This window comes from Poeciliopsis prolifica, unplaced genomic scaffold, assembly GCF_027474105.1.
Source record: "Poeciliopsis prolifica strain line A6 unplaced genomic scaffold, Auburn_PproV2 SCAFFOLD007, whole genome shotgun sequence".
Classification (NCBI taxonomy): domain Eukaryota; kingdom Metazoa; phylum Chordata; class Actinopteri; order Cyprinodontiformes; family Poeciliidae; genus Poeciliopsis; species Poeciliopsis prolifica.
In genome coordinates, this window is record NW_026562382.1 from 16,778,442 (window position 1) to 17,280,510 (window position 502,069).

Sequence of the window (502,069 nt, forward strand, 5' to 3'; positions counted from 1 at the left end):
AAATAAAAATGGTCACAGAGTTTTAAGAGCCGCAGAGATTTGCATCCCAGTTGGACGAATCAGTCTACTGGATGGTTATTAGTGATGCTCACATCTAGTTTTTGCACAGCTGTAAAGTTACACCACAATCTGATGGTGGTGAGTGTTGATACTTTTCCCCATTCGAGAATGAGAAGCTGAAAGGCTGTTCGTCTGCAAAACAGTTGAGACTTGAGAGAAGGGTCACCTTCAGTAGCAACAGTAAACATACAACCAGAGCTGTGATGGAACAGGTTGGATCAAAGTATCTTATGCTAGGATAGATTAGTCAGTCCACAATGTAGATGAGAATCTGTAGCAAGTTGCCAAAGCTGTTTTTTCAGAAATGTTATAAATTTTGAACTGTTTTGCAAAAAATAATCACCAAATGTTTGTTTCTTGATGTTGAAATCTAGTTCCGACATATCCCGAAAGACCTGCAGCTAATTCCTGCAAAAGTTGTTTCTACAAAGTGAGTTTGACTTTATTTGCTGTTTAGATAAAGTATAAATCTAATCAATGCCTTTGGATTTAGGTTTATAAGAGTAAAGGGATCTGAATACAAATGTCTTCCATCCATAGGATATTTTCCTCTTTGCAACTGTGCTTTATTTTGTCTTGGTCTATTACATAAAATCCAAAGAAAAGGCCTTGGAAGTTTGTGGCTGTAAAGTAACAAAATGTGAAAAATGTTCAATACTTTCGCCAGCCAATACAATGTTCTCATACACTTACATTAACCCTAAAGGACAAATGTCACTGCTGTCGTTCCTTATCTTCTTTGGACCAGTAACTTACATCATATGGTTTCCCAAGTCAGGTTGGGAGCCTGGGGCTTGTTTTCCTGATTGGTGACAATGATGTTTTACCAGCCTTTCTGTTAACCTCACAACCTTCTGTCACATGGCAGACTGGTATAAGATCAGCCGAAACAAGGGCTCACATTTTCGAAGCCCAGGGAGCGTCTAGGTCAGTGAAGCTCATTTCACAGTGTGAAAAAGGGGTTGACTACATCGCCTGGCAAAGACTCACTATCATGACATTTTTAAAATAGTGAAGGATAAGAACATGTTTCCTTGTTGTTACATAAATCGAAATGTTTGACCCATAATCTGATTGCAACTTCTTTGGAGTTAAATTTGGAGTAATCTGAATTTACTTGACTTTAAATGCATTATTTGAGTCTGCAGCACTCTTCATGATAAAAAAAAATAAGAGTGATCTGAAAATCATCAAACAAATTCCTGCTGTTATTATTCTTTCGGGGCTGTTTACAAATCTGCCTGAAAGCAAGTTTTTTTTTTTTCTGACTTTGTTTTGCTTCATTCAAAAGCAACTCTTAAGGGATTTTAATTGATTTTGTGTGTTATTTTTTACATTCTCTGAAAGTTCACTTAATCTTTTCCAGCATCTTTTATTTATTTTTTTTGCATCAAGTTAATTTTGGTTGCCAACACTTTAATATCACCACCTGTCCTCAAATCAATCCCCCATTGTAAATCCGGTCTTTTATTCTTTATGGCAACAGAGATAAGACTTCCTCTCCAGTCTTGGTGCGAGAACTGTGTATTTACAAGTATTGATCAGACAGGCCAATGCCGGGGGAATTCTCAAATCAGCATTAACCTTTAAAAGAAAAAGGCACAGAGAGAGTTACTGTGGGGATTTAAAGCTGTAACATCTATGAAAGCCACTGCTCCACTTTCACAGGATACTTCACATAAATACACTAATGCCTCCCCCCACCTCACCATAATTTATATCACCAGTGAAACCTGCCGGGGGTTGGAAGCCTGTGGCAGAACTTCCACCAGAGAGGCTAAACATGTCACTGCGCAGATAAGCACATTTACCTGCCTGAAATTCACCTCTCTGGGCTCCCACTCCTCGCCCGCACCTCTAAGTAGGCAGATTAGGTGGTCTGTTAAACCCACAGGAAGGCACTTATTTAGAAATACATGAAAGGGCAAAGTGAGGCAGGCTAATGACCGATGCCATGTCACAGACACACTCTCGGGTCTTTTATCATTCTGTGGAGAGGGCCCCCGTCCTCTGAATAACCCTCATTATATCTGAGCTAATGTTGGGGATGAAGATGTTCAAGTGATAAAGCACCATCACAGTCCTTCATTATACAGAGAGAGAAACCGGCTCTATGGAATTGCGCTCGACCTATAAAATAAATGCAATGGACAGAGAATAACTCCTATTTTAGTGTTTGTGCCATTTCCTACTGTCTGCACATTGAGCCTTATGAGGGAAAACTTCTGTTCACTCTTTGGCCATGGGATGGCAGTCTTGCATCTCTCTAGAGCCTGAATTGCTGTTTGCTGTTTTCTGCATCATTAGTGCTACCAGCTTCTTTTCCACCCCAAGGCTTTATTCATCTTGACTGAGGCTGACAGAATGACTGAATGTTTATCACCCCTTATTAAATCATGTCTTCTTGCAGAAATTAAGACTAAGTTTTGATTATCTTTATAGCCCAATGTATGTGTATCATCACTGATAACACAAGGATAACATTTTTGTTTAAATGTTCATGGAACGAATTAAGCTTTCCTCTGAGTGAGTGTGTCCAAAAGCATAAATAAGTATTAAATATAAAACAAGAGTCAGCATTTTTTTTTTATTAAAAATGTATTAAAATGCTTATTGTTTATTTTTTGTTTATTGATTGTAAATGTACTCCTACACCCTGAAGTTTTTCACATCTTTTCTCAAAACTACATACTTTAATGCATTGAGATTTTGGTTTATAGACAAACATAATTAATGCTTAATTGTAAAGTGAAAGGGAAATACATGACTGCACCTGGGATCTTTCCTGGTATGGTAGATCTGAGCTTCTGTTGCTCTGGTGCTCAAGACCTGCTCCTGTACTACAGTGATCAGTATTTCAGTTCTGTCTTTCAGACCAGTCTGAGCCACTGGTAGGATTTGGTCATTTCAGCCACTACAACTATCTGTAATGGGTATATCCCATGGAGGGAGTTTTTTTTTCCCCCATGATGATTCATTCAACTCCTTCTCTTCCAGTTTCCATTGTCCATTGTACAGTCATATATGTACATTTATTTTTTTTAGTTCAATTTATCCTCCAATAAGCTCTGACCAGTTTCATTGTTCCTATAAAAGAAAGTATTCTCATGTAATGTTGCTACCACTTTGTTTTGGCTTTGGATCTCATCTTATCTAGAGAAGCTAAACATGTCTGCTGTGTCCTCTGAATGACTTCTGGCAGAATGTATCCTGAACTTTTCATGACTTAGATGCACAACTAATAGTTTCAATATAAACAGAGTAATGAATCTTTTCAGCTCCCCCAGAGTTACCGTTGACCTTTTCGCTGCTTCTTTGATTAATTCTCTCTGCCCGTCCAGCCTGTCGATGTAGATGAAGGGCATTTCTTGGTATCTTTGAAGCTCAAAGGCCTAGGATACTGTTTTATGACATCATCCCAATTTAAATATCTCCACCTCACCTATCTTATCCGATATGTGCCTTGGTCTTTATAATGTTTTTGGTTTTGTCATTTTCTCTGACAAACCTCTGAGATTCATAGAGTAGTTCAATTTATTCTGACATTAAATTATATACACCCTTATACTCCACTGTGCTGATTTCTGAAGGGAATTACTTTCTTTGGATCTTATTCAGGAATGTCAGAGTAAAAGTGGATGAATACAAATGGCTTTTTCAGATTTTTATCATTAAACAGTCTTCACTTTCATTCTTCCACTTCACAAGTATGCACTACTTTGTGTTGACCTATTTACATGAAATCTCACAAAAATACTGTGAAATTTATGATTTAACGAGACACAAAGTGAAGAAGTTCAAGGTGTATGGAACCTTTTGCAACAACTGAAGCACAAATCATAAAAGTCAGTTGTGGCAGTGGCTCAGATGTCTGTCTCTTCAAGAATAAATTACTGCAGAATTAAAGTGAAGGATTCTTCTTCAGCTGAATTTTGTTTCCATAACAGTTAAATTATCAACAGCTCCCCACAACAAAATAAACAATGCCTATGAAAAAAGCCTGTTTTGCACAGTGTCTTTTATTGCATGGCACACATGCTATCTTCGGGTGATCCCTTTGGATCACCCGACTCTGCATACATGTTCATCACTCAGTCTCTGCAAAGAGTGTGAGCTGGGACAGATCCACAATGCTCAATATGGATCCACTACAATGTTATTGTACCAGTGGAAACTCTTAATGTGGTTATCCTCTTCTGTGTTCAATAAATTAGGTGTTTAAAATGTTAAGAGAAGATTTCTAAAATATATTTTTTCTGAAATGTTTGCTCATACTGTATAACTGATGTAAGCCTAAAACTACCCCATTGATTTCCATCAATCAATAATCAAGTCCTCTCTACACATACAACTTGCCTATCTGGAAGTAGGGATGAGTGATACAGACCTAAGGTGATAGCACACTATTTTGTGGTCCTATTGTAAAAACAATAAAAGTGATTTTAAGAACTATTTACTGCTTCTTTCTTATGTAACTGTATGGCTTTGATTGCATGTCCCACAACCCCACAAACACAAATGTTGCTCTTGAAAACAATACCATTTGTAATATGCTTCTTTAGGACACCAGTCATATAAAGATGTGATTTTTGTCACTGAACTTCACACTAACTGTATTTCATCATATTTTAAATGTATTGATATGTACTGATACTCCTTGAACAAACGGTGGGAAAAAAAGTAAAATTAACAATCCCAACAATTTGGACAGCTTTGTTGGGGTTTAAGTATTATTAATGGGAATTTATTGCACAATAAGTCAAAAACCTTATCATGATATAAAATTTATCACAGTTAATGATAAACAAAACAATGAATACACACCTCTCTCTGAAAGTGCAGCATTGTTTAACTCTCCCAGATCCCATCAAGGAGATCATTGTGGAGTAAAGGACTTCTATCCCAAGTTGTTTAGTTGAAAAAGACACAAGATTTTGAACTTCAAATATCTTTTCAGTTTATGCCATTGGATTTCTACTCTGTTTATGTGAAAAATAAAATATTCCTAAAATTAATTAAGCGTTTGGACACTAAATTGTCCGGCATGTTTTATTCTTCTTCAGATAAACTAAGCAGATTTTTGTTGCATAAAGTGTTCAAATAAGAACAAATAAGAATCTCACAAATAAGAATGCATAGTATATGTGAAAGTCGCATAAAGAGTTATTTTAATGACACTTGTGGTCTATTCTTTATCACATGGCAGACAAAGAATGCAATTTCATGCAAATTGCTACTGTTCTCCCATAATCACTAACAAACTCATTAGAGGAATCAGTGCAATTCTTCATTATGAGTTAATGAAAAACCCATTGAGCAGCTCTATTTTAATTCCAAAAACAAACAACAGGAGTTTACCGTATGACATCTAATTTGCTACATGAGCTCACACCAATCGGCTGACCTTATTGGACCCTCTTTTGGATACGTAATAATCTGAACTGTCCAAAACAAATCTTTTTAAGAATAAATGACCAAAATGACTTTACTCATGACAGCTGGGCTGGACTGTCCTACACCACCCTGAACAGGACAAAATGGGTTTGGAAAAACTAATAATGGAATTAACATTTTGCAACTTATTAGAGATACAAACAATTACTGTTGCTTCTGGTTTATAGATTAATTGTAGCTGACTGATTTGTCATTTCTAATCAGCAGCGGTTCTTGCATAAATGGTGTCCTCATGTTAAAAATGTTGATTAGACATTAGAAGCACCTTACATTTGAGAAACATAAAGATGAAATTGCAAACACAGAAACAGGTTTAGATATAAACAAAAAGTGATTAAATGTGTTTGATTTATTTGTTGCCAATGCTTGTTGGCAATAAATGTTATGCCATTGGAAAACTTGTTTATTTTCCCTTATATGGGGCCATATTTGTAATGAGCAGCATGGGGAAGAAGTGCCAGGCTGTTACAACTGTGACATGACCCAGAAGCCATATCATGCCACATTAAACACCACTGCTGTTCATAATGGTTAAAGCTCCAGCACAGGAACTGGATCTTTAGCTTAGTTTTTATTTAGGATAAGTCACAAAATGCTTGTTTGTTTCTTTTACGTAATATGACCTCTTCATAATGTAAAAAGAAATTGATTCTATAGATTCTATAATACATCAATTGTGCCATTTTTTGAAGTTGTTCACTTTAAAAACAATTTTGCTATCATCATCGGTGCTTTGCAATCAATTCAATTCTTTTTCAGTTTTGTTCTGTGTTTTCAAATTTTGTACACTTTGTAATTTGTAGCTTTTCATACTGGGGTGCCCATCTCCAATCCTCCTAACTCCAGAGAGCTACTATCCTGCAGCTTTTAGATGCACCTCTTCTCCAGCTCACATGAGTAAAATAAATTGCTTGTTATCAGGCTACTGCAGAACTGTGTGACATGCTGATGAGGGAATTCAGGCATTCGGACGGCTTTTGGGGCAGGGATGGCTCTAAGAGTTGCAGGATGGTAACTCTTGAGGACTGACTTAGGCACCCCCGTAATACAGCTTCAAAATTGCAATATTATTATTCATCTCTTAAATGTTGAGCTAGCTGCTGTTGTTATCTTGTGGAAAGGTGAACCTCTTCTCTAACCTCAAACTTTTTTCTGATTTTAAGAAGTTTTCCTCAAAGATTGCATTGTATTTATTGCCATCCATCCTCCTTGATGCAGCTGAAGTTAATAATCCTGACAACATGATGCTGCCACCACCATTATGTTGCAAGTGTGTTCATGGTGCTTTGCAGAAATGCTAGTGGTGAGCTGTGAATAACATGTCTAATGAATTTGGGACAAGATTTGTAGAAACCTTTGCATAACACTAGGTGTTGGGGGAGTTAAAAAATTGTTAGCCTTTATCTTTGGAGCAGTGTTAAAACATTTTATTTGGTTATAGTTATTTATCGCCTACATCCTCCTGGGACTGTGTGAGTTAAAGTTGATCAGAGGGACACTATGGCTTTTTTCCCACAACTCTTGCAAAAAGTCCTTTATTGTCTTACCGTATTGCATGCGACACGTTAGATTTTCATTAATAAAAAAAAATCCTTCTACTTTTTTGACCTGTGTCAATCTAAAATCCCAATTAAATATACTAAAATTTGTGAATGTGATAAAAAAGAAATATTGTTCAGAAGGTATGAATATCAACAACAAATGTACATGAAGAAAGGTTGTTAATGCTTTACTGAATGTTGCTCGAAAAATATTTGCGTTACATACTGTTAGGAAATGATGGTAGAAGATCATCATCAGATCCATATCACCATATGTTATCAGCAGTAGCTTGCACACATAACAATCTCACCTCCTAGCTGATTGTTAACACCTTCTGCAGATACCCGCAGTTTACAGTATGAGTGTGAATGTGTAATTATGGACGCCATTTTCAACGTTAGCTGAATTTAATCTTTTACAGCTAGTCACAGCCTGTTGTAAAAAAGCAACACAAACCTCACAGTTTACCTGAGTGACTTGAGAATTAGTATTCTGCTCGACTTGCAGTTTGTGCAGCTAATACCAAGAGAATTAGAGATGCTTACAATGTGCTGAATGCATACACACACATTAAAGAAGCGAGGCAACTGATGCTATTTTCTGCTTGAGACACAGCGACATGCAAACAGGTTAAATATAGTGTGCAGTTATCTCTCGATATAAGCAAAGTCAACCTTCTACTCTATTCAGCATCAAAGATGAGCAGAGAGTGTCACACACTCTTCAAATATAAATAAAAGCCCCATAACGCAGTGGATGTGCTGTTTTTCAAAGCGGGAGTTTAAAGGTCTGCTTCAATTTGCTGACAAGCATCATCGGCACCTGTAGGAGGCATGAACCCTGTTTTGCTCTCATTTACAACTGTGTGGCTGCATTAAGCCTCAAGGTATCTGAGGTTTGCAATAAATCTTTTCCCACTGATGTTGTCAAGCTGACAGTACAATACGTCAGCACTTCAGACAGGAAGCTGCTTATCATTCTTATCACTATCAGTATCTACAAGTGGTACACAGAGGAAAGGAACCTTGAACACCCACTGTGAATATAGTTATGAGGGAGAAAAAATATTCTAGTATAATAAAAAACCCATTTTCGATAGTCGTTTAGCTTGTGGATCGCTATAGCTAAATTTTTTCAGTTTTTTTTTTTTTTTATATTTAAATGATCCATTACAGTCAGCTACTTTACACACCATATTTTCTTGAACAATGCAGGCCATTGAAAACCTTCCTGTGGCACACCATAACAGAAAGAAGTATACTTTGGTCCTACTTTGGACCAATGTTGTAGTTTATAGGCACAGACATGAGGTCATTGTGAACACATAAGCTTGATGAATTCAATATATACTGCTAATGTCCACTGAAACTACATGATCAATTAAGAGTGTAACAGCTAATTAGCTAGAAGTATGTGCAAAGTATCCAAACTACAAGCAGCTGAAAAAAATTTAACAGCTTAAATCTTTCCAAATTTTACCATGTCATAGGCACCAAGTTCATATTATTTTGTGGGATTTTTTATGATTGACCAACACAATGTAACACATAAAAGGAAGAGTATTGGAACTCTTATTCGTCATAACTTTTGTCCTTTTTTTCTTTTACCAGAAAGAGCCTGAACATTGTGGCTGTGCTTGTGTATTTAGGTCCATGTTGTTCCTCTGACAGTGGAACAATTTGCTGTGATCAAATGAGACCAAAGTAAAACGTTTTGCTCTCTGTGATGAAAATCTAATACTGCACATCACCATGAAAAGACTATAATTCAATTGAACATAGTTGTGACAGCGTCATGCTGTGAGGATTGTTCTCTTCTGGTCACAGTTGATGAAAGAACAGTTCTGGATATGGCATTTTGAGGACTTTGGACTGCATCTGTATTTCTCATGCAGTCTGTTCCTCTTGTTTTTGACCCTTGTCATCTTCAGTTTCAGTTTTTTTTAACTTTATTTTTATTTATTTTTAACAACACGTCCATTTTTCTGTCTTTTTCTCACATATTTTGTCTGCATTACAACTTGACAAGAAGATGAGACCGCAGATGTTTCAACAAATGTAATAATGACTACATAACAACAGAGTGAAATCAACAGACAGATGACAGCAAAATAAAATAAATACAAAACACACGATTAAATCCTCCCACACATTATTAAGCACCATGGTATTTTAAACCAACCCAAGAGTACACATGAGTGCAAAAGGGCAATCCAGTAAATATTATATTAAAAACTGTTTTTTGAAGCCGTAGGGAATGTGTGATTTCTTCTATCAAATAAATGTCCCAAATGTTTTGTATCCATATGTTATATGCAGGAGGCCCTGGTTTCAGCCACCTGATAGTTATGCATTTCAATGCTCCTGTGAGCAAAATTCTTAGAAGATATCTATTATCCTTCCTGTCTATTCCATCGGGTATCACTCCCAAAACTGCCACCACTGCGTGGGTTCTCTCTGGGTCAGGTTAATCGGTCTTTCCAAATGTGTGTGCATGGTTGTTTTTCCTGTTTGTCTCTGTGTTGCCCTGCGACAGACTGGCGACCTGTCCAGGGTGTACCCCGCCTCTCGCCCGAAACGCAGCTGGAGATAGGAACCAGCAACTTCAGTCCACATTTCTTTCCATTTGTTCCCTGCTATTGACTTCTTTACTTTTGAAAGATCAAGTTTAAAGTTAAATAGAGGTCTTACTGGATCTGTTGAATTAGACGTTAAAGTCCATCTGAGCATGTTTACTACGGGTCATATGTTATTTTAGTTAATAGAAAATAGATTTTCTTTGCAGTAAGCCACAATTTTCCTCACAACTAACAAATGTATACTACTAGACAAATGTTGAATACAGAGAATGAATAACATACACAACTGAGTGAATAATCAAGAAATATGAACATTATGTGTCGTCACTGCTGGCAAGCAAGAAGGGTGAAATCTGCTCTGAGCCTGAACCTCTAGATAGTGATTCCACGGAGAATCCAACAAAGAGTCAGTGAAGATTTGAAAGATAAAAACATCATCAGACTCTGACACATCTTCCTGCAATCTTACTGTAACATGTAAGGATGCGGCAAAGGGAGATTAAAGTGAAATAGACAATAATTACCCTTTCTGAATGCTCTCTCCTAACCACATGACTCCTGTCAGTAGAGGATATGTATGCTTAATTCATTAGAGACTATTTTTATTATAGAACAGCAGGATACCACAGTACTGCTCACATCATCTGCATGAGGCATATGGGCAATAATTACATCAGGAACTTAAATTGTTGAAGTGTGTGTATATAAATGTGCTTTGGCATTTTTACCCTGTAAGGCCCATTTTTCTAACAAATGCTACTTTGTGAGGACCCACTACTCCTTAGGGAACCTAAAGCCCATTTTCCATGAGAAGAAGTGTTGTTTTTGAGTTAGGGGATAGGTTTAGGACTAAAGTGTGAGTTGAGCTTAGGTTAGGTTTAGGGTTAGGTAATGATTATGTATAGGTTCTGGGTTTGGCAATAGGAATTAGCAAAAAATGAATGGAAGTCAATGCAATGTCCTCATGAAGACAGAAAGACACAATGTGTGAATGTGTTTGTGTGTGCAGTTAAGAATTCAATTATTCCAATAGATGGTGATGCAGAAGGATGTCTTGTTCTTTAACACAGCTGGGCTCTTGGTGCCAGCACTATAATTCTGTTGAACTTGACAGGTGACAGGTGTGAAGGCATGTGATCAGTGTGTTTATATAATATGCAAAAGTGATTCCTTTAATTAGTCTTTTAAAGTAAAATAAAATCACTTCACTACTTGTTGCACACATGCCTTTGTGTAAAATCTAATTGACAGATTTGGAATGGTGAGTTCTCAAATTATAACATCTCCTTTGGCGTTCTGCCTTTAGGCTCGCACTAATGAGCCAAAATATTATGACACATTCTGCTCAATATGCCGCAAGCACTTTATATGCTGCCAACGCTTCTCAAACTGGCTGTGATGGAGTCCAGAACATCTCTGAAGGTGACCTTCAGCATTCAGGGAATTAGCTGTGTGGTGATAGATCTTTTAAGTCATGGAAGTTTGCAGGTGCGGTCCCTGAGGATCAAACATGCTTGACAACATCTGGAACAATCCTTTCACTAGTTCATGTTTCATCTCTCTATAGTTTACAATCAGTGGGTACTCACAGATAAATGAACATATTTCAAAGAGTCCTTCATACAGACCAATCATATTAATTTGGATGTTGGTAAAGTTTCTTCTGCCTGTTTCTTACATCTAGCAACGGTTCTCCAGACCTTCTCTTGCCTCTAAACATTAAGCAAACCTTTAAAATGTACTCTTTATTTATTTTATCCCAAAATTATTCATTATATTAGGGCTATACATGAGTTATATGGTGCGACACTCTCTCAGGTACATTTAAAGCTGCAGACACTGACATCATTGTCTATCACCGTTCAGCCCATTCAGATTGGATGGATTGAACTCTGATTTGCCCATGGATATGCTGTGATCTAAAACTTTTGGATTACTGATTAGCCTCTAATTAGTTTCTATGAAAGTTTACCACAGCAATGTCTTCCACATGTTTTCTTGTATTACCTACATGTCTTTTAGTATAATGCAAATGGGACTTATGACTTTTTTTCAACCACGGCTTTCTCATTGACACATCTTGACCAAGCATGTTAACTTGTCCAACAAGTACACCACACTTTCAAATTTGTGTTTTTGTCAATATATTTACAAAAACACTTCTGGAAAACAAGAAAACTATGCATCATTTCTACTATATCGAATTCACTCAATACAAAAATCCCCATTAAAATAAAATTGTCATAACATGAGAAAATGTGAAAAAGTTTCAGTGGTAAAAATACTTTTGCAAGGCATTATAATGTATCATCTCATACATTTTTAAGTGGTTCATGAAACCTATGTATGGATGTTTGCCTTAAAGGTGCTGACCCAGTCAGCCACTTGGGGATTAACCAAAGCTCTGACCTCCATTCTAATCAGCAGACTTGAAGTTTCCCCAATTATTGTGCTACTGGTTGACCTTTTGTACAACCACCCTAATCTCCCTCAGGTATTTGAATGGGCTCAAAGAAACATAATATTTACATACTTTGTGCTGTGCGGCTTGGAGATCAGACTGCAATTATGTAACAATTGTCCAGGACTAAAGGAAGATATCAAATAGCAAGTCAGAAATGATAGTGCTCCTTTGCAGGTAAAGTGCTTCCTATTCAGGTCTCATAGGATTCTGATCAAATAACAAGTAGCCCTCTGCTCCAGTTTGTATTGTTATGTCCAAAGTGATTTATCTCCACTGTTAGGTGCATTGACTGAACGGTTCAGCTGAGCATAAAAGATTCAAGGATTCAGACTGAGTCTAAGATGCAGCAATGATAATGGCGTGCTGTGCCAGGCTTTATTCTCAATATCACCTGTATCTGAGTCTCTACCAGTCAAATGGACCAAAGGGCTGCTGTGTCCTACATGAGAGAAAACAAAGGACACACTATATCAAAATGTTGTTCTATAAAAAGTTTGATTAAAAAAAAAAAACTTTGGGAATGTTAATTTGTTTCTAAAGAGTAGTTCACTTTAACGACCTGTTAAATTGAACTACTGAATAAAATAAAACAATGCTAAAAGAAATGCTTTGTGACAAATCTGACTATTTTTACCAGGTAGATTGATACGCTTGAGAAATCCTTCTGTAAAAAAAAAATCTTCATATTCCTTTTAAACAATAAAGTAAAATTGTATAGTTTACAGTAAATTACTGGCATCGGTGTTGCAGTAGTTACTGTAATCTTTATCATCTCCTAACACTGTAATTCTGTTACAATTTTACTGTTAGTTTGTATTTTTACTTTGATTTTATTACAAATTTATTGAAATTTTACTGCGATTTTAATCCAAATTTATAAGAATTTTGTTAAAATTCTCGTCAGTCTTTCTATTTTTTGTTTTAAACTAGTATTTTGTAATTAAAGCTGTGGCATCCTTAGTCTAATGTCACACCTCCCATCTTAGACTAACTTATCACATGACATGCAATATGCTGTAGGCTCTTTACCACCAGGTTTCAAGCAACTTTAATTTATATCTGTGTTTTCTACAACATTTTCAACACTTAATATGTTCTAACAGACAGGAGAAATTAATATAACAGAAAATATGTACCAAAAAGAGCCTAAGCAGAATACTGATTAGACAATGTGTTTAAGTGGGATTTATGGCAGGGATGAGCTCTTCATTTATTCCTTGTACTGCCACTGTTCTGTGTGTTGTCAGGCTTTGGGATGGGGCTTTGTCTCTGTCATGATGCATGTACGTACACCCCTTTCTTTTTTTAGCTACACTGGCTCTGGAGATCGGTATATGAGAAGATTGATTGACGATGTATCAATGCAACAACATGTCCACACACAAAAATGATAATATATCACTATCAACTCTCCAGATCAGAAACAGTAAAATGGAAAACAGTTCATACATAACATTTTCTTTATAAAAATGCATTTGAAAAAGATTATTGAAGGAAGCATTATAGTTATCTTTAACTTTATTTGCTGTAAATATTCTTAAAGTCTGGTTTAAGAATATTTCATCCTACTGCTAAAATTCTATCCATAATTGTTAAAAACTAACTTTAAATGAAGTTTCTTTAAATGTGTTTTATCTTTAACAAAACTTACAACATGTTCATCTTCAAAAACTCAGTGAAACATTCACACTGAGTGAAAACTATCAACTCAAAATTGGAAACTCAAATAAACATATTGCCAAATCATTTCTCAAACATTTAAAATTTCGAAGCAGCCGGTGAGTGTCGGAGCAGCTCTGTTTGATGAATGGCTATTTTAGAGGCTATAGTGTTTACTGAAAAACACTAAAGAGTGTATCCCTTGAGGCATGTCATTTTAGATCTCATTTCAGAGCTCATTTTCTGGCTGAGCGTCGTGATTTTGAACTAAAGTAAATCAGGAAGTCAAGATGAGCAGCCCAGTCAAAGTAAAATAAAAGAAAACAGAGTGAAGCACGGAAGATAGTCGTAAAGACTGTTTCTTAGAAACTCCATTAGCCACCAGCTGTTTCCCTGACTGTCATGCTGCTGCCGTGAAATCTGCACACTTCCCATACAGAATAACCTTATTTATCCTACCTCTTCCCGTAACTTTATGACAGCGTTCTTAATGATTAAAAAGAGCCACAGAAATGGCAATGGATATGTTGAAATGTGCCATCTTGACTGGTTTTGTTTCTGCATCTTCACTTACGTTTTATATTAATCATGGGTGGTATGATTTTTGCTGCTGCTGTCTGAAGCACAGATGTTTGACATCATGTCAGAAAAAAACTCAGAACACATCTTCAACAAAACGCGATGGACCATGGCTAAATCATAAGACTTGATTATTTTTGTGAACACAGAGGTTACACTGTACTCATTGAAGTTGTTTCATATGCTTTGTGCCAGTATTTAAGACTAACTTAAACAAATGGTATCATAATATTATTGTTATAGATATTACAGGTGTATCTTAGGTTAGAATAAGGTCTGCATTAGGATGGCTTATTTCTAACCGTGTCACCTGTAGTTCCTTCCATCATTAAACAACACACTGAACATATTCATATTATTAGTGATTTTTTTGCCTAAAATCAAACTGTGAAACAGCAAGACTGCAGTGGGTGGTAATCTATTGTTTTGGGTAAATCTGAAGTGACAGTAATTATGGTAATTACTCTGCCTTCAAGCAAAAACATGTACTTCAGCACCAAAACAGAAGCTATTTTTATTTATGTTCTCCTTTTTGTAATTACAAATAAATAAATAAGTGGATGTGAATGTTAGCTTAGGACGAGGAATTACTTCAAAGCCAATGCAGTCACTTATGTTTTGTTAGAAACATTGTTCACCAAAAGGCTTGATAGACTAAACTTGACTGAATTGAAGTATAATAACAATTCAGAATCCATGTAACTGAATTTCAGTCTTTCTGCATGGTTGGACTGACTTGGTTGCACGTTTTTGTTCAGAAATTAGATTTGTTTATTTTGTTAAAATGCTTTTCTATGACATTTGTTAATTGGGTACAATGCCCATTACTACATTACTACATGTAAAGCAGTCGGTACTGTACATAGTTGGTGTTAAAAATATGTTGCAATACAAAAATGTCAACATTAGTCACTAAGGCAGCTGAATTTGAATGAAAAAAATAATGAAACTACTCCTTATCTTTGTTTCTGTTTGCTACCAGTAATTGAAATCTACATGCCAAAAGAGGAGAGGCTTTAACGTAATCTATTTGTCAAACTTCGAAATGTGATTTATAGTAACCGTTTTGATATACTGCACAATAGATTTGTAAAAGCTCTTTGATGGGTATCATTTATCCTTATTGGAGGGGCATTTCAGCAACACACGCTGAATGTTTAGTCAGCTTTGCTGAACAAATGAACATGTTCTGACCTTAGAATCCTGAATTGTTTTCTCTAAATACACCTCTGCTGCATACAGTCATTTCCCCCCATAAAGCATTCAGCATGTCTACATATTAATTTACTGAAGTTTACAATTGAGTTTCTCTGTGAGAGCAGAAAAGTAAAAGGTTTTTGTTGAAAAATATTTTCCATGAAGAGCATATATGTAAGGGCATGACTACACATTATAAATGCACCGGCACTACTGGGTCTTTTGTAAAGGTCAATTCAAGTCAAACTGCAGGGTTCATTTGTCTTTCTATCAAGCCCAGTAGAAATTCTCAAAGGCAATTTTCACACCACATTCCTTCACAATTTTCTTCTGGATGTTTTTAGTTGCCGTCAGCTGAATTATGACTCAGGACTCGATTGTGAGTAGAACCCATAAATTAACTCATAAAATGCAAGACAGTTAGAGGGTTGCAAGTTTCATTGCAGGTTCCCCCAACTCACAAGTGCCCTTCGGCAAGGCACTTGACTCCAAGTAGCCTGCTAATCTGTGTGTCAATACAGAAATGTGTGTGGCTGGGTGAAATATGTTATGTAGGGTCAGTCTGTGTATTAAAAACACTTTCAATTACAGGGTTTCATATAGTCTTCATCAGGATGAATATAATATTAATTTATATATTTTGGTTGTTTTGTTAAGGTGGAATGATTAAAGAATTTTATTGATCAAAAATAATTTTGAGAAGTTTGATTGTATTGTGAATTAATACCTATAAAAACGAAAAGTTCTTAATGCATTCGTGTTAAAATGTGAATGAATGTTATTTGGCACATCAAACTGAAGGCTGTATGTTTTTTGTCATCAAGTCATCTTGGCATAATTCTGACTGGATGTTTTATTTGACCAGAAGTAAGAGAGCATATTTAAATTGGTTGGTTTTCTGGGACAAAAGTCATAAGTTTTTAGACCTCATCTACAAGAAAAACAAAAATCGGTGCTTTTTTCTTTCATGATATTGTGATATTTTCCATGAAAAATATAATGAAAAATGATTTTCAAAACTGTGCAAAAGAAAAAGCACAGTTTTGATAAACTATTACTCGCAGCTTTTAAAGATTGTGAGGTTAAAAAAAAGTATTTTTGAACAGGATAGAGGTGGAACAGAGAAGCCACCTGAAAGCACCACAGAAGAAAATAAGAGACTCCTTATGCTGTCTGTGCTTTCACTTAGCAGCACTCTCACGTCTCTCCCAAAGCACAGAACAGAACGGGGGATAAGAGGGAGAAAGTCTTCAGACATTGAGGAGTTCTCTTTCTTTCCTTTTCTTTTTTTGCTGATGTTTTGTTATGATGGATTGTGCAGACTGAGTGCCAAGATGTGCGCATCTCTGGGAGCGCTTGTGTTGTGACCAGTAGGGTCGCTCATCGATTCCAAGCCATCTCTACTAAAGCACTAATAAGACACTTGGCATTTTCCCTGGTGTGATATTACTCCCTTTGTGGGCTTTCCTCAACTCTTGCCAGTTATTGGAGAGAGTGGAAAAACGTGTGATTTTTCTGTCTGTTGAAGTTTTGTTGTTTGTGTGTGTCTTTGTGTTCATACCCACTTCCCCATGCATATGTGCTTGTGTGTGTGGTAGCATTTAAGTCCGTTACGTTCTGTTCAAGTGCAAAGCACAGATGCACACAGATTTGCGTGCGTGTCTGTACATACATATGTGCATATGCCATGAAATGACAGATTACATTATGTGAATTTAGATTAGTGGTAACATTACACAAATCCTGATAGTATGAGAAAGACAGCCCGCAGTGGGTAGAGGGATCAGATGAAAATGTCACCTTGGAAGCCACTCAAAACTCACTGAGGCCTGATTGCCCAAGTGAGATCCGGAATGTCATCTGATTTGGAAGCAGAATCATCAGTGAACATGGTCTGATCCTTTCTAAGGATAGAGATTAGATGCAGTGTTGGAGACGAGATCAGCATCGGCAGATGGAGCATTTACTCAAGCAAGAACTTTGAGAAAGCCAAGTCAGGCTAACATGGAAGCTTCCAGGACTGTGTGTTTATTTGCTGCCAAATGTTTAGAAGCCTCATTATAATTAACAGTATGAATAAGTCGGGATGTGCTTCATTTATTTTACTGTAAGAATGGGTCAGTATGAGATTCTCATGGTATGGTAACCTTATGTTGTTATTTCCCTCTCACTCTGTCTTCAACCAGTGGTCATATTTCCCCATGTGGCCCTTTAGGAGAATTACTTGCCTGACCTGCCATCGTGCTCTATACACTGAGACAAAAGTGTTGATAGACCAATTTTCAAAGGGCCCCAGGATATAGCTTCTGTGCTTTTCCAAAGTTACCATAACAAAAAATTAGGAAAGCCAAACAACAAAAATACCAAAAGATTAAAAGTTTAGGAAATTTTAAATCTCATGGAGAGAATGTCGAAAATTAAATAAAGCATTAAATAAAGTGAAAGAGTACTGGACCAGATGTCAGTTCCCATTCTATGTTATTTTCTGATTTTATTATTGTGAATGACTTCCTTCCTATCACTTTCTTCACGTCTTAATAAAATGACATCAAGCCTTTTAAATGGTTGGACCTTTTTGAGGCTTTCAAACCAGAACGGGTCAAAACCTTGGGATGCTTTAATGCTGATAATTAGCCAGTATCTGTTCTGTAGTGTTACTAAGTTCTACTTGGTGAAATTTAGACTTCATAAATCTGTCATGCCGCCCACTTAGCGTTTTAACAGTTTGTCCACTGGGGTGCACTTCAGTTTGTTTTGTGCACTTAAGTATCTTAACATGGTAGTTGGAAAGTTTGAGTGCTGCAATTATGCTTGTAATCACTGAATAACAAAAGAAGAAGTACCTCAGGAAAATGGAAAGTTACATATATATTTTTAAAACATAAGTGAGTATGCTTCAGCTTGTTTATGTGTTTTATTGGAGTGAGCAGCAGTATGTCTGTATTTCCCAAACCAACGAGCCACTTGCATGAGCATGAAAGAGATATGTCTCAACCTATGAGTGAGGAGTCTCAACTCCAGCAACTTCCAAAGTAATACATTTGTCTGAGGAAAAAAGGATGAGAAATAAAGGCCTTTAAATGTTCCTATTTCTCTCCACGTCAGAATGAATGGATGTTTCAGCAAGCTGTGCCACAAATTACCCCCAGAGAGAAAAACAGCTCAGCTCAGACAGCTGCAGCATGGGGGATCCACTCCCTCTGGAGAAGTCATATTCAGACTGATAGGCTTGTGTGGAATTCAGTGAACCTGACTGCACCCTCCACCCACGGGGCTCCGCTCCTTCCATATTGGTGCAATCCAAACTCCTCAGGGGAATATTCCTTCCTCAGCTATCTTCAACATTTTCTTAGTTGTTCCTTTTTAGAGGTCCTTCTGCCAACTCAATTTCAGATGGCTTTTACACTTCAACTACATGCCTGCTCCGTGCCCACGCTTGTGACTTCCAGTGAATCTCGGGGCAATGCATTCTATTACCCTATTTAGTTTTTTCTTCCATTTGGTATGTAGAGTCAAACACAGCCTGTATCAGATTCTAAAGTGAAGCTTGAAACCCCCAAGCTAACTTGCCTGTGAGTGTCTCGCTGCCTACAAATCCCTTCTGCTCTTCATGTGTGTCCTGCATATGGGTTCAGTGTCGCCCTCTGCTCCACACTGGGCTTCATTAACTGGTAGCAGCTAAGATGGAGACATTGTCAAGATATAAATATAAAGATATAGAAATTGAGTAGAAATTTTCACCTTTCACCTTTGAGTTTTTCACCAAGAATAAACTATTGTACACTGTTTTACTGTGTGCATCCTTGAATTGAGAGATGTTAAGCATTACAGCAAAAAAAGGTCAGCATGATTAATGATTAACACCACTATCTAAGGCTAGAGGCATGATTGTATCCATCAGTGTACAGTACATTGAAAAAGTATTCAAACACGACGTATTGTCACGTTACAACCTTTTGTTGTCAGCCTGTTTAGGGACTTGTGTGGTGCCCCATGGGTGTTTGTTTTACTAACGTCGGGCTTAAGGCAACCTTTAAAACCCTCCCATAAATGTATGGACCATGCACGAAGATCATTTTACCACCATTGAATAACATAAGATTAAAGGTAACCTAAGTAATTGAAAGTCCATGACTTCTCAAAACTTTTGAGTTTCTTTAATTAGTATAGCTTTGTAAGGGTTAATACAGCATAAGTTAGTGCAGAATATTGAAAGAAGAAAAACTAAAATAGCTAATGCTAAAAGTGAAGAATTCTAATTGAAGGCTTTCAGAGACAGAATGACTTTCATAGCCCAGTCAGACCAGATCTTCACATATGACGGGGTGTGATACCACTGATTCCACTAAATGATTTCTTAGACAGAAACTTTCACCAACTTCTCACTCAGTTCTCTCACAAAGTTCTTTGTCTTTGTCTTCTGGGCTTGAACCACAGCTGATGAGGGATGCCTAATCTGGAAGATCTTAAGGGTTGAATTCTTTTTACAAGGCAGTGTCTTTACCCCGAAGGCGGTCCCGTGTCTTCTCCTGCTGAGGAGTTTTTCGGCCATGTTTATCTGATGTCTGCCTGCAGGATACAACCAAACATTTCCTTCCTCTCCCCTTTTTATAAGGTTTTCTGCAATGCAGATGTGTTTAACTGGTTAGGTCTGTTGCCAGGCTCTCTTTATTGGCTATCTTGGGTAAATAATGATGTCAGCATCTCCATGCAGTGTACACAGAGGTAATGCATGATCTTCAACCTTTCACTAAGTACCTTCCCATCTGTGGGCACTTCCCCTTTTCCTTTGACATAGCTCATATTCGCTTCAAAATCGTTGTTGAAAATCACAACTCACCAACTGAAACTTTTTTTTAAGTCTGTTTTTGGTTGGCACTAGTGGTTCTGTATTCTATTTTTCTACAGTAGGTAGCAGAAAAGGAGCCTCATTTCTGTAAGAAAAAAACAGACGATGTTAATAGTGTAAGACCCAAAAACATATAAACTTTGTTCTTGGGTCTGACACTATTATTCAAAGTGCTTTTATAAGGACTGACCTCATATTTTCCAGAAATCACAAGCTTCAGTGTAGGAAGCTCTATGAAATGGACTAACACAAACTATTGCATAATTGAAATAGGTAAAACAGGCCAATGTAATAAGAAAGGCCTTAACCTCAACAGTAAAACTGTGGTCAAATATCCAATCAGAACTCAACCAAAAGCTAATAGATGGCTGCAAAAAGCAGGTGAGAATATTTAATCAGTTTGAATGCATGTCTTGTGCACTGAAAAGTAACAAGTATATATCAGATAGAAAATTGATTAAAGTATGTTAAATAGTTTTCAGTTTTGCATTTTCTGTTTTCGTACGTATTTTACCTCCTCCATCATTGAGACTCCCCAATGTGACATGTACTTCAGACAGCAGAATAGGTCTATCTTGACATTAAATGGCTTTGTGGTTTAATGTTATAAGTCGAACACATGAGAACATGTTTCAGATGAATCTCCTTTCTTATAATCTCAAGTCGCAGACCAGATACAAAATGTTTAAGAAATGTCCCATCATTGGGAATTTGGTTTTATTCATCTGGAACTTTTCTCTGATCAGATTGTTTGTTTTCTGCACTGCAAGTGTGCCTCATTCATTTTTTTTTTTTTTTTACTGCCGTTTTTACACAGAGACAATGTTTTAGATGTAATATAAATCTCACTCATGATTGGAGAAATATGCTCTGTTCTAGAGGTGGTGCTAGTGCAGGATACCCACTTCATCTTCCCAGGTCCTGAAGAAATCCATTGCTGTCTAACAGAGAGAGAGAGTTCAATTTAATTACAAAAAAATTATATTCACTCCTATGAAGGGTGTATTTCCTTAGCTTATCTCAATGTACATTTTATTGAAGGTAACGAAATTAATAGATTTTTGTGGGGAAAATAAAATATTCAAAATATAAAATCACCTAAATGTAAAGATCGGGTTTACTGCAATATGCAAGGAAGTAACTAATTGAGCGCTTACCAGGATAATAGCCATTCAGCCCATGATTTATATTCTCTCTCTGCTACAAGGGCAAACATAAGTATTTGCAGCCTGATTGGTGTTTAATGTCTTTTGAAGACTTCAGACAGTGGTAAAGGCAACGATCATTACACATCTCAATAATGGCAATCATAAAAGCCGGCACCAAAGGAAAGGTCACTCTTAATGGCCGGCAGGCAATATTTTGTGTCACTCAAAGTGCCCAGCTTTGATAGTAAATCTCTCTAATAAGAGCAGCCTGGCCAGCAATTTCTTTAACTTAATTACCAGGTTGTTCCAGAGGCATGTGGTTGATATCACTGTATGACATTTGAGGCCAAACAAGACAGAGTTCTGAGTCTCTCTTTTACTTTGACTTTGCATAACATCCACCCATTCACCACCTATTTTCCATGTCTCCTTAACCTATGTCATTCTTATTCAGTTTAATTTCGTTTATTTATAAAAATGTAATCTCAGACATTATGGCTCTAATACAGTGGAGAAAAATGCAGTATATTAACCCAGTTGGTGAAAAGTTATCTAATGGACCACAGCCAGTTACATCAACTCATTGATTTTGCAGCAATCCCTCATCTTGAGTGAGCATTTTGTGTATGTGATTAATTATAATTGACAATTACAGTTAGACCTTCATGTCCTGTATCCAAACAGATAAATGTGTTATAACATTGTTTTTTTTCAGACTGGTGCACTTATACCAATCTGAGTCCATAGCACATGCTGTGACACTTCACTGAATCATCAAAAAAATCAATTTGCTTAAAGGGTCAGCTATAGATTTTAGAGAGGAAGCAAGAAAACAAAAGGGTGGTTAGATATCATTTTTAAATTGTCAAATATTCTCTTGCATGGAGGTTTGCTGCTTGTAGGTCTTACAACTGCATTAAAAATAGGGGAATCTAAAAAGAAGGAAGATGACTTACAAAATCACATTTAATTTTAAAATCCAACTTTAATTTTTAAGGATTTCTCAAACATGCAAGACAACATCAAAGCAACACCAAAAGGGATGTTTTTGATGAGGAAATAACGTTATAATATAACGTTATAATATAAAGCTCAAGCAAATCGATTTTACATGATACCCCTATTTTAATGAAAACTTTCTTTGTCAAACACACTTAATTGTCAACATAATTCTCTTTTATTTATCTCTACAACCTATTCTCAGTGATCTGCAAGTCTCAATCAGAAATAAAAAATAGATTTCCCACTTCGACACATCAAACTTTTCAGTTGTTACTGAATGTTCTTAAAGCCGGGTTTGAGATAGCTAAAAGCAAAAATGTAGGTTTGTGAAATACAAAGTGACTAATCGGATTAACAGAATGTTTATTTCACCCACACAAAGTAGTACATCATATCTATTCAGCTTAAGTTCTTATAATTCTTTATATGACAGTCAGACTTTTGCACTTTTGTCATCTGTACTCTTTCTGCTTTGACTTGATAATTTTCCAGATGGACAAACTCCTGGGTTGAAAGTAGGAACACTTACTTTTACACAGCTGCATGTGTAAATCAGGTGTTTCTTTCGTTTGTTGCTCTCTCTATTTTCACCTCACTACTCAAGCTTCTTGCCGTTCTTAATACCTTACAAAATCAGCAAATTTGTATGGAAGGGCACCTATATTCTTTCAGTCCAGCCTGTGTCAGACATTTTTCTGATTTTCTCATGAAAGACAGATTAAATAGATGGACCATGAGCATTTTTGCAGGGCGAGTTCTGAACAACTTTGCTATCACCTAATTATCACACTTTTATATAAAAAAAAAAGTATCACTTCTCAGCAGCACTGAGAGTTTACAAGAGTAAAAGTTATTACAAATAGATGTGTGTGTGTGTGTGTGTGTGAATCTATTGCAAGCGATGGCTATGACATGTCAGACAGATGACAGCTCCAAAATGATTCTAATCGATTATAATGAATCTCTCGGACTTGTTTTAAAACCAACAAGACAGTAAACGGATTCCCAATGAAAGATAGCAACGTTTTTTTTCATAACTGCCAGTGTTAGACATAATGGCTGTCTCTGACAGATTAAATAGGAGGTAGGAAGTCACAGAGCCTGGCAGAAAAACTGCTTCCAAAGTGCCAATTTCATTTTCAGCCGGTATGTCTGGCCACTGCCATTCATTTACTGACTGTATTTCATTATAAAACCAATTTTCCCTACTTTGGGAAAGTTTCAAGATCAGAATTTTATCACACAAATTTAAGTGATTATTATCTGTACTTTTGTGTAAAGAATAGATAATCTAATAATTTTCAACAAATGATAGATGATAATACAGAGGAGCTGCTCAACATTTGCCCCAATTCTCAATAAAATCTACTAAAGAACATATATTGACCTTGAGCTTGCTAGAAAGGACAAGGTTAGACATTTCAAAATTACAATGGGTATGAATCCTATATTAAGTTTTGTCCATTCGTAATGTGGAATAGAAAAATTATGCAGCGTACATTTTCACTGAATTTTGAAAATAAATATGATGTGTAGAAGTTACGATTCATTGTGGATTTTCTCTCATCAGCACAGAACCAAAGTATAATTACAACCTTGAACACAAACAGAGATCCTCACTTCTGTTTGGTTAAATGTTCTTTGGGAACTCGCACATTGTCCACAGGATTTTAAAAACTGCACAATCAACCTTCTGGTATAATTCTGGCTAAATGTTTATCAAATCTTTTTATCAGAAGTGGTAGGGCTTATCTTTTGGTTAATTTCTTGCTAGGAATACAGCTTTTTACTATTATCCACAAATGATCAATTAAGACCATTTCAGAAGTGTGTTTGATCTTTGAGCTGTTGAAATGCTCATCATTTCAAGCACCTGCCCAAAATACCCTCTACAGACCAAATTTGGTTTAAACTGGTCATAAACTGGAGACTGCTGTATCTGGAGTGCCTCTGTCTACCATCAAGCAATTTGATATCAACGTGGAGTGAAACGTTATTGAAAGAAACAAAGATTACAGAGTCTCTTGATCTAAAAAACCCTGACGAAAGCAATGTTTGGAGCAGTCAATACGTTTTTAAATTAATATTAATATTAAAATTATTAGCTAAAACTCTTGGAAAGATAAAGATTTAGCAGTCAAAATCTGAATTTGGATGCTTAACTTTGATCTAAGAGGGGGGCATTTTGAAGTGGTGCACAATGACCCATTTTTTCAATTAGCTACCATAACTAGTTTCATTAAAACCACACTGATTGAAGTCTGCAACCCAACCAAAGCCTATTTTATTTACAGCAAACTGACAGATGAAAACAAGCCTGATGTGCATTCTGTGAAGCTGTGACTCAAATATTTGATCAATTCTGTTTCACAACTTGCAAGAAGCACAGCTTCTATTAAAGATATAAGAATCAAAACAAGTCTAAAATGTTGTCTTTGATTTGTTCTCCTACAGCTTTAAAGCATCTGCATCAATTTGAAGATTGATGCAGAGGTTCACTATCTTGTTTTTATGAGCATCTGTATAAAGGCTACAGTTAAATAAGCCCTTCTGGAGACTTGTTTACAACTGTTGCATTCCCTAAAAACAACAGGTTTGTGATTTATTTATTTCAAATTTTTGTTGAGGTGAAAAATAAAAACATACCTTCTTATTAATTTGAGAAATGATTACTTTGCACTTGCAAGCACTCAGAGCATCAAAATGAGATTCTTTGATATCAATGAAATGTGACATTATAGCAAAAGTATCTTACCAGATCTTGATGCAGTTGAACGCTGTGAGTCCCACACCATAAATCCCAAAACACACACACTATTCAGAGTTCATCAACAGTGAAAATCTTCAGAAGAGACCAGAATTTATCCTCTACAAAATCCCTTCCATTTCCCTCACATTTAAATTAGGTTTTTTCTCAATGTGCTGTCATACACTACAAAAATAAAAACATTTGAGATATTTGGTGAGGTGATACTTGTTGCAAAGCGTCTGAGAGCCACAAGGTTTGCACCAGACTAGTAAATAAAAACTTTAAGTAGCAAATAATAAACTTTGTAGTCTTTATCTGCTAAAGATAGACTTCCATCCATCTTTATCTGCAAAAATTGATGGAAAAAATTACATTATAACTTGTCGCAATATACTCACATGTCTTATATGTTTAACTTTCCCTCACATATTCTGTAGTTTCATTTCTGACAGTTCACTATTGCTCTTTTCACATTACGATTTTTTTCAGATTTCAATTGGTCTCCCACTTTCCCCTACCAAACTCCAAAGTATGATTCCTAATGTAGAAAACATCATCTGTTCTCCCCCCTCCCTAATAGCTAGCTTCTTCACCATGGTCATTTGTAGCTATAGAATGAATGGCTGGGAGTATTAAACCTGACATTCTGACATTTCAAAGTTATATATCTTATCCTGATGATGTCTAAATTCCAGCTGACATTAAAGATACTGCTACACGAGGCACATTTAACAAATGTTTTGAAAAAGAGACAGGTGGAAGGGAGATGTGTGTGCACCATTTTGCCCAATGAGCCTGGCGATTATCCAGCTGTAAAGGGCCATCAGCAGCGGCAGCCCTGACAAGCAACTGGATTAGTGAGAGATGCAATTAAGACCTCAATAGGGAATCTGCGTCTGACACACTCAGATAGGCTTGTAGCTTTCTTTCCACACATACATGCATTATACTGACACTGTGAAGAGGAAAGCTGAACTTGAGTCACGTCAGTTGGCTTCCCCATCAATTTATTTATCTGTGTTTTGTTTGGAGCTGGTGGGGAGCCTGAATGCTTGGTTACTGGTAATTACCTACTGTATTCACTGTTGCAAACCAATTATCACATGCAAATGAATAAATATGGTATAGGGATTATCTCTGGAATAATGCATAAAGAAATAACAAAGATTAAGTGGAAGTGACACTCTGTGTACTCAACAACAATTTTCAGTCAAAAGCATATTTCACATTAGATATTCAATATGCAGACAAAAGAGAATAAAACCAATATGCCTACTCAGGAGAAGGAGTTTGTTTTGCATTCATTTTTATTATTTGCCAGGTCTGTCCTACTGTGTTTTCAGATAGTTTTGGTATGAAGGAAACAAAAAGGTTGAGAAGACACGGGCTAAGCCGGTGAGCCTTTTGTGATAAAATAGCTCTCATATATAAGTCTAGCTCAGTGGTCCAGAGAGGCAGTCGGCAAAAAAGGCTCAACGTTAGAGTGAATGCACATTTAAAGACAAGGTTGCAGAAATTCATCAGCTGTTTCCTTGTCGAATACATTTGAGTTATTTTGCATTATATATGTAGTAAAACATATATGAGAAGTAAAACAATCATTATATACAATACCAGATATTTATCTGAGTTGCATGAGATATTTTTATTCAGTTACCTATGGTACTCAACCATCAGACTGGTGCAAAGTCATACCCATTCAACTTTCAAGTGTTCCAGGAAACCCTGATCATTCATGTAACTTACAACTACTTGTTAATGTGAATTGTGGATGCTGACGTCAGTAATGGGGAGATTTGTGCTGCTGCAACATGTTTTGCACTGAGTTGGTATTTTAGGCTTCAATAGCGTTGCTGATAGGACAACTGCTTTTAGCACAACTTGAACACAACAATAATCTTTTCGAGCATCTCATCAGATCATTTTTGAAGCAAATATTAAACCCCAGTGGGCCAAGAGATGTGCAAAGTGTCAAGAAAAACACCACAAAAGACGTGAATATGTAAATGGTGGAAAAATGGATCTAGAAAGCTTTGACTCAGGAGGTCAAACATCAATTCATGTCACACTTTTTTTTTTCAAAAATGTTAAGAAATATAAAATTGTATTCATTCATCAGTTTTGAATAGCTTAGAATTAATTATTTGCATAAAATTCCAAATAAAATATATTTCATTTTATGGTTGTAATTGGACAAAATGTGATTTAATTGGATTGACTAATTTGTCAGGCAGTGTTTAATTGAGTTATATTGTGTATCTGTTGTTGTTTTCTCTTCTAGTTCATTAAATATCTGTGTAGATAGACTAGAAACAGGTGAAATTATACCAGTCTGGCACTTTGCTCTGAGTTTTTAGCGTTAAGGCTCATTTGTGGTTTGGTCTGAAAGTCAAATAGCTATCAGGCTCCTCTCCAGTGGAACCAGCTCCCTTTGGGTTCTGGAGGCAGACACCATCTCTGCTTTTAAAATTAAGCTAAACACTTCCGTTAGTTATGCTGCTCTAAGCCCAGTCTGCTAGGAGACCTCCCATGATGCACTGAACTCCACTCCTCTTTTTCACACTCCATGCATTTATTTGACTCCTGAATGTCATTAACTGTGTTCCTTCTCTTTCCTGGAACTGTGATCTCTATCCTTTCCTTTTTACATCCTTGTGTTGCTTTCCATCTGCATCCCTGGCTCTATCTGAGTATGTTTTCTTATATGGTGTTGCTAGCCTAAAACCCTGGCCAGTCTTCGCTGTTATTGCGTTTGTTCTCTCTCTTCTTTTCTCTCCCCCAGTGTCCTCTCACCCCATCCACTCCAGGCAGATGGCTGACCTTGCTGAGCCTGGTTCTGTCAGAAATTTCTTCTTATTAAAAGTGCTTTTTTCCTTTCTCACCGGTGCCAAGTGCTAAAAGGGAATTGCTAGCTGTCCCTTGATAATATTCAAGGATCGTGTCCTATACAATGTTAAGTGCTTTTCATGAATTATGTTGTCATTTGGAGCTGTATAAATAAAACTCAATTCAATTGAAATAAATAGTTTTGGTGGCATGAGTACTGGAACAATGCCTGAATCTCCACCCTGGGGAGTTCAGCTCCAATGCAACTTTTTCTAGTATGAAGTAATTGGTAGCTTTCAAAGACGGTTTCCCAACCCTGAACACATTTTTTCCCCATCTCTCCTGTGTTCCCAACTCTGTTATATCTGTGTCCAATTGTGAGTTTCTATTTGTCGCTGCACAATTCACGTTCTGCTTCTCTGCCGCGCCATCTCAACTAAAATGTCATAAGTTGCAGAATATGTTCTGAGATGCTGCTCTTCCCTTTTGTAATGACCTCCACTGAGACCCACTGATACTGGCTGTATATCCCCAGTTGTTTGTTGGACGACTTTGCGGCATTAATAAAGACTTGTGGCACAGTGTGGTGTGCAGATCAACTCTTCTGTATTATCATCAGAGAGATCCCACCACCCATTTGAGGGGTCATTAGCAGATGCTACAAAGGAGCGTGTCACGCTGGATCCCAAGCAATCAAAGACCTGTTTCAAGCCCTGGTGAAACTTTTAATTATCACCCAAGCTGAGACTTATGCCAGATTCCCATTACATGTGATCAAGAGGTTAAAAGCAATTTGAGGGTGGCTCATTGTGACACCAAAAGGAATATTGTTGGAATTAAGGCGCTGTGTCTTCCACCTGCTATCTCACATTGCAAAAGGGTCAACACAGGCTGCAAGCGTACAAATCACTCAAATTATAACAACAATCATATGCAATGGAACTCCAAAATGACAGGTTTTAACGCACTATTTATAGAACTGGCTCTACTAACAAAAATATACTTCCAAATGTAAATGAAGCACAGAGTTTAGCTTTCAAGAAAACTTCCAGCTCATCAGCCTGCACCACAAAACATGGCAGCGGTGAAGGTTAGCAGTTCTTGTCCAAGCAATGAAATAGAGACATAATTGAAAACATTATTGAATAAATCAGTAAATAAAAGATTCAATCTGGGGAAATGATCAACAATCTCCTAGTTTTTATAAAATTTTATCAAATCTTTTAAAAATGAAAGCAATGGTTATTTCTAGTGATGGTAAAATAATTTAATGTCTTTACAAATGGAGTAATAAAAAATCTGTACTATTTAATCATTATTTGTCCATTTTCAGACATATAAAAACTGTAGATGAAGCCATAATTTGAAGTAGGTGAAGCAGTCCCAGTTCCTCTCCTCATGTTCTCCACTCATTATGCAGTGAAGCAATTCATGTTTATTTTGTACACAGAACCCTCACTTTTGCCACCTTAGTGACTTTGTTGCTGCATGTGCATAAACTAGAATGCTTGACAGCTCTAAGTCCCTCCTTTTTAGCTCTGACTGGTTGTTTGTGACTGGCATTAGTATATTTCTGCAGATGGCTGTAGGACCTCAGGGCATTGTAACAGTTTTAGCAAATATGAAAAACATATTTTTATTTTATGGGTTTCAGTGACAAAATCAGACAAAATCTATTAACTGAAATACCTTAAATCCCTGGCTAAGTTTATGAAACATTGTTTGTGTGGTGGATCCAGTGGTCAAATCTCAACTCTGAATGTTTTATTTGGTTTGGATAGCCTTCCTTTGCAAGGATATACTTTTCAGAGTTCTCCAACTTCCTCCCACAGTCGACAAAGATTTGCATGTGGTTAACATTTCTTTTAGTTGCCTTAGAGTGATCTGTGTACCCTGACTGTTGCTGAATGGCTGCAGGAATAGATCTGAACTCCTCAATGACCCTGACTAGGAGTTTGCGGAGAGAAAAAATTAAATGATGCTAAATATATGAAAAATAAATGTTTTCACATGTGATTTATAATTTATGATGAAGAAAGGCATGTAGAGGGAGGAAATGGTTCTGGAATTTGAGCTTGAAAATTTGAATGACTGTTAGTATTTCTTGTCCTTAATTTGCGTCGGTATTTAAATCTTATATAAACCAAGACTCTGTAGGTTCCCAGTTTGTACAGAGAAAGAGTTTGAATTCTTTTTATTGGTCTATGAAGCACTGAAAAGTTTTAACCCTGAGAATATTTTCTTTACTCGTCAGTTATGAGACCCCTCGGATCATGACAATCATGGTCACTCAGTGTACTCTGGACCAGAGCCAAACAGGAGGAAGCAGTATTTAGCTTTCATGCTTCCAAACTCCAGAACAATCCTGAATTACTGAAAGCATATTTTTCCTGATGCGTTCCCATAAATCTCAAAGTTTGTTTATTTGTAAGTTGTCTGTATTAGATTAATGTTTATCAATTTCAAATTCACACTTTGCTGTTTCTTTCTTTTCATGTTATGCAAACACATTTATGTTATTGTAAGGCATTTGTGACCTTTTTGTTTTTTTTTTATATTTCTTCTAGCACTTAATTATATATCTAAGCACTTAATTTTCTGCAAAGCTCCTTGAGAAGCATTATCAGTCACTGACTGTATACAAGTGAACCTGCTTGGCCTTCTGTTTTCATCTTCAACAAATTCATATAACATTCACAAGCTAGAAGGACATGAAGTAAACTTTGATAAAACAAAAGAACTATGTTCTGAGTGCTGTGCAACAAACATCAAACACTGATGAATCAGATGAGGAGACATTTTTCTGTTGAAAGGCAGGAATGTTTGAAATTTCTTCAAATTTTTGGCTTTGCATCCTTTTTTCTTGTTCCCTTCAAGTGGCCTTATGTGTTAATACTGATATAACAGTTTTCTTTTAACACAAGATTTTAATGATTATTATATTTCAGTTCTGTGTGACTTGTCTAGCTTTTTTTCCATGGCTATGCACAGAAAAATGCAATTGTGTTTTGGATGCAATTTATTTCATTCACACATTCATAGCATCATGGTGAAAACCAATTTGAATGAAGGATTTAGGAATCCATGTTTTTAATTGTTAAGAACCATTTTTAGAGACCCTAAAACCAGGAATTTTAGGTATTATATGCATGTTTTGAAAGCTTTTGCTATTTTCTCTTAACATACACATGTTGAAGTTTTTGTTGTGAGCAAAAAAGGATTTTCCTGCAGCCTAAAATTTTAAATCAAATTGTTCACACATGAAGTAAAAACTTTTTGGAAACAGCAATGTCATTTTTATGAATGCTTTACAATGGACATGAGAAAAAATGTCGCAAAAAACCTCCAAGCAGACCTAGAATGTAAGGAAGTGAAATATCCTGTGTTGTCTGAGCCAACCATCTCATCTCCACCCCAACAGTCGGCTTGCTGAAGACAAAATTAGTCAGAAAAAAACACAAATAACAGTGACAGCTGCAGTAAAGGCCTGCCAAACAAGGAGAAACCTTTTTTTTCTTTCTAGAAATTTCCACAGTTCACTGTCTTCAGGCAGTAATTGGTTGTAAACCATTTACAAGTAGTAAAGTGGTACCGTTTAATTTATGGTTGTGTTAATTTGTCTCAGCCACAAAAATTAGAGCTGCTTAATCAATTGCTATATCTCCTTGAGCTTATATTCAAACTGGGTGTGCCTATATATTTATATATTTTTATTATTATTTTGTTCTTTGTACTTTTTTTAATTAAGTTGTCAAATCTCTCATTAAGTCTATCCTTGATATGTCTGAGAACAGTTCAAATGTTTTTTCACCTTTTTTTGGAACACTATTATTTCCCTAATTTTATAATTTTATATACTGTTTGATCTTAGCCTTTTTTTCTACATGTGATAGTATTTTGTTGGTGTGTATGCCACCTCCTCTGAGACTGACGGCAAGCGAATGAGATGAAGTGCCACCATGAAAACACGATACTTAACTAAGTCATATGAATATTAGTAAAGCCCACAAAATTACAGTTTGAAAAATCTCACATCACTGGCATGAAGTGTTTAACCTTGTGTTAGATATTGGATCCATTCATTTAAGCCCAGTAGTTTCTAGAAACCAGAATGGCTTGATATCCTTATTCCGGTGCATGGTAGTGGTCATATCATTCAGATCTGTTATGTTACCAGATGTACCTGTGCATTTCCAAATGGTGGAAGGATTTTAAAGACCGTAGTCTGTGGCAGCAATCTTCAAGTCACCTCAAATTAGAAGCTAGCTGGTTGACAGATGGATACCACTGTCTTTTCATGTCCAAACAAAATATCCAAACTAGTTTGGAAAATAGCTCCATCCTCAGTTACATTTGATGATTTAATTCTTGGACAAAGCTTAACTAACTACTTGTGAGGAAAGCAGCCAATTTAGAAGATCGCTGAAAGAAGTACGATCAAATTTTTAGCAGGATCTTGTTGATAGCTACAGAAAAAACATGTCATTTCTGTGCAAATGGCTAAAGCAAATGTGTTTTTGAGGAAGTTCAAAATAGTTTTATGTGTTATTGAGCTATCCTGATACAAGAATAGTTGAAATAGATTATTAAAAATCTAAAATGAAAACAACTTTCACGCTGATTTAAAGAATGCAAACAGTTCTATGACATTCATCATTTTAGTTATTATGGAGATTGCCCACTTTAGTTCTATAAAGTCATTGATTTTTCAATATAATGTTACAGCATAGACACATACAGTGGTACAGTCTCCTCTTTATACTGTTTAAATTGGTCATTTTCTTATCTTGGCATCTGAACACAGGTTCAGACTGCTTAACACATGGCACACATGAGACTGATACTGATTTGGAAGACTTAAGAAGACAGCAAGCTTTGTTCAAACAGGCGACCTGAAGCAGCCAAGCTGAAAATGCTCAACTCTCCTCCCAGAGCTGAAATTAGGAGTGCTACTAGTTTGAGTGCATTGGTAATGGGGATAATTACCAGAGCATCCTGTTGAGCTGCGTTTGACCTCAAGCTTTCACCCTGATGCTTGATGTTTTCTTGCTATCTGGCAGCTTTGACAATTTCTACTGCTGAAACACAGTTTCCTCAGTGGAGTTCATGTTTCTTATGAATGCCACAAATTGTCTTTAGAAAGGTCTCGGTCTTTTGCACATTGTTCATTTCGGACAGGAAAAGCAGGTGACAATGGCTCTGACCTTAATGTTCCACTTAATGGACAATTCAAAAGTTCAAGTGTCAAAGCTCACACACAAGCATGCACTTTAGAGCTGGTGGAGCTCAGAGGTCAAATGAAAACTAAAGTGAATTTGAACGCGTAACAATAGTTTGCTCCTTCCCATTATTGTGCTAATGTTTTTCCCTTTTCCTGGCTGTTATGTTAACACACATGGCAACAGAGCACCCGTGACAACACTGAAGGAAGAAAATATTTTATTGTCCTTCTATACACTGAAAGTGTAATTGTATGTTTTTGGTTTATTGCAAGTGTGCATGACTAAACTACAAAACTCTGCTGTGTCCTGAGCAAGCAGCGAACGCTACCGTGAGAACTTCCTCATAACTACATAAGTTTTTATGGCAGCAACACATAGAAATAGTAACATTGTTTGTTTCATCTAGTAACAGTAACAATCATCTGCCTCATTCAAATTAATGTAGCTTAGAGTTGTTAATATTTCAGGAAGTCATTTTCAAAATGGTTCATTTGGGAGCTTAACTCGCTTATGAGAATGTCCCACTAATTCTCCAAACTGGGACATATCCCTTTCAGACTATAGATTTAACTATTATTAAGCCTAAATATATTTAGTTTGATAGAGATGGAAAAAAAGCTTTTCGATGCATCTGAGTGGGCAGTCTTTGGAAATATATGTGGTTTTATTGAAGCTATTTTCACATCTTGTTTTTAAAAGAGTTTACATTTGAGGCGTACATGCAGCTGTCGTGGGAAAGTGCTATTTGTGTCTCCAATCAAAACCAAATATCCAAAGAATGACAGAAAACAATATCCCAGAGGCTCTGTCTCTGTTCTTTCATTCAATATGTAAATGCAGACGCCATTTCAGTTCCATCTCTGTGGTACAAAAAGGACAAAAAAAGATACTGCACCTTTAGTGTGATAAATGCAGAAATACTTTAGAGATTCCAGTGCTGCTAAAGAGGGATTATAATTTCAAAAAACAAGACCAGCAGGGATGTAATTTTCCAACAATATGTCACGATTGTCATGTATTTTTATGTGTTATATCTCCAATGCCATTTATTGGTATTTTTAGGTGAAATGGCACAGTCTTTTTTCCTTAAAGGACTGTCATTATTTTGTTTAGTTTTCAACAAAGTTGTCACTCTTCATAAATTGTTCTTCAACTATATCTCTAGAGAAAATGCTTTTTCTGCTTGATTGACACAAAAATAACAATAGTAATTACTTGAAGAAACTCTGGATGCTTTGAGAGTTAACTGTCACTTTTCATGCTATTGTCAGTGTTTTTTTTAGTTTTTTTTTTAACTACATCGTTGGAGACAGGAAGCAAAGTCTACAGAAACACCTGGTATTAACAAACACAAAGGCCTCCAGGACTAAGTTGAACGGGTTGCAAGCTTCAGCAGCTCAGTTGGTGAGAGTCTCTGCAGATAACAACTGTTACCCAGGTTCTTCACTAGTTAAAGCTTTATGGGAAAGTGGACATGAGAAAGCAACAGTAGAACAAAACTCAAATTAAGTCTCAAGGACACTCCATGGTCAAGTGGATGAAGGTTTGGCTGATGAGACTAAAATGGACCTTTTTACTAATCAGACAAAGATGCTTTGTTTGGCGGACATAAAACACTGCACATCACCACAAACACATGTCTTTGAGAATGTGTGGCTGGACCTAACAGAGCTAGAATGGGTTAGTGATGAGGATTGGAGTAAAATTGCAGGACCCAGATGTGGAAGCCTGATTGAGGCCTATCCACACAGACTCTGTGCTCTGATTGTAGCCGAAGGTGCGTCTTGTACTGACTTGGAGGGCGAATACTCATGCAATCACCTATTTTAGCTAACCTATTTTTATTTATCATTATTTTGTAGAAAATAGTTTTTACTTTGGCGAAAGATTTATTTTTACATTTTTTGTCAAGAAAGTGAAATTTTCATTAATCATGAATAATTTGTACATACAAAAAAAGGGTAAAACATCCAATTTAGCACTTGTAGCACACAGAAATACAATAACACTTGAATCCTGTAAGATTGTGATTGTTGCATGGTTTTTGTTAAAGAGGCTGTTTGAAATTATTTTTAGTGAGCGTTTGACAAAATTGTTGTTCAATAAAGAAACTCAAACATATCTAGATAGCCGATGCATGGTTAACCAACCAAATAAATAAATGGAAGATCAAACATAGAAGGGGAGTAGCAGCAGATAGGAAGTGAAAACTTTCCTAAGAAATCACTGTGACTTTGTTGACCGGTAATCTTTGTCCACCAGCCTCCATAGTGTCCAAAGTAAATTACTTTTATATTTGCCGTGGGGATTACTACTTCTATTTCTTCCTGAGATTTTAATTCAAATGTTTACCTCATCCAAACATTTTGAAATTAACCCACTAGTATGCCATAGATTGCCATGGATGCTAAGTACCATCATCCTGTTACTTTTTTTTTCTTGCTATGGAGACAGTTGAAAACACAGCGATATCTTGCTTGCTGCATTGAAGCTGTAAACAATCCATCCTGTTATCCACGAGATCACCATTAGGAGACATAGGCTGAAGTGCAGCTGTTTATGGTTCTGCTGTTTGTTCTGGGTTTCCAAGAAAACCTCTTTCTATGTATCCCTGCTCAGTCAGCGAGTTGCATCCTCTGTGGTTGGTCACGCAGCATCTCCTCTATGACAAGCTGTCTAATATCTTCCAACACATTAAGAAAAAAAAATGTTTCACAAGACATAGAGACAGAAATGTCAATATTTCAGGGGGAAGAGTGGCTGCTATACATAAATAACTTCCATTTCTGAAATTTAAACAAAAATTATTTTAAAATGAACTTTAATTGAATTCAACAATTTCATAAATGAATATAAAATTAGTTTCTTCCTTTTTTCACAACTTATGTGACAATTTGACAGAGAATTTGTATTCCTCTTAAAATTAGCTCCTGTTTCTTGGTAACTTAAGCACCACAAATATGTTCGCTCGCTTTAATTAGGACTCGTTAAGAATCACAAAATGAATCTGGCACTGCACATATATTGTACAGCTTTCACCGTGTAACAGTTAGATAAGGTGACCTCTCCAGGGGAGCGCAGAGGAGAAAAAAAAATGGAAAGGATCTTATTTTTTCTTTCTATTTCCTGCATGAATGGATTTGAGTGTATGCTTTAGTCCGCTTTTGTCTTCTCTCTGCTGTTCTCTCATCTGCTCTCTGCTTTACGCTTGACATTTTTCTCCATATAGGTCAGTCTCCATTGGAGGTGGAAAGAAGAATAAAAAACACAAGGTGCATGTGTTGTTGGGTGCCACCAAGGACAACATGCTAATTGTCTCTTCTCAGAGGACAGTCAAAGATTCAGTTTTATGGTTTTCTCTTTGCAAACTCCTGTGTTGGTTAATTAGGAAATGAAGGATCATGTTATTGTCTGTTCAAATATTTGTGGTTGAAAGATAGATTTGTACACATACTTGTTTCTTTATTTTCTTGTAATGACATTAGAAAACATTTGATAAGTAGTAATACTTATCAAATTTAAAATAAGACAAAACAGCAGGAGGCAGCTTCATAAATTTTAAGTATCATCAAGCGACAAAAAAAAAGACAACTGACACAGAAGAGATCAGATTCTGCACTCTTTCAGTCAACCAGATGTGAAGTCAAACACGAGAGCCCAGCGATAGAGTCATTTGCAAGATAAATAATGCTAGACAGCAGACTGCCTCCCTGAACTAGACAAAGGAGGAGTTGCTGGGCGTCTCTCTCTGTCATTTGTCCCAAGGCCGAGGCTCAGCCTAGAAACTATCAGGAAGATGATGTGTCTCTGGAGACCAACACGCTTGGGGAAAGAGGCTGCTCTTAATCATCTGAGACCCACTTCTTTGGCATTTCTCTCATTGTTGTTGGGAAACACTCAGGCACTTACACACACACATTGCACATCCATACAATGCTATTTGCATATTTGCAGATCCAAACAAAATGTGTCTCTGAACTCACGTTTCAGACACAAGTCGAAACGTGAGTGTTAGTTTTTTCCTCCTATAGTTCTGTAGCAGCTGTTATTAAGCAGTGTAATAATTCTGCGAACAAGGATCGGGCCTCTGTGGCTAATTAGAGATGTGAACTCAAACATGGCTCATCTCTTCAAATAGGGGCTGGCATGCTCGAGCGGAGAATGACAGAGAGAATCCATCTCTGCTCACTCTCCCCCCCTACCCTGCCCACCTCCATTAGGTCTATATGTGTGTGCACAAGCCAGCCACTGAGGGCTATTCCAGCCAGACTGCAAAGTGCAGCCAAGAGGATGATCATTTGTTACCAGTCACTCAGTCAAAAGGTTCCAGGCCACACTGAGACATGAGGTGAGGCGGTGTGACCTCATGCAAATCTGATGGACACCAACTGTGAGGGAAATTAAATGTTATCCAGGATCAATAGCACTTGCACCATTATAGAAAATACAAAAAGGTTCAGTTCGTCTGAAGTGTCAGAGGACAGATAGAGGAAAGGTAAAAAATATGACATTTATACAAAACAAAATGATCTGGATGATGATTTGCTGCTAAAGTATTCATATGTAAATCAAGCGTTTAATTATGATTAAATCAGATTTCAGATTACACTTTTAAACATGAGGCGATAACTAATCAAGAAAGTATCCATCTAAAAATATTGGGTAATGAGTTCAACAACAGTAATAAAAACATTTAACATAGTGTATATTATTTTTAAAATTATGAATGAAGTCAACCATGATGTTGCCCTAATCATGCAATACAATTTGCACTTGTTATCATGCAATTATTACATTGGACGTGATTTTTATTTGCCAACTGTCAAACAACTGAGCAAACGCATAGCTCAGATAATCATTTATGAAGCAAACATGCAAAATGTTACTTATTTAGGATGAAATACTGACCTGTCACAAGCTAATATGACATCAAAATAAAAATAAAAGAATGATAAGACACAGGTGTAAATAAGCAAAAGAAAATCTTTAACACTTGAAAGTTGCCTTATTTATCTTCTAAAAGCTTTTGCACATTACTTATTCCTTATTTTCACAAAGAAAATATATTTTAGGAATCTTATTTGGACACAAGCAGAAAAATCAATTACTTATTAAATCTTGAATTGTTTTTAACATAATTTAAATAATAATTTGAAACAATCTAAATCAAGCTGCACTACAATTATCTATCCATTTTAAATAATTTGCCTCTTCACATTTAAAATGAAATATAAATAAAAATAAAAAAAAACTTTGGGGCTTTTCTATATCAGTTGTATTAATTCAGGAAAAAATCATTTTCCATTCAATTGGCCTATTGGGGGCAGTAGCCCACCAAAAACAGACTTCTATTCAATAAACAAGAATCAAGAATGAGAATAATGCATCAAACATTTTGTTTATGTTCCATTTTTATTCACTACAAATGACATACACACACTTTCAGTGAAACGCTAGAATGGGAGAAAGATTTTAAAGAAGCCCGGTTTCCATTGTGAGACAAGTGATAAACCCTGACATCAGGCTTTTCAGGAAGCTTGAACTGTAATAAATGGATGAATGTAGGACTGATAAAAACTGTGTGTTCGAAAGAAAAGGAAGACAGATTTAACATCAACCTCAAACACAAGGTGAAACTGCAATTAATATTCCTGTGCAGAGAAGTGGGCTCGATTTTAGGCCAGTCACGATGGCCCGGCGGCTGCCTCGCTCTCTCCTCCTCTCTGCCTTATACAAGTCAGATAATTACCTATTTAGATTTCACCCTGACAGCCTTTTCAACTGCAAGGGAAGAAGAGCCGCAGTGTGTGTAAGATAGTGAGACGGCAGGGCAATGAAACAGAAAAGGAGGGGGGCCATGGCAGAGACTTTAATAAACTCTGGGGAAAATTAATACGCCATTGTTTAACATGTGTATAAAATGACTGACAGTCCTCACAGAGGTGTTTTCTCTGTGGATGGGAAATTAAATTTTAATGTTGACGGCGTTTCATGGAACATTTGCTTTGCCACTAAAAGGCGGCCAACGAATGCACTTTGATGAGTGGAGTGCAAGGCAGACCAATTGGATTTTGATGTCCATTGGGTGTTTCATCTAAATCACTGGTAAAAGAGGGGACATTTGTTTTCGGTGGAGAGGGCTATTTATCGGCAGTGACTGATATCCAGCAACACTGGACTGCCTCGGGGCTGCACTCATCTATTCGTTGCCAATCATTGAGGTCTGCCAGAAACTCGCAGCAACTTCAGCGCTGGAGTCTTTCTGTTGTAAAGTTCATGCTCTTTCAGGGAATTTTCGGTCATACTACCCATGCTCTATCTATTCATTAACACTATGCTCTATTTTATACACATTTCATTTACAAACCATTTGTTTTACTGGCTACGGCAGTTGAACTACTGAACAAAATACAGATAAATGAAAAAGACTTATACATGTAAAAAATAACAAACCTTGATTAAATAGATTTCAACAAATTAAAAATTCTGGAGGGGAATAAATTATATTTACCCTGTTTAGGTCTCAGTTATTGACTTTGGTGTTTTCCTGACTGTTGAAGTAAGCGTGAACACCATAAAGGTCTGAGATCCTCAGAAGGAAGATTATAGCAAATTATCAATTGGTAAGGGATTTAAAGTTGTGTAGAAAGTATCATAAATTGGCTATTTCACTGTACAGAAAACACTTTCATCCTAATCCATAAGTACAGGAGCCAATTCTTTGCCAAGTGTTTTTGTTAACTTTGAAAAGAGATAGGAGCATAAAACCAAATTTGACCTGGTTAGGATAACATAGCACACTGTGGGTATGTATTATCTTCTTCTAAGTACCATGTTTGTGTAGCATTTCAGCTTTATATTGATAAGATTAGTGCTTTATGGTTTGTGGGATCCACCATGATTATAAGATACTAAAAGAAATCCAGACAACTTTTTAAATAGAAAAGTAGTAACCAGCCTGTTTTTAGTGTTCTTTTTTGCAAGACCAGGTATTGCTGCTGTGCTGAAGTTGAAGTTAGTAATAGCAAACCGAAAATTCAGATTTTCACTTAGAATAAAACCAAGAATATCAACATAACTTGGGATTATTAACTAATTTAGTGAGCAGTGTTAGAAAATTTGTGGATTATCACTTTATTTGGAGAGTAAGTTGTGCAGTAGCTCTTTTTTGAGCTAGCAGTCACATGCTAAAATGAGGAATAGTATGTTCTTCTTAAGCTGCAGCATTTGTTTGGCTCGGCACCCATTGCTACTGAGACTTTTGAGTTAAACAAAAAACCCTCACTGACTGTTGGAGAAATGTAGAAAACCCAAAGTAAACCAAAACAGACACAAGGAGAAAATCCAAATATCACGTTGAGGCACTTGGACTAATCATTGTGTCCTGTGTTGCTCAGAAGTAAAAAAAAAAAGAAATTTGTCTGTGACTTTTCGACCAGCGTCTGTCTGCAGGATGGTGTTTTGGGTGCCAATTTAACTTGGACCAAATGCAAGCCTGTGCTTGTTTCATTGATCAGAGCTTACAGTAGGAGAAGAAAAGATTACATCTCCAGAGGGCTCCTGGATTGATTTCGGCTTCATCTGTGCTTGTTGCTAATTACTAAGAACTTTGAAATTGTTAAGGGACTATATTTAAGTGGCTTCTGAAAGTTTCATGGTGTTTTTTTTTTCCTCAAATACCTCCTCAATTAAAGGTGTTTCTCTACTTGCCTTTTGAATGTGATATGATGAAGAATTTCTCCTCAGTCTGTTAAATGTCTTGAACTCACACAAGTGTTGGTTTCACTTACGATCAAAATTAAACCCTCACCTTAGTACCTGTAAAGGCTATGAAGATCTCACCAGAAGGCTGAGCAGCAAAAAAGCAAAAAACTTCTCTGTTGTACTAAAATTAGCAGCTGGACTTGACAGTAAAATACACTTTTCCAAATAAGAATTGAAAGAACCAGCAGCTTCATAATTACTGTCCATCTTGTGAGTATGGTGATGTCTCCATGTGTTTGCAACATTGTCATTGGTTGCACCAGTATAAACTGTGGTTAATTTATTCAGTTTCTTGAATGGGAAGCTGTACTAGGAATAGCAACTGCGAAGGAAGGGAAGAAAGCCAAGAACAGAAAGAAGGTAATGAAGGAAAGAAGGATTAGGATTAGGGTTGGATGACGGTTGTAATTAGAGTTGGAGGAAGTTTGAAATAAAGATTGGAATGGGAGTTGGAATTAGGCTTGGAAACATGGAAGGAGAGTATGAATTACCCTGGGAAGGAGCACTGGAAGTGCACCAAGATTTGGAGAATTCACTAGCTGTGCTTCCATTGAAATATGTAAAAAAAAAATTTAAATATTCTTCTAATGTCCAAAATCCCAATTTTGGCAGTGTTTCCATTGAATAAGAAATTTAAATTACACATCAATAAGTCTCTTTGCGCAATTGATCATTTCAAATCATGGTGGCGGCAGATGTAAACACATACATTGGATATTTATGTTTCAGCCGCAAGACTGAAACATAAAGCTCATCAGCTGCTAGATACAAATTGGAGTGATTTGTGTGATGAGAAAAGTGTTTCCATTGCATGAAAAGATAAAAAACATCACAAACACATCATACAGTCACCGATTGTGAAACCAGTAACAGATGTATTTTCTAAAGTCCAATCATTAAGATCATCAATCCAATTTGTGCAATTTTTTCATTTTACTTTTCAGTAAAATGAACATTATTCTTTTATTCTATGAACTGACATGTGTCTGAAATTCCAAGCAAAACAATTGCATTTAATTGCAGAAAGTGAAAAAGGTGAAAAACATAACTAAAAAGATGTAGAGCTTTTAGACCTCAAAAAATGCATAGAAAACAGGTTCATATTCATTTAATAAATTAACAATGCAATGGACTGTTAATTTTTTTCCAGAGCAGTATTACATTAATATACTGTCTGTTCTCTCTCACATTGTTTTATGTACATATTTCAGCTCTGTCACCGAACAAATATGACGTAAACAATTATTTTCCATGGGTAGGATGTATTTGATTTTAGTGCTCATGCATCTTTGTAGTCCATCAGTGGGTGTGCATCCTCCCACTACCAGTGACCAAAGTCTCAGTGGTCACTGGTTGCACCAGTACAAACTGTTCCAATTCCAGTCACTGACATTTAAGACTGATTTATTCACATGGCAGAATGTAGATATGCCAGACTGCACAGAAGAAACAAAATGAGACTGGAGATATATATTTTTTATTGACAAACTAAATACAAATCACTCTTGGGATCCCGGGGCACGTTTTCAGCACAATTGGTATGCAACAGCAAATTTAATCATTATTGTCAGATGATGCTGGCTGAATGCACATCAACAGATGTCATTTTATATTCAGAGTGAGCAAGCATCATGGAAGCAGAACAAACATTTAGGGCTATTAACAGTATCCGTGATATGATATAAAAGGAGAGGGAGATTAATAACAAAACACCAGGCACAATTGCCCTGAGAACAATCTCTGTTTTATGTGTTTGAAAAATATTTATTTATTTTTTTGCTCTCTGAGTTTAGAAGAGAGAATTGTTACCAAAACATGTTTTTAAGCAGAGACAAAAATATCCCTTTAAGATAAAGGATTGCACACAGTTATGCCATCTATAGTCACCCATTCTTTTTTTTGTTAGTTAATTATAATACATTTTCATAAAACATTTAATCAACCAATGAAATTAAGAATTTGCAGAAGAAGCAGATCAAGCATTTTGGTTCTCAGTTAATTAAATTGAATAAACAAAATCCCATTCTACCCACAAAATTCTAAATTCAATTGCACTTTGTTCAGATTTTAGATTTTGTTTATTGGATACAATAAAATGTTTTATTCTCCTTTTGCTAAAGGATCACAACTTTTAGTGGCATTTTTATTATCTCAAAAGCCTGACCATAAACAATTTTCCAGTCTGAAAAATGTGTTCTTCATTCAATGTACACAGAAGGCCCATCAATAACTTTGACAAACTCCATCTCATAAACATCCGCTGCTCATGAAGCTCATCTTGTTCTTGCATTCTTTACTACTGGCAATAACCGCAGGCAATAACAGCAATAAAATGTTATCAGACTGCAACATTTTGCATAGGGTGGATTATTTACAACAAAAATAAAATTCTGTTATTGAAGAGGAACAAATGTAAGCTGGGAATGTTTTTAATCTTCAGTGTGCAGGTTTTTCACCTAACCAAAGAACACATTATGTATGTTTGGCTGACCAGCGCATATGGAGATCAATGTACACTAATGTATATTCGGTCCTTGAAGCATTGAAGTAAGTAGGTTTAAGTATTTTATTCCATCTGTTTGTATGTGACTATGGTCCCAAAATCAAAAATATCAAATGTCTACTGTTATGTGTAGCAAAATAAAACAGCTACTGAATTTACTGTTCCCTTATTATACACTTTTGATTCAATCAATATACTGTATCATGTTTTCCTTTTAATTACATGCATGTATTTGCATCATTGTGCGTTCGTGTTTGTGAAATGCGTAGTTTTTATGCTGTTTAAAATTTTTTTAACATATTTTCTGCAAGATTCATTTGTCATAAAATGGTAAACAAATGGGCTTATTTCAAGAAGAAAACATCAAGGGATGATGGTAACATGCCCACAGAACATTAGCTCATTTTTGTAAACCAACAAAGCCAATTTTCTTCATTTTTCCTTTGAAAAGTGGGTTTCAGGACTGCATTTATCCCTTGATAAAATGAGTAAGGCATTATCTATGTGCAAAACAAACATTGAACAGGTAATTCTCTTTGCACTAGCCTGTGTCTTAACATGAAATAAACAAAAGAAACAAATTACCTGCACAGAATCCGCAAACAAAGCCTCCGACAGCCATTGTTGTTGTGCCAGGTTATTTTCTCTCTGACATTGACGCAAAATAACTTTTCGCCTTCTTTCACCATGGTGGATTTTTAGTGTCCCAGGTTAAATTACAATAAGTAAATAAATAGAAAAATTCACAAAGCTACAAGGAATGTTTGGCTCTGGCTATCAAAGCCAAGACAGAATAAAATTGCATTTCTGATCAAAAATAAAACTCAAATAAACTCTACATCTTATTAAATTATTCATTGTAACAAATACAACTTGCATCAAAAAACAAAAAACAAAAACGTTACTTCAAACAACAGTGTGAAATGAAAATGTCCTCAAAGCTTGTTGGTATTAGAAATGTCGCTTTGACATATGTGTACCTGAAGGCCTTTTAAATCAGTTTGATGATTGCCAAGCGTACTTTCATTGAGATAAGAATTGATCTTATAAGTTGGGATTTAAAGCTTAACAACAATCAGAAAGAACCAAGATATGGTTAAATGCACATTTAATTAAAAACAGAAAGATGAAAGAGTTGCCAAAGTCTTTTGGGCACTTTTGTCCAAACTTTTTTTTAATCTTATGTATCTCCTGTAATTCATAACTCTTACAAACAATGAGGTAATACTGTCACGTGGCTACTGGATGTAAATTTGAAGTCCAAAAGCAATTGTTTAAAAAGAAAAACAAGAACGAGAACTCTAATCCACACATAGAATAGCCAAAAAGAAGCAGTAACTACACACAACCAAGCTTAAATTGGTTGTGCCATTACCTTTTTTTTTTTTTACTGGGGCTGTGAGCAGAGAAAGCCACACGAGAGTTGTTTATCAAATTAAAACATTTTTGTTTTTGCTGTGTGACCTTCCACAAACTTCCACAGAAGATGAAATATAACTGTTTTGAATGCTTTGTTATTATTGCTGCTGCAGCAGTCAGGTGTAATTTTATATTTTTTTCTATCAGACATCAAATAGAGTTTACATTTTTGCTCTTAACTGCCATAATTTAAAACCATACCATACCAACTTTATTTATAAAGCACTTTAAAACAACCACAGCTGATACAAATTGTGGCACATAAAATAGATAAAAACAAATAAAAACTCTTGCAGTTTAAAACAAACAAACAACATACCATGTAAAATTAGATCTTGCTGGAGTTGAATTCCAAGTAAACTAGATGGGTTTTAAGACAAGCTTTAAAAGTGGACAGTGAAGGGGCCTCTCTGACCTGCAAAGGCAGGTCATTCCATAACTTAGGACCCACGACAGAGAAAGCTCTGTCCCCTCTGAGCTTCCGTCTAGATCTCGGTACCTCCAAGAGCAACTGATCTGCAGACCTAAGAGACCGATAAGGTATGTATGGGTGAAGAAGCTCAGTGAGGTAAGCCGGGGCAAGATTGTGCAGCGATTTAAAAATAAACCTAAGAATTTTAAAACAACCCAGAAAACTGACAATAACATTAGTTTCAAAAACACATTAAAATACGGTCAAGAAACAAACAACAACAGAACAAAAAAATTTACAATATGGATTTTATGTTTCATACCCCATTAAAATATACTTTAAAGACTTCCACCAACAATAGTGTGTCCTCCCTTACAGTGGCAGTGAATAGGTTGCATCCATCATTATCATAAATACTGAATTAATTACAGCCTTTGAATCTGGTCTTGGACTGTTCCTTTGTAGAAGGAAATGATCAAACATAAAATTACACTTCTGCACTTTAAGCACTTCTACATTTAGATGCTTGATTTTATTGGGGATTTACTCTCTTCTGCATAATATCTACAGTACATATAGTTTAAAGTTGTTCACTGCACATTTCAATGGTATATCTCTAAATGTCTTTCAGCGAATTGCAGAGAAAAATTGCAAACTCTTTCTATCAATAAGCAAAATTCTGACACAATAACAGTTGAATATTTGACCACTCTTTGTTTTAGAAATGGAAGAGTATTCTTAAAATTTGAAACTGACCTGAGCTTCGTCCAAACATTTTCCAATGGAACAAAGTGCATTGCACGAATAGATGACAGAATAAAAGTTAAAGACAACGTTAAAATTTTCTAGATTCACTTCAAAAAAGCAACAAGATTGTTGACAAAATTGCATGTTTCAACAGGGTGCAAATCCCCAAAATAAACCAAGATTGGCTTTTGAGTGGAAAAAAGAAAAATACTAATATTAAGTTTCTGCAATAACTGGGCCCTTTTGAAAGGTGTGAATTAATGCCTGATAGCTGGATCCATGCCAGGAAATCAACTAGTTTCAATGATTTGTTCCAATTCTGACAATAGCAGTGGTCAAACATGTCCTGACAATTTCACTGTGAATAATTTCCATATGTCAGGAAAGAAGATGGATGGATGACAAGAAGTCTCAACTACAGTGAGAAAAATGTATAAATGTGGTAGGAAGTGTGATGAGGTCTACATGGAGTAGCACGTGTTGTTACAAAACGTCAAACTGACAGCCGACCAACTAGCCGGCGACTTTTTAAAATAAAACTGTGTCCAAAAGGGCCATGGCTCAGTCCTTTTCACTTGTCAAAGTGTATAACCTTAATGCAATATATGACAAGTTAGAAATGAAAAGCTGCTCATTGCATGGTAACTTCTGGTGCAGGCTTTCAAATTGGTTTAGGTTCCCCTGGTGTGAATGTCACAGCAGTTTTTAGAATAATTACATTCAGCATGAACCATCCATCCCTTTCTCAAACCAGCTTTGTCCTTTTCAGGGTTGCAGGATGCTGGAGTCTATCCAAGCTGTCAAAACAGGCTACACCGTGGACAGGTGGCCAGCCCATCAAAGGGCCAGCTCAAAGACACATGACAAAAACAACCCAGTAAGTTTGAGCTCCACTCCTCAAGTCATTTTCGTCACCTGTTCTTGGAGGAGCTTCTTGAGATTAAATGGAAAGACACTTAGAGGTGGGATGTGACAGGGATCATTGGAACTATGTACTTAAAAGTACAATCAAAAATGACAAAGGGCTAAAATGTACTATTTAACTCTAAATTGGATTAAAAATAAATTATTATTAAGCAGATTTTTTGAAACTACATTATTTTTCCCCATCTCACTTGTTCATCTTTATCTTTAAATAATAAATAATTCAAGACATACAAATAAATCTTTCTGACATTTCAGAAATAGTAATTTGACAATTTAGCAATATCTTTTCAATTACATAAACCAGGGTAGTATTTTAGCTACTGCCTGAAATGAAACCTTTTCCAGCACAAAAATTATAGCCTTTCCAGCTTTTGATATTTTTGGGTCCAATCTTGACATTTCATTTTACGTGTCTTGGGCAGCCTTTGTTACCTTGGCAATATTGCTGAGATTTGAACAACTTGTACTTTTAGGCACTTTAGGTAAGTTACAATTGTGAAATATGACAATAGTTCAGGAAAATGGATTACAGGTAGTTGATTCTTCTCAAATCTTTGGAAGTCAGTCGGCAGCATTTTCTCAGAACACATTCCTTGTGATGTCACTGACCGTTTGATTATTTCTTGGTCACACTCCAATATTTGGAATACCAGCTACATAATATTTATGCAGGCCACATCCTCCCTACACAATTGTACATTATAAATGCTTCAACTCAATAAGCATTTAAGCTTAGTCAGGCTGGTAATAGAAATATGTGCAAACATAATTTTATGTAATTTGTTTTACATGCTTAATATATTAATACATACACAATAAATGTAGCCAATACCAAAATGTCCTATATATGCCACTAAAAGAACCCAAGTGAAACCAGTGGTACTTAAACTACAGTTTGGTCATAGAAAAAGCTCATAAGTTGCAGCATGAGAAGCAGGAATGTTAACTTTGCTTCATGAACTACAATGAACAATTGCTTTGACTTTTTCCCAGACAAACAAGGTTAAGTTATTCATTTCATAAACATTTACGCCTCACCAGAAAGTTGTTTTGGAAGTCTTCCAGCAGTGTTGTTACCTATGACATAAATACCTGTCATTACCGTGCTCAACCATGAACACGTCAACAAATAAAAAACATCTGCCATAATTTTGTTAAAAGCCTTTACTTTGCTGTACCACACAGCTTGCTTTGGATCATTCAGACCGAAGCTAACAAGTAACATCTGCTGTATTCTACATCTGCTGACATCTTAATGGGATAATTGTTCTGTTCGATTCCAATTTACAAGGCCACAGCCCACCATGCTTCAAAGTCAATAGGACATGAATGCTCTCTTGAAGTGTCATTACAGGTAGTGGCACATGCATAACACCTGCAGCTTCCCAACACTGTCCTTGGCCTGACTTTTGTTTACCTCTGAAACTGAGAGGGATGAGTGAGGATATATGGCTGTATAATTAACATTATGAACAGTGGTAAGAGAATGCTGTCCTATATATTATTCATATGGGACATAAAGGAGAAGATCTCCCAAGGACTTTTGCCAAGCTTTGTCATTTCATCAGTTTATTTCTGTGGAACTCTATACAGTCATCTTGAATGCCTCAACACCGATGATGTATTTGCTGAGAAAACTGAATTTCACCTGCTCTTGTGGTATTTTATTTCTCCGGGTCCATTAAAATGTCAGATCAATTCTTTTTATTGCAAATCGACTCAAACATATAATTTCTGAAACACTTCTGCTCACATTGGTCTTTAGTCATCACTTTTCTGTCCCCAGGTGGTTGGCTTGTGCAAAGGACCCACAAGGGACAGTAAACAGTACTCTGAGGCTCTGCACTTTGTATCATTTGGCTGTGAACTGTACTGTACTTACATGTATGAGTGACACTAAATATGTGGCTAACTACAATTGAAGAATGGAAGTTTAAAAAGTTATTAGTCTCTTTGTTAAAATACTGAAGGCCCATGGTGTATGTTCTGCTTAATGACTGTTTGTTGGGATCAAAGTCCCCAACAAAACTGAATGCTGGTGCTGTCTTTCTGTGTGTGATCTTACTGATCCATAGTTCCTCTTCAACCCATTCAGTTTAATCTCCTTTCTTTCAAAATCCAAGTCAGCTTAGCACAGCTTGCACCACTATATCAAGGACCATGAAAAAATAATTTTGTGATCTATAAAATATGTGAAAAAGTAACTTTTCTGACAGTTGCATCTTCTGTCCTGGTTGTTGTGTGTATTGGTTTGGTAACTGTGCTCAGACATCCTCAGACTACTTTCAACGTGGCAATTAAATTCTGCAGCAGTCAAAGCAAATCACAAGAACAAGATTTTCTGTAAATTTTGTCAACAAACAATTAAATGCAACTATGTTGAAATAAGGTAAGGATGGAATTTTGTGCATATTGAAATATAAACATACTAGCATTATAGTAATTCTGCAAATTTCTTGGCTTGAAATTGTTGCCCACATAAACAAGATGTAAATTAAAGTCTAACTTTATGGGTTAAGCCAGATGTATTTCCAAACAAATGGCAATGCAATGCACAGTTATGTCATACACTCACAGGAATATTTCAAGCTTTTTTAGCCGAATCCTGTCTGTTGAAACAAGATAATGAGGCTAACTTGTACAAGAACTGGTTGGAACAAAATATCTGTTGCTGTCAAGAAAAAATAGATATCAAAAATCTGAACAGCAGTAGTTAAACATGTGAGAAGCAGTCACAAAACAATGATACTGATTAAATATAGAACATTAGTTTACCTTTTACTAACCCAAGGCATTGATATACTGTTTTATCAGATTAGGGTTTAGCATCAACAAATGCATTCTCCCTAATATTATTTAGTGGCATCCAAGAAACCTGTTCTGTGGAAAGTACATTTAACCCCCTAAAAAACTCCCTCTGTCCAGGTGTTTTATAAGTACAACTTATTTGCTGTGTAGCATCAACATGAACACATGCATCATATCACCACCCACATAAAAAACTTTTCAGAATATCTGGAGTTTCTGTTCCACATATAAGTCTCATAGCACAATCTATTGTTGGCTTAAAATTGTATATCTTATATATCGCTTTTTCTATGATTTTGCAATATGCCTGCTGCTTATAAAGAGCTGATAGGAAACTCTGCACATAATGTATTAACAAGTAAATCCTCATACTTGTGTTAACAGAAATTAAGATTTCCAAGTAGACCACCATATGTAAATAAGTACAGATGTGAGTTAGCTAACCTCACAGTCACACCTCTACTTGTGTGTGTTGTTCCACAGGATTAAAAGGACAAAACAGCAAATCTTTTCCTCTGCCTGTAGGTTGTTTTTGAAGAATGCAGCAGAGATGCCTCAAGGATCTCTTTTTCTAACTTCCCCTATTTCATGAACATACTCCATGTCAGCTAAATCAAAATTCCAAAGATTATGTTCACATTCCCTGCAAAAACTTTTTCCATTACAGAGTTGTCAAATTTCAAAGAAGTCGAGGACAAAATCCATCCCTTAGCAGATAGAAAGGTTTGTGGCCTTTTAACAGTTCAGAGCTTCAATGGCCAATTTCTGAAGAATTCTCAGTTGATTTCAGGAAGAATGAGGCTTCTTTCAGAGCAGCGTGGGGTGAAAGCAGTATTGATGCAGCCTGCCCTCACCGAGACAGAGAAGGTGGTGAGCGGGAGCCTTGCAGGAGGGTGGATGTGTTCCGATTGAGAGGCCAGACAACACATGATAACTTATCAACAAGTGAGGTTCATCCCACCCAGTCGCACTGGAGAATGGGCTTCTTCCACAAGGATTTCTCCCCAGAGAGAGTAGCTATAAGGGAATTCTACGTCTTTTAGTCTCACAGGGGTAGAATCAGAATGAGACAACTAGCCACTGCCATTGTCATTCTGTAACTGAAATGATAGGCAGATCTCCAGCCATCATTATCACCTCCACACATACTGAATATAACAAGAGAACAAATATAAATCATAGCAAACGAAACACGTAGAAACCCACAAATGCTACAAAAGGGACATGACAGCAAGAATCCAAAGAACAGGCAGCCGCAGCAGCAATAAAAATTGAAAAAATAGATAGATGGGTTTTGGTGACAAGAAATTCACAAAGCAATGCAATTTACAACATTTTTGCAAACATTTTACACAAATAATGTGCTTTATATCTGCACCACATGTACAAAACACTGACTATGCACACATTCAAACAACTTGTTCCTATCTGAAGATGTGATTAAGTTGTCGGAGAAAACTTTTTTTCTCTGTCTTGTTGAAAATTTTTCAAAATCAATAAGCACTGTGGTTACTTTAACAACACCACTGCAAAACTGAAAAAAAATCTTCCCCTTAGCTGATTTCATACAAAGATCAGACCATTGATTTATTTTAAAGAACTTATTTTTATTAATATATCACAACCTCTGCACCTTCAGAATTTGCTTCAGAATCATTATCTTGATCCAAATTTTAATAATACAACTACAAGTTTAGTTATTTGTGGTTCACTGTATCTGTAAAAATATTAGGGCAACTATCCCTCTAATGCATGTCTAATTTATTTTAAAGATGCCATTTCATTTTTAGGGCTATTTTAGGAGCAGATAACTTAAAGATGTAACTGATGCAAAACGCTTGATGTGTGCAAACACCTTTATGATGTTTCTCCACTTACTTAATGCAAAATATCTACTAATATGATTAAGCTCACGTTTCAATGGCTCAGTGCAGAAACTCTCCGTCAATATATTTACTTATAATTACTTAGTAGAACCCACTGCTGCTGTGAATTAAAAAAAAATCTGAGTATGAGCAGTTTGAAGGTTACATTTTATTCCATATTGGATTAGCATTTTAAAAATGCATTGTGCAACGTAACAATATTTAATTCAATATTTAGAACACAGGTTAAATCATGAGTGAAAATGTGCTAATGAACTGAGTTATTTTTTTTTCATCTTAATGGCTTTCCTTCGCTTTGATGAAAACATCCATAAATTCAATCAGTGCAGCAGAGAGCACTGTGATGCTACCAAACCAGTTCTAGGACAAAACTCCTAGAGAGAATAAAAGCACATTTAAACATGCAGGTACTTTGAGGACTCAATTATGCTGCAACACGTTACCATTTACCATGACTTGTAAAGAGGAGATTTCTAGACCAGATGGTGGTTTGCTTTAACTAAATATGAATGAATACATAGAAGTAATTATAGATGGAAAAAATTAACTCCGGAGATCTTTAAACGTTCTCAGAAACCTGATCCTTTAATCAACCAAACCTGCACACACTGTCCTGTCTTATGCAAATGTTATGCTCTTGTTGTTTAGTATTTCTGCTGCTGGTGTATTATGGCACTAAAAGACGCGTTGGGCATTTTTTTCAAACACTTACAGACTTGACAAAGTGGGGTAATTCAATGCTTTGGGGAGGAAAAATGTTTAGTGAGTGTAAACCGAATCCACAGATTTGCAACGTCTGTGTTCCAACACTTGGTGGTGGGTATTTACAGTCTGCCCTTCAGTGTTCAGAGGTGTAGAATAAAAATACAATTAATGGCTATTTTCCTCTCTTCAGGGTTTACTTATGCAAGGACATGCAGTAGGTCATTGCAAATCAAAAAATGAAGGTGAAAATTGCTTTAGCATTTTATCTTTTATCCCATTTATATGCTGAAAAGCAGTAGTGCCCAAAGTCGGCATCCTGCATGTCTATGTTCTCTCCCTGGTTTAACGCACCTGGATCAAATGATGGCTGATTAGAAGGCCAAAGAAGAACATTGACATGCTGAAAAGGCTGTTACTACCAGCAGGGAGAGAATTAAAACATGCAGGATGCCGGCCCTCGAGGACTGACTTTGGACACCCCTGCTTTAAAGGTATCACTAATACAAAATGCAATTCTTGCATCTCAACAAATAAGAAATCTAGAGTCAAATTGTGTTTTTGTAATTCAATTTGAAATGTGAAACTAGTTGTATAGATTCACACACCAAGTGATGTATGTTAAACGTTTATTTTTGATCATTTTGGATGTGGCCAACAATTCACAAATTACAAGATACAGTTTAACAGAAAATTTGAATGATGAGATTACTGAAAATAGATTTAAATTACAGAAGTGTCAACCTATGTACTTTTGACAGCATAAGCAGGTGCAAAATTATACGAAATGATATCAGCTTTACTATAATGCTTGCTACCAAAGGGATACATGACATGGCCTAAAAATTTAGTGGTACTTGGTCCAAAGATGATTTTGGACTGGATAGTGAAACAACACCAGCAGCATCATTCACCAAATCATCAGACTATAGAATCTTCATACTGGACCTCAAGCAACTCAAACTCTTTTTTTTCCTCCCCAGGCTCTTTTCAGACTCTGACTTTGATTTTCAACTGAAATGCAAAGTTTGCTTTCATCTGAAAAGATTAGCTTGGACTACTGAGCAACAGCCTGGTCTTTTCTCTCTGAGTGCAGGAAAGGCGTTTCTGCTTCCAGAGTAGCTTAACACAAAGTTCATGTCCTGAATACACCTGTGCTGTGTTGCTCTTAAAGCAAAAGTATTCAATATGTTTCCTACGTATTTCCCTTAAGACTCTGCAACTATTTATTTTGTTTATGCACAAATGACTATTAAATTTAGCTTCATTAGCTAGAAACCATAATCATAAAAGATTAAGAACAATATAAGCTTGAATTATATCACTGAGTGTAGCAAAGCCATATCAGGAGTTTCATTTTTTGGAATAGGAATGCTGAAATAAATTTGTTTTCCGGAAATGTCGTAAATTACTGAGGTGCACCTGTGTGTTGTTATCATCCATTTTCCATGCGAAAACATATTTGCATGAAATGTCAATGCCTTGGGAGAAGTAAGCGAAATATTAAAGGAATGATTTTCTAGCAGTTTGTAACCGAATGGATTTATTCCAGTTTCAGCAGTCTAAATGATTCCATTCAGCCTTCAGACAACATTTTAAAACCCCAAAAAATATTCCTGTTCCTCCTCCATACTGGCAAAAGAAAAGACAAACTATTTCCATAAAATAGCTCTACTTTGGTGAATGTGGAACAACACATACCACTTTACTAATGGATTTGTCTAAAACTTTGAATATGCATTATAACCTTGCACAAAAAATGTAAAAAATATTTAGGTAAGTGGCAGCAGGTGTGCAGGTGGAATCCGTCGGCCACGCCCACCACAACGCCCCCTGGTGGGGAAGGCTGAAGGAACACCATCCAGCCCTCCGAAGATCCACAACATGGATAAATAAATGTACATTCTTTGATATGTCATTTCTTTAGTGACACAATTTTCTGTTTTCACAATAATAATAGCAATAAAACTCTCAAGGCTTTAATATTCTTTCAACCAAAAGTTTGTTTGGATGTTGCAGCAGAAAAAAAGCTGAATATTTTTTCTCTGCTGGCCTCAAGCAGCGTCAGAGCGAAAGGTATCCAAAGAATTTAGCTGAGTTGAAATGAAGAAATTTCAGAATGCATTCAATAACATCCCAGTTTTTCATCCATTACATTAGGATGACAGAGTTTTTAATCAAGCAACTCCACCATGGTTATACAGACACTAAAAGGAATTGAATTAAAAATGATAAAAAGCTGATGTCATTTGACCCTTATGGAGGCCTTGTTGCGTGAAACGGTTGGAAGGAGATATTTACATAGTGTTATGGATCCTTTAATAAATAATAGAAGGGTCATATTTCTTAACTGCTCTTTAAATAAATAAATAAAAAATTAATATTTGAAAATAATGTTTAATGAAAAAAATGTTTTGCCTAAAATTGTCCATATTAAGTCAGAGTAAAATTTCAAAAGCTCATAACTGGTAGCTGGAGCTACATCAAAAAAAGAGACTGCAGTGTGATTTCAGAGTGTGAGTTTGCTATTGCAAAGGCTTTTCACACTCTAACAATGGTGCACATAAATTTAGAAGGTGCTATAGATCTTTTAGCAACAGAATCTCTTTTGCCATATCTTTGCAGAAGTGACAACTACTACTTTGTCTTGAGTTTCAACGCAGACACAACTCTTAAATTCTTAATCATGCTAATTAGGTGCAATTAGACAATGAGCATCTGAAAAATTCATGCAGCACTTAGCTTTGCCTCTCTTTTCCAACAGGGTGTAATTCAATAGTCCTTAAGTGGGGAACTACAAAGTGCTTTTTGGTCTGGACAACATCTGAATGTGAAAAGCGTCCTATTACAGGCAGTGGTCATTCTGAAAGACACTCACAAGCATTTTCAAAGGCATAATGCGCAATGTGTGGTCTCCACAATGTCATGGTGGTACGAAAGCGAGTGTTCAATATCATGTTGTCAGTGATATTCAAAGGAAAACACAAGATACAAAGTGGCAAACTGTCAGCACAAAAGGTAGGGTGACCATCTGAAAAACCTGGCCCACTTAAAGCTTCCTCAGTGATGAGCTACACTCCCAGCACAGCCACAAAATGAATGGATCTGTTAATAGTGCTGTTCCCATATTGTAATACCATCTGTTCCATGACAGGCCGTTGAGAGCTTTGCCATCATTTTCACTGGCCAGAAAGAATTTTCATGCACCCTTTTCTTTTCTTCCTTCTTTCCTCTCTTTCTTTGCTTTTTTGCATTTTGTGAAAGTAAGACATGTTTTCCTAAGATTGAGTACCCGCATATGCTGAAATACTCCACAAGCTCAAATAGGAGCTACATTACAATATGAGTTCACTCATTGTCTCCAAATCCCTGTGCAGTGTGATGCAAAAGCATTCATTCCTCCTTGAGTTTTTTTTTTTTTTTTTTACATTTTGTCACAATATAGAAACGAATAGAAGTTGAATTATTTTATGCTCATAAACTAGTAAATAATTGGGAAGTGGAAACCAAAATTACACATGTAATACATAATTTCTTTACACAAATCTGACAATTTTAGAATGCATTTGCAGTCAGCTTCCTTTGCTCTATAGCAAAGGAAGATGTAACTAGTTGAATAAATTGACAATTTGGTTAAGCACATGGGTGTGACACTCCAGCCCTCAATGACCAGCGTCCTGCAAAATTTAGGTGTGTTTGTGATTTACCACACCTAAATCAAATATTTAGATCATTAGGAGCACTCTTTTGAACTTGATGACATGCTGAGAAAGCAATTCATCATTTGATTCGGGTGTGTTGGAACAGTGACGCATCTAAAAGACGTAGACCTCCAGCCTTCAAAGTACTCCAGTCCTCAAGGGTCACTGCCCTGCATTTTTTTAGATGTGCCATAGGTACAAAACACTGGAATGCAATGGCTTAACTTGCTAATGACCTAATTATTCTATTCAGGTGTGATACAACACAGATACATCTAAAACTTGCAAGACACTGGCCATTGAGGACTGGAGTTTGACACCCCTCCTGTAGATGAAGGGGGAAGCTTTTGGGATTTTCAGGAAAAGAATCAGTTTTGGAGGCTCCACAAGACTTGAGACTCAAAAGAAATTAATTCTCCAGTGGGAAAATTATCCTAAACATCTAATTATCCAGATGTGTAAATTTGGTAAAGAGACACCACAAAATGCTTGAAGATGTAATTGATTCAGGGCTGAATATAAATGCACGTTTAAGTCAAAAGACTTTAATTGTAAATCTTTAAGTAATTATGTAAAATCTTCTTTCCACTTTACCATCATACACTGCTTTGTGCTAGTCTATCACATGCTGTCCATAAATGTGACTGAGTTCAAATAGAAGCTATTACTTTATGTGTCCAGTCTATGCATGTTTATGTTTGTCTTTAAGTTTAAATTGAGTTTTCTGTGAAAGTATCTTTAAAAGCTGCAATTTATTTACCAGGTTTTAAATGGCTCCTATAAGGCAAGACTAATGTAACCATCCTGCAATGGAATACCTTATGGGTTCCTCTGTATATTGTGAGTGCCTATGCTTGTTTGTATCTTACTAGGAACCACTCAGCGCTTATTATTGTCCTTGTAAACACAAGAGGTCAATTTTTCTTCATTCCTGTATTGAATTGAAAACTTCTCAAAAATAGATTCTTGCCACCCATCTTACAAACATAATTTGTTGACAGAAAAGAAAAATATATTAGGCATCTGTGCAGTGTGAGATAAACAAAAATACTGGTATTACCTGAATACAATAGGCATTGATGGGTTGTACGACCTCATTTTCAGAGGCTAAACTGGGACAGCTGGTTACAAAGAGTTTTTTTTTATTCGTTTCATTTATTATTTGCAGCAGCTTTGAGCAACCCAATATGTGAATGGTGCTTTTACTGAAATGTAGATTTTTTTTAATCATCAGTAGTTTAAACAGACTTAACGCAACTTGTATGAAATTTCAGCTGTGATTTAGCAGCACTGATTTTAATTTGGATGTGTTTAACAAACTAGGTATGTTAAATCAATTTCTTTTATATAGTTTCAGTTGGAAATTAGGCTATTTTTAAGATGACTCTTCCAGGGGATTAAACCCATTTTAAAAAGAATGGACATTCAAACAATGGCTTAAATTTATCTCAAGCTGGAAAAAATAATTATTCTTTGAAGAATCAGCTGAATCTTGATCACTTATAAAGATTTTCTGTGACCAAACTACGTACATCATCATCCACATTTGGTGATGCTCCTGCTAAATTTCACAATGACTATTTTAGAAAAATGCAAGCTTAATTTTTACTACATTTATCAATTGGTGGAAAACAGTACCGCATTAAGCTATTTGCTTTTAACAAATGATCAAGTTCTTATAATGCCTTGCATAGGTTTTTGTAAACTTGCACTTCTTTACATTTCATCATACTGTAATCTTAAATTTCCGTATTATAATATATGATATATATTTAAAAAGTATTTTATTGGAACTGTGTGACAGATTAAACAAATCAATGTGTGTACTTGTGTACTACAAATCTACCAAAATATCTCCATCCCCTTAAATTGCAGACATAGCAAGTAGGGCAACTGGTGACTGTGGAGAGGTTGCACAGTTCCACAATGTAGGTGAGAGTATCTGTCAACTGGGCAGCTATTAGTCGTGCAGTCCCCAAATCTCCCTTTTATGGAAACCCAGCAAGCCATTGTTGAGAGAAAGCCATAAGGTCCTACTTTCAGTAGGCTAAAAGCTTTGCTCATATGAGCTCAATTTAACCTCTTTGTCCTAACGGCAAGCTGCAGTGCGAGAACTGTGGAAAAATAGGAAAACATATGAAAGATGGTTATGTTGGTGAATGTTGCAAATACAATATGATTTGCATAGCCTGGAGTCTATGACTCCAGGTAATGAGAAGTCTGACCAACTTCTTGAAAGGAAATACAATTTTATATTTTTTATCTCCACAACAATGTATTATTTGAAAAGTTCCTGTTGGTCAACATATGCTGTTTTTGCATTAAAAACAACTTACTAACAGTTTTTACATGATTTAACAACCTTGTTACCTTATATGATATTTCATGCTGAATTAAACAGTAATGGTCACCTAATATTACAGACATAGAGACACTGTGACACTCCAGGCTCCAGGCTAAACGGTATGAATTATGCATACAGTTATATTGTGGAAATGATATATTTGTGATTGATTGTACCGCCTGTATGTAGTGGGAAATTACCAGCATAGAGATGCTTTTCCTCTAGCAGCCACACTTTTAACTATTTTCTGTTGCCCTCTCACATAAAACACAAATAAAATATGTCCAAGTAGGGTTTTTTAATGTTTCATAACATAACATTTTTATAAAGTATATATATATATATATATATATATATATATATATATATATATATATATATATATATATATATATATATATATATATATATATATATATATATGTGTGTGTGTGTGTGTGTATGTATGTGTGAAGGATTTTAAGATGTACTTAGCTTCACTAAGGGGTGCCAATAAAGTTAGACAGCATGGTACGTCCTGTTCTGGATTTTGTCTTGGCTATTTCCAACATGGTCAGACTAGAAGTATTGATTGCGGCAAAAAAGCATTTCTCTGCATGAGTGGTCTTACTAAAGTGAAAACAGCTGACAGCCAAACTCTTGTTAGAGCAGAAGTGTTGAGGGCAGCTGAACTGCATGGTAGACAGAATGCTGAAGACATACAGAAACTCTAAGAGACCCACAGAGAGAACGTTGAAGTTGTCTCTCCTTAATGTCATATTTTTGCAACACTAGTATATGCATGTTTAACCCACAAACCAATTATATGCATGGCATGAATTATGGAAGATCTACAAATAAGACATGAAGCAGCTTATCAAAAGTGCGATTACCATTTGAGGTACTGTGTGTCATATTCTTTACTACTCCAACATAATCAGTCCTCAAGACAATTCTAAACTTTTTTTAATTTAAAACGACTAGATGTGTTAAGGGTAACATGATACAGTGACAAATAAACATGTGCTTAATTAAACTGATGCCCCCTCCTGTTCTCTTGTATTTCTACAGGGACGCCAGAGCAGTCGGAGGGTTGAATGATGCTCGACCCTGCCTGTAAGCATTAATTGTACGGTCTCACAGAGTCTCCCTTGACATGAGGCGGAATATTGCGAGTGGGAGCAATGGACCGTGTCATTTTAATGTCCAATTTCAGCTTGAGCTCAGACCTCCTGCCAACCAAATCAATTGCTTTTTTACTGCTGGGCATTTGTTGATGAGTTATATCATAAAGAAGAAGCAATAAGCCTTAATCAGGACCTCATTGTTCTCATCTTGGGAGTACCAAGACATCTACTGTGTAGCTCTAGGATTCACTCTCATACCTTTTTTTCCAACCTTTGCAGCTAATGAGATTACAGTCATTATTTTCCACATTAAACTACCATGTACCAAGTAAAAAATGTACAACGTAGAGTAGAAACTACAGATATTATCACAAGAGAAAAAAGAGAAAAACTGATATACCTTTGTGAAAAAGCCTGTTTTACTTGTGTCTTCTCACTGGACAATAATAACTCTTTCTTACTTACTGTTTCACAAATGGAAATGGTGATGCAATATGATCACAGCACCGATGCCCGCCAGGCTACAAACACCGCAATAAGCAGTCTGACAGACACTGATATAAATTATCTGATGAGACAGAACAAACTAGATACTCCAAAGCTGATTTCAAGCTGTGCGGAACTGCAGCTCATTCAGGGAGAAATAACCTCAGAACAAAGATCTCAGATGAGCCAAGTGCATTTTAATTAGATTGTTTGTTTTAATTAGAGTGATGGCTTTAAAATTACTGTTTCCCATAAACAGTGTGAGTCATAGAGAGCTTACTGTAGGGTTGAGAATGAGGTAAAATGATTAAACAGTTTGGCTAATCAACAATTTCTTAGATTGCAATAATAACAGGACAATGAACAAAGCACCACAAAAGAAATCAGGAGGAGCATAGTGATGAGCATTGATGAACATTTACCCACTTTCTGTAAGTTCACTTGCCTTTCTCCAAACAAAGCACTCTGCATTGTGCTCATGAGCTACAGAAAACTCATAAAACTCAGAACTTAGGTGTGAATCAGGATGTATCCTGCTGTGGTGCCAAGTATTTAAACTCCTTGAAATGTATTGGGTTTAGGATTTTCTCAAAGAATAATGCATAATTGTGATAAAAGGACACATAGTTTTCAAAGTTTTTACAAATACAAATGTGAAGATTGTGATTTAGGTCAGAACTTTGAGCCATCTTAGAACGAATGTGCTTTGATCTGAACCATCCGATTGTATGTCTGGCTGTATGTTGAAGGTTGTTGTCCTTCTGGAAAGTGAATGTGAAATCTCAAACAGTTTTTTTTTTATTTTTCAAAACTAACCTGCATTTAGTGCCATCCATTTTCACATCTGACCATGTCCCTGCTGAACAAAGGCCTCCCTAGCATGTTTTAGCGTATAGCCAAGTTTGATTTCACCTGACCATCAAACTGCTCTACAAACATTTGCTGTCTATTGCATGGTTTATAGTTTTCTTATACCAATTTCTATCTCTGCCATAAAAGCAAGATTTGATAAATGCACAAATATTTGAAGATTGGTTCTTTTTTTTCTCCACTGACTTCTTTAATTACATAATTACCCACAAGTGAACTCTGTTTTCTAATTTGATGACTCCTGATGACATTTAGTTGCACCACCTTGATATAAGAGTAAAGATGACAAAACCAAATGCAGATATTTGAGGAAAAAATAAACTATGTACATCTTTATAGAGTGAGGAAATAAGGAAAAAAAATTAAGGTGTATGAAAACTTTTCCCAGGCACAAAACAGAAAAAGAAGGAGTATCTATATGATATAAGAACAATTCTAGAATTGTTCTTTTATTATGAAGATCTACTTTCAACATGATTATTATGCAAAGAAAAACAAAAAGACAACATAAAATAAATGCACTAAAGGCTACATTTACACTGGCTGCTTTAAGTCACCAGTCAATATGAAAGAAAACACCTAACCCAAATGAGCCTCTGTGCAACATCGACCTTATGTTCTCTGCAGTTGCAAACAGGGAATATTCTATTCCTCTAAAGTGAGTTTGATGTACAGTCCTGGGAGTTTTCCCAGACTGGAGCTGAAAACCTGTTCTCTGGAATAAATTATGTCACAGCAAAGTAAAATCTGGACCCACTAAAAGGCTAAGTTCCCACCAGAGATTAAGTGAGACTTTTTCAGGTTTATATAAACAGATGAAATACATGTTTTAGAAACTTCTTTATGTGGGTCTAGACTTGAGGAAATAAGTACATTTCATCAAGTAAAACGTCAAGTTCTGCCTTCCTATGTGTAACTTATTATGCCATATATAGTGCATGTGCATTGAAGGGTATGGGACAAAAGGTTTAAAATACAATAGTCACAACTTCACCATTTTGGTTTTGTCTGCGTGCATTGTTTGGCTGATCATCTTCAGAAGAAAACTCTGATGGTGCCGTCTATTCAAAGATCCCATTTTCAGTGACCACTTCAAGGACTTCAATGTAAATGGTTCTGCTCTGGTGCAGTCTCATAACATGAGATAAAGTAGCAAAAAAATTGGATCATTGTGGTGAGCGTAATTGACTATGCAAAGACACTCCTCCTTGCTCAGATGGATTGTTTTTGACTAGAACTGTGTATTTCTGCAGATGACAAAAATACCACTGTGAGGAAGGGAAGGAGCTCAGTTTTTTCCACTGATTATCTGTCTCATATTATATTGTCATGATATAGCGACAGTTTTAACAAATATGTTAAAAAAAACACACATTTGTAAAAGGTACTGTAACTTTAAGCAGGACAAGAAAGCAAAAACAGAAGAAGCCTGTAGGGGGGCATCATTTTCAAAAGATAATACTTCAAATTTGCAATTTTGTTGATGGAATAACATTTAAGAGATCCTGAGGATGTACCCCCTCCTTCTGCTGAACAATCAGAAGGCTATTAGTCGACTTTTGCAATGCATATGCTTGCAGCAAACCCAAACACCCCCAACTACACTTTCAATCTATCTCTCTGGGGCTCCTATTTACAAGTTTTTGCCCTAAAGATGTTGTGTGTATCTTTGCAAAGAACAGAATGAAAGAATGATACTGTCTTTTCAGAGCTGAATGTAGAGCTACACAAAATATGATAAATATTATATCTGGTTCAAGCATTGTCTAGAAAAGTTTTCTTTGTGTTTATGTTTTCAATAAATAAATTATATATCATTTGACTGGATGCACAAAAGTTATTATGTACCACAGTTTAGAAAATGCACATGCATAATTTAAACATTCTACACATGAATTACACACACATTTCCACCTAGGAAACAGAATTACACCTGCAACAGGAGCTAATTTACAAATATTTGAATAGGTGTCCTTTTGAGAACAAAAAAAAGACACGCAGAGGAGAGAAGATCATTATTTTTTTACGCTGCTAGCCTGCTTGAAGCAAGCGGAAATGTAAGGGCACACAAGAGGACCTATGCACTTTGCAAGAGTTGAAATTACTGCCAGGTATGGAGGACTGAAAATTTGATGGAGGACAGGAATTAACTTTTGATGAAGTAGGTCATTCCGATGCTTAGAAGTGTCAACCGATAATGATACCAGTGGTAAACCCAATAAAGAGCAGTGCAGCTAGCCCAGAAAGAAATTTTTGGAGGTGTGAAAGCAAAGGATGGGAGAGTTTGGGAGACAGTTGCAGAAAGATGTTGAAAGATGCAGAAAGATGCTGAACAATGCATTGCCATGTTCTACAAGATGCTTGACCTGGCAGTTAGAACTGCATGTGTTGTTTATGGCATGCATTGGATTCACAAAAGCCAGGACTAAATTGTGACTTTAGACATGGGGAACTTCTGCAACTTTTAATGCTGTCAAAGGCCATGACTAAAGAGCAATGCCCTAACCTGGTCTGCAGCAGAAGACACATTGTCAGATGCAGACGCTCTATTGCAGAAACTGCAGCACAACATTATGTGCAGATTGGAACAAATACACCTATTGCAAATAGAGAAATGAGAAAAACTGGGTGTGTGATGAGCACTAGATTTAAAGCTTTGGCTGCACACAGATTGATCAGATCAGGCTCAGAAGGTAGGAATTTGTCCTGTAACCAGATGTTGCTGGTTTGAACCCCTGCTCTGGCCGTCCCAGTCATTGTGTCCTTGGGCAACACTCATTACCTGCCTCGGTTGCTGGTGGTGGCCAATTCTATTGTATCCTGCCAGCTGTTTAGCTCACCACCATCAGCATGTGATTGGGTGACTGAATGTAGTGTGAAGGACTTTGGGGTCCTCTGCGAGTGCATGTCATTAGTTATGAACTGATTCCACAACAAAATTACTAAATAAACTGAATTGAAATACCCCAACTTGTTTTTGAATTGTTCAGGATATATGTCAAAATTAGTGTAAAACTTTTTATCCTCTGTTTCTCTGGTCAACAGCTCAGGTTTTTCTACTCTCTAGAGTTTTAAATTGTACATTTCTTAGCAGTCTTCTTGTAAAAGATTTTTTTTCTCAGAATGACCAGCACTAACCTAAGGGATTCTTAAAGACTTATAACGATGTGCTTACAGTTTCTTCTTTTAAAGATGGAAAAATTGTTTACATTATGAATTATTTGTGAGAACTGTGCTTTAAAAAATATGGTCTTGTCAGGGCAAGTTGGTTTATTTAAAAGTTTTTCACATCGACATTTCCCAAAAAAGATAAAGAAGAAGATGGAAAAGGCTATTTGAGGTTCTATAATCTCCATTGAATAAGTATACAGTCAGATGGACATTCATGTCCCAGTCATACTTTCTGCATCCAGTCAGCTAAACGTTTGGGTCACAAGTTGTTAAATATCATAAGAGCTCATCTTCAGAAAATATGTTTGCTTTCATTTTTTATGTCTGGCAATGTTCCAGTCAAGAGGCCATAAAAATATGAGATATCTAGTTCACCATTTTGCATTTGTACTCATTGGAGAAATGCCCAGCTGACTTTTACCCAGGAAAGACCATGAGCTGTATCAGCCTATGAATAAGCTCTATTAGGAGGAAAATAGGAGAGGTGGCACGGTTAATGGGTTTGACATCAGTTTTTACCTGGGAGTTGAAATTCAGCTGGACACCCATCGTTCACACATTTTTTACTCTAGGTATCAGAAATTCATCATTCATGTCTGTGATTAGTTAATTAACCTTTTTGTATCCAACAGTGACAAAAATGGTAATAGGTGTAATTAAATTAGATAAAAATACTTACAGAACATGGATGTTATTTAACCATTTTATGATGAGAGAAAAACTGGCCTTAGGCTTGATGAGGCATATTTGGTTTTAATGTTAGGTAAATCACATTTTTACAAAATAGAATATTAAAACACTGACAAAGAAATACAAAAAACATTTAGTCTAGGAGAGAAATAAATTTTAAAATGGAAAATTTATAGGAGTCCTGGGTACGGTGAACAAAAATGAAAGCACATCATTGAAGGTCTTGGTGTGTCTTTCAGGTAGACACAAAACAATAAAAAAGATTTATCCGATTCCTTTCAGGTAGGTGTAGAAAACCTCCCACACAGGATTTCTATGCACTGTTTTTAAGTTTCTGATACCGTGTGTGTTTACAGACCCTGACAGTCTGAACTGCTCAGAGACCTCTTAAGGACATTAAAGAGAGATAGAAGAGGGAGTCCTGGTTTCAGAAACACAAGGAAATGGGTCAGGTATGAAAAAACAGGAGCTTTAAATCTTTATGACGAACAGAAGAAGTCTGCTGGCAGCAAACTGCTCATCTTTTCTTGTGGTTTCACAGTGGCATAAAAGGGTTTTAAAGAAGAAAAAATGACTCTGAGAACAATTCTTGCTGTATTATCTTCAATAGAATGAGAACAGGGTATATTGTAATGCACAGAAGAGAAGCTCTTCATCATCACTTACCCACACTGACAGGCCACAGAATTAATTTCACTCCTTGACGAAAATGACACTCCTCATTCTTTTCTCCCAACACATTTACTCTGGATATAATTCAATACATCCTGAAATTATTTAGAGCAACATATCCGGTGTCACTGCAGTTTCTTTTTTAATAAAATTAAGTTTGACTGTAAAATGAAAATGAGTTTCATCTTAGGAAAACCTAATAGGGCAAGTGTGGCTGAGTCTGTGAATGTTAGAGTGATGCTCAACAGGATCCCCTCTAGTCTCATGATGTTAGACAATTTAGTGGAAATACGTCTGCTACATGAAGATAAAAGGGAACAGAGACTCAACATCATTAAATGAAAGCTAGTGGATGAGCTCAGTTGTCAGACAATGTTAGTGAGATGACGATTGGCCTTTGGGAATGCAGGTGACTGTCATCACACACCTCAAATCAAATGGAGCTCATTCATGTGGAGCCAGACTTAATAAACCATAAAGCAGTAAGGCAAAGCACACAATACCTGCTAATGAAGTATAACCTGAAAGGCAAATAAATATATTTATTTTCCCACTTGTGCTTGATTTTATTTAGATATAATAAAGCATTTGCATGCAAATAACTAAAGTCTTGTTGCTGTAATTAGAGCAAACAGAGAAGGTGATGCAAGAAATGCAAACTTTTCAAAATTACAATACACAAAGCATAGATCTACTATCTTTCTGATGTGCCTGCTATTGAAGAGATAGTTACAGTTTTTAAAGGGGGCAAAGTATTAGGTAAAACCAACTTTTACATTTTGTTACAACATAATGACTGAAATGTTGTCTTGATTCTTCATGCATATTTTAGAAATTTTTGAATCTCTCATATGGCAGCCATTCGGGCGGTGCCAAACAATTGCTCTCACAAGAGCCATTTTGTTTTCCATAAAACCTCTCCGGCTTTAACTTCCAGCTCACAGAAACCCACAGTTACTCCAGACTAGCAGCAGCAGCAATTAGCAAACATCTAGAGGAACTGAAAATCTTGTGTTCTTATCATGTAAACTAAACTACTTCTCAGTTCAATGCATTTAGCAATTAAAAATTACATAATGAAAAAGCACTGCTGTGTGTTAGAACAATAGAAGCCTCTTAGACAGATACAAATCTCAAGGCATTACATTTTTAAAGTCATGTTTGATGTATGCAACAGGTTAACATCAACTGAAGGTAACATACTTACTTAATTGTATAATACAATGGCACAATGTGCCCAAAAAATACATAATACTGCCCCTTAAAGTCAATTTCTGAAAAATATAGATCAGACTTTCTATCAGTCTATCCAGCTGCTTGTGGTTGCAGGGAACTGACGCTTTTGTCCACCAGTTCTTATCTGAGAGTTGGAGTCTACCCTGGAATGGCTGCTAATTGATCACAGAGCAGCACAGAGACACACAAGACAAACCATTCATGCACAGACACGTGCGAACTTCATGCAGAACAATGCTAGATCGGATTTTACTCCAGGACATGGCAACAGTGCCAGCAACATATAAAACATTTCATGTCTGATCCCTGAGCAAATGTCTGTTGAACAGATAGAAAAGATGAAAGATCCTTCATATCAGACAATGAAAAAATTGTAGTTGAAAGGGTGAAACAAATTAAACGATGTCTAAATCTGGTGGAAACATGATTATAGCAGGAAAAAATGGGCTAAAAGAGCTTAGCTCTACCTTGGATATTGTCCTAAGACATGTGTTACATAGTCTTCCACTGACCTTTTGCCTTTGGATTTAAACAGCAGGAACATTCTTAAAAACATATGCAGTTTTTATGGAAATTATTTTTAGTAATTTCATTCTAGCCTCATTATATACTCATTTTCAGCCCACCAACCGACTAACATTTTACGTTTGAATTAGAATTATTGACTCCTATGTTCCTGCAGGCATGTGCCGTCATATATCAGTGACAAAACTACATTGTTAGATCAAGCACATCATTGAAAATCTCATTATATCACAATCTTTTCTTTTCATCTCTTAGCTCAGTCAGACTGTATCTAACTTAATGAAACACAATAACTTAAGTCTCAAGTAATTTATTCCACTTTTCCTCCCATAAAGACTTGAAGTGGCTTGTCTCTTTTTAAATATTTCTGCAGCTCCTTTATCATCATTAACATGAAATAACCCGCTCCACAGGCTTTCAGTGAAAGCTCTGTGTCTAACCTGATTCCACAATGTGAGGATTACAGTCCTTGGTTAAAGGAATAATGATCAACTCAATTTTTTACATTTTGGTTATGTTAGAACCACAAAGTTTATTATACCTTATACAATTACAAGTTGAAGTGTTTTGTAAACATTATGACCCTCAGGTATGTCTGGGTTTTGGTTTAGATTCATGTTTTTATCATTTAGTTTTTATTATTATTTATGTGCATCAGGTTTGGGCATTAATGGCATTCATTTCTCTGTCTTCTTGTTTTTAGAAAGATGTTTCTATGTAACTTTAGTACTTTAGGTTTAATTTCTTACTTTTTCTTGTATTCTGTTCTCTATGTATTCTCGTTCATCCTGTAGATCAGTGTTAGCCTCCCCCCTTTGGTTTGTTGTTTTATGCATAGTTTAGTTTCCACTGAGTTCATTATTCACCTTTCTGCTGTTTTCTGGTTTTGCTCTCCACCACAGTTGTTCCAAATCCCCACGATTAACTCATCTGCATTCAGCATCATTCTCCACATTTTCCTTTGTGGATAAGGTCTCCGGTTATCATTGTTCATTACTGGTTCCTCCTGCTATTCTGTCCAATCTCCATACCTTGTTTGCTTTTTTTAAATAAGTTGTGTAAGTTTTCTGTTTGTTTATTAAACACTCGTCGTGCTTATCCCATGGTCCTGTCTGCATTTTAGTTGCATTCACCCACAAAACACAGCAATCTGCCCAAGAAAATATGCTTATGCTTGTGGTTGTTATGTGACAATATGCAAAACAGTGATACGCTTTGGTGACATTTTGAATTATATTCTACGATAACACATAAGTGTACATATGTAGTAATGAAAATAAAATAATACCCTATAAATATAATCTAAAGTTCTTTCAAAGGTTTGCAGGGATTTAGAGGATCAGAGAAAGATTAAACAAATATCTATTGCTGTTTTGGGTGAAATGACAAATTTAAAGACAGCTTTCTGCCTCTTTGTATAAAATGTAACTCTTGTGCTCATATAAGGCTGTTGAGGTTGTCTGCCCTTCATTATGTTTGGTTTCATTTTCAGGGTGGGAAAGTGTCTTCTCACTAGAGATAACCATATTCTGTGAGAGCATGTTATAGATATTGGTAAAAGGCATCTGGATGATTTACATCTGAATATCTATGCTGTAAAGACACAATTTGTTCAACCCCTTCTGAAATGAAATACCATATTTATTTTAGCTAAATTTCTGAAAACTGTATTTTCCTTCTAATTGTTTGTGTATTTGACACAAAAACATTCACAGCTGGAGAATTTTTTATGCTTTGAAAGTATGAATTGAATCAATGCACTTTGTAGCTCAGAGATGAATCTGATAAAGGAGATGAAGCACCCTAAAACCAGAAGACATTTAACTCTTGATAAAGTATCAAAGTACATTGCCACCTGCTCTTTCTGTGCAGCATAAAAAAAGAAAGGCAGGACTGTTTGTATTTCATTAGAGGTGAAAAGCACTATTTAAATTATTAGATCATTTTAAATTGAACTGTATTTTTTAATCACTGTATCCATGACCTGCTTCCAGATGAAGCAGAGAATACTTTTTTGACAACAGTGATGAATTTCTGCCAAATTAATGCTGAAATCTTTCACAAATCCAAAATGTAGTCCTCAAAATTCACTAGCTAGAAAAAAAGGGTCTGAGTTAAATCAAGTGCTAATTGTACGAATAATTAGTGTTGACAGTGGGGATGTATTGTTCATAAGGTATTATTATTCTCACCTGTCAGAATGTAGAAGGTGCAGTCTTGGGGAAAAACAGGCTAGACAGCTTAAAAGCTAATTACACTCTGAATTTCTTTAGTCACTTTGTTGTTTCCTGAATCCTGCAGAGCCTTTTCAATTGTATTGTACTGAGAATGGCATTTTGCAGGCGCAGATGTTTCTAGTAAAGGTTCCTTGAACCTCCACAATCATAGTGACAATGTATAATTTTACCATCACTCTGATATCCTATTTTAATCATACAAAAATATATATACATAGGCTAAATAGCAACAGCTATATCTTAAATCAACTGGTCATGTAATAATGATAATTACTCACCCCCATGTTTTAGAGACATCAGACTTATGTTTTACCGATTAAATATATTTTGGTTTTTATTTTATTTTCCACCATATACATTCTTCTTCATTTGATCGCACATTCTTTTTTTGTTTGATAAAAGCAACTTGCACGTTTAATATCTTCTGAAAACATGAGTGTAAAAGGCTGGTTGTTTCTGATTGGATAAAAAACAAAATGTTCGCTGTGAACTGAAGATTTTTGTGAAAACCTTCAGCTTCTCTTAGAGAAGATTCACACTTACTCCCTCTGAAGGAAATAATCTGGTTGCCCGCTGTGTATGCTGGGTGGTCCGGCTGTTGCGTATCCGTCTTTGTTTTCCATTTAATTCTGCAAGTGTTGTTCTCCAACCATAAACTCTGAGTTCCTGTAAATTAAATCTGTTTACATTTGACTTTGTTTAGTATTGTATTTGCTTGATTATTTTGATGATGGCATTTCACAAAAAAATAAATGTTTGTCGATGGTTTCATAATTGGTTATTGCATGGTCAAACAATGTAAACCACTTTGAACTGAAATGTCGTATAGAAATATACTTTACTTGTTCATGCTCTATAGCCAGAAAGCATTCTTTATTGAAACTGTGCTTAGTTTCTTCAATAAATTTAAACTATTCTGATTCTTTTTTAATTAAACAAATCAAATATATTTTAAGTTTAACATGTACAGTGGATCAGAGCAATACATTTCTTCCAAATATAATGAGAACTTTGAAGTTCTCATTATATTATTGACACACTCTTACTGACCTCCATAGATCAAATGTTACATACAGACATCCACGTGATATGGAAAAGCAACTGGTAATATTTGCTTATTCATGCAGGTATTTTGACTTTGAAGTTCCTCTCTAATTGCCATTTCCTTTTGAAGTCATGGTAAATTAAATGCTCAGCTTAGATTTCTCTTGGACTCATTTCATTCCTGGAACAGTTGGTTGTTATCTCCCAACCCCGTTCCCACCTGTTAGGAAAGTCCCTGGGGTCCAACATCATCCGTCTTAGATTTTGTTGCCGTACAATATGCTAATTGAGGGATGCAAATATGGTGCCTGTGGATCATACAAATATGTGTGAGACAAGGTGAGGTAAGGTAGAGAAGGATGGAGAGTAAAGAAGACAGATTATGGTGCAAAGGAAGTAGCTATAAAAGCAGGAATAAATGCGGAACTGAACGCTGCTAATTTAAAGGACGTGAGTAATTCTCATTGATTGCAATTCAGCAAATGTTGAAAGTTTAGTTTCAGGGGACCCAGGTGTAGTTCACATTAATACATGATTTTTTTTTTTTTTTAAGAAATCATAAATTTATCATTAAGAAGAACCTTCCTGAAGAAGGAATTCCTACTGGGAAATTCAAAGTTCACCAAGCAATTCCCAATTTTAACATCCGATTTGATTACACGTGGACTGCAGCGCCGCCGGTCAGTTCTGCTCTCATTCTGCAGCAGCTGACTGAAAGCTCCAACATCTCTCCCTAACATTACTTCCCTCTTCCACACAAATCATTACATGTATGAGAACAATTATTCAAATTCAGTAATAATATCATTTGGCAACTTCCAGTGACTTTAAAGGCAGCCAAAAGCTACATTTCCTGATTTGGCAGCACATATCGGCAAACTAAGAACTGCCCAATCTGTAAGGCTGCCGACTGCTGATTTACTCCTCAAAAGCCCAACTAATTAACTACCTAACTTTAGCTGAACAAACTCCTAATACTACAGCGCTGAGAGCAGAAATGTGGCCACCTTGATTTTCAAAGTAAATTCTCCTTACCTGAAATAAGCTGACTGATGAATCCTTGTCAAGAATGCATGAAATAAACTGATGTCAAACAGAATAACTCAACACAATTATCTCTGAATTTAAAAAGCAAATCAAAATTACATCATTATGACTTTTAAAATCTATATTTCTGGTATTTGTTTTTTTTAAATGAATTCATTTTATGTGAAATGTTTGTTATTCATAGGTAGCAATACCACAGAGCTAATGTCATAAAAGTGAATTCTCCATCTCTTGTCAAACTATTCCTGTTTGAGACTCTTAATAAGAAGTAAGAGAGAAATTTGTTCTTGATTTATTATCATGTTGCACTGACAAAGTTGCCTAACTAAAAAAGACAGCGTCTGTTAAAATCTGTTATCAGAGCTTCAAATTGCAGTCACAGCTTTTAATGAGTCTGAACTGCCTTTGATCCTGTTTAGTTCAAAATTCAAAGATATATAGTGGTTAAACAGTGAAATAACAAATGCATTTTGATGTTTCTACGTCCTATGTGAAAAAGAAAAAAAAAAAAACCTTTTGACCCCTTATTATTCTTGAGTTGTTTTTTTCTGCATTATGACCTTATGAAGGCAGGTTTGAAAACAACAACTGTTCTACGCTGATTAAACACAGTTTGTGATTTGCTCAACCTTTTCTTTTGCTCAAAAAATGTTTTAGTACTTCCAAAAATAGTGTCTTCAGATGTAGATGCATCATTACACCCCAAAGTCAATTAAATTTTGAATATACTACATCTCAAAAAATAGGATTACAATTTTCTGAGACACCAAATTTTGATCTTTAAACCATAATCATCAAAAGTAGAAGAAAGAAAGGCTTGGAATATTTCAAGAAACATTCTATCTTTACACAATATTCATATTAATATGTTTTAAATGTACTAGTAAATCAGTTCACTTCAGACTATTTTTAGAAAAACAATCTGATTCATTTAAAATGATTTGTATGAGAACAGAAACATATAAAAATGAGATGTTCTGAAATTGTGGAGTGTTTAAAATGCAGCATCTGTCTTTGATAAAAAGCTTCCATAAATTAGTCTGTGTTCGCCTTCCACCTCTTCAAGCAGGTCCCCAATGAACTAAAATGCCTGACTTTTGATTGACCTTTGCACCTTGATGGCCTCTGGCATACAGATTTTAAATTTCTATTATTTAATTGCATGTGGAGATATAAAAGATCTGCTTTGGAATGGTCTTAAATCCCTTAAGAGCATTTTGAGGACAAAACACTGACCTGATTACCAGCAGCTAAAAGCTTTTATTTGTCCTATTCCCTGTGAGCACTAAAGGACTCATCACTTGGCCATATTCCTGAAGAAAAGCAGAAGGATTAATTCACAAATAGGGTTGCAACCAAGCTACGTAGCTGACAGACTAACACTTTGAACAACAAAGCTAAAGCTACAGCTTTCTAGATCAGATCAAACATTTATGTCAGGACGCTGTGGCGACTCTACGAAACTTCGAGGAGAATTTAAAATATTAAAGGCTCAATTAAGAAGTTTCACACCAGCAGATATTAATAGCTCACTCGTACTATGCAATGTGTGCTTTCAGAATAAAGACAGTAGCTGGTACTTTGGTTTTAACAAGACAGTTCACTATAATTACTATGATGAACTATAACATAAACTAATGAAGTAGCAATAATGGTTACACAGTTGACACTCATAAAAGTGATTTCCAGGCTTGTGACACAGGGAGAGGGTGAAAGAAGTATCAGAGGAACTGATTATCTCTGGTGGACATTAAAACACAAATTAAATGGCTCCACTGTATATCTACCACTTATAGACCTGACAGTATTCCACGTTGAAAGAGATCCTCAGCAATTATATCATGGGGGAAATAGTTCAAAGGTTTGCATAGCATAAAGTGACTAAAGCGATGCATTTATTTTTTTGTTGCTCTATTTAGGAAGATCTTCATCTGATACTTGGGCAGAAAAAGAAAAAAAAACAAACATCAGTTTGCTACGAACACAAAGATGTTTCTGAAAATGAACCAGGAGGTAACCTAATGTAAAAATATCCTGCTCCTCATTATTGTGACCATTTTATGGACTTGGCTCTGAAGACGCAATACCTACAAATATGTAATTCTAGTAATTTTAGGAGACATTCTGTTTTTTTATTTAGCTGATGTGTGCCTCTTTGATATTCTCCAACATCAACCAGACATGCTTGTTCTAAGACATGACAAGTAAAGCTTCACATTTCAGGTGACAAGCTGGTAAAATGCGATTTACATTTACACCTTCTCAGATGTTATATCCCACATGTAGAATTAGTTTTTAAAAATTTACTTGACAGAAGTACAAGCTTCAATATGAATAAAAAGCAAACGCACATTTTTTATGTGTACTAGCTCTTTACATCTGGACTTTTATTTACTTGAATAGCTTTGTTGTTATTGCTATAAATCAACCAGACAGAATATAATATTATGATCTTCTGTCTAATAGTAAGTTTGCCTTCCTGTTTCTACTAAAGCACGTCTGACCTGTCAGGACATAGAGTCCAATAAAGCTGTGTTGTCGTTTCTGGTACCAGAATGTTAACAGGATGTCAAACAAATGTGTTGTTGTGCACCCTGAACCATTTTTGCTCCATGGCAGGAAATATTATCTTGATGAAAGAAAACTGTGTTGTTTGGGCATACTATTTCCAAAAAAGGTCCACATGGTCTGTAGGAATACCAACATATAGTGAAAAGGTATTTGTTTCCATGCAAATGGAACACATTTTTCCAAAAACAAAAAATTCTAGTCAGCCCCAATTTTACACAAAAATTGGATCACTCCATAGGGAACACATGTTGTTCATTCTCTACAATGTCTTAACCAGAAAACGTCTGTAATTTTTAATACCAACAATTGCAATTACAATTATCAAAATGATTCTGTTCCAAAAGTGATGCATAAATTGTCACTTTTTAGGTGATCTGAAATGATTGAAATAAAAACCCAATCTCAAAAAGTCAATTATAAGTTCTGCATTTTTGCTTTGAGAAACTTAAGTATTAAATAGAGTCCCTCTTAGGTTCAAGTAACTGATTCACAAATTTAGTATTACAATAATCATGTAGCTAGACTCCCACAGATGGACATCTGATTGCTTCTTGTTTCCATATTACAAACGTCAGAATACCAGCTGGCAACTGGGTTTTTCTCTCCTCTTGTCTTCTCACCTTCAATTTTCCTCAAGTGTCATGTGTCTGCTCCTGCCTCGCTCCTCTCTTCCTGGCAGCTTACCTGGCACAGCTGTTGCTCATCTCCTCATTACTGTTCTGCATATCTTCTTCCTCTTCCTCTCATCTCCTCACAGGATTAACATACTCCCCAGTCGGCAAAATAAAAAGGTCTAAGTTCCAGAAAAATGTTTTGTCGTTTTGCTGTTGCGTTTTCTGGCTTTAACTTGTTTTTCCGCGCTTTAGATTTGCAGCCTGACTGCCAGTGTACCTCATCTATCACACTCACCTGCCAATCAAACGTCATCCTCCGCAATGTAAGCCATATGGAAAAGCTCCATGTCTTTGTGGAAGAACTCAAGACCAAGACACATTCGGATTGTTTCCAGAGTTTCAGTGAAATCATTCATCTTTCCCTCAGTCATGGTAAATTCTACACCCTGCATAACATGCAAATACTAGGCAAAACAATGGGGAATTAAAACTGACTTCATTGACATGACAAGACTTGACCTTCCACAAATGTACCAAATTTATTCACATTTACACCCAAACTTTTCACCTGAGCTAAATAAACGTGACTTGAATCAAGATAATCTCCAAACTGTCCAGCAAAAACTCCAATCGGAACAACATCTCTGTCAAGAAAAATGGAAACTGCACTGTCTGGAATGATGAGTGAGATGAGTAAAATACAATCACAATAAACTTGAAGACCATCCATCCATTCATTCATCTTTTACTTCTCCGGGTTGATGGCAAATAAACAATTTTCCATACAGTAATTGACTATTGAAATTATAATTTTCTTTATAATAGTTCACTCAAAATTGCCCTTGGATATGTGCATATTTGTGCATGGTTGGTGGTTCTGTGTCTCTGTGTTCCCCTGTAATAGACTGATGACTTGTAAAGGGTGTATACTGCCCCTCATTAGGGTTAAGAGTTTATCCAATCAGCAACCCACAATACAAAAATAGAGGTAAATGATATAAAGCCCAGTTACTGTAATGTATAGAAGATGCATTTGCCTCAACCAAAAATACTTGTTATACAACACAAGGTAAAAAAACAAACATATATTTAGCAGCATTAGTCAGTTAATTTCCAATAACTCTCCAAATAACATTTTAAAGTCAATATTTCAATATGAAAGACCAAGACTGAACTGAGCCTAAAGCAACAATCTCTGAGCACACAAGCTATTTTAGTCAAATCACTGGTGGATAGGAATGTGCAAATTATTGATCATTATGCTTCCTGTAGCATGTGCTCTTCCCTGGCAGGCTGTGCCCAATATGACACTTGAGCACTGCCATATCCAAACCAAGACTGAAATACAGAGACATAGCGGGAAGGCTTTCCAAAGCTGCTATTCTCCTAATTGGCGAGACATGGCTTCATCTGTGTCTGACAATAGAAAGCTGTGAGAGCAGAGGGTTTGTCAGTTGGGAGCACTGAAGTGAAAACAAGAGAAAATTTGAGAATAACTGTGGAGCGAGAGCGAAAGGTACATAAGGCACACGCATTGATCCTCCTCCATCTGGTTTAACGACTTCACAGTTCTTCATTTTGGAATACCTCGACAGTTTATATGATGCGCTGTTTGGTTAAAGTACGTGCTGTCAACACTGTTGTGGATACCTACACACCATTCTTTCCATTTTCTTTTTTTTCCAAATATTAACTTCAAAGTCATACTGGATTTATACACCTGAAAATAAATAACTTCATTTCTAATAGTCTGTGAATTGAACACATTTCCTTTGATTTTATCCAGTTGGAAAACGAGAGCACCCACCAACTTTTCAGATGATTGTCAGAGTTTAGCTTAAAATACTTCTTGTATTGTATAATGTGTGGTTTACAAGGACAAAATATATGCGAACTATTTCTCAATCTAATGCTTAGTTTATATTCATGCACACAGACCGGGATTTAAGTTTTCTGAGTAAATGTTTCAACAGTGATTCTATGAATACCACATCCATCGAAGGATTGTCTCGTGTTACAGGTCTGATTCTGAAGGGTTAAGAAGAAGCTGCTAAGTGATGTCACTGCCATGGTGATTCCCTCCTTTTCTCATATCAATATTTTCTACAGCTATAGTTCTCTCCTGAACTCTGGCTAACTTATTCAACTTTATTACAATGATGAATGAATAGTAATAGTCTGAACTACATTTTATAAGGCCACATCAGGCCCACGAAGACTTTAATATGAAAAAATGAGTAAATATTTTTCATCTAAATCGAGTTAATATTACAGATTGAGTGCATTGACTTTGGCATGGAACTCTGTAGTATCTGGAGGGTAAACATAAGTCTCTTATGCAGCTGAACTTATAAATCCATCATCTACTGATTTCATCAAAATATTTTGTGCACTGCTAATCATGGTTCTTATAAGTCATTTCCCTTAAAATTATGATTATTTGAAATTGAATTAAAATAATCTAGAATCTGTAAATTCAATGTGTTGGCCTGATTTAAAAAAAATAATATAATTCACCAAATTGTCATTGTAATTAGTCTCTAGGTTTTTTTTTGGTAATAGTTTTCCTAATTTTAAGAGACGTAAAACAAAGAAAATATTAAAATGACAATAAGATTAAAACAAATCTGGTTTCAATTGTTTATCATCGACTTAAAAACTTATCTTTGAAGTGTGACGTTTGGATTACACATTAGAATTGTAGTTTTAAATTTAAACTTTGTGTTTGATTTAATTTATTAAATTAAGATATTAGTATACAGCTTGTCATGTATCTGAGTGTTATTTAGAACACTTCAATGTGTTTTAATGGCAGACGATTTAAGTTTTGCAGTACTACATTTGATTTTAGAAGACTTAACTTTTCCATAGAGTACTTAGTGCTGAACTCATTGGTTGATAAAGTGACCAAGATAAAAGCCAACAGATATAGTTAGCGATCCTAAAAGTTCAAAATAAGATTCCAGTATGCCTTTCCGGACAAAGATAAAAATACACAGTTGCGAAAGCCGTTCATACCTGCTGAAAGCGACAGTGACCTAATCCTTATTTTGCACATTTGCCATTTCAGGGCAGCGAGCTGTTGGGACACTGGTGCCTACCCATGCTTCATATCGGCTGATCTAGCAGCTAGAGCGTGTTTGCAAAGCCTGCCCTGTGAGAATGATAAATTGAAGTGATACATGTGTGGTCTCACCTGTACGGCTCACGAGTCCCCTGGGTGAGTAACTCTGCTCTGTTTGTGAACTGAACCTATCCTCTCTCCTGGGGGGAAAAGGGGTGCCGGGCTCTGTGGGGCCTTCTGGGAAGACATTATCGCCCACCCACCTATCCCCATGGGCTGAAACTATCTATATCTCAGCTAGAAGGACCTTAGTGTCGTTTGTTACTGCTGGCATGTTGCTGCATGTCGTTCTGCAGGTGTGGTTACTTCTTTATTGTAGTTATTGCTAATTTAAATGTGGGGAGTTTCTAAAAATTACCTCATTAATTTTCCACACTTGCTTTGCTAATATAATTTATCTGTTTATTTACGGTGCAGCATAATTTATTGTGCTAAATTTCCTGGCTTACACAGATAGGTTGTTGCGATTGCTGCAAATGTGGGGCATTTCTGCTAGCAGAAGTCATTGTATTTAATTATCTATTTTATATGTTTATTACCTCAATATTTCATATTCCATTTGAACTATTCAACTGCTTTACCCATTTTATACAATTAGAGATGCATTCATCAAGGTAATTAAAAATAACACTGTAAACCAAATCTGTTTGCTGCAGGTGATGTATTGCAGAAGTTGATGCACAATTGCATATGTTTCAGTTTCTTTTTTGGTAGCATATCAAAATGCATACAAAGATGACAGAACTAGAAAATAGACCTCAAAATGTACAATAGGAGAGTAAGAGGAAGTATCGAGCAGGAGGAAAGAAAGTATTTTTGATAGGGTTTGTTGGAATGATAAAGAACTAAAGTACAAATTAAAAATACTACAGTGAGTCACAAAACAAATATAAATATTGTAGGTAAAGCAGTGGTTGTTAACCCTTTGATCTCTGGAATAAGTGCAGGTACTCTGAAGATGAATGGGATTCATGAGGTATGCTAGGTGCTTTAGCACTGAGCATGCTAAAGCACCTAGCATGCTAAAGCACCTAGCATATGTCTTCTACACAGGATGCAATGCAGCATGAACAACATGGCAACATCCATGAAAACATAAGTTTATGAAGATTAAACAACCTGGACTATTTTTGCTAGATTGTTTTTGACATATGAAACAAATGCTTCTCAAATAAAGTCTAAGTAATTTGGATCCCTTTAAGCAAATCGTTCCAGTCAGACATTTTGGCTCCAGTCTCTTGGTTGGTGACTACATTATAGATTTCACAAATGTTTTTTTATGTGGTATTTGGGGCTACAGTTTCAAAACTACTCCAAAATGTAGAGGAACGTTTTTCATTTTATTCTAAACACAAAGAATGAGCTAAAATATCTGCAAACTAAAAACAGGTGCACCAAATTCAGAGGCTGTTAGTAGTCGATGTAAATGACATGATCTTTCCTCAAGCTTCTCAGTTAATACATAGCTATTTGATTTTAATTATTTGAAAAGTCAATATTCTAACTGTTTAATAACAACAAAAGCTTGTTCAGCTTCACTGTATTTTAATACCATGCAAAAACAAAAATAAAACATATTTTGAATACAGTTTAAAGCCAGCCCAAGCACCACAGCGTGAGAACCATAGACATACAGCATTCTTTGTGTTTGCTTAACAAACACAATTGATGGTTATTGTCGCCATTACAGGTCTTTAAGCATTTCAATTTTACTAAACTGTGCACCAACAGCAGCACGCCGGCCCCAATTAATCCTTTCAAATCACTCGTCACCACGTAGAAACAAAAGGATTCCTGCCCATCTGCAGAGATTTAAAATCAGAGCTTTGTGATTGAAGCCAATTGTTTCACTGTCATCACATTCTTACCTCAGTACTGAGCTAAGCCCCTATTACAACGCATTTGGAGATGTTTGTTTACAAAGCGATTAGCCTCTCAATCATATGACAGACTGTGAGCTTGAATGTCATTGAACATAGCCCATACACTTTACCCAGGAGATTGAGAGATATTGAAATACGCCGACCCTCTTTGAGCAGAGTTCGGATTTATTATTGTTGTATTAGAGTGGCTACTGGAATGTAGCATAAAAGCCTGCAGCAGGTGGGTGACGTACATACCAAAGACTCATGTTGTTGTCTATAGCCTCTTTTATTCATTTATGATTAAGATTAATGAACCAGAAATTTATTGTAATGTATTCAAATCCCTGATGGCTAAGATGAGGACAAATTTCCTACATACAGGTTCTCTGTCACATAACTAAACTTAACTGATTTAATGTTGATTTTGCCGACAAACGGTTTAAATGTTTAAAGGTGAGAGAAGAGGAGAAATTGCCTCTGATTTAAAACTTGATGTTTTAGCTATTATCTTCAGATCATTTTAAAGTGTTTACTCTGTCAAACTGAATTAAAATGACTTCAGGAGGAAATTTGTAGCATTCACACATATTAGAGGAATAAAGCTTGAGAGACGTGTTCCACACATTTATCTGTAAGATGCTATACACACATTAAGTGTCATGGATATAGCAGAGCAGTTTCCAAATAATAGCAGTTTTAGTTTTTAGTGATCTGTACAACACTTTGAGATGCTTTTAGTGTGAATAAAATTGATTGATTGACGGGCTGAGAATGATAATTGATTTTTTTGACGTTTATTATGATAGGGCTCAATGAAGTGATTGGAAACAAATTTATGAGATAACAGTCCTTATTTAGCCACCAACCACTGCCTTGTCGAGGTAATGCTACTATGTACCAACCTATTTATTTGTCCTTTTGTAAGTAATGTTTGTGTCAAAGATAACATGATAGATTATTTATATCTAAAGCATGAGCAATGAAAGCAGAGAGGTTCTGTTTCATTATCATCAGAAGGGACAAATATTGATTGTTTTCTCTATATTTGCACAATTATTTAATGTTCACAAAATATTGGCATGTGTTGGAATATTTTCAAATTTCAAAACAAATTAAAAAAAAGAAAGAAAAACTTTAAAAAAAAACTTTTGTGGATAGGAATGAGAAAAAACACTCCATTCATCTCACCATGTAGGTTTTGTCGTCTAACAAAATAATTTTCAATAACTGTAATGTTAAGCATTTTTACAACTGGGCTCAAATTGTAATTGAAATTTAAAAAAGCAGTCAACTGATTTATTTCTATCCAAACTCATCGGAATTTTAGGTTTGTTTGGTTATCTAATTTGTTCAAGTTTATTTAAATATTTCTTACGGTGGAAGAAAAAAAAAACAGCCAGGAGAAGAATGTTATTTAACATGATTACACAAGATCATAAGTTAAACTCCAATGGTGATTATCATTTTTTGTTTCAGTCGTTGTCTAGAATAAATTGTTTGTGAAGAAGCGCCCGAAAGGTAGCAAGTGTTAAACTATGCAGCTAGAATGTCTAAAGAGAACACGAATGGTCCATTACACCCTCTGTCACATTCTTGCTCATAAATCAAACTGATACTGAGGCTTCCTTGGCTATGAGACATGTAGGATTATGCACTCTGCTAAGATGGACAAATAGAGCAGACAGATCTGTTATACTTGGTTATCAGGGGGCCTGGGTCCCATCAAACATTGTTTCTTCCACTTACAAACTCTACGAGACGGCTGTTAGTTTCCACTTTCATCTTGAGAAGACATTTTTGAGTTCAAATACCGCAGCTGCATACAAAATGACTTCCATCTACAGTTCAATAATAAAGCCCTGTGCATAATATGGGATGCAGAAAAGTATAGAAATAATATGTACAGTTGAGCTGATTAATTCTTATGTCAGACTCTGTAAAGAAGCTTCACTGTCTGTTGAAATATTTAAGCAGCCAATTTTTTCATAAGTTCTTAAATATTTCCTGAATAAATAATTTCAAGTCAAATGATTTTTATACATCAAAAAGAAAAAGACTTGTACTAAAGGCTAGCTTGATGAAAGCTGTAATAATTTCCAGAAAACTCTGATATGAGGATTCCATGTAAGCAGTTTTCATTGTTGTCTTGCAAATGTGTTATCATGATTTATCGACAAAACCAGGAGCTAGTGACAGTGACCACATTGAACAACAACATGTACATATGTTCACAACATTAATCTTGGTTGCAACATAATTTGGAACCATATGCTGTGACATATACTGCGGCTTTAAGTTTCAAGTAAAGGCTTGGCACTAATCTTTAAATGAAATTTCCAGTTCCATCAAATCACATTTTTATAAGAGTAATGAGAAGACTCCTCATGAAACATTTTGTCAATAACCTTTGACCTCAGTGCCTTTGCCCAGATGATTGAACCCAAATGGCCAGTGGCAACACCGCCTAAGCTGTGTGGAGTACACTGAATGATAAATGTGCTCTTGCCCCTCAGGCTTAAAAAAGTCAGTGTGTGAGAGCTGTTGGATAGTTTCAAACAACTCTAACTTATCGAAGCGATGGACCCAACGTGACATCCAGAACTAGAAAAGGATATGAAAAACACCACTGTCTGTTTAGCTTTGATCTGCTGGGTTTTGAGAGTGGACATGTTGGCCTGCCAGTTAGATTAGAATGCCGTCACAGCGGAATTGGAAAAAAAAAAAAAAGCCCTACAAAAGGCAATGCTCCCCTTGCATAAATTATTCTGACAGCAAATTCCTCAAAAGATTGATGAAGTGATTCAGCGCTTGTCTTTTTAGTGGTTGAAAGAACAGGTGCAATTTCAAATGGAGACAAAACCCCTCAAAAGTTCTCTCTGCTGCAGGGAATGTCTTTTTTTTTTCTTTGACAGCCATGAGATGAAAGGAAAACAGTGGGGTTTCAATCCAGCCTCAGCACGGCACCAGGAGTTAACCAGGCCATCCCTCCAAAGCTCATGTCACCAAAGAGATTAATTGGACTGGGTCTCTTCAGAATATCACTGATTGGCTCTCAAGAATGTAGAGGCTTTTATCTCATTGGTTCAGGCATTGCCTTGGGTTGAATGAAAGACTAAGACCGTTCAGTAGCCTCAAAGTCCAAGTTAATGTCTGACAGTGCTTCTCCTGGTTTATTTTGTCCCATCCCTTCAAGTGTTGTCTCCAGCTTGTCAATGTCTGTCAGGGGGTAAGTATAATATTCTTAATTGCCAGGCAAACTGTTCAATCACTATTTAGTTGGCAGAAATGCCTTATTTTATGTACAGGTAAGTGGAGCATTGTGATCTCAGTATGGTTATTTTGGGCTTGTGAAGTGTTAGTCGCTAATATTAACAGACGGCTGCAGAGAGTGCAGAAAGCTCCTAGTGTGAATGTGAGGCTGAGGTCAGTACAGGAACAGCAGGCATGTCTGTTATGTGGCTAATTATGTGCTCAGAGTCTATCAAGTTTTGAGACATGCACTTGAATTTAGCCTGAAAGCAAATATTCGAGGTTTGTTTATATACTAATGCTGCTAAAACAGCAGCTGGTAAAATCCACTGAAAAAAAAAAAAAGACTGACATCTTATAAATTTGGACATTGCCAGAAATATGCATTTAAAATGCATATTTCTGGCAAAATAATTTACAATTATTTTGTTAACACAAATTATACGAAACCTATTTTTTTACTTAATTCATTCTACTGTGATCATCAATTTGATTTTGATCGTTCCAAATCAAAATTAAGTCAGCCAACCTTTGCATATAGATTGTGTTTATTTGCAAAAACATATACAATTTTTAGCTTTTTATTTATTATTATTTTACCAAACTTCAGCTTTCAGAACTCATCTTAATTATAAGCAGAACACGTGTGTGTAATTTAATCTACATATCAATGCAACTTTTTTGTAAAGGCCTTAGAGCTTTGCTAGAGACCTCAATAGCTGGATAAGGTCTGTGATCATCAGACTATGCCAAATGTGAGCATACTTTTTATGGACTTGCCATTCGTTTTCAACACAATTATGCACAACTTTATGTTGGACTATCACATAAAATTCCAACACTGAAGTACTAAACTGTCCCTTTCAGCTAATTACACACCCTGTTCTATAATAAACACATCTAATATATGAAAAAAAAACCCACTGACAATCAAAATAATGTCATTGTTTACTTGTGCCTGGTTGTCTGCAAACTCCCCGCAGACCAGAATAGCACTTAGAACCGATCATGGAGTTGCACAGAAATTTTGTCCTAATATGTTCTTTTAAGTTAAGGGAAAGAAGGAACTATTAAGAAGTCATTGGCTTTAGGCTGTTTAGCTGGTGACCCAGTTGTCCGGGGACAGTGACTCACCACTGAGCACTTCCACAGAGCAAATAGGCCCAGCACTCCAGCCAGGCATCCAGAACTGCTGTCAAATCATGACTGTAGGAGTCAAGAAAATAACATTGACATTAGCAACAAACACATTAACGGTTACTACATGAGGCATTGTAGCTTAGCTTGTGCACCCACAATTACATCACCCTCTACATTTATAAGCGCTTGTGGTAAAGTTAATTTTAATGCACACACAAAACACCCGGGTCATAAAGTTTATGTAATCTGACCAATCATGTTTGCTGAGTCCTCTAAGAGGCTTGTGGCAAACTGAAAACAGCACATCAACAGTTTTCTTCCTTCCACTCTTGCATAAAGGTCATATTTGAGGAGTTAGAATGTGCCATGTCGATTTATTATTCTACCGCAATTATGGAGTTCTGTAGCTCCTCCAGTGAGCATGGCCATGTTGGCTGCTTCTGTGCATCAATCCTGCTTTTACTTAGCCTATCATTTTTTTGAAAATGTAAGGAGGAACACTATTGTTGACCTTTTTCAGTAAAAATGGGGGTGTGGAAAGTATCAACCAATAATTGCGCCACAAGTTATTTTTATAGTTAACTGTGCCCTTCTTAAACTATAGAAGATGAAATGTATTTCACATATTTTAGTTGGAAACATGTCTCTGCCTGATTTTGAGCACTAGCAAATTTCAACACATTCTGTCAGCAGGTCGATTGGATGTAAGGCTGTGAAAATGTATTTCATCTCATTTGAGTGCTACAGGAACTGAACTATACAGTTCTTAGGCGTCTGACACAAACAAAAACTAAACCTATCCAGTTTGGGAGGCTCAATGTACATTCCAGTGGTAATTTATAATTGTACACTTGTAGTATATCTTTTTTGTTTTATTTGTAACTTTTACCGCTTCATATAAACAATTTATACTCTGAAATACATGCTGCATCTGACAGAAAAAAAATACTTTTAGTTAATGTAACTCCACTGGAAATCCGTCAACAGGAGGTCACAGAATATAGATCCAAAGTATACAACTGACTTCTTTCCCCAAGTCAAAACGGGTCAGAAAACATAAATAGACATGGTAGGTATTGGTTATGATTGAGGTAAAAGCAACTGCAGTCCAAAACAACATGAAAGCCAACTTAAAGTAGGTGAAAAGTAGGTGAAACTCCGCTGGATGACCATCCATTTTGGGGAGAGAATGTTTTACTTGAGCACTGGAGACGTCTCATTAAATATGCTGCAATTTAAATACAAGATGAGCCATAATGGCCATAAAACCTACACAAAAACATGCACATATGTGAGATGATTAGGCTCCATCAGAAGCAAAACAAGAGGATGCATTAATTGGTTGATTTAAAGAAAAGCATGGATCAACAGAGTGAAGCATTGATCTTTGGTATAAACCCTGTCTACTAATGTTGAAGCTCACCTGAAATTGTCCACTGAATATTGGGGCCAATCACGTCATCGTTTGTTGCTTGTCTTTCAGTGCTTTTCACGCTCACTCACAATTTCAATTAAGGTAAGGTGCAAAAAGCCTTGGAAAAAAGAGAAAAGAAAAAAGCAGTTTTGAATGACCTGAAAAGAAGAAAATGTATTTTTTGTTGTTTTAGAGTGGCCTTGTCTCAAAATGAATTAGATGCATTAGTAGGATCTTTCACAAACCCTCAAGAGTGGTAAAATTAGCTGAATAGAAGTATGAGTCAATATTTTACATACTGATGTCAGAAATGTTGGTACTTGCATCTTCGGTGGTCATTTAATATTTTTTGGTACATTTGAAAATGCAAATTATGCCCTTCCAGTCATTCATTCAAATGTAATTTTGAAAACAGATAATTTTTCTACACCTCTCATTCATTGTTTTCTTGTCATTGTACCTTCATTTCACGTTTTGTTCTAGTGATTTATTTTCAAGTGGGACACAAACTAACTCTTCATAAATAGTCCTGCAATTGTTTTTTTACTGACCTCCAAACTGTAAAAGCCTGGAACAAAAATATCACTTCTTCCCAATTTCAACACACAATATCTTTATGATTTTGCTACATCTGTTATAAAAACATGTGGAAAAAGGTTTAAAGATTTAAAAATTTTAAATTTTTACAGAGTGATAAGGTCCACAAATGATTAAGCCAATTATCTGTCTTCCGAAAAAAAATAGTGCACCTTATTGGTTAGTATATATATGTATTTGATCCTCCTGAAATCGCCTTGGATAACAGGAGTGAGTGCATTGTGAATAAAAAAATAAAAAAAAACCCAAGATTCTTTTTCTTTAGCAATAAACACAAAAGAATTCTGTTCTCTTTGGAAAAATACTAGCTTACCTTTTGTTGCTTCTTGTCATTCAATTCAGGTACTGTGAGCTGAAGCATCCTTTTAGCTTAGGTAAGGTTATCATGAATGGAAGGAGTCCTAGGAGGCATTATTGATCCAGCCCACAATTTCATACAAAGCCCATTATCACAATAAAAATGATTGCAGGAGTACTGTCACTTCCTCTCATTTGGGTTTTAACACAGAACTCTCTGGAGGACCTGCTCAATGACTTTACTGATTACTTATTCAGTCCCCCCTTAGGCCATATCATAAATGTCATCATATGCAAAAAGGGATTTGTGAAAACCCTGTGGTATAAATTGAGTTGAAATGGTTGGAAACTCAGTCTTTCATCACTTGAAATGACCTCAGCACCTCGCATAGTGGTGGCTTACATATATCCTCAAGATTATATGTTTTATGAAGTCAGTACCTACCGAACTTGTTTTATTACCAGCAACACAGTGGAAATGTGTGAAAATTGATATCTTATTGCAAAAGTTTGAATAATGTTTTTTTTACTTGCAAACCAACAGCATTTATTTGAATTAATGTTGTTAATTCAAATGAATTAATAACATTTAATTTATTTAAAAGTAAAATAAAAATTATTTATTTTACTTTTCTATTGAAAGTAAAACGTTTCAATAACATAAAAACAGGAGCAGTTGTGTTTGATATAAAATAGGTTTTGAGAATGCAATTCCTTATTTACTTATTGATTCTTTGCTAAATATGCAATGCCAACAGAATTGGCATATACATGCAACACATTTACCAACTAAGATCTTCTACTTCTTAAAAAAACAACAACAGATTTTTAGGTTTCAAGGCTTGTGGTCCTGAGAACACCATCCCAACTGAACGAGGATACTAGCGTCACATTTGGGGCTTTGCTGCTAGAGGGACTGGTGCGCTTCTAAAAGTAGATGGTAGAAGAAAGAATATCATTTGTAAATACTGAAGCAGCATCACAATACATTACAGGTGGTTAAAGCTGGGGCACAAATTGGTCCTGGAGGTCCAAATCATATCATCAGATTAATCACAAATTGCGTTGAGGACAAAGAAATTTTTGAATATCAAGCTTTCTCGGTTTGAAGGAATGAAATGACCTAATGTCATCTGTTTATGAAAGTGTTTAAAAGTCAAACCAACAAAGACAACATTTCTTACACCGATAAGTCTGATTGGAAAAAATATTTTATTTCATTGACGTTTTGTTAAATACTGCAGCCTACAGCCATTCATCAGCTTTACTCAGTGTGATGGATGAAATACTGAAGATCATTTATTACAGAAGCCTATATAAAACCTGACCTTGACAATCTTGGTCATTTATTCCTGGTTTCAAAAGAAACTAGAGCAAATAATTATACCAACATGTGCTGGGTTTGGAGATTACACGTAGGAGTCTAATGATTCTTGTGACTTTTCTACAGGAAGTGAACTGAAAACGACCTAACAGGTTGGATAAAACTCAGATCAGGTCAGAGCAGCACTGGGTTTTCTTATGTCAAATAATCCTTACTGTTTGCTGATGGCTAATTATGTTTTGAAGTCAACATGCCTTATTTGTAATTTCATTAGTTTTTAAAAATATTTATTGCAACAAAACTGTTGGGAGGAAGCTAAAGCTTATTGAACCATGTCCCTAGAGGAGTCACTAAGCATTTACAATCCTATTTTAAAAAACCTCTGCTGAGGAAAGCTGCTTAATATCCACTCCAGCCAGAACCAAGGCCTGGAGCTGCAGGGGCTCCACTGCATCCGGCAGATCTGGTAAGATGCAGATGGTCTCACTGGGTTCTCAGCCCATTCCACAGTGGAACTCTACTGGAGGCATCAACAATATTGTTGTAAATACATTATGTGTGGCCAACACTGGAGGCAAGTTTGGAATCATGGGAGGTACAAAAAATACTAATAAAAAAATAAAAAACATGCAAACAACACTTCAGGCTGATAAAAGAAAGGACAAACAGCCAAGGCCAATTAGTTCAAGATGACAGCTGTCAGGAAGTTTAAACAAAGTTATGATTAATCACTGATATATTCTGTCAGGGAATAGTGTCTTCTTCACTTCCTGACAACCCCCATTATATATGTGCACAAAAACCTTAAAAAGCAAAAGCATTGTGTTATAGGGATTTTGTGACTCAAAGATGCCCATTACCTTCTGGTTTTGGGACTGATGGAGGGAGATCCTGCAAATAATTTTTTTGTAAGGTGCATTTGGACATTTTTCTGTGCTTTGCCTGTCTTCTAAATCTTAACGACTCTACTACAGGTCAAGTTGCCTCCTAAGCCCAAAAATACAAATAATTCGACAACGGTGTTGAGGCCTGGTCCACCGCAGGGCCCAGCTAGTAAGTGACTGCCTTCACAGCCTGGAACGTATATTCCCTGGACAATAAGGCTGAACTCCTTACTACGAGAAGAGATGGTGGATATTTTCAAGACTGATTTGGATTTGGCGTTGACCAACAATCTGACTCAGATCAAGTCGGAGCTGCACGGCGTGAAGACCAAGCTAAGTGCTAGCATTGCGGGTGTCAGGTTGGAAGTGGATACATTAATGGTGTCAGTTGCAGACATGGAGGGACCATATATGTCATATATATTTATATGTCAGGGGTAAGGCAATAAGTCAATAGAGATTTCACAACAATCTATTTAATTGACTGTATTGTATTTGGATTGTGTTTGTATAATCACGCATTTTTACTTTGATTCATGTCTTTTACCATCTGTCTAGGAACTGCAGGTAAAAAATCTGCCTTCTTATTTACAGAAATGCTAGAAATATGCATTGTCCCTGTAATATATAAAAAATAAAATAAAATAAAAATCAAACTCAAAGATGTCCATCTTTGCTCTCCAATGATGAACTTTGGAGATACATTTTTACTTTCCTCCTGAATGTGCAACTCTATGATTTTTTCCAGCCCTGCTTGTCACACTGTTACTTGTTTTAAGCTTTATAATTTTTGCTTTGTAAATGTGTGCAAGTTCAGGAGAATAATAAACCAACACACATCTACCTCACTTTAATGACATGATCCCATTTTCAAAAGGAGCTTAAAAAAATTCACCTTTGTGTCTCGACATAATTATAACCAAGAAAATACTACAGTACTTTATGTTACATTGATCATTGTAACATCAAGTATTGATTACACACATCTTTAAGTTTGCTAAAAAAAAAAAAAAAAATTGTCTAAATTCCTTTTTGTGGTATTTGCAACCCCTTAAATAAATGTACTCAAATTACACCTCAGTGTAAGATGAAAATATATTTGAAAGATGTTTCTACAACTACATAGCCATATACGGAAAGAATAAAATGGCTCTGCTGATATACTGTCCAGCAAGCCATAATAACGAATATTCACCTAAATTAGTTTTATCATAAATTCCTCTCATTTGTAAATGGATTTTGTCACTAATTTGACTTCTCTGGGCTGTTCTGTTTCTAACAGATAAAGACTACAATTCTCCTTTTCCACAATCAGGTTCTTTGATAAATTTCATGCTGATGCAGCTCCGTACACTATCTACATTAACAGCATGGATTCAGTAATATATATTCTGATATTCCCTTTACTGTTGGACAGCAATATGAATTAGAGACTCCATGAAAGATATCCCCAGGACTTTTCATTCAACAAGGTACAGCAAATTATAGAAAAACAAACAAGCAATCAAAGCAATCTGGATACCACTACATAAGGATCCAGCACAAACACTTGAAGAAAATAACTGATATTATTTTCTTCAAGTTGTATATTGGTCATTTGTACTGACTGGACATAGAAATTGGATGCCCTCGGGGTTGTCTAGAGTGTAAATCCAGAAAGGTAATATGTAAAATAACGCTGAATTTTGTATCTCACTCAAGGTTCCTATTTGATGTTAAATTAAATACTTATTAAGGAATCTGTAGTAAATAGGAGGAGCTCTAGTTTAAAACTTAACATAAACCGTTCACAACTGCCTTATCTAGTAGTGCACTTGTATAAAACTTGACAATCAACAACAATAAAGGATTAGTGTAAAATTTAATAGAACTGTCAGATTGCAGATGTGACCAGAACACATTCTGTATCTTACCAGTGAGCAGCAAAATGGTTTACACTGAAAATTAAAGACACAGCATTTGTTTTCAAAGATTGCTTTACAGCATATTAAACATCCAGTGTACTGCAAACAGGTACCACTATCACTGCTGAGAGCAAACTGTTGTGACAGGGAAGTAGCTTAGCTGTGCCTAGAAGTTTGCCCTTTGGCTCAGAGCCGTGGAGGCGGTAATTAAAAATAAACATGGCACAGGTTTTTAAAGCCACTCTTTTAGTAACACTGACAATTGATATCTACAAAGACAGCAATGGTATCCGTAATCACCTATAAAAGAGCAGAGTTGATACAAAGCTGTTAGAAATAGTTACCTACTCCTTTTTTTAGCTCCACCCCTGCGACAAGTGCATAAATAGAGAAGGCGAAGCTGGACTGAGCTCCACATTCACAGCATGTAATTTACTCAGGTAATAAGGTTAATGATTATGGAGTGAGGGGAATATCACCTTTGCTTTCTGACAAAGTATATGTTTCAGCAAGAGGAATTACCTGCAAAATCAAACTATTAGATGGAAATTCTCTCTCAAAATGGCATTATTAAACGGATCAACTGTAATCAATGCACGGACAAGAAAACCAATGCATCAAGACTTAACTGCATCTTTTTACAGTTGCACAACAGATATACTTGCCTAATGCAATCTTAAAATCCCTTATAGGCAAATCTTAACCAAAAAATATTACCTGCCATACATTTTAGCAATAAGGCTTAATTTTAGGTCTATAATTAAACATATATTTATTTCCCAGGCAATGAAGAATTCCACTAGAAAATTAAAAGCAATGTGCCCTTGATGGGCAAAAACATGTCTTATGACCTTTTCTTCTGAGATTCTAAATAAATCAACATTCGAAGGGAAATTATTTCTCCTTCATTGCTCACTGTTCCCTGCAGCTCCTCCTTCCAGCAGCTGCCAAAGGCAAGCACCACGTTTGTCTTTTCAGTTCATTTTAAGCAGTACAACACACCTTATCAAAACATGGTGTAACTTATTTACATATTCTCCTCCTCAAATGATTTTCACAGAAAGAAAAACTCATAACATATTGTTTTAATGTGGAGATATTTTGCTTACCAGTGATAACTGTGTTATTTTCTGTATAAAGGTTTAAGAGTTGGATGAGAAATGGGTTTTTCTTACCAATTTCCCTCCTTATGTGTGGCTAATCCCTTGCTAACTGCTATGTGATGACGTATACATATGAGACATTATGATGTAGAGTGAGCAGATATTTTGTTCCAAAAACCATAATGTTCTTTCACAACGACAGAATCTATTTTTGTGAGGTCCCTGCTGTAGTAATCTGATGTTGCCATCCACAGGATGGTGGTTTCAAAGCTTTCCTTTTTTGTTTTTCTTTTTACCCTCACACTGTTCAATTTTAATTTAATCAGACCACCAGGCATTTGTTCAGAAATTAAATGTTCTATTCCTATGTGCATTTGCAATCTGTTATCCAGCTTTTTCATGTTGCTTCTGGAGTTTTGGCTTTTTCTTTGTTTAATGACCTCTCAGCATATGTGTGTACTGGACTTGTGTCACTAAGGATAATTGACTCCTTCCAGCTTATATCAAGATCTGCACAAAATCTTTTACATGTATTCTTTGGTTGTATGCACATTTCATTCAAAAGACATTCAAATCACGGACACAAACCTTCACTTCTTCCTGAGTGATTTGCTCACAGGACATTTCAGTTTTGCATATACTTATATGTAATTGTTTGGACATATATGCATATAGGCTCTATACAAAGCATTTGGGTTTAGGGTTAGCTGCAGTTCTGCTTTTACCTAAGCCACTCAACATTTTTCTTTTCCTCTCAGGATACAACAAAAACAATACTTGTTTTTCATAAAACAGATTAAGGAATCAAGTTGAAAAAGCATGTTCATTTGCAAGAACTCAAAAATGTCTCACCAAATACTTGTACTGCCAGGACAGGGAATTTCACTTTGTAGCATGCTGTCAACTTGTAGCGCAATACAACGAATGCATTTGCATGTTTCTGGGGTGACAATGTCATTTGCATAAATTTAATGAGTCATTCAGGGGGAAAAAAACACTAAGAAAACCTATGAAAACAAGCTGACATTGTTCAAAGACCTTCTTTTCCTCTTATTACTCACAACATTGGCCTTGGCTTGCAGACAGAGTGCACAGATAATCAGCAGTTTTGACATATTTGCCCAAAGAGGTTTGTTTCTTTGGTGGGGAATGTGCACAGGAGATGGAATTTCACCCTTTGCTAAATGGATGACAAAAATAGTTAGGATGATACAGGAACGAGGACTTGTTTCCTGGGATGGGTTAGCAATCACTAGTCACCAAGGCTTGTCTGCTGCGGCTGGCAAGGAAAAGCGTCACACTGTGTGGTATTTTGATGAAAGGAGTTTAGCTGTCAGAAGCAAAATGGGCAAACTAATTACCAGTGTAAGCTGATTTCCTGGTTCAAGCCCTCCACAGCGGTGGCTCTCCCCAAGCACAAGGCTTGATTGTTAAACTAAAAAAAGGTACATGTTCCAAGGAGGTTCGCCAGGGACCGTCTAAATGAATGGAATTGAGTGCAATGAAATAAGTGTGGCCCTTTTTACTGGGAGCAGGTCTGCAAGGTCCAACGAGAGGAAAATGGTCTCTACGGCAATGACAACAGCAATTTATGACTCTGCACCTCCTTCCTGTCTTGGATTTAATGCGAATCTTTGGCCCCACATCGTAGCACCAGCCTTTTGTATGGAAACACTATCACTTTGCAGATAACATTTTCAGAGAGCTCTGGATAAACTCTACCGTGGTTAGTGAAGCAGCTCTTCCTGTTTGTGCCGCCATACTCTGCTGCATATTGTTGTTTCTCCAGTCATTTATTAAACGTTGACGAAACAATGGTGACACATAAGCTCTCCTTTGTCAGGCCTGAGGTAAGTTAATTAATTAGCAATCCATGCCATGGAGCCAGGAGGTTGTTGATTGTATCATTTTAAGCCGTCATCCTGTGTAAATTGAATGAGATTGAGATCTAACAAGGCTCTGACCTGGATCCCTTCCTAATAACCAGATGTATGAAACATTGATGCAGGGATTTAGCTGAAGGAGGCTAGAGGACATGTTATCTTTAGCAGTGCCATCGACTTTAATATGCAGTGGTGGTCGGATACTTCTCTGGAACTGCATTGCTAATCTGTAACCTTGAAAATATCTCCTTTTAGCTTAATTTGTATGCTTTCTCACACTATTTCTGAATCTGTAACAAGTTGCACAAATTTAAATACGTCTAAATATAAATCATTCTGTTGTGACTTTGCTCTTGAGTAGAAATGAACTCAATAAAAATATGTACCCATCATAATGACAGACCATTGGGAAAAATGTGTAACAAGCCTTGAGCAAATCTAACTGTAGGAGAATAATGTTAAACTGCTGCTTAAAAAAAGAGTAAAAACAAAAAAGTTTTAGTATAATTAAATCTTAAAATTCTATGTTCAGAAAAGCATCTTTTTTGAAAAGAAAGAAACTGTTTATTTTTACTTTATTTATCATGTTGATCCAACATGAAGCTTTTGTCTTCATGTTGATTTAAAAAAGTTTTTTCTCTACTTATTTTTTATCTCTGATATAAAATATTATGTTATGAAATTGCTTTAGAAGTTTAGAAATGTTTTAATTTTGTTTACTCATTTCTATTATTTATTCTGCTTTTAATTTTACTTTTTGTGATTTCAGTTTTAACCCTTTTACAAGTATTTTAGAATCAATGCTTCAGAGAACCTGAGTACCTCCAGTGCTAACATAATTGTATAAAATGCAGAGAAGATGAATCTGCAGCAATCAGACAAGCAGGGCTCAAACTACGCTGGCATGACCATGTATGTAGTGGGATGTCCTGCATTTAGCCTGGCAAAAACAGAGTCAATGACACCATTACAGCAACTAAAATAAGACATATTTTAGAGTGTTTTTTAATTTCTTTTATTTGAGGAAATGAAGGATAGAAACAGCTATTGGAAGTAGCATGTCCAACATCACACCATCTATTGATGAGCACTACAATCCCTCCTGCTGTGTTTGCATTTTGGCTGCTAACGTTTTGAAGCTGTATAGATGTTTGAGTCAAAGTATGAAGTGTCTAATCAAAATACTTAATTTGTATTTGAATCATTTTTTCTGTCTCATTTTAGCTTCCATTATTCTTGTTCCTTTCACTTTTTTGCTCTACTGAATCTTTCGTTAACTATATTTCATATTGCTACGTTAGAATACATTTAAACAGCTTCAACATCACATTTGTTTGAATTTATTTTTAAATTTGTCACAGATGTAGTTTGGCTTCACTTTTTTGCCTGTGCTCTGCATTCAGGACATCCTCATAGCTTGATGTGGATGTGACTTGAGTGACTAAAAGGCTCAACTTACTGTAGGGGGTTTAAAGAGATGCTGCGTTAGAGCAGGAGGTGTCAGGAAAGGTTTTTCAGTTCAAGTTAGTTAGGAAACTCCATTTTTAGTCCTGAGGTCTTTTACTTTTGGATAACCGTGCCATTTTTTGCAGCTGCTAAGATCTGATACAACACAACATACTTAAGAGAACAAATTGAATATTTTATTATTGTCACAAATTAATAATATAACCATTGCAACTTAGATTAGCTCATATCTGTTGACAAATTAATAAGAAATAAGACTTTTTTCCATTTTAGACCAGCTCTATGTGGATATGTTTTATATGGAGAACAGTGGGTAATAATATCTTGCAAATTTATACATTTTTGGTATTTATTAACTGTTTTTGGTGAACCATAAAGGTTTGAAGCTGTTGCTAAAGTAAATGCATAAATGAGTTTCAGGACGTCCTAAGATGTGTTATTGTGCTACTAAAATGGAAACTACTCTATAGCTTTAGCTAGGAAACATTATCAAAATTCCTGAAATGACACAAATGATGTTGCCTGGATCAGAAGCTGACACAGTTCAAGTTTTTAAGGTTTGAATCTTGACGTCAGAGATGAGGCCTCCACTTCAAAAGAGTGACATAACAGACATGGTAAGGGAGGAAGAAAAAGCATAGGATCTTGTATAAGAAGTCCCTTCATAAAGCTCCTTATAAAATGAATATTCTCAAAATTGATTCTTCTTACGTAAGACACAATGATGATGTTTAAAAGGGTTCAAGTACTTGTCACATTTCCATGCAGCAGTCTCAGATTCATTGTTCAATAGTCTTATGTAAATTGTGCTTCTCTCAACCATAATAAATCCACAATAAAAGATAAGATACGCTTATGGATGAGCTAGAAAACCCAGATAATGTCATGGATTTGTGGGTGAAGGAGGATCCAAAGCAACCATGCGGGCAGACAAGTCGGTATTGTAAGTATAAATGTTTAAATTGAGATGCTGCTGAGGCAGAAAATCCAAGAACGAATAGCAAAATGCAGAGAAAACTAATCAACTGAGCATGACTGTGAAGCACAAACACAACCAGAAGACTAGAGCAAGGATCTGATAAAGAACTGCGTCTTAATTGCACGCTTAGTGACAAGTGTTTATTCAATACTGCAGTTGGTAACTTTTATAAACAATTTAATTGAACATATTTGTTAAAAATGTCACCAGGTGCACAGGGTATAAATGAGACAGTCTGTGAAAAAAACAATATTGTGCTTTGTGCAAGGTAGGATGGATTTAGAGGAGTAATTGTTCAATGCCGTGAGGTAGTAAATATTAAATTCAATTCTGATCTTATTGAGCAGGAGAGAGGCTGCTATCTCCTGCTCAAGAGAGAGCAGCCTCTCTCTTTTTTACCTTTTTTTGTTAAGGTAAAAAATAAAATTAGATTTTCGAGTCTGTCTATTATTTCCTCCTCTTCTGGACTGAAGTAACTATGTAACTGCACAGAAAAGACTCGACTTCAGTCTAATCATGCTGGAGCGATGTTGAGAACTAGCTGCAGCTTAGCATAAGGCAAGGGGGAGAGCATGAGACAAAAAAATATTTATAATTTCTGCCATGTTATTGGCCATCTGCTTTGGTTTATGTAGTAATGTTGTTTCTATGGCACTGCTTTCAATAAATATCACTCAAACACAACTTAACACAAATAGCATAATGCAAAGGGATTCCAGTTAAACCAGACTGCCACTGTCTTTCTGAACATGTCAAGAAGGAGAAATTACACAAGTGATAACCACATTTTACAACAATGATCAAATATTCAACACAACTTAAGGTAATGTATGCACATGCTTGTTGAAAGTTTCCTCATTTTTATATGATAGTGGGGCATTAGATCTTCACATTTGTGCCCTTACAGAAAGTGTATTTAAATAAATGAAAACACACATCAACCATTTTTAAAAGTACACCTATTTAACGGCTTGTATAAAAAAATGGGTAACAAATCAATACTTATAAATGTTGTCTAAGCAACTTGCTGAAGTTCAACCACAGATCAGAAAGAGGAAGAAATGGGAATTAAGTGGCTTTTAACACATCATGGCTTTTGATCCCAAACAAACCGGCCTGAGAATTTCAAAAACTGTTGATCTACTGGGATTTTCACACACAACCATCTCTCATGGTTCAGAGACTGAACCGTAAAATAAAAAAAGATAACTGTACAATGTGCCTCAAAGATTTGAGATAGTCCTACAGGCAAAAAGAGTTCATCCCGGTTCGAGCAAATTGCACCTGATAAAGTGGGAGGTAAGAAACATCGTTAAATCAGCTTTTAGCAGCTCTAATTTTGGGAGTGGGAAAAAGTATAACAGGCAACTTGCACATATCAATAGCCAGAGCCAAAAGGAGAAATACTTATTTAAAAAAAAATACCTTCACTGTGAAGATATGCAACTGGGAAACCAAAATCATAGTGGACCCAGGAGTTTGTAGATCTGTGCCTGAGTGAGTCTCTGGACTTGTCTTTGGAAAATCATCAGGAAACCAAAATAAGTCTGAAGAAATGCATGAATTACAGAAAATAACTTGGGAATGTATCAAGAGTTTGTAACTTTGAGCTGATAAATTGAGATATTTGAGAATAGCACTCTAGTCTGTTTTGCTTCCACTTTTAAAACTGTTTGGCTTAGTTGCAACACTTACTACTGTCTGGAGACTGTTGTGAATAGGCTTCCCACCAAGATGCCACTTCCCAAGAGGTGGTAGGCAATCCAAGATTTGGCAGGCTTTCTGTTACACTCAAATTTTCTTGCATAAGTTGATGGAGTTAGTTCACATGGGAGCATGGCTGATCCACAATAACACATGTGAAGCAGGGAGTGACTGCACTCAACCCTGATTGAGCTTTCTTCTGGTGAAAATTACTGTAGATTCTGATTTATTATAATTGTTCAGCCAAATTTGGTTAAAATCAAATATTAACCTTAGATGATTATATCTAAGGTAAGATGACAACTTTCGGGTGTATAATATGTCCTGTAAAAGATGTAATTAATTGTTTGATTGTTTTTTGAGTTAATATAATGTTTATGTTACAATAAATATACAATTCAAACCAGGCATGTTACAAAACTAAACAAAAGTCAAGACTGCACGGCATTCATAGCAACTTTAAAACTATTGGAATACATAATCTCTTATTGAACAATAAAAAGCCCCCCATTGAAACACTAATTATTACAGTTTTAATATTATTCATGGGTAATATTTAATGTTAATGTTTTTTCAAACAGATTTAGAGTAAAAGTATACAGCATAAATACCAGCCTAATGTTATTTTGATTTTTATAAATAATATAAATTTAGGCTGATCAGCTATTTACCGACTCACAGCAACTCAACCTTTTTTAAGACTGTCATCATAATAAAAATGACAGATGGCTTTGTTTTCATTCCTTTACCTTTTTTTCATTAAACTGAACTATTTTCAATTATTTTTCTTGCAGCAAGGGAAAAGTATATTCAGTCTTTCATACAGCTGACCTGCAGTGGGCAACAACAGGTGTTGTAGAGGTCATGAAGCCTTGCTCTAAGATCTATGCAGCTGGAGAAATTATATCTGAACAATCTGTGAATCTCTTCATTAATACAACTTTAAAATACAGGAAAAATATGATTAAAATGTTGTTCATTTTAAAAATTAAACCTTTTGAAATGTTGGTAGTCACTGATAACACCACAATATCAGTAATTTGTCTCCAAAATGTAATTTATTGTTTTAATGGTAGATAGAAAGATAGACTAAGTGGACATGTAAAGTTGTTCATTTTAACTAAATAATATATTTCCAATTTACTTCTTCATAAAACCTAGTAGAACTACCACATTTACACTAGAGTGGTTGCATGTCTCCTTTAAAATAATAATAAGAGAGACTAAATATATTTTAAATAACTACTTTGGAGTATTCTCTTATCAGAAAGTAGGTGTCACATTACCATACCTCTTCTTTAAATGAACGTTGAATAATTTTGCCTTCCCTGGTGACTAGAAAAGATGCATTAGCTAATTACAATGTCTCATTGAGATAAAGAATTCAAGATTTCTTCCCATTCTTTGCGTTGGAAGTAAAATGTAGCCGTGTGAACAACCACTATCTATTACACAGATGTTAGGCCTAAAGAGACAGGGGCAGGCTGTTAGTTTCTTCATAGAACAAGTGTACCACCACATGAACACATCATTTTTTTGACCACTCCTCACTCTATGAACACATGCAATTTTAAACATCCATTTTAGTCAATTTATGCTGCCATCTATCAAGACGTTAGCACTAAGGTTACAAATACCTTTCATTTTTATAATTACTTGTCAGACCTCTGCACCTTCTTTAATAATTTAAGATATGTGTGACTTTGTCAAGATGAAAATAAAGTATTTTCATATTCCACTTAACCTCACATATTTGTATTCACTTATTTCACATGGGATTGAAAAGTAGCCTTTGCTTTGTGAAAGAGTAAGATATTAGTATTGCAGAAACATGACCTGATTTGTGTCAAGTTTCAAAGTCTAGTCCAGTGAATGATAGCGTTATTAAAAGTTTATTTAAATAAAAACATTAGAGAACATTATTGCCAAAACAGATGAATCAAGAGAAGAGCAGAAATGGGTTGCATTACCAAAGAGACAAATATTTCTAAACATAACAGGTTTTCTTCCCTTCAGAGGATAATTTCTCACTCAGCACAGGAGGCATGTCAGAAATCATACAGGTAAAATTTAAGCGAACTGTAAAGGTTAAATCCACTGAAGCCTCCAGAGACCACACATCCAAAACAAAACTTATTTTCAGAGGTCAGCAACCTGACCTGAAGAAACAATAACATGAATAATTTTTCTTTTTTTTCACACCACTGCCATGTTTGGTAGGCGTTCTGTGGAAGTATTTTATATCAAAATAATGATACAATTCTACCTTAAAAAGATATTTAGAAAATAGGTTCTAACAAATCATCAAAATCAAAGCAACACACAGACACACCTTGACCTGAACATAGTATTTGTTAAAAATTCTGCAAAAACCGACAATGACTGATGAGGTGGCATTTTATATCTATTTTAAGATCTAATCTTAGTAATTATTTAAAAATGTTCAGTGCAAAAAACAAATAAAACATGATGAGGTGTGGCATTGTGCTCAACTTCACAATCGGAAATGACAGATTTTTACATAAAATAATGGCAAATAAATTACAAATGGAGATGAGGTTTATTTATATGTTAATGTGAAGCCAATTACGAGAATGCACATAAATAAAATAGACAACAGAAAAGTTTAATAACACAACCTAAAAGAGATAAACTTCTTACTAAGTATAAGAAGTCTTAGCTTCTTATACCTAGTAATATCTAGACATTTTATTAAACTTCATAAACACAATTTACTGATACTTCACCATGAGAAGTCATTGAAGGAGAATGCTTATTTTTGTATCCAGCCTTGATTAGATTTAGCAACATATTACCGAAGCCAAAGCCCACCTTCAAATGTCATGGAGCCCCTTAACCTAAAACTTATTTAAGTCAATCCAGTCCGCTATAATGTAGTGTCTGAATGAAGCATCTGTTGTGGCAGTTAAAAATGTCAGTATATACAGTACAAACCTATCATATTCTGTTTGTTGCTGTTCAGAAAGCTCAAATAAGGCATTGTTTTTTGGTTATGTATTAAAGATGATAGGAGACAAATAATATACAAGTCAATCCTAACATTTCTTGAGCAATCTTTTTGTTAAAACCGCTCTGGATTGGCGTACATGTTTCTGCACAGTGCAGGAAGGAGAGGAATGTGGGAGACTCAGGAAGAAAGAGAAAAGACACAACAAGAAGACATCCTGGAAAATTAAAAAATGAGTGACAGCAGGAAAGACAGTCAAATTTGGATGAACTTCAAATATTTCAAAAGCAAATTATAATAATTTGTGATGAAACAAGGAACAATTACTTTTTTTTTTTTGCATAGAGCCATGTGGATTTATGTAGCTTTTTTTCCCCTTCACCTTCAAAAACAACAAACATCATTTGTAAAAACTAAGTTCTCAGGTAATCTTTGACCATTATTAAAATCTGTTTAATGATTTATGTGTGACAAGTAAATGACAAATACTTCTCTACGGTACTACATCTCCTCTGTCTTATTCTCTTGTGACTGGATATGTGCATTAAGAAAACTATGCCTATGACTACTTTTCTTTTTGGGTCAGTTGCACTGTGTGCAACAGAAATAATTTGAAGGTCTGACACTTAATCTAATTCCAGTGTTTCTTTTTCACAAATGCTAATGAGTTTATACCACTTTCAGACAATTATATTTATTACTTGCTTCACAAAAAGACAAATGGACTATAAAAGGGTTTGTTAAAATTCCGACTTGTAAATGTTACTAGTCTCATCCCACATTGCCCCTTTCAAACAAATGTTCTGTGTCTTGTTGGGTCACTTGTGGGAGAACATGAGTCAAACAGTCCTGCTGTTAAATTTATGCGAAATTCTAACAGCAATTTCATATTAATTTCAGTCTCCACAGGCACACTACCCTGAGGCTGATATGGTAATGAGATTACTCATGTCCCTAATTGATATGTGTGGTCAGCGTTATCTGAGTCAGGATTTGATATTTGTCACAGCTTTTTAATCACTTCACACGAAAGTAAAGCAGAAACATTACTTTTACAGTGTACCTCCTTTATGACTGTTAAAAACCAAGGCAGGAATAGGGCACTGTGAAATTCTCATGGAATAATTAATCAGACTAATGTGCTCTAATAACTTAATCACTTGCTTAGAACAAAAAAGCAACAATTATCCCCAGTGGTGCTTAGATATTTTTGCATTTGTTTTTATAGTTGCAAAAATTATATTTAACATTTTCCATTTTAGTTTTTATACATGGACACATATGGAAAGAGAGAAATAAAAAAATTGTCGGTTCACAGTCACTGTTTTAAATCCATCTGCCATTAAATGTATTCTTCAAAATTGTTTACCTGTTTCTCCAGTATTTCTAAGTATTTATTCTTAGAAATACTCTGAGCTAGGACAAATGTTTTTCTTGTTTTTACATAAATTCATTTGTTTACTGGTATCATATATCCACAAATAGCACATTAAGTCTTACATTGACCCAGACAAGTTGTGATTTGTTATCTTTTAGCTTCACAATTTTTAGCTAATTTAACCTGAAAAACTTTCCAAGTGCTTTCTGTAGAAACTATGTTTCTAGCTGGCAGTAGCCATGGGCTTCTGGTTTCTCAGCAGAGATAAGTTACCCAACTCAGAAGTACAGGTAAGCCTGAGGAAAGACACTGAAGGTTGAGAGGAAGCTCTCCATGTATTTCTAAAAAAATAAATAAATAAATAAAACAGATAGCAAATTCAAATCACATGTGTCAGACTGCTACATGTTTTTTTTTTTCAGTTTAAAGGCCAATAAAACTTGAGAAAAATTTAAATAAACTAAAATGTAAGGTGGTACTATAAAAGTCTAAATTTGACATCTTTATGCAATTCACATAGTTTATTCATGTAGTTTATTCACCTTCAAAGTGAATAAACTTTGGAGCAGAACATTTATGATCCAAATGTTCTGCTCCACCTCATCCTTCTGGTATTCTGTTGGACTGAGGTTGGGTGACTTTAGGCCACTGGAGAAGCATGAACTCATCATTTCAAAACACTAGTTTGAGATGATTTGAGCTCTGAGACAAGGTGCACTATTTTTGACTGGAAGTAGCCATGAGCAGATGGGTAAGCTGTGCTTATGAAGCACCTCACAGTTGGAAATTTTGTTACAAGATGGGAAGCATCCATGCTTTTGTGCAATGTCAAATTCTGACCCAATCATCTGCATGACAACACCAATTTTGCGAAATTGTGAAATGACCTATACTTAGGGTGCTGTTTAGTCCACTGTCGAGAAAGTCAGTTTCATTTGAGGATGTCTGAACACACAAACCCTAATGCGAACCAAAAAAAGCGAACTCTGGTCCACCTGAAAGCGTTGGTCTTGATTCGGTTCAAGTGAAATCTGGCACCGTTTATACGAAAGGAACCGGACACCACTCCAAAAGCAGGAAGTGAACCATGGTGCAGCACATTCTGGGTCAAGTGAGGGAAACACATTGTTGTATATTTAAAACAACTGGAGAAAATTCTGGCACTTTCTCATACCCAAAAGATAATACTGCAACCATAAATCTTGTACATGTTTTGCTGTTTCATAATTAGTTTATTTACCTTACTGTTGCATCAATGTAGAGGTTTCAGTAAGTTTCGGAAAAGTTTCCAGAAGGAAATACAAGAAAAGCAGACCAGCTTTTTTCAAAGCAACAACAAGGTCAGTTTTTAAAAATCGCTTCTTGTGGCTTACTTCACAAACCAACTGATACCTTAGAAAGAGTCTCCATCTTTTCAAAAGAGATGTTTTTTCTGACTTTTAAAGTGTTTAGAGTCACTGCTGAATGGTGTGCATGTTGAATGAACTAAAGTCGCAGCTGTAAAAACCCATCTCGCTTACACTTAATGGCTTTGTGAAGTTAAACTGTCGAACATACACCCGTGCAGAAATAACCTTTAGTGACATCTGTAGAGGTTATCTTCTTAAATGTGACAAAGCTCCTTTAGAGGCTTTGAGCATATTATACTTCTGCTTTCTCAAACTAAGCAGTTCTTCACTGGGGCCTCCTAAACCAACCTCTATGCTTAAATGTGTTGGAGTATCATTTTAAAGCTTTATTGCATGATGTTGGAGTTCAAAAGAGAAAACTAAAATCTTGCTCCCGCTCAGCTGTATGAAATAGTAGATTTAGAGGCTTCCTTTTGTCAGGGGACCTTGCAAGTTTGCCTTTGGAGGACACATTAAACATTTGATTTAACAAGAAAGAAGGCAGGGAACTGAGGCTCAGTGCAGCATTGAGTTGAAGTAAGTATTCTGTTTTTCAGTAAGTATGGAAGTGACAAATTGGCATGTGTACAGCTAAATTAAGATTGCAGTAAAAACCAATTATGTATTAATTCTGATGCACTAAAATGGATTTTCGGACTGAATTAAGAGGGATTTCGCCCTCTTACAAAAATGGGGAGGAAAAAGGGTTTTTACAAATTTATTCTATAATTATCACACATTAATTTCACGCAACACACAAGAGGAAGAAAAATGTAAATTTAGAGTTTTCAGTTTATGCTAATTTATCACATGTTTTAGCTTGCTGTAGATTAATTCTCTCTGTTGGGACTGCAAACTATACACAATAAGAGGACATTTCGAAGTTACTAATTAGCTTGATGTTGGTTGAATGAAGCTTGCTACAGGCAAAAAGCCATTTGGGATTTAATGTGTGGAGTGAAGAACACAGCACTTTCCATTTTTCTTCTTTGCAATCCTCTGGTGATGCCAAAAAAGACATGAATCTGCTCAAACTTAAGTTTGAAGTGTTAGGCTATGTAACAAACTGACTTAGCCAGGAAATCGAATAAATGCTGAAAAATTCTGACCTTGAAAATCTATTACTTTAAATTATCTTTGGATATACGTATTTATAAGTCATTTAAAAGAAAACACCTAACATAAAATATATACAACTGTACATTTACTATTTGAGCTTCACTGAGAGGTTTGTTTGTCTCACTTCTTAGTTTCTAATTATTCTATGTTATAATAAACTGTAGACAGGCTTAATCAAAGAGATTTAATTCTGGATGAACAATGATGATGGATCTTCTCTGATGACCCTTATTGTCCTTTTATGAATGTGCAAATGGTTAAGTTCTGTTTTTCAGTTCAGTTACCAATGACAGATTGCACTTATGCAGGCCAAGGATCAGGGGTCAGGAAAAAGTCCCATCCTTCTTCAAAGAAAAGGAAATTAAGGTACCAAAAATGAAAGAAGACAGGAGTGGCAGAGCAAATGCATCTTCTTTAAGAAGAGATGAGTAGCACAAAAGACATTTAAGCTAATATTAGCAACAGAGCTGTCAAAATAAAGTTAGTGGTTAATCTTGACAACATTGATAATGAATTTATGATCCGTTGATTAATGATAGATCAATTAGATTCATAATTAATCTGAATTATCACTGGCAAATATTGGACAGAAATGACTGACTTTATTGTATGAACATTTACTCTTTATTGATATTTTTTCACCATTCCCATGGAATAAATTTATTTAAAAGATCATTCAATTTCTCCAGATTGTGAAGATGCCTTTGTGATAATGAAACGAAATGATCTACAATCCTTTTACATTGAGTTCAAATGAATCAGATGAGGCCAATAATACTAATTCAACGCCATAATGAATGTCTTTCAAGAAGGCTGTTACTAATTGCTGAATTTGAATCAAATTCTATGCCTTCTCAAAAAGCATCGCATCTTGAAATGAATTGTTTCATAATTATTAGCTAATTTAACTCATTAGCTAAGTAGACAACTGTAGGGACTGTCATGCACTAGGAAGAGAATCCATCCTGCATGGGATTATAGGATACAAAACAAATGAAGACGGGAGGTACAATATAAACAAACCACTCTGCCAGTGGTTTATTGTACAGCAACCATAATGTTTCATTACCTCAACATCAGGAATCACATTGTTCTTCAAGGTCATGTGCATATTTCTGCACTGAAGATGTGACACAAGATGAGCTCAGTTATTCAATTTATAAGAAGTCTTTTGTTTGAACTGAAATGTCATTGGAAAAACTTGAATTGTACGTTATGCATTAACTATTATTTCTTTATAATTTATTTTTCACCTTTTAATAACCACTGTTAAACTCAAGTTGAGTTGATTTAAAGCACTGGAGATAAAAGCTTTTCTTAAGTACAAGTCATAATTCAAAAATGATAACTTGGTCACAGCTATTCCATGAACATCTTTATATGTGCAGAAACATTACGTTATAAATGCTTGAAAATGGTCATCTTTTGATTTAGATATTAATGAAAAGAAATCCTTATGAGCTCAGGATTATCATTTTAAATTGAAAAATGAACTATGCCAACTCCACTTTATACACATATAAAATATTATTTTCATTTCAAAATTGCTTGGAATAAACAAATTTCTACCAATTTCTGTTGAAATTCTGTAAAAAGCCAAATATATATATATATATATATATATATATATATATATATATATATATATATATATATATATATATAATATATATTATATATATATATATATACTTTATGGAGTCACAATTTAAAAAAAAAAAAAAAACAATTGCCAATGGAAAATCCAATTACTCCAAAATATAACAATAATGAATTGTATATTGCCACAACTCTCGACTAAAGTGTGTCTCATTAGAGGTGATTGAGGTTCTCTCAATGTGCAGACGAAAAAAAAAAGACAGATATGCTTCCTATATTGAAACTAAAAAGCCCCAGTGAAGAACTTAATCTGCCCTGACATTTAACATTGAGGGTGAGTTACTGCATGTCACCTTTTATCCATACTTAATAATAGATTTTGTCAGCCTCAGGGACTCCTGACAACTCTGCAAAGTGGAAGAGTCAGTGCTGAGCCATGGAAAGTTGCTGCCCAAATGAACAACTTGTGCAACACATTGCAAGTAAGCATGACTCCTAACATGCTTAATTTGAAATGAATGTGACTGGTTGGCTGTATTTTAAGGCAGTTATTGCTATATGGAATATATTGATACAAAAGAAATTAATCCCTTCAAATTGTGCAAAGGAATACTACTTTTACTTTTCATTCTTTTATCAATCACTGTTCCTCATCAAAGGCTGCTATGAATCACTTCCTTTATGTGCCACAAAGAAAACTGTGCCAACAGCTTCCTTATTTTATCCCCAAAATGTTTTGCAGTACATCCCAAGGAATTGGTGAAACATTGACTTTTTTCCAAGTTTAATTAGTTTCTGGTTATTTCAACGCTAGTAAATAGGATGGAGCAGCTGCATAGCTTTTCTTAGTATGTTGTGACAAAGAGCTGCAATTAGGCCTGTCACAATAAACAATAAATCAATTAATCGCACAATAAATGAAAGTTATCGACCTTGTTTTAATTTATCAGCTTTCTCGATTCTGCCAGCCTTTTTCTCTTCCTATTGATGACACTGGATGAAAAAAGGTGCTCTCCACTGACCCTTCCCTTCCCCAATTCTTTAGTTCCTAGTTCACACTACACAATTTCAGAATTGTTGGCTGATCGTCGTCCCGTTTTCAAAACCTAACAGACATACTAATGTCGTAAGTATAAAGTGTTCGATCGGGTTGTCCTGCTACCCGGCAAGAGCAGCACACCACACACGAACTGATTTTGCTCACCGACATTCAGTCCAAATCCAGTAAAAGCCACTAAATCACAAGTGAATTTAGATTGAACAAACATGGCTGATGACGTAGAAGCAGTGACATTAGTTTGAGTGTGAGCTTATTTTAAGAACTGACAGATGTAAAAAGAAGAAAAGGTGTTGGATAAAAGAGTGGAGGACAAAGCCTTTTTTTGCTGCACTATGATATGGAGGTGAGTTATTCTGTTTTTTTTTGTCTTTACCATTTGTGTGTTTAAGCAGTTAATTAGTATTTACCGTTAAAATTACATTGAGAATAATTGGTACACAATAATGGCTAAAAGTCCAGTTAACTAATTTTAAAACCAGGCATTAATCAATGTTTTACTACAATCTACCTGCAATGCATGCAGCTAATGTCAGCATAAAGTCCTGATTGAATAAATAACCTTATTTATTTATGTCCTATTTATGTCATGTTAATGATGAATAGCTGAAAAGTTACAAGTTTCGCTCCAACTCCTCCTCTTGTCATTTTTGTGGATATTCTTTGCACAAATAAACATTGATGTTGTTTCCACATATCGTCTCCGATGTCCACAAGACTTTGGGTTGCCCCTTCATGCTGTCCCCTCAGAAAGCACGGAGAGGAATCCGTGCTTTCTGATTGGCTACCTGTCACATTCAATAAGCTGCGTTCTTGCTCCCAGTCGGGGAAAACCACACACACTGCAGCAATAAACTGGCCAAGACAATCAAACATGTTGAATATGCCTGATTTAGATTGAAGCGGTCCGACTGTTCTACCGACTGGACCCGATCAGTCGGAACACATCACACACTACAGGATGATCGGTTAATCTTCTGCCATTATGTTGCATAATTATGAGATGTCTTTGATTGTCTTAATTCCTAAAGCAAATATGCCGGCTTTTGAAACCCTGCATCAGAGACATAAAAATTGCAGTATGGTATTGATTTGACAAGGTAACATACTTAGAATGAAGTAGAGAACAATTATGCAGTGCATTAAAGGTATTTTTTTTAAATATAGATTTCAGAAGGACCCATTACTCTTTCTTGATGAAGAAAGCATTATTTAATGTATAAAAAGTGCTAAAGCTCTTCAGAGAGAAAATCAAATAAAAACATATTTTTATGTAAGACCAGAAAATGAAAGACTAATGACATCTCAGGCAGCTTTTATATGGTGTAGACTCTTACCCAAGAGGCACATTGACACAGTGGGAGACTTTTTAAGAAGTTAAAGATGGTTTATTTCAATACTTTTTATTGCATATAAATTTTCTTAACTATTGGCTTGTTTCTTTAATAACGTCGCATTTAACAGGAAGATGCTGCTCCAGTTGAATTCATCTTTTTTTTTTGACTTTTACTCAACCAATTGATACAATCATCTGTTTGTGAGAAAAACTGAAATACATTTGACAAAACAGTTTTATCTCAAAAGAGTGCAACTCTTTAAACTGCTTGTGTTTTGAACTCAAATACCATTAACCAGCTCTTTTCTCTGACCATCCGAGGCCATAAATGGTGAGAACAGATTCATGTGAAATGACCCACCATGGGTTTTCTTTTTTTTTAGTACTAGCTGGTTTCACAGATTAAGTGGCACGCCTAAATCAACTCGGAAAGTGCGAAACTGGTTAGCCCTTAGCTAGGACGACTGTTGCAGTCCTGACACAGTCTCTCCCGTTGGGTCAGAGGAACAACAGTGACAGGTGATTTAGTCCCATTGCTGCCTCAGGCCTTTCAGAAAACACAAAGAGAAAACTAGAAGGAAACCCAACTTGAAGTGTTTGTGAAAGGGTCTTGAAATTTGTTTCAAGATTCATATTTTATGATGATATTAGCAAATTATGATACTCTTCTTTATCATAGTCCTAGTCTTTTCTTACACCATAAAGTTGCTATTCCTGCTTGTGTTACTCTGAGAATCAAAGATTTGAAATGGCACACTTGTATAACCTAGACACATTGAGAAAGTCAAATAAAAAATGAAGTGGAAAAAGTGATGCTGTGTAATAAAAGGTCTATATAATTTCAAATCACTTATTTTCTTTTTTCATAGAGCATTATTAGCAATGCAAAGCTGCTGAAGATCTTCACAAAAATCAAATAAGGCCTTCATATCTGAATAAACAGAATGAAATACCAACGACGTCTCAGGGAGCTTTTCAGCAAATATTTCAGCTCAAATAGAAGATAAAGATTTACCATGAGAGACTTAAAAGTGGTTAATCTCAAGACTTTCTATTATTTAGAAATGTACTATCAGTCTCAGTTTTAACTAAGAAAATTACTATTTTTTGAGGCCTGTTCTTTAAAGTCATTTTAATTCTATAAAGACCCAAAAGACACGTTCTGTCATGAGTTTTTCTTCATTATTTTATATCATTATTTTATATCACTAATCCTGCTTTTCAAAAGAAGCCAATGCTGTTAGTAAGAAATCTGATCAGCCTCAGTGAAAGGTAAGGTTATGCAAGTTTTTAAATGATAAAAAAGCAAAAAGAAAATTAAAATCTGAATTTACTGAGTTACTATTAATTCAGTAAGCTACTCAAATAGTAGAGTTTGAATGTTGCTACTATTCATAGCTAAGACGGGTATATGCAAGTTTCACAATCCAAAGAGCCATTTGTGTCTCTGTGATAGTTTAAAAAATTCAAGCAGAATTGTTAACGTCACATGACCTGTTGACAAAACGAGAATCTATCATTTTGATAAATATCTACTATCGGAAACTTGTTGTAACTTTTAAATGACCAACATTTTATTTCTATTCTTTGGTTTAAAATAATAAAGAAAAACGTTTTCAAAAAAGAGGATCATGTTGGTATGATGGCATTTGTGAAAAATGATTCAATGAAAAATACACGGTTTCCAAACCTAATGACAAATAGATCTATAAAAAAAAAAAATGTCTGTTGTAGAAATATTGGCTGCTATCATTAAACCTTTAGTTGTCCTGACATCGGAATGCCGTAGCTTTATATTTTACAATTTTAAGTAATTCACGGCTAAGAATAATGGTATCTGTGGTGTCACTTGGGACTTAAGCAATCCATACCTAACATATCCATTTTCAATGGTGTCATTGCCACCACACAGGCTGGTTGCTATGGCTTCTAAAGTAATTGCAGAAGGTCAGTGCAGTAGGACGATTTAAAGCCACACCTTTAAATCTGCTCTCATTATGAGTAATTACAAAGTTAAAGGTTAGATCTAATTATTAAAAGGTTAAATGACTAATAAAAAAAATCATTTGGGGGAGAAATTTCTTTGACCTTTAACAGATGTTTTGGAGGATATAATATATTTTTTTGTTTTCACACTTACGTTACATCACTTCATCCACCATAGAGAAAAATCATGTTAACACCCACTGATACTTGTGCACACAGCCTGTCTGAATTTGTAAACTCACTCTGAATTCAGGTTATTGCTCCTGGCTGCACTTATCGCACTCCACAGCACAACCAATAACCTAACTATTTCACACTTGATCTGTTGTGCTTTAATGTGACACAGCTGTGATGAAATAATATTTGGGTACCTCAGTGCAATAAATAAGCACATAATGGGAAAAATAAATATTTTTTGTAAATAATGGAATAAATATTAATCTCGTTCTTCATTGAGTAACTGTCAACATTCACACCAGTTGGAGAAACTTGAATAAGACATGGTACATATGCACACAATGTGCAAAAATAAACTTAATACCTGATAAATTCAATTTTCAAGGATTATGTGAACTATATGAGACTTAAAGAAGATAAAAAAAATAATTAAAATTTAGTTTTAGTAAAGATTTTAAATTGACATTTAGCAAATTAAATGATCAGGTCAGCAATCTGCTTCCACAAGCTGTGTTTAATCTCTGTGATAATCAGCTGTGGTACTGGTCAATAGGTGGAGGCCTCATTACTGCATTGGGTTTCGATATTCATCACATCACCAGCACATAGATTTCACAACTCCCTCAGATTTACTCCATAATAAGACAGCCAACATCTTCCTGATCTCAATTAAAAACTGGGAAAAAATTACAATACAGCACAGGATGTGAAAAACAGAAACAAAGTAAGATAAAAGAGGACTTGTCCAGGAGCAAGGGAGGCCACAGTTAGCATGAGGTCAGCCATTTTCTCTTCAAACTTTTTTGGTTCGTTTTGCCATTGGTATGATAGTTTTGCATTGTAAGATTATTGCTGTTTTCATTAAGTACAAAATATAAAAGATGATAAAGCAAGGCTATCCTCAAGTCATGAAAGAGCAGTTTTCCTCTTGTCGATCTACACCTTCATCAGCTACAAAGCTCCTTAAGTCTGTGCAATGCCCCCAGGTTTTTTGTTGTTGTTTTCAATTTAAAAGAGTTTACACCAAGCTGTTTTTGAGGAGGACCCAGGAGGGATCAACAAAAACCCCGGTTCACCTGAGCCACAGATGCTTAATGCAGCATCAGGACCTGACTGGGGTGACTTTAGGACAGCCGCTTTCCTCTGTCCATCCGAGGGCAAAGAGATTTTCAACTGCTTATCGGATGAGGTGACCATAACATTTCATCCCAGAATCTCTTCATGTAGATTGTTTCCCAAGCCACCACAATATTGAATTGTGTTGGGTTTTGTTAAACATAAACAAAACTACAATACTAACAACCTAATTACAAGTCAAATTGGTATCTCTTTTATAAATTAAGCCAGTGTACAGTATGTGGAACTCTGACTCCCGATATTTGAATTTTGGCCCAACAACACATTTTCAATTTTTGTGTATTTTGGTATAAAGTTCCAACATGGCAAACTTGCTTAAGCTTTAAAATGTATTTCATTATTATCCTTTTATTTGGAATTCACTGAATATTCTTCTTTCACTACAAAAGGTGAACACAGTGACCAAAAATTAACCATATTTAAGCCCAGAGTTGATTCAGAACAAGAGCAGAAGTTCAGTTGGTTCACCACAAAAAGCATTATGCCTTTTAAAATATGCACAAAGCCATTAACCACAGAACTCATGTGTATTAAACTCTGCTTCTTTTCTTGAAATAGACAACCCCCTCTTGTTTGACTACAGGAAGAAAGACATTGTTCTCTGAGACTGACTTGCTCCACTCCGTTTCTCAACTCCATTCGGCGGATTAAAGTGAAAATCTTTTTTAAGCTCGAAGCTTAGCAATAAAGACAACATATGGGAAGCTGTGCTGTAAAAGACCCGGGAACAAGACCGACATCCAAACTTAGCGGGGTTTCAAACAAAAATGTTCTTTCTTGCGTTAACTCATCCGAAGATGAATACTGATCTGACCTGATCGTTTAAGCACAAAGATTAAGATACTGAAGCTTCCCCTTGGTTTCCTGAAGTTGTGTAGACATAACTATGAATTGCAATTGGCTTCAGCTCTTTCTGCTATTCCACAAAACTGAACTGAATTGAACTTCCTTTGACTGTTACCCAATCTTCCTTTCACAGTGGAAAGGCTCAGGAATTCTTCCATTTTCCACATTTTCCATCATCCTGGGGTTCTCAAATATCACAGAGTACCCAGAAGCAAACAGATCTCTTCCTCAACATCTGCTAGAACAGCAGGATTTTGCCTCCTGTGAGGTGGCAGGGTCTTGCAAAAAGTGACTCAAAGTGGATTTAAACCAGTAGGGCGATTACTGCTGCAGCCAGACAGGGCTCGGACTTGCCAGTTCTGGCACAGGGCACAAGGCTGTTGGTTATTATCAGTCAAACACTTCAAATGCGATTCTACTTTAGGCCACCTTACAAGGTGCCATATCAGGCCTCAGACAGGCAGGCAGCAAAAGGCCAATTTGGAACAGAGCATGGGGAGATAAATGGAACAAGCCCCGAGCTACTTTTGAAATGTTAACATATTTCTTTTTGCTCTTGCTTGAGTGAATGCATTTCCGGGGGAAACCACCCTGCACACACACACACACACACACACACCAAAATGTACTATATATCAATCATACACATTGGCCCATGGAGTTGGTCATTCTGTAAGTAATAGGTCAGATGTGACCACTCTTTGTACATTCCCTTCAGTCATGCATATCTGAGTGTATAAGAACAAATAAGGTACACAGACACCTTGGTTCCAGACCACCTCTTTCATTTCCTGCTTTATTGCTGAGGTAGGGACCAATTGTTCTGCTACAGATCCCACCTCCTCCCTCTCTTACTCAATACACTTTGGAGGCCTTTCACAAGGGAAGAAAATTGTAGAAGTGAGGATGCTGGCGTTCTTTTAAAGCATACAGGGCTTTTGACTGTATGACATGCTTTGATGGATGGGTTTACAACACAATCCTAATTATTCTGTTGCAATAAAATTATAGTAAACAGTGTTGAAGGAGCTTTCTTACCCCTTAGTGTTTTTCACATTTTATTAAATCAACAAAAACTGTATTCTAAAGACATGATCTTTATGGGAGAGTAACGAGAAGAAAGTTATTGTTAAAAGTTACATTTAAGTGTTTTCCATTGCCACAAGCCATGACAGCTCATAGCAAATATGTGGAATAATGTGTAAAATAAGCCCAAAATAGATTTCTTTTTGTCTTACATGCAAAAGACAATGTATGGCAAAAAAAGCACATCATCTTGAACATATCATTTCCACTTTGTTAGAAGATAGATGGAGGTAAAGGCAGGAAAATCTTGGAAGAAATCCCATTAGATTTTGTATGACAGAGTCTGGAATGGAGGTTCACTTTTCAGAAAGATGAAAACTCTAAGCCATACTTATACTAGGCATAAATTTAATTGAAAACCAGTAGCAAGACTTGAAAATTCCCTTTACCTGAAGGTCAGTCAGGTGTTTTGCAAAGGCAAATTAGAAAGAAATTCAGTCTCTGCATGATGTCTCAAAGTAAAGCATATATCCTGTTCTTTTTACGTCCCAATTAAACTGTGAAGCGCTCTGTAACTAGCACTTGGTGCTAATTACAATCTTGTGCCGGCCAATGTGAAACACTGAAACTTCATTACATTAGTTTGTTGTGATATGCCTAAATCTACAAAATTGCACATTTAGAAAAAAGAAAAGTAGTACCACCATGTAGATTTATAATAAGCCACTGGTTTTCTGATTTGAACCGAGAATGCACTGAGATCATGACATTATTTATGTCTCAAGAAATGAAGTCAGAGTGAAGTTTTAAAAATATCACATAGGCAGTCCCAGGTTGTCTTTTGTTATGGTATTGTTCTCTTCAAGTTTGCAAACCTGGACACTTAAAACCAATAATAAAAAAAAAAGTATAACTTTTAATAAATTCAGTGGTGACAAATAAATAGCATTTAGCTAAAACTACAACTTTGCATACTTGCTGCCATTTTTCTCCATATAATATTTTTTAACAAACCCTATTTTGAAGCGATATGTAGTCACACTCCAATTAATCAAAAAGAAAGCTTAAATAAGTGGGTCAAACTCTGACCGGCAATGTGAAATGGAACGAGCCATTCTCCAATCATTTCAAGCAACCCATTTTTCCCTTGATTAGTTTCAGATGTAGTTTCTGCCTCAATTTTGTTAAGTCCCAACCCACTCACCGCACATGGCGTGATAAGCAGCTTTGGTTGGGGCCGATTGTGGCATGAGTATGCAGGACTTGTTGTTTATAATGTGAATACGACTCCTGTTATTATTGATTCTGTCCGAGAGATGAGCCCTCTGGGTTTTTCTGATGTTTATGCAGGAGAATGGTGATGCTTGCTAAGTGGGATAGAGACAAAAAATCAATAGGCGAGGTGAAGGGAGGGGAGTGCCAGGCTTCTCTTAGTTCAGGACATGTTTTCAAATTCCTGTTTTTCTCCGCTTTAGTACCATTTCTGAAGCCTGCAGGTGACGGTGATCTTTCTAATTTCTAATTTCTATAACTGCTGAGTCAGAGGTCTGTATCGATTGAGGGCTAGAAGTTGAAATCTACTTGATAAATCTTCAGCATTGGAGGTTATTGTTTTACTCACTGATAGATACAAATGTTCAAGTGAGGTGAAAATTCCCTCAGTACATTTTTTTCTTGTTTTCTCATTTTGGGTTGGTAATACGCATTTCAATCCTGACTATTTTGTTATTTCTTGCTGCATCATAATATCCATTTCACTCTTTGTGAGTAATGGCATCTTGTTACAAAGCTTTCAAGGCGTTGAAACTCTGGTGAACCACAAAAAGAACTACTGTCCACAAATTGAGAAAATGTAACAATAGTGTTACACCAAAAGTATTCCCAGAGCGTATTGCGTTTTATTCAAGGCAGTTTGATTAAAATATTGTACCTAATCAGTAAAGATGATGCAAAGTTCGCAATTCAACTGCTTTTAGTAGAAAAAAAAAGAATATTAATGAGGTAAAATGTGGAAATTAATCATTTCAAAAAGTGGTTAAACGGTAACGATCTGCCTCAGTAAAGCAAAAATATAATGTCAGTGCAATTTGCAAAAACTGGGCTGAATCACATAAATCCTTGTCAAATAATCCTAGAGTGGGTATAGAAGGCTGGCTCATCATCACCGGAAAGTGTATAATGCCTCTGGCTGCTCATGTAATTTTATATTCATTACTTCACTGATGTATTGTGCTGATTCGCTACTTGTTCTTAAATATTTCATACACTGCTGACACTTTGTGATGACAAGTTTTGATTGCCAACATTATTAATTTGTAGAGGTGGAAGATTGGAACCAGAAACTTCTCTCAAAAGTTGTGCTCACATTTATTTCAATAAGCCTGAAAAATATATCTATAATGTCTCACATATGGGAAGTTAACCCAAAAGATGACCAGAAGCTCAATTTGAAAAGTAATAATGAAAATGTCTTACTTCAGAGAAAAAAACAACCTGTCATTTAGATTTGTTAATCAATGGCTTTGAGAATATAATACCCATTTTTTATTCCTGGTGTAATGTCAGCTAATGGACTTTTTTATTCTGTATAAGCCTTTTTCACTATGACAGTGGATCCATAAAAATAACAATCTTTTGACTGGCAGCACCTTGAAACTTGAACTTGGCTGTCATAAGAAACCTATATATAGCATGAAATGGAAAAATAAAACAAGTGCTGAAGTACTTTTTTAAACTACTGTAGAAATATCAATATTTTAGAAAGCTGGGTAAAAAAAAAAGTAATTTTTTAGCAGAAGAAATTACAACTACACACCAAGACAGGCTAAATAAATAAGTGCACCACACTTTTAACTATTTGAAAAAAAGTATTGATAACTATACATCATTTCATTCACCTTGTGATGGTTCACCGTATGAAATTTCAATAAAATACACTGAATTGTGTGTTTTATAAAGTGAAAAAAGTGATTCAAAACCCTTGCTTTGTATCTACTGTGGCAAAATAAAGAGAAATAAAATGGAAATAAGCCCCCTTTATTCAATATTGATTTACATTTTATATAAAAAATTACTTACATTTAATACATTTCTCCAAAATACAAGCAGCCAAACAACATACAAATCAAATACAAAATTATAAAATTTCTTATATCTATCATGTTCATCTTCAGCAGAAACATGTTTAATAATAACTCCTCACAACCTGTGCGACTGTGGTAAATCACTTCCTCGCCTTTATCGTTCCATTTGTTGAAATATGAGACCTAGAAAAATATGGTATTAATTATCTGTCCTCTTAGTGAACAATACAGGAATCTGACAGCAAACATTCAACATGGGCCTCGTGTGAAGTATTTCCATTGAGTGAGCAGAGTGTGGAATAGGTGGTGATGGAGAAGACGGAAGGACTGTGGAATTACATCGTTGGTGAGGAAAGACTGACTGAGTTACGGGCTTTCATGAGGAGATCCATCTGGGTCAGAGCAGAAAAAAGACAACAGCTAAAAAAATACAAAGCTTCAGCTCACTTATGAAGCTCTCTGGTCCTTCCAGCACACATAGGAAACAAAACACATGAAACACTTTGCAACTATACATACATCTGCTTAGAAAATATGTAGCCAAATCGTCTGGTTTTGCCTTCAAAAAACAAACTTCGTGTCAATAATCCTTTTAAACAAGAGTCAGCTATTGGTACAAATTGTAGCACTGAATTTGATCATTTGAACTGTGCACAAGAGTGGCTTATGGTGTTAAGTTTTTTTTTTTGCAAATCAGAAGGTTTACTTCGGTACTGTGTGCAGGATAGTGCTGTATAGCTTTAAAATAAAAATGAGTAAGCAAACTGCATATGTAAAATCTATCTCCTGAACACACCAACAAGGATATTATGCTGATGCTAAACGAGAAAAACTCAAGAGCCTTGTAGGAAATAGAAAAATCTTGTTTCCTCCTTTATATTATATATTGTACACTGTGGTAAAAAAAAGAAGTACAAAGTGTAAAGTTAGGCTATGCGGCGGTTTCACGAATTGTCCCCTCTAGTTTCTTTGGGAGTAGCTCTCTCCTTTCATCAATACTGATGACTGGTTTCCGACAGTTTTGTCCGTCGATATAGATCTTTGCATACACGGGGTTGGAGTAATTCATAGGCTGCATTGGGAAAACAAAAGGAGTCAATAAGGATATTTCCAAAAATCAAGTTCCAACAGTGATAATACTAAAGTAGCAACAATTAATATTTTTTTTAATATTTGTCAATCTGTTGTGAGTAGCCGAGAAGGCAACGCTTCACATTAAATCTGGTAAAGTTTGAGATTGTAAATAGCTTCCTATTCACAATACAGGTAAGTCTTAAACATGGCACTAAACACGGCTAAAAACTGAAATGGCATAAAATGAGAGTGGAAATTGAGCCTCCCAAAGGGGCTCCAAGCCTGACTCCAGATGAATCACTTCCAGCCTGTATTTGGGTCCCATTTGTGTTACCCATTTAGCTCCTGCTTGGTACTGAGGGAATTACAAAATGAATGTTTATCAAAGTTTGTTTGCTAAAAACAGCTGGCCACTGTACCTTGAACAAACTGATAAGAATGCATCTGAAAGCTCATTTTCATATTTTTTTCTAACATAACAAAGCATCACATTTTGGCCAAAATCAGTGTAGAGTTAGGTGCTGATTCTTTTAATTAGGAAAGACAATTAAAGGAAGTTTGAGTCATGCATATTTAAGGAAAGTTCAGGTTTTGAGAAATAAACATGCCAACGACTCAGTAAGAAGAAAGAAAATCTTTGCACATAGTCGCTTTCTTCCTTAGAAAGCATAAAGAAAATCTACAGATTACATATCCATCAAAAAAGATGGGAGCCTGTGGATGTTCTATTATCAACTTCAAGGTAATGATGAGCTGAATTTCAGATTTTGCAGGAAGCAGGAGTTTGTATACATACATCACTGCACTGTGTATAATCTGTGCTTGCAATATGTTACACATTTAATCATTATGTAATCATTTTCTGACCAAAAATGATTAGATAATCAAAACTCCCCTGGGTGTTTGGATTTTTTCTTCTCCACATAGCAAATATAGAAGATACAGGGTATGCAAGAATCTGGTTGAAACGGCATATATACTAGTTTATCATTTTAGAATAAAAAAAAAAGTTAAATTCACCTGTCCAGGAATAACCTCCTTGGGCACAGAATTCATGCCCAAGGCATGAGGGTCACTGGATTTTACACACCACCCCTGCAACAAAGCAGATAACATCTTCTTTCATCACTTCAGCGACATACAGTAAGGTTACAACCTCATTGTTGTGGTGTCATAATGTTCAACGATCATAATCAGTACTTTGGATTTAAAACAAATCAAAAAACAGGTGAGCAAACAGAGAAAAACTTCAAGATGTGAGTTCAAGTCAGCAAATCTCAGTTAATAACAAAGCATGACAGTCCTCACAATAGAAAATGTCATTGCTGGCAGCACAAGAAGCAATAGCATTAGGCTTCAGGCTTTAGCAGATGAGCTGTAAACCAGCATACGTGAGGGTGTAAGGATTTATTTGATGTACGAAGTGTGGGAGTGAGGTTGAGCATTATGGACAGAATAAATCACCAACAAAATGAAAAGTCCTCTTGGCATCTTTAAACAAGTGTTAAAAAATACACCAAACCTCAATCACAGTATACTGTATATTCCTTTAACAGAATAAGAGAGAGAGAAAGCAGTGAAAATGTCAACATGCATTACAGGTCAGGAAACTTTGCTTAAAATGGCAAATATATATTCTGGATGTTCTTTTTCGTTTTTAACCAGTGCAGAATTTATCGAGAATCCAATAGACGACAAAGAAACACATAAGGAGAAACATACTGCAAATGTTCAAAACAGATTGCTAGTAATAACTTTACATCCTATACTGTATTAATATGCTGCTCAATCAAATTAAATACTCATTTATGTAACCAGATGGACTCTGTTTGCAAGTGAGCTTCTGGGAGATTCGCAGCTGCATCTATATAAACCCAATTAATCGGCTTCCAAGAATTTTTGTTGAAAGGCGTTTTGACAAAAAAACCTAATTTAATTATGCAATCAAATTATTATTAGTGAATTAGTACTCTCAAACATTTTCTTGTTACTGTAATAAAGGACTCCAAATATAACAGAACATGATCTTCTGAGATTGCTGAGCTTTATCACAATCATGTTAAAACCAAAAAAATACTGTGTTTAACATGCAAGATCAAAGAAAGTAGCCCGTATTTGTTAGTCTCATCATTTTAGAAACATTTTTCACGACAGTTCTGAATAGTGTAGTGTGTATTTGTATTTATTCTCTTATCTTAAAACTCCTAAATAAAATCTGGTGAAACTAACAACCTTCACCACTAATAGTCGAGTACTTCATCTGTAAAGGTTATAGTTCCTTTTAGGTTCCTCCTGCAGTTAAATGTCCCTGGGATTTGTAAGTCATGTATATAATAGAAAGAATTAGTCTAAGCATTGAACCCTGTGGTACTCCACAAGTAATCCTGGACTGTGAAGATTCATCATTTACACAAGGAAACTGGAATCTCTGTTAAGGATAGATAGCTTGTATCTAAAATGGAAATAATAATCAAATGAAGCACTTGTTCAAATAGTTTTGTGAGGACAGGATCCAACATGAACTTTCAAAATTTAGAAGAAACTAAAACTTTTGGGTACAACTAAATAAAATCAGTCCAAACACAGATTAAGTTTTACAGTTGCCTCCAATGAGGATCTCATTATCATGCTCAGGAGGATGTCACTAAATTTAATTTTTAATAGAATCAATTTTATTTACAAAGAATCCCATAAAGTCATTGCTGCTGAGAGTTGGCGGAGTCAACAGCTGTGACTCTGTGTAAGATTGGCAACTTTACTAAAAAGAAACCTTGGATTATTCCAATTCTCATCTCATTTCTAGAGAGTATTGACTCAGGCAGGGTGAATACAAATACACATCACATTTATGGTTTTGTTTGTAAAAAATGTTGAACATTCAAAATTGCTTACTACTGTTTGTACCATGATATAAAATACCAGTGAAGTTCATTGAAGTATGTAGTTATTATGTAGTAGCATCCTAAAATGTTAAAAGTGAGTGAATCCTTGCAGAAAAAAAAAAACATATACGACCATTATATGTTCTAAAAACACACATTAAAAATAAAAAAGCATTCAATTAAACCCACCTTGTGAGGGTCCAGTGTGAAGTTGGGTCGCAGCAGACTGCCTGCATCAGCATGGTTGTCATGGTCCACCTCATACATGTTGTATGACGGGTTACCGATCTCCACGTTTATCCCTCCGTTTGTCATGGGCTGCCTCTGCACGCGTTTCCCCCTGAGGAGTGTGTGTTTGTGTGCGTGTGTCAGAAAGAGAGAGAGTCATTAACATGAACCACAACATCCAGGTCAGCTCACCTCCCAGTGCTGCACATGTCCACACAAGACAACGCTTGGAGAATATTAACTTGGCTGGATAGTTACATTCAAAATAGCCAAACAAAGTTTTCAGTAAGAAAGTTGAGGCTTTCATTCATCATTCAAAGCTGCACGTTCTTTGATAGTGTCATCACACGCTGCTTAGAAACCACCCTTTCACATTTTTATCCTTTTACTTCTTTTATCTGTATACCTTTGCCTTCGTCTGCAGATATAAACACCTGCCACCACCATCACAATCAGGATAACCAGCAAAACCAGAGGTACAATGATGGCAATGCTTCCTGGAGAAGAAACAGATGAGAGATGAAGGGAAGTGTTAGAAATAAAAATGACCTGAGATGAATTCAGACAGTGACCACAATAGGTCAACTTTGATTTTGTTCTTTTTAATTTTCAGCAGGCATTGCTTTGTTCTATTTGCCAAGCTTCTGTTCAGATAATATACACAGTAGATAAACAATATAAAACTGGTGCTAAACTGTGTAATAAAAGCTCATAAAATTTCAACAAGTAGCTCAAGTTTACTTCATCAATTAGAAAGTGTTGGGCACACCCATGCTATTGCAGGAGGGGCGTGAGAAGCGATATTGATGAAAAACAAACAAACAAACAAAAATAAAACAGTGTTTCACTGTAAAGATGGTTTGTACTATGTTTTGTTGCAACCTGAAGTGTGAAATAAACTTCTGTGGAGTTTGAAAGCAAAATATGTGTGCAGGTTTATGTCTGGTTGAACGATGTGGGTGTCCAGTAATTTTTTTTTTCTTCTTTGGGGGGGATTTTCTTTTATTCCATAGCGGAACCCAGAAGAAAATCTTTGGGAACCACTGAATTAGAAGACAAACCAATGAAATTCAGACCTAGTTAACTAAAAGTAAATAGGCTAAATGAAGGCTTTTGGATCCAAACAATGGTAACTGGTGACTGTTGTTCCTTTATTCTTCATGCTACAATGTCACTCAGCCTGGCTGTATAAAGGCAGCTTAACAGCCTAGTTTTCAGAAACATAAAGACAAAGTCACCATAGCCTTCTCAGGGACATGTTTTCAGCTTCTGATTCATATATTGTTATGTAGTGTTTACTTAATCTCAAAGAAAAGTCCACCTCTCTGACCTGAAGTTAGCAGATATTTAATTAAGTCATTGTAGTTAGGAAATATAATAAATATAATTAGAAATCTGAATATGCCCTCCAACCAGGTACTAAGTAGCTCACAGTCAGACAAACAGAAAACTGTGTCAACTGTTTCTTGAATTAGAATATAAATGGCCAAGTAGATGTTATTTTATTTATATATCTTACCAATAAGTAAATGTAAAATTTTACTAATTCATTGTTTTTTATTCTATTATTATATGTTGAAACAAACTTAATATATTTGTCTTGTTTGATTTTCACACTAAAGTATTTTGTTCTTTATTGTATCTTATGTTTTTTATTAATTAGCTATTTACATAGCTGATATTCATAGTAACAACATTTTATTATTAAACTTATTTTATAGACTGATTTTTTTTATTATTATTGAAAGCTATTACATTTTGATTTTTTGTGATTTTGTGATGCTGATATAGAGAGTTTTGCCTGCAAAGTTTGAACATACTGTGTTCATTGGTAAAATAATAAATATATTTAATTTTACTGGATTATTAATTTCTTGTCTGATAGCTACACCAAAGGCACATTTCTGATAAATAATCTGACATAAGTTTTAGGTTCAGTTAAAGCAGCAAACGTAGAGATAATCCACCCATTATCTCTTCACAACCAACGTTGGATGTAGAAAGAAACTCATCATAAGCATGGATTTTGTACTTGTAATGATATTATATTGACTTCTTTAAACCAAGCAGCTGTAAACTCCAATGACGAAAAAAAATAAAAATAAATAAGTGAAGTTTGAATTTTTTGTACGTCTCCTATAATATTGCATTTCAGCTAAAATATTTGGATACACCAGAATTAATACTTAGCCTGAAGTCCCCTAGGATGTCTCAGAGACCTAGACTTTTTCCTGCAGCCATCAACCAGCTTCTGGCATAATTCTGGTTGGATATTGGTTTCTTTCCTCATCAGAAATCATAAAGCTAATTTAAATTGTTTGGTCTCTTGGCACACTCTTCCTTTAAGCAGAGGCAAGACATTTTCACTCGGATTGAGGTTAGGGGGATTTCCAGAAGTTGTTGTAATTAACCCTTCTAAAACCCATTTTGACACATCGGGGACTATGATCCCAATGCACATGAAGCTAGCTGAAACCAACATTTTCAAATGAGCTCTTCTATTTCTTTTAAATACATTGTTCAAATAGCCAGCAGAATTATGCCTGAGGTTTGGCAACAAAAATTGTGGATATTTAATCAAACAGGCATATATGTCTAAGAAACGTCCAATTCATATTGTTTGTTGTTTAATCATCCCATCCTTATTTTTGTTATCATTAATAGTTGATTTATCCACTTCTTACCTCCACTTGTGTTGTCTGATCTGCTGCTTTTAGGGGCAGGCCTTTCACATTGAGTCCCAGCCCAATTGGCAGAACATCTGAAGGAAGTTAAAGCAGAATGTGAATAAAACATCTTTAGCTTTCTTTTTAAGTCGACAAAGTGCACAGGAAACACCTTAGCAAATTCACTACAGTATGATGTGACAGTGGTTCACATGTGCAACACATTATGATTCAGTCTTGCAGTGAGGTGCTTTGATCCAACAAAAACAACACACCACCTGGAGAGAGAATAAGCGCTATGTACACCCACAAAGTCCACAAACAGTGTGCGTTAATTTACTAGCGTTGATTATTCAGTTAATAAAAAAGATATACATTAAAAAAAAATGACAACAGGACAACAAATCTCATCTCATTTGTGTTCCAATGGAATCCAATGGGTGTGATGTATGACCCGTGTTAGAAAAGGTGATGTTTAATTTCACAGTAGTCGCAGATGGGCCCGTAAAGCATGAGTGATCAGGTGGGCGCGGCAGGATGATGAAATTATTCTAAATTACATGCAGTATCAGACTCAGAACATCAGGCTATCAAAAATAAGAATGCAGCCCCATAGATGCGGGAAATGAATCCCCCCTTTGTAGGACGAAATGTCACTGCAACAGGAATTTTAATAGGAGGTTGGAGGCAAGGTGGAGTTTGATGTCCTTTCCAAAGTATAAACCAAGAAAACAAACTTTATAAAAAAAAACTCTAAACTATTTTTAAGAAAATTACATCAATTACTCGGTTTGAGATGGAAAATCACATATGATTCAGGCCATTACCCAACATGTTTAGTTGCTAATCATGAACAGGATGTAAATACACACACTGATGCTCACATTACACATATACGGTATCATGTTTTATTTCCCCCGGGGTTCACTTGTGCACAGTGAGGACTGCATGAGATGGGCAAATGGGTGGCAGTAAAGGGGCCAACAAAGATGTTGAGTCATGCAGCAACTGACAATGTAATAAGTGCCGTATTAGTTAATAACTGTTCAAGATGTAACAAATATCATTAGTGCCCAGAGTAGAGTACATTCGCTTACTCTGTGTCTACTGGTGGCGCAATATAATCATAAGATCCTACTGAAAGAGTGGGTCTGGAGTATGAACAGGGATGCAGTGAAGGTTAGTATAACATACATTTAATTTACACATTTTCCTGGTCAAATAAGAAAGAATATTTCCAGATCTTATTCCACGTCCAATTGTCTCAATGTTCCTTCTTTCCTTCCTTCCATCCATCCATCCATCCATCCATCCATCCATCCATCCATCCATCCATCCATCCATCCATCCATCCATCCATCCATCCATCCATCCATCCATCCATCCATCCCATCCATCCATCCCCATCCATCCATCCATCCATCCATCCATCCATCCATCCATCCATCCATCCATCCATCCATCCATCCATCCATCCATCCATCCATCCATCCATCCATCCATCCATCCATCCATCCATCCATCCATCCATCCATCCATCCATCCATCCATCCATCCGTCCGTCAGAAATTGACGATTGACTTTTGTCAAAAATGTCAAAAATGGCTGAAAACATTCTGATGACTCTGGAAGTTTTAGTCTGGAAATATATGTTATCTGGACATTTTAAATCATGTGACTATTTGCTTTATAATATCAGCAACCACAACTCTAAAATGCGACATCTTATATTAAAACTTCAACATTTTATCTTCTAAAGCGAAGTTTTGGTGTTAGAATGCTTACATAATGGAAGAACAACTAATCCAGAAAAACACTCAGCATCCTATTGTAACAGTGTACAATATTGCGCAAAGAAATGTCACTTTGCTTCCAAAGATCACAGTTATCTGTGGTCTTCTTTATGAGGATTGTTCTGTCTTTAATATTTATTTTTTTGCGCAGATTTTTTTCCTCAAACAAATCCAGATTATATTTCATTTTGGCACTTTCATCTAAAAATTGTTGCCCTAAAGGATTTCTAAGTGAAAAATAAAATGCATAAATAAATACAAAAAAACCTAAAACATTTATCCTAACATGGTAAGGTGAGTGTCCAATGTTCCTAAACTTTATTACCAAAGAAAATAATATTTGCATTTTATGTATACATCAAGCACTTATTACTTGAAAGTTTGCTACAAGAAGGTACCAGATTTGCAAACTGTAGAATCTGAAATGATGCTACATGGAGTGGAGGAGGGTGAGTGTATACAAAGGAGGTGAGTGGGCTCTGAACAAAGCTGGAGAGGTGAGAGGGACCTACTTGCAGCGAGGTTTGTTAAGAGCTGTTAATGTGCACATCCCCTCATTCTGACAGAAGTAATCGCAGGGGTTGGCCAGCTCATCACAACGTTGGTTCTTGAACCCTGAAGTGCAGCTGCAAAACATTGTGTTGGGAGTGATGAAAGGGCCCAGAGAATGTATGTTGTTGAACACTTGGCTGCTTGACGAATGGAGATTGACTCACTAAATCCTTTAAGCACCTTCAGTTGCAGACGGAGTAATACAGTATTGCGTTTTCAGAGAGTAAATTAGGAAAATAAATCATGTGAAAACATAAATCTGCTTTTGTAAAAAAAAAAAAAAAGAAGAAGAGTCTCCTCTAAAAGACACGTTATTTGGAAGTCTGTTTTCCAGTACCGAGGTTTAAAATATTATGATTTCCAATCTGCTAAAATTTTAAGTCTCCAGCAGACCGATATCTTTTCATTGTTTGAGCACTGAGTCTCATTTCTTCTAGTTCAGGTTGAACTTGAAGAAAACTAACTCAAAGTACCACACTACTCTTTCATTTTCTGCTGTAAAAGTCACAAAAAGAAAAATGTTTGTTCATCTAGAACTACAAAACAAAACCCTTCATTGCTGACCGATGCCGAATGGTTTCGATTATTAGAAAACTAATATAATAATTGTTAGATTTGAAAGGGAAAGATTATCAATGACATGACCTTGCCTTTCTTTCTGGGTAATACTTTTTTTAGGCAAAATATAAAGCTAGAAAGATATGAAAAAAGATCCTCACTGAAAAAAGCAAAGTGGTTAATACTATCTTATAGAATTAGAATTACAGCATCTAGACAAAAAATGTCTGTACTTAGACAGCTATAATATTGTGCAAAAGAATGTAAAGAAGGTTCAATACAAACTTATTTTATTAAAGGTTTTTGTCTAACTAGACAACATTATTGGCCAATTGAGACTTTCTTCCACTAAGAAATAGATTATTTTCAATGTTTCATAACTTGTATTTTTGCGGTGCCGTTTTTTCTTTTTTATATGTTTAATGCAAAGATTATCATCACAATTGAATCAGCGTTACACAGCAGGGTTTTTGCATTTGGGGAGCTTGATGAAACACACATTAACTCAGAGGATTAAGGTCAAACTTTATGATTTCTTGACACCGCCATATCCATCATCTCACATAATTTCAAGTCTTTGGAGCAAATAATAAACCGCATTATCAGGATCTGTTAACCTCATCGAATAAGATGGAGTAATTTGCATAGAAATTGATTCTATCCCCAGGAATTTGGAGAGAGGTGACTGCAAATTTCAATTTAACTACAGTGGACAATGAGCATTTAAAAAAAAGAAAACTATACAGATGGCTTTTGAAAATGAATTTCCAATTTCCTCCTTGGACAGATTTTTAACACGCAATGAATGCGATTATTGCAGAGGAAGTGTTCATTTTATACAGCACTCCGAGTAGTCTTGATTCCCTCATGCGTGCCACTTTAACTTTTGTCTGGTACAAGTTTTTGAGTTTCATGGCATACTGAAGCAAAGACATGGAACTTTTTCTGTTTTTGTTGAAGGAAAAAAACCTTCTAAAGCCAGCTGCTGAAGACAGTTGCCGAGGTCTGACATGAGCTTTAAACGGCAGAGAGGAACAGCATGAGATGTTCAGAATGGCAGGCTTTGAAACAGTTTCAAATCATTTTTATCTGCCTAAACCCTTAAGCCACAGAGAGGTGTCACGCTGCACAGGGTGGTGTACTGGCACTCAGCCCCCTGCTGTTCATTGGTGCCTCAAAGAGTGACATCAAATCTTCCCTCAATTTAAAGACTTTTTTTTCTAATCCAAAAGGAGACGCTTATTTTGTTGAGTACTTGAGGTAAAGAGAACGATATCCCTTGATAATTTTTCCTTCTGCTCTAAAAGCCACTCTTTTCTTAGCCAGCATTTCAGTAAAACCAAGTCTGCGTAGAAAACATTCAGCTCTCTTCCCTCACACCTCTTTCACCCATTAGGCTTTAACTTACTGACAGAATGGAAGGCTGGTGTCGGGGTCCAGGTGACAGGTACCTCCATTGTAGCAATATCCATCACACAGCTGACAACTTGGTGCAATTCTACCATTTGTGCAGCTGCAGGTGGAGAAATAATTGACTCAAGTTACAAGAAAAATACTATATTTTAACAAGATGGGGGGAGGGAAGGAGTTCTGGGTGACTTTTGTCAAACACATGCATAATTGTTGGAAGAGAAGAGACTTCACCAAATAGCGACATTGCACACATGGTCAAAGGTGTAAAAACTAATTGCTAGCAATTTTACACTAATCTTTATGCAGAAGAAAATAGAATAGAAAACAAATAATTTAGCAGCCTGAATAAAAACATTTACCTAAAAAAATGCTTATTGATTATACCAGAAATATTAATCAGAATTAAACGAAAGCAAAGCTGCAACATAATACCAAGAATGAATAAAACAAAATAAAAAAATATAAATCATGTAAATATTAATAGAAATAATAATAATATAAAAAAATATTACCAACAGTTTTTCCTTGAATGTGATAGCAATCAACCAAATAAATAATCAATTAACATAAGAAGTACACAAAAATGCATTGTAAGTGAGTACTAACCAAATAAATGATGAATAATATTGGTAAATTCTTAACCTGGCTTCTATTTCACTGAGATTATTAGCAGCTTAAATCTTTCTTTTTAATTTAATCAAAGCAATTCAGGGAGCTTCCGGTCTGTCGGGGCAGAACCTGTGATAAGAATTGAGAATATGCTGTTTTTCCCCATAAATGAACAGAGAATGTAAACCCGAAAGATTTCAGCTACAGAAATCAACAAATATTTATTGACTTTGGTGTACAATTGGCAAAAAGAGTAATAGTCCTTTTATGGAAAAATACTAGAAGACCAAAGCTGAGTGGAAGGCTCTAGGGACTATCATCAATTCTCCCTTTTGAGAACATTATCCATGTGATAAAATATTAATTATATGAATTTTATCAAATTTAGCAACCATTTATTGTGAAAATTAAGGTTATACAGTGGATTCCAAATTTAAGATGTAAGTAAATTGGAGAGGGAGGTTGGAGTGAGGTTTTGATTTAATTAACATGCTTCGATTGGTGTTGTTTTTTTGTAAGCTTTAAGTCTGTTGCAGCATTTTAGCTTGACATTTTGGCTTTGTTCTATTTTGGCATTGTGAAAAAATGGTAATTTGCTAACCTGGCTTCTATTTCACTGACATTATTAGCAGCTAAAATTCTGCAGGAGGGTGTGGAAATTTGAAGTTTTTTTTTTTTTTTATTTAATCAAATCAGTTTAGAGAGCTTACAGTCTGTGGAGGCAGCAACTGTGATATGAATTGAGAATATGCCGTTCCCCATGAATGAACAAAGAATGTAAACCCCAAAGATTTCAGCAACGGAAATAATGGACGGGAGTGCCAAACACTCACTTGCAAACCACATCTAAGGTTTCCTCGTTAATAAGGCAGGGAGCCCCATGGCATCGAAGACACTTGTCCACCTCACACTTGTTCCCTTCATACCTTGCGGGACACACACATTCCACATAGCCACTGCTGGATAACGTACAGGCCTTTGAGTTCACACAGTAGTGATGGCAGATGTCTGTTTCATATTGAGAAGCACAGAAGGAAAGGTTAGTGTATAAGCTGGTTAGATAAGAATTGTACAGGGCTTTAATGGGACTTAATTATCCACATCAAATGACATCTTAGCCACAGATGGAAACATATCTCCCCTTGGGCAAGCAGCAGTGAGAAAATACTAATGATGTGCAACTGGAATTGTTTTCCCCCATCCCATTATGTCAATGCACTGCTAAAGAAAATCCATCACTGTGGAAATGAAATACCCAAAGGATGCGAGATGGAAGAACTCTAATTCTGTTTATCTGCAAATTGAAGCAAATGTGGTGTTTGTGGAAAGATAACTCTTTGGGCAATTGCTTTTGTTTAACACTAAATGTGTGCTAAAAGTATATATTTTTTTCAGTTTCATCCCGGGTAGCTGAGTACAGATTAATGCTTTGTGTGATTACAAGGGAATGTCAGTTATGTAAAGAACAGGTTTCCAGAACAACCCACTAGCTGAAATGAAGAACTCACGGTAAAGACAGCGATCCCCGGTGTACTCTGCCATACAGCGGCACACAGGCTGATTTCCCTGAGTGACGTCACATGTTCCCCCATTAAGACAATAATTGTCACAAATCCTCTTCTCACAGAAAGGCCCGGAGTATCCAATAGGACAACGGCATGTAGGCTTTCCTGTAAAAAAACACAGTCAAAGTTGTACAGATCAATGCCAATTGTACACACCGTTATGATTTGGATTGTTATAGTCCTCAATTTTCCTTTTTCTACATGGGTTTTCAAAAACAGTCATACCGCTTTAACTATTTCACACCTACCATAAACATGTTTTGTGTTTTAATTGGGATTTTATATGATGGATAAAGTATTTTTTCCTCCACAAACCAAATTACAATTGGAAACTTCATTTTCCCATCTGTAATATGTTTGATTGTCCCTGCAGTTGAAAAGCACTCTTGACACCATGATGCTTCCAGCGACCTGTTTTGTGTGATGTGCAGTGTTACCATTTCACTCATAACATGATTCATGTAGAAAAAAAAGTACGTTTTGTTGAGTTTCCTGTGTGGTTTATGGAAAACTGCAAATGGACTTTTAATGGCTTTCTGTTATTGGTGTCTTCTTACCATTCTCCTATAAAAGTAATTTCTGCAGTGCATAAATCATAGTTGTCTAGTCAATAAATTCTTCAAACAGAGATTTGGATCTATGAGGCTTCTCTTGAGTTAAACCTCCTCCATGGATAACACCATTGCAATTTCCATCCAAGAGTTTTTAGCTATATTTTGTGAGGAATCAAACGAATATACGCAACTCCTCACTGTGTATGATAAACACACCTCAAAGGTATTCAATTCAAAAAGTGGAGAGAAGAAGTAGACAACACTGCTATCTGAGCACATTTCTGAATATAAAAAGCCCACAAACTTCTCATCACACAACAAATGTCCCAGTGTGCAAAATAGTTGGGGGGTGGAGAAAGGAAGAAAAAAAAGCCTCTCTGCAAACTAGATAACACAATACTTAGTCGTGCAATTATGTCAATGAGCAGCAACTTCCATGCATTGGATGAAGCATGGAAGAGGCTTTACCATAAGAAATATCACAGCTGTTTTTTTGGAGCCAATTGTGTTAATAACAATTGTGCCATCTCTATCTAAAATATTTTGCCTGGGAGTTTATTTTCGTAACAATCAAATCTGGGGCAAAATTGACAGCAAAGAACGTCACAAGGAACTGCCTTTTGGTCTGCACCGATTAATATTTAAGTTAATCTCGAGGCATCCCCTGACTGGCAGCTATGGTTCCAGCCGGATGTATGCTGCTTGACATGTCTTCCAGATCGATCCAGTTTTTAATTCAGCTAGAAACAGCATGCATATAATTGTTCCAATGACTTCACATTCTGGCCACAGATTTATTCCTTGTCAGATATGGCGGGGATATTTCCAGCAGGGAGGTGATTCTGGAGGCCTCCTAATCATGTCTCCAGATGATTTTCAGATTCCACATTCAGAGCTCAGATCATTTCAACTATTTTTTGGTAACCTTGAAAAGTTTCACAAATCAGATAATTTTGTACCTGGGTCATTAATTTATATGTATGATTTTATCTAAATGACTGACAGGTATGCCTTAGTGGATATTCAGGTATGAGCCAATTAGAGTAAAGCAATGTTTATCTGAAAACGACTCAACAGAGGAGTAAGAATTTTTTATAATGAGCAGCACTTACATTAACATATGTAATAAAGGTGTCAGTGATAGTTAAATATGTTATGTCAGATTAAAAAGTCAGCATTTCAAAATATCCAATATTGGTCATTATGGTGAATCTAAATTAAATGTCAAAGATCTGAATGTCCCTGGTTGGCTGAAAACAGAAATAATTTAGTCTTAGGAAAAGTAGAATTTATCTGTGAAAGAACCAGAGGTTTGATAGAAAATATTTGATGATTAGTAGGTGTCAAAGTCTAAAGTCTGACCAGGCAGGTCAGGGAAAATGCTGTGGAGAAGATTTAAACAGGGCTATGTTATAGAATAATATAAAAAGTTTTGAACATCTCACAGAGCTTTATTCCATTCATCATTAGAAAATAGGAAGAATGACACAATGAGAAACTCACCAAACCATGACTGCGCACCCGAACTGACAGAGCAGGCAATGGAAGCATTTTTCATAGAAGCAGTTAAGAAGCCCATTGTAACTCTGGACTAGCTTCAGCTATCCACAACTAAGAGGACACTTCGTCTTACATTACAAATCTGGGCTTTATGGAAAAGTCACAGAAAAAAGCAATGAGAAGTTCTGTTTAAATTAGACTAAAGTAAGAGGGCTCAAAACAAATGAGACCAAAAAAAGCCCTTTGTCTTCCAAGAAAAACTCCATTCTTGGAGAAAAACTAACACATCACATTATGTCCGTAGTGATACATGTTTGTGGTAGCATCATGCTGTTGAGAGGATTTTTCTCAGAGGGAAGAAAAATTCAGGTAATGGTAAGAAGAATGGAGCTAAATAAAGGACAATCTTTGACAAAAAGATGTTAGAAGCTACTAGAACACTACATAATTTTGTCATCCAACACATTTAAACAACATCCAGACCCTTTTGTGTGAACAAGTAGGATCATTAGCAATAAAAACACTTTCCAGGAGATTTATCCAGGAGGTCACAAAAGAACCCACAACAATATAAGAATTCACATGCATCATTTAAAGTCATTGTTCACCATACAACAAAATAATACCGTGTAAAAATGGTATTCCTGATGAGGTTTCTAAGGTAAAAACTTCTGCTGATGTTAGCCAAAAACAAAAACATGAGCTTGAGTACTAGGTTTGGGAGTAAAAGTCCAGATTTAAATCTGACTGAGATGCTGTAGTATGAATTTAAAATAGCAGTTCATCCTTATCCAGTAAGAGAAGTGGATCAAAATTCATCCACTAAAGATGTAAACGACTCATTGCCAGATATCGTAAACACGAGTTGGCAGTTGTTACCACCTAGAGTGGCCAAAACAGTTATTAGATTTAGGGGACAATTAATTTTTAAGATAGGAATCATAGTAGTTTGGATAGTGTTTTCTACTCTTAATAGATTAAATAATCATCTAAAATGTGTTTGCTCAGCGTATCTTTGGCTGATGCTAAAATTTGCTTAAAAATATTTACTTGTAACAAAAAAAACAAAAACAAAAGAAGAACAAACTAAAAGGAAGCAATTACTTTTCACAACAATGTGTTGCTCGATGGTAGGTTGCTTCAGACTATAAAGAATGCAAAGCCTGCAGGGATTGCTAAAAAAAAAAAAAAAGTAAAAATGAGAACAAATAAGGCAAACTACCAGTATTAGATGATGAATTTGTTGCAAATAGTCACATCTGCTGCGGCTCCATGCGTGAACTTGTTAATTTATTCTGGTGAAATAGATTTTGGCTTTGCAAGCGCAGAATTTGCTCTTAGTCACTTCCTGCACATGTAGCTGATCCCCCAAAGACCCACAAACAGAACCTCCAGAGACCCTAATTTTCTCTCCTCTTGGCCAGACTCCCTAGGGTGCGGATCAGCCCCGCAGAGTGATATCTTTGCAGCAAAGGCAAAAAAAAAAAGCAACCAGTTCTTCTAGAAGCAGGCTTCAATGAAACATTACCCAGCTAAGACCTCTGAGATATGGACACAGAGATAGGATCGAGACCCCTTGTACTACACCCCTTACATCCTGATCTACAAGTAAATTCAGCTGAGATGATTCAAGTCAATGTATCTATAATTTACACCAAATGATCCAGTTTATAGAAATACACTAGTTTTCCAATAAATAGAGTCAAAGTAAACTGCAATGGAATAAACTGATGACGACACCTTTCTTCTATCAATTGCAATGTATAACATTAATGTTCAATTTTTCTTGAAAACTATATTTTATTCCAAAAAAAGGGGGGGAATAAACTCAAAAAGTTCTGCAAAAATAAATAAAACCAGTATTCTACTATCTCAGATTGAATTGATTCTTCTTGGTCTCATGTCAAATCCAGTTACCTGAACACATCCCCAAGCAGTATTTGCCTTTCCTTGACACTATCCTCGGAATAATAGGTGGAAAAGGAGGCATTGAATAGGAAATGATATACAAGTAAAAAGCCTTTCACATTGGATCATTGTCACAGTTCTCGAGACTATACGGATTGCAGGCAGCAGACCAAACACTGCTTCAGTCTGCATACCATATGCAGATACCTAATAGGTGAGATGGTGATATGCATCCAAAAATCAAAAGTCGTAAAAATTTCTGCAGAGTAAAAAGACCCAGAGGCAAACCGCACTGACAAGAGAGGTACAAAGGTACATAAATGCTTCAATTGCCCACATGCAGGAGGCAAAAAATGAAAAAAAAGAAGTGTGATTAAAAGCAGCAAGATAAATTTAGTTGTCTATAACCTCTTCTTTGATTTCAATTTAATACATGCATCTTTTCCTCTTTGAAAACTTCTCAAAGCATAAATATCTCACTTGCCCAATTGATGCTGTAAAATAAACAAAAAAGGAAGAAAAAAAGAGAGAAAACTTAAAGCATTCTTGCTGCCAAAGCTAACATTTCAATGCTTATACACAAAATAAATCAAAGACATGGGAGTTAAAATTCAATGTCACCTTGTGTGTTAATAGATAAATCTGTAGATATTCCAGCCTCTAATTGATGCCAAGCTCACTTCTGGTCCATTTTAATCACTAAAGCTAGAGATTTAAGGATATCTATTTTACTTTAATGTCTCTTCCTCTTTTCATGTTTGGTCACTCTTTCCAGTTAATATTTCTGAGCTTCAGACGAGCTCAGTGCAGACAAAAATCACTAAACATTTAAAGGACTCGTGTTGCAATATTTATTTTCCTCGCAGCTGTCTTTTCATGATCAGAAATCCATTTTTACTAGGAGTGCAGCATTTTCATTTAAAGGTGAAAGAAAGTCGTGCATGATAACGTGAGATGAACGGTGATGAATGGTGTGCCATTTTGATAGTCAAACTCAGGGTTGTTCAAAGAGATAAAGGCATTAATCCAGCTCTTCTAAGGTTATTTTTCAGTCTTCAAAAAGGGAAGATTAATAAAATCTCAAAAACATTTGCTTCATTTTTTAGTAAGGATTAAAAGAAAAACAAACTCTTTACTCAACATATTCAGAACATTAAAATAAAATGCTGTAAAGGCATTTACTCATTTATGTTCACACAAATACCAAGGCTTCTAATTCCATTTGCTGGTTGTCATTCAGCAATTACATACCTCTATTTAATGAATTCTAGCAGTCTTAATAGGGCTGTTCACTGAAAGAATATAAATGTGGAAACATAATCCATATCCTGTGAGCTAAAGCCCTTCTATCATATTTGTATGTTTCTTTTTTAACAAATTAAGATGTATTTCTTTTTCTGAAGAATGCAAGAGGAAAAATATAGAAGTTTGTAAACCAAGGTTAGACTCCTTCATTTGATTTTACATCATGATGCATTTTGACATCAAAAGATTTCCTTTTGCTTTTCATTAAATTGTTGGACAGACATGTTATTTTTCATCTTTCAGAATACTATAAAATAGACTTTGACTGGATAGAAAGTCGATCGTTTAGACTGTTGCAGCCGCAAACCTGAAAACAAAATTGCTCACCTGGCTGGCAAACAAAGCGCAAATTTGGATTCAGAAGACAAATGTGTGGCGGTTCTTCAGAAGACTCATTTGTGTGTCTGTTATTATGGTTTGCATAAGTTTGTATGAAACACTGGGTTAGAGATGTTAAACCCCAAATACGTATAGCTCATTTATGTTTTGTGCTTCAAGAGAATAACACAGATTGTGTCTCAATAAATATATTACTAACGAGACTGTTGAGATAAAATCCACAAATATAAGAAAATAAAAGAAACCCATCAATGATGAGGTGATGTGACATACAACATATAGGCTACACAATTTTTTTGAAAATAATAAAACCATCAGTTATGCTCAATTCTCACAACACAAGACTCCACTGCTGAAGTAAAGAACTAGTTGGAGCTCAGTTGAAGTTTCCAGCAAAACATCTACATACATGTAGGTTCACATTAAAGCAGAGATAGTCATAAGTCATTCCTCACTACTTAAATCCATACAAACCATTCAGAAATACTGTGCATGTTTCCATAACTACCTACCAGATAGTATGAACAGATAAATATGAATTAAGTTGCAAAATCTGCAACCCTGCAGAGATGAACATGAATATTTGAATAGAAATCAGGGCCCACTGCGCATATTTTAACAGACTTACCCAGTGGTGAGCCCATGCATGTGCCTCCATTCAAGCAGTAGTCTGTGCAGTGGTTCACCTCGCAGCGCTCCCCAGAAAAGTCGGGCCAGCAGTAGCACCTCCAGTCTCCTTTCTCATTGGCCAAGCAACGACCTCCATTCTCACAGGGGGGGCGGCAGAGTTCACCTGCATAACAGCAGTAGCCCCTTTATTTCAGGTTCAGAGGGGTGTGCCACAGTCACATCACATCAACTGGAAGGGTATGCGAATAAAGTTTGAGAAGCTACTTTCAGAGAGGTGTGAAGCCAAAGTAGAATCCCAGCAGGAGAGTGATTTGTGGAGTATTCACAATGCCTCATACTGCCATAGAACTGCTGTTAAAATATAATTTACTCATTTTATCGTGTTTCGTGGAGGGGGGAACTTATAATATCACATAAAGTTCCTTGCAAAGCCTTTTTACATTTTGTTAAATCACAAACTTAACTACTAGCATGCACAACATTTATGATCTATGTTTGTGTTTGCAAACATAGATAAACAACGGTCATAATCCCTTATGCAAGGCAGAGGATTTCAGGATAATTATAGCCTACAGCACCTGAATTGTTGATGTCATTACAGGTGCCATTGACAAGAACTTTTCCCTCTGGACAGATACATCTGGCCCCGGTTGGGTTTAGCAGACACATGAAATCACAAGACATCCTCAAGCAGGGATTTGATGCTGTAGAGAGAAAATACAAAAAAATGTCCTTAAGAAAGAGCTAACAAGGTAATTTAGTTAGTTAGCAAGTAGAAATACTTGTTTGTTTGAGGAAAGTATGGCTCTTTTTTTTCTCAAATGAAGCAATTAATTCAAAGTGCTTTAATGTTTGGTTTGAAGAGTGGATTTTTTTTCTCCAAGCAGGGAGAGGTGCTGGCTAAATTATGTATGCGTAGGACTTCACACTGAAACATCAACAACTTTGAAATGTGAAAACAATTTCCTTTCATCAGGCTGATTTGTAGATTTTTCAAGTGCTCCTCTTAGTCCCACATACAGCAAAAATAAATAAATAAATAAAAATAAATTTATGTACTGGAAGCATTCCTTAAAGATCCAGAATAAATTCCAGCAAAATTTCAAAATGTATTCATTAAAGGTATGTGGTAAACAGATTTGAAAGCTGAGGCAAGAGGAAAGGAATCAAGGAATCAAATTAAATTACATTCATCATGCAGACAATGTTAAAAATCTCAAACCACTTTATATTCAGATCTTGATCTGAAGTTGTGGCATCACATTTTCTCTCTTTCCAACAACTATAACAATATAGTAAGCATACCTAGGACACAGAGCAATGATGAAAGAACTGTTTCCTATTTAAATTGTTGTTAGGAGGATTTTGCTGAGGATGTTAAGCCTTTACTTCACAGCTCAGTGCAACCTGAGTGCATCCTCTGCCCACAGACTTGCACATTTCGCACTACATGGTTCGCCTAATGAGTCTCTGGGGAGTGGAGGAGCTGCCCTGTAAGAGGAAAACTGACCAAGACTGAGCTCTCTTATGTTCTTCAACCATTAACACCAAAGATGTAACAAATACCAGGCACGGGTTTACCGCATGAAGTAAGTGAGAGGAAGGACAAGGCTGTATTGATTGGCTGCATACCAAAGTTCCAAGATTTCTTTAGGCTTCATGTATGTAACAAAATATTGTATTTGACTCAAGTTCAATCAATGAATGCAACAAAAAATGGGTTAAGCCGCATCAAATCAAAATACACTTCCATTTGGAAAGATTTGGAAAATGGAAAGATTGTGTAGAAAACTAGGTCTTGTTGATGAAGCATAGAGAAAAAAAGAAGAGGTTACATCATCAACAAGCCAAAAATGTTACAAGTCTTCAACTTAGTTTAAGACATTTTTATTGTTGGGTAGTTACACACTGGAATATTTAGAACATATTTGCTGGATTCATTTAAATGAAGCCAAATGTGTAGTTCTATGATAGAGTTGAATAAAGATGATTTTCTTTGCATGACGTCCGACACTTGCAAAATATTTATTGAAATTATGAACAATCTCTTCTATGTTATCAATAGCGAAATAACCTTAAATATATTAAAAAACGAATGTGAATTGACACAGGGTCACAATTATACATTATGGGATTTAATTATACGTAGTGAAAATCTAAACTTTTCATACCTCTGGTAGATGAAGATTTCAAATTATTTTAATTCAAACCAGACTTGCATCTGGTTCAGGAAATATTATTTCAGATTTATTATTATTGTTTTTTTTAATTAATGTTAGTCCGCAACCTTTGACATGAGTTTGGGATCATTTCCCAGCTGGAACTCTTAGTATGAAAGGTTTCAACCATCTGACATAAACTGTCGCCCTCAAATGAAAGAAAATTTGTTAGAATGATCAGGAACAATCCTGAAACTACTAAGGCTCAAGAATACCATGACCAGGAAACTGCTGGAACACCAGTGTCAAGATAAATATGGACCTCAGGTGTAATGTGTAAAGGAATACTTAGATGAAGGGCTGATTAACATGCAGACCATAGTCTGTATTTAAAAATTTGTGAGATTTTCCCACTATTAATTAACTTTAATTTATCTGTAAATTAAATATGCAGTTGTCTATTTTTTCTTTTGGCTATTTCTTGCATTAAACGGGGTATATTTTGTTATTCTGCTGCTGTAACAAGTGAATTTCCCCACTGTGGGAATGATAAAGGACTACTCTATTTAAATCAGGAGGACTTACCATCTTGCTGTTTGTAACGGTGAGAGACAAAAACATTGGTGGGCCTCTCCACCCCCAAATAGAGAATCTCCACCGCCTGTTTGCCGTACTTCTGAATCTTGAAGAGCTCATGTTTTAGTCCAGTTCCATAGATGTAGTCCTCAAATAAATCAATTCTGTATGGCTGAGAAATTCCTGAAGATATAGCAGTGAAAATGAAATTCAGAATACCGAGAATGCTGAATGTTTGTATCCTGTGACTCAGAAAATAAAAGGAACAATGTTGTGGAGGGCAGATTGATCTTAATACAACCTAGCCTATTGAGACTCACAGGCAATACTGCTGCAATTATTTGATAAGAAGTTGTGCTGCACGACTACCGTGGGTTTAATAAAGAAAAAAAAAAGAAAAAGAAACAAAACAAAATACTTATACTTTGTTTTTTTCCTCTTTGGGGTTTACCGTGTCTGTCGCTGATTGTCACAAGGGGGTCCGAGCCATCCAATCTCATGCTCCCTATCTGTGAGAGCTCAGGATCAGCCCAGTAAATACGCTGGTTGAAGTAATCAATTGCCAGCCCTGTGGGAGGATGAAGGTAAGCAATTTATTTACCTGACAAATTAAACTGAAATCATTGTAAAATCCCTCAACGCAGGAGACCTTCTGGTCAAGAAAGTCAGATTTGTTGTAGAAGAAGAAGCTGTGTATTTTAAAACCCAATCTTTGTGCTTGTATAGAACATTTCAGCTGTGAAGTGAGGCTTGATGGTGGATTTTGGCCAATACATTCTTTCACTTTCTCTCCAAACTCTAACCAAAAAACTGAGGATGCCCCCTAGGCATATAAATGAATCTTTGTTTTTATTTTTTCTTTTCAGCTCTCCAAAGATAAATTTCTCTCCTTGTGACCGAGACAGAGCATTGGTCTCTTGAATTAAAGGAGGGCAAAGCAGCTTTTCAAAACTAGATCAGCACTAAGTGGCTCCCTCTAGACCTTCAGACACAAACTGAGTGGCTGTTAACTACTCCTTACTTTCTCTTCATTTTACACTGACTTCAGTGGCGATGTTAGAAAAAAAATATATTTAAAATAGCTTTAGGATTGTACTACATATTAAAAAAAAACATTTAAAAATTATTGTCCAGCATTTTAACCAAAAGATATTAAGCTTTTATTTTTATCCCTCAAATTCATTGATACCCCTGGAAAAGATTTGTATAAAGGATTAAATAAATAATTTTTTTATTGCAATAGTTTATCTCACATTTTCTGCACAGTTCCAGTTCTTCTTGATGCTTTTGTCTCATTGTGGATGTGGGCACAATTAGGTCTATAAATATAATCTTTTTATGTTTTTTATTTTGTTTTTTGTCTTACTATAAACACCATTAGGACAATCGACACTTGTCTAACCTGAATGGTATCTTTTTTTGTCTTTCCCATTTTGAGAACATCCAACTTTGGTATATAACATGTTGAATACTTATAATAAGATCTGAAACAGCTTAAAAGTTTTGTATACATTTTAACATATTCTAAAGAAGTCAGTGCTTTAAGATTGAGACCCTGAATGGTTCATTTCAGTAAATTTAAAAAAAAATCAAGGCTTTTTTTCTTGTAATTTAAATTATGCTTCACAACTAACAAACATTCTGATCCTCTCTGTGGCCATGATTCTATAAACTACTGCATCACCAAAACAGCATTTTCTGTTTTAAAATGTTTTCTCTCTTTTGTTGGTAGATTAATCTGAACACCTGAAACAGATTTTTAGATTTTCATTAGCTGTGATCATTAAAATGAAGAGAAACATATCACAACAATGATTCTACACAATATTTGAAAGTAAGAAACATTTGTTTTCAGTAAGAGAAACTTGCCTTGAAGTTCACTTTTTGAATGAAATGCACAAATACAATAACTTTTCAATGGTTGAAATGCATATGGAAGTAGCTGAAATTAGAAAAGTAGTTATTGAGGGTCTCTGTTGAATTGAGGGAAGCAATAAATACAGACTGCATGTTGGGCTGGCCAACAACACTCAATTACAAAAGCATTATGCTAAGTTGTTTGTGTTGCAGCATTTTGTAGATGTGTTTTTTTTCCCACAATATGCCCTTTGAATACAGATTTCAAAAGAAAAACTTTGAGAAAAAAAACATTTATTCCTCCTGTGAAGACACAAAGGAGAGTAATTCCAAAGCTTTTTTGGCATTAGGACTCACTTAGACTTGGAAACTGCAAATCAAACAATAAATATTCCCAAGGCTTTTTAAACTTCTTTACCAGAAAAACCAATAAATGATGAAGAGTTTGATTTTACAATGAACTAGAAAATACAGAAATATGTGCAATTTATTGTTTAAAGTGTTTTTTGTTCACCTTGGTATATTTGTGTTTCATATAATGTTTATGGTAGGATTACATATTTTCACACACCTGTTTTCAAAGAGGCACCTACTTATCAAAGTCTAACAAAAAGGTGCTGCTGGTTCAGCTTCAATGGTATGAAAAGGAAGCATTGCAAATATGACAAGTTGATAAGTTGAAACACACTACTACACATATAGAATACATTAATGTTTGGTGCAATATATTGTATATAAGAAACTGTATGACGACTCAAAGGTAAACAAAAAAGTCCTTTTCATATTCCATCATATACCACAGAAGGCCACACTGATTGTATAAACAAAAAGGAATTCATTTCACATGCTTGCATAATCAGTCTCAAAGATGGACCCACAGGATAAGAAAAACACACACTGTTAATGCGCCTTTTTTTCGTTTTCCAGACATCTCCTCCGAATGACATCAAGGTAATAAAAAGGTAACATAGAGGAAAAACAAAACATATAGAAATAATAAAAGCAGATATACCTACCAGTAGGTCTCCGAAGATTTTTCTCCAAGAGAACTCTGCGTAATGATCCATCCATGGCTGATTCCTCTATTTGAGAGTGATCGCCAATAACACTCCAGTACATCATTCTGCAAGAAACCAGGATTCTGCATGAATATAAACTAAATATGACATGCAGAAAATATGCTTTAATGTAACCTGATAACATATGCATAGAACTTTATTCGCATAGGGGTCAATTTTATAAATTCCTGCCACAGCCTTTTTCCTCAAGAGTTCTAGTATCTTTTTAATCTTGTGCTTTTGTAGCAATAAACTTTTTGTGAAATAATTTATAAAATAATAGAAATATTTCTCCAACATTTTTATTTACAGCCAAATGTAAAGTAGGATCAAAAAAGATTAAAACTGTACCTCTATCACTTAAAATGTAGTTATGGTTATAACTACCAGAAGCTGGTTTTGCAAAATTGAACTTCACACTAATTAGTTTTACACAATTACACATGTGGAAATATAAGTTTACATTTTTTTCAAAAACATTGCTTCTCCATGGTATTAAAAAAGTAAAGGGCAAAAATTTTTAAATATGGAACTCATATTATAAATGTATTAATCCTACTCATTCCACAAAGCTATAAGAATAATGGGTTTTAAGGAGTGTGATCAAGAAAATAGTGTCTGAATACACAACTCACCCCCTGGCTGGGTTTACAGTAATGGCATATGGCTCTCCTGCTATGTCAGTAATCAAGCGAGTGCAATTTGGACCCTTAAGTTGGCCCACATTTATGGAATATCGTAATTTAGTCCAGTGGGCTGTGTAATAGCTGAACCAGTGCATCCGGGAGTGATCAGTCCAATAAATGTTTCCCGTAATCCAGTCAGCAGAAATGTCTCTCGGACGACGGAAATCTGAACACTGCAATGCATAAAAAGCAGGTTCTCTTATTCAAATCCTGTGCATGCATCATCTGAATTTGTCATATAAAAGGCAACACAGTAAAACATCATGATACACAGTTTATAAACTCAGACAATTCATGAAGCAATAGCAATTTTTGATAGATGGACAAATAAAGCCACTGACAGTACTTACAATGTTCCTAACATTTGCTTTTGTTTGGCCTCTTTCAAGAGCGTCCTTGTAAAAGATCCCACCAGGGTTAAACTGGGTAGCCCATATAAACTTTTGCTGATGAAACAGAACATCCATTCCGATAATGCGAGCATTGTCCTCAATGTGAGTGAGCAGTTTATGTCCCTGGCTCTGGTTATATGGATACACAAAGCTTCGGATTTCAGTGTCGTTGGCTATGTAAAGCACTCTGTCATCTTGTCCTGCAAAGACAGTCGTTAATTTGAGAAAAAAAAAAGGAAATGAAAGCATGTATAAATTATTAACAACCTACCCTGTGCATTTTAAGCAGGACAAATAAAAATAGATCAAACAAATGTAAGCCGAGCTTTAAACTGGAACACATTTTGATAATATTCATACCTTTAACAACACAGTTGCCGTTCATCTCCTTATAGTTCCGATCGCATGTACATTTAAAGGATCCTTTAGTGTTTGTGCAGTAATGAGGACATGTGTCAAACTGGAGACACTCATTCATCTCTGGAAAACAATTATATTTGTAACATTATAAGAAATCAAAGTCTTAAAAAATATAAAGGCTAACAACTTTAATGTTTTTTGACCTGCACATTCCACATGAGGTGAAAAGTGTTTCATTTGTTCATGGAAAGTTCAAATAACTTATGACACATGCACAACAGCAGAATTTTTCTGAGCACATTTCAAACATTTTTATGCCTTTTTAATATTTGTCCTCTAAAAATCACTATGGTTTATGTTGGTTTATCTGTTCAAGTAAGGGCCACAATGTCCTTTTTAAATTTAAATTGTTTCTATTTATCTTCACTCATGGTGTTGCCGAGGATAACTATTGTTGCAGTTGAGCTCAGACATCTATTTATTTGATAATTTAGCAGAGAAATTAGATTTTAAATTGAAAATGTTGCTTATTTTGTCAATATTGCTTTTGATTAAAATGCAAATAATTGTGATTATTTAATTACAGACTCTGTAATTAACTCCAATAAATAATTACTCAAATCCCACCAGTAATTACACCTTTTTGTTGACAATAAACAGACCTCTGTGATGATGAGTTGTCTACTAAACCACTGGAACAGGACAATGAAATGCTTTATTTCCATCTTAATATTTTGTTGAAATTTTAGGAATTTTTGTTTATAAAAGTCATTCATCCATTACTTGTCTACATCCCTTTGCTATGAAATTTCCCATAATCTTAACCTTTAAAAGCTTAGAAGTATAAAATTAGCAAAGGTTTTAGCAAATATGACTCCCACCATTTCCTTACGTAACAAACCAACACAGAAATACTCAAACGTTACCTTCACACTGTCCTGTCTTTTGGTTCCTCTTGAAACCAGGTTTGCACTGACATATCGCATTAGCATTTGTTTGGTTGCAAATTGCATCCTCCCCACATGGATTTGTTTTCTTTCCGCATACATCTCCACTGGAAACTACAAATAAATACAGGTCTTTGATTATGCCTCCGAATCTCAGTTGACTGCTGGGGTTTTCCTTTGATGTGCAACAGCTAAGAGTGCATCCTAATCACTCACACAGAACACAACACACCTCAAACATTTATTATCACAAACAACAAAACCTTGCATCTCAAATGAGAAGATTGCAGTTCTTCACAATAAACTCACAGTGAGCTACACTGCATATCTTGCAGAAGCTTCAACAATATTTTTGCAAAAGTTACCAGATGGTGTCCTTACATGACTTGCAGTCCTGCTCGTCTGAGCCGCCGTCGCCGCAATCATTGAAGAGGTCACACTGAAGCTGCATCGGGATGCAACGTTGATTACTGCAGGTGAACTCTGTTTTGCCACAAGGCCGAGGCCTTCCAGCTACCACCTCTGATTTGAAAAAAAAAAGTAAGAAAAGAAAACAAAGAAAAGTAAATACAAAGCCTTTTTAAAATATGGAATTTAACAGTTAATTATATTAAGTCAGTTGTAACTGTCAGAGGCAGGTCAAACACTGGAACATTGATTCAAGTCATTCTTTCCAAATAGTTCAAATCGAAAAGGGACAAAATTTTTTTGATATAAATCTGTTTATTTTTTTAGTTCTCTATTTCTTATTTTTTGGAAAATAACACAACATGGAAAAATCTAACAGAGTGATTACATTCTATTCATTGAGGGCCAAGGTCTCTACATAATTTGTTTATACAAAATGGGTATAAATCTGAGTTGTTCATGTTTCTAATTCTGAAAAAGAATGTAAAGTAGACCTGCCCTTTCAAAAGCTCTACCAAGCAAACAACAAACTTGCACCTGCTTTTTGTCAAAGTAACTAAGTGAAATGATCAAGTACAACTAACAATTGATCATTGCCATGTGTTTCTTTGTTAACTTTAACATATTTTATTTATGAACATTAACTTAAGTTTTAAAAATATAGCATTTGGTAGTATATCTGGGCATGTTTTGTCTGAATGCGATTAGTGTAATCCGCTTTTGAATCCAGAGCAGAATTACAACAAATTTTAGATATAAAACAGTTGCAAAAATTGGAGGATTTTGGACTGCTTTGTAAGTTTCCTCTAGGAAACACATCACACAATTATTGTTATTGCAAAGCAGAATTGGGCACAATTTTTTTTTTCCGGTTTTGTATATGTAATTTTCTTTTCGCTATTATGAGCTGACGTCCGAAACAAATTCAAAGTTAGTGTTTCAATGCCTTCTCAGCAAGTTTGTGCTTACCTAAGGCATAGACTTAGAAGAAAATAATATCCCTCCATGTGTTCTGCGCTTCTCTGCAACACCGGTTCCAGCAGAGGTTAAAATCGATAATAATAAATAGAATTATTTAAGTCATTTCTAGGCTTCAATATTTAACACAATTCCACAGCAAATTTTGAATTATTTTTATAAGTGATTTATTCGATATATTCACTCCTTATATACCTCTTACAATTCAACCTGCACTCATCTTTATACCATAACCTCAAAAAGAAATATGCAGTATCTTGTTCCACTGAGATAGGACAGCACCACTGTTTTTGGTTTAGAATACAAATTTCATCCACATGTTTGATGTGTGACCAGTTAAGTTTCAGCTAGCTAACCATTTGCCCATTGCAATGTTTTTACGTTTTTTTTTATGATCTGACAAAGCACATAAAATGTTTCACTCTATGTATTATCTTCAAACTTTCTGGGAGTGCATACATTGTTTTATACTATTCAGCAGTGTGAATATCATTGATCACTAAAAAATTCAGAGTATCTAAGGCAGTGTGAACAAAGTACAGGGTTGTTTAAACCCAAATTGAAAGAGTGCAGAGTTGGATTTAGAGTGTTGCACTTCTTGCGAGGCGGTGTGCTTGCTCACAAAGGTATTTTCTCAGAAGTTACTGTTATTGGTTTTGAGGTTCTGATGTTTGCTTGATGCTGTTGCTCAGCTTCACTGCGCACTAAATTGAAATCCTCACTTGATCCAAAGCATTCAGCACTGCATTCCCAGCAGCTGAATGAATCTCATACAGCAGAGCTTATAAAGCAGCCAATCGATTAGATGTTAAACACAGGAGAAAAAGATGAGCAGCTTGTCTGCATCATTCCTGATGGCAATGTAAGATATATGAACAAAGCAATAGGTGACGTGAGTTTCAATATATATATATATATATATATATATATATATATATATATATATATATATATATATATATATATATATATATATATATATAAACCTTGTCCAAGTGAGACCCATTGATTGTAATAACTTTAATGTGCTTAGAGACGGATGGTTAATTGGCAAAGACTAAAATTTGAATAACTTGGATTGACTGCAGTACAAAAATATTGATTGTCACATCCCCAAAGCCAATAACAGTTAATGTGTCAATTTTCAGTTTAAGCAATGTACACAATCACATCTTTTCTACAGCTAGTCGAGAAAGATGGTATTATCTTAGCGGCAGGTATCTTAGCGGCAGGTAAAATTACAGTTTGATTTTCATCTTCCCATTTTTGTCTGTGTATTGTAAAAAAAAATGTATGTTTGGCACGCTCCAACAATATGAGAATGAAAAGGAAAGGAGCATAATGAAGTGATGGGGAGGATGATGGGATTAAGAGGAAACTAAGAAGATGGATAGATGGAAGAGGCATACAATGGTGAGAGGTAATGGACTGGAGGTAAGAGATGGATGAGGGTCTCAATGGAATCAGAGAGAAAGATGAATGAAAGACGAGAGAAACAAGAGAATGATAGAAAACAGGAGCTATTTCTCATTTTTTTTTCTCTCTGTGAGAATTTACAGACAGCTTGTGCTGAGGAAAGATGTCAGGACACCACAAAAAGGAGAATCAAAAGCGTTTGGAAACATTAAAATGGATATTTTTACTTTCACATAAAAGAGGGACACAAAAGCGAAAACTATTTTGTACATATTTCCCCTGACATTGAAATGAAAAGAAAGAAGAAATAATAAATAAAAAGCCATAAATCTGAACAGACAGCAAGTGGAAACAAATATCTGCTTCAATGTTCATCAACCACCAAATGTTCATACATTTTCTACATAAACAACCTTTTTGTAGAATCAAATGTTTGCTTCCTGAGCTCACCGCATTCTTCTTCATCCGAATTGTCCCCGCAGTCATCCACCTTGTTGCAGACTTGGTCCATCCGCAGACACACATGATCGTTTCTACAGTGGAAAGGCCTCGTAGGTGGGCAAGGAAGCTTAGCTGGAGGGCAAAAGATGCAAAAACAAATTAATTTGTTGTTGGAATTTAAGAGAAGCAGCAACATCTTTTCTCTAGGGGTACAGAGAAGTAAAAAAAAAAAAAAAAAAAAAAAAAAAATATATATATATATATATATATATATATATATATATATATATATATATATATATATATATATATATATATATATATATATATATATATGAGGTGGCTTATAAGTGCTATCTTATGAGTGGTATTTTAAACTTACCACACATTTCTGCATCTTCATCAGAGTTATCGCCACAGTCATCCTTGCCATCACATACCCATGTGTGGAGCTTGCATAAGGTGTTGTTACAGATGAATTCATCAGCTCGACAGAAAAATATTCCTGCAGTCGCAAAGTTTCCACAATTTTTATCAAAGCAAGTTAGGTAAAAAAGTACAACAGTTTCAGATGTCATGGATTATCTTACCTTGTTAAATCAAAAGGCTAAAACTCTTTCTGTATTGCTTCTTTAGCTAAATTTTCATCTGTATTATGTTTGATATCTTTTCATCTCCTGTCCTTTTGCAAATGTCGTATTACTGGATTTACTTTGACCTTCTAATATTAGAAGTTAATTTGTTTTGCATAATTATTATTTTTTTTTATTTAGCTCTAGCATATTAAACTTATGCTGCAGCTTTTAGTGTAAGCTTTTATATTCATAATAATGTTCCAGTCAGATATGATTGTTGGTTTTTTTCTTGAGTGGACTGAAAATACAAATTCTTCTATTTTTTGAAAAATAAAAACTGGGTGTACGAGTTAGATTTTTTTGTGACTTTGGTAAATCACACAAGGCCAGAATATACAGACAGCCTAGAAAAACACACATATCTACTTCCCTAGAAATAACCTTTTCCTACAGGAAAAGTTATATATATGGCTTTTAGACCAAATGGGTGGGTATGTATATATCTGAGCCTTTGTTTCTAAACGTGGGCCTGTCTGAATTAAAAAAAGAATTGTATTTTTTGAAGTTCTCTATTAAATGATCATTTCATCCTGGAAAAAGTAAACATCAAATGCATTATTAAAAACAAAAGAAACATTCATGTCTATTATGAGTACACCTAACCTTCTAACTGGAACTGTATGATATAACATATTGCAGTATTATCTAAGTTTTTCCTTCTTTTTACCATGGTTACAGTTTTCTTCATCGCTGTGATCCATGCAGTCCAACACGTCATCACATCGCCAGCGTCGAGGGATGCAGTGAGCGCGATTCAGGCACAGAAATTCATCCTCTCTGCACTCCTTCACACAACCAATCTGTCCAAAGCAACAAAATACAAAATCCTCAAGCAGTAACCATGAAAAATAGACTCTTTACAAAGCAATTTGCTGAAGCACTGTTCACAATAAACACACATTGGTGTGTGATTTCTTTAATTCCTGGAAACGTGTGAAGCTGTACTGACCTCATCTGAGCCATCAAGGCAGTTGTCATGTCCATCACACCTCAGGCTGGCTGACACACATCCTCCACTGGCACACACATACTCATTTACAGAGCAAGATGGGCCCACTGGAAGAAAAAGGGCCAAGATATTATTGACTGAAGATGCAGCACTTTCATTTTCTTAACTATTACAAAGCTCAGACTAGCAGTGTCCTGTCAGAAAAACCAATCTTAAAAAGCGATGATTTCTCTTAAAAGTATTTCTTCAGTGATGACATGATTACAGCATTTGTTTTTGCTACAAACTGAACTGGATCTGCTTCTAAAACTGATTTGCACATTTCTGAAGGACCTCTGAGAACTTTTCTTAAGATGTATTTTGGTTTTTGGGTGTTGGTCTATTTGCCAATTCACCATACTTCTTAGACAGACAATGACAACTAATGTTTTAAAAGGAAATTTCAATAAGACTTACTTCTATTTGTCAAAATGGAATAATAATCAATGGAATTAGAGTATTATATAAAGTTCTCAGAAAAAAAGTATTTAATAAAATGACTAACACTAGCATTCTTATGATGATTTTTAAGATAGAGAAACTGTTACGCAATGATTAGATAAGTGATTCTGAAATGTGGACAGAAATTGGTGAAAGCTTAGAATAGAGCAGAGAAAAACTTAAAAATCCTTCAAATCAATTATCAAATAATAACCTATTGCCTAATATTGAGGGGCCCCCTTCACTTCCAATATATTTTCAAAATAGGCAAAGAAATACAGAGTTTGGGAGCTTTTTCTTTTTTTTGGATTATAAGGTGTGCTTCTGATACAGACATAAATAAAACCATTTTTGAATATGTGGAGGTGGGATGAACACTTCTAGTTAATTCATTATTCAATTCCTTTCACAGCAGTCTGCCAAAGATGGACTTATTCTGTTTGTTAATGTAGAGATTAATTCACTTATCACTAGTTATTATCTGATAATATATCAACCTAAATATCTGAACATTTTCTTAGATTTATTTTCTTATTTATGAGCTATGAGTAAAAATGCAAAATAACTTTTCATGAAACTTTTTTGACTGCCCAGAGAAAAAGGAAAAAAAAAAAATTTGGTTTTTATTCAGAAAACTTTTGATCTGAAAAATAACTCCCAGAACATGCAGCCATCCTTTGAGCAAAGATAAAAATCATTTGCTATTTTGGTGGGTTCACACCTGTTCCATGGCAGTTTTTTTCATCTTCCCCCATCTTGCAGTCTTCTTGACCGTCACACAACCACTTGAGTGAGATGCAGAGGTTGTTGTGACACCGAAACTGGTCATCTGCACAGCGTGCCTCACAGCCTCTCTGCGAACAAATTCAGAGAAAAAGAAAGTAAAAACACTAAAAATTATTTAGATGTATGATCATTTGTATTTCACACCAATTATTATACATTAGCTATATAATCACCAGTTACTTTTGTAAAAATAATTTGATGATCCACACATTTGGATTGAAATACTAAAAGCTGACACACAAGCAATAAAACATGTTCCTACACATCTTATATTAAGTAAAATAAAAGGAAGATATTAGTTAAGAATATGTAAATTAATGATGTTTGCACTAAATGTCACAGTAAGAAAGTCAAACGTTTACAGAGAATGACCACACTAAGATCCTGCAGGATGTCCTTGACTAAACTGACAAAGCAGTCATGGGTAACTATTGAGTGAGGTTTTTGACTAGGTATACAAGGGGGCAGTAGTGGTTACAACATCAACAGCAACATTCAGGATTGATCAAAAAGGAACTTGAAAAGTTCAAGGAACAGGACTCAAAGAGGAGGAAATCCCTGGGATTCTGTGCCCAGAAAAGCATAACCTTAGGAATAGCTAAGATAGTGCACAGAACATAAAGAACCCCAAGATAAAGTAGAACTGTGAAAGAGGAAAAGGTGTTTATAAAGCCTTTAAGTTGTTTGGTGATAAGATTTTCAACTTAAACACTGTTTTGAAGAAAAAGAGGAAGCAAAAGGGATTGTGAAATAAATTTAAAAGGATGGTATTATGTAGTTTTGTGTCATAAGTGTTGTTTCATAGCACAATCAAGTATCGGAGTTACCTTCAGTTGTTACATTTCTATATATATCAAACATAACAAAGAAATTTGACTTTACACTTCATTGCTTTGAAATTGGACCTGTGTCTCCTGAAGAAACTTTTACTCTTTCTCACATTCCATCTTCATAACAATGCTTCTCATTATGGCATTCACAAAAGTCCTTTGGTGTGTTGCAGTCCTTAGTTTGAGAAGCTCAGCAAACAGGTAGTTCAACCAGGTGTTTGCTAATTGCTGTTGCTACTTGTTTGGTGGAACTGTGAGTGGACGGCTTGGGAAGGGGGTTCCAGGAGGACAACAACAAGCTATATTCAAGTCTGCAGTTGCAAAAAGCTTTGTAGAAAGAAGCAGCACATTGTATGAGCGAGTTTTTGGGTACCCTGAATGGCTCCTACGAGAGATTTAAGGATTTCTCAAACATGCAGGAAAGAATCAAAGGAACACTCCAAGTACCTTTTGAATATGTGGAGTGTACAAACATGATACACCTCCTACTTTTTTTCTGTTAGGACTCGCTCCCAGTAGATGCACACACTCCTTTAAGATAATTTCACCCATTTATACACCCAAATTGGACAATTCCTTCTGGGTGTTTATTTTTGACCTTAATTTAATCGCTTACTAAAAGTATTTGCAAACATGAATTCAGAAAGAGAACACTTGGGATAAACTTCACAAAGGGTTAATTAGGGTTGAAGCACCTGCATGCAAATAGATTACATATAAAACAAATATTATGAAAGGTAAAGAGGGCAAAGTATTAAAAAGAATAATGAATTTTAACAACAAGCTTTTGTCCTTGTATTATACACCACAAAACAACATTATCTGTTATAGGCCTTTATTTCTTCATTTTTAATGCAAATGCTATTTTCCCATGCACTGCTAAAATTAATGCGCATGTAGGTTCATTTTGTCACATATCAGCATCAAATTACAAAAGAAGTTTTAAGCTTTAAAAAATAAAGATATCCAGGCATCGGAATGAACAAAGCAACTAGTCTTTGTTAGATCTACAGGCAAGACGGATTAGGATTACCAAAAGCAAATTATGCTCTACTGCACTGGAAGGTAAAATAAATTCATCACAGTAAAATATCCTGTACCGTTCTGTACTGTGACAAACATGATGAGGAGATTTATATCAGCAGAGTGAAATATAACTAAAACAGGAATATTTTTGGAGTAAAATTTAATTTTGTCTACAGTTGTGATGCTTAATTCAAACTTGAGCTACATGTCTGTACTGGCAAACTGAACAAGTAATCAGCTGCTTAGAAAAATACATTACCTACCTGCTATAATTTATGAGTGTTGGTGACCCAATTATGTCGTTTTGATCTCTTTCACGATATTACACTCTTAATATTACAACCTTTAATTTTAATCCAAGCTACCTATTGACCCACTAATTACACATCAGTTAACACTTAACAATTTAATGGGGTATGATGGACATTCTCTCTGTTCAGGATAATAAAAATCCATATGCCAGACAGCCCAAAATATAGGTGTCATAGCTCTGCTTGTGAAGTCATTTTATGTGGCAAATTTAATTCTTAAAAATAAACAAAAACAGTAAAACTCAGGAACTGACCTCATCTGAATTATCCAAGCAGTCATAATCTCCGTCACAACGGAATCGGGACGAAATGCACTCTCCATTTGCACAGGCAAAGTCTTTGTGGTTACAGGTGACAGGCTCTGTATAGGAAACAGAACACCCACAATTTATTAATTCACACATGTTCATACATTTTGTGCAAAAGCAATGATAAAAAACATATTACTGTCCTCATCCAACTTAACTTCAGATACATGTTGTTGGTTTACTGTAAGCTGCAAGCAGGCTACAATTTTAAAGTCGTGCAGAAAATCTCTGTCTTCTGTTTGGTTGACATTCTACCAGAGAAATCCTCTTCAATAAAAGAAAGAACCAGACAGAGCTCTGAGAGAAAATTATTATTAGGGGGTTGAGTAGAAAAGCAATGGCCAATTACATATTTATAATTATTGCAAATAACAGTATAACTTATTAAGGTAACATTTTAAGCTAAAATTGCTCATTGGTTTTCATAAAGTTTCAGTGTGGGTCTTACCATCTGCAAATAGATGTCCTTAAAAGGCGTGGGTCGAATTAAGTTATATTGACCAGCATATGCCTAGTAAAAGCTTTAGGTTTTATTCTTTAATGTAATTTTTTATTCAAAACTGGAAAAGGCTAAAAGACTTTAGAAAAAAAAAGTCTGCCAAATGCATAAGCATAAACATAAGAAAATCAAAATGTGCCCATTGATTGTGGCTGTCATAAGAGGCCTCTTATAAGAGGCTCTCATAAGAAGAGTAAGAATTTCTCACTGAAACCAAGAATCTTGTATCCGCTATTTAGGGGTAGTCTCTCCCTACGGACAATATTAGAGTGGTGCTAAACAGCTGGATTAGATTCATTGTCTGGGCCCTCCCTTGTTATCATGGGCTGTTAGCTAACCATGGGCATGTATTATGAGTTGTGCTGTAAGACAGACTCCCAGCAGGCATTGCAGCAAAATCTGATTTGCAGCCCCTCTATTGTCTGCTGGTCCAGCTGCTTTATGTCTTTTTTTTCCATCCAACTCTTGACTGGCCTTTATTTGCATTTTAAGTGACATTAATAGGTTTGGAGGCTCGAGCATCTAATAAATCATGCAAAATGTGCACACACTGCAAAAAAGCACAGAGAGTCTATGCATGAGCTCTTACAACACACAGGCAAATGATTCCCCCCACGCAAATACAAAGAGTTGAGTACACAACAGGATGTGAGATTTAACAAGGTGGGTTAGAAGTGACATTTCATGTGTAGATAAAGTAGCCCAAGAGTCTGAGCTTAACTTTGTTCCCAGAAAAGAAGCACAGATATTAAGAAAAGAGGGAGTTGAGTCTTTGGATTGATAAAGAAGAACCACCTTGAATGCACAAAACTGCATATATTATTTCTGAGAATGGGACAAGGCGTTGTTATGGTTGGTGGGAAAAGCAGTCAGGTATCCTCAAGCGTCAAATTCTTCACGGTGCGTGCGAAGCATCAATAGTGTGTACAAGCAAATAAACAGAGCTAAGAGCACGTGAAGTTGTCAGGTATACTCACTGCAGTTCTCCTCATCTGAGCCGTCTCCGCAGTCGTTCTGGCTGTCACACCTCCAGTGGTCTGGGATGCAGTTGTTATTCTCACAGCGGAATTCATGAGGTCCACAGGTCTTTTCATCTTTTTCATCAGGAGCAAGAAATAGAAAAAAATGCATACAGATGAAAATGGCTTCAAAGAGCATGAATATTAATACAGCACTGGCTATCATATTTTTAAAGTGTAATCATCGTTTCCTCAGGGTTTCCCTGAGCAAGTCTGACTGTGAGCTCAAAACACAGTATGCATTCAAAAAGCTAATACACCATAAGATGAAAAACCTGACTCTGCTGCCAGGTCTGCTCAGCCAATCGGTGACAAAAAGTTGGCAAAATTGAACATTTCTAAGTATGACTTGTGCTTCCTTTTAAGCCACATTCAAGCTGTGATTCTGCTCCTGTCAACATTATCGCAGACAAGTTGTGACAGTGATCGAGAAGTAAAATGGGAAATACTCTACCATACTGTTTGGCTTTCTTTTTTTGATTAGTTGCTGTACTGAAAATCTATAGTTCTTGAGCATTCCATGCTGTTTTGTTTTACTGTTCTAATTTAGACTCTACATTATGATCTCACAAGATGTACATTTGATAATGCGACAGTTATGAAAGAGAAAAAACAACTTTTGATCAATTACCATGAGCAATAAACTCAAGACATTAACAGAATGGGTTGACTCAGTCAAATCTGAGGTATCAATTAATCTTTCAGAATATCTACGTAGTAAAATAATATTCTGAAGGCGTAACTTTCAGGGACAATGATCATAATCATAATATCTAGCCATGGATTAAGTCAGTATGTTTGTGTTTTGAGTCAAATATATGTTCTTACTAAGTTGAAAAAAGTAAGATATAAGCAGAGTGTTTCCATCAGTCATTTTGCTCTGCTTCAGTACATAGATAATTCAATGGAAGCTAAAGTGAATTCTACAACAACCAGACTAATGTTTATTTAAAATTCCACCAGATTTCTTCAAAATGTTGTTTTTTTTTTAAATATAATTATCCTGACTTAATATATAAAAGTATTCTTTCAACAGACACCATGCAGGAATAACAGCCCAGTGACGTTATCAGCTTGGGAAGAGACGTGGATGGCAGATTCCACCTGAATCTCTTTCTTACATGACAGCAGGCAAAGAAACAGGAAGGAGCAAGAGGCATCAATTCATTAGGGAGCAGCTTGGTTGAATTAAGCATTTAAATGTATAAGGGAGAATAATTTGGAAATTTGAGTCTTTTGGGTCAGAGCTCATTAAAAAAGTGACAAAAACAACTTTCTCTGGCTATTAGACGTACTTTAAGTGTAGAAAAAATAGGCATAAATGAAGATATGTCATTTGCTAACAGTTTGCTCAAACAATCAGAGGAGCAAAAACCATCTGTGATAAATGTAAAGTGGTTCATTTTATTTTTACTTATTTAGCTTTGCTAGAGGATCTTCAAAGGTTATCACTCCTAGAAGCAAAAGTAAAAAGAACAATGCTACATGAAACAGACTGAGATTACAAAGAAATCCTGGGCATCAAAGCATGAGGCCCACAGTAAATGGAGTTTAGTCAAAGCCGGACCCAGTCCTTGTCTTTGTGCTCTGAAATAGTTGCAACAGTCACAGTAAAACATACCCGCATCCACTCACATAACAAAAACAAACTAAATGGACATAATTCCTATGTTACAATTGTGCTGAGAAAGGAGACAAACATCCTGAAAGCAACTGAAGTATTCCGAGATGTGGTGTAATTTAAGGGAAATATGAAGAAGTGAGGGTTATTTAATGCCTGGATCTCAGTGAAAGAGGTGGAAATAAGAATCTGGTATCAGGAATCCAGCCTGATATCCCTTACAGTGAACCATATCGACTACTGTCACTTTACCTTCTCACTGCTGAAAATAAAATTGACCAAAAAGTAAATCTCCATTTTCCCCACAATCAGTTGATGCATGTATCAACTAGAAAAACAAAATCACTTAATCAAAAACAAAACAAAACAACAACAAAAACCCCCCAGAAAACTATATAACTACTGCAGCATGAAGATTTAAAGTTTTTTTTAAAATAATATTTTAAATCTGTTCAGTTTATTATCATTTGCATATAAACATATAAGCATTTCAGAATACTCACAAATTTATGATATGCTTAGTTTAAGATTAATTCTGTTTTAGTCAAATATTTTGGTGCTCCCTTGCATGGATCTTGCACCCCACTCTCCCTTTCCTCTCACTTATTCCTCTCACTTGACTTGGTATCAAAACATAATAGAACAAAAACTAATTCAATTTTAACAGTAAAGGCAAAAAAACAATAAATTAGTCTTGGTTGTGCTGGTTGTTGCATCACAGGCCATTGTTCAGATCTGGTAAGAACAGCCATTCTGGGAATGATCAAATCAAGCAGTGCCATCACACCTAGGCAGAACTAAATAAATGTGAGAAAGCACAAACATCAAAATAAGAACTGTGATTTCAGACCGCATAGTAACCTGATGATATGACAATAGCAATATGAAAATCCTTGCCTTACTATTTCATAAACAGCTTATTAAAAAATCGGATAATCCTGTTGGCTCATTTAAAACAACCAGATATGTGAGGGAATAATTTAAGTTTTTTTTTTCTCCTGCTGACAGTTTTAATGAATTCCTTGTTGAAATCCTCATAAATGAAGAAACAATGTTCTATTGGGACTGATCAGGAAATGATATGGGTTTCTCTGCTGTGAAAGCTTTGTTATTGTTTTTGGAGCTGACTGCACCTCCTGTGGTCACTGTTTATCAAAATCTCCCATGGCGATCGGATTTTTCTTGTTTTGTCCTCAATTATGTGCACAGTAAAAGTTGCACAGAAACTGGTCTTGAAGGCAAGTTTTATTGTGCATTAAAATTTTTGATTTTTTTCCATGAAAACTGTAATGGTCAGGATCCTTTAAACTTCCTTCATTCCGCTTCAGTTCCCTTTAACACGTTGTATAATTTATCCTACTTTGAGCGGTGCAGCTCAAGTAATTTCTCAAAAATGCAGCACAGGGGAGGCTGAACTAACGCTTAAATATTACAAACACTGTGCTTGGTGTTGTTGACAACGTAGTCATTTAACTACATTGCTCTGCATGTGGGAAAAGTAACTCAACCTGAATTTTGAAGCTTTATGTATCAAACTGAACTCAATAAAATCAGAGCAGTTTTTAATTTGCATAATAGTAAATTATTATGAAGTTACAAATTTCAACTGAATTTTAAGTCTGATGAAAGCCTTTCAATCTACAAAAAAAAATATCAGGAGTTTTAGAAAACATATTTTCACTAATATTTTAATCCCTTTGTTGGTTCGATGAACCAAAAAAGTTACATTTCTGTTCTTGCTACAGGGATGCTGCTCTTTTTTATATGATGTAACAAACTCTCACTGCAGGTTAAAGAAAGTTTAAACTCAGCTCACATTCATTCAAGCTACCAAAACATTGTGTGATTTTTATAATTGAGAGATTATACTACTGTTTCTTTAGTAACTACACAGTTATATCGAAACTGTTCATTTGACAATGCTGGCAGCTGAGAGTCAGACCAGAAGAACAAATAACATGACTGAATCACTCTGAGTCAGACCAGAATAAATTCAAGGGTAAAATTAATCACAATCTAAGCAGATTCATACAAGTGTTCTTTCTGGGAAACTAATGTAACATAACTCACCACAGTTAGCCTCATCTGAACCGTCGGCACAGTCGGGGTCCTCATCACAAACCCAAAGCTTGGAGATGCAGTGCATTGATGCCTTACACTGAAACTGGTCAGGGGAGCAGGTGCTTTCAGCTTTATTCAGAAAGAAAGGTGTATGGAAGAGAAGAGCAACATCTTTCATCATTCAGGATGATTTTTTTTTTCTCTGAAGAAAGACCAGAGTCATCATGGTATTCTACCATGATGTAAAACACAGTGAGGAAGCAAATTATGCCTCACGAACATCTACCTTGCCCTCATTTTTTATGCTATATTTCAACAAGGTAGGAGCAGGTTGTTTTTTTTATATAACGTGACATTGTTTCAAATAGCATTTTAATTTCAATGGCGCAGTGTTCATTACAAAAGTGCATTCAAAAACACATCCAATCATGCTGGTAGTTTAAGCAGGGCTGAAGTAATTAGCTTCACTTTAATTAAAGTCTTTTTTTCTCCTCCTGACTTTCTCGCAATCTCCTTCCCTCACTCTCACCCCTTCTGTAATCATCGGAAAGACTAACGCATCCGGCGAAAAGTCTTGAATAGGGTGTGATATTCTGATGAGTTACATCACCGCAGACAAAATCTGCTCTTATCCTCTATGCGATTCAATTTCTAATCCCTTTTCACAAGAACAGGCCATAACACAAGTTGTCTCCAGAATGCCTAATGAGTTCTACGTAATCCTAATGGTGTGTTGAATGCAGTTCAAGTACAGGCATGAAATAAAGGTTTAAAAAAATGCTAAATTAGGATGTTTTTTATGATCTGTACCAATTAAAAAAAAAAAAAATATATATATATATATATATATATATATATATATATATATATATATATATATATATATATATATATATATATATATATATATATATATATATATATATATATATATATATATATATATATATATATATATATATAAGTGGCAGGCATAGTGTACAGAAACATCTGTGCAGAATATGGACTGGAAACCCCAAGATCAAAGTGGGAAACACCCCCAAAGGTGGTGGAGAACGCCAGAGCTAAGATCCTGTGGGACTTCCAGATCCAGACAGACAAAATGGTAATGGCGAACCAACCAGACATTGTCGTAGTGGATAAACATCAGAGGAAAGCTGTTGTGGTAGATGTAGCAATACCAAGTGATTGCAACATCAGGAAAAAGGAGCACGAGAAACTGGAGAAATACCAGGGCCTCAGGGAAGAACTGGAGAGGGCCTGGAAGGTGAAGACCACAGTGGTGCCTGTGGTCATCGGGGCCCTCGGGGCAGTAACCCCCAAACTGGAGCAGTGGCTACAACAGATCCCAGGAACAACATCAGACATCTCAGTCCAGAAATGTGCAGTCCTTGGCACAGCCAAGATACTGCGCAGAACCCTCAAGCTCCCAGGCCTCTGGTAGAGGACCCGAGCTCAGAGGATAAGAACCACCCGAGGTGGGTGAGAAGGGAATTTTTATATATATATATATATTTATTTATTTTATAATATTTTACTTGCACAAACATATCCAATTCTTCCTATTCCAATGCATTATTAATAGCTTCTTCAGACAATAAAAAGTAATGTTGCAAACTCACGGCAGTCTGTCTCATCCTCTCCGTCACCACAGTCGTCCTGACCGTTGCAACGCTGGTTCAGAGGGATACATTTCTGTTTTCTGGTGCACTTGAACTGGCCTGTCAGGCAGATATATGTCTCTAGGAAAAAAAACGGGGAGAGGGAAACAACATCAAACAAAACGAAAAAAAAAAAACACCATGACCACATTTATGCACCACACTGAATAATCAATGTAAGAAAAGTACAACAGAAATATTTTTAAAAAGCTCTGAATATGCTTCTATGGGAATAAGATTAGGAGAAAAATAAGAAAATGAGTGGAATATGATTAATGTTTTGTTTTCATAATTTCTGCTATTGCACAGCACTGATGATCTGGAGAACAGTTGGTGCATCTTGTAGGAGTGGTCTACATATTATTTCAAATCGTTCATCAACTGAGGTCGTTTATTCTGGGCCTCTTCATTTCCACCAACAAGGCATCTTGTTATTTTCCCCATTTGCCCATTATATTTACCCATGGTGAGTCTGGGGCAATGCTGGTACTCTGCTAAATTCGTGACCAAGTATTTTTTTTTTTCAATAAACCTCTTACTATTTGCTCTTCAGTCAGTATACCTTTCATCGTGCAGCTTTGGATTTGTCATTAAGCCTCTTTAATGCCCTTCAGAGTCTAACTTCTAATATGACACTCATAGAAAAAAACACAAAATGAAGAAATGCATGTTTACTTTCAATCCTGCTCACTTTTGTTACCAGTTAGTCTCTTAACTTGGAACATATATTATTTGTAAAAATAAGAAGTTTGTTTCAATAAGTATAAATCTTTAGGTTACAATTCTATAATCAGTTAGTTAGTTGATTTTATAATAAATCACATCAAGTCCCAATAAAACACACTGATGTTTGTGCTTTCACACATGAAAAAGTGAAAAACATAAATATTTTTTCAGGTACTCCAGCAGAGTAAACTATCCACTTACCACAGTTAGCCTCATCCGTGTTGTCACCGCAGTCATTCTCTCCATCACAGATGAAGGGAGGAAGAGCACAAAGGCCTGTACCACACTGAAAACGCCCAGGCTGACATTTGAATTCCGCTGTTTAAAATCAACCAGTGTGCAATTAGAAATAAAAATGGCACATATATTAAAAAAGAGGTCAAAACTCTGTCTGTAACAGGTGAACAAAACAATAAAATACAGAGAAAAAAAACATGTTTTTGCACCAGAATTGATGTTTTTTTGGTTATAACTACAACATTCCACTTACGGCAATCAGGGGGTTCGTCTGAGCCATCCCCACAGTCATCCACCGTGTCACACTTCCACCAGAAAGGGATGCACTCATCTGTCCCACAGCGAAACTGTTGGAATAAAAGAGACAAAAAAGAAGGGGAGTGGGTGAACACAATTTGAAGTCAACATGCATTCTCGACTGCCTGGTTAGACTTCTACGTTCTTCAAAGCCAGAGTTAAAATCAATACCCAAACATTTCCTTCACCCTTCATGTCAGAAAAGAAGAACCCATGAAAGTAAAGCAATTTGCCTCCAGGTGGAACAGTGCTGATCAGAACAGAGGAGCAAACAACATGATCACAGCAGGTGTAGACATGGTGGGGAAGGAGGAAGAAAGGAGCTGACCTGACTGGAGGTGCAGTTGGAAAGGCAGGTTTTGTTGTCAGCAGCAAGGTAAAAGTTTGTGGGACAGGCACATTTGTGTTCCCCACCAGGGGAGAGAAGACATAAATGGCTGCATCCACCATTTGCAATCTGGCACTGGTGCTTGGGCACTGAATGGCAAAATATAAATACAAAACAGAGCTCAAACGGTCTGACATCAGGCATGTCTTTCTTCCAGCTGGAAATAAAACAACTAAGGAACAAAACTGTTAGCTGGATGGAACAAACATGAGAATTTGATGCACTACTTACCTTCAGGCTGCCGTAGTGAGTGGTAGACCTTGATTGATTTGATGGCTTGCCAGGAGTTGAGGAGCTCTATCGCTTGAGTGCCTGAAGTCTTGTGAGCTCGTCGGAGTGATTTGGACTTCCCATCAGTCCAATACACAAAGTCCTCAAACAAAGTCAGCGCCATTACTCCTTGGATGTGGTCATAGGACACTAAAAAAAAAAAACAAAGTCATATATTAAGTTTTGTGTCTGAACAGAATATCATCCAAAATCAATTGGAGATTAAAACACTTCAACAGATTTAATAATAGATCTGTCATGATTTTCAAAATAGAGTTTTTAGATAGTTAAATAATATTTTTTGATATTTTAAATGATAATAAAATACAGTGCCTCTCACATTTCAGAATATGACAACCACAATATTGATCTTTTTTATGTGAAAGATCAACGCAAAATACTGAAGAGGAAATTTGACATGGTTTCCAAAATTTTCTAGAACTACTTCTGCATTGGAGTTTCCCTTTTCGAGTAAGTAAATTTTACAAATGTTTCTCTTCAAATCAGTTCATAGTAAGAAATGGATGGAAAGTATCTTCAGATATCAACTTTTAAATCTTGTCAAAGGTTGTCAATTGGATTCAAGTCTAAATTTTGACTAGGCCATGGTAATTCAATGATTATTATTTGATCTATACCAACAATCTCAACTCAATTTCTTAAGAGCTATAATCTCGCTACTTTTAGATGCAGTCATCCTCCAACACACCTGACTCAGATTATTTTAAAATGACCTCTTCACCATGTCATGGAGTTCTGCAGAGGCCTAGTAACAAGCATTTGATTTAGGTGTGTTAGAGAAAGGATGCATACGTAAAAATGCCACAATAGATGTTCAGGACTGGAATTTTTTTAGTTTCCTGATCTAAACCATCCCATTGTTCCTCAAGCTGTAAAGAACATCTTTTGGCTGTTTGTGTGATTAAACCAGCTCTTCCTAAGCCTGTCCATTTAGGAAAATGGGCATTTCTTGTTTTCTTGCAGTCGTGTCAACCACTTTTTAGATATTTTCTCATTTTCTGACAAGTTGATGGTAAGCTGTAAGAATGTCCAAACTTAACCCATTTGCAATATTTATCCCTGGCCTAAATATTGTGTTGATTAAAATTATGCATGTTTTTACTGTCAGTTCATAGTTTTGAATTGGTCTATCATAATAATTCAGAAGAAAATACATTAAAGTTTGTAGTTGCAACATGACAAAATGTAAAAAAACAAAATACTTCATATGAATCACCATCACTGCCATACTCAATGGCGAAACACCAAGGTGATCTCCTTTTAATTTGTCTAGACTTAATTTTAAAATTTAAAATATGCAACTTATGTTATCGCACATTTTTTTTCTTACCTTTGCGTCTCTGGGTGCCGTCCATGTTGGCAAACAGGATGTGGTTGTCGTCTGCCCAGTACAGTCTCTTGTTGGTATAATCAATAGTGAGAGCAGTGGGGCTATAGATCTCTGTGTCAATGATAATCATTTGCCCGCGGCCGTCCATGCCTATACGTCCAATCTGAGAGGGCTCACAGCAGTCTACCCAGAACACATACCTAGTCACAAATATTGCAGAATTGAGAAAAGCTGCATGTCACTGTAGGCAACATTAAAATGGAATAATGTTCAAAATAACAAGGAGACACAACATACAGGTCAGATAAATCAGTGTAGGTAAAAATTAACAATGTGAATAGTAAAAAGAAAACAAAAATACTGAAAATAATAACAAGAGCCTGAAGTTTACTGACTCTAACATAACACTACATGTTAAATTCTCATTTCTACAGATTATGTGTGTAAGCACCAACTAAATAAATATACAAAAATAAAAACTATAATTTATTTTTTTTAAATGTATTCATTTGAAAAAACTTGCTGTAAGAACCGTTCAAACATCAGTCATTTTTAAGAATTAAATTTCATTTGTAAGCTATTGTAAACTCTTTAGTTTTAATATTCTCACCCCGTCTGGGGATCCAGAGCAAGATCTGTGGGGTTCTTGAGACCAGAACTAATCAAGATGGTCGGGTAGAGGCCATTCGCTTTTGACACTTCTAGTGTTTTCTTCTCTGCATCACACCAGTACAGATTTTTTCCAATCCAATCCACTGCTAAAGCACTGGGCACCGCTGTCCTGTGGACAATCTGTTAAAACAGAAATCAAAAGGTTTGGTAAAAGTAGTTTGAAACACTAAAAAACGTTTAACTGATAAGCTATGTTCAGCAAAATACTTTTTTTCTACTGCATTTTTGGCTCTTAACTTTTCAAACTGCATGGTTCTGAGAGGCTGTCTTGTGCCGCCATAGTAAATGCTAAACACGAGTCTTGTGCATGACAAAAGGTTGTTGAGAATACTGCAGGGTGATGTAATGACCTAAGGCTGCAAACCAAAAGCCTCAGCTTTATTTTAATGTGCATTTGCATTCAGAACACTGTCAGAGATAAAAGCCTGCTTCTACCGCTAGTTTGTGAAGAAAAGGTCAGCCCTTCAGATATATTTACAGAGAAATGTGTTATGAAGCACGCGGGATGTAGAAGTAGTGGTCACCCCATATACAGAGGCTATTAGTCTCAATGCAGCAGTCTGGGGTTTGATTCCCAACCTTGAGACCTTTGCTGTATGTCGTGCCCCCTCTCTATTTTCTAACTAGTTTACTGCAAATAAAGGCTACCAGTACCACTAAAACCATTTTAAAAATGTGAAGTACAATAGAAATTTGTTCAGGATTAGGATAGTTTTTGTTGAAAATGCTATTTTCACAAAGCAGAAGGAGTTCACCTACAGTCATTACTTGATTAGTCTCCTGGGGAGCAGAAGGGAACAGTTTAATGAGGTCGAGCAGCAATGAGTGATGACTTTAAAATTAGACTCGAAAATCAAAAGTCTTCCCTGCTGCAGTGAAAACAACAGGTTTTGAACACATGAAAGATTTTTTCAGTAAAAGAAAAAGTGGTGGTGGTCAGAGGGTTCGGGTAACAGGAACGGTATGGTAACAGGAACGGTCCTATCAGTCTGCCCCAGGGCAGCTTTGGCAATGTGGCTTACCACCACTGGGGTGTGAATAAGTGCACGAATCGGCAAAAGACTAAATGTAGTCTAAAGTGCAGTTGGGTCCTTTGGCTACATAAACACATTATTCCTCAAAATTAATGTGTTAAATTCCCAGCCCTATATTTTACTTAAAGTCCTTCTACTTGTAGTAATCTAGGTTAACACTTTCTATTGTTCAGAATAATGCTCCACAAAAAACATTGGAAAATGTCCACATTTGAATATGGCTTTTCAAAAAATAAATATAACAAAAAAAGAACGTTGAATGATCTGCATGTAAAATGTGGAGCCGGTAAGACACTCCATTTTTTTCAAACCGTTTCAACAAAAAGATAGTAAGACCTTCAGAATACCTGCTTATGAGCTCATCACAATGTCAAAAAACAAAATGACAACAAAAAAGAAGGGTATTTGCATTTGCAGGGGTTCGTGAGATCCTTTGGCATATCTTGGGCTCTCCAGGAAGCATAAAGCATGAGCGTTGAAGACATTGTTTTTAGCATGCACCAACCTTCTTTAGCAAGGTCATGTTAGTTAATCATTGTGGCAGCATATCAAGGTCCTGTGTGGAGCATGAAGAAGTGTGGTGGCAGTTAAAAATGAGCATATTTATAAACTAATTTACTCCATGGAAATAAATGCCACGAAAAAGAACTGCATGTCAGCAAAAAATTTTATTTACCTTTAGAAACACAACTCTGCAGCAATGATTATTTAAAAATGAAAATCACGAATGGACACAGGTGACTTTTATGTAACTAAATGGAATAAAACTAAATTGTATGGCTGAAATAATGCGCTGAAGTCCAAATGAAAAATAAAAAGGAAAATGTCCACTAACAATTGTTCTAATTAAATACCACTATAATCTTCTTTGCAAATAAAACTAATACATATTTTCTGTTTTCATGCTTTTCCTCATATAGCAAACTTGTGCGAGTGGCTGTCCATGACAGTGACTCTTTGATTAACCCGTTGTCATTAGCTCATGGATCTGTGTTTCAGACAGTTTGCTAAGAGGTGTCAGTGGCTCAGGCTGAAATCTGGATGTAAGAGAGCTAAATAAGCCTATTGCTCAGCGCACAAAAGCTTTCTGGGGACCCAGAAAGTGTTATCCTAATGTCCCATCAGCTCTTCTATCTGGGTTTCGATCCTCCGACCTTACTCAACCTGGTGACAACACCTGAGAGCGCATTTGTAACACGATGCTTGCCACATTCATCTGACAGCCATTAGTTATCTTCGCAAGCACTCTATCTGAGCTATTAAGCAAGCAAGAAGCTCTTTCCTGAAGCAATAAAAAAAAATCTATGATGTCGAAAGTGCAAAATATAAAAGACACCTATCTGTAGCTGAGCGGCGATAATGAGCTACTTCAACCACATGTTCAAAAGCAGAAAATGTTTTTAAATGGCAAAATATGATAATTAGACAGAGCAAAAACAGAGCTGAGATAGGTGAGTAAAAATTTAAGTGGGAGTAAGAACAGGAAACACAACGATTCATCGCCAAAGTGAAACAAGCAACTTATGATAGTCAGTCACAGCAGCAATATCTCATCAGTTACCTTAAGGTCGCTCCCATTTAGGCGCATTCTGTTGATCTTTCGACCACTCGGCCTGGTTGAATCCACCCAGTAGATGAATTCCTTTTTGTAGTCAAAATCTAGGTGGATGATGTTGTAGAGCCCCTAGGAAATAGAAAACACACATTGCATGTTAAAGCATATTAATATTTATCTAAATGAAAATGGGTCAAGCAAAGTTCCCTGTGGGGGGGTGAAAGCGTTAACTGCCACCACAAATACACATCTGGTAATTAAACAGAAACACGTTCATTTTCATCTGCTCAACCAAGAGGTGATTTCAATTTGCATTGCTAAAAAAAAAAAAAAAAAAAAACTGACTCATGTTCTTTTTATATGTGATATGTTTTGTGCAGCACATGCAATATTGATTTTGGTGGATATCCCATAGCTCTCAAGGCTCTCAGTAATACAAGCAATTTTGAAATTGACTGGAGAGCAAGCTGTAGTCCGATCAAAGGAGCAGAGTGAGGTAGCTTTCTTCAATGTTTAGCTCATCGGAGCCTGCTGTCAATCAGACGGTGCCACACACCAAACAAGTGCCCCACCCTGCTGTCTCACACTGTAGGAGCCTTGAACACATGTCAGACAATCTGACAGGTGCAATGAAATGTCTTCATCAGATCATCAACACTTTCATAGACAGGTCGCAAAGGGTCCTCCGGGAACATTTCTGTACTCCACATCTCTGTTACAGAGATGAAATCCACCTTTCTCTTGTACTTCTAAAATTGAACAGTATATTTTATTAACCTACCTGGAGGACAGCATGAAGATGGATTGAGACCCTTTAACTGAGTTTTGATATAAAAAGAAAACAAGAAAAACTAAACATTTTTTCCCTATTTTTATCACATTAAAATGATTCTGTAGGTCAGATAATTTGCTTAAACACCTTCACAATTCATCACCTAACAACCAAAACCTTCAAGTGAAAGTGTAATTACAGTTGTAACCTGCTGGCCTATGCCTGCTGTAGAAATACATCCTCAAGATTTTTCTTAGCCAGGCTGTTAGTTTAGTTGGACAGCCATGTTTTAGTAGGTTTGAGGTTTAAAATTTTCTGAACACAGATTGAACTGAGCACTATGAGACGTCCAAAGCTCAGTTTATTATTTTAAAACTGAACCCTTCTTTGAACCTATACAACGATATCTATCTAGTGTTTTAAGATCAGCTATATTTATAGTGACAGAAAAACACACACAGTTGTCTTAAAGACATTCCAATTAGTATTAAAATTCTTTTGGTATTTTCATTGCTCTTATCAGCTTATTTTTGTGACTCTTGTTATTAAGAAAGGATGGCTGGCTGGCTGGCTGGCTATATATACATATATATATATATATATATATATATATATATATATATATATATATATATATATATATATATATATATACCAGAGAAGTAAGATGAATAATTTCTCTGATTTAAAAAAATAAATTGTAATGATTTACACTTATCAGAGGTCAAGGTTCTGAGTTACGAGGCTAATTTGATTGTGAGAGAAGAATGTAAGATACTTTTGAGGTGAGTTATGGCAAATTGCATCCTGCCTTTTGTGATAATCAACAGTTAGATTCAAGTATAGCCCAGAGCAACAGTGAGACCTGAAAATGATTGAAACATCACTTCCAATGGTTTCTCGATTAAGAGAAACATCTGACTTCATTCTAAGTCTTTGTACATGCTTAAGTTGACTAATGAATATGTATTACATATTATACAATGCTTAATGAATATAATATATATACATTAGTCAACTTAAGCATGTACAAAGCCTTAAAAAAGTCAGATGTCAGTACAGTCAAACAACTTCACACAAAGAATGCCCAATGATTCTCAAATGGTAAAGATTATTTCCTTTCTTAATAGACAAAAGTCCAAACTCTTTCCCTCTTTCAGTGAAAGAGTATGCCTATGCAACTTTAGATGAATTTATGTAGAGAATTTTTTACATAATTTTAACAGGGGAGGCCAGTAAGTATTAACAATTGAATGTCAGGTATGTTAACCAGTGTGAATCTCCTACAACCTACTGCCATTAAAAAAAATAAAAAATCCAAAAGGACTTAACATGTCACATTGTCATCTGCGATGACAAAAACTGTCTGTGCAACAAATTATTGTGCAGATGTTGCACATGTCAGACAATGTTGTGACCAAAGTCTGCAGAAGTATTGCCGGTCTTGGAGCAGAGGCTGTATCTGACAGATGGGAGCTGAATTATTTAGTAGTCAAATCTGTTTCCATTTTATAGCTTCAACAGGTCTCTCTGTACTTCTATGAGGTGTTAACAATCATCAGATATGTTAGTATCTGGCAAATAGTTTTCCTCTTCAGAAGTTGTAACCATTAAAGCAACAGGTGTAATTTATTGTATGTATAAAATTTGTATCTACGATGTTAAAAGTAAAGCTTAAAATATGCAAAAGCTAAAGGTCACTAAAATGTTCAATACTGAATGAATACGAATATTTTTCACAATTATTCTGTCTAAGACAGTCTTTTGAATAGGTTGAGATTACCTGTTTTAAGATGGTGTAATTTGAACCATCCACACTCAGTTTGCGGATCTCATGGTGGTCTGCCATGATGAGAAAAGGCTCCTCAGCTGAAATACAGAATGCATGGCATTAAAGGACTTGTACTGTTATGTGAGGAAATGCTTCAAATTCAGAAAGCAACCATCAAGCTGACCTGATATAGCCTTGCATGTGTTTGGGTTGCGATCCACAGGCTCATAACCATCCACACAGAGGCACCTGTAGGACCCATAGGTGTTGATGCAGCGCTGGCTACAAGGGAGGGTAGTGGAGCATTCATCAACATCCACACAAGTCTTCCCATCATCTTTCAGGTGGAAACCAGGCCAGCATTTACACTAATTAAAAAAACATGAAAAACATAAAAAAATAATTGCTTGGAGCTATTAAAAAATCTAATGAAAACATATAAGATTGTAATGAAACTAAAAATAAGAATAACTTAAAACTATCAGCATTTTAAGTTTTAACTTATTTCTCTATAACCTTCATGTGAAGAGAAAATAACTCTTCTATCATTTTCTGCTTTGCTATTAACAGTAATGTCTACAAATTTAGTGGCCATTTGAAACTCCTTCCTCAAGAAGTAAATAATGTAAGGTTGTCTCACCAGAGTTTTTTTCCCTATTTTATTCTTTATTGGCTTTCCCGTTTTTTATTTAAGGTTTACTTAGAAGACAACATTCTACCCTGAAACACATTTACTCTAAAACCATCCGATGAGAACAGCAAAGATGCTACAAAAATTTAAGTGATAAAATCACAAAGAAGCTTGTAGTCTTAGAAAGCAAGCTAAGCTCGAAGAAGAATATATATTTTTTTATTTTGAAAACAGAAACATCTTAACACCAAATCTCATTGAGTATTTGCTTCAACATTCTTGGGAAAGAGACTTTCAATTAGGCAAACAGGTACTTACAACAAGAGGGAACTTTAAAGGGACATTTTTGTTTTTTGTACCCCTCAGGGGAAAAAAACCCCAACAAAACATGATAAACCATGACGTAAAGTCAACATTAAATCTGTTATGTACCAAAATATGTCTATTTCCCAACCATCCTGTTCCAGTAAATAATATTGAAAGAAAAAGTTATAATTATTTGCAAAACCATAAATGTGATAAACATGTCATAGTTCTGATGCAATCAAATTTCACATCCACTTAAACTTTAAGTTGACTAATACGTTCCTCCAAAGAACGTATTGATGTACAACAGACATTTTATCAAGACGCTGTTCTCTTAAGTCACTTTAGAGAAAGAAAATGCCACTCAAATAGTTTCTTTAAATGCTTTGAAGGGAACAAAAGTGGTGGATCTATTAAACTATGACTCCCTATAATGTTATTAGACTGATTATATGTTTTATATGGTTTCTAATTGGAAAATCATTTATCAATCAATTTTTAACACTTAGGGGTATATCTGAAGATTACTTCTCGGTTTCTAACACACTCAGTTATTATGCAATAAATAGACAGAGGGCTGGAAATCTCTGGATCGGTCCTAAAATTTCTCCATGTGTGTCTGCCGGGTGGCCTGAGGCATAAATTAATTTTGCAACTGCTTCAGGTCCTTTTCTAGCCCCAGGGCCCAGGAGAAACTGAATTTAAACAGACCAGCTACCAGTCAGTTTTAGAATTTATTTTACATTTTTTTGATGTTAACCTCCAGAGGTTTGAATAGATCAGCTCCTTTATATATATTGCTGACATGATACGGTAATAGACCCCGAATCGAACACTGAGGTGTTCCAATCAGAACCTTTTAATAGTTCCTCTCTCGTTTCAGGACTGGAGGATATTGATTTTCACAAACAGAAGCACCAAGGCTGTGGAATGTGCAGCCTATATTTTTGTGGAGTTTGGACTTTGTGGATACTTCCAGAAAGAAACAGAAGAGGTTTTGGTGTATACTTACTGAGTTGACTGCAATAAAAACAGCTGAAAAGACATGAGTTATAAGTGACATGCTATCCTATCTCTTTTGCGGAATTTTAACACAGCATGTTACAGCGATGTTAAGATCTCAAAACGGAGTGTAAAATGAAAAGTGAACAGATCTTCTCTTTACGCAAGTCGCTGTTTCATAGAGAATTTCAGCAAAGCAGGAACGCTAACATACCATGTCATTAAGGGCATGACACATACACACACATGCATGCATACAGCTCTGGAAAACAATTAAGAGACCACTTAAAATGATCAGTTTGTCCGATTTTACTTTTTATAGGCACATCTTTGAGTAATATGAACATTGTTCTTTTATTATATAAACTACTTTCAATTTTTCTCTGAAATTCCAAGTAAAAATGTAGTTTTTATATGTGGAAAAAAAGATGCAGCGCTGTCAGACCTCAAAACATGCAAAAAAAGAAAAAAAAAAAGAGTTCATATTCATTTAGACCAATGTTTGAACTCAGGAGGAGTTCAGAAATCAATATTTGGTGTTATAACCACGATCTTTTCTATGGTGTTCAGTGCAGTGGTCTCTTAATTTTTTCCAGAGCTGTTTATACATACTGCTCTGTGGCTCAAAGATTCAATCTCACCCCTGTGACCAACTCAGTGACCATAGTGAAACCAAAAATAACTTAAGAGTGCTTGTATCAGCTGTTCTGCACCAACTGTAAATCCTCATATTATGCGGCGTTATAACCTTGATGGCCTTTCTGCTGATCTCCCTGTTCAGGCCACGAATGGATGAGCTAAAGGTTTGCATTGATGTGCTCTTTGTCCAGATCTGCCCCCATCATGACAAGCTGGAAGCACTTTTTTGTGCTTTCTGGCAATTTCTGAAGCAGTAAACACCAACCCGCAGAGGAACACAACAATAAAATTCAGGAATGAATGGTTAAAACTGCCACAATGTGACAACCAGGATGACCACCAAAACACTCCAGTGGTTGTGGCCTTGACCTGGAGCCAGCCCTCATATCAAAATGCCACTGTTGTGCTGCCAGAAGCAGAACAATGACATGGCACAGCGAGGAAGCAAGGTGGATCAGACAGTTGTTTGCTTATCGTTAACCCACCCACCTCCACCAAAAGGCTTTCAAAGTTACAAAGCGAGAGTGTACATTTATGTATATAAATATATATATGCTCCAACCCATCTTTATCTGTTTAATGATGTGCAAAGTAAGGCTTGATTTATTATCAGTCATTAATCATTCATGTCCACACCACTACTGATATGAGCCCTGCATTACACCTGGTAGTGAATTAGAAATGTTACTGCTGCAGCTCAGCACTGCAGGTCAGGGAAGATTTTTAATTAAAATTTTGCACTGTAGTGATTTACCTGACAATTGGAATGTAAGTCACACACTAAAATGTTGAGATATATAATAGCTGTGCTGTGACTCATTAACTGAGATGCCAGATATTATCAACAGATATTTGTTTCTTACCATGTTTACTTTTACTTAACTTCAGTTAGTTTGTTTAAGTATAGTTTTGGATAGGTAATATATTTTCAATTAGTGTCTTGCAAAAGTATTCACACCCCTCAGACTTTCATTAGGACTTTATGAGAAGGACAGATAAACATTTGTTATATTTTAAGTTGTCGCAGTTCACTTTCATACCAAACCCTGTTGATATGTTCCCCTTCACGCCTGTGGTGGCGCTGCACCATAAACCACTGAAGACACAACATGAAAAACCTCTAAAGAAGACACTGAGAGCCACAAACAAAAACAAAAAAGCAGTGGTGTCAGATTTTAATGGTTTTAGGATTTACTTTTTGTTGTTGCCAAAAGACTTGATGGCCATTTCCAAAAAAAAACGTAGTCTTTGATTGTTTATATTTTCCAGTCCGCTTGGCATTCACATGCAGTCAAACCACACAAGTTCACTTCAGCTGAATCCAGATTTGGTTTTAGGTGGACTAGAATTCCTTTTTAAGTCTTCGTCAGAGTTCAATTGCGGATTAATACCTCACTAAATGAAATGGACTTTCTAGGCAAATGAACTAGAGTTCAACTAAAGCGAACTAATCGGGGCTGGTGCGACTCCACCTTTGATGAAATTCACAGAGGTTTGTTGTGTTCAATATCTGAAGACTTTAGGAAATTGTTGTATAGCAGTGTTATAAGTTCTCTGTTGACTTACCTTGTAGCCCACAGTTAGATCCTGGCAATCCTGCGTGCACCCGCTGACTCTGCGGTTCAAACATTCATTCACATTGCAGTTCCTTTCATCTGATCCATCTCCACAGTCATCTTTCCCATCACAGAGATTCCCCTGAGATATGCAGCGCCCATTGGAGCACATGAAGAAGGAGCCATTACACAAGCTTCCTGAAGAGAACAAAGAAAAACTATCACAACATCCTGTGATCACCCATGAAAGCTCATAAAAGTCATTGCCCTCACATTGGATAATAGCCAATACATTAAACTCAGAAAGTCAGAGGCCTTTGTGTTTCCTCCGTATAAATTCACCAGTTTCCTTGGCGAGTGACACTGCTGGTGACACTGATGAAGAGATTCTTACAGAGAGCCAAACAGCAGCCTTACCTGCAGCAAGACATTTGAGGTTCAGAGGCAGTTCATCTGAGTGATCAGGACAGTCCGCATAGCCGTCACACTCCCACTGAGAGCTGAGAAGACAGCGGCCGTCCCCACAGCGAAACTCCCCAGATCCACAGGAGCGATAGACTAAAAAAAGAAAGTGAGCCACTATCTCATCAAGTTACACTCGGACTTGTCAGTTTCAGAGCTTTCAGTTTGGTTGGAACCTTTGCAGAGTTAAGTGTCAATTATGTTAAACAAATTTACAGAAAAAAAGATATGCATGACCACTGTTGATAGCATAATTAGGCACTATCAGAGTGTAAATGGAATCATTGCTGATCAACAATTCAAGCCATCTGGAAGTATAATGGCTTTCACAGCTGCAGCAGCCAACATTTCAAGAATAAACATGCGTTTCCTCGGTCAGTCATCATAAATCAAAGCTGCAACAGAGAATTCCCTCCACATGGGGTACTCCATAACAGTATGTGCCTAAATAAAACCGGGGTGTCAGCATGTTCACAAACATTCATACAAATGTGTCTCTTGTCAATGTATTGATAGTGTAACAAACCAGCTGCAAAACACACAGTTTTACACAGTGCCTACTTACACAGTGCCTTTGTTTCTCTTTAATCCTAAAAGATTAAAGAGAAACAAGACACTATGTGCCAGTGTAAATAAATTCAAGAAATAAGGATAGTGTTTTTTTTTTTTTTTTTACTAGAGCTTGAATTATGTTTCTGTAATATAAATTTTTATGGAAAGATTATGTGCAACTTTCTATTTTACATTAGGTTTATTTCAGTGTTAGTTTTTTATATTTACATAATGAAGCGAGTGGCCTTTGCAAATATTGATTTTAACATTTCAGCTTACAAAATAAAGTGAGGAAATTTTTCCACCGTATCTACAAAACTTTTTTGTGTTTACTTTTTTTTGTTAACTGGATGTGACAGGTCAGACATTAAGATCCACTTCCTACTTAGAATATTTCATCAATGGAATGTGTTTATGGAGATCTGTGACTAAAATATTACATTGGGTTTACATATTCTGTTGTAGCATCTGGGTTTGGCCTATTATTTATCTGTTGCAGTTATATATGTGCAAAGTTTGTTTAATTTGTTTTTCTTACCCTAACCCTAAAATGAAATAACAGCATGAAAACTGATTTTTGTTTCATCTGTCAAAAACATTACATTCAATGATGGATTATATATACTGCAAATAACAGAAATGACTATTTCCTAACTAAAAGGAACTCAAAAGAAGCAGGATTAAGATAAATTCAACAACAAAAGGCTAAATGTGAATGAATGAATAAGAAACAGATGCTTAAAACATTTAAGTCAAAATATATTCTACTCTCTGAGAAGTTTACTGAAATGGTTTCTGTCTAATTTGAGTAAAAAGTTGTTTAGCAGATGAAAAAAGTATAAGTTGAAGTTTTGGGATTGGTTGGATATTAATCAAACTGAATCAGAACATAAATGGGACAACAAAAGAATATAGTGTGTGCTATGGATCTGAAATCGTTACGAGTCTGATCAGCCAGACAAGAAGAAACACACAATCATTGTAAAAAGAATCTATTATATTCTGCCTATTTAAAATCCTCAGACATGTAATTATCCTGAGAACTCTAAATAGGCAGGTTAAAAAGAATCAAGCTTAACCACTTGGGGATTATTTTAAAAGCTCATCTGAATTTTTATTTTTTAGTAATGAGCAATCACGGACAACCCTTATTTTGAGGGTAACACTTAAGTCATAAAGAAACTGAAGGATTCACTGATGAATCGTGATTCATGACACTGACAAAAGGATTGTTGAGGACTATTGAAGAGGAAAGTAGGACTTGTGGGTAAAAGGTCCGATTTAGGTGTTTCTGAATACTATATGCATTGTTAGATTCAGAAATCTGTCCACCATTGCTGTTTAATAGCTCAACCTGCCGACTGCAATTTTCAAAACATGAAGAGCATCAGAGACCAAGATAAATCTACTTGCCACATTCCACGGACTCGTCAGATCCATCTCCACAATCGTTATCATGGTCACAGACAAATCGCTGGGGGATGCAGGCTTTGTTGTGGCACCGAAACGAGTTGTCGTCACATGTGTTATTTGGTGCTGATGGTCGAAAGAAGAACATTCAGTCTCTAATGAAAAGATAAACATTTTCTTCCCTGCTGTGAAACAAGGAATGTCTACAAACTAGCGTTTTGCCTTTTATGCTTTTTCTAATTGTTGTTCCCCTGCTAAGTGGATTTGAGTCAAAGAAGAAATAACTCTGGTTACTCCACTAAGTGATGGCTGTATTTGTGTAGAAGCCTCTAATTATCCAATTATCCACTAATTCTCTCTGTATGCATCCTTTTTGCACTGTGGCTTAAAATTAGTTGGGCCTTTTGTTTAATCTTTAAGTAATGAAATGTCATGAAAATAATAATGTATTGAACTAAAAGAGGCAACCTCACCACAGCCAGCTGGAGAGAGTTCGTCACTTCCATCAGGACAGTCCCTCTCACCATCACAAAGCCAGCGTTTGGGAACACAGGCATACGATCCAGGACAGCTGAATAACCCTGGAGCACAAGTTACTGTGCCTGAGAAGAAAACAAGATCACATCATCTACTTCTAAATACCAAAAGACCTTGTTCTTCAAAGAAAAGAAACATGTTTATTTATTTGCACATCTGGTAAACACTTACAGAAAGCTTTAAAATGTTTCACTATTTTATCTTATCCTTCACAAACAAATAACCCCAAAAAGTAAAGCTTTTGTCTTAGAACATTTAGTACATGTATGAAAATTCCCAAGTTAGAGAGAAATTGTTTCCAACAAAATCACATGCTGCAAAATTATTACTGCCCTTGCTGTTAAAACTTTTCACAATTACCTTTCACTTAAAGTACAACACTTAGTCTATAACATTCACAATGTTTTATTTATTTTTATGTTTGTTATTGAGGGAGAAGAAAAAAAGGCTTTTTTTGGCATTGCTCCCAAGCATGTTATATAGATAGAGCCTAATAGCTGTTAAGGAGATTTTGTGACTCAAAGATCCAATAATTGTTGTATTTCCCACAGCGATCTTTGAAGAATTGCATGTCGTTTCTTGCCATCCAGATAAGTGGGTTAAATAAATTGGCCTCTTTTTCATGTCATATTTATATGATGGGAATAGAAAAGTTGTGGATTACTAGTAATGTAAATTTTACATTATTCTCTTACAAACCTCAAAAACAAACATGGCAGTAGGATTATTTTTGGTTGAACTAATTGATAAATGTACAGAGATTAATAAGTGTAATTTTCTAAATTTAAATCATACTACTGCAATAACATGTATATTGCAAGGCTTTTAAACGTTTTTCAGTGAGAAGGAGGGGCAATAAACATGGGCAGCACTGCTTAACTTAATGATGGTATTTTTAAACTTTTTAGAGTCCTTAAAAATAAAACTGGTTGCATAAATTTGCAAAACAGATGATATACTACATACTAAATGTTTTTTTTTACTTACAGTATATCCTCCTATGAACCAACTGCAATTTTCTCGGTGTAGCAGTTCTTTGTTTAGTGCCAACAACATACAGCCTGTTCTTTATGAATACTAATTATTTAGAGAATTCTGCACATCAGCAATATTAACCCCTCTTTCTTAGCACTGCCCTTTAAGGCAAATACTGACAGGGAGAAAAATTAGCTGCACTGACAAACAAAGGTAAATACTGCAGTTCAATTAGGCATGTGTGCCTACAATGCCCATCATGCTTCTGACAAGAAATGTGCTTTTGGAGACCTCTGGACCATTTCATTAATATTTCCATGACACTTCATTACATTGAAATTACACCAATGTTCGCAGTGGTTTCTGTCTCTTTATCATAGCTGGTTTTGTTTTATTGTAGAATTCATTACACATACACCTCATTTGCCCACTGAAATAGCTATGCCTCTTGGGACCTGGTGATGAAAAATCTATTTGCCTCAGTGCTCACTCGAATTATCAGAAATGCCTGCAGTCTCATTTGTTGCATCATTAAGACCGTCTCATTTCCAGTTCTGACTCTGGAATGCACGAAGCTGCAACAAGCAACATGGCAGATGTAACCTTTTTTGTTAATAGCAGAGCCCTCATGACATCTGAAAGGGCACTAACCGCAGATCTGCACACTTTCGTCGAGTCCGTCCTCGCAGTCGTTCTCCCCATCGCAGAGCCACTGTTTGGCAATGCACTTGTTCTTGGAACAAGCGAACTGGTTCCACAGGCAGGATGAGTCTGCAGAAGTTAGTGGAAGAAAATTAAGCACCATCAATCAAAGTGAAAAGGAAACAAAAATGTCTGCACAATAACCAGAAGAAGGGAAAATACTTTTGATCAAAACAGTGGGCTAGCTCTCATTTGCTGCATAGTTTTATTGTTTGGCGTTAAAGATTTTCTTATTAGTACCAGCTGTTATGGAAAGAATTGCAAATGGTAGTTTTATTTTACTATCTTCCAACTAAGAAATATTGGTGTTTATTGTGCTGGGAAAAGAAACAGTTACACAAAGTAGTGCCTTGAGTCTGTTCATTTTATTACATTGTAATATAAAAACAAATTTTAAAATATTTTTTTCCTGGAAAACAATTTTTCAGTGTTATTTTATTTCATAGAATTACACATTGCTCTAGTCCACATTCGTACAAATTGCTTTATTATGAAAGTGTTGCATGCATTTGTATTCAACCCTTTTACTCTGATGCCCCCCAAAAAATTCATTTCAACCAAGTTGCCATTTAATTAAAATGGCAACTTTTTATCACTTTAATAAGTGATAGGAAAAACTGAAAAATATAAAGAAGGTGTTCTGATCAGATGAGATCGATAGTTCACATCACTGAGAACACAGTTCCAACAGTGAAACATGGTGGCGCCATTTATGCTGTAGTGAGTTTTTTTTTTCTTCTTGAACGTTGCTAATTGGAGATGTTTTGTGGAAAAAAAGGGCAACTTTTCCATATATGTTGATAGAGAAAGAATCAGATTTCTTTCACTACATAATTACTTCTAAGTTGTCATGAAAATCTGCTAAAATACCATAAAGTTATGAGAAAATGCAGTAAAAGTTGAAGGGACTGAATACCGCTGTAAGGCATTGAAAGTGAATAGTTCATCCACATCCGTGTTGGTTTAGTTGAATGTTCTCATTTATTTTTGACAGGAAGGAGCTGAATGTCGTGTAGGAGAACACTCTGCTGATTGCTGTATAATGGCCATTGTGTGAAACTTGGATATACGGTATTCATGAGCAGCACTGAATTTGTGTCACCGAGCCTCGTACTTTCCCTGGGGAGTTGCTCTGTGGTCTCATTCTCTCAGATGTCAGGCTGGGCTAAGTCTGCCAAAGCTTTGATAAGATGTTGAGAGAAGGAAAGGGGGATGTGTGCTGCAGGTCAGACCACAGCACAGGGAATTATGGATCCAACTGAAGGTGGGGGGTAGCAGTGGAAGAAATAGCTCCCACTGAGTTGGTTTCCCCCCTGTCAGACTTAATGCATCACTCTATCTTTACGCGCACTCATACCAGGATGTCAGATACGGGTGAGATAAACATTAAATTGCTAAATCTGGAAACTCAGATTATCCAGACATCCTGTGCATGAATCCAAATTTGCACTTCAAATGTGAACAGCTGCTTGAAGTGTACAGCAAAATAGCAGGTCTAAAGAACACTAAATGCATCAAAGGAAGTCTTTCATGTCTCATTTTCAATAGTGAATTGTGAAGGAGAAAAGTGCATTATTCATTGTGAAGGGTAGAAATGATTATTTCGTCCAATCAGATGTGGAACTAGAAATCTCTGAAATGCAAAGACATTTTCCTCAAACCACAATGCTTTTGCAGTCATGTTATCTGTCACTCGGGCTTTTTATATGATAACTAACCCAGAGAAATAGTAATGTCAGTTTGTTGTGAAAGAAAAGAACATTTTGGACAACAGTCTTTATGAAAGCACAAACAGGACAAAGCACAAAAATGAATATTGTCTTTATATACTATGCTCATTATACCATCAATACTGACAATATTCAAAATAAGCAAGGATTTAAAAGGCATTAAACAAAAATGTTACAAACTGCATTCCTTCTGCCCATTCTTTGCAGCTAAATATTAATGAGAAATCTGTTCATGTCATTTGAACCGATAAAGAGAAATCAGACCATCTTGAACTTTCTTGATGACTTCTGTGGTGACTTTTATTTGTCTTTTTATGCCATCAGACTAAAATTGTTGGTTTGCAGTTTCACTGTTATGCATGTCTTTAGGTATATTTAAATCGGTTCAAGTTGCTGTCATGTTTTGGCTTTATTGACAACATTTAAATTTTATTTTGTGGAGTTGATATTTTGGATTCATACTTTGGATGAACAGAATGAATTAATCATAGATTTTCTCTATTTTGCAAATGGTCAGCCCGATACTTACAGGCTCAATTATACACATATACCACCATAAATATTCAGCAAGTTTCACCCCAACCACATGTTTTGTTTTGCTTTGCTTTTTTACATTGCCATCAATACACTTCATTTGCAGCTCGTTTTCTGGCATGAATAGGATTTTCTAGAAGTGTTTATGACACTTCAGATCAGGGTAACACCAGAAGCTCAATGCTTTTGAGGTACATTCATTTGCAAAATACACCTAAACATCTTGGGTACTTTTTTGTTATCTGATGATGACGAGTTTTATCAAATGATTCAGGAAGAGAGACAAGTGCATGTTCCCTAAGCAGATTAAAAACTCAAACATTTATCTAGCAAGACAAAAAAAAAACTTTTTGTGATCAGAAAGTTCATCTACTTTATAACAAGCCAGGTAAGAAATATTTACAGATTTTACATTTTAAATAACTTGACATTTGATTGGTTGTCTTTCAAAGTAGAAGTCACTACTTAAAATTATATCAATGTCACATTAGCAAAAAGAGATATTTGAATAGATTCCATGGTCAAAATACATGCATGAAGTTATATATCATGTTGTGCTGAAGTCATACATTAAAAAGTGATGCAATACTCTTGCACCAGCAACATCCCTCACTTTTAGCTCCATAATGTCTTATATTTAAACTCAATAAACTCAACGCGTAGGTCTACTTTCTTTCTTTTTTTTCCCCAAAATGTGTGCATATGGATTAATAAATCAAATCCAATTACCTTGCAGACATATGATGGTGATAGAGTTTAACAGCAACTCTGACCACCTACATCAAAGCACTAAGCTCATTTTGCTTTGATGCGAGACATACCGCCGTGTGACTGAGTACGTGTGCAGATGCTTGTTGAGTTTTTTTGGGCTAAAATGATCAAGTACCTTGACTTAATTATGCTTCCACTGTTTAATTGGAGAGATCCTGACTTTGTCATAGCAGGTTCTACATACATTAGCATGCATGAAAGAAGAAGCAGGAATGCTTGCCTGGAGTGCAGGAAGTAGTTGAGTGGCAATGTAAAGCCTAATTCTTTCACTTATTCAGAGAACATATATTTGCATGCGCAGTATATCTGCTTCATAGATTGATGGGTGGTTAATTAACTGTTATGCTGGAAGGGTTGTACTTTAGAATTCAAACAGAGAAGTCAAAAAATGTGTGTCATATCCAGGGTCAGAATTAGACTTTCAAACAAGCGCCAGTGCTGACTTAAAAAAAAAAAAAAGACAGAAGAAAATGTCTGTTCTTTTTGTGACGGTCAAAGATGAAAACTCTTCATAATTATAATTTTCTTTGACAAATGGTATCAACTAAGCAACACACATTTCTGGATCAGATGCCACAACACAAAAACACACAGACAAACTGTGATCAGGTGAGTCATTTAGTGCTACAACTGCCATTATATTGCTTTTTATGAACATCATACAAATGCATTTGAATGATAATGTATAAAACTTAAAATATTGCCTTTTTAGGACACAATGACATTGTAAGGGTTCTTGTCAGTACCATGCTAAAAGCATGCTCCTTTACCTAGTCTACATTTTATTACACTATAAAGATAACTTCAGTGTGTTTTATCAAACTTGTATAGAATTGTGAAGATGCTTCTATGAAGCGGAAAAGTAAAGCTAGTCAGTTAGTGGGATGTTGACTTAGAGGCTCATAATCGATACACAGTAAACTTTTCAAAAAATTTTGTAGAAAATTATTTTAATCATTACTTTCAACTTGATAAATTATGTGCTATTTGTATTGGTCCATCATATACAATTCTGGTTGCTGGTTGTTTGCAAAGGATTTCATTGTATTTGGATACTTTGCAAATTCTAAATGTATTCCTAAAGACATAGTCACTTCAACATAAAGCAATAAGTTAGTTAAAATACATGTGTTGTGTACATGAAGCATTTATGACACCACACTTTCATTTTTTGGACTTTAAAACATGTTGACTTACCACACTGGAATTCATCTGCTCCATCTTCACAGTCTTTTTGGCCGTCACACAGCCACACACTAGAAATGCAATTCCCACTCGGGCAAGCAAAGTGGCCCTCCTCGCACTTCTGCCCGTGGGAAACTGGGGCATACAACAAAATCAAGTCAATCCGCTGAGATTTAGCAATAATTGAGGTCATAATCATCTCCCAAGTTCTCTCTGAAATCTTGTTTCACTGCCATAATCAGCTCCGAAAAGGAGATGAAGTGTTTTCAAACTGACTTGCCTCTGATTTCACAGGAAAAAACGTGAGTCTTTGTGCAGCTCACCCAGGCAGTTGGTTTCATCTGCGTAGTCTCCGCAGTCATTTGCACCATCGCAGATCCATGACGGATGGATGCACAGTGAGGTGGAGTTGCAGCTGATGAAATCCTTTTCTTTCACCCCCAGCTTGTAAAAGTGAGAGCAATCGGTGTGGTCTGAATACAAAACACATCACTAGAATGACTGCCTTGTCACAATGCCACTGAGGTGGGAGGTGATCGTGAAGAGTGAAGCACTGAATCTGGCCTATCTAAAGTTAAAATCACTGGATATTTGGTTTCCTAGAGAAGCACCTGTGTGTATGTGTTTTAATTTTGGTTGTGATGAAAAAAGAAGGAACCACTTACTGCAGTTTTTTTCATCTGAAGCGTCGGCACAGTCAATGACCTGGTTACACCAAGCTGAGATGGATACACAGCTCCCATCCTTGCAAGACATTTCAGATGAGCCACACGTGGTATCTGTTGGAGCAAATGAACATTTTATATCTACACATATATAAAAAAAACAGGACCTTTCCCATGTCTTGCTCAAAACCACTTTTTCAAACCTGTAGTAAAAATTAACAAGGTGCTCAGAAGAATTATCTTTCTTTATGACTTGAGTGTTCATGCAGCTTGACAGCTTTTGTAGTAAATGTCAAATCCTGTATATTGCTGCAGAAAAACACAGCAAAGAGATATCTACTCAGAAGCTTGCACACACTTATCATGAGCATGAATGCGGCCTCATTTTGCATTTTCAGTACTTGATTTTAACTGTTGCCTTTTGGCCTTTTGGGATGGAGGTTAACATAAAACATAAATATATACAGGTATAAATATATGCACAAATTCTTGCTAAAATCTGGATGACAATGCTCTATGGTGGCACCAGGGTTAGAGCATGTAACCTATGTACTCAGGCCTCTTGCACACACAAGAACAGGAGAATATGTTCAGCCATGCAAGCATCCACGCAAAGATGGATGCATGTTTATTGATTAATTACATATGGAGGGTTTTTTTTTACCACCTTATTCTTTCACAACACTGTCTTGAGATCAGACATCAAAATATACACTAGCAGCAACATTGAGGTGAATTCTCTTATATGCATGAAACACTAAAATGCAATGATGACCTGAAAGTGCTTAACCTGAGCTGACTGCAGTTTGTCCTTTGACAAGCTACAACATTCTTTTCTTTATTCTCCTGGATGTTTCTCTCACTGTAAATCAGCCTGAAAAGAGATGAGTTCATGACATCAGACTTTTTTCCTCTGGAGTTTGACAGTTCTTTTGATAGTCAAAGCTGTTTCCCATCTCAAACAAAATTGGCCACGATGGATAAATGTTACAAGTCTATGCATCAACCGGCACACCTCCCTTACCATGCTCTCCTGCTCTACCTGCTCATATGATGCTTTTTAATCTGTTTACAAATAATATTGATTCAGAATGTTGCATGTGTGTAAGTAGGGATTTTTGTAATTGAGAAATATTAGTCTTTCCAATTTAGTTTAATGATTTCTATAGTTCTAATTCCAAAAATACACTTGAGATAAGGTAAATGAGAAATATGTAAATTTAGAAATTGATATAAAACATTTCATCCAGACACTTAATTTCTGTGCAAAAATGGTCTCTTATATTGAAAAACTGGCACTCTTCCCTGAGTGCTCAACACTCAGTTCTCTTTCCTGTCCTTAAACATTTGAGTCGATTGTTTTATTATCATTTCACCTCAATGACCAAATCCAGACAACAAAATATTAAATGAGATTCCTGCACATACACAAAACTGAAGATATACTTCTGATTTGAAGTCCATAAAAAAGATCAATTTTATTTCTGTACATAGGTTCATAGCAGCATAATTATGTATTCTGTTAGTCGGTAAAAAAATGGTACTTGATGTACTAATGAAAAAGAAGAGGTTGGTAATGGAAACAACATACTGTGATAAACTCGCTACTAAAATCCCAGACTGCTAAATTGGACGATCCTCATTAATTATCAACCCACTGGTATCTCCTGGTGGGTTTAGTCAGCATGGCCAAAATCTCTTAAGCTTGAATATTCTCCCATTCTCATCAATTACTGCATGAAAATAAACATAAATGGAAAAGAAAAAGAAAAAAAAAACACCTTTAGACACAGTCCCACCAGCAAAATAAATAAATAAATAAATAAAAACACCAAATATTGTTCAAGCAACTTCCAGGGGCAATGGTTAGGCGTCTCTTTTAATTTGTGCACTCCTTATGATCTCTGGGCTTATTAAACAGCGAGGGCTTAGCACAGCGTGTGGTCTCGTGAGCTGTATTAACATAGGCATATGTGTGACTAGATCCTGCCCTCAAAGGCAGGATGGAGTGCGAGATCAAACAGCTGCAAACTCACTGCTACAGAAGGCTTCATCTGAGTTATCCCCACAGTCATCGATCCCATCACAGAAACGACCACTGGCAACACATCTCTGGTTGTAGCAGGGTCTAAAACCCCTCCGGCAGGTCCTGTTGTCTGAAGGACAATTGAATTACTTTACAATTATTTCCAAACTCAATGAATCATATAGAATCCTGAACCTTAAATGAACCTTAAATGAACCTTAAAGTGTTGTTGCTTGTTATCTTCTATTTTCTTTTATATACATTTGTGAAATTTTTCTCACCACAGTACTGCATCTTCTCGTCTGATTTATCTTTGCAGTGGGCCACACCGTCGCAGGTTAGCTGATAGTTGATACACTCTCCATTTCCACACTCAAATTCAGTGTAAATGTTACATGATGAATTTTCTGCTGCAGAAAAGAAAATAGGGTGAAATAAAATGATAGTAAATTTTAGTAGTGTCAATGTTATATTCTTAAGCAGTTATTTTAACAAATAAGATGCCATAATGGTTGCCTTTGATACCATCTAACACTTAATACATCTAATACTAATACTGAAATTTGCAAAAGCTCAACATTGGTATGGATGCCATCTGTAACTTTAAATTATCTCTCTAAAATGTTCACTAATTCACACAGAGAAAAAAAATCACAGCTAGACTTCGATAAAATTGGGTTGCATGACTCTTAGGGAGTGACTGTAGCCATCAGTTAGCATTCTTAATGACTCTGGCTGGAGATAAGACCATTATTACTCAAAGACTGTGGATTCATTTTTGTGTCCCCATCAGAAACTGCTTATTAGCCTAATTCATAATTTTTCAAAAAAGGAGAGATTGGTGCCCGTTTCCAGAAACCTTATGTTAGCTTGCTTTATTCACTCCAAAATCTTTTCTGAGCTTTGATGTTTATTTGATAATAGCCCTGTTGATTTATGTAAAAATGGCTTTATTATGAACAATTAACCTTATTTTAGCAAATTCCAGTTTATGAAAGTCTTGATCCGATGACAATAGCTTGTACCAATCTGAGTATTTTAACAACACAAAGATCCCAAACACACATTAAAATTGGTTTTTCCTAATCTTATTACCAATACTTTTACACTAAACCCAATTGCATTAAATAAACTTAATTTTTTTAGATAAGAACAGGTCAAAAATCAATCAAGAATTAAGCTAAAAACTTGATGGTAGTTACATCTGAGTACAGTTTCCCTGTAACTTGCTGACACTTTCCTAAACATTCTTAGAGGTTCATATATATATTTGAGCTTCTACAATTTTTTTTTTTTGTGAACTACAGAAAAATAATAATAAAATAAAACTACTCCCATTTTTTAAATTCATTGATTCATGAAGTTGGTTATTTTATAATCATTCCAAACTTTGCTTCACTGAAAGTCAAAAACTAATATGACGCTGACACCTAAGATGACAATTTGTTTACCATTGACTGGAATTTTAAATCTGCCTGTGCGATTCCAAAATTATTCCGCAGATATTCACAAATGCTTGTGAATATTTGTGACATATATAAACACCCAAAACAGAATTAGTTTCATGACATAAAGATCTTAATTTCGACACTCAAATCATCAACAGACCTCAATCTGAACTTTTAAGCTAAAAAAAAAAAGCAAAAACCTCTTTATTTTAATAATGCATTACGTCAGAGTGTATTTTAAAAAGATAACCTACCATCCACTGCAGTGAAATTTAATCTAGCATCCAGCTCTGAGTCACACACCATGTTTTGTCTGGCCAAACTTTGCTTGTTTGAACAGCTCCTCCCACCATATGGCCCATCAGCATAATGGCTTTCAATTTCAACTAGTGATGCCAATTAGAAAGCAAGGCATCACTTGTAGTGGTTTATAATTGGGAAGTGTAGAAACTATTTCACTCCTTTGAACAATTTTATTCTGCATATTTTTAACTCAGACAGCAACCTTGTTTATGCACAAATACTTATTGAGTTTCTCATAAAAAAAAATAAAAAAAAACATCTTCAAAGTATTACAACCACCATCTGGTTACTTGTTGGATTGTTAAATGAATACATCATTTCAGAGAATAAAATAAAAAAAATAAAAATATCCAAAAATAAACTTACAGAGAACAAAAATCAAAGATGTCCTTAAAATACCTGGTACTTCTTTTGAATCAATGTGAACTCCTGGTGACTTACACACACATCTGTTGTCATCCAGCAGCACACGCTCTCCACGGCAAGTGCAGTTGACCCTTCCATGAGCCGTCAGCAGACAGAGGTCACCACAGCCTCCGTTCATGTGTCGGCATGGGGAGAGCTCACCTTCAATAACATTCAAACACAGCTAATTAAGCTTTAACAAAGAAAGAAAATTCAATTCAGGTAACTTTAATGCATTCAGTGTATTCTGGGGAAAATATAATATATCACATTTGTGGGAGGAATTAGAAGTGGTCTATTTTCTTTTCATATTTGTGGAATTAGGTTTGTGACTGAGAAAAACAAACTATCTGTACTTGGCTGTTAAAATACATCAAATCAAGCTCATACAAACAATAAACAAAACATAAATGAGGATTGACATTTATTTTATAAACAGAGACTAAAATACATGAATAAGCGTTTTGTGACAATTATCTCCACACCAAATTCGAAACAGCTGTTTGTCTGCTGTCACTCAGTTTCTTTTTGACACTTCAACATATTTTGAAATATTTACAAATAAGTTTTAAGCAAGGGCAAATATGATCAATATTTGTTTTTTTAAAAGCTCTGTAGGCTATTAAATAATATGATGGAATATGAAAAAACAACAACAAAGGTTTCACATTTCACTGATAAAATGAAAGCAGCTTACCATTTTCTTTCCACTTTCTGATAATTCACGACTTTGTCTTAACAAATGTTTCTAATACTGTAAATTATTTTGATATTTGTTGTTGTTTTGAGACCAAATATGGACATGTTCGAGGGGTGTTAACACATAAATTATTCATCTTTTTATTATGATTACTCATCTTTTCATTATAGTGTTCCAAAGTGAAATTCACAATGCATTTAATTCCCTTTATTAAAAGTTTTTGGTGTAAACATACACCATGGAGAACCTGAAGGCAAAGCATAAACCTATTTTTGTGCTTTTACTTTGAAACGGTGAAAAAAATGTCCCTGTTAATTCCTAGGGGGAAAATGTAAGAAATATTAAAGCAAAAGATGCCTTCTATATCAGAGTTATTTAGAGACATCTGAGTGTTGTTTTCAAAAAAGACGTCAATGTGATCTGCAGCTCAGATAATTTTATGAACAGTACTTATATTCAGAATATTTGTGACAATAAAAACAAAATTAGAGTGCAACAACGTCAAGACAAAAAAGGATAAACTAATATACCAAGCTGACATTTCCGTTGACTGCACATTAAATTGCAAACATGCAGCTGGCTCATTCAGGTCACAGGATGCAATAATTTCCTATAACAAGATAAACAAGGAAATGAGCTGCTCTCGCCATCCGATCCCAAGCCAGTGGGATGTGCTTAAGCTCACCTTCTATGTCCTACTTGGAAATTAAACTTTCTACGACACTTAAGAGACTCCCTCTACAACATAAGCTACTGTTTTATTAATTACCACTGTGGTTTAAGTTTCTCGCCATTCTAAATATGACTACTTTCATTTATCAACTCGGCGTCTTTCGCATCAAATTAATATGTTGTTTAAAGTAAGCTCCAACTGGGTGATAACTAACAGCTATGTATGGTATTGTTGCTGACTTATACGCATGTGGGATTGAATAATTTAAATTACTTCTTCGAGTGACGTTGAAACAAGGAAATCACAACTTGTTAGTAAAGAAAAATATCAAAATCTCTAAAAAGATAAAGATGTGCAAATTGGCATCAAACAATATGACCCTTTATTCAAATAAAGGTCCTCTTAAGTAATGGCTTTATTTTTGCTTTCAGAGTGCTCATATCCACATAATATGAAGTGTATACCAGTTAATGAAAATATCACCGTTGTTAATTCTTAGACAAAACCAAAAATGTATACATTCAGTTCAACATACAACAGTATGGAGAACATAATAATAATTGTGATATTAGCTATAAAAATCAAGAAAGTTGCAAAGAATATCCTGGTCGCCTTTTTGATATCCTGAAAGGTTTACAATCGTGCCAGCACTTTTCAGTTTTGATATGATGGGTTCAAAAGTGCCTTGTTAAATGTTCAAAGTTTGGGAAACTGTTTTGCAACTTGACCCTACTCTGAAATTCCCTGCATGATGCTTGTTCACAAATGTTTTCTAGCAATGTTCTGAGGCCAGAGGCTAAAATAGATAAAATTTTGTGGTGTTAATGTGACTAAAGGCAAATAAATTCAAAGGGTATACCGTTACAAGGTGGAACAGTAGATTGGTTCTTGTACTTACAGTTATTGGTATCCTTTGCCACGGCTATTATTCCCATTGGCTGATGGGGTATATCTGCTCGAAGCACCTTGGTGTCAGCACCATTGTACTTATTTGATCGTAGGACAGCTCGACGGGCCCAGTCAGACCAGTAAATAAAATCTGCATAGATGGCCAGCCCATAGAAGTTTCCGGGTCCTGATTTAAGTATGACCTAAGAAAACATATAGAGCAGGGAGCTGCTGTTAGGTCACAGGGTGAATTATATAACATTCCTTTCACAAAAATACATTTCCAAAAGAAAACCGTATAGGATACAGACAATCTCTGTATAACCCCTGAAAAAATGGAAAAAAATTTTGTGTCTACTCATTAATCAACAAATCAACCCCTGCTGCCAGCTTCACTGCTTAACCCAGATGTTGGGAGAGTAAATGACAGTGCCACTGGCAGCGAGGCAAGAATCCATCAGATGCCTCCTTCTGGGACTCCCCCCAGCTTGTATAGAGGATCATGGACTCCAACAGCTTGGTAGCCTCAGCCATTAGTGGGACAGGCTTGTAAGCGACAACACATTAGCCCTGTGCCATACTGGGATTAATAGGACAGGTGTTGATTAAAGGAGCCCAGCGTGTGGAAGCAACAACTGGCCACAACGCGACTGAGAAACAGTGAAGAACAGAGAAATAAACGACAGATGGTGTGGGGAAGAACATATTGATAGGAAATTAGATTTGGGAAATGTTCGGTTTAAAGGCAGCAACTCATTAGTTTTGTGCTGAACTTATGTTTGAGTAAATTAGTAACCAGTCTGTCTCTATTCAAAAGTATCCAGATATGACTGTAGAAATTACTGGTATATCAGGGAAAATAAATATGAACACATCAATGTTTTTCAAAATTTCTAATGGGGCTATTGTCATGAAATTCACACCAGATGTCACCCGAGTGATCCTTGGCTGCTGAACAACTCTTTTTGATTATTCTTTTGATGCATTGTCATAAATCTTGCAGAGGTGGTGGTCACTGAAACATTCAGATGTCAGAAAATACATTCTGTAACCAGTACCACTTTACACTCACCTGGAACCTCCTTCAACGCTACTGGTGAAGAGCCACATCATCATTACCTTGGGATTAAAAAACCTTAAGTTATCAGTTATTTTCTTGGCTTTTGATTCCTTTTTCCATCTCCTTTTTTATTCGTTCAATAACTACTTCCTTCATTACACTTTATAATACATAATGCAAAATTTTGACAAATTTTTATGACTTACTTTTTATATGTGGATCACTTGGACTGTCAAAAGCTCATTCAGACATTTTACTGAAGAAAAGTGCTTGATATTTGTTTGTTCTGGAAATTGATACTTAATTACATGTAAAACCAACATTAAGTAATGCAATTGATGCTTTACACATGTTAAACTTAACAGTTTGATATCTTTCAGTTTTGTAGAAGTTGCTATGATGGTGAAAAGTCACAGCTTCTTAGCCAAACTTGACCTTCACGCTGTCATCGTTAATGCCGTCATCACTCTAAATACAACACTGAGAGGTGAGAACTATGCAAACACTCGACTCCCCCAAGTTTCCCGTGAGGACATATTGGTACCGCAGTTAAGAGGAGAAGCTGTGCCCTGAAAGACAAAACTGATACTAAAGTTTACACTGATATTACTCATTACAAATAATCTTTTATCATAGTTGTTCTTTTGCCTTAGTCTGTTGTAATTCCTAATTGAAATCCTGTGGCTACTGGCATTTCTTGGTAATTTGAACACATCTTTTGTCACATAAAATGAAACAATATTCTTTAAAGTGACAAGCTGCCTTAAGCTTTCACAGTAAGTAACTTGTCTGCAGTGGATTATTCGTCTTACTATAGTTTGATTTGAGAATGCCGTTAACAGCTAGCTATCTCTGTTCAATTTACACATTTTAATTGGAAAGGAAATTCTGCACCCAGAGCAGTCTTGCTGCAAAGCTTTCATTAACAGGGCAAGGCTGCTGCAGGTTCAGGTGGGGTCTCAAAGGTGAAGACTTTCTGAGCCTAGTGACCCAGCTCATCACACATATGGGTAACTAATTGAGATGGGCCAAACTGCTGGGCCGCATGAGCCATGTCAAGCAAAAACTAGATTCTCCAGCATGAAAAGGTCATCCTGTACTGTAATCCTCTGCATACCCAGGACACAGCTGTTGGGATGTCATACATTATGCATGAAACTTTTATGGACAAAACTTGAGCTCCCCCTTGCTGGGTTTTATTTACTTTACCAAGAACGGACTTTTGTGATTAAGGAAACCATCTGTGCCCTCAGAGAAGAAATAGGACAACTTCAAGAGGTATTTCAAATCCCATCTGCTGTGTGGAGGATCTTGTTCCAGGAATGTAACTGCACAGAAGTTTCTTTTTAATGCAAGAAAAAAAATCAATTTACGCTCATCTCTCCAAGTGTAGTTGAAAATTAAAATGCATAAAACATTAGATGTAATGACAATTACCAGCAATTTTGATAAATAGAGATGCATGTGTGTGATGTAAAAACTTTTGTTCCCCTTTTGTTTTTTAGAAAAACTAACGCAGAAATGTTGTGTTATGACCCAATCATGACTGTAATTTCTCAAAAGTCAAAGGCAACTTGGAACTGTAACATACCTTTTGCAAAATACATAAGAATGGGAAAGTAGCATGGCTTGTAAATTTAATTTTAAATAGGCTCAACTTTTTGTGATCTAGCTCATTATTATGTGAGGTCTCACACTGTCAATGAGTATAAAACCATCTAAAATAGTATGACTTTTTGAAAACATGTTTCTTAAATCTTGGGAATTCAGGACATCACACAGAAATGCAAAACTAAACAATTAAAATGAGAAGTATTCTTTCAGCGCAACAGCCACAATTTGTTGCATTTTTGTTTTCCTACTTACATATCGACTGGAGCCATCGTAGTCACATCTCTCAATCTTGCCAAGGCTTCCGTCTGAGAAGTAGAGCTTTTCTGCTTTGTGGTCAATTGTTAGTCCATTTGGCGTCAGGATGTCAGAGCTGATTATAATCCTGATGTTCTTGCCAGCTAAGGTGGATCTCATGATGCTGGGCCTCTGCTCATTCCAGTTGGTCCAAAACATCAAGCTGGCATACAGATTGGACAATAAAGATCAGTTTTACAAAGTACACAGTGCAAAACCTATTTTCAAACTTTACATCCTGTTATTTCAGAGAGACGTTTCTTGTAGTCTATCAGTCTATCTATCAGTCCCTGACATTGGTCTGAGGAAGGTCTGCTCTACTCCTGATTTTCAGCAGAGTTGCTGGAAGGGTTTGTTAATTGCAAAGCCCATTTTATGTCACCCCACAGCATTACAATTACATTAAGATCTGGGTTCAAACTTGCCAAACATCCCCAGACTTTTAAAACTTCCAACTCGAATGGAGGTTCTCTTTCATAAAATGCTATATTTTGTCATGCCAAACGTGTCTTTTGTACTGGTGTCCAAACACTTATTAGGCTCATCTGTCCAAAAAACTATTACAAACATCTTGATCTTTGCCTACATTTTCTCTGGCAAACCTTAGTCAGACACTCAGGGTTTTTTGGTAACAAATTTGTTCTCCTTGCACATTTCCTAATAAAGTTAAAGGTTTTCAGCATCTTTGGACAATTGTACAAGCAATCACTTTCAAATCAACAATTGAAAGAGCCTGCTGCCATGACAACATTGACAGGCTTTGTAATTTCTTTTAGCAGGAGATGGTATGTCTGTGGTCTGAACTTCCTTATAATCCTGGTCCAATAAATCTGGGCATGTTAGCAATTAATGTTTTCCAATTGCAAAGTATTTTCTATTCAGAAAAAATAGCTGATTTCAAATTTGTTTGAGGTCTCATTATCCCTTTTCAGACTCATAAATTGCCAAAATCTTTCTAAAGGCTGGAGATGACGCCCAGGCATTAGAAAGATTGGAAATGCCAGACTAAAATGCAAATTTTTCATATACCCCTGTAAACAGTAAAAACTGAGATTACGAGTTTAGATTAAGGCAGTTATTTTTGTTAGGTATCACAATCCTCTTATAGCTGAGACGATCTTGTTCCGTCATTTTCACTCTGTAAAATTTATAAAAGTTTAGCTCTGGCTCAAATAAATAACATGGATTAGTATCGCAACTTAAATGATAAAAGTCAACTATGCAAATCCAAGTGTGTGAGAACCCAGGAAACAAATAAGAGCAGTATATGAATATGTTTTAAAAAGTCATACTATCAGTTGTATGAGACGTGCAATAGAAATGGACAACACAAATTAGAAAGAGGCTGTGTTGTTCAGTAAACAAGAAGGATCTCCTTTCATATAAAAAAAAAAAAAAAAAAAAAAAAAACAACCTTATCTCAATCCTGGCCTCCCACTTCAAAACTTAATGAAGTCATAGAAGTGCACTCTACTACACTGGTAAAAATTCAGGTCAGAAGTCACAACCAGAGTCTACTAATTAATCACTTGAGCTTAAATTTTAATTATCAGACTGTGATTCGAGAGAAGGATAGATATGCTGCCAAACTGCCAACCAAGGAGAGACTGGGGTCAAGAAATTAATTTAGTTAGTGTAGCAAGAGTTAGAGGACACTCAGTCTTTTCTGACTGCTCTCAATATCTTTCAATATATTTACAAAAAGAGAATTTGAAAACAAAATCATGCAAAAAGATGCTTAATTTTTTTTAGCTGGTTTAAATTTTTCAAGACTTGTACCAGGGATGCCTGATTATTTACAAAATAGAGAATCAGGGACAAAAAAGGTAAGGAAGATATACTAAAAATTATTCAACATAAACTTTTCAATATTTACATCAATACACCAGAGATCAAGACTATCATTTGTGATTTTAAAAATTAATATAATTAATATATTCCCTAACATTTATTGTCATGAAAATTAAGACCTTATCTTGCAAAATGACTGTTAGCTATTTCTACAGTGACGTGAGAAAAAAAGCATTTGCACACGTTGTAGATTTGCTCCTGAAAAAAAAAAAAACTTGAAAAAATACAAAACTCATATTTCAAATGATGCATCTGTTATGCAAAAAAGGAACTATCCTGGCCCTACATGAAGAAGTAAGTCTCTCTTACTAATTTATGCGTTAGCTGTGATAAACCATATTTTCGACATCCAGGCATGACTGCTATCAAAATTGTAGACACAAGAAATAACTTAAAAAGACTCATCTGGACAACATACAGTCAGCTCAAATATCTACAAAGAGTAACACACCAAAAAACAATGTAAGAATATACAAGACAAACCAAAATCCCTGAGATCAGTTTGAAAAGGCTTACAGAGTAATTTCTTAAATTTTAGGCCTCAAGGAAACCACAGTGATAGCCATAATCCACAAAAAGTAAGAACTTGAAACAGGGCTCAAGCGCAAATCGAGGAGTCATGCAGGTCACAAAAGAAGCAAGAACAACATCCTAACTACTCAAAGCCTCACTTGTCTCAGTTAAAGTCAATGTTTACTAGTGTGGTTCAATAACAGGAAAGAGACTGGACAAAAATTGCATTCGTAGGAGAGTTTCAAGGTGAAGACCCCTGCTGATCTAAAGGAACATAAAGTCTCTTTTCACCTCATCCATTAAATGTCTTATGAGAAACTTGCCACATTGATGAAAACATTGATCCATTCTGCTGATTTAAATTTGGACTTAAATGCAATAGGGAATCTGGCATGACTTTAAACAAGTCCTTCATGATCACAACCCTCCAATGTAGCAGAATTAAAATGATTCCATAAAGTAGACAGGGGCACATGTCCTACAAAGAGATGTAAGAAAAAAAACAAAATCACTGCTAGTTGTCACTAAAGCTTGATGGCAATATTTACTGACAGAGGGGTTGTAGATTTGAGCGCACTTACTTTTATCACATGGGGTCAGGCTGTTTCGATGTTTTTATTTATATTAAATTATATAATCTTTCAAAATTGGCATTTTTTTTTTTTACTGAGGTGTAAAAAAAGGGATACAAATTTGTTAGTGGGGAAAATTTCTCCATTGCCTTGTCCTTTTGACTGTCAAAAAAACAAACAAAAAAAAAACAGAAAGGCCAAAAGGAAATTGACAAACTCATCTAGGCAAATGTCAACAGCACAAGTTTATAAATTGACTTATAAGGAGCACAAGCAATGTCCTACAGCTGACAGAAAGTTTTAAAGAGAAACAATGCTTTCTGCTAATGTTTGGGCATTTAAGGCAGTTTTCTATTTCTAATCTTACTTTGAACAAACATTAATTAGGTCATGTCAATTTTCAAAATATGTATTTTAAATACAGTTATGCTATTTCTGAATACAGTGCACATACTCTCCGTAGAGAAAGTATTGTGGGATTAACTGAACCATGTAAAGTACAATAACCAATGTATGAGATGTATTTTGAGACAGACGAGTTATAACCTCTGACACTCATCCAGGGCCAGTACATGCGGGTGGTCTTCCTCAGAAAGAGTGACCACAGCCTGCCTGGAAAAGGCACCGACTCGGTTCTGGTCCACGGTTTGTCTGGAGATGGTAGACGTAGTGGAACTGGTCCAGTACAAGGTGTCCCAAGCACGGTGGTAAGCCAGACCCTCCACTGAACCCACATCTAAGAAAACAAAAAATAATAAAAATGAAAGATACAGTTCGGATAAGTGAAATAATCTGTAATCATAAGTCACAGCAATATTTTGGGCATGAATCCTGTTTTATGAAAGAAAAGTGGGTACATTTTTATTATTTTGCCAAGTGAAATGTGTATTCTATTTCATTTGTAATGATAAGAGGTAGCATGCTGGTATGAGTAAAAATTGTCACTATGACAACATATACTTAATGTTTTTTCACAGTTTTGTCTTTTGTTTAAAAAATATCATACAACCATGACTTTGTAGCTTTATGCTATCTGGAAAAGAGAAGGATTTGTATTTTTGGAAAGCTACCACGTTATTTGCTTCACCCAAATCTTCGTTGCAATCTGCAATGCGGCCAATAAATATTGCTACTCTACATCTTGTCCTAAAATTTTAACATAATGCTATGGCACTTTGTGTTATCAAAATATGCTCCTTTCTGTCACTAACACTTATATTTCAAAAATGTTAAATTAAGGCCTGTCCATGCAGATTTAACAACAACACAAAAACTGTTTGCATGCAACAGATGGCAAGTTCTTTTTGTGTTAGACGTGGGATTGTGTTTCTTGGTGATTGACAGAGAAATTACTTCACGGCTCAGTACACCGGACAGACAGCCATTTGTTGACGCCACAGTCACTGAGGAACTGAGTGTGTTTTCATCGCAAACCAATTTCCTAAACACATCATAAGATAAGGCTTTCGCAGCACTCACATGTTATTGCATAGTGGTGAATAACATTGACAGAATTCTCTGTCGGAAACACTATCAGATAATGTGGTCATATCAATATCTACTTACCAACAGTAGTCTGCTTGTGTGGACAAGGCTTAAAAATGTCAACTTAACGTAACTTTTGATTATTATGCACAGCAAAATAAAAAAAACAAAAAACAAAGATTGATTAAAGTATTAATTGTGCATAAATTTGTGTGACTACATCTATAAAAACAGGCATTTTGGCAGTTTGCTTGTTTAGAATATAAACACAATGGCAAGGTGAAAAGACATCAACAACTGCCTAAGTCAAGCTATGGCAGCTGCCCATTTATTTGGGAAGGTTTATAAGGCTTTTTGAAACTGAAATCCATTCTTCTCCAAATTAAACCCAATGTGATTCTGTGTGCAGAGAAAAAGAAAACAAGAACCACATTTAATGCTTGACAGGCCTCAGCTAGCATGTGAAATGGTAATGCCTAAAGCAGTAAAATTAGAAAAAGACACAATTGTTGCATGTTTGGAAGTTTTAGACCAAGAAATTGTTTTTTCTCAATGAGGCAGCAAGGCTTAGTGTTGCACTATTCACATGAAAGAACTGGGATACTTTTTCAACAATGTCCTTAGAAGAAATAGGACAACAGAATAGATGCTTTGCCATAATACACAGCAGAAAACTTCACTTGAACCAAACACAACCTATCAGAAAAAACACCTCATATATGTGTTGTCAAAGTCTGTGGTGGAATAAAGATGATTTGGGTTTGTTTGTTTTAAGCCACAGAACCAGAATGTCACTCAACACAAAGACAACTCCCAAAAAAGTTATGAACATCTCAGTAAATTCTCAGTGTGAGTTTTTGTAATGCTCAGAAAACTGCAATGAACAGTCAGTGAGTTAAATGCTAAAGTTGAGGAACCTTGATGAAGTCTGACCAAAATGGCTTGCTTGGAACGGTTGCCAGAAGAAAAGTTATTCTCCAGCAAAATGAACTCAAACTAAAAAACACACTCAAAAGAAGCGCAAGAGCTTGTCAAAGAACATCAAATAGGACCAAAGCTGAGAGATTTTGCCATGATGTTTGGTGTGATGTCTGACTAAAACAGACAAAGACAGTAACACTTCAAACTAGCTGCAAAGCGTAGTGACTTATTTAGCTTTCTATTTTATTTCTATAAGGTCTTACAGAAAATCACAACTTAGAAATATTACTGTCAAATATATACCATGGGTGTTCTTAGTTTGACTTATGACTGTATTGACATTAACAAAAAAACTGAATCTATTTTTGTTTTATTTGGTTCAAACAGTTACTAAATATGTTTAACGCAAACAGAAAAATAACTAAAAAGTATTTTTTTTTTGTTTTTGAACAGAAATGACAATGTTTATTTCAACAAATGTTATTTGTGATATTTTAGTTAAACATAACCTTCTTTGTAATGTCAAATCAGCTCAAATAATAAGGGTGATACCAATACATGCAACTCCAGAAAAGTGTGAAGCTTTAAATCATGGGCAGTCAAATCTAAGGTGCTTTATTTTAAGCTTTCAGAACATACACTGTCATGTACTAAAATGCAAATATTTGTGTTTGTTTATATGTAAAGCCAAGCACTGACATTTATGCCAATTATACAATTAATTTAATTATTTTTAAATAATTAAATTAATTGTGGCTGGATGGAAAGCTAATTTACTTTGTGTCAATTATTGAAGTTAGGAGAATTTCAAAATAATAGTTGGTGTATTAAACATTCATAAAAATTTTGCCTGGCAAAATGGTCAATGTAGACAACATATAGACAATCAGATCTATCCTCATCCTTGTTTTTGCACACTAGTTTTTCTAAACTCCTAAAACCACCTCTAAAATACTTAAGACTCTGCCTGAGTCAGCTGACAACTAATTAATAGTTTCCAATAAAAGCTGTCTGGCAGCTTGGAGTTGCTCACAAATTGTTGGCCACGCGAGGGAGTAATTAATGGGGGACACAGAGTTTAATTAGGGAAATATGGATGATTAACATCTTCACCTTTCCTCAATGATGGGATTCAGTAAAAAAGATAACAAAAGGCCTAATTTTACACACAGGTCAGTGTTTGATGCTGCATTTAAGTGCCCTAATGCTTCTGATTCTGCTGTGAACCAACACTAAGTACAAAATCGGAGACAGTCACAATGTCCTGAAACTAATCTTTGCATTATGGCTGCATAAAACGTGTATATGTGAAAGTGTTGTTGACTGAAAAACTCAAACGGTGCTTCAGCAAAATTTTTGGACCTCTTTCATTCTGCATTTCACAAGTGGCAAGGCGTGAAGGACACTAACACTCCTGACAGATGGTTCTTGATAATGCCTGTTCATTTCAAGAAGATAAATAAATAAGCAGAAAGCTCCCTCAGCAGGAGCGTGGGAGATGGGATGGGGGATGGGTGAGAATGGATCAGTAACACTCTGCTCGTCTCCCTGCGTAAGAAGAGGATGGGAAGGTGCTGAGCTCTGCTCCCTGTGGAAACTTTGCAGAATAGCAGAGAATACAAGCTGTGGAGAACAGACACTTCAGCTGTTTATCTCACGCTAACCAATGCTCATCAAGATAGAATTGGCTGACATTTGGTGATTAATAAATGAAGATGGACCTTGTTTCATTGGTAGCTGTGAATGATGAGGAAGCTTAGAAACACACAGAGAATAGTCTTGAAGTTAATGGCTTTTTTAAGAATAAAAGGTGAACAAACCCAGAATCCCTTGTAACATTGACCAAAACAAATGCAATTGATTCTTTGTAGATAGCAACACAACTACTTAATCAAAAATAAAGTAAAAATTCTACCTTGTGAAAAGTCATCAATGCATAAACATGGATGACTGAAACCTGAGTGCTCAGGGTTCATTTAGATATCTCCTAATGAAGATATCTAAATTATACAGTATCAGCCTGTACTTATAGGCACTTATAGGTATGAAGATCTGTAAAATAAGTGCATTTTAATTTCTAATCTCAGCGTGATTTTTTTTATAAAAAAGCCAGGCTGTAATTTGAGTTCAGTAATTTTTGTGTTTACCAGTTGTCGATTGTTTACTTTCCAGCAGTATTATCAAACAGAATGAACTCTAACAATTGGTATGACGATTTAGTGACATTAACATACCACTCTTTACTGCTCTTGAAGATTTGGCGCCACCTTTTCTATCCAACTATTTGTGGTTAGGGTTATATAAAGAATGCTGTAGCCATACTAATTTAGTTCAAATAACTGTACCACAGATACTTTAGTTAAAAATAGCTTCTAAGCATGTACACTGAATATATATACTCAAATAAAAGACTGTTTTTAAAGAAGAATATCTGTAAGAGAGGATGTCACTAGATTTTTACCAGAAGTGTCAATAAATGGCTGCAGACATGGGATAAAAGGTATCATGAACCACCTGAAATTATGTGCTTTTATACAGGGCTACCTTAAAGTCACAAAATTTATGTTCACATAAGAGCATGTCTGCAATATAGAAAAAGTGGGTAAAAGAAAGTGATTAATCTGTAGTGGGAACACATTTTGCCAGAATGAAATCCACTTACTTTCTGCAATAATATATCGTCCTGCCCAGTCGTCGTTAATAATCTGAATATTTCCATAATGCGCATCACTGAAAAAGATGCGGTTGGTCCCAGATTTGCTCTGATTGTAGTCAAAGGCCAGTGCAACAATGTTCTTGAAGAAAGCTGGATTTTCCAGCGGCTGAACCGGTGAGTTGAGGTCGTTTTCATCGGAGAGGTGGATGCTTTTCAGGATAGTTCTTTCAGAGAAGAGTAAATAACCTTCATAGCGCTCGCAGGCAAAACCGTCGTCTGCCAAGCGACCGTGGGCACAGGAGCAGGTTCGCCGACCGCTTCCCAGGTGAAAGCACAACTGCTGGCAGCCTCCGTTGCCCCTGGCACAGGGGTTGGTGCCTTCAAAACACAACACATGTTCAGTTACCAGCTTGCCTTATTTCCTGCTTTGTGCAGTCAGGTATAATTTGTCCTGTCTATATCTGACAGATGAAAAAAACAACTATGGCAAATGAAGATGTTCATATTTGTACATATAGATATATATGTACATAAAAAATAATAAAACTGGAGATTTATGTGTCAAAGAAATTACAAAAGATGCAAAGTGACACAATGTGTAATGAAAACTGAATTAGACTATAAAGTGAAATCCTACCTTTTTCTCTATCTCTGTTGAAAACTGTCACATCTTTCAAATTGACCCCTAGGCCACTTTTCATGGTTACATCCTCACTGGCATCAGTCTTAAAAGCTCGCCGGATTGAGCCATTGGAATGGGCCCTGAACATCATGAACAACAGACAAAAAGGCAACTAATAAATATATGATTAAGAAAAGTTCTAGTCTAGGTTTTGATTGAGGCAAGTTGAAGGGATAAAAAAGAAACAAGATTTGCACATGAAATTAGGGAGAAGTAAATTCACCGTTTTCACAACTAGTTTAAGTGTAAGTCATGAGAAACATGAGCCTAAATAAGCCATTATAACTGGGATGAAGAAGAATTTAGGATGCTGGTGACAAAGGTTTCTGTCTGCATTCACACAAATAGGCTGTGACTTTTGGTAAGAACAATTGCTTTTTGTAATATTTTCACACAAGACGCTTGTCGACTTAGGTTGATGCAAAGTTAAAATACAGGGCCTTGCAGGCCAGAGAATTTGAGCGCATTTAGGAAAATAATAAATTACCTGTCAGACCAGTAGATGTAAGGCCCAAACACAGCCACAGAGAACAGGTCTACGTTGGCCGCTGACATTACAATCTCCCGGCTCTCACCTGTTTCAAGGTTGATCCTCTCGATCTTATCTGTGCGTGCGTCGCACCAATATAATGTGTTTTCCTGGAAGGTAATTTAGAAAATGCAGATCAAAGACTCACCTTCTTATGCACATTAAAATTTCAAAAAGAAAGCAAAATGATGAAAGAGGAGGTGTAGAATATTCTAGTATATCAGGTTGAAGACAGTGCTTGTGTGGTAGACTATACCTCAAAGTCTATGGAAATCCCATTGGGCCATACGATGCCCGAATTAACGAGGGTAACTTGGTCTGAACCATCCAGACGAGAGCGGCCAATGCAGGGATTCTGCCCCCATTCGCTCCAGAAAAGGTAACTGTCAAGCATAATTGGACCCACAAGTGACCTTTACCAACTTTGCTTAATTTCCACAAAGAGAATAAGACAATGAAGCAAACCCACATTGGACCTAGCTGGCTAAAGCGCAACAAGATAGAACAGATTACTGGACTTCAGGTGTGGATTACTGCCAGCATGTGTTGCCTAACAGAAAATAAGAGTGCTACAATAAAACATTTCTTAGACTGCAGATTATGTTTTGCCCTTGTTTCACGCACAGAACAACCCCTTACATTGGTTTTCATCTTAAGTTTAACAGTGTAGCTGTTAAAACGCTTCAAGTCAGGACTTAGATGTCATCTGGTAATCTCTGTAATTTTCAAAAAAATGTTCGACTGACATTAACTTGCAATTATAGACCTCCAGGTCATCAAGAGAAGTATTGACATTGCTGTCATGGTAAATTTATTTTAGGTTTTGCCAACTGTGCCTCAGTCAGTGGATGTGATGATATCAGACAGTCCTTGCAACTAGGCAGCATTGGGATTTAAGGCAAAAACAGGTGAAACATCTGACATGCATACATTTACGATATTGACCCTTAGTGAATGTGTCTAAACTGTGCTGAAACAGACTTAGCTCAATTAGTAACCCAGGATATTACATGGCAGCACCTTGATATAATTAGCCATCAAGTGTGGTGAAGATGACACTGTCAAAGTTCAAATCGAGCTTCAGAATGGGGAAAAAAAAAATATTAATTTAATTGAAACAGCGTATAGTTGTTGGTGCCAGACAGGCTATTTTTCAGTATTTTCAGTATTTCAGAAACAGCCATTGTGCTGGGATTGTCATGCAAACCATCTCATAGGTTTAAAGAAAATGGTCTAAAAAGGGAAAACAGTCATTTGGGCAGTAATGTAAAGGAAAATACCTTGTTGATGTCAGAGATTAATGGAGAAAAGGCAGATTGATTGATGATAGAAATATACTAGTGTACTACTAGATTTATTCATCATTCGTTAAAAAGAAAATCATACTTGGTGTCATTCCTGTCAGGAAACTGAAGCTACAGTTCACACAGGTTCATCAAAAATGGACCACAGGTTGGAAACTGCTGCTTAATTCCACGAGTCTCATTTTCAGCTTCAACATTCATTTGGAAGGAATTTGATTTAAACCAAATGGAAACAGATTAATGTTGCTTCATATCAGCAGATATGGCTCCTGCTGGTGTAATTGTTTAGTTGTTCATAAATCGACTGAATTATGAAAAACTCCACATAGTTTTAAAGATCGTATCATATAAGTAGCTAGGAGAGAAGTGCTTTCTAAAACAAATTAACAATTACATGCAGGAATAAAATATCATGAACAATAACAACTTAACATCTTTCCAGTTGTGCGCATCCTCACAATGAAACTACACGTTTCTGAGGATTGGGTCTTTATGATTATAACCTAGATAATATATAGTCTGCTCTAATGTTTCTCTGCTTTCACCTCTGACTACTCAAATATATGTTTTTCAGTTGGCTAAACTGTGTGAAATGCCAGAATTTAAAAAAAAAAGATTCTCAATTGTCAATATTGAGGCAGTCTGGAATGAGTTACTAAGAATACCTTTTTCTCAGTGTTTATGTTTGATCCTGACACTAACAGAAGTTGCATGTGTATGGTCTAATGCTCAGCAAAGCTGCCAAGTAATTGGCTGACTGAATATCTGCATCAATAAGCAGGTAAACAAACATGAAACCGCTCAAGTGTTCAGACGAGGTCTGGTGTGAAAACCAGTCTTTCTTATTAAGGAAAAGGACAGTCATAATCAGTTTGCTATACATCCTCATACAATCAATAACCCAACTAATCCCACTGATTGCAGCTTGTTGCACTGCAGAACTGGACAACAGAATCATAAAACAGAGAGGTATTCCTTACCCTTTTTGTGGATGAACCGCAATGGCTCTTGGTTGATCAAGTCCTTCAGATATCACCACTGAGCGGTATGCACCGTTAAGGCGGGAGATTTCAATCAGATTAAAACCATGATCTGTCCAGTACAGGTTTCCTGTGTAGACACAAAAAGTGAATGCAAAAGAAATATACTCTACAATAGACAGGGATACAGTGTGAGTATATATGGTTAGGAAGACAGAAACCAGCTATTTATATATGAATACATATATTTGTTTTCACCACTGTTTAACTGATTGATGTTAAAACATGTCAATAACATGTATTTGTAATTTATTACAGTAGCTGGAGGATCCAAGCCCATTTAAAATCTTAAAAATAAGAAAAACATCCATGAAAATTCAGTGACTTAAAATTTAAAATACACCACTTCAAATGAAAATAAGAAAAGCTATTGTAAGAGAAAACTTGTAAAGGTAACTTAATGGTTTGAGAATTTTTTAACATGTTCTTTCAATTTGATGCCATAAAATTTTTTACACCACATCTAGAGTTTTTTGTTATGAAGTATGACCTTCAGTAAACATATTTTAAAAAACTTCAAAATGCAGTACATTAAGTCATGTTGCATTTGTATTCTCGCAATGAATAATTTTACTTTGTTTGCTGAAGAGGTTTTATTTTTGTTTGTTTTTTTTTGTTTTTTTTGCTGAGGTGCAACATCAAACCTAAGCTTCTATAAAACTAGTTAAGCCAGTTAACTAGACACAGTAAACAGAAATGTAGATCGTCCACTGTTAATAGCAAGTGACAGCCTGTAGCATTAACACCATGAACTAGGGAGACATAATACTGACCAGCAATCCAGTCAACAGCAATGCCTTCAACTCGACTGATCCCTGTAGTAATGACATCTTCCCGCCAGGTCTGATCACGTTTGGCACGGGATATTCTGTTGAGCCCCATATCTGTCCAGTACACTGTGTCATTTTCTGAAAATTACACCATACCATTAATGACAGGAGATAATGGGATGATGAATGCTGCTGCCATGGATGTAGTTACAGTTTTAAACAATGCCAAATTTTACTTTAGCATTGTCAGTTTTACCAAATGTCATGTAGAGCAATAAAGGACCTCAAATTGGGAGCAGCATATCGTACAAAATATGATGCTGGAATATGCAGGTACATCTCAATAAATTAGGATCAAAAACTAATTTATTTCAGTAGTTAGAAAACACGATATTACATATCTAGATTTATTTCACACAAAATTACACATTCTTGTTCATTTTGATGATTATGGCAAGCAGCTAATCAAAATCCAAGTCAGTTTCTTCCTAAATTTAAAGATTACTTTCAAAGACCAACAGAGTTTTTTTTTCTCTTTTTTTTACTGAAACGGTTTGAATTTTTGATTACATGTGACATGAATCCACTTAATATATAAAATTAGATGTTAAAACTGTGCGACTGAAATTTCTGATCATTTAATTTTAGAGAAGCCCTTTTAGTTTTCAAAGCAGTGCACAGTAATTTCTTAAGAATTTGGTCAATTCACTATGCTGTATTTGCAGTGGAGCCTCCAAGTCCAACTCTCCACAGGTTGTTAAGAGCTTACCTAGCATCAGACATTTAATTGCACCATCTTGTTCCTCATGCCTTCACACTCTGTTAACACAAAGATGACATATGACAGAATACAGCTGCGGGGCTTTCATCTGTTCTGCTCTGGCAACCTGGCTTCCATAACGATATGTAAATGAAATGTGCATGCTGTCAGGTGCTGATCCTGGATGGGACTTAGCGCTACATTTGCATGTTCGCTTGCCCAAAGAATTAAAGTCTGTGTAAATCATTGAATTTTGTACTTGGACTCAGCTCATTTATTTTTCAAAAGCTGCAGTCACACTCAAAAGGGCTACTGACCTTCAGAGTCTTTTTTTTCAATAGTCTGATTTGAAGCTTTTTATTTTTATATTAAGTTGCAATATTATTCATATTTGTCAAAGAAATCTCACTCTGTTTGCTTTACTTGAAATTCACAACAAATATCACTGTAATAAATAGAAAACCAGAGTTCATACCAAAATATTTCAAAACTAGCACAAATTCAACTCAGATCAGACAAGTTCCTTTCAATACAATCAATTCAGATGTAGATCAAAGTACAAACCATTCAATTTAATCCAAATTATAAGCAAGATGGGACAGGAAAGAGACACAAAAATACACACTATTCCGGTATTAATAGGAAACTAAACATAAAAAATACACATATCTAACAGCATCGACTGTTCTATTAGCGTTCTTGTCCAATAAAGAAAACAGAAAAACACACAAATACTGATTTAAGGGAGATTAAAAGAAATACGGACAAGAGTTCAAACAGTTATTGACTGCAATGCAGTGGCTTTGTTAGAAAAACAGGCACAGCAAAGCACATATTACTTTGCCACAAAGGTTTTCTACAAAAATTAAAAAACAAAGTTCAAAATTAATGCCGGCAACACTTCCGTTACAGGTATCATACTGGAAAGAAAAACAACTTAAAGTAGCACTGTGCAAGAAGAACCTTTTATAGAATTAAATCTAACGTACACAAGAAGTGGCAGCAATAGCTCCAGTAATAAATTTGTCTCGAAAAAAGAATTCCTAAAACAAAATTAGTAACTAAAAGTAATGGCAGCAATGGCTCAGCAAATTAAATTATCCGCGTTGATCAGTACCAGCCTTCAGGGTGACTACTGAACTGCTTGACTTTTATCACACTTACTGTATACTGCATGACCGCACAAACCAACCGAAATGCTTTTCATACCTTTACACTTTATATAGACACAGATAAACACAGAGTCATGGAATACTTTCTACAAAAAAGAAAACGGAATAGAAAAGTTATTGGCAGTTCTATGCTCAGTATAACCATTTGTTAGGAGAGTAGATTTATAAAGGGAATCATTTCCTCACCCTCACATATTTACCTTCATGAAAACTTTAAAAAGCACAAAAAATCACCACGCTAATTGATTTCTTTATATCTTCACTATCTCAATGCTATAAGCATGTAGCTGTGTGAGCATGCAATAGCTTTTATACAGAATTTATTTGCTTCAGAAACAGAATATCGTCTGAGTGTTTGTCAGCATGAAAGGTCAATTGTTAATATCAGATACTATACGAGAAAGCACCAAAGGTAACAGATGACAACCAAGGCAGCATTATGGCACCTTAAGCTGATACCATTTTAGAAACAGAATTGTTTTAGTAGTTTGATGAAAAGTAGTTTAACAAAATTTCTGAAATTCATTTTTAATTTGAACTTTATTGCATAAACTGAACAGTATTTGTACTAAACACTAAAAAAAAAAAGTAGCGAGGAATCATAATGTTGGAGATGTACAGGCCGAAAGATAATGTTATTTAAAATGAATATCCCAAAAAGCAGCAGGGCGTGAACAGAGGTTGCAACACAAAAAAACTCAAGAGCGATGGGCGTTAATAGATATTTGCTTTAGTATTTCACAGCTATTACAGAGGTGTGTGTAAGTGTGTGTGCGTGTCCGTGCAGAAGAGAGAGACTGAGATAACTGCAAACATGTAAAGGGAGGGAAAAAAGGCAAAAACTGACAGCTGAGGAATATAAAAAATAAATATAATCAGGACTATGTCAGCAATTTAAATATCACATTAAAATGAGAAAAGCTGGGTTTTCAAACAGTTGTCAGAGATTGTATCTACTTTATTGTACAGATTCGCTAATGCTTGGAATCAGCTTCCTAAAATCCTTTCAGACATTGTTTAAGTGGCAGTCAGCTGTAAAAAATCCCGTTTCTGCATTTCTCCTGACAAAGCAAAGCTTTATCAAATTTGAAAGTTACACAGTCATTTAAATCTAAGCAATGCCATGGTCTTACTGAAAATCAATGCAGAAATGTGTCTGTTCTTAAACTGTGCCATAGCTCAGCTTAAATGATAAGAAAGTGGAATATTTTTTTGAAGTTTTCTGAAGAAAATCTAAAATTACTGAATCATGACGTTTCAGACATAGAAAATCCGAGAAACAACAAATGTTGAACTGTTTATTTATTTTGTTAGGGCCAGTCTTTGTGACTTGCTAATGCAACATTAAATTATTTTTTTTAGACATGAATAGCCTACTTTTTCATAAACTCTGTAAAAGTGCCAGAATACAAAGCTTTATGAAAGTATCAACACTATTCAAAGTTTTTAATTCAAAGTTTTTAACTGCTTCACCATCCCAAACTTCAATGTAGTTTGTTGATTTATTTTATGTGGTAAACCTAATCTAAATAATGCAAGCTGTGCACTGTAACAAAGGGCAAAGAATGTGTAGCACTTAGAAATGATTTAGATATAAATTGATAATTATGGTTAAAGAGTGAATTTTTATAGTAATTAAAAGTTCACACCACAAAAGGTTTAACAACAGATAAAACTACCAAACTTTGCTGAAAATTATCAGCAGACAAAGCTCTGTGCAACAATGGAAATCATTTGACATTGTTTTATAAGATTGCTGACATGTCTCCATATTAGTTAACGCTCTAATTGCATGTTTCTGTCGCATTAATTGTCCCTTCCACCTGGTAAAGTCAAGGGCCAGTTGTCATTACCACAAGAAACATGTTTAGCAAGCAACCACTTTGAGTTAAGATGATTTCAGTTACAGTAATTAGCTGAGCACTAGCTGACATGATGTGGGTGGACAGCCCATCTGCTGGTTTCCAAGGAGAAGATGTTTGTTGTGTTAGCATTTAGATGATATTCCATTACCCTTTCCACCAATCAAACTCAAGTGCTTTTAGAGAAATCAGGAATGTAACCTCACCAGTTCAATAACTGAAGCATCCAACTTTGTGCAGTTTAAGCTTTAAAATAAAGAAAAACTGCTTTATTGCAATTGAAATGTGTTATTTCAAGCGAACTCCATGAACATTTCCAGAGAGTTAATTTGTCCAAGGTTTGTTGGCTCTTTATATACCAATATCTTTAATCTACACTGTTGTTAGATGAATACATTTCTATGAATCTGACTTTCAACTTTATGTAAAGTAATGTCATGTTAATTTTTCAGACTTTTTCTGACTAAAATTTCTACTTATTCATCACATTTTGTATCAAAATACACATTTCTAACCTGAGTAATTATTTTTAGGTCCTATATTATACAGGTCTGTAGAGGTTTTATCAATGAAGAGCAACATAGAGCTATCCATTTTACAATTTCTAAGTCTTGAACCTGCCATGTAACGACTGGAGGTTTCTACCGTAAATGCAAGTTAATCAAAAGTTGGAAACATTTGTATATTTTATCTATTGGTGAAAATAAAATAAAAAAAAAATATATATATATATATATATATATAATATATATATATATATATAATATATATATATATTATATATATATATATATATATATATATATATATATATATATATATATATATATATATTTTTTTTTTTTTAAATAGACATTTTTTAAAGCCATGTTCAGTTCAACCTGTACTTATGTCTGTTTTAAATTCTGTCTGTCCAATTGTGGTTTGGTAAAATCATACGAGTTACAGCTCTGCTCAGTGAAAGTTTTCTTTCTGCCTTTTAGTTATTGTGTAAAACATATTCACTGAAAATGACCGTCTTGCCTGCTGGGTGGGAACACAAAAACTGACCAAAAACATATTAGATCTAAAGAGCTCGATCTAACATGGTCTTCTGATTTATATCATACCTGCATGAAAGTCAACCCCCACAGCAAACAGCGTTCCTGTGATGGGCATGAGGGCTTCACTGTTGTCATTTGGGTCTAAAGCAATTCCACGGATTCCCTCATGGATGGAATACAGCAAAAATGAGTCAACACCTACAGAATGACAGAAAGACCTGTTACAAACCTTTATTAGCTATCACATGTGTTTAAATATACCTAAGCATTTCTAAGCTTTGATGTGTGCATCACTAATACACTTTAATGAAATCTTACCTTGAAAGTGATGTGTACCTTAAAGCATTTCTTACCTTCGCAGGATGTACGGTCACTGCGTAGATGATATCCAACAGTGCAGGAACAACTGCGGGTGTTCTCTGAGGTTGGGAAGCAGAGCTGGGAGCATCCTCCATTGTTCACTTGGCACAGATTTCTTCCTGAATGAAAAGCATAACCAGGAAATGCAAACAGTAAGATATTATAGATCGATACTTGCATTCATTATGTATATCATTTTGTGCCTTCTTACCTTTATGACCCTCTCTGTCGTACACTTTCATATGGACAACACCACTTGTCTTGTTTCTCAGAATCAAAAAGTTTCGTCCATCTCTTTTGGTGACTGTCCCCAGCTGGGCTGATTCCTCATCAGCCCACCACAGTTTGCCACCTGTAAACATAAACCTCATTTACTGATTTCTGTTGTTTGTGTAAGTCAGTTTCTTCAATAGTGTTGCTAGCATATACAAATAAATTAAAAACATGTACAAGGCTTTACGTATACATTTTTTTTTACTAGTATCACATTGGAGCTTTCTCAAATAAATCAGATTATATGTCTGTGAGATGTTTATTAAAATCTACAAAAGCACATTTTACTTAAAAATAACATTTTAAAGGAAGCTTACTCAAGAACATAACATCAGAACTCATCAATTATTCGAAGTGCAAGTGTTAAGTTTCATCTTGCACTAAAATTCCAAATGGATACAGCTTTCATGTCAGAAAGCCATTTAATAATTGATGTGTTCTCTGAGCTGATATAAGATTAATGTATAGCATATTCTGTCCCCTGCTAGGTTCACTTGCTAGCTGCTGATGACATGTGCATTTTTCAGTTGCTTTGAATCATACTCCCATTGATGTTCAGTTTCTTCTACAGCAGCTTTTCACAAACCTCGACAAAAGAAGGGAGTGGGTAAGACAGTGATATTCAACCCATGTCAACAGATAGATGCCTCTTGCACCAGTTCAACTGAGAACATGTACTTGCAGTTGTTATGCGTCATAATGTTTTAACATCTCTACTCTCACTGGTTGCCTCTCTGTGACAGAAAACAAAGTCCCCTGAGGCTAAGTAGGAAGCTTTAGTGCTAAGTGTGTCTCTAAAAAACACACACACCCACAACAGCCCTCTGACCCTCAGCCAATCGAGTCTATCAATGAATCCTACCTTTTTCCTCAGGACAACTCTGACCTGACAGGAATGTTCAAAATAAAGCAGAAAGTACCAAAGAGTTAATTGTCTCTTTCTCACTGTATGCTGGACCTTAAGCATTACATAGTGTAATGGAGATGGAGAAAATATGAATGCTTCTGCAAAGGAGTGAAACTGTCGGTGGGAAAATGATGCCTAGAAAATTATATTTTTATGTGTGGACAAATTCAAAAAGTTTTTTTTTTTTTTTTGAAAAAGGAAAGCCATATTAATATAAAGAAATCTAAATCAGACACAAAAAACAACCCTGGATTATGAACCAATCACCACTCTTCTGTGGAGACCTTGAGAAGGCGCAGAAGAACTACGCAGCTAAGGAATAGCAGCAACCATTCAGTAAATTACTCCTTTCTTTAATGCAGTGCAATTTAAAAGAACAATTCATTTTATGTTTTTCTCTAATTCAACCAGGCCAAGCAGCACTCTTTGGCAAATAACTAAGTGAGTGCAGTGGAATATCCTTCAGGGTTATTGTTGCAACCAATTTAAAATGAAGAACATTTCTGTGGTTGACACGTTAAATTCTATAGAGATTAGCATCATTTTGTTCCTCTTTAGACTATTCAATCAGGCATTCTTTTAACCTCCCTCACTTTTTGATTTATCACAAAAACAGCAAAGCAGACAAACATAGAAGCACTTAGAAGAGCAATTCCTCTTTGCACTGAGTGCTTGAGTGTGAATGCTAACCTTAAAGTCGAATATATGCAGCATTTCCAAAAATCAGTCAAGTGCACATGAAGAAGAGTGACAGTCTACACGCAGTTTACAAAACATTACGCCCCAGAGGGCATGCTGGCTGAGATTAGCTTTGCACCTTGTGTTAATTTGATGCCACAGGAACCACTGTCGAGATGTGATTGTTCGCTTGTGGCACATCATATTCAATTTCCACTTCAACAGCTTGTTTGATCAAAGACAAGCCAAGGCTGATGGATCACTCACACCTTCGAAATGGAAGCCTTCAAGGCAATTCAATTATTACAGAGCCTAAACACCTGCATGGGTTGACCTTGTGTTTCCAGTAGTTCTGTAATTACACCATTTGGCAACCAACAGGAGACAACATCAAGGTGTGTTTGCAGAGTGAAACAAGAACCCTTCATTAGGACTGAACATTTGACCCTACATTATCACTACTCCATATTGGAGGTTTCTCTTACTGGTTGAATTTATGCGCCACTTCCCCCTTTATCTGTGTATCAAATATCATCAGTAAATCAGAGTTCTGAATTAACCATTTTCAAAAAAACGGCCACCTACTGAATGAACCTTTATTAAAACACTAACACAATTCATAATGATAGGTTTGTTCAGTGTGCATCACAAAGTGATCACATAAGTGATGCACAGTGTGCATCACTTTAGTGATCCACCCTGAGCAGAAACAATAGTCTCTCTGATGGCACATTATCAGTGAGTCAAAACTAGAACTATCGAAGCAGTCCTTTGATGATTACAATGAAGGGGAAACTTCCTGGCCAACTGCAGAGGAGCATAAAGCCTAATTGTTCAGTGAAAGTAAAATGATACATGGTTTTCCTATTTTTTATATAAATAAAAATCTGAGAAGTGTGAGACATATTCTTATGTGTGGACAAATTCAGCCCCCTGGAATCAATTCTTTTCAGAATCACAGATGCATTGCACTTAAAGCTGCAAATCTCTTTGGATATGTTTTTGCCACCTCTTGAAAATTTTGCTCATTCATATTCTAGCCTACTCAGGCCAGGTGGGATGCATCTGTGAACATCAATTTTCAAGTCTTGTCACAGATTCTTTATCGACTGAGTCTGGGCTTTGACTGGAACATTCTAATACATGAATGTGCTTCGATCTAAATCTCATTACAGCTCTGACTGTAAATTTAGGGTCGATGTAAATTTAGGGTCGATGTTCTGTTATCCCAGTCTGAAGTCTTTTGTAGGGTTTCTTCCAAGACTGCCCTCTATTTAGCTGTACCTGTGTCCCTGTGATCAGTTTTTAGTGCGATATCTTTTCCATTCAACAATGTTGCGTGAGATATTCAGTTTAGGACATCGTTTTATAACATAACTCTACTTTAAACTTCCATACTTGTGGTTAATTTTTATCTTTCTTTCCTTAAACTTTGGTAGCCTTCACAAATTGAAGAAAGGAAACTGAATCCATGAGCATATTACACTTGAATAAACATGAACAACCATGTATCCATTTTCTTCTACTTTCCAAATATGTGTTACTTTGTGTTCTTTGATGACATGAAACCCCAAATGTTGCCCCAATTTTGTAGTTATACTGTGACTAATTGTGAAAAAATTAAACAGGTGTGAATACTTTTGTAAGGCATTATTGATATGCAAACATAATAATAATGTTCCTTTTTTGTCCAGTTCATCAGATTTCAGATAGACTAACCAGTAGGCAGTTAAATAGCATTTCTGAATTCAACTGAAAAAGTTGAATTTCTGTATGTCCCTGATCTGTTGGACATCTTTGGCCTAAAATCTTGATCCACCTGGCATCCATGATAGCCAGCTGCTGTTCTGGCCAAAGTGGTAGTGACTATTGCCATCCTTTAGCCAGTGCAGCAACTATGGATTCAAGGACTCAACAGTTTTTATGACATTTCTGAGAAAGGACTCGCACATTGTTTTGGTAAGGCGCTGCACTGCTTCAAATCAAAAGAAGTGACAGGACTTTTGCCACTTCAAGTACAAAAATAATACTTCATCAAAAGCTTTGTTTTATCATACATTATGGAAAGATAAATAAATCACTAAAAATTTGATACTTTTTATAATAAAGACATTAATGGAAAGGAGGAATGGAAAAATATCTGTGCATCGTAAATTTGTGAAACCTTAACATCTGTTCTGGCTGACAGAATCCAATTATCCAATTATTATTAAATAAGAAGTAAATGTGAAATCTTCTGTATATACTCGTGCTGGTAAAAGTCAAAACCAGTGAAATGAATCATTTTTTCTCAAAAAAATAAAACACAGTCGAGTGCTGACTCTAAGACTATTTAGTTTTCCCTAACATAGGTAAAATTAGTCATTAATTGTGATTGATGGAGACCTGAGGACATCATTCCAGTGTTTTGCTGTACCTGCTTCTGTGAGGAAACCACGCCATTAGTCTCTGTCACCTCATATTCTCACTCAGATTTGTGAAATGTAATAATGAAGTCTCGAAGGTCCTTCACCCTCAAGTCTTAGCTATAAAGAATGCTTATGAAAATGAACCACCAGATCTGTTTTCGCTTTGTTTTGTTTTTTTATTGGAGGTTGCTACCAGCTAATAAAGAGGAAAAATTCAGTTCTGCCAAGGCTGTTATTCTGTAACACTGTAATTAATGCAGTCTGCACATGCTGACAGTTACCCTCCACGCAGGAAGCAAGGGCCTGTCAAGATTAATAGCATACATCGGCGAAGCACAAAGCATCAGCCTGACAACAGTCTTTTATTATTTACAGATGGATCGACAGTCAGACAGATATGTGGACAGGCACAGTGTGTAAATGACTTCTACATTGCTCAATTCTTGAGAATTGGGATGTCTCCCGACGAGATGAGATTTCATTTAGCTTGCCAAGACATGCTGTATGACATGCTGAGAAGGTCAGAAGTCTACAAACATAGAGTGGATCCAAAGAAACTGTTGCCATGTCGAAAATTACACTAGGTTAGATGCATCTGAGTGTAAAATTGAATTATCTCAGCTGTGTTGTAAGTGTTCATTTCAATGAGCCCTTGACTTTGAGGTCTTGTTTTTCTTGTGTAAGCACAATCTGTCCAAATTTTATAGGTTCTTAAAAGGTCTAAATGGTAACATAATACTCTGGGCAACCTTTGTGCACAGTTGCACTTTATGTTGGCTTAAGTAACACAAACTCTTCTTCAAAGCAAAAGATTGAGAGGGAAATGTGTTGTAGGATTCAAGAAAAATCATTTTATACTATCTTCAAGAAAGTAGGCTACAGAACGTAGCAACAAGATTTCATTCCACAAACTGAAAAGTGGTACTTCCTCAAAAAACTCTAAAAAAACCAGTAATATTTTTTTGCAACCACTGTTTTAGCCTTTTGTTCAAAATTAAGACTGTATTTGGGAAACTATACAGAGAACCTACTCATTGATTGCCATGCCATATTTAACTGCATATTTTCAACATTTTTGAAGAATTTAATCATAGTATGAAGATTAAATGAATAGCACGTGTTATTCTTAATGAGGTCAAGATTTTAGACAACCCTTTATGTTAAGCTGCTAATTGGAGACATGCAACCACATCAGATAATCTCACCTTGTTATATCATGTAAATCTATAAAGAATAAAATAGCATTAAGGGATAGTATTCTCCAGGACTAACTCCAGAAAAATGTTTCTAAATTTAATGGATGAATTTACTTTACGCTTACTAAAATTAAACTGATAAGTGCCATAAATAATATTATCAAAACTTTAAATACTTTTAAACTATTTATTTTCCTCTATGAATAATTGCTTTACCCTATTGTAACAGACTTCAAACACAATATGTCTGACTCTTTAAATTTATCAAACTTTTCTATAACCTCACCACTGTGACTTCTTAAAAATTGCAGAGTGGGATCTGATCTGAGAAACATGCTGATCAGCCGAATCTGATGCAGATCATAAATGCTGACATTATATTTGTATTTAAAGCCCTGAATGCATCTAAAGAGGCTGCATGAGGATAAAAACACAGAGTTAGGTCCTGTGGGATTTCCCCTCAGACAGGAAAATCACATGAAGTCTGTCATAAATGTCATGTGCATATTGGATGTTTGCTTATGAGTTGTAAGCAAACACCCTCGGTTCCTTAATCCCAGTGGCACAATTTCAAAAACACACGGCTCTGATTTTGTCGGATCGATGAAGATGATGTGAAAGGACAAACTAATCTATTATTATGGTTTATGGTTGCACATTTATTCTGGAAGTGTGATCTCCAAGGGACTGCAATGATCTCGAAATAATCTGCTGAAATCCTGTATTAATACATGAGAATTAAACATTTTCCAATTATGGTCAAATACCACGATGCCTGCTTCAAATACTTTAGATGGAAACCCCTACATCAGAACATTTACTGCTAATACAAAAATATAAATACATCAAGATCCTGGAATTTAGGAAATGTTAAAAACCTTTAATAAAATCTAAAGTACAGTTTAACAAAGAAATATTCAAATCCATGTCGGATTGATATTTACATCATTTTTAGTTTTTCAACAAGCAAACTTGCTCTGCTTATCAATTAAGGCACTTTTCATGTGCAGTGGCCCAGCCAGAGTCTTGACTTTGATCAGAATGTGTGGACCTACATATTAAAGCAATGACAAGGTGACTTTTTACAATCAAAAACACCTACAGAAACATGTGAAATGCTGGCAAATAATTCTAGAAATGTTTGAATGACACTATATTAACGACAGTTCTTTTCATTGATTGATGGAAAAGGTAAAAACATTCTATAAACCTATTTTTAGCAAAATAATAAAAAAAACATTTTCTGTCAAATTTGATGGTCCTTTTACATTTCATTTATTGTCTTTTGAGAAAGAGTTTCCTAATTTTCTGCAAAAAAGAAAATGTTTGGTTGGAAGACACTAAATTGAAGTCTATTATGGGTATTCGCCGGGCAACGGGGCCCGGCGAATACCCATGGTTAAACGGACGGCGGAGTCCGGCGGTAACAGGCGCTTAAATTCCGTGACAAAGGGAAGGGGGAAGAAAGGGAAGGAAAAGGGAAAAAAAAAAAACCTTGGTATTTTATTCTATGTTGCATGCCTTTGTGTTTTGTGTTTATGATGTAAAGCACTTTGAAATGCCTTGTAGCTGAAATGTGCTATACAAATAAAATTTGATTGATTATTTGATTGAATATTCATAAATAAAACTGCAAAAATGAAGATATAATTTCAGTTGCTATACAAATTTCTCAAGACTTGAAATTTTTCATACTGTGTACATGTCACATATATTAATCTTTAACCCTATTTTAATCATGTATGTTAAGTAAATGTTTATTAGAATGAAAATGTCCAACATTATTCTGGAAGATTTGATACACCATCGTTTCTGAGAAGACAGTGAGAAAAAGAGCTTGTTAATTTTAATTGTTATCTATCTTCTGTTTGTGGGTGCTCCTGTGAATCTCAGTCACTTTTCTTTCATGAATGTTTGGACTGAATTTAGCTTTATTCCTTTATCTGTAAAAATGTGCATTTTAACATTACTGCTGCCCATTTGATGTTGGACTAAATAGACAATGTCAGGAAGAACCATTGTACAACAACATGAAAGATACATCATTTAGGACTGGTACATTTAAGCTGATTCTAATATACCCATCAATTGATGGATGGTGTGACACATTGGATTTAGCAATGATAGCAAGAATCAACATGTAATTAACACCCCCCACCTTTTCATTATAAAAGGAGAGAGAAAATCTATCATCAATCACTGCTGTGATACATTTTAATTATCTAGTGCTTGGACGAGTTCGCACAAAGTGAAGCACAATTGTTGCTAGGACTCCCTAAGCGACTCTAGTCTACCCACTTATCTGGTTAAACATTTAATCTCTTCATACCTTTTGAATAATCCTCTGTGGCAATCTGATAGACTTGTGACGAGATTCACTCACCCATTACGGCCAGAGCTGTGCCTTTGGCTAGCACCCTCTTTAGAGGTTCCAGCACTTCCAGCCCACCGCCGTCCAGATTGCACCTGTTGATTGTGCCATTGGCCGAGCTTATCCAGTAGAGCTTGTTGGCAGTGAAGTCTATTGAGAGACCTGGGAGACGTATAGATGGAGAGAGCAACATTTTAAATCAGTGCACTATACGTTGCCAAGATATAGGAATGGACATCACAAAGCAGATAGATGTTCATCTATCTGCTGTTCTGGCCAAATATATTATTTTTTTATGTATATATTTTACATACATGTGCTGATGTGTCAAGCTGAATCATAATAAATATAACTTAAAATAACATAATTTTAAATAAATTACATCAGGGTTTTTGTGAACAATGTTATTTTTGGAAAATGTACAGAAGAAAAAAGTAGAATAGCTCTACAGTGGCAGCAGTCAGAGCTGAATTATCAGCATATTTTTTTTATTTATTTTACATTCTATTGTTCCTATGTACCTGTTTAGAGTATGACTAATAAAAATGTTTGTGTTTCCTCACATGTCTACATGGGGGAGCATTCAAAAAGAGCTCCAGCTGGCATGAAAAATGAACAAGAATGAGAGCTGACTGCTTTTCAATCCATTTCCTGGCCAACTGATGTTTTTGTTTTTTCTTTCCAAACAGTATCCCAGTTAATGTTTGGAGCTGAAAGCAATTTCAATTGTGTACCTCCGGACATTTCACTGTCTCGCACCATGTGTTGGATTTATGTCTGGCAGATTCACAGTCACAATGCATCATTAATTTACTCTTGTCCCCAGGTCTACCCCATAATCATAAATGAAACCAGTGAAATACAGAGCATGCTGGTATCTCCATGGCTGACAGGCCTAGGGGAATGAAGAACTGCGGCAGAGACAAAGCTGTGCCATGTGACAAATGAAAAGTTTGACCTTGAGCTACATGTAACAGCAACTTCTACAGATGAAGACCAGCTGATTGCTTTTACATTTGCACATTTAACCATGGATTATGTGAAGTTTACAGTCAAACAATTTGCTTGCTTCCAATGACAGCTGAAGAGAGCAAAGCTCTCATAAACAAGCTGAAATGGATAAAAATGAAGTAGTAATGAAGTAACTACTACTTAATTACTAATGAAGTAGTAATAAAAACTCACTGGACCTTTATTAAACATCTTCTCTGTGGATTCACAACATGTTTCCACAAGACACTGTTGTATCAGTTTGAAGTTCACTGCAACATCTAAATTAACGCTTAACAAAATTGTACAAATTATTTCCCATTATGTTGTGAAACTAATATCTTACAATAGGTGGTTAGCATAAATATCCATATAATTTAAAGACGCTGGGAGTGTATCACATTCATTTTCCATCCTTTCTGGCTTTGACCTGAATTACAGAATTAAAGTAATAATCCAGATGATATTACACCTTCAACAGAGATCAACTTAATGGCTTAAAAAGTGCTTTCCAAATCTTGTGGTAATATTCAAACGAATATGTCACTAAATAAATATTCATTTATAAAACACTTAAAACCTCTGATCTAGTCAGCCGACAACAAAATACAATAGGGCTGCCACGATTCCTTTAGAAAAACTAATAATGTTGATTACTGGCATAGGTGTTCTTTGAGGACACATGATTTTTTTATGGTCTTACAATTCTTAGTAATTTAGTTTCTTAGAGTCCCTTCCCTACAATCTGCAGCAGTACATATGCATGAGTGTTTCTGCATGTGTCATTAAGTCAGCCGCATTGAGCTCAAGTCATTGGGAATCTCTGTCTGCATTATATTTCAAAACAAGCATGGCAGATTTAATTATTTTGCCAATAATTATATTATATAATTATAACCCAGCTCTTCGTCCTTGAAATTTGAAAAAATACAAGGACCACAGTGGTCAAATGTCAGCACTTTGAAATATGTGACAATAAAGGGAGTTATAGATGCTCTAGAAAGTTTAATTAACACTAGAAGTAACATTATCCAAAAAAAAAAATAAAAAAAACCTACAGGCTAAATAAAAGTAAACAAAAATAAAACCTATAAAACACGTTTTTTAAACTTCTGAAATGCTGTCTGCTACATGCATCAGTTGTAATGAATAAAAAGTTTATTTCATTATATTCTAATCTCAATTGTATAGACTATCAATTTATTAATTTATTGTGTGATATTTTTTATAGAACTAATATGTTTGCAGAGCATTATTATATCCTATCAAACATTGCCATGTCACAGTACAAAACACAAATGCATTGATCCTTGGAAAGCTGTGCAACCACATCGATGTCCATTATCCCTAATTCAGTAAAATTTATTAATGGTAAGTGATCTACAAGTAAATAGACAGTTTTGGTTTATTCACTGTATAATCTTCCACTGACCTACGGGATCCTTCTGATTCTGGTGGAGGACTTTGCTGTTACTCCCATCCATGTTAGCCATGTTAATAGTGTTTCCATCTGTCCAGTAGATTTTCCTGCATGACAGAAGAAAGGTGAGGTAGCAATTTGGTTAGGTTCTAAACAACATGAAGTTAAAAAAAAAAAAAAAAAACATTATTTTAAAAATGCTATTTTCTTTTTCTATTGTTATTTTAAATATTTATCAGCACAAACATTAAAAAAATGTAAGTAATCCGCCTTATAATCTCTGGCTAGCCTAGATTTGAACAGAAATAAGACAGAGCAGTATGTTGAAAATTGTAGAAAAATTTAACCCTTAATGACTGTTTCAGGTTGAAGAAAAATTATTTCTGTCAAACAAGAATTCCATATGTAACTGAATTAACTTTTAAAATGTATACTTGACATTTGTGAATTAATTGGAGTGTCAAACTTCAATTGGAACATTATGCTGTTGTTAGACAACACTGAAATCTGAAAAAAAAAGAAAAAGACCTGCTAAGCACGGTGGACAATCTGTAATGCTTTGGGTCTATTTCTCTTCCTATCTGATAAAAACGGAAACAAAAATGGAAAATTGATTCTGATTGGGTCTTTAAGCAGAATAAATATCCAAAATCATAGTCCAAATAAATAAATATTGTTCTATAGAAATAAAACTGGATATTTTTTATATATCAACAATGTATAAATCAGAAGAAAACACGTGGAGAGTACTGAACAGATTTTTTTTATTGTCTTCACCAAACAAATTCTTCAGTCTGAGATTCTGCTGTGGCAGTAAAATATGAATTTAGAAAGGCCATTTTACACACCATCAGCAGGAGTGTCAATAAGTGTGCATGGATATGTCGAAGCCGTTTTTGTCTTTGCAAAAGGGCTTTGATCTTCCTATCTTTCTTTTGTACAAGTCAACTCTTTGTTACACTATACACTGATGGTAATGCACTCATGAGATGCACACAGTACTCTAATCTACTTACCCTTTGGCAGGGTGCACTACGAGGCACCTTGGCTTGTCAATGCCGTGGATGATGGACGTCTTCAGGGACCCATCAAAGCGAGCCACATTGATTTGTGACTCGTCATTTTCTGAACTGAGCCAGTACAAGTTCTTAGAAAGCCAGTCTAAAGCCAGACCCCGACAGTTTGCTATGTCTGACAAAAGATCATGAGAAACAGTCATGCTATGTTGTACATAGTCATATTATTTCTTGAGATTTTCATCTTGATTAGACTAGACAATGCACACACAGACTTAGAAATCTTAAATTGCATACAAATATTTGTTGCATCGTACATTTTTGCAAATTACCTGCAATTATATTGATTACTATAAATAAATAAATCTTACATCTGGTTAAAAAAAGCATGTATGGAGTATTACTTTCTCATTTGGTTCTCCATTCAGAATTTCCACAGCGATATTTTAGAAGACTCCCTGGAAGACTGCCTGCCCCACCTGAAGAAATGATGGTCTCCAGCTGGGTGCCGTTGATGAACACCCGTTTGATGGTTTGACTTTTGATGTCAGCCCAGTAGATTCTCTCCTCCTGAGCATCAAAGTCCACCACTGTGACATCGTCAATGTCTGGCACCGTCAGCGCTGTCATAACGTTCATGTAGGGGTTGTCAATGTCAACACCACGGATTTCGGAGCGTCGCACATACAGAAGAAACCTTTTCAGCGCTGGTGAGATAATAAAACAACCATTTGAGAGTCTTTTGAGGATTTCTGGTGTAAAATGCAGGTGAAGCTGCACTAACAGCGAAATTCAAAATTTGCCAAAAGAAAGAATTGAAGCATAAAAGGCAGCAACTTACATTTTTACTTGGACAACACATGCTGAAAGCGTAAAAAATGAGGAAGGTGTTCTTGCTCACCAAAGCAGGATTGTTTGTTGGCTGAAAGCTTCATGAGGTGTGGACAGGTGCATGACGCGGTGCGGTTGTAATTGATGAGACACAGATGTGAACAGGGACCCCGTCCATCATTCGCTTCGCAAGGGTTAAAGGCTGACGGGGAAGGAAGGATAATAGAGAAAAGTCAGCATAAAGTGAAGAGAAGCAAGGGGATTTTCTGGAATAATTACAGTATCTGAAGTGGTCGAGATTTTGGTAACACTTTATTTGACGGGTTATGAATGAGACAGTCATGACACTTTCATAGACATGACATAACACCTGTTATTAACATGATTAAATCTTCATGAATATTTATGACTGTTGTCATAAAGTGTAATTTGGTAAATTATGACACTTAATACAAAGCTGACATTATTCTAAATGTCTTTGTTATGACAACTTTACATTAACCAAGAAATTATAATCTGACATAAATTTGTAATACAAATATTCCTGATTAAACTTTAAAAATTATGTAGCTTGATGTTATTAAAGCTAAAGTTTAATCATTAATACTTTTATACTCAGATCATAATTTTTTGGTTAATGAGAAGTTGTCATAAAAAAGACATTTTAAATAATGTCAACTTTGTATCACATTTGTCATGATTTACCAAGTGACGCTTTAGACAACAGTCATAAATATTCATGAAGACTTACTCATGTTCATAACAGGTTTTATGTCATGTTTATGAAAGTGTCATGACTGTCTCATTCACAACCCATCAAATAAAGCGTTACCAAAATTTTCAAAATGGATGAACATAACTTAGATTAGACAAAAGCAAGGATGGTAACTCTTATGATTATAATATGGTTTTAAGAGCAAAAAAAGAAGCACACAGCATTGTGGCTCTCAGACTTAGATGCTGTTGAATTTATAAACGTTATGGACCTTCATTGTTGAAAAAAAAAATCTGAGGATAATGCATCCCTTTGATCATCTCAAATACAAACTGGAGATGATCAAAGAGTGCTAGAATGAACAATACTGCTAGCACCATAAGCTTGGTGGCTCTCTTGTGAATTTCAGTGGACATGTTGTGGTTTCAAGTCATTTTACATTCCACTGCCAATTGAAAATACCCAATGGCACAAAATCCACAAGGCTTTAGTTGAATCATTGCTGACTGGCTTTACCCGAATATGTAGTGATCGTCATAATTTGCTGAAGCGACAGTCTTTCACTTTTAGAAGGTTTATTGGTATTTTTTTATCTTCTGATTATGCTACACAGAAACTTTTTAAACTTTGAATCATACATTAGCCTACTCCTTACACCTGGCGTTATTAAATATAACACCAGGCAGGCTATCATGTCATAAAATTGCTGGGCAAACAGTTATAAAACAGGTACTGTAAGAGAGCAATATATTGATCAGAAGAATCAACATACATGTAAAATAGTGTTTGAAATGAACCAATTATGGTCTTTATTTAATGAGGGAACTTAACTTAATGTATTGCTTATGCTATACATTAAGCATGACTTTGTGTTTTTGTGTTTGTTATGATGTAAAGCACTTTGAAATGCCTTGCTGCTGAAATGTGCTATACAAATAAAATTTTATTGATTGATTGATTTATATTGAATGCTTTGGCTAAAACAGTTTAAGCTCATATTGATTTTTATTTTAACCTGCTCTCTTTACTCTGATTCAACTCATAAAAGAAAGCAAAAAAAATATTGGATTTGCATGAGTCAATTACAATAATTTGGAAGCAAAGAAAAACAAATTCAAAGGTAGCATTAAGCTAAAGTGGCTTATTCTCTGCATGAGTACTATTTTTCAGTCAGGCACCTGCTGGTTGACTGACAGGTCAAATGAAGGCAGAGGCAGAAGCTAAAGCTAATTATATATGGCTTTATTTTGTAATTGTATTATGAGCCCTGCATGAGGCTGACTTTCACTTTAAAAGACAGAGTCCCACATCAATATCAAGTGATTCCAAACAATTCTCACCTTGTGGTTGCCGGCTGGGATGAAAGATCTGCAAGTCGAAAGGTTGAGCACTTGTCTTCTGGATGACTGTGACGTTTTGACCTGTCCACTTATTGGCTCTGGCTAAAGTGTTTGTTCTCCAATCTGTCCAGTAGACATTTCCACCAAAGAGAGACACAGCAAAGGGATGGGACAGGTATTCATGACCCCTGAGGATTTCTATGACCCCAGTGCCATCGTAGAGTGCAGAGAAAATGGCATCCGAGCTGTTACAGAAAAACCAACACAATATCAAAGTTTAAACTTCTGCTTTAATGTCCTTAAAGTACAAGATGGAGGAAGATCAAAGTGAAACCTTCCAATCCACTGATGGAACTGTTAAAATGTTCAAGAGCCATAGAGTGGCATTTTTCAAAAAGTCTATAAATATTGCATGTCTTGCATAATTTAATGCTCAGTAGGAGAATAAGATGATAAGATTTCCTTTGGTGAAACTTTTGCAGTATTTAATGGCATATATGAATTAAATGGTTCCGATTTTTGCACACAAGCTGAAATTACTAACCGTGCATCTGTCCAAACAATTCTTTTTTCTAAATGATCCAGTGTTAGTCCATTAGGCCAGGCTCCAATCTCCATATCTTTAAACACAATGTGTCTTCCACTCCCACTCATGGAGGCAGCCTCAATTCTTGGAAATGTTGCATCCCAATCAGTCCAGAAGAGAATTCTTGAAACAGAAACAAGATGTGGCTATTAGCATCTATTCTTCTTTGCGGCTGTTGAAGATGGAAAGCATCAAGGTAATGAATGCAATTAGAGATTCTCATCTTTATGCTCAGAAAGATAGAAAACAGTAATTATGGATATAGTATTGCATCTCTGTTATGCAACACAAGCAGCAGTCCTGATGACTTCCCAAGAATAGCAGTGTTCCAGTGAAATTCTTAACCAAGCCAGCAGGTTGATTTTTTAAAACAATATTTTCCTAACAGGGGTGTTCTGATCACAGCTTTTTAAAATTATTTGTGTTGGACTTGATCAAGCTTAACTCCAAATACCATTTGATGATCTAGGATGGTCTGCAGTTTGAGATTTTGTCAGCTCCATCCACAGAAAGCCACAAAAATCACAACCCAATAAAGCATGTTTTGACAGCATAGCAGGTTGTCTGTTTATTATACTTGTTCATTTATTACTTTGGTACATTTTATATGTCTCAACATTAGCTAAATTTGCCATTCAGTCACCTGTAGTTATTTTGTCTCGAGAAGAGTCTAACGATCACGTGGCTTTTCACGAAGATGTTTATTCTTTATAGTAGTGCTAGTAGGGTTGCCAGTTCTCATGCACCATGTATCTTAAACCAATTCTGGACTCGTTGACCTTTCAAGCTGGCTAAGGAACTTCAAAAGAAAACCAAGATCCCAGGTATCACTACCAGTGTGCAGTGTCTTCCTATCAGAGAACGCTGTTTCTGTCTGTTCGCTGTCAACTAAGTCATCCAAAATTAACAAGAAAGTGGGTGCTCAAATTTAAATTACATTCTAGCGACAACAAAACCGTGTTAGGAAGAAATATATCTGTACAGATCAATAGGCTTATTCACTTGATAAGACCTCAGTGATCAATCACCCACTCCTTTGAGTGGATTCAAGTAATAAGATTAGAATTATTGCCCCGTAATGGAAATGTGCCTTTAGGTACCAAAAGTACCCATTAATCCTACTCTCTATAGTCATGAAATGTAGTCTAGTCATCCTTTCAAATGTGAACAAGTACAAAAGGAAGAATGTGTGAGCATATAACTCATTCCTTAAAAGTGCTAAATTGATTTTTTGGGATGTCTGGGTTTTCCCAAAGACTCCAACCACTGGCTTTTATACAAAATTAACCCAATGTAGATAGAGTATCTAATGAAAATTGTTGTAACAATTCAACAAAAGAGAAAAAAAGAAATTCATAAAAGTTCCTAAAATCTCATATATTGAAAAGAGTTCTTTGAAGTTTTTATCTTTCATATCTTGCTGAGAGTAGAATATAATTCAATCAGGCTGTAATTGCTAAATTAATGGGAAATAGGTGTTTAACAGCAAACTAAAACTCTTCAAATCTTACTTTTTGATACAACAGTAGGACATTTGGATTTAAAAGTCGCACATTAAAGAAGATATGTAAAAGCTAATTATAAAAACAAAAATCAAATAAGCAAGACATTTATTGAATTATTTTGTGTGTATTTTATAAAATAGGTTCCATTTTAAACGCCTTACGTCTGAAGGTTTCTAGAAGACAAGAGGTGGCTATTATCAAGTGTGGTAATAGTTAAAAGAAGCAAATCAAAACTTTTCTGAAGGGAAACACAAGAACTCAAACCTATCCAAGCTAAGGGATAGGTCTGAGTATGCAGACATTGGCTCAATCTCTTCATATCTCAAGACAAATTTATAGTAGCATTGAATCTGTAAGACACACAAAAAACTATACATTGTACAACAGATGTGGACAAAATTATTCAAAATTATTAAGGTCCAACTCTAAGCACTATTACAAATAAACCAGGCAGGCGATGTGCAAAACTAAGAATTGAAGCAACATTTTTCTTTGTTTTGACCGCTATGTATACAGAGCATAAAAACTAAACATTATACTTTAATGGAAGGTTACAGTGGCATTCAACCCTCTCTCCAAGGTCCAATACCCAGCTCAGGGAGCCACAGTCCACTGATAACAGTGATGTTATGTATCCAAGGAGCTGAAAGGAGGTGACATCAGGTTACAGCAGCAGCGAACATCATCATTTTCTTTGCCCTACTTACACATCCCTAAATCTTTCAAATCTTTCTCTTACATAAAGAAGAAAATCAAGGAAGGAAAGACAGACTTAATATTTTGAACAACACATTCCTTTCAAAGCTGTGGCTGCTGCTGGACAGCCTGCAAAATAGATTCAAACAATATTCCAAAGGTGCCACAAAAAAAAACACCACAAAGAGGATTTCTAGGGTGGCAGTCACTCAGTCCTGGGCAGGTTGAGCATCAGCCCTGCTGTGTCAAAGCATACTTTGAAGAAATATTGGGACACGGTAGCTGATCAAATATATGGATATATATATATAAATACCACAAAATGTCCTTTCAAATTTGTTTTAAGACAATGCAGATCAAAGCTCAAATTCAATCAGGAATACTTTTATAACAAATTTATGTCAGATTATGATTTCTTGGTTTTGAATAATGTCAACTTTATATTAAAAGTGTCATGATTTATCAAATGACACTTTATGACAACAGTCATACATATTCATTAAGACTTACTCATGTTCATGACAGGTGTTATGTCATGTTTATGACAGTGTCATGACTGTCTTATTCGCAACCCATCAAATAAAGTATTACCGGTCTTTTTTCCCTTTTGCAATGGCAACTTTATCAACATCTTTACATGCAAACTTTAACCTGTCATTATTCTAGTCTTAGTAGTTGTTTCTTGCCAAAACAGTATTTGATGTAGTCAGTCCTCTCTTTGCTGACAATAAAGGGAGAATAAAACATTTGTTGTCAGACACAAAGATGACTTTACAAACAATCTCCTTGTCCTACCCTGCAGGGTAAATGAAGACTGAATTTTAGGGACTGTACCCAGAGGGGACAAATTCAAAAAAGAACAAGGTATCTTGTTTGCTTTTTTATCCATAATGGTTGTAGTGTTGAGCAACAGAATTACAAGAATTTACAAGAGTAAATTATTTGAAAGGGTTGACATGTTATTGGAGTATTTGCTCCATGTGATTTTGATATTCAGGAAAATGAACCAACGCATTATTTTTAATGTATTCTATAAGACCTTGACTCCAAATCTTACATAAGAAGCAAAATACATTGAAGGTTTCATGTGTTGAATTATTTCTAGTGCTAGCAGCAGTGGAAAAAAAAAAACATACCCCTGTCCTGGGTCAAGAGCAATGGCTCGTGGATGCTCCATGCCTCCCGCGATGAGAGTGGTCCGCATTTCTCCGTTAAGCTTGGCCACCTCAATCTGGTCCAAATTGCTGTCAATCCAATAGAGTTTCCCTGTAATCCAGTCCACAGCCAGGCCCTCTGGGGTGGCAAGCCCATGCTGAACAACCACCTCAATACCTGCCACTCCTAAAACAATATTGACAAGAAAATAACGTGACTGTACTGTCGTGACTTCGAATGAATTCATAGAAGATGGGATGCATGGGAAATGCTGTCCATAAGGCAAAAGAGCATTGGGAGGCTGGATATAGCCATTTGACAAAGGGGGAAACCCTGTCTGGTGTTTTATGAAGGTTTCTTAAGAGAGCAGAATAGGCCAAGCTGAGAGGTCAGTTCTACAGCTCTGCAGACAGAGAAAAACTACCATTCATAAAAATCTAAAGAGTACAGTTCTGATTCTTTTTGAAGGATAGATAAAATACTACAATACAGGTCTTTTGGCTCAATATTTTTAAGCTTGATCATGAGGATAAAATGATGACATTATGAACTTACATCATGAGAGTGAAGTGCAGAACTGTGAAAATGTACTGCCCCCTTTAAAAAAGTTTTTTTTGTTATCTGTCACACCAAAAAGCCTGAGCTCATTGAATACTTTTTACTATCACACAATAATAACCTGAATAAAGAGCAATGCTTTATCCAAAGTCTAAATGCTCTCCTCATAATTTAAGTGTGATTAAGCACAAAAACAGAGCTGAATTTTATGAGCTGAATACAATAGAATACTGCTGATTGCTGTTTATGCAACAAATTGCATAAACAGAGCCGGTTTGACAGCATGAAGTTGACTGAAATTACCTAAATGCAATGCATCATGTGCCTATCCGAAGAAATTCAAGAACAGATTAGAACTGCTTCATGGTCTGAAAATAAAACGTCCCTTTCTTAAAAGTAATTATAATTTTAAAACTTCTTAAGTGTAACAAAAACTAATTGTGTAAATAAAAAATGTTATAGTACTGCAAAGGCATAATTATATACATGATGTATCTCTATAAGCGTTTTGAAACTATTTTGCGACAATTCTAGAGAAAAAAAATCATAAAACATGAATTTTTAAAGTTAGTACATAAAAGCATAGCGTCTTTCAAGTATATAACAAGTTTTTATGTACATCGATGCCCTTGTGTGTGCCCCAGTGCATACCACCCGTCTCTGAGAGCCTTCCTCTGTAGATCTTATCTTCCACCACGTCTGTCCAGTAAAGCAGGCTACGATTAAAATGGAAGTCCAAAGCAATTGTGTTCCTCAGTCCCGGCACCAGCAGACTGTAGTCTCGCTTGTGAAGGTCTATTCGTCTTATCTCATGTCGGATTGAGAAAATGATGAAAGCTTCAAAAGGATCTAGTTGCAGAGAGACACACAAAACAACAACCACAACAATTTTTTCTTTTTTTTTTTTTTTTTCAAAAACATGATACAGAACATCAGGTGGCGAATACGGAGATTTACGAACTAGATAACAAATTGCGCTTGTCTTCTCTTGAATCCATCATGACGCAATAAACAAGTACGCTCCTTTTTATGCAGACAGGAATTTGCGTTTTCATGGGCCCAACTATATAAATGCAGTGAGAACTTGTACTAAAATTACCTTGGAATAAGACATTTACAAAACAGATGGAATCAAGTTAAAAAAAAGAGTATGTTCATTTTATGTAATATATATAAATGTATGTATGTATAATGATTAGGTGTTCAACTACAGATAATTGTAAAGGTGTATTGCTTTGTTGGAGGATTTACAGTCCTAGCTGCCACAGGCCAAATGCAAGTAATTACAAAACATTGGCCAGTTTGCAATTTAAACAGGCAATTTCTACAAAGGGCCTGTTGGGAGCAGAAATGCACCTGAACCACTGCCAGACTGGTGCAAATAACGATACTAGAACAAGAAAAAACTGAGTTGTGCAGTGACATTCCTTGTGTAATGCAGTAGGTAAAAACAACAACAACAAAAAAAAAAAAAAAAAAGTTTGTTAGGAAGACCTTAAGGATGATTTCAAAGTCACACTGCCACCAAACGAGCCATGTTGGCAGATTGATCGATGTGTGCTGTTTATCACATCTTTAAATTGTGTCAAAGAATTAGAATTGACACCTCGATGAGTATTATTTTGTTGTTTAAAAAGTACCATGTTAAATTAGCAATCTTTTAACAGGTATTGAACATACTTTAATTTTTGGTCTAGAATAATATTTAACTTCAAGTGCCATGTTTCCATTACCTATGAGGAGAAAATCATCACATTTAACATAAAAAAATGCATTTGAAAACACATCTGTATGTATTCATTATATATAATGTGGTTTACATAGTGATAAAGTTCCTGAAACAAATAGACTGTTAAAAAATGTTTAGGGTTTATTGAACGGGTCTGTATGTCACATTAGATGTGTTCACATGTTGAAAAGTGTAAGTTTAGTGAGATCAATCATACAATTCCAAACAGTAAATTGTATCAGGTTTGGAAATCTTAGTTTTCTGGGGACACCACTATTTCTTTCTTTTACAGTTTATCAGTGGATCTATTAGTGGTTGTTAAAGAAAAAAAATATTTCCACTTGTGTGGAAGATGTGTTGTTTGAGGGTCGTTGCAAACCCCCAAAGATCTAGTTATGTTTAAGACATCAGCTCAGGATCAGCTCTGCTAAACTTAACAGTGTGATTTAACATTGTTATTGGGAAACATTAATCAAGTAAAAAGGCTAAATCTATCTCTGATGATTAATCCTATTTATAATATTTTCCTGTATAAGAAAACAACTTGTAGCTAAATCAGTGTGTATCTGATTTTTATAGGATTGTTCTAATTTAAAAGCAGAAGTTGTTTGTTTTATTTCTTTATGCAAGCATTTTTTTTTACTATTTATTCCCAGTCTGATGGCTTGAGTAGTAAAAATGGTTTCAAACATATTTCAGCAGTTTAAACCACCATGTGGTGTGCATTAATATTCATCGATTTCAGCCTAACCAATTTGTCACCAAACACTCTGAACATATTTCCCAAAGTAGTAGATACAGTTGTACATCCAGTCTTTTGAGGAATGTGTTTTGCAGGGGCTCAAAAAAATTGCTAACTCTTATTTCAGGTTGATGGTAAATAGTGTCTGAATATTAGACCTCCATGACGCTGCCTGTGGTGGTTTGTTTCAATCAGGAAGATTACTTCTACCTTCAGTGTAGCTCCTTTTCTTAGAAATGTTTGCTCTCTCTAAATTCAATTTCTGACACCCATCTAAAACACAACTACTCATAAAAACACATATTTTCAAAGCAACTTTTTTGTAAGCCTCATGTTCAAAACACTTTTAAGGCAATAGAACTGTTTGCACACAAATATAATGAAAGCGATGTCCTTACTTTAGTCACTTGTTCCAGTTAGCAAACCAGCAACAACGCTTTCAGTGAAAAGATTTGTACAAACACATCTTTTATCACTAAGATGTGAAAAGCAGAGAAAGAACATGTGTGCCTGGGACTTCACAATGAATCTAATAACGCCTTCTTCAACATGAAATTGTGGTATTAGTTGGCATGCAAAGACTGATGTTTGATTAACAAGTAGAGTCCCAATCAGCTTCAAACTAAAATAGTGTATTATTTTCGGGTGTTAATGTATGATTAGAGCTGCAACTGCTATCCATCTCAGAGTGCAAGACAGAAGCAAGTCATCAAAACGGGGTCCATGAATCAGAATGTGACAAGCCAACAGCATGTGCGTCCCAATTGTATTTCAAGAGCGTTCTAGCAGTCTCATCAAATGGATTATCCAGTAGCAGCAATGAGTGGAGCAGACTCAAAATATTTGATGCAAGGCAAAAATTTGAAACAAAATTTTTGATAACACATCTGTTTTGGAGGTAAATATCTGAACAGTCAAGGAAACCATCAAGCTTTGTAGTTTGGGAAGACATGCTTCTCTCAGTAAACATCAATGCAGATAAAAATGATAGGACTCATCACTATTGTGAATCTTAAAATTTTTAAGTAATTTAGTTCAGCCCATTGTAAACCAGCATTCATTTCTGCGCTCACAATCACCTCTCCACCTTTTCAGCATTCACATAGCCAAACAAAAAAATGCGTCTGTTCCGCAGTTTGACTTGAATTGGTTTGAAACACATAGTGCATTAATAAGCTTAATTTTTATAAGAAATAGGATCAGATATTGACCAGTTTCAGTTCACCTAAGTAGTTGACCTGGCTGCTGGAAACTCAAATAGCACAATCTTTCCATATGAGTTGTTAAAAAAATGAAGTCAGCAGAGTCACAAAAGTGCATGTACGGAGCAGTCGCCCTGTTCTCGCACTACCAGCCTCCTTTAGATACTTAAGTTGCTTATCAGGAAGGTGGTCAGTAATTGGAAATTAATGGTGTCTAAATTAGGTAATCGTTGCTTATTGCTGTTGTTAGAGCAAAGCTTTATTGAAAGTACAGTTGGCAAGCTAAAAGAATAGAACAGAATATGTGTGAAGCAATAGAATGCAGGCTAGCTAACCAAGTTAAAGGTGATACCAATTCACCACCTAATATTAGCTTGCAGTGTTACTCAAAGAGCAGAAGGTCAAGGCGAGAAATATTATTTCCAAATTAAGTGAGTGTTTGTTATGCAGTATATTTTACTCAAGTCTTCCAACAGTGTGTCCATGTGTTGGAAATGTCTTAAAACTACTTAATTATTTTACGGTCTCAATCTTTAAATTTATTTCATTACTTGTGACTGAAGTGAAACTTACTATTTGGTGTTTTTAAATATGTAAAAGCCTATGTATACATCAAAGTGCAACACATAACTCAGTTTTTCTTTTTAAGCAATAGTAAACCCGGCTATACAGTGATTCCTCTGTCACACACATGCTAGGTCACCTCCACTCCAAATATAAATAATTAATGACTACTCAAGGCAGGAAGCGAGAAAAAAACATTTTTGGGATAAATCTGATTCAGCTAAGATGTGACAGGTTATTGCATGACAAAAAAATAAAGATAGAAAATCAACCACCACTGTTAGATTTTCACTAAGTTAATAACTGCATTTACAACAAAAACCTAAAGAATTAAAGATCATAGCAATGCCCTAACAGAAAACTAAATTTTACAACAAAAACAAACACAAAGCAGCAACCACACAGCAACAAAACAGTCAGGGGCATCATGAAACAAACATTAAAAAGCAAGCCTCTGTTACCTATGCTGTGACAGCTGTCTCCATCTGCATCGAGTATCCATCCAGAATAACACGAGCACTTCACTGTGGTCTTGTACTGCTCACACACCTGGCTGCACTTCAGGTGACGGCTGCAGTAGTCCACTGCCTCGCATGTCTTGTTGCTTGAATCCAGGTGAAGTCCAGGGGGACAGGAACACACAACTCCTTTCCCCGGTGCCACCGTGCACTGGTGACTGCAGCCCCCTCGGGCTACAAGACACATGTCTGGGGAAAAGAGGCAGGTAAGCAGTTCTTGGATAAACTGCCTCAGACAGAATAAAAATTGAATTCTAAAAGTTTGGAACGTACTTGTCAATGTTCAGACTTAAATCTGAGCTCAAAAAGCTAAAATTTTGCTAAAAGTTAGCTTATATTCCTTACATAAAAACATGCAGGTTTTCATAAACTCTTAATATCAAGGTTTTGATGAGTTTTGGTAACATAACCATTAGTAAAGTTTAGACAATAATTGCTTTTTAACTCAAGAGCTATTTTTTGTTTTTGTTTTTTGACAGACAGCTATATTGAATCAGATTATTTATCTCATATTAATGATCTTCAAACATTTAAGTGTGATTAAAAAATAGAAGAAATATGTAAGGATCAAATACATTTTCACAGTACTCCAAGTCTCTGACTTTCCCAAAAATAAAATGAGGAAAAAAATTTACCGGGGGTCTCTTTATATGCCTTAATTAAGACCGTATTTTAGGATACAATAAGATTGCCCTCTCTAATCACCAAGAAATGTATTTTTTTTTTGTCATGACTTGTACTGCAAGGTCTGAATTATGCTGAACTGGTCTAAATCAAGCAGACCCTTGAGGTTCCTCTGAACATAAACTAATAGACTAAGATGAGCCAGCAGCCCACTTTCTGAACCACAATAGCACTTCAGGGTCCTGCAGGAGCCCATTGAGGATTGGTTAGCAATGCTCTAGAAAATGAACCTCGATGTTTACACTACTCACTTTAACAGATTAAATTGCTACTGATAGTCACAGGAGGGCATATTTTTGGTCTCTCAGAAGGCTTTTAGTGCACATTTGCCATTAGGAAGGAAGATTTTCTTTATGTTGTGTCTTGGGTCTCAGAAACAACAGATGCTGGGAACTTGTCAAGCACCAAGCTGCTGTGTGTGGAAGAAGCGGGATATAAAAAGGCTGTGCTGGGACACTTCCAGTAATCCGAACATTGTTTGAAAAAGAACAGGATGAACATTTTAAATAAGATATTGTACAATTGCCCAACTGGAAAATGGGAAGTTACCCTAACAGTTCAAACACATTTTTAAAGTTACATTGGATAGCTATTATTTTCACTCTGGGAGGTTGTCTTTTTACAGTGTCTTGCAGAGTATTCACAAATGTGAAATTTTTTTTACAAATGTTCAAGTTAAAACCAAAGCTTGCGTTTTTAGAAATTATGCATGATGTTGGATTGTAGAATGCCTAAAAATTAAGTCTTTTGGTCAGCGTGCAAAAACACCATGTGTGGAGGAAAAGCAAAACATATGCATGCTACTTATGGTGGAAAATGTTGGTGGTAGAATTATGTTATGTGAATATCTTTCTCTACTTGACTAGTGATGTTCATAAACTGGTTCTGTTCAATCTGACTGAAACTGAACTATTTTGCAAATAAGGATGGGAGAAAATTTGTCTGTTAGCCTATCACATAAAATTTAAGTTTTATTTAGAATGTCCAAGTTACAGCTTTTAAAAGGCTGAGTTTTTGTTCATGTTTATGCTCTGTAGAAAATTGAAAATATAAAAAGTTCACTTAGCAGGAAAAAAAACTTTTGTGTCAACAGATACTTTAATGTGTCATTTTGCTTTCAGGATAATGCACCGAGCAGTGAGGGTGCATTGGTTATTTTACTTGGCTACTGTTGACTTGCCAGCAAACCTAAACCCATCAGACACCTTTGGGATGAATTGTAATGCAGCTTGTGAGGGTGATTTAACAGCAGGCATTGAACACCTTGGTGAGAGCCTTCCCGGGGCAGTGATGGTTGTTCCAACAGCCAACATAATCAAGGTGGTCGAAAAAGATTTTCAGTAATCACCTGTAAAGTTTGCTATTCCCAATTATTTTGGAAGAGTAACTATTTAAGGAAATTCCCTAATGAGATGTGAAGATAAGTTGCAAAACACTAAGACAAAACAAATTACCACAGATGGGTCCTTCATCCGAACGGTCAGCACAGTCGACTTTACCATTGCAGATCTTATCAGGCGTCAGGCATACTGAGCTATCGTTAGCACAAGGGTACTTTGGGGGCTTGCAAACAGATGATTCACATGACTCTTCATCGGATCGGTCCTCACAGTCAATGTCTCCATCACATACCCAACTCTTTGTGATGCACTTGCCTGTAAAGTATGAGAAGCTGAGGTTAACAGAGGCAGTTCAAACTCAGGTTAAAATCAACTTGTTTTCCTAAACCTGTTTTAGGGCTCAGGCATTTATTTCTGTGCTGAACTTTGCTTTCTAAACTTGGCCCATTTTCAGACAAGAAACAGCTTGACTTTCTAGTTTCTTTCTCTAACAATAAATGTTTAAGAGGTTTTAATAAAAAAAAAAAAAAAAAAAAAAGGATATTGAAGCTATGCGAATTTTGAGTTTAAGTTCTCATCGTTTGTCTTTTAGGCGTCATCTAACTTTTAACATTTTATTTTGTACTTGTGGAATTATATCCACATAATAATTTTTGCTATGAGGGCAAATTTTATGCGAGATTGTACAAAAAAATCTTGCCTTTCCATCTTTAAAATATCAATGAAACAATAGAAGGAGGGATGGATGAATGAATCTAAGTGAGCTGGTTTGTCTTCAATGCTACGGACTGTTTAGACACCAGAATGCATAATTATTTTTCAAACTAAGAAAAAAACTTCTTTACTCTGCTTCTGCAGAAGTTAATCTTTAATTAATCAAAACATTTTGATTAAATAAGACTTTCCATCAATGCTCATTACTGGTTTCTTTTACACAGTTAAAAGGTAATGGTGCCTTAAATGTTGTTGTAACTAAACTCCAGGTACCCTATTTTCTTCAAATGGGTAAAAACGTAATTTTTCAATGTGGATTTATAAATCTAACATTTGAATTTCCAGGAGGGTTTTTACACATCCCATTATCTTCCATACAAAATGTTAAGTGAAATTTGAACAAGAGTGAAAAAAAGTGGATGTTATTGTTTCAAATAACATCCAGTTATTTGAAACTGATGAAAATAATTTCAGTTACAACTTCTTGCTCTTGTTCTCAACCAAATGATTCAGATCGCCAGACTGATTGATATCAAATACACATAATCTGCATAAAAAAGGGTGTGCTTTTATTTAGTCAGGGAAAAAATATATTCAAGCTAATATCTGTTTTGGTCACATTTGCCAAATTTCAATCTACAATGTTACTACAATCTTTAACAATCTACAATGTTAAAGAAAACTAAGTGAAAAAACATCATGCCACCAATAAAACATTGTCTTGATGCTGCGGCGGCAACAAAATATTTTGCCAAAATTAATAGGGCTGTGAAAACGTCACAAAATCCTAAAAAAAGGACGTATGAATGACCGTCTATCACTCTCTCATTCTTCCTGCAATGAAGTTAAATCAAAACAATTCTTCTAAGAACAGTTGGACAAAAATTCTCCACAGCGTTCCAAGGGACACATTGTTACTGCCAATGCTAGATACTGTTGTTGTAGGGTTCCACAAACAGTCATTAATTTTAGGGGCCAATTACTTTTTTTTTTATAAGCAGCCATATGCATTTGGATAGCTTTTAAAATAAAATTAGAAAACTACATTTTGGATTTGATCCGGTTATCTTTTGCTTAAAATTTGTTCAGTGATCTGAAACAATTAACCGTGACAAAAAAAGCATAAAGCAGAAAAATATATTCAGGGGAATAAATAATTTTCAAAGTCCTGCCTGTGAAACTTCACACTGTTTTTCCCAAATTGAACTTGAAGGTTTTTGCATATTGCCAGTGAAGGTACTCATCTCTTGTGGAGAGGACAACAGCACCAGTGCAGAGAAGTGTGACACGGTGGAATTAGAGTAATTAATAATTGTGGTCTAATCAACCCGTCACCATGCAGCATAGCCGCCATTCTTGATAAAAGCTGTCTAGGGAGAAACAGCAAAAAGGTGAAGGGCAAAATTCAGAGTAACAGTCTAATTCTGGCGAAATTAAAATACTTGATGTAAAAAACCTACTAAGTTTGAATAGATGGACTCAAAACTGCCTATATTAAAGATGTCCTGATTGTGGGAACAATAGTCTACTGCACATTCTTTGAGAGATCAACACAGAAAAAAATAATAAACTATGGAAAAAAGTATATAGATTTTTTTGTTTAATATAAAATAGAAATGGGACGGGTCATGGGAAGAGAAGGAGCAAGTTGCCACAGCACAAACAAAGAAAAATAAGAAAAACATACATTTTTGATAAAATTGAGAATGCTCACTTTTATATGCACACCTTCCCAGTCATACACGCTGGGGTGTGGAGTTATTGAAAAGTACAGTAAATGAACAGCCTTTGTTACCACCGGGGCATATCTTCTTCATTTTTATACATTTATTTTTTTATGTTTGACATCGCTGCAAAGCTCAGAATACACACTTTCTGATTCTGTAAATAACTCAAAGTGCCTCCGGGGAGATTTGTTCCTAGCATTGTCGTGGCCAGGCACAAATACTTGGAGTTCCTGCTTTGAAAGAAGCTGGGTGGAAAGAAAATGATCTTAAGTTTGCTAACATCTTACATTTGATGGTTTGACAGCCTTATACGAGTAAATCATTCTTGAACATTTTAGCTTTTTGGATTAAATGTCAAAATGAGTGTGATTTACTCTTCTTTCAGTGTAGTTAACAGTATAAATTTGACTAAATGACTGCCTTGAACAGGAACAATTTGGATTGATATGATTCCATTTGGACCAAATTGCACTCTATAAGGTTTTACATGAATTGGACCAGTTGTCCAATTCATGTAGTGCCTTAAGAAGACATTAATTCTGAATTGAAGCTTTGTTTTTAACTGGATTAACTGGATTAATTTAAATTAAAGGCCTTTTGTTTTATCTATTTGTATGCAAATGATGAACAAGGACAATATTTGGTAACATCTGAAAAAGAGAAAAAATATCAGTAAGATCAATTAATTTACCAATAACTACCCAGCAAATGAAACTAGTGTAGTGCAAATCATTTTTTAGGATTATTTTTACTTCTGAGATTCCATTGACAACCTGTATCTTTGCATGTAAACTTGGCCTTCGGGTCACACATCCTTTTGGTGCCCTCGCAGTCTTTCTCATCACTTCCGTCCTCACAGTCCTTGTCTCCATCACATCTCCAACGTTCAGGGATGCAGGTTCCATCCTCAACACAATGAAATTCATCCCCACTGCATTCAATCACAGAGGGCAGCACTGGAACAAAAGTAATCCAACAATTAATGCTTCACAGTTCCACTCAGCAACATCACAACACTGAAACACACAACGGTAATTGGCCTGCTTTTTTTGGAAAATATTCTTTGTACATTTCAAAATATCTATTTATTGTCAGAGTCTTTTGTTTATGGGAAGTAGTTGAATTCCAAAGTTTGTTCAAGCTTGCTGCTTTGTTTAATAGTGTGTTACTAGGTCAGCAATGGATTTATTGGAATATAAAAGACATCCGTATCATTGTTCTGTTTAATAATACGAGTATGACAACAAGTTCCAACAGGATGTTAATATTTTTACTTTTATTTTCGCATGAAATACTTTTGAATCACAACATGCCAAGAAGGTAATGATTAAGACATCTATTGTGTGTTTTAAGTATTAAGTTGAAATCACAATTGATCATTTGCTTCACTAACAGCAAGCTTTTTTTCTCCCTCCAAACAACAAAGATGTTGCCTAATCTCTTTCAATCCACAGAATAGACGCAGTGAGGATGGAGAGTGCAGCAGTTTACATCAGAGTAGTGTGATGAATTATCTTCACATTTTAGTGACAAGCAACTGAGCTACGATCCTTTTTCTAGTGTTGAATTAGCTACCTGTAATAATTATATTATATACTTCAACTTCCATTGGTAAAAGGTCTAACTATAGCTTTCTTTGCACAGTCAAAATCTAATAAATAGACCTAATCAACCCACTTTAAAGAGAAACAGACATTCTTACATGCAGGTCCACCTCTGCAGGTTGTGTTCTCATCACTAAAATCACCACAGTCATTGTCACCATCACAAGCCCAGTCTGCTGGAATACAGCGCCCACTGGTACACTGAAACTGAGTGTTTGAACAGGTCTGCAAGCAGCCCACTTCATCACTGCCATCGCCACAGTCATCATCTGCGGACAAAGACAATATTCACAAAGAATATCAGAGGTGATGCATTTAATACTAGTCAATGGGCATCCTTGTTAACGAGAAAACTGGCTGCACTCACCTGAATCGCAGTGCCACTTGACACTGATGCAGCGTCCATTTGAGCAGCTGAATTCAGTCAGGGGCTGGCATGTAGGGAAAGCTGGAGAAAAGAAGAGAAAAAAACTATTTGTCAAATTAAAGAGAATTATATGAGTGGTTGTCTTGGAATACTCTAAAATGGCATTCTATGTTTTCATAATTTTAGAAAAAGGATGGGGTTTTTTACCTAATTTGCACTGTGCTTCCCCTAATTTCAATTTATCTACAAGAATATTCCTTAAGAAATTTGTATGACATGTGGTTCATAACACTGTAATCAATATTTCATGTTTGGGTATATGGGCTAAATTTAGCATTTCATTTGGATGTTTTATTACAGGGGTGAGACAGTCTTTGCCTAAGACTATTGTAGGGTTTAAACAGATTAGTGCAACTCAAAGACAAAAGACCAAAACACAAGCTCTGCACGATGTGGTATATGCAATGTACTATTAGAGACACAAACAGCAGCTACCCAACACAACACAGAAGAGACACCTAAATTGCGTGGTTCATCTTCATCTCTGGGGTTGCCTTTCATTTTAAACCCTTTGGATCACAATGTCTTAGGTGGCTAAGAATCTACTCCAACACAGCACCACATTAGCTTCATTAATCACAAGTTTAAAGCCACTGCAATGCATCGGCTTTGTGAACCAAAGCCCTCAGAAAGCTAGGGCAGGGTTCAATGAGCAATCAAGAAACAGCTCATTAAAAATGTAAGCATATTTCTCTAGAGTGTATATATATTTTTTTGTGTGTCACAGACATTTTTGATCGTATTCAGACAGGAAGGGAGGAGGACAGAGAAAAGGGAGATTATGGTCCAGGGCCATAGGTCAATCCCTTTACAGCTGAATTATAGCTACTGTACAAAGGTGTGTCTGCTCTAGACATATGGAGCACTATACAAATAGAAGTGTAAAATAGAGGACAGTATTTGGTGGCTGTTTAATCAATTAAACAATTTAACTGAGAAAGTTAAATTTTTTCTGAGAAAGTTAACTTTTAAATAAGTAGAACGTAGTAGAACGTAGTCTACAATAAACAAAGTACTTATATTTGGATATGAAGATTGAAAAGTCTCCGTCATTCTGTAATGTTGTGATGCAGAGAAAAAGAGAAACTGACAAAAGTTTGCAAAGACTGAAAAAAAATAATAATAAAAATCCCTGCAATTCATTAATCACTTATTCTCAATGTTCCCAAGAAACTATGGTCATGCTCTCCAATCTAAAAAGTATATATTGTGCTGATTTGGAAGTACTTGCCAAATTCTTTTTATTGGTGACCCTGGTTGTAAGTGCAAAATAATGTGAAATTCCACTTCTGATTAAAGCTTTGTGCTCATGGAAGCCTTGAAGTGCTGTGGTTTCTTTCAGAATGAGTTCTATCTTCACATTTCATCTGTTGTTCAATGCCTGCAGTCGCACAACCAGATGTAAAACACGCTTGGCCATGAAACAGAATGCAGTCTTCACACAAACAGCTTTCACCCGTCGTCAGCTTACTATTCATTGAAAGACAGATAACACAGTATATGCAAAAAGCTTCCAATATTAATTTTACTTTCGTTTTATCTTACAGTTGTTTTTCCTGTCATCTACCTTAGCATATTATGGGTTTTCTCATTTTTTCTCTTTTTGTTAACTTAATAGAAATCCACTGTGTCCCAATCCCAGCTTTGTCATCACCTGAGATTTAATAAAGAGAAATCTCAAACTATTTTGGTTTACTTATTACTAAATATTTTTTCTATTTTTGTGAACTGATGACATTGTCAGAATCGACATTCCCATCACATATCAGCCTAACTTTGGTATACTCTGTACAGATGGGTTATTGACTTCCTGAAGAAATGCAAGTCTCTATTTGAATTGATTTGTTGGCAGTCTGCTGTAGCTGCATGGTATACCTTTGATGCTGTGGAGAAGGTATCATTATCATATTAGTGTCATCTAAAGAACCGTGCATTTCCCTCAAATGTAATGGGTTTTACTGACAGGATGTGACTGCCTGGAACTTAACGTTTGTTAAGAATGGAGCACGAGCATACATAAATTATGAGGGTTTCAAGTAAACAGCGAGCATAGCTAAAAATGAAACACCAGTATCTATAAATAATGACGACATCGAGAGAGTCCAGCAGAAGCCATTGTGTGACAACCACTAAACTACTGACAAACAAAATCCAAATTAACATCAATCTCTGAAGCAGCCACCACCGAGCTTCAGGTGCTCCAAAACCCACAGTAGCTCCACTGAAGCTAAATGAGCTGCCAGGGCTTCACAGAAGAGTGCCTGCAGAGAAGTGATGCCTGAGGATGCTCAGACAACAGTAAGGGGAGAGAATATGTTTTGCTGCACAGCTTGATTATGATTGAATGAAGCCGAGCATGAACTTTAATTACTGCTTTACACCCCGGCTGTTTGTGACTGCGTACTGAAGCGGCTTAGGACACACAAAGGGAGGCTGATGCAATACGGCACAGAGCAGCGTTTGGCAAACATCAATCACTGTTAAAGGGCTGATTTAATACAAATAGTGATAAAGGAGAATCTTCAAACCTTTTCCCTGATCCTTTAAATGTATGCTGCTAATACATCTACTTCAACCTCACTGCTAAAAACAGCTTTTGCACCCTCAAACGCCCCTTTACCCTCTCACATAATAAAAGGTTAAATACATCTTCAAAGAGCTCTAAAAAACCTCAGGCCATCATAGTGTCTGATGTTTTTCATGTTTTCTAAGATTTATCCAGAACACTGCAACTTTTAACTCACTGAACTCAGCTGACAGATTGTATAATACCACAGAGGCACTACTTAAGAACAGTGAGCTGCTGTGCAAAAGTATTCTGTTTACGCAGCATCATTCCTTTAAGCTGTTGCCACCAGTGAGAAAGTGTTTAGTTTTTGGTCCAAAGAACACAACATCAATAATTCAGCCTCAAAATTCTCTCAACGGAATGTAGTAATGGGTGTGAAAATAACTATGTATTCGAAATGAGTAAGCAGCTCTGACGAACATTCATTTTCATAGAAGTCGAGATGACTAGTGCTTTGGCAAAACTCTTGCCTCTGCCAGCGAAGCAGGTCTTGACATTCTGTACAATTTAGCAGCCTTTCAGAAATAAGAAGTTCCACCTGGGTGAGTGTTCAGTTCTGCAGGTGGAATTCTAAAGTTGCACTAAACATAAAGACACGGCAAAAAAAAAAAAAACAAGAAAAAAACATCTCATTCCAGTAATTATCAAGATTAGTTTCTGAGGCTGCACATTAGCATGTCATCACAAACAAACTGACCTGGTAATTTTCAGAGAGTATAATGTAGCATGCAACATCTTTCTTGTAGCTACAATTCAGTCCACAAGGATAAATCACAGCATGCTTAAATGTTGAATATGGAATTATTATCTCAGAAGAACAAAAAATATGACTTTGTAAATACATCAAACATATTTCCTCTGTACTAATTTACTCATGTGTTTTGATACTTATTGCTTCATTTAGAAAATTATGTTAAATCATGATTTGTGACTGGTACAAAGCATTTACAAATATGTTCCTGTGTCTTTTCCAAACAAAGCTTTTATAAACAGTATGTGACATAGATTGACTTTAACAGAGAAACAATCATCAGCAGTTTCTAATCACCAGTCGTCTTGATATGTGCAAACAGAAATTTGAAAAATGAACTAAACAGACAGAAAATGTGACTTAACCCACCATCAACACATCTGTCTTTAGCCTAAACAAATGGTTCAACTTTTAAGCCTCTTTTCACACTCTTGCATTTTTTTAGCACATTGATAAATCAGATTCTAACAACACTGTTGTATGGATTTGAAACTGTAAAATTTATAATAAGTGTTCCAGCTAAGCTAAGCCTCCACTGTCCTTTCAGACATGTTAAGATAGACAATTTATTAACAGACACAACTTTGAAATTTTATAAATTAAAACAGAAATCATTATATTTTGGAGCCACAAAAAAGTGAAACAAAATGTAAACACAAAAAAGGTCATTTAAATACTGTGTTCACTACTATTTGACGCTGCTCAAACTGTGTTGCTTCAGTTCAACACAAAAAGCAACTCTGTGGGAAATACAACACTAATAAATTGTTTGCTTTAAAGATTTCTCACCCCTTTACCTAATTTCTGCAAAGAAATGCAGTATTTATGTAGTAGGAAACATGGTAAATTGATTCATCTTTGTATTATGCAGTACTTTTAAAGCCACAGTGGAAAAATAACAGCCCTGTATTAAATAACCCAACAACAGTGCCTTTTAGAACATATTTTCTTTCTATCAATTACAGGTGAAATGTGGCGTTATATCTACGAGCAAGGACTGCAAAAATGCTGACAGCCTTCTGACACAGCCATAAATTAAACAGTCACATTTCACGAGTTTCAAGAATAAAATGGAAAACTAGTTTTGACATTTTACCAGCTGATGACACGGGTATTCAATCAGTAGTGAAACCTAAAGCCTTCTTCAACTTTTTTTTTAGACACAACAAAGAATAAATGTAGTGCTGTGAAAAAGTAGTTGCCTCCCTACAGATTTTCAGATGAAAAACCTATATTCCCAGGCTTATGTGCAAACATAATTGTTTCCCCAGTATGTGAAAAAGTAATCCCCCCTATATTTGTTAATCACCAATAAGAATTTGTGATCAAGCTTTGAAGGACATTTGGCTCATTTTTCCTGACAGAATCGCTGCATAGTAAATGTTTCATGCATAATCGGCTTATTTGAGTCCATAACACATCATCACCATTAGATTCCGATCCAGACTTTGACTAAGTCACTCTAAATGAAAATAGGTATGGCATTCTTGAAGTCATAGGAAGTGGCACCATTGTGACTGAATTAAAACAATTCTGCAAACAAGGGTGGGCTGAAACTCCTCTACATTTCATTTTCATGTCAATGGCTGTTTTGCAAATGCTTGAAGGTTGTTACTGCCAAGCACTAAATAACAAATTATTACATTTAGAGGGAATTACTTTTTTACATGGATCTAAGTTGATGTGGGGAGCTTTTTTGCCCTTAAGAAATCAAATCAAGATTTCAAAATTGCAGTACTCAGGTCATGTTTGTTTGGTATTAAATTTAGCTTGATGATCCGGAACATTTAAATGGAACACAGCAGTTAAAATCATGATGTAAATGCTTTTTTATAGTCTTTTAAACATCTGAAACATAAAATCTGAGCCTCTACTGTAAGTCCCAAATAGCTTTGTTTATGCCTAGTCAGTAAGACTATAATAGCATGTGGTAAATATCCAGGAGACTTACTGCATGATATTTCATCTGACATATCCCCACAGTCATTCTCCCGATCACAGCTCCAGCCTCGAGGTATACAGCGTCCATTCTGGCAGGAGAACTGGTCGGCTTGACAGGGCCGGGCTGAGAAAACAAGAAAGTGAGGAAGTAGTCTCCTAATTCAATCACAGCATTAAAGGCGCATACGTCAATGTTGGATAGCACAACTACATCTAATGTCCAGTAGATCACCAAAATGTCAATGTCTGGCCAGTGCAAACTCTTTATCACTCTGTCTCACAGCAAAATATGGCATGTCTGACAGCGTGTGTAAAATGTGCTGTTGCTTGATAGGCCTTCAGTCACATCCTGGTGGTCATGTACATGACAGCACTCAAGCAATGTCCTGCTGTAGAAGGATATGCATGTCAATCTGCCAGTACAGGAACATTCATCATCCACTGACTAATGCTCATTGATTGATCTTCTATGGATAAAAAGCTGCCGAGAGGCACTGTTAAAGACATGGAGACAATCTACCATGAGTGTTCCTGACGGAAAGTTTCCTCTCAAAGGTACCTCGACACTTTGATACTATATAGTGCTTGCGCACACTGAGAGTGACAGTACTGCACCAAAGCCTCTTAAGAGCCTCAAATTATAACAGTGATGGCTGCCTTGACAACACCTGACACCTCGGTTTAAGACATGGATAAATAAAGAACACCTGAGGTGAGAACATCTTATCAAAAGATGAGAGAGAGAAAAAGCTTTCCACCTCTTTGAATAGATGAGAAAGCTGTTTGATTTTTAATGCTAGCAGTCTATAAGCTCGATGAGCTAAAATCAATTAAACAGTACATCAGTCTTCTGAGTAACAGAGCATTAACCACATGATGGGAGCCTTTTATCAAAACATAAAGGAAAACTCCTTTAAATAGTAATTATTTTTCCAACAGTGAATGTAGGAACATAATTGTAGAAATAAACTGTCCTGCATGTAAAGAGACACATCAAACTATCAAACCGATGCCAAAACTACAAACATAAAGAATGATGAAGAGCATACCAGAGCAAGTGGTGTTAGCTTCATCTTCACCATTACTGCAGTCATTGGTTCCATCACAAAGCCATCTTTTGGGAATGCATCGGTTGTCGTTGCATTTGAACTGATCATCAGGACAGGTGTGGTTGTCTGAAACAGTTCAAATACAGACAAAAATGACAGTGACTTCACAGAAACCCACTATTAAAGTAAATAAAAAAGACAAAACAAAACAATAAAATTAAGCAATGCACTCAAATAACTCAAAAATTATGTTTTTTTTTCCGAATCTTTAGTGCAATGGTTCTCACTGAAGAAAGAATCAAAGTTATGTTGATTTTTAAAAAAGAAAGCCAGAAGAAGAAACAAATTATTTTCAACAGAGGAATTTTCAATCGACCAGCTATTTTTAATAATTAGACAAAACATTAGCAAATAACAGAAAGGCTACAGAGAGCAGTAAACCTGTAATGGTAATAAAATGTTTTCAATTAGCTATTAAGTGATTATTAACAAATTGTCATTACCTTTTTAACAGTTAGATAAAAACTTATCTCACTCAAACACAAACTTCTTGTTGAATAATCATAACTTTTTCCTATTGATTTAGGATTCATACCCCTAAATCTGACAGGGATATGAATCATTTTGGGCAGAACTGTAGCATTAAAATAATTAATTAATTATATAGCTGAGTCACGGCTGAGTTGCACTGGCAGTAATTTTGAGGCAATGATGCCCATCTGGTATATATGACATCTCTACTTTACGGTTATGCCAAGAGATTATTACAGCGTATCCAAAAACACGCCATAAATGTCTTTGAAAAGTCTTGTTTTTTGTATTCAAAGTCACAAATGTTTGATGCTGACATTCAAGACTTATGGGCGATATCTCTCCTCATCCTCATCGAAAGAAGTATTCACATTGAAGTCACATTCAGTTCATTTTAATATTCTTCAGTGAAAATACTATCACCACGTACCCTATTTTCTTGTCAGGCTTGTAATTAAGTCAAGCTGCACACTGAGTTTACGAATTCATTAATTCTCATCACTTATAAATTGCACTAAGTAAATGAGAAAATTTATGTGCATACACAATGAGTAAAATCACAATTCCTTAGGCAGGGATGGCGGTGTGCAGTTAGGGTAGACCAAACTGACAGTAGTGTTCTGCCAAATTTGAGGAAAGGGTGTGATTCCATTTTTAATAGTTTGTAAGATATTGAACGTTTATAATCAAAAGAATAACACTAGCATATGTGGGAATATCAATACTGACATCTTGTGCTGTTTAGTTTGTGGCAACACTGTTTTATGAAGACTAACTCAACATCCATTTAGATAAACCGAGTCAGATTATCCCAAATGATATTCTAGCAGTGCAGCTAACTGGTAATTCATCTTTAATTTCTAATCATGCTGGCATATGATTATGGTGTAAAAATGTACTGCTTCTGCCTTCTATGAAAAATAAATAAATTAATTAATAATCCAAATGAGCCAAAAACTCTGCTCCTCCAAGTAATTTGTTAGAGTGATTATCCTCCAGCAAGACCAAGAAGGTAGACAGCAGCACATTTGACATCCCTGCTGCAGTGTCAATTAGCAACATGGATGTTGACGGCAAGAGAGAACTAACTGTAAAAATTGTAGTGGTTTTTCTTGTTGTTGTTGTGCTTTTTAAATTATTGGCCCATACAGTTTCTGCCTGGGATATTTTTTATTTTTTGAAGTAACTAATCAAGATCCTCACAGCAGCTGTGGCTCTCCTCATCGCTTCCATCCAGACAATCATTGTCGCCATCGCATTTCCACGAGGCCCGTATACAGCGCTGATTGTGACACTGGAATTCGTCACTTTTACATCGAGTTGGCTCTAAAACATCAGTGGAGGAATCTGGGGGAAAAAACAGCACAGAGAGCAAATTAAAATCAACATGGGACTTGGTAAGAGGTATGGACTCAGGAGAAATTATTGGCATAGCCATAATAGCTGGCAAACTGAGTTAATAATGTCTCACAACCCCACAGAACATAAAGCAAGTGGGATTTGTTTTAGGTAGCTGGAGGTCGGGTGGGATAATTTTTCACATGTATGTACTTGTTTATTGCCTAATTTCCATAAAAACAAGGAGCTGTTTTGTCTTTATCCCTTAGCATGATGGCAGGATGATAGCAGAGGATGACGATCCTGGACTCTGTATTTCATCTGATTCATTACGTCCTCCTACCTGAACAGGTGACATTGTTCTTCTCCAAAGCTTGGTTGTCAGCACAGGCACACACTCTGCCTCCTGGGATGGCAAGGCAAAGGGTACTACATCCTCCATAATTCACGCTGCATGCGTTCTCACCTGGGAGAAACAGATCGCAAACACTGTGAGTTGTCTTTTTCAGTTAATTTTACCATTTCTAAGCCTTGTGAATATTAGTACCTTTCACCACTTTAAGTCCTGCAAAATTAATCCCATTTCTGATGCAAAACCCATTTCCTGCCGTACTTTGACATGCCAGGTGTAAGCCATACATCACATGAAATATTGGGAACACAGCAAGAGAAATATATTTGACATTTTTATCATTTTTTTCAGTGGGGATAATTTGTCTTCCTGGACAAAACTGTCACTCCTCAATAGCAAAAAAGACCCCTATGAAGTTAAGCCATGTGACACCTTTGTCACTTCAATTTACCACTTTTCCCAAAAGCAGTACCTGAACCAATGAGATAAAGCTTTAGGTCTTGTGGGAGCCAATCAGTAGTAGCCACAACATTGGACATCCAATTAATCTATCCAGTGGCCACAGAAAAAGTCTAGACGTTTTCTGGATCATGTCAACTAGACTGTGCACACAAAAAATACGACTGGTTTGCATCATGCGCCTGACAGGGCATCCTCAACTCACAATAAGCATCTCTGACTGGACAAAGATGCATCCTTAAAACCAATGTTTTAAGGATGCTGCAAAGGCACAAAACCACTTTGACTATCTGCTAAAATAATATTCTTTTAAATATATCATGTTCTGCTTTTATATGGCTGTTATAAGGCAAAACGAAAAGTCCACAAAGGATGTTATACTGATTATCCATTTTGCCTTCTATCTGTTCTTCTCAGCATTAAAACAACATGAATTGACATTCTGTAAATGAAAGGAAGAAAGAAAGGACAAAACAGCAGTATTTGATGCTGCCATTCCCTGAGCATCAAATACTGCTGCTATGACAAAGCTAGAATTGAAATGCACCTGCTGCCACATCCTTTGATGCCAAAAGCAAACTGTACCTTAAATATAAGCAACAAAGTCAGCCCTGTGGCAGGTTCGGTAAAATGGAGTAGTGCTGGAATAAGTCACTGCCTTGCTTATTTATTTAGATGTTTTTTCCAAGTTTCTAACATGTCTGAATCACAGTTGAAATGTACGACTGTGCAATATTTTATGACGATTTAGCTCCACAGTGTATATCAATAATATATATATCTATTGTCATCTCTCCAGATTTATTTAGTCAGCAGTTTCCATCTGTCCGTTGCTGACTAACAACTTCTTTGTCCCCAAGTGTAACTTTTTTTCAGCTAAAAAAGTTTTATACCCTACATCTTTCTGTTGAGCTCAGTGAAAATGCCAGAAGAAGAAATGGACAATTATTGAATTATTTGCTGATGTACTGTTAACCAGCTAGATAGTATGTAGTTGGGATATTATTTCTGTAGTTTGGACATTTCATTGTATAAAATTGCTCTTTATAATATGCACAGAATAAGTTTTATTTTTTGAGATGACTTGTTTGACAGTTGTATTGCCAAAAACAATTTGTATTTTCAGATCAAAGATAGATAGATTTCTCGTCCATAGTATGAGGATTGAGACTTTCATGAAAAATATTAAACTACTCAAGTTGGAGTCAAGTTGTGAGCTTCGTTCTTTCCATTAAAGCTTTGAAAAATGAAACATAGATTTTTACATCTCGCAAAGTGTGGCATGTAGAATTGATTTTACCACTCATAAGAACATAAGAAAAAAGTATTTGGGGAAATATGCAGTATATTTCAAGCTCACACAATTTCAGATTTCCGTTTATTAAAACAAATCTCAGAAATTAATAGATTTCAAAACACTTCCCATAAATCTCCTTTCAACAAAAACCTGTGTGTCTCACCTGCTAATTCAATAAGGAATATAGAATAAAAGTCCTATGGGAGGTTACATCTTCGATTTACCAGAAATGACTCAAGTTTTGTGATTATGCAAACATTTATCCAATGTAATCTCAAGCAGCTAAAGATATATATATATATATATATATATATATATATATATATATATATATATATATATATATATATATATATATATATATATATATATATATATATATATCATTCCTGTACAATAAAAATATGCCTTAATGGTTACTTGGTTGGCACAATTTTCTAACAGACAGAATGGGAGTAAGATTATGACATGAAGCCCTCAACATGTTGATAATCTACTCCAGCGTCAGTCACTGCAATGAAATAACAGAGCACCAGCATTTCTTGTTACTCTGGAGTATATAAAATGCATATCGTAGTAAATCCCACATACCCATTAAGGCAACAGGGATCCATACTGTAAAGGAAGAAATTCACATTCAGCAGCATTGGACGGCTACTAAGTGAAGGGAAAGCTGCCAACCTTGCTGGCTCTGTGCGTCATAGACACGCAGGCCAAATAGAGGTGGTCTCTCACTCCGCAGCAGAGTGACATCGCCCGTGGATAAGTCCAGCTGGAATACAGACGCATTCATGTACTCCGTCCAAAAGATGAAATTGCGATAATGAGAGATGCCGAAGGGATGGTTCAGCTCTTTTCCTCTGTAAACCACCTGCAACAAGAAACACCAGGCACTATAATCAGAAGATTAGTGGAGCCACAGCAAAATCATCAGCAACAGCAAAATCAATCATCTCAAAGCAGACTAACTATTTGAATATGGGTTTAGATATTATTCTAAACCCATAGAATGATGAATGTTATGTAATTTCTTTGCACAAATCTGTCCGGCAGAACGGCCTGCTTGTAATAATGTTAGATAGAATCTTGGCATTGATTAAAGATCTTTTACAAATAATTTATTATTATTATGCCAGTTTAACTGCAGGGGCAGTTAGGGATGAAAGGATATTTTGTTGCTGTGGTTTTAGAGAGGCGGAGATTTGTTCAATCATCTCATTGCTTTTAAGAATAAAATTATCAGCATTAAACATTTTAAATCAGAAGCTACTTTTTTGCCATATTAATATTTTATAAGGCTGAACGTTTTTGAAAGATTAAAACTTTAATTTACCAACGTATTCACAAATAACTTATTGAAAACATGTAGTTGATTGATTCAGACAGCAAAATTAAAGGTCCAAAGCGAAGGTCCAAATCATAAATATATACACACCATTCTTCCAGTTCCATTTAGGTAAATCTTCTCAATATGATCATAGTAGGCATCACACCAGTACATTGTGCTGCTACTGTGGTCTAGAGTCAGACCATTAGGCCACAGCATGTTGGAGGTGACGAAAATACGGCGATTGGATCCATCCATCCAGGCTTTTTCTATCCGTCCTATGCTGTCATTGACCTCATCCTCTTCCCAGTCTGTCCAGTACATCCAGCTGTCATACAGAGAGGTGGACAAGAACAATGCAAGCTGTAACTGCATCAATGTACAAATGAATCATTGTCTTAAAATAAGAAAGTACACGCCAGGAGCTTCTGGGTGTTTTACCCTGAATATTATAATAATATAATATTTTATATTTATTGTCAGATTGTTTTTGACTCTCTATAAGCAGCTTAGGGGAAAACTTTTAAATGCATTGAGTGAAACTGATGTAAACATGGCTCTTTTTAATAATGCTTGGCTGTATTTCCTTGCAAAGTAATAACTGTTTTTACTTGCATGGAAAATAAATTAATGCTGTTATTCATCAAGCAAAAATTTACCTCTCCATTTTCTTGTAAACAAATCCTTTCCAGCCTTGCTCGCTGTCTCTATGAAAGCATCTGATAGGTGTATCAAAACATCAAGGTAGAGTTAGTTGTTTTAAATTCCCAACCACAAAAATAATATTGGGACAACACCTCTGAATGAGCCAAAGGTATCTTTAACATGATTGGGTCAACAATTCGACATGGTCTTTTCTGCAGTAACAATGCCCAGGGGATTTGCTCTGCTTGAGTGTTGCTGACTGAGCCGTGTGCCCCGTGTTTCTCACCAATGGCAGAGGGTTGGCTCATGAAGATAAAACAGATTGGGATAGGAAGGTGAATGAATACCGTGTCTCTGAGTCGTCTTTGTGAACTCATGAATTATTGATACCATAGTACTTCCACAGACACACACAGATTCACGCACACACGTCTACACAGCTGAATAAAGATAGACACTGCATCAGATGCACACCATTAATATAAAGTACAAAAGGAGAATATTAATACTTCCTTCACTGATCTAAATTCAGCCAAAATGTTGAATGTCACACTTTAATTTCATATTTTTCATTTAAAGCTGCAGGGATGCTAGTCAACATCTCAGGGCGCTATAAAGAACAAAAAATATATTTTTCATTGATACACTAGACGTGTTTCAAGTTATTGCTAAAAATGGTTCAAATTGGTTTGCACAAATTTTCTGTTGTTGCATACTGCTTTTTCATTCCAGGTTGTGTCTTCATCAGCTAAAAACATGATACCTTTGACTTTAATGGCACAGTAAACTTCACATTTTTTATGTCACACATAATTATATATATTTTAATTTTCATCATAAGAAGGCAAGAAAAATAATATGCAGAAGGAAGTGACATTCTTGACTTAAAATAGCCCACAGTGTTTTTTTTTCAAAACTGGTGAAGAAGAAGCTGAGTCATAGATGTACAAAGCTACTAAACTGGGTTGCTAGTGCTGACTAACGCTGTTATGCCTTAGTTTCTTTTTTTTTTTTTTTTTGTGGCTCTAATACCCTTTATTTTACAGTGGATTGTCAGAAAACAGGGTTGTGAGAGGTGAAAGACATGTGGCAAAGGGCATCGGACCGGGACCCTCAGAAGGTTATGTAGAGGACTGAGGCCTCCGCCAGTGGTTCACACACCTTACACTCTGCACCACCACCTTACCCCTGCCAGAGTTTCTTATTTTGACAAGCAATTTGGTGTTACAAAAAAGTGTTTCAAGTGGTTCTAAATGTAAAGAAATGAAAGCATTTTGTGAAATATTAAGGGACGCTATATTAAGTCAGTTTGTTGCGTGTGATATGGCCCTGTTCCTATACTGCATGTCTTTTTGGAACAGGTACACCCCGTTTGTATTCATTATTGTTGTTGTTTGTTCTGAGAGTATGAGCACCCTTCCTTCTTAATGGAGTCATAAATTAACACATCCACTAATTGTGGATATAAAATTTAAAATAACTACTAAGATGGAAAATGGTGTTAAGCATAAAAGATCAGTACCATTTCCTAACTACATTATCATACAAGGTGTTCAAATACTTTTTAACTAAATAAATATTATTAGTTAATTTTAAAACTGTTGGCGTAGCGAGATGAGTGAATCTTCACCAATGGGAAAATAAAAATTCACAAAACATAGCCTGAAATTAAATAACATTATAATAGATTGTTGGGAAGTGTTTAAGAAACATCTGAATAATATCTGTAGCTGTAACAACTGTATGTGGCATGTATTGCATCTGTAAGGTCTCTTACTATTGTCACAGAACCGCTAACATGTCCAAATTGTCTGTGGTTGCCTGGTTTAGCTGGAGAGCAAATAACTGATAGCATTATATATGTAAAATTTTCTGGAGATTTATTTAGTTAAAGACATGTATCTTTGTAATATTTGTCCACTGATTAATTGCCAGGGAAATACACAGCAGTGTGAAGGTGAAATAAGAATCATCACATGTTGATATTTGATATTGTTATTCTCCAAGAAATTAAAAGCAGAAAATAAATAAATAACAAAACCTTTTGTCACAGAAATGTTTACCGACTAAAAGCCCTTATTGAATATGACCAAACTTTCTGTGATGGTAAATATTAAAGGCTTTAATCTGTTTTAAGTTTAAGTTTTTCACTAGGGAACAGCAAATTGGAAACCTCAAACTACACCGCCCACAAGAAGTCACTAAACATGGCTTTGAAAATATCTCAATTGAGAGAACCTAATATTTGGGTTACACACTTATTGGCAGGCACTGAAACCAGTGGGGTTTGTATCATAGCATCAACGGCTCCTTGAATAAGCAATTTTAAATGTTCGAGTGAATATGAAGAAACTATCTCAAAAATAGATCTAGTTCCATATAAGCAAAAGCAATGATTGTTTCAGATCCCCTGAATCCTGCCAAAAGTCTACATTTACATCAGATTTCCCATCAGTTATAAAGGTATACAGAGACAATGACTTGCACAAAATGTTTGTGCAAGTCATTTGCACAAAATGTTTTGACTATTCACATATTTCATTCTTAATGTAGCAAAACAGTGGAGAAAGTTACTAGTAAGCTGACACTCATGTCAACACAAACTGAAGGTGGCAATAGAGCAGAAAATAAGGTCTCAAGACTGCAGTGGAGAAATCTGTAGGAGAAGTGCAACCATTTCATGTGAAAAGAGCCTTCCAGCTGAGCAGATAGAGATCAAAGAACTGCCGGGGTTCTGGCTCAATGTTCGTTCACAAGCCTAAAGCTAGCTTTTCTAATCACCTGTGCTGTCAATGGGAGGGTCAGTATAAAAGTTATTAATCCCCAAACAAAGAAAATGGTGACATAATCGTTTGTCTGCAACTGAAAATTTGTCTGTATTTAATTTTTTTATGTTAAAGGTTTAGCGATCTGTTACTGTATGAATGTTACTTTGCTTTTAAACCATGCACAGTCAGTTGGAAATGTAAGAATGAAGAAGTTAGTGGTGGGGTATGAGTTCCCAAAACTGTAAAAAAAAAAAAGCAATATGCTTCAAAATCTTTGGAACAATCCCCTGAAGCTTGAAAATTAATCTCTGACTGCTATGGATTCAGTGGGTGGTAATATGATTTAAGCCTTAAAGTGTTAATCCTTAAGATCCTTAAGACACTCAATGAATTACAGTTTTGCAGCATAATGTCTGTATGCTAATCACCACCTTTGCTGGCAGAAACCACCATTGATGAATCCAAACAGGAACTCTGATGTGATCTACGAAGGCTGCAGAGAAGAAGCCAACAAACTGAAAATTGGATTACTAAGTTTTCAAGTGTGGAGCAAATATTTTCTTTTTGTAAAAGTTTTTCCTTTACAAAGAAAATGTTGTCATTTGCTCATTTGCAAGTCAATTTTTAAAAAAACTTTCATGTGACCTATTACTTGGTCAAAGGTCATCGTAAAAGTTTTAAAAATATGATGGTTTCCGGGATTAATCCTCAAAGTAATTACATTGGAAGCAACAGATAAAAATGTTTGACATTTTAAAGAACAGTGCTGAAAGTAGCAATAAAAATATCACTCCCACGATTTATCCAATAACAATACTTCCTTTGTAACAAAGACACATCAAGTTAAAATACAAGAGAACCTGTGGGTGTTGTAACAGTCATAGAATATCTTCAAAATATGCTCAGGAAAAGAAAAACAACTCTTTTAACCTGTTCTAAAGATCTCTTCATGACAGACAGCTGCAAAAAATTAAAAATAAAAATAAAAGAATTATTCTCACACAAATATTTTTATACATGTACATTGTTTTTCACAATTGACACCCACCTTGCATGTATGTGTCCGATGTCTTAAGAGAACCATCTTTTATACAACATATGAAAAACTCAGGCACTTTTATTTAGCAATGTATGTGATACCGTTTACCTGATTCATGGAATCACTAAGTATTTTCAACCACTTTTAGATGCAATCTGCATCCCTGTCAGCTGCTTGAAAAAATACTTTTCTGTTTAGACATCGCAGATATAAACATGTGGAGCTGGCTAAAATCTACTGAGATGTAAAATAGTAAGATAAAACAAAAAATTAAGTTTTCAATAATAAACACTAGAACTGGTAGGTCGTTTTGTGAAAATCTCACTATACATATGTGGAGAGAGAAACACTTTTTGCTACCTGTTAAGTCAGGTGGAGGATTTGTAATGCTTTGGGCATATTTATTTCTGTTTTTAAGAATATATGGCATCATAAACTATTTGAAGTACCAGCGCATTTTGTACCTAATTGTGTCTTTCAGAGTAATGGTCCGAAACATAGGGCCAGATCAGAAGGGAACCGACTCATGGACTCAGGCTTTTAGCAGTCATTACAGCAGGAGTGCCAAAAAGTGTGGCATCAGAGATTTCGCTAAAAATCCAAGTAAGTTTGGCTCAGATTCTGATTAAATATTCTGAAATTAAATTATTTTTTCTGTAATTCACAAGGGAAGGCTTTTGATAACTGTTTACATTTTGCTTTCAGTGGTTGGCTTAGCATTGAGGTTCAAAAAAGTGCTAGACTATTTTTTTAATTTTAAATATAAAGAAGCAAACCATATTTGATGTTCCATAAGATCACTACTATCAGTGCATTACAACTAAGTACTTAATTCAATGTACCTGTCATAACATTACTCTATAAATATCATCATAATACAATAGATTTTACAAGTTAACCCCTTAACTGGCGATGAAAAAGGTAGAATAGTCAAACACTAAATTTGTCCCATGAATGGGAAACTGCAAGTTAAGGGGTTAAGGAGAGTTAATTAATATTGCCTGGTCATGTTATTTTATTTTAACTTACCTGAGAGTCATATAACCATGCTATTCAATAATTCAGTTAAGCATGCTTTATAAATCAACCCTGGATAAACATTCTGACCTTCTCGGTATATGGTTTGAGGGTTTACCTGTTCAGAGGATCAACTACGATTGCTCTAGGGTGTGACATGTTTCCTTCCAACAGCGTCTTTCTGGTTTGAGAGGCTCTCTCCAGCCTGGCAACACTGATCGTCTTCCTGTAGCCATCGTTGGTCCAGTATAAATTATTTCCAATCCAGTCCACAGAAATACCCTCAACATTATCAAGTTCTGGAACAAAATCAGCACCGTAAAATATGATAGACATTTCTCAATATATATATTTTTTTCATTTCTTCTGAGATTTTTCAAAACTTACAATTAATAAAACAGATTATCATAAATGTTGTCAATATATTTTCACTGTACATAGTCATAACCTAAAAATAGTTGTGTTGTTTTTTGCTTTACACTTAAGAAGCAGACTCATTTATATCCTCTTGTCATCCCATATACTATATATGTGAAATTTTTATTGCCTAAAAACGAGAAAAGATATTTGAAGTGCAGGTTTTTTAGAAGCGCAGATGGTGCAAAAGCTATTTTATGACCATAGAAATAACAGAACAGGATCTTTTAAAAAGTACAATGAGCCTGACTTACAAAAGAAAAAAGAATTCAGAAGATACAAAAAACATTGACTCACCATCTTTGAGAATTGTCTCCCTGCTACTTCCATCTATGTTTTGACAGCCAATGAGGAAACTGGTAGTGTCAGCGAAGTAAATGTGTCCCATTTCTGCATGATAGTCTATGGCTCGAGGATTGACAAGGTCTTCAATAGGCACCATGTGCTCGTCACCAGACTTGATGTTCATATCCAGGCCACGAATGACCCCAGGACGCCCCTTACCATAGAAGAGGAAGAAATCGTTTTTGGGCTCTACAAAGCAAGAAAGGACAGACCTTTTTTTACTGTCATTGTCAATTAATTGGTCTAATTCATCAGTGCTGATCCGTGCATTAAACCCACTTAACAACCACATTGTTCTTATATGTTTTGCAAGTCCAAAGCCATCTATTCACTCTAATGGAGCCAGTAATCAGTGCCAATGACTCCCCACCCTCAATCACACCCTCACTGCAAAACTGCCACGAGAATAAAAGTAATGAATTGCTTTAGCAAACATTCACTTGCAGCGCTTACTTTGGCTTTGAATAGTGTTTCTAATCTAAATAAGATAGTGTTTCTGTAAGAAAAACAAACAGAAGTATGGAGCTAAGGGACTTCCTCAGTGGCATCTTTGTGTCGCATGGGGACTGTGTATACTTGAAACCTTGAAGAACCTCTAGAGGAAGAATAAGGAATGAAGTAGGGCTTCCCCGGAGAGAAGCAGACCTCTTTCCAGTCTCACCTAGTACCCAAGAGACTAGGATGCTGGAGGTGAGGACCACACATGCCTCAGTTCAATTTATCATTTTTGTAAGATAGACCAACTAACCAAGAGCCAATTAAGCACTGCTAGAGACCCAGATACCAAACTCTAAGAGTGACTGCTGTACGAAAAACTACATCGTTTAACAAAAACATCTCATTATGCTTTAGGAGATGAAGAGCAAGAGAGAGATAGTTGATGTCATCAGAACATCCACTAGAGAGGAATAAATCAAACATGTCATGCAAAAGCTCCCAAAGCTCCATTACTCTGATCGAAATCTTGTAGGCGCCCAAATTGTGTCATCAATTTGATCTTCGGCTTTTATTGTCATCTACACAATGTCCAACAATTGATCAGAGCAGCCCACAAATGCAGGCAAACTTAAACCCTCATTATGGCAATAATCTATCAGGCGTCCCAACAGGTCGATAGAACAACGTCACACTCGCATAAAGCTGTTTTCGCCTGCCCTCATCTTTATAACTGTCAGCTGAAGGCTCTGCCTGCACATAGCCAGCTCTATTATGACACATGACCTTCACAGGGACAAAAAAACAAACAGTAATCTTAGGCTGAATGTTCTTCTTTATACTTAAAAGGAGCTACTTGACAAAAAAAAAGCTGTATGAAAATGCTTCCTTCTTTCCATCCATCCATATCACACTACATTACTTAGTAATTGAATTAACATTTTTATACATGATCCCAATAATGAAATTTATAAGCACACTTTTGGTTGTTATGAACGATAAAAAGACAATTCAAAAAGGCAATGAAAACTTTAATCTGAAAACAACTGCAAACAGGGATGAGACTGATGGCTTGCATTATTTTCATCAGATGCTCATACTTGGACTAAAGTTTAACCCTCTTCAGGCAGGGGTTGCAGATTTGCAACAACTTAAACAGTCTTTTCAAGGAATTTGAGCCTGAGATGGTTAAAGCTACAGTCGAAGTTTGGTAGAAAATCCTTCTTATAGCCTCATGAACTGTCTGCTGTTCTTCATATCTTCCTTCAGAGAAACGTGAGTCGGTGCTTTACAGAAAATGAGAAGGAACCTCCACAGACAGCAGAAAGACCAACTGAAACATAGAAAGTGACTTTATTTACTGTTTTTGCATTGGAATATTTAGAATTGGGCAATTTTCACATCCTGCTGTAGGCCTCAGGCAAAAAGTACAATAATTACATTATGAAAAGTACACAGAGACACTAGATTTCTAATTAGCAACATCAACGCAGTACTAACTGTTCTAAACATGATCACAAACATTTTTGGAAAACTGTTTAGAACATTTTCACCAATATTACTGCTTGATGACTTAGCCAAAACATGAGGAATGCATACACCAATTCTCTTTCAGTATGAGTGTGTGAATCCAGGGTTGAACTGGTGACCTGGCTAGGGTGATAACCCTGCCTCTCACTTGTTGACCACTGGAAATAGGCACCAGCACCCCTGGTGACACTACTCGGGATAAGGATGTACAATTAAGGATGGATGCTAACAACTGCGGTTTTCTGGCTGAACCCAGATTACCAATTTTTAAAAAGCTTGACCCGTTGATTCCAACTTTGGCCGATAACAATTTTTTTTTTTTTTGTCTGAAATGTCATTAAATATAGGAAGAAAGTCACTGAATTGGTAATAGCAGTTGCTATAGAAGTTTGGGGCAGTTATTAGTTTTTCGGGGGCACTTACTTTTTTCACATGTGGACCATCTCGTTTTTCTCCTTAATAAATGGAATCCTCATTTGAAAGAAGTTTTTTAGTGTTATGATGACAAAAATGATCAAATATTTTTTCACTGCACTGTAGTTTTTCAGAAAACAAGTTAAAAGAGTAAAAATATAGCAGATTTAATTATAAAGCACAAGGAAGTGCATAATAATGAACAAAGAAGGATCAAAGAGAAACCCTGACATCTGTTGCACTTGTCACTCCTAATTATTGTTAACATTAAAGCATATTTCACCCTGAATTAAATAATCAACATACAGTATTTCTGCTGTTGCTGAAATCTATAAAGCTATTCATAGCATGAACACATCTTAATGGTATATGTCAGGACCTTTAAAAGTCCCAACCTACTTTTTAAAGCTAAAACATTGCAGTAAGTGAATTTTATCCATTACTTCAAGAGAAAACACTGTAATTATCCCAGGAAAAGGATCTCACTAGTCCAGTCAAGCTGAATAGCCTGAGCTCAACGAATAAGAGACAAGTGGAGGAATCTTAATTCACTGGATGTGAATTAAGATTCCAGTGAATTAAGATTAAGATTAAGAATGAGATTTTTAAAAGGTCCAGCAAGTCTTATTAATCATATGAGAAATAGGGCAAACGATTGTGTTCCAATGACAAAATTCTGCATGTTTAACAATTTAATTGCAACATAAATACAATACACCTGTTGCCTCTGGTTTCATCATAAGAGACTAAATAAGTCTCATAAGTCATTGTGCCATGCCTGAAAGCCCTCAAGAAATGGCACAGATCATGTTTTTGTTACAATAACAGGCAGACCAACTCCTTAAGATATCCAGAGATAGATACAAATAGGTAATGATTGTAGCATACACTGTGCTACAATTATCCCATTATTGTTTAATTGTTAGAGATCTTACACAGGGAAGCCACTTTTTAATAATACCTAAATACTCAATTATGTGTTTCTATTATATGATTTTACAAAATAGAAAGATTTTAAAAAAGAAAAGAAAAATATTTAATTATGCTTTGTGTGTATTTGGGATGATGGCAACACAATAAGCTCAATAATAGAGTTGGTGAACTGAATTTATTAGACACAAAATTTGACAGCACAGACTCTAAAGCATTCTCTTTTTGCAAGGTGTTTAGTATAGCACAACTGTTTATAATCCTGTTATTAATTTTCCATCATAGTTTTTTTTTTTTTACAATTTGTGAAGTGAGCCAGAAATATCAGCCGGAGAGTGTTTTAGGCATACTTTGTTTGTATCAAGTAGAAAAAACACTTTTGATATGGTTTCAATTTTGTGACTAAGTGTTGCTCTACTAAAAGTAGCCATCACGGTACAAGTGCATTCTAATTATAAAAGGATGGATGGACATGGCCACTAACAATATTCGAATATACTGTGGCACTTAAACAAAACTCAGTTCATACTTTGTAGAAAGTATTTCATGAAAATATCTCTTACATCTTTACACCATCAGTAGCAGTTTGAATTGGTGGTACAAGGCAGGGTGAATTGATTCATTTATTTCATTCAGGCCAAATTTTGATTGCACACTGAGTGTCGCAGTGGAAATTGAGACTCATAAAACCAGGCAAATTTATCCAATTTTGTTGAGCTTAAGTGAATTGTAGCCTCAGTTTCCTTTCATTGGCTGACAGCAGTGGCACCCACACTGGTTTTCTATGGTTTGACATTATAGACCTTTTAGAGATCAAATTCAGCAATGAGTGCTGATGTGAACTATTCTTTATATTATCTCAAACCACACCATCCATTTTTTTCTAACCTCTGACATGAGTAAGAAATTTTCATCCACATAACTGTAACTCACTAGATATTTTCTCTTTTTCAAATAATTTCCTATAAATCTAAAAGATGACTCTGTATGAAAATCCCAGATCACATCTAAAGTACTCAGACCAGCCAGTCTAACACCAACAAGTAACTTGATATGGGTAGGTAGGAGTGCCAAATATAATAAAAAAGTGAACGTATAAAAGTATTATTTAAATGTGTTACTTTTTAAAACTACAAATAAATACACAATTTATTAAACGTAAACTTAATTAATGTGTCTCAATTAAATGTATTGATTAAATTTAAATAATTAGGTATAATTATTTCATGACTTAAGAAATTATGTTCCTGTGCTGGAGCACATCATAAATTAAAATAAACTGTCAACTTCATCCATCAAACTCAGAGAGTGGGATTAGGAATGCTTCTATATTGTAATTGGCTGTAACAAGTCAAGACAACTTCTCCCAGATTTTCTTTAGCTTCGAGGTCGATATCTTTGCTGGAAAGTGCAAAAATAACATTCAAAGTTTTGCAATTTATTTACTGGGTGAGGAATTCCAGCCTAGTTTGCTCTAAAATATCTATAAGCTCACAAGAGAGCCTTAGCCAGTTGTAGCGAGTGGGTGGAGCCAATGTTGATCCCGACTGAAGTCTGTGGCAGCTTCTTCCATGCAGGACCTCAGTAAGCTCTCTTGTGAACTTATTAGAGGTATTTCAGAACAAACTAGACATACAGAGTCTGGAGTATTGCTCGCCCAGAGTTTGTAATAAATAAATCACAAAAATGTGTTGAAGTGATTTTCAAACTTACAGTAAAAATATTGACCCACAGTCAAAGCAACTAGAAGAAGTTGTCTAAACTTGCTGCTTGAAAGAGCCAATCAGATGTCAGGGTCCCTATAGAAGCAGCCCTACTCCCACCTACTGAGTTTGATGAAAAGGTGACAGTTTAAATGAATTATTGCTTTGCTTCACCACAGGAAAAATAAATAATTTATTAAAACATGAAATAATTATATCTGGTTTTTAAAATAAAATGTATACATTTAATAGAGGCACATATAAGTAATTATATATTTCATGAATCATTTATGGATAATATTCTAGTTTTAATGAATTAATGACACATTTAAATAACCATTTCATAAGTTATTTATTTAGAATAATTTGGCACTTTTCACTCTCCATAAGTTGAATATCCTTTTCCCCCGTTCTGATGACTGATTTGAATTTAAGTAGTCTGTCTTTTCAATATCTAGATAATATTAATGCACTGTGCTGCTGCTATGTGACTGGCTGATTCACTATGTGCTTCACATTTCAAAAGATGTATATAATAGTGTCTGGTTACTGTATAATCTGACTCCACCAGCCTAAATAGCGGTCTGCCACTACAATTACACTGGACGCAATCTACTTTAGCTCATTAGATCATTGGAAACAATTTCTCTCTCTCTGACTGCCAAATGAAAGATTTTTTTTCCCTCCATCTTGTCGTTTTTGTTAAATGAAATGATGGTGGTAGAATAGGCTTTTCATGAGGGGGTCAACTGGTAGGATTGCGGTCATTACAAGTCTGTCTATTAATTTCACTAAGATTTGGATACAAGGTTTGGCATTACAGAATAAAATTTAACAATTGTGAAAATATTAAAAACTAAAAGACAACTGACTATCATTTGAATACCCTATCGCTTAGTAACGCCTTAATTGATGGAGAAAAAAGGAAAATGTGTACTAACTTTTACAAGATGTTCCATCAAAACCAAGTCTGTAGCCAATACGGCAGCGGCAGGTTCTAGACTTGTAACTTCCACTCAGAAGACAAATCTGAGAACATCCTCCTGGCTTTCCATATGAATCCATTTCACATGCATGGCTCCTGACTGGAGAAAAACACAAAAAACCAAAACTAATGTTGTATGCCACAGATGTTTTTTTTTTCTCTCTAGTATACACCTTGTGAGTCACGGATGGTAGGCTGTGACACATACTTGCACATGTTTACTTATTGGAAAATGTCCTTTACCTTTTGGTTGAGCGAGTTTGTGGTAAACACGCAGGGCTCTCGAATTCCCCAGGCTGGCTAACGTCCTGCTCTCTGCTGTGATGTTGAACCTGTTCACCTGCAGCAACTCCACAGATGAACTCTCCTCTGAAGGGGAAGAGTGCAGGGCGTAGAGGTAGTCCTCAAACACAGCTAATGCATATACGTATGACACCTGAAACATAAGAAAACGCCAATTTGTCTTTTTTAAAACATAAGTCGAGCCACAAGAGAAAAGAGAAAACAACAAAGCAGATTCAATATGAGCTGTATCCCAAGCATCAAGCACAGGAGAGAAGGGAAATGGAAGTGTGGTCATCTAGTACGGTTGGCAGCCTGTCCAGGGTCAAAAGCTGGACTCCACTGGGAAACTGCTGGCCCTGACACAACCACCCTCCATGCTACATTTAGCAGGCTGACACCTACACAAAGCAACATGGCTGGATGAGCTATGTTCACAGGAAATACACCTATGCTCACTGCCCCACACCTATACATCAGGGGCATTGAGAAACAAGCTTCAGGAAAAAAAAAAAAAAAAATTAAACCACTCATCCATCTGTCTGTTTAGGTTCAAGATGCTACCAAGCAGATTTTAAACAGCTCCTTACAAAGAAAACTTTCCACACTGGATACTTAAAAAAAATTACAAAAGAATTAAAACAAATTCCAAATTAACTTAATTGAAATTTGATTTCATTAGGGAATAAAAAAGGATTTTTTTTTTTTTGCTTTCCTTTCAAAAAGTAAAGTTAGATGTTGTTTTTATGCTAAAAGTCAAGAACACAGGAAGCATGTCAGTACAGACGAAAAGTCTCACCCTGGGCATGAATGTCATTAATTTATGGGCCTTGAAAGGATGCATTTGAAACATTCTGTTCAGGGTCAAAATTACAGTATATCTGCAGGCATAAATATGTGTATGCACCCACAGTAAAATTTACTTAGAAAATCCTCATATGGACTCTCTTTGATCAAATTGTGTTCGTAACTTACAAATTGGACTAAAATCTGTGACTGTGCACTTGGCAAAGAAAAAAAAAGAACTTCTTGACACTGTACCAGTTGTCAAGGATTTTAATGACATCATCATTATTGTGAGTGTGTTTTGCTGCCTGAGGTTTTGTTGTGTTATATAAGGTGGACAGAATAATGAAGAACAGGGAATATCTCCAGGTAAATTACTGATACTTTGGTGCTCAAACAGGTTTATAATTCCAAACCCTAGAAAACTAGAAATCAATCTCAATAATGTGCCAGGAAAAACAGCAAAAATACCCACCTCCAGTTGACAATCATGTTAAGGTGTATTTGTATAAATGACATCTAATCAAATATTATTTGGAGATGTATATTTATATTTAAGCCTGTGTGTGTCATTCTGTAAAGGATGTGATTAGATAAAGCTTAATACTGCAGCCAGTTCTTGGTGTAAAATTATTTGAAGTTCTTGTTCTAGTCAATAACCATTCTGTTACAAACTATAAAGCTTTCAACCAGCAATGCCAAGTGTGAGTGTTTTCACTAGCACAATAAGCCCGACTTATAAACTAAGCATCAAGTTGCACAAAACAATATTTTATCAAAAGCTCAGTCCAAAATTGGAAAAGTTGAGTAACATCATTAAAAATATGAATGAGTTTAATATGAAATTAAGTCTAATAAAAAACGAAAGAGTAAAGAGGCAGCTTGTTAACATGAACACAAAATTCACAGTCTAGGAGAAAAAAATGAGGCTCTGTATGAAATTTGATATGCAGATCCAATGGCATTAAGATCCTCAGTCTAATGAGGGCACAAGCAAATGTGAACAAGGCAATATCATCCAAAGAACACCTGCATACATAATAAAGTGCAAAGATGTATGTTCTTTTTTTCCTCATAAAGGCTGAATTTCTCATTCACATTAGTGGCAATGGCCTTTTAATGAATAATCATAATTTGCAATGAAAGGGGCTTAAAAGTGTACTACAGGGGAAGAAACTATTGATATGCTCATTTCGAAGACTGCTTCACATGTGACGCAGTTCTTTCTATTTAATAAAACATCAAGGTTTCAAAAGACCTTTTCTATGAAAATGAAGAGTGAATTAAAACCCCAGACACTGAATGTACCACCTGCCTCGTATCATGGTGCCCAAATGAAAAAAATACCCTAGAACTCTGTCATGTCATAATTTGACTTTCTCAAGGGAAGAGAAATGCATTGCTGTAAAGAAAAGCATCTAACATTTATCTAAAATGGCTCCTTAAATGTAGAAGGAAAAAAGCTGTGCTTACAGTAAAATGTGACACTCACTTGGATGCCATGGATAATGGTGTGCCTGTTCCTGCCATGGTAATCCACAACGTCAATGTAATCCAGGTAGGCATCTGCCCAATATACAAGCTTCTTGATAATATCCAATGCGACAGCAGTGGGTTGCTCAATTTTATAATCCACTAGTCGGGTCCGGTTTGAGCCATCCATGTTGCACCGCTCAAGCTTGGCCACATTCCCATAGTCTGTGATGAACAGCATTCTAGAGAAGAACATAGAGACAAATGCCAACTGAAATTACATTCATTTTTTTATGGATACTTTGTGTTGGTTAGTATAAGCCAACAGATGGAATAGCACCTTGCATTGTATTAACTTTGAATAAATATGTTCAAATAGTTCGGTTTAGTTTTATTAGATGGGGAGAACACTGCCACTTAAAACCAGATCTGATACCAGAAAGAAACCATTTATGAAAAAAAAAATATATATATAAATGACATAAATGGAAACTAATGAGTAAAAAAAGGAGGCAAAAGACAGAAAATCCATAAAGATGGACTAAGTACAGAATTAACACACATATCTAAAAAACAGAATTTGATTTCTTTAGATATTTTAAGATTATGATTTTGTTTATATAGTGCCACTTATTTGTAGTGATAGATGACCAGATGAAATGATCCTCTCCCATGCTACTACTAGTGCACAATTTATAGCACCACAAATTACTTTAGTGCAGAAATATTCTTGCTGTTTTGGCATAAAATAGAATGCAAATGACTAAAAAAAGACAAGTTTCTCTTTAACTCACCTCATGTTTATACATGGAAGGGGTTGTGCCAAGCTGTTCATGCCTGCTTAGCACTAATACATTCTGTTGCACAACTAGCTTAAGTTCTGGCTTGATAAATTGGTGTGCTCTTGTTTTCAACTTTAAACTTGACCAGAAGAAAAAACTGCTTTCACAAAGACAATAGGCAAGGGCTCGTATAGACTAACAACCAATCAAAATGTGAGAACAATGTTGAAAAATAAAAACTAGGTAAGTTATGTTTTTAGTCTAATTGAAGAAAGAAAAAATAGACAATAAAAACCCTGAGCTTTGACACAAATAGCATGCGCTATTATCGTCCCACTGTCTTGATATCAACTTTTGTGGCATTTAAATAAGTCCTGTGAAATATAAGGGACGATGTTCTGTCTACCATGAGATACGATTATGAGATATGGATCATGACTAAAAAAAATAAAATGCTGGTTGCAAGTGGTCGAAATAAGCTTCCTCGACATCGTGGCAGGACTTATCCTCATAAATTGGATAATGAACTTCATCATCTGGGGACAGCTCAAAATAGCGCTTCTGCTTCTCTATAATAACTGGACACAGTTGAGCTGGTCTTGGCGTTTGTTCAGAAAGTCCCAGAACTTTTTGGTGGGACTTTATATCCCATTTGGCTTGGGAATGTCTGGAAATCCCATACAGAGAACCGGAGAGTGTCGTAAGGATATGACACAAAGCATAACGACAGCATGAGCTGTCCATTAAAAACGAGAAATACACTGAGAAACAGAATTTGATGTAAATAACACATCGGTGATAACACATTGGGAATCCATTGATGCCAAGGGGCTGCTTTTAGTATTTTAATTAAGTGGTGTTTAGAAAATCTTGCTCTGAATCCTGTGTTCCAGATTTCCTATCAACGCACCTTGTCACATGACTGTCAGGATGTAGTGAAGAAGTTGTGCGCATTTATAGAAGGGGTCAAAAAAGGCAATCTCTCTCTGGTTTTGGTTAATCACTGGATGTGCTTTAGTGGGAGAAGAACCCTATAAAACACCTCATCTTTCTTACCAGTCAACTATACTCAAAAGCTAGCCACACCTTAAACCTCACATCTACTTGCAAAATTGACTCTATAACTCTCTAACCTCTCTTGTTAATATTTTTATTATATCTTATATCTTATAATGTCTCGAGTCTCCGAGAGCAACAAAGTCGCTTTTTGTTGCATAACTACAATGACAAGGAAGCCATAGCTTTCATCTCTTTGGGTAAAGGTCCCCTGGGGTATAACTATACTTTTCAAATTGCTCAAGTCTGCCACTTCTACATTTATTAGGAAATAACTGTCATTCTTTCTTTCTGCTTCTGACTGAGCTCCCACGGTTTCTTTGAATAACAAGGTACAGAGAACGACAGGAAGCTGACCTAATCTGCACAAGTTAAGTTTAAGGAGAGACAGAATGTCCTTTGAACCTTAGACCTGGCTGCAGAGAGAAACTGTCTATGTCTGCAAGAACCCTAATCCTCCAAAGAAATGTGATTGTATGTGGCATATCAATGATTGCTTTCCAGAATTAGGGGTGGTGCTGATTTTGTAGTTCTTCATTCCACAGTTGGAAAAAGACCCACATGGATCCTGGAAATGAGCCCCCGTGATAAATAAACTGCATGGGACCAAAGAAAATGTTGGGTAGGTCTCATGATGAAAAATAAGACTCGTAAAGCAGGGAATGAGACAGAAAATCAAAATAAACACTACAGAAGGCAGTTTCTTTTCTCTGTCAGTGTACTTTTCAAACATTGAAAGTAGTTAATAATTATTTTATGCTAATTAGTCAGGTTGGTTTCAAACTGAACTTCTCAAATGAATACCAACAGACAAAATATAATGACTATGTCAGTCTCTGAATCTTTTGAACAATATCAATTTATACTTTTAAATGTCAGATAATTTTAAACATTTTTTATAGCTGGGCAAAAAAAACAAAACAAAAAACAAACAAAAAAACTATGCAAGTTTTATTTTATTTATTTTAAAATAGTTCAAATTTTAAACTTTTTTTTTTTTGCTTGTCTTGTTTACATTTTTGAGATGATCTAAGGTTTGTACAAACATAAATGACCCATGCTAATCTCCTATTAATCAGCAGGACTTTGAAGAAAAGCATATGTATGTAACAATGGCCCAGGTTAACATATGATGCAAATTTATGTTCAAATATAACTGTTTATTTTTGGTAGAGTTTTGAGACATCTTAAAATAAAAAATGTTCAAAATTCACAGTAAATAGAGAACAAACTTGCAGCTGAACATAAAGCTAAAATGTGGTTTAAGAAACTAATAAATCAGGGAGCTGATTACAAATGCACCTTTCACTTTTCAGAATTTTTTTTTTTCTTTTGGAAGACACCGTGTCTGCTTTACAATTATATACTGCTTTGTTTTGGTCTATTACAAATACTACAACAAATTATGTTTCGGTTATGGATTAACAAAACTTTGTAAAAGTATTGAATCAATTGTATTCTGCAAGTTTGTGAGCACAAATAAAAAATTTTACTTTGGGTCTGCTTTGCTCTAAATGAAAACTTTTCAAAAACAAATTTTAGAAAGGCAATAAAAGAGGACTTTTGATCATGTTGTATTATGAAGAATTTTGTGGTTAAGTGCACTATGTCATCAATTACTTTTTTCCTCTACAAAAACAAGAAAAGGCTGTCCATCAAATCCTTTTCTATGTAGCAAAGTTAAAATGCCGTATCCAATAGAAAAAGAGGCAGGGAGACATCATGAGACTCAAACAAGGATAAAAATTGGAGTGCCAAAGCAGGGCATATTCTATAAACACTGTTCTTCCTGCTGTGCCGCTATCCAACACCTCCCTCATTTCTTTTGTTTTCACTCCATTGCTCCAGGCTGACAGACCTCTCTCAGGCCCACTGCTTCAGAAACAGCTGTACCTATTTCTCACCAATTAGAGTCAGTAGGAGTGCACAGAAATGTTCTGTCTTATACAGTCAATCTAGCCCTTAACCTAAAATGTGATAAGGTATTATTGTAGAACAAAATCCCTCAACTGCTGACTTGCAGTAACAAAAGGTGGATTCACAGTTTAAACACATTCTCAAACTTGCTTCATATTTACCAGAAGCTGTAGTATATTCCAGGAACTGAACTGCATTTAATGAGAGCAGAGATGCAGCCGACCAAATCAAAACTGGTCATGCCATTAGGAAACCAACAGCAAATTATTTTGATTAGACCTGCCGGCATAATAGCAGCCCAAGTTGATGAATAAAGCAGAGTTTTTTTACAACAAAAAATACCACAAAGTGGTAATGCAGTTCTGCCTCATCTGCTTCAACTTTCAGATTAATTATGCAGGGTGTTAACATGCAAGATTTATACTGTTTTGTCATGGCCTTAAGGGGATGGTCACGGCAGAATAAGAAAAGTAGCTTAGAGCAGAAGCAAGGTGTTCTCAAATTCAGCCATGTTTGGATAGAAACATTTTACCACAAGCATCGGCTTAAATTAAACACGCTGTCTTTGAATTTCAGACCATTCCTAAAAATCCCAGACAGAAAAAAAAGGTATGTTAAAATGTTACTTTGATTCCAAGTTTACTGCCAAATCTTTGCTATAGGCTCGCTTTTGCCGGCTAAGCAGAGGTAGAAATGCAAAAATGACTGAATTCTTGATAATTGGTGCACAGTTTGATAAAGCTTGTGCATGCAGTTTACTTAAATGATTTGCTTATTTTTTTATCACTCTGTCTTACTTAAAGTGCTAAAAATCTTCTTTCAAAAAGTGTGATCCTGAACACAGCCCACCACATGCTGTTATAGTGTTCACAGGGGGTATAATGTGTTTTCCTCTATCCTTACAGACAAACATCCAATGATGGAAAGTCCAGCAGGGACATTTTTTTCTGTGGCAACATCAGTGAATACAGATGAATGTCTGGAGAATTTGAGCTTTCCGAGGCGTCATCAGCTGCCTGTCAAATTAAACAGCTCAAATAAAAAAAGAGCTTAGCCATAGGAGAGAATGCCTTCCTTCTTGGATAAACATATTTTTATTTGTGTGAATACTGAAAACCATTCACTCCATAGTGATCCTCTTGCTCTTTCAAATTGTTCTTTTAAAATGACAAAAAAATGTCAATTTTTTTGTCATTTCAACCTTTTACAGTTCAAAACATTCAGGACATAATGATTATGGCTTCCATTATTTACTTATTTATATTGTTTTCCTAAAAATCAAAAAAAGCTTGGTTTGCACTGAGCAACAACAACTGGTTTAGAATACAGGCTTTCAAAAGAATTCTAAACTACCTGAAAGTGAAAGGTGAGAACATACCATTCTGGTTTTACTCTCTCTTCATTGACTTCCAATTCATTTTAGAATTCATTGAAAGTAATATTTGTATGGTTTAAGTTTCTGAATGGCAGTGTCCTTATTGAATGTCAAAACTTCTGTATATATATGTGGGTTCGATGTCACTCGCTAACAATAGTGGATCTGATGCTTTCAACTGTGTGCAACTGTTCTTAAGAAATTTTAATTTCAATAAATCAATCAATCAGTCAATCAAATTTTATTTGTATAGCACATTTCAGCAGCAAGGCATTTCAAACTGCATCGTGCCTTATATAAAAAAAAAGCTCATACACTTTTCTGAGCACTAAAAAAATCAATACATAAATCAGGTTAGGTTTGCCAAAAATAATAAAATGGATCATTACACGAATACTACATTTTGACTGAAATGAGTTTCTTCCACCATGAGCACATGTTCATCAGTTTTTTACTTCTCATCTCTAACGTTTGTCCTGCTTCAACCATTCGAATGTTAGATCATTCATATATTTTAGGAGTTTATGATGTTTACCTGTGCTCTTAGGTCATTATGTTAAGATATATGTGTAATTTATATTTTCTAACATATAAAATTTCCATTAAATTTCAATTTTTAATATGTTTCACAATTTTTACAAAATCACAGATTAAGACAGTATATATTCAAGCTAATAGCAACGTGTTATGCATGGATAACTGGTGAATCTAGCCAGTAATTTGGCTGAATATGAAGAGAGAGTAGGAGCTTTTAGTAATAGCTACAGGTACCGTTGACCTGAGTTACAAACACACAAACTTTGAAACATGCTGCTTAATCTAATCAATTCTTCAATGACTTTTGCTTCTTTGTAGTTACAGAGTCAATTTTCTAGAAATATATTTTTACATTTAATTTTGACATATAAAAAAGAAAATTAGTGTTGAATCTGAATTTATTTTAAAACTACAGACTCAGGGGTTTTGCACTTTTTGCCTTTAAAAGAATCCTGTTAACATGTTATTTTCAAATATTTTACCATTAAACTGTGCAGGGATTTCTGCATCACTGCAAGTTTCAGCAGTGAAGCAGGAAATTTGAACTAATAACATTCACACTGCAATTTTGCAGAAAATACAGCCCTTCAAATCTTGTGTTATTTTTGCTCTTGCATAAAAAATGCATGACAGAAAGTTATTTGGAGCTTTCAGAGAAGATATGACTTTTGTTTGCACTTTACTCACCCCATGAGAGGATCCAGAGCTATTCCTTTTGGATTCAGCAGGTCTAGTTGAAGAATTGTTACACATGTGTCCCCAGCACGATTGCAGACGAATACCTTGTCAGAGGCATGTTCAACAAAATAGAAGTTTCCTGTCAGCCAGTCAATGGCCATCTGCTCCAGATCTGCAATGAATAAATACATAACAGATGTTGTCACTGGGCAAATAACACAAATAACTGTACATGTAACATTCAAAATAATTTTTTTTAGTTGATACTTTGGCAAGTATTAAAAAAAATCTATCTATCATCATACTGTAAGTTGTCTTAAACAATGTCTAAACATTTGCAAACTCGTAGACTTAAATATGCTTCAATATTTCCTTTAGACTATTTGCCATTATTTCTGAGAAGTGCATCATATCTGTTTTGCATGACATTGACCAACTTTTGGGCCAGTAAATGGGTATTTCAGCCCATAATGATTAGATACATAATAAATAATTATTATAATGAGAATCTGCTGAGTTTATCATATGAACTACTTCTCAGTTGAAGGCTCCTAAGAACAGGTCTAAACACCAGCATGGAGGAGCATTGTTGCAATCATATCCCGAGGAAGAGTGAGAGGCCCATTTCAAGGTGTTTCATATAATGGACAGTAAAATTTCTTTTAAGTTATTTTTGATACATACAACATTTTCATAACTGAAGGTAACATAAATACTGCACTGTGATATATACATAATACCTCTGCAGCCCCCTTTAAACAATGGCCACTGAAACCTCTTCTTGCATATAATACACAACCACACAAATTGAGTTTCACCATATCATTTTAACGTTGCCCTTCTTTTAATTAATTATGCAAGTACACAATATCAGAATCATGCATGGAATGACAGCAGCGTGTTTGTTTTCTAGTGCTACACAAGACCGACTCGAAGCTTATCTGCCTTGTAGAAATATATTTTTTTTGCAAAAACACTGACTGATCTGGATAGTGACGCAGAACTATTATTTTGAATACAACTGTATTTAATAAACCCCCTGTTTTGGCCTTAGGGATTGTAATTTAGAGTTCTTTTGAGATATTTTTAATAAATTCCAAGCACTCCCTTGAGAGACACCATCGTCTTTCATAGAAGTGACACTATTCAAGGTTATGAATACTAGGTTTGATATGTAAAACTGGCATAAAACTACTTTTTAATTTTACTATGGCTACAGATAATTCTTACTTTCTGAAATTATTTTGTGCATACCTAAGTACGGATAATGTACATGCTTAGTAACTTCAGATATAACTGTTTCTGTGAAAATAAGATGAGCTGCATTCATGAACCCTAAATCAATTGTTGCCGATTTATGTTTCCAATAAACTATAGTGGAAAAGGAATTCAGAAACATCAATGCTTTTGATGCCTGCAGGCAGAGTGACAGCTATAGGATAAAGGTGAATCCCAAAATTGCACAGGCTAACCTTTCTTAAACTGCACAGATAATGAGGAGCTAGAGATGCCTTGCAGCTAAGAGCGTAGAGAAGAGAGAGCCAGAGCAAAATAATGTTCAGCCGATTTGTGAAGAAGCATTTTTTAATACATACCAAAGCTTAAAGACATGCAATTTTTTTTTTCCTTTTCTTTATGTAAATGAGTTAAATCCATCAATAGAGTAGCATCAACAAAGGACTACGTAATAGTAAGAACTGAGATCTGGGAAGAAAAAAAAATACATACGTTGTATACTCCGTTGTGTTTTTATTTCTTGTTCCCGTGTGAATCCACGTAGATTCCTTATTGCGGTGCAGCGGAGTTGCCCAGAGGACTCTGTAGACAGTGCCCAGCATACCCTTTCCTGGTTGTGCTGGAAATCCAATGCCAGTGTTCCATTTACACTTAGGGACCTCAGGGGCTGAAAACCCGTTCCATTTAGATGGGTGATGACAATACGATTTGAGCTACCAATAAGAAGCACTGGATGGCTGTCACCAGGATCTAAAATAAATGGAGAAAAAAATAAAAGAAGGAAAATTGTTTATTTGACAAGCACAATTTTCACTCAGGAGCTTTTCCACTTTCTTTCAAACCATAATATTGATGCCTGGTTATGTTTCCACCATGTAGTGAACTTTGACAGGCTTAAGATTGGTATCTTAAAATCCCCATAGACCATTTATCCGCTGTGTGTGGTAGTAATGCTAACTAGACTGAGCATTTACAACAGGCTATGCTAGCTATAGCATAGCACAGACTGAGCGGTAAAGGGGAAGGAGGATGAGCAGCCACACAAGATGGTGATTGACAGCGCTAAGACCCACCTCCTGCCTCTGATTGTTTTTCTTGTTTTTTTATCGATAGTACTAGGAGAAGGCAGTTTAATTTTTATTTTTCACAGATTACCTCTCATACCATACTGTCATGACACGTTTTAAATATATATAAGATTGTTTTAAATAAAAGTTACATACTGCAGCTTTAATTTCACTTATGACTATCTTGGTAATTATTTTTCCTTCGCTAATTAAATGTGGTGAAATGGAGGCAAACGGTAGTAAGTAGCTAAGCTAACTATGCTAAATGATTGATAATCTCTCACAGTCTTCCAACCTCTCTTGGAGAAAAAACTGGGTTACAAATTGACACTCTTTCTTTTGTCTGTCTTCTATTTCTCTCAACCACGCAGTTTTTCTTAAAACTTGACTATTTTGGCGGTATAGTAAGGTACGGTAGCTCTTGTCTCGGACTAACTGATGCTGAATACTGTCACGGTCAAGTGAACTAAGCCGGAACAAACCATTCCATGAAGATGCAGGGGGGTGTTCGGTTCAAATGAGAATATTTGCCTTTTGGTCTGGAAGGGGTAACATTTAATTTTTACTGCTAAAAACAAGTTTATGACAAAAATCTGTTTTATTCTGTTTCTATTTTAAAAAATAAAATTTTGGGGAAGCCTTCTGTTAGCAGTGGGCCTTTGGAATTGTCCTAACTTTTCCCCCTATGTAACTACCGATGGTAGCTGTTTAAGGTCTCTCTTTTTTTAAGCTGTTTAACGTCTGTTTCTTTGCACCTCCGTGGTTTATTTTTCCTGAGGACATTCCAAATGATTTAACTGGCCAATGTTTGTGCAATGGCTCTTATTGATTTTTCCATCTTTTCTGAGCTTCACAGCTGCTTGTTTTTTTGCCCATAAACAGGCTCTTTGGTTTTCATGTAACTGGAAATTCTGTACACACAGGCAAAACCCAACAGAGAATACGTTTAGTGCTGTTCATTGTTTAAATTATTTGAGTAAAAGGACATAGCTTAAAAAAAAAAACTCCAACTACTACCAACTCCTACATGTTGGTAGTAAAATTCACCAACATGTCCCACTACTTTGACCCCAAGATGGTGGTGCTCTGTAACAAGCAATGCTGTCCTGAAATCTAGATATAAATGCATGGAACTGTAATCTAAAATTTTGATTTCTTGTTTCATCTTTTAATGTTAAATCCAAAATGTTTGCCATTCACAGAAAAAATAAAGAAAACTGGTACCACTATTGCAATTATGGAATGTAAAATTTCAGACACTTTGACACAGTCCGAATCATTGCTTAAATTTTTTAAGTTACTTGAATTAGGATGTTTTGTTTAGAGATTTTTTTTTCCCAAGAAGTTTCAGTGTTTCTTAATAGACCTAATAAACAATTGGTAGTGGGTAGCACAACGGCATTTTGATTTAATCCTTCAGCAATCAATGAGCTAATTTCTAGAACATCATTTGTTGGTTTATGAGGATGAGTGACTAATTGGGCCTTGTCATTCTGTCATGGTGTGATAACACTGAAATTCATGCCAAAAAAGCACAAAGACAAAAGAACACTTCAAGCAAATCACAGAAAAGGTTACTGAAAAGTATAGGTCATACAATGGATATAAAAAAAATCTCTAAGGTGCTCAATATCTCCTAATCCATAATCAGCAAATAGAAGGTATATGTCACATGTGTAAATCTGCCTGCATCAGGTTGTTGTTGCATACTGAGTGACCGTGCAAGAAGGGCATATGACTACAATAAAGGCGTCACACGCTTCAGTAGCTGAAATTGGAGAAGCTCAGCACACAATCACCGTTGCCTGGATTCTTCGCCAGTCAAAGCTTTATGGGACAGTAGCAATGAGAAAGTCAGGCTTGAAGAAAACTCATATTCAAGTTTCAGTGTAGTTTGCCAAAAGGCATGCGTGAGACTTCATGGTCAAGAAAATTTACTGGTGGTTTTCACCATCAGACGAGACAGTATACGTTTGGTGGGCACCAAACACTGCAAATAACCACAAATTCACAGACTCCACTGTGAAAAATGGCAATAGGAAGATCATGCTGTGGATCATGCTGCCTCTCTGCAGGTTTGTAAAGGATCCTTAAAATAATTGCAGCAAACTGTAGGAAAATCCTGGAGAATAATTGGTTCCATCTGCAAGAGAACTGCAGCTTCGGAGAACAATTATTTTCTACCAAGACAATCACCAGAAGCATCCAGCTTAAGCTACACAGAAGTGATTTGAAAACAACAAGGTGTATGTTGTGGAGTGGACCAGCCTAAGCCCCGTCATCAATCCCACAGAGAATTTGTGGCTGGACTTAAAAAGAGCTGTTCATAGCTGATTCCCAGGCTACCTGACAAAGCTTGAACAGTTCAGCAAGTTAGAATAAAGTAAAATTGCAGCGCACATATCTGCAAGCCTGATTGAGACCCATTCACAAAGACTCCATGCTGTGATGACAGCCAAAGGTTCATCACCTAAATTCTGACGTGAAGGGGGTGAATATTTATGCAGTCACATATTTCATCTTGCATATTTTTATTTGTCATTATTTTTGAAGAAATTTGTTTTCTCTTTGACGTAAGGTTTCTTTTTCGTAAATGTTTGTCAAAAAGAAAGCTTGTTGATCATGATTGTTTTGTAAAAGCAATATAAAGATTGAACATACAAAGGGATCCATGAACTCCACACTCACAAATAAACACTGTTACAACTCCTACAACAATCTCAAAATATTGCCAAATGCTTCCATACTGTTTTAGAAATTAGACTTTTTTGAATATGAACAAAAGACGTCTGTGCATTTGGCTGTTCATGATCACTTCAGCACACAGCATTTAATTGCAGTAATTTATTATCAGACTATATGAACAATTTAGACTCAGTCGGTATAGCCATTCATTCATTTTTCATTTTTTACCATAGAGAACTGCTTGCTGATTAATTCAGCTCCTGTGTTTGTGATTTACTTTCCAACATGGACTGCTGGATGTCCATCATTTGAAAACCAGCATGTGTTTTTTGTGCTGGTAAAAACAACAACAACAACAAAAAAAAAAAACAGACCGGATTTGTAAGCAAAACAATAAAGAAATATTGCCAAGTAAAAAGCCAAAATATTTTCAGTCCTACAAAGTAAATTTGATATTTAGTCAACCACTTATCCTGCAGAAAAATTGCTAGCCAAAATCCCAAAAATAAACAAACAAATAAAAATCTGAAACCACAAATAACAACTAAGGTGGGAATGGGTGGACTTTTTCCCAACCCTGATCATCCAGCAATTGACCATAGTAGTAAAACGGAAATAAGCTGCTTTTATGGGTTTAATTGACCGTGCACATTCTCTGACATCAGGTTCGCCCTTTTAAAAAGGACCCTATTTATCCCAATCTCCCACACAAGTTCAAGTCAAGGGCTGCTCTCCTAATGCACGCAATAAATCAGAATGTCGGGTCACATAACTACTAGTGCATGACTCAGAAGGGGTACTCAGACGTTTTGATGGAGATCTGTTTATATCCACTATTAGGTGTGCGTTGTTGTAGAGTTTTTATTCTGTCAAAAAAAAAAATTATGAACTATTAAAACTAGTAAACAGCTGTAATGTTGTGACATTCCATACTGCTTTATTCCAGTGGATATTGAGAATTGTACAGTATGTTGCAAAAGGGATTTGCATTCTTTGAATGCTTTCACATTTTGCTACGTTACAGTAATGAACTTTAACATACTTATTGTGATTTTATGTGAGATGCCAACACAAAGTAGTGCTGAATTATGAAGGAGGTTGAAAATGATATGTGGTTTTTCATATTTTTTATAAATAAGTATTTGAAAAGATGGTGTGCATCTGAAGAGCCACCTTTCACTTCAATTCTAGCTGAGCGTTGTAGCTGCAATACTTTTGGGCATGTTGCCGCAATCTTTGCATATCTAAAGACAGTATTTTTTTCGTATTTTCTGCAAAGAAGTTCACTCAAGTTGCATTGAAAACATATGTATGTAAAGATCAATTTGCAAGTCTTGTTGTAAGTTCCCATTTAGGCTTATGTCTCATATTTGAGAAGGTCATTCATTCTGGCAGTACGCTTACAGTTGTCTTTGTTTTTGAAAGATACATTTATGTCCCATCTCAAGTCTTTTGTTTTGCAGCCGCTAACAGTTTTTTTTTGTTTTTTTTGCTTTGTTTTTCAAGATCCCCCAGTTTCAAACTTCATTGTATTTCTCTCATCAAAACAGCTACATGCTCTCCCCAGCATGATGCTGCCACAACAGTATCTTACATGCAGTCTTAGTGTTTTGCATGTGGTCTCAACCAATCAGAGCAGCTTCGTTAACATGCTAGTCCACACAATAACCTGTTGAAAACTAACATTTTTGAAGTGAAAGACAAGTAGTTATGAAAGACTAAGCTGTTGATTTTTTTGCAGCCCCACCAGCCTTTTCAGCACTACCACAACTTCATGGTTTTATGTCCTAAAGCAGCTTTAAACCTTGGTAGGGCTTTGTATATAATCCTTCTAGTGTGTTCCTTAAACTTAATTGTTTCTTCAGTAATATTTATTAAATGTTTTTGGCCTGAACTGAAGAAATAATTTTCAGTATACCAAGATCAATTACACACAGGTGAACTCTATTAACTAATTGGGTAACATATGTCTCAAATTGGATGACTTTTAATTCCCTTATATAAGCGGTGTCAAACTCCAGTCCTCAAGGACCGGTGTCCTGTAACTTTTAGATGTGCCTCTGCTGCACCACATCTGAATAAAATAACTAGGTCATTAGCAAGGCTCTAGAGAACTTTTCTACATAAGAAGGAGTTAATTAAGCCATTTCATTCCAGTGTTTTGTACCTGTGGCACATCTAAAAACTGTCCGATTTCTGCCCTTGAGGATTGGAGTTTGACATCTGTGCGTCATAGATTATCCAAGTAAGGGATTGAATAAATTGGCACACCACATATTTCTGAATTTTATTTGTATATAAAAAAAACAACTTTAAATTCTGAGATAATTATTTATTGAAAATAGATTGAAATTTGTGTTTGTAATGCAATGAAATAGGTTGTGGCATGGCTTATGTTGACATCATGCTGCTGCTGTACACAAAACTGAAAATCCAATGTGTTACTTTGATGGGTTTAATGCCTTCAGCACAAAGAAATCAGATGGGGTTTGGTGAAGATAGAAAAATATTGACAAAAGTTTCTACAAGCTTCCCCCCCCAAGTTATTTTGCTGAAATTAAATTGGCTGAGTGCAGCCAAGCTGATGTTTTTCAGGGATCTGTTTGAGCCTTGACAAGAGGCTTGCCAATAAATATATTTAGTGTCTATTGAAAAAGGGTTTACAACCTGAAACTGAATGAATCTTAGATTTACAACACCTTCAATATGGATGAAAAATATCAGATTTATGCGAGAGAAAAAAAATCCCTAACAACCTCAGTGTTAGTCTGAATCTAATGGGTGGCTCAAGATTAAATTACTGAAAGAAGAATGTGTTATGGAGTTTTCACTTCAGTTGTACTTTCAGCACACAAATGTGGTCTTCATACCCTGCTGCCCCTCATCTTTTGGCCTCTCACAGCTCTATCACAGATATTCATTTCATTCATTCATGAGCTTTTGCAGCAAATGGTAACCCTGTAGTTACGCTCCCATCACTATCACTCTCTGCTAAATTAATATTAATGCATGCGAGCATTGGGTTCAGTTAAGTTTATGGGTAATCATATTCAGTTTATTCCTCATAGGACACAAGTCAGTGTGATTAAAAGCCATAACAGTCATGTTAAGCCCAACAAGGTGTTTCTGGCCTCCAGCTATTTCCAACCTATGTGTGCACCTTAACAATGAAAAGAAAAAAAAAAGAAAGCTGGATGCAAGATGTAAAATTGTACTACCAAATTAGTTAAGCTGATTAACTTGCAGGTGACAGATTACCTGTACACAGCATCCTTATCGAGTACCTAATTTCAACAATTAGCAGGTTGCTTTACTTGTGGGGACACATTCACTGCTGAGCCGCCAACAGCTATTAGCATAAATCAGTTATTGTCTCCGAACAAATAATGCAGACGGCACCCTCTTAAAACTCTTGTGCTCATTAATTTTATCATTACACCAGCCTCAACAGATCTACTCGTTCCCGTGCGGGTGATGGATGTGGTCAATGCTAAACCACATTCATCTTGCCCCACCGTTTCTCATACAGATCGAAGCCTTGATAAGCTGGAATTTCAGCCTGTTTATTAATAGAAGTGAAACATATGTGCTATGCAGATTACATTGTCTCATGTATGCAAGTGTGCTGCTCACCTTGTTTGGCTCTGCAAGATATTCTGTCAGGCTGCAGGATGTATCCTTCTGTGCAGCTGCATCTGTATGACCCGTAGGTGTTTGTGCAGGTTTGGCTGCATGCACCGTACATGGCACATTCATCATGGTCTTATGGAAAAAAGGGAAGAGAGTCATTTGTAACAAATTAGGTGTTCTCAAACATGACCCAAATACATAAAGTAATGCTAATGTGGCTTCAGTCTGACACCTCAGGTATAATTACTTCTGTTACCAATAAGCCATCTTTGGAGTCGTAATAGCCATTGAAAAGATGTACTCTTTAGTACATCTTTTCCAACTGGATCAAATTCAGGAAGTACAGCTACTTTGATGCTCTTCCTCCACCAGTTTAATCATGCCACTATAATTTTGATCTTTAGCATGAGTTATGTGCAAAGTTGCCTCTTTGTGTAGCCTCTGACATATGTGAAGATCATTTAAAGAGAGAAAGAAATGAATAGACAAGATGTATGCTGTATAAATAATATGAGCATGAATGTGCTTTGTTGTGGAAACGTGTGCAAGAGGCTCTCCCTGTAGACAGTTGGCTCTCACATACTCTGCAACTCCTACTTATTCATATGAAAGAAATCTGGATGAGGGAAGGAATGTTGTTGGCAGATTGGATTTGGGGTGTGGTTGGGTTCTGGGTTCCATGGCCCTATCGGTCCTATCTATATGGTATATAAGTCCCTATCGGCTATATAGATTCTTACCTCTGCAGCTCGTTCCATCCTCACCAACCTCAAAGCCGTCAGCACAGAAACAGAAGGTGCCGTTTCTTGTCATGACACAGCCATAGCGGCACCGGAGCTCGTGGCAGGCTGACAGAAGCTCTACATTTGAAAAAACAGAGTTTGGAAAATTACTTTTCTACTTTACAAAAATATGCCTGGTTTCCCTCTTTCACCGCTAAATACTTCAGTCTCATTTAGCAATGGAAAAAAAAAGCCAAGCTCACCATCACAAGTTCAGTTATTTAAAAAAGAGCAAGTAAAAGATAAATTGTGTTTATTTCTGTTCATTTTGAAGATTATGGCCTACAGCTAATAAAACCAAAAATCTGGTTATTTAAACAAAATTACATCGGAGAAAAAACTTTTTTTTTATACAGGGTCATTGGTACCAACAACTTCCCTGGTGTTGGTCACCACAGTCATATGAAAAGCTGCTCACAGACAGTAACTGACACAATATGCAAAGAGAGTAAGACATAAAATAGAAAGAATCTGGTTGCTGTATTCAATCATGTTGGAGAAATGAGAAGAGGGCAAAGGTGGGGAAGAAAAGGACCAGAAGCAATCACAATAACCTCTGCAAGAAGAAAATTGTGAAGCAAAACCCATTTAAATGTTTTGAGCTAAATCAGAAGTGGTGGCCTTAACCTGGAATCAGTGCTTAATTGGCCACTGCACAGATATATCTGGGACATGATCTGCAGCTGGTTTAACTGTTACATTTCTTATGTTCAACCACTCTTAATCCAGTGATAGTCTGATTTGTCAAAATGCTTCCATAACTACATACAAATGAAATTGCAGAGTATTAATATTTTTCATGCAAATGTCAAGTATGGAATCAATAGTTAGAAAATGCAGAACTGAAGAAAGAAATGTCATCCACATTAAATGTTCAACAGTATCATCAGTGGAAAAAAAGTTGCAATAATCCCAAAGTGCAAGCTTTATAACTTATATTAATATGTCAGTCAGCTGTCTAGGCCATCTAAGCAGCACAATTAAAACGTTTTTACCAACATTGCATTGTCAAATCTTCATCTGACAGCCTGAATGACGGAGTAAGACTCCATTGCCAACATTTCATTTTAGGTGTATTTTAAGAATACTCTAATTTGCTCTGAAAACACAAGAACATCTAATTGTGGAATGAAGAATATGTCGCAGAACAAATCAATAAGTGGAACAAAAGAGCAAATTAGTCTCAAAACAATGCTTTAACAACACAAAGACGGCTGAACTTTCATTAATGTCATCATCCAGCTCAGTGGAGACAGCTGCATATCAATTTTTCTGTGATCTTTCCGGTTGCTCTATCTAAAGAAATTAATGAAATGTCACAGCGGTAGATCAAAGTATTTTATGACAGGGTGCAGTTATACTCAAAGTGATACAAGAAAAGGCAATCACAAGCTTAGTCATTATTATACAGTGTTTTTTTTTTCCTTTTAATTTTATTCTTAGAGTTGTAGCAGTTGAATTGTGTGCTGCTAGTCATCAATTGTCACTGTTTTCATTATAAGCTACTATATGTCTTGACTAACTATTACATGAAGATGAATGATGTGTTGTTTGGAGTAGGCCTATTAATTCTCAGTAAGTACATTCACCAATAGAGTAAAAGTTTTATATATAAACTATGTTTCAAAGAATAGGTCATAACTGCAAAATAATCCCATTCAGGATTGAGTGGTTCAGAGTCTGCAAACTTTTCAATACAAAGATGTTTTGACCTTGATGGGGTTTTTTGTTGTTTTTTTTTTTCTCGTAGGAGCAAGGTTTATTAAGTATAAAACTAACAAACCAAAACAATGTCCAATGTGGAACAATTACATTTAGGTTGGATCATTCAAAGTTTTTAAAATGTTAAAGTTCAGTTCAGACACGTAGGAATTATGAAAATGGCCAGTATTTTTGTGACAACCGGAAACACTTAATAAAATCCCAACTTTAGTGTTGTTCATGACTAATAGTCATTTACAATCAGTGATATCTTGTAATTTTTCAAGTCAGTAAAATCCAAAATTCTGCCACAAAAATAGCAAATGGTACAAGCTTCTTCAATTATGTTGTGGGATATCCTCTTTAGTAAAAATGTACACAAATTAAAGGTCTGATTTTTTTTTTCGCTTTCCTGAGTGTGACACTGTGCTACCGCAAAGAACAAAGTTTTTCTTCTCCACATAACCGAATGAATGTGGAGGTAACTGTTGTGAAACAATATCAGTCTCAGAGTGAACTGCTTTTAAGATGGCTTGGAAGCAACAGCAGGGAGGAAAGCTCTGTGTACTTTGTCTGCTGCGCTGTCAGAGAGGTTTTGATGGACAAAGAGTTGTATGTGAAATGACAGAGCTTTCATTTTTGGTACAAATGTGTCTTCTGTATGACAGAGAGTAAAAAAACACAGAAAAACTGAAATGTAAATGCCCAGTAACCTTTCAACTAAAATGGCTGGAGAGGCTGCTTTGACATTTATGTATTAATATGTCTCCTCTGTTCCTGTGGTGAAAAGATGTTTTTTGGTCAAAAATACTTGATGCACTTGAAAGAGAATGTTGAGAAAAATATTCCTAAACGATATGCTGCTGGTGCTTTGCACATACAGGATATGCTGCATTAATCATGTCATAGCTCTTCTAAATAAATAAGTACCTTCAAAGAGCACAACCATCCAATGAAAAACTTATGTTTTGAAGGAATTTGTTTTAAAATGATGATTCAAATTTAACACAATCTTTAGTTTTGTGTAAAGACAATTCCTGATTAAAGCAATAGAAAAATCCACTTTTCAAGGAGAAATTGTTTAACCTATTGAAATATATTTATATTAAATTCCTCATCAAGCCACATTAATATTTTATCAGTGCAAATAAGAGTACCCCAGTTTTCTTTTCCTCTTTTGTAGATATTAATGCACCACTATTTGAACTGTTTATTCACATGAATAATGGAAGATTTTGAGTCACAGCTCTGCATGTTGCCTCAATTGAACATAAGTAAAAATAGAAACACGTTTACAGCTATGGTATTCCTGCTGTGCTATCAGTAGCATGCAAACAAGCCTTCAAACAGTTTTCAAAAGGTCTGAGATTTATTAGTTGTTAAGTACCGGTTCATGCTTTAAACACTAATGGTTATGGTTGTACAGTCTGGGGCTTAATTTTTTTTCAGAAAGATAAAAGTGTACTCTGTTTCAAATTGAACTAAAAATAAATATTTTGACTTGGTGAAAAGACAACCAGCATAGTTAAACTCCGTCTTCTTCAACTGCAGCCAACTATGCATAGAAAATGGATAATCACAAGGATGAGCTTTAAGCAGACTTCTTTACTGTCAATTTTTAGAAGGACACACAAAAAACTACCCTGAGAAAACCAGAGTATTTTTAAAATAATATTTATGATCAATCCCCTGCCCCCTACTTTTAATTATTATATTGGTACATTGAAATACCTTAGAATGATATCTATATTATTTATCCCTGGTTGATAGTGGTTCATTGTGAGCCCATCCTAGACTTGCACATTCACATTTCTCAGATCTCAGACTAACTTGTTATGAATGCTTTTCAACTCTAAAAGGAACCTGGAAATCCTGTAGAACAAACTCCCACCCAGGGTTACAGAGCAGAACCATTTCACTAATGTGGCCACAGTGGAATGAACATCCATCTCAATAATAAAAGTATGTGACTGGTAATAATACTTTGTAAAAGCAGGTAATTTTTTTTAAGTTTTCAGTGCTTGACAGGTGGGTCAAAGGCTGACGCTGTATCCACTTATACCAGTTTACCTTTTGTCTAAGTTGTGTGTGGACCCTGAGTGACCTTTGCATTGCTATTCATCGTGAGGTATAGAGTAGCAAGCACACTTCCCTGTTGTGAAGTAGTAATCAAATGTCTACATGCTGAGCTAAAGATATTCAAAGCTAATCCTTGTATCTTCTCAGAGACGCCAGATGATGAGCTTTTCCTCTCGGCAAACAGAGCTGAGGGGATTGTATATCTGGAACTGAGCCCGCTTTTCACATATCTAAGCTACCTCTGCATGCAAGAGTCAGTTGTAAAGTGCTTGTTGTATCCCTGCCGCTGTAATCTAGAAACAAACAATATGTGTGAGACAGTAAGCATTAAGTTCTTTAAGAAAACTTTTTGTTTTTCGAAAGGTCACATCCTTCAAAGGAGATATCAATGAAGATATTTCATTGATCTATTGTCATTGACCACATCATTGGTAAAAGATTATTAATGATCTAATAGTAGACCATTTATTTCATGGTCTACGATAAAATTAATGTAGAGGAAACATTTGTTCTTCATACTTTAATTTAGTTATTGACTTATGACTTTCTATTTACTTCAAGAATGCAAATAATGTGATAAAGGCCAATTTCTCTTCAAAATGGGAAAATAAGAAAACATACAAGTTAGAAAATGACTACAAGAAAACAAATGCATTTTTATACCAGGCATTATCTGTTATGCAATAATCCAACAACTAGTTCTTAAACAACTAGAACTGTAAAAAATAAGCTTGTATGAGATTGTTCACTGTATAGTCTTATTGCCTTAAGTGTATTAAGTAGAACGGTTAAAAGGTTAAAGAAAATCTTTGCATACATGTTTTTAGGAGGCCCCATGGAACTTCAAAGACAATAATTGTAATTAAGAAATGACTAAAGTCCAATAAGTGGCAAGTACTAAGTGTAATATTAAAATGAAGATTTGTAAGGTAACATACTTCAGAATCTATAGGGGGAGTATGTTTAGAATGATTCGGATCTAAAACCAATATGATATATGTTAGTTACAATACACCAAAAATACTATGTAAAAGTAAACATAAACAATAAACAAAAACTCAGACTACAAATAGTCTGAGTTTCGATTCTATGAAAGTCAGGCTCCACATTGTAAGTGTAATAGATTTTATTGTTCGTTCCTTAAAATGAACTCTTGCAAAATTACAATGCAAAATCAGTCTGGCTTTAGTGTACTCTGTATCCACTAATAATCTATAGCCAGCAATATTAGTAAAATTAGTGAAATTACTGACTATCATTATTTTGTCATGTTTCTACTATGTGTTAAAACTGCCTGCCACAGCACCATAAAGCAACACATTTCTTCTCCACTGACTAAATGGTGTTAAGAAGTCATGTTCATGTGACATTTCTGTCAGTCCAGCTTTTGTTATTTATGAAAAGAAGGGCCTCTCCAGGTGGTGGTATGACAACAAGTATTCTTTTAAAAGCATTATTCAGGAAGTTTTACTCCTGTGATGGCTTGAGAATGATGCTTGGGGTGCTGCGATGGAGTACTGCCGGTCAGACGTTTGTAAATGCCAATGTACCAACTTGTGCTGCTGTGCTTCAAAGCTTTATGTACAAATGTATGTGTTGGTTGACAGACTTCGTAAACAGCATCATTCACACTTTGACCGATCCTGTTCAAAGCTCAGTGAGATTCTTCTGTAGTTTGTGGAATCACTGGTGCCTTAGTTTATATAGCAGTGGATGATTATTTTATTTTTATTGTTCTTGTTTTACACCGCCCTTTCACCCAGAACGTTAGCTGGACATAGGCACCAGACCCCACTAGGGGACAAAGATGTTAGAAAATGGATGGATGGATGTTCTTGTTTTTGATTTGTCTGTTCTTGTTTTTTTGTTTGTTTTTTTATGGACCACAATTGTGTCTAAATAAATAGGATTGATTGACTGATTGATTACTGTCATTATCTTTTCTGATTTATTTTTATCATCTGCTATAAACATAGATTTTTGTACCTTAACGAAGTCTTTTGTAACAAATTATTCACAATATCTAGAAAGAAAAGAATGTAGTGTTTTTTGGAAGGGAAGGCTCTTTCATTCCCTGCTCTCTTTACAATATTGTGTCTTTCTTAACAATGGATGCTGATTTAAGTTACTAATGCCTCTGCAATATCTTTCTACACATCTGGCACTGTGACCTGTAATATGATCCCCAGCTGTTGAGATCCATCTATGGGTGGTTAGATCATAACATGAAGGATTCGTCCTCTTCAGATCCCAAACAGTCGACACATTTTATAATGTCATTTATTTTAAAAAGATGTATTTTTGATTGAGATGTTACAACAAGCATATGGCTTCAGAGTGAGCTACAATGCCGAAAACAACAAACAAAAGGAAGCTTTCTGAATATTAACTAACTTAACTAATTAAAAGTAAATAAACCAAAAGACAAAAACTTACCTCCCTAATTAAGAAAAACATGAGAAAACAGCAGTTCACTCCAACAACTCCAAGAACTTTTACAAGATGTTAACAGACTGTGGCCGGTTGAGATAAGCTCAGGATGGATGGAAGAAAGTCTGCGACCACCTCTGGGAGGGAACCAATCAGAGACAGGCACCTGTACTCACATTTGCATAATTAAGTTGACAATGCCAGTGGTAACACCAGTAAAGAAACATTATTTCTTATTTAAATAACAATAATAATTGCATGCTGAACTTACAGCCAGAGTTACAGAAGACACCAATATTCACAATATCCCACCATAAATCTATGTCTATAAGCCTGAATGAATTGTAGAAATTTTTCATAAACTGAAAACACAGTTTAAGCTCACGGTCTCCAAAGTCAACAAACACAAGTCAACCACAGGACTTGCAAAAGCTTCTATTCTTCCAAGACCAGAAATCTTCCTCTCTAGACATACATTTGAGATTTTGTACAATAATCACAAAATTACATGGGTAACAATGACCCACACCAGTGGAGAATGTACAGCTCAATTCTGTTAACAGTAAGTTGCAGTACTATTGAAGTTTCGTGACCTAAATATAGATTTTAGTTTAGATCATAGTTTAAAAGCAAGGACATCATGGCAGCATAGATCACTCACACAGCATAATACTCTCAGATCTTCAACATTCAGCCACACAGATGGCAGAATATAAATTCAGAAAGCTGCTTTGTTCCTTTGCCAGTAATAACAAGAAGTCTCACCATGAACAAGAAAACAGTGCTCCAAGGCTAACAGTCAGATTGCCCCATCTGGCCTAGTTCTAGCTTCCCTTTAGGGATGGCCATGGCCTTTGTCTTTGAATAGCCTTACTCCACAGTCTAGCTTCCCTCCACAGTCAAGGTCTATATTTGATGTGGAACCAAATTCAAATGCAAGCCAAACACAGAAGGTAGACCAAATGCCAGTTCAAAGAATCTTTGTTAATTTTTTTTCAAGCATAAGTGAAGAGTTGAACCAATTTCCAGGTCTGTAGCTGGAGTTGATATTATACTGGGTGGCATGATTGACAGGTCTCATTCCACAGCAGTGAAAATGGGGCAAATAATCTCTTGAGTTTGAACTTTTAGAAAGTCTGCACAGAGAATAAAGTGTCTGCGCGATTGGAGTGACACAATTTATTGACAGGCATTTAGAAAGTTATCTAAAAAGCTTGAGGATGTCAGCTTTGACATGATGCTTTCCATACAAATAGCAGTACAAACCCTAAACTTGAGAGATATAGATATTCATATGAAAAATGTAAGTCTGGAGCTCAAACTAGAAGGCAAACATGACAGTAAATGTTGGTAATCCTCCACAGTCCAATTTGATAAGAGATTTAAAACCTGGTGCACAGCCAGGCTTCTGACATGCCCTGAAAAATTGGAAGCAACGTCATGGGTGTGGGTGTCAGAATCTGCCAGCAAACAATGAAATTTTAATTCTACCCACTCCGGAGGAAGAAAATCCCCTGTAATGGGATTTGATGACACAAGATTGTTTCCTCATATTAGAAAGAGTAATGATATGAGTGACAATATCTTGCCAGACTGTGCAAGAACAAAGTAAGATGCATGAAATATTGATTGCCAGTGTCTGCTCTTGTTGATTTAGTGTGTTGTTGGGTCTGTGTCAAAGTCGATCACAGGCAGTGACACCACAAGGCCTGAAAAGACTCAAACAGCAACACATTGTCTGATACGGAGTTAAAAAAGGGGTGAGATTGCAACAAGATAGACTTTGATAAATTCTGCCAAAACACAAAACAAATCAACAGATTCATCTGTAAGAAATATGGAAACAGTGAACACACCACTGTAGAGAATTGCTACCTCATATTCTTTGGTAAAGTGGCTGCAGCATGGTGACGTAATACAATAAAGAAGCAGTGTGGCACAGTGGAGGAGAAAACAATCACTTTGACCACTTACGGCAAATGTTCCATCCATTACAGGAGCAAAAATTTAATAAATATGCTAATATGTTACAGTACAAGGCTGGCTGACCACTTTTAACCTACTGCAAGACGAAGAAAATCTCAGTATTTATTTTAAGCTGTATTCATGCGCAGTCATTTTACAACAGGAGCATCACTTATCACTAGCCCCTTCAAGCAGGAGAAAACTGTTTGTTTGGATTGCTATAATGAAAAGTTAATCAAGTGAGATAATTGACTTGTTCGGAAACAAGGGGGTGGGAATGGTGTATCTTCTTCTATCAGCTGCTCCTTTTTGAGGTCTGCATGGCAGATCCTTTCCTCAAATCTCACCTTATCCTGAGCATCTTTATTTTCACACTAACCTCTTACATGTCCTCCTTTTACTGCATCCATGAATCTTCTGTCATTTTTTTCATTTCTCCTATCACCTCCATTCTCAAAATCTGTTATCCAATATGTCCTATCTCTTCTCTACAGATGAAAAAAAAAAAACATCTCAGGGTCGCCTCTTCAACTTAGTCTAAATGGGACAAAACAGGAGAGATGATGGATAGTTGACCTTATTTATTTTTCATGAGCCAAGTGCAAAAAAAAACAGGTATGAATATTTATGAGTTATTTTGCAAACATAATGTTAACTAAGAAAAATTATGGTAAATATTGATAAAAAGAAATAAAGTATGGGTCTATGATAATTAACAAGTAGCAAGTAATGTTGATGTAAAATTTATTTGTATAGCAAATTAAAAACAGTCAACCAATTTTATTCCAGACATCATAACATCAAACAAAATAAAAATAAAAAACAAAAACACAAGTTAATTAAAAGTATCAGGAGAATATGCAGCTCATGCAATTAGTGAAAGCCAGTGAAAACAGAGTTGTTTTTAACAAAAATTTTAAAATGGGAAGCAAAAAATCTATCTAATGTTGGAAGGCAGATTATCCCACACTTCAGGAGCCACAGATAATAAATCTTGATCTCGTCTGATCTTCATCTTAGTTTTCAGGACAAGCAAAAGCAGCTGATCAGATGATCAGAGTACCAAGGAAGGAACATTAGGTAGTAGTTCAGAGAGATATAGGGGTGCAATTCCATTTAGGTCTCTAAGTCAACAAGATTATTTTAAAACATATTCAATTAAACATGGGGAGCTTGTCAAAGGGGGATAAAACCAGTGAACTGTTTTCAAACCCATGGATTGTTGTTAAGAACCGAGCCTCAGCATTCTAAACAAGCTACAGACAAGAAAGGGAGACCTGACTGACCCCATAAAGTGCATAACAATGAGCAAATCAGGTTGTAATAAAGGTATTTTCCCAAGGTTACAACAGGGTTAGGTCTAGGTCTCTGCTCTCTCTCTGTCTCTCTCTCTCTCTCTCTCTCTCTCTCTCTCTCTCTCTCTCTATACATATATATATATATATATATATATATATATATATATATATATATATATTACTGAAACATAGATTACTAAAATATATACTGAAATTTACTCAGTAAAGCTCTCTGCTTTCCTGAAATATAAAACAAAACAGACCTGCTTATTTAACTTAAGTTTAAGACTATCCCCAGATTTATCACAGTTTGCTTAAGACATGACTCAAGACAGCCAAGGATCACAGGAAGAGAGCAAGTTGTAGAACTAGAGCGAAACCAAATAAGTTTTATCATCATAAAAACATAAATAAAGTTGAATCCATCCAGGTGTTAATATCATCAAGACATTTAACAGAGATTGGCTGGAGAAATAACTATTAATACAATTCTGGGGGAGATAAATCTTGCAATCATCAGCATAACAATGAAAATAAAGACCAGGCTTTCCTTTAATGGACCCCAGCTGAGACAGGAATGATAAAAACAGAAGTGGACCCCACATGAATAAAAACTATTTTCTCTAAGTCTTTCAAAAGTAAGTAACATTTTGGAAATTTGTTTCAAATTTAAACAAGCTGAGCGGTCAAGTTATTTATTATAATATTACTTAAAGATCACCTAACAAAAGGTTGTTTTAAAATCAGAATTCCATTTACAGTATTTAGGTAAATTGTCTATCTCATTCAATCTAGACCAATGTTAAACTATAATTTCCTCCTTTGTACCATGATGTTTAAATTTCACTTCTCACTCAGAGGCTCAAAAAAGTAGAATCAAGAAAAAACTTGAGAAAAAAAAAACAACTTTCTGAGACATTTAAGTTGCTGAAATATCCTTAAAAAGAAGCAAGATCCCACAACCTAAAGAAATTCAAAAGCTGAAGTGAAATAAAGTCATTGGTATCCATCAGTCTTTGGAAATCCAGCAAGCCACATAGAGAGACATTATCTACAATCAGTTAAAAAGCGAAGCCATGGTGAATCATCACAGATGGGCCCGGGCATTCAAAATGACTCTGAGTGCATCTGCTAATCCTCCAGGACATTACAAAAGAACCAAGACCAACATTTAAAGCTTGACAGACATCACTTTGCTTAGATAAGGTCAGAGTGCATCATTCAACAATTAGAAAGAAAATGGATGAAAATGGCATCCACAGGAGATTTTTGAGGTAAAAACCAAAAATAGAATGTAAGAATCCAAAGCAAACCAGTAAATCCTCCTGACACAATGGTTTTATAGAGACATAGTCAAAGTCAGATGTTTAATCAAAATTTAGATTCTTGTGTTCAGACTTGAAAAAGCTCCCAGTGTGAATTAAACCAAGTCCATTCGAAGCATAAGGCAAAAATTTCTCCACAGCAATGTAAAAAATTCTTTGAAAGTAACTACAAATACTTTATGGCAGTTATAAATGCAAATACTAGCATGAGTTACTAGGTTTATGAGGCATTTAGTTTTTTCACTTATCCAAATCTTAAATGTATTCACCAGAATCAAGGCTTGATAGAGAAAAACTTGTAAGTTTTGTACTCTTGTTATTCAGTTTTTATATTTGAAACATTTCAACACATTTCTTCACTGGGGTGAAAACCTCAAAATCAGAGCCCATAGAGAGGTGTAATGGAATCATACTCTGCAGCAATAACTGTGGCGACTGTAGCTCCACTGTGAGCAGTGAAGTAGGTCCTTCACAAGGAATGTAAAATCCAGCACATACATGATCAGTTTCACAGAACAATGTATCTGAAAAGAAGTCCATTTCAGTCAACAGTGGTGGAATGAAGAGGGTTAGGATTTGTTGTCTGAAAGGGTTTCAAAGGCCTTACTCTTCTTAGACTACAATCTAAATAGAGCATGAAACTACTTTTTATTTCTCATTGACCTGCTCCCTAACTGTACTTTGTCTCCACACTTCACAATCAAGGAATGGGGCAATTTTGCAGCATAAATGTCAAGTACTCATGAGCTATTACCATATCAGCTTGTTAATGATCAATGAGATTTGGGGGTCGAGCTTAGTTTGTTAATGTGTTGTTTAAATGTCAGTTGAAATTAAACATGTTCTGAACTACATCATGTTCTTGATATTGTTTTTATGTGCATTGCGCTTTTGTTCAGAGATTATATATTCCCAACATGCTTAGTTGATACAAAAATCAAAAAGGTCTTCATAATTTTTTTTCACTTCAGAAACATGAGCTACTTGAACTGTACCTACATGCATGTTTGAAAATTTTTATTATTTGTCACTCAGTGAAAATTTTGCATTTTTATAATTATATGCTCAGAAGTGAAGCTAAGAGCTGAAAATAAAGTATAAGATAATTTCCCACCTGAAAATATTTGAGAGAAATTGAATTTTGCTGTTCTTTTATTAAAAAAAAAAAAAGGATAAAAATGTTAATTTTAAACAGACTGCATTAGCGATTAGCATGGTGTGGTTTTCTTGGAGAAAGGCAGTCTTCACCTTGACTCATTTAAAAAATCCTGCAATCCAACAATCCCATTTTCAAATTTATACTTGGCAGTTGTAGGATTTTTTTCTTTGTATTTCATAAAAGATCAAGGGCCATTTTTCCTTCCACTATTGTATTGGTTGTATTTACCAAGTGTTTACCTTGTGTTTGCTTCCTGCTTTTGGAGTGGTCTCTACTCCACTTGAATCTACATATGCATTCAAGCTGAATGCATATGTTCACTTCAACTGCACCAAGACCCACATTTTTTCAGACTAGAGTTTGTTGTTTTGGTTAGCGTCAGCATTTGATTGATTGATAAGTGCCTCTGAGAAAGACATTATCTGGACAGTCTACTTTTTCAGTTCTTTGCTCTAACTGGATTCTTAGTGGGAACATTTATATGAACTTCCTAGTTCATATAAATAAACCTAAAAAGAGTCAGATATGTGATCTCAACTAATCTACTGTGCTATATTGCCTTTTCTTAGGCATGTTTAACGATATTTTAACAATTGTTTACTTAAAGGCCCTTCCCGGGATGAGCATTGCAAGTTAACCATGCCTATAAATGGCAATGTATATAGCATGTTAACTGTGTGACCTTGTGAAAATCAAATAAATGAATAATAAAAACATAATAACATGAAGACATAAACACTTCATGATTTATAACATTCCTGACAATAGCCCTCCTAAGCATTTCTTTTGTTAATAAATTCTTGCAACCTAAAACATCAGAGTTACGGCCATGAGGGGAATTATTTAGATTCCAGAGAAATGATAGAAAAAAAAAAAAACTCATAAAGCTAGTGGCATGGCAACCATGATGCAAGACAAACAATTGGGATGAATTGTGAGTGACAAACTGAACAACACAAAATGTTTGGTGCATTAGTTTACTTAGTGAAGAATGGATAATTATAATAAGTGAAAACATAACAGATTTTAGTGATATAACTGGACTACTTCCAGATAAACACAAGAGGATATAATATAGCTATTAGGCTGTGGACAAATTGCAGTGGGCTGTAAGTAGCACATGATTTAGATTTGGGAGAATAAGAATGCTTTTACTGGAAGACTTCAGCATATTATGTAAAAAAATGAAACCAATACAGCCTTAAAAACATAATTCAGAAATATTCCAGCTGAGCTGTGACAAGATCAGTGAGTGTAACATTACATACTGTTGCAGCAAAAACCTGCATCCCAGACTGCAGGAGGTTTCTTGACATTTGACATACATGATTTCATCTATAACCCCAACAAATAATTGCACACTAAACATGTCCTTAGCACAACACAAAACAGTACTAAAATGCAACATGCACAATAAAAAAGTCAAGAAAATGGAGGAGAGGGGGAATGGAGAAGACAAAGAAATTAAAACCATAAATCCAGCAATTGGACAGCTGTTGTCTGTTGTGTATGGTATCGGACATTCCCTATTGGATGCATTCTGAGATTGTGCTTTCTTCATTTATTCAAATGTTTTGCCAAAAAACTATAACTTGTATTTTAGTTATATTTTGTTTCCTATTTTATTGATTTCATATTGAATTTTAATGCACTTGGTTCAATGGTTTTATTTTTCAAGGTGCAATACAATTCAATGAAACACTGTCAACATTGGGAGACCACAACACAACTGGTAACAAAGTGTATATTCACTGAATTAGGAGAAACAAATATTCTAGTAAATCATTTTAATGAAAGTATAAAAGAATAGTACAATAAGCATCATACTATTATTTGCAATGTATCTTACAAAAAAGATACATTGCATTGAATGGGAATGCATCGCAATGTTTCCTTGCCAAAATGTGTTTGTATCCTGGAATGTTATGTTCTGTTGGGCACATGGAGGAAAAGAAAATGGATACAAGAAAAATCTGATGTAGGTGTAAAAAACCCCAGGTTGTAATTATTTGAAATGCCCTTTATTTGAGCCATAAAACCTAATGAAGGACATTATGGGGAAGGAAATTACTGGGATAAAATGTTAAATAGATTACATTTCAGTCAGTAATTGGCACTGGTCTAACTACTATGAGTTTTTTATACTTGCAAATGAAAACTTGAATAACCTTCACTATTTCAATTAATTATTTTAAAATTCAAGAACTATGTAACAGCACAGATCTTTTCATTCAAACCTCAAATGCATTTTGTGGCACCTGTGTGAAAGTGCATTACTTGTATGCAACATTTAAAATTATCCATCATTTGCATTTGATTACTTAATTTATGTGGTTTGTTTTGTCAACTATTCTCAAAACTTTAAAAAAGAAGTAGTATTTCCTTGTAATGTGATAATATAAGTTTTGAATCCAGATAAATTGGGCTCGTTTTATTAAACCATTTTTCTTTCTCATGTCATCAAATGTTACTGCAAAACCTTGGAATCAGTTTTCAAAGTTCAGACGTAGGTCAGTTCTCGCCCAGAGCTTGGTTGAGCAAGTGCACTGCATGTGACAGCATTGGAATAACACTGTCACTCCAACCAATGAGTAATCTGTTTTAATAACATTGTTTTTATCATAAAAATTTGAAATCAATTTGTTTGTTTTCGCCTTTTGGGACAGCTCTTGTGATATAACAAGAAGCTTGCTAACTGACCAACTGCTATTTATTTAGGACTGACGTTTGTCTTCTTCAATGCAAGAAGCAGAGACTTCAGAGCTCCCACAGCGCAGCCAGTAGCATACGATTAAAAATGAGTCACCTGAAGGTGAGCAAAAAGAGTTTGATGGTTTTCCATATGGGTACCTTCATTTCAAGGCCTCGTGGGATGCTCAGCATGTATATTCATAAGAGGTGGGCAAAAAAGGGAGGGAAAGTTTTTAAGAGAACCAGCTGGTTGCCTTCGACTTCTCTCTGGTGACCTCAATTTCTCCTGCTTCATTGAGTTTGATGTGTCTCTGTCCTAAACTGTAATTCTTGCTCAGGGAACTTATGAAGAAGCTTAGATTATTACAATGTTAAATCATAACGAAGATCATGGAGTAAAATATGGAAACTGAACAAATGGGGTAATACATTTCTACTATACAAGACTAATTCATTAAGTATTGACATAAAATGAGAAGTGTAAATTTTGCAGATTTCAAACTTTTCTATGCTGACGACTCATGTCTACACGGAGGAAGAAATGGAAATATTTCCAAATGAATAAAAAATATTTTTATTACAACTATAAAGCATGTTCTTTACTAATCCAATAAAATTTTAGCTGTATGTCTACTGTGTCTTAAGACTGAGTTTTCCAATATTCTACAGTAATAATATTATTGTGAGTGTACACCCAAACCATTTATACTAAAGTTATAATGTTTCAAGACAGTTCCCTTTGGACTTGGAAATAAGTGAAACTATTGCAAGAAACATGTCCTCTTAAAACAATTATGTGAAATTGATTATATTAATCAACAGATGTATTGATTCTGTATTGTCAGAATCAATAAAAAGGTTGCATTTGATTCTGACAATACAATACATCCTTTATTTATTCCCTTTTCCGGATTACATAAGAACTTATGAATTACAAGAGACTCGTGCAAAAAATGGAATAAATACAGACTGTTAGTGGCAAATCAGCTTTATAAAAGAACTGGAAATCAGAAATCAACTACTTGCTCAATGCAACTCTTATTCCTACAACATTGCATATCTCTGAAGTGATACTGAGAAACAAACAAAAGATATGTATCTTCAGCACCAAATACCTTCCATTATCCCAAAACCTGCAGACTTTAGCAAGATTAAGTTAACGGCAATGTAAAAAAAAAAAAAGAGAGAGAGGCAAATACTTAAATAGTTTTTTCTTCCTTCAGGACAGTGACTCAGACACTGACACCTCTTTGCACCTCTGAATCATATACAGACTCATTCCAGCTTGACTTTAACTGTCTTACAGGGTGAAGACAGGCTGCAGTTTATGTCTGACGGGTGCTTTTGTTGTGCCAGGACCTCAGCGATAGCAGGGCAAATATTGCCTCCTCATAGAAACCAGGTGTCCGTAACAGCTTGGTGTATTTGCACAAAAAGTGAGCCACAACAAAAACTTGTGTACAGCACAACACCTGGCGCTGCCATCCTGCTGCTTCTCTCGCCTGCTCTGACAGGAGGGATGACAAGAAATCACCCTGGCAACCAGCTCCACAGCAAAAGGGGAAAAATGCCAACTCAAAACACTGTAGCATGAAATAAGCTGTTCCCTGTCATTCGTTAAGTAGCTGATGAAAGTGTATTAAACAGCAAAACAAACAGCTTCTAACTGTGGGTAAAAATTAACTATTAATTTACACAAAGAAAAGCACATATCTGGAATGTGCCTTGCTAAAATATGCAATAGTGTTTTAGGGAACATTAACTAGATATGAAAGTTAAACACTTTCCACAAATACATGTTTTAAAAATTAATTCTAATTTTAATGGGTGCAATAAATTATACAATGTTAATAATCCAAATAAGATGAACACAATCTGATTAATTGCTGTGATAATGAAAACTTTTATTTCATGCATTCTCAACCCAAGGCAAGAATAATGAACATGAAAGCTTCTCTTACCTCGACAGTGAACTCCTTCGTCGTACCCGTCCTCACAGTCTCTGGCCCCATTGCAGAGCTTGTTGAAATGAATACATTTTCTTGTCCCAATACACTGTATGTGATTGAGGGGACATCTGATCACCACCTCCTGTGCACCTGAAGCAGAAAAAAGAGAAACCAGAACAACAATTAATCATGTCTACATCAAGAGAAAAATTCCGGTTTTACCATTAGGCAAAATTAGGAGTGCACACCAGTCGACTGAAAAAGATTCACCATCATTTGTTTTATTTGCAAGTAAACAATTTTTTTGTCAACCTGCTTGTACCTCAAGACCTCTTCTACATGAGGAAGAAGAACCTGCGCATATGCAAATATATTTATACTTCACAGCATTGTTCTCCACACACAACAGATGTTTTCCCACATTGCTCTGCAGCCGCATTTGGTTAAAATCCGATAACAAACTACCTGACTGCCACTGCCAGCCAGGCGAACAGCGGAGAGCAGCTGTTTAGGGATTCATGAGGCACATAGATAAGTGACCCTCGTTCATGTGTAAGCTCCAGAAGCACATAAAACACAGCTGACCAGCACACTTGCACTGCAAAAAGCCATATTTCCACCTTGATGACAATGACATCAATTACGGATTAGTTATTGTGGGCAGCTAATGGGAAGATTTATTATCCATCAGGTGAAAGATAAAACTATTCCTTAACGTTCTTACACCCATACTACACTAATTTTGAATTTTGTGAACATTATCTATCAGTGGAACCCACCTCTATCTAAAAAGGTAAAACTACCCAATTAATGTGGCTGACAAAAAGAAGGGTCACAGCCTGTTGAGGGTTTTACAGAAGAAAGATGTGGTCATGGAAGTGTATCTCTGGACTGATGCAATAATGACTTATATCATTATCTCCTTCCAACTGTTCAATTGCCAAGAAATGGTGACTGACTAATGAAAGTACCTTGGCTACAGCAAGGGAAGCACAAAAGACTTGCACTGCTTTTATGCCCCATTTAGTTATTTCAGCTGTAGGTAGCCTTGTCCATTAGATTTTTATGTTTCTTGAATGAAGGGAACTGGTACTTTCCAAAAATAGTTCAAAACATCCCTTTATGACTTTGTTGTGAACATTTAGGCTTTACCAACAACTGCACATCTTGAAACCTGTATACTTTATCACAATAAGGAATATATATACTGCAAAAGTATTCACATCATTTGTCCTTTTACAATCTCACAGTTCAACATATTTTGTTGGGGCATGTAATAAATCAAATGGAAGGAAAATAAAATATTTTTAAAAAATCTGAAAAATGCATGCATTTGTTTCTGGCCCCTTTACTCTAGTACCCCCCAAAATCAATCCAGTGTATCCATTTACTTTGAAAAGGCATCTAATGAGTAAATAGAAACCAATCCAGAGCTCAGGTGGGAGAATGTGTTGACAGGGCAATTATTAGCTGTGCGCTTCACAAATCTGGTCTTAATTGCCAAGTGACAAAAAGAAATCCATTGGCAGTTTGCCATAAGCCATGCGGAGGACACAGCGGCAGCATGTGAAAGGTTCTGGTCAGATGAGATCAAAAATAAATGTGCCAGGCTACATGTAAACAGGCTACATGTAAACAGCATAAGTAGAGAAAAAAAACACATAATCTGTTTTACCATTTCAATTGTAAAACAGGTTCAACTTCTTGCAGGACAATGACCGTACATTTACAGCCAAAATTACAATCAAATATGTTAGATGAAAACATATTTTTGTTGTAGGATGTCCAGATTTGAATTCATTTCCAAAATGATGACAAGACCTTCTGGCTAGTCGGGAGATACCCTACAATTCTTCAGCTGCAAATGGATGAAAATGGTGGTGCTACAAATATTTGACTCTTTAAGGCTGTCACACAAAGCCCCAGTAAAAACACTGCTGTTGTGTGAAAAAATGGGGACATGATTGTCGGGGTATTAGCAGTTTTACAAGAAATTATATATAAAATGTTACATTAAAATTTAACACAGAATTCTAAAGTCTATGGAAAAGTAGAAAGAATGAAAGAAGAAGAAGGAAAAAGGCTAGTCTTCACAGAACAACCCATCATTCACCTAAGTGTCCATTTGGCAAATGTGCTATTTAACACGCAGCTCTAAGGGTCTGTGACGGCAAAACAGTCCTGTCAGCCTCTTTTTTTCTGGTTTCTCGCCACATGGGTTCTAATCTAATGTGATAAGGGGAGGGATGATGCATGAATATTCAGTGGCGCTGATCTGTCATGCAGGGGTATACAGATGGCCTCTTAACAGCTGAGGTGGACAGAATCCCTGTATTACGTTCCAAACTACTGTACTATACTTCAGTTCCTCAAAGTCAAAGAGATAAGATAGTTTGTTTGTCCTTTGTTTGACTGTAAGGTGCTAAAGTCATTTCAAGCCCAGACTTTGCTTCCTGTATGCATGCAGGGACTTCAGCAGCACTTTAACTTTATAAAAATAAGGTTTCCTTTGAAGGATTTAGCAGAAAAAAAGAAGCATCTAAACTATGATTAACTTATAAAGAGATGTCATTTTCACATTGACAGCCTGCGATTCAACCAATAAATGTATTTGTGTGTGTGTGTGTATTAAACTCTCAACTTCTTAGAACATTTGGCTGCGATCACAGGCAGCAGAAAGAATATCTGACATTTTATTTGACATCACAAGAGGGATCACAAATGTTACCGCAATGCCTTTTACAATGTGGCCTTACACCGGTCATGTTTCAGATGTTTTCCAAATACCAACTCACACATCACTGCTTGACACCGCAACTTCAAACATATCATTACTCTTCTCTGGCTCCCCATCAGATCTAAGGTAATCAAACTCACAGTTCTTTTTCACGCTTTACATAAGTGCAAACCAGATTTGAGAGCATTCTAAATATAAAATGCTTCTGAAAGATTAATCTTGCACATTTTCTTCTGAACTCTGAATTTGATGGGTCATAGTAGGCTAGTATTTTGTGGAGGCTGCATACATTTCTAGCAATCATGTTAGTTTTTTTTAGGCTTTCTACACAAGAAGTGTAAATCAATTTGAGAGAACATTTCTTCAGTTAGTTTTAGATCACTGCATCCTCCACTTTATATTTAAAGTGAAATATATAATATTGAATAATATAAGCAAAATATAAACTAAATATCACAAAAAAGACAGAAGCCCTCAGCAGAAATCGTTTTCTGCCATTTTGTGAAAACTCCTAACATAACTAAATGAAGCTTTAATTACAGCTCAGTTTGATACACTAAGAAGTGTTTCCTTTCATTCAGCTTAAAGTTTTGAGTCCTAACTCTCAGTAAATTTATAAATGTGAGTTCATTTAAAGCATTGATACAACATGCATTTCTTATTCACTTGAGAGCCAAACATCTTCCAAGATAGGATTAATGTGAAGTTAAAATAACCAGGAAGTAATAATTAAGTTATGCTGTGAACCAAAATAATACTAGCTTCATGAGGAGGACATTTACAAAATAACATTAAAAAAAATAACTAGAATTTTAACCGCCAAGTGCAGAGTAGGGTCATCTACAGAGATTTGGGTACTTATAAGCTCCTGGGCGAGTGGGAAGAAATTAACATGAAGCATAATGAGACCAACTGTTTCTTTTTATGTGTCGTAGGTATGTGTGTTTTGCCAACCTTTGATGTGAAGGTAAAAGATTCCTGCTTCCTGAAGTGTCAGTTTATTTTTTATTATATTATCTAAATTATGTTTTGGTATATGGTTACAGAATTCATACGTTTTAAAGTTACATCTTGAGGGGTTTGCAACAATATGTTGCATTTTATCTTAAGGGGCGAAATCTGTGGATCAGTTTTACATTTGTAATCGCACAAATTATTACAAAGAAAGAGCCAACTTATGTTTCAGATGGTTTTCACAGTTTCCTGGCAACAAAGTCAACAGCCAAATTGTGGGCAGATAAGCAAAGTTTTCTACCAACACAGCCCTATTTCACTGCATGCAAAGTACTGTTCCCTCTCTCAGCCTTTCTGTGCTGTGTCTTTAAAAGGCACAGTGGTCCTAACAGCAAGAACTCTTTAAAATAATTATTCTCTTGTCTGACCTTTACATACCTGGCATTTGGAATACTGTACTCAGCCAAAAAGTTGTTTTTTCTGTATTTGTCCATATTTGTTTTAAAAAAAGATAAATAAATACACAGTTTCTATATGGCAAACACTTGCAGAGTAATACAGAATAAGGTGCTTTACAGATGACGAGTCTTTAACATTAACATGTCAATAAATACTATTTTATTTTTGATTTGATTAATTGAAACAATTAACCAGCCTGCTACAGAATTTAAACTGAACATCTTCCCAGTAAAAAAATATAAAATATTTGGATTGTGCGCTTTCCTTGGGTTTCTTTATTGAAATTAATTTTCCAATAAAATACAATTAAATAATGCCATAATTCTTTAAAGACCAAAAATTAGAGACTACTGCCAACTAAGAGTGATGTAAGCACTAAAGCCACTCTTCCGTTCTTAATTTTAATAATCCAAGATTTTGAATCTTCTTCTGGATTGCATGGTTTCTCAATCTTTCTTAACTCTAAGCTTTGAAGCCATGTCACTCGAAAACAGAAATGGAATTATGAATCATCAATGATGACATAGTGTAAGTAACAACAAAGAAACATTGCTAGTAGTTTTTCAAAGAAAACTGATGAGAAAAAGAACTTAAGTACTGCATGATTTGCTAATTTAAAGACAGAGCAGTTGTTAGAAGGAATGGGCGTCCTGGTGAATGCATGTGCTCATTAAGGTAATGCCTGTCAGAACTATGGGAAAAGTTACTACATCTACTTTAATAGTGCCATAATTTTAGTTTTTGTATTACAAGTTTTGTTATGAGCAGCTCTACAGTTGAGGTTTAATATGCCACAGCGTATCTAAATCTCAAGACAGGAAATCAGACAGTTAGGTTTCAGAACTACGTGTCTCAGACAATGTTTCTCCTTTCTTCTTCTCTCTTGAGAAATCCCCCCCCCAAAAAAAAAATATTTTATGGGCTTACAGTAAAGATTACAATATTGTTACAATTGTCTTGGGTTTGTATTATGTTACACACCAATCCCTGAGTTCAGCATTCTGTATGTGATAACATCATCCTTTGGTAATTTTTGGCGGTGGGTCCACCTGCTTTAAGCTTATTTTATTGATTTTCGGCTGTTTAACCTTTACGTTAAAGTTAGATTATTGTATAAAAGAATATAAGTATACTTTTCAAATCATATTTTTGACTAGCACATAATTTCATTATGAATTATGTAGAATATTACAAATGATCAATATTACAGTTTTCATGTTAGGGGACAGAATAAAAGCCAAATCAATCAACACCTGCAAAATCCTTTGGAACCCATTTCCTTTTTGGTAATAACTCTTTGGTTGCTGTAAATGCTTAGCATTCTTTCCTTTGTATTTCCAGGTGAAACTCTCTGTTTCATTTCACTGAGCAGTGGAATAGAGTCAGGCATTAACACTCATGACATTCTGGTTTCACTGCACAGCAAAGAATCAATAATAAGTCTACTAATAAGAATTGGACCCTGCAGGACAATTTAGCAAAGCTTAGCTTTAAAAAAAAGTGAAAAAAAAAGATTATGCAAAAAACTCAACTTAACAATTGGACAAGAGCTACGCAATTAATATTGAGAACCTTCTCACAGGCTAGCATGTATATAATAATTCATTTTAGGAACAACAGCAAAGCAGGTCAGTGTTGATTGGATGATAAATTGAGCCTAACAAGACCTTATTAGAGGAAATTTTAAAGGCAGAGGACACTTGAACATGTGGCAGAGGTTCACATTTCACACCTAGCAACCATAAACTTAGAGAAGTACAAAATGATATCTTAATTCAAATAATATTAATCAGTCAAAAAACATATTGTGCTAAACTTCAATTGACAATATGTGGCAGGACTTGAGAATATCTGTTCATAGATGATTCCCATTCAGTCATAATGAGCTTGAGCTTTTCTTTTTTTAAAGAAGTCATTGGGCAAAACCTTTTTTGGGATATGCTAAGCTGTGACTTGCTGTTATTTCAGCAAAGATTGGTGCTATTGAAAGGAAATGTATATATTTGTATGTCAGATTTTTTTTTTTTTTTAAATTAACAGTAAAACAATATGTTTAGTTTTTTCTTTCCTTTTTACAATTATTGACCACTTTGTGTTGGTTAATAATAATACAACACCCCAACTGATTATTTTAAAGTTTGGAACTTTACTCAAATGGTTCAGGGGTGTCAGTACTTCAACATCAATGTATCACAAATGTGAATTCATGCTTTTTTGTGGTCTAATGGAAAATAAAGCAAAACTGTGATTGATCTGTTGTTTAGACAGTTTGTTTATTTTGTGAGGTTTGCTGCACATTCTATTATACTTTCTCACTGTGAAGGCGAATTACAGACAGACCTCATGTTGACGCTGAGACTCTTGATGAATATTTATTGTGCTTTTGCTGCTGGTGTAAATGATGTTGAGACTGAGTAACTTGGCTATGCCCTTGACTGTTTGGTGACATGTGCATCTGAGCCCAGCAGGCCAGCTTTCCTCAGCAGGGAATCCTGCTGATTCCTGATTGTGTTGGTTGTATTTTATATGAGATTTGATTGCTAAGTGGTTTATGATTAAATCCAATGTTTGTTGGGATTTGCTTCTATTTACCTCATAATAACACTCATACAAAGTTTGTGTACCATCCAGTCTGAGAATGAAAGAGATATACCATTTCATATTTTCAGCCATTTATTTCAGTCTTCCTGAAATTTCACTATAAATAAAAAAAAATATAATAATGAGAAAAAGAGGATGCTCATGTTTTCATGTCTTGGCATGTTCAGGCTCATGACGATTATGTTGAAATATACATAAATAGAATAGAATAGAATATTCACTGTGACAGGTGGTGGTCCACTCCTGACACTCGAGGCTGACAGTACTAACATCACTGGGAACATCATGAAACATGGTCCTCACAGAGCTTCTGGGTGAGTGAGAGCTCAGTGGAGGAGACAGAGGATGGCATCATCCACTCTGATGCCAGGCAGGTGGCCAGACTGTAGCACATACCATTAAGGCCTCCCCAGGATGATTGAGGACCAACGTCAGGTAATATTTCAGTGCTTCCGGGCTGTAGCTGAAGAAGTCCCTAAAATCAACCCTAGTACCACACAGGAGGTCTTCCACCAGTGTGGTACTTTCCCTAGCCTTGGGGCCACGTTGAACATGTATCCCATGGTACCACATAGTTGATCTATGCCAAGCCTCAGGAAGTGTTAGCTGATGCCATCCAGCCCTTCGGCCTTTTGCACCTTGATCTTTCACAGTTCGTTCTTCACCTGAAGGGTTGTAAGGGACAGGGTAGTGGTGCAGGAGGGAGTCCTCTGAAGTGGAATGGGAGGGTGAAGGCTGAGAGCGGAGAGGTGTGAAGTCCAGGGAAGAAAAACAGGCAGTTGTTGAAGATGAAGGGGATTGCAGAAGGAGAGATAGAGCTGGGGGAGGGGTGAGAGAATGATCAAACCTGTTGAAGAATTGGTTCAGATCATTCCCGTACCATAAAAACTAAATAAATTTAAATCTGCAGCAGCACATGACAGTGAAGGTCTGAATGTAAAAATCTTAAAGTCCATTACTGCTACAGCAATTATTTAAAGAGCCAGAAACTACTTAAATGCTTTGTTTTTTAAAAAGCATACACAAATATTTCAGCACACTTTTTAATATGCAGTGTTACACTAACTAGGAGTATTTGCTTCTTAAACAGGTGAACTTTCTATTAAGTGTAAAAGCTAAATGTTAACACAACCTATGATGCATTGATTTTAGAATTAATGTGTAATAACACTATGGTGATGCAGGTTCAAAATAGGAAAAATAACCACTTTTTCTGTATAAAAATGACAAAGTATCAAGGTGAGAGTTAAGGAGTTTTAACATAAAAAGTATTCCAACAAAAATTCTTATTTTTTTGCCTGTGAGCCATTACCGCAAAGTTCATGCTCATGTTTACATTAATATAAGTCTGCTGTGAATTTCCTTTTGCCTTAGCTATGCCTTTCTTGCCTGCTGCACCAGCAGGGGAATAATGTAGATTTTAATACTTGAGAGTAAAAACGTGTGAATGAAACTGCACATTTCTGCTAAATTTTTGGTGTGGTGTTTGGAACTGAGGCTTCTTCCTAGGTTAATATTAAATTCACGACACTATTAATAATAGATTAGGATGCCCAGTTTCTGAATGATTCCTTTGCTGTTTCTAAACACCCAAACCAATGTTCTTTGCAGTTTAGGTCAGTTTAGAAAGTTGGACGGACAGGGTGTTGCAACAGGACAATAAAACCAAACAGACTTCAAGACTGCTTCAGGAAAAGATGAAGCAAACAAATATCAGCCTTTGAGGGTGGCCAAGCTTAGTTCAATTCAAATTCATAAAAAAACTGTCAATTTAATAGGAAGAGTGGTTAAATATCTAACCAAAACAAAACTAGATACTGCTTATAATCACAAAAAAGGGTGAATAATGCCTCCAATTACTAAGCAAAATGTATAAATATATCATTGAGGATGTATATTTGATTCAAACTTAAGCATAAGATATTTGTTATTATAATTGTATTATCATTTCACTCTCTGTGGTTAGTGTAGGCAAGTTTCTCAAAAACACTGCATATTGAGTCAATGTATAAAAGGCCTTTCAAACAATTCTTGCTGATTTACATTCAAGTCCAGCGCCTCCTTTCTTGTGAGTTGAATGACACTTGTGATTCTGATTACAGAATAACATACTCAGCTGGAGTCCTCCTATAGTTAACTCAGTGTTCCTCTGTGTCTGCTGTGAATTAGCTTTTGCCTTAGCTATACTTTCCTTTCCTGCTGCACCAGCAGGGGAATAATGTAGATTTTAATACTTAAATGTCAAACTGACTCCATGACAGTAGGCATGTTAAGTTTATAAAATATGCTCTTTTTCTTTGGTTCTTAAGGTGACAAGCTGGGACGTAGTCCTTCACAACATTCGTAGTTGGATGGAATACAGAGGGGAAAATGTGTCAGTGCAGCTTAGTCGCTAAGATGGGGGGTTGTGAGAGCAAATACAAAGCTGTAGCGTGCTCCTCCCAGTGCATCACTTCTGACAGGAATGAGACATGCTGGAGTCCTGCTATGGACTCAGGCATAGGCAACAAAATGCTTGCACTAATAGTTTTGCCAAAAGACAAATGCTCAAACATATGCAAATCCGCTAAACCACATCGGGAGGGACAACAGAACTGAGAGCATACAAATGACATTGGTGATAATATAACTATCATATTTAGACACAAGTATTTAAAAAATAATTAAAAAGCGTATCTATGTAATTATATTGAATAACTATAATTCTCTAGGCAAATACAGATCAAACACACACACGCATAACATGTGTTGCAACTGTTTCCTTGAACAGTGGATAGAACAGCTGGGACAAGCCCGCAGAAATGTGGCAAATTTCTTTGGGTCGTATTTACTTGGGTCATATTTAAAAGATTTGCAAGTTTGACAAAATCAAGCAAAATTTATACAGTATGACTGGCTAAACATGTACTCAGTCAATTATGCTGATTTTAAATGATAGTGAATGTGTTTTTAATTTAATTCCACATGACAAGATAGAGAAGTAGAAACAAACATGATTTCAAACTAATCTTTAACATGATAGTATGCTACGAATCTTAAATATTTTAGAAACAACACTATGTAACCTTAGAGTTTTCTTATCCATCACTTAAAGAACACCACTTCGAAAAAGAAACAAAAGGAACTAATTATCTTACAGACATTAAAAAACTGTCTCGATAGAAAGCCTTTAGAGAATGATTTTCATAATATGTAGACATTTTCTTTATGAGCCAACAGAACGCTGAGATCTTAGAAAAATGGTACATAATGCAAAAAGGACAGTCCTTTAGCTCAATAACACAGTGTTACGCTACATTACCCCCTAAACCTCCAGTCTACTGGCGCCAATTCCCTTGAGAACCAGACACATTAGTGATACATTTATTTCAATATGGGGCCTGCCAGATAAACTGCCCTGCAACAAGTTGGTAGGAAGATTCAAAAGCATAATTATAGACACAGCAACTCCAACCCAGAAATATTGTTTGGTGATTATTTTGTCAGTTATACCTCCAAATATTTATTTTGAAAGTATCATTGCATAGTTTTTTTTGTATATTTTTTTATATTTTTTTCTTTTTTGTTTTATTAAATGGTAAAAGGCTGTATAATCATTGTGTGAAATTAAAAGAAAAATCCTCTTAGTCCCTTTTTTGCATGTTACTGAGTTCAGTATAATGTATGAACCAGTGATATAGGTAATTACAGTAAATGGCAAACCTATTTAAATTGTTGTTCATGCGTCATTTACTTTGATGCCCCATTTCTTTGTGAACTCTTACCAATTTCTATTAACATTATGACTTACAAAACATTTGATATGAGATATGATGCATGAACTTCAATTTTAGGACAATAGATTCCCAAAATAAAATATGTCAGTCTAAATACAGCACACAACAGGTATTATAGAGCAAAAGAGCTCTAAAATAAAAATAAATCTGAATCTATATTCAGATTTAATTTAAATCTACAATTTCAGCCACATCATCTCATACCCAAAAAAAGACAAGAAAAAAAAATAAGTTAAATATTTAATTTCAGAACACACAAGAGGGGGACAAATATATCCCACATACAATATTGTATTTTTATACATTTAAAATATCTAAAAGAGTAAAAATTTCTGTCACTGCCGCCACCATTGCCCACATTTTCTAGGTGCTGATAAATGTAGAGGAAACTGCCCCTCCTTTGCAATCAACACTTAAAAATTTCAAAACTATATACTGTCTGCAGTTGTTAGGGCAACCAAATGCAATTATATTGTAGTGGTTGGAGCCGACAAGAAGAAAGCAGAATAATAACACTCAATAAAGCAATGAGAAAGACAGACATGAGGCAGAAATTGTTTATTTTGATTACACGTCTTGTTTTTTAACTTTTTGGTGAATAGGCATGGATTTATAATTAGAAAACTAAGGGGAAGGCTCCTCAGGAAAAGCCATTAGGTGATGTATCCTCCCCTGTTGGTGAAGAAAAATCAAAAGAGAAAGCCCTGAGAGTGTTGTCTTAGAAGAGCCGTCATCCCACTTCGCCTCCAGAACCCCGAGATCAGCAATGGCAACGATTAGGTCAAGCCAATCATCAGCCATGAAACACAGCTCCTGTGCTGTTTTTGAAGTCAGCCACTGACCCCTTTTATTGTCTCTTCCTCTGGGAGTGACAATTCAATCAGAGGATTCACTGGTCTCCATGTTCACCAGATTCACAAAGCTCCTTATGGCAGCACAACTAAGAGGAGCCAAAAGTCCATGAAATCCTTTCCTAAAGGATTCATGATGGATTTAGCTTCTAAATATTCTCTGCAAGCGTGAAGCATCAATATAGGAAGGGAGTAAATGCTGACAGCCATTAGCAAAAGGAAAAATATTTTTATTACACCAGAACAAGTTTTACATAAAATGAATTATGACTGTCCCAGTTTATTGCAAACACACAGCAAATAGCAAAACCAAGTGTCTCAAGACTGCCTTAATATTTAGACATCCTCCTAAGTTTAATGCACAAATTAAGAGATTATGCTACACTTTGCATTTGTTTCATCTTTCCACCTCTACTGCTGAAGTAGTAGCATTGTCCAAAGAGAAAAAGGTTTGCCTTATTGCATGACAAAAGGTGCTAAATTGCTTTTTTCTAGGCCTTTCTTTTGTCATTCATAAAGACCAGCTGCATTCTCTGATTCATGAGTTACTGGCATCAGCTGTCCATTCTTGTGAGCCTAGCAGCTGAGTGGATAAGCTCTTGTCTCCTCCTAGACTCTGGCTATTCCAATCTACGGCCACCTTTCTTTCCCGTTTCCCAATAATCCCTGAAGTCCTAGTGATTACATCTCCCTGACCAAGCAGAGCAAGGGATAGAGAAGTAATGTGTGCCACTGTTTTTATATACCTAGATGACAAGAGTTTCATATATTACCTCACCTCATTCTTAAGATATTAAACCCTGTTTGTGTAAGAGCCACAGTGCTATGTCAAATCAAAACAGGCCTGCTTGCTGCTCCACAATATGCTGAATTTACGCTTCTTTTATTTCAATTCAGGGACTGGGATCTGAAATGAGGGCTTTTTCTCCACAGCTTTTTGCAATCCTTAGTATTATTTAAGATGGCAGAGTGCATTTCAATCCTGTCTTTTGTTTGTTGGGTAAAGCTGATCTAATTCCCTTTCTATCGAGGCATAATCCACAATAATACGGCACCAATTTCTTTAGATGAATATGCAGGGTCTTCTTCCTGCAGGCTTAGTAAATAAAACTGTGCCAACATTAATCAAAGTGATAATTAATTGCGTTTTGGAGATTATATCTCTTGGGCCCCAGTCACTGTGTTGAATCTCTATATTAGATATATTCATATTGTATTCAAAAATCTTCACTTCTACAGGACTAACTAGAGATTTAGTCCTTTGAAACTGCAGCTATTGTTGTAATACAATAAAATCTAGCTGCTAACATTCCCTTGAAATATGCAATAGGTTACTATGTTTAATTAAACCCTTCTGCTAACAAGCCATTTAGACAAACAGTGAACATTTGTCACTATTTGACTAGAATCCCTAAATAAATATATCTTGTAGCCTATTATCTATTGGATTTCTACACATTTTGTCATGTTACAATCACAAATGTCTTATATTTAAGTGTGATTTTAATAGATAAATTGACACATATTACCCTGTAGTTTTATGATGGAAAGAAAATTATTTGTGATTTTCCAAAATATTTCTTCAAATAAATAATTCTGCCTATTTAATGTAAACACTAGACAAAACTTTCTTTCCTTGCAATCACAGCAGTGTCATCTATCATGACATCACCTCACCAGTTTACCTCTCCCTGTTGAAGAAAAGCATCTCCCCAGCATGATGCTGCCAGCATGATGCTGCCAACATGGCAGCATCAAAAGGGATGATTCAGTCAGCATGCAGTGCAATGTTAGCAATGATTGTTTGTGTGGATCAGAAAGTTAATTTCTTGTGTCAGTTGTACAGAGAACAACCAATTATTCCACCTGTTTGCTGAATCTCACATGGCTTGCACCCCCAGATTAGCGGTTGGCATTTTCACAGTTTTTCTGGTTAATGCTCTTCTTGCACAGTTCAGGAACTGACCATGTTTTTTTCTATTTTTTGGATGACAGATTGAACAATACAACATTAGTTCTTCCAAACCCAAACCTTGAATTTTGAAAGTAAAAATTAGTATTATTAATGTTCTGTTTTCACAGGTGCATTTATACTAAAATTAAATTACAAACAAGTGTACTCTAAAGTCTATGTGTCTAAAGTTAATGTGTTGCAATAGTTTCAAGTAGGAATATCCGACTAAAGCAGGCTAATTACAAATGCATGCTGCTTTTCAGATTTTACATTCCATCGTTCTTTCACTTCAGTTCAGTACTACTTTGTTTTAATGTTACAGAAATATACACTAAAGTTTCTAGTTATGTGACAAATTGTGGAAGACATTAAGGTATGAAAATACTTTTGACAATGTATGAAACATTGTACATACATGAAGAAAAATACATAAAGTATCTCTTTTACTTAAATGTCCACAACTGGACTGCTTTTTCATAATTACGGTTTAATTTTGCATGTAATATTACACGTAAAATTGTATTTTACATGTAATATTCCAGTTTTCTTTTATAAGTGACTTGTGTTTCTGAAGTGTGTGCTATTGACCTCTTGATCAGGTAACCCTTGTAAAAGAGACCTTAGTGTCAACGGGTTTTTACCTGGTGTAATAAAGGTTAATGACAAAATTTAAATGGTGACTTTTTCCTTTAGATGCTTCAGATAAACTAAGCACATGTCATGACAAGGCGTAAACCCTTGTGTAAGATATTAAAGATAGACTGATATATAAGAATGAATAAAACACAACCCCCTTTATCAACAAAGGACCCAGAGGAAGATGCAGCATGTCTTGGCACAGTGTTTGCTTGTGCTTTTGTATTCTTGGGAACATACTCATTCCTCCCATCCTCCTGACTCGTGTCTGGGTCGCATGTTCCTGTTGCTTTATCTCAGCATGCACAGAGGCTGGGAGAGTCGTTCGGCAAACCACCACCTCATTGCTTTCATACCCTCAGAGAGCATGCAGGCAGCTGTGCGCGTGTTAACAGCTGGTAAATGTGTAATTATATAATTCTGAGACAAGCAGCTAAGCCTGTGTCTTTTTCTGCAGCACGCATCTTCATCTCAACGTAACCTGCTTGATACACTGCCTTGCGCATGCCCAGGCATTAATAATTATTGCACACTTGCATACAATTTAGGCACAGATGTCACTGCCAAAGCGATAAAGTCCTAATTACACTCGATAACTCACACCAATGGAAGAACCTGGGCTGAATGTTAATAATTTAGTTTTTCTGCATTATTTGTTTTTGGCTGCAATCAACTGCATGGCAGTCACAGTCTCACTGTGATTTACAAACGCTCATTCAGCCTATAATTCTGCTCTGTTTCTCCATTAAAGAAAATCTATGTGTTAGAAGTGTATAAATAATAAACCCAGAGAGCATTCATGCCACAAACAATTCTGAAGTGAAGGACAAGCGGAGGTTTAGCGGATTGGAGCTGGAAGTGTGAAGCCAAATATTCACAGTACAATAAAGGATTTACACTTTTTCACAGAGTAACACCCTTGATGAATTCATATGTCTATTTTTCAAAGCTCTGAAGTATCAGCAGGCTTTCGTGCTTGTTTGTTTGTTTGTCTGATGAGTCTTTCCAGTCACCTTGAAAACAACTTAATTATACTTTATAAAGAACCAAAAAAACAACATCGAAAACACTGAGCTTTCACATTGGAGAAGGATGGTATTTATTATAACTATTAAATCCAACTCTATAAGCAAAAGGTATACAGTTCATTAAGAGGGTACAGACGAACAATATTTTGTTTTATGTTTTATTTTTGTCTAGTTTAGGCTTTGGGATGTCACCTCAGATTGCTTGAATCCATCCATAAAAGCAGGATGAGAAAGTGGTGGCTCAGTCAACGTGCTAAAGAAATGACTTTAAGTACCACCAGACACATTTTTGTCCACTAATCTCCCAAAGAATGCAAAAAAATATTTTTTACCCCGAAAAAGTAAAAAGTCATTTTACAGACGGTTAGAAACATTGGAAAGAATTGAAAGAAGGACTGAGGGAACTAAATATCATGAACTTTGGATTTTCACCTTGCTTGTCTGAGCTCTGCATTTTAGCTATTCTTTGTTTTTCATTCTCTGTTTATAGAAAGGTAGTAGAGGAATACTTGATTAAAAAAAAAAAAAAAAAAACGTAACTTTATTTGCAGTATAAGTAGGTTCTGTGATTTGACTCAGGATGCGCACCATTCTTTTTTGGGAGCTAGGGGGAATAAACATATCTGTTTCCAGTTACAATTATGTGGCACTTTGTTTTGTAACTGGCAGTGACATGATAAAATATGAATAAATTCAAGTAAACTACTACATGGCAATATGCAAAACTGTTTATGGTAATGTTTTAAGAATAAAATGAATAGCCTTGTTTGGCAAGAAGATGTTGAAGGTGGTTGGAGAGCAGTTTCTATGGGAGAGAATTACTCCCTTTGGTGTCGCTATGTAAAGATGCAACGTTTTCTCGCACAAATAACATATCTTGAAGGAAGTAGGATAGCACAAAAACTAAAATACAGGAATTGAAAAGTAAGTAATTTTAATTTAAATAAAAGCAATGGTCATATGCCCAACTAAAATTATCCCATCAACTTATTGATGGCCAGAGAATGTGTGTTGCCTCTGCACACTGACGTTCACAAAGAGTAACGAGAAGTAAAGTTCTGACTGAAACAGTGTAATGGCATAATTATGCAGGACTTATTGGCATTCATGTGGAATGGATGGAATGAATGGACTTACAGACATGATCACTTTCGTCAGAGTCGTCGGGGCAGTCGGGCTCACCGTCACAGAGCCAGGCCTCGGGAATGCAGATCTGCTGGTCATGACAGTGAAACTCCCCTACGTCGCACAAGATGGGTTCTGGATGGCATGAGGAGAGGGGTGGGGAAGAATAGAAAAGATGCGGCATGAGGTGATGATGCTACACTGAAACATCAGGCTTTACTGAATAAAAACATGGTTTAGATGTCCACCTGGGTGAGAGTGAAGCAGAAAAGACATTTCTTGAACTGCAATCTAATGGACAAAGTGCTATTGTTTTTTTTTTAAAGAAAAAACTTGAGAGGGAGAGAAACAGATTACAAAAAAACCTAGATAGTGCCGTTATTTATTGGTTGTAAATATTTAAAGGTTGACAGAAGAACACAGGACCCCATCTTTGTTTTGAGAAAAAAACCCCGCTGATATTAACATTTTTGACAGCCACTCTCCTCCAACAAAGACACAATGTCCGATGTGACTCTGAAACTATTACAAAGCATTGTGGCAAGTTTCTTTCTTATCTCTTTCTCTTCCGTGATGTTGTGCTTTTATTTGATGGTGGAACAGGCGGTGTTCAGCGAAAGCCCAGTCAACTAAAAAGTCATCGCAGCCTTTCAATATAGAAAGCATCCATCAAAGCCCTGACATGTTTCCTGCCGGTAGCTGTCATAGACTCAGTTCGATCGCACTGCTGAATAACAAAAAGCTTTTGCAAAAGATTTGCTACTACAATGTCACCTGCCTCCACCATTTTTCAGTGCCCAGCAAAAACGGTAATTTGTTTCTAAGCTTAACCTGCAGACAATCAGACTCAGCTCACAAAGTCTCTCCTCCTACTCACTCTTGCTATCTCCATCTCTTTTTTTTTTCCTTTTTTCCCCCAATGTGTTCCTAACCCATTAGAGGTGGGAGGGGAGCAAGTGGGAGATCAGGTCTGTAGCATCTGAACAGTGGGAGTGATAATTCAACGCACCGCTGCTCCCTGCCCCAGCACCCTCCAGCAAATTCGCTGCCCAGGGACAAATCTGAAAAGGTCAAACATCTCATCCATTCTGCCTCTTCTATTCCCACTGATGCAATATAGCTGATATCCAACAATTTAAATCAAGGTCCCCTTTGAAATATTCAGACCTTTTTTTTTTCCCTCCAAACTCTTGAAAATCTTCACAAAAGCTATTGAAAATAGAAAAAAAGGCTTGTCATAAAACTATTATACCGCTTCAGCATAGTTTAACAGAACTATTACAAATTGATTGAGAATCCTCAACCCTGCCTATGAGCTTCTCTTTATTCTAGTCAGAAGTGTCCAGATAATGTGTGTGAAATTAATATTAAATTTGGACTTTTAGTGGAGCTTTTTTTTTTTTTTTTTTTAAGGACACATGGTTTTTAATGACATAACCTTGAACCCATGGATGGAAGCCAGAGTACCTGGAGATAACGAATGCATACACTGCTACAACATGCAAACTCCATTCAGAAAGAAGCAGCTGGGATTTGGGCCCAGAACCTTCTGGCTGAAAGGCAGCAGTGAACTGTGCCATGGTGCAACAACATGGATACGCTAAATGTCTTCGAGAGAAACGTTTTAAGATCAGATAAAAGAGTAATTTCTTAATGGCCAAAATTAAGTTTTGTCTGAAACTTTAGATCAGAGGAAATATTTACAATATTTAAATGTACAAATGTGAACCCAAATCCACTTTTTTTTTGCCAAGATGTGACCTATAGCCGGATTTTTCACCACAGTTTCAACCAAACAATTACGTGTTTGGTTGAAACTGAAACAAAACCACATATCAGATGGCTTTTCACCAAAACGCCATCTGATATGTGCCACTTCCATTTGTGGTACTAATTCTGACCTGTATCCAATTGATTTCAAAGTGTCTGCAGTCTGAACAGTCATGTTGCTTTTTATCCAGCTTTTATGTTGCTAATGTGAGACATATGTTATAATCCTGCACCAGAAAAAATAATGGCTAAAAATCACAGCGTTATGTTCACAGATGCCTTTGTTACTGAAGCGCATCACATCACAATAAGACCACTCCTGACTCCTGATTAGACAACAACAGTCTTCTCCGTTTTAGAAATTGCAGTCAATATTCCAAAAAATACTGCTGCTATTCGTAGTGCTTTCTTTTCATCAGCTTCCTTTGTCCTGTTATGATATTGTGACAATACCGTTGGCTCCCTTTACTGAACAAACTTTGAAATTGATCCATGAATGGCTACATCCATCATTACTTTCATAAACAGTAGACTGCTGTGTAACGTCAATATTGTTCTTTTGCTTTGGGACACAAAACCATTCACACATTGTCTCATTGTGGTCAAGATTAAATAGCAGTATAAACGACCACCCCAAAACAATAAGATTTCAGTAAAAAAAAAAAAAAAAAAAGACCAGCTGTCAGAACATGGCCATAAAGACATACAAGAAAAGCAACAATGCACTCACTCACAACTAAGAAAAATCTCAGAGAGACCTGTTAACCTAACAATCGTGGTTTTAACCGGTGGGAGGAAGTCAGAGTACCTGGGGAAAACCCATACATACAGAACATGCACACTCCAAGGTAATTGTGCTACCAAGTGCACCACTGTGCAGCATCTACATTAATCCCAAAAACATTATTTACACAAACTAGGAAGGCATTAACAAGCACATGCTGTGTTTGCAGTTGGCAAAGGCATGTTCAGATTGATGAAGTTTCAAAAGGCCTGTCTTCTATGCCTTTCAAGTTGAATTGATTACCATTGAAAAGCAGAGTGCTGGTAACAGAAGGGCCATTTCCTCAAGCACTGAAGGAAGTCAGAAAAAAAAGAAAAAGAGAAAAGAAAGAAAAAAACGGTCCCTTCACCTCTGAGGAGCCCAGTTACCGACTGATGTTCTACCTCCTTTCATGCTTCTTCATCTTCAAAGCCAGGGGGCCAAATATGAGCCGAGCAAATGACCTCTTATGTCATTTCATCCTTTCATTCAGCTTTCCCCAAACAGCTTTTCTTTGTCAGGCAGCACAGTTCCAAAAGCTGCTGGAAGCAACAAAGGGACAAACACTAAGCTGAGGGAAAGTTACAGCTTGGTAGAATTTGCATTAGAAAGACACATGAAGGTATAGCATTACTCATCATCATATATTTCGGCATAATTCCATGCAAACATCACTGAAGTGTTGATTTCTATATTTAAAAAAATGCCATAGCAATCCTTTGTAAGTGGAAAAAAAAAAACACCCCAACAGGCTCCATTACCATAACAGTGGGAAATGCATAGCCTGCACTCAGCTGGGCACATTATCATGAGCACCATTCCTAACACCTAGCAGCCACCACTGGTACAGCAGCGTGGCTCATTAAAGCTACCGAGTCTTTGAAAGAAGCCAGATTTTTGGAAGAAGAAAGGCTTGTTTGCAGAATCTGCAAACAGTGTTTGGGACATAAGTTATTATCAGGTTCTTTATTAAGCTGAGATAAAAGTCTCATACTGTTAAGCTTCTCACAGCATATTCAGAATAATTTAATACAAATGCTAAGACGGCACAGCACACGTCCTCATGCGGCATTTAGCAGCGAGGCATCCTCTGTCCCATTTGCTCATTCCTAATAAACTGTGAATTACACAAGAGCTTAGGTCTTTATTTTTCTAAACAACATTATAGGACAATGAGGTGTAAGCTACAAACCACTAAGACCTCCCAATCCCCTGAATTGCAATAAGGCTCGCATTTCACAATATGCTACTTTGGATAAGTCTTAAGCCAAGCACCTATTCAAGTAAGACCTAAGTTGAAGAAGCAGTGGTGCACAGCTCAAAGAGCCTTTTTCCAAAGCTAAAAAAAGGAAGAAAACTGTTCACTCTGAATAGCAGTTTTTTAAAGATGTTACACATCCAGCCTCTTTTTCAAGTGCAGTAATGTATGAATCTTAGATTGTTGGTGTAAATCTCTTTGAGACGTGAACCAAAGAAGAAAAAATTGCATTGTATAACCCCACAAAAGGTCAAGGTATATCTGCTTGTAGGCCATGGTAACTACTACTTGGGCAGCCTTTTGTGGCGTTCAGAAGATATGTTGATTTTTTAAACCACTGTCTCTATCTTACAGGTCAGATCCAATGTATAAGTTATTTTTTCTCTTTGAATCCATGACAAAACACAAACTGTTATTCTAATTGTAAGATTTCCATCCAGATGTTAATATTTGGAAAACTCAAAGTCAAAGGGAGTTGTTGTTTTAAAGTTTCAGATGAGGAAGGGATTATTGACTTAAAAGACCTAAAACTGTGGATAGTGCCAAATTATTATGTCCAACCAATTTTAATTCTAGTAGTCTTCAAGGACATAACACTTCAAAAGCACATCGACTTCATCATAAGACAGTATCATCAAACAAGATAAGGCTTTAACCGACTATTTACAGATCCTGACATTCTGCCAGTGCCACGGTGTGTCAGCGAGCAAATTTTATAAAAGAAAAATTCATGACTTCCCTTGGTAGGATGTGAAGGATCAGCAGCCTATAAAAGAGGGAGCTTATAATACTTTGACTCATCTGTTTCTGATGGGTATGAATACATATAAAACACTCAGTGTAAAACAAACAGACATTTTTAAACTCTTGCAGATTTTACAGCTTAAATAGTGTCCTGGTCAGCTCCAGGTCAGATGCATAATGGATGAGAGTGAATCTATGAGGCAAACTAAGCATGTTGTTAAATCTAACAAACGCATAATATGGCTTCTCCTTAATCTTCATATTTTTAATCTGTGAAAAGATCCAGTGCACTGCGATGCATCTCAATGACACCGAACACCTGCATATTAAATCCTTATTACAAGCGTTTCTCCAGAAGTGACATACGCCTTGTGCTATTTAGTCTTAAATGCCATCCACGTCAAGTCTGATCAGCATATGAAGAGGAGAGAGCACCGTGACTCAGCGCACTGATGAGCGACTGCAGAATGTCACAACACTTCTGGACGCTAGCCCATAATTACAAATGTGCACATCCGTTCAGCAGCATTCCCAACATTTCCTTTCTGTGTACATCTCCCTTTTCCGTATGCCTTTTCTACTTTTTTAATATCACTAAAAGTCTAAACAAATTAATTTGTTAGGCAAAAATAATATAGCACTAAAAGAAAAAACTATTTGCACCTACAGAACCTGAAATACAAGATGACTGGTTTCTGCTGGAAACACCAGGTTGTACCCCTGGTACAGCCCCCTGGCAAAGCTGAATAACTTTGCATTCAAGCCATGAAATGGGTGAAAAATCAATGGTGTTAGGCTTTGGGGCCTTCATTAGCTGCTGCTCGACCTTCACTACAGAGTGAGGTCACTCTTATTTTCTTAGCAACAGAAGGAGTATGTCAACAAAATTACTGAAACAGGAACAGCATATGAAAAGTTTCAGAAGACAACTATAGATAGACTAGACCTGTAAATAATGAATGATTTATGAGGCTAGTCTTAAAACTATGTGCTATTTCTTTGTTCTACAAGTAGAAAGATTTGCAGCACATTACAATAAAAAGAATGTCTTTTCTTTTCTGCAAAATACAACCAATGTTTGTGAAGCTCAGTAAGACTGAATGGAGAAAATCTGTACACATAATTTATTAATCAGGCCACAGATTTTCAATTACATTTACATCTAAACTTTGAGCGACACAAACACATGAAAATACTATAATTCCATTTTATTTATTTTGAGATCTGGTTGTATGTTCAGGGTCAGTGTACTGCTAGGATGACATTCTTAAGTCTTATTGCTCCAGTATCACACTGAAGTGACCTCCCTCCATGTTCCCACCTCCTCTAACCAGGTCTCTACTGGAGAGAAGCAACCCACAGCATGATGATGACATCTGTCTGAGGTTATGAGCAATGTTTTCTTCCACAAGCATCATACTACTTTATGAGTTTAAACATATTTTGAGAAATATTTAAGACTTGACGTATCACTTTATTACCCAAGTCTACTTTAAACAACTCCCTGATTTACCAACTATACTATTGGTAAGTCAATAATATGTTTAAGTTTGTCCGCAACATAAAAGTGCATTTAAATGCATATGATTAGAATATGGTCAAATGCAGAAAATTAAAAAAAAAAAAAAACAGTTGTGATGTATTTGCTGAATTTGTCAGAGATATTCTAATCTAATCCCTTTTAATTTGCCGGGTTTTGAATGAATTTAAACAAGGAAGACTGATTTAACCTGTCTGTTCAGGTCAAACTTTTCTTAAAGGTATAATTAGTGACAGACTCAGTCACCCCACTCTTCTTTCTAGATTTTGGAAATTTAATCAAAAATGTACAAATGGTGCATACAATTAGGTATTCCTTTGAAAGCCATTCCTGCCTCTGTTCGTTTTTTTTCTCCTCATTTTATTTTTTTGTGTCACCTCAGAAAAAAAAATATGGCTGAGAGTGTAAGTACTGCTGTGTTCCAGCAGACTGGCTGTGAGCACTGTAAATTTCTCACAACAAACGAAAGCTATAAATAAAAAACCTTTTTTTCTTTTCATCTTGGGTCTGCTGGTTTTCAAGATGTACCAGGTGAACAACCTGAAGGTATGTGGAGCCTCGTTTTTGTTTCTAATTGATTTCTTGATGCCACAAGTAAGTGTTTCTGGATGAAAGCGTGATATATATTTGGCTGGAGGAAGGGGTCATGCAGTGAAATCTTTACATGACATGTTAACTACACTTCAACATATTGTTCTTCCATTCAGCAGTTACAGTAAGGGTATTTGGATTGACACAAATTCATATGCAATTTGTTTCTACTAAGTTAAATATTTCTAGAGAAGTTATAAACTTCCTCTGAAGAATTTGTGGAGAAACATTGTTCACATCTGGTCTGAGGTGTTGCAGAATTTTGATGTTTTACAGATGTGCACAACTTCACTCTCTGTAGTGACAATTTTTGTAAGTAATGTGGAGGAATGGTAGTATTTTTTAGGGGTCGAAAGTTATACCTTAAATGAGAAATTCATATATGAAAACTGAAAAAAGGACAACAATGAAACTTTTCTGTCAGCAGCATATTTAACCTGTTTGCCATTTCCTTTGCCTTGCCATTGTGATGGACAAGAGTAAAAAACATATAATTGCTTTTGACAATATTCATTGTTTCAAAACAATGCAAAAATTAAACAAAATATACATTTTCAAAACTTGCTAGAAAATAGAGGAAGTAACACAAAAGCCTCAAAGATTCTACCAGGCAACCAGCATACGCAGCAAAGCAGTGAACTCTTTAGAGGTCTGGGAGACTATGGACTTGGCCAAGAGCCTATGATTTCCTTGTATGAGTTCTGGCTATTGCAAAGACCTTGCTGTTGGCTTTGGCTCCGGTAAGGACCTTGGCGTGGACCAGGGCTGTGCTGTGGGACTGACTCCAGCAGATTGCTGTTGAGCTAGCGACTTATACTAGCTCTAGGCCAGAAGCTTGAGGGAAAAAAAGCACAACATGGTGTGGTGACTAAAGGGCAGAGCAGTCAGAGGCCACAATATCCAAGTGGACACATTTTGTAAACAAGCTGGATCCCCAAGAAAGGTGACACCTGTTTGAAATGATCAGACTGGTCTTAGCTGAGATACAACAGTGTTTGTGGATATTTGTTGGCTCGACATCGAGCTTAATGAGATGCATGAGAGGTGAGTCCACAAGTTACGGCTTTGCATAAAAATAGTCAAGTATTAACGCATTTCTTGCATGTGTATGATCACATACCCTGCTGTCCAGATTAGTGTACTAAACCCCCTGTACAACATTTTAGCAGTATTTAGAATATTATTGTTTTGACAGAAAGAGTTTAAGATTTCACATGAAGTGAGTTAGGTTTTTAACTGCATTTAACTGTTATTTCTGTTTATCTAATTGTAAGGCGCTCCTAACCCCAGGAAAAGCAACATAATGTATAGTTTTCTGGTCTGAATACTATGCAAGCAGATCCATGGATGGATATTTCCATCATTTTCAAATTGTCTTAGTTATGGAAAAACAAACTTCAAAATCATTTTTTGTTTCTTGATTATTTTAAGTGTGTGAGGCTTGTGCAAGTTAATTTATGGATCAGTGACATTTTATCATGTGCTACACAACTTCTGCCAGTGGGCAGCACATTAAGATCTGAATCATTGGTGGGGTCAAACATGAATTTGCAGTGCAGGAAAATATTGGATTCCAGCCCGAGTAGCACATTGCAGTCAGGAATTGTTGGTATTAGCTCAAAGGTCTGGATTTTAGTTAGTTTTTATTATGAAGTGTCTGCATGAAATTGCATGTATCCAGTGTTCTCCAAGTATTCTAGTTGTTTTCCAAAAATCCAAATTATGTACATGCAAGATTTTTTGGTTGTCTTAAATTCTGTTTGGTTGGAGTGAGACAGTTTATGTGCTGGACAATATGATGGACTGACAAACAAGAGGTTCTGTGGCTCTCTAATGTTGACAACCGGAGAAGAGGACAACCATTTTTACACATAAAACCCTACCAAAAGTGGTTGCTTTCTATATAGAATTGATGCAGAATTGATGTGGTTTGCAAAGTAAATTTTTCAACCATTAATCTACATTCATTTGGAAACTAAGTAAACATATTTCAAACTGTTTGTTGTGAAATCGGAGTTTAGTTTATCCCTGTTTTTTTAAGATTATTGTTTCCTGAAGTAAGTTAATAAGCATTTTAAAAAATCTGCTTCTGACCCAGTAGTGTTTGTGCATTTGAAACACTTTAGTCTGAAGATTTAGAAACTAAAATTGATTAACACCTGAGAAACAATCCAGAGTGGTCTTCTAAAAATCTCCATATAAGAATGAAACCACAAATAAATAAATATATTGTCAAAATATCCCTGCCTTTCCAATTTGTACAAAAAAGGACTTACTATCGAGACAGATAAGGCTGTTGAGTTGAACAGTAACAGACTCCTCTAAAAGAAAAAAAACACCCCGCTTCACCACAATTTTAAGAGCTCAGAACGACTTGCTGGTTTGAATTAATCCTTCATATGTGAATGTAATTTGCATGAGAATGTGCCATTATACTGCCAATAATAGAAAATAATAGAAAATTACAGTCCTCCTAAACCCGCCTTCTCTCGACTGGCCCCTTTTGATGCTCTATCCAAGGTCACCTAATCACTGGGTACCTTCAAAGACCCCCATCTTAAACCAGCAGCAGTCTGAAGGATTTATCCCCCATTCCATGTCATGATTACCAATCAGATGGAGTAATAGCTGCTTAAGCAGACAGGGTTTTTGTCATCACCAAGGGGTGAAGTGCCAGTCAAGGTTTCCACTGAGTCTGCGTTGGATGTCAGTGCCTTCAGTGTAGCCTCCAGATTAAACAGCATTATCGGAGTGGAGTGAAAGCTGTTATGGTGAAGGATCACATCCTCCTTGGCCCCTACTGTGCCACAGCTAGCACCAAGTGACTCATACATTACCTTACAACTCTATACCTTGAATGACACTTTGACTGTTCAAAGTAATTACTACATCGCAGAAAAATGGCATTCAAATTTCTTGACAAAGACATGAAAAAACAAAAAAACAGTATGAAGTTAGGACATAATTCAGAGTTGTGCTGTAAGTTACAAAAATAAACATTGTGCATATTGCATATACAACAGTGGTGATTAGTGATTCAGGCCATATGGGCAATTATCCAGGGAAGTGTCAGAAAGGGAAATGTAACAGTTTAGTATAATAAACCATTCTCATTATAAGAAGTCTAAAATGGTAGCATTGAAATGATCAAGTAAAACATTCTTATGTACATCCAGAAAAAAAAAAAAGTTTTTGACAGGTATAAATGAGGGTGCTGATAACAACACAATGAAGCAACTTGACAAAAATCATCACGTGCTTAAATAGTGCATAGAAAGTGAAACTAAATATTACATAGAATGATCACACATTGAGTGTTATTTTTCAAGCTTTTGTTTCTTGTACATTTGAATACTACGCCTTGCAGACAACTTAAAATTTAGTGTCTCAGAAAATTGGAAGGCAGTGCAAAAGGTCAATAACAGAAAATTATGTTGTCACACATGAGAGCATTTCATGCTTCCCTCTGCTGATAAACTTTATGGAAATGTTGATTTTACTGAAACAGAACTTGGCACCTCCCCACACTGCCAAAGGTACTAAAATCTGATGCAGTGATCATAGTGTTTATGTTCTTGATTGGCCAGCAAACTCTTCTGACTGAATCCCATAAAAAAGTACATGCACTGTGATCAAGAGGAAGATGAACGACACCAGAGAACAAGGCGAAGGATCTTATGGTGTCAATCAAAGCATTCTGGTATTCCATTGGACCTGTACAGTGCCGCAGCCTGGTCACCTCTATCCCATAGTGCATTGATGCAGCAATTCATGCAGGAGGAGGGCCAACCGAATGCATGGACGTACATAATTTTCAGAGGCCTGACTTTTGATTTTCTGAGGTAACCGAAAAGAAATGTTGCACAATATATATATTTTTTACAATCTTTTATAAGCCATAAAGTAGATGATACCAAAACAACATAAGTGATGTCTGTTTAAATTTTATCTCTCCTTTAATTATTCAGAGTTGATTTTAATCATGGTATGGTACTGAATTCATCACACTGTAGGCACGCTTGTTTACATCTTAACGATACTCTTCAGAAGAACTAATCAAGGAGCTAAAGCGTAAGAGATAAATGACTGAATGAAAGAGACAGAAGGACTTTCTTAAAGTCTTATTTGCCATCTGGAAGTTTGCATTTTCCCATTTATCTAGCTGCTGGCTCACTGACACTCACATAGGGTACATTTGTACTTGAGATAATATTGTTTATTTATATGCTGCTTTATATGTTTTTAAAAAAACTTTAATACTTGTAGAGAAAATGTTTTCAGGGAAGCTGATTAGGTGCAATTAATGTGACAAAATGCACAAAGTAAAAGCATATGTGCATTTTCCGTCTATGTGGTGCGATAAGCCAGCTGCCATTGCTAATGTGACATTTCTGTCTCATTGCTTGCCAGTGGACCACAGAAGCATGTGATTAAGATGGACTTGCCCTTTATACAAGTTTTCCACTTTGCTGCAAAGTTGCACAGCTGAGAGTCAGTGTATATAGAACTGATTAGCTTTGTTTCATTAGAATTAGGGAAACATGTCTTTTCTAATGTAACTCACAGAACATATGAAGCTTTTCAGCCGTGATTGCTGCCTGACTGCTCAAAGTGTTAAATAACAAACACTGAAGGAAGAACGATTCAGGAACACTGCATTGGTGTAAAGAGAAAAGTTTTTTTCTCTCTCTGTTTAGACATAATGCCAATCAGGACATTTTCTTGTTCGTAGAGCATAAGATTTCTTCTCCTGAAAAAAGTTCTAGTATATGTCATGATAAAACACAAGCTTTTGTTTATTAAAGTAGAACATGACTTATAACTTGGAGAAAGGCCTTTTTTGCTTTACTTATTGCTGGGCACCAGATTTGTGCACAACTCCACAGGGGGTTTGGTGAATCCTGAGGGCCTGCTATATAACAATATTAATTCTACTGTGCAAAACAAAATCTTTCACTGAAAAAACTTAAATGTAATATTTATGTCACCATGGCACTGTATGTGTCAGTAGTATGAAAATAAAATGCCTTTCTTTGTTTATTATGTTTGGAAGAGCTTTGTGGGGTTGTTTATTAGCCTGGCAATGATTTAATGTATTTATTCAAGCTTTATATAATCAAACTAATTACCATCATATAAGATGAAATGTTGGTGGTTCTTACACCAATTTATAAAACATCACATATCAGTTGTGCTGGAACTTGCCAGCATTTACGTATGTGGGTCTATTATGTGTTTGTAAATGCCCAAGGTCTAACAACTAATGGAAATGAGTAATTAATAAGAAAAATATCAACGATGTCGAAAAAGGCCAAGAGAGCCTTTTGAATTATGACCTGAAGCAGAGATTAATCTGGCTACATTAACACCTTCGAAAAAAGGAAAACATCCAAATTCACTTCAAAAGCTGTGGGGCACAAAGAACAGAATATTGTGGATAATGACCTATGGCCACTGATTAGCTTTTTGACATTTCTTTTATTTGTCTCTAACTTCTACTTTTAAAAAAATCCCCACAAGATTTCATTTTATTTAAAACCACCACATCATGTATAAAATAAAAACCAAACAATGTATGTACCATCTGAGTCCAAATCTAAGACACACAGGGGACAACAAAAACAACTGACCTGAAGGCTGCACTTGCCCTTTCACTTTCAATAAAGGCCACATTTTAAATTGGAAATTATTTTTCAAAGACAGATTCTGAATATCACAGCTTCAGGGATTTCATGCCAATATACTACATGCAAATTTGATTGTGCTTTGAATTGTGTAAAAAGAATGAGACATGAAATTATGCTCTCTAGTCTCCCGGTCCCTGCTTCAATTAAAACAAACACTTTTTGTTCTTTAACCGACATCTTCTGGATGAGGTCAAATTAAACATTATCAATCAAACCAAAAGCTTGACTGAACAAACTCCTATTCCTAGTTATTTGAGGCTGCGGTAAATGTAGTTACTGTTTATATTTCTTCTGCCATTGCCACTGAAACCCTTTTAGACTACTCTTGTAAGTTTAAATCAAACCTCTCAGGGTTTTAATGCATCCTACAGTTAGTCACATAATTTAAGCATGTTAGTAAAATCTGTTTGCCAAAATTTAGCAATCAGATGGACACACTGGTCTAAGTTCAGCCTACTGTTTACAATTCAGCAACATACACACAAAAAAAAAATAAAATAAAAAAATGAAGACACAACAGCATCCATGGGAGAGTTCCAAGACAAAAGTGTCTGATCACCAAAAACTGGCTGATGACCAAAAACAACAAAAGGTCTGGCTCACATTTATTAATTAAACATTGTGATGATCCTCAAGACTTGGAGGAAATATTTAATAACTTGGCAAGACAAAAGTAGTCCTTGTGAATGGTTTCTTTCCCATTACCTCTAGTGTGAAAATAATTAGAAATGACCAGACAGACATTTTTGCATGGTAGCGATTTGTGTGATGGTTTGTGGTTGTAATAAATGAAATAATGGCGCAGTTGATAACACTGTTTACTTGCAGCAAGAAGTTTCTGTGCTGAATCCCAGCCTGGGATCTTTCAGCACTGAGTTTGCATATTCTTCCTATGCATGTTTGCATCCAAACTTTGACTGTCAGGTTATTTGGTCTCTCTAAACGGTCCTTAGGTATGTGTGCATGCAAGACTGGACCTGTCCAGGATGTATACTGCCTCTCGCCAATGACTGATAGATGAACTCATGTCGTAGTTTGATTTTAAAACATCCAAATGAAATAAAAAAGAATGAAATGAAATAAATCTTTCAGTAAGTATTGGAGGGCCTGGGGTTACTTTCTAAAGACACGCTATGACCGATCATCTAGAATTTGGATCTTTCTTTTGGCAAGTTTCTAAGTAACTTGCCTGAAAAAATGACAAAGGATGAAAATGATGACATAAGAAAAACTGAAAGAAAACAAAAAAAAGAATGAGAAAAAATGAAGTCATCAAACAGCCAGGTTCATTCACTTGAATTTCACGCTATTAGGGCAAAGCATTCTGATATAAACATTTCTTTTGCACCTCGGGAGGTCGAGGATTAAAGGGATGTGCTGTTTAATAAATAAACAGTTGAAACCCCGGCACACATGAGTCTTTTTTTTTTACATTCTACTAAAATGAAAGACTGTATAGAAATGGACTATTGGCAGTTATGAGCAAAATCCATCACAGGAGTCGATCGGGTCGGCCTCTTTGGGGCATGAAAGTGAGTCAACAGAGGGAGAGTCAGATCTGCTTTTATTGCCTGATTAAAATCAATTTGCTGTGTCCGATGCTGAAGGTGGAGTGACACAGGGAGCAATGAGAGATTGTTAAGCCTCTCCTCTGCTTCTCTGAGTGATTGTAATGGGAGGGTGAAAGCTGATGGTAAGTGGTCTGGGACACGAGAATTCATGATACGTGGGATAAGAAAACAGGTACAATAAAACACCATAAAAGTCACAGTTTCATGTAAACATATTTAATAAAAGATTAAAAAACAAATCTCATTTCATGATATTATTAATTCTGATAAGCAACTCAATTCTAGCACACATGCAATAAGCTTTCTCAGCTTATTGAAGTCTTTATTAAAATAATAAAAAAAAAAAAACAGAGTTGCATGATGAATCTGAATTTCTTTCATAACCTAGGAGAAAGATACTGAAGCGCTAACAATTACCAAAATATGTCTTTGTCCAGGGAAAAATATATGTTTCCTTTCCTTTCTAATTCGCGATTCTGCTTAAAATTACCAGAACCATTCTGACGTATAACTCTCATATGACCTTTATATAAGTCATTAACACTTCTGTTAGCAAAATGTGAAAATGGGTTAACATGTACAGGATGATACCCCCCGCCCCCACACACACACACACACACACACACAAATACTGTTTAAATGGAGAATGATGACATTTGATTAGCAAAAACAAGTAGTAGATTCACTTTTTAATACATTTGCCTTATGTCGACCCAAGGATCTCATTAGAATTTAGCAAGGTGGAAATACCAACATTGATATTTATATCTTTTCAAGCAAAACTGAAGGCATTTTATTTCTACATTAGCCTTAAAAAAAAGACAATAGATGAAATGTGAGAACAATCACAGATTTCTGGTGTTGATTTTGTGTTGTCTTGTTCCTCAAGTCTGAGAGGTGTAAACTTGTTTTTAATCTCACCTTCTCATTAGAAGTGAGTGATATGACAATATTATACATGATATTGTGAATGCACTTTACCTGACAGTTGTTTCTGTTAACTGTCAAAATTAAATAGCTTGACAGTTAACTATTTAAACAATAGTTGGCCATTTAGTTAGGGTTTTAACTAATTGGCCAGAGTACCGCAAGTCATAAATGTCTAATGTATTGAATGTACTTGAACATATTATGTAGTGATGTGAACATACATTTATTTTTATGATAAATGTGCGATTTACAAGGAAATAAATAGCACTTTCTATTGACAAAAAACATTGTTACCACACATAAAAACAACAATTTAAGTATCTTACACAATTTATCCTAACTCTCTGCATTTGTTGCTTTGGTATTTTAGAATATAAGCAATTAGATTATCAAATACTACATTGTTTTACATTTCACCATGAACACCATTATACCAGAAACCATGTAAAGTTTTACTCAATCTAATCATCCCATAAAAATTTCATAGCAACCCATGCATGTCTATTTTCAGTATCAGTGAAATGCTTTTGAAGTCAGAAGACAAGAAATATAATAAGCTACTAAAAAGGAGGTTTATGCTACAGAGGCAAGTCTGCTATTTCTTCAGAGAGGCTTCAGTAGATAAGGCTAAATATGTTGCAGTAAAGTTTTTGTTTTTTATTTCTTTTAGTTTTCAATTCCATGAAAAAATACTGTATTTAAAAATTGAAGTTTTTTGAAATTCTACCATTAAGGTTAGGCTCTATGTTGTGCAAGGAATACTCACTCATATTTTTGGCTACAGGTTGCAACGCTAACAACAGAAATCACCAAAACTCCAAAATACTATGATTTAAAATGATTTTCATTTTGCTTCAAACATTGGAGTTGTTTCATAGCAGCTACTCTCTCGTGCACAAAGTCTAATGCTACATGTTTTGCAAACATAAATAATAGAGGAATGCTCAAGGCAGTAAGAAGAAAGCAAAAATGTAATTAATGTTGACAGGGATGGTTCTCAAAAAATTGCAATTAGCTAAAATCACTATCAGCAAATCAACACTTTAGAAAATTGGAGATCACAAGTACTCCACAAAACTTTGCTCAAGGTGTCGAAAATAAAAGTAAGCATAAGCCATTTCAATTCAGTTTATTTCTATTTTGCAAAATCACAACATTCCACCTCAAAGCACTTTAGTAAAAAATAAAATTTTAATCCATCATCAAGCTCAGTTTATTATTCAAATTGGTTGAAAAAGTTTTTTGTTTTGCTTTTTTCTCTGAAAAAGCAAAAGATTGCGTCAAGTCATTGACTTGCAGCATCTCTTTCTACTGGGCAGGCATGCAGCCACAGTGGAGAGAATAACTATGGCTTCGAAACACTATCCACAGAACCAAACCTTTTTATAGGTGTTATACTGAACAATAAATAATTAATACAACCAGTATAACCACATTTATAAAGTAATGTGGTTTTGAAATGTTTTTTTCCAGCCCCCAGAGTCTGAATCAATAAATGTAAATAAAAATAAATTAATTCACAAGTACACATATCTCAGGTGCCTGTTCATCCTATAGCATTTTTACTTTTTCATAGAGTGAGCACATATTTATTTTGTCTGATAAGGAGAAATGCACCTATTAGTTTTGTGGAAAATCTATTGTCCTTTGACTGAAGTTCAATTTAAGCATGTTTCAAATATGATTTTTACTAAGGGAACTTAATAGAGACTAACAACAGTCTTGGTGAAAACAAAACCAAAGCTCGAATATGTGAGAGTTGCCGTATGGTGGATAGAGCTCAAGTATTTTTTAATTGTAAGATTTCTAAGGCTGTTTCTAGGGCTGTGAGAGTCATTGTATAATGGGATTGAAAAAGTTTTCAAGAAAGACAGAAGCTGATTGGGTCCACTGGGTCACTTTTATATAAAAGAGGTAAAGGCAGAGCTTATTCTGAGGCTTTGGAAAGGTATATTTCTCACTTAGTCTGAGGCAAAAGTTCTCACATGTAAAAAGATGAAGAGCTCCCTCTTGGTCAGGGGTCAGTCTATACCTCAAGCAGAATAGCTGAAATATCTTGATGCTGTGCTCAAAAGTGATAATAGGATCAGGCAGGAGATAGACAGATGGATTGGAGTCTCATGTGCAGTAATGAGGCCTCTGTTCTGGTCTATTCTGGTGTAGAAATGAGTAAGTCAAAAAGCAAAACCATCGATTAACTGTTCGCCTGTGTTACCATCCTCATATGGTTATGAGTTATGAATCAAGACCACAAGACTGTGATGCTGGATGCAGGTAGCTAAAATGAAATTTCTCTGTAGGGTTGCTGAGCTCAGGCTTGGAGATAAATTGAAGAACTCTGTTGTCCGGAGGGAGCATAGAGGAGCTCCTCCACGTTGAAAGGAGTCAGCTGAGCTGTTTCAGGCATGTTAACAGGATGCCTACTCAGTGCTTTCCTTTGGTTTTCCCAGCCATGTCCCAGTGGGAGAAGACTGGAGCAGACTGTTGGGGAGGGGGGGGGTCTCTGGTTCCCCATCTTAATAAATTCATCAATAAATTCACTTCCTACATTTGTTATAGCTTTGGTTTACTTATTTAAAGTTTAACAGGTTTGTGTTTCCTCTTCCAAAACAGAATATAACTTGTAAAGGGAATAGGACCTGACTTATACTGAGAATGTGAAACATTACTTTTCCATTTTTTAAAAATGTCTTCAAGAAGCAAAAGACGTCCAGCTTAAACACTTACAAGTTTCAGTGGGAGCCGGCTGACTGACTCAAACTGTTTCCCATTATCTGTCAACAAAACCTTCAACATACAGCAAGGCAGTTAGTAAACCTTTTTTACTTTATATTCTAATTAGTCTGTCAGTTTCAATGCATCTAATATACAAAAGAAACTTTTCTTTCAGCACATACTTTACTGATGCTTTTCTTTTTTTAAATTTTATTTCAAAGACCACATCTTTGTCTTGTTTTTTTGTTCAATAAATTAAAGCAATTCTTGCCTAGATATGGTAGCTGAAACCTTTCAAACCCAGCAAGACAAATAATAGCAATTCCTGCACTTGAAAAGACGAGAAAGGCTTTCAAGCTTTCAAACATGACAGCTAAAGAGAGGGTTTTGTACTTTGTATGGGCTGGCCATTCCACTTACTTACTGACTGGAAACCAGGAAAATACTATAATAGCACTTTAATGCAAAGTTTGGAAGACATGTTGTGATGGGGGTCTTAGAGGCTTTTGTGATTATATTTTTAGAAGGAATGGAAGGGCACGACAACAACTGATTGTCAAACAGTTCGCTCTTGAAATTAATTGCTGCATTATCATATAAAAAAATAAATAAATTTCATGGTTTCCCGCCTCATCCCCTACTTGGGAGTCTTTAAGGATTGGCTGGTAGCAGTGTGAAAAAATGTAAGCCACGGGTCGTTTTACAGCTGCCTTTTAAAGTCACAGGAAAGCTTGTAGTTGTTTGTGAGGTCTGAATATGGGCTGGCATTTTCTGTACCTTCAAGAGACTGTTGCAATGCCAAGCACAGTGGGAGGTTGGAAAGAAAGCCGAAACAGTCATTCAAAATTTAAGCCCCTTAAATTGAGTCAGGAGTTTAAAAATATCCCAGCGAGTGCATAGCGCCATATGTGCATTTTGATCCTCCTGGAGGCCTATATAGACTAAATAAAAAAATCATGACTTAATATGTGGGAAATCGAAAAAACAAAGTTCGACATTAAAGGGTTGAAGCATGTGATATTTGTCAGGAAACTCCTTAGGCAACATTATGTCAATGCCTGAACTGAAGAGCATGCATAATGAATGAAATGAGGTGGACATGTTCCTCTGATAAAGACTTCATTATGCAAGATGTTAAGATCATGTAAGCAGCTCCAATGCCAGCCTTATGAATGGCTTTGGCACAAAGAAGTGTCTGACACAGAACCAATAGAATAAAAAAATGTTTGCAGACATTACTCATTTTCACTAAATGCATGCTTGTTTGTGTGAAAAGGAAACAGGTGTGGTTACAGGAGACTCAACACATGATTTCATTCATTTATCCTTGGCTTACTTTGCAGTTCATTGGTAAATGGAAATTTTAAAAGTATAGTTTCAAGAGAATAGCTTGAAATTATAGAGATTTATCTCCAGAATAAAAATGAATCATAACTGTATGATTATTTTAGCTTAATACATTTATCTCAGTAAGCTTTGTTTTACTTTGCTTTGTTAGCAGTCAATACCCACTTTGTTGATAATTTAACCATTGACTTAAAAAAATAATCACAAAAGTAAGTTGTCCAGATAAATATGAAGATATTCTTAAAGATTTTTAAAATTTTGGGAGCATTTCTTTCTCTTTAAAAGTGCTTATAAAAACACAACAGTTCTGGTTAAATGAAAGAAAGCGAAGTGTTAAGAGTTTTAATCATTTGCTGCTATCTTTATGTAAATTCTTTAAAACATAAAAGCTAAAGTAAATGGCTCTGCGACTTCAGCTGTGACCATTACAAAATAAATGGTTAGCCTTGCACTGCTTTTGTTGTGACTGGCTTTCAAAAATGTGCATCTCCAAAGCAGATGCACATTTTACTTCGAAAAAAACGTCACTGTTAAGAAACTATCCAGAGCAGTGTAGCCAGGACCTTTTTTTCAACTGGACAAAGGAATGACGGTGACATGCATTCTTAATCCAGATGAGGCAATATTTTGTTGTCCCAGCACAGAAGATTTAATAAATTCACACTAAAAGCTGAACATATTTATCTTGCCTCAATATGCATAAAAGGGGATGTAAGGGAGGAATAAATATTACCAAATCTCGCTTTTAGCTAGAACTGCAACAAAAATGAGAACTTGGTAACATTATCATAGCAACCACTACATGCTATGCACTTCACTGCCAGGTATTTGGATGGGAAAAGCCTTTTTTGCCCAACTTGCACTGTCATCAATGTTTGGAGTCTGCAAAAACATGCATTGCATTTTACCAAGAACCATGTGCTTTGGTCAGATAAGACTAGGAGTGAGTTTTTCAGCAACAAACAATGAGTCTGGCCTACAACAAAGAAAACTTAAGTAAAAAAGCATTTGATGACATGGATAAGTAAAGCAGATCATCTGTGATGCTGTGATTCTCTTCCAAAGGGTACCGTGCTCAAAGTGCATGACTTTGTAGACTCTTCAAAATACCAGAACACTTTCAATATTGAAAAATAGTGATGACCTCTGTTATATCATTTAGTTGAGAAATATTTTGTTGACATTATATGACAGCACCACAATTTAGCACATATTGCTAAATTGACAAATATTTCATCATGGAGGTAAGTTTTCTACTGAACGATATACTGAGCACAGGAAAAAAATAAACAAAACACACACACACACATATATATATTATATATATATATATATATATATATATATATATATATATAAGAAGAGCTGAACTTTGTGAAAGTGCAAGGAAAGTTGGATTTCATTTTCTATTGTCACAGAGCCAACATCTAACATAACTGACATTTTATAGTATCTCTGTTGCTGACCAGCAATTTCAAAACAATACAATAAAATGTTTGGGTGGTTGCACTCATTCCATATAATTCTGAAATATCAGATTTCTATAAATAACTCTAAAACTGTAATACACAGAACAGATTCTGGAAGTATTTTTACATCTATACCTGAACATTTTCCCCTCAGGCAAAGTGCTTTAACAAAAGTGGCAAAAAGTGCTTGTTCAGAGCAAAATTGCACTTCAAAGGCTCATTTTGGGTTTCAAGTTTTATAGTTTAAATCAGGTCAGCGTATTTTTGACAACTCTTCCTCCTACTTTATTAGTTGCCTTCAGAGTACCATCCAGAAAACCACCTAGATATGCCTTGTAGATTTGCTGCTCTTAACAAGGCTTAGTTAACTTCTTAAGTTGTAGTTAATTATTATTTAATAAGTAAAGTTGTACTGACCCTGAACATGTGTTTTTGTTCACCTTTCAACAATTATCAGAATTGACTGACAGATGTGCTTTTTCTTTAAGGTGCTTTTAACAGGATCTCGCTTGAAGTGTCAGAGTGACTTTAGTTTTCTCTGATTGTATGAAGCATTAAATAATGCAGAAACCTCATTTGTGGCAGCGACCTGGCAGTTACCTGGATAAAAGGAGGTCATTGCCGTTTTCCAGTGCTTGCAAATACAAATTCAGTTGTTTGTAGATATTTAAAGCTATTATTTACTGTAATAACAGTGACTCAATTTTAAATTACAGTTGGTAAGCTAGTAATGGGAGGAAATAGTTTTTATAACATATAAATGGAATATTTAACCAGCTGATTTCAGCTTGTTATACCTTAATGTGACCATATAAAAAGTAGAATGACAGAGAGGTAAAATTGTCAGCACAATATTTTCTAGAGACATGTTTATTTGAAATGTTTCTTTGTCTGTATATTAAACCAAAAACAAATATTTGGATTTCTGATATTTCACACAAATTTTGGAATAATAAAACAAGTAACTGGTAATTTTGCTGAAGGTCATCAGACAGTAAAAAGGTTATAGCAGACAATATCTTCTCTAATACCAACAAATGAAGTGTTCCAAAAAATGCTATACTCAAGAAGAAAAAATAAAAAATTGTGAATTGTATAATTTTCACAGACTGACAGATTTATCTTTGTTTGGTATGAAGATTTGCAGAACAAATGTAAGAAAAAAGCAACAATGTATATTAAAGACCAACAAACAGTGTGGGCAGAAGGCATGTATTACACCTACGCTTTAACATGAATGGAAGCACACTGCAGTTATTTGTGCAAATATATCACATTATGTCTCTTTTACAATTACACAGAGATAGGCACAGAGTAAACATTAACTTCAAATGCTGTTTCCATACTATTAATCTAATGGTAATGGTAATTTTTTTAAAATTAATAAAGTAGTTTCCTTAGAATTTTAATATTTATATCACCTATTACCAAATTTTTTGTTGTCTCCTTCTAATACTACTTTTCCTAAATAAACTGATATTAACTGGTGGAGTGAGCAGAGGAGACAGGGATCAAGTTCAACAGAAAATTCATCCGAGTTCACTTTGCCGAGATTTGCAGGATACTGGCTCCAACATCGCTTTTGTGTCTGCTTTCAGTGATCCTAAAGTGCAAAATTTAAAAACTGTTCTCCTTGTGATAAGTGGTGAATTATCATCCCTTAAATTAAATGAAGTCAAAATCCTAATGGGGGGATGCTCCATTACCCACCCTCTTGTTGACCAAACATGTCCTGACAAATGAAACATGAGCCACAAATTGATTTAGCTGACAGGAAAGGACATGCAAAATAAAGCTTTTTACCATACTTTTTCTTGTTTCAATCCAATTTAACTGCATTGTCAATATTTTTGTATGTCATAGATGGCTCTATAATATTAATAGAAACATTAAATTTTTCAAAGTAAGCAGAGAACTAAATGCCAGTACTACCATTTGATAAGCTTGTTGACATGCGTCAGCAGTGTACAAATTCAGAGTGAACCTCTCAAGCTGGAAAAACTCAATAGGTTCTGCTGGAACTGAGTGGAGAAAATAAACAAATAGACCTCGAAAATACTCTGCAGTAGGTGCAAGTTTGACCAAAATCAGTTAGGTAACTTATTTTCACACAGATATGACTGAAAATCTATTATTATTGGTTATGTAACATACTTTTAACGTAGGTTTCAGGTACATTTTAAAGACCTGAAGAAAAGAATGCAAAAGGGCACTTTAAATGCTAGATTAGATGCATCAACCATTTACAAGCAGAAACACGTAATTTCACACCAAGGCGTGGCCGATATCAAAGCACCATGTCACTTCGGAAACAGGGGGGTAAATTTCCAGCACAGCAAGGCTCAGCTTACTATGACCAAATCTGCCCTATTTTCCCTTGGCTGGTTGCACTGACCTCACATGATGAATGCTATGCTCAAGCGAGAGAGAGAAGAAAAAAAAAACAGGGTCTGTTGTTATTGATGTGCTCAATTAATAACTTGACACACTTCAGAGGACTCACACACAGATATACTTCAACCTTCTAAGGCGACACACAGCTGTAACATCAAACATTGTGCGGGAACTCATCAATTTAGTGTGGAAAAAACACCTGCATCATTATTTTGAAATGGTTATTTGGTTTACTAATGAGGGGACTTATGAATAAAATTGGTCGAACTACATTTTTGCACTTCCCGTGTGCAATTTAACATGAGTATAAGAAAGCGTATTAATCAATGAAAGCAGTCAAGAGCCATGGTGATTAAAGAGGAGCTGCAGAGAGTTCAGTTGGGAGATTTTAAGCAACTTTCACACAGCAGGAAAATGCTCATACGCAACCCAAATCAGACATTTAATGGCAGCTTGAATGACCCAATTTTCATCTTTTCACACCTCCCAAAACAATCTGATTCGTGCCACTTCCTTATATGATCCTAACACCTACAATCTAAGCAGTTATGTTGGATTTTGTCCAACTTTTATGCCATTGATATGATACATGAATCATAATTCTTTACCACAAAAACATATGTTATAAATCCAGACATAAACAGAAGAGTGACTGACAATTATAATTCTGGAAATTATTGAAGAAGTCAGAGTCACTGACTCACATCATCCAAGCAGACTTGATTGCTCCAAAAAGGCCATTGCCATCAGTTGCACTATTTTCTTTGTTCCTTCGTCAATACTGTTGGTTCCCATTGATCAACCACTTAAAATGGATCTATTATTGCTTCAGTTAACTGTGTGCTGCTGTGTGAGGGTGACATTATTCTGTGCATGTGGGTTGCTTTGAGGTCATAAGTCAGTCATACAGAAATCTGAATATGGCTAATTAGTATGAACGACCATGCAAAAAAATCTTTTTTCAGGAATTACCATCAAGACATACCGTGTGAACATAGCCTTCGTCATACACCACAAACCTGAGCTTTATGGAAACTGAAAATAAGAAAACCCTTATCGATCAATATGAATTTCCATTTGCACTTTTCCACAAGCCATGCAAGAAACACAGCAAGAATTTGGAAAAAGATGTGCTCGTCAAATGAGATCAAACTTTTGACTGACATGCAAGTTTATTTGTATGGTGGAAAACTAACTCTGGAAATCACCCATGTATTTCACCTTTACACGGTGAAATATGGTGGCAGGATTATGCTGAGGAAATATGGACTTTGCTTCAGTGTCAAAAGTGAAGCTGAATGTAGTGGATGGTAAAATAGAGGAAGTCAAATGGAGGTTAGTCCTGGGTCTGGACACAGGGTCACCTTCCACTCAATGATACAACAGAATATTCAAGCTTCAGAATGAATAAGTCAAAGTCTAGACCCTAATCAATTGGAGAAACTATGACAAGACCTGAAATTTGAAGTTCACAGACGCTTTCGATTCAGCCTGATTGAAATGTTTTGAAAAGAAAGATTAAATTCTCAGTTTACAGAATTATATCAATACCTACAAACCAGGGAAGAAACATCACTTTCATTGAGGTTTCGAACAGCTGGACTTATAGCCACTAATTAAAGGTTTATTCCATATATTTCCTGAGTACAGCGAGAACACAGCGAGACGAGATTTCAATTTTCACTAAACTCATTCTGAAAAAGACGTCTTTTGTTGGCAGCAGATTTGGGCCACCTGCTCATTTAAAGCCCAGCCTGTGAACATAAGCAGTCAAAGAATCTCTCCATCAGTGGGCAAATAGCCATCTGAAGGTGTTAGACTCCAGTGGCCTTGGGCCAGTATGAGTCATTGGCTCCTTGTCCTCAGCAGCACCACTGAGTTACTCCAGAAGCTGCACAAGTTTGCCCCCAGGCAAGGTGACTCTTTTTTCCTACTCTTTCAGCCTGAAATGTTTTCCCACCCAGCCTGTGACCCCATGTCACAGTCTCAGAGGAGCAGAGGCTTGAAAAACACTTGTCACACTTTCTCAGAAGCCAAGAGCTTAAAACCTGATTAATTGCCACCATTTTGAACATTACAAGTGTTTATAAATTAGATAAGCACAACATCTTAAAAAGCCAAATGGTTGACCTCTGAGTGGAGGGTAAAATTAAATTAACATCTATTTTCCTTCAATGAGTCTTATGTCCTCTATAATAACTTAAATACTTAATTGTGTAATTAGTGAACTTTATCTTTTTTAATCAGTCTTTTTTCCAGAGCACATTACAAAAGGCAGTTTAATTACCGGGAATTTCACAAATTCAGAGTCCAATTTAAGGACATTCATTTGAGGAATGGTTTCTTTTCAACATTTTAATTTAGTTATTTTCAAGAATAATAGAGTTATGGTTATTTCTTTTTTATTTGTGACCTCACAAATGAGCAGATGTCTCTCTATAAAACCAGAGATATTCAGAAGTCAGGGTCAAACGAAGTCTTTGAGGGCCCAGTCTATGTCAACGTTAAATGCCAATTCTCTCAGTCAGAGTCAAATCTCTAACGACTGAGACAAACATGAACCAAATTAATGTGATTGTTGTTATGAAGTTACATGAACAGATTGTTAGAAGCTATTACCAGCCTATCAGCCACAACATTGCTGGCTGAAAAAGATCTATTTAATGGTAAAACATACCCAACAGCAAATCACCTATTAGAGCTGCAATCTGTAGATCATATTCAGGCTTTCTTTCACTTTTCACTGCATTAGCTAAAAATGCTCAAACCAAGAAACTCAAGATCCTATGGCACCAATCTATGACAAGTCTTTGATTTTTTTGACTCATGTATGACTTGAGTCAGAGTCTGACTGGAGTTGCCATCTACGTTATAACATCACAATGATGGCAGTTTAGATCTACAAAGCAGAAACAGAAATTAGATCTACCCAAATTAGATCTAATGTAGGATAAGACCCTTCTTATTGATAGCAAGAAAACATTTTGAGATGCATAGCTCGAAAAATGTCTCTTTTGGAAATAAAACCATTTGCAACTGAAATATATTGTGATAATGTTTAGCAATCTCTAAGCTGCACCAAACAAGTTTTGATATTCTTAGTCATTTAACCATATGAAGACATTTAAAGTCTAGAACCATTATCTCTCAATAAATTTTAATGATCACAGCATTATTTGCATAGAAAAATGCTGTTATAATTAATTCCAAGGTATATATTAACCAGACATGGTAATCTAATCTTCTTTATGAGAAGCAAATATTTTTGAACTTTTTTGTATCATTTCAGAATTTAAAAAAGAACTTTTGTTTTCATTATGAAAAAGTAGATATTCGTGTTTGTATCTTCCTTAACAAAATACTTTTAATCACATCCTACATTGGTTTTGACTGATTAATTAGAGGCAGAAAAGTGAGGAATGAAGCATACGCTTCATTGTCTAACCTTTTACGGGAAGCTTGATTTATCCTTCCAAATCTCTATAAACTGTGTGCAATTAATTCCCTACTACTTCTAAATTAGAAAAGCTCAGACTTCATGAAAGTTTTTTTTTTTCTTTTTTAACTTTCACCCTGCCATATCTATAAACACAGAACTGGGACTACTTAGACTTTATAGCCCTGTGCTCCTTTGTGCAGGTGACATGGAACAAAGCCACCACAGCTCATCTCATAAATGGAGGATTATTACCCTGAAACAAGACAGAGCTTCAGCAAATACACATATGACACCTGACTTAGGTGCATTTTTTAATATTCTATCCAAAAACCCATAAAATAATTTCAAAAGGGTAATGCTCTGAAATGTTTGGAAATGCAAATAAGTGATGAGATTTCTTAGAATTCAGCACTTTTGTAAAACTCAACCTGCTATTACTGATGCACCAACAAAAATGTTAGTGACTGAAATCAGATGAATTCAAGCTTGCTTATCTGTGTCAGATTAGCTGGTTTGGTGACAAAACAAAATTACACATTTTTCATTAAATGTTAGCTTTTCCCAGGCCGTGCAGAGAACACCACTGCTTAAAAATGGAATCTGTGGACAGTAAAAAACACTGCAAGGTAAATTATGAATCTATTCTAGACAGGATTACGATAACATTTTTTTATTTTATTTTTTTTATTTTTTTATTTTTTACATCATTTGAATTCTAGTGTGCCATATATGATAAGTTCTCTCTGTGTTTCAGGTTGACAAGTTAGTGGACTTTAGTTTGCCTTAAAATCTAAAATTGGGACATCACACTTCCAGCTAACTAAATATGTGAGAAGATTCTCAAGAAAAAAAAAATCAAGTGTTTATGGTAATGATATGTCCTGTGAATTTTACTGAATATGTCACACCATTTTGCATCTTTCCACGTTTGCATATCTAAAAATGTGTCTTGCATGTCTAAGCATGAAGGAAGCACATTTTGTAAAACATCCTGTCTTATCGATGAAGTCTGCTTGTCAATTTTGATGAGCCACAGTATTCTATGCTGTGTGTTTCCTGGAGAAAAGGGTGTAAAATTAAAATAATGTCTCTGGATGAGGATGTTAGCTTGGGGTGATGAAATTTTTAAAATATTTTACAATGTGGAAATAAAAGTGTACGGCATAAAGTCTATAAAGGGTCCCAAGTGGAGAAATAATTATTAGCAAGATTAATCAGAAAGAATACTAGTTTTCAAGAAAAACTGTCAGATGTGTATGAAAATAACACTACAGCATTATTCATGAAATGCAAAGTTTCCTCTGCAACAAATATGAAAGTCAGGTACACAATGCTGTGATTAGGATATTAGTGTTTGACTGCATATGCAATGGCTTGGTAAGCGTCACTATCTGTTCTGTTTTACAGCACCAGTTCATTTGTTTCTTTCAGTTAGCTTTGCTCCCTACTATTCCACAAACCTGGTTTAATTTCTTCTTTCATTTTATACTCCAGTGAATCATTTGTTTGTAGTCAGAATTATGTTCCTTTTGTGTCTATTTCTGCATTCCCAGCTTTGTTTCACATTTGGATTCTTCCTATGTAGCAATTTTTTTTTACATGTTTTTGGTAATGGATTTGCCTTTTGGTTTTTTACTACCTGCCTGCCTCTGTTTTGCTTGTCCTGCATTTGATATATATTTTTTTTCCCTTTAGCCATTGCAGCAGCGAATTGAGTTTACTAGAATGGAACTAATAAACAGAGGGACCATCAACCCGTAGAGCCATGTTGAACATGCATTGCCATTTAAATGTTGCTCTTATTAATTCCAGAGTGATGATTTTTATGGAAAGCACAATCATGCAGGATTCACAAATAAAACTCTGTAGTTGTAGCTTCAGCATAATCTATTTATTGGTTATAGTGCGTATTAATTGTGTCCCTCTACCAATAAAATCACCAGAGAGAGACAAAACGTACATTTACATGTAAAATGCCAATTTTGCTTCTTTAATGAGAGGAGTAATGTGGTAAGATATTAATGTACCCACCGAGACTGAAACCAATTAAAAACAATCACTGTTGAAACCGCTCTTCTGTTCATACTTTTCCCTCAATGAAATCTTTTGGTTTTGTGCAAAAATAAAAAATAAAAATAATAGCAAAAGGTTGGTTGTTATTAAACCGCCTTAGGCATATTCATAAAGCTAGTTATTGATTCAAATTGATTTTCTCCAAAGTTCCCTGACTTACAACAGGATGGATATCTTGTGGACACCATGTCTCAGTTCATGATTTCATTAAGTTGTTTACTCTGTCTGCATTACACACCTCCGCATAACCCACCAAATATGCAAGGTGTGAGTTGTACTATAATCTTGTCATTTCTGAGAGCACATTTTGAAGGGTGACCTTTGTGCAAACAACTGCAAATCAACATTAGAATAGTCTGGATTTAGCTTCACCCGGTGGCAAATATTAAAGCAAACATGGCAGCTAATATTTAGGATATACAATAATGCTTTCCTGCATCAGAACATGACAGCGTTTCCCATTCCCCCCCTGTGCAAACTTCCATTTGGCCTTCCACTACACATACATCAAACAATCTCCAAAAGTGTAGCACCAGAAAGGCTGAGATGAAAGAAAAGCCCTCCAGTCCTAACAAGAAAAAAAAAATTAACTTCAAGGGCAATTTAGCTATGAGCATTCTCGGAGGGATGGATAGAAATGGAATGATAGAGGTCTAGCATTAATATATTCAACATGTTTTAGTTAATCTCCGACTGTGGTGGTCCTGTGGGAAAACTTAAACAGCTAAGAGTACAGCAGCATTATGAGAGTAATTGTTTTGTCGCCTAACAAGATATTAATCTGAGTGCTTTTACAGGCTGGAGGGACTAAAATTTATACCTAAATGATTCATTCAGAGAGTTTCGCACAGTGTGAGTGATGGGGCTGGAAGAGCACCATAAGATGAAGCGAAGTATTACGACAAAATAAACAACACAGTTTGGTAATCACGTACATCCACTTCACACAGACTTGATGAATGGTTCTAATCAAGTGTCACCCCACCTCCACCCCCTGCTGAAATTGTCCCACAGAGGGCTCACCTAATAGCACACTGACAAAAAAAAAAAAATCTCTACATAGACTATTTATACACTCACCAGTTCTCCCTGATCCCTTTCTGTCCTGACGTTGACAGCCAGTTGATGGTTAAGACACCCAGATTTACACACTAAATCAATTGTTTTGTTACAAAGGGGACAGGAAACAGAGAGCAACTATATCACAGAGTGGATTCCATTTTTTTCTTCCCGTGTCTGTCAGGTGCTTCTTATGTTTCAAGATTTCACATCACCACCCACATGAGAAGCACGCCAGCCCATCTGTCACCCAACATCTGAAAAATCTGTACCTCTTTCCATGCAATTCCTTAAACTTTAGAACTCCATGTATAACACTTTGCTCTAAATAGAGTCATGTTTGTAGCAACAATAGAACATTTTTGAAATCCATACAGCTGTATTCAGCCACTACAGAAGGGGGAAAAAAGTATTGTTACTCTAGGCTTGTCTCCTCATTTGTGATCAATACCCCTCTCATTTCTCTCCCTTGGCATCTGCCATCTGGTAATGCCTTTCCATCTGGACAGCTTGGCCGCTTAACAAAAGTTGCAGTCTTGCCTTGTGCTATGATCTGCAACCAAATCTAATGGTTGAGTTTTATTTCAAACTGTCATAGCACTGAATAAGAGAGTTAAACACTGAGTTCTTATATGTTTTATTGAATATATTTTTGCATACATTACTTAAAAATGTTCACAGAATTACAAACTGACAGTGATTAAAATAAGTAAATCCTTGCTACTCTCATGTGATTCAAAAGGGAAATGGCAAACATTTGTAGCTGTTCTTCTTGTCGATTGTCAATAAGTTCGACCACCTCTATAAAGCAACTTTTATGTTTACATCAATATGACGTAAACATATGGTTAAAAAAAGTTTGCTTTTATTTTGTTATAGAAAGTAGCAGCAATTTCTTTTTTATTAAACATACATGAAAAAAAAAAAGTTTGCAACCAAAATGGCAACACATTTCATTTTAAAAACAAGCAGTCAGATGCAGAAGGATTATTAGCTCATCATAGATCTTTACTTTGCAGTAAACCGTAACGCAGCAGGTGTCCTTTTGCTTTTATTCAGATTCTTCTATAATAAGGTCCCAAAATCCTTGCTGGTTGTAGTAATTTTGTTACAGTGAATTACTACCAAATTTATCTGAACAGATAACATCTCAACTGAAAGGTTCATCATAGCAGTTATCCCATTATGAAGGCTGTACAGCAGGGGGAAATTAGAAGCTCAAGACATTCTTGACTGTTTTTTTTTTTTTTTTAAACATCACAGATAATTAACTATGCAAAGAAAGTCTTTTCTACTGCAGCCCACGGTCCATATTCAAACTTTAATTAATGTTATCTTACTCATTACAACTCCTCACTTGCACATGATGATTAATGTTTGGATTCTAGTAGAAAAAAAAACATTGTTTACTCAGGTAGAGCAGTTATTAGCTTCAGATGATTAGTACCACCTGAAGGTCAGTTGGGTAGAGAAAAATGTTAATGGAGACTTAAGAAGAAAATAACATTCGCACTGTTCTTTTTTTCTACAGTGTACTTATTGCTATTTGTTATTTTTTAACTTCAATTTGGCATAAATTAGAGTTTGTTGTGTTCGAAAAAGAAGTAGAATACCTTAGGAAAGCAAGGACAGCTTTATGAGGAACTTCAGTATAAACTATAATTATTGATAATGAGCAGAAGGGTGGTCTGTGGCACAGTTGTTAAGCAAAATATTCCTGTCTGCAGTCCCTGTGTGAGTTTCGATGTTGTACCTGAACACGCAGGATTCATTCTGGGTACTCTGGCTTCCTTCCAAAGCTCAAAAACATGCTCTTTAGATAATTGGGGAAACTAAATTCCCTCAAGGTTTTTGTGTGGCTGTTTTGTCATAGCAATAGACTGCTGACCTGTCCAGGGGGTAACCTGTATCTTGCTTAATAACCACTGGAGATATCCAACAGCCTCCAGTGACTCTGAGCACTAACAAGCAGCTATAGACAAAGAATGGATGGTCAGATACTCAGAAGATTCAGCTTCACAAAAACAACTTTGGTACGTGACTACAAATCAGCTCACCAATGTGTCAAGCAATTTGTCAGTGGAACATTCAGTTCTGCAGCAAGCACAGCGCATTTTGAAGAGAAACCTATTATTTTTGGAAAGCATGCAGGTCAGGCAGTTTTATATTAGGTCAAACAGTGGTTTATACCCCAGCTTCCAGAGAGCTAAAGAATTATTGTCTTCCCCATAAAAAAAGATTCAAACTACAAGCACACACACACTTAATGAAATAAGTGTGTGTTAAGACAACAATTTCCCTGTAATACACAACAACGTAGTTATTGGAAACTGATCATGTTGCACTTATTATCCCTGCCATAATATTGCAAATTTGTTTTGTCCTTCAAGCCTATAAAAAGTAGACATGGACCATTATGAGATTTTCACAGTCTATTAAAAACTCAAAATAAAAAGGTAAGACATGAGAGCTTTCCAGTCGCCTTATTACTTGCAATCTGTAGTTCTGAAACAGTGTAAAGTTAATAAGAGTGATTTAGTTTCTAATCCACAACAATCTTATTTTTGCAAAAGAGATATTTTCTAACAGTTAAAAGCTAGTCAGCAAAAGAAGAATGTTCTTCTCTTATTTTACCCAGTTGCTCAGCAGTGTGCATTAACAGGGGAAGCAATGCATTAATGGACACTTCATGGAGTTGAACTCTGGTTGCTCCAGCCTTTTCTGTGGCATCTTATTAAAAAAGACCAACTATTCTTAAGAAGAGTAGCAACATAATGTACAATTTTCTGATGTTGAAACAGTGAATTTTTAAGTATGTAACAGGTTTGTAGCATACAGAATATGAGCGAAGCCAGGCAGCAGCAAATGTTTTTGTAGATAAAAAAATGTCAGCATCAAAATGCCACATATTGCAAGCCACCTGTATGATCCACTGGCACAAAATGTACATAAATTAAATACTACCCAAATGTCACAGCAATGACTGACGATGGCTGTTCTCTCTTCACTGATGAAGAACTCAGAAAGCAGAATGCTTGGACCGGCCACTGTGGACTTGGCCATATTTTCTTGTATGTAATATGTAATTGACCACCTGTGGTTGCACACAGACTTTGTGTAGAATATTAAATTATTAACCGAATATCGCAGGCAATGATTAGGTGTGGAAAACAAGATGACATCAAAATATAATGATTTTAACTCAGTGCAGTAGAACATTGGGATTTTCACTCCCTCCACAATACAAATGCAATGTATTGTAGAGTGATGCATCCTCATCATCTACACGTTAAGCTTAATGAGAGTATGATACCAAATTCTTAATTATCTGTAGTTATTAAAACATGGTTCACACTAATTGCATGAAAAGTCATATCTGTAACCAACATTTGTTTACTGGAAAAAAAAACACTTATTGTGTATGGCAATCCTGGCAGGTCTCAACTGACACATTAAAAATGCACCTCACATCAGACGGTATTTGCACAGCCCAGCAGGTACACTAGAATCAGCACAGCAGTAATCAATCCCTGTCACTGTGGTCTTTTTTGCAAACAATAAAAAAAAATAAAAAGTTCTTGGCTGTCATGTGCTTGCATAGTTGGACCTTTTTTTTATCTTTTTGATATTTTAATGTGACATTAAAATGCCAAATATTGGCTACACCTGTAAATTAGTGTTAATATTGGGTAAAAAAAAAAGTTTTCTTGAGCTTTTTGTGACTATCTGAAGATGTAGACAGATATATCACCATGCGCATTTTCCACAAGGATACTCTTCATGCTTTTAGTGCAGCCACCTGAACCTTCCTCTCCTTTTTCTTCAAAAATATGAATACAGCTCAGTCAGTGTGATATCTGACAAAAGACTCCTGCAATCAAGATCATTGATTGCAGGAGAAAGAAAAGCTTTATTTGGTTTAAATGTGTGCTAAAGGTTGGTGATCGATAACCAGCTGACCAATGACATGACCTTGAAATATTTTGTTTGACTGGGTGAACTCAAACTATCATTTTGTATTGCCTGCATTTACCTTGTGGACTTATATCTACATCGATATAAGACAAGTTAGATATATGGTGCTATAACAAAACAATATCCATGTATGCCGTACCAAATCTACACCTCAGTCGAAAGAGAAGCTCTCAACATTCAATCAGCTCAGAGCATAATGAGAGACTCTTCTGTGTTTGAGTTACAGTAACACTAAACACACTCCCAGCTGCCCAAGATGCATGAAGTAGCCAAATGTGTACTTACTGTCATAAGATGTGCTTAAAGACTGTATCACCTACACAGTACTTCCATCAGTGACGTCAGTCCAGACGTGCTCATCACATTAATGTAGTATGCTCTTAAAGGTTTAAAATATAGCATTATTAAAATAATGTACAGTGCATTTTCATCTTACTACTGTTCCATTTTTTTTCTGAGGGACTTAGCTTTTTAAAGAAACTAAAAGAAAAAAAACAACAAAAGAAAAATATTATATATATATATATATATATATATATATATATATATATATATATATATTCTGTTTCTGTTGCAAAAACAATGCAAACCTTTTTAGAATGCATGACATTAGCTTAAAAAAATGTCATTAAAGCAGGAATGTGGGGGTATTTGCTTAAAAAATAAAAGCTGCAATGGGTTGTTATTAAGTCCTGTTCAAAAACATATGGTCAAACTCTTGTATTTCGTTCACCAGACCCAAATTGCAAACATTTAAATGACATTAACCATAAAGGTGTTTGAGAGAACTCTGGGTGGATGTGGTATATAACTAAGCATAAATATCCATAAAGCTCCTCATGTCCACCAAAAAGTATGATGAATAATCTATGATGATCTTCAGAAAGGTGCACAGCACCTACTTAGTGTGACTAACATCATGGAGGCTCCAAAATACCAAGGTATTCTAAATAAAAACTGGCCAAACTCAACCAGGAAATCGGGTTGTTGTTGGGTATTTTGGTTTAATAATCCAAAACACATGACCAAAGCGACACAGAAATGATTCACATGACAAAAAGCCTTTTTGCACATTTTTCACTGGTGATGCCAATTTATATGGCCAGCAAAATAATTAGGGTTTTGTGAAAAGAGGAAAGTCATAATCAGTTTTGACTTTTGACTGGCTGTATAAAAACAGAAACAAAGACAGAATAGTGAAAGAAAGGTTTGCAGATCATAATTAAATCACTTTCTGGACAGCACTCCACATTTCCTAACACCTTATCAATGCAAGTATTTTACTATATAAAGACAAAAAGTGCAGAGAGAGCAACTTCGTGCATAATTCTGCATATTTTCTCTTATGAAAACGCATCAGTTATTTAATGTGGCAAAGCAGCAGCATTTATAAAAAATAAAGATGTCACAGCTTTTAGATAGGCTCTAATGAATAAGGGAAGAAGCACACCAGTGCCTTGCGGGTGTGGCTGCAGGATAGCTGGGTCTCACAGGCTGCTCTGGGCATTTTTTCCTTCCTGTCCTGGCCTTCTGTGCATCAGCATTAATCACTGCTCCACATATTCTCAGAACAAACAAGCACCCACATTCTCAGCTTCCAAACAACCTGATACAAGTTAAGCTCCAGAATTTTAACAGCGCAGTCGTGTTGTTTACTGCAGAAACGGTATCTATCTTCACTATGTAGGATGATACCAGCCTACCGATTTTTCAGTTTAGACATAGAGGCAATTTAATATCGCTGGTGCATTTGCTCCCTGACACAGGTATTTTTCCTGAACCGGTGACAAATGTATGCCACAGAGGATTACTTAGGATGTCATTCAAAATGTAAATGAATGGGCAAAATTTATGATGTTTAATAAAATCACTGTGTCATTTAAATGTGGAAAAGAAACTTAAAACTGGCTTTAGAACAAGATCTTTGGTTTACTGATTTTAAATGGAAATAAGATAAATGACAAGATAACTGAAAGAAAATAGTACAAATACAAGGCAATATTAAGAACCTACTGGTTAAATGTTAAAACTTTATGCTTGAATGTTTCTGGAAAAACTGTCATAGAATCATTTAAATATTTTAATATTTTAACTTTTCTTAAAATCCCATTGCAGGACAAAATTTTAATAAGTCACCAAATCAGTCTTTACTCTGTTATCGCTACACATTCTTCCAAGACATTTTATTTTGCTTCACTATCTAATGTTTTACCTTTTGAAATACAAAGGTACTTTGATTGGACCTAATTAAAGAAAAAATATGTTTTTTGTTTCAGGTCACAAACTTTGATATGTGCTGTACAAGCTACTGAAAAGTAGGTCACCGTGTCATACACAGCAGGTTTTATTATCAAAGATCAAATTAACTGATGATGTCTATGTACAGTGGAGGTCCCAAATGTTTGCAGACCTATGGTACCTAATCCCTGTGAAACTGGGGGTCCAGAGTAGGTAAACAGCCAACAGTCATAGCCTTTAACAGGCATACTGCAAAAAAAATGACAGTTTAACCTTTCTGTAAAGAAACAGTTGTACAATTTAATCTTTCCTAGCAGTTTAGTTCAATTTCTTCAAATCTGTATGCTATTGCAAATACTTCAAAAGGTCAACAATATCTAAATGTCACAAAAGCATTTTTTAAAACTGTTGCCTGTCTAGTCAGGTAAAGCACAACTTCAGTTTGAAATCCAATAGGGTTCATTTGCTTTGGCCTACATTTAGCTCCATTATTATTTCCATCACCTTTGATCATCTTGCAGAAAAAAGGCTTCCCACAGTAAGATGCTGCCACCACCAAGTGTTGAGGATTTTGTTTACCATGTTATATTATATTCTGATCAGACCAAAGCACCTCCTTTTACATGTTTACTATGCTCCCTTCCTGACTTATGAAAAATTGTGCAAAGAAAGTACTGGAAGAATCATATTCTCAAAATTTCTGGTTGCTATCTGACAAAATAGGAAACAGTAAATATATATTATTACATTTGCAAGGTGGTTTTGTACAGTACCACATGGGAACATATGTGTGTTGGTGACTATTCAAAACTTAAAATTGATCTTCAGAAGATAATGGAAACTGAAAACTTTTGCTCAACAAAAACCCTCTGCATGTTTTATGACAATAAAACCTTTATATTTGCCAACATGCACAGCATGGAGGATAGTAAAGGAGAAAACAAAAATCCCCAAACAACATTGATAGAGAAAGGCAACAAATTTTTCAGTGTGAAATGATGTTAAAATTCACCTTTACAAGGAGCCAAAACATATAGATCACCACAGTATGTGCATATTCATCTTATGAGAATACATACTGTGGCAGTCCAAAGATTCACCTGAGATTTCTAAAGAAAAGCAATCAAATAACCATAAGATGTGAAAGGATGTTTCAGTCTGTTTCACTCCAACACAGCATTAGGAAAATTACTGATCATTAGCTATAAATATTTTTATGCTTCTTGGCAGCTTAACAACAAAGACTAATTCCAGGTCTTCCTCAGAAGGTGAAAATAAAAGTTATCTCATTATAATCACATAATTCAGCTACATAACTCAATAAACAATGCAGAAGACAATAAAATGAATGCCCTTGTTGTTCGACCCTCATATAGTCTAACAAATAATAGAGAGCTAGATAGTCTTTTTACATAACATTTGGAGTTTTGTTTGCATACAGACCTCTAACTGAGAGTGAAGCTGTAAATACAGAGAACCAGAATTTAGCACTGACTCTGTATTCACTCATTCTCATCAATAAGAAATGTGTTTTCAGCTCAGAATTTTTAACCAAAGCTTACTCATCATACACCAACTTATTCTCTTTCAGAAAACAGATATTTCAACACAAATCACCTCTGAATACAACAAAAGAATTAATTACTTAACTAATGCACAATTTATACACGTTTGTTATGTGGTGTCACTTTCAATTATAGGAGGCAACGTTTGAATTCCACAAGTTTATGAAAACCGAAGCTATTCCATGTACCCATACACTCATGCGTCTTTGGAAAAGTTTTCATAACAGCTGGGATGTTGATTATTCTTTCAAAGAGGTGCCGAGAAACAGTTCTCAAGGCTCAACAGGAATCACTGCACTAATGTTTCCCCAAAGCAGACAATTTATCAGTGAACTTAAGATGAAATAGTTTTTTCAATCCTATTTTTACCAACATATTCAGCTTAGTGCAAGAACAAGTGCTTTTTGAAATAGTTTTATTCTTTTATTTTTAAAACGTGATTGAAAACCTTCGAAGAAGCTTTAACAGAGTTTCCTTGGAGACACATCAGTTCTCCAAGACGCTGAATCTTTATTTATTCTTCTGATAGCAGCAAAGTTAAAAGCATCAACATTTTTACAAGAAAACGTCAGCTTCTAAAGTCTAACACAACTGTTCTTGAAGACCACAAATTAAGATTTATTTTGTAATACCGCTTTCTCCACACTTTTCAGCTCCTTGTTTGTCCTGTCAAGCATACTAAATTTAGATATATATCAGGTAGTTTAGCTTTCAGGTAATTTAGCTTTTCCTGTAGCAGAGTTAAAGCAACAACTTCCCAAAAACTTCAGTTTCTAAACATCCTGGAAAACTATCTTTGAAGACCACACATTTAGAGTGCAAAATTTACACAATATTTATTTGAATATGAAAATTCAGATAACTATTGTGACATTCCAGTGATAACACAATTGAAAAAAAAAAAGTTTGAAAATAATACTATACATATAAACTTTTTAATTATATGTTTACTTAAATGTAGTGGCTCTGACATTTTATGCAAGTTAAGGTATGTGTGCTCAAAGTTGATATTATACTATGTTCTACTGTATGTGAATATGGGTTTTCATTCAGATCCATGGCAAAAATGAATATTCAATTATGTCTTCTAAAGCTATTAGAATTGATTTACTACCAAATTTATTTGACAACTGTGCAAACACTGCATGAGTTTTGAGTTCTACATGATTAATTAAATTCTTCCATAACAAATTCCAGCTGAAAGTACGTGTCATCCTGACGAAGTGATTTCTCTGCATGTTTTATGATAATAAAACCTTGAGAATATAATTTCGGCATTTTTTTCTTTTTTTTTTTTTACAAGAAACAGTTTGAAAAGCTCTTTACAGACTCCAAAAGTTAATCATAAATAGTTTGCCCCCTTCTCTTAAAGTATTTCTAGAATAACCACTTAAGGTGAAACGCATGTCCTCTCTGTAACACCTTCACTGGAAAGAGGTCAACTATATTAAGGCTACTTATACCAAATGAGAATATGAGATGCATGAACATGTGCTATATGTCCCGCTTCTTGCCCTGAGGGTAGAGTGGCTGCTATCAAGAGATGCTGCCAGGTGAGTGTGTAAGGGGAAGGCTGCAAAAGAGGAGGTGCAGAGGGGAAACGGCAACCCAGCAGGTAGCAGGGCTCCCTGTGTTCAGCTGCATGACCTCTGGAAACCGTCCAGCACTGCCTCTGCAAGACAAAACATGGCCTCACCTTTCTCGCTGCACATTCTAAGAGGAAATCCCATAATGGCTACCCAGCAGCCAATTAAAAAGTAATGCATAATTTAACATATCAAACTGAATATGATTTGCACTTAATTGTTGGGGATTTTTCCTCTTCAATGCAGGCCCAGGGTAGAAAGAGCATGTTCACGGTGTGGTATGATTCGTTCATAATTCTATACAGTTTCTTGCAAAAGTATTCTCATCACTTGAATTTTTTCCATATTTTACAACAATACATTTCAATGTAATAGGTTTTTATATTATAGTTTATGAGAAAGCAGTGCATACTTTGTGAAGTGAATGGAAAATGACATATTGTTTTAGATTTTTTTTAAAATAAATTCTGCTTGTCCATTAAATAGAATCCAAAGCATTAACTTGTCATCTACTTAGTGAATAAAATCAAACATGCAGTCGGAGCTACAAGTTTAAATCAAATATATATGTTTTCTACTTATGCAACGTGACATGAATAGCACATGAAAATGACTGAAAAGTGGTCAAACAAAGAATTTGCTCATGGGTAAAACTACTAAGTCACATCTATTTCTTACTTTTAGCAGAAAAAAGTGATGCTTTGTAATAGTCAGCCAATAAAACTCATTGAAGTTTACAGGTAAGAGGAGGAAAACTGAAAAAGACCCAAAGATATTAATGTCATTAGCAGGGCCCTATTTTTGTCCTTTACTAAATAAATAAAAAAAAACCTTCTTACTAAAAATGTGAAGGATGTACTTAAGTATAAAAAATCTCACATGTCCATTGTGCAATGTTACAAAAAGAAGTACTATCATGTCTGACAAATGAAAGTAGGCTCAACGGATGAGCTTCCAGTGGCTAATAAAATCGTGGCCTTCAGGTGAAATCACATTACAAAGAGGGGCATTCTATTTATCTCCCCTCTTAGCAGGCTGAAGACCAGTACAGCACATCTTCTAAATCCTTTATATAAAATGGCTTTCCCCTCATTGCTCCAATTAAAAGATAGCAGTAAAATACAGCCGACAAGGAGCTGAGATAGTGTAATTACCTACTATGGTCTGTGCAAGTGGGGGGCAAAGTTTGCCCATTTAAGCCCAGAGCCGCAACGCCTGCAGAACCAGAACTGCTACATGCAGGGATATAAGCGGGCATCACTCAAGATCCGAATCCTCTCTTCGGCTTAATAATCATGATATAATTGTTACGATCTCTGCCAATCATTTAGTCACACTGCCATTCCTGCTTGTCCTTGGAGTCAGATTAAATCCATGGGACATTTCAGTGACTAAAAGACCTGTGGCTATATGTTATTTTTCTGACAGAAAAACACTGATAAAACCAAGCAGCAGCAACAACTGCACTGGAATTATGTTGAATGTCATTTTTTGTTATGCTAATTTTACAGCTTTTTTTCCCTCCCTGAGGCCAGAGTCTAATTTCAGGAGAGGGGCCAATATATCCCTCCTTTAATCTCAGTGATGGCAAAAGCTACAAATCATATCAGATGAGTCGCATTCAGTCAAAAGTCTATTTGAGGCCGATCAGCTCGTCCGAGTAAAAGTAGTGTTTTGTAGGTTGTTAGAACTGACTGCCAGCAGCCGCCCACTGCTTAATGATTAGCTAATCTCCCAGGAAAATTGTTATCGGTTGTTGGCTCTGCTGTAGAACGCCACAGATGACATTTTGTTTTTCTTTTGGTGAATTTAAAGTTAGTATCCAAGAGTCAAACACTTCTCTTAGAATGGCTAAAACATTTTTTTATTGTTATTGTGTTCCTAAATTGCTTTTCAAAAATATGTTTCCAACATTTTTACCCTATGACCACAAATATTCAGTGTTTTTTTTTTTATTTCAGAGATTCCAAGAGTGCTCGATTCCAGCATTTGAGAGCAACAACTGTGCAACTTTTAGATTCAGCTCTGATTCAACATACCTGAATCAAGTGAATGGCCTCTGCAGCACACAATGAGATACTGATGAAGGAATTCAGCCATTTAACTCAGATGTGTTGGGCAAAGATGCATCTAAAAGTTCCATGAGAGCTTCTCTGAAGGACTGAACAAGCGCTCCCCCGTGGTAGACCAGCACAAAAGTAGTTAATAAATGCAAAGGGAAAGGAAAAGATACAAGGTTTTCAAATGTCTTCACAAATAATCTCAAAAGTGTGGCATACGTCTGTACTTAGTCCTCCTGTATCAGCACCTTTCACCACACTTACAACTGCAAGTGACTTATGGGAATTGTGTGTCTGAGATGTGTAATGTAGCATTTCCTCCACAAGCTGCATTCTTAAAAGTTTATAAAGTTCTAATCATAAAAAAAACATTTAAAAGGTAAAGCAGGGTTAATGCAAACCTTTGCCACTATTTGCTTTTGTTAAAAATTTTGAAGACCACAGTCGCATCAAATCCTAATAGAATAACGTGATAGGAATGATATTGTGACAAAATATTTCATAAGAAACCTCTGGAATAATTGCCTTTGCAACAAAATGAAGAAACAATTCTCTTGTTATTAGTAGCATCAATACTTTATTTAACATTAGTAGTTCAGGAATGCACAGAACTGACTTTCTTTTAGTTTCCCTCTCCAATCAGTAACTCCGTAGACACCATGTCTGCTCTGCCACATTTAAGGCAATTTTCTACACTTTTTAGTGGAACATTGTGTTCCTCTCTCTTTGTCTTTGTAGTAATTCTCAGCTGAGCAGTTATAAAGTTGGCTGCTTGAAAACTGACATCATATCAAATCTATATCATTTTCTATTGTACACTCTGAACAAATAATGGAACCTAACAAAATTATATACACATGTTTAATTCAATCACACGCTGATTTGATTCTTGTCATACTGTGTTCATCCCTTAATTGTTCCATGTTGAGCAAGATGATTTATTTGATTGCTTCTAATTAATTTCATTTAAAAATAAAGACTCACCTAAGAATAGCAATATGTGAGAATTTTCTACATCAGAATTGAAATTTTATCAAAAGGGGATCATAGCAAAAATATACAGTTTGACGATACGACATATAATGCATATTCTGTAGCAGTTATTGGTGGACATTAAAGTCTCTTTAAACTGTCTGAGATAAAGCTCCTATATAATTCCACCTACAACCCTTAAAAAGTTAGAAAGGTATTATTAGCCCTTTTAAGCATTCAATGTAAGTATCTTTTTTGTCTGTCTTTGCCAATTAACTACATGTAACACTAATCAGAAGCAGGTCATGCTTTGTATGATTGATAATATGAACACCCCCACCTCTTCCCATCTCATACACTTCACTGAGAGAGCTGGCCAGACGATAATTAAGTTGCCCAATTAGTCCGTGTTTTCAGTCAAGCAGAAGAACAACCCTTGAGTGCAAGAGAAAAAAGATGGGCACCATTAGCAAATCCTGATTACAACATATCCTTTGGAGATGTTTTAAGAATAAAGTAATGCATCTTTGTTTAATCTACTTCATTAGCACAAAACTATATCATGGCTGCTAATAGCAAAAAGGGCATTTCAATGACCTTATGAGAAAAACAAGGTTGAAGTTACATTTTCAATGGATGTATGGATGTAAAAACAACAGAACTCAGGAAGGCTGATGTAATAAACCCATCCATCTACTCACATATAACAAGTTGTGAAAGCTTTTTACTGACTTGTGAAAACAAAACAAAAAAAAAAACAAAAAAAAACAAAAGGATACTGAAGGGCTTCATCAAGCAACCTTCAAAAAGGTTTTAGAAGGAAATATTAGACTTTTGTAATTACTTCTGAAACTTTATTTTAAGTCAATATTATTTTATACAGTTTCTTATACTGAAAAAGCTGCAGTTCCCTTAACGGTGAACTTTAAAGATGTGATTTTTTTCTATTCTTATTTGGACATAGTACATGTTTTTTTCTTGTAGACATTTATGGGATTACAAAATGAAATGGACATTTGTCTAGCTTGAATGCCATGTTGTCTTATCTTTCCCATTTTAACATTTTCCTATTCATAACAGAAGTCAGACTCCTAACTAAATGTTCCTAGACACTTCAATCATCTTAACTATAAAGTACAATACGCAGTCTTGATGTATATCTTAAGACCTGAGAAAAGAACTTATGACTGCGTAAGGGTACTTCATATGAAAGTATTCTTGTCTTCTCTATGTTGTTCAATATGTAACCTTGCACATCTTTTAATTGGGTTTGCTGTTATACTGACATTCCAGCTGCTTTTGTCTCAACCTTGTGTTTTGCCACCAGAAAGTCCTGGTTCCTTAACATTTGTTGTAAGCCTTGTTAAATTAGGCAATGAATGGTGTCACTTAGGTTACTTAATCATGGTTCGAACTCCTGGTGGCTAGGTCCAAATCACATTGCCTCTAGTTTTACCAGAAATGGAGACCTGTGTAACACCTGGATTAACTAGAAGAAAGCCTATGGCACAATCCCACACACATGGATCACAGTTATTGGACCTGTACAACGTCAATAGGACAATTAAAGCCTTGATAGTAAGCTCAAGGGGAAGATGTTAGGCAAATCGAATTCAGCCAAATCATTACAATGAACAGATATAAATACCAACTAGGAAAGAGAGCCACTGTCAGTCACCTCCTCTACATAGATGACATGGAGCTCTATGCCAAGAGTGATTAAGGCATAAAGTCACTGATCCAACTTACCAGAAGTGCATGAGGATGCTCTTTGGATTGGTCAAATAATATCCAAGATAGGAAAGGCAATTATAACAGATGAGGTTGAACTACCAGAAAGCAACCTCGAGGAGACAGACAAGAACCATGACCAATAAGCTACAGCGAACAAGGCAAACATGAAAAGTCAGTGTTAAAAGTGTTGATTTTCTGATAAAGGCCACAAATTAAAACCTGGAGTGCATCAGTGACATAGACCCATTGACAAAATAAAAAATTACTGAGGGAACAGAAACCATGAGTGAAAGAAGGATCAGGAAGAAGAATTGTGGAGAAACCTCTACATGGTGGATATCAACAATAAATTAAGGAAGTAGCAGAGAAAGAAGCAATATTTTACCAGTGGTTAGAGAGGGCTGGACTGAAGGACAGCATGGGGCACTAATCATGACAGCAAAAGTCTTTAAGCACAAGAGCAATTAAGACTGGGGTCTACCACATCAGGCAGCACTGAATATGCAAGCTGTTTGAAGACGCCTCTGAAACACTTCAACACTTAATAGTTGGGTGTGAGACGCTGAGAGGAAAAGTGCACAAGGAACACTATAATCAAGTAGTTGGAATAATGTACAGGAATACTGAGGATTTACAGAGAACAGAAAAGCTAAGATCTTGTGGCATTTGAAATTCCAAAGTGTTAAATAGGTATTTCCTAATCAAGTCAATGTTGTTGTCGTAAACAAAGTAGAAGAGAGAGGAGAGGTGATAAACAGTCAATCTAACTTCTAACAAGAAAAAGAAGCAAGAGTATAAAGAAAAATAACAGAAGCTGTGGAGAGTCAAATATTTTTAATACTAAAATCTCAAACATTTCTATAAGTTCCTGATTATTCTTTTTATATGTATCCCCCCCTGAAAATCGCCATGTAGAATTCTACAGAAATAACAAAAGCTTGCCCATAATGGCAGCCTTAAAAGAAATATACTGCAATTTAATCATAAATGTCCATCTGAAAATGACATATATTAGTTCCTCCACATTTTCTGTTGTATGTACATTTGTGTATTTATGTATCAGTCCCGTAAAAACATTTCAATTCCAGACTTCATATTGCCATGTCCCAAGATAGGATTCTTCAAACACTATCTCTCTTGTGTAAAGCGGTGCTATAAAAACAAACAAAAAAAAAATGCTACAAGCACTACTGGTCTACAGCAAAACACTGAATTTGCAAAAACTACAGCCAGGTCGCTCAGTAACACACCATAAAAGTGTGGACTTATTGGACCCTTGAATGGATCCATTTAGCATTAGAAGAGGAAACAAATAATTAACCCTTCATCACAAAAAATATTCCCCCCAAAAAAAACAATCAGTTGTGGTGCAAAACTCAAGTCCACAAAAGTCTCTGCTGTCCTGCCCATCACAAATTCAGCTTTCTTTATGGAAAATGGAAAAGAATCAACATAAACAGTCCCCTTATAAGAATTAAAAGGAAAAAAAAAGGAAATATCTTTCACTTTTCTAATAGTTTTTAGAATACAGAATCAAAAAGGCAGCTTGAAGAAAGATGCATATTTATGAAATCACTACATAGCCTCCATCTACTCATAATGTACATGAACAAAGAGCACTTTCCATATAATTGTTGATATTGTTTCCAGTGGTCATTTAAGATTTGTGTTATCAAACACATTTATTTATTTGGCTTGAAAAATACTGGTTGCAACAGAAAAAATAAAATAAAATAAAAAGGAAAATTGAGATAAATAAGATAAATAGGACATATCTGATCAAATATCAGCATTGATTCTAACATTGATGCCATTTTTAAATTAAATATCAGAATGAGACCACTATCCACCTATAAATCTATCCATCCATCATTTATCCAATCATCCAGACTCCAGGATCCTCTATTGTTGTTGGTCTTATGTTTGATTTTATCTGGACATTAATGTTAACAGAACAGAAAATGTACGGTTGCAGCATCAAAGAGCTTTTGCTGACAACAGGAAAGTTAACTGGGCTACAGAAAGTTGAACACTCAACCTCTAACCTGCTGTGAATTACATATGATCTGTAAATTCTGGCAGACTATTTAAAGACTTTGACACAAAGTAGGACTATGAAATCCTGAGAATGCTGGGTAGTGCTAGAAGTTTCTTCCTGATAATAGGAACTCGTTTCTCTGCAGCTGTCGCCACACCATACTGGTGTTGCTTTTTTTATTCTTCCATGTGCACAGTGTCTGACGTTCCCTCTGCTCATTAGTTAGTGACTGTTTTGGACAGAAACAACTTGTAAATTAAACTACAGAAAAATGATCTTGTTGATGAAAACAGTAACTATTTAGACCATTCTGCCAAGGAATCTCCACTTAAAAAACCCCAAAAAATGACTGAAACATTTTTAAATGTGTAATTACATTTTGAATTCTGTGCAGTATTTTCTACAGTGTGTAGAGTAAGTGCCTCCAAAGGAGGCATATAAATCTATACATATCATGCTTGTTATGCAATTTCCAGTCTTGTATGGTCGATGTGTTTTTGATGGGACAATGTCATCAATAGATATTCAAGATTATATTGCAGGATAAGATTTAAATGTACAAACTCTGATCTGAAGCATCGGAGTTAAAATGCCCCATAAAAGTAATGAATAACAAAAGAGTAACAAATTTCAGATGTGTTCAACATTCAAACAAAGTTCAGGCGTTCAACTCAAACCCAGACTCCTAAACTTGTCAAAGTAAAGTTGGCCTCACCTCTGTCAAAAGCCCTAAACACCACTGACATCTGACGTGAGTTCAATGGTAGTGTGTAATCACCAGTCTGTCCCCTTTGGTCTGGAAAATGTTTTACCTCCTGCTCTAATTGGCATTGATGGGAATACAACACCCAGGAGCACACGTTAATTTTTCAACATGAGTTCCGATTTTATGGGGCTACAAAAAGCAGTCCAGTTTTTTTTTTTATTCCCCCTTTTCCTTACAGATACTCATGCTTGAGCAACTGTATTGCTCTTAAGCTGACTGTATCAACTCACTGACAAAAATGGATGAGATTGATTTTACCCGCCTGAAAGACCGCTGCCAGCTCCTTCTCAGTCTGGTGGTGCAAGCAGACTTCTATGGTCCAGTAATAAAAAGTGTCTAATCATTTGACGATGTACTGACTATTAGAAGCTGGGCTGCACCACAGTTTACAGAAGGATGTAACGTATCCCTGTAGGTCATCACCTAATAAACTTATTACCTGGGATGTTGTGGCAGTGACGGTACCCTAATACCTGTTTTTACTTATCCTGTGTCTCAGGAGAATATGTTATTACCCACAACAAAAATAGAGAATTGCCAATTGAATGTCAACATCACACTTACTAAATAGGCTTCGCCATCAGCGACAGAAGCTATCACACTACTAGCCTTGTTAATGATCTCAGACAGATTGACAAGGTCTCTCTTTGGGAAATGATCATAATATCAGGTGTTTCGATTGGTGGGGCTCCAAATAGTATCGGGCGGATGCATACATTATTAACTTGATCTTAGGAAAACAAAAACATAATAATCTCATTTCCCAGTCGTGACACATTGTTCCTGACATCTACATTAGCATGGACCACATAATAAATGCAGAGGAAAGAAATGTGCTATAAAATTTTAAAACTTGCTCGATTGAAACTTAGAAAGGCATCTAATCACTGGAAATGGTTTTCAACATTTCCAGTGATTAGATGTCATTGTTTAATTTAAGCAAGCTTCATAAACATTTCAAAAGTAAATGTCAAACTAAATAAAATGCCTGTTACAAACGACTATATTCATCCAGTAATGCTATGCAGAATGCCCTCCTCTTGGCAGTAAATATCTACAACTTTTCTTCATACTCCACACCTCAATACCTGAGCAAAGTCGCTTCAAGGTGATATTTGTGAGAATAGGATCCTGAGACCTATTGACTCACTTCATTATTAATTCAGCTGCAAGCTTTACAGACCAGCAGCATCAATTCAGCGGTAGAGATGAGAAATTGGAACAGCTGGAGGTGTAATGCTGTGGCTTTTCTCCCAGGACCCCTGTCAATACTCACACCCAAAAAGATGGAGGTTGCCGCCGACATATCAGGGTCAAGACAGATTGCTAAAAAAAGAGAAGAAACTTGGATTCGAATGTGGCAAAGACTCAGTACAGACAAGTCACTCTTAACTTTACTTCCTCAAACTTAATACTTTCCTTTCATTGAAGGTTTATCATAATATACTGTAAAAAAAGAGAATTAGTACTAAAAATAAAATACATGGCATCATAAATGAAGTTTTCTCCTCTGAACATTTTTACTGTCACTACACAACCAAAAACTAGTCTATTTTGCATAAATAGAGCAGTTCAAACAGAGTGAATGTACTGCTTCTGTGAATTACAACGGTCATACCTTGTCACAAATTGAAATTAAGTCTGACCTTTGATTTTATCAATCACACAATCGATATGCCTGGATCCATTCTATAGTAGCCCTGGCTGCATTGTCCTGCTGGAGTGTATGACTCTTGCCCTAACCTCAAGTCTTTTGCAGCTCTCAAAGAGTCCAGGAGTATGCTGTACTTAGCTCTATGCATTTCATAATCATTCTTGACCAGCTTTCCATTTCCTGGGGGAAAATATTCTCTGCAGCATGAAGCTGCCACCACTGTGTTACAATGGAAATAGCATAGCAATAAAGTTCCCCATTTTTTATACATCCCCAACATTACTTATTATGAACTACAGACTGTTAAGATGATATTTTGTTTCACAAAAGGTATTTATGATGTGCAGTTAACATTGTGTCCTGCTGGAACTGTGGATCTATGTAGATCCTCCAGATTTCCTCTTGGCTGCTTCTCTGATTAATGTTCTCCTTGCTTGGTCAGCAGGTATAGGTGGACCTCCATGTCTGACTTTGCAGTTGAACACACAATGTCTATTTAATAATTGCAGGACTGCTTAAGACATTCAGTTGCACATATTTTATTTAAGTCTATCAAATTAAAAAGGGGCTTAACACTCACATTTATTCATTATAGAAAATGCCGGAAGCCATGCATAATTGCCCTTCCACCACTAAATGTAAATCAATCTTTAAAATTCCCGATACAGTGCAATGAGGTTTTGGTTGTAACTGTGATAAATGTGAAAGTTCAATACATTTGGAAGACATTGCATCTTTTCTTCTTTAGAAAAGGAGAATGTTTGTTTGGTCCCTAAGTGGTTTTAGTGAGGGAAGCAGCACACCAACTTCCACTACAAAAGCAAGTGGTCCGTGCAAAGCCATCGCTTTGATGTTTTCAAAATGAAGTCTTCCGCAGGCAACGAGGATTTCATTATCTGGGGAAAACATATACAGAATTGCAAGACACTGAACCACTGCAACCTGTGACAATAATGTCCACCGAACAGACGGAAAACAATAATGCAGTTTCAGTTGGCTGCGATAAGATAGAAACAGTATGTAATGACTGCCTGAGACAGTCTGTCAACACATCTATAAAATGTTATAACAGGTCGAGATAAAGCAACAACGATAGAAGGAGACAGATGTGGTGATGCTTGTATGTGTCAGCTTTACTTTGCACCTCTTGAGAGGTGACAAGAGTAACCTATCACTGTAACACTCCTGATAACTTAAGTCAGCCTACGTTGCATGTATCCCCTGGTTTATTCCAGTAGAGGAGTTTAACTGAGATATACAAATGTGAGCTATGAAATTTTTTAACATTCACATAGTGTGGTTAGTAGTGAAGCAACTGTCAGAATAATTATTCAAAGCTCTATTAAGATGTTGTGCACTAAATGCGATTGGACGTCATTGGTGATGTGAAGATTACAACCCTTAAAGAAGGATGACAACTGTGAAGTGATGCTTCTGTCAAAGATGTCTCATAAATATTCAAGAATAACTTAATCTGTTTTGAAAATCAGCCGGCTTTAAGGTATAAAGTTTAACAAGATATTGCTTTTATTAAGTGACAGACATGTCACATAATAGACAAAGTTTGACAGTTTTGATCACATTTGACATGTAAACATGTCTTTCTGGTATTTACAGCTTATAGAAATACATTTAAAACAATCACAAATCTGTAGAGATTATTTTGGGCATTGTAATAGAAATTAGATTGACTTTAGCTTTTGTCAAAAGAATAAACTACTAGATTGTGTTTTTGATTTTCTGTGGCATGAACAGGTTAACTGTTGCTATTCTGTTTTAATTAATGAAGCTGATAATTCACTAATACTACTAATAAGAGGTTTTACTGTTTTTTTTTTTCTTTTAATCCAACAACAAATAATAGTGGTCCTCAGATGACCTCCTTGTGAGTGACATATAAATATGGGATTTCAACGTTAAGCCACAATGCGCCCTTCTTTTTGATATAGTCTTAGATATTAATTGTATATGTGACCACAATATTGATCTTAACATTGGTGTTATGCATTAAGGCTGCAGTGAGGATTTCTGGGCCTGAAAATTTTAACAAGCACGACTGACAGGTCTCTGCGTCTTGTCCCCATACAGCCACTCTGCCACAGCCAAGCAGAGAACTTGAAAAATTGTCAGTTTTCCTGTAATGTTAAGTTGCTTCTTTACCATTAGCACAGCTGCAGCATACTGACGACCTTAAGCTTGAACGATGTTTGACACTGAACAGGGACGGACATAAGCAACATGTACACAAGCATGATTGACAGTGCTATGGGATTCTACCTATCTCTGACTGGTTGTTTCTGACAACAGTGTACTGGATTATTGTTTTAATTGGATTATGTTGTATACTTTTGTTTCAAATCTTAATGTTGAAACTGTTACATTCGGAAACAGTTTTTAGCAGTTGAATTTTTTTTGTCAGTTTTCATACTAGCAGAATCTAATTGCAACCGCATGCCTAGTTTATGTTTCAATATGTAAATGCTATTTTCAGCTTCTTCTCAGCTGGGATTTTATGGTTATATTGAAGTGCTTTTAAAAAAAAAACTTGTCGTTTAGCTGAAAGCAGAAAAGAGAGAGCAGTGATAAATATGAATATTTAAATATTCATGTTGTTCTGTCAGAAACGTATAGATTCCTCAGAGGTATCATGGGAGCATTGAAATGTATACATTGTGCACCCACAGCAAAACCCTAGAGATACTACATAAGAAGGAGTTGAATCAGTATTTACCAAACACACAAACCATACAATGTGTTTTTTGGACTTGCCCTTTGCATAAGCATGGCAGCATCTTAAACATTCATAGGGGATGTATAAAACTAAAACAGAATCGATTGAATTTTAATTTATTCATCAGAGCAATTGCACAACACGATAATAATCTCACTGTATCTTTTCTAGCATGGCTTTTGAAAACAAATGTTTTAGCAATCGTGTGATCTATTGATTATTCTTACAATTAATCGGACTAAAAAAAGATAAAGTAAAACCTTGGTAAATCTAACATAACAGCAGTGTTACTATCGCATATCAAAATCAGTCCAATTTTACACAGATGAGCTTCCCCAACAATAACTTTTCTGTAGTTTGGAAAATTAGCTCATAACAACAATAGCTCTCTTTCCAATTTAACCTGAAGAAAAGTGATACAAAAATCTGAAATTATATTCAATTCAATAATAAAGAGGCCGGCTCACACATAAGTTCATAAAAATGTCTATACTCCAGTTTTCTGTTTATAAATTCATCTACTGTACCATACTCCAGTCAACACACCAGTTGTTTTAAGGATGCTTATTGGTCCCCCAAAAAATCACAAAAATCCAGACATGATCATCAATCAAAAATCTTCCCAGGCCGAAGCTGAAAGCTGGACGTTATGCTGATAACACATTTCGTCAACAACTCAGGCGGAAGTGAGAGCGCTGCGCAACGCAAGTAATAACCCGGCCGGTGCGCTAAATAATAAAACATAATTTAACAAAGCTTGGAGGCAGATAAATTTCCCTCAAGGAATTTTAATAATCAAGGTATTCGAATCACTCGAGGAATCGTTGCAGTCCTACTTTCAAGACGTTTCATTTATCTGGCATGTTGGCAGCTTGAAACTGAAATTAAAATAGATTAAAATAGATTATATTCAGTTCACTTTTAACCACTTGGGGGTATTTATAGAACACTGACAATCTTCAAGATTATTGTAATAATGAATAATGAGTCACCAGGTGACTCTGAACCCATCCAATCACTGAATAAATGTTTAGAACAAATAAATGTGTGGATGTGCCAAAACTTTCTCCAACTGAACAAAAATAAAACTGAAGTCATTATTTTTGGACCTAAAGAGGAACGATCTAGAGTCAATGCACAGCTTCAGTTATTACAACTAAAACCTAGCGATCAGGCCCAAAACCTGGGAGTAGTGATGGACTCGGACTTGAACCTCCAGAGCCACATAAAGACAGTAACAAAATCGGCCTTCTATCACCTGAAGAACATCTCCAGGATTAGAGGACTAATGTCTCAGCCAGATCTAGAGAAACTCATCCATGCATTTGTCTTTAGTCGCATTGATTATTGCAACAGCATCTTCACAGGCCTGTCCAACAAATCAATCAAACAGCTGCAACTGATCCAGAATGCTGCTGCTTGCGTTCTCACTAGAACCAGAAAAATAGAGCACATAACACCAGTTTTAAAGTCCCTCCACTGGCTCCCTGTAGCTCAAAGAATAGATTTTAAAATACTGTTGTTAGTTTACAAATCACTGAATGGTTTGGCACCACAATACATCAAAGATCTGCTGTTGTTGTATCAACCTTCCAGACCTCTCAGGTCTTCTGGTTCTGGTCTGCTCTGCATCCCCAGAACCAGAACCAAGAGAGGAGAAGCAGCTTTCAGCATCTATGGACCAAAAATTTGGAACAAACTTCCAGAAAACTGTAAAACAGCGGAAACCCTGACTTCCTTCAAATCTCAAGTAAAAACGCACCTGTTTAGAGTTGCATTTGAAATGTAATATCAGCTAAATTCTAGGTTGGAGTCCTTGTCAAATAATATCTTAACTAAAGTACCATAAATTCTAGGTTGGAGTCCTTGTCAAATAGTATTTTGACTAAAGTACCATAAATTCTAGGTTGGAGTCCTTGTCAAATAATATCTTGACTAAAGTACCATAAATTCTAGGTTGGAGTCCTTGTCAAATAATATCTTGACTAAAGTACCATAAATTCTAGGTTGGAGTCCTTGTCAAATAGTATTTTGACTAAAGTACCATAAATTCTAGGTTGGAGTCCTTGTCAAATAATATCTTGACTAAAGTACCATAAATTCTAGGTTGGAGTCCTTGTCAAATAGTATTTTGACTAAAGTACCATAAATTCTAGGTTGGAGTCCTTGTCAAATAATATCTTGACTAAAGTACCATAAATTCTAGGTTGGAGTCCTTGTCAAATAATATCTTGACTAAAGTACCATAAATTCTAGGTTGGAGTCCTTGTCAAATAGTATTTTGACTAAAGTACCATAAATTCCAGGTTGGAGTCCTTGTCAAATAATATCTTGACTAAAGTACCATAAATTCTAGGTTGGAGTCCTTGTCAGATAATATCTTGACTAAAGTACCAAAGGTTTAAAGGCCCAGTTGATGCCTATATGTATGTATGTAATTTTTTAAATTTTCTTTTATTTATTTATTTATTTATTTATTTTTATTTATTTATTTTTTTCTGTTGTGGGCAACGGGGCCCGGCGAATACCCGTGGTTAAACGGACGGCGGAGTCCGGCGGTAACAGGCGCTTAAATTCCGTGTCAAAGGGAAGGGGGATGAATTTGATTTTGTGGAAGAAAGGGAAAAAAGAGGGAAGAAAAAGAGAAAAAAAGGGAAAAAAAAAAAAAACTTGGTATTTTATTCTATGTTGCATGCCTTTGTGTTTTGTGTTTATGATGTAAAGCACTTTGAAATGCCTTGTAGCTGAAATGTGCTATACAAATAAAATTTGATTGATTGATTGATATCATAGCAAAAGAAATGTGTCCTGTCCTGACTTAGCAGAACAGTGAACTCCACACCCTAGTGCATGAATGGTGCAATATTCATGCACTATTCAGAATGTGAACGTGTCAAAAGAAAATGACACTTTAAATTTTCATTTAATTTCCTCATGGTTCCAATCTCTTCTCACTGCAAACAAACAGACAAAATTAAGGGGTATTCAGAATACTTTCCTTATACAAGCAAAAGAAAGAAAGAAAAATAAAAAACATTGCAGCAATCACCAGCTGCAAACTAAATTGAAGCTGAATTCAGTCACAATCAAAGGATTGCATGACATTAGTGTCACATAAAAAATGGTGTGACATGAACACAATGTTCATATGTGGTGATAGGTACTCCATCACCATACGTCTGCAGATTAATGGCTCAAAATGTCACAGGGAATAAGGTCATGCACCAAGGGACCTGGCTATGAAGAGACATCTGAGCACTTCTAAGCCTGAGTTGCATTTCCATGGTCCACTGGGAAGCCAAATGTACTGCTGTCAAGCCCCAGCTCGCAAACATGCGAGCGCACACACACATAACAACACTGTGTGACCTATCTGATGAGGGAAGACAGAGACAGGGTAGACCCTTACATGGAACATTAGGCATGATTAGAAGTAATTCACTGAAATGCTCATGTCACCACATTGACACAATATTAAAGTCTAAAACAATGAGTGGTGTATGTTCTTTACTATGATGCATGACATTAATAAAACCCATAAATGCAGTTTATTTATCTCTATTTATGAGCTCTACTGTCTGCAAAAAAATGGATATCCAAAAGAAATATCACTTGACATTTTTTTTTTTTTTTTTTTTTTTTTTTGCAGCTTTTAGATGCAGCCACATAAAAAACCTGGGTGATACACTTTCTAAAGAACTGTAAACATAGGCATTTATGTCCTGAGACTTTGTTTGGACATTAACTTTAAAGGAGTTTTTTGCAGCTGATGAGTGTTCCATCACCTCCCAAAGGAGTTTTTAGAGAGTCAAACCCCTTCAAGCAGTGGATTATCAAGAGCAGAAATATTACAGCTAGATTGGGAACATTGACTGGAAACATCATCATGCTGCCACTGAGTAGACCAACCTGTGTCATGACATTAGGGTCATGACACAGCTGATATAATCTTTGAAGTAACATATGGTATCATAATACCTTTGATGTTTCTGTCAGACAACTATTATTTCACTAAATTATTTCACTCTGATGCCTGGTCTTTACCATCTAGATGCTTTACTGCACTGAACTGCTATCATGTGTTTGGTTGATTCACTAGTTGTGCTCACGAGCAATTGAACAAATTTACCATAAAATGGTCAGTGAAGTACAAAGCATCACTTTGAACAGAGCTCTGGTTATTGCCGTTACGTTTTCTGAGATGACCAAAATTATACTATTATTTCCTCTTCAAAAAAATGGAACCACCCTTTGAATGTCAGTCAATTCAACATCCCACATGCTAAAATTTGCAGTAATACTTGCACAAAGATTACGTCACCAGATGCTTTGGTTCATTATAAAGTGAAAAATAGCTTATTTACTAAGAATGTCTAAGTACCTGACATTCTTTTTAAAAAATTTATTGAATTCGTTCAAAAGGATTATTTTTCATCCAGCTCTGCAGTAATATAACACCAGTGAAAATTGCTAAATGACCTTACTATTCACCTAATCTTAGTAACAGTTTATTTCAACATAATGTTCATACCACAAATACATACAAACTGCTGAGCCTGTAAAACTCTTTTCCTGTTCAACTGGATATCCATCCACCAGGCTTACAGCAAAATTCAAAGAATAGAAACTTCCGAGGTTAATAAGAAAGTGTGTTTGTGGAAGAGCGAGGGAAGCAATATTCTTTGTTTTATCTAAAACAAAACTGAGGCAAAAATATTGAAGATGGACTTGCCAGAGTGCAACAATTTCAAGGCAGAATAAAAAAATGGAAACTAGGTTCAAGCCTTTACACCATGTCATATAACAATGCATCAGACACAGGGAGCAATTCCCAAGACAGTCAATGTGTTCATGGGAAAAACAGTATGATCATTAATTCAAAATAATCATAGTTAGCAATGACAACTTAAAATAGTAATTTGTAATAATCTTCTATCCAACCAGCAAGATTAATCTTGCAAATTATTGTCAAAAAATGTACCCCAGTCTTTTTTTACAGCATTGATACGTTTGTTCAGAGTCAAAGTCATCCATGTCCAATCCTCAATGCATCAAAAAAAAAAGAAAAAAAAAAGACATCATTATGCAATAGAAAGCAACTTTTTCCTGGTATAACAAAGACTGTTGATTTTTCTTAAAGAATAATTCACTGCTTGACATTAACTGGGTTGAACAGAACTGCATTAATTTGGAAAACATCATCTTTTCCATTTCAAAAAATAAATACCACACATTTCTAACTGATTATGTTAATGCTCCATTTCACCACTCTCTATTTGATGGAACAATGTGAATGTCCGCTGAAGTGTAAATTTACCCGATAGCTTTATCAATTGTTTCTCTTTGATTGAATTCCAGTATAAAACACCAGGCAATAAATCAGCATTTGCAGAGACCCACAAAGCAACATCGTAATCATGTTTGAACTGAGAAAATCAAATCCTTAGTCAATTATCTCGTCCTCAGCTGAACAAATAATGGGAGATCTTAAGCAGCAAATTGGCATTGTTTAAATGTAAACACAATGTTTCACACTTAATATGATGGCTCAGTATATCAGCTTTCTAGTTGCCTTGTCTAAACCCACTTTGTCACTGGTGGGCAGTGATCGTTAAAGTAGATATTTTTGCACAAAGAAGTTCTTTTTATGGCAAGGCCCAGCAAAGTTATTTGTTGATTTATTAGAATTCTGTAAAAAAAAACAGAAAGGTCTGTCATATAGCCAAGATAGATACAGACATCGATCAGAGCTGAACAAATCCTGAAGCAATGTATTTGACTGTCATGTTTACCATCATAAACATCCACCTATTATTCTTTTGGAATCTGAAAAACATTTACTTTAGACATAAGAATTTCTCTATTACACAGGTGTGAATATGACAAGTGAAAATGCATGTTTTTTCAACTTTAGGCATGCCACAGTTAGATCAAACATATAGTACCACTAACCTATGCCTTTTAGTTGAAAAAAAGTTAAATAATGTATATCAATGATCAAAATAAGATTCCACAGGAATCATTTTCAGTTCAGAAAAATGCACCAAGTTGTCATGGTGGATGCAATTTTGTGGTTCAAAGAGGAAAAACTTTGAAAGGCATACATGGATAAAAGTGATGCAAAATGAAAGGTGAATCTCACACACATGTTGGGATTGGGAACTGTATGGACCAATTGCCCAAATAGACAACAATTAAAGTGATATTTAGAGGTGGGAACTTTAGAGAGAGAAATTATTATTCAGGTAGGATACTTTCATTTGACTGAAGAGATGAATGGAGATACTTAATAAGGTTTTTTTTTTATTGGAATCTGCAAACGGAAGAAAATTATTCCAATCTCACAGTCAAGAAAATTTAGCTGGTTCCACAGCTGCTAGAATGGCTAAGACAGTGAGTCAACTTAAATAAAAATTTGTTGAAAAAATAAAGAAAGTTAAACACATTTTATCAAGTGGGCTCAATATTATTTTCTGTCTTTTAATTCTACTCCATTTATTCACTAATGTTTCTTTTGTATGTGTGGATTATTTGGGTTGTTAAATTCTTTGATTATTAAAACTACATTTATTGAGAAAATCAATGTGTTACTTTTCCCCATTTCACCCCATGTCCTTATAATATCCCCACAGTATTTATTTTTTTCAGATATTTGGTATTCTTAAAATGCCAAACAAGGAGGCAAACTTCAGTTGCTGCAAATTTCAGCACATCCCTTAAGATATGACACCACCATCAATGTCAACTGAATAACTATTTGTGCATTATTGCAAGCGCACATAATCAGCACTACCAACAGTCATTTTAGGATTAAATGTCTTTGTTGCAATTACCAACTGACAGTTGTAGGAGAAAAGGACATTTCAGCTTGAGCTTATATTAAGCCTTGTTCCCAGAGAATAGTAATTTTCTTTGTATTGTATTGCACATTTGGAGAAGTGTTGCTCTTGTTATTCCTCTTTTAGACCTGACTTTCTTTAAGAAATCAATAAAACAGAGCTCTAATTAATCCGGTTTCACTTTTCTGAAAAGCAAAACACTAACAGCTCCCTTATTTTGATGTCTCGCAGCCAGAGCTCACAAAAAAATAATGACACTTGTGTCAGCTTGAAGAAAAAGTTATCAATATTGCAGCGGATCTTCTGCATTTTTTTTTTTCTGGTTATGCAGTCTTTCAGTCCCTTTTCTTCTTCTGTGACTTTTAAGTAGAAATGTGAAAACCAGAATGATGATCACACATCCAGCACTGAATATAAAATGTTTCTTTCCTGTTCTGTCTGACTCTGAGCCACAGTTTTTTTTTTTTTTTGTCCTTTCATAAAACCCTAGTTAGGTATCACTCACTCATAAAGCAAACAATCGTACTTTGACTGTGTTTAAAGATAAAAAAGTTTTGCCTTCATCCCAGTAGCAGATTCTTTTTTCTTTTTTTGCATCATGCCATTTGTTATCACTGCTGCACATATTGCAGCCTTCCACAGGGATGTTCAATGCAGACGCTCCAGCCTCCCGCTGCTTTGGATTGATTGAAATGGTTTACTATATTCCAGCGTTCTCTCGTCAGGGAAATTTTTCACTCTCTAGTTTCCCATTTTAAAGCTTAATTTCAGCAGTTTTAACCCCTATAGACTTGTCTGCAAAGTGACTCAGTGACATTAACAGCTGGATTTACATCCTACAAAGATTTTGATACCATTCTACCAGAGTACGACCCCTCGATGCTTAAAAACAGCTTTTGTTCCAAAACAAAAGGCCATGCTTCTACACTGTGACTGACTATGCTTTGATGCAGATGAAGTCAAATACAATTTCCCCTCGAATGACAGTCGTATCTGATCAGTACGAATTCTGAGAGCAAGGTGAAGGTCCTTTGCAAAATACCACAAGCTATTAAAAAGAAATATGAAATGGTGTTGCTCCCCACGGGGGAAGGTGCCTCGTATGTACTCTCTTATTCTCCTTTAATTAAAAGTGCAGTATGACAAAGGCTGCTGCTGAGTACCCTTTTCTTCAGATAAGAACTGCTTTCTGCCCTGAACAAATCATATTTTGATGAAAGACAGCAGTGGGATGTATTGCTCTCAGGGCTGTCCAAGACCTCATGCCGACTCTAAGCACAATTTGATTTGAACTTCACCCCTTATCACACAGCGCAGATTCACACAATTTAGCAAGCCAATGTGAACTGAGCACCAAATAGCGGAGAAGAACATTTGTACTTCCAGATTGGCGTCACAGCTCAACTGTGCTCTCACGTAATTGTTTTCCTTTTGCTTTATACAATGGCAGCGTTAAGCTATCTGCTGGAGAGCTAAAGAAGCAACATTATCGCCCCCCAAAAAAATTACTAGTTCAATTGCTGCGGTTCCAAGGCACTCATAATAAATAAGTTATAATGGGAGAGCACTTGAAAAGTTTCACACTCATAAAACTATCAAAATTATTTCACACTAAAGATTAAAGCTTGAAACTAAGTGGAAAAGCCTGCAAGTGTTCATGCGGACTGTAGAAACAGGGTCACAATACACATTCGAAGAACTTCAGGCTGAGCCAGAGACCTGCATTCATTGTTTTTGTTGATACTTTGCTCAGTAAAACTAATTTGATTCATTGAGTGACTGCCAACCACCATTTGAAGAAAGACAAAAGAAGCTGAGTGGAAGTATTTTTGATTATGTGTGATACTTTCAGTTGGAAGGTATGAATTAGAAGTTGTGTATCATTAGTCGGTCTGCATCTTTATTTACCCTCCCTTTATGGTCTAAAACAATTAAAAATGTTCACATCTGTAAGCAAACCACACTGAGAATTAATGCTTGATTTCGAGTTGTTGCAAAGGCTCACATAATTTAAGTTGAATTTGTTTTAACAGTCCAGTTCTGATGGAAATTTTAGAGACTAGTTCTGACCATGAATCTCATTTAAATAGAAAGTCTTCACACTGGACACACACGTTCAATGTGTAACCATTAAACTTCAGTCAGAATTCTGGCCAGAATGATTTTGGCTGCATTGGTAGATTTGATTTTAATTTATTGGTTTTCTGCATCAGACATGTGGGCTTACAGGATAGCTTAAAAGAAAGGCCTATGAGAAATCTTATGAGGTAATGAAAGCTCTCTGATATGGAAAAAGATCTATCTTAGTTTGCGAGAACTTTTCCTGAAAATATTACATCATATTATAGAGAAACACAGAAGAAAGTTTCCTTTGAGAAAGAGTAACATTTTTTCATTGCACTAATGAAAATTTAATGCTGTTTATAAAGCAAAGAAAGAGTTAATATATCTCCCACCTTCTTCCTGTGAAATATTCACATTCATTTAGAGAAGAGGCGTTTGTTTGCAGGTTCAAGTTTTGGGTTCTGAAAAAACTTTAGAGACCTCATAGCTGTTTCTCCTCACAGTAATCACGTCTCAGCAAGACAAGAAAATCTGCTTTACTGAAGATATCACTCATCTCAGACAAAAATTCACCTGGAACAGCTACAATAAAAGCTCCATAGCTCTTTGTTCCCCTTTTAATGTTGCAACTTTATTAAGCTTTAAACAAAAATGATTGTCATACTACGCTTCTGTGATCTAAATGAAATTGATTGAAGAGCTAAATGTTGTCTCTATAAGTAGTTTTAAAATTAAATTTCAAAGATTTCCTTATAAATGCATATTTTAAATTTTATGATCTGACAAACATTTTATTTAAAAGCCAATCGCTGTTGTCCTCTTAACACCTATAAAAATGAGGTTCTCCTCCAGAAAATATTGGGAATAAAGACCAAAAGAAAAAAGAACAGAAGAGTTTAAGCTGAGGCTCCATTCTCCGGAAAGTCATTAGGTCAGAGAAGTGTGGAGGATGTTCAGCAAGGGGCTGTTAATAATGAAGAGCTTGTGTTCCACAGGGAAACATCACCTGCAGCAGATTTTCACACTGTGGCTGCTATGGAAATGAACGATTTTGAGGTGTAGAAAGGTCCCAGTCGGACGCTGAAAGAACCTGCCGGTCTAACGCTCCTTAAAGTGATATTGTGTGATTTGCCTGACAGGATTTTAATCTCCACTTAGGCAACAGCTCATGCTATTATTCTCATATCAGGTAGAAGTAAATAATGAGCACAGCGATTATAATACCTGTGTCAGTTACTCTGTTAATACATGAAAATTGCAAACAAAATATGAAGAAAAGTCTGGAATTTTGTGTTGAAGAAAAAGTTATCTGATTAGGATGCATTGAAAGGGGAGGTATTTTGTATTTTTATAGCACAATCAAGACCTCACGATTTGATGCCTTGAAATTGGCCTCGGTCTCTTTAAGAAGCTCCAGTTCTTTCAGACATTACCACAACAATTCCATTTCCATTATGCAGTTTACAGCTTTTCTTAGGACCATTGTGAGACTCGCAGTTCCATCAGATGTTTGCTAATCGCTGCTGCTGCTGGTTTGGTGGAGTTGAGTGGGGAAGGAGCAGTGGGAGGGTGCTCAGTGGGGCAGAACCTCAGCTGGAAACTGTAGCTCCAAGCAGGAGCTTTGCGTAAAAAGGAGGTGCTTTGTGAGACCAACCGCCTGGGCACTGGCGAAAGGCTGCCATGGGATATTCAAAAATTTCGCAAACATGCATGCATGTTTTTTATGACGGAACAACATTACTACTTATACAAAGCATTTACATAATAAATACTGGGTAAATTCAAATCCCATTCTAAAATATCTCATACTTTGAATGAACATTCAGCATAGCAAATCAGATAATCACCTGCTTTGATATTGCTACACTTTCAGGTGGCAGAAAGGACATTCACACACAGCTTTACTGCAGCAATTCATATCACAGAATTTGATAAGTTTTGACAGAATTGTTATGTGACCTATGAGAAAATGTAATTCTTTCAGAAATAAATAAGAAGCTTTCTTATTAAATTTATATTATAAAGCAATAAAATATGCCTGTGAGTAACTTATCAAAACATTTAACATTCAAGCCCCTTGCTTTCTGATCACAAAATGAGAACTTCCAGGTTTTTGTCATCAGTACACTCACTCGGATCCAAAATGGTGTTAGGTTATTAACTACAACACTTATCGGGCCTCAGAGATCTCTCATCCTCCCAGTCTGTCTGCACACAACATCACGTGGAACTGACCAGAATCATTTCTACTGCAGGAACAAAAAGCAATAAAACTGCACATTGCTTTATGTTTGTGCACCTTGAAATAAAAACAGCATCTCACTGACTCAGACTTTACTCAAGATATTAGCTCAATTTTATGGGAAGCGTATTTATACAAAAAACAAACAAACAAAAAACAACCTTTTCATATGTCTTCCTCAAATTAAGGTAAGCAAAAATATTTGCTGCATTTCACCATATCCATTCTTCAATCCATCCATACATCTTATTAAATAGTTGAAGACAGTGATTAGAAAACCATAATAGAATCCATTTCTCTTATTGGCTATCTATGCGCACACACACACTCAGACTGCTTCTGATTGGATGGTCAGCACCTCGAACTGAGTCCTGCCCAGGAAGGACATTTGCTCAACATAGGCAACCACATAACAGCAATAGTTTTTGCAACCAAACAGCATTTGGTTGCAAAAATGATTTGACTAATGTACTTTATTACTTTCAGCATTTTTTAAAGTTCCTGCTAAGATTTTTGTTTTGCTTTAAAAGCATGCGGGATTTATCAAGCATCCCATTTTGGCAGGATATGAAATGAGAAGGTAATGATTTAAAAGGTTTTCTAAAGTCGAACTTCACTAGGTCTTTCTTTTAATTCCCGAAACCAATAAATATTTGATGAATGTTAGAGCTAAATTAGTTTTGATTGTATTTTGACCATTAAATATATATTATAAAACTTTTCCTTTTCGCTTTTGAAGTAGTTTCTTGTATCTTTGTTTCTGTCCTTCAGGTTCTTTGATTATATTTTTCGCCAAATCAAATTGATAACATTTATTTTCAATCAAGTTATTTACTAATACACAGCGATTTTTATTACCCTACATACTTTTCAGTTTTGTATCTAGATATATGCTAAATTAATAAGCAAGTAAAACATGACTTGAGTTTTTTTTTTTTTTAATTTTAAAATAAAAAGCTCTATCAACATTGGTGCTTGCTACAGATCTTTTTGCCTTTTGTTTATTAACTGGGGATTTTCACCCCAGAATTCCAACGGTAGGATGCTTAAGGTTGTGCTTGCAGCAATAAGATTACTGATCTGTCTCATCTGCAATGCTTTTTTGAAAAGTATCCACAAAATATATTTGTGATGTTAAGATCAGGAAACCTCACAGGTTGTTATAAAACAATATTGTTTGCTTGCAGAATATTCAGGTATTTGTTGTAATCCGTTTTTCTATTTACCAGCGAAATATTTCCCGTGCCACTGGCTCCCTCCGAAACCCAATACAATATTGATCCAGTTAGAAAAGTGTCTGTTATATGAAATTGTGCACCCATTCTGTGTCCTGACATACCCTTGCTCTTGGCAGCAGAATTTACACAGATTAATTTAATGTCATCACTACACAAGGATCTCTTCCAAAGTACAATAATTCTGTTCTCTCTTGCACGAATAGTGTGAAAAGGATGTTTTCCAGAGCAATATCAAAAAATGTTCTAGAGCTATATCAGAAAATGTTTTCAAAACAATATTCTCTATTTATTATCAATGTAACAGATGGCACCAGTTTTTTTATGCTCTTGACATTTCCATCTTACAGACAGAAACTGCTATTTTAAACGCTTTGGTTATTGCCTTCTCCAGCTGTGCTGGCATCAATTATTTACAGCCCAAGATTCTCAGCTGCTTAAAGTCATCCCTGTTGATATTTGTTCTTGAAATTTGAATATAAAGTATTTATATTCTTTTTCTTTTATCTGCATCACTATGCACTTCCCTCCAGAGATTTGGAGAAAACTAGTCTTAAGTATTAAATTGTTAATTGGATCTCTTTAAAAATCCTACAAGACAACTGATTTCTTAAGATAGCCCTACTCAAGCTTTTGGTTGGTGCTCATTTCTTTATCAACAACACTAAATAAGCAACATGTGCCACGCCAAACTCCCGAACATACTTGAAGTAGCTTGGTGCTATGCTAAAAATACATTCCCACTCTATTCACTGTGGTATCTGAAAGAACCTCCAGCTAAGCTAGAAATCCTTTTCAAATGTAAATTGATTAATTAACTTCATTTTCATAACCATCTGGCATCCTGTGAAAGTGGTTCATTTTGTGTTTACCACTTGTCCCTTAAATATATTTCCAATGTACTTAGACGTTCTATAACTGGTCATAATGCTTTAATTTAAACATTACTAATAAAACTTTGCTTCACTCACTATCCTTGGTTTGTTTGTGGCAGCACTACGGTGCAGTTTAGATCTCTGTATGTTTTAGTGAAAGCTAACACTTCTGGACCATTGGACAAACATGAATGTTTCTTTTCAAGATACATATCTGATAACTTTTCAGCTTTTTCATTTTACTTACCATTGTTTGTCTCTTTTAGATGCTGCAGCCTGAGTTGGTGTACAAGAGAGGCCGGCCCAGCATTTTCTCCTTAAATGGCTGCATGATGTCACCGATTACATCTCTGGGTTCTACCAAATGGAGGGTTGTGTATTTTTGTTTTATTTTTGCTTTTCTTTAAACTAACCTTTTGAGTTTCCCTGTATTACATGTTTAATTTTGCAGACCATTTAGTCATGTAGATGAGTTTGTTACTTAGATTATTAATCTGATTCCTATTTCTTTGGTGAAATTTTGTTTGATTTGACCTGTTCTATTTTGGTATGGTCTAATGAAGTGCAGGTGTGTTGCCAATTTGGTAAAAGACCAATAAGATTTCAGATGCTTGAGATGGATATCGGGGACTAAAAATGTTAAACAATAACATTCACCAGAAGAACCAGACACTGGAGCTGGTACTCTTCTGTTCACTTGTTTTGACCATTTGATTACATTATCTCACACATACACACAGCTCTGTTCATACATCTATCAATGAGAATTGCAACTTCAACTGATTGTTCAATGCCATTCAGTTTTGTTTTTCTTTTCAGGAAAAAGAAAAACAAACATGTTTGTTTTTCAATGTTGTTTAAAACAGTATATGTAAAACATAGACTGTGATTTTATGTATAAACCCTCACAGGGCTGCAGCTTTTAAATGCCTAACAAAACTGAAAAAAACTAGTAGTGTGCATGGAAGCAAACACCACACTAATGAAGGTTCGTTAATTTGCATCCAAAAACTGCTTACTAGTACTGATAATACCGAAAATTAGTCATAATGCAGTGTCCTTCTAAAATACTAGTACGAAACCCAATTTCCCAAACATTTCACCCAGGAAACTTTCATCAGCAAATAAGGTGACAAAAATGTTGTTTCTACAAATGGAAATGCATGATTGACTCATTTCGAACAGTATTAGCAGGAGCAAGGTCTAAATTGCACCTGACAAGGTCAATTCTGGAAAAGGCGATGCTCTTGGAGCTTCTTAGTGATACTGTATCCACGGAGATAAGCAGCATATCACGTGAGGATTGTCTCGAGAGACAGATGCTGGAGCTTGACCTTTGATAACTCTGTCAGAGAGACGGGTGTGACAGCAGAGAAATTCAAAAACTAGAGCTGAAGGAAAATACAGGCAGCCCAAAAATCTGGACTGTTTCTCCATCATCACAGATTCCAGTGAGCTGTTAGGCATTCTCTGAGCAGACTGCTATGAACATTAGATCAGAGCACAAAGGTAAATATGAGTCAGACCCAAAGATCTTGGTTGGCAGAACAAGACAGAGGTCAAAAGGAGAGTATCTAAAATGAGATCTGTCATGTCATGCTTGCCACAGCTGATGTGACAGCTCTTGAAGATGCACTTTTCACCACACTCCTTTGACTATTTTTAGAATACATGTTTTCAAGCACATTCTTGAGCTTCAGAAAAAAAAAAAATCTGGCACAGCTGACAAGAAGATGCACATGCCTACACTGTTAATAGGCTGCTTTGGTGAGCAGGATCTCTGGAGAGGTCGCATAGATATAGAAGCAACTTGTCAGGTAATTTCTACCTGCGTAGCAGAGATCATGAGAGGAGCCACATAGCCAATTACAGTCAGAGCAGAGCCATGTGACATTAATTCACTTAAGACAGCCCAGGCTTGATTGTTGTGCAGTCTCAGAGGTTAATAACAGGGGGCCAAATGTAATTGCGCCACATCTGATTGAGCCAGTATCAGAAGCCACAGGATGAAACAATTTAGGAACAACAGCATCAAAATCCTGTTATAACTGCCAACATAATCATTGGGCGTGGCACTGGGTCGTATTGATAGAAAAGCTAATAGGTAGATATATTTATAGATTTTTGAGTCTTTGTGATTCTCTGCTGTTAATTCAATAAAGTAAATGACAGGTCATTACAAACAAGGTTTCTTTCCTCTGAAACAGAAAATCTTTGTACGATACAATAAATATTCCAGCACTCCATTACTGGAGCCTTTTCTCTGTGATTAGGTGAAAATCAAATTAGAATGTTGTCTAAACATGTTATGTCTGTATGGGTTCTCAAAATCACCTTTTTTCATTTTATGATTGCAGATTTTTTTCTATAGTTCTTTATTATGGATATCTCCTGTTTTATTTATTTTTTATAATTCGAAGAGATGTGGCATCTCATCAGAATTAACATGCATCAAGCAGATTTTAAAAGAAAACGCTGACATTAACTCCTGTTTGAACACCAGTGTGGGCTGCACTGCAGACAATCACATTTCAAAAAGAAATAACTCCTGTGACACCAAACAGGCCTTGTACATTCTGTTGCTTTGAACAAGCTGCCCATGCATAATGCAGATCAACATAAATGTCACCTCGGCATGAAGGCTCCCATCACCCAACAGTGATAAAGCATTTCAGAAAGACAGTTGCACTTTCTCAGTGCAGTGTCACATCCCTAAATTACCTTTAATCACACTAGTCTACTTCAATAGTCCTCTGAGTTTGATCCGCTGGCAGCTATTAATTTGTTGGCCAGAGATTAAAAGAGAGACAGAAGAAAAGAGGAAAGATGGTTAGGCATACAAAGAGTGCATACTGAAACAATAATAACCGTAGCTAAGTGAGATCCAGTAATAATTTCACACAGAACAACCATCAAAGTACGAAGTGTTTAAGATAACCGTTGCCATAGCAGAAGACTTAAAAATATTAAATCAATCAACATGAGGGAATTTGTTTTAATTAAAAAGCATGTAGCACAACTGTTGTTGTAATGTCATTCCATGTATGACCGAATGACCAAGTCCAACAGTACAGTCCAATGGATGATGATAAACTCAAGTCATTTTAATAATCTTGTTTTGCTAGTATTGTAAAATATCTGTTTTATTGTCCAAATGTGTTTCCTTTGATGAACAAAACATAACAGGTCAGGATGGCACACAGAACAAGACATATTTTTCATTAATTATTTCACAAGGTCATAAAAAGACACAGCTGAACAAAGTAGGTATGTAATGCATGTCACTTTGACCTCGGGTATTTACTTAGAACTTGCATCCATTACTCCATGATGACTGCGACGAGAGAGCTAATGTTTTTCCCAATAGCTAAACACTAGACTGTGACCTTTACTTGATTATTTACTGCCAATGAGAGACCACCACCCACTGCATGTAGCTCAATTTACACCTCATTAAGACACAGGAACACAGATATGCACTGACTAAATCTGAATTGCATTGTGAATTTTACATATTTTACCACATGTGGCACATGTTTTTGACTGTAATCCCAGCTCAAAAATCTATGAGGTAAGGTAGTGATGTTTTTTTTGTGTTTTTTTTTTTTTTGCCATATCAGCCTCTTCTTTATGCTTTACTGTACCACCCATTTATTCTTGCCCCATTTGTCCGGTGATTACACTAGATGAGCCTCTGCTCTGGGAAAATCCATTAGTTCATTAAAAGACATATGTGATGCTCAAAGTTAGACATTTTCAATTTCAATAAAACAGTGCTGCACTATTTATAAGCTGCAGAGGGTCTGTCTATTGCTATTGAGTAGCATATGATACCAGCCTGTCACATGTACCCCACTATATTATACTAGTAACTGTTTAAACTGCAGGACAATTTCCCATAAAAAAAGAGCTAAAAATGTTGCATGATCAAATAAAATTATGCCCAAAATGTTCAGTTAAACAGATATTTGGTTAAGTCCCTAACTACTGTACATTTATACTTCTACATCAAAATGTTGGTTTATCTTAAAAAGAATATAAGAAATAACCTTTTTCTATTATTTTGCAATAAAAAATAATTAAATTCCCTTAGCCAGAGTCCAAAACTAAATCTGACAAGAAATCTGTACAATTGCCAGAGGAGAGGCATTTACTACAGATGTCTGCACAAGCTGAGATATTTGAAGAACTTTGGCAATGAAAAATTGCTATGTTTCCTTTTACCAACATTTTGGAACTTAACTTCAGTTTGCTTTGGCAAAGAATTAGCTTGGGTTATTGGACCTTTATTTATAAATGGACTTATCAGATTAAAGGTAGAAAAACTATTGAAATGATTTAATCTAATTTTTTTTACATCAGAAAAGCTTCTCATTTCAACACAGGGTCGTAGTGTTGTTTCTTTCAAATCTACTAAACATTTATATTATTATGTTTTTGAACACCAGTGTCTGTGTTCAACATCAGTCAAACGGTTTTCCTGGGTTCTAATATTGTTGCAAAATACGAATGCTTGCCTATTCCAACATGTCCAGCTTGTAAATATGTGGTTGTGGATGCTTAGAAAAACTGGGTGACCCATAATGCAACACAAGTATCATAAAAAAGAAACATAAAAATATATTAAAAAATCCAATCATTGTTCAAGATGAAAAAATGATTTTCACTGTTTAATGTGCAGAAGGCCACAGGAGCAATCGCAAGAAAGTATTATCTAAGAAAAACATATTTCATATCTGAAGTCCAAAAGGATTTTGATTTCCCTGGGGTTTTGTTCTTACAAAGGGCTGCTTCAGGGGGCAGTGGATCTTATCAGGTACTGAGCAACAGGAGATACCTGTGACAGCTGACACATTGCAGCTGCTTAATTTATCCGTTCTGTTCTGGAGTAATGATGGACATCACTAAAACAAGAATGCAGAAACTGCTGGCATCCTTAACAAGTCGACGCATTCCAGTCTAGCGGGGGGCCATGACATGAGCTTGAGAGCGCTGCTCTAATCGTATCAAAGTCTCCTACAAACAAACATGGGTGAACTGTGATTGATGGCGGAGCAGTTAATACGACTCCAATCTAACACTAGGGGAGGGAGAGAGCAGGGAACCAGAGATCAATAGCAGCTTGGAAGCATGTTGGAAAATCATAGTGAATCAGATTGATGACAGCTGGTGGTGATGTATTTTCTAATCTAATTTTTACACAAAGTAACCTAGTGATAGTGCTGCCACAAAGCTGAACTCAATCCACAGGAGTAAACACTATCCAAAACGCTAAAAGTGAACTATGTGGTTTTCTGCAGTAGGTGTGATTGTGGGCTTTCATACGGTTTTATCTATTATTTTCATTCATGCACAGTGCTATGAAAGTACATTCAATTATTCATCCCTCATGACAGACTAACAAATATTTCAGGGCCAAAAACCTCTTTGCAGCAACTGCAAGCCTTGAACACACACTTAGACTGCTCCAAATTGATAGTTAAAGAACAAGCTAAGACTATGTCTTTATCACACCCCTTAATTCTTGATGGATCCACATTTCAATGTCACCACTCCTCTGCTTTGCACATGGGTGTTAAAAATGATGCCAAGGACTTTTGTTGTTTCACACTATTTAACTAAAGAGTAACACTAATTGGTCTGCCAGGGAGAGTCGCCCTAACACAGACATTTATTGCTGTAAGACTTAATTTTTATGTGTATTTTTTTGTCTGTATGTTGATGTTTGCATCAGACAGGCTTATGGAAAGGTTCTAATCTACTGTAATATACATGAACATAATAGATTTGGTGTCCCTCAGTCAGCAAGATACTAACATTTTTTTTTAATTATGCTAAAAAAATATCAGTATGTAGCAAAACCCTTGAAAAATTTATTATCTTAATGAACAACCAGTGGGTAGTCCACCTTAAATATTGATTGTGGAAAACATAGTCCAAAAAAACTATGAATTTTTCATGTCTTTCTAAAATGACATATCCAGCATCAGTCTATTGTGACATCTTCTTTCAGCACATTTAGGTATTACAGCAAAAAACATTTTCTCTTTTTATTATTCTTCAGTTTTTTAAGTTGGTGGCTTTAGAAGAAGAGATACATAAATAATCACAATATCTATGTCAATGAAAGACATTAGCTAGCATGTAAATGTTTACCAATAGGCACTGAAGCGATGTACAACAAAATTAAACATGTTTCTATTATTATTATTATTTATCGATGTTTATTTTTTCCAAGATTAATCTAGTGCAGCATCACCAACTGGCCTTAGGTTTGTCAGCTGAATGAAGCTTGTTGGGGGACGGATGAATCCCTCCCCTGTTCTGGTTTCCTGAGCCAAGTCTGCATGATGGGGCACTGAGCCCTCGCTCTGTGCCAGGTGGCAGCTGGGAGAGAGTCCCCAGCCAGGCTTCGGCAGCCCTCTCTCTGGTCCTCTGGCCACCGTCGTTGCCACTTGGGGGATTCGAACACCTCAACACCACTACTTCTGACCAATCTGTAGGTCAGAAGTGCTGGCAGCAAGCTCTTTTGTGTGTTTGTGCCTGTGGGTGCGCATGTGCATACTTTACATATTTGAGTCACAAAGTAGTTTTTAACTTAGAAATTGACTATTAAAGGAGCACCTCAGAGATATTTTCAATTATCAGCTCAACAACTCAACACATGGGAGACACTGGACTGTAAATTAATATTGAACTGCAATGTGATGACAAAGCTTAGTTGGGAAGAATAAGAACCTAAAGAATTATTTAGAAACAATTAATTTTTAAAGTGTTACTTAATTCCCTCTGTTTGAAATATGCTTAAGGATTGAAACATTCATCAGCAAGAATTTGTAGAAGGGTAGATTTTATTCAACTGTTCATTTAGTGGAAGTAATCTATATCTGCAACAGATAATCCAAAAGTAAATTAATTTTTGCTCAAACACCTAGACTATATCAATGAGACTTGGTTGCATTATCACCACTTATTTATTATCAAATCTTCTCACATAACTAGAAGATTTTTTGTCCAACAAAAAGAAAAAAAAAACATTGTCTTTTGCATTTATTGTAAGGTTTCAACTTTACCACTCACAAGAAATACTATCTAGGTTTGACATTTATCAACAAAAGTAACATCTAAGTAATTATAGTATCAACAAATGAAAGCATTATTTCCCCATGTATCTGTCTTTTTATTTACCATGCCTTCTCCAACAATCCTCCTGAAAAGAAAATCTTTCATTCTGTATTGATCAGTTGGAGACAAGCACCGCAAACCTTAACGTGTTTATTCGTTGGGCTGTCGCCAATTTATGACAGAAGCAGGATTTAATCAAATATTAAAGGCTTCCTTGAAATAGGCTTTTAGCTAAAGTGTGAGGGAATAAAAGGGAAGTATACCTGTTGGTCATGCTTAATATTTAACACTGTTCAACCTAGAAGAGTTGAAGGAATACAGATGAGTATGAGGGAAATGGTTCTTGAAGCTGCACTAAAAGTTGTGTGTGTGTGTGTATTGGCTAAGTCAAGTGAACAATTTCTAAATTTGAAAAGAAAATAAGTAGGAAAATAAGGAATGCAAAATGGTAATTGCGTTCCTTTTTTAGTACGCCTAGGATTATGTATATTTGGTAATACCAGCTTTAATATGATAAAGACCACACTTAATAAAACCCCAAAAATAGGAAAAAAAACATCTAATGACACAGCATATTTATATTTCAGTTTTATAACAGTTATTTGTAATCAGCAAGTTTTTCTTCAACTTTACAAACTCCAACAAAACTCTCTCTAAATAATGTTAAGGTTTGGAGCTCTTCAGTAGGAATAATATATTTTTAATCAAGAAAAAAGGGGCAACTTTGAAGCATAGAAGTGGCAGCATTATGTTTACTACAGTTCTATCAAGAGGAAGGGACCAAAATCCCAGTAAACATTGTGAGAAGCTTATGAATGAACACTCAAACAATTGGATCCAAGTCATACAGTTTAAAAATGCATTTCTACCAAGTACTCAGGATTACACACAGAAACACGTGTTTTTCTACAGAGTATGTAAATATTTTGTTTATTTATACAAAGAGAGAAAATAGATAAAATATAGAAGAGAACATGCATCCTCTGCGGCAAAGTATAAATGTAATGGAAGCAGAATACATAGCTTAAAGCGAATATCTGCTACACTGAATATGTGCACAGTGTGCACACAACAATATGCACAGGTTAGCTCCTCAGGGTGCTGCCATCATCCAGCTTGCCGCTAACTCTTTCAAACTGACAAACCAATAGCAGAAGACGGAGAGTCTTCCAGCCTTTGAGACATTTGAAGAAAGGTTTGCTTAACCCAGACCTTCCAGCTGAATAACAACTTTAACCTTTACTATGGCAGTATGTCCCCTGTTGAATGCTCAGTTAAGCAGGTAATTATGTTGTTTGAATTGTCTTGGTGGGCATATTTGAACTGTACATGTGCATGGCTGTTTCCTTTTCACAAAGCAGGTTATTTACACAACTTATAAAAGAAACATATATTTCTTTTGGCCTTTTTTCATATTTTGTTGCATTATAACCACAAGTGTATGCTTTGGATTTAATGTCACACGCCATCCCAACATTGTGTTATGGTGATGGTTTTCTTCAAAGATTTTGTATAGTGATGAGGGGGGTTCTTTAGAAGTATTTTGTATGAAGTCTAGTTAGAGGCTGACTGGGGTAAAGGTTCACTTTTTAGAAGGAGAGCAATACTTGTGTCTTTTATGTGTGTATTTGCAAAGTGCTGGCCAAACAGAAAACCTAATAAAAGATCTTCAGAAGTAAAATCATGTTATTACATTTTTCTTCACTACAAATATCCCTCTTTGTCCCTTTTCCTTGTGTCCAGGCATCAGATGTCAAGAGGCAGTGGGTGTTGCAGGCTTGCTGTCATTGCAAGAATATGCAGAAATCTCAATTTAGCATCTACTTTCATTAAATCATCAGCTTCTCCTTGGACTTAACCAAAAGCTATTTCTGTTCATCCAGCTGGAATTTTTTCTCTCAATGAGCCTGACAACAGGTAAGTTAATCACAGTTTATTGTTTTTAATCACTGGCAAACCGAAGGTGTTCCGAATTCTTAACTTTTTCATTAGCAATGGAAAGATGATGCAATCCTGTCAGCAGGTAGATGTGTTTGTGATCTGCCCTGTTACTGCAGTTTATATGTTTAATTCAGAAAATTGCATCTGCATGTCGGTTTCAGTGTAAATAGAAATTGTTGGCAGGGAATGCTACCATAATAATAAATCTAACTGATAAGCCCATTACAGTGTAGTTAAATGTATTACTTTATGTCACTCTAATGCCATAAACATAAGGCAGGACAAGGCAGTTAGTTGTACAAACGCACAATTTGAGACGAGATTGTTAGTCTTTGCATTATAATTTGTTAGTTTGAGTAAAAAATGACAAATTGCAAAAAGGTCATATTTGAGTCCAATGTTGCATTTGAAATATTTGATAACTGAGAACCTCTGAAATGATTATTACAGCCATTCTTTATTTCCTAAAAAAAAAAAAAAAAGAAAAAAGATGTTTAGCATTTTAAAATATGTAGCATCTTAAAAAAATCTATTTTGAAACTCTGATCAAGTAGGTGGAAAAAAAATTTATCACACCTTCCATTTAGTAATCAATATGTCAATTTACAGCAACAGACTACCACACCCCAAGCCTATTCATTACTGATTTGATTCTGACCTGTTAAGACAGTGGGAGAGGATATTAAATTTGACACCATCACAAATCTAACAGCTACTTTCGATGTCTTCTTTCTGTTGGACTCAGCACAGCTTCATCTGGACACAGTAAAACTCAAGAAAAAACAGGTAGGGGCTGATTCAGAGATTCCTTCTTTAGCTTGCGGCCATGCTTCACCTTTGCCCGGAGAAGGATGTAAGAGCTCAATGTCAGCAACACTCAGCTGACATCACCAGAGAGACGTGTCAGCTGTTTCAATGTCTTTTCATGGCGCATAAAAGACTGGTTGCCATTCTGCAAAAACGCTGCCTAAGCAGTTACCTCAATAAAAAAAATCCCAAAACGGGATTTCATCATGCCTTGTGCAATGTTTGAAGTTCTTCTAGGCAAACATTCAGGTTTGGCTGGAGAGTTCAGTCTGCTCTGGTACAGCTGAAGAGCTTAGAAGTAGTTCTGACTGCTTGTCTAGTTTTACAGCCAAGACAAACTTGAAATGCAGGAGTCAATAAAACTGCACCTGAAATCCATGCATAGAAGCCAACAGCAGCACAAGCCAGAGCACAATGCTGACTGGTGCATCATCTCCAGTTGGAACCACAGTCTCATGCAGTCCTCAACCCAGTTTTACCTGGAATCTGCATGTGTTTTATTCAATTAGTGAGTGAAGACAGATTAGCCTGGAGACTATGTGGACCTTTTTTCACGTCTTGAGGATTACCTACTGCTGATGTGGACACTTTTGCTGCCATGTCGGAACAGGATGTGGGCAGAAAACCGAGCTAGAGACCTTGCAGCTGGCAGGCCCATTTTCAGTTTGTGGTGTAGGGGGAAAAAGTGTTAAACAGCTGTGAAAATAGAGGGCAGTCCCACCTTTGAAGGCCACCTATTAGTCTTTACCAAACAGTTTCCCCTTTAAAACCAGAATTGGATCTTTTGAATGAGCTGCAAAAATGTTGGCACCCCTTGCGGAGTTTTTTGTTTCTGAAAAAACCCTCAGTAGATAAACGTGTCCCATTTTTCTGCCTGAAAAAAAAAAAAAAAAAAAAAAAGATATATATATACAGGCTATATACACCACTTAAAATGATTGATTTCTGTTATTTTTCTTCTTATAGGTATGTTTGACTAAAATGAACATTGTTCTCTCATTCTACAAACTACTGACAACATGTCTCTGAAATTACAAGCAAAAATTTTGTATTTATTTGCAGAAAATGAGAAATGGTCAACATAATAAAAAAGATGCAGTGCTTTCAGACCTCAAATAATGCACAGTAAGCAAGTTCATGTTCATTTAGAAACTACAATATTAAAGTTTTAACTCAGACAGTTCAGAAATCAATATTTGGTGGAATAATCATGAGGTTGTCAATGGGGTTCATTACAGTGGTTTCTTAATTTTTTTCCAGAGCTGCATATATACACACACAATTCCAGTATTCCACAAGTTTGGTTTCATAATTATAAGAGAAAGCATCCTGAGGCAAATGTGTGTGTGTGGTGAGAACTTTATGTAATCCCCAATTAACTGGTATCACAGATTTTGTTTTTTGTATTTGACTAATAGAATCAGTTGGTATTTTAACAATTATTTTCCTAGTTCTTTTGGCACAGGGCTTCTTTCTGTCTTTTTTTTTTAGCTGTAAACAACAAATACACAAGTCAAAAGAATGATTCATGAATTTCATGACGTGTACTTTACTATTTCACTGCTTTGCTGTCTGTGATTGGTGAAAATATTTAAAGTCTGACAGACCAGGTTCTACCAGGCTCATATTTTCTTTTCTTTCTTTTTTTTTTGCTAAACTTCTACCACAATTTTTTTTTAACTATCTGTGCTGCATCTAATAATCTGAAATGGAAATCATTCATCAAGGAGATGTACTTACTGATGTAGACTCCTTTACTGCCCCTATTCTGCTAAACCAAACTTAGACCCAGGTTCAGCATTTGACAAAGTCAGAGATAAATCTCTGATAACAGTTTAATCTTAATCAGGTTGACCTATGACTATTTCGCTAAAACCCTTCCTGTGACTTTGTCCAGTGGCAGCGAAGAAAAGTGGAGGAGATGGATATTTTAAGACTGCTTCTCTCCTGTGTACAGATTGTCTTGCAGAAATGTTCTAATCCTTTTATATCACCATATTCTGACACATTTCAATTGCTTGTTAAAATGTGATGTTTTCGTTTTGTTTTGTCTTTGTTTTAAGCCAGCACTTGCTGAAAATGTCCAAAAACATTATCTCAGTAGTCCTGGTCTTATGTCGCACATTGTCTTTGGAAAACTTTAGTGTGGCCTCCAGGTCTTTCTTGGAAAACAAAGATTTTTTCTGTGCTTATCTTCCAAAAGATTAATACCTGAGTAGTTTTTCTTTTAACTGTGAAGAAATTCACTTTTATATAAACTCCTGCCATAGATCTCCCAAATTATATGTTAAGGTTTTTGAGGGCTGTTTAAGAATATTGCAGTTTATTCCCAGTTTGAACATACAATGACATGTTGTTGTCTTCCATCTATTTTCACATCAGAATGTCTGCAAATATCTTTAAATATCTCTCGAAATACTACAGAGTTCACTTTCACTTCACCAGTAGGAAGACACCAAAACTAAAAGTTTAAACATATAAATAGGGCAAATTTTCTTGAAAATGCAGTTATAATGTACTAAATATGTGCACGATTTTAAAATTGTAGTCTGGTTATTGTTGAAGTTTGCCAATGACAGTGGATGAAGCAAATGAAGTCATTTAGTCTGTGTTGGCCACACTTCTAAATATTGAACTAACATTAACAGCCATATTGTTTGGCTTGACACATCTCTGTTTGCAGGGAGGAATGATTGCTTGCAGGTCAGGCAATTTCCGGTAAGCTTCATAGTATTGAACTGGTTCATTACAAATGTCATGACCAAACGTTAGCAATTGGGTAAAATCTAAAAAAACATAAACTTTACCCAATTGCTAAAGCACTGTTTATACAGCAAATTCACAGCCAATACCAGCTCAACAAATTTCTCCAAAAAAAGTCGATTCAATCAAGCATACACACTCCACCAGAGTGCATGTCGTCAGCAAGCAACTGTTTTCAAATAGCTGAAGGTCCAGACCCTACGTGTGAAGCAAAGCATATAACAAAAAACAGGTTTTTTTGTCTTTTTTTACCAGCTAAATAAATAAGGGTGTGTCCTAATTTTTTTCAAACCAAAAATAATTTTAGAGAGAAATATAAAATGCTTGTTTTCAATTGAACAGTTTTGCTAAATTGATATTTATATTGGGACACCCCACAATAGCCTTTGTGCAGGGTGGGTGTTCAATTGAATATCATGGTTTCTTTTTAAGTCAGTGTGATTTTAGAATCCTTATCTTCTCCCTGAAGTCACATTCGCTCCACCCACGTCATCAATCTTTCCTCCTGCTTGCAGCTGACTGCCACACCCACCTGTTTCCAAATCCCCAGCAGCCCCGCAGCCATCCATTCTTGGCTTTTTGTCTTTTTTAGTAGCATAGGCTGTTTAGATCTAGCTACCCCAACCACTGCTTTTGTTTCTGTACTTCTCTGCCTCTCTGACCACCTTTATTTTTCATATTAGTTCAATACAATCATTGTACTTGCCTGCCAGGTTTCTGTCTTGACCGGGTTCACTTCCCTGCTGTGCCTGTGTGAAATAATTTATTTAATAAATCCACACTTGGAGGGTAGACCCACAGACTGTGCTTTTATGTCACATGTGACCACCAATTCAGTAAAATGTTGATGTTTTAAGTGAAAACTGAGATGGCCCATACACCTTGCAGTCCTGAAATGTCCTCTGTCACTAATTAAAGCCGTACTGCAGCTGCTGTCTGATTCAGAGTGCTTGTTTTCTAATGAGGTTCCACCAAAAATCATGAGCTAGAACAGCTTGCTCCCAGTTTGAAAAATTAATAATAGAATATTTCAGTGACAACCACAAGCAGCCCTTGTAATATTTAAGTTAAAGCTTTATTCCCTTGGGCTGGCTTGCCATAAACAATTCTCTTTAACAGATTCCTCTCTTCTATCCTGATTACTTGCCCTTACTCTCGCAGCCGAGCTTCCATGATTCAGACAGTGACTCTGAACTTTTCTGCCAGCACAACACTACAGCATCAGGAATTCTACCTTTTCGTTTTAAGCTTACAACGCTGCTTGTGAAGCAGTATGGAAAGCTGAGGTTAAACCCTATTAGGGTTCTCAAAAGGCAACGAAAATCTGTCCTGGCCAGGCATACATAGGCTACTAAAAGGATTAAATGATCACAGCTTTATTCACCCTCTGCCTCATTTTTATACGCATACATGCTGTTGACACTGTGATCCTCCACAAGCTATGCTTGGTTTGGCAACATCTTCAGTGCTGTTAACCAGTTCAGTTGAAATAAAATACTTCTTGGCTGTCTATCAGCTCACTTCAGTTTATTTATACTGCAACAATTCACAGCAAACACCTTCTGAACGCATTTCTCCCACCAAAAATGTTAATTAAATTCAATCATACAGACTCAGTTAATGTCATTCAGTCCAAACTGATCGTAATTATTAAACAACCCAGTCCATTTCAGTTTATTATTCAAATTAGTGAATAAAACAAAAAATATATATATATAGTGTTAAGAGATTAACAGCAACAAATATATTGCTAAGCAGACAGAGACCAGTCATGTTCAGTTCAGATTTAAGCTTTTTATCACTTAAGCTCATCATGCACAGCAACACAACCCTGCAGAAGGAAAAAGGTTTGTGACTATCATTACACTCACTTCAAAAACAAAGCAAACCCTTGCTGCTTCTATAGAAAAAAAGAGGTAGTGTAAAAGTCAAGTGCTGCATATCAAATTTTTAAGGTTTGGTCTATAGCTAGCCAAGAAGAAAAGTATTCAGTAAAGACCTTTGAGAAGCAATTTTAGCAGACTGCTAATCAGTGAAGGGTTATAAGGCCATTTCCAAAACAATTTGAAGTTCAGGAGTCTACAAGTGTGAAACATAATAATTACTATTCTTTCCAGGAGAGAACATCCCACATAATTCACCTCAAGGACATAATATATGGTTTTCAGAGAAACTGCAAAAAACACAAGAGCTCAATCTCAGACTCTGCAGGCCTCAGTTAGAATTGTAAATCTTAAATTTTATGGCAGAACCATCAGAAGAACAAAACTGAGCAAGTTTTGCTCAATTGTAAGGGTTTCCTGGAGAAAATGAATATGGCAGCACGATGATTGCAAAGTTACTTTTTAAATAATCATCAACATTTTAGAACAATGTCCTTTGGACACATGAGAAAAAGATGGACATTCAAGCAAAAAATTATTTAGCATAAATTTGTCATACCAACTGCCAAGTGACAGTGCAGGAGGTATATTGAAATGAGTTTGTTTTGCCGTCAATGAAGTACTGTAGAGTCATTGAGGTGATAGTGGATTCATAAGTACTCTAGAATCACAGGTGACATTTGGCCCAAACTTGGTTACAGAGGAAATTGTTGAACAAAAGAGTTGGCTTTAATATATCAACAATAATGTTGATAGTCAATCAGATCACAACTGTTTAAGGTTATTATTCCTGACAATGACTTTACATGCTGTAAAAGAATGTACACCTGGAAAGTTTTAAAATAAAACCTAAAAAAAGTTCAATGTTATACTTTTATAAAACACGGTCACAATATAAAAACCACCAGAAATGCAAAGAAATTCATTCAAGTAAGGTTACCAATATTAAATAGGTCAGTTGAACTTACGGTAACCTAATATTATGATATTATCAGCAAGAACTATTTTGAGATATTAATTTTATAATTTTTAATTCAAATGTAGAAAAGCCCAGTAATCTGGTGAAATAGAGAACATTTATGTTGTTGATAAATGACAGATGTATTTATGGGGGAGAAAAGGCAAAAAAGAAAAAAACTGCAAATCGAATTGTAGGGAATCAAAATCAGTTTAAAACCATCTAAAGAAAGAAGAATTCAGAACAGGGATGTTAGACCACGAAATATTTAATTTGGCCAAAATTACCTGGAACAATGTGAGTAATGCCTGCTGAGTGACTTCAAACCTCAGTGTTTGTCTTGGATATGGAATTACAGTTAATGCTAAGAAATGTTAAAAACAGAGAAATAAATTATTATTCATATAGATTACCTACTAAATAGAAAAATTATTCTTTTGTTGTCAATATTTTACTCCTTTTGTTGTGTTCTTATGCACAGAATATGTAATTAGAGAGTACTGTTACTCTGTTAAGAAATATAAAATTAAGCAAATAAGTTATTCCAAACACACAAGATGAAGCAGGAATGCAATTCATATGCAAATGTATTTAAATTGCATATACATCTGCATGTGAATGAATGTGTGATTAGCTAATGGACATCAAGGTGTGCTGGTCATTGTACAGACTCTGAGGTCCTCCGTTTTACTGTTTAATATTTCACATAGTCGACAGACAGGTAGATAACAACCATTAATTTGTTTGACAAATCCTGATTTAATATGTGAAATTAAAGGACCTAACATATTTTGCAGGCACATAGCTGACTCATTCACTAAGCATTATCCATATTCTAATACAGCCTATTTGTTCTTTTTCTTATCTTGGTAAATGGAAGTGCTGAAGTGGCTCATATTGAAGTCTGGACAATAATAGGATATTAAAAACAAAATGAAACTCATTTTTTTGCAATTAAGAAGGAACAATAGAAAAATCTGCCTCTCTCTTGTATTTCATTTTTCATTCCATCGATTGCTCCACACCACCCTCTAACTATATAAGTCTACAAAATAGCTGAACATTAATCCTGAAAATGCAGTTTTGTTGTATTTTATGTGTAACATTAAAGAGTAAAGATAAAAACTATCTACAAGTGAACTTGAGCACTAAATGATAGCACTCATCCTGATTTTGTCTCAACCAATGCACATTTAAAACGCACAGTTACTTACATACCCTTCGTGCGATCGTATCTCACTATCTCACTTAATTAGCTCCTGAAGGCACTTTTACCTGCATTAGTGTGTGGACATATCGGTGCCTTTCAGAACACTATCAACTTTTAAATAGGCTATACATTACAAACAACCTTGAGCTGTTTGAACTTGGTGATGCTTATCTTCCACTGAGGTCACTGCATGAGATCCTGAGTATTTAGATGTTTTTTTTTTTTTTTTGCCTTAAGGAAAAATGTTGAAAAACGAAGGAAGTACAATAGTGTTGTCAAATTCCTCAAGCTGTTTTTAGTGTCTGATCAGCGATTTTCTAATACAACAGCCAGGCCAGGTCGACCAGCTCAATGTTAGATGGACATGAGTGATAAGTAGGGAAACACAGAGAGGACGCATTTATTGGAGATAATGCCATTCAAACATTGAATTCTGGAAATGCTTTTAATTCAGTCAGATAACCACGACTCACCACTTGGCATTCAATGCAAAAGGGTTACAACTACGCTGAAATAAATGAATTTCAAACTAATTAGACTAACAACCACTTTTTGTGTCGAAAAAAAGGAATTCCATTATCAGTACTGTGCAACTAACTACAAGATGTTTAATTTGATCTTGGTGCGAATGGAGCAGGACAAATGACACGTATTCATCCCAGGTTTTATTGTAGTGTTTGAATCCAATAGTGCTCAATGTAACAGTTATGTCTATTTTTTTTTTCTTTTTACTTTCAGTCAAAACTAGGTGCTCCCACCCCTTTCAACACTGCTGCAGAGTGTGACACTCTTACAGAGCTGAAAGAGGCAAATCCATCTTTTCATTTCATGCACCAAGAGAAGCATGCAGTGTTTGTCTTGCCTACTGTGATTGCAAGGCAATCTCTAAGTCCCTGTTTTCCAAGCTGTGTTGAAGGGGGCATTTGTGACAGTTTCTCAACAGGCAGAGCAGCCTCGCCACACTTCTCGGCTGGAGAATGTAAAGGAGGGGAAGCTATAGGTAAGACATCATTACAAGGATGATCTTTGAGTTTAAGTTCTGACTTTAAATAATGCCAAATACTCTGCACATATAAATGTAATGGTCAAGTTAAAAACAATATGCACCTTTTTTAATTTAAAACAAGAAAATAAAAGTGTGCATACTGACATTAAAGCCCTGAGTGGAGTAGAGACACAATATGGGGATATTATGTTAATTATATTTTTTATGTATAATATTAAGATGTTGTTGCAACATTGAAACATTAAAGTTATAAATATTTTCGGTTATAAATAATTATTCATAATGAGTCAGACAACACATCAGGTGAAGCCTATGTAAATTCTCAAACATTCTTGTGTCATCATAATAACAAACCAGTTTGTTTTTAAAAAAAGAAAAAAAAACTCAAGCATATCCCCAAGTATATAAATACAAGTGCCTGTTTATGTTATACCCATTACTCCCTCCTGCCCTCAGACTCTAAGGATGTCAGGATCACTTAATTAGGTCAGATATTTAGAAGAGTTGCAGCATTATAACACCAAGGTCACTAAATTGAGCAAAGGGCAAAACAGTGTGTTTTAACATCAGCTAACTTCTGGTAAATGGATACTTAAAAAGATTAACTTTAGGATTATTAGATTTATTACAAAATTACAAAGGATTACAATGGAAGAAAAATATATATTTTTTAATTGGACTTAAATTTAAAGCAGTATACAAACCTCCTGAAATTCTATTTATGGATTTTGGCTTTGGATAGTGATTCACCAATATGGGTTTTCCATGCCAAGATCGAGATCTAATTTTCATTTAGATCCGACTAATTCACTGTAAATGTTGACTGAAGGCAATGTTTGCCCTAGGACCACAAAAAAGTATGAACAAAATGTGCTGCTGGTTATATGATAGAGGTAGTAATTTTGAATTCAGAAGCAAAAAAGGAATGTGCAGATAATTTCCTTTCCTAAAGTAAGGCATGCATTCCTAACCTTTACTTGGTTTTTACTAAACAAATATGTTAATGAAAGGGTATGGGGTTAATTGTGCAGGTGTTTGTTTTATGCATATAATAGAAAATCAAATGAATTAGATCTTTCAGTATTTGATTTGCAGGTTCACTGATAAATCAACTGAAAATTAGTCATCACTTCATTGGTGCATTTATAATTTTAATATGTCAGCCCAAGATAATTAGTGGTCCCTCCGCCTCTGCTTCCCCCCTTACAATACTTTCTGAACCCGTCCCTGACGTGGAGGTTGTTAATTTAATTTAAATCTTGTTAAAAACTTAGCAGTATGCTATTACTTTTAGGGCTATAAATCTTGTATTAGTATTAAGGAGCGTAAGTAGCTGTCTATGAACATGGGAGATAACACAAGCTGGGGGCTGCAGAATTGAACTGTGCTCGGCAAAAAAAAAAAAAAAAAAAAGATCACGATGTTGAGCAAAGCTGGTTGCATATTTCCTTAATAATCATCCAAGATATTTTGGGTAGCAAAGAGATTTCTGTCCAGTTAACCGTTTGTTCTTTTAAAACCACTTTCACAGGACCTATTGTTTATTCAGTTTAACTATAAATATCTTTCACCATTCAATCGCCGAAAAAATGATTCCAGCATTCAGATATAAGGGAAGTGTGGTATTGGTTATAGACATCAAAGGTCATTTTGTGGTCACATAAAACATTTGAGGTGTTTGTCATTTTTATGGGTAAGAGTAATTTTTCATGCCTTTGTTTTTGGATTTAAGGCGCACACAACAAAAGCCCTTTAAAACTGCAGCAAAACGCTGAAGGTAAAATCATCAATTTAGATCAAGTTTGTCATCGACAAGCTAAAGACAAGCTAAAGACATGAAGTATCTATCCTAAAGAAGAGCTGATAAAAGAATGTGTTATCAGTATTTCTGGCTTTGCATATTGCTTGTTTTATTTCAGTTCTCACACAGAGTGATTCACAATAAAATACAAAACAGATCTCTGGTTTAACTTCATATTGTCAAAGTGCATTATTTTGCATCTTTTCAACTTTTTAAGGAATAGAAAGTTACATGTAGAAATTCCAATTTATTACTAAACTTCCATTGATAACTGTAATTTAACTCAACCTGCGATGGGTTTGGTTCCAAAGTTTAAAGAGTCGCATTGCTGGCTAATTGCGCATCATTATTATTTTTGATTTCCAGACGGGACTGTGATAATGATGAATAATTCATGCGAGAGTAAAAGTGTGACAAACAGTCCCCGATCTGCTACCGCTTATTTCAAACAAACTTCAGATATCAGACACCATTCTGTTGTAATAAGCTCCTAAAATAGGGACTCGCTGCAATAAGCTCCTACTAGGTTCTGCCGCGCTCTGTGGAGCTGACCGCACAAACCACTGTCCTATCAAATCCGTTCTGGTGCGATGTTGAAGGATCCCACGGCAAAGATCCAAGCTACAACTCGGATGAATGTAAAAAAAAATCCTCTCCGGCTCAGGGGATCCTTTTTTCTCCTTCACCTGCTGCATTGTAGGATATAGCCTATCTGTGACTGCAGGTGCAGTCACAGATAGGCTGCCGAATCCTGTCCTGGCTCCTCATGGCTGTTCCTGGAAATGCTCAAACACGGCAAAAGCTGTGCCAAATGCACATCCAGCGAGTTCTTATTATACAGGTGGCATTGTTATTTCGGATCAAGCACTGCAACGTGTCATTTTATAGATCCTAAATGTTCCAGGAAAGAATGACACGTTGGGCAGGAAAGGATGAGAAGCATTTCTCTCTCTTTTTTTTTTTTTTTTTTTTTGTTATAATAAACTGTTTAGGATACAGGATGGGTGCGTTTTAAAAACGTGTTAATATCCAGCAACTACACAGCATTGAGAAGCAGTGTGCCAACAGAAGACCAGGGGTGCCAAGTTTCATCGGACTGCGCATCGCCCGCGGTTCCGCTCCGGCTTACCTTTCTCCTCGTCGGACACCTTCGAGGGCTCGGCGCACGGAAATAATCCGGAGGAAAGGGCGAGAAAGGCGAGAAGGAAAAACTCCGACATGTTTCCGGAGAGCGGGCTATACAAGTAGCCACGGTGCTTCTCCCGCTCCTGTTCCTGGTCCGGGTCCAGTCTCCCCCTCCACCACCAGCCCGGTTGACGAGCGCCGTTATCCGGTGATGTCCGGCAGAACCAGTGCGCAGAACGGTGCGGCTCCCTGACACATGCACACCGCCGCTCTGAGCAGCGAACAGGCGCACCGGAGGGTTGAGAGTGAGAGAGGCAGAGAGGACGAGAAGGAGGAGGATGAGGGGACAGAGGGGTGAGGGAGGGAGGCAAGAGCAAAGAGGAGTACGTTTCCTGTCTTTTCTCAATGATTTAATGCCGTCAAGGTGACGCAGCTCGTTGCACATTAATTATATAGTTTTGCTCTGGAGACAGATGATTTGGTGTCGTTATTAGGAACTTAGGCTCAGATGGAGCACAAAAATAAATAATAAAAAAGGATGATTTGAGATTTTTAACACTAAGAAAGTTTAGCATGATCATAACAGGATGCATTCATTTTAAATACACAAGTCCTTCCTTCTCCCTTTGGTTTAGTTCTATTAAAAAAATAATAAAAATTTGAAAATGACATTACATATTTCTAGGCAGCCAAGTTAATATTTTTCTGAAAGTGAAGGTGAAGTATTGCTTTATTTCAGACACCTGACCAGTTGATTACAACAATAATCAACATTTCAATAAAATGACTTACCTGTCCAGTATATCAAAACATATTTGTGGTTTTGAAAGTCTGCTTTTGTTTAACAGAATTGGTACCATTATTCATGTTATTATCTCAAATTAATTTATATTATTGTGGTTTTTTATTATTATTTTCTGACAGGGAGAAAAAAAAACAGGATACAAACAATCATGGAAACTTTTTCACTTTAAGCTGAACCTTTTTAAGCCATTGCTTAGTTCGGACATTTTGTTTTCTCTGAAAAAATAATGTCAACTGTGCTGACACTAATGATAAATGTGGGTCTAAAAAGTATGCCTTTGAGCTGAACAGCACATTTACAGTGTGTGCAAAATCTCTCCTAATCATACTGTCAGGTTCTGTGTTTAATTCTGAGTTTCTGTGTCCTGAGTCTCCTCGTTGTCCTGTCTTCCCCTTGATTGTTCCCAGGTGTGTCTTGTTCTCCTGATTACCCTCAGTGTATTTAGTCCCTCCTGTGTCCTTTGTTCCTCGTCGGGTCCTTGTCGTTGTTTGTCAGATTGTCGTACTTTTGCCTTTGTCTGCCGTTGTGTGTTTAGCCGCCTGTATGACCAGTTGCTACCGGCGTTGAGCCCTGGCTTCCGCTCAGCCGTGCTGCCTGGCCGCGGACTCTGTTGACTGTGTTTTTGTGGATTATTTTCATTAAATTACTCACCATTCACCTACCTGGGTCTCCAGCGTCTGCCTCACCATCTCCACTTCACCACTTCCTGACAGAAGGACCCGACCACTACAAGGTGAGGCCGCTACCATCTTGGCCCAGATGGACCGAGAGGACTGGATCCAGCAGCAGTTGGAGTTGGCACAGAGGGATCTCAAGGATGTAGAAATCCTGCCTTCTCCGCTGCTGCTGGAGGAAATGGGGCTAAAATCAGACTTCGACCTAGCGAAGAGCCAAATTCACAACCCTATAGCTATCACCGACTCATCTCCGCCACACCCGTTCAACTGTTTTCAAATAACCTCCGAAGAAGACTTCACGCACCTCTTCAAACTGTTTCAAAGGGACTCTTTTATGCTGGAGCTAGTCTTTGAATTATATGACGAGTTTGTCCAGAAGAAACATTCCACTCCATGCCCAGCTCCAGCATCTGTTCCTCGTCCTGCTCCGCCGGACCCCGCTCCGGCTGCCGTTCCTGCTCGGCCGGACTCCGCTCCGGCTTCGGCTCCTGCTCGGCCGGACTCCGCTCCGGCTTCGGCTCCTGCTCGGCCGGACTCCGCTCCGGCTTCGGCTCCTGCTCGGCCGGACTCCGCTCCGGCTTCGGCTCCTGCTCGGCCGGACTCCGCTCCGGCTTCGGCTCCTGCTCCGCCGGATCCCGCTCCGGCTTCGGCTCCTGCTCCGCCGGATCCCGCTCCGGCTTCGGCTCCTGCTCCGCCGGATTCCGCTCCGGCTCCTGCTCCTGCTCCGCCGGATTCCGCTCCGGCTCCTGCTCCTGCTCCGCCGGATTCCGCTCCGGCTCCGGCTCCTGCTCCGCCGGATTCCGCTCCGGCTCCGGCTCCTGCTCCGCCGGATTCCGCTCCGGCTCCTGCTCCGCCGGATTCCGCTCCGGCCTCGGTGGACTCTGCTCCTTGTGCCGCTGCTCCGGCAGCCTCTATCCCTAGTGCTCCTCCCGAGACTCCCAGTGCTCCTCCCGATACTCCCAGTGCTCCTCCCGATACTCCCAGTGCTCCTCCCGAGACTCCCAGTGCTCCTCCCGAGACTCCCAGTGCTCCTCCCGAGACTCCCAGTGCTCCTCCCGAGACTCCCAGTGCTCCTCCAGTGTCCCCTAGTGCTCCTCCAGTGTCCCCTAGTGCTCCTCCAGTGTCCCCTAGTGCTCCTCCAGTGTCCCCTAGTGCTCCTCCAGTGTCCCCTAGTGCTCCTCCAGTGTCCCCAATTGCTCCTCCAGTGTCCCCTAGTGTTCCTCCAGTGCCCCCTAGTGTTCCTCCAGTGCCCCCTCCGGACCTCGCCCGTGGGGTCTGCCGCGGGCGCCTGGGACGCCCTCCGGACCTCCCCTGTGGGGTCTGCCGCGGGCGCCGAGGACGCCCTCCGGACCCCCTCGACGCCTCTGCCCTCTTTCTGTTTAGTTTTGGACTCTTGGCCCCTCCTTGTGTTTCCGCCCACCTTTTGTGGGTAGTTTTTTGTTTTCTGGACTCTGGCCCTCCTTCCGTCGCCCCTCCGCCCACCCTGGTTTTTGAGTTTTGGATTTTGGTTTTGGGCGTCTGGTAGCCGCCCTTTAAGGGGGGGTACTGTCAGGTTCTGTGTTTAATTCTGAGTTTCTGTGTCCTGAGTCTCCTCGTTGTCCTGTCTTCCCCTTGATTGTTCCCAGGTGTGTCACTGATTACCCTCAGTGTATTTAGTCCCTCCTGTGTCCTTTGTTCCTCGTCGGGTCCTTGTCTTTGTTTGTCGTTGTTTGTCGTACTTTTGCCTCTGTCTGCTGTTGTGTGTTTAGCCGCCTGTATGACCAGTTGCTACCGGCGTTGAGCCCTGGCTTCCGCTCAGCCGTGCTGCCTGGCCGCGGACTCTGTTGACTGTGTTTTTGTGGATTATTTTCATTAAATTACTCACCATTCACCTACCTGGGTCTCCAGCGTCTGCCTCACCATCTCCACTTCACCACTTCCTGACACATACCTTTACAAAGTTCAAAGAAGGAAATACAGTTTTTAAAATACCTTTAGCAGGATTAAGTTTTGTTTGGTAAAAAAATAAATAATTAGTGGGTAAAATAAATAAATAAATGCACACTTGGCTATTGAGAAGCAATTGTTTACTGGAGGCAGACTCTAATTGCTAAAGGCTGGCTGTGACGCATGTAATGTTGCAAGTTGACAAAACTTACCAGAAATTGCGTGCACTGTAAACAACCTCTTGGGTAGTAGATTAGAGGCATGAAACGTCACACATTCCTCTTACTCAGACTTTAACTGCTCAATATTTGGAAGAGGGACCAACACAGATTGAATGGCTGCACTCATCTCCTCCACCATCATTGCCAAACCACAGCCCAAGGCAGTCTACAATTTTAAAACAGTGCAGACAAGCAATTGTTCACAAAGTATCCCGTTTGCTTATAGGCCCAGTTTAAATGTATTTAGAAAAATCTAGCTCAATAGGCAAAATCCCAGATGGAGCACTGAAAGAAGATGAGAATCAAGCACAGCCACCAAACAGCTCCTCTGGCTAGTGGCAGCAGCAATTAGAAAACACCTGGTGGAAATGCATGTCATGCCAACTACATCAGAATCCAGCGCTCCTAAGAATCGTAAATGGTGTAATGGTGGAGCATTGTTTGACCTTCTTATTTGACATATGCAGAATTTTTATAATAACTGATGGTAACAGTTATTTGATTGTGCTATGAAATGGCACTGTGGCTGGAAAATACATAACACCATCCCTTTACCACAACAAATTGAATATCTGAAAAGTCTTCATTTGCATTAATTTACCAGATATTTTGATTCCCTAAATAAAAACCAGTGAGATCTATTGCCTTCCGGAGTCTCTGAAACACTGAAGAGTCTAGTTTTGTGTGATCCATTCTTAGGATAAATAAAGTAAATATTATGAACAAAACTTTTCACAAAGCAGTAGGGAAACCAGGGATACTGTTAAGAAGTTTAAAGCAGGGATAGATTATAAATCATTATCCTCATGGAACTTTGTTCAGTCCATCAATCAGAGATGGAAAGAGCATGGCACATCATCAAGAACTGGTTAGATAAGTGCAAAATTATGCCTTTCAGTCTGCATAAAAAATGCTCAATCTAACTATAACATAAGACATCTCTGAATATGCAATTCACACCTTGAAACATAGAGGTGGGATCATTATGCTGTGTAGATGTTTGTCTTTAACAAGCACAGGGAAACTGTTCAGAACTGATGGGAGCTGAATGCAATTAAATACATTGTAATCATACAGGAGAGTCTGCTAGAGGCTCCAAAGGACTTGAGACACAAAGGAATGATTAGATCAAAGCTTCGTGTGTTCGAAGGCCCCAGTGAAGATGCACACCCTAACTGAACTGAGAATCTTTTGCAAAATTTGAAAATTGATGTTCACAGATTTTCTAAATGCAATAGGACTGAGCATGACCCATTTTGTAAAGCAGGAATGGACAGACTTTCAGTATCTATATGCAAAGGGATACAAGAGAGGCATCCCAAAAGGATTGGGATATGTGATTGCAGCAAAAAGTATTTCTACAAAAGTACTGACTCAGGGAGGCAAATAGAAATGGATGTCAGCTTCTCAAATTTTTCTTTAGATAGAAAAACCTTGGTGTCATTTTCTTTCTACCTCAAAGCTGTGCACTGCTTTATGATAGAAGACTGAGCATATATCGAAGTTTGAGATTACAATATGATAAAAGCAAGCACTGTGAATACTTTTGCAAGACACTGGTGTGATTTTAAATGTGCTAATCTACAATTTCTTTGATATTTTATAAAAGATTATGAATTTGAGAACAAAGCAAACATAAACATATCTGAAAGCAGGGTTAAATCTATAGCTTTCAGCAAAAAATCTATTCTTCTGTTGAGGAGTTATGTTTCTTCAACAGAAGAAAAACTGACTTGGTAGATAAATGATCAAGATTGCACTCTGCCTTCCTTCTCTGAAGTGTTGCGTGGGAAGTTGTATGGTATCATGTTATTGTGTTGGCTTTGTTCCGACATCAAAATTTATGTAGCTCTAGATGGGAAGAGTTCAGCTGACCAATAAGGCTTTCTTACATGGAGATGTTAAATAAAAGACCTGAGTGGCTCGGTTTCTGCAGCCAACCAATTTTCAGTTTTATGATTTTCATTTCAGAACACAGGCATCAGCGGTTGTTAAAAGAGATCATATACATTTAAAATGTTGCACATGTGACCTTGGATGCATACAGTAAAATTCAAATTCAAATGTGTTAGTCTAATTTCTCAGACTAACGGTAGTAAAATAACCTTTAAGCAGGCCTTAAGTGTACTTGTTAGTATGAAAACCTTTCAGATAATGTGTGTTCATAAGCTGCAAATGGGGGAAAAAAAATCACCATTATCATGATCAACAGAAACAAAAGCTTAAAACATATCTTATCAGCTTAGGTGTAATTAACCCATATATCGTGTCTCAGTGAATTGAGTTACTCAAATAAATTACCTTTTTTAAAAATATAATTTCTAATTTATTTTGTTGTTTCCACCTAATAGATGTTTGTTGCATTTAAGAACATATCTAATCTGAAAATTAGTGGCTCTAGATACTGCAAAAGGACTCAATCTGTCGCTGTATGAGTTTGAATAATGCAGGCAAAAAAACAAAACAAAAAAAAAGCCACCCCCATGAGCTCTGCTGTCAATTACTGATGTCTGACAATGGTTAATGTAGGTCACTTGGCTGATGAAACACAAAAAGCCAAATATCTTGTGCTGTCATATAGACTTTCATAAAGAAGTATTTGAACACTTCCCGTCAGTCAACTTAAAAACAAGTTGGTCAAGGTTACTGACTTGCACATTGAAATAAATTTAAAGAACCATCCTTTAATCCATCCATTGAGAGATCAAGTTAAAATTATCAAACAGTTTGAGGAAGGAAACGCAGTCATCCCTCCTGCCAGCAGTCCTCTCCAGCTTTTTCTAAGGTGTCATATTCATTTAACCTTGTTAGCGTTAAATGAAACAAAAAGGTTAAATACAAATGTATCATTTCTTCGGGGTGATGGTTGAAGTCATTTTAATGTTGCCAGGTGGTCAAGAGTGGAAATGAGTGGCATTACACAAGGTGACTGACATTGTTTCTTCTGCTTCAGATTGGTTGCTTCTGACTAATTATTTTATTTGTGCAGATGGCAATAGGACCTCAGAGAGGAGGCAGAGTATCTGTCCCAGACAGAACATGCAAACTCTACACAGAAAGACCCCAGGCCGGGAATCGAACCCAGGTCCTTCTTGCTGCGAGGCAACAGTGCTACCAACTGCGCCACTGCGCATCCCGCCAATGTTTCATGTTCAAAAAACTTTTCATAAAACAGAAAAAATACAGCTGTTTAGGGTTCAAAAGAGACAGACACTCATGCCATAGAAATAAAATAAGCACCACCCATCACACATATTGAGGTAAGGCTGTTATAAAACTAAAGTTGGCATTTCTGTTTTGGAGCTAACTGCAGCCTGGCAAGTCTACCTGCTAAACAGCAGGACAGCCAAAAGACACAATTTTCAGTACAAAAAGAAAAAAAAAAAAACAAAACGGAAAACTAAATTCAGCAGTGCTCACTCAATATTTTTCCTTCTTTTAGAATTTTATATGTCAGGATGTTATGACTACAAGAATAAATATGTTACCGGTAATTCTGAAAAAGTACATCAAACTAAATCTAGTTCATCTGTTTCAAGTAAAATTGTGTTATTCTATACATTTTCTTTTCTTAAATTTTGTGGTCATGACATTTTCACTCCATGTTATAAAATTAAATTAATATACCTGCCCATCCCTATATATTATCCCTTTTGTTTGTGGAGTTGTACGGCCATCTGTGTTTAAAGAACAATCACAATATAATATAATTAAACAAAGCATTGAGTAAGAAAACAGTAAGATGCCACTCTGATAGAAATTTACCTCGACAAACCTTTATGCAGAACAGTTTGTCTCAGCTTAGTATTGAGTTGTCACAAAAACTGAAGAGGTCCAAGTCTTCAAGGACATTTCACATCGACTTGCAGCTATTTCTCACTGGCAGCACTACACTGTTTTCAGTCTCCCAAAAAAAGGCAGACAAACCCCACAAATGAATAATTTCATGAGGCTGTCATTTTTTTTCCTTTGACTGCTGGGAGCAGACAGGATTTTTTTTGTTGCAATCATCGTGGCAACATTGTGACCGAAGTGCTTCAGCTTTTTCTGATGATTATAAAGTGCTCTTCTTGTGTCCTGAATGATTCATGTATGCTAACTTTTCTGCCATGTTCGCTGGTAGTACATTGTGTGTTTTCTGCCTCTTCTTTTCACCTTTAGCCTCAATTAGCCCAGATTCACCCACCATTGCAAGATCACTTCAGCAAGAGTGTAACAACCTTTTTGTTTGTTATGAACATGTCAATAGTAGTAGTGCAAATCATGATCTAGCACATGTGTCAAGGGAAAGAGCTTGTGGCTGTCACAGTATAACGGAGGTAAAGCAGAGGCTAGAGTGACCTAACAGGCTACTCATGCATTGTGTATCACTCAGTTGCAGGACAGGTCCTAAAACAGAACAGTGGTCTGGCTTCTTTGCCTGTTGTCGGGATACAAGAACACCGCAGTACAGTCTGCTGCCCTCATGACATCGAGGTGACACATCTCGTTGAAGTGATGCTCTGAGGGTCGTTGTTTTGTGCCTTGCCTGTGGAGCTCCACTAACTCTCTAAAATGTGGTTCCCCATGTCAGTTTCCACAATGCTTCCAGCTGTACTTCGAATACCAATAGCATTATCCAGAATTAGCACCAACCATTGACCCTGCTTGACCCTGTCTTGACTGCAGGCTCATTATCCAGCTATTGCTGGGGTTGTGGTTTCTACCTCGGCTTTATGATCCCGGTGTTCTCAGGAACTGGGTGTGTGTAAGATTCAGCTCATGAGTCAAGCAAATTCAGGCTGACATTTTTTTTTTTGTTCGGATTGGCAGATATGAGTAAGAAAAGAAGGGAACATACTGAATGGAGGTCATGTCTGCCTTGATGCAAAGCCGTTGCCGGATCCATAAAGAGATGAGGATACACGGATGTTCCCCTGGGTATCATTCCTCATTGATCAAACAGTAGGATGACAGACCATTTGCTGCAGGAAACACAGCACTCTCATCATGCTGGAAATGACTTGCATTTTGTTAAAAGGCAAAATGAGAATTGTACCTTTGTTAAATCCAGGCTAGTCATTCAGGGTCTAGAGAGGGACTACATGTTTCTCAGCATGTGCTTCTGGTAGGTATGCCAACAGCAGCTGAGTAAGGAGGCCTAGTCACAGTTGGTTAACATACTGTTGAACTTGTAACTGTGGAGGCCTTGGGAGTACAGTTAGTTTATTATATTTCATAAACCAATTTGAGATGAGAGGAGCTTTTAGAATGGTGCATTATCATGCTGGAATTAGGCATTTGAAGGTGAGTAAACTGACTATAAAAATGATGGTATACAATTTTTCAGTGATAAAAAACTACAAACTACAACTAATTTACAATGTGCAAGTTACAATTCTTGCATTGCTGGTCAATTTGTGCATCACTAACTATTCTTTTGCAGCCTTGATGCCTGCTGAGAGTGAAAGATGTGGCCTAGGGTGGAGCGAGCTTGAAAGCTGAGATCTACAAAATACACTCAACCCCAAGCTGTGTAATCACAGAACAGGCTCCAGGTCAGTGCACCCCTATGCCAAATTGTACCTACACATTACAATTGTGTTCCATCCTACCATTTCATACCTGTAAACAAACCATGTTGTACCCATGTACTTAACTACCAAAAGAATAAAACTGCTAAGTTGTATTTAAGTGTTTTTTTTGTTTGTTTTTTTCATTGAGCTAAATAAGAACATTGTGTGATGTAAGATGTTTTGTCAATAACTTATTTCTACTGGTTTTGTTTCTAATCACATTCTTCTCATAAAACCACGACCCTGATAAAACTAAAGATATCACTTGCAAATTTCTGCTTTGTAAATTTTTACTGGAGTCACAAAAATACATTACCTTAAGTAATAAGTAGATCATAGAAAATCTCTCTCCTGAAAATGCTTATAGTTGTCAAGTTATTTTATTTCTAGTTTTTTTAATTCACAAATTTTATGCATAATAGTCACACTATTCAATGTTACACTTTGCATCACTAGGATTGGACAGTAATTATTAGTTGTGCTTTGTTTTTGTTTTTGTTTTTTTTTAAATTATTATCTTCTCATTTACATGTTCAGATTCAGTTCAGTTAATTATAGAACAAATCTAAACATCAGTCTAAGTCTTATTGAAATCTACCAAATCCATCCTTTATCTAATCATGCTTATCCTTGCAGTCACACTGTAATATTGCAGAAAACAAAACCAAAATACACGGCCCAGACACGGCTACCATGGAAAGAAAATATGGAAATAAAAGAATCAGAGAGAGCTGAGCCCTATTCGCAACAATAACAGCAAATAATGCATAATGGTGGATAGCAGAATAAAATACCCAGATGAGAAAGAATGGCAAGTATATCCTCAAGCAGTACAAAGTTATAGCAGCAGAAATACCTCTAGAAAAATTTTAACCTGTCTCTCTATCGGATTTGTCAAAATGGAAACTAATTATGGTTTGGGGGAAGCTGAAAACCCTCTTGGGTAGTTTAACCTGTGCTCATCCTGTGACTGCTTGATCCATCATGTCTCAATCTCCACCCACGCACAGAAGTGGCACATAGAGCACACATTGTCCTTGATTCACTGATCAGTGAGCTGTGTGCAAGAAGGATGTGTGATTAGTGTGTGAATTATCAAAGACAGCTGTATAGATGTGTGTGCAAGTATCTGTATGTCTGAATTAAAGAATGCCTCCTGCACTGTTAGGGGCTTGGAGTGATCAGTAAGACTAGGAAAATGCCAAAAGGCAATTGCAACCCATTCCATGTACCATTTACAAACTGTCACCATGTAATGGCTCCTCAATGCACTTTCATGCACATCTCAGGGGAGTTGAACATCACGCATTAAGTTTTTACATATGCAGTTGCTGTGATGCCATTTCCTTTGCTAAGCTCTTTGTGGAGCAGTTTCAACAAAGCAATTTCCAGTTAATTGCCTTTGTGTGAGTGCCGGAACAAAAGAAAAAAAAAAAAAGCAGTAGCAATATGTATCTATTCATGAGTGAAGGAACAAACCCTGGGTCCTGTAAGTGAGAAACAGCAGGACATCAGCCCTGTCTTGAAAGAACTCATTTTTTTTCCTGTTATTAGTTTGTGTTTAATATATATTTTTTAAAATTATACCAACACACTTTATCAAACTCAAGGGAAAGCAAACAAGCAGTTCACACAAAGACTTTACTCTGGTAGGCGATGGTACTAATGTTTAACTCACTCCTGCCATCTAGAGCTACAGTAGAATTCCGCTGCTGATCCGAGTGTGCTTCCTAACTCCAGCAACACGCGATGATCTATATAATAATGATTAAATTATAGCCTGCACATGCCAAGCAGCTCAAGGTAATCAAGGGATGTTCAAAAAATAACATTTTTTATTCTAAGTAGTAAGTTTGTTCTTTCTGTTTCACACTAAAGACGTCCAGATGCTGTCTGTCCATCTCAATATGACAGGTAAAACCTTTTCCCTCTGCATTATTTTTTACTGGTTCCCAGTGGACCGCAGGGCTGAAGGAGCCATAACACAGACATAGCCCCCTCACCATCTTACTCCTCTTGCAGCTGGAACCCACCGCTACTGAATAATGAACTCAATCTCAGCTCAACCTCAGGGGGGAACCTCAGCGTTGCCCTCAGCTGAGTACAATGCTTTTGTTGCTCATCTGCGCGTGCTCGCCCCCACACATGCACTCTCTCACACACTTTCGCCCACCATCATTCTTCTCTGCCACAAGTAGTTCTGTGAAAAATGCTCCACTGATTGGCAGCAGAAAGAAAAAAGAAAAAAAAATTGTGTGGCACAGAGAGCTGTGAGACATCGAAGGATCGCAACGGTTTGAGCTTGGGGGGGGAAGATAGAAAGACAGGAGTAGAAAGGTAGGGAGGTTGTGGCATGTGTATGTGTGTACAAAAGTGGTTGAGCAGATTCCCAGCGGTTCAAGCCACCGCATTTTTGAGGGACCACGTCAAGTATTTCTAGTGAGAAAAGTGGATGGAAGATTGGAACAGAGGGGAAGCTTTCACACGGCGGAGAGGACGTGAGGGGTGAGATGAAAGAGACAGCCGCTGGACACCATAGCTAATGAATGGACACACTTCCTGTTCCTGATTGAGATTTAAGAGGTGTGAGTAGTTATAGCTAAGGGGGGTCAGCACCAGTGGTGAATGAGCTGACCTTTCAAAAAGCCCTTCACCTCCCCTGCCTCCTCGCTGAGCACATTAACTGGAGAAATATGGCAGCGTTTCAGTAGATCCTTCATAATTATCTTAAGATGCTAATGAAATTTGTCGGTTGCTGAGCAGGAAACTATAACTTAAAAACATTGTCTAAAGATGCATAGCAGGACATGAACAAAGTCTGTGCATTAGGAGAGCATTGTTTGGTATCACTGTGCTTCTTTTGCATCTCCTTTTACTTGGCACACATCTTGTGTCCATAATTCCTAGTGACAGATCCACTTCTTGACGTGGCAGCAAGCCAACACACAGTAACACTTAAACCACCTCAGCAACAATTCTGTTACGACTTGGGTTGAATGAGATTCAAATTCATTATTTTAATTCAGAAAAGCTTTAAAACAAGCTATCAATATAATGAAATGTTGATTATTACAACACAATTCTTTCACTTATTCATGTTTTTATGCTGATGTACAGAAACATATTGTGACAAAGTATGAACGGGCTAATGGATTTAGATTTTGCTTGCATGTATCCAAATATTAAATTTATTATCAGACAAAGACAAGCTAAGAAATAATAAATTCAAATCCAGATTTCAGAAGATGATTTCATTTATTAAGGGAATTTAATCATCAAAACCATTGCTGGACCTGGGTGAAAAAAATAATTCCTCCCCAAACCAAAAGGTTAGTTTTGCCCCCATTGGTGGCAAAAGCTGTCATTTACTGTAGATCTTGGTCCACTCTACTTTCTACATTTGTTTTAATTTAGTCATTAGTTTAAAATCAAAATGCAGCATTTAGTCAAACTCAGACTTTGATTAAGCCACTGAAAAATTGTTGTGCTTTCTCAACCCGTTGTGATTTGTTTTTGCTGGTGGGTTTCAGCTCATTGGGCTGAACATAACAAAATGTACTTGAGCTCTAGGTTACAAACTAATGAAAGAGCAACATTCAAGGTTCGGCCAAGGGTCCACAACAGCCTTTTGGCTAATGTTGGTACATTTGCAACAATACTATTAATGTACAATGTTCCTGTCAAGTCTATTCTATTCTGTTCTATAGCAAATTATCCAAGCCCCAAAGCCCAGAAAATCACATTACCACTGCCGACATTTTTGACTGCAGGTAAGATATTCTTTTCTGCTCACTGACAGATTCTGTGATATCTCTGTAACTGTAAAAATGTGATGGATAGTGTCTGCGGTTTCGTAACTACCTTTTTAAAGCCTTGATGACAATTACCAAATCTGTTCAGATAATGATCTGACTGTTGTTGTCTCCTTGTGGGAATAAATGGTCACCGATTTCTGGTTTCAGACGGCTGTACTTGCACAGACTTGCTTAGCTCAGAATGGAGAACAAAACAGAGAACTGGTGAAGAGGAAAAACAGCAGGAGAATAAAAGAGAGCAAAATAAATGTGCAAGTTTGTAGTTATGAAAGCACTGGAAGAGAAAATAATCCACAATACCACAGGTTTTTATCATGGACATGTGAAGGGTCAGAGATTGGTGTCCCCTGATCAATAAGGGAAATCAAATCCACTGCAGACTCGAAGATTTTTCCTCACAGAACTCCAAGGTATAGTGATATAAACAGGGTGTAATGAGGAATATGAGCTTTGCAGCAAGACGCCATCTTTCCTCGCACCCCCTTTTCATTTTTTGTGTAGGGGCTCATTGATATGCACAGTGGTTCTACTCTGATAATTGCCTGCTGAGCTCCAGATCAATTCTTTAATTTGCTATCAAAACTCAGTGATGTCATTCGTGCTCGGTCTTACCAGGCTTAGGGTTAAGAAAAATGCAATGAAGTGGGTCAAGAAAGACAACCGGGGTACAAAAATCCCCAACAAAACACAAGAAATACACATATTGTATGATTGCATTTCTGACAGATGAGCTTTTGTAAAAATAAGACTGAATGGACAGAGCCAACATTGAAATGTTCAGAAGTAGAGCTTTAAAATCACATTAAGATACATGGGTTACTCCAGGTTATCTTGTTGAATATGGTATCAAGCATGGGAAATTACTTTTTAAAATCTTATTAAATTAGATACTGCTCTTTATTTCTTGTTCTAATGAGTTACGTGATGTGGGTGATGAATGCTTGAACAGGAGTGACACAAGAACTATGACTAAATCCTCATATTAATATGAAAAGCAACAGATAGTGAATGATTGAAACAAAGACAGGAGGGTGGATAATTAGGGGAGGATTTTTCTTATGAGCAACTCTTCCACTTAAGAAAATCAGTTTATCCATAGGATTCAAATTCACTTTCAGCTATGAAAAATTTTAATTGTAAAACAGCTGATTTTCACTTAATCTGACAAAGAAGACATTAGCTAAGATGTTTCAGTTAACCACTTAAGTTTATATTATACAATATTTTATAAATATATAAAAAAAAATACAAATGAAAACTGCAACAACATTGCATTCTTTTCATGCTTGATCATTTGTAAAAATGGATGTGCCTGCAGTTAAAATAACCCTAACATCAACAAGTGAAAAGTGCAACCTTTTATGTAGAGTGGGGCTAATCTGATGATTATTTTTTTGCAAACCAATCAATAACTGAGTAGCGGAAGGTGCTTAACAGAAAATTATTTAAGTTTTTATTTTTTACATAAATTACCTGGGTGAAACTAAAGCTATGCCACTTGGTCTTCTATGTTAGAGTTGCTTCTCTATACTATGTGTTTAGTAGTAAACACATAATATAGAATGGATGGATATATGACTGTATTGGGCTGGAGGTTTAGTGCCCCACTGCAATTGATGAGTGCTTTCCAAGTGGATACTTTCTCTTTTTTGTTTGTTTGTTTGTTTGAATAACTAGAAAACAAAGTTAAGTTTGCTGCCATGCCAGCCACTGTGAAAGGATCATTATTGGCATGGATGAAATTGAGCACATACTGTTAATATCAGGTTATTCCTATATCTTTTACCTTAGTGGGTGCTTAGTCCTCAACACCAGTACATTAAGCCAAATCTACAGTGAAGGTTCACCGCAGACTATTTTAGGGTAAAGAAGATAGCAACAAGTTTGTTTCCCTCAAAAGCTTTCCACAATTTGTTGCACTTTTTTTTATGAACTTAACTCATTCCTAATAAGTTCTGTTGAGTTTTTAAATGAATACATGTCATCTGTGCGCAACAACACTCAAACGCAAGTTTAATATTTTGCAGGAATGCACTCAAAACACTCAACCTTGGATCTTAAATCAAAAGTCTAATCTTTTCGATTGCAAGCCTACATTACTTTGTAGGCTTGCAATTAAAATACCTCATTTTCAATAGCACACTATGTTTCAAGTATAACTGTGGAAAACAATTCAAACAAAATGCTGAGTTCATGCTGGTGAGAAAAGTTGATAGTTTTAACAAAAAATTACTTTTCAGAGTTAGAAAAGAAACACTTCACTTACCTCTATTTTGATTTAAAATTCCACCTCTGCAGAAACCGCTGAACATTTTCCATATGAAATCACGAATAAGTAAGATGCTAAACCTATGTTGCATAATTGTGTTAATGCCATAGTTGTGTTAATAACTTTAGTTGATGTTAGGGAACAAGTTTGTTTCACTTGAAATTGTTGTATTGCAAAAGTTTTGCTAAGTATTGCAAAACTTTTGCAATACTTAGAAGTGAAGTCATACACAGGCAATATTTTAATGGAGTTTTTAATTAAGCATGAATTTTGCATCTAAGATTAAACTATTCTTTTATACATCTTCAAATACAGAATTAATTTAAAATAAGCTAGTCAGAGCTGCACAGTAGTACAATTATTGGCATGGTTGCCTCACAGCAGAAAGGTCCCGAGTTCAAATCCACAGTGGAACTCTTCTGCTTGTAGTTAATGAGTCATCCTGATTTTGGTTTGATCATTAAGTCATAATTTATCATTTTTCTTCCAGGTCAACTGATCCATATTTAATATTTATGCTATTTAATTAATATTTGATTTAATTGTATATAGGATTGAACATTTCTATTATAATCTCTCTTATTATTAAAAACCAACACAAATAACTTGATATGCATGATGAATAAGCTTAGGTGCATGTGTAAACAGTTTATTTATGGGTTAAAAAAAAGGAAGTAATAAAGGACAAACCAGGAATTTGATGGTTTTAGGAGCTTATTGACCTGAAGATCCCAGAGACTGGATGATAGAAGCCCAGTAAAAGATATATATATTTATATATATATAATTTTTTGGCCAAATATTTTATGAATATAGTTTGAATGGAATTCACCAATATAACCAAATGTTTAGCTTGCAAACTCAATCTATAAAGCTTCAATCTGAATACTTGGTCAGGCACATAGTCAACCATGTTGCGTTAAACCAGTCCGAACCTTTATCAGACCATATTCAAACCAGGGATAGGTTTGCATAAAACCCAAAATTGGTTGTTATTTTCCAGAATTTTTTTAAACTTTGCATAATGTGTCCAGATGAATTTTTTAAAGTCTGACAACCTACTGACTTAAGTGTAATTGTAAAGCCAGCTTCATTGAGATGTAAGTATAGTATATGAGTTAAGAAAATGAATAAACAATGATGATAAAATACAAGGCACACTAATGGCATTAATATTTACTTTCATATAAATCTATTTCTATGAAGAGGTTTTCGCACTTGGAAATTGAGAATCTCTGGGTCAACTTATTCACTTTGGAAGGATTCTAGTGTATTACCCAATTCAATTTGATCAATCGCGTAGACAATTGTAGTTTTTTTGTTGTGTTTTTTGCTGTTTTCAGAATTACCCAATTTATAAAATGTGGAAGAATATAAGATAAAATATTCATCATTATTCTTCTATCAACTAGGGACTTCAGGGGCCTGGTGAATATTGGCCTACATCTACTGGTATTAGACCACAGATGTTGACTTTCCAGATTACAACTAATAAGCTCTCTGTAGCGCTTGTGGAATAATGCTATTTTATGTCAAGTATTATTTATGGCAGCCAAGAAGAGTCAAGGACAAACAAAACAAAACAAAATGAAATTTTCCACGCTTGATTTAAACAGATTCTTTTTTTTTCTCTCTTTTTTTTCTGTAGAAAAATATATGTCTTCAGGGTTTGTACTTTCGCCATCACTACACCTACACATCCCTGAGGAAGCCAAAAAGCTATTACGAAATGGAAGTGTATGTGCCTGTGGGTTAGCTGACCATTATTCCTGCAAGATGACATTCCCGTCTTCCAGTCTTTGAATCAAACTAAGTTATGAAGATCATAAAAGAAGACTAAAATAAATTGAACTTTATTTAGAGGGCAAAAAAAAATATTTCAATATAAATGTTTGCCAATTAAAATGTGATTTGATCCACATATTTCAACCAAAGGTTTATTACTATGACCAGAAATGACTTCCTTTAGTGGAACTGAAGATCTCAAAAATGATCTTATATGTCCTTCCTATACGACTGTGTTGGGTTCAGTTTGCCAAAAACTGTCTTGAGAATTTTTAAAGTGAAAAATTCTCAATACACATTTACTATAATTCATTTTAATGTTTCAAATGACAAACCAGCAAAGTAGCACTGTTCTGTCATAAAATAAAGACCTTGGTTCCAGTCCAGAACCAGGCGTTTGATTGAAGGTTGTCCTTCCTACTTGACTGTAAGTTGTTGGTTTCATATTATAGTCTAAATACTCTCTTGCTGGGTTAACTGGCGGTCCTAAGTAGCTCCAAGCTTGAGGTTTAGTTTAAATGGTTCCTTTTCTTATTGGTTTTATATTGACCCCGTGACTGATAGAAACCTGTCTAGGGCATGGCAATCTGAGACAGAAACCAGCTGAGGTAATATACAATATATGTAGCTTACAGTCCAGTATAGTCTGTTTCTACAATATGCTGTATTTTCTCAAGTTGGCTTCAATCAACTTAAGTGCATCTAAAAAACTTAATGTTCAGATTAGTAATCTTAGAAACAAACTGCTTAATCTCGTACATAAGACAATGGTTGTTGAGATGAATGGAGCATGATTAACATTTATTACAGTCAATTAATTTTCCCTAAGGACGTTTCAAAAACAGAATGTTTTTTTTTTGGTTTTCATTCACATTAATCAAAGATTGGGCAGAACGAGAAAGACATTAGTGAAGGTCTTAAAGTTGGTAATCAACGCCTAAGTGGCTGAAATGTCTGACTCAGAACCTTTAGTTACTGGATGGCTGCTCAACCACTACATAATCGTCACTTTCAAATTATTTCAACTGAAGAAGCGGCATATTAACTGCTAAAATTTCAGTTTCACCAATTTTTTAACTGCATTTTTAAGTGTGACAATTGTTGCTCAAACAGTTCATATGTCCAAGCAATTTCTCTTTTACAAATCAAATATCAGTTAAGTTGCACATGTGACTAGTGAGTAAGCCAGTGTAATCTGCAATATAGTCACCTCTGTGAGGTCAGAGCTCCTTCATTAAGTTTGTTCAACAGCTAAGGTTCTTTAATTCCCTTAATAACTGGCAAGCAGGTGAAGAGCCTTCATCAGAATTTCTTCAGACTTGACACCTATGCTTAATAAGGTCCCTATAATTATATGTGCAGCCCATAGGTGAGAAGATGATTATACCCCAATCATACTATCATGTATCTGGCTTTAACTTCAATAATGTTTGAAGCTATTGGAAAATAATGCTCTACAATCCCTTGATTGCATTTCACTTTGTAACATATACAATTGGCGCACCACATTACTCAGGCTGCAGAAGATTTCTTTGTTAATCTTAATTAAAATATCTGTCATTTGCTTTCGAGACCTCACTTGTACCATTGCCTGTACAACCAAGACTGAAATATGACCCTGATGGCAAAATATAACCTCTACTTGATCTCATTCTTGGCGATTCACCTTGAAATGCTCAATAATAAAAAACTGGTGATATCACAAACTGAACCTGCTGACTTATAATTATCCCACCACTTTGAGGTATTACTAAGGCACAGAAGTTAATTCACATTTGGTCAGTAGATGTTTTAAACTCAAAATAAATAAGACAATGATGTAAGGATAAACATAATAATAGCATATATGCCGTGATTATGTTTATTTTGTTTTCATTTTATGAGGAGATTATTTGTTTGATGACTATTTACGAAACATCCATTTTTTTGTAATCGATCAGTCATACCATTCTGAATGAGTCCTGACATAACACAAGAAATAACTGCTGTCAAAAACAATTGCAATTATTACATTTGATTGAACTGCTTGAATTGCTTCCCACTGATGATTTTTTCCAGCTCCTATGGTAAATAAATGCTAAACTTCTATAACACGCATCAATGTTCACTTCACATCTGAATACAGAGGGTATATTCATGTCTTTTTAGTCTATTCAGTGAAGACATAAGTATCCCTTCTCCAAGGCAGCATAATCAAAGGTACTGTGACCATCCTGACCACATCGATAATATCAGTTTAGGCTCTTATGTTCAATTTGTGACTAAACAGACAATGTCAGTGATGTCATTGGCAATTCGGATAACATGTTTGTAACAGCTGGTTTTGCGGTTAATATAAAATGACACAGAAAGAACGTGATTTAGAAATACCGAATAATTTAGAAGAAAAAATTACTATTTTGAGAAACTGAGATGCCTTTCCCTCGTAAGACTCACAATTTCTCTCTCCTATTTGATGCCTTACATAAGTTAGGCAGTGTGTCTAAAGAGTCTAAAACTATTCCCCATAAGTTTGGGTAAAAAACACAAATGAAGATATAATTTTTTACTACTAATATGAATAATAATAATGGGAAAGCAAAAAATGATTTTGCCCAGACTGAATTTATTTATTTGCTCTATTTACTCACAGCTGGGTTAGAGCTCCACATCTCTACTTAAAAGTCTGTTACAACAGGAGAGCTACACAGATATGACATTTTTTGACGCCAAAATTGCATTTATTTATTGCGCCACATGGAAACCTCAAAAAAAGATGAAAGAATACAGCTTGAAGAATTTCACTGGAATAAATGTCCATACCCCCACTCCACCGGTGACCTTTTTTCCCTATGTCTGCATTTATTTTTGCTCACAGATTCAAGCCTCACGGGCATGGATGATGCCTGTCCTGCACAAGTCTGTGGAGAGATGTCCTACCATTCTTCATAGGTAATTCTTTCCATATTATCTTTGCTGGAGGGGTTTTGTTGCTCTACCTTCCATTTTGAAATACTCCAGGTGTCCTGATTGATTCAGGTCAGTGGACAAACTTGGCAATGTTTTAGCTTGTACTTCTTTCTTTTAATATGTTAATGTTTCCATTTATCCTTTTGGATCCGGCTTATGGAGGTCAACTTCATCAAAAGTTATTTGGACTTTTCAATTAGCAATTAAAATACTTATTTCCAGGTCAAAACTGTCAATCTGTTCTATTATAACCATTTTAACCCTGACAGCAATGATTATTGTAATAACTGGGTCATTATACAGAGACCGACTTGTATCAAGAAGATTTTTGGACTGGGCCAGGACGCAGTAGAACCATTACATGGAGGGGGAGGACATGTAAACTGCTGGCTGAGACTCAAACCTCTGCTATTGCCAGGCACCAATGCTAAAGAATGAACCACAGTGTAATCTTTTTAATTACTACATTGAATTATATTGTAATCATACAACACCAAATTACAAAAAATTTAATTTGACAGCATTGTGTAATATAAAATATTCCAATTCATATCCAAATTTTACTAAAATCAAAGTAAATGATTCCATTCTTACACCATCTTGGCTTTACATTCAGATACAGTTGCATACAGTAAAATAATTCTAATATAGCACAATTAAAGTCAATCAATCACATGATGTTAACAGGTAAGCTAGTATTTTATGAAAGTAGCACAGCAAATTGCATTTATTCATTGAATTTGCAGCAACTCATACTTCCTAAACCAGCCTGTGGCAAAAGCAAAGAGAAACACTCTTGTTTTATGAGAAAATAACTGGAGGTTCAGTATGACAAGCTGATTTGACAGGCAAGATACAAACAAAAAACATGGAACAGAATATTTGTCTGATAACGATCAGCAGAGACATAATTCCTCTTTAGGGCAAAATAGTCTGATTAAAGTTTAAAGTTATTAAAAATATTCAGACAACATAAAGATGAAAGTACAAACTGCTGTGTGAGAATCCTTTACTAGATAATTTTGTTTTGTTTATGTGTGCAAAACAATTTTAAATCAATAATAAGTTGCATTCCTGTGATGGAGAGAATTTACTTCTAACTCCGATATACCCAAAATCTGCCAGAGACATTCTATATTTCTCACTGACTGAAATTATATTTGACATTACATCAAATCAAGTATCTTTGTGTTACGTCAGGCAGACTTCACCAAATTATTCCCGTCCAGTTCTGTCAAAAGGGATGAAACTAAATTTTAGCAATTTGTTGAGTGAAGTTTTTGGAGGGAAATATTTGACACCAGTTATGTACAATTTATATTCTGGAGATGCGATAATGAATTTGAAGGTAGTCATAATGAAAGTTCTCTCTTATATTGTTCTAGCATTTTCAGAATAAACATTGCATTAATCCTAACAGAGCTAAAGAAGAAACAAATCAAAACTGCCTTAATGTTAGATTTGACATTAAATACACTTTAATGTCTCTCTGTAAAAATACACCATTATATATTTTTATACTTACACTGTATAAAAACATTGTAGTGTATGTAAACATCTACTTAGAGTAAGCTAAGGTTTGTTTTTAGGCAGAGTTGACTTGAACATTAATAGCTCAGGCTTGATTGAAGCTGTTCTGACCATATTAGAAAGAACATTTTTGAGGCTGACAATGTTTACTAAAATGTTATAATTTCTACATATCAAAGTAGATTGCAATGTATATATCTAATTCATAAAGAAACATTTAAGATGAAAAGATATGTTTTGGATTATTTTCCTGCGGACATGTCCAGTGACAAAGCATTTTCATTTTTTATTTATTGAAGATATGGGGGTATGCATGCAGGCTGTTTGGAAGACCAGACCAACAGAAGTATAATTACTTACATTTGTCTATTTAACAAATATTTAGGCTCCTAATATCTGTGAATTGTCCAGCTGGTAAAATGCATCTAAGTTTTTAGTAACCTTGCTTCCAACTAGTAACTTCGATCACAACTACTAGCCCTAAAGAGTTTTACAAAGAATGCTTTTTGTTTAAAAGTCAAAGCTCATTAAACTTCCGTAATGAACTAAACAAAAGGGCCTGGCGACAAATGTTGAATATTACACACTCCCTGGTAACAGAGCTTTTAATGTTTGTTTTAGGTAAACACATGTACTCTGACAATGAAGACATTAAGTCACTGACCAAGAGTCTCCCTACTAAGTGAGACAGGCAACCTGGATTAGTTGTGAGACTACAGATGGATTAGCTGATGTCCAAGACTTCCCAGGCTGCAAAATCCTAAACCAGTCAGTTGAGATCCTATAAATCCACTCAGCAAGTGAAAATCAATAAATGTTATTTACCAATTCTGCTAAAAATAGTCTTAAATATTATATAATCATTTGTTGGTTAATACCATGTTAATTTAATCTCTCTCCAACTGAAGTGCTTGGAAGAACTTAATTTTTGTCCAAAACTGAATGCCATCGCTGCCTCCCAACCTAAGAATCTTTTACAATGCCTCTTTATTAATGTGTGTTGTATGAATCAATGTTCTCCATTAAACCTATTGTCAGTTCATAAGTATAAGCTTCACTGAAGATGCACTGAAGACAGACATCACTCTTCCATCAATTTTCACACCTTTTAGTGGGCAAAAGGGACATGCCTGGATCTGAGAGGTTTTTAAGATAATAAATTTCAGTCTAAATGATACCAACAGTGTGTTGCTCCAAATGTTCAGTGATAAGCATTGCTGCCATACAAGTAGAAAACACAAAGTTTAACTGCAGGACAGATATTTTTGTATTGAGTTTTCAACCCCCAGTTACTCCTACATACTCCCCCATGCATTTTGGGTAATTTTTCTCTCTAAATTGCTATTATGAGAGAATATCTGCCTAGATGACTGTTTGTCTCATTTGTCCCCACATCAGTGCTATTGTAGCCTGTCTCATTGACTTCTGGAATGGCTCTGACCTCCCTTGTGTCTCTTTAACACCAGTCAGGAGGTACAGAAAATGGACTGATTGTACTAAAATAAAATAAAATATTTTCAGTCATGGCTCCAACAATGTCTGGACTAGTTCACATATATAGTCACAAAAACAAAACATATATAATGCAACTGTCATTCACATTGTGCATAAAATCCCTTTTGGTAATTGCTAGTCATTTAAATTTGAAGAAAGTTTCGGTGTAGTCTAGAAACTGTTTGAAAGGAAGCCCTGTGTATTCTTTAACATCTACATGGAAATCAGACAGTTTTTGCATCACCAGTCTCTCTGCAGCCTGAAACCTCTTTGTAAACTGGAAACAAACGTCCATCTCTCTGGCTGCTCTTTTTCTCCGGTTGAAATAGTGTACACTTGGCATAGCCCCAATGCAGCTCAAAAAGGCAGAAGAAAAACCTGAACAAAATTCCAGTTGTCATTTTGGACTAAACAGCAGGTTTATTGGAAATATATTAAAGGCAAGAAGAGGAATCTCTTTGGCATTATTTGACTGGAATGAAGATTCAGGCATCAAATGGCAACAAGTTTCAGTAAGTTAGACTTAGACTATGGTTTGTAAAAACCTAATTAACCCTCTCAGGCTCAAATTACTTGAAAAGACTGTTTAAGTTGTTGCAAATCTGCAACCCCTGCCTGGAGAGGGTTAATGGAGGGCCGTGTGGATCATCCACATTAATGACTACATCATCTGCATATGGTGCTTTGTTGTCAATTTGGCTATCTTGGATTTTATTCCTGGCTTCTGGTCATTTGAAGGCAGCAACAGAAAATGCCAGAGACAAAGTCCCTCTGGTCTAGGAAAACCTTAAGTTTTGGTTGAAGGAAGCTGGGGTACTCAAAGTGTCAATGAAGCCAGGTTTTTTCTTTTGCTCAAGCTCCAAACAGAGAGAACCCAGTCGGGTTTTGAATGGAGGATATTGTTAATGCAAGGCAATTACACACACTCCACTGTCTGTGCCTCCAAAAACTGGAATTGCTAAAACTGAAAGTGTATATGATTGGACGTTTTATCACTGCCTCTCGAGTTTTTCCTTCCTCTTCCACTGTCGTCAGAGTGAAAAAGCATGAATGCCCCTCATTTGTTTATTGGTGCAAAGCAATTATTTGTAGCCCAGTCTTTCGTTGAGGCATTGTATAACACAGCGACAAATGTTTCCATGTGTGCTGTCACACAACAAGATTCGTCACATTTAAATTAGCCCTGTGTAGTTATGAGTCACACTAATTCAGTAGAGTGTATGACAGGTGACCTCCTGCACAAAGAGAAGGGGGCCGGCAACAACAGAAAAATACCACAGCACTGGTTCCCCAATGATTAAGAAATGCCTCACTCCCAAAGCATGGCTGTCTCCAGGGACACATCATGTCCCTGTTAGTTTCCACACAGAGCTTCAGCCTCACAGTGAATGACAGAAAAATATGCCAGGCTTTGTAAGGAGTTCTTGTGGGATGGAAACCTGCATCACTGTTTTGTTCTCTGTTCATTATCTTGCACATGATTTTAGCCATTGTCATCTGTTTTTGGTTATTGGTAATAATGATTGAGATTGCTGTGTAGCTTTCAATGTTGTTCCTAAGCATACCTTTTAGTTTTCATTTATTATACCCAAAGGATGTTTCAATGCAGTGGGATGATGATTAAGTCCTAGACTTTTTGCAAAAGCTCATGTAATAGGCATTAACATTTTCTGTGGTTGATTATTTTAATACTTAATTGGTGGAGCTGTGTAGGAAAGGTGCGGTGGAGAGGTGCTCTGTTGAGTGGAAGATCAAGTGCAAATTCAAGGAGGAATTTTGTATAAATAAGTGATGTTTTGTATGAGCAAGCATTTAGGAACTCTGAATGATATATCCCAGGATTTCTCAAACATGCATGAAAGAAGCAAAACAACTCTAGCAGTACTTTTTTGATGAGGGAATATTGTATAAAACTCAAAAATGTCAATTTTACATAATAGTCACCCCTGTTAGTTTCCACACAGAGCTCGGTGACAGCCCATCACCAAACGCACCCCCCTATTCCCTCTTTAAGGTCAGCTAGAACTAGAGGCAGTCCTCAGTGTCTTATGAATTGAGGCATGAATTGGTGTGAAATTTCCCACGAAAAACAAGCATGGATGTAGTTGATAGAGTGTCACTTCCAATAATCACCAAATCCTTGACATTCACGTTCAAAGTTTTTCCTTTGACATGTGTAGAAATAAAAAAGAGCACACTGGATTTAAAATGGCTGCCAGAAGACATTCATTCTACTCTTGACTGAAGGTCTAAAGTTAGCAAATCATTTATGTTTGATTTATTGAGACAAGCCAGTTAACATGATTCTGTTTCTGAATGTCTTTCTGCAGAGTGAAAAAATGCCTGCCAATCAATGGATTCAGTGCAGTTGCTCTGTCCACATATACCAAGTGGCTTGGGATCAGGAATCACCAAAAAAACAAAAAATAAATAAATAAATAAATAAAAATCAGGCTTGTGAAAAATCATAATTAATCATATTTGATTAAATACGCATTTGTGAAGTACAGATATAAACAATCCAAAAGAGACAAATTTCTTCCAAAAAAAAAAAAAATTGTCTCTGGTATCATCTTTACCTCCCTTCACAAGACTTATTTGTTTAATCAAGTAAAAACTCATACTGGGAAACTCTAAAGAGTTTATATTACATTCAAATTATTGCTATTAAATCAAGTCATGTTTATTTTTATAGGACAGCGACAAGGTAATTCAAAGTGCTTCAAATCATTAAAACAGTCATCAGTTATGAAACAGGCAATAAACATTACATTTTGTCAAAAGCCATCATCAAAATCAAACACAAAATTTAATCTAACAGTGGTTTCCAGTACAATACATAAGCACATATTTTTTGTGTTTTCAAAAATTTCATTCAAACAAGTGTATTGTGGGAGTTCAAGGTCAGCATAGCCTGTTTGGAGTAGATGTATAAGACAAGCTGCAAGTGCAATGGTTTGCTGAAAGGAAGACTGGCCAGAGGATGCACCTGATACTTCCACAAGAGGGTGTGAAGCTGGGTCAAGCATAAAGTGGTCTTGTTTCCTCTGAGAGTTTTGACCAGGTTAAATTTGCAGGCAAGCATGCCAGAGCAGGTAGCCAATCAATAGAATGTGGAAGTAGGAACAGTGGAAGACAGAGGAGACAGGTGAGGATCCACAAAAGTATTTGCCAAAGGAAGAAGTGGACTGAAACCAAGCAAATAAGAAGGTAAGTACATTCACAGGGAGTTAAATTAGGCACACAGAGGAATCACAAGCTAAGGAATTAAAAGACCATGACCATGTAATTCAAACAGAGGCTGGACTATTCCACACATAGGTCAATCAATAGGTGGTCATCTTCCAGCTCTTGAAATCCACTGCAGTTTAATAATGCAGTCTGCTTGGTCATAAGCTGTGGAACGAAATCACGGGACAAGGCTGTTCTTTCATGATCTTCACATGAATTTTAGAAGCATGCGCTCCAGAACTCATCTTATCCAAAAGTCTATGTAGGGTATCTGATATGTTTTTGGATAAAAAAAAACAAATCTTTATCATTTAATAAAAAGACAACAAATATAAAAACCATAATGACATGCTATGATGAGCATTTTGCAGGAAAATGCTGCTTGTTCACCCAATATCCAGTGTGCTTTTGAAAATAGTCACCAATAATCTTAAAGAACTGCAGTTCACATTCTTTTGGTGAACTTTGTACCTAAAACTTCCAGATTGAAAAGTGCTGTAGCCCATTGCTTTAGTGTTATCATTTGGCCAAGATCATTTGTATGTTACAATAGTTTCTGTTATTTTTCATCATTCTTCTCCTTATTTTCAACCAAGTTGGCAGATTTGTGGAAGCAGCATAGTCATTTAACAGCTAAAGAAGTTTTGAATTTCATCATTTTGGCTGCCCATGTGAAATCTGGGAACACTTACCTTCATATATGGTGTAATAATTTTCCTTCTTAATGCTGCCATGCCATGCTCCATCTCCCAATGCTGAGCAGAAAGAATATGAGCCATCTGAGGTAAATATTCTCGGTGTTAAATTAGGATGTCTTTCTATATAGTGCATTTCCATATCACTTCTCAGGGTGAATGCAAGAAAACAGTGCAGGCAAAACAAACCTAATTTGTTTCTCGAATAAATATATCCAAACAAAACAACTTTCTTATTGCAGATCAACATTATGTGTTGCAAATTTTATGTCCTAAATTTAATTCAACATGTGGTAAGGCAAAATGCATTTATGAAGTCATGATTGAAATCTATCCAACACACACACAAAAAAAAAAAAAACGCAAAATATTGAACAATTTTTTTTTTTTTTTTTTTTTTTTTGTTTCTTTTGGCAGCTTAACTATCTTGTTAAATTATCAAAAGAATTTGAAACACAAAAAAATTGATTTCTGAAATTGTACTGCAAGGTAAAAAGGTATGGTATTTCATTTTAAATAAACTGTGACTGATGGTGTCCCTTCTCAGAATTTCTCATCTGCTTCAATAATATTGATAGCAAAGGTGAAACTAGTCATTGTTTTGCAAGTCACAGACTTCAACTCTTTCCACCCAAACCTCAAGTCGAGTCCCAAGTAAAGACGTGCAAGTCATCACACAAGCAAATTACAAGACCTAAACATTACATTTTGAGTCTTGAAAATTTTATTTCACCACATATGAATTTTAAGCATCGTAATAATTATTTTCTACATGATATTGTTCCAGAATATTCAACAAGAGGTAACTAAAGTACAAAAGATTTAGACCCATAACAACAAAACTGATTTATTTGAAAGATAAAATCATCAGTTAACCAATTACAATTAGAGATAAAGTAAGCCATTAAAATAACATCAAGTTATTTATAAAACTACAAAAAAAGTTCACTTTCTGATCAGGTTTATGTTATAGGACATTAGAATGGCACAGTGATAGACTGACGACCTGGTATCCTGCCCACTTGCGTGGTCAGCCCACTTGTGACCATGCAAAGATAATCAAGTATAGACAATGGCTAGATAATTATGGCAGTGTTAATTATTGGCTTGTATGCACCAAATTAGTTTATGATTCTGAGTCATAACTCAGAAATCGGACACTCAAACATAAGAGAATTTCATTTGAATGATATGAAAAGTGACATCAGTATGTCTTCTGTCATTTATGTATTTTGGATTGAAGCACAAAATGTCTGAATTAGAAGTCAGTTTGTCATATATTTATTTTTTATCTGACTGAGAATCTTACCAAGCAAAACAGTAAAAATACTTTGGTTTTAAGAGAACATGTTTTCCTCACAGAAATGTAACACATTTTAATCACTTTGTAGATTTAACAAGGATTTCAGTGAATGGCAGATTATAAAAGATTTTTGTTGAGGGTTAGATCATCGACTTAATTATTACAAAAACATTAAAATGACTTTCTGAAACATATAAATGGTTGAATAAAAAGTGAATATTAAGCCAAGTTTACAAAGTTACTAGCTAAAGCTGACAAAGCTGTTGGAGCTGAAAAACAAATGCAGTCTTTAATATTTTAAGGGCCAACTGTGGACCATAATAAACAGAAAAATATTTACAGATGAAAAATATTTACAGAAATGACAAACACTGGTTGATCTCAGACATTCAGTGGAAGTGAGAGAGAAGAGGAAAATGGCAAACGAAATTAGGGAAATTATGAGAGAATATTATAAAACATGGGATAAAAAAATAAAACAAATAAAACACAACCGCAAAAATCAAGATAAACTATAGCCAACGACCCAAAAACCAGCATTCTTTGCCTCTTGCAGATTTTTACCTCAAATTATCCTGCTCCCCTGACTTGTGAGCCCTCCGTCTGTGTTTAGATGGTGCATTAAAACCTTTCCATGCATAATGCAGAGTTGTAGGTGTGCCTCAGACATATGATAAAAAGCCTTCCTGCTCCTGTTGTGTATTTGTGAAGGGAAGAAGAAAGGTTTAAAAATTTCTTCCTCTCAGATGAATCACCTGTGCATTGTTTCATAATTAATTAGCCCATAAAGAGACTGAACAAAAGAAAAAGAGGCAGCATCTTGTGAATCCACCAAGGTAATTAACATCCCTCCCTCAACCTGAAACATGGCAGCTTTCTCCAAATAATTGCCTTTTGAACCCACAGGGGTTCCTTGGTCCTGTGTTTGGCTGTTTACACAAAGAGAGGTAAGACTGAGAGGCTTATATTTAGAGCAGGACATGATTTCAAAGTTTTAGCTCCAGGCCTACTTAACCGCCTAAACAGGAATTTACCAAAAATAGAACTATATTCAGTAAGTCTTTTTCTTTTTTGAGGTCTTACCAAAGTCATACTACAAAACAGAGCTAGCTATTCTAGTGATATACTTAAAAATAAATCAGTTTAATAAAAAGCACCATTATTGAAGGATTATTTTGTCTTTCAACTTTAATGTTTATGTGTGGAACTATCTATCCTCTGAAACTTGTATTTGTCAGCATCCTTCAGAGAGTTGGGAAACTGAAATGGTTTAATGCAAAATAGATGCATCCCCTATGATTTGTTTAAAATAGCAGCATCCATTACTACATAAAGATTCAACCGAGGAGCCTAACTGAGTAAAGACCAAGGGAGATGGTAAATTGTCAACCCTGCACCGCATCTTCCATTTGGATACTCGCGGGGCACAGTCCACTGAAACGTGGCATAACAAATTTGATCTAAAAATATGAGCTCCAAAATAAATTTCATGTGAATGTTTAAAATATTGATGGGTCATTTAAAGAATTATATTGAATATTTAGAAAAGAAAACATTTGGTTGTGATTCAGAGTTTTCCATTCTTCATGTCATTAGTCAAACCAAAAAAATAATAAAGATTTGCTGTCAAAAATATAATATACATGCCCGCCATAATCAATAACCTCACAAGAACTGATTACAAAAATCCCTGAATCAATGCGCTCATTACTTAACATGACAGCATTCAATTCAGTATGTTTTACAGTGACAGAAATTGAGGTTCCAAAACAAGTTTCTTTTCAAATATGTTGTGAAGGAGAAAGATGAAGAAAAAGAAACAGAGGAAAATATCCAAAATGGCAAAAAAGAGAATAAAACAGACAACAGAAAATGAACAAGCTTAGCACAGAAGCACATGAACAAAAACTTTGTGCAAGCGTTCCACAAGCTCTTTATTCACCTCTTTCTGGAAACATGTCTGATTGTTGTGTTTCAAAGTATTTCAGCTCAATTTTACACACCCAGAATATGATGTGGCTCTTCTCAGCTGTTTTCCCTCTTTGCTGCATATGGTCCTGTTGTATCCATGTGATTTTATATTCTCATCATAAATTATCTGATTGCCACATTTAGGTAATCAACAAAGCACAGTTTTGATGATTGAGAATCGGTTCACATCCAAGTCCACATCTTAATGCATTGAAAATTTTATTTTCTTCACCCATCTCTAACAGGCAAATTAATTCACAGTTAAAATCTGGAATGTTATTAGTTGGTATGATTGGTAACTTTAACATAGAATTTTGGGTACATTTTCTTCTTTTAGGTTGTTTTAAAATTTGTGCATAACTACATATATATATATATATATATATATATATATATATATCTATATATATATATATATATAGATATATATATATATATATATATATATATATATATCTATATATATATATATATATATATATATATATATATATATATATATATATATATATATATATATATATATATATATATATATATATATATATATATATATATATATATTTGAGAACTTTGCATCTGGGAAAGATGCAAAATTATCCTCCAACACATAAAAGACAATGGGAATGACAAAGTTCACTGCGACTTTTACTGCAAACAATTTATGATCTTTGAAAATCATTAAAAAGAGCTTTTGGATCTTGTAGTATTTTCCGGATATAAAATCCTATTCTTGCAGCACAGTAACATGGTTGTAAGCAATGTTGGCTTGCAGCTAGAATGTCGCGGGTTCAAATCCTGGCCTGGAGTCTTTCTTCGTGGAGTTTATATGTTCTCCATGTCCGTTTCGGTTCTCTCAAGGTGCTCTGGCTTCCTATTGGGCTCATTGGTTTTTCTAAGTGATATAGGCAATGAATGTCTGGATGAAAAATACAGAAAGGTTGTGGAATCTCTAAAGAAAATGAGACAGATTAAATAAGTAATGCTTTGACAGCTGTTGCCACAATTCTATATAACGTTTTCCAATGCGTAGTGGCTTTCATGTTTTCATTTGCATCGTGAATCATTCACACGGATGCAAATATGAATGGGCTTTAAATATGCAGTAAAGGTTTGGCAAAGTTGTTTATGATAGTAATTCAAAGTTAGATTAAAAATCTATTGAGTACAAGCTTTTGTTTTCTTGGTTGCAAATGGTGCATGTGGCATTTATTTTCCTGTTGTAAAGACATTTTTCTTTCACAACAACTCGCACAGAGAAAGAGAGCTGCATGAGTAAAAAGCCGCTTAACTGGATGTTTTTGGCCTTCATAATGTCTTGATTTGTCTGTTTAATTTATTACCCGCTTGGAAAATGTATTGGACTTCTGGTTAATAAAAAAAAAAAAAAAAAAAACTTCAACAAAAAGAACTACATATTAATAATGAAACTCCTTGCACACAGAATTTCCATTATTCCAAGAAAGTGGGCCTATTCTTCAGCAGCTATCTGGAGGATGAACAGAATGATGTGCCTTTAAAATGGTGTGCAATTCACACCTGTACATTGCAATAATTGCACTCCCAGGTGACAAATACTGCCACCCGCACCTTCCTTCAAACTTTCACAATAAAAGTTTCAAAAGTGTAAATGGGGACACCAAATTTCAAAGCATTCTCTCTGTCTTGGGAGAGTTATGTGACAAAGCAAAATTTTAAAAAGCTAATAATGCTGTTATTCTTAACTTCATAATGCAAATATATTTATTGGATATTTTCAACACACATTTGCACTGCCATAATTAAATTGCAGTAACTGTAACGCAAACAGTTCATGTTTGCAATACAGCACTTCTACACAGAAAGTGCCAACAATGTTACTCTAAAATGCTTATGTACACCTAATTGTTGACCTGGTGCACCTGGGCAACATTAGTCCAGAGCCCTTGTTGGTGTAGATGGGCCAGAATGTACTATTTTTGTGTGAAAGTGAGTATGCACAGTGATGACAGAGAAAAATGAGGGTGCAGCACTTTCTGAGTAATTAAATGGCTTTGAAAAAAAAAAGTGGATGTCTGGAGTAGCAAATGTATTTCCAAGTACTAAATTAATAAAGGGATTATCACTTACTAAAATACTGGATATCTGCAGCCCTAGAGTTTTGTAGAACACTTAGAAAAATATAATTTTACTGAAGTGGTCCATAATCACATAGAACATTTTTGTAAATTTAACTAGCCATTTGAGAGGATTTGGAGGAGGGAGGACAGGGTAATTTCCTGCCATTAAAATAGTATCTTACCAGTGACACCCCTAAAACACATGTAATTACTTTTTTTTTTATTTATACTTGTTTGAGTTGATCAAAAAGGCATTGTTGTTATGGTTGAGATATTCCAGACAAGTCAATGGACACTGGCAGAAAGTCATCATGGTTTTGGTAATGTGACTGACATTTGTCATCCTAATTCATACTACATCCCTCTACTTTAGTGAGGAGGAATAGTTTACACAAATCACTTTCACAAATTCCCACAATTGTACAAGGTCCATTATATTTTATAATAAACATAAATTCACAAGCAAAAAACCCCAACAAAACAAAATTCTTAAAAATCATTAATCCTTTGTACAGAAAGCCTAAGATGAATGTTTTAAAAGGTGGGAAAGAAAATAAAATAAAGATAAAATCTTTCTTTAGAACTGTCATTTTGTTTCTTGGTCCAACATGCCATCCTTGGAAAAAATTGTAGCTTTCCATTATTTACATTAAATGTAATTAAGATGTTAGGTATAACATCTTAATTATAGTTAGTTGGAGGATGAACAGAATCGTCTGTATGCCTTTTATTTCACATTCAGAAAATTGTGAAAAGGCATATTAAGGTGGAATGAGGTTTATTTGGAATTCTCAAAGCCTTCCCCAGCATTATTTCAAGCTGAGTAGTACTATTAATGAACATTCACATTTCCTACCTCAATCCCCAGCTGCTTCTTGCCATACATTTGAATGAACAGTCAAGGTCAACAGCTGATAACACTCTTAACCTGAGACTGACCTCATGGTGCCTTGTTTCACTTGAGGGACCTTGCTGTAGACGAGGCAATTTGTCATGTTCGCAAAGTAACTAGCAATTACCAAGCATCTTTATAGGCATCATGTATCACTGACTCTCTGGCAAATACCTGTGGACTTCCAAAAAATCCCAACTGTTTCATGCAGGCCAAGCATAGAAGTCACATCAAAGTCTGACCTTAAATCTAGATTGTTACTCTGAATTAAGCAATAACCTGAATAAATTTAAGGATATAGTGTTAAAAAAGATTACTACCTGTGCCTATCAGAGACATTTGATGGGGTTTTTGTTAGGCATACACATTAAAATTGTCATGTTTCAAGCATATTAATACTTAACATCGAACCCTTATCAAAGCAATAACCTAGCAAGAAAGATAACTTCGTAAAATTGGGTCAGTATGTCATAAAACGCCAATTGTGTTTAATTTTTTATTATTTTTTTTCTTTGAAAGTCTTGAAGATCATAATAGAATATTTTGGAGGCAGTGGGAATGTTAGTAAAGTTGGTAAAGTTTAGTTTTTTATTAATTTATTAAACTGGGCTAGTATGGTATAAAATGGCAGATAATTTTATTTTATAAACTAAAAGCATTGCATCGATGGGCATTAAACAAAGCCCAGAACTCATGTGCTGTTGTTGCTGATTTTGGGCTTTGGATATAATTTTGAATCAATGAGTTAATTTAGCTGAGGATGAGTTCAGGTCAGGTCTAGGTGTGTTCTGGTAACCGTTACGGTTCAGGGTAAGGATCAAGATTAATAGAAATGAGTGAAAAATGAATGGAAGTGAATTTAAAGTCCTTGTGAATATAAAAGGCATCTTGTGTGTATTGCGGGATGGGAGGGGCAGGCATTGTGTCTTTCTTAACATAGACTGGGATGATTAGGGAAATTTATGACAACGCTTTCAAAACTGCCAGGTTCAGAATTGTGAGACTGGAATTTGATATGTTTTTTGGCACTTTGAAATGTTAGTGACCAATTTGGACTAGATGGAAGCATTATAGATCATTAAATATTTTTAGAATTATATTGCTAGACACTTTTATCTGGTTCAGAAGGACTTAATGAACTCTGGATATTTTTTTTTCCTTCATAAAAATGATGATGGCTTTCTTCATTTTGCTTTTACAGTTTCTTGTCATCCATTCTCTTCGTCTTTCTCACTGCAGCTTCTTCCATACATCACCTTCACATAAGAATTTAAAGTGGGTCAGTCCGCGATTCCCTTGTTCAATGAGAAGGAGCATGCACATTCATCATTGTATTCTAAGCTCTTTGTTTCCAGATGCAATTATCCCTAAACAATGGCACTTGCACAAAGATTGCTCTGGCTTTAGAACGTTTACAGTTTGCAGGTTATATAAAAGACACGTTTCTGGGGAAATGACTTATGACTTCTCTAAACTTGATTTAAATCCTTGATGGAAATTACAAAATGTGTTCAAGTACATTTATTCAGCTTGAATACATCAGCTAGCTTTTTTAACTTTATAAACTAGTTGCTATGAAAGAAGTCAAGCAACATAGCTGCTCATTCATAACCCAAAGCATCTTTTTCAGTTTGATCAGTTGTAGCCTCACTGTATCATATAGAGTTGTGTTTCTGATGACAAGTCTACTCAACCCAGAGTAACATACATTGATTAGAAATACTACCTCAGTCTCTAGTGGCCATCCACATACATAAGAATATGTGAATGTACCATTGACGGGTTTTAACAGTAACCTACTTAAGACTCAGAATGGACTTGTGCCTATACCTGCCCTTTTAGATTTCAGGCTGCTTTGCTATGATCGATTGCAGCATTCTGTAACAGAGGCTTGAACATGTTATTTGGATTATTTGGACAAATATCAAGCAACCAGGTTCCAGCGTGAGGTTTGTGCAGCAAGTAGGGCATCCCACACTTCTCTCTGTGCTGTCAAACCTATTGAGGATGGTGAAGGAGATAATGCTTGGGCTTTTTCAAGAAGATGGTACGAAAGCCAAAAGCCATCAACACTTCTGTACATTAAATAATCGAGACATAGATGAATTCTGTAAGGGAGGAAAGATGTATTTTTTCTCCTATCGATTACTATTGCAGTTTTTGATTGAAATTACATAGTTCAAAAACTACAAAAAACCATCGGTGTAAATTAATACTCCAGTATTATAACAAAAGATCACCATGTTTTCAGACATATGGATGTTGTCTTGTGGAACATCTATGAGACGACGTCCTTATAGATGGAAACCAGACCTTTTTCTTTAGGTCTGATTTCCAGACCTAAAGAAAAAAATTTTTTTGTATTCATATGTTTCAGTTTGTTTTGATTCCAACAAGGTCTTTGCCGTTTATTGCTTACATCCGAGTTTCAATTTGTTGATTATACTCCTATCACCTTGCATACTCCTTTGTTTACCCTATTTATTGCCTGGTTGTTTTAATTTTTCATCTTTTGTCTCTTTACCTGCTCTCTAACTAGCACAAAGCAGAACTGTTTTATTGCTTTTTTTTATTATTAATATTTTTTAAGTTTTGGATTTCCTGATTTGCAGCCCTTCATGTTTTGATTACAAGAACAAACTGGAATCTATTGGAAAATGTGACCTAACCAGAGTACAGTGGTTCCTATAATCCAAATAACATGTTCAAGCCTCTGTTACAGAATGCTGCAATCGATCATAGCAAAGCAGCCTGAAATCTAAAAGGGCAGGTATAGGCCAAGTCCATTCTGAGTCTTAAGTAGGTTACTGTTAAAATTGCCAGAGCCATTTCTATATACACTGGAGCTCTTCTAAAAGCTTTGCTTTGCAAGTTATGATGGTTATTTTTAGGGTTTGATTACAGTAACCTGGGATCCATATCTATACTAAGCCTTATATGGTATAGTGTATACGTCACATTGACTATTATGTTTAATTAGGTAGTTTAACTTACAAACATACCTGTCACTATTGTGGTTGTGATGCATCTAATTCATGAAAGATACTAAGCATTGAGTTTTTAGGCTCCTGAACTGCTGATTCCTGAAGAACTGAAAGCAAAGACTTCCTAATTAAACTTCACTCTTTGTATTATGTAAATTTAAAAATAAAATAAACAGATGCTTGTAATTCGTTTCCAGAATACTGCAAATTTGACAGAAAATGGGAAGCAACTATTGCTCATACTGTCCTTTACAATCATTTGAGTGAACTCATTATTGCTACAAGAGAAAACAGAGACTGAGCTGAACTGCCGTCTTTCAATTATGGTTGATTTCTTCCACAGACATTTTAGATTTTGATAAAAGGAAAAAAAAAAGTTTATTCTACAGGAAATACTGGCACAGTTTGAGAAAAGTAAATATATAAAACTGTTGATCACAAGAGCCTAAAATTAGAGTGGTAATGCAGCTTGATTTTGTTTGTTTGTACTCTTACACAGCGTGTGCAACCTGTCAGGCTTTCCAAAGAAACCAAGGAAATTGAAAACTGTAATCTCTAAAGATTCTGAATAAGCAGGAATATTTTATTTATTACTTTGGCACAGAGGAAAACACTCAAAGAGTTATTAGGTAGAAGTATATTCTATGTAAAACTTTCAGATGAAGTCAAAGTCAAACTTATTACTTAGCGAGCTAAGGCTGGAAAACACTAGATAGCTTCATGGCTGCAATGGATGATAAGTCATTTTCCTTTATGTTGAAATCTTAAAAATTGTAATTTTCTCCTCAAAGGTTCACATTTCTTTTTCTAAAATGTCAGCATTTACGCAAACTTCTCCTAGGTGACTCCTTGATCCGTTCTGAACTCCTTTAATCATTCTTCTTCTTGGGTGTACCCGTTGATTTTGTTTGTCAAATCATCAGTCATATGCATAATGACAGCAAGAAATTGCTCAAGAGAAAGTGTTGGAACATTATTGTAGGTAACTGAGGATCATAGATCTCTGCTAATTAGAGGTTGACTGTTCAGTTCCCTTTTTCCCTTCGCCTCATCTCTTGTTGAACCCAAGTCCGTTTGGAGTTAATGAGAAAAACTCTTTGTAGGTTCCGTTCATTGTTATAAACCCAGGGCAGGGTAACTGCAGTCCTCAATGGCCAGGATTGTGTTTGTTTCAGATGTTTTCAATGCTTCAATGCACACCTGAATCAAATTAATTGGTAATTAGTAGACTCCTGCAAAAGTTGGCACTATCGCTAAAGAACCAAATTTCTAATGGCTGCTTCAAATGTCATTTTCACTAAAATCAAAATAAATAATTAAAGGCAATAATTAGATTGTATTCACAGCATAAGAGTTTAATTTTAAGTGAAACTTTCAGAATGATATTAAACATTCAATTTGAAAGCTTAAACTTGACCACAACAATAATCCTGAGGTTAAATATTTGTCTTAGCTGTTGATGAGCTGTCAATGAATTTCAGGACCATTTTTTGTGTAAGTAAGACAAACATTGACTTATAAAATGTTTGATTTCTTTTTTTATTTATTAATACTGTATATCCATGTGTTTAATTAGTTTTCTAAATTGTCATAAACTCCAATAATACAACTGTATTTTTAAATAATTTTCCGTTTACAGATTAATCTGCAAAAGCAAACAGAAAAAAGTGCAATTACGATTAGTTTTTTACTAATCATAAGAGTGGGATTGTGGTCATTTAACTTCATCCATCTTTCATCAGTTCTGATCACATTTAACAGGGTTTATCTTTGAACTTTATTGGAAGATAGCTCCTGATCCTGTTCAGTCACTTATGAGGAAAACATTTCTTTTCACATTATTTCTCAATTAAACATGACTGGTGCCATTTGCTCAAAACAAACACGGTTCAGTTTGTTAGCACCACTAATAATTAGAACTTTTTTTTTCTATAGTGCTATGAGTTTTGCTATTCTTTTTCTGGTAGAAATAGCTTTCAGCTTTTCATTTTAGAAGCCTCAACTAGAGGAAATACATTGTTCTCTGTGAACTGATGATATATAGTACAAGGGAAAGAACAACAAAACTTAGCATTGTGATTGGATTCCATAGTGTTGAGGAGCTCCTACTGATTCAGTCGCATGGAAAAGCAGAAAGGAGCTTTTTACTCTGAACTTAGGCAATTCACCAAAAATGATTATTTTTTGGAAACTCTTGGGGCAAAGAACCTGCAGTATATTACACTTGTACAGAGTTTCTGTTAACATTTCAACCACTCAGAAAACATTTTACATTACTCGTCAGTGTCACTCATTTACCCATATAAGATGACACACATACACAACGCAGAGTGATTGACAACATGCCCTGGGACACTTCAATTAGTGTTGAAGGGACACTGGAATCAAACTCAAAATGTTCTACTAAGGGTCAGCTTAACCCTGTTTAGTCTGTTCAAAGCATAAAACTCAAAATTACAGCTGCAAAAGGTTTTAACATCACCCTTACAGCTCTGTTGCTCAGGATTAATGGGTCATATTGTTAGCATGAAGGTAGCATATTGACTTAAAATAAAGTTTGATCTTGATATTTCTAAAGAAATGTATTGGTCTTACCATAGGTGCAGTGCTCCACATTTTTTCTGTAGTTGAGCAAGAGGAATTTTAGTTTTCACAAAACTCTGATCTGGTGTTTCCAATAATGTCTGGGTACACTACATTATTAATCATCTAAGGAGAACAACAATTTTATGTCTGGTTACTAGCTGGACCATAGTGTTTCTCTTTTTTTAGCCAACTTCCGTGGTGATTTTTTCTTTGTATTCATTTAAGTTTCTTTGTTCGGTAGAGTATCTGTGTTGTATCATCTACGCCTTGATTGAATGCAGCTGTTCCTTGTTTCCCCTGATTGTCTCCCTGTGTATTTAAACCCACCTGTGTTTCTTGTTCTTTGTCAGGTCCTCGTCTTGTCTGTCGTTTAGTTTTTGTTATACCAGTTGCTACCAGGTCTGAGTACTTTGGCGTCTGTTCATCTGTGTTGCCTGGATTTTGGATTTCATCATCATTAAAATCATCATTTCTTCATTCCAGCCTGGGTCCACTGCATGTTCCTCACCAACCCTAATTGCATATCATAACAACTACATGAGGAGATGTTGTAAAGGATTTTATAGATGTTTGTCTCTGATCATGTTTTTTTTTTTTTTTTTTTTTTTTTTAAGAAATGTATCTTTATAAAACCTTGGGTACCATCACAAGTCTGAGGAAATATTTTTATTTTTCTTATAAGTAAAATGGTTAGCTCTCTCAACTGTGAGCAAACTGAAAATAGAGATTGAACTTTGTGAATACAATAGTAATGAGCACTAACAGTGTGTTGCAGTCACTTTTGATGAATTTATGTATTTAGACGTTTCCTCTTTCAGATGTAAAATAGGAACCAGAACTGTTTGAGTTTGACAGCTGCATTGCTTTTAAGCACAGATATGTGACAAGTCTAATGACTTTGTCTCCCATTGTGACATTACGGAGTCACAGTCACTCACTGCAGCCACCACACTGTTCCAGCAGATTACTTTGGACAGAAATGGGATTATGCAGCAGTGAACAGAATAATTATACTGGATAAGTTGATCTTTTTGAAACAGGATTACAGTGGACAGATGAAGAAGATTGTAAAAGATGGGTGGATGTGCATTGGCATAAATTATAGTGGAAAAATTGTAACAGAGGATAATAAGTTGAAGTAAATTGCATGTCTTTCGTGAGCCAATTTTGTATTTCATTTTAGGGCATTTGTCAGCACAACTGTAGTCACCATAAAGAGAACTTAAAGCTGAAGTTTTCCTTTTTTCAAGTGAAAAATTCAAAAACAAGATAAAAATCTTACCAAAACAAAACTCAATGAACTTATCCCATTCTCTCTGCCCATTTTCAGTATGTTGTTTGGTTCTCTGGAAAAATATGCACTTTTGCAGATGAAATGATGACATTTCAGATACAACATAAATAAATTATGGAATAGGAACAAAGGGTTAAATAATGCACACTATTTGTTGTAGTGGTTAATCTGTGGTTTTGCATGCATCCTAGAATTTATATATTTGTAAGAGTATCAATAAGTGGTATTGTATTACTAAATTAAAGGAGAAATCACAATTAATAGCAAATTACAATTTTGGATATTTGTTTTCTTTTCTTGACATCAAATGTACTCAATTTGTTCACTGTCCACTAACAAAGCATTCTGTTTTTGTTGGAAACTTATTTATATAATTTGTCTGGACAGGGAGACACACATCCTGGACAATTAAATCCAGTCACTTAAATCAATTTGTTAAAATCAATTTGATAATGTCAGACCTAGTTGATATGAAAATAACTTTTGACTTGATTGAACTTGAAAAATACAAAAAAATATGGATTATTCAGGAGAACTTCTCATGAGCTTTGTGGACAACCATTTTCAAATATAACAAGACTCCATATATGATTCTTGAAAAATAATTGCTCATCAAAATGTGAGAATTTACATTGCGGTAATCTGCTGAAAAAGAGCTCAGGTTTAACTTTCATATGCCTGTTTATTCTCTACTTTTAGGTTGGTACCGATCTTCAGAGGTCAATGAGCTAGAAGAAGCGTAAACCCTCGATAAATTGTCAGTCCACTGCCTCGCTATATTCAAAAAGCTTTTTAAGATAGAGCAGAGAAGAAATGCTAACCTGCAACTCATTCCAATATGCACTTATGCAACGTGCTCCGTAATGAGGTCTGACGGTTATTTAAAGCATCTTACTTATTCAGAGCGATGAAAAGTTTAGAGGAAATAATTTTCAAGGGGCCTTCTTTGACACATTGCACCTGATTACATCAGATCTTGAGTGACAATAGACTTCTGAAACTCTCTGACGCAGTGCATTTATTCCAAGAAGTTATCCATCTAAAATTGACAATGCTGCTTTGGGAATATTTCAAAAGAAATATTCAGGTAGTAGGGTTTGGTAACATTAAAGACCCGCAGTGACAGCTTAGACACTTTGCATAGTTTGTGGAATCTTAAAAATAAAGATTTAGGACTGTTTGGAGCAACAACAAAAAAATAGTAAAACTTCTTTGGTCACCTATTTTAAAAGGCTCCAGTTCCTGAACTGCAAACAAACATTCAACAGCCACACTTGTTCGGCCTCATTTACTGCACATTATTTGATGCAACACTTAAGCAAAAACATTTCAAGCAGATTCACTTACCCCTAGCTAACATCAGTAGCTTTGACAGCACAGGCCTATTTCTGTGACATATGACACAAATCACCTAACTCTTTAGGAAAGAGAGTTCAGCCTTGTGCTAACACATTAACACTTTGAATCACACCCATGTACTTTATGTCCATTCACTCTTGAGCAGTACAGTACAGTAAATTCAATTCAGTTTGACTCACCAATCCATCTGTTTGGCACACATTCAAAGTCACTTTGAAGGTAAACCTGCAAAACACCTGGAAGTAGTGTCGTGATTTATTTTTTCTCTCTATTGCTAATGTCACTTCAGAGTTACCAACCGCATCACAATTGTGAACTTCTGTAACAATATTTTCTTTCGTTTTTACAATTTAATTAGTAAAAGCGTGAAAGTTATATTTTTAATAAAGACAATATCAAAGACAAGAAAGAAAAAATCAATATTTTTTGTTTCTTTTTCCATACAATGTTTTGTTTTTCATGATAGGTTTTCATGTGAGTGAACCACTGCTGTTGTGTCAAATGATTCATCTTTTTAAAATGATATATTTAAATTATATATCCTCTGCTTATCACATAACAATTCTGTCTTTCTCTTGTGTTGAAATTTGTGAACACAGTGAAATTAAACATACACTCAAATTTGTGGTTCTAATATAAATATATTTGTGGAGAAATTTAATGTGTATAAGTACTTGTGAATGGCACTGTAAAGCCACTGAATTCACAGTAAATGCACAGAAAACTGTCAACATACTTGATGTCCCGAAAGGATAAAAATGGAGGCCTAACCGCATCATGCAGCCTGGGAGTGTGATTCCAGTCTTACAGAGCAATCTCCCTTTACCAAATCCCCACAGCACAATTCAATTCCATAACACCACAGGCCAGAATATCTGGGATATAATCTGACAACCATGAAAGGTTGGGAGGCCAGTGAGCAAGAAAATACTCTGTCAAGTCCACAAAATGAAGGAACATATTTTACGTTGTAGTAATAAGGCTTATATATTGCAACAATATATACATTCTATTCTGAAATGATAAATAAAACTCCAATGTAATAATTGCATTTTTGACAGGAACTCCTTAGGTTTGGTTTTTTTAAAGTTATTGTATTACCACAACATCCTCGTTGTTTCCTATATGCACCTGGTAAAAGCTTTGAGTTATGATGTAGCCATAAGAATATAGTGACTGAAAATTTATAGTTGAAAAGTAAAAGAGCTTGAACTGTACTTTTAATCTGTACAAAATAGCGAAGAACTTCTGATGTGATTCTGATAAATGGCATAATATACTTGTGTATGCTTACAATGACTAATTATAATCCCCTCTTTTGCTAAATAAATATGTATTGATCTTGTAATGAAGAAAAAAATGCATGCACAAAATATCCATACACTAATTAGTTAAGTCAGGCTTATAATCCTAACATTTTTATGAGTCTTTTGGGATTTCCTAAATAATTACAACCCAAAGAATAACTGAATATGTGGCAAATTTATTCACTTCTTTCTGCAGGTGCACAGTTAAATCTCCCCAATTAAGCAAACATTATAGTTTCAGTATGTTAACAGCCCTTTAGGAGATACTTTTGAGAAAATCAAGAAAATTTTAAATGTTTGCTAGTCTTTAAGTTCTCCCTGAATAATAAAGTTGCCCATAATAACTTAGTTATAGGCACAACAATGAATATATAAAATTTGCCTTCAAACCTGAAATCTAAGATTTCAGAATTTATCACTCGGCTTGATGGCTGATGTGGAGGTGGCAACATCATCTGCCTCAATAAAGGAGAACACACACTTCAGAGGCACTGGGCTGCGAGTTGTAATGTGTGAGGAACATTTAAGATTCATCCTCACAAGTTGATTTTAAATCTATACTTGAGCAAATAAATAGTTGCAACGAATGGTCGATGGAGGATCAAAAAGCATGATGATTCAGGTTTAAAGCCCATTAAACATTTCTGCTAAGAAACCTAAGGCTCTTGACAAAACTGAGCATGCAAATAAAAAAGACTATTTCAAGTGAAACTGGAATGGCTGACATTCAGTTATTTGCAGAAACAATCTCACAATGTATTCATTTGTTATCAGCTGCTGTCTGAGAATTACAATAAAGTGAGCCCAATACTGCCTATTTTGTTTTTGCAGGGCAGAAAGTGGCCTATATATATATTTGACTATGTGATATATAACTGTGAGGGACAAGACTCAAACAAGGACAAAAATGGTTCAAAGTACAAAATGTTCACTTGAATTCTTCCAAAAAATGGAGAACCATCCAACTTTAAGATTTAATACAAAAATGAGTCAAAAGAATAAGAAACAAATTTGGGCACAATTTAACTGAGGTTAACTGTCCTCTAACTAAATACAAACAAAACTGACCTCCAAACAAAGAACAAAAGGCTGCTGAAATAGAGGTGGAGTAACGTAAATCTACCACATGAGGGAGCCACAACATAATTAAAGAACAAACAAATACAAAATTAGCTAAAGTATCTTATGAAACAAATAAATCAAAACTAACTTTAACTTAACGCAAATAATGTGAATATTTAAGCAACAAAATTAACTAATTAAGATGGACTTGAAGCAAAAAGTCTCTCCCTTTCAGTGTTTCAGAAAAACCAAATGGTTTGATCCAGTTTTCCAACTCCAGCTGGTTTGTCAGCAGCACATCAAACAAAAAACAAATGCACATAAACCATTCAGACAGACATTAACTAAAGTGTGCACCCATTAGAAAATATATGTCTGAATGAAATAACCAACTTAAACAGACTATAAGTGTAACTAATATAAAAAAAATAAATAAATAATAACAATGTGGAGGTGGTAGGAGCGTCCACCACACTAATAAAATACATCATTAAAAATAACTCAGGAGTTTGTCATCTTCTGCAATTCATTGTGATTCCACAAAAAACTGGATTTATTTTCTTTCTGTTTTTATAAAGATGTTCAGGTTCTTATCCATTAGGCTTTTTCAGTCTAGATCTATTCATGGTTTAAATTAACGTGTTCTTTGTTTCAGTATATTGCGTGAGGTGACTGTTGCTCACTGAGTAGATTAACTGGTAAATTGTCAGCGCTCTTCCAGCTTCCTCCGCGAAATTCAGTTTGGCCCTGGCCAAGGATTTTAACACCAAGTGGCCTACTAATATGCTCTTCAGTGTATAAAAGTCTGTGTCTTTGAGTCCAACTGGGTGACTGTGGCTCTAGTATAAAATGTTTTGTGTGGTCAGCATGATGAGACAAGCCCTGTATAAATTCAGTTATTTGTTTTTTATGAGGGATAATCCAATAAAGGCATCTTTAAAGATCGCCCCAGAATCCCTGACTAAAGCCAACTGTTATGTCTTCCTTGCCCACAGTGCTGTCAAGCAAGCTGTCCAGCCAATTAAAAATAAATTGTTGGTCGATTAGTTCAGTTCACAATTCACAGTAAAAGAGACACAGTCCTGGTATCATTATGTATTTTCAATTACTGATCCTTTAGGGTGAAAGCAACTGCAACATCGGTTATCACATTTTACTTTTCTCGAACTAAACCACAAAGTTCAAGTATGAGCAAAATCATTATTTCTGCAAACTGCCCGAATGTGTACAGTAACTGGAGCCATACTCAAGTAGGCTACAAGCTGAATTATCAACAACTCTCAAAACAGAGTAACATGCTTAATTTAACAAACTGCACCAGCTGTATCAGCAAGATGTGGATTTATTAACGGTTAAAGTTTATGCATCGAGCCAGATATATTTTGAAACACAAATCATAAAGCTATGGGTGCATTTTAAGAATTTCTTCCCTACCAGAGTTTTTGTGAAGAAATATGTGTCACTCTCAAAAAAATATGGCAGTGGCCCAAATGTGACTGGTGAGAAAGTTATAGGACACAATAAAATCATAACCACACACCATGTCATTCTGATGAAGTGCAGAAAGTTTTTTTTAGTTTGAAAGTATGGCATTGATTTGTTTTAACTACATGTAGTATTGATCTGGGGCCCGGTATCAGCAAATGGCTAATCTTTCTGCATCCCTGTCATTTTGTACATTTGGCACAGATTGTCAGAGCATGGTGAGATGTTAGGAAAATTCTGCACACAAGATTTTTTTTTTTACAGAAGGCTCAACTAAAAGACTGCTGACAGTTGTACATCACTTATTAATAATGTGCAACAAAACTAGAAGTTACTTTTTACTATTCACTGGCAGGTAGTCTGTCAGAAAAAGTACTGCATGTAATTTTCTTTTCCTTATATGTATTTTTTATCAACGTAATACACTCCAAACATATCTAGATGGAAAATCTCAAAACTTTTCTGAAAAGTGCTGTGTCATCACACTTTTTTGCTAGACTGACTAAAGAGCAAAAAAAAGGAAAAAAAAAAGAGTCAGTCAGAAAATGTCTTGCCTAACCACAAGGCTTGCCAGGCACAACTTATCACAACAAATGACAAATTTAAGTGTGATAATGTCTTAAGGGTCTGCTTTATAATATCAAGCTAGCCAGCTCCAGTCACTGATTACCTTCTTTTTAGGCTACATTGTGTAACATGCTTGAAGTGGTTTCTCTATGGAGAAAGAAAATCAATTTGTGACAGGGTAGAAATTCAACCGCTACCTAATGCTTCGTTGTTCCAATACTGAGGAAATTAACAATAGAACAGTTCTGGTTTCAAATGTAGGCTCTGTTTTGGTATAGCAATGCACATGAATGTAGATAGGTATCTCTCCCAAAAATATGCATTTAACATGCTAACCTTCTGAAAAGAGTTCTAAATTTTTGTTTGGATATATTGCCCAAACCATTGTTAAATTTTTGCAATAGACAGGATGTACAATGCACACATGATGCAATTTTCCACTTGCTCCCTGAAAGGTTAATTGACAACCAATTTTTTTCTTTTTTGCTACAACTGTCACATTGTATTGAAAAGTTGCAAGAGGGAAATCAATGCAACCAATATTATAAAAAAAACTCGACATTATAATAATAAGTAGCATAAATACGAAATAGTAAGAAATGGTATTATACTGGTTTCCACTAAAATAGCAGTTAATGATAAAGATGTAAAGAAATTATAATATCTACCATTTTTAAACCATTATTTTAAAAAATATATGTTGACACTGTAATCTTTTCATGTGTGAACCGCTGATGCCAACAAGCTCTAAATATGTTAAAAGATTTCTCTCTTGCTCCACTTCAACTTAGAACACTCCAATTTATCCCTTACCCCCCACAACGTGTCTTGTCACTCCACTGTCCATCATACACTGCTTTTGGGCCGCTCATCCCTACTGTAATGACCCCCTCAGGGACCCAAAGCTGCTGTGTGGACTCGCTGAATGATTTTCCACTTCATGTGCAACAGTAAGGGCCAGTGACAGAGTGCAGTGTTGAGTATTCTCTTGGTAGATGATCTGATAGCAGGTCAAATGCAAAACCCTCACACAAAGACAAAAAGGACATTAAGTTGCCCTTTTGCTCTATGAAACCCCTTATTCCTGTGCACTTAAGCTAAAATGGAGTGCAAAGTACCTTCTTCGTTCAGCCTTTCCATATCGCTGATGCATAAAAGCACTGTTGCGTTGTGATCAAACTTGGAAATCTATTTCAATATCAAATACTGCTGAATAACGTCATCCTGAAGATTCATCATAAAGTTTGTTTTTTTGCGGAACTGCAAAGATAAGCTGAGAAGCTTTAGCTAAAATGAATTTTATTGTACAAAAAGAAAATGAACGTGTCCTTTTGCAGCTACCAAGAGAAGAGCAATAAATCAAGAGTTTCTCTAGCATAAGGGAAAGCAGGTAAATAAAACTGATTGGTTTGTTTAGGATGTTGACTCACTCATTTTTCTTTGTTTACCAGCAGATGAAAAGGTGCTGTTTAAACATCTGAATGTAAATTGTTTTATAGGGCAGTCTGAACAAGGTAAGTACTTTGAAGTTAAGGTAAGTTAGAGCTTTTATAAGGGATCCTAGAGAACCATGAGGAATAATTACTGTATAAATTAAAACAATGTTGAGAAAAAATATAAATGAGTGAATCTGTAGCTTTGTCCCTTACCATGTTTTGACTGAAATTAGTTTTTTTTTTTTTTTTTTTTTTTTTTTTTTAAGTAAGGACACACCCATCAATTCTACTGTATCTTTCTGAAGAATATGCAACAGATCTCAGGTGAGATTAGTCAGTAGATTAAAAATTGTTCTGTAAAGAAGTTGTTCTGGAAAATTACTCTAATGAGTCATAACTTGAGTCATATGTCTATACTGCTGGTCTATTGTGAGTAAATTGTAGAAAATTTCTTAAAGGCATCAATCATCAAAGCTGGTGTTAATAGTTCCAACTGTATGTTTTAATTAAGGAGAGATCAATACAAAATGTGGCAAATAGCTATGTTTTGTACTTGTAATGAGATGGATTCAAAACTATCTTAAACTGTAAAAGTACTAAATGGCAGAAAAAAGGCAAATTGACCAAAAAAAATGGATTGCTTGTCTGGACTGGTCAAGCTGAAAATTGGGCAATGCTGGAGTCTCATAACATTTTTTGATGTTTTTTTTTTTTTTTTTTTTTTTTTTTTATAAAAGTTGTTTTCTTTCCAAAAGCAAATATTTGCTCACCTCTTTTCACCATACTTCTGCAATAATGTAAATCCAAAAGTATCATTGAAATCAATTAGAATCACAGTGTCAAGTGACTAACAGGACAGCTATGCCTGACTGCAAGCACCAGATTGACACATCAATGTTATCTTTGTAAAGCTGGAAGAAAAGGTTCAAAACAAGCTTCTGCTCCAACTCTGCCTTCTGACTGCCAGCTTGGCATTAATCAGTTCGGAAAACAACAGTTTCTAGTTATAGGTGTCTAGTTTACAGTGTGTCTGGTGATAGCAGCCCCTGTAGAGGCATTTATTTTGTTTTTGTGTCAACATATTTCAGGGTGATGATGAAACATGGGACAGCTTCTAAGAATAGTAGAGATCCTGTCAGTGTTATATATAAACCGTCTTTGGCAGTTACTTGATAGGTCAGATTATTACATGGAATCAAAAGTGAAAACTTGACAAGGGATCATAATGATGCTTCTGACACAAGGCTCTAAATTGGGAGAAGCTTGTGTCCTTTTAACACTGGGTCAGCAATTAGTGAGAATTTAAATTCCCATGCATTGTCACATGAGACAGAAAATAAATACTTCAGGTCCCATAAGATTGTATTGTATTAAACATTAATCCACATTGTAACACTACAAGAGGGACTGGTTTCTATCATCTAATTCTCAGAGCTCAGATCTGAATGTTCCTCTTTTTGTCCTTTGAACAAAACAGGAGTCATGAATATGCAGGAGGAGGAGGTAAAGCGAAGCTCCTCCAGGGCACATAAAAAGCAGCATTAAGCTCTTCTAATTAAACTGAACTCTCTCCTTCTGAACACTGAGCATGACTTTAGGGACAAACGAGAGCTTCTTCAGTTTTTTTAGATTCATAACAGTAACCAGTAACAGTAACCAGTAGGCTGCAGCAATCAATAAAACACAACTTCCTGAATGGAGAACATTCTCCATAATAAACAGTAGCTCTTATAAATAGGCTGGCCATGGTTGAATGACTTGATGTAAATGCATTGAATGCTGAATGACACCCGAGCTTCCAGCTGGTAGAGGTAATCTGTAATCCTGTGTAATAGCTATAAGACAAAAAAAAAATGCAATCACAATCTGATTAAATGAGTTACACAAACATACCAGTGACAAAAAAATAAAATAAAAAAAATAATAAAGACCATTATTCAGCACTGACTAAGTAAGCATTTTTCAGAATGGCATATCACATTAATGTTTGCTATCCTCCCTTCAATGCAACTTATTTCCAATTCACCTTGTGTGCCACTGTTTTGCTGTGAGGGAGACGTCAAACTAAATTATTGAAAACAAACCACAAATGAAAAACAAAAGCCACAGAAACATGGCTGAGTTTTGGGTTCCATAGTCATATATATATATATATATATATATATATATATATATATATATATATATATATATATATATATATATATATATAAATTCCCTTCTCACCCACCGCGGGTGGTTCTTATCCTCTGAGCTCGGGTCCTCTACCAGAGGCCTGGGAGCTTGAGGGTTCTGCGCAGTATCTTGGCTGTGCCAAGGACTGCACATTTCTGGACTGAGATGTCTGATGTTGTTCCTGGGATCTGTTGTAGCCACTGGTTTTGGACATTCATCAGCATAGTCTGCTAGTGTGTATATATATATATATATATATGTATATAGGTGTGTGTGTAAAGTTTGTAGTATAGCTTAGGGTTACCTTCTTTTAATACTCATGAATGTGAGAAAGCTTTTGATGTCTTTTCAAAAAATCGTTTTCAGTATTTAGAGTTCAGTATGCTGGAAGAATACTATTGTTGCCAAATGAGTCCTTTAACATTAGACCATTGCTCTTGTAGATTAGTGTATTCTTTAGCCCATGCAGTTCACCGCTCCCCACATATTTCACCCAGACCTTTGGAAATGATTGCCTGCTGGATTAGACGTGAGGCAAAAAATGGAACCTTTGAATTCAAAAAGGATAAAACAGACAAAACAACTGTTGATTAAAAAATATTTGTTGAATATATTTGTATCAAAACCTTGAAGTAAAGCATTTCCTATTTAGAAGTGAAATGTTGTAGCCAAGAACAGGGAGTGAAGATCATACAATCCAGTTCAAGTGGAATTCAATTTAACAAGATCATAGCCAGCAATATACATGGTATATATAAAAATGACCAATAATCAAATATTGTCAAAGATTGCATGCTGACATAAACAGCATAAAATCATTAAAATTTACATCAAGCTTTGAAGTTATGGCATCTTGGGCTTTTCATATTTGTATCTTTTCTTGCTTAAATTCAGTTTATGCTATGTTTCCAACAGATAACCCGAAGTTGCAGAAAAAGGAAGATGTTACTATGAACTCTAGTCAAAAGATATTTAAAATATTTTGTACATTAAACAGTCTTAGTTGATTACCCATTTGATAATTATTTCAATGGCTTAGAGAGTAAATTTACTTGAGAATTAAGACAACAAACATGCTGGGGTGATTTATTTTTCAATGCTTGAGAGTGCACAACATTGAGCAAATCATTTCTTCTGTACAAAAAGTGTACATGTGTGTATGTCTGGGTGTGTGTGTGTACATGCATAGATTGAACAAACAGACAACCCCCATTTCAGGTCTTTCCTAAAATTTCACAGTCTTGTCAAACACTGTTACATTTAAAGACCAGAAAACTGATTAGAAACACGCCAGAGTCTGGTTAATTACTTTCCAGTGTTCCTATTCTCTGAATCACATCACTCTTCTGCACCTGGGCATGAATCACACTCGGGCAACTCACTTCACTGGCAAACATTTTTAATATAAAAGAGAAAAGCATGCCATTTTTCAAGTGTTTTTCTGTCCAAAAATGTACTAGGATGGCCAGTAGAATAAAAAAAAACATGTATGTATATTGTTCATGCCCATAAAAAACAGCTATTTTATCTTAATCTTTAGCTGTTTATGACAATCAAAAAAACAAACTATTTAAAAATAAAGATGATTATAATTTTAGATTGTCTTGCTTGTTCTTTGGTATTATCTACACATTTTTACACAAAATCCATTGTCTCTGTTAATGTTTGCAACAAATACAATTATAAACATCTCTATTGTTTACTGCTGAAGGCTCTTAACATACTGTCCATGTTTAATTATGCACTTATTGCCTTGAATTGAAAGCATCAGAGAATGGGTTCTTTCACTGTATACTTTCAATAAATTAAATAATCAAAATCAAAATGAGATGCAAAGGACTTGTTTGGATTGTCCAGATGCATGGATGACTTACTGCTTACGTCATTAAGTGCATATTTAACACTGGAGGTGAAATAAACTCTTGACTAAAACAACAATTAATAACAATTTTACTGGAGTAACCAACTTTACATTGAAGTCTGAAGCTTTAAGACGTATTTCACACAACAAATTTAACAGAAGGAAAGGCTAGCTCGGCTTATCTCACCCCATAAAATTTGTTGCATTGAGAGGAGCTGTAAAACCAGGAGTAAAAGACAAGATGCGGCGCTCAGCCTTGGTGCGTCTCATAGCCGTTAAGAAAAGAGAGCACATGATCTCTTATTTAATTTTTTTCTGTTTTATTTTCTATGGAGTCTAGAACATTGTTACATAGTTCCTCAGAAATTTTATTAAGCTGGCCATAAATGCAAACTTATCTTTGTAGTCAGAAACTGTTCATGCCATAAAATGAGGTGCTGTGGGTCAGGGTAGAGTTTATTAGCACACAAGAGTTATGAACCAAGTTAGCACAAATATTTTGTTTTGCATTTCCCCGCCATGCTTTGCATTAGCTGCCAGCATCTTTTCACTTTGAAGATGGGGTTTTAAAAGTAATCCCATTCCTGATTAATCTACTGAGTGTTTGTCTTGTACCATGTAATTTATTTTGGATGTGTAATGCTCCTCATCAGTTTTTACATTTTCACCTGAAATTGTTTTTGTTTTTTTGTGTGTGTAGAAGCAGACTTCTACGGTGGTCCTGAGGTGCAAACCACTTCAACATTAACATGGCACAATCACAAATGACAAAAACACAACAACATTAACAAAAAACTACAACAATTAACAAAACGGAAAAGGTTTGCCCCTGTTGGAGACCTGAGATATCGCTGGTTGCACAACAGTGCTTTTGAACCAGAAGTTATCGTTTGAGCGGGTCGGCCCATTGTTGCGTCCGCCATATTGAAAGTGGCTCATCTGCCAGCAAGCTAATACAAATAAGTGGACTGAACTTCGTAAAGTGCCGTTCTGGAAAGTATGTTAAGTTAATGAATGTCACTGACACAATCTCGACTTGTCTTGAGAACTTCGAGGTACATGGCATCAATAAACATATGGCAAATGCTCCCATTACAGGTTTCTCATTGCCTCTCCTTCTTTAGGACAAAAACACAAAAACAACACCGTATAAAATGAAGTTAGCTAAGGTAAGAAAATAATTAGAGTAGTTAACTGGGCCAATTTGGTTAACCAAGAAAAAGAAATATTTCTTGGTTGTGTATTAGTTTGTTTCACCATAGAAATGCACAGTACTGGCCACAAAGACAAAAATTAACTTCAAATCAAATAATAGCGTGAATTTACGTTAATATCTCTAATTCTTACCGGTGAAAGGTAAAGGCAGGGGGTCCACTTTGTGCTGTAACACCTTTTAAACTAGTCCACGCAGCACGTTTTCTCCACTGCCACTTTCAAGATGACGGATACGCAAGTAGGACTCACTGAATACATATTCATGCCTATTGTCCGATTTCTCAGGCCTCCAACTTGGACATACACTTTCTGTTTTGTTAGTGTTGTGGTGCTCCGTTAATGTTGAAGTGGTTTGCACCTCAGGGCCACCAAAAACGTCCTTGTAATTAGGACAGTTTAATTACACTAAAAAGTTGTCTACCTGTAAGTGTTTCTGCTGGAGGCTTGCCTTCTGCACAGGCTTCATTAAAAGTTCTGTTTGTGAGGAGTCGCTTGATAGCAAACTGTCAACAAAAGTTTGTCAAAACTCCAACTTCCTTTTTTAACCTTTTATCATAGTTTTTGTCTACACATAATGTTCTGTAACACTGAGCATGCAGTATGCAAAAAAATTATTGATTTGAAGTGAATCATTTTATTTTGATGCATTTCATAGACATTGCAGAATGAAATGGGACAGCCGATCTTTTAAAGCCTCTAAGTTTTGTTTGGAACCATCTGAACAAACAGCATCTTAAAGACAAACGAACATGTTAGGCAGATCAGATATACATCATTTAAGATTTCTGAAGTTTGGGAAGTTGCTGAAACAACATGCCGAGCTTCGAACTTTGCAAACCGGGCAGAAAAGCTAGTAGAACAAATGGAGGGAGGTAAGTAGAGAGGAGTGTTCAACAAAAGCCAGTTCGAGACTTAGAGAATTCAGACTGGGTGGATGTTCCAGAAGAACAAACCTAAACATACAAGGTAATACTAGAAAATTTAAATAAGGGGTCTCACTGGGGTTTCTAAACCAACCAGCATACGATTAAAATAAAATATCCCCTCAGTTCAGATTATCAAAATGATTTCTATTTCTTACGTGTCAGATTAATCAGATTAATCAGAGAGAGACTTGGTAAATGGCCTGCAGTTGTATAATTGTTCATCTTGTCCAGACATTCTGTCATTCACACACTGTTCAATAGGTTAAATTGTGCCGTACAATCGGCACCAGGAGGCAAAATGGGTGAAGTTTTTTGCTCCAGGGCATAACAACTGGCATAGACAGAGCATGGGTTCAAACTGGTAACCCACCAGTTAAAGGACAAACTCCTACCTTCTGAGCCACTGTCGCCCAAAACGTTTTAGAGAATGTATTAAATTCTTTATACGCTGAAGCTGTGAAAAGCCCAGATGATGTCCTGGCTTTATAAGCTTCAGATCACAATATCTGAGTCAAACAGAGGCACTGCTGTGGATGTATTTCAAGGCATCGCCTCAATCATAGCTTTTTTCTATTATGGTGTCATGGAAAAATAAAAATAAATCACCCAGTTGTGATGGGGATTGTGGACCACCACAAATCTGATTCATCCTTGAGTACAATTTTCAGATCCCTAAAGGTACAATGACAATGTTTAACAAGTTAAATAAATGTATGCAAATGCCTAAGAATTGTACTACGAGGTATTATGATTGGCTGGCAATCATGAAGGACAAAAATCTTTTGATTTTTGATGAATGTGTTTTGGTTCAGAAAATGCATAACAACTCCAGAACTAAAGCAAAACTTTGTGAAGACGCTTGCTGAAACTGATTAGACAGTATCATTATTGTCAGCGTGGGCTGGAAAACATTCAGAGAGGAAAAAGTCATTACTCCAAAAACAACATAGGAAAGACAAAAATATTACAGTTTTTGAATATTAAGACCTAGAACTTGACATGTGACATGACATGTGGTCTGATAAAACAAAAGATGTAATTGTTGACCAAGATGAATCATCATAATATTTGGAGAAAAAAGGGTGCAGCTTAGTGAACACCATGCAGACTGCGAAGTGTTGTTGGGATGTTTTGCTGTGGGGGAAAGTAATTTACTTCACAAAACAGATGGCACCTCAAGGAAAGAATTCCAGCGAGCTACAGAGAGAAGCTTTTTAAAGGATGCTCAGAAAGTTTGGTCAAAGACACAGTGTAAAGGAAATTCAGTACTAATGGGATCTATGTAAAATCCTTTTTCATTTTTCTGGCAAAGTTTCATCTGGTTTAACTCCAGAAAGTCAAATATAAGTAACGACTTTTTATATGCACTGCATGCTGTTACATTTAAAGCAAGAAGACATCTCAAAAATGTCTGTTGAAGTGTCTTTTGTATTTATATTTACTATGTTTTTCTGGTTATCGATGTCTTTTAATCCAGCTTAATTTTGTAATTTAAATAGCACCTTGTCTAAGGTCACTTTACAGTAAAAAGTCAATTCAATCCAATCATACACACAGATTCTAATTTACATACATTCCAAACTGATCTCTGTTATCAAACAATTCAGCCAAGTTCAATGTAAATTTCAAATTGGTTAAAAGGCTTTCAATTTTAGGAAACCCAGCAGAGTGAAATGGTTCAATTCCAATTATATTATAACTGATTGTTGTTTCTCTGTTTATTCTCTCATTACATCTCATATTGGCCTTTATTTAGTTTTGTTGGATTTTTTTTTTTTTTTTAAATAGAAAATATGGGGCTCATTGACAACTGATGTCAGCAGTCTGGTGCGTTTGCAAGAGTGTTGCATCCTTTCAAGAGAGGATCTTTGTTGGAGAGTGCTGGGCAACCTGCAGAGTTTAATTCCATCAGCCTCATCAGTGAGATGAGGCTCTAAGGAGCTGAAAACTATTTACTCTACCCTGGATGATTAACCCTGGTGGTGGACTGTGGTCCGCTCTGTGGTACTTGTTTAGCTCTCTGGTAAAAGTTTGTTCGATTTTCTCTGCCCGCAAGTTCTTTTTATCTCATTTTGTTGTTGGTTATGTATGCAAATTATTTTTTGCCTTTCTGGTTACTTGATTTTTTCTTTTTTAAGTGTTTGAGATGAGTAAACAATTTCTAGAACAGTGCACCAATAATATAAATCACACCCGTTGATAAATATTGGCATCCATTTTTCCAGACTATTAAAATACTTGCAGGGATTTGTGTTTATGCCTAAGCCTCTAATTATTTTGTATTTAGTCCTGTCAACCTTCTAAAAGAAACATCTAGCTTTGTGCATTTCCCACCAACTAATCTGTGTGACATCAGCTTGACCTCTGGTGAATATCAGAGGTCAACCAGAGGCTGAAGTAAAAGCGAGGTTTAACATTTTCGCGCTAATTTAAAAACAGTCACGTTGCTTGGTAAGACTGACAGCACTCCAGTACACAGAGGGAAGAACAAGGCAAAGCAGTGGGAATGGAGTACATCTGAATCAACAGCAAAGTTCATTGCACTCATTGTTTTTTTAAAGCTTTTTTAGCTTACTGATCCAACTGCCAAAGTGAGAAACTATTGATTCAGTGAGTGCTTTGCACCTTGGCAGCTTGTGATAGCATTGACAGTAAGTCAAGTCAACCTGAGGACTTCATCCAGAAAAATAACATGAATCAGCAAAATTTGACCAATGAATCAAAATGAATCTTAAAGTGGAAACATTTCCAGCATTATATCTGCATCAACTGGAAAATCAGTTGGACATCTGGACCCACACATGTTTCTCTGACATTTTGAGTGGGACAACTTATTCATTATATTTCTAACATTAAATTCTGAAAGGAATTACTAGTCATTTATTACTCAATTTGTACATCTACTACATATTACTAAATAAATGTAACAATGGTGTAAGTATTAAACACTGTAATGCAACGGATCATTCTAGAAAAAAAGTTTTCTACACACAGTATTCATTTTTATTGGGGCTATTTCCATTTAGCTGTGGCTCCATCCTTGAAGGAGCATCGGCTGACCTACTGCTGCCAACAACTTATTTTCATTCTGTAGATGAAAAACTTGGCCCTATCTTTCAAAGTTTAACCCTGTCTGTCTCACAGGCATATTTTATTGTGATTAGATGTATATGTGTTTTCTTTTATGCTGTAGGGTGAAGACTGACTTGCAGTTTTTTTGCTTTGTTGCGTTTCTGTCCTAGATGAAGTCTCTGAAAGCTCTACTGTTTTAATTTAGATTTTACTTTTCTTTATTGCAGAAAGTACCACTCAATGCATCTGTTCTTCTTTTGTTTTTCAGTGAATGTTCTGTCATGTTAAACCCTCCGGTCACTTGTGGTAGATGGCCAAATTGTACCTGGTGTTTCTTTAAAGGGGAGTTTTCCTTTCCACTTTTACGACATGAACACTCAATGTAGAGTGTTATCTGTATGATTTGATTGGATATACTTTTTAATAAAATGCCACATTCGCTGTGGATTGCTGTTGTATAAATAAACTGTAAGTTAAGTGTAGTTTTTTTTGCTGATTCTATACTGATTTGTTATTATTTGACCTTTAACGTTTTCTATAGGTATCTGCTTATTGCATTAAAAAATATGAAAAATGTAACTTAGAGCCTAGATTTACTTTTGAAACTTTCCATTTAAAAACACTGCAAAAAGAACCTAAATTGTTAAATATGTTTACCTTTTAAAGAGTACAAAATTATATCTGATTAAATATTTACATCAATATTATTGTTCAAATAAAACTGGAATACATTTGTGAGGAGAGTAAAATTGGAAAAAGGAAATAATTCAACTGTCTATTTTCTTATGTTTTACCATTGGATGGTTAATGGAGGCTTAAAGTGGGACATGAGTTTGGGACACTTAGAACTTTCGAAATAACTCAGTATGGCACCATAAAAACCTAATTTGTAACAGAATGTTCCTGGAAATTTATCTCTGTCAGGAAGAGCACAAGGTCAGTACATCCGAAAAGTCTACCGTGGAATATCATCCTTACATAGTCATTTTCTGAGCCTTGTAATGTCTTGTCAGAAAGTTTCTAGCATCAAAATTACTATCCACACTTTCTACTGTCGATCAGTTCCACTGTAATCTTCTTAATTTATGCGAGATGACAGAAAACCTAAAGAAACTGTTAAAAAACGATGGGAATGAATAGCTATCTATTGCTTGTCCTGCTTAAGTCTTCCAACAGTTTTAAACTACATCTATCCAAAGAGATTAGACACATCTACACTGCTGCCTACCAACTATATTTAAACTTTTATTTTCATGTTTCAAAAATGATCATGTCACAAAGACAAATAGGTAAATTAATGAGACTATTTACAGCTACTAAAGGTGTGCAAATGTAAATTTGTGTATCCTTTTTAATTCAAAATTTGGACAAAATAGGATGTTTCCTTAAAAAATAAAAAATAAAAAATCACCAAGCAATATGTCTGGACTGTCACAGTTTCTCCACATTTAAATGAGGTGTTATGCATGTGTTCAGCTTGTCCATATTCATATCTATATCACAGCGAGAGGAAACAGATCTGACTTACCAAAGAGCAGAGTGAGTCGTGTTATGCAGAGTGAATGCTGTCTGCTTGGGTCACGTGTACATGTATGCATATTTAGTACAATCTGCTTTGTTAATCCAGGGCAGAACAAATAGCATATTTAAAATATATCTGTACTGCCTACAGCTCCTCCAGAGGAATCTTGGCTATGTTTTTGATTCTCTAATTAATGCTGCCCATGATTCTGAATACCCGTACTTCAATAAGCTTCCCAAAGGTTAGACCTTTTATCTGATCTTTTAATCCCCAGAAGGTCAGATAAATTTGGAAAGAGCACCACCTACTTTTGAGACAGTAGGTCATAGTTTTAATGAATTAAAACTATACCTACCAAATGCCAGTAAACTACTCAGATGTCAGTAAACTCAACTTGAGTAGTTCTCTCACACATGTGAAAAGAACTATTGATGTTACAACAAAGTCTCTTAAGAGTTATTTGTATATCCACTGCACAGAAAGAGAGCATTCTTTGTTTGCCTGAATTGAAATCCAATCCAATCCGGGATTCAGGCTTTTAATCTGTCGCACAGTTTTGTTCTTTTGCTGCTCTCAGATATGAAAGGAAAACACATCCCCTCCTTGTTTGCTGCGCTTCACTGGTTGTTTGGGAGCTGTTATACCTTGAAAGTCATGGCTCTTATTCAACATGTTGGTCACCAATATATCACCACTCACTGAGGGTGAGGAAAAAACTGCAGAATTTTCTATAATGTTCATTTAAAAGGTTTCTCAAACTGCATTCTTATACATACAGGTTCACTCAGAATCAATGCATACTATTTTTGCACTTTTGATTATAAATTTTCATTTCTTTCTTTTTGTCTTTTCAAACCTGCACATCTTTTGCACAGGTTTTTGTGAGCTATTATACCTTATTGTTTATGTAAATATGTATGAAGATACATGGATGTGTTCTGTGTAGAAAGGCTCAACCAGGCACGTGAGTTGTGAATTCACTTTCGCTATAAACTCTTTCTGTTATGCGTCAGCTGCAGACACTGCTCAGTTGCTGTTTTTGCCTGCATTGTCCCTGTTAAATAAATAAGTAAATGATTCAGCCATCTGATCCCCACTGTCACACAAAAGAAAATTGCTTCAGATGTTTAACTGCAGTCCAAGAATGACCAAGGCTCATGAACAAAAAGCTTCTGGAACGTTTGTGTCTATGTTCTCAGATTGAGCATGTTTTACTCTATAAGCCAGAAACAAAAACTTCCTTCAACCCAAAACCTGTTTGATTTGTGTCTGGGATCAATCTCCTTTAGGAACAACTAGTTGTGACAAGTTTCAATCATAACTAGAGATTTAACGTGAAGTTAATAAACAATTTGACGATCAGTCTCCTTTTTTAACATTCCACACAGTTTGTGCAAAGCACCAGTACCAGTGATGGCTAAGCTGGAAGATTCTCCCACCCACCTCTGTGCTTTAAAGTTCATTTCATTTCTTAAGTTCGAAACTCTTTGAGTTACTACGACTTTTTAAATTATTGTAACCATGTCATCTGATGATGTCAAAGATTTTTGACATCTTTAAAGATGTCAGAGATCAGGAGTTATCTAGTATAAGAAATCCACAAAGGACTTTATGAGGTCCCAAATTACCTGTGTAAACTGAATATTACAACAATTTGTTTGTTTGCGAAAAAGTAAATGGCGGCTGCTACAACACAAAAATGTGATAGATGTTCATCTGCAAAAGTACAAAAAAGCTAAAATAAAATGAGACCAAATGCATGCTTGAATTTCCATTGCCTCTGTTGCTTGGCAACATAGGTGACTGAGGCCCCACCCCAAAATATAAAGGTATCAGACAGAGTGGACCCCAAGAGAGGGAAAGGAAGAATGTTTCAGTTGGTTTTTAAGTAGATAACTGCACAACTTCACGGTTTATGATTATCAGTTGAACAATCTTTGCCACGTGTGTGTAGGCTCACCAGCATCAATTTCTGATCATCACATGAATATTTTTCATGCGCTCCTAACTGACAGTGATATGAATTCATTTAAATGCCCCTGCAGTCTGTGGGGTCTCAGTTCTATATTAAAAATGAGGAAAATGACTCTGCTCCCCTGAGAGGCACGTGCCCAGACTCATAAAAAACGGAACCTTAAACCTTTTCCAGTATAACTCCACGATCAAAATTTAAGGTGTATGATGACGTGAGAAGACTTGATGACACATACTTTGTGAAATCACACATCGTTTTAACTATTTAATTAATTTACAAAAAGACCCTCTAAAAAGGACTTACATACATAAGAACTGATTTAAACCAAACCTACAGGCTACATGCTTGTGGGTGTAGATTTCTGTTACAATATGTCGATCTGTTTTTTTTTTTTTCTGAACACTGAAATCGTCTTTAAAGGTGAAGCTCTGATGAGATCTGTCCTCTCCTATATGTGAGAAGAAATGCAATCATGTAATGAGTCTAAGCCCTCAAAATCAGGACATTTATTTCTTTTGATGAAAAATATGTGCTTCAACTTGACCCTAAGGATCACTGGGCTGTCTTTAATGTTGAATCTGTACATAAAATTGGCCTGCATGATTTCCCTTCTGCAGGTCACTGCAAATACCATTGTGCAGCCAGGGGTTTTGATCAAAGCAAATTCTTTTTGGTGGGCCAGCATCTCATTTCCTAAGGATTATATCAACTTTCTGAGGTGTTGGCAATACCTAAAGGTTTTTTTGGGGGGTTTCTTACCAAACCCAGTTTTATCAAGATTAAAAGCTGTCCCATATTACACAACTCCTCAAGGTAGCTTCATCTGATTCATCCAGAATAGACAGGGCACGCCAATGTCATCGAGCATCAATCCACACATTCAACATGCCAAAATATTGGAAGATATTAACTTAAAAATCTTGACAGCATTGCCACCCACAATTCAAAGCCCAAGGATTCACATGAGCATTGGCCATAAACACAAAAATGGCACATTTTTCACTTTTCTGTTTCTGTTAACGTCAAAACTAAAAGAAAAAAAAACCCTGCAAGCAAGATATCAGACTTTTTATTTTTATTTTCCCATGATGTCACACAACACTGTTTAAGATGACATCTAATACTATATCCACTGCTGTGGCACCATTTAACTTTTTAAACACTATTACATGGTCTTTCACAAATTGTTTAAAAGCATAGAATGTACATTACTGACTTGAAAGAAAACAATAATTTCACATACAAGTGCTTTACTCTTGACTTTACCAAATAGAAATAATTTTAGTAATATGAACTGACATAGAGCAGAAAAAAACATACATATAATTTCACACAGCTCAAATTCTTCACAGCAGCAAATGCACAACTTCATAAACGCCTTAAAAAAAAGATAAAATAAAACATTGGAATAAATCAATTGGAGTACTGAGATGCATCTAGTCTGAGAGTCAGGTCTCTGAAAGCACTACCGTCTCCTCTTGTCCTTTACTGGCCTTACATTCAGAGGGAGACTTGCTTTGTGCTCCATTCTTTTCCTAAAGAGTGAGATTGGGTGGAAAGGTTGCCACACACTGCAAACTCCCTGGACCCTGGAAGGACAACAATAATGTTTATGGGCATGAACTAACAACAAACAGGGTGGCTTTATTTGCAGACTTGTTGAGAGAGTTTAAAGTCACAAGAACCTTGTGAAAGTATTGAAACAGTTTCAACCTTTTCAGATTTCATCCCACTGTTATCACAAAGTTCAGTGTATTTTCTTGGGATGTGACACGCTAAGGCAAATTGCTGCATGATTGTGAAATAATCTCAGTCAATACTTTGTGGAATCTCCTTGTAATGTGCTTAAAACTCTCAGTATTTTGGTCTATGTCCCCATCATACTAGAATGTTTATTGTCAAGTCTTGCCAAAAAATGTCAATTAGATGTAAAGTAAGCCTGAGCTTTCATTAGGCCACTGTTCATTAGGCCTTTGATCTAAAGGATTTTACTAAAGTGGTGTAGCAGTAAATCTGGGGTCACAATGTGACTATTAATCCTTGAAGCAGCAGTTTTTGTGTCTGAATTCCACCTTGAGACATTCACTGTGTGTCTTCTCCCCTTTTGTGTGTCTATTTCCTGTTTTCTATGGGGAAAAATATAAACAAGACTTCTTTCTTCTCACCTTTTTTTTTTCTAATCAAATTTGTATTTATGAAAATGACAGCTAAAACTGTTAACAGATTCTTGTCCTGACTGTAGAACTCTGCCAATCTTTCAAAGTCACCCTGGGCCTTTTGGTTGCTACAAGCACAATATAGACACAAGCTTTCTTCTGAAGAGTAAAGGTCTCCAGTAGAAAAACAATTTTAGGATAATATGCTGCAACCGCCATCTTCAAATTCCACCAGTGATTTTCAATAGAATTCACTTTGGGCAGCTACTGTATGATGGCCACTCAGTATTCAAGCCCCTCTTCTGAAACCAAGCTTTCAATAAATTTGAGATATTGAAAGTCTAGCGATGCAGAATTTTCAGTTTCTTTGCAGTTGATTTGTAATTTTCCTCCTAGGATTTTCTGACATGTGATTCATCCTTCTTGCACTCTGTGTGTTGCACAGAGGGCAGGTTTCTAGTGCAGAGCAAAGTAGCCCCAGAGCATCACTGAACCATCACTATGCTTCTTCCTCCCTCAGACACAGTGCTTATCTGTAGTGCTGTAATATGGCAAGCTTTATTCATCACAGTAAGGTAAAATATGGTCACAGTAAGGTTTTGTGCTCTTGATTCAGCAGTGGTTCAGCTCAAACGAGGAAGAACAATTTGCACTTTGTCACATTGTGTTGCCATCAAAAGTCCAGGTATTTGAGGTGCTTCATCTTCATCAGTTGCATACCTGATGCAACTGATCAAGCCCTTGATTGGTTGAGTCGAGTGTCCCTGAGAGACCTTGTAAAATTTGGATGGTTGGATGTTGATAATCTTTTTAAATAGGATTTGGTGTTAAATTTGGGTAAAACTACTGGCATATCAGTTTCAACTTTTTCTTATGCATTTTTTCACATTCCAAACAACTGAACAATGTGTTATTTTGGCAATTCTCCTAGTTTGCAGTGTGGTTGAATGATTTTAGGTACATCTGCGTGCCTTTAAGGAAGTTAAGTTTGCATTTTGAAGGTCAGAAATTACATTGTTTTGCTGAAAGTTTGGAAAGCATTTCTTAACGTAGCAATAATTGCATAGAGAATTCTTACAGGCTTAGAGATGTAATGGAGATTGAAGTGCAGAATTTGACAAATGCTTTGTATGCAGTCAGTGGTGGGATACCTCCAGCAAAATTTTGGAGAGGACCTTAGAGAGTCTGAACTGCTCTTAAATAAGTAAAGACAAAAAGCTTTGTGCTTTAAATAAAAAAAGGATATATCATTCAAAGCCCTTTGCTGTCTGACTTTTTCTAGCCCAGAGTCGACACTTGCTCTTGTCCTTTTTATTTACCTAAATCCTATTATCAGAAAACAAGGAGGATATAAAGGCTGAACCCCAGAGTGAGCTGCATGCTGAAGCACCGGGCCTGTGACTCAGTGTTCCCGCTTGCTGGCTCCATTCTGTGCTCATTCTCTTCATTTGCATTCGCAGTAGAGCACATTCTCTTCCAAGGCCAAGGTCAGGTATTATCTTGTTCATACACATCAGACTTCCCAGGTCCAATCCCACATGCATGACTGCCACCACAGCTAGATGTCTTTGAACACAGCTGGTGCATCGGCCAGGACGGATCAACAAGTCTTGGGTGGAACCCAGAATGCTTATCAGTGCTGGCGACGGGAAGGCACTGTGCACTGGATGAGGGAAAATATAACAGTCTAATTTTCATGTGCCTGTTCACAGCTTCAGAACACCAAATTACAGAGGTGTATGTCTGTACTGGACATAATAATGAAAAAAAGGTGAAACCAGGACAAAAGTACAACCAACACACTTTATCATGTCATTCTTAAACATGCGTGGCATTGCATGATGCTGGAGTTTTTTTTGTCAGTGCTAACAAAATAATAACTAAAAAGTTTCAATGTGTCAAAGAAACTTCTCGTGACCTTTGCACAATGCTTTGCACGGCACATATTGTCAGGTAAGCTTCCCAAGGCACATAAATGGCACATTTAGAGTGAATTAACGTCTTGAGCTGTTTTTAATGTCACATTTGCTTCACTGTGACCTTGCATGAAACATTTCCCTCTCATCTCTCTTTGATGATAGAGTGCTGCATTTTAGTTTATGAGGATTTCATGCTCATCTCCTCCCTCGTACATCTTTGCCAGGTGGCAATCTGACAACTCAACATTCCCTTATCCCCATTTCTTTTCTCCAGTCGAAAATCAATACAGCTTTCAGTTGGGGCGTGCAAACATCTATTACCTTCCTTCATAAACCCATGATTGTTTTACTTGCAGTATCTTAGTCCTTGAGAAATAGCTCTGAATTATGTGTTCAGTGTTCAAGATGTAGCAGAATGTAATGTATGAATATGTTTAAGTGTTTTTTAGCGTTTGTTTTTTCATAACAGCTTTTTGTTCATGCCTTTGCTGCTGACTTTAAATGAACAAAGAATGGGAATCCAATGCATTACAAAGAAAAGAGGCAACATAAACATTGTCAAAGGCTAAGAAGCATTTTATTCTGAATGCAATATGTTAAGCCATCTGGAGTTGTTTAGAAAAATGCCATGAATCTTTCTTCTTCCAAACAGTAAGATAAAATTATGATTTATATTTGTCATAACCTCTTTTCATACAAAACCTCATGCAGAGGACTTTACTGACACAATCACATATTTCTAATAATAATATTTCTAATATTCATAGCCCTTTAAGCTTTTCACATTTCTCTGTGTTATTATTTACAGCCCAGGAAGAAGATTTTGTTGATGGGACAACCAATAGAATGTATGCACTATATGGAAATGTTTCACATTACAATTAAGGACAATTTGGTTTGTTTTTTTCTCATTGAATTGTTTATAATGTAATTATTGAATTTAGAGGTTGCAGCCTCACAAAATACAAGCAGTAAGAATAATTTTGCATAGAACTGCAAACATGACATTCATTTACATCATCAAAACTACAAAAGGGTGTAGATGTCAAGGTGTGAATAAATATGCATATACTTCAAAATGATTTCCAAAACTCATAAAAAATTGACATTTGTCTCTCTGATCACAGCACATCAATTGGAGCAAATGTCTATTAACAGTAGCGTCTTGCAGCAGTGCCTTGAGTCTTATAACTGTTCATTTCTCTCACATTGAACACATTGATTGAAAGTATTGAATTTTTGCTTGCTTTATCTAATTAGCCAGACCCTGGCACTCACAATTGTTAGCAGATAATCAGCATTATTCATGCCCTGTTTGAGTTGTCATAATGTTTTGAAACATTGGTATGGGGATTCTTTGTCTTTGTTACCAGCCTATGCCTTGCACACCATTTATCTGCACCACATCGCACACACCTTCTATGTGCGCTGCTGTCAAGCTGCTCTAAATTGATTACAGCTAGTTCAAAATGTAGCTCTCAAGCCATTAAAGCAAACAAGCTGTTGGTCCCACATTACGCCTTAAAATAAATTACAGCAGCCTGTTGATTGCAGATAAGGCCCTCTCTGACCTTGCTCTCTGTTCTATTTCTGATCCACTCGTTCTCTCTTCCGATTCTTAGATCCTCAAATCTCTCCCTTTATCCACCCCACTTTAACTGCAAAACAACAGGTGATTACACCTTTAGTGTTCTGGCCTCAACCTTCTGGAGTCATCCCTCCCAATCCAGCAGATTTTCTCACAATCTTTGAAACTAAAATCCCATCTTTATGGAGATGTCTTTTCATAAACTTTCATTCCCATCATACTTCTTGCATCACTTTTTTATGGTCTGTCATCAGTGTGCTGCTCCTCGCATTGTATTCTGTTATTTTGTATAATTGTTGTTTTTATCACGGAGAAGATTGACAGGTTAATCACCCGTCACAAGTGTTATAATTACGACCAACATGTGTAAGTAAGGAGAGATGTAAATGTTACTTCACATACGACTATGCAGCAATCTCAGCATGTGAAAAAAAAAATAATTTACAAAGTCACACATTACAAAATGAAGAAATTGAGAATTCATGCAGAGATTTTTACCTTCACTCTCTCAATCATGACAGTCCGTACACTCACACAGCTCCATGATGCTTACAAAATGTCCATTAAATCTGCATTAATTTCAAACACTGCCGAGCTCCTTCCTGATTCTGAAATACATGCTGACTTTAAGTGCTGCTGGAAAGCTGGGTCATCTGACTTATCAAATTCTTGCTATGCTTCATCTCTGTCATTAGACCAAGTGGGTAAGATGTTTCTTAAGAATAACTCATTGGTTCTCTGTTATGAACCTAAGCCCTATATGAATTTTCATCACTTTAAAAATGCTGATTACACATGAAGTCAGTTTCACTAGGTATTCTTGTGGTAAATGCTTGGCTCCAAGAAACTACCACTTAAGCAGCAGCCTTGTGATTTTGACCTTCTGGCGGTTTGTGTAGAGAGTTGGGAGCACATATTTGGACTGAAACCATATTTGGACTGGTTTATGAAAAAAACCAAAGAATTGGACAGAGCATTCATTGTCCTGCAGCCTCTACCAGTTGATGCCATGCTGCCAAGTTCTCAGCAGGTAAACAACAAAATGTATGAGGATGCCAACACTGCCACAGCCAACGATGCCGTGTGTCTTTTGACAAATTAATTCTACACAATAACGTTGTTTTGGTGGTGTCCAATAAATCCAACTGACTGAAAGGCTTTGTTGCACATTGAAAATATTAACTTGAGAACATTATATGAGAAGTAAAGATGAGTTAAAGAAGAATCATTTGTAATTCTAAGAAAATTAAAGGTTTTCTTCTTTAAATCATTATGTTTGTTGGCTAAATTAAAAAAGATATATTTGTTTAATAGCCAATTGCTAAAATTGGATAAACAAAGAAAAAAGAAGCACTACAAAATTGCAACCAAATCCAGTGATAAATCTTACTTTGATCAATACTGCAGTCGACTATGCAAACCTTCTGAACAGAGCATTTAACAAAAGCACACATCTAAAATTCTGCGGCGACATAACAGTTTCAACCATTCAAGAGCTTCATTAGTTGCCTCAAGTGTGACGTAAATCTCATATGTCTCTAATCTTGAAGGAAACATCTTCTTGCATGTTGGATAAGTACAGAGAATTATCCAAAGGTTCACAGAGGAGATGACTGTCTTACACAATGAAGAGAAAATAAACACAAAAAAAATACATTTATGTATGTCAACTCCAATTTCTTCAAAATTATAACAATAAGTGAAATTGATTTTAGGTTTGTGTTCTGTGTGGCATAGAATCCTTTGTACCCAGGAATCAAGACTATGTATGGAGGACGACGAATGAAGCTTGCACAGAAAATAATTTTGGTGTGGTCTGGAAGATGAATTCAATCAAATATTTGAAAGTCCTGCAAGAAGATTTTGTTTATGGTGAAGCTGGAGATTCACTGAAATTTCCACCAGGATATTGTTTTATTCCAAACAATTATTCCCAAAGACTAATATCCTTGGCATGCAAAGCCAAAGATATAAGTGACCTTGAAGGCTGGTCAAGAAGGGGTTAAATAATATTCAAATTGTAGCCTTTAAAGGTGACATTGTGGTTAATTCGGAAAAATGAATTATTTGTTGTGTTGACCTATTTAAGTTGATCGTGTTTATGTGCTTTTTTTTTTATTGCAACCAGCTGCCAGGTTGTATAATTTTCCAATAAACCTAATTTGCAAGGCAGTTAAAAAGATTTAAATGAAACTATACATGAGTTTGTGCATGTGTTTGCTCCTATGAGTTATAATAATTTCACACTAATTTAAGCAAACCATTTTTGATGTAATGTCTGTACGACTAATATTTCACATCTGAAACAGGCTTACGAAATAAGCAAACAAACCCTGATGCTTTTTTTTGTTTGTTTTTGTTTTCTATTTGACAGTTCTGAAAGTAGAAATACTTTACATGTGTTCTAAGAGAAATGCAGTTCAATTTGAAGTTAAAAGGTGGAAGAATCAGAGTCAGAAAGAAAACCCTCAAACAATTTTTATGGGGGAAAATTATTTTGATGATAAAATGAAAAAATATTTGAAGCAAATTTTCCTGCTTCAACCTTTCCTCTTTTAATATCTGTATATGTGTGTATGAGTGTGTTTGTTATAATTAGTTTGAGGTCTGCTCTGTAAAATGATTGAGTTTGACTGTGCTATTCATAAACCCTAATTCTTATCTGTGGGTTTTTTGGAATGATGATTAATATTTTGACCTACTTTCAGTCTATTTTGATTTAAAATGTTAGAATTGAGTTGTTATAGTGTTCTGATTATTTATTAGTTTCTTATTTTGATTACACCATCCTTGTTACTATTTTACTCTAGTTTAGTCCCATTATCAGTGATTCTATTTCATGTTTATTTACTGCTTGCGTCCAGTTATAGGTTACTCTTCATTCATTTTTTTGTTCCCTCCTTTGTGTGTTCCCTCACCCGCTGTGCTATTCTCTCTCTCTTTCACTCTACCCTCAGACCTACAACTCTTCAGTCTGGTCTATTTTTCCAGCATTCACTTCCCCAGTGTTTATTCACCTCTCTCTCAATCCTTCTTTCTGATTTCTCCTATCAAGAATCATTAGATCCAGTTCTTGTGTGCTTTCTTAGTGCTTTTGTTTATTTTTGAGGTTTTTGTACTCCTCTGGCTCCCTGAGATCCTACAGTTTTTTAAAAGTTGTCCATATTTTTCCATTAACTCTTCAAATCTACTTATTGATTCATCTACACAACATGCCTTAAAATTCTTTTGCATTTGATAAAGAAGAAAGTCCTCAGTAAGCAGGGCGCTGTTGCTTATTTGTCAGTGGTGTCCTGTATTTGTATTGGAGTTTTACTGATCTTACTTGACCTGTGCATTTAAGAGCACATTTCAATCTCAGTAATTTGATTGTTTGCAGAGTTTCCAGCCGCCTGAGAAGAAAAGCAGACAGAATGAACTGTCACCACTTGAACAGAGACCACACAAATGGATTAAATAGATCTACAGTACTTGCACACTCTGTAGGACTAATACTCACACATGTATTGTCCCAAAAGATTGTTTGTGTTGTATTTATTAGTAGGCAAACTAAACTCTGTCTATAATATATTTGCAAATGTATAGTTTTTAAGCAGCTGATGGACTGTTTTTATGAAAGAAAACAAAAAGTCAATTAGACTCTATTCAATAGGGCGCTACAAGGCTAACAGGCTAACAGTAAAGGAATAAGATTGTAAAAATAATATTTAGGTAAGGCTGAAGCAGCGCAACAGGTTCACAATTGAACCTAAAATAAGTTTAAAAATGATTTAAAATGATTAAAAATGAAATTTTAAAAAATACAATTATTGAAAACTACACATAATACATTTTAAAATAAAAACACCACAACATGATTTAAAGGATCAGTAAGATGTTTTTATTCTGCTTGTAAAGTACGAGCTCTGGCCCAATGTCTGTTGGAAAATGAACACCAGCAACCCCCACCAATACCCTTGACCAATCCAAACCGCTCGCCATGCAGAGGATGAGCAGGTATAGACAACAGATGAATGGACATATGTTATTATCCATTTACATGTTTTTGGTTAAAATAAATAAATAAATAAATAAATCACAATGGAAGGTTCCCAACTAATGAAAAGCACAGGGCTCAAATTAAAATGCATGATATGCCGGAACATGACTAGATTTGCGCACATAAGCCACTGATTTTATCACTCGGAAAGTGACTTTTTCCTCGGCAAATTCTCTCAAGTACAAAAAGCTGCCTGAATCATGGTGGAATGCTAAGTGGAATTACCTGAAACGACTAATCAGAGGGTATTATCCAACTTATTACTTTGTACAGTTCTGCAGTAGAAACATTGCCAAGGTGACCTTTTTCTGTGTGCTCCGGGGTGTAATCCCTGTTTTGAATCAACAATAGTACGAGGTTATAACTCTACCTACAACCAGCAAACTTAGCTGCCACAGGGACTGGACAATGAAGCAGGCTTTAATTAAGAACTCGTTCATGTTGGTCTCAAGAGGTTTTAAAGGTTCCCCTTCAAGAGCCCGAGGAAAAAAATAACTGGATAATGATGAAAGGTCAGACTGCCTGGGGCTTCTAAATTTTGTTCATGAATAGCTTTGAGCTTTTTATTAAAATGAACAGCATGATGTGGGAAGTCTTGTGAAATCATCTTTTACATGAACAAAAGAATCCATGTTTTGATCCATTGTTGTAGAAAATAATCTATTTCACAGTGGATCAAGTGGTTAAACATGCTTGTATATTTACTGCCAGAATTAATTTGGAATTTTACTCTTTATTCCCATTTCATGTGAGTATTCTTGTATAATGATAAAAAAAATTAAAAAAAACGAGTCCTAGGCTACTAAAAAGCTGAAAAGCTTCAAGCTGGGTTTGTTTGGTGCAATAAATAAAATACAACTTTGTATTCACTGTACATCTACAGCCCATGAATTGTATTCACTGTACATCTACAGCCCATGAATTGCGGTAGTACAGTATTTACACAAGAAAATAAAAACTGAAGAGCATGACATATTTTAAAGTAAAACAAAAAAAAGCAACACTCATTACATTGCTGCTTTTAAAAAAATAAAATGTGGTAAATATTTTCAAAGTATTTTTATTGTTGTCCAAGACATGTATTTATTGGGATTTTGATTTTAATACATGGGCATATGGAGAATGAGAAAACACAGGCAACAGCGTTGACAGTCTGTCGATTTAAAATAATCTATTTTAAAGTCATCACTTTAATACAATCTTGTCAGAGATCTTCAAATCAATTTCTTTCAGCAGAAGAAACTGAAAATAATTCTTATTTACTTGCAGGATGTAAAAGAAATTTAATCTTGTCAAAATTAGTATGTTATTTTAGGAAGAACAGATGGACAATAATGGAAGATTAATGAGAAAAATGAACAAATACCTATTCAATTTAGAAGGAGTTTGCAAGCACTCTTCTTGTGAGGAGAATTACCACTTCTTGCCATTCTGCTCTTTATAGAGTAGCACTGGGAGTTTAACAAGCTGATGTTGGTTAATTACGAAGGACGTGAGCTCAATCAGTTGGCCTCTGCAGTTTAACACCCCAGCATTTTTGCATGCCAGTCGTACTTTCAGGTCTATTGCATGGTAACAGTATCACTTTACTATAACTACTGTGAAGAAGATACAATGATGAAACTAAAACTGCTAACACTAAAAACAGTGAAATATAAAAATTGAACAAAACAAATGATAAAGTTCGGTATAATCATGAACGGTTAACGACCAATAAATGGATTAAAGAGTTTTGTTGGGGAGGTCAATGAGCTCTAAATTAATCTGAGAATTAAATTAGATAAACTTGATATGTATTCCAAACATCATTTCACAAAGTTAAGACAAAATATTATTTTGAAGGAAGAAATATTTTATTATTAGAAATCAATTACTTTTTATAAAATAAATTAATCAATTTATTATTTACTTCAGAGATTGATTATTGAATGAATATGAATATGTAAAGGACAGATGGAGATGCAGCTGTGTGAATGATCTATATACCAAATCCTTATTTTTTATTCCCTAGGACACAATGGCAAATATCTTTGATATGGGAACTATAATCTTAAAAGTTTTGATTTGCAATCCACAGCAATAGGGACAAGCAATTTCAGTTGAACTTCTATAGAGATGCTATTAGGAGGGTCAGCAAAGGCTCAAAACATATTATATTGTGTCAATAGCAGCGTTGAGGTTTAACAGCAGAAAATGACCATGCAGATCGTAAAAGACCATTCACTCAAAAATGAAGTTTCAAAACTGCAACTATTAATTTTAAAAGAGAACCTAAATGCAAGAAGGTAGACATTTGGGTCATCAAAACTTTGACGATAAACATAAATCCATATCATACAAAAGCCATGAACAAAAATTAGGCAAAAAACTCAAGTACCATAATAGAAGAACTCAATAATACAAGATAAAGTGAGAGGGAAAGCTTTAAAATCTCATTGAAGTGCCTCAAGAAGTCCATCTACAAAGGATTGGTGAACAAAGTACTTCAGATATGATTAGCATTAGTAGAGGTTTCCCCTGAATTCGAAATAATTTTTTTTTTTGAAAACTTTGTTTATTTGGTTTTTAACAGGAATTGCATAGCCATACATTTACAATGTGATACATATAAAACAAACCATACAATTCCCTTAAGTTATAAAAATAAAACAAAAAACACAAAACATAACGACCTCCAATCACTCCCAGGCAATAAGAAAAAGTCATAAGGAAAAGAACAAAATAAACAAATGTTTAGAAATAACTAAAATCAAGATGCATTCTGCCATACCTAAAAACGTACAGTTTGTGCCCATGAAAGTAAATATGGAACTATAAGAAAGGGAAAATCCGAGGGAAAGGATACAGGATGAGCAGACAAATACAAATTTGAAATAAATTTTACAGAATGTTTCAGACTTTTGGTGCAGCTTCACATGACACTCAGTTTTTCTCAATACTGTAACACGGGAAAAGCATCTTATTAGCATTAGGATAACATTTGTATTATTATTTAAATTTATTTTATTTTTTACCAAAAATGTCTTTCAAGTATTTTATTGTTCCTTTTGCTGATTTTTCAGTGACAACTAAGACTTATTACTATTCCACATACTGTCTACCCTATATTCAAAACCAATTTCAAAATGAATGAAAATTCAACCTGGAATGCAGGCATGAAGTGAAAACTCTCATGGCAAAGTTATGTCTTTTTGAGATGCTGTCAGCTCTGCAGATGTCAGCGTAGCTTATTTCATCTCCATTTACCTCCACAAATGAAATGGAAGAATAGATAACAGGGATGTTGGCAGATCAAAAGACACACAGAGCTTTTGGAAGTTTCCTACATACTTCCCTGAACTGTCACACCTTTCTGTAACAGTCTTGCACAGCAGCCAGAAGGGAAAGCCATCACTAATTAACATATGAGAGTTGGCTGCTGCTGTATGAGTTCCTAGACACTGACTGACTCATGGCTTCAGGCCTCTGGCATGAACTATCCAAAGTGCACTCCAGCATCTCTCTTCAAGTGAAGACAAAAATGCCACAAAGGCTTATGTACTAATTATGCTTCTTAATTTATCTCAGGATGTTATTGGCCTCAATAGCTGAACAAAGATCAGAAGGAAAAAAAAGAGGGTACAAGAGTTGGAAGGTGAATGAAAAGGAAAAGTGGTTCATGCACATCAAATCTTTCTTCTTCAGGTTTGCTTGCACAGCTCATCGCCAGATCATTTCCATTTAAATAGCCAGAAGTTTTGGTGGTGAATTCTCAGAGACAAAAGACACGAGTGGATTAGTTCCTCGTAAGGTTTTATTGCTCTCAAGTAAGAAAAAGAACATCAAGATGAGCTTCATCAGTCTGCAAACCAGATCGCAGCACATCATCTGCAAACTATTAACACTTATTAACCTCAGCATGTAATAGTTTTGACTCAGCCATGCTTTGAGTTTGCAGACTAAGCAGATGGTTTGCCTGTTTTATGAGATCATGAAAAACAAGACCTTCACAGCAAAAAAATATTAAAAATCTTTGCTAAAGATTAACTCTCTTCCACCTTAGAAATTGAAAATTGTTAAATTCCAGTTTTGTTTTTGATTTAATTTAGTTTAATTTAACACAGAACAGATGTTACCAAATCATATTTTTAGTTTTTGAAGCATACAGTAAATATGTAGTGCCAAAATCATTAACTAAAAAAAAACATATGTACTGACATTTCTTTGTCTGCTAAGGCCCTGAAAAGAAATGGTGGGTCAAAGTCAGCCACCTCAGAGCTCTAATGAATAGCAGCTGTAAAGGTAAGACAGAACTGCAGAAGTGACAGTGATTTGGTCAAAGCAGTACCAGCACACAAGGCAGACATAACCAAATAATATTCCAGCATCTATCTGATCTGATAAATTTGTTGAACAATGGAATGTAATACATTGTCTTAATAATGTGTCTATGAATGTAGTTCTTCCTACGTAATAACATCATGCAAATAACAGCTGAAACCTTTAGCTTTAGCACATTGCATTAAAACAAAACTTCTCTCCCCTTTTTGGATTATACAGAGTACAGAAATAATTAAATTTAGTAGGAGTTATATGAAATGTAGCCTCTACAAGCGAAAGATGTTAGCAGTAAGAAAACTGTTCTGAAAATTACTATATATAAAAGCAGCTCAACAAAGTGCACCCCAGTGTGTTTCTGAGTTACCCATTCAATTTAAAGTCTCATATAGAGCTAATTATACTGAACAATAGCTCACTATAAATGCAGAACATTTCTTCCAACAATTACCCACTGATGAGCTTTTCAGGAACACTGTAAGGTTCAGTGTGTTTGCCTAAAGCACATTTAGGCAAACCTCAAATGTGCTTGTTTTCATTTGGAAGACGGGCTCTCTGGGCCCATTCAGTGAGCCATGATGTCCCATGAAGATTTTACAAACAATGCATAAAACCAAATTACACATTGAATGACTAATCCAACTTTGATACGACCATTTTTGAAGGTGTTTTGAAAAGACATTACATGTGCAAAAAAGCTACTACATCTGAGTGCTCATGCTGTTGAAATGGTTCAAAGCAAACCATCTCCCTGTTACTTTTTCTTGTTTTGTTAACAGAGCACATTTCATTTATTTGTTTTATTTTGAAAATAAATTATAAAAAATATGTAATTCAAGTCTTCTATCAACTGATTGCATTTTTCCCATCACTGTAGCTAGAATATGTGAACAAAAGATTAGCAAACAAAAGATGAGAAAACATCAATAGATAGACAAAATAAAGGAAAACTAAAATAAACAGTCAAATATTGGACTTAAGTGAAATTAATTATGTGATTAAGTGAAGTTCTAATACATAGCACCATTGCGTATGCAGAGAGTATGATTATGTATGTAACCATTAACACATTTTTTCCAATCTGATGCAACTGAATAGAAGCTGAAAGGTTTCTGAAGGTCAGTTGGAGGTTCTGTACACATATTAATGAGTAAGAGTCATTGCTAATGCAACTGGAGTAATGAGCATAGACACAATGAAATCTCTTCAAAGAATCTTAGCAGCAGTGCACTAGATTGCATTTATTTATTTACTTCTGTTTTTCCCCATCTTTTGTGCTCCATTTCTAAAGAGCCGTATTTTTGTGCATGGCCAAGAAATGCTTTCCCACATTCCAGATTTGTTTATCTATACAAGGATTTTTTGGAACAACTTAATTTTCTTTTCTCCTTTTTGCAATGACATTACAAATTAAACAGAAACTGTATTGGCTTCTTTAACCTCACCTGAATTGCATAAAGATAGATCTAATATCCATTGCGCAAAAAGAAGCTGAAATATTCTTCAATGCAGAAGGCCAAGCATTGAAGCAGAGGAATATTTATGTTGTACTATTTTTTTAATCATGTGTTGCCACAATGCCAGGTCTTGATTAACTGCAATAAAATAGAAATGACACAGTTTTAAACAAGTTTATTTGTAACAACAGATCAAAGTGCTTACATCACAAAAACAAAAAATAAAGTAATAAAATAAACACCATATAGTCAACACTTGAGAAAATATGACAAACATTACATTCTGATGAATGTCACCATCAAAATCATCAATACACATCAAATATGTTGCAGATCTTTAATGTATCGTGGTGCTAAGTTGTTCAGTGACTTATAAACTATCAACAGTATCTTAAAGTGTATTTTCTGAGCTTCAGGGAGCCAGTGTGAGGACTTTAGAACTGAGGTGTTGTGCTCTATCTTCCTAGTTTTAGTGAGAATGTGAGCAGCAGTATTTTGGATCAGCAGACCTATGAAAACACTAACCAATACAACTAAATATAAACCCATGGACGAGTTTCTCTAGATTTTGCTGAGACATTTGTACTTTAGTCCTGGAAATGTCCTTCAAAGGCCGACTTTGTACGTTACAATAGCATCATATCAGAGCAGGGAGTATACATTCATGCATATCTTTTTATGTGTTTCATAGTGGCAACAAAAACTCCTGATTGGAACTTTCTTGATATGCAAATTGGATGGTATTCCTACCTAACCTGCACATGCAATGATTAAAATGAAAATAAGAAATGAATGCCTATTTAAGGTAATATTCGAGTTCAATTCAAGCGGGGGGCAATAAAGCAGAAGGAAGACACCCAGGAGTAAAATAGCCCAGATGTAAACACGTTAGCATAGTGGTGTTCTGCTAAAAGATAGCAATAAGGAAATCTGCAGCCAGGATACTGAAAAGAATGTGAAGCAGCCTAGAAATATTTAAGAGGATGTTAATGCTGTTATCTGACACATTATATGCCGTATGAGCAAAAACAAAAAAACATGTCTATGTTTATTGAGCTGACCTGGCAGGCAACACCTGGTGATGCAGATATTGTTATTTTGTGTCAGTGTCATGGTTCTGGTACTTATTCAACATGAAAAGTGCTAAATAAATTTCAGTTCTGTGGCGTCTTTATGTGTGGAGAATTATTTAAGGATCACTTTAATGAAGCATGCCAAACGTACAGTGTAGTTGTGTCACCCAGAGCAGTGATATTATTTACAGCATGTCCTTAAACTCCGTCCTTTCTGACAATAAATCTAACTGGTAATAGCTGAAAATAATTATCACACTTTGTTATTTACTGTATAGCATAGCCACTAACTGTCAAGTTTGGATCACAGCACAGAGCTGTTTCCTTATGGATCTCCTTATTGTACACTTGCCACTTAGTCCTTTCTTACCTAATGTGTGTTCCAATAATAGCAGGAGGAACTGGGAAAGTGCTCTCAGAAGGCTTGGACTTGTGCATCTCTGAGATAAAACTGAAATTTAGACTGAAAGGGAATGGACGCTGCTTTGGCATGAGGAGTTGTGAAGGTTACAATTTGGCTTGTGTAGATTCACAGTATTCTTCAACCTGGCAATGTAACATTTTGGCATATTTCCAACAAAACAAACAACCAAGCCAACAAAAATGTTTTTTTGTTTTTTTGGTTTTTTTGTTTTGGTTGGTGGTGGTGAAAGAAAACAAATAAACCCTTCTTACATCTCACTCAGCAAACAACATCTGTGTTATCTTCTAGAAAAGCCATTCTCCATACCACCCAGCAAAAATGCAATAAAAATAGTTTTTAACATACTTATCTTTGTCAAATCCATTCAAATCTAAACATGCATTTTTTTTCTGTTCAATTATATTTGTTTTGCAATGAAAAGCTAAGAAAAAAATAATAAACTCTGTGTGTGGGGTTGTGTGTATGTGTCCATGTATGTGTGTAATTAAATGACAAATAAATTTTTCAGCATCAGTATCCATGTGACTGACCCATTTCCAACCATAGAATTTATGACTCATAACATCAGTGGAGGGATTTCTTTGATTGGGCCTGGGTAATGGACAAGACAGAAATGTGTTGTAAAGCACTATCATGCTGGCTCCTAATTGCCTGATGACTTTAATTAAACTTCAGGCTCTTTTTCTTGACTAATCGCACAGCCTCACAGTGCCCAGCCCTCCTTTAAATGGCGCCTGCCTGACTTTCTGCAGATGTCAGCATTACATTAATAACAAGTTGCTTCAAAAACTTGTTCTGAGCAGGACTTATGGTTGTGCACTGCTGAGACCCAAGCGTAGTCAAGTGAGACAATTCATCAGTGCCACAATTACAATTTGTCACCAAGCAGTTACCATGACGTATAAATCAATAGTCTGCTAAATACTTGCCAAATGCATCCCATCTCCCACATCAATTATCAATTTATTGCTCATTATCTTCTCACCATTATATCTCTCGCAACATGTTAAAAGGCAGTAATAAAATGAGAAAAAAGAAAGTGCCTTCCATTCTGTGCAAGTGCAACAGGCAGTGTTTCACTACATGCACTAATGAGGCCATGTATGTACGCTCTATATTTCACTTTAATAATTCAGATAAATATTTCTCCCTGCAGTAGCGGACAAAGGCACTCTGAGGAGGTGCTTTTATTTCAAGGGGTCCAGAAGTTAATGCTGTCCTTGTATATTTTCTAACCTTTAAAATGATGCCAGCTTTGCACACAAACGCCTTAGCTGCCCCTGTAACCTTTAGAAAATTGCAGACTATGGGCTGAAATAATAGAAATTACTCATCACATACATCGTGGATGTTATACTAATGTAGCAGTGGACCAAAGAAACGAAGTATATCAGGTTGCAAGGGTGTAGTTTGGTTTACATTCTTTATCCCTTAATATATCTTATGGTTTATGCAGTTGTGCATGTTAGGTACACTGCTAAGATTTTATGCAGATCTTTGCACCATTAAATATCAACTGAAACTTATGGGATTTTGTTTTTCTGCTGGATAAATATTTACCAGTGCCCTTATGTCCCAGTGACAAAAAGTGTTTTTATTTACAAAATTATTCAGCTGCACTCAAGCTTTTAGAAAACAGAAAAACCCTAATAAATTCTGAAGGCCTGAATATATTTTTCCTTTCATCCAAACAATAATGTATTTTTAAATGATAAATCAAATCTCATCTGACGAGATCACCTTCTTCCACACGTTTTATTTATACCTTACATGTCACATGGCAAACTGGGATATCCTAACATTTTCTTTCAACAGCTTTCTTTTTTTCTTCCATATCATGTCAGTTTTGGAAAGTGCTTAATTAGTTTTTCTGCTAAGTCATTCTCCCATCTGAGCAGTGGATTTTTTTTTAAAGAAATAGCTCTGGTTTAGATCAAATGAACAGGAAAATATTAAAAGTAACTTCTTTTCAAATGGTGTTATAAAAATGCATCTTTAATTAGTGAAAGAAACATTGTAAATAACAGGCTGGCAGATGAGAATGTTCAGAAAAGATCAGAGCTGTTATTGGACAGGTAGAGGATTTTCAAGGGCCTGTAGAAAATTATAAATTCGGAAATGACATTTAAAGATCTGTTTCTACCAGTTGAGTGGTTCATTGAACACAGGAGACAAACCAGGTTCCTCTGGCAGTTTGAGGAGTTTAAATGTCGGGGGTGTCAAATCTGTTGATCACCAGAGATGGGGTTGTCGGAAACAAACAGTGAAGTTTCAGCTGTGAGATGTGATGTTGATTATCATCTTGTTTGAATTTTGACATTCCAAACTGTTACCTGCCACAGAAAAAGAAAAAAAAACAACAACTCTTGGATATTGCATAAGAAGATCAGTGGTCTGTGGATTCAAGATGGAGATATCTGGGACCGTGTGTGCACAGTGCATCCCAGCAGCTTATCTCGCCAGTAAGAGGGAGACTGCAACAATGGAGAGAATTGAAAGATTTATTTTGGCTCAAAATCGGCTGTTTTCTCCATGGCAGGTTTACAGGTCACAAAGCACTCTGCACCTCTGGCACTAGCCATAGCAAATAGATTATTTTACCTGCATAAATCACACTGTATACAGCAGAATACAGTGTAGAATTCAGCCAATGCCTTCACTGGAGGGCAACACTAACAAGGAAATATATACATGTGCTCTTGCACCGACTATTATTTATGATTTTGTGTGTGCTGTTTCAGAAGTCAGAGTAGACAGATAACAATTAGATTATTATAATTTAGATGATTACTTTTACATAACTCAATAGTACTTCATAATATTCAACCTTCTCTTGCATGTCCAAAACATTTGTCTTTTCTCAAAGGAATATTTTTTATATATTGATGACCAGTATACTGGATGATACTTCAGCAACTTCTTAAACTGATTCTACATTGTGTTCACAGTTCAAAAAAATATCAGATTTTTAGTTTTTTTAGTTTTTTTATTTAACTGAATGTAACTGAACTGAACTGGGATTTCTACTGATGCAGTGTTTAGTCTGTCGTAATGGTCAACATTTTGTTTCGGCTGAATTTGGAAATATGGGCTAAAGAAAGTTCTATTTTTTACATATATTTTGCTTAACAATGTCCCTCTTTGTCTCTTGAGACAAAAAAGAACAGGCACAACAAAACACACAGCATTTACAGAAAATGGAAAGTAAAATATAATGCAAAATGAATCTAAACTACAAAAACTGGTGTACATTCACCAGTCACTGTTGATTTATAATCTCCAAGAAGCCTTTTCTTTACCTTCTTCACTGTTGCCTCAAGTAGGGTGTATTGTGCAGATACTGAAACCAGCTGCCTTCCCATCACTAATTGTCTTCAGTATGAGCTTAGAAAAGAACAATTTATCACAAATGCTCTGGACTGCTCATCTCACACACTGCAGCCAGAACACACATAAATAATAAACAACTGCCTCATCTGGCAAACAACGGGAAGTTCAAAATGATAAAAAGAAGAAAACTTTTTGACCAGCTAAGCCAAAGGCTCAGATTTATTTTTTTTTTTTCAAACGACTGGTCCCCTGTGGGGCACACAGCAGCAGAACAATATGGAAGGAAGACAAAAAAAGCGTTGTCCAAAGCTGACTGAGAGCTCACTGCCAGACAGTCATTACATGTACGCCGACAGAAGAGGGGAGTCTATGAATTATTTGTGCCGCCATGCAGCTTCTAACATTGTGGGGTGACACATCACATGCAGAATATATCACCTTCAGCTTGCTTTGGGCACACAAATGGTGTGTGAAGCTGTCCATCATCCAGAATCTGAAAGGTGGTTGAGGTTATTGATTTTAATAAAGGCAGATTTGATGGCAGTAAAAGCTCTTGCTGGTTTATATTTATAGGCTCGCAACCATTTTTGTACCATCTAACATTTAGTTGTGTGAAGAATCATTAAAAATGGCAATTTTTGTTTGTCATTAAGAAGTTTTGAAATCACGATGACAGGAAAATAACACAATTTTCATTAATTAATCCCATTGTGCCTCTGGAAATCTTTGCAGACTGTAAAGTGTATTTACCCCATTACAAATTTGTCCTGTTTTTGTTTATCACTCAAAGTTATTACATTAATAAACAAATTTTAATGTCACACTGAAGGAAAATAAAAAAAAATCGAATTTAAGACTCTACTTTGACTAAGCCACATTTCTATTTCTTTTTCGTTTTGTTCTTTAGTTATTCAGAGGTGGACCTGCTGATGCGCAAAATTATATAAGTAAAGATGAATTGATTGCTGGATATTCACATCTGGATTTTCTGCTAGCGAGCAGAATTTATGGTTACCAACTTGGTTCGGAACCCCTTCCAGTTCCTGAATGTTCAATTCAGGCACCACAGAATAACTGATTGTTTTTGCGCAAACTGTGACGTCTTCACCCTTGGGCCAGTCAACATCTAGAGAAAAAAGTCGGTCAACTGAACAAAGAAACAAAACAAATTATAGTGGTCTGTTGGCGGAAACTGAGCAGCTGAATTTTAGGGGAGCTGACTTGAGCCTCGAAAGAAGAAACACGCCATCTCCATTATTTCCCTGGTAAGCCTGCCACCCTTCAAAATAATCAAGTTCTCTGTTGTTTTATAACATCACTCATTCTGTTTTGTACAACAAGCATAACCACTTCATTGGCTACAACGTTTGTGGATTGTTAAATTAAAGGAAGATACATACATTCAAGAAGTAACCAGCTCTTCCGGCCAGCTGTGCCATGTTACTAATCCACTCCCCTACCGCTTTGTGTAACTCCCATTGTCAGTGACACATGTTGGTTCTCCACAAACACACTGGCTTTTACCAAAACACCAAAGTTTGAAGAGACCTGAACTAGACCAGTTCAAGAACAACAGTTTTTTCAATGGAATAGAACTGAAAATAACAAAGAACCCTCAGGCTACACAAGTTTAAAGCATGATAATACTCTTTTTCTGATGTGCAGCGTTAGTTTCATGCCAAACGTAATTGGATGCTGACCATCCTAAACAGCTTCACTTTTGTTTTATGAAGAATATGTATTTTTTTTGGCAAAATCAATACAAGCCTTTGTGTGCTTTTCCTTTTTCTTTTTTTTTCTTTGCAGTAATCCCACAGAGTCTATTGTCAACCAGTCAGTTTCTTTTTGCTGAATTATAAACTGTGATCTTAACCAAAGCAACTGAGGCCTGCAGTGCATTAGATACACTTTTTTAAGTAGTTTTGGTTGGGCTGCTCCCTCTGGAATGGCTGCTTTATGTTTTCTTCTTTTGAGGACAAAGGCTCAAACTGTTTGTTTGCTGGACTCCCAAAGCTTAAGAAATGACTTTGCTACACTTTGCAGATTCTAGATGTTTCTGACTTTGTTTCTGATCTGTTCTTGAATTTCTTTAGATGGTGTGTTGTTTTTCAAGGTCTTTTAGTCTACTTCATGTTTGGAAAGTTATTTTTATAAACTTATCTTTGTTCCTGACATAAAATTTGAAGTATCAAGGGTGAAAAAAAATTTCAAAGCACTGTAAACTAATTATATATTTTTCTACTTCCTGCTGAAAATACAAAGATTTCACCCAATTTTCTTGTTTCCTTGATGAAAACAGTTGTTTATATTTACTGTGATTTTTGAGTAGATGCACACCACCATTTCAGTGGCTGAAAGTTGGAAAGTGAGTATACTACTCTGTGTTTTGGAGAGTTTTACCTCAGGGTGTTTCAGGCTATCAGAATCAAGAAAATACATAAGTACAGGATCATGACTCTGCTGTCATGCTTCATAAGCCTGATGTGTGGTCTATTTTCCTATCCAACTCCTGAGGGATGTTTACAGGTGAGAACCTCATTTTAGGTTGCCTTCAAGCTGTGAATATGTGGCGATTCAACAAAGTGGGACAGTATATCTTTATGTTTTTCTTTACTATGCCATTTAATAATGTTCACTTAATGGTTTTATGGTAATACAATGTAGTGTGCCATTCATCTGTAAATGATGGCCACCATCACTGTGTTATTTTAGTTTTATTTGTTGCAGGTGTCTAGTGTCACAAAGATGTAATCTGATGTTTGCTTTGAGGTTTAATTGATCTTGAGCCAGGCATGCCTCTCATGCTGTGCCTGATGCGTGATTCATGGTATCACGTTTGTTTCACACTGCGTCTGTCTCACCCCATGTAGAGTGAAGGGATTTTGGCATCATGAGGCTGCTGCAGTTTGGTCTGCCTACAGTCTGCAGCAAGTTCCAGTTCCAGAGAAAAACTGGAACTGCAGCAATTAGGTTATAATAAATTTTGTAAAACCATTTTTGTGTTGTGTTTTTTTGTGTTGTGTTTTTTCATGGTGTTGACTGCAACACAAAAAACAGCGAATGATTTTAAAACAAACATACAGTACAGTGTCACCTTTGGTGCAAGAAGGTCATGCATTGAAATCCTGACATGGGTTTTCATGTTTTCTCTGTGCATGTGTGGGGATTTCTTTTTCTATTGGACTGAGTTTAGTGAAGGCCAATCAAAAACCTTACAGAGATATTCACTGTTTATTTTTGAAATCAGAAGGTATACATTTGAGATCATTGTCTTAGCACAATGGGGTATACAATTCAATCCAGTGTGTTCCCCTGAGTTGAAGAAACATTTTTTGGATATTGAAGAACAACCCTGGAACCATCAGGGCTCAAGTAACACCACTGTTACTGTCCACAGGAAAATGGTTTTTATAACCCCATGGCATGACTGAGACAGCACCAGCCATGAAATAAATCACTGCTCCAAATACAACTTGAAGCTCGATTGCAATTTGTAGCTACAAAAATGGACAGGTCAAATTTAAGTAATTTGTACCAGACTAAACATTTCCAGGTCAAAGACAAAGATTTGGGTGTGTGACCACAACAAAAAGAATGTTTGCAGGAGTTAAGGTGAGGCTTTCAAAGCTAAAACTGTAAAAAAAAAAGTAAAAGGGTTTCCGATTCTGAAGAACTCCAATGAAAAAGAAAAATCAGCACTCCAAAAACAGAAAAGTTTTAAAGAGGGCAAAAATAGAACATGTCCTATTTTTGATCTTATTAAAACGTTTCTATATTTTTAGAGTGATGGTCATTTCTATTTTTTAAAAGTAATGGCTCCATCATGATGTGAGGCTGTTTTGGTCTGTAGGGAACTGGTGCACGGTACAAGATTAGATGGAATCATGTAGAAGGAATTCTACCTCCAAATCCTTCACCTTCATCTTAAATCAACAGAGAAAAGCCTTTGAAAGCTCATTTCAGTTGGGCAAAGATGTGAAACACACATCAGTACTCGTATTAGCTAACATTAAGCTTTTGTAAATTCATGACCTCAACTTCACTGAAAATTGTAAGTTATGTTCTATATTCCAGAAAACCAGTGAATTTAATGAGTTGTACCATTTCCTTTAAGAAGAGAGGTCAAATAGTCAGACCAAAATAGCAGAAGCTTGTTGATTTCTACAAAAAGCATGTGGCCATGCAATATGCTAAAGGACCTTTGACCAAATATTAATGAGGGTTTATGTATATACTGTTTTGCAGCTTGAATTTACAATTTTTATTCTGTGTGGACAAGAGAAATCTGCCATAAAATCAAACTTGTATTGGAACTGTGTTGTTTTAAAATTCTATTATAATTTAATGTTGTCTTATCCTTTTACTCTACAAAAAGAATGGTTCAAATAAACCATTCAAAGTGAACAGAGCATTAATGTCTGTATGCGATCTTCTGACCCGAACCGTACCTCAAAAAAGGGCCAATCTGCGGTGGGAGTTATTGACATGGCTTTGCATAAGACAAACATGCTTTGTTGTACCAACAGGGAGCTGCAGCATAATAAGTTTTAAAAAGCCTGTTATCAATCAAAGCTGAAGGATTACAATGGATTTAAGTTAAGCTTTCATTTCCATAAACGAGACTTGAATACAGTTCCTGTTCGTAGTTCTTTGTTTCCTCACATCGTGTTGAAGTGAGATGAGCTTCTGAAGGACATCAGGAGGCGGACGTAGCAGTGCCTTTAGCTCTGCATTAAACATACAGTTGTTGGTGGTGTGTGGTTGTTGCTCCGCTAAAATGGGGGGATATGAGGCACCAGTTCAGGGAAGATTGCCTCAGGAGATTGATTGGAACTTGGTTTCTAATCAGTCTCTCTATCTTTATGTTCAGTATTGTGCTGAAGGCACAACACACAACACATCTGGAGCTGTTTCAGGACTAATCAGCTCAGACAATCACGATGTGTGTCACAAGTCTGTCTGGCAAAGACAGAACACAAATTATTCTATTTTTGCACTGAAAACATGTTATGAGTCTTCTGTGTGAAGGAAAAACCCTTGAAGTTGTTGAGGCTTGCCTCAAACTGGTGCCTGAACATCAACCCTCGGGCAGATGCTGCAACAACCAGACATAGTTACAACATTTTTCATCAATAACTGCTGAGCCACTCACAACATTGCAGTTATTCATATCATAATCTGTCCTGTTGTGAGTCTGGTATTAGCAATAACTACTGTTTTCAGTTAATTTGCAGTTTTTTAATAAATCTACTAATTTATCAGATCGATTTACTATTACCAATTATATATTCAATAAAAATATATTAAAATAAAAATGTGTATGCATACAAATCTGAAAGCAGCATTAAAGATTATTCACAAAGATTCAGCGTTCAGTTCCTTTAACTCACAGTCCAACTGGGAATGTGCATGCATGGATAAGCTCATATGCCATCTTTTATATCTTGATGCACAGAAATTGGACTCCTAATAGGCAGCTCTTTACCATGGCAACAGCTAAGAAGAAGACCAAGAAAAGAATTTTGCTTGCATAAAAATTAAGGTGCCTTTGATAAAGGAATTTTCCTCGGTCACTGAACAGTCATTCTCCTCATATTCTTCCATTCATTGCAGCCCTTCAGCACTGCCAGTTTAGCTGCCCATGAAAGCTCTAGGTAAAATGCCATTAGTCTTAACCACAGCAGTGTGACTTGCTCTCTAACATTGACACTTCTGCGGTTTCATTGCCCTTCTAAAAGACATGATGAGAAACATGATGAGAAACAAAAAAAATGTCCTTAATGCCAATTTAGTTTTGATGTTTTACTTTTTCTTGCTGCCATTTATAACAAACATTAAGTTTGTATTTATATTGCGCAGTGTAATATATGGTTTTGGTAGCACAATTAGAAACTAACCCAGGAAAGATAATACATATAAAATATTTGGGGGGGTTCACTTGATTTTATGTGATAAGCCAAGACAAAGTAGTATTAATAATAATTGTAAAGTGGAATGAAATGACACATTCTTCCTTTACAAGCTTATACAACTAAATACAAAATCTTGCATAATTTTATTTATCCCTTTGCTTCCATTTCTTAACTATTCACATTCAGTAAACATAATTTTAAAAAAGCATACAAAAAAATTAAGGGTTATGAATTAGTTTTTTATATTAGAGATTCACTTTATTACATTTACACTGCAGTCTTTTCCTGTACTAAATTTTCCTTGCGAATTTGAGCAACTGAATGACTAATAATAAGGTAAAAGGCACAAATGTTTTATTTAAGCTGAATCTGTTTTAACTTTTTCTAAGTCTTAGAAATGGTCATCTAGTTTCCGGGAATAATTTTGGGAAGATATCACTCAGCTGCCTCATTTTTAAAGAAACAACAAGAAGAAAGAATCAAGCTGACAGCACAGGATGTGAGAATCTTTGACCTCTGGCTGAGCCTGCTGTGCTGATTTATTGTGCTTTACCTGAGTGAAAAATTCTGCTTTTATATTCATGAAAACTGGCTGATGAGGGCAAGTACTCTTTCTATCCTTTTTCATCTGATTCTCCTGTTAGGCATAATATTTTCCCTTCTATACAGAGCACTCATCTGCCAACATCTCAGTGTGAAGGCTTCTTTTCTTTGGAGCTGCTCATTGATCATTACAAGACATTGTGCACTGTATGCCTCCAAAGTTCTGACATTTTTATTTTCTCAGAATTTCTATGGATATGACCCTTTTTCAACAAAATTTCAGCTTGATTGAATTTTATCCTCAGTAGGTCTAAAGGGTTGTAAAGGTTTTTCTTTTTTATGAATAAAACTATGTGTAACATTCTAAAACATTTAGATTCAAACAGACCATCAATAAATTAAAACATTCTTGAATAGTTCATTCATGTTTGTATGTATTCAGTTAAATTATTGATTCTTTTTACACAATGTGATATACTTCATGCATCTATTTAAGTGATTGTGACTTGCTAATGAAAGTTCTGAACTAAGCTCAGAGATTCTGAAACTTTGTATGATACACAATAGATCCTTCTTATTTCATAATAAGTCAAAACAAAGAATTGAGTAAACACTTGAAACTTTGTCAGGGCTTCTTTTGCATAAAATATTGCGTCAGTGCAGTGTGGCATGGAGGCCATCAGTCGGTGGCAGCTCCAGAGGGGTTGAGGTTTAGTACAATGTGAGCAAGATAAGAAGCAAAGTTATTTATTATTATTGTCATGATCTGGTTAAATAGAATGTTCTCACTACGCCTCTCCACTCAAGACTCTGGAACCGAATTAAAATTTACTTTATCTCTGAGCACAAATGCTGTTTTTTTTCTTCTTAGCCCAGATAAGTCCTACAAGTAACTTCTGTTGTTGTATTTGGTTTAGGATTGGCTTATCATGAGTTACAATTTCATAAAAATCTCCCCTAAACTCTTTAACGGTTGTTGCTTCACAAATCTCTCAAGGCTATGGCTACTCCTCTTGCTTGTGCAACTATTTCTTTTCCAAGCTTATTATTCCATTTTAATAAGCTTGGATGCAGTACTCTGTAAATAGCCAGCTTCAGTTAATTACTGTTAATTGTTTGTATTTATGTCATCACAAGTTAATCTGCGTTTCTCAATTACTTATGTTTTTGAGAAACTGAATTTTGGCGTTTTATTAGCTGTAAAGCATAAACACCATGTTGACCATAAAATGAACACTTTAAAAATATCGCTCCCTGTAATGAATCTACATAACGTCTGAGTCTCATTCACTGAACTGAGAAACTTGAATAAAACAATGACATTCTAATTTATTTAAATGTACCTGCAAACTGCATCCTAATAGCAAAGAACTCCTTTCACGTTCTGAGTGTCTGAATAAAAATGACTTTTTGGAAGGTCACTTTCGGTGAGATACACTGGGTCCACTGAAATTCACTCACTGAGACAGTCTGCTAAATGTCTGCTTTGACATTTCGAAGTGTTACCCTGACAGATTGTTGAGTTAGATAGTCCCTGAACATTTGTGTATCTGAATAAGTATTGAATAACTGAAAATTACTGTGTCTGTTTAATAAACATCTTTCACATGAGTTGGTTTACTAGTCTGTTTGTGAATGAGATGAGAAGGAAATCTGGGACTGTTCAGGTGCTCACTGAGGCACTTTAACATCAGATTCATCCATCAACAAGACAAAATAAAATTAAAAACACACCTTATGTTTATTATTGCATTTATGAGCAGATCTGAAAGATGTTTTTCCTTTGCTCAGGAATAGGAAAGAATGTCTCAAGCAAAACATTCTTTGCTTAAGACAAAGAAATTTTATTTTTTTTAAATCCCACACACCAAGTATAAGGCGAAAAAACAAATATATTCAAGTCTCTTTTCTGTCCCTCTGCTTATCCAAAGAACAAATCCAGAAATTAACACCAACAATCGTCAGCTTCTCGTGTGCTTTTGCCGCATTAGTGTTCCTGTTCTGAGTAAACATCTGAGTTTTCTGTTTACTGACTCCTTCATGTTAGGGAGTTTAAATTTGTTACTCAAATGAATGAAATCTCAGGGTTGAGAGAAAAACTTACTAAGCTTACTCAATGTTTTAGTGTTTCTTTGAAGTCAGTGACCTTATTCAGCAATTCAGTCTCAGTCTTAGACAGCTGAAAACATTGAAAACAAATAAGTTTAGGAAATTATTGTTGATGTAAAGATGGCTGAACTAGTCAGAGAACAGATAAGTGAGGGTGAGTGGAAGATTTGTTTACTCTGTTAGGTTGCATAGTTTCCTGTTGGTGGTGTTGTGGCACAGCAGTGAGCTCCGATGGAGAATGACAAGGTTCTCAGGTGAGTTTTGCAGTTGTGATCTGAAGCAGGAAGTGGTCAGAAGACCTGAAGCAACCTCAGTGAAACAGGTAAACAAAGGACAAAATGATCTATTGGTCTTGATACATTAGGTCAAATGTGTCTGTTTTATTAAAAAAAACAGTTCAACTGGCCTTTTTGTTCAAATGTGGGGTTGAATTTTATTAAAACCTGAAGAAATACAACCAAATTAAAGTCTAGCCTGGGCAATATTTCCATGGGAGTGTTTCAAATGCATATAGAGCAGCATGGTGGTTTTACTCTTACTCTAAGGCCAGTATGCAAATTTCAAAGGGTCCAGTGTCTTTTTAATTTCTCTCAAAATCTCAGCCCTGACTAGACTCTCCAGACATTTAATTAGAAATTCACATAAAATCACATAAAGTTTTTGGGACTTTCAAATGAAAATAAGAATAATTTAACTGTATAAACTTTTTTGAGTCAAACTGCGGAATTTAGTTCCTTCCCAGAGAACTTCAATAAGCAGCCATGATTTTCTTCTTTTTACTATAGACTTTGGCAGAAAAAGTAACAGTTTTTTTCTATGTCTAAAAGGCATTCAGTTGTTCATCAGTCTCCTCTGCTTTTGAACTGCCAAATTTTCAAATGGCATTTGTAACCAACTGGTTCCTCCCTACTGAGAAACAATGTCACTGTAGTTAACAGAAGCTGCTCCTAGGACAACAACACTCAGTTACTAATCTGGTTATGATGCAATGTTCAGAACAATATTTTTACAGTATTGTTTGCATAAGGTGACAAATCGCATCTGTACTTTTGATTGGCTGACACGGTTGAGTACACTGTGCAGGGCAGAGTGGAAGATCAGTTTGTGCTGGGACAAAGTTATCCTCTGGGATAAAGACATAGGAGAGCGGTAATTAGAAGCTCTTGCTGCACAACACACCTTAAAATGTCAAACACTTTTGTGTGAGATGGCCATGATAAATTTGTCCTCTCTTATCTTCGAGCCATCCAGGCAGTAAATGACTTGAGTAGACAACCTGGCAGTCCTCATTTGAGATATTCACCAAAACTGATGGTTGGCAAGAGTGTCAAATCTCCACGTATAAAGTTTCCAGTTTTCCAGTGGGATAGATATCAGTATTCATTCAGCTGATTTCTGAATATTCCTCAGAATTAAGACTTATTTAGAATCAACAATTTAGAGATTATAAGAATTAAAATGAGCTACTATTTGACAGACTAAAGAGTGATTGTAAATTCGTCCATATTTACTCAATAATGATTATTTAAAAAAAACTAAATCACAACATAAAATGACTAACAAAGAAAAGTAGCACTAATTAATGAATAAACTATGACCAGGATGTAATGTTTAAGCTTAAAATTTATAAAATGTTTGTTAGAAGCCCCAAGGAATGGGTATTACAATTTTATTCTGATTTGAAACAAAGAAGAGGGGGGGAAAGATATAAGTTGTATCATGACTGTCTAATCTTTCTGGATCTTGGTATACGGGCATATTTAAACACCCTTTTACTCTTGGCATGGCAGACAGGGACATTTTTGGCACAAACAACTTTTTGGAAGAGCCAGAAGGTCAGTCAAGTTGTTGGTTCTGGCACTGGCCCAATGGCTGACTGGTTTCAGTTTTTGGATCAGAAGAAGTTCACCAGTCCTCTCTAACCTGAACAGGCAAGTCTCCTATCTGATTTTAACATTGGGTCTGAGCTGTGAGGGACCTGAGGGGCAGGACTCATTGAAAGCGGCCGATCAACCATTGAAAAATGGATTTTCTCCATCCGTCCATCCAAAAATGCTAGTATAGCTTTGGCTACACACGCAGCTCCAAATGAGCACTCAGTACATGACCACCTATTGATCCCAAAATTAGCAAGGCTGCAGACATTCTCAATCTGAATGAACAATCACTGACATACTTGGGTCATTTAAATATCTGCAAAAATCATCTTACTGTTGTTAATTTGTAAAGAAGTGATCATATCTGGATGTCCATTTAATGCAATTTATCTTTCAATTAGTGACTCAACTCAGAAGACTTATAATCAGGGCACATACTACATTTAGAAAGTATTTTCCATTGGGTGCATGATGCAAAAACCACATGTTTGCACAAAAGCAATGCCTAAAATCTTTTTTGCACAGAAATTGTATGTAAACAGGCAGAATTTTGAAAGATGAAATATGAGCTTCTAACACTTTTGACACAATCTGTAAAAGGTATAACATTGCTTTTTGTTTCTAAAAGATATAGCTTCTTTTCCAAAATGTTCTCTAATTTCTAAATATTTAAAAATGTCCTCATAGAAAATAATTGGGTTGTGCATCACCAGCTCTTAAAGCCCATTTAGCTATCTTGATATCATTATTTTTGTATCCATTATAGACTCACCAGAGCACAAGATAAGTGCTGCTTTAAATGTTAACGTTTCATTTTGCTTGAAACTCATCTGTAGATGACATCAAATTATATGTTTTACTCAGAGTGAGCTCTGTTTAAAATCACAAGAAGATAAAAATGGCAGGGTTGTCAAGGTGACTCACTGTAGACAAACAAAGGAAGATATTTTGGCTTCAGCACAGAAAGCTAGAAACTACACATCTTAAAACAGAGAAGAGGTTTGCACTGTGATGGGATAAAATATAATTAGGTACAATTTTACAAATCTGATTTGGGAAAATAGATGATTAAACTTTTTAGTGCAAATCCAAGAACATGCATAATGACAAAACACTTCAGCAGCTATTGATAACATTGACAATCATGGGAGGAGTGAATTTTTCCTCCAGGTTAAATGCAAAGATAGACTTAAGATATCCTGGTGATTTTATTTATATCACCAATAGAAAAAAGTTGTTGTCTGTATTGACAAAAAGAGCAACTTGTCTTCAAGATACCAAAATTATATCAATAGTATAGGAAACAAAAAATCTGTAAATCAGTTTAATCAGGAATAAAACTTCATAATTAAACACACAATAATACAAGATTCTGATCACTGCTGCAGATGTGTTTGCTTTGTCATATTTACATAAGTGAGAATGTGACCAAAAGGTGTTTTTTTTTCAATGGAAAGATTATACCAGAAGAACGAAGAGTGATTTTGTTCTTTCTTGGTTCCTGATTATGCAGGGTGGCATGGCATGAACTGGTTAAAAACCGCTTGATATGAAGCGGTTAGCTGCACAGGCCATTTTTTTCCTGTTTCTATAATATCCACACAAAAATGTTAATTGAACTGATGAGTATGAATTTACCCTACGGGTGAGTTTTACATGCTTGTCTCGCTGTCCCTTGTTGTTTATGTTGATAGGGGTCAGGGACCTATCCAGAGAAAACGTGAATTTTCATTCATTCTTCACACTGAGAAAAACAAGAACAGGAAATGGACAGATAAGTGAATAATTAGGATTTATTTTTCTGCATGATGAGTAGTTTTTTTATCTTTATTCCCCTCTGTGACTTGAAAAATGGTTCTGTAATTCTTGCTATTTCATTCTTGTATTTTTCCTGGTACATTTATAAAATCAGGGAGTGAAACTAAAAAATAAAATTGCATTTGTTCATTCCATTTTGACCATACATATTGGGTCATACATTCATGTGATGGGGACATTAAAATCATATGCAGAAAGGGTTTTTTTGTGAACTTCTTTCTGAGACAACTATGGAACCCTGAAGGTTTGTGTGTGCAAACTATCATCCTTCTACAGACAAAAAAGAATAATAATCTTTAAGTGTTTTATTTGTTGCTAAAATCCCATTATTATGCTTTCTAGTACACTCAGAGTGACTATGTTTGTACTCACAATGTAGAGCCAAAGAGAAACATAAAACTCCTAAATTAAGAGCAGGCAAATAACAAAAATGGAAAATTACTATTTCAGTTAAATGGCTTGCTCCTCTTCATTTCTATGAAAGCACTCTCCAGTTTCTGGACAGAAAGAACTGGTGTTCAGTGTATGCATAGTTTACTGAAGTTTGAAAGGTTGAGGCTGTCCCAAATCTTTGTACTGTCCACATAAAATATCTGAAATCACAGAGGACTTTATCCACACATTAAATAAAGTTTCTCGGTACCTTTTTGAAAACTAAAGGTCGCTAATAACATTAACCCCTCACAGTACATAATGTTTCTTACCCAGAAATATTCTTCACCAAGGGCACAAGCAGTATATATTTCAGAAAGCAGTATTTACAAACCCTCCATATTCATTGGTAACTCTGGTGAAGATATGAATGCAAAAAACCTAAAAGTAATTTACAGATTCATTAAATGACTATAATCTTACACAACATATATAAAATTTTTCTTGAGATTCAAGAGTCCTGGGTCCTCTGCTCTCTTCTCTTTCCCTCATCCCACAGAGTTTTCATAAGCCTGGAGGGCAAAGACAACCATATTTCTGGACAACCGTTTATTTGTTGTTTTGCCCATATGATTTTGATCATTACCCTGAATAAAAATGCAATCATGACTTGTTTTCACTTTTTAAGTAGAATCAACAAGAGGTTTATCTATTAATTTTTTAAAACTTGAAATATGTCATTTCAAATATAAATTAAATGTGTCATTTATATAAAGGTTTCTGGGTTTGTTAAACAAGCACCTAACATTTTAGATGACCTACCATATTTAACAGACACAACACCCAGTGGGTTGAGGCAGATGACAACTCGTAGTGAGCCAGGTTTTGCTGAAGGTTTCTTCCTATAAGATGAGTGTTTTTTTCCTCTCCACTACCACAAATCCTTGCTCAGCATAAGGGATTGTTGCAAAGTTAACGACACAACATAGGCGACTATGTAACTGTTGCTACATGCTCATCCAGGAGAAGTGAATGCCAAAAGTCAATGTGTCAATGGACTTCAACTTTCTAACATTGATTCTTAAGAATTACCAATTTTACCGATATGGTTACAACTGATCAAATAAATTTAGCAGTTAACTGCTAAATTATAGTTATAGACTTGGTGACCTGTCGAAGAGAAATAAGGTTCTGTCTCACATCGAGATAATTCCTACAGGGATTGTCAAGCTGGAGAGACACTATACAATCTTTTTTTTTTTTTACCCGATTTTATTTCTGATTGCCAGTCAGAAAATGTCTGTGTCAGTCTGCACTAGCTATTAGGAGACAGGGTAAAAAATGGACTTTGAAGGGGAGCTAAATTGACCCGACCTCTTTTGCAGTCAAACAAACATGTTTGACTTTTCGAGGCAGATCTGGATGCTGTCAGGTTGTGTGAACTGAACACTGACCCAGCTGCTATGTCTGTTTCAGACAGCCAATAAAAAAAGAGGCTGGAACATGACATCATCTCTGAACTGACTATTTCTTTCTTTGTAACTAAGCAAGATTTTGTACATAAAAGCAAAACAGCATCATACCAAGTATCACCCAACTAAATATCATAACACAGTGTAACATACCAAACAAATGAAAAACAACAGAGAAATACTTGAATATTCAAGACGAAAATACAATATATAATGAGATACCTTACTTTATTATTTGGTTTACTGAAATAAACCAAACTGTTTCCATATTTCAAATAATGGAAACATTGTTGAGACTTAATTTAACGAACTGGCATTTCTACAGTACACACTCAAGATTCAATCCAAAACCCACAGATAAATGCATAAGCTCACATACATTCAACTATCAACAAAGGTACAACAAAGAACACAGTTGAAGTTATCTAAATAATATTCAGCTGCATCTCTGTTTCAATATATGTGAGAATGTAACAGAAATATAGCTTGTCCAAAGTCTGAGAATATCGTTTACTGCCATCGTACTGATATTTTTGCTCCTTTAGACTGTCATCCTCAGAAGAGTTTCCATGAAACCTTGAGTTAGTTTGTCTGTAATATCCTGTAGTCTGTGATCCAGCATTGGGCACAGCCACACAGGTAAGTGTGTGAACCCCGGTCTTTTCAAGTCTGTTTAAAATCTGACTGTGAATGTTATCCAGTGGGTTCCCGGCCAATAAACTGTTTGACCTTTTATGCAGTGTATATAAATATTTGGTTTCAATTGTAATTGAACAAATTACAATTGAATTAATGTATTAGCATCCCTACCAATGCTATTGTAACCTAGCCTATTAGAATATACAAAGATGACGCAGAAACAAAAAATAATTAATCTATTAGGCATGTCAGTGCTTGCTCAGCTTGAAATTTATTCTTGTATTAAACTGGCAGAAACATAAAAGGTAATACAGCTCCTGTTGTCTTGGTTGTATTCCCCGTAACTAATTTCATAAGACATCCCCAATCAGACATGCTAATTGTAAGCACAAGGCTGCAGTAATTGGAACAGTTTTGACCTGTTTGTCCAGTTGAGTGCAGTGATGCATGAATGAGCAGCACCTTATTTATGCATCACTGTGTCATGTGTGCTGCAGGAAACAATCTCTGAAAGTCATTTTTTAGCATTTGCTGATAGCACAAAAGTCCTGAAAGAGACAGTGAAACAGTGCATTCAGTCTATGGTGAAATCAAAATGTAAAGATACACTGAAAGTAATGGATTGCTCCTGTTACACAGCCACAGCTTACAGCCTGGCTTGTTTCATGAGCATCTTTCTACGCTTGTTTTTATTCCCCTTAATCTGCTTTTGAAAAGAGAGAACAACAAATATGAAAGATATCACCTCTCATCAGTGACAAAGACAAAATGCCCTTTTTGTGGAGTTTTTTGTGCAATAGATCGCAATAACAAACCTGGAGCATTACACGAAAGGATGTGATAATGTCTGTATTTTTCTAGCCAAATGAAGCAAGACATCCCTAGACAATATAGTAGGGAGCTGTTTTATCAATCAATTTCATACTCCATCTTTTTGTATGACTTAGACATTTTTCACCAATCACCTCATTTATTCGAGGCCGTTAGATTCATTTTGACTATATTGGAAAAAAAAAAGGACATCTATTCAGGTTTTATGTGTTTGCATTCTGATATTTTCACAGGAACAAGTGGTACTAACACAAAACTTTTGAAAACTATCATTGTAAGTTTCCTCGGAATGGATTTGAAATCTAAGCAATAACATAGTCTTGTTTTTTTGTATAGGGGTAAGATGCATGTTCTATTTGGGTATAATTATCTATGTTTCTCACAATATTTTCCGAGCTTCCTGTTGTTTTGATTGTCAGTAGTGGAAGACAGCAATTTTGAGTCACCCTATTTTGGAGGAAAAAAAAACACATCTCACCAATTTATTTGAAAACATCAACAAATTGCTACACCATAAACTATCATTATATTTGTTTTGAGGAATACGACCGCTGTCTGAACTCAAAAAGGCTCTATATGTTTCACTGCAGCTGACAACCAGTCAAAGATTACAGCAAATTAAAATAGAGAAAATGGCACAAAAAGGGTTGGTTGCCAATTAACATTATTAGTGCAAAAAAGTAATTTTCTATTATACAATTTAAAGGACAGAATAATATCATCCAAGTTTAAATTAGTTTGTATTTAGTGTGCATGAGCCATTTGCACTTGCAGGTCAAAAAATCCCACAGGAAAATAAATGTTTTTTTTTTTGTTTTTTTATTTGAAGTATTTTACCTTGTTGACCAAATAAATACATATTTTTTCAAATAAAAGAAATATAGTGATGATAAAAAAAGACCCTATTAAACATACAGCTCTTTCAAATTAGATGCATGCAGAATAATGTCTAATAATTTTTATTTTTATCTCATAAATGTGATTTTGGATAACAAAAGTGAATCTTGTTTAACATGTTGAGGAAAGTAAATTTAAAAAATGCATGTTAGCTGAGAAAAAAAGTTAGGTCATTCTGAACCCTAACATCAAATGTTAACCTCTTTAGTTAAATGAGACTCTTGTTGTAATTTATCAGTCCCTTTACGTATGTCTGAAAAAGTTTGCCCCAGTCTTCACTTTCATCTTTGAGATCTTTGAAGAATTCCTTCTATGCGATGGTGTTTTTCAGTCACATCAGAGCGTCTCCACTGAGCAAAAGATTTGAACTTTCAACAAATTCATTAATTGATTATGAAGATATGCACTTTCATATCAACAACAGCAAAAGCCTAAGTCTTGTGATGACATTTGGGTTTCCGGAGTCTTCTTTTAGCATTTTGCTGCCTGTTTTCAAGGTAAACATTGCGCAACAGCAAGACTGGCTACCCGTTTTGACTGTCCTCAAGATGTAAACTTTCCACACAGTAGACTGGTGAATTTCAAATTTTTTGAAGTCTTATTAAATCTCTTACCACACTCACAAGCCCCTGCAATGTTCTTTCTGAAGTCCTCAGACAGCTCCTTCAATCTTACCCTGGTGTTCACGGCAAGCTCACTTTGATAGGAGCACACAAAACTAAACGTCTGAAGTTCAAACAGGGGAAAACACCTTCAAAATGAAAAGAGAATGTAATAAAGTAACAATATTTTGATCAGGTGCACTTATGCCTATGTTTATTTTAACCAGCTGTAGTTGGAATAAATTTAGGAGTGTTATTTTAATTTCTTTTTAAACAGAATTTTTTTAAAATGCCTTTATAGCTGTTTTTCAGGCTTGAAATTGCTTATTTTTTTTCACTGTGATCAAAATTAAATAGCCACATCTCCAAATATATTTATTTCACAGGATTTTCTAATTTTTCACATATATCTGTAAACAACTTCAAAGTGACAGCCATTAGAATTGACCATGAAGTTAAAGCTTTGCGGTTCTTTTAACAAGTTTGCATTGGAATTACATGCAAAGAAAGAAGTTGGTATGTTCACAATTAAATTTACCACCTTCATTTTCATGCATTTATTAATTCTTGCACAAAGATATAAAATAAGCTTTGACATTTTCATCCCCCTTTGAACAAGATGAAGATTAATAGGTATTGCTGTCATCCTTCTTTGAAAAATGTGAGAAATCTTGAAAAGCAGCAACCAGGTTCTAATAACTATGGAGAAAAGAGAGCACATTACACCTGTCCTTAAATCACTGCTCCTGCCTGGCTTCCAGGAAGCACCAGAATTAGCACTCTACTTCTCACTTAGCAAGAGGAAGCCATAAATATATATCACAGTGCTTTCAGCTTGTAATTTCTGCTGTCCAAATGACAGTGAAAGGAAGCTGTTAAAGTAATAAGTTCAGAAAAACTAGAACTTTCCGATAAAACTGCTTCTCTGTACAAGAATGAAAAAAAAAAGACAACAGATTTAACAAACAAATACATAAGCTGCAAAATCCTGCTAAGTGATGCTTTAAAAAATACCACTATATATATAAATATGTTTATACACACTTTCACATGCATATATGCACAACTTAATTATCAAGTAGATCCCTCTTGCAAATCCGCCAATACATTTAAAACAAACTTTTGTCATGGACTTTTTGTCTTCACAGTCTGCCTCGTTCCCCAGAGCCACAGCTGCAGGAACAGGCAAAAGGAAAGCAGGGGGCTTGGATGCCGACCCAACACTTGCATGCTGCCTCTGCATTCAAGAAGCACAATCATTATGGTGCACTCCGGGGAGACTCGTTAAAACCATTAAGGAAATGCTAACTTTCATTCCATTTGCAAGTTATCAATGTGGTTTGTCACAGCCAAAATGTTGTGATTTAGCTTTGGTGTTCCCAGGAGGATTCATGTCAAAATACTCGCATTTATTTCTGATTTCTGGCTCTACTTCAAATAAATCTGGCTCCTGCACCCCCTGTAGTGGCCTGATAGACCCAGATGACAATCACTGCGCGTTTGAATAATCAGCGGAAACTCTTGAACAAGCAGTGGGAACCCAAATGCCTGGGATGTTAATAAACTCTGCTCTTTGAAATGCCTTAAAAAGCTTTATCCTCTGGATATGGAGCTGCAGACAAGCTCTTACCCAGTAAATAGCAACCCTTGAGTCGATTACTCTTTATCAAACTAGGCCATCCGTCTCCTTGCGCCCAGTCTTTTGTACACAGCTATCAGACCTGGGCCACTGAAGAGGGAAAAGGACAGGCCAGGAGAAAGTAATGATGTTTGTGATGAGACTCAGTGTTGACTTAAGTTTAGCTGCAAGATCCCTGGACTCTCACAGTCAGGCCATTACACACTCCATGCATTTTCACATAGGAAGTCAGAGGGGCTTGTAGGGGATGAAGATGCTCTTATTTTAGACTGTGGTGATGAACAGATCACTCAAAGATTTGTGTTCAACTTTGATCATCAATAAATCCTTCCCCACGAGAACTCTGATGCTTCCCAATTGTTCAGTTGTAATATCTGATTCATGATTTTTTTTCTCCTAATATCTATATTTTACCAAAAGGAGCAACATTTCTGTAAGCTATAAAAATGGAAAGTAGCCATAAGATCACCAGTAACCTGGCAAAGGCATTTTTGTAACAGTTATGTTTTGTTCAAATAACTTTGAACCTCCCCTGAGGGATGAAGGTTCACAAAGCCTGAAAAAGGTGGAAAGATTTTGAGCAATTGATAAATGTGTCAGGAACAGCCAATGTGCAATTAGCAGGGGGTCATATTGTTTTGGCTAACAATGAGAGGATCTTAACCCTGCCATTATGAGGATGTCTGAATGCACTATATGTTAGTCTGATTTTATATCATACAGTAAGAAAAATCAAGTTATGTATTTTTTGTGTAGGTCTGATTGTAATTGTATATCATTTGGGTCATGACTGTAAAAGTGTAGCATATTAATAAAATTACATAAAAAGTGAAAAAAAAAATCAGAGCAGTAGTCAAAACTTTTCCAACAACTGTTTTTTTTTTCCCTCTTTCTCTCAAGCATTTGTAAAAGGCTCTAAATGGTTGTGTGGTAGCTGCAAGGCTTTTTGAGGTTTTGTTTTGCTCTAAGAGAGAATGATAGAAAACTGAAAAGAATTCAGTGTTGTTTTTCAGGTTAAGGAAAAGAGGGCCTGAAGTGGAAGGGGGCAGATATATTTACCTGTGAACTAAAAGTTGGCCAGTCAAGTAAAAAGGACAACAGGTCTGAAGCAAAATATCAAAAATTTATAAGAGACATTCTTCAAGTCTTAAGTTTGCAAGACTCACAGCTGCACTCGAGCTGCTGGTTCATAACAAAAATGCTTACAGGAACAAATAAGACATAAAACACTTTTCCTTGGATAAAGTCGCAGTTTATCACTTGACAGCATTCCGTTTGAAGTTTTAGATTAACTGGCAACTGAGTCATTACATAAATTAAGTGGTACCCTTGACAGAGTGCGCAACTCCAGGCATGTTATTCAGTAAAACCCTGCAAATATCAGGAACCAGCCATTTAGTAGCAAGTTGCTTTCTCAGCTCGATTTTAAAATGAAAAGAGAAGTTGCTGTATGCTTTTTTGAAGGCGTTCATGACCTTTTTCCATGGCATGTTTGACTTCGATTCAACTGATGATTCAAAGTCAGTTCAATAATTTCCATGTCTTGAACATATTTAACTCCAGAAAATCTGCTCCAAACCAACCAAGACATTGCAGTACATCTTAATTAAATTGTCAAGGAGACCATAAATCAGAGAAGCTGCCAAGTGGGCCATGGTAACTGTGGATGAGCTCCAGAGATCCCCAGCTCATCCACAGTTTACAGGAGCATAAATTATTTTTCAAAGAACAAATTAACAAGATGTCTTGCCTCTTGTTGTGCAAAGGTTATATAACCCTAACAGATGTATAGTTGTAACTTAAGTGGGAAAAAAACAAAACCTAAGTTTCATATTTATGGTCACAATTGGTTGGTTGATCATATTAAAGTCCAATAAAAACACATGTTGGTCTATGGTTGTGCAAAGTTATGAATATTGTTGCAAGGTGATGTAACAGATTTGATCTCAAAGTACTTTAGAAGATAAACAGGGAAATTCATACAAAACTATATGAAATTCAGTTCAGTCCAACATTACTTCAAATAAATCCAGTTCCATCAATCAGTCCCAATTTTATCCTAATACATACAGCATCTGTAGTTATGACCGTTTTGTCACAATTATAATTCAATAACTTCAAATTCAGGTCAACCACCTAGGAAAATAATAACTGTCAAATATGCATGTAACATTATATGGAAATGCCTTGGAACATTTTACCTCATATGTTGACACATTTTTTGAAATCCATTAAGCCTTTGTTACTCTTCCTTAATACTTAGGGTGACCTTGTGTCCTTCCTATTGATGTAAATATTTAGTTTTTTAGGACCACAAAATGTCTCTCCTTGCTGCAGCAGTCAAAAGGCATTTTTGGTGGTTTTTATGGATTCTCGTTTAACCGAGCGACCAGTTGACTTCAAGGAACTGCCCACTGAATTAAAGCACATTTACACCCAAAGAACCAAATCACCATGGATTATTAAATCTAATCAAATTGGGGGAAAAAAGCATGGTATTTTCTCAATCAACATACTTCAACAATTTGGCTTTTTCAAAATGTTTTTGTTTCATATTATATTACTGCATTAAACAAAATTTACTACATTTTACCAGGACTCAAATTATTGTGAACATCACTTTCTGCCTCTAGAAGACCAAACAAGTATAACTGTTGGAATTCACCCCACAGCATCAATAACAGCACTTTTTTTGGGGGGGTTGGCATTTTATGCGCTTAACAGCTGTTTGCTGTCACAGAGGTGCTCAGCTGTCCGTGACTGCAGCAGGGCAGGAAAGCTGCTCTGCCGTAGGATGTTCTGCAACGACTGATGTTGAGGACAAACCAGTGGTATTTAGCAAGCAAACATGTTGAGGCTCATTTCCATATTTCACCTGTCTGATAAACAGTGTTTGCCTGATTCTTCTATAAAAACAAAAACAGCAGAACAGGAAAAACCATTGTGCCCGCCGTGCGACGCTGCTTAAAATGCAAAGCAAACTGCTCTCACTTGAAACTTGCCCGTAACAAAAACAGAGCTCCTTTTGTGCTTGGCACATCACCGCACGATTGGGTGGGAGTGAGGTAGGGCAGTTTTTTTTCTTTTTCTAAATTATTTATTTGTTCAAAACTGAGTAATTATCTCAAGTCTCTCTTTTCACATTCAAACAAACCGTTGGCTTCTCTCTCTCCGTTTTCTGACAGCATTATTCAGATGAGGTCTGCATTGCAGTCAGTCATGTTTACTGACCAAAGCCGCAGTGTGAAATTCAGAATAATTGCTCTCCACGACTCCCCTGGCATTCCCTGGCACATTTTGCCGCTCTGCTCACTTCAACCAGAAAGTCCAACTGACAGAAACATGCCCGTCTCTGTTCGTCTATGTATTAAATCGACCAGTTGTCATCAAAATGAGAAAAAGAAAGCCAATATGCATTCATTAGCTTTAAAATATTTTACATTAACATGTTAATACAATAAATGAACATGAGTCAGGATAGAAAAGGTCATGTTCATTTCATCCACACCAATTTTGGCACTTCGATATGAAGGTGGGTCTACTGATGGCAACAGTCTGGAATATCTGCTGTATATCTAGCAGATGTAATTGCTAAAAATGGCAAATAAGCAGAACAAGCAGATATGTCAGGACACTGGTTGGACACCTCATTATAGCACCACAGCATTCCTCATTGTGCAGGGAGGAGTCCTTGGCGTGCGGCTGAGCAGGAAGACAGCACACGGAGAATAGTCCCATTAAGATGTTTAGAACCGTACGAGGGTGTGTATGTGTGTTTCATGTTGTTGGTAGTGATGGCAGTGGGGAGGAGGCAATCACTGCTGCATGCACTTAAATATGCTTGCACAGAAATCTCAAAAGCAGTCATGTTTCCCCCAGCCGGCATGTCACTCTCCCAAATTGTTTCATGTTCTGCTGCGTGACTAAATAAAACCAAAAGGAAAACAAATCCTCCTGAGACAGAAAGGAAGAGAAAATACTCATGTTGCATACTTTGTAGCTCTGTCTAATACTTTAGTCGGGTTTCTTCAAAATGGCAATTTTTGGTTGAGCTTGATTCTAAAACTCTGGCATCCCTTAATAGGGGGAGGGAAAATCTCTTAAGGGTTTACTGCCATCTGTTGGTGCAGAGCAAAACTGATCATCATCTGATAATGCTTGGCTGGGTAGTGTGATCCTTT

At 35.8% G+C, this 502,069-nt stretch overlaps 1 protein-coding gene across 1 annotated transcript; it reads right to left on the reverse strand.

Annotated features, from left to right (window-relative positions):
* Positions 1–116,782: 116,782 nt before the first annotated feature.
* lrp1bb (low density lipoprotein receptor-related protein 1Bb) lies at positions 116,783–399,109 on the reverse strand. The gene is made up of 92 exons (XM_055031925.1): positions 398,836–399,109; positions 314,301–314,423; positions 298,180–298,317; positions 281,529–281,648; positions 280,792–280,920; positions 273,899–274,156; positions 272,180–272,342; positions 265,845–266,067; positions 263,528–263,720; positions 263,241–263,384; positions 257,240–257,476; positions 256,644–256,824; positions 251,165–251,384; positions 250,411–250,600; positions 247,965–248,087; positions 247,487–247,630; positions 245,753–245,878; positions 244,714–244,827; positions 239,383–239,463; positions 239,114–239,284; positions 238,185–238,367; positions 235,085–235,285; positions 232,890–233,135; positions 228,843–229,040; positions 227,615–227,819; positions 224,236–224,400; positions 223,692–223,936; positions 221,707–221,838; positions 221,285–221,512; positions 220,806–220,980; positions 219,802–219,896; positions 217,392–217,541; positions 209,758–209,898; positions 209,540–209,665; positions 209,253–209,384; positions 204,353–204,487; positions 203,520–203,649; positions 201,492–201,618; positions 201,194–201,345; positions 200,662–200,786; positions 200,031–200,402; positions 195,509–195,698; positions 191,985–192,189; positions 189,069–189,261; positions 186,834–186,959; positions 184,923–185,051; positions 184,652–184,771; positions 182,616–182,729; positions 182,274–182,423; positions 181,963–182,085; positions 177,680–177,799; positions 175,990–176,118; positions 175,520–175,642; positions 173,510–173,650; positions 173,103–173,290; positions 169,143–169,326; positions 168,971–169,056; positions 166,422–166,544; positions 163,765–163,946; positions 163,155–163,354; positions 161,765–161,953; positions 161,474–161,622; positions 161,102–161,195; positions 160,813–160,929; positions 159,847–159,966; positions 158,234–158,353; positions 154,501–154,617; positions 152,971–153,077; positions 150,485–150,617; positions 149,284–149,390; positions 149,002–149,134; positions 148,082–148,204; positions 147,709–147,831; positions 144,838–144,978; positions 144,436–144,570; positions 143,510–143,629; positions 143,108–143,349; positions 142,707–142,930; positions 142,030–142,136; positions 139,608–139,724; positions 139,166–139,339; positions 137,000–137,125; positions 136,420–136,584; positions 130,129–130,290; positions 129,454–129,628; positions 128,007–128,111; positions 126,001–126,114; positions 123,714–123,790; positions 121,436–121,526; positions 120,991–121,141; positions 118,940–119,014; positions 116,783–117,917 (listed from the first exon to the last, which is right to left on the reverse strand). Exons 1-92 carry the CDS (start codon positions 398,924–398,926, stop codon positions 117,777–117,779), a joined length of 13,932 nt encoding a protein of 4,643 aa, XP_054887900.1. The 5' UTR covers positions 398,927–399,109; the 3' UTR covers positions 116,783–117,776.
* Between the last annotated feature and the right edge of the window lie 102,960 nt (positions 399,110–502,069).

Bases quoted from the DNA above. Each gene is read 5' to 3' on its own strand.
- lrp1bb (XM_055031925.1), bottom strand. From the start codon at position 398,926: ATGTCGGAGTTTTTCCTTCTCGCCTTTCTCGCCCTTTCCTCCGGATTA. The intron at 280,921-281,528 runs GTAAGAATCTAT...TTTTTCCATAAG, and splicing joins GGATGGAACGAGCTGCAGAG to ACCATGATGAATGTGCCATG. The intron at 136,585-136,999 runs GTGCTGTAGGCT...GCTGTTATGCAG, and splicing joins TAATGACATCAACAATTCAG to GTGAACTCTGCCGCCCCCCC.